The 576,716-nt window shown below is 41.1% G+C and overlaps 14 protein-coding genes across 52 annotated transcripts in view; 7 read left to right on the top strand and 7 right to left on the bottom strand.

The window, feature by feature from the left end:
- Window positions 1-21,873: 21,873 nt before the first annotated feature.
- LOC129211863 (phosphatidylinositol-binding clathrin assembly protein-like) lies at window positions 21,874-54,814 on the top strand. 5 transcript variants are annotated; one of them, XM_054839603.1, is made up of 22 exons: window positions 21,874-22,421; window positions 30,314-30,456; window positions 33,267-33,342; window positions 33,443-33,545; window positions 33,729-33,822; window positions 33,927-34,038; window positions 35,062-35,168; window positions 35,786-35,827; window positions 40,180-40,265; window positions 41,359-41,482; window positions 43,169-43,305; window positions 43,565-43,668; window positions 44,581-44,727; window positions 45,176-45,235; window positions 45,331-45,441; window positions 46,321-46,437; window positions 46,559-46,589; window positions 47,102-47,222; window positions 49,332-49,388; window positions 49,716-49,823; window positions 50,404-50,458; window positions 53,405-54,814. In XM_054839603.1, the coding sequence occupies exons 1-21, from the start codon at window positions 22,292-22,294 to the stop codon at window positions 50,416-50,418; spliced, it is 2,025 nt and encodes a 674-aa protein (XP_054695578.1). In that variant the 5' UTR covers window positions 21,874-22,291; the 3' UTR covers window positions 50,419-50,458; window positions 53,405-54,814. The 5 variants fall into 5 exon arrangements, with proteins under 5 accessions (XP_054695578.1, XP_054695579.1, XP_054695580.1 ...); XM_054839604.1 differs by having other exon boundaries at window positions 50,404-54,814; XM_054839606.1 differs by lacking the exon at window positions 21,874-22,421 and adding an exon at window positions 27,686-27,704 and having other exon boundaries at window positions 50,404-54,814.
- Window positions 54,815-55,257: 443 nt separating this feature from the next.
- On the top strand, window positions 55,258-65,635 carry VBP1 (VHL binding protein 1). Its single transcript, XM_054839609.1, has 6 exons — window positions 55,258-55,382; window positions 59,780-59,904; window positions 60,985-61,051; window positions 61,515-61,613; window positions 63,363-63,501; window positions 64,427-65,635. The coding sequence occupies exons 1-6, from the start codon at window positions 55,290-55,292 to the stop codon at window positions 64,495-64,497; spliced, it is 594 nt and encodes a 197-aa protein (XP_054695584.1). The 5' UTR covers window positions 55,258-55,289; the 3' UTR covers window positions 64,498-65,635.
- Window positions 65,636-66,925: 1,290 nt separating this feature from the next.
- RAB39B (RAB39B, member RAS oncogene family) lies at window positions 66,926-75,891 on the bottom strand. Its single transcript, XM_054839608.1, has 2 exons — window positions 75,025-75,891; window positions 66,926-70,648 (listed from the first exon to the last, which is right to left on the bottom strand). Exons 1-2 carry the CDS (start codon window positions 75,237-75,239, stop codon window positions 70,222-70,224), a joined length of 642 nt encoding a protein of 213 aa, XP_054695583.1. The 5' UTR covers window positions 75,240-75,891; the 3' UTR covers window positions 66,926-70,221.
- Window positions 75,892-77,183: 1,292 nt separating this feature from the next.
- Window positions 77,184-162,471, bottom strand: LOC129211826 (synaptotagmin-like protein 1). Of its 5 annotated transcripts, XR_008578986.1 has the most exons (19): window positions 162,390-162,471; window positions 109,975-110,553; window positions 107,459-107,610; window positions 102,446-102,539; window positions 100,827-100,920; window positions 100,560-100,653; window positions 98,804-99,925; window positions 97,370-97,468; window positions 95,309-95,400; window positions 94,741-94,842; window positions 92,625-92,794; window positions 91,706-91,808; window positions 90,901-91,062; window positions 90,078-90,156; window positions 89,385-89,484; window positions 88,215-88,420; window positions 85,399-86,521; window positions 82,599-82,742; window positions 77,184-81,013 (listed from the first exon to the last, which is right to left on the bottom strand). XR_008578986.1 is itself a non-coding variant. In XM_054839505.1 (18 exons), exons 3-18 carry the CDS (start codon window positions 110,073-110,075, stop codon window positions 86,376-86,378), a joined length of 2,916 nt encoding a protein of 971 aa, XP_054695480.1. In that variant the 5' UTR covers window positions 110,076-110,553; window positions 117,127-117,265; window positions 123,493-123,537; the 3' UTR covers window positions 85,108-86,375. The 5 variants fall into 5 exon arrangements, 4 of the variants coding, with proteins under 4 accessions (XP_054695480.1, XP_054695482.1, XP_054695483.1 ...); XM_054839505.1 differs by lacking the exons at window positions 77,184-81,013; window positions 82,599-82,742; window positions 162,390-162,471 and adding exons at window positions 117,127-117,265; window positions 123,493-123,537 and having other exon boundaries at window positions 85,108-86,521; XM_054839507.1 differs by lacking the exons at window positions 77,184-81,013; window positions 82,599-82,742 and having other exon boundaries at window positions 85,108-86,521.
- Window positions 138,598-160,007, top strand: VSIG1 (V-set and immunoglobulin domain containing 1). Of its 2 annotated transcripts, XM_054839510.1 has the most exons (8): window positions 138,598-138,826; window positions 142,200-142,360; window positions 148,437-148,544; window positions 154,208-154,406; window positions 156,379-156,534; window positions 157,225-157,344; window positions 158,237-158,363; window positions 159,801-160,007. In XM_054839510.1, exons 1-8 carry the CDS (start codon window positions 138,778-138,780, stop codon window positions 159,982-159,984), a joined length of 1,104 nt encoding a protein of 367 aa, XP_054695485.1. In that variant the 5' UTR covers window positions 138,598-138,777; the 3' UTR covers window positions 159,985-160,007. The 2 variants fall into 2 exon arrangements, with proteins under 2 accessions (XP_054695485.1, XP_054695487.1); XM_054839512.1 differs by lacking the exon at window positions 148,437-148,544 and having other exon boundaries at window positions 138,602-138,826.
- Window positions 160,162-167,609, bottom strand: PSMD10 (proteasome 26S subunit, non-ATPase 10). The gene is made up of 5 exons (XM_054839513.1): window positions 167,468-167,609; window positions 167,212-167,310; window positions 166,113-166,259; window positions 165,838-166,004; window positions 160,162-164,768 (listed from the first exon to the last, which is right to left on the bottom strand). Exons 1-5 carry the CDS (start codon window positions 167,579-167,581, stop codon window positions 164,615-164,617), a joined length of 681 nt encoding a protein of 226 aa, XP_054695488.1. The 5' UTR covers window positions 167,582-167,609; the 3' UTR covers window positions 160,162-164,614.
- Window positions 167,610-167,791: 182 nt separating this feature from the next.
- Window positions 167,792-180,126, top strand: ATG4A (autophagy related 4A cysteine peptidase). Its single transcript, XM_054839509.1, has 13 exons — window positions 167,792-167,871; window positions 169,504-169,614; window positions 170,806-170,877; window positions 171,230-171,328; window positions 172,598-172,699; window positions 173,257-173,329; window positions 174,685-174,764; window positions 175,632-175,819; window positions 175,925-176,003; window positions 176,909-177,054; window positions 177,631-177,687; window positions 178,754-178,865; window positions 179,197-180,126. The coding sequence occupies exons 1-13, from the start codon at window positions 167,862-167,864 to the stop codon at window positions 179,259-179,261; spliced, it is 1,194 nt and encodes a 397-aa protein (XP_054695484.1). The 5' UTR covers window positions 167,792-167,861; the 3' UTR covers window positions 179,262-180,126.
- A 447-nt stretch (window positions 180,127-180,573) lies between these two features.
- COL4A6 (collagen type IV alpha 6 chain) lies at window positions 180,574-317,890 on the bottom strand. 5 transcript variants are annotated; one of them, XM_054839500.1, is made up of 46 exons: window positions 317,757-317,890; window positions 317,125-317,183; window positions 316,996-317,044; window positions 269,594-269,677; window positions 232,415-232,549; window positions 230,242-230,286; window positions 224,366-224,482; window positions 221,753-221,821; window positions 220,247-220,282; window positions 219,767-219,829; window positions 219,083-219,118; window positions 218,916-218,957; window positions 217,968-218,060; window positions 216,867-216,920; window positions 215,383-215,442; window positions 214,415-214,459; window positions 213,156-213,209; window positions 211,762-211,831; window positions 210,925-211,035; window positions 209,939-210,088; window positions 208,237-208,341; window positions 207,167-207,327; window positions 206,039-206,218; window positions 205,268-205,451; window positions 200,630-200,701; window positions 200,108-200,215; window positions 198,766-198,987; window positions 198,357-198,518; window positions 196,213-196,383; window positions 195,357-195,500; window positions 194,961-195,086; window positions 194,470-194,651; window positions 194,123-194,186; window positions 193,517-193,591; window positions 193,015-193,122; window positions 192,186-192,293; window positions 191,686-191,757; window positions 190,287-190,412; window positions 189,814-189,930; window positions 188,818-188,979; window positions 187,777-187,875; window positions 187,365-187,511; window positions 185,534-185,650; window positions 184,575-184,766; window positions 184,061-184,347; window positions 180,574-183,418 (listed from the first exon to the last, which is right to left on the bottom strand). In XM_054839500.1, the coding sequence occupies exons 2-46, from the start codon at window positions 317,169-317,171 to the stop codon at window positions 183,158-183,160; spliced, it is 5,112 nt and encodes a 1,703-aa protein (XP_054695475.1). In that variant the 5' UTR covers window positions 317,172-317,183; window positions 317,757-317,890; the 3' UTR covers window positions 180,574-183,157. The 5 variants fall into 5 exon arrangements, with proteins under 5 accessions (XP_054695475.1, XP_054695474.1, XP_054695473.1 ...); XM_054839499.1 differs by lacking the exon at window positions 317,757-317,890 and adding an exon at window positions 317,350-317,754; XM_054839498.1 differs by lacking the exon at window positions 317,757-317,890 and having other exon boundaries at window positions 317,125-317,668.
- On the top strand, window positions 317,889-395,795 carry COL4A5 (collagen type IV alpha 5 chain). 2 transcript variants are annotated; one of them, XM_054839504.1, is made up of 51 exons: window positions 317,956-318,262; window positions 341,132-341,191; window positions 347,733-347,822; window positions 349,059-349,103; window positions 349,840-349,884; window positions 349,989-350,051; window positions 350,785-350,838; window positions 351,519-351,545; window positions 352,393-352,473; window positions 353,519-353,581; window positions 354,131-354,166; window positions 354,265-354,306; window positions 354,415-354,507; window positions 356,320-356,373; window positions 356,480-356,536; window positions 358,541-358,585; window positions 358,686-358,739; window positions 358,919-358,960; window positions 359,429-359,561; window positions 360,354-360,527; window positions 361,196-361,279; window positions 362,509-362,601; window positions 363,205-363,275; window positions 363,489-363,680; window positions 364,132-364,300; window positions 364,953-365,045; window positions 365,136-365,240; window positions 365,846-365,943; window positions 366,203-366,353; window positions 367,024-367,137; window positions 370,656-370,823; window positions 371,726-371,815; window positions 372,646-372,795; window positions 374,070-374,168; window positions 374,592-374,681; window positions 375,397-375,536; window positions 376,461-376,587; window positions 378,153-378,233; window positions 378,785-378,883; window positions 379,430-379,480; window positions 380,275-380,460; window positions 386,924-387,057; window positions 387,437-387,509; window positions 387,659-387,730; window positions 387,914-388,042; window positions 388,262-388,360; window positions 389,627-389,839; window positions 390,182-390,359; window positions 390,956-391,070; window positions 391,391-391,563; window positions 393,038-395,795. In XM_054839504.1, the coding sequence occupies exons 1-51, from the start codon at window positions 318,173-318,175 to the stop codon at window positions 393,117-393,119; spliced, it is 5,067 nt and encodes a 1,688-aa protein (XP_054695479.1). In that variant the 5' UTR covers window positions 317,956-318,172; the 3' UTR covers window positions 393,120-395,795. The 2 variants fall into 2 exon arrangements, 1 of the variants encoding a protein (XP_054695479.1); XR_008578985.1 differs by lacking the exons at window positions 387,437-387,509; window positions 387,659-387,730; window positions 387,914-388,042; ... (4 more) ...; window positions 391,391-391,563; window positions 393,038-395,795 and adding an exon at window positions 383,298-385,572 and having other exon boundaries at window positions 317,889-318,262; window positions 386,924-387,024.
- Window positions 395,796-399,105: 3,310 nt separating this feature from the next.
- Window positions 399,106-421,565, bottom strand: IRS4 (insulin receptor substrate 4). 2 transcript variants are annotated; one of them, XR_008578910.1, is made up of 5 exons: window positions 417,871-421,565; window positions 412,622-412,711; window positions 410,514-410,663; window positions 409,621-409,810; window positions 399,106-401,517 (listed from the first exon to the last, which is right to left on the bottom strand). XR_008578910.1 is itself a non-coding variant. In XM_054839111.1 (2 exons), the coding sequence occupies exons 1-2, from the start codon at window positions 421,376-421,378 to the stop codon at window positions 401,513-401,515; spliced, it is 3,513 nt and encodes a 1,170-aa protein (XP_054695086.1). In that variant the 5' UTR covers window positions 421,379-421,565; the 3' UTR covers window positions 399,106-401,512. The 2 variants fall into 2 exon arrangements, 1 of the variants encoding a protein (XP_054695086.1); XM_054839111.1 differs by lacking the exons at window positions 409,621-409,810; window positions 410,514-410,663; window positions 412,622-412,711.
- An 842-nt stretch (window positions 421,566-422,407) lies between these two features.
- On the top strand, window positions 422,408-495,544 carry NXT2 (nuclear transport factor 2 like export factor 2). Of its 9 annotated transcripts, XM_054838983.1 has the most exons (8): window positions 422,680-422,855; window positions 424,870-424,954; window positions 446,028-446,478; window positions 480,167-480,296; window positions 485,147-485,688; window positions 487,892-487,978; window positions 489,137-489,281; window positions 490,202-490,607. In XM_054838983.1, exons 5-8 carry the CDS (start codon window positions 485,674-485,676, stop codon window positions 490,378-490,380), a joined length of 426 nt encoding a protein of 141 aa, XP_054694958.1. In that variant the 5' UTR covers window positions 422,680-422,855; window positions 424,870-424,954; window positions 446,028-446,478; window positions 480,167-480,296; window positions 485,147-485,673; the 3' UTR covers window positions 490,381-490,607. The 9 variants fall into 9 exon arrangements, with proteins under 9 accessions (XP_054694956.1, XP_054694959.1, XP_054694958.1 ...); XM_054838981.1 differs by lacking the exons at window positions 422,680-422,855; window positions 446,028-446,478 and adding an exon at window positions 422,408-422,534; XM_054838984.1 differs by lacking the exons at window positions 422,680-422,855; window positions 446,028-446,478 and adding an exon at window positions 422,460-422,602.
- A 27-nt stretch (window positions 495,545-495,571) lies between these two features.
- Window positions 495,572-500,455, bottom strand: KCNE5 (potassium voltage-gated channel subfamily E regulatory subunit 5). Its single transcript, XM_054838987.1, has one exon. The coding sequence runs from the start codon at window positions 500,325-500,327 to the stop codon at window positions 499,995-499,997; it is 333 nt and encodes a 110-aa protein (XP_054694962.1). The 5' UTR covers window positions 500,328-500,455; the 3' UTR covers window positions 495,572-499,994.
- Window positions 500,456-506,026: 5,571 nt separating this feature from the next.
- Window positions 506,027-551,715, bottom strand: ACSL4 (acyl-CoA synthetase long chain family member 4). Of its 14 annotated transcripts, none has more exons than XM_054840007.1 (18): window positions 551,574-551,715; window positions 531,683-531,743; window positions 527,679-527,798; window positions 523,430-523,476; window positions 519,664-519,903; window positions 519,170-519,347; window positions 517,302-517,411; window positions 517,072-517,210; window positions 515,490-515,640; window positions 514,198-514,321; window positions 513,392-513,463; window positions 511,998-512,137; window positions 511,358-511,530; window positions 511,088-511,162; window positions 510,668-510,859; window positions 510,007-510,121; window positions 509,130-509,287; window positions 506,027-508,436 (listed from the first exon to the last, which is right to left on the bottom strand). In XM_054840007.1, the coding sequence occupies exons 5-18, from the start codon at window positions 519,889-519,891 to the stop codon at window positions 508,279-508,281; spliced, it is 2,013 nt and encodes a 670-aa protein (XP_054695982.1). In that variant the 5' UTR covers window positions 519,892-519,903; window positions 523,430-523,476; window positions 527,679-527,798; window positions 531,683-531,743; window positions 551,574-551,715; the 3' UTR covers window positions 506,027-508,278. The 14 variants fall into 14 exon arrangements, with proteins under 14 accessions (XP_054695982.1, XP_054695977.1, XP_054695974.1 ...); XM_054840002.1 differs by having other exon boundaries at window positions 519,664-520,181; window positions 551,574-551,603; XM_054839999.1 differs by lacking the exon at window positions 551,574-551,715 and adding an exon at window positions 542,796-542,936 and having other exon boundaries at window positions 519,664-520,181.
- A 13,361-nt stretch (window positions 551,716-565,076) lies between these two features.
- Window positions 565,077-576,716, top strand: part of TMEM164 (transmembrane protein 164) — a 42,815-nt gene continuing 31,175 nt past the window's right edge. Inside the window, exons 1-2 of one of the 3 annotated variants that reach the window (XM_054840015.1) lie at window positions 565,077-565,349; window positions 565,638-566,210. In XM_054840015.1, the coding sequence (XP_054695990.1) occupies window positions 565,746-566,210 (465 nt within the window). In that variant the 5' untranslated portion in view covers window positions 565,077-565,349; window positions 565,638-565,745. Of the gene's footprint in view, window positions 565,350-565,637; window positions 566,211-573,573; window positions 573,613-576,716 lie in introns of those variants that run through there. The other 2 variants (XM_054840016.1, XM_054840017.1) reach the window with 2 other exon arrangements.

Consider the following 576,716-nt stretch of genomic DNA (forward strand, 5'->3'; position numbering starts at 1 on the left):
CAACACCCTCGGAGCTTGCGATCAAGAAATTGGGCTCTGCGAGTAAACTGCGCTGAAAGGGAGCAGTACGAGGCTGCGCAATAGTCAGGAAGCTTCTCACGCCTCTGTGCAAAGTACTTTGGTGATTAGATAATAATAATAATACGGGGAAAAACCTGATAGCAAAAAGTATGACTGTGTAAGCACTTGGTAGAGGTTAGCCCCTCTAATCACATCCGCAGTTTCAAACCACGTAAAACGCTTCCCAGAAGCAAAAAGCCGCAGAGCAGCCAGCCAGTTACCAAACCCAGGTCATCTTCCCAGGGCATCGAACACAAAACCCTCCAAAAAGGCAGAAATTCCCTATTGCCCCAGCACTTTTTGCCTCTCTGACTCCTTTGGTTAAGAGTGCAATTGCTTTGGTCTTTTTTGGCCTGAGAAGCTCAATAGATCACTACCTTAAAAGCAGCCGTTCCTGCGTAACCGTATCCACGCTGGGGACTGTATCAACGTGAGGATACTGGTCGTGGGCCGCTGTGGTCATATCTCATTTCTCTCCAATAGATCTCCAAGAGCTTTGGCGAAGGGACCTGTACTTTATTTCTGATTTTTCATGTGCGTTTTGAGGGACTGTGACTCCCCCAGGGCCAGTGGCAGCAGCAGAGACGACACCTGGGTCTGCGGAGTCTTAGTCCTGCCCTTTCGCCAGCAACTAATGCAGGCTGCACGCTGCGTTTTGACAGGTCTTAAGAGCTGCGTTTCCCCATCAAACAGCATCTAAAGTTCCTCTTCCAGTTGTTCAGGGCAGAGAGTGCAGAGGGACTTTGCTCTACCTGTTATACATATTTATAGGAGCATGCTGGGTGTCAGCAGCACCACATCCAGCGCTTAAACACAAAGGATGTGTCTTGGAGGAGCCTCAGCCCCTTCCCACCCGGGGAGCTGATCCCAAGCCCTGTTGTCATGCAGGAGCGAGCAGGCAGCAACCCAACCTTTCATTCATTGTCCTGTTTTGTTCTACTTCGATATTTGATTTTCCTTTCACATCCGATTTCAGCATAAGCTCGTTGTTATCCAGCCCCAACGTGCCCTGCTCTGACAGCTCTTGGCAAATCCATCACCGTAAGAGCCTGAAAAGCTCTTGCTCTGCTGGTGGGCTCCCACCGAGGGCGTTAAAGCTTAACACAATTTGGGGGTGCTTCTTGTTGCAGTTTGGTTTGCTTCTTCATTCAGAAATGTTCAGTGCTTTGTCCGGGAGCTCAGCTACTTGGAAGTGCCTCTGACTTATGCCGCTATCTAGAGACGCTGGGTTTTGCTGCTGCTGCTGTTATTTCTTAGCTTCTTTGCCCACATGAACAGCACAGAGCAATGTTGAAGACCTACTCTATTTCTCCCCACAAGGAAAAAACCCGCTGATCCCTCACGTGAAAGCAGCAGTTCTGCCGCCCACCCCAGGAAGATGCCACTCTGCGAGCGCCTCGGCATTCCCTGGGAAGGCACGGAGGGGTTTGTAGCGTTACGGGATGACGGAAAAGGCAAAACATCAAATAAAGGCAAAACATCAAATGAAGGCAGCGCCGGCGGGTGTCTGCCAGCGCTGGAGGAGATGCCAAAAGGCAAACATAGCTTTTGCCTTTAGGTCTCTAGATCAAAGTTCAGGACGAGCTTTCACTGCGACCTTTTGTACAGCCCGAGAGAGACAATTTCTCTACAGAGAGAAGTGGAGGATTGAGCAATAAAAACTCATAAAATCTCTGAGGTCTCGGTAGCTCTTTGGTCTCCCCGTTTAGTATTAACGCAGCTTTTGGGAAGCAGCCAGGCCTGCCAGGCAAAGGGAGCCAAGGTTTCAAACAGGAGTCCCAGTGGGGTTTGGGGTGTCCAAAGAGATGAGATCCCCTTCACCAGCCGGGGTTTCAGAGACGCTGAGCTGCTCCCCTTCACAACTGAAGTGCCTTAGGACGTGCCCGACCGGGGATACGTTATCCCGCCGCGCTGCGCCCTGGTGCGGGCAGCCCCGGGAGGGCTGCAGGGATGGACCAGCCCCTTCCACCTTCTTCCGCTGCTGCTTCTCCTGCCGAGCAGCCTGACATCCCACCAAATCCCACAGTGCTGCGCCCAGGCCCCTTGGGGCCCCAAAAATCCAGACTGGCAGAGGCTGAGAGGTTTGTCCTCGGCCACGGGAGCAGGCAGCCCTCCGTCATTCACATCTTGGGGTCTGTTCTTTCAGACCATGAACTATTTATTTCGAAGCACTGAGCAAGCCCCATGTACTGACGCTGGCAAATGAAGCTCCCCGCAAAGGGTAAGGGCTTCCCGGTGGAAAATGTATCTGGCCTTTGGTGTATATTTTATCCATGAACTACTGTCAGCAGGACAGTAGGCAGGCTGTTTACAGTTCAAAAATAAAAGATGTCATTTTAAAAGCGTTTTTGTAAATAAAAAATGGAAGATTCATCATTTCTTTGGTTTGACTTCCTCCACAGTTAGTCAGAAATCATCAGGAAATGCCACCGAAGGAAATCCGTCCTGTTCTGCCTGGTCAGCACAAGGAATGTGTGCACACAGGGGAGGACGACGGGGGGGCCTGGCTCTCCCCAGCCAGAGCCGAGCGGCGCAGCAGAGACAGCTCGGGAGCAAACTTCCGTGACATGTAAAGTAAAAATGACAGGGAGACAAAATAAAGATGGATTTGCACAATCAGCACATCCAGAATCTGACTTTTGCACAAAATGAAAATTTGAAATAACTCCAGATATGTCAGTAACGTTTTTTCCATGCTTATATACACCACAAAGGCATCTTTTACCAGCCGTTCACCTCCTCAGACTTTGCTTTTCTCTGAACAGCTCTGACTGTTAAGTGATACACGAGGCTCATCAAACAGCTTCATTTCTATTGCGGGCTTGCCCGTCCCCCCGTGCTCCTCTCACCGGTGACCACACCGTTACTCCCTCCGCAACCTGCAGCTGGGCTGGCTCAAAAAGCGTTTGAATGCCGTTATTTCCCTCCAGCATCTCTGGATCAAGTTGGGGGCAAGGGGTGGTTTGGTGTTACTCCATCAGGTATGGTGGCCTAAACACTTGTGGCTGTAAAAAGGGAGACAACTAAGGGAAAGCACCTTTTTTTTTTTCCATTGGCAGCGTAATGTTAATCCTCCTAACGAACTCTTGCTAACACTGCTCACCACGGTCGTTCATTGAAAAAGTAGAGGGAGGAGCCAGAATGACTGGTCTGTACCAGGAGGAGGCGAGAGAGAGAGATGTGCAGGAGTTTGGAGCAAAAAGAGCAGCTGTATCCGTGAGGTTTGTTTCAATCCTGCAGATGAGGCACTGCGTAGGAAAGGATACGGTGACCAACCCGAAATTCAGTTTGAGAGACGAGTACAAAGTCCACATCTTTTCTAGAAACAGCTGTTGCTGTTCAGAACAGTATACCTCTCCTGCATTGTTCTACAGCAGTGAGTAAAATGTGCCGGCTAAGGCAGCAAAGCGCCCCTGCTCAGCTCTTCACGTCGCTCTTCAGCTCTCCGACTTGTGCTTCTGCGGAGGAGGCAGACGCAGTCAGGCTCACCCTCTTCAGCGTCCCAGCGAGCAGAGCCTGACCCGCGCTGGCATGTCCCCAAACCGCTGCAGGACAGATAAGGAGAATAACCTTCACAGGCAGAAAAGCAGATGCGTCCCAGCCCTGCAGATACCGTATCCAAAGAGTCTACGAGCACAAAGAGGAAACGGCTCTGAATCGCGTCTCGTGTTTATCGGGGTTATTTTTCCTACGGGTGCCTTTGATCCCACTTCCCAGGGAAGCGGCAGGTCCAAGGGGCTCCGTGGCACCAGGAAACCCTCGAGGTCCTTCTGCTGGGGAAAGGCTCAGCAGATCCAACCGTGCGGCAGCACGGAGCCCGTGCCCAGCTGTGGGGACGGCTCTGTGTGCCCACCAGCTCTCGGTACGGAGCATTGGCTTCGTTTGTAAGCTATCACCATAGCTCGAAAGCCCTGTGCAAGCTCCTTTTGCTGCATGGATCAAGAGGAAAACACACCCAGCTGCTTGCACCTTCTCCCTTCCTAAGTACCCAGGGGAGAGTCTCAGCCTTGTACCTGGGGGAGGGAAACCTGCAGCCTCAGGAGGAGGCAGAAAAAATCACGCTCAGCTGGAAGTTTTGCCTACAAATAGTGTATCTTAGCAGCAGTCAGGGCGTGCTTTCTCAATATCCTCCATGCAATTAGGAACGGTCAGAAAAGACGTAAAAGTCGGATTTCCCTGATAACTCTGACGCTTGCACCGCAGCCAAGCGGAGTCCTCTGCCTGGAAAACATTGACGCAAAGGCTTCCCGGTGCTGCGGAGCAGCGGTCAGCGTGAGGTGGGATCAGTAACTCCAACCCAGGGTTGAGCAACCTGTTTGTAAAACCACGATCTGACTACTTCCCGGTTGGTGCTTGCTTCCCCTCCACCCCAGCCATCACGGTACAAAGGGCCGAAGTCAGGGCAAGGCGGGGAGAAACCCAGCGAGAAAAGCCACTAGGCACAGGGGAAGACGGTGTTGGGCGAAAGCAAGCCCTACCCTGCTGTGCCCAACACCCAGCTGCTGCTTCCACAGGGCAATTACAGCCCGGGAGCCTCCAGCACGTTGAAGCACACTTTTGCAGGAGGTCGGCAGAAGCTTTAGGACGTGCACGAGGTGCCCAGAGATGTCTGTAGCTGAGTAGGTGGGAGCTCAGGGGAATACAGCTTCCACATCCCAAAACATGACCTTTTATTTTGGCTTGGAAAGCATGCAAATAGCTGTCCTTCAAAAGGTCCAGAGCCTTTCCTGATCTGCTGGTCACATCGAGCGTGGCCCCACGGCCCCAAACAGGAAGGAGGAAAAAAGGGAAACTACTTTGGTGAAAGCAGGCACTCAGCGCTGGCGAACAGCCCCCATAAAGATTTTCAGTTGTCATGGGATCTACTTCGTGCCGTGATTGCTTTTTTTTTTTTTTTTAATAACCAGCCTCAGGAAATATCACAAGGCAAAGCCAGAGGGGAGAGCCAAGATCTGGGGGCCACAGGTAACCTTGAAACAAGAGGAGAGGAGAGGAGAGGAGAGGAGAGGAGAGGAGAGGAGAGGAGAGGAGAGGAGAGGAGAGGAGAGGAGAGGAGAGGAGAGGAGAGGAGAGGAGAGAGGAGGAACCACTGCTGCTGCCTCCTTAAAGGCTGATCTTCCACCTCGACTTGTGAAACCTTTCAAGGGGAAGTGGTTGATCTCGAGATGTTGTTTGGAGTCATTTTCATGGAAACCTCCAAATAGCAGCTACGCCTCAGTGCTGAAGAGGGCATTTTTTAGAAACGTAAACAAGATGCTGTTGCCACAGACCCCATTTTGTCGAGGATGGTACAGAAAGTGGGTGAAGTTCAGCTGGATTCCTCCCGCTCCCTTTTGCTCACTTTTGCACACACCTGCGGCAGAGGGACGCGAGCCCAGCAGTAACTCCTGCAGCCCAGCACAAAGCACGGGGGAAAGCCAGGGCTCAGACCCTCAGGTCAAAGCAATTCACTTGGATTTCTTTTCGCAAAAGGGCATTTTTCATCAACTCATGGCTAATGAAACCAGTCCAAGTGCTGTTTCGGCTGATGCTAAATTGACGAGAAGTTGCCCGCGGTTGCCCATTCCCAGCCCCGGCAGTGCCCTCTGCCGAGGTCCACGAGGTCCGGCCTGCTTCTGCCAACACCGAATAACCCGGCTCTTGGATTTACCAAAGTAACCCGGGATTTCTGATGTGGGTGGTTCTTCTCTAACACCGAGTTGGACATGTAGGAGAGAGCCTGAGGCCGGCCGGCGGGCAGGGCCCTCCTCCTCCTCCCCGGGACGCTGCCCCGTGCCTCGTGCTGCCGGACGCCTTCCCCACGTGCTTGTTCTTCACTTCACAACCCATCGGAAAAAAACTTCCAACCCCAAGGGGCTGCCAGTGAAATAGGATGTACTGGAATTAAGAAACAAACACACCTATATCTGTATAAAAACTATTTATATCTATATAGTGTGTGTATATATATATAGCTTGAGGACATATATATGTATATGTTCTTGAGAAGCACAAGACAGCTGTCCCTGGCGCTGGGACTCGGAGGTGTGCGGGGGCCAGCCTGGAGCTGCCCCGTTCCTGCGGGGAGACGGGAGTTTCTATTTTGGTTTCCACCTCGCTGGCCGGTGCCTGTTCCACTGTGCCTGTGTGTGCCCGAACCCGGGAGGCTGCGCACAGCAGCGGCTCCGTGCTGACAGCACGGGCAGGCTGGGGAAGGGGAGAGGAAAAGGCTTGTTTTCCCTGTCACCTCCAGGGTGACAGCCCGTGCAGGGCTGCTCGGTGGCAGACGTGACCTCCACCGGCAGCGTGGGCTGTAACGGGGATGCTGCAAAACACCCCCGGCCGTGGTGACTTCTGTTTTCAGCTGCACAGGGAGGGACAGAAAACAACTTTCTATTTTGATATTTTTGGGTTTTTGCTATTGGGAACGTGGTCTTGCGCACTCTCAGTGTCTTGCAGGTCTGAGCCCACGTTGTGGCTCTGGGCGTTGGGGTTTAACAGCTGGTTCAGACAAAGCCGGCAGCGCAGCCTCCAGCCGCGTGACTACAGCCCTGCCGAAATCCCCGGCGCCGCAGGTGGGTCCCCAAGGGCAGGATTGGCCCCACGCTCTGCAGACCCTTTATGTAGACCCGTATCACTGTCATCTTTGGCAGATTAAGGTGAGCTATGGGTTACAGACGTCGGCAGTCGTGCCACCCGTAATGATTTTGCTTCTGTTCCCTAACCGGGTCAGTAGATGACAGCGGCCAGACTTCACTCATACCCACTCACACGTTGCCCGTGGGATTTATTGCAATATTGGTCGTCGGTTTTGGTTTGCCAGAAGTGGGTCCCAACGTACCGGTCACTGCTGCGCTGGGATGGGAGCGACGGCACCGACCCTGCGGCTCCTTACCGCGGGCAGCATGGGTGCTGCCATCCCAGCGCTCGGGCGTGCGGCGGCACGGAGGTGCGAGCGCCGGATGAGCTGGAAACACAGGTCGGCCTCACTACGAGTACCTCCCCTCCAGTGCCCCGGACTCCTTGTCCCGGGGAGATAACGCAGCCCGCGGTATCTGGCTGTGCCCAGGCGCAGGGCTGCTCTGCTCGTGCGTGCAGGAGCCGCGCGGTGCGACCCCACCAACACCCAGCAGCTATAGGGTGGAGGGGCTCTGGGCCACGCCACGGCCGTCTGCTCCGGGGCTCTGCTTCCCAGCACTATCACTTTTCCATGCAAGAGGCTTTGCAGTCCCTATTCTTGTTATTTTTACCTCTTTTTACCTTCTGAAGCAGGTAGACAGCCGTCCATGTTAATGCAGCTGATGTCACCCTGTGCTGCGTGGACTTCTGTGGTCGTTGGCCGGTTCCCCAGTCACCCCGGGGAGGGTGGTGTTCCCGGGCGCCAGACACAGAGATACCCATCGCCCCGGGAACGCAGCGCCCGTCGCAGCTAATCTGGGGCCGAGGTTGGTCCGTTGCCCCCGACTCCCGGCCCATGACCCGCTGCCTGTTAGAGCCGGCCCTTGACCTGCCCCGCTCCAGCGGCGAGCGGCACCGCCATGAAGGATGGCTCACCCGACGGTGCCTGCGATAAGCACCCTCCCACGGCTGCCCGGCAGCCTCTGCAGTCCTCCTGCAGTCCCACGGCCTTCCCGGCCGCCATGCGGGGCAGAAAGCTGTGCTGTTTGCTTTGTGAGCTCGGGAGCTTCAACCCAGAGGTTACCCTGCTGTGGCTGTGCCCATGCCGGCTGCTCTTGAGTGAGGTTTTGCTGCTCCCCCCGACGTGGGGACACCGCGGCTTTCCTGGGAGTGAAAGAGGGGCCTTAGGGACCACGAGACTCTGTCATCTGGACCCAACCCGCCAGAGTTTTCCATCACCTTCTCTGGTGCGTCTTCTGCCGGCCGCAGGAACGCCTGCAGATGAGCACCCCCCCTTGCACAGCACCGCGGAGCCCAGTTCCCTGCAGTTCCTACGAGAGTGTCGCCTGTAACACCGACCACACCGCCGTGCGAGGAGCAGGAACTTCATCCAGCAGTTAGCAAGTGGGTGTGCTTGCATATTAAATCACATCCGTGCGTTCAGCGGATAAAAATGCTGTCAGAAGTGGGGATGCATTAGCGTTCAGTTTCCATTCTCGCTGATTACTTTTATAGACAGAAGGGGAACTCTTGCAAAAACAGGACTGCAACTGCGGTGCGACGTTTCACGGCATAGGGGTGCTGAGATGTATGGTAAGACGTGACGGTGTTTAACAGGCACGATGCCGTAGCTGGAGAAAACCGCAAGCGGCTTTTCAGCACACAAATGGCTCTGTCATTGCCTGCACACTCCTTTAGCCTGCACAATTTTAATATGTCAAAATAAAACCGGAGCCAAAGCAACTGATTGTACTGCAAAAGCCGAGGTGTAACTGGCCGTAGTTAAGAGGTAAAGCAGTAGCATCGTGAACAGCGAATGAAAGCTTTCGTTTTAACTTATCCCAGCGAAAGGGAAAATAAACCCAGGCTTGCTGAGAGCGAGACGTGCGCGTGGGCTCGTGCTGTTAACACGCACGTGTTTCACACTTTGGAAGTGAGTGTAAAAATCAACCACGGGGCCTTCAGCAGCCAGAGCAACCGTGCGCTGGCTGCCTAGGGAGCGCGGGGCGCTGTGCTAACCCCCCTAAAACGCTCCCATCCGGTAGAAAAGAACAGACGTGATGGAAGAAGCATCGCTCTGTAATCCCTTAAAAACACCTCACAGAGGAGCAAACAGCTCCTCTCTCCCCTGAGCCGGCCCCGAGGCCTTGCCATCGTCAGCTGTCTAATTAATTTGTTGTTGCTCTCCTTGGCTTTTCTCCAGCGCAATCAAAAGCAGGACCCGGCTTCCTGAGCCCCAGCCCGCCTGACGCCGTTATCGCCCGGCCGGGTGACGCTCCCGAGGCTGACAGCACGCGCTGTCCAGTGACCTCATCTCGTCTCCAGCACGCAGACAAGTGGCAGTACCCCTCTGTTCCGCACGGCCACGCACCCCGGGCAGCCTCCGCTCCCCCTCCCCTACAACAAGGACCCACAAAAAACCCCCCGAGGGGTTTGTGCAGGTTATTTGCCAATTTTTTTTCCTCCCAGGCAAAGCAAAGCATCACCTCCATAGCGACGCTAGTTAGCGAAAGCAGCTATTTTACTGCTGCTGTTTCGTACGCCCATTCTGACCTCCGGGATGACAACAAAAAGAAGGCAAGAGCCCAGAAAGGAATGTGGCACTGTCTGCTTGGCCGACTTTCTAAAAATACCGTGCACGGCTCTGTCATCTGCACGGTAGGCACGGCAGCGTCTCCCGTCCCTGCCGGGCTGATGGGATCTGATTTTCAACTTGTTTTCCTGTAAGGTCACGCTCTGTCTGACCCCTCCTCAGTAATTCTTGAACCCGCCGCCCACCTCACTCTCAAAGGAGTGAATGTCTGGAAAATATTAAGGTCTTGCAAATTTTGTGAGAACAGGTAATGAGGCGGAGAAAAGAGAGAGGCAACAGAATGAATTAAACCCTGGGAAAAACCTTAATGGGAGTCCGCATCTTATTAGACAGCAGAAAATCCACTCTTTAGCTAAGGTTTTTCTCTCATGTGGATTCGCTGGTGTTTAATGACGCGTGAACTCGCATTAAAGCTTTTCCTGTGGGTAGGACAGTCGCAATGTGTGGCTTCTCTGATGTCTTATAAGCAACAGAGTTGTGCTGAGGCCTTGGAGAACTCAGTCTGTCAGTCCCCAGGCACAAACCACAGAAAGTTATTTACTAGTTTATGTCTTAGTTCTGTGACACATGGAGCTGCTTGTCAGATCCAGCATTTTCCTGTAAAAACAGACAAAAGGACAAGAGCGAAAGGCAGGCTGTGTACGGCGGGAGCCATGCCATGCCATGCCATGTCATGCCATGTCATCCCATGCCATGCCATCCATCCCATGCTCTGCCATGCCATGCCATGCCATGCCATGCCATGCCATGCCATCCCATCCCATGCCATGCCATGCCATGCCATCCCATCCCATCCCATCCCATGCCATGCCATCCCATGCCATGCCATGCCATCCCATCCCATGCCATGCCATGCCATGCCATGCCATGCCATGCCATGCCATGCTATGCCATGCCATGCCATGCCATCCCATCCCATCCCATGCCATGCCATGCCATCCCATCCCATGCCATCCCATCCCATCCCATCCCATCCCACAGCACCCATGCAACACCACCTCAGGCTCCTTCCCACACCGTGACCAGCCCCTCATCTGTCTCTAGATGTTCTCAGCTACCTCTGTGAACACCTCAGTTTTGGTTAAATTCTAAGTATTGCCTGTATCTTGATTGGGTTCATTTCAGCCTCTATAAAAAAATTAATCTTGTATAAGAAATTCCATCTCCTGGATGGTTTTGACTCCACTGTGTTTCAATGGCATTGATTTAGTGCTTGTTCCAGCAGCAACGACAGGTAATTCAAATAAGCATTTCAGTTTCAAAACATTTGTAACTCTTTACCATTTGCATCTACTTCCATTTCTCCTTTCAGGATCAGCTTTTCAGAGGTTTGTGAGCACCTAGTAACACCATGAGATGCCTCGAGGGCATTTCACAAGTGCCTTAGCTCATCTGTCTATGTCTTTTACTTTTTTTTTAATTTTGTTTTGCAAGTCTAGATAAAAGGTATGTGCTGGTTTGCCCTTCTCTTCTGTTTCACTGACGCACTCAAGGAATTTTATATGTTTTGAGATGGAAGATTTTCCTTTATAGACTTCTGTGGCTTTATTAATTCATGCTTAGCCAAATGGCTCGTGTTTATCGTCACTTTTTGTTCCCATTCATTTACTGGGTATGAAACTAATGCCCACTGGGCTGTAATTTCCAGGACTGCTTGAAAGCCAATTTTAATACGAGATAGTTTTATGTTTGTGGAGGCTGCGGTGCTGGCTCCTTCCCCACTGCCACGGCGCAGCCCCCACCCCAAATCCTTCTTCCAAAAACCAGGTATGCTCCTCTTCCTTGGCGGGGACGGAAACATCACAGATCCTCTTCAGTCCACAGTTTGTATAATTTGATTAGGCTGATGATTTTAGCTTTCTTGGTTCTCCAGGGTTATTGAGTCTGTGGTTAAAATTATCAGCGTTAGAGCAGGGAACGGCTCTCCTGGTCCTGACCGAGGGTCCTCCAAGCTTCAAATCCAACCTCTAAGCACGGCCAGAAAGCAAACAGGCACCCAAAATGCTGACATCGCTGGCCAAAATAAAAATCCTCCATCTACAGATTGCTTTAAAGCACAAATTGCATTTCTGCCCCTTTCTCTCCTGCTCTGAGGGGCAACGTGGATTGCTCTGCTCTGAAAACTGGACTTTTTCAAACCGGGTGGCCAAGCGTGGTTCACAGCCAAACCATAGTACCATAGAATCATAGAATCTTTAAGGTTGGAAAAGACCTCTAAGATCATCAAGTCCAACCGTCAACCCAACACCACCATGTGTACTAAACCATGTCCCAAAGTGCCACGTCTACACATTTTTTGAACACCTCCAGGGATGGTGACTCCACCACCTCTCTGGGCAGCCTGTTCCAATGCTTGACCACTCCTTTGGCGAAGAAATTTTTCCTAATATCCAATCTAAATCTCCCCTGACACAAACTGAGGCCATTTCCTCTTGTTCTTTCGCTAGTTACTTGGGAGAAGAGATCAACACCCATCTCACCACAACCTCCTTTCAGTAGCTGTAGAGAGCGATCAGGTCTCCCCTCAGCCTCCTCTTCTCCAGGCTAAACAACCCCAGTTCCCTCAGCTGCTCCTCATCAGACTTGTGCTCCAGAGCCTTCACCAGCTTCGTTGTCCTTCTCTGGACACGCTCCAGGCTCTGCTCTCCTGCTTGGAGAGGTTTCCAAAACATCCCTGGTGATGGCCAGCACAGCCAAATGAGTCCCAGGCTGCAGCGCCTGCACGACACCCTTGTCTTAGCACCCCAAAAAGCCTCTTGCACAGAAGCACCCTGAAATGAGTGCCGAGGTGATGGAAACAGAACAGATTAAGACATTGGTCAGCTGTCCACGCAAACCCTCTGAATGCTTTGGGGCAGGCCTAGCCGTGCCGTTTTCTCAGATGACAACTACGCTTCGTTATGTGTCTGCTAACGCCGGCAGTGACTGTCCGTATCGAAACTGCTCACGTGTACGTACAGACACGCACACGCACGCACAGGGTTCTGGCAAATAAACAAGACTCGTCCTGGGATAGTCCCAAAGCCGAAACAGAGCTCTGCCCCCTCCCCGTCCTTAAACCAAGACTAATTTTCCAAGCCTAAACTTCAGATCCTGAACTCGTATGAGATTCCTCAGCCAGCTCCTGCTTTTCAAAACCCTTCTTAAACTCATAAAGTAACAGACCAAACCAAGACAGGTTAAGGTAATTATATTACACCAATTACATCATATTGTAGTATTTATTTTGTTTTCTCCTTTAAAAAAATACTGAAATGTACCGTCAAGCGGAGAAGTCAAAGAGAGGGCACTTTCATGAACCCTGGTTAAATGCTCAGCAGTAAGAATCAGACCGAAACTCTTTCACAAGGAAGTACTTCAGAAATAATACAGAAATATTCTCGAATATGTCATCACTGACAGCAGTACACCTGCAGGGAATACGCTCGGTCCAAGGGCAGGAACGGCAGCCAGCTGCTCGCCGCAGGAGCTGCGGGGCTCCTGCCTTTCCGCCTGCCGGCCCTTTTGCAGCTGTGGCATAACTCCAGATTGTTTCTTCCTTCCCCTTCTTTCTTTTCCTCTTTCTTTTCTCCCTTCTCTATAGAGTCAGCAATTTAAAAGTTCACCCTTCACCAGCAGTTTGAGAGGCAAAAGTTGGAGACAGCTGGGAGGCAGAGGGCTCCCCACTTTTACCGGTCATGCCCTTGCACGGCAGACGTACAAATACACAGATTTCGTGTCTGCCGGGCACTTGGAAAAGTGGCTTAAAAGCCCCAGGGATTGTGTCTGATTTTGTGCATCTCGTGAGCTCCAAACCCAGCCCCGAAGCAAACCCGATCGCAGCTCGGGGTCTCTTGATCGTCCTGGCGGACAGGGCTTTATCTGGGAGCAACAGAAGATGAGTCTAGCCGGGCTTACGGCGTTCGCAGCCCCTCGCGCTGCACCCCCGCACGGAGCCGAATGGCGTTCCTGGGTGTGGGAGTGGGCTGGGGCGGCACGGACACCCTTCTGGAAGGGCTGCAAGCTCCTCTCAGCATTGCCTCTCCGGCCATGCAGCGTCGTCTGGTGCCAAGCTTCTCCATGGAGGGAAGTTTCGGCTTTCTGAGCACCGGCCTGATTTCTGGAAGCAGAAATCCCCCCTCCTTTATCCCACAAACCATACCAGATATTAGACTACACGGAGAAAATATAATAAGAAAGTGCCGATAAAGTTAATGATTTTTTTTTATTTTTTTATAAATATTTTTTTTATTTCTTACTTGTTCCTTATGATGCATAATATCAGTCATAAAACTTCTCGGAACAACAAATGGCACAATTTTTGTGTTAAGCACAATACACGGGCAGGCAGCTGCAGATGTGATTTTTTTCTAAATTTCCTCCGACCGCTTTCTCTCTTGCCGTTTTCAGGCCAGATTTGTTTGTCACTCTGTACATTTCAGAAACTTTACTGATGTCAATGAAACATAAAGGTAAGAATCTGTTCCAGATTCACACAGAAGTAAGCAAGCTCCATTAAAAAAAAGATCCTTTATAGTTTATTCTCCCAGCAAACTTTTCTTTTTCCCCCATCTCTTTCATGATTCTTCTCTGTACGTCCCTTCTGTCCTTCCAACAGAACGTGAGCCGTGAACTCCACTCCTCGGCACTCATCTTCCTTTGCATCTTCACTTTTTTTCCTTGTTTCATTATTTTTACACTAATTTTCTCTTATTCTTTTAAAGAGCTGCCTATTCAGGCCTGCGTCTCCCTGGAATTCTCTCTGATCCTGCCCTAAGAACCCAACTCAGACCTAACGCCGAGTCCGAGTTTCAGCCCGGCAATCTCCAACGACAGACTCATGATCTGATTTTTCCGTATTCTGCGGTTATCTAAGGTTCGGATGAATTTAGCTGTAGAGAGTCCCAGCTCTGGAGCTATACTTCTTATCCACATTTTACAACTCAGGCAACTCAGAGACGTAAAGATCTTTAGAAGAGCCTGGCAGAACACGGTACCCATAAATCCAAGTTGCACAACAGTGGGGGGGGTTTCTCTCGTGTCTCTGCTGAGTTAAAAATTGGGCTTATCTCTGCTGAGGTAAGAATTAGCACTGAAAATCGTTCCGGTTTTAGGCTTTTTAGATGATGCTCATGTCTCATTTCTCTCCCAGAAACCTTCGCATCCAGTAGCCAATTTGAGCCACGTCTGAGAGTGGCAAAGATCCCCAAGACACTCTGCTTTGGCAAAAGGGATGGAAAACGGGGAGCCGGGCAGGAAGGGCTCTCGGTGTCCCTGCAGGGAGAAAGCCTGGGGCTGGGGTTCACCTCTTCTCGGGGACTGGGGCGCAGGAAATCAGCCCCCAGCCCCCCCGTCGCAGCACCCAGGAAACCTGGCTCCGCCGCTCGCAGAGCTGCGTTTCCTTCCCTTGCGGGCAGCCGCGGAAGCGAGGTGTTTCTCAGACACCTCAGCGTCCTGACCTGCGCGAGAAGCAGCTTCGCTTACAGCTCACCCCTCTGTAGAGACGCCTGACCGTCCACCAGGAAAAAAAAGGTAACGGCGACAGTTTAATTCTCCCAGGTTTAAACTGGGATTGAATAAGTCTGATTACGTTTGGAGGTTTATAACTTTTAGATAACAATCACAGTATTTAGGAAAAAAAAAATAAATTAGTAGTGATTTTTATCCCACCTCTATCTAGCAAAACAACAGCCACTGGTAAGGTAGGTTAGGCAATATTTTGGATTCGGTGCTGTTGAGCAGATGGTATTTATTGACAAACCTGCTGCTAAACTGTTTGCATTCCCGGGGCCGTAGGTGCAGCCAGCCTGCTCGCTACTCATTACTAAAATACTCATTTCCCTGGAAAACCATCTGTGTCACTCAGTCATGGCAGAAGCCCAGAAACGTCCCTCCACCACCACCTCCCCAGCACTATTTATACGCGTCCGTGCCTGGGATATGTTTCCTGTCTCCTTTCTGAAGCCCTCACCACCTCGCCCTACAGTAAACACAGGGCAGCGAGACGAATGAGACGTAAATTGTACGTATCGTGTCCAGTTTTTCATTCTTACAAACACAAACTAAAGTCCAGAGGCGCAGGAGGGTGGCTTAGAGCGAGACTTGCTAACGGAGCGACCTGAGCTGCGTTGTATAACGTGCTGCTTTCACGCGAAAGGGATGAAGGAGAGGGAGACGGGCAAGGAGTATTACAAAGAGGTACCGACGCGGTGTGAACGCAAAACCTGCCAGCTACCTCGTGTAAGATGCGCTGTCCTTCTGGCTGTAGTCTGCACCACAGAGGCAGCGCCCAGCAGACAGGCTCAGATAGCTCCTGCAGAAACACGCCAAACCTCGGCTCGCTCTGCCGTGCTGCCGGGAGAAACGCCAGCCCTAAAAACATCGACGCTTCCTTGTGTCCTTGGGACCAACGACACATTTGGCAGTGGGGAGCTCAGGGAGAGGTGGGTAAGGTATCGCTCCATCACTCCCTAGAAGCTATTTACATACCTCTCAATTAAATTTCTATGCAACAATTTGCGTAGCTAATTGTGCATCTTTCATGGTATCGTGGCACAACCCTCTGTAAATACACCTTTAATTTAGGATGATGAACGCACCTTGTTGCTCCACCCTAGGGGGTGGTAGCTTGTACTTCTTTGTCCTTATCTGATTCCAAAAGTGCGGAATTTCACCCAGACACACTCTTTTGCTAACAAAATTAAGTTCTGCATTGCATCAGAAACGCAGACGTGTCTCTCACGGTGGATAGATGATGGCCCAGATTGGCTTGTCACTGATTTCCGCCTCCCTGTACTGACGAGAATTCCTTTTCCTTCACTAACAGATCCGTAAGACGCCAGATGTCTCAATAGTCTCATATCTGCGTGAGTCTTGAAAAACGTGCACAATACCACACTGACAATGGGTATGAACATAGGGGTTGCCCAGAGAGGTTGGGGAATCTCCTTCCTTGGAGGTCTCCGGCGCTGTTCTGAACGGGGACCTGGGCAACCCGATCCACGGCTGAGGCCAGCCCTGCTTTGAGGTCCAGCTGTACCACGTGGCCTCCAGCGGTCCTTCCCCAAAATACGTTTTCCTATGCTTCTGTGACCATGGCAAATGCCCCTATGGTACGTTTTAGGATTTCGAATAATTCTTTTGAATGTCCCATCCCCGCATAATTTGTTATCTGGAACAGGAATTACGCAGTCGCTCTCTAATTAATGAATTAAACCGAAAAAGGCACATCTACAGAGCACTCCACTGAGATGGCCTGAACGCCAAGAAAAAACTGATGTGCGGTTCCTACCCGTTGGCGTTCAGGCTTTATAGACTGGGCTCAGTTTGCTGCCTTTGCCTGGGCAGACGTCAGCGATGAAGAGCACGATCTGCAGCCATCCAGGCTGCGCGCAGGACGGCTTCAACCTGGAGCAAGTCAACGCGCTGATGGAAGAGGGATGTTTCAACTCGTATTTGGGCCTGACTAGCACGTTGAGTAAAGACAGAGCCATAGCAATGGGAAACACTCAACTCAGGCACTTTTATGTGAAATTTAGGCTTTCTGAAACAGAATAAAATGAGAGAGTCCCTGCTGGGGGTGGAGGTAGCACAGAATAACTGCTGTGCTTCAGCTCACACCCGCACTTACTGCGAAATAGCTTCCCTGTTTAGACAAGCCCTAAGAGATGTAGACATTTATAATGCGTATTTAATCTTTCCATCTCTTCCTTTCTTACTGTTTTGATGTTTCCTCAGGCTTTGAAGATTCAAGATCATTTTTTTTCCTAAAAACTACAAGTCTTAAGGCAAAAATAAGGCAGCTAGAAATTGCCCGCTGCCAGTTGGACTAAAGAGTTTGTAACTTTTTCCAGCGCAGGAAATGTTCAGTATTTTAATAGCAGTGACGGTGTTTTAATGCATTTATGCTGTTAGGGTTATAGAAATCCTTTGTTCACAACATTACCCACCCCGGATCGTAGGACCGCTCATATTGGTACAGTGCCATCGTGCTTTTCAACGGTATCAAAAGACAGACAGCTCCACTTGGGAGCCGTCCCTGCTCGCCTTTGTTGTTCTGTTTAAACCTGTACCGGGTCTGGCTGGGACGGAGTTAATTTTCTGCAGAGCAGCCCTCATGGTGCCGCGCTGTGTCTTGGTAGCAGCAAGGTGCTGGTAACACATGGGTGTTCTGGCGACCGCTGAGCAGTGCTCCACAGCGTCAAGGCTGTCTCCCCAGCAGCCCCCCTCAGCCCTCAGTTTTACTAAACTGCCTTTATCTTAACCCAAAAGTTCTTTTCCATCTTATTTTCTCTCTCTGCATCCTGCTGAGGAGAGGAGGGGAGTGATAGAACGGCTTGGTGGGCACCTGGTGTCCAGCCAAGGTCAACCCACCACAGTCCTTTTTGGCGCCCAATGTGGGGCATGAGACAACTGCAGTTTTGTATTAAGCGTGCTATAGTTACAGTAGTTGTGAAGTGGCGAGCTTCTGTGCAGGTCACGGAGTTTGGTGGCTGCACTGCTTATCTCTTTATTTTGCTGAGCTTGGGAATGAGCTTGACTAGGGGAACCCAACAGCCCAGGAATCCTGCAAAAGACCAGAAGGCAGAGATTTCGGAGCATTGCCTGAAGAGGTGGCTCGTGGCGAAGAGGCACCACCATATAATGAGTCATCAGAAGATGAAAGGCATTACGCTTTGTTTACCGATGGATCCTGCCGTATTGTAGGAAACCATCAGAAGTGAAAACCTGCGGTGTGGAGTCCTACAGGACAAGTCATCAAAGCCATTGAAGGAGAAGGTGAGTCAAGTCAGTTTGCAGAAGTGAAAGCCATCCAACTAGCCCTAGAGATTGCTGAACGAGAGAAGTGGCCAGTACTCTATCTCTGTACTGACTCCTGGATGGTGGCTAACGCCCTATGGAGGTGGCTACAGCAGTGGAAGATCGATTGGCAGCGCAGGGGTAAACCCATCTGGGCTGCTGCATTGTGGCAGGATAGAAAACATCACTCGAAAGGTATGTCATGTAGATGCTCACGTGCTCAAAAGCCATGCCACTGAAGAGCATGGAAACCATGAACAGGTAGACAAGGTGGTCAAAATTGAAGTAGCTCAGGTGGACCTGGACTGGGAGCATAAAGGTGAGCTATTTGTTGCTTGATGGGCCCATGAAACATCGGGACATCTAGGGAGAGATGGAACATACTGATGGCCTTGTGATTGAGGGGTGGGCCTGACCGTGGAGGCCATCACACAGGTCCCTCTTGAATGTGAAACATGTGCCGCAATCAAGCAAGCCACATGAGTAAAGTCTCCCTGGAACAGAGGGTGGTGGCTGGGTTTTCGATACGGTGAGGCCTGGCAGATTAACTATATTGGGCCACTGCCACAAACACGCAAAGGCAAGCGCTACATACTCACCATGGTGGAAGCAACTACTGGTTGGCTAGAAATATACCCTGTAAAGCATGCCACTGCCTGAAACACCATCCTAGGTCTTGAAAGGCAAATTTTGTGGCAATACGATACCCCAGAAAGAATTGAATCAGACCATGGGACTCATTTCCGAAATAACCTCATAAACTCTTGGGCTAAGAAACATGGTATTGAGTGGGTGTATCACATCCCCTGCCACCCACAAGCCTCTGGAAAGACTGAGAGACAGAAAGGACTGCTAAAGACTACGTTGAGAGCATTGGGCAGTGGGGCATGGAAGCAATGGGATATAAAGTCAGCAGAAGCCACTTGGCTGGTTAACACCAGAGGATCTGCCAACCGTCCTGGTCCTGCCCAGACAAAGCCCCTACATACTGATGGAGGAGATAAGGTCCCCATAGTGCACATGGGGAAGCGGCTGGGGAAGGTGGTGTGGATTGCTCCTCCCATGGGAAAAGGCAAACCCACTCCGCGGATTGTCTTTACACAAGGACCTGGGTGTACTTGGTGGCAATGCAGAAGGATGGGGAGACCCAGCGTGTGCCTCAAGATGTAACCTTGGGGGAAAAATAATCTGTGACGTGAGTTGTATGTGGTAGGAAGTGATGTAGCAGGAACAACCAGAACTGACAAAGAGTGAGTTTCGCAAGGAACCGGGTGAATGCAACGATGACCTAAACCAGTGTCGGTGCCCAACAATTGAACGTGCTGCTTCTCCTGAGCACGCATCTTGACAGATGGGGCCCAAGTCATAGCCTGTTCTTATGAACATTTGGAGTGGAGGAAACTCAGAATGGGAGAATAATCTCTATTAAAGGATGGAATAGTCATTAATGAGAATATATAAATCTGTATGTTGGGTATAAAGATGGTTTAAGCATGTAGTATGAGTTGTAAGCGTTGGTAAGAAGACATATCAGTAATCCTCATTCCCTGTGGTCACCCAGTTGCCCGTAAGGAATGTGCTGAAGCACTTTAAATAAATGCCCTCTGTGTTCTACAACTATTACGAAAAGATGCGAAATTTTTTTTCTATTAGTGAAATGTACAGTACTGCGGATGCAAATGTTTCCTGCTTTATTGCTTTAAATATGTGTAACGCAATAACAGACGGCTGGGTGTTTCGCAGTCTAGCGCACGTATTTATGGAGCATCTCACTTTAGGGATAATGTAAGCAATAAAGCTTTAATCAGCACCCTGAAACACGAATTGACTGTCAGAAGCTGCTAGATTTTTGTTTATAACACTCGTATTCAACTGCCTCCTTATTACTCTCCTTACTTTTTGTGGGTTTACTTCAAAGTTGTAACCTAAAATAACTATTGCCGTATTCGCAGATCTTCTGTTTCCATGAGTGTTCACACTTGTATTAATGTACTACAAATGCAGAAGTGAAAAAAATACTCTTCCATGAAATGGCACGGGAAAACGGAGTGTTCTGATTGAATAGTAGCCATGCTACATTTTTTTCCTCCCTGTACCGGGTCTGGCTGGGATGGAGTTAATTTTCCGCAGAGTGCTGGTAACACACGGGTGTTCTGGCGACCACTGAGCAGTGCTCCACAGCGTCAAGGCTGTCACCCCAGCAGCCCCCCTTGGCCCCAAGGGCCAGCAGGCTGGGGGTGGGCGAGATCTTGGGAGGGGACACGGCCAGGACAGCTGACCCAAGCCTACCAAAGGGATGTTCCACGCCATGTGACATCTGCTCAGCAATAAAAAGCTGAGAGAAAGGAGGAGGAAGTGGGGACATTCGTCATTATGAGGTTTGTCTTCTGGAGCAACCGCTACACGTGCTGAAGCCCTGCTTCCTGGGAAGTGGCCGGACATCACCTGCTGATGGGAAGCAGAGAATAAATCTTTTCTTTTCCTTTGCTTCCACGCGTGGCCTTTGCTTTTGCTTTATTTAACTGCCTTTATCTTGACCCACGAGTTCTTTTCCCTCTTATTTTCTCCCTCCACGTCCTGCTGAGGAGGGCAGGGATAGAGCGGCTTGGTGGGCACCTGGTGGTCCGGCCAAGGTCAACCCACTACAAAACCTCTTCTGTATTTTTAGCCATGTCATAAGCTGGCATGACGACAGCCGGGCTAGGAGGAGCGGGGGCGTTGCTGAGCCCATCATTTCCAGGCTGTTTGTTCAACCCGGCTCGCGCGGTACCGTTAACGTGTGATTGACGGTGGTTTGAAACGTTTCCCCGGTAACGGTCCAGCTGCAACGGGCCGGTGTCCGTATGACAGAAACCGCTGTCACACCTGGCAAAAGCTGCGCCCACCCTCCTGTGTGCTCCCCGGAAAACGGCAAACAAGTGAACGCACACGTGCACTGAACCCCCATTCCTCCCCTCATTTTTGGCTGGACCCGTCACCCGGCTTCTGTCCTGCCCAGTTCTTCGGTGTAATTTTAAACACACAGGACCCATCTCCTCAGCGCCAGGCAGCCGCCGCCGCCGCAGTTTAACAGGTTTTCACACCCCCCAATGCAATCCGCTCCCCTCCGGAGCAGATCCTTCAGCAGCGCCGCAGAGGAGCAGGCGCGCAACCCAGGGCTGGGTTTCGTAAGCAGAACACGCAACAGGCTCAGCAAAGGAGGTCGGGCGCTCTCTGTTCATGGACGTTGCTTCTGCAAATGAAGTCTGCAAGAGACAAGTTTTCCGGGGAAATCGTATTCTTTCTCGGCAACCTGCAAGAGAGAGTTTCCCTGCAGCGCGCAGCAATGCTATGACGTCTTTGCACACCTCCGCAACCCTGCAGATGCCGATGTCGCTGCACGAGGCTCCGTGGCAAAACTCGTCCCACCACCACCTACTGATGGCAGGTTCTTAGATCCTTCATCGCTCCGGCAGCGCACGGCCGCGCTGGTGCCCCCGTACCCCCCGGCGGTACTTCTCTTACCACAGGAAACGCCATGACGACTGACAAGTTTTTATTTTTTTTCTCTTAAATCCACCCAAAGAACAACGAGCTGGTGGAGGAGGAGGCTCGCGCCGTGTGGCTAAGAGCCCCCTGCACTGCTGGGAGGGGGGGGCGGAACGGGGACTGGGACGGCGCCCGCTCCCAACCTGCCAAACGCTCACTGACGTCGCCCGTGACGGAGGAGCCCCACGGGGCACGCGGTCGCAGCGAACCCGAGTTCCCGCCACACGCTGCGCGCGCCCGCCCCGGCGAGGGAGGGGGACACAGCGCGCGCCGCACGGCGCCGCCCGACCCTCCGGAGCGGGGCGGGCGCGAGGCGCGCGGTCACCTGACGCTGCCGCCGCCGCGGCCGCCGCCATTTTGTCTAGGAGTGTAAATGTGAAAGGGAAAGCCGGAGCGCAGCCCGCGGGAGGAGGCAGAGGGGAGCGGTGCCGGGCGCGGCCAGCCGAGCCGGCGGGACCGGGAGGCGAGGGGTCGCCGCCTCACTGCAGAGCAGCAGGAGGAGCCTCCGTCGCCGCGGCGGTCGAGAGGAGCCGGTGAGGCGGAGCCCGGCGAGGCGGAGCCCGGCGAGGACTCCCCGGTCGCCCTCGCCTCATCGGAGGGAGCTGCCGGCGCCCTTCCTCCGGGGAGGCTGCGCTCGCCCCCGCCCCCGCCCGCGGAGGAGCCGGTGCCCCGGCCTTGCTGCCCGCCGCGGCGGGTCCGCGGTGGTGGGGAGCCGCCGCCAGGGCCGCGCCGACGATGTCGGGGCAGTCGATCACCGACCGCATCACGGCGGCGCAGCACAGTGTCACCGGCTCGGCCGTCGCCAAAGCCGTCTGCAAGGCGACGACCCACGAGGTGATGGGCCCCAAGAAGAAGCACCTGGACTGTGAGTAGGACTCCGCGGTGGCCGCCTGCGGCCTGCGCCCCGGGGCTGGGCTGGGGGGGGCGGTGGGGGTTGCCGGGGCAGGCCCGCGGTTCGCCCGCCGGGCAGCGGCTTTGAGCCCCGGGGCAGCCGGTGTGGCCTCTCCCCTCCTGCTGCGGGCGGCGGGGGGCAGAGGAGAGGTGAGAACCGAGCGCGGCAGCTTTCACCTGGGAGGGTGGGGGTGTCGCGTAAAGCTGGGTGAACCTGACCGGTTTGCTCGTCAAAACTTACTTTACCCGCGGAGGGAGTGAGCTTTGTAACGCCCTGTCGCGACCGGGGAACAAAAATATTCTAACCTTGTGAACTCTTCCCGATCAGAGCTTCTTAGCTTGTGTGCTCTGGATACAGTGGTGCTTATTTAATCCGGCACCTGGGGAAAAGGTGGGTTAAGTGGTGTGGTTTTACTGTTGTGAGTGAGAAGTTAAATTTTTAAGCACTCTTCTGTGCATCTGGTGGAGTGCAGCCATTTAAATATTTCTAACATTTCCTGAAATACCATAGCTTTCTGTCTTGCAGCTTTTGAAACAAGGTAAAAAGGCTTGAAGCGAGGTAAAGGGAAGGGCAAAGGTGGACCAGTACACCTCTCCAGAATGACAGTATGTTGCCACTGATATATTTGAACTTAGTACGTTAAAACTCCTTTCTGTATACTAAAAGATGCAGAAAGCTACCCTTGATAGCCACAAAAGTATCAGTGGTGTTACTTTGCTTCAGGTTTTAGTAACTTGATAGCAATTGGAGTTACCGTTTGACTGCTCAGAACGGCACTGAAAGCTTCAAACCTCGTACATTGCGCAGTATACCTGTTCACCACCTATTAAAAGTGAAGTAAGCGTATGTGTTTTCATTAGAGAGGAAGGAAGACATGAAGCTTTATGCTGGTCTCTTCAAAGTCAAGGCTGGTAGTTTTGCAGGACTTGTTCAAGTTGGTGGTACTAAGGAGAGTCTGCTGTTGAAGCTTTCGGAAGAAGCTTACTGAGTTACATTGTTTGAGGATAGTTTGGTGCTCTGATGCTATGACACTCGTGTTAATAACAGACTTCTTGTGTGAGAGCTTTTGATGTGGATTAAATAGTTAAAAACAACCAAATATGTCATTTGTTACTGATTGGAATGAGTGGAATCCAGCTACAGTAGTGAATATTGCAACTACTGTGTTGAAATTAAAAGCCTTAAAAGTGTGTAACTGACAATTTCTTTTTTTTTTTTTTTTTAAAGATACCTTTTTAAAGTTACCGTATTTTATCTTCTCTTGTGTTCTGCCTACGGTAGAACAACTTAATGAAGTAACCCTTGAGTCCAGAAATGGCAACATAACAGGAAGCCAGAAAGTGGTGACAGTTTGCTCAATAGTTTGAAAGCTTCTGAAGTTTAAAAGATGTAGCATATTGTTTGAAAATATCCTTGAAATAATGTCATCTACTATAAGTTACCCTCACAAAATAAGAAAATGGAAACCTGGAAAAACTCTTTAACTTGAGAATAGCATGAAGTGAGATTGATTTTGTATCTTTTGATACAAACCTTTTCACAGCTGTCAGTCTCCTGAAGGTCCCCTTCTGTTTTGGTGTTATTCACCTTCTCAGACTTTGGTCAAAGACAAACAAAAAGCTTGTTGTTCTGACTTGGTATCTGAAATAGAGGAACACTTTGGTGAGGAAAAAGATGTGAAATGTGGTACCACAAAAATCTCCATATCCCTGTGAACACTCTCCAGTCTTCATTGAGTATACTCAGGTGCTGCTTTTCAAACATCTGTAAGCCTTTGAGTGGCACTTCTTACTTTTTCACTTGTACACAAAAATTACCTGTATTAAATGTAAGCAGGTAAGATACTAGTTGAAATATTGTAATCTCTGGGGGAAAAAAAAATCACACAATGTGTTTTCCAAGGTGCAGTGCAAGTACTTTCTAATTTAAGTAAATGATGAAGGAAAACATAGCTTGGATTTAATGCGAAACACTGCTAGTTGCACCTTGGTTGCTGCATGTGTATGTCATTCAAAATGCTACACCATCTGGTGTTACTTGTAATTGCTGCTAAAGAAAAAGCTTCACCAAGAACATGTTTTTGAGAGTTGCTGCAGTTCTGTCGGGGATCGTGGAGCAATATTGGTTTGTGCACTCTATTTGGATTAATTCTTCAAATCCCCTTATTGCTATGTTTCCACAGCAAGAAAAAAAATAATATTACAATATGGGTATTTACAGTAAGATTTTACACATGCAGTGTGTGGATTAGTATTTAAGAGTCTTGGGTTTTGTCTGGCTACTAACTGCTGAGTAGTATAGTCATATTTTTCTTGAAGAGAGAAAAATACACACACAAAACCCCTCAAAACCTAAGCAATGTCAATGGGAATACTTGGGTTTTTTTCCTTTTAAAGTAGGTCATTGTGTCCTAAATAAGTCAGCAGATCTATTTCTGTAGTATTTTGTAATATTTCAGGGTAACATAACATGTTATACAGAGGCTGATCTTTTCTCTTAGTGGAGCACCTGAAGGTCTTGTCTCTTCTCCCCCACTGTGGTTTCTCTTGCTTTCCCTCAGCCTCCTGAGTTTGGGTTGCAGTGGAGTGGGGCTAGATTATACTTTTGGTGATATCTCTTCTTGGCTAGCTATTGAGAAGCCATAATAAAAAAAAAAATATGCTAAAGTTGTAGCCAAGTTGGTAACTGGCAGAGTAGACTTGTGTATAGACCAAAATTTAGAAAAATGCAAATCCCTAAATTAATTGCATCTTAAACTTTTAAATGAATACAGTAATAAAGGAAAAGGCAACTCCTGTTTAACTTCTATACAGCCCACTTAACTACTTTCCCCTCTCTTGTGCTTCTTAATGTTACTCATCAAAACTTAAAACTCCTATACATATACAAGATTTCCAAAGCTTGTAAGAAGTGATAATTCAGGTGCTGTAAAATTGTATTATGTAACACAATTAGGCTCTTAAACCTCTTGCTTTAGGAGAAAGTTCAGGTCTCCACCAAATCATCGCAAACTTTAGGTTTTGCCAGTAATGTCACGTTGTGACTATCACAGTTTTCAGTTGTTTTTGTATCTGCCCTCTCTTACTTTTGGCAGCCAGAGCTCATGACTGTCGGGTGAATGCTGATGCAGTGTGGTTCTTGCGGAGATGCGTAAGTTGTGAAAGAGTTCAAGAGTATCGCAGGCAGTAAGGTGGCTGTCTTTAATTTGAAGCTCTTTAGTAATCCCTGAAGCTTTTCAATACAGTGATTGATGAAGTTTGGCTTGAACGAAAAATAGTTAATGTTTTTGTAATCTATAAATGTGGTTTTCAGTTAAATTGCTTAAAGTTTTTTAAAAAAAACTTTATGGGTCTTCATATGTCCTTGTTTAGTGGGGGTGTGGGACAGAATAGCTGGATTGCTTTGCTTCTGATAAAGTAACTCTGAGTTCAGATTTAGCTATTATATAAAAGAAACTTCAAGATTGCTATCAAATCTGCTCTATAAGAGCACATGGGCATAAAAATATTTGTATCAATCAGGTGTTATCTTTTCATTAAGTCTTCCAGCAAGAATTGTTGCATTCCTTAGGCTACACTGAGAAAGTTTGCTGAAGCTCTTCTGTTTTATGTTTTTGTGATCTATAGTTTACGGCACAACTTCCAAAAACAAAATGTAATTATCTTTTTCAAGACTGTTGGAGTTAAAGAAAGTGGTCTTAATTCTTATATCTATCTTAGAGCAGCTTCAGTCCTTTGACAAAATGGAAGAAATATGGGAATATTAAACCACTACAGTTGTCTTTTAACTTATGTATTTACAGTCTCTTGAGGAAAATATTCCTGAATCAAGAAAATTATGATATTCTTGTTACTTGAAAGTTGAAAAGTGTCAGTTTTTGTCAGTGCCTGGCTGAGAATTTTCCAAAAACCCAGTACATGTATATTTTTTTATTATCTGGATTTATGCATGCTGCTCTCTGAAGAGCTGTATGGTTTCATAGATGATGTGCCAGTATTTCACATGAGCTGTGGAAAAGAAATCCTCAGTACTCTTCTAGGCAGTAAGATTTCCACAGCTCTTACAGGCTGCGTGAAAACCCCTATGGTAGCCTTCTGGTTTAAAGCTGTTTGAATTTTTTTTCCCTTTTCTTTTTTTTTTCTCCTGTGTGATGTTAACATGTTTCTAAATTCTATTCTAGAAATAACACCACAGTTTCACTTGCAGTTGAAATGATTCCTCTGGGTAATTGGCAGAATGCTTTGAGTTGTAAAGTGTTATATAAAGTAGTGTGATAAGAAAATGAGCATCACTTGCCCTGCACATTTTATTCCAGTTTTTTGCTGGCAACATCCATATTACAGTTGCCCAGCTGTCAGTCTCAGGTGCATGTGTTCCTTTATACTTCCAGATATATGGTGTTAATAGCCTTTCCCTCCTTTGTTGCCAGCTGTAATAGATCCATACAGTTGTTTCTGTTAGATATTCCTATTGCAGACTTAGAAGAATCCATGTTAGAGAAATGACACTTGCTTTTTTGTTCTGTATCTCAATTGTTAGAATTCAAATGTCATGCTAGCTTTATTATTACTAGTTGTAAAATAATAATTAAAAAATTGCCCTAGGTAGCCTTATTCAAGAGTCTCTTAAAATTTATATTTTTGCAATATGCTCTTGGCAAAGTCCAGTTTTGGCCTATCAAATGCACTGAGATTTTTTCCACCGTTCATTCTTAGTTTAGTATTTTTAGAGATGTGTCGTTTGCTTAAGCATGTGTTCTTTGGTATTGGCAACTGTGGTTTATGTGTTCATGCATTCAAGGAGATTTCGAAACCAAATATCACAGTTGTGCTAAGTGCCCTCGATTAAAAAAAAAAAAAAAAAAGTTTTCAGGGGAGCCAGTATGTGTCATCTTCAGCATGTGTCTATGCATGGGACTTGCAGCTCACTCAGGTCCTCTAACCTCAAGCATAGCTTGAGTTAGACTCTGAGTAGCCCTGCATATGTGAAACATCTCTCAGTTGCCTTTTAAAATGGTCAGGCTCACACCTTACAGAAACAAATAGCACATGCTGGAAGACCTTACAAGCACTTTTACAGAATTGCTGGAACTGCAGTTTTCAATCACGTGGAACCACGCTTGTGGAATGGAACAATAACATAGGAACTTCTCAAATGCACCAGAGGTTTATCAACTTCACTGTGTTACTGTCACTTGACATAAGACTTCTGTTAGTCTTGTGTACCAAAGCAGAAGGCAGTTGCTCCCTTCTGAAGGTAAGACATCTGGATGCCTTTTTGTGGTAGTAGACATTTATGGGGGCATAAGCCAAAGCTTTTTTTATGGATATGTGGCTTAAGGAGAGGTGATCAGTTACAGCATTTGATATCATTGCTAACAGTAGGGTTTCTGTTGTATTATGCCTGAGCAGCACTATAAGAACACGTTTGGTATCAGTCTTAGACACTAAGTATATGCAAGGGATCCCCCAGGTGTTCAGCATCATCTTAGGGTCCACTGGAACATCTGCTGGTAGATCTTAGCTTAGGGAAGGTGACAAGATTGAGATCTCTCTGGAGAGTGCTGGGAAATATGAACAAAATTAGCTTGGCTAATTTGACTTGAGAGCAGCAAGCTTTTTTAACTTTGATCTTCCCTCCTAGTTTCATCTATTATTTAATAAGCACTCTTAATATTGAAAATATTCAGTGAAAAATTTTACTTGCTTAGTGGTCACGTGAAGGAAAAGGACTTGGTGCAGAAAGAATATTTTTCGATAGGCTATGTGGTCTTTGACCTCAGCAGATCAATGGAATTTCTTTAACTGTTGCCTAATAGTAATGTTGTAGATATTACTCTGTATAGAGTTTGTGGGGGTTTTGTTGGTGTGTTTGGGTTGGGTATTTTTATTTGATTGTTTGTTTTTTTAATAAACTGAGAATAGGACTTACAACAGTTCTGTAACATTTCTGTGCTGGTTATAGACACTTCAGTTACATGAAAAATACTGAGCAAGATCTAACAGCAGTGTTTTTATAATGCTTGCTTAGAAACTGATTGGATTTAAGAAGACTTGTTTGCCTTCATGTGTTTTGGGAGAATTATTTAGAAATGTCGTAACAAAGTTCTCATTCAGTAGATGAGGCTGTTGAATTCAAAGTCAGGTTTTCTCTATGTATAAATTCTGGAATTGGGACTTGCTTTATATAGGCAATAATTGTCTATGGACTGTTTGGACTTCTAGAAATTTTTATGTACTTAATTTGACACAGCATCTGACAAGGATACAGCCATGAGTGGTGAGCAGCATCTATCAAATTACTTGTTTTTTTGAGAATCTTCACGTTAGTAAATATTGAAATATTTTAATACTATTCAACAAAAAGGTTTTGATATATAGCTTGCTTAAAACTTATTTTCAGGGTTCTTATTTTTGTGCAGTTATTTCAGTGGTTTTGTGTGTTACATAATAAAATGACAGTTTTCATCCCAACTTGCATGTTTTGTGCATGTTTGGAAACCTTTGACATCAGAATGAAATTAGTAACTCACTAGAATTTGCATTTTACAGGTTTCTACCTCCACAGTGTGCTATCTAAAGCTCTTTACTGTGTTAAAATTACTCTGGTTATTAAATTATTCTAAACAGTGATCCTATATCAAAGGACTTTATGTTCTTAATAAACAGATCTTTAATTGAGATACATCTGTAATATATTCTGTGTACTAGGACAGATATAAATTTTAAGTGCAATGTTTCTATGAAGTATTTTGTCCTAAACTATCAATGTGCGATCTCTAAGTTCATGTTTACATTGCTTATGATAATGTAGTCTGTCCTCTACATACTGCTAGTCAGACAAATAAGTTGGCCATTTCAGTGGTGCCGACACCTCAGTATTCAGTTGTTGCCCAATGTCCCAGGCACGTACCCTTCTTCAAGTACTTACACAGACAAACCACGTAAACAGCAATGCTGCTCTGCAACCAACAGGCTGCTCACAGACTTGGCTTAAATAAGAGGCCACAAAGGAAGCTTTTCAAACTAGATGTTTGTTTTACTGGCCTTGCCCAGTCCTTAAGGTGTACTTTGATCACACCTGGGCCAAATTTAGCTCAGAGAGTAAATGTCTAATGTGCCTGTCTTGAGGGGTTTAGAATAGTTCTGGATTCAGTTCTTTGCCGTATTCTCAGCTAATGCCTTCACTAGCATTCTCAGGCAGGCTTTTTTCCCGTGTACTTGCTGGAGCCTGTTCTGGTTTTGTACCAATACTCAGGCAGAGCCTTGACGTTCTCTGTCTCTGACCTCCTAAGTTAATGTTCCACTACTGAGGTTGTAGTCAGTCCTGGACACAAAGAACTCTTTTTATACAAAAGCCTGAGACCTGCCATGATCCACCACAAAATACTCAGTAGGTCGGTGGTTAGGTTATTTTAGCTAAGTAGAAAGGGGTGTGGATGCAAATTCTTGCTCTTAATTCTTAGAAGAGAGGCTTATTACAGGTTTGTAGCATCTCATTTGCTGTCGTGTGTGTCGGTACTCAGGCTTAGGGTGGAGTTGCAGGGTACTTGCTGCCTGTTGATCTCATGAAGTATAGATGTCTCGGCTTTTCCTTGCTTTTCTGACTTCGATTGTTTTGGTTAGATTGAGTGGCTTCAGGCGTTGAGCATCCAGAAGATCTACACTGACTTTTGGACGATAATTTGGGCGTAGAGTTTCTACTGGAGCAGGTTATTTATTGATGAGATATGGGGACTCTTTAAACAAAGAACTGAAGTTAATGCTTCCAGTATGAATTCTCAGTGTACAAACACAAAATAATATGATGATCCTCTTTGAGCATATAACTTATTGTAATGCTTTGATTTTTTTTCTTTAATTTAGATCTAATACAGTGCACAAATGAAATGAATGTGAATATTCCACAGTTGGCAGACACACTCTTTGAGAGAACTGCAAATAGTAGCTGGGTTGTAGTGTTCAAAGCTCTAATTACAACACACCACCTCATGATGTATGGAAACGAGGTAAGACATGATTAGTTCTGTTAAAGCCTCCTTGACACTGTTCTAAAAAATTGTCTCAATCTATAAAGCATTAAGTATGTACTTCAATTTTTCAAAGGTCTCTGTTTTTCCTCTGCTGATGGCTATAAAGTACTTCTCCAGAGAAGAAAATATTCCTTCATTATTTCAATACTGAAATATATCAGTGTTTGTGATTGACCTGCAGGTATCTGGGTTGGGCTGTGAGGGAATAATGAGTGATTTTATTCTAGAGTAAGACTTGAAAAACTTCTGATGAGCTTTACTTCATTAGGCTAGTGCTTATCAGTAGGAGCACGGCAAAAGTGTCTTGTTAGCACTCCATAAATGTGCAGCCAACCTATTAACAGATAAGAATACTTACTAAAGGGAGGAGGAATATAATGACTCGAATGTTCGATCTTGCAAATCGTCATCTAATGGACTAAATCTTCATATGTTGTTGCCATTAACATTTCTCTGAAACAGGTTTCTGTTGCATTTAGTTCACTTAAATTATTTCAGCACTATTTATGAAAAGCTTCCCAGACAAGAACATGACATTAGAAATGTAGCTTCTCTTACACAGTCCACCCATTAAAAATTAAATTTTGTCTTGGTCAGGTGACAGTTTAGTCCTGAACTTGTGCGTAGTCATTCTAATAAACGACTGTTGACTACTGATAATATTGAAATGATGATTCTTAAATGTACTGCTTCCAGCCATTAAAGTGCTCTGAAAACCTAGTGTTGCCTTCTCTCTCCAAAGCTCTGTGAACTTAATTGAAACGACCTGCAAAACATAGTGTACTCTGTTACCTCTTCTCCAAGTTATTTATGTGCTTAAGTTGTTGTTTCAACAGATAATAGGCTGAAATTAGAGGATAATATGAAGTAAAATTCATTGCTTGGAACTCACTACTTATTCCAAATATAAAGCTAAACTGAATGCTGTAAATCAATTTGTATATTTTTTTCCTCTCTTCTTCCAGTATAGTTCATATCTACACAGTGAAACTTGAAACAAACAAAAAGCAGACAACTGAACCATAGGAAAAAAAACAAACCCCAAAACTTAAGAGTTGTGGGCTACAAGTCAGTGTCTGCTTCCTGTACAGCATTTTGTAGCAGCAGCAGAGTTGAATTTTTATGTCTGTACCAAAACTCCTCAGCTTCGAATGGGTGCGTTTGAAACTTGCGAAAGAGTTCCTTTATACCTGCTGAGATAATGTGACTGGAACACTAGTTCTGTAATTTCAGGTGGGACATGAATGTATTCCTCACTCTCCTAATACATTAAGAGGCCTTTTTCTTCAACATCTGATAATTTTTATCTGTTTGACTTGTATTTACTTGTACTTAAAATAGAGCAGAAGGTCGAAATGTTGTTTGAGCAATCACTGTCTTGCAGTTTCTTGTTCAACGTGACTGTCTGTTTCTTGTGATTAAATTTTGGGTGAAACAGGTTAAAAGTCCCCTCACCTGTGTGTTGTGTAATGCAAGAGCCCTGACAACTGGAGAGTGAGAGTTAGCCATGGCCCTTTTAAAATAAGATGCAGAACAGCAGTTAATTTTGAAATATGTATAGACACCTTTTGAATATCACTGTTCTGTTCCTGATCACGCTCCAACTGTTTTTCTTCTGTGTCTCTTTAAATGCAGTACTGAGATGTACAAAGACCAGATAAACCGACTGAAAAACAGAATAAGAAGTTAAAACAGTGCTAGAACTGTTGGTAGGCAAGCCGCTTGTGGTAGACTTGTGTGAACTCTGTAGCTATAGGCTGAGAACACATATGGAGTTACTGCTGAGGTGGTATGTGACAACTTGGGGAATCATTTGGGCCCCATAGAAGGTGAAAGTACTACTTTCAGTTTAAATAGTACACGTGAAATGAGTTTTCTTGTTGCTGTGCTAAGCCTTTGTTACAATTCCCAAAGACCAGGTGCTATACTGAGCCTGACTGGGAAAAAAATGCAAGTTTTGCAGAGTGCGATAGTCCAAACCTGACAGACAGGTGGATTTCCACCAGGAAGGGTGAAGGAACAAACGTTCTGTGGCAGCAGATCAAAGATGTAACAAGTCTCTTAAGCCATACTGATCATAATCCTCTCTTATGGACTAAAATGCATACAAAGAAGCAAGGAAGTCAAGGAATCACAATCATAGATCTGTGTGGAATGGTGGCAGAGAAACCTTTAAAACTACCTTGCTATCTGGATGTGTTTGTCTCTTACTTTTGCGTTATTTCTGGAGCTAGTTATTATTTATCAAAAATGTTGTTTAGTCACATCACTGCATTATAATTTATATAAATGTCTATATAGTATATAAAAATAATTATAACCCCAGTGCTACTGCTCACCACAGTTCCAGGAGCATTATTGTTACTAATTACTTTTAAACGTTGTAACTAAGGCTATCCCCTACTTCTACAGCAGCAGTAGAGCTATGCAAACAGTGGGAGCTTGGATAATGCGAGTGGTATTTTTGTTTCGTGATTTCCAGCTTGTCTGTTCTAAGCTACAAAGTTAACTTAAGCAGCTTCCTCTAGGATTATTAGTCTTTTATTCACAGGCAGTGACGTCTTTTTATTTAGTTTAAACTTATATTTTTGCCAAATAGTTTTGGATTTCAGAGGCTTTGCTAATCAATAATTTCAAGTTTTCCTTTAAATTTTTCCCTTTTAAGTAATTTCTGTTGTTGATAGAGGTTACTAGAAACAGTTTCAAGGTAAGTGTAGTTTTCTTGTAATGTGCTTAAATATTTTGACTCTCAACAATGATATTATCAACTCTTTCTTCACCAACAGCGCTTTATCCAGTATCTTGCATCCCGAAACACCTTGTTCAATTTAAATAACTACCTGGACAAAAGTGCCATGCAGGGTAAGGATCTTTCACTGAAGAAGATTATTGCTTTTTTTGTTCCGTGATAGTGTTTGTGTACCCTTTCAAAATGTCTAACTTATAAATGCTTAACTTTTAGGCTACGATATGTCTACCTTCATTAGGCGATATAGCAGATACTTGAATGAAAAAGCACTTTCATATAGACTTGTAGCAGTTGACTTCACCAAAATGAAGAGAGGGTAAGACTGTTACTGCTTCTTTTGTTTGGTCTTTGATGTTGGGGGGGTGAAATAGCAGTTGTTCTTAAACTTATCATAGATTGGTGTTCCTTTTGGCCCTTTAAAGCAACATAGTTTTGTTGAAACCACATAATATGCTGAGATCTCTTGTTAACTGGTAAACATGTGTCTTCTACTGTGTAGGATAGATGGAGTGATGAGAACCATGAATGCTGAAAAGCTTCTGAAAACCCTTCCAATCATACAGAATCAGCTTGATGCACTCCTTGATTTTGATGTAAGTACTTTAAGCTCAATGTTAGGTAATGCTCTCTCATTTTGAAGTGAGAGTTTCATTATTTTATTAAATACTAATTTACTTTCTTGTTGCTTTCTACACAGGCAAATCCAAATGAACTAACAAATGGTGTTATAAATGCTGCCTTTATGCTTCTCTTTAAAGATTCCATTAGACTTTTTGCGGCATACAATGAAGGGATTATTAATCTTTTAGGTATGTGAGAATTTTTTTTTTTTAGCTTTTGAACTTTTGTGAAAGATACTGAGAGAACTAAAGAATATAGACAATTTCTGATTGTAACTTCCTAATAAATTGTCTCTGCTCCATTACCATTAAATTAAGCCTGTCTTAGTTTCTGTGGCAAGAAGAATAAATCTTGAAACAGAAAATCGAGATGAGAGGGTGACTGGTGAGACTAAAACAAAGATATCATAAGTGTGCAGTGGATAACTTTTGCAATTGGACTGTAAAAGTATTTAGTATAGTCACAGTATGACTGACTTCTGGTTTCCCATACTTTCTTTATAGCTTGACTATTCACCTTTACCTGGTACCTGAATCTACATGAGACTAGTAGATGACATGTAGGGTTTTTTTGTGCAAGAATGATAAGCTCTTAGCAAAGCCTTATAATGACTATTCGAGCGCATTTCTGGATGAAAACATCTGATCAGTTTGTTCCTTTGATCCATTAGTTTTTACTCAGTGAAATACCTGTAAGTATATAGGGCAAAACCGTAAAAAGTGAAGGATGGGGTTGATACTCCTCTTAGTAGGTCAGGTCAGTATATGTATCACTTCAGTAGCCATTCTGATGCCTTTGGATATTGACCCCATTTACAAACATCAAAACTTATTGATACAGGGTCTAAAAATGTAAATATATCCCAGGAATTTTTTCAAATGATAAAATAATTTGCCTCATTGCCAGATAATAAACTGACTTCTTGAAAATATTCCCCTAAATACCTAATTTAACAATTGCAGTGATTCATATCCATGCTTAATAAAGATTTTCATTGTATTCTAATGTACTGTAATAGAAAAATCAATGTTTTTCTATTGACTGACTTATTTCAAAGGATGTCAGGTATTCATGTAAACTTTAAAATCTGAATAGCTTTGAGTTACTTGTGTCCTCTCCCTGAAGCTTGTCTCAAATTAACTTTTATAATACTATGTCAGATTTTTGCTGGGGAGTCTGTTATCTTACAAGAGTTTTCTTTGCATCCTCAGAAAGATATTTTGATATGAAGAAGAACCAGTGCAAAGAAGGCTTGGATATTTACAAAAAATTTCTAGCCAGAATGACCAAATTGTCAGAATTCCTCAAAGTAGCAGAGGTAAATAAATCTACATCTATGGAAAGGACATCATTTAGCTGTCTGTGCTGGTACAGTAGTCTACATTCATAATAACAACTTCACAAACAGATTAATGTTTCCTTAATTTCGCTATACAAGGAAGTATTCTACAGATTAGGTATTTTAAAGATTCTATACACTCGTTAACATGAAGTGAGGTTCTTGGGTGTCCTTTTTATTAGTCAGACAACATAGTAAACTTTCTGAAGTGGTGTTGTAAATTTCATGAATGGTCCAAAATGTATGAACTGAATGTTGCAGCCTATTTACAGTGCTCTCCTTTACTGTAACTGCTCAAAATGGAGTGGTTGTTCCAGTAAGCAATGTGGGTGTTTCTAATGTGCCCTGTAAGCTTTTCTGCATGAAAAAGTTAGGCTAGATGAAAAGTTTGGTTTGCTTTGAGGTGCAGTTCAATGCACTTATGATTTCTAAGGTGTGTTCCTAGTGAAACTCGTACCAGGTCAGAAAGTTATGAATATGCCATTTTAATATGTTAGTTTCTATGTAATGTTCGGTCATCACTTTTTTATTTTCATTGCCACTGCATGTAGTAATGTACTTTTTTTCCTTCTCTTTTTTTTTTTTTGTAAACCCAGCAAGTTGGAATTGATCAGGGTGACATTCCAGATCTTACTCAGGTCAGTGTACATATATTGATTAACCTAATTATTTTGTTCTTTGCATTTTTAAAGGTTGGTGTGTATCATAGTAATGAATGTATTCTCTTCTGTATATTTATATATGGGAGATATGTATGGTGACTTTTTCCATGTATTAAATGTACTCAATACTTGCAATTTGCAGCTTTTAATAACTTTTTTTTTAATTGTTTGAAGCAGTAAAACTCACAGAAAATATTTTTCAAGAACTTCTGGTGTTTATCACAGAGGATTCACTGGCGTGTAAACCACAAGCATCTTGCCATGCCTTGAGGAAAACCTTCTATTTCACTGTAATTTAATGTCTTTCAACATACTTAAACATTACAGTTAGCTAGTTCAGTCAAGAATTTTCTTCTTTCCCCTGGGGTCTGAATAGATTTGATGTTTCTGTATAAGCACTTACTGCTGGCTTTGATATTACAGAGTAGTATGAGGGACATGTGCAATACAGGTTTTGCGCTGGAACATTTAGTCTAAAAAGTGGAATGCACGGGAACACCTTCTAGTGATGATAAATTGAGGGGCAGAAAGGAGGTGAGAGAGGTGATTTGACCTGGTGAACAGAAAACACTGATAGTCCAGAGAAGTGCACAAAGTTACTCTTTGCAAGTTCATTCAGTTCATAGGCATGTTGTATTTCTAACCTAGGACCAACCCAATGGGACAGAAGTATTTGATGTTCTTTCTGTAGCGCAGAGTAACCAGATGAGTAAAATAAATGGCAATCTGTCACGAGACTTGGGCAATAAACGGGAGTGTCTTAGTAGATGTCTAGAGTACTCACGCTGTTTACGTGGAGTCAGTGCGAAACAGTTAAAATCTAATGTGTAAACTTTGAACAGTCACATCTAATCCTACACTGCCTTCATGAAATTAAATTTCATGGGTTAATCATGTTAAAATATATCTACTGTGAAAAATTTGCCTAAACTTCATCAGTGTCTTAATATGGAAATCGAATCTAAACCACAAAGTTCCATTGTCAGTGTTGTTCATTACTGCCTACAGTATGATTTCCATCTGAAATCATGCATGTTTCAAAGTACAAATATCTACTACTTGCTCCTAGCAATTAATATTAGTCCCTTTAAGAACTTCTAGGCCTTTGTGGTAGGAAACAAATATGACTGTAAGCAGCAGGTAATGAGTGAAAACAGGAGTTTGATGTTTTCTATTGCTGTTTGATCTTAGCATCTTACTCTGTCTTTTGATTAGTACTGCAGTATTCAGCTGGTCTGTATTATGCTAATCAAATTATACTCAAGTCTGAAGTTATTCTTCACTGAGTTTGTGTGCACTTGTCCAGTTAATTGGGTCATTATAAGGCTCTTCAAAGCAGGAGTTTTTTATTTACTGAGAATAGGGGATTTAACTTCATTTGCTGCTTTTTATATCTGAAACTTTCAGTGAGCAAACCCCTTTTTATTTACTGTTCTCACGGTATTTTTTCTAATAGCTCAGCTATTTTGTCTTAAGTGCACTTAGATGTGAAAGGCGAGTCTGTGAACTGTATGGATGTCAGCATCCTGTGTATTTTAGCACTTTCAGTGCCACTGTTAAGCATTCCACTTCCATAGTCAATTTCATGGCATTTAATAAGAGTTGAATAATTGTACATCAATTCAGTGCCACATTAAAAGAATTAATTAAAAGAAACTTCTTAATACTAGGCTTTCACAAAAATTTAATTTTCAGTGTGCTTGTGTTTCTGAAATAAGTTCTGACAGGATCATGTCTTTTGTTTCTATTCTGGTCTACCATATTTAATTTTTTTGCCAAATACTTTGTTCATGTTTCTGGTGTATGTTCTGTTCTGGGATATGCATATTTCAGAGTTTCCTTAAGCTGTTCCTGACAACAATGGTTTTATCTCTTTAGGGGTTTAGTATTACTGTTGCTGTATAAGCGTTTTTCTTCCTTGATTCTAATGTTTACACTACTGCCACTTTTGCCAGTTCCTCTAAAGAAAATATTCTTCTCTTTAGGTGCCTTGTTTCACAATCATGTTGCTTGCTTTCTGTTTATAGCTGTTACAATATTTCATGAATGCAACTGGGTCACTTTTCTCTCTGTGGGTGTTAGTCTGTCAGATGTCTTTGGGTGGGGGGAGGGAGGCTGAGTCATAAAATACAGCCTTTTTCAAGTCATCGTGTCTGTATTAGCCCAGGCACCTATTCTGATGTAAACCTGAGATCTGTTCACTCAAAATTTCATCTCTGATGTTTTGTTGTATGTCTGCAGCAATGATAAAGTTCAAAGAAGTTACTAGTTTGTTGGTTTTAGGTTTTATGATTGAGGGTTGGTTTTTTTTAGAGAGCTTTAGAATCTAAGTATAGAATATGCTTTTCCATGTAGATAAGTTTTAGAGTGGCCTTGGAAAAAAAAAATGAAGACCTAGAAAGAACTCTCTGGAGTTAGAGTTTAGTCCTCTGTTATCTATCTGGCTGTGTCATGCAATGCCTTTTGCAAACTATTGTCCCTCCTGAAAGGTAAAAGTATGAGGGTTTGGGGGTTTTGGTGGGGTTTTTTGTCCCTGATACCTTCCCAAAAGGTATTTCAAGCTATGGAGTTTAGCTGTCTATTTTGAATGCCGAATTTATTCATGACCAGTTGTTGAGGTAACTACACTGTCTTAGCTTAGCTAGCTCTATTTATAGAAAGAAATATCAACTTGGGCCTTAACTTTAAGCCAAGCAGTTTTATAGGATTATTCTAATTGCTTTTCTTCGCATCTCTTGTAGCTTGAATTGGCCTTCATTGAATGTGGGAATCTAGAATTGTGCTCAGTATTTCAGATAGGAACTTGCCAAAGCCTTGTGTGATTAATATTTTTCCTCTTTCTAGGAAATACTTTGGTCTAGCTTTTGGTACAGAAGGGCTAGCTAGGGCAAGCTTGTTTTTTCTTCCAAACAATGCCTATCATATCTGTTCTACCTATGGGAAGTTGGCAAGTAGTAAGAGAGGCTTAATGTCTCTGAAACCCTGCTAGATGAGCACAACTGAGCTGGCAAGTAGATTGAAACTTTAGAGGTCTATTCCCTTCATCAGAATCTGCAGTAGGATTTATTTCGTTTGTTTCATGGAGTACGGACCATGTAGTTAAAAGCCAAGAGAGCAATGTGACTAGAATAGCAAGGCATTGAACTCTTCCAAAAGTGCCAGCCTAATAATTTTGCTTGCTGGAGGTGTTTTTATAGGGTGATTTGGAGAAATCTTACTTCCTACTAAGACTGTGTAATCAAGATGAGTTTAAATTTATTCTGAGTTTTGAAGGTGTTTCCTTTGGTATAAAGAAGTATTTCTGTAGTGGATACAACTGCATGACAGAAAGAAGGCAGGTTATGATTGGCACTTTGTTCTTGTTTTCTGTAGGAACCAAAGCAGCTCTGGCATGCCTTAGTCTATATCTTTTAAACTTGCTCTTTTCTTTTACCTATCAGTTAAAATCTTTGTCTTGAGTACTGATTAGTGTCATGGCTGTGCTCTCAAACGTCTTGGTAAACTTAGGAGTATTGGTCACCTAAAACTCATTTAGGTGTCTCAAGTCTTAGCTGAGGTGTCTAGTGCCTGTCTTCCTGCTGGATTCGAGTGGTGAGAAGCCTGATTTTTTTTTTTTTTTTTTTTAATCTTCATTGCTTCAAAAAAACAGCTTCGTGTTTAAAAACTTCTCATGGGTAACAATATTCCTGGGGAGTGGGATCCACCAAAATCCAACTTTATTTGAAGTGATGTTGCTAGTTTCTAATGTTTTAGGCTACCAAAGGCTTTGGAGTAATTGAGTTAGTTTATTGTGTAGTCATACATTGAATACCTACTTGGTCTGCAATAGTATTGTTGGGATCATGTTGAACTTGATAGCTTGTTTTATCAAACCTGATGTTCTGCTGTGGTCAAGTGTTTCTAATGCAAGCCTTTGTAAATATTTGAATGGAAAGTGATTGATTTTTTTGTTGTTATGGGGGAATGGGGACCAAAAATGCCAAGGCTTCATTTTGGTACTTCTGCAAGTTTAAGGGAGCACTGTTTAATCAGCTGTGATTACTAGATTAATTGTAACGTAGCAAATACTGTTGCCAAAACCAAGAATGCAACTTGCGTACTTACTCTAGGGGAATCCTTGCTTCGTGTCTCTGTGGTGCCACTCCTTTTCAAGAACCACAACTGAGTAGAGAGCATTCAGGTGTGCCGAATGGCAGCAAAACCCAAAGGCATGATTATTTATTGATGTGTGGGGTTTTGTTTGTTTTCAGTGGATGAGAAAACTAATCTGTGTAGTAAACAATGCTGTGTTGTCTAGAAGTGGTGTTTTATAAATACTTTAACTTTAGGCACCTAGCAGTTTGCTTGAAGCACTGGAACAGCATTTGGCTTCTGTGGAGGGGAAGAAAACAAAAGAAGTCTCTGCTGCCAGCAGGTGAGCACCCCATGAATTGCAGTGATGCATATACTTAGGATTTATCATCTTCATACTAAGAATTTTCAGGATTCAGTCATTTGGGGTTCTTCTTGAATTTTACTCACTTCCAAATATATTTTCCTAGGAGTATAAAAGAAGCATCTAGTGAGTAGTAGTCTGATAGCTTAGTCACATTTGAAATCTAGGTATGTCTGCCTGTGTCTCTGCTGGACTTCTTATTATGCTGTAATAAACCACTGAGCTGAGACCTTGTATATTATTCTTTTTAGCTTTTACTTGTTTGAAATCCTTTGGCCTACAAGCCTTCTAAGATATTTGGGGTTTGAGGCTCTTTTTACCCAAGCTTGAACAATATTTATCTTTATTGTCAATTATGTACCCCTCAGACCATGAATTTGTCTTAACCTACTTATAAAAATTCTTTGGTCCCTTCTCAGAACAGCCAAATTAGCTTAGATGCTTTGTGCTGACAGGAATTGCGTTATTCTTTCTGTCAAGTACAGTAGCAATATGTATGAACAGTATTTCTGACTGAAGAGAGAGAGATCTCTTGGCATAGGCATTCTCCCACAGAAACTTGGTAAATATTGATAAATGTATTGGTGTAAGTTACATTCCTGAGTTGCTGTTTTGCTCCACAGATTTTTTTGGTTTCTTTGCAAGTATCTGAGGAATCATGACAGTGTTCTGCTAAAAAGTATACTATATAGGGAATAACTTCTGTGCTTTGTTTACTGTTATATGTGTAACATGTACAAACAAGCTTTCTGTGCCTCTGCCACTTGAATGGAATAGATTTCCAGTCCAGTCTATATGACCTTAAAGAAAAAATCCTGGTATGTTCTGTACTTTCCAGTTCCTGCCCACTGAAACATGAGGGAGTAATCCTGTGTACTCATGCTGCTTTTTCACCAAACTCCCTCATTAATGGGGTGTCTGCTTTTCTGTACCAGACAGTAAGGGGGGAAAAAAAGACTGGAGTGGAGGGGGAATGACACTCAACTAGATGCACATGATGATTAAACTGTAAGTGATGTATATCTGACTGTTTTTTCTTAATAAAACTTTGTTTAATTATTATTGGTTTTAGAGCTAGTGCCCTATCCAGTGCTGTTTCCACACTTGCCAATACAGGAATGTCATTTAGCAGGATGGATGAGAAAGAAAAGCAGCAGGCACTGGAGGAGGAACAAGCTAGACTGCAGGCACTTAAGGTACTATAGTTTTTATAAATTTGTATTCTGAGATTTTTTTTTTAACTGGATACAGGTGAAAATCAGAGTTGGTTTAAAATAGTGTATGGTAGGGGAGCTCTCCCTTAGGCCAAGGCATAAGTCTGTAGGATGCAGGTGTGATGGCTGCCTAATACATGGTGACCCTTCTACCAGGATTTGAATAGCAGACACCTGATATAAATTATTTGTATTCTTCCTTACAGGAGATTGTTATTTATCTCAAAGATTCATAAAATGACTATACAGCAGCTCTAGGTTACATCTCGGCAGCTGAACATACTGCATTGCTATTGTAAGAATGGTTATTGGTAGGAGGGAATTATTTTTCCCCGTGATATATGGGATATGGTTTTAGTGTGATTCTTCAGTCATGTTGCTCATAATGAGAATATATGCTGTAGTTCTGCCCACGTTTAACTGCTCTTGTTTGGACAACTGTTTGCAATCATATGTATTTAGGTATAATTTATGGACTTTCAATAATAATACATTTGAAAGAAAAACAATATGTTCTCTCTTGGTTCCTTAACATGCTTTTTTGCTAATTGGTACTTGTCGAGTAGTCCTCTTAGTAACATCCCTCTCTTAAGGCCTGAGTCCTGGTCCTTCAGATCCTTTTAAGGTTTTTATAACATTGTTTCCTGAGAACATACACAGTATAAAATCTCAAACAAGGCAAGATGCTTCTCTTGCTGAAAGCTAGATCTGTAGTTCTGTCGTGCCCCACTTGCATGTGCCTGGGACAGTTGGGAATTTTTCTTGTGTTGCTTTAACATCTCTAGACATACCTAAATGATGAAGCAACTCTGCTCCTGTCACCTGGAGGCCACCTTATGAGAGCCTTAAAACTATTTGGAGTGTGAAAGTAAACTTTGGTAATGCAGAGTTGAGTTTCATCTCTGGAGTTAAGAGAGGTCTAGTGGAGATTCTCCACTTTCCTTACACTTGGTGTAAGGCATTTTTCAAATCAATGTGAAGCAAGTTTTTTTGCTATTAGACTACAGTTTTAGTGTGCTTTGCCTGCTGCTGAACAGCTTCACTTGAATCTCAAAGTGTTGTGGTGGGGTTGTTTTGTTTATTTTCAGGAGTTACATCAGATGTCTCCTCTCTTCACTGTCCCATTTCTATTGTAATAGGACTTGTAGCTGCTGTAACTGAATATTTAAATAGGTTGACAGAAACTTTCATTTAGGGGGCTGGGAAGCTAGCAAGCTCACTCAACATTTTACTTGAGGAATGTGAGCAGTATGAAACATACACCTGTGTTTTGACCTGTGCTATATAAATGGAGAGGACAGATCTACAAGTAATGAGGGATGTAAACCTAAAATTAACAATGTAAACTAGATTTTTATTTTGCTAGTTTAAGATAAACACCATATGGATATTACTAGGATGCGCATTCAGTCTGACTTCTGAACGTCTGAATTGAACTGTGAAGAGATCCTAACAGTAGAGAGAGATGGGTCTTCCTGAACAAAGGTTCATTGACCTGTACTCTTATCTCTAATTGCAATCATCTTTCTGTTTTCAAGACTTTACAGACGAATAACTGTTTTATTTATTAAGACCATAATTAAAATTTCTTCTTGGAAAAGCTCTTCAGGACTGAAGGGTTAACAAATTAATAGAACTAAAATGCAAACTGTATATCTCATCTTTCAGGAGCAGCGATTACGAGAAATTTCTGTAGTATCAAATTCCACTTCCACGTCAGCATCCCCAAGCACCTTATCAGGAAAAAGTGTGAATACCACTGTAGCTGTTGATCTTTTTGCAGTACCAGCACCCACAACAAATAGGTGAGAAATACTTTGCTTTCTGAAGCAAGAAGAAATTACTGCATTGGCCTGTAGCTCCACAATCAACTGCAAAGCACTGATCCTAGTTTTGCTGATGCTTTCCTGGTGTATTCACAGGAATTTTAGTATCAGTCAATAAGAAGTGCTTAATTACTAGTTTTGTTTTGTACAACCAGTGAGATTGGTATGACTGCTCGTATAACACAAGAATACCATGCCTGTTACATATCTTCGTATTTCTCTCTCTTTTCTTATTCAGCATGCCCAACCTTTCTAGCGATCTTTTTGATCTTCAGCCTGCATTTGTTCCAACTGTGCAGAGTACTCCAGCTATATCAACATCAGCAAGCAGTGCTTGGGGAGGTGAGCTGATACGATGATTTGACTGTCTAAATGACCAGTGAATTCTTGGAATACAAGAATAAAATACAGATTCATACTTAATTGAGTCTACATCTTAAACCTTAGTTACTTTGCATCCAAACATTTCTATCCTTGATAGAATATGAAGTCATCTGAAAGCTCTGGCAAACTGTTATAGAAAAGTTACTACTTTTTTTTTTTTTTTTTTTTTAACACTTGGCAGTGGTATCAATGTGTAGTAGATAAACGAAGGAGCTATTCAATAAAGGGTACAGGTAGAAGAAACGTAACTAAAAATCAAAGTTATAAAATGCTGGGAAATATAAACTAAGCAGATAGTACTGAAAAGATGCTGGACTAGTATTTCCATTCCATTAAGTGATATTTAATATACTTTTCATTTAAAAGGTGTTGGTGACTTCAAAGTTCTTATAACAAAGCTGTCGTTCCCAGTTTCTCAGGCACAGCATTCTTTGTATCCTCACCCATCCCTCCAAAGAATAATCGGAATAGATATTAAAGAAATGTCTTAAATGCTGAAGTAAGGCAGTGTTAACACCAGTGTAAGTGGCGGTGTTTTAATAGATGAAATTGATACCCGTATGTGCTATTTGAAAGGTAGATTCTTGAAGCCCAAAATGTAGTATCTAACTTTTTTGATTGGTAAGTGTTCTGTCATTCTCCCCTTCCCCCTGCCCCCAACCAATGGCAATACTAGAATTATTTTCCCTAAATAGAGAGCTGCTAGAATTTTTATCTGAAACTAAGAATTTGTATCTTTAATGGGCTGATCACTAGGTGAAATATTTACAGTTTGACTTTGTCTAGAGATTCTCATAGTCAATCATTTCAGTCTGTTTTTCTTTTCCATTATTTGTACTCTATTCTTTCCTTCACTTCTGCATCTGAAAGGTCCTTTCTCGTCCTCAAATGGTTGTGTTGGTTCTCCACCTCATCTGGACATCTTTGACATGAAGCCAGTTGAAGAAGCTGTAAAATCTACCACCCCTTTCATCAATTCTACTTTTTCCTCCAAACAAACGGTGGAACTGTTTAGTGGTAAAAACCCAAACAAACAAACCCCATATAATTTCTTTGCAACTGGAGCTAATCATGCTAATAAACTGAGCCATGTAATCTTTTTGTGGTTTGGACCAATCTTCACTTTTTATTAACAAGTAAAAATGGTGTATTAATTCCAGATGTAGTAAATTATGTTTCCTTAAAGCTTTATTTCTACAGTTGAAATTGAATTTTGTTCAGCTAGTCCAATGTAGACATCCTAAGACTCGCAATGTTGCTGGAATTTTTGCTGATTTCTTTCAAACTGCAACCTCCTTTCTCTTTTGGAGAATGCAGGAGTTACTTGAGCTTTTCAAACTTGTTAAATAAAAATATCCTTTCTAAGTACTAAAAATTCCTGATTTTAAACTGCAGACTTAATTTTTGGGTCCCCTCTTCCTTTTCTCTTTTAAACTGATCTTATTTTCTTCTCTCTTTTATGAAGATGACTTTAGTGGTCATAAACCTACATATGCTTCTGTGTATCATCCTCTGACTGTTGATGGTAATTTGATTTTTCTTTTTTTTTAACTTTCTCGTTTCACTGTAACGAGTGGCATTGCTCCATGGGTGTATTTGATTAAACTTTTTTTTTCCTAGGTTTTCCTCTTCATTCAGCTCCTCCAAGTACCACATCTTCAACAATTAATGTGGACTTCGATGCTGTTTTTGGAGGAAAATCTACAGCACCAGAGTACAGGACTACAAGTGGTAAAAACTAGTTTATGACTAATTTACACCCTACAGGCAACGGTTACTTAACAATTTAGCATAATTGCTATTGTAGTTCAAAATTTATAGCTTAATACACTTGCAAGCTGATTATAGGGCTCATAAGATAACAGTCAGTTCAATTGTAGTTATTTACTTTAAAATTAGCTTTGACTAATCTCATATATTGTGTAATAACGGTTTCCTCTCTTTTTGGGGAATGAACTTTGCACGTGGCCCACTGGATATCTCTTAACGGGTAAGCTCATGTTTAATCTGTTTTCACTGCTTATGACTTTGATGTTTTCTCTTGATACATGATAATGAGCTCCCCCTAACTTCATTGAGAGGTGGTGTACTTAGAGAAATGCAAAACAACTGTATGTGTTGCTTGAAGAATAGCTGAGTTACGATCTTTCTCTTGGTTGGTGCTGTTTTGCTGTATATTCAGAGTCCTTATGAACATATAGCAAAGGAACTCTTGGGTACATGCAGGATACTAGCAGTATGATGAAATTATTGCGATATTGTGTTATAAAAACACTTTGAAATTGTCTTTAAGAACCTTCTTTTTTCTTCAGTTTTAGGGGAGATTCTCTTAATTTAAAAATACTGTCCGTTACTACTGAAGTAAAATTAAAGATTCTACTAGATTAGTAGCTACAATGTAGTATTCCATAAAAAAATAGGAGGTTAAACTGTGCTGCCGTCTTAAGCCTTAAACACTTCCAACGTATACGTTTAACCTCCACATATAAGCTTAGTGTTCCATAAAGAATATACTTCCCTGGCTTATGAATGTCTTTTATTAAATGCAATGTAACTGCTTTGTTTACAGTTGCTTTTATGGTTTTTTTTCTTCAGCTTTTAACTTTCTAGATGATGTATTGCAACCCACAGTACCACCACAAAGTCAAAGAGCCACTTTAGCCAACCAGCAAAGCGGAAAAATTTTGGCAAATGACCTTGATTCTTCACTTGCTAATCTAGTGGGAAGTAAGTGTGAAGCTTTTAAATTTAACTTTCCCACTGAAAATAAAACAAGCTTTTTTTTTTTTTTCCCCTCAAAATTAAAAAATACTTAGGGATTTTGTCTGTTTCTCCACCCCCACTCCAGATCTCGGCTTTGGAGGAACTCCATCCAAAAAGTAAGTGCATATATGTACTTGTAATATTCTCACGTGACTGTTTGTTAGTCTCTGGCACAGTTTACCAGCAATAACATGGCATGACTTTCAACTCTTGAAAGTAGTCTGGTAGCAAGAACAGCACTGAAACGGTGAGTTTGTGGTCAGTCACCGTAACATGGTCAATGTTAACATTTGAAGTAATTCATTTTAGTTAGTTTTGCAATTGCTGTATTTTTATGGTGCTTCATAAAAATACTTAAATAAAAGTTCTTGCAGTTACGTAAAACTCCAGTTAATCATTATGCTGTACAGTGCAGTAATGATAGTTTCCTTTTAACACAAAACAGAACCCCCAGACTTCATACTTACTTGAACAGAAATACATAAGTAGTTACTGAAATCCTGAGTGTTTCTTCCACCCATAGATTTCAGCTGTATACATGTATTAAGGCACGTTTTGGTTTTCCATTATGACATTGTTACTCTAGCTGTTGACCCTCTGTGAAAACTAATAGCACAGTTTCCTTTAGGTCAGATATGCAGTGGACCCAGCCTACAGAGAAAAAACTTACTGGTGGAACAAACTGGCAAGCGAAAACAAGCACATCGACCACATGGAACCCTACTCCCTTACCCGCTATTCCACATATGGTAATTTTTGTACTATTGAATTCATGCTTCGTTCTAGCAAATGCTAGTTCCCTGCTTGAATTAAGTCAAAAAGAATAGCAAAGGCTGTTTGGGACAAGACTGGGGGCAGGGGAGAGTGCTTGTAGGATTGTTTCTCAAACAGAATGAGGCAGAGACTTTAGTATGCTTTATTTCCTCTCACTGTAAAACTTGTCCATTAAAAACATAAATAATCAACATTTCACTTGAGACATATCTCAGTTCATAAAGTTATTTTTAATTGAAACAAATGACCCCAAACCAGAAAATTTCTGATGTGCATGTTTGAGATGCTCCCACACAGCCCCCTGCTCCTTTCTTTCTCTCTCCTCTCTCTCTCTCACCCCTCGCCCCCTTAAAGAAGCCTAAGAATGTGTTTCAAGGACAAAATTGCTGTTCCTTCCAATTTTCGCTCCTTTTCCAGTTTTATCACATGAAACACTGCTGCAACCCCTGCAAGGCACCTTAATTATCAGGTCAACCAGTGCTTTGGACTTTTGATAATACTCTACAGCAACTTCATATTTTTAACACAGCAGAAAATACTAAGTAGAGTTATCGAAGAGTTTTCATGTCTTGGAGGGATATTCGTAGGCAACTTTTTCAAGTATTTTCTATTCATAGATATTATACAAATCACTTGTGAAATATAGCTGCCTTAGAGGGAAATAGAATATTCCTCCTGGTTATATGTACAACTAGGGTAATTGCCACATTTGCTATGAATTTTGGACTGCTGTCTGGCTTTATTTTCCAATAAGAATAGTTTTGCCTGTAATGCTCATTCTCCTCATCTTGCTTGAGTATTCTCATTCAAAATTATCAAAGTTGAATAGAATATTAAATCTACTGTTGGACTCAAAAAATTAAACTCAAAAATTCAGATGAGAGGACGTCTCAGTTGTATAGCACTTTTATGTGAGACTTCTAAGACCATAAAAATCTTTTTATCGCCTCTGGTGCTCTAGAATGTCTTATGTTAGAGTGCTAATGCATTCTTATTTTTGAAAGATAGAGGGCACCTTAGCACACACTGATCACTGTGGATTTGGGTTTTGTGTGTTTTTTTTATTTCATGTGTTCATGTTTAATACTTTCTGGTCTAAGCATTTGAGGGCATTATGCCTGGTATCTGCTCACTCGTTTGCTTGGAATTCTGACAACTAATGATGCAAAGAACTAGCTCGGCTATAAGCATCTTTAAAATCAGTGCCCCAGTATTGGAAAGGTCTAACTGTCCTGGCTTTGTCTGTGGTGTTCAGAGTACCAACTGTCCAATTTATGTATAGTCTGCATACCCTTTCATAGGGAAGTGTTTTAACTAACATTAGATTTTTAACATAATTAGCACTACTCAACAATGCATGGCAATATGAAGTGCATGCATCACTGTGCCTGTGAACGTAACCCGATGTAAGGTATTACCAGCTTAAGATGCTGCTCTCTTTTCTTTTTTCATATTGTGATATGTTGCAGACATCAGAAATGAGTATGTGAGCAACATTTACCTGATTAAACATCTCTTGCTATTTGTTTCTTGAGCTGAATGGTCACTGGCTTCCTTGTTTGTTTTTTCTTTCTATGCCCTTCTCACACATAATGGAAGGAAGAAGGCATATTGCATGCCATGCCCTCTGAAAGCTTCTCACACAAATGTTTGTGCAAGCAATATACTCAAGTCTGGCTAGATTTAGTGATATTTCTGGTTTTGCTGTAAGTCTTCCTAGTGATAGGTTTCTAGGCAGGGAGCCTATTCAAGTGAACAGGGATAGTTACTGACGTTACTGTCCTTGCACCGTTTTCCTCCTGCTTTAATTGTTTTAATGAGTAGAGCATAGTTCAGACAGTTACGATACTGGGCTTGAATCCATCCCTTGGTTAGAATTTCCAGTTCAAATACCTCTTAAATAATTTTCTGTCCTTACTCCTTTTGCTGTGCCAGAATGGAGTACACTATCCTGGATATGTAAGTCAATTTCTTGTAAATACATTGGTTATTTTAAGTGATGAAAAATATGTATTTTTCACAGTTTTTTTATATATTGCTAGTACGCATGAGCTTATCTAAAATATATTAAAATTTTCTTGAAGGTACCTGCTCCTATCACATACCCAGTGACCACACCTCAAGTGCCTGTATTTGGAATGGTAAGAAATGTGATTGTCTTGTGTTCCTGAAAAACCCAGTTTCCTCCAATGAGTTTCATGGCAGGCGTTGTTATGCTCAAATCATCCTGCAACTTATACGTATTGTTTAGTAAGGTCATTTGTGTGTGAAGGCTGATAGCTTTTTCACACTGTGCATTGGAAGAGATTACTCTGTTTTATACAGCAAGTTTTTTAAAAGTTCTGACTTTACTGTGTGTATGTCTGCATGCTTATTTTCACATTGTAAGTATAGTAGAAAACATGTATCTTCTAGAATAAGTTTGAATTTTATATACCTGTTTTGTGGGGTTTTTGTTTTTCTAACAGGTACCTCCTCAGATTGGAGCTGCTCCTTTGATGGCACCCCAGTCAATGATGTATACGCAGCCTGGTCTAAGGCCGACAAATCCTTTTGCACCTGTTTCTGAAACTCAGGTGAACTGTTATCTTTAATCTTGAGATCACATTGAAACTTTAGTCTTGGTAAAATCAACCAAATGTTTCATGAAGGGCTACTTCTGTGTTTCTGAATTTGAAAGCGAGGGGTTCCTCAGTCAAGGGCAACAGCTTTGGCTGGCGAGGAAGCAAATTCAGATGGTGACACAGTGTAAACGTAGGAAGCAAGGAAGAAGGTAAAAATTAGATTAGTGGCTAACTCCTTCCTGTGCCAATATTAAGAACATGGGAGTGGTGAAGATGTGTAGAATTTAGACATCCTATGACATTAGCTGGCTACTTGGTTTAGTCAGGCTGACTAGAGCAGTGGTGAGCTTTCTGGAGGATCAGGTGGTGGGGAAGTGGAAAAGGCACAGGCAAGAGATCATTCAAGCTGGAGAAACTGTGTACTCCTGTCATCCAAATATGTTGCTCTTAATGTTCTTTGGGGATTTTTAAAGTGCCAAAACCTGTAGTCTTAACTTGCAAGTAATGAAGCAGTTGAATAGATTCCTAATTTTAAAACACTGAGAAACTATGTATTATATAAGTGCATTAATATGTAATCTCTACTTCACAGATACAGTTTATGTAGAGCCGCCAAAGCAGCAAGATGTGAGAACAACCAAATACTGGTAAAAAAAAGAAAAGACTGAATTTCAATCTTTCCATGATGTATTCCTGAACAGGGCAACCATTTCTTCCCTGTATAATACAATATTATTTTGAATCGCAGTGCTTTAGAGATTCTTGTTTATAACAGTCACTGCAGTGTGAAGTCATGTTTGATCACTGATTTTTAAACTGCTCAGCAGAAAACTCTATTTTATTGTTGTTGACTCGGAAGGTGCCAGCTGGATTATCATCTTGAAAGCTGAGAAGAGGGATTACGTGATGGCTCTACAACCTTATTCATCAATGGATTACCTTAGGAAGTTAACTGAAGATTTCAGAGCTATTTATTTTCTCCATAAATTCTGTGGCTGTTGTAACCAAGACACAACACAAATGAAGTTGAGCAATAAAATTTTTATGTGCTCTAATAAATACTCTGATAGAGCAATGCTTGCGTTATCATAAGGCCAATATTGTGTGAAATCAGACAGCTTTTTCACATTAGAATAGCTTATAGTAATTTGCAAACTTTATAATGTGAGTTTGAAATGCTGTGAATCAACAAGATATATACATATTACATTATATATATATATAGTAAAAATAATAAATTGCTCCATTGGTATGTCAGTGTTATGTGGCAAGTTGAAAGAGCCAGGCTCTGATATGGGCTGAAAGTCTGTGATGGAGTAGGGGAAACAAGTGTGTTACAGATGAGCATGTGCAGTCTCCAACAGGTGAGAGTAGCTGCGCTTCCATCGAGTATCTTCTCTGCAGATAGCGTTTTTCATAGCTCAAGGTGGAGTAGCTTTGGGAGCCAGTGAATGTAGGTATCCCCGATACCAGCAAATGGGAGCAATTTAAAATCTTGTTGCTAACTGCAGACAAGAGAGACACTTGGTTTTTTTTTTTTTTTTAAAAAGTCCATTAGGTCAAAAGATGCAAACCTTGCAATAGTGCTGACACTTGTGAACTGGCAACTATATTGAAATTATCCAGCTGTAGAGAATAGCTTGTGCTGCTTTTCTGAAATAAGAACCTAGTTGTAAACCATATAAAAGTAATTATTTTTAAATGTGTAAATATGTGCAAATTTTTAGATAATCTTTTCTTTAATGCTGCAGTAATCTTTTTCTTCTGTAGTAATTTCAAGGTAAAAATGCTGTGTTTAAACTCTTTTTAAGAGGAGAATCTTTTAAATCAATTAATTTATGAAGTATGCTAATCATGGTGGGTCAGATGCGTACAGACTTCTGGCATGTCTTTTGTACTTAACAATCTTTCTCCAAAAATGAAATTGGCTATGAAAATGCCTTATCTTGTATTTTTCAATGACTGATAAAAAGTGATAGCATTATTAAAAAAAAAAAAGTTGTTAATAACAAGTAAATGGAATTGGGAGCAACCTTTCTTCCAGAAGTTTTGTGGCAGAATACAATGGAAATCTCTCCTGTAAAATGACTTCTAATAATTAATATTAAAGCTGGGTTTTCAAAAAATGAATAGTTTTCTATTGTTAGGATAAATAGACCTCCAGAGTAGCATGTCTCATCTTTTGGAGAGTCTATAACTGCAGAAATGCCTCTGACTCTCACTATAAATCCAAATAGGCCTGAGAATCTTGTCAAACTGTCCTGTAGAGAACTTCTAAAATACAACACTTTCCTCATAGTGAGAACAAGCCTTCTCTTTTTCTAAATGTTTAATTCTGTCCAAAGAGTGCAAAAGTAGTATTTCTTAACTCTATGGGAATATTTTTGCCAAGTGAAACAACACAAAAGCAGCAAAATAAAAAAACCCCACTCCCTGACCCTTGGACTCTGTAACCACTAATTCCCTGGGAAATGCAACCTTGCAGAAATGTAAAACTCGGGGTTTCTCAATACGTACTGATTTTAAAAGAATTTGGACCGGTATATAGCAATTTAATGTTCAAGTTTGAATTACAAAGGGCTTCAAGCTTTAATCCACTTTTATTGGGTTGAACAATTGTACAATTTTAAGCCAATGAGTTCTTCAGTGCCTATAGTTTCCCTCCACGTGACGAGGGAATAATGCCATTTAGAATGCGTCATTGTGTTAGGGGACTGTTTATTTAAGAAATGGTGAATTCCATTGATTTTTATTCAGCATTGAAAAGTCTTGAGTTCAAATTAGACCAGTACATGTAGTAATAAATGGCTGGGCATTAAAAGACCGAGCTAAGAGTTCTACAAGCAGGCAGTTTCTAGCACTGTAAGCTGTTAGGTCTCTTTCTCGTACTGAGTTGTATAAGTAACAATCAGTTATTTTAATAAAATATGCAAATAAATGCCTAGCAAGCAGTATATATTTGTTATAACTTCATTGCAGAGCATTCTGAATATCTGGAATGTACTTCACTCAGAAGTTGATCTAGTACTAGGTATAGTTTGCACTACTTCTGATTTGCTCTGGATTTTTTTTAATGGTTCTTTGGTATGCTTTCTTGTAGCAAAGCTGTCTGATACCAATCTACTTAGTATTAAAAAAGGAGAAACAGCCACAAAGTACACCCTAAAAACTTTATAAGCTACCTTCTTTTTAGTCTCATTCGGAATGTTTGATAGATTAAAACACGACTTTCAGATTTATCCTTACGAAGAAAAGATTGCTTTACACACTTCTCTGCACAACAGCGCACAGGACTGCTTTTTGCCAGCCTCTCCCTTATGCGCATATTGGAACGCATAAAATGGCGGAGTATTGTGTTTAAATAACATGGTTTATACATTAGAAGTAAAACCCAAGGACTTAGGATGCTCTCAAGGCTTTTATGGCTCAGAACTTGTTCTCCAAAAAACCCCACTTTGAAGACAAAGGTGGTTCTTGAGGGTAACTAACAGCCCGCGAGGGTTGCAAATAGTGGTTGTGACGAGTAAAACACTGAAGAGAGATGTATATAAATGTGACTTTCCCTTTTGTTTCTTTCCAACGCGTTTGATCAGAATCCTGTTCTGAATACTTCAGAAAGCAGATAAGATGTCACTCCATGTTTGTCTGACCAAGGAGGAAGACTCGAAGTATGCTGTGTGCTATGCATTGTTGTACTTCAGTGGGTCATTCAAGCCTAACTGTCGGGACTGTGCTGCTACAGGGAGGCTGTCTGTCATGGACGTACCATAAGAGAACTTCTGGGGGAATTTGGAAGGGTTGGTTGTGGTAGGCCTGTTGGACTTGAAAGCGTACCTCTTCTTAAATAACTGGGGTTTTCTAATGTTCTCTAGATATAGTTTGACTTTGCCTCCAAGAAGTTACTGAATTGATTTTTGTTTTTAATTTTGGACACATGTACTAGAGAATTCTCAGTTCTGTGTGCATAGTGGTGGAATACTTGTAGGTAAAAATAACAAATGGACTTTTGTTTAAAAAAACCCACCAACAAAAAACCTGACTACAAGACTGAATACAGGGTGTATCCCCATCTGGGTTTTTTGATGTGTGGCAGGGAGGGCGGGGTTACAAGTAGAATAGTACGCACTGTGGATCGGTGCTTAATTTGTACATAAAAAGGAAAACTTTGTTTTGGGTAGTTTGTATTGTAAGGACAACATTTAAAGGCACTGTGTATCAGTCATTTATTTCCATGTAAAAGATTATATTTTTGAGCAATGGAAACTGTACATGTTATCATTTATACATTGCTGATAGCTAGGAATAGAGAAAACCTGTTGCTATTACTCTGAAGATGTATTTGACTTTGTCATTGATATATACATCACTACTTTACGCAGATTCTCATGATCATTTATTTAAAGAGATTGTAGTAACTGGTGCAGTTACCACAGGAATTGTAACATCAAATCTTTTGCTGTATCTCAAATGTGTGTTCTTGTGATTAAGTTTAATCCTCTTACCAAATGTTTGGCTGGAATTTCATCTTGGGGCAATGACACAATAGGTGCTGGAACAGATTTCCCTCACCCCAACCCACACTTTGCATTATTTATTTAATAGGTCTTGTTTTGTATGTTATGTTTTTCCCCATAACAGGTTTGTGCCTTTTATTGGATATTTATTTAAAAGGAGCTACTATAATTTAGGTTGTTCAGGCTTTTTTTTTTTCCAGATGTATTCTTGTACAGCTGTTCCTTTACATGAGTTCCGTCGTTTTATAAGAACACAGAATGTGTGGAAAATATACTAGCCACAAACTGGAAAAAAATTTTGAGGGTTTATGTTCTATGAATTAATAATTTTTTAAAAAGAAGCCTAAGCACAAGACTGGCTGTGTTGATATTTTAATTGTGGAACTTCACAATTTGTTAATACATAATCTGTTTGTTTTTTAAAAACTGCTCATATCCAATTATTTGAAGAAACAAGTTTTGGAAAAAAATAAACTTTGGCACATGCAAGGTGTGCGTGTACGTCATCACTCTTTACTGCGTGCTCAGGCTGAAGGCTTCCTCTAATGCTAAGAGCAACCGCTGAATTGGGGCGCCGCAGTAGTTTATTGCTCTTCTGCCTTTCCGGTTCGCGTGGGCTGACGCCTCACTCCAACCTCAGCCGCTGCCGCCTTTTCCTTCGGGGAGCAGGGTCACTGGGCTCGATGGGGGGCAGCGAGGGGAAGCGTCACGCAGGGGTGACCTCACGCTCTCTCCTGAGGGCTGTCGCCGCACCCGCGTGGGAATAACGTTGAATTGTGGGGCCCTGCCCCAGCCCGCCACTGGGCGACGCTTTAGGGCGGCCGCCGCCCCGCCTACCCCGCTCGCCTCCGCCCTCGCGTCATCGCGTCACTCAAAGCCTGACAGCCAATGGATGGAGTCGGGGTCGCGCTCGGCGCTAACGTGATGACGTACGGCTGCGGTGACCTGACGTCAGTTCCTCGGGATGGCAGCGGCCACCGGCAGCGAGACGGGGTGCGGCGAGGCGGCCGCGGGCGAGAAGCGCGGCCCCCTCGGCATCCCCGAGGCGGTCTTCGTGGTGAGCGGCGGCTCCGCCGGCTGGGCCGCTCCGCGCCCCGGCGGGGGCTTGGGGGGGAAGGGAGGGGGCTGCGCTCCGGCAGCCGGGCCCGTCCCCTGTGAGGCGGCACCTGCGGCGGGGCCGCGGCCTGGCGGGCGGGCGGTGCCTGAGGGAGCGCGGGCGGCGGGGAAGGCGGCGGGGCTGCCCTTCAGGGCCCGCCCCGCTGGGCTGGGAGGGCTGAGCGGGACCTGCCGGCCCGGCCCCGCTGAAGTGGGGGAGCTGCGGCGCCCTCCCCTCCCGTCCCCTCCCCGCCGCTCTCCCGGGCCGCCCGCGCCCAGCGCCGCGGGTTTGTCCGGCGGGCCCGGCCCTGCCCTGCGTGCGGCCGTCCTGCGGTCTCGGCCTGAGACAGCCCCGTACCGGAGCGCTTCTCTTCCCTCCAAACCGGGCAGGGTCCCGTGCCCCGGGGGGGCGGGGGGTGCCATGGCCCTGAGGGTTTTCACGGAGTGATTTGCTTTGTTTGGATTCTGCCTTGGCGTTATTAATACACTTCACAGCAAACTCAGGTCCCCGTTTTAAGCATTATCGTGTTATTTCACTGGCCAACTCACATGCCAACGGAGAGCGTGTTATGAGTGAGCTCCCCTGTCATACATACTAAGCCATGGTTCCTTACAGTGGTTCCTCCTGCACGGAGCACTGTGTTATTGCTTCTCTTTCGTCTCAGCTAATGTCATACCGCACTCCTAGCACCTTTCCCTGCATCTTCCTCTCATAATCTAGTTCTTGGCTTTTGAGCAGAATCACTCTTCAGAAGCGACCGTGGTGTCCGGCTAGGTTTCCTGAGTTCTCAAAAACCAAGAAATGTGTGTCTTTCTGAAAACAGGCCAAACTTGTTTATCTGACTTTTAGAAAGTGATTTACCAAGCATTTAATAATTCTTTTGGCTGGTTGAAAAGAAGAATTCGTCAATTTAGGGAGTGGCATAAAGTCAAAATTATCTGTTGTTGGCTTTCTGCTATAAGCTAGCTCTTGGTGCGCTGTCTTGATTGCTACTTTATTTCGTTTGATCAATAAGTATTGATCAGATTGGCTGTACCTGGCAGCCTTGGTGTCATCTTGAAACGCTGGATGTCTTTGTTTATTGTGCTGCTTTATTACTGAGATTATCTTGGACTTTGAAAATCTGTATTTCTCAGATCTGTCTTGATATCTTTACCAGAGTTGTTCGGACTGATCAGGTGTGACTGCTCTTATAGAAATAAATGGATTTGACTTGTGTTTTGTTGTTTCTAGGTGTAGTGCTTGTATTACTTATGTGTCTTGCTAGGGTGTAGGTCCTGAACAAAGGGGTGCAGTATGCTTGTTACCAGTGCATCCAGATCCTACTTTTCCTTTAAGGTTCTTTAACAATTATTGGGGTCTGGCAAATCTTACTGGGGTGTGAAACCATTGCTGCCTGCAGCTAACTTCCTTCCGCCCCCTTATGGGAGACTAAGGCGGACGCAAGCCAAAGGAAAGGGCCATGACTTCAGCTGCCCTAGAGACCTCAGTCATCGCGACAGAGAAGAACTTGTGGTCTGTGCTGACTCTGCAGTGGGGGTGGCCACCCTGGCAGGGAACAGGAGATAACCAGCCTCAGCAAACGCTTGTTTTCGTGCTGGTAGCTGTCAGTGCGGTTCCTGTTTGGTTCTGTGTCGTTCCCTTTTGATACTTGTGTCTGAAGAATTTCACGTGCTGTACCAAGCCACCTGGGAGAGTTCTGGGGATTGTGGCTTAGTTTTGTGCTCCTGTTCAGGTGTTCATAATCTTGTGTCTGGGTCTAAAACCCATTGAAGTTTCCTAATTCTCAGTTTTCAGAGGTGCTCTAATCAAATATGAGGATCTCTTCTGCAGAGACATCTAATGATGATCTTAGGGTACTTGGATGTAGATGTTCAGATAGACTTTCTTTTATTCAAAATAAGCATATGCTAAGAAGTTTTAAATTGTATTCTGCTTCACAAAGTGAAAATGTTTGTGTCTTGAGGGTGGGTTTTATTACAGGTTTTTTCTTCAGAAAATAGGTTTCTGTTTCAAAAAGAGTGTACACTATCAAGATGATAGAGACTTGCTGATCACTTGCTTGACGTTCCCCCCCCCCACATGCTACATGGGCAGTCTTACTGTGAATCTTGTCTTCAAAGATGTTTTCTTTAAGTGCATCTTGATTCAGCAGAGGCTCTTCAGTTTATGGTGGATGTCTTTTCTTAGGCATTGCTCTGGGTATTCTTGTGCCTTTCCAGATTTCAAGTGACATTAAGCACTAACTCAAGGATTCACTGGAGTTTAAAACACGTTCCAAATAGAACTTTCAACTCTGTTTTCTTTTGAGCTGCTGTCCAGATGTTTCCAGATAAAATGCCTTCCTTATTCTGCCTTCCTTAGCACGCCTGTGAGTGGGAGGACAGGGGATGCAAAGCTGAAAACACCCTTCTTTTGTCATGTTCTCTGTATATGCCCATAGGCAATGATAGCTTTCCACAGAAGCAGAGTGAGTGCCTGCAGCTCTTTATTTGGGTCATCACTCAAAAGATAAACATGAGGCTGTATGGGAATGGGCAATCTTGCTTGGTTTCAGGGCTTTTATAGAGTGTCTGTGTGGCTTGGCTTGAAGTTTGCAAAGACTATGTTACCTTTATGGTATACAACAATGGTGTTTTGCCAATTAACTTTCTTCTTAAAAAGATAGAGATGAGTTTTGACAGGTCCTTGCAGAACCTGTAAGGTAATTCTGCAGTTGAGATGCTGCATGACACACCACGAAGCAGGGATCCTGATAGCATTGACACTTAGCTCTGCCGCAAAGCTGTTCTGTTCAAGCTCAAAGAAGTGACCGTGTCTCAGCCTTGCAGTTGGGGAAGATGGGCCAAAGCCCCAAGCAGCAGGACTTGGGAGTTGCAGTTGGAAAACCTGCGTGATAAATCTGAGCCCGTCTTGTCTGTCTGTCCAAACAGACGTTACCTGAGGGAGAGGCGGAGTGCCGGGCAGTATGCTGGGTGAGCTGTTGCCCACCTGCTTTTTCTTTCTGTCTTGGGTGATTTACATGAGCAGAATAGTTTCCACAAGAAGGAGTTTCATTTCAGAACATCCTCAGGCCTCACTTCTACAATACGTGCATGAATATAATCCTTAGGGGGTTTTTGGTTAAAGCTTCTCTACAGGCTTCATCGGGAGGCAGGAATGCTTCTTTTTCTGGTGTTAGTGAGGTAGCTCAAGGTGTTCCTCAGGCAGTTAGTCTCTTGAGTTCTGTTGTACCACCCAGATCATGCTGCCTGCTGAAGTCTGTTGTGGAGAGTTCCTGTTTATACTGCAGATTTCCCCAACGATAAGTGGGTGATTTCTTACCCTGTTCAGTAATGTCATAGTAAGTTTCTTAGCCAAGAGAGCTTAGGAGTCATAACGAGGGGAACCAGCTATATGTCCGATATTACTTTAGTAGTGTATTACAGGGGGTTTTTTTTATGTGAAACTACCGGAATGGAAACACCTAGTTAAAAAGGAGAAACTGAAGAGGCCTGTGGTAGGCTCCATCAGATTTTACAGAGCTATTATAGACAAATAAGGGCAGGGTTACCGCAGTGGACGAGTGTGGTCATCTTGAATTATACACAGGTAAATGTCAAGGTCAGATCTCTGGCCTGAGGTGCCTTTCATGAGGTGTGAGCGTTGCCTGCAGGCAGATGAACTGCTTCCCGGGAGTCTGAAGGAGCCGCTTGCAGAGGTCAGCATCCTTGCCTGCTCAGGCCTGTCTTCTCTGGCTGCTTTTCCAGGCAATGGTAGGACTGGCTGGAATTGTTCTCTAGAGGTTTCCGTGGCTTCCTGCTGACTATAGAAGGAGCTTTTGAAGACAAGCTGTTTACTACCAGAAAGCCTGCCTGAGCACATACCACAGTATTTCCCTCCTTTGCCTCTTTCTCTGCCGCAACACGCTTGATCGGGCTGTGATTCTTTGCCTTCATCAGTCTTATCCTAAATAGTTCATAATCTGATTAGCCACAGAGAAGCATTATCCCCACTTTACAGATAGGAAACCAAAGTTTATCTGTGGTGTGAGGATATTCATCCCCGTCAGGTGTCATTTGACATCAGCCAGGACTGAAAGCACCGTTAATGAGGTACTAGTAAATATGGTTATGAAATAATCCTTGCACCTATTCTTTAGTTCCCTACCAAAAAAAAAAAAAGCAAGCAGGGAGGGGGGAAGTGAAAAGATAACTAAGAAAGGAAACAAAATGATTTTGTGCTTCACTCCAGGAAAAAAGGAGTGTGTTTACCTATAAAAACCCCTCTAGACTTACCTGCAGCAAGATGATAGCATGACTGTATCTAGGATTTCTGTAAAACTCTTCTAACACTGAGGGTTTCTTTCTCCCCTAAAGGAAGATGTAGATTCTTTTATGAAACAGCCTGGAAATGAGACAGCAGATGTAGTTCTTAAGAAGTTGGATGAGCAGTATCAGAAGTATAAATTTTTGGAACTTAATCTTGCTCAAAAGAAAAGGAGGTAAGTCATAATTTTTGTAGAATTGGGAAATGTTTAGCACAGGTATTTTGTTGTTTTTTGGGTTTTTTTTAATAAGTCTAGTTTTTTTAAATATCCCCAGAAGTAAAAAGTTGATGTTAGGAGAGCTAATATTTGCAGTACTTTCAGGAAAGTCCAGCTTTTTTTCTTTCCTCTTCCTGAGAATTAATGCAAAAGAATTTACAGTATTGCTGAATTGGTCCTTAGTCTTTAAGGCCAAAAAGTACTGTTATAGTCTCTTAATTTTGTCAGCCTAGTCTAAATAAGAATATGGTTTTGTTAAATGACTACTGTATCAAGCTAGTAACTTTTGGTTTAGTAATCTCTTCTCTCTTCAGTAGCTTCAGTCATGATCTGAGGCTGGGCAAGAAGAAAATTTTTAAAAGCTAAAATCAAAGCTTCAAGTAATATTTTATTTAGATTAAACTTCTTTCATGGGCAAATATCCTTCCTAATTTCCACCCGGAGGCCTGCTTTGGCAGTCACTGCTGTCCCAGCCTGCTGATTGCAGAGGGGCCAGCCTGAAGCCAGCGGGGATCCCAGCATCTCTGCTGCGCTGCTGCAAGGAGAGGGGGGACGCCCGGAACTCCGGAGAGAGCTTCTGTTTCCACACGGCCGAGTCTTGTAGCTCTAAAGTGTTTGTTAGAATAGTTTGTGGACCTCAGGAGAAACATGCTTGGTTTGTTTTACCTACAGTGGGTTTTATCTGTATTTCTGCTGAGGTTTCCCTCTCCTCTGAAGAGATCAGAAGTATGCAAAAATATGCAGGTGTAGCAAATAGGTATCTGTTACTGTTACTACGTGTTTGTTGCAGTTTGAAAGCTGTGTGTATTGCTCTGCTTCAGAAAACCAGCGAGCCTCAGTGTGGTAAGAGGCAGGTGAAGCTGTAGCAGAGATGTCGTTACATGCCCTATCTTTCAAATCTGCATTTGTAAGCCTGGAAAGCTGTTAAGAGTTTCAATTTTTAAAATGGAGGTTGGATTGTATAATAAAACTGATCACTTGTTTAGGAAACTTTGTGTCTCTGTAAAATAATAAATTATGACTGTTGTTAATTCACAGGCTAAAAAGTCAGATTCCTGAAATTAAACAGACATTAGAAATTTTAAAACACATGCAGAAGAAAAAGGTAAACTATTTTGAATATCTAATGAGTATGAGAAAAGCTAACTGCCTTTCCACCCTAACAGAACACATTGCAAGAAATGTTTTGGAGAGCACACTTAATATGCCTTTATAAATAACAGAATTGTTTTTAAAGGTATGTAGTACTTTTTGAAAGCTAGTTCAAAAAAAGTTAATGTTTGTAATGCAAACTTCACTTTTAATGGTGTATAGATCGCAGCTAAGCTTTGACTTAATCTCTATTCTTTATAGAGATTTCTGTATTGTTTTTAAATATATCTTTTTAAAGTGCTTTATTCTTGGAGCTCTAACTTTAATGTTGAAGTAAAATTACATAGAGTTCCACCAAAGTTAATACTGTATCAATGACAAAAAGCAGAAAAGTGTGCTCTTTACTGTAAGTTTTATGCCTTTGACTTAAGTTTCCAGTGAAAATAGCAATTTTAAGTTTTATCATTTGTCTTAAGGATTCCACAAATCCAATGGAAACCAGATTTTTATTGGCAGATAATCTCTACTGCAAAGCTTCAGTTCCTCCTACAGATAAAGTTTGTTTGTGGTTGGGGGTAAGTAAAATGGAACTTTCTCTGAAACTGTTTAAGTAACTTATAAAAGACAGTGTTCCTTGCTGTCTCCTCTGTACTCCTGGGGCTATGGGCATAATTCTGTTCGTGTGTGCACAGCGGAGCTGTGTCCTGTCAGCAGGGCAAACCTAACAAGACAATTTCAACACGTTGGTGAAGGTTTCATGTTCGATTTTAAATGGTGCCTGAACAGTGAGACTTCAGAGAATTGTAATTTGGTTGGATTGTTCTTTCCAAAAAGCATGTTCATGAATGTTTCCTTAGCGCTTCTATCACTTTGTGGTTGAAAGTACCCTCCAACATTGCCTGGGATTGGAATGTGCCCAGCAAAATAACTTAGTTTGGCAACGAGCTTCCCATCTGCTCTACATTATTTGTATTTAGCATCTTTCTTTCCCTTTTTCATGCACATGTTTAGGGAAAGATGGGATTTCTGTTACTCACAGGTACCTGCCGGCATTTAGAGTAGAATTTGTGCTAAAGACTGATGGGATCAGAGCTCGAAACACAGATTTTTAAGTATTTAAGCAATATCAGGTTGGGATATTTTGTATTCAGAGGCTTCCCTCTGTGTGGAGATAACCCGCTAATGTTTATTTTGAGACTTGTAAATCCCGGATGTTCCCACATCCCTGTGTTGGCTGCCAAACAAAACCACTTGGGTAGGACAGAAATGTTGTTGACACATGCAGCATCCGGACGGATTGGGCAGTTACTCCCAACCTCTCCCCACTTCTTTTCTATCATAAAAAGAGAAGATCTGTCTGATACCTGTTGCTTTCAGGAGACTGTTTTCAGAATTCACAAACATTGACTTTCATGGAGCATCCCAGGTTTATTTTGTAACAGAATCTCAGAGAAAGTTCATCCTGTTGATGGTTCATACAGAAAAGCTATAATGAAATGCCACAAGCAGTTTGTTACGTTTAGGCATTCTTGGCCTTCTGCCTTTATCCTTCTTGTTGCTCACAGTCAGCATGCTGGGCTGTGCATATTACTGTTATTGGGGAAATTGTGTCTTCTGGTTATTTCAAAAGAAGAACGGCTTATCTCGCTCTTGCAGCTCTGCGCACGCTCCCTGGGATCATGTCTAGGTAGTAGTACGTGGCTCTGCTCAGCACACAGTTCTCGAGTGGTCCAAAGCTTCATTGGTGCATCTTCACTCGATACTGCTCTTTTATCTCTTCATGCGATAGCTCCTTACTGAAATAAAGATTTGTTGATTAAAACCCACCTTGGTACAGGATAGAACTTTTACACCTGTTGTATCTTAAGTACCTGTAGTAGTTCTTCTCATAACCAATGCCATTAGGCTGTTTGTTGGTGGTCCACACAGAGAGATCCTAAGGTTAATCTTGAATGCAGCAAAAATTGTTTCTAGAGTTGTGTGGCACTTGAAAGGTGCTGCTAGGAAATGTGAGGTCTCTCTCTTTTCAAATATGGTGAAGATGAGATGCTGGTACTGAAAGGCTGAATGTAATCACAGGGAGAGAAATCCCTTGTTGCTTAGCTAGAGGAAGAACTTTTTTAAGTCACTAGAGGGATTATTACTCAGTTACTGAAGTGGTGGAGGCCTCAGGTGGATTCTGGCATTGCTCAACCTAAATCTTGTTGCCTTGCCCTTTTGTTAATGTGATAAGTTATAAGCAACAGCCTGAAACAAGCCTGCTATGGCTTATTACCTCAGGAGTAAAAGCTTCTGTCAATCTTTTTTTTTTTTTTTTTTTTTAGGCCAATGTGATGCTTGAATATGATATTGATGAAGCTCAGGCTCTGTTAGAGAAGAATTTGTCAACAGCCACAAGAAACCTTGATCTTCTAGAGGAAGACCTGGATTTTCTTAGAGATCAGTTCACCACTACAGAAGTCAGTATCCTTTATTTATTTATTTGCAGGGGAAGAGGTGTATGTCAAAGCTAACATACAGGTAATTACCAGTCTCCTGACATGGTTTGATCTTAGACCAGCTGCCCTTAAAATTCTATAGCAGTGAAACGGGACGTTGTGTTTCCAGCGCTGAGCTGAAGGTTGGTGCGTCAGCGGTAGCAAAGCTTGTGTTTGTGCTTGGGTCCCTGTGAAACCTCCTGCGGTGGTTGGAGTGAGTTGGCAGCGTGGATGGGTGGTGTGGATTGCCGGCCCGGTGGCCGTTTCAAAGCAAAGCGACTCTTCCTTTGTCGCTAGAGCGTATGAATATCGTTCTGCTGCCATTGCAATGTCCTCCAAGGAACACAAACCCTGCTGCTGCAAGCTTGGTGCTGGCTTAGGCATTGTTTCACCTTTTTTTATTTCTTTATACTACCATGAACCACCTCCAGGGGTGTGAGTTTGTTGGGGGTTTTTTTTATGCTTTGTACTTCAAAACTATTTTAATGATGAGGGTAGCCGTCAACTGAGGCATGAGATTTAGCAAGTGAAGGCACAACTACTTGTTTTTTCAAGTTGATACTTAAGATACCTTAGTGCTGCAGGAAGTTACGGATACCTGAAATAGGCAAATGCAGCTGATACAGGCAGGCTAGCTGACATCAGGGAGGAGCAGCTGTAAGACTAAAGGTGTGTTTTTCTGTAATATCTTTTTGGAGGTTTTTAAGTAAATAGTATGAATGCCACAGTTATTAACAGTTATCGGTATTCCTGTATGTTAAGGCTTTGCACCAAGTCAGCTCTTTCATTAAATGGTTTCTATATTGACTGCCACAAGTAAGTGAAGTGTGGCCAACTCTCTAACCTGTTTTTCCCCTTTTTTTTTTTCTTTTCTGAATCCATGAGCTATTTCCTTAATTCCACACCCTCAGATATGGCTAGAGTTTATAATTGGGATGTAAAGAGAAGAAACAAGCAAGACCCTTCCAAAAACAAAGCATAGTTTTGCCAATTTTAAATGTGGTTTCAATTTCCAAATATTTTTTATTTAAACACCCCCAAGTTCATTCTTAAGGGACTGAGTTACTTTAAGCATTTCGGTAAATGGTAAAATATATAAAAACTAATGGTGAGCACCATTTTATTTATTTGTAAACTCAAAATTTGGTTTCATGCATGCTTCATGAAATGAATTATTTGAAAAGGCACCACCCAGTCCAGCAAAGGACATAGTATTTTGATCAGACCAGTCTGTCATAAATAAATTTCCACCTGAAAGCTTGTCTGAAAAGTTGAGGGGCACATATGACATGGAGTCTGACATTTTAGCGGGTTACGGTAACGAGCACAGGGGTTTACTTTTTTGTCTCTGTGTACAGCTGATGAAGTTAAAGTCAACCTGGGCTGGGAAGACACGCAGCTGTAATGATCTAGGAAACAGGAAAAAATACAGCAAAGTCTCGGATTTTGTTTCAGTCAGTTAATTGGCAGCATCAACCTGCGAGCATTCCCGGATATCCACTTTGGATAAACTTTTTCATAGTTACTGGTTAGTTAACTGCCCGTTACTGAACTCTCAGCACTTTACATACAACCTGTGACTTGTCTTCAGAGAAGAGCAGTAAACAGAGTAAACAGCACAAGCTATGTCAAGGCTGCAGGGTGATCTCACCCCGTTCTTTCTCCTACGTGTGCAGACATTGCTTATTTTTTGCAAATGCATTGAACAAGGACACCAAAACGCTGATAGCCTGTAAACGAGAAACCCCCTATTTACCATCCCTTAGACAAGATGTCCAGTTAAATGTCTTAACACCCTCGGCCTCCCAGGTGGTGAAACCTGTATGAGAAGGATGGCTCACTGAAGCGTGACTTCTGGTGTCGGAATGGTTTTTTTGGTTCTAATGAAGCCTTGCAAGATTGTTGCCTTTTACCTCTGCAGTTTCTTTCAAAAATGAAATGCTCAGTGGTGATGTCAGTGGCTAATATTCACATTCTGTGACTGAGAATACAGGTTTCGCTGCAAAAATAAATGCAAATGTTAACTGTTTGATCTTCATGTAAGAAACAATATACCTGTAAATTTTTTGTACTTTTATTTCATGATATTAAAAATAGTAAAACTAAACAGTTGTGGCAAACACCTGTTTTTGTGCATCTTTCTTTATGGGAGTGTCAGGAACTTGATGTGTGATGTCTTATAATTTTTCCCTCCTAAATTGGGGGAAGGGGACTGAAAAAATGCAGTTGAAGCAGCAGCCGGGAGAAGTGTAGCTGCTGAATACTGGCTGAGCGAGGTGGGCAGTGTGAGTCAGCACGTCGGAATCTGTGAGTACAGGCAACTGATTTGACAGCACTGTGGCTGTAAAAGCGTATGAGCCACAGGGATGGGCAGGGAACAGGCAAACCCTGACCACTGGTCACACTAAGTACCGTGGTTCCTGCCGGGCGATGCACTTTGTTCCACTTCTCTGGCTGTTGCAGAGAAACGTTTAGATCTGATGTATCGGAGAGGTAGCTGCCCGCTGTGAGGTGAGGTTGAATGCGGGGCTGCTCCCACCGCAGGCTGCTTCTCCCTTTCTTCGCGAAGAGCATCAGCACTTTGGGAAGGGCAGCCGCAAACACATCCCGATTCCTCCTGCAATTTTCCCTGCAATTTGGATTAACGAGATCCCAACAGGCTAAAGCGTGCTCCCCACCCCTCCCTCCGGCTGGTCCAAAGGCAGCAATTGCCTTTTTGTTGTGCACAATGAAATGCCGAGTTAAGCGTTTCTGCACAAGCAAAACACATACTGTGGGCAACTGCCAGCGACCTGCTGCTGAGTATTGGGGGGGGAGCAGCATCAGAGCTGGAATTGCTCAGCAGGTTCAAAGGTGTCTGGCTTGGAGGGGGGGGTAGATGGGAGAGGGCTGTGGCCACCAGAACTCTTGTTTTGGGTGGCTAGTTGGTTGATAGGAAATACATAAGAAAACAGAAAAAATAGAGAACTCGAGCTTTCCTATGACTGATCCTTGCTCTGTCCTTCGCTGTTGATTCTTTGCTACTTTCAGCAAGAGCAGGTGGTCAGCCTGCAGGAGCTGTTTTACCTGCTGCTGGGAAAGGCTGCCCAGAGCGGGGGCTACAGCTGGTTCTGGCTACTACTGCAGAGAGTGGGGCTTTTGGGTTGGGGGGGGGGGGTTAGTTTTGTTTTAGAAGGGCCGGTGCTTCTGCAATTGCACTGGGTTTTTTTTTTTTTTTCCCAGTAAGGTACCAAGCAGTGGGCCTTCGGAGAAAAATAGAGCGGATATGGCTGCACCGAGTGCCTGTTCCTTGCTGGGCCAGCCCAGGTTCGACTTTCAGTTATGGCTGCGGTTTAGGAGCAGGACAGGTAGTAGATGGCTGACTGGTAAAGAATGGGGAGGGGGAAAGAAAAATAAACCACCAAAGTTTCTTTACAAGTTTTGAATTTCACATTATCACATAGTAACCATTTTGCTAAATACAAGCATATTTTCAGTCACATACAGACAGCTAAATACAGCATTATTTTCACATTTTGTTACAGTGCATAACAGAAAGCAAGGAAAGTATATAGTATGCTTTTATTCTGGAGGTTCTGAGCAGTTTCAATCTAACATGCAGATTGTTTTTAACATGTGGTAGAGACCACAGAAAGTTAGCTTTTTCTTTTTTTTTCTTTTTTTTCTTTTTTTTTTCCTAGAGTAAAAGAGCTCCTGACCTTTATCCTGTGAAAGGTATCACCTTCTGATGTCTCTAAATCCCTCTTGCACTAGAAGTCAAAGCATTAAAACCAGTTGTTAGAAAAGAATTCTTAGCATATCCTATAAGTTCTTCATCTTAGAAAAAACATTCCAAATTTTGTACAGATGAATCTACATTTCCTATATTTTAATAAGCTGTCTAGAAAATGCAAGGAATTAGAAAAAGATGTATATAATGATTTCTCTATCATTTAATATAACCATTTATTACCTCTAAGTATTTAAGACTTCGTACATTTTTCTTCTACGCTGTTCCTCTTCAGAATTATGACACTTGTATTTCTGAATTGAAGAGTTACTCTGAAGGCCTGAATGTAATTACTTATTTAGGCTTTCTGGAATTTCTCTCTGGGAGCAGTAAAGGGGACTGTCCAAAATCCATTACATAAAATATTTGGTTGTGTCATAACAAATGAGTCCCCCAACCGCTGGCCAGGTTCCTGCACAGAGAACTATAGAATTTTACTATTGCTAAAATGCTGTTTGTTTGAGCCAACTTCTAACTGCTGTTCCTGTAGCACTCCAGCTCTGCCTGCAGAGAGCTGCTCCCCTCAGCCAGGCAACCCAAGACACCTGGTGACCAGCTGGGCCCTGAAGGACCAAGCAGTTGCTTGGCAGACTCTCCAGTTTAAGGCTGAAGAAATGGCCCCTTTTGTACTTGCTTGTCTTTGCAAAAATATGACTAACAGACCTGCTCCGAGCAAACCGTGTACTCTCCACTGGTGGCACCCCCTGAGAGCCCATGGCAGCCAAGCTCCTGTGGCGCTCGCTGCATCAATCATCTTCTCCAGTTTTGCTTACCTAGAAAGAAATTTTTTAAAGGGATTGATTGAGTGATTTCAATCTTCAGGGCACTCAACTTGACCACAACTGACTCTGCCTGGCATTCACCGAGCTTTAGCACAAGGGGGTTTTTTTTCATAGATTTACAGCCTGGAGCACTGAGGGGTTAGCAGTGACAGGTTTACGGAAAGATGCTAGAACATTGCTGCCCCTCCCAGCAGGTGCAACACTGCTGGTCCCCTGCGGAGCCCAGGAACTGAGATTGCTCCCAGAACACTGAAAATAAAAATAATATTCTTTTTCAGGATTGTGGTCGTTGGGTTGGGTTTGTTGGGTTTGGTTTTAATGTGGAAACCACAGGGTGGTGTTTGGTTTGGTGGTGGGGTTTTTTTTGTTGGGGTGGGGTTTTTTTGTTTTGTTTGTTTGTTTGTTTTCCCTTCAGACAGATCTGTCCATGTTCTACAAACTGTGAGGATCGGTTCAAGGGGAGAAATAGGCTGAACTCAACAGCAAGCAAGACCCAGACTTTTATAGCTGGGACAGCTTAAAAAGCTGTAACAAATATTTTATTCTTCTCTACTTAGAGGCCTAAAATCAACCACTAGGTGCTTCCTGTGGTTTTTAACCTAATCCCTCCCTCCTGCCCATTAGCAGTTTGGTGAATAAAGCTTGCAAACTCGAGTTTTGTTTTTTTTTTTAAAAAGTCACTATAGTTTTGTTTGTTTGCTTTCAATAGGCTGAACTTCCCTAGTTTGCTGCAGGAGCACTGTTACCCTGCTGCACTTCAAAAGCTTAAGTTAAAACTCAGCAGAAGCAAAGCTTCTAAGTGGTGACTGGCATTCCCAGAAACCATCCACCTACATACAGCTTCTGTAGCACAGCTGCTATCCCATCGTGACCAACCTGAGATGGATCCTCTTTTGTCAAATTATAACATGGAAGAAAACAAATGTTACTCTTGAGCTTGTCTTGTGGCTTTCCTTCCCCCTGCTCAGACATATCTGTTGTGTGCTCCTCCTTCCCAGTGCTAGTTCTTGTCTTCCACAGATGCCAAGAAAGAAAATGACACTTTAACAGCAGCAAGCATTGATGGAAGCCATTGCTTTCCGTGCTATTTAACTTCTTTAAAAACAAGTCTCACCTTTTAGGATGTCTGATGCACCTGAGTTAAGCTTTTCAAGGTTGGTTTGTTGTTTGTTTGTTTGTTTTTATTTTGTTGGGTGGGTTTTTTCCCCCCTCCTTTCCATTCCTCCTTGTGACCTGGCTGATAAGACACCCCAAATGTCAGCACAGAAATGTTGGTGTGTCCCGCCTGGCTGCAACACCCCAGCCTTCAGATACGAGGACATGGTTCTCTCTCTTTATGCTCTTGAGCATTAATTCTATTGGAAAGCCCTGAACTCAGGGTACTTTCAAGGTACTCACCTAGGCAGTAAATGCGTAAAAATGCATTGAAGAATTACTACTGGAGCAGGAGCTGCCACTTAGAATCCCAGTTCAGCACAGCAAAAAAAAGCACTATTGGAGGGGGGAAATAATTTAAATTTTAATTACCAATCAAATAAATAACTACTGTTTTCCTCTTTAAATCCCACAGAATATTCTTTGCTATTGAACTAGGTTCAAGAACATAAAAAAGAAAATTCAGAAGTGTGCACACTATGTCAATAAACTCTTCCTGTGGAGCTGGCCTTATGAGGAAAGGGTACCTGTGCTGCCTTTACACCTCCCTGGTAATAAACAGCTGACGCAAATGAAGATGTCCTCTTCCTTCCTCTCTGTCTGCCCATTTGTCACACTGCTAAAGCAGCTATACTGTGGCATCAGTACCCAGCATGGAGCTACGGATTTACTTAAAAGAGGACATGTACGGTACCCTGGCACGTGCCCGCCCACTCAGCTCTCTGCTCGCTCCTGTCTCGTGCAGCCCCTCATTTCTGCTCCCTGTCTCCTTACAACATCTACATGCACCCTCACTCACTCTCCTTTAGGTTTGTAGCCCCCAGTTCTGAAAGGTTATTTGGAACAGAACATTTCTTTCCGGGCTCTGTTCTGGTGTCCAAAACAACGTGGGAGGCTGTTCACAACGGGAGTGTTGCTCTCCCTTCTGTCACACTGAGTTCACTTAGTAAAAGTATGTTTGGTTAGTAGAGTTCATCACCACTTGCCTCACTAGAAGAGCTCAGCACAAGCATCGCCTATCTGACTTCACCACTTCTTCTGAAGAGTGCACTACGTTTGGGACGAACCCGCTCTTTACCCCTTCCCATCCCTCCTGGATTGAAATTTCCCCCCTTTTAACAAGCTCATATATATCTCGAGTCAGATCAGTGAAGGCCTTCTCCACGTTAATGGCATCCCGAGCTGAGGTCTCAATGTACTTCATACCATACGCAGCAGCCAGTTTCTCAGCCTCGTGCCTGGTGACTTGCCGCTGTGTGTCAAGGTCACACTTGTGACCTACCAAAACAAAGACGATCTGGTACGGCTGGACGTGCACCTTGGTCTCTTCTAGCCACTCGTGGACATTCTGGAAGGACCTGCGGTTTGTAATGTCAAAGAGGAGGAGTCCACCAACCGAGTTCCTGTAGTAGGCTCTGGTGATGGACCTGCAAACGAACAAGCCACAACAAAAGTGTAAGTTACAGCTGTTTGGGAAGAAGGGCAGGGCAAGTCTCATGTGGGTTTTTGTTTGTTTGTTTGCTTGTTTCCTCTGTTTTTTTTTTTCTTAAGCCAAATGTAGCCCTTCTGAACATACGGCTTTGTTTAAGAAAGCAGCATTGCCACCACCCTGTCTACCCTGCAGAACGCAGGGCAGAGAAGGCCATTCAGGCAATGTCTTACTGCTTTTAATGTGCTCTGTAGAGCTTGTCATTCAAAAAGACAACTAATCTTGGCTTAAAGACTTCATCCTTGGGTAACTAACTGCCCCACCAATTTACTACAGCTCTGTTCAAAATCCTCACCACCATTTTTGGTCTCTATTTCCTTTCATGGATTTCTGTATGCCCTTTGCTGTTAGCCTCAAGAGTCCCACCCCCTGCCATTGAAGGTCTCTGAATACCTTGTCTAACCTGCTGGTTTAAAAGCACTCTAAGAAATTAAAGGATTTATCTGAAACCAAACACCCACTCCCTGACAGACATGTAAAAGGAGGCTACAGATGTGGAAGGCAGACCATGGGGTTGTAGCTCCTTTCCATACACCCAGGACTGTCCCTTGGCGCAGGGACATCCACCAACCCCTACACTTCCTCCCACTACACCACTGGTCAGAATGACGGCACGCACAGCTACAGCTAATGCACTAACTGGAGCAGCCGGTCTGACCTCCTGAGTAACAGCAAAATGATATGACAGCTTCCTAGGGGAATCTGCATTACTATTGGTCTTGCTCCTGCCAAATACTGACACCATTAAACAGTACCAAAAAGACCCCCGAGCGGAGAAACGGAGCGCGTCTTCCACGACTCTTCCGAGCAAGGGCAGACTTCAACGCAGCCAGATGAAATCTGCTAGCACAGGACTACGGAGCAAAGCCGAGACCACGAGGCTGAGCAGAGCTACAGTTCAATGACTACTACACATGGGAAAACCAAGCCACTGTAAAACTGTGGTGTTTCTGCAAAGTCATGGCTTCGTTCTAAATCCAGAAGCAATGATTGATTTCAGTCCCCGGAGGAATTCACACTCAGGCCTGAACTTTCCTTGCCCGGAAAAGGTAAGCACTGCTGCATTTTTACCTTGGGACAAGTCCCATTTTGGACATACAAGACTGTCGTTAGGAGTTATTTGGTCCTGTAGTGTGCATATCTAACAATACTGCCCCCAGAAAGGACGCACTGGAGTTTTCAAGGATTGCTTTATCAACAGACATGCAGTGATGGGTGAAAATCCACAGCTGGAACTGAAGAAAGCCAGAAGAGGGGCAAAAAAAGATAGTTGGATGCATTTGGATAATTTCTCCTCTCCCAGTTATCTGGCAACAGTATACCGGACAACAGTAGCTCTGCACATTTGGCACTGAGGGAATTAGATCTGCCTTTTGCTATCTAGCCATCTGCAAACAGATATTGGCGCTTTGAGTTCACCCCCACACTGTCACAGGCATTTCTGCTTCTCCCTTGCATTCGGTGCATCCGCCCTGGCTCCTCCTGCCAACATCAACGATGCCTCAGGTACTTCTGAAAGACATGACAGGATCTAAGCTGAACACCGCTTTGAGGTAAAACTAGGTGAAGGTCTCAGTGCCTTTTCTTAAAGCCTTTTCCACAGACTGTTTTCCTTACTGAGCTGTAGATGCAAACTATATTGCCTTCATGCCGCACATCCCTCCCCAATTCCCTTCCAAGACTCCTACCTTCCCTCCTCCCACCATGCTCATGCAGAGCAGCGTGCGGATTCGCATCTATTTTGGCCAAGTTTTAACATAAAGGTATTGCCTCTGTCTGGGAACTCTCCCCTGTTCTGTACCCATGGTGGGGGCTCTTGTACTTGGGCTCTGCGGCTGTTTGAGTCTTTCTCAAGGGAGAGCTGCTGGCTGGAAGGAAACAGCTCTTCTGTAGGTGGTGGTACGTGGTTCCAGGGAGTGAGGGCTGCACATGCGTTTGCTTTTGTTAGCATTACACAATATTGTGTTTCAGACAAGGAACTCACAGCATTTGAGCAACCAGAGATGGGCAAAACTTGCTGGATCCAGGAAGAATTGGACCCTGCTCTTTTACAGCACCAAAGTAGTAGTACAGCACCTCAATGCTCCCCCAAGCAGCACGTTTTGGGGCTTGATCTGGCAAAACAGAATGGCACGTGCTTAACTGTAATTTAAGCCTTGACTGCACGGAAATTGCTTCTAATTTATAGAGAGTGAAAGAGCTCACAACGGGGTTCCAGAAAAGCAGAAATGCAGCACAGCTGCAGACCAGCAAATGCCAACAAGGTGTCTGCAAAATAACTACAGCGGTTTCTTCCTTGTGGGGCAGCCGTTAAACTACGCAAAGCAGACTGGAAATGCTCAAACCAGAGAAGTCTGTCAAAAAGCGGAGCTCATTCTTACCAATTTCCTTCTTAAGAAATTCCCTGTGCTATGACAAAAAACTTTACAGGTTCTGGAGAGCACCTGCACCATTGTGCTGCTTTGTGCCCACAAGTCTCAGAGGCTTCAGCTTGTTCCAGTAATAGCTACATCGTGCCTTTTGCCAAGAAAAATGCCTTGCAGGAGGAGCCCAAGAGCTGCTGTCTTTATGGGGCACAATTTGTCACAGGGCTAACGGTGATTTGAAAGGGATAAACACAAACCAGATTTTTTTTCCTGATTTTTTTTCATACTTCACCATAAAGGCACCTGGGTTTGCTCACGTCCCTCTAGCTTTTCACATCAGGAATGTAAGTCTGTGCTTCAGCAAGAGCATTTCAAAGTTGCACAATGTGTTTTTTTATGTTGCTCACTGTTCCTGCCCCTTACACTCTTCCTGCCTTTGAATGCTGCTGCCCATCGCAGCAGCGCTGCCTGCCCTTGCGCTGAAGGTCGCCTGCTCATCATGCTTACAACCCGAGCGTGGGGCTGGGTCAACCACCAGCACCGAGGGTAAGCAGCCTCCAGGGCCCCAAACTTCCTAATGTGTAAAAGAAAGGAAATTGAAGCCATCCAACAGCTTTTGCTCTTCACAGCAAAGGCAGAAGCAGGGGATGGCACTCAGGCGTGTCTTCTACAGAGCTCAGCCAGAGATCCAAAGCTGGAAGCTGATGCAACTGCAAGCTAAAGCACCTCCTCTCTCAGCAGAATAAAGTACCGGCTCCTTGCCCCGAAAGGCTGCAAGGGAGCAGAAGAAAAACCTGTCAGTGGATAAGGACTGACTACTGCACATCCTGGGCCAGGTGCCAGCGCCACAGATGCGAAGGAAGGCGGTGAGAGGGGTGAGGGTAGGTGACATTTCATCTATTGAATGAAACCAAAACATTCCTCAGGCAAGTCATTACAGCACAGAAGTAGAAGCTATGTGAAGCTGCGCAGAGACGTGGAGCAAGGAAAGTGCTCCCAGAGGGAGCAGGATGAAAGAGTGGATGAGGGTTGAAGATGCACGAAAAACATAAGTAAACAGGAGGCAGGAAGCTGAGGGTACACTTGCATCCCTTCCAAATGAGCGCTGTCTGAGCAGCATATGTCCCATGACACCATCAGACCCCTGTTTAGCCAGGGCTGAGCCTGCTCCAACCGTGACTGCTGTTTTTACCAAACAGTTCTGTGGCAAACTCTTGGCACTGTCCCAACATGCCACCTTTATTTTTCCTCATCCAGTCTTCGTTACTATTGCTTAACCTCTCAGATTGTTTGTGCCCGTGCAGCGCTCAGCAGAAAGCACCTGCCATCCCTGCGCGGCCACAACCAAGAGTTTGTCCCAGCCTTTCTCTGTCCTACGGACTGCTGATCTCCGCTGTCGCTGCAGAGATCTAACCCACATATTCCATCGCATTTAGCGAACCTAAACGCAATTGCGTTCGGCTATGAAACACCCTGGTTACTGCCTCTTTGCACCAACGGGGAGCAGGCGCTTTCTCTGCCGAGCTGCATCCTCCGATGCACAACTCCTCGCTCACGGCTGGTAAACATCCCCAAACCCCAGCGCTGCCTTCGGGCTCCGGCCCCCTCCCCAGCGGCACATCTCACACCTCCTACACATCCTACACCTCCTACGCATCCTACGCATCCTACACATCCCACACGCGGCCATTTGGGGGTGGGCACAAATCCCGGGTACACAAAGCCGTACGCTTGCCCGGTGCGTTTGGGGGCAGCGCTGTAAAAAAAAAAAAAAAGAAAAGAAAAAGAAAAGAAAGAAAGAAAGAAAGAAAAGCGCAAAGGGTGCAGTTTCACTGTTCTTTGTCTCATCCGCCAAACGCCTCGCTCCGCCGTGCGGGTCCCCCGCGCAAGCCGCAGCCCGGCACACGCCGGCCCCAGCCCCGCCGCTCCCGGCCCCCGCCGGTCTCACCGGAACCGCTCCTGCCCGGCCGTGTCCCAGATCTGCAGCTTGATCCTCTTGCCCGGCTCGATCTCCACCAGCCTGGAGAAGAAATCCACGCCCACCGTGGGGTCGGAGATCTGGGCGAAGCGCCCCTCGGTGAAGCGGCGGATGAGGCAGGACTTGCCCACGGTGGAGTCGCCGATGACGATCAGGCGGAACTGGTAGAGCCAGATGGCCTCCATGCTGCCGCCGCCCGCCTCAGCGCCCGCCCGCCGCCGCGCCGCCCATACCCGGCCCGCGGGCCCGGGGGCGGCCTGCGCCGCCGCTCCGCTCGCCCGCAGGGGGCGCGCCGGCCGGGAGGCGCCGCGCCGCTAGGCCGGGACCGCGGCGCCCCGGGGACCGGCGGAGGCCCGGGCCTGGCCCCCGCCGCCGGGGCGCGGGCGGACCGGCCCCGCTGTCTGCGCCGCGGCCGCGCCGCTCAGGCGGGCCCCATGGCGGCCGGCGCAGGCCCCTCGCCCGGCACCCCGCTGCCCCGTCACCGCCGGCGCATCCCGCCGAGCCCCGGCCCCGCCGCTGAAGTGCTGCGCGGACTGCGGGGCCGGGCGGGCGCCGGCCGCCGCCTCAGCCCTGTCGGCGCGGGGCCCGGCCGAGGGTCGCTCCCCCGCTGCCGCGGTGCCCGCTCTCCCCGCAGCGCCGCGGCGGCCGTTCCCTGCGGCTGCAGCGCCCCCGCCCCCCGCCGGTGCCGGAGTCGGAGCCGGTGCTGGAGCCGGTACCGGTGCCGGGTTGCGGGATGGAGGCACGGCCGAGCGCGGGGCGCGCCGTGATGCAATGGCGGCCGCGCTCTACCGCACTGCCGGGAGGAGCCGCCACCCCCGAAACGCGGCCGCTGCGGGAGCCGTGCGGGGGCGGGGCGGGGCGGGACCGTGCGGGGCGGCGGGGGTGGCCGGGGGGAGCCCGGGGCTGAGGGGGACACGGGGCTGAGGGGAGCCCGGGGCTGAGGGGGACACAGGACTGAGCGGGGTCCCGGAGCTGAGGGGAGCCCGGGGCTGAGGGGAACATGGGGCTGAGGGGCACACAGGACTGAGGGGAGCCCCACCGAGCGCAGGCCCAAGGGGGAGCTGGGGGGGCCAGGCAGACCCCCAAGCTAAGGGGGGCACAGGCCAAGGCTAACCTTTCTCAGCTCTGCCCCAGGATGAAGGGGATCGAGCAGGGCATGCGACACCTTTCCGTGTTTTAAACCCGAGTGTCGTTTCTGGAGAGATTCAAGCTCCTCACCGCTGCATCAGGGGCTGCATTCCCACTGAAACCTAACGGGGGGAGCCCCGGTGCTCCTGCACTTCTGAGAAGGGTGCTGGCCTCTGGCTGGGAGTCCCAGCTCCGCTCATCCACACCAGCCTGCCCGGAGGGTCCCTGCACCGCTGCCCCGGGTCACCTGCACCGTGCAGCACTGTGTCTGGAAAGGGACAATGTGACAGTACAGTGTCTACTGACAGATGCATACAACCCAGCATATCCCCCCACACACGTGTGTGTGTATATATATATATATGATGTGTGTATAGTCTCAAAAATGAATCCTTACAGACATTACATACCCAGCAACTTAAATACCACAAATCTCACCTAACCCATTTTCCCTCGCTTCACTCAAGTGGGTTCTTGGCACCACAGGGTGAAGCACAGTGCTCAGGAACCCGAGCGGCAGCAAACACATTGATACCTCGGATTCTAAGTCCCAAATGGGTCAGCACCACCATAGCAGCACCCGGCTGCACTCACGTGGCTCTGGGATACGGCTCAGCTCCAGCGTCTGCTTGTTCAGCACTTGCCAGAGCAGAGTTTTGATCTCTGGAACGGAAAATGAGCATGTATATTATTAAAAACAGTGATTAAAATGTGTGTATCAAGTCAATCCTATTAAAAAAAAAAGAGGACTCTCGACTTTTTTTTTTTTTAAATTTATGAAAGCGTTGGTGTTGTTTTGTTTTAAATAAGGCTGGTTTCATTAAGCGCTCCTCCTGCATGACCACTATTGAAATAAAAAGTCACAGTGGCTATTATATTCAGTAGATCCTCAAAAACAGGGCATTTATATAGTCATGAGAGAGTTAGCCAGATGCAAATTGGACTAGGACATTAGAGAGACCATTTCAAGTCTTGAGGAATGAATGGCAAGGAATTTTTTCAATATCCTTTGAGATATATTTATTAAAAAAATAACAACCCCAAAAGATCCTATTTTAACATACCTCAGGACAGGAAAGAAAACTGATGAAGCAATCTGCACAGCAACAGAAGCGGTGCAACAGAAAAATATTAAACCTATAAATCTGAGTTAGCAGTACATTAACCAGTGACTCATTGCCAGCGATGCTTTGTGGGGATCTGTTGCACTTTACCGTATGATTTTCGAGTACTCGATGCCCATTAGTTCAAGCCCGCAACAAATTGTGGTTTCTCTTAACTGGTTTTCTCTCCTGGCCATGACCCATTCCCTTTCTTCCACAGGTTCGACTGCACTCAAGCATGCACAAGGTGCTCGGTAACACACTCTGCAAGTCAACCATCAGTGGCACGTCCAGGAGGAATCTCAAGGTGCTGGTGGATGTTGCATGGCAGTAGCGTGAGCTATGACAGGGAGCAGCCGGGGAACCCTGACTTGCAGGGCTGCGAGGAGCCAAGGAGAGCACCAAGGTGCTCCACAGATGCTGTCGTAGCTAGAGGAATTCCTGGAGCATCAGGGACCTGTTTTCCCTGGCAAATAAACCCACAGGATCCCGTGATGCAGATATTATTATTTTCATCTTCTCTGAACACATGCATATAGATGAACACATGCTGCGTGACTAGGCAGCCACGATATTAATTAGCAGCAACCGAGAAGGTAGGAGAAAATGAGATCCTGGGAGAGCCTTTGTTCTGGTACTGTTTTAGAAAATGGAAAATCTGGTGTCTGAAACAGAGAGAGAGACTAACCCAGATTTGATGCAAAAGCAGGTTTGTTGGCTGGGGACAGGACAGTGGGTGCTGGTGAGAAGCCGCAGGAGCATGCACACTGATGGCAGTGCTCGGAGCAGCCTCTGCGGGCTGTCGGCAGCCGCGGACTATGGGCAAACCTTCAGCGCTCCTTTCCATGGGACCTGGGACGATTCCAGAGGAGCCCCTTTCTCCTCACAACTGCTAGTGCTGGAAGAGCTGCCTGAACCAACCTCAGCACAGATGAGGGCACGGCTGACCTCATGCTGGCACACAGGGGTCGAGCTCTGTCATCTGCTGGCAGCACCCGTGGGACTCCACAAGCAGGGTCCTACCCAGCTGCCGGCGCTGCCTGAAGAGGCCAAGGGCAGCTGCCGTGCAGGCAGCACCACCATACAGTCCCGCACTGCGTACAGCCAAACATGGGTTAAAGCCCTTCCTGAGGGCCACCTATGCACACTTCTGTGCACGGCTCCGGCACAAGGTGAAAAACATCCACGCATCAGCCACTGGAGTGGGTATTTCTTGTTTAGTAAACCTGTTTTAAGGCAGGAAAGCCAGGACAGAAGAGGACGAGGGCTGGAGAACGACTGCCTCATTACCCTGCGCTGCTCTGTCCCAGAGCGATTATATTAACTTCCTTTTAGTGTTAGATGGTGAAGCCCTCAGTAGATACGTAGGAGGGGTTTTTGGGAGCCCAGTTCCAACCATTTCAGGCTGGTGGGTGGTGACTGCCACGTGTGCTCCAAAAGGCAGGAACTGCTGCTATGCAGCCCGTGTTAGGAGCCTGGTGCCAGCCGTAGCAGTCCCCATGGCTGGGGCGGGATGGTTTCAAGGCAGGCAGCTCCTTTGGGGCAGGAGGTCTGTGCCGTGAGGCCCAGGCTCGCTGTGGCTGGGCCACAAACAGCGAAGGTACTGAGCCATGGTCAGGGATGGCTAGGAGTCAGACATACCCCCCTGGACATCAGCACTGCGATTCACAGAGGTCCTTCCCTCCAAATAGTTTGCCATTCAGTTGTAGTTCTGTTTTTCTAGAAAAAACAGCCAGTGTCCACTGCACCCTGTAGCTGGCAGCTGGAGGCAGAAGCCATCTCCGAGCCCGTGGCAGCACTACGAGGAGGAGAGTGCATCAGCACTGCACGCACCATGCAATTTTAATGCCCTTTCGGTTTCCAGGGATACAAAAAACAATCAATCAGACACAATCCCTGGCGGGGCTGGCTGCACGGGAGCTGCGCGAGATGGCCCGTGCCTGTGCCCCAGGTGTGGCAATCCCAACACACTGGTGAACCAGAGCACCTGAACCCACAAGCTGACGTCCCCAGCCCTCGCAGGTTTTATATCCCAGCCCCACACGCGATGGAGCTGCTCATCACTGCAGAGATAAACCGCACCCAAGTGGAGCCCTGCAAGTGTACGCTACCAAACTGGCCAGAGACCAGTTTCTTACTGAAAACAGTTATGGGCCACACACCAGGGTGATGGGAGTGCTGAGAATGGGGCTGGCTAACTGCATGCAGCAAACAATTTATTAGCTAGTTCCAAAAAACATCCCTGTTAAATTAGGCCTGTCCAGGAGATGTGACATGGAGACAGATTACACCGTTGACAAGGATGTGATTGCACCCGTGACCTGCTAGCTGATGCGTGCCACTGTAAAACCCAGGAGAGAGGGAAGGTACTAAGCAAATTAATGTTTATTATTTATATGATGCCCACAGTTAGTCAGGGTGGTGCAGACAAGCATAAAGCCAAGGGCACCACACGGTGCTCAGGAACTGACAGCCCAGCTGACAGCAGGCACTAGGAGCGTAATTTAGGACTTTGTGAGGAGATGACAGCCTTGGAGCCTTCAACAGCAGTAGCAGCAGGGAAGCGCAGGCAAGGCTGAATGCCAGGAGGCACATGGTGAAGCTTCTGTCCCACCTTGGCTTTTGGCTGGACTCAGGTGTCTTTTGTAGTGGTGGATTTCTGTGGCAGACTGGCAGCCTCTGTCCCCAGGTCTAGCTTCCCTCCCCAAACGCCAACCTGTCAGCAAAATGCTTCTAGTGAGCAACTGAGTACTGCACACAAAGGCAGCTCCAAGCATCCTGGTTGGGGTTCCAGGGGTGGCATCCTGCAGAGGTACCACCAGTCCCCCAGTGTCACACTGGATCAAATCAAAAGCAGTAGGGCAGATACAGGCTTGATAAATTACCTAAATGTCTCTCCTACACTAGGTGTTCAGGCTCCTTCTGTAGCCAACAGAGGCAGGCAGGAACATCTTGAGAGCTATTTATCCCACTCAGCTTGATGGGTTGAATCGTTCTCCACCACCACTGCTCTCTCCCTTGGCCGTAGAGGAACAAGGGGCCCAGCACAGCGCAGCTGCCTGACCTCAGACAGCTTGAATTGCCCCATCCCCTGAGCAGGAGGCTCTGCCTCCTCCCAAGGAGCTTAACAACGCCACAGAGACGGGGCCACAAAGCCAGCCAGGATCTGTGCCGATGGGAGAATGTGGGAGAGACACAAATGCAGAGGAATTTCAGAAATTACCAGAGAAGCCTCTTGAGTCAATAGCAGTGCTCCAGGGCAGTGTGAGTATTTGCTTTGCAACCTGAATGGACAGGGAAGTGTGATCCGCATGGGCGGACATGCACAGAGGATAAGCTTGTTCCTGCATCCCTGCAAGTGGCAGAGCCACCCTTGGGTGCCACACAGCACCCACATGATGTAGCCTCCAGCCCCAATGGTTTGCGCATGTGAGCAAGTCAGCTGGGTTTTTGAAGAGACGTAAAACATTTGTGAAACGTTTCCGTGTGAAAATAAATTAAATGTCAGCTCATTACCATGGGATAGCTTGCTCCAGATGCAGGTCCCGGTGTCTTACTTCAGATTATGATCACATTAAAATGGTCATGGGATGGCTGGTCAAAAAAGGGGGGCTCCCATCAAGAGATCATTATATCTGCCTGAGTCTGCCTGAATCCAAGAACAGATCCTCCTCTGGGAATATTATGTCCTTGTAGCTGTTCAAGTCTTCCCAGGAAGGGAACAGGATCTGCTTAGAGCAAATAGAAGCCATTACAATCAGGATAAATTAGTAATGGTGAGTGGGAGAGAGAGGAGGAGAGGAAAAGAGGTTATTGTGATTTTTCTTCCTACAGAGCGGGTGTCTGAGCTACTTACATTGCCAGAAAACAGCTCCCTGGCTTCCCCCCTGAGCCCAAAGCTCAGACTGCTGGCTTACAGCTCAAGAGCTACTTTGGATTGTTAATAACTAGCAGGATGGCATTACGGGTTGTTAGATGCATGAAATCTGATTTCTGTTCCTACTGGTAGCATCTCACATTTAGCAGCAGCACAGGTAGGTCTGCAGAGTGAGAAAAGGCAAAACGTACTTGCATTTGCTCTGTTCAACGCCGCTAAACACATGCCTTTTTATCAGAAGCTGCAACGCCTGTGGAGGACTAATTGTGGGGGTCATTAAAGTGCTGCAGGGGGTAGGACTGTGGCTCTGTGCATTGTGTATTTTCCATTTTGTAAAATACAGGATGCCAAGTAATTTGCTAAACCGTCACTGCAGTCCTGGGAAAAAAAGGAAACCGGACGAGCAGAACTGCCTTCATGCTCAGGACTCCTTCCTTTCCTCCTAAAACGATCTATTAAAGCAGGGCTGGTTTAGCTAGTTCAGGACTACAACAGAGGCTGGATTGCCACAGCCCAGAGACCAGCGCAGCCATAATATGATTTTACAGCATTTTGAAAAGCAAGTATCGGCCTGCCTAAGTGAGCACCTATTTCAGGTCACTTGCAGGGAAATGACTGTACCACCACCGGCCCCTCTCCAGCAGGAATGCTAACTGGAGCCCTCTGCTGTGAACCTGGTGTGACCAGCAAACCTGGCAAGCTCAGACCCTGCTCCTGTTTGTGTTTTCCCACTCCTCCTAGGATGCCGCTGCCTGCCAACATCTTCACCCAACTTCATTCAGATTTTACTGTCTGACGTGAGGCATTTCAGCTGAGTGAATGGGAAATTAATGCAAAGCCAAAAGGAGATTGGTCTAGGGCTGCTGAACTCCTGTAGGACCCCTGGAGGAGACATTTCCAGCTTTCCACCATGCCCATCCCTCTCAGAAGAGAGAGAGAGGTCATACAAGCCATTAATAGTAATTTCTCCATGGGCCTCCTGGAGGCCGATGCTCAGTTTTTGTGCTGCTGTGAGCTGACTCAGCACCCTCCAACCAACCAAGGTGTTCAGAAGGATGGGAGAAGCTGGCAAACACCCCAAAAGTGGGAACGGCCACCCCAGAGTTGCCTGCTCTTGCTCAAACCTCATTGCGACAAATGAGCCATCTCCTGCTCGCGACAGGCCAGGAGCTGGTTCTGCAAAACACCAAAACATGCTCAGAGTCCTCCCGTAGCCCCACGAACTTCATCCTGACCCTCACTGGGAGGGCTGCTCCTCCTGGCACAGCCACCAGTACAAGGAGCCTCCCAAAAAGTGCAGCTCCTGGGGAAAAAAAGTGGCTGCTCCTGGCCGACCCCATGGGAAGGGATTTCTATTTCAGGAGCTTTCCACAGGTCAGTGGGATTTTGTGCAGTAACGATGCTGCTGAGAGCAGCAGAGCTCCAGTAACACATACCTTACAGCGTCTTTGCAAACACGCCTTTGCGTGGTGCTTTACAGTGAGCTTCCCGATGTCTTCCAACAACCTTTGCGACAGCACTCAGAGGGACATCTCCTCCTGGGCATCCGTTTTAACAGTAACAGCAGACGACCAGGACACCTGAGGGGTGGAAAGTAGGCAGGTGGAAAAGAAAAAGGATTAAGCCATGAAAGATTAAAGTACAAACCAGCCAAATAAACATCCAAACCCGGTGCTGAATATGCTCACTTTTAGTTATCAAGAACTGAAGTGTGTTTATTTATTCAGTTTTTGATACACTGGTCTATTCGATACATTTCTTGACTTAAATTAACAAGTCTGCAAAAATACAGCATTTCTTATTACAGTCGATCACGTTATTACATGGGTTTATTTAGCCAGCGTAATTTTCTCCCCGAATCTCCACAGTACTTCAATTTTTTTTTCCTGTCTCAGTGAAGGATAAAGCTGAGCAAATATTTAGTAATGGATAATTAATTCAACCACTTGTTTTCCATCTCCTCTGAGACACTCATTCACTGAATGTTGTTCAAGACTCAACCTTTCCTTCTCTTCTTTAGTTAGCTTCTAAATAATTTTCAATAGTTTCTGATGCCTGCAATATAAACAGTTTTGAATGGACATAGGCCACAGATTCTATTTGCCTGATGGGGCAGAAATACTTTCTAGGCTCTTGCTTTCTTTCCCTTTTTTCCCCCCTTGCCATTTCTTAGGTCTGCTCAGTCCCTGGGGTCACTCCTGTACCCGGCAAGAGCTCGGTGACGGCAGCCAGCTCCCGCTGCGTCACTGGCACCTGCATGCTCCTACTCAGGGACATGAGACACATAAAACACATTTACTATACACGTGATGCCTTACCTCCTTAGGGAACTTTGCTTAACCTATTCTACAATGAACTAGCAAATACAGTCAGAAAACTTTCCACCCGTTTTTTTCTTTTTTTTCTTGCCAGTTACTCCCCAACTCACGTCATCATCGTCACATGCCTACGGGCCCAAGTCTCTTTTACGTGTAGCATTCACAGACAATGAATGTCGACACCGTAAGCCACATGCAAACAGGCCGTTGATCGTATACCCACAAGCTCCTCCACTCCTCCATACAACACTGGCAATAAAAGTGTTTTTTTTCTGATAAAATGCTTTCTGCGCAGGAATGAAACAGATAGGGCATGGCAAATTTTACTACCTCAGATACAGCTGTGTTACAAACGTGCGTGTGGTTTGGCAGTGCAATATTTTACTCTGATAAACTATTAAATGCTGAAGAAAGCTTCTTAAGTTAATCAGGACTTAATATAAATAAACAACTCGCCAAAAGATTAACAAAAACCCTCAATGGAATATGAATGCAAAAATAGGCTGTTCACAAAGTCCTGGCCCAAGTTCATAAAAGTAACTGCGCTGGGATGAAACTGGCCCACTGACCCCCTTTTCCTCCTCTTATTGGCACCATGAAAAAGATGTTAATTTTCTGTAGCACCCACATTTCCAGCTCCATTGACGCAAACAGCAGTTTTGGCAACATCGTCACAACCGCGTGTGCTAATACGGCACGTGAGGAGGAGGAGGAAGCGGAGGAGGCGGCAGGATGATGCCATTTTTGCGACGGAGAGAAGTCAGTTGAACCCTCCAGGGAGAGACCCAGACCTGCCTGAGCTGAAGGCCGCGGCGTTACCAACGGCGTTGGCAGGCACAGCAGAAATTCCCGCCCCCGGGAGCACCCTGCGGGATAAGGATGCGCTCGGGGTGAGAGCAGCAGTCCTGTGGGTAACTTCACTGCAACAAGCCATCGCTCCGATGAGCAGGGCTCCTCGTAGTAGGTAAGTTATATGTATGCATAAATATTCACATGTTCAGCACCTAAACAGGTAAAGATAATAATTTAAAAAGTCTCATCTTAGGCCCAATATTGCCATTTTATCCCACAAATGGCCAACCTTGGTGAACAACGCATGCCAGGCTGGAGCCCATACAAAGTCTCTTTGAGCTAACACGCTCTATATATATGTCAGGTCCTTCGTTAGACAGCCATTATTTAATTCTGCTGCTCTACAGGCTCTCTCTTAGTACTTTCAGTACTATGACTGGTACATTTCCAAGTATTATCTTTTTCCAATTGCAAACCCATCTTCTTTATTTTTTCCTCACAAAAGCTTCTGATTATGTCCAAAATGTCTTAATTTCATGAAAAACTCTTGTTATTTTCAGTGTACATTTTTCCATTCATTTATTTACAATCATCTTTTCTAAGCTGAAAATTTAGGCTGAGCTTGAGTTAAATAAAATCAGTATGTTAAAGAAGAATATCAAAATATTCACAGAGCCAAAATCTAGGGCAGGATAGCTTCAAAAAATATTTCTCCATGACATTTCACTTGCCCTTGGGCAAAAATGGTTCATTTCGACACGACAAAATTTAACACCTCTTTCGCTTGCTTTTTCATTACTCAATCCATGCTAAAAATAGGTACAAGGAGACCAGCTGATGACTAAAGAAAAACAATCTATTTAATCACAATATGTACATCCAAAATAGAAATTACAAAGCTGCATTTCAAAACGCATTCACAATGCCACTCTGCCACGGTCAATGTGCCAGATGCAAAGCTCTTGCAAGCTGCTGGCAAAAAGAAAATTGCAGCCACGGACAACTCGCCGACAGGCATCAGGAGAAAGGAGAACTGGAAGGGCAGTAGGGTATGCAGAGGCAGGAGACCGCCCCAGGCAACAGCAGCTCTGCAGCTACCCTTTGCGTTCGTTCACTCCCTACTTACCTCTCCCACCGGCTCCCAACATCTCCTGCGTTCCAGTGTGGTTTTTGACCTTTCTTTCCTGACCCGTCGTACCAGGCTAACACGAGACTGTTTCCTACATCAGTATTTCATATTGAAATGTTTTGCACACAAAGCGTTTCAAAGGTGCGATTAGGCCCATCAGCAATGTAACCATATTTTACACTTGGGCAAGCACTTTAGTTTATATTGCACTGAAACTATCCTTTCATAGAGAAACTTGTGTGAGGTCACTGAGGAAGCCTGTGGGAACGCTAGGAAAACAGCCCCGGGTGCAAAATCCCACTAGCTGCAGGACCATCACTTCTCTCTTTCATATTAAACCAGAATGAAATTAATATATTGAATTCCTCATTGTAATCCTCCTCAGGTTGCTTCATTTTCTGCTTCAAATAGTCCTCTCCTTTCTTTAGATTCACCTTGGATCTCAATTTTCCTGACGTTACAGATGTGTTATCACCAGTGACAAATGCAAAGCTCCCATTCTCAGACCGTGCTGCTGGTGACTTGGAGCAATTCTACATCAAGTACAAAGTGTACCACTTGCAGGGGAACATGAATAATACCATGCTGCTGCTTTAGTACAACTACATCTCTGCACAGAAAAAAAAAAAAAGCCACAAGAAACAGTAAAAAAATAAAAATATCTATATTGCCTTTTCCTTCTGCCAATGTTCCCAGAGCTTAATGGAATTCAAAGATACTGAATATAAATGATTAAATAAAAAGGAAAATTAAGTTTCTTCTTGGTCAAAATCAAGTATAGCATCAGTTTGGCATCTTCCATGTCCTCTGTCAGGGAATTGGTACTTAACATTTAACATCTCCAAAGTGCTGTCCGTCAGTCGCCTCATTAACCTGGCACTTGCCAGTGCCACGGACGGTTTCTGTCACCTCGGTGCAGGAAGTTTCCTAATCCTAACGAACTCATTCAGCCTTTTTATGGCACGAATGGTAGGTTATTTCAGTTTTTTCCTCCCTGCCAGTGAGCGCAGTGGCAGCAATCCCTCAATCCATTCATTGGCAGCCGACATCATCTCCTGCCAAAAGGCCACCTCCTCTTGCGTGGAGTCCATCCAGTCCACAGAGATGCCATAGCTCAAGCCTGAAAAGAACAAGAAAACCACAACATTGGGAGCTACACATAGAGTTTCTACTCCATGAAAAAATACCCAATGGGACGTAACTGTTGCAGGCAGTGTCTTAATATAAAAGGTGCTGACTTCCCCTCAGCAAGCTGCGCCCTAAGCACCTCCTGTTCTTCTGCTAATGACCTACATTTTACACCAGAGTTCAGAATGAAGTCAATGTAAAAGCCACAAAAACCATAAACGTAACCTGACAGGGAAAATAATAAGCCCTTTCTGCCTCTTTTGGAATAGTAAAGAAGGTCTAGAAGACTTGAATTTCCCCTTGTGGGGGTGTGGTTTGTCAAAATTCTCTTGCTCTACACTTCATTTGTATAGGAATCAAACATATGATAGCAGAAAAGTGTGTACATTAATTCCAAGTTGATTATTCAACCAAATTTTCACATGCCAGCTACTTGTCAATGAGATAAAGGTCTAAATTCAGATCACAGCTTATCTTGGGATTGATATTTTTGGATCTTGCTTATGAGCTTATTCTTGCTGCCCCTTTCCACTGGATAGTTCACAACCCTCCTGGTGACATGTTAGAGACTGAAAACAGAAAACACACAAGCAAATCCAATAAACATCGGTGCACCCGCAAGACAGACCTTCCAGCTACTATGAGCCTCTTCCCGATACCCTCAAGGAACAGTTATCCTTTATTGCAACATTCTGGAATCTTCTGTTTGCCTTTCATCTCTCAGAGCGCCCTCTTGCTTAACAATAAATAGTTTAGAAAACCTTAGATATCCCACTTACAAAAATGCAAAGATGAACACGCTATCTGTTAAAGCCTAGGTATGGGATACACTGAAAGCTAGGATAAGATGTTTAGAGAGGGACGGACCTCCATGATGGACACCTGGACAATGGAAGATGGTCCCATCTGCTCTTTACAACTGTGGCTTAAAAATATTGCAATTTTCCTAACTTCAAGGATGAGTAACCCCAATGAAGTAAAACACTTCCAGCTAAGCACAGGTCTAAGTCCTTCACTGAACTGGAACCTCATGCCATCAACTACCGGAGACAATGACTATCTCCCAGTGGAACAAATGGCACCTCTCCTGAGGTCTTTCAGCACTACGTCATCTAAATAAAAACAGAACAAAAACAAAAACCCAACAATAACACCTTAGTCTACACCCAGACAACTTGTGATTTATTTCCAGCTGATGTACTCTAAGTACTGATTACCTACCAGAGCAACTACTGTAGCTCGCCCTGTTTTTCAAATATTAGTTATTCCTTTTCAAGGGAGGAGGTGATGTGGACAGGGTCACCAGGTGGTGCTGTCCCACATGGCATTTAAGTTCATCTCTGAGCACTCTTCCCTGGGAGGAGCAGCAATATAATGTTGATTTGTAACGCAGCCCGATTTCCTGTAACTGCAGGAAAACTCTCTGATGGACCCAAGGAGATTCTTGCGTTTTGCCAGACCTCAGAGCTGATGTTGGCTGAAAATGTGGGAATAGAGGGTTGCTATCATGGTTCCAGGGCCTCCTCCATCCAAGACACAGTGCAAGTACCAAGACTCTCACCAGTTACTGAGACTCCCCATCCCTGGTTTCTCCCCACCAGGAAAACGCTCTGCAACTTTCCATTATATCTTGTGGTTCAGCAATATGGTAACCATATTTGTTTAATGTAAAGGAAATCACTCACCTGTCCCGAGGCCCAGCCTGATTCCTCCAAGGAAATGGTTGGTAAGTTTTTCATGATCCCATACAGTCAGTTCAACACAAGCATCCTTTAGATCCTCTGTATGAAAGCCATCATAGACAATAGTGTGATTGAAAACAGGGTTTGTGTCTCTTTTTATGACTCGGGTCTTTTGGTAACTCTTCTTACTGGTGTCTGGAAGCACATAGCTATGAGAGGAGAAAAAATACATCATGTAGTATTGAGTATCACCTGAGATTTGGAATGTTCCTACAAAGTTCCTTGGTCTAAACAAGAAGAAAGAAGGAATTGGGTTTCAACATAAGAAATCTCTTTAGATTTAATAGGAAATGTTCAAAATTCCTGGGTGAAACTTTTTTTGCTAAGAAAATCCATTTTAAAAGCAGACATTTTCAGAAAGGAGAGTACTTGCTAAAAATTTCCTGCTTTTGGCATTTTTTTATTGCAAACTGACATTTTACATTAAAAAATGGATATTACTTTCCCATATTTCTATTTTCATAAATTTGCATCCCTTAGATGCCTAAGAGAGCATCTCAAAATGCTCAGGCTTCTTGAGCAGCAAACCTTTTTGCAGGAGAACTCTGTAAGGATGTAAAATATATACAAAAAACATGGTGAGCACTTCAAAGCGCTGAAAAAATCTTAAAATCCCCTTAAAAGATTTTTAATTTTCTGGAATATATGCAGGACCTTCTCCCATATAACAGGAATATCTGATGTTGCAGGCTGCAGAAAACATGCACACACTAAATTCTGGAGAAGACCAAAGCAGGATCCAACCGTCCGTATGTCAGTTCTGGCAAGTCCCTAACAAATTCCCAAACTTTGCATGCGAGCCCGTACCAAGGCAAAATTCACAACTTCATGTGAACACACTGGGGCGATGTGCAGGGCCCGTGTATTCCTCTCACTCAGATGTTATTGAGGCAAATTACTGAGTTAGTCACAGACAGTGATTGACCAAGAGCTTTATCACAGCGAGGATTTTCCTAATTTGTCCACAAGTGAGTAACAAGGGCAATTTGTCCTACAGAGCCCAATGCAACACAAAGGCTTTACAGGACAGCTAGGTGAGCCTGAGAAGAGAACATACTCCTTTGGGGAAGCAGAGACCCAGGATCAAAGCCACTACTGTACTCATGCACTTACCATTTCACAAAGGAGTCAACTCCAGAAGGACGCAACTGCAACAGGTCCTTGACATCTTTGACCCAAATGTGAACTTCGCCAGAGGGAGGATTCCTGGGACCTGTCATTTAGGAGAAGAGAAAAGCTGTCACGCCAGTCCTTATGATAGCTAGCAAAATGACAGGCTTCCTCTCCAGGGACCTGGGGGAGCAGCAACATGACTTCTCTGTGTACTCACTCCCTCGTGAGCTCTGCACCCCTCTGCCTGGGTGCCACAGCACTACTACCAGCCCCGTCACGCTTGCAGCTGCAAAGGACTCCTGGCACAATGTGCTGGTGCTGCTTTGAAACAGGAAAGGAGAAGGAACTGCTGGGCAAACCCAACCTTGTGCCTGTCCCACAGTAAGAGGGGCTGTGTGTTTCTGCTACCACATCACAGCACCCTACGGTGCCCACAGTGCTCCTAACAGCTGATGAGTTTGAGGCTGTTGAGCCCTTCCTCTCTCCCCAACACTTTCCCAATAAATCCAGATGTGAAAATCAGATGTAGACTGCAGACAGTGCTATCAAGCACTGCTGGTTGTGTCTTTGTGCTGATCTCTAAGATCTTGCTCTAATGAGATTGGTCTTTAACCAGCCCTTAAACAGATGAGGCATTTCAAGTTGCATGTCTACATACAGGCAATACTGCTTAATGCATGAAACACATTTTACCTAGGCTTCCTGGAGGGACATACTTAATAGACAAGTTCATCACTCCTCGATGATCCACACCATTAACAGCAGAAAGGCTCTGAAACAGAAAGAGTTATGATTGACTAAATGAAGGATTGTATAAACATAGCAAGGCAAACAGCTTTTGAGTTCAATGGAGGGGCACAAACGGACAAACTATGATTTTGCATGGCTGGGGCAGCCTGTTCTCAGGGCAGCTCCTTTCTTTGTGCCTTGTTCTCAAACTCAGTCCCTCAGAACCAAAAGCCCGAGGATTCAGAACAAGGCCACCCTTCCAGACATGTCCAGCTGGACATAATTAAGCATCTTAGTTCTGAAAGACAAATGTCCTTTGTTTTCTGAAAAAGGATCTCAAATCAGACCTCTGAACCCAGAAGCATGCAGGAAGCTGTACAGGCTTTACAAAAAGTGGCACCTGAATATTTGTCTCTGAAGGCACGTTCAACTGCATCACCTAGTACTCTGCTGTCTGTTTTTAAGGGATGGTCTTTATGTGAGGAGAGAGAGAGGCAAAGTCACGTCAGAGTTTCTGTTGATTAGTGTCAGATCACATTTATGAAGGTGTCCCTACAGATCAGTCACCGAGTAAGACATGAGAAGGCCTGTGTTCAGAGCACTGAATACTGCACTAACGTGTCCAGGGCTTGTGGGTGTTTTACTACACTTCCCTGGGTACCATTCAGGTTGTCCTGCTCCACCACACCACTCACTCACCTCAGAGGAGTCAGAAAGGACTTTTACCACCCCTAAAGGCTCTAAAGGGTTGGGCTAGGAGGCGGGATTGCAGCTGAGACGCACTTACTCGGGGCTTCAGTGGGTACCAGTTGAGTTTCCTGTTGCTCCAGTCCCAGCTGGCCAAGTCTACTTCAATCTCTCCCAAGAAACTGTTACGTCCCAGTGGATCATTGTGCCAAACAGAGAGATTTAATTTTTGGATCAGCAATACCATTTTCTCTATTTTATACTAGAGGAAGAAAGAGAAGTCAAGTTGTTCAAAATTTTCTTCTGTTTCTTTCACAACTGGAAATAAACTACTCAAAAGCTTGAATAAGCTCTGACTGAGACGATCAGACCCACTCCACACATGCACTAACAGACTGGCCCCGCTCTGAACATCTCTTTTTTTGGCCTGCAGCAATACTACTATCCTGACAAAGCTTTTCTGCTGAGCACAGGCAAATCTAGTGCTCCGTTCGTCACAGGGCAAACCCAATATTCTTTCAAGAATTATTAACACAGGCCCAGGCATTGTTAAATAAACCTCTAGGCTTTGATGAGTAAGATCACGTAACGAAAACCTTTCTTGCTAGTCCCACGCCTCCCGACTGTGTGCCAGGGCAGGGAAGAACACCCCTTGCTCTGGCTGAAGACAGCACAGGCTGCAGGTCCTTATCTCATCCAAAGATCACTATGTGGTTTGACAGAGAACCACTTGGGTGCCACAAAGATGGGTGCAGAGAAACCTTTACAAACCCAAGGGAAGAGCAGTGCAGCGTTGGTGGGAGGCAGGCAAAGACACCTGGCCAAGAAGGCAGGATCCTTCCAGACCTGACGTGGTACGAGTGCCTGCTGCAACACAGGTTTGCACAGCATGTATTTGTTCTTACCCGTAACACCTCATTGTAAATGGGATTCACTGTCCTCTTCTTCACTGAAGTTTTCCTCTTACCCATTCTAGCTTTGTCTGGGAGCAGGTAAGTTTTAACATACCTATACAAGAAAACAAACTCCAGCTGGGTATTGTTCTGTATCGCTAAGCTCTAACAAGAGGGTAACACTTGTGAACGGTGACATGGAAACAACAGACCTGGAGTTGACTCTTCGAAGGCAAAACTAATTAAGAGATCTGCCAAGATTTTAACTTGGCCTGCACATGAAGTTATAAATCTCACTGGAGATGGGTGGGTGCCACCAACATTCAGAACAGGCAGCTGTCTAGGCAATATGGGAAGCCAGCAAGGCCATATATCCATTTTCTGAAATGCCCCTAACTATAGCATCTCTGTGCATTCAAAATCAGGGTGAAACTAGAGAGGAGGAAAGAGGTGGAATGTCTTTAAGTCTCTCTCTCAGGGTTCAAATCCAAGCTCCTTTTCATCACCTTTCAAACCAGAGATCACTAACCTCTGTACAACTACCACTGTGCCCCTGACAGCACTTCTTTACGGACTTTTCATATAGATATGTGTCTGCATCACTGGAATTATTACCAAAGTGTATTCACCATGGGGAGGCAGACGTTCACATGGATGCAGAGAGAACATATTCCAGTGATAACAGGAACTGTCTTCGTAGTGATCAAAGCTTTCTCAATCTGTTCAAATTTAAGTCTGTGGCAACATATTTACTGATGCCAATGGCTCCAGAATCATCAGCTAGGAAAGTCCCAGCAGTAGGCATGCACCAGAAGTCGGAAGGAAAAAAGGAAGAAACCATGACATTTAAAAAAAGAAAACAAGGGAAAAAACCCTCCAGAACACAAAATTCAGCAATGTAAAAGTCACAAGGCACCAAAGTGTCACTCACGGGTCAGATCTGCCTTTCTTCTCATCCACGACAGCCAAGTCCTTGCACTGGGACACATGAACCTGGAACTCCCGGTTCTTCTCGTCATAGTCTAGAGCAAACTCCACGGTACCTTGGGCATCCACGCTCCCAAAATCACCACTGTAGACACTGAGCACACTGCCACTCACCTGCCAGGTGGAAGAGCAAGGTCAGTGCCAATGAAACAGGCACCCTCCTGACTTGGTTTCTGGACAAAGACGATAGTCTGAAAAGTGCATTCCCAGAGAAATAATCTGCAATTTCTGTCCTTGTGTAGCATTGTGTCCTTGACACAGAAATAGTACACATCTGCAGCTGAGCTCAAACAAGGGCTGGGGAACCTGAATAAGGGTCTCACAAGGATGTGCTATCCTAGACCAGGACTTAGAAGCACTATTCTCCTGAATGCTCAGTAAATGCAGAAAATTCTTCACCCCTACATCCCCAAACTTTAGGAAATGCAGCCGGATATTACTTGGGGGCGGGGGGGGGGGGGGGGGGCACACAAGTCTCTTCCCTTCCCTTATGCTTACAGTGCAAACATCTGCTATCCTGACCAGTCTCATGACTAAGAAAGAAATATATTGAGAGAACTTGAACCGTCTGTATATGAACTTCTTATTTCTGGTAGATATAGTTACACAATTGTCAATCAATTTTTAAAATAGGCTAGTAAGAACCATATCAGACTAGAAATATGGGAAAAACTATTATTATCTTGTTGCTTGCTCACAATGTGCATGGAGCTGTACAAAACAGAAACAGGTATAACCCCTTTCCTAAAAAGCCACTGTCCCACCAGAGACAGCCTGTGTGCATCTACTTGCTACAAAGGCACAGCAAAATGATGTTTCTACAGGTATAAATCGGGAGCTAGGCACCCAAGAGTCACTTTCCCAGAACAAACTGCATTTACCCACAGTCCTCGGGGTTCTTTTTTTCAAGGCTTTGTCTTTCGCTTGTAGAAAGTGATGAAGCAGAAACAAAACACAGCTCCAGAAAGATAAGAAAATTTTCTATTGCACCAATCACTCATGATTCCTGATGGGATAACATAAAAGCTAATGCCATTTACAAAGCAAATAATTAACCCTCTTGGCACTTTTCTGTGGTACAGTCATGAACATTTATCATAAAACTTCCCTAGTAATTAACCCAATTCTTCTCTGTCTTCCCCTACTTCCTTTGGTTCTGAACATCATTCTATTACAACCTCCAAGAACCTGCTGAACATCTCCTCTCAGTCTTTGGAGCTGCATTTACCATCCCATCAGGATACTCACCCCAGCAGAGAATCCTGAGCGAGATTTTCAAGAACACCTGTGTGACTTGGAGACAAAAGGCTCATTTATGGCTCCCATGATCTCCAGACTAGGAGAAAGAGTCATGTGCCCCAAAGTTCAAGGGTTTTTTTAACATATTTATCTACATTCATGACCTGTCCCTACCAGTTTTGCTTCACATATATTCTTTAAATCTCACATATATACCTTGGAGATACCTATAACAGTAATGCAGCTAATTCAAGCACTTTTAAGCAGTCCCCACCAAAACATTATCTCCAAGGAATCTTTTAAAAATACTCCACTAAACACACTCAGCTCTTTTCAGGTTTCCTTATAAGTTGAAGCTCTAAATCACGCTTTTGCTGTCCAACTCTGATTTCCCTCGAATTTGCTGATAAAGTGAAGGATGAGCTTGCAGAGGGCACCTGTCTGCAGTCCCAGGTCTCTCGGAGCTGGATCACAAACATGTCACTTAATAGCTCTGTGCCTCATTTCCCCACCTAGAAAAAGCTCCCCCCACCTCTCCTGCACGTTGCCAGGCTTCAGAGCATCCGCGCTTCAGAGTGGGGGCTATCACTTACTGTGAATTTGTCTAACAACGACCCAGAGGGTCTCTAATTTGAAATGGTACCTGGAGACACTCCTTTAACGCAAGTAAGTAATTAACCATCACCACTCTTTTAATAATGTACCACGCAGAAACCAACAGGATACTCCGGAGGCCACATCACCAGTATCAGCCTAAATGCAGTGTCACCGCATCCGACTGAGAAACCCTATCTAGCAAGATGTACGCGTTAAATACCTACCGAGGAGACAGATGCCATGTCGGACGAGTGGCTGCCAATGCTAGGCGTCTTTTTGTGCTTGTTAAACTGGAAGCTGATTTCCGAAGCCGTGTCTGATTCAGTCTGCTCAGAAAATAACAAGCATCTTTAAGCTCTGCCGTATGAGCACTTTGCAACACTACAGGGAGAAACCAATAGCTCAGCAGAGTCCCATTAAGCAGCGATCAGGTTAGGAGAGCGGAGGAGAGCGCAGGGAGTCTCCCCAGAGGCATTCCCTCCGACCGGCAGTGAACGTCATCATTAACTGCCTCCAAACAGAGCTGCATGCAACCGCCTGGGTTCTTGGGAAGGGCACAGAATAGTGTGGTTTGAGACAGAGGGAAGCACTAAAACTCCTCCAGGATAGAAGGGTTGGTCTAGGTTATAGGGGGCTTTTTTTCTTAAGGCTTTTCTCATTTATTTATGACATAACTAAGGCATGCTCTAAAGCAAGTACCGTCAGTGTGCAGGAGAAACATTCTCATGAAACCGACTGCCATTCAGGGGATGTTGTGAACGTTATTCCAGCCATTTCTGGCATCTAGCCTACCTCAGACAACAGGAGAGGAGAGGATCTGCTCAGCTCTTTGACTCTTTCAGGCTCAAGAAACTGATGGGGTATCAAATGAGGTTTATTGTATGCTGTAGGTACAAACAAAAAAAGGCATCAAGATATCTTGTCAGAGTCAGGAAAATACAAGAAAGCCACATTTTTGCTTAAGGGCACAAGGAAGGAGGACAAGCTTGTGGGAGGCACTGGAGTGCCACCCACTTGCCCCCACCTCTGTCATCTGTCATTGAAGCTGGCTCTCCCCAGGTCAAAAACTGCTAGCTAACATCTTAAAGCTGTTTTCAGTGTGTTTTCATTCAATGTGTGGGAGCGTCCAAACTCCCTCTAGTGGCTAATTTAATTCACTCATTAGCCTAACGATGTGTATTTTGTTCGCACCACTTTCTCTGTGTAGATTTAATTTAGACTAAAACCATACAGATCTGCCTCCTTGTCAAAGAAACCAAACGCGCTCACATTTTCATCCCATAGTATATTGCTCTGTGCAAAAGAGCTGTAAAATATTTATACCTACAATTTCACCATTGCATATACCTCTCAAATACTCTGCTAGACAAAGAGGGGGACAATAGCCTGATACCTAAAAGAAAAAAGTCAGGAAGCTTCATATCAATTTAGAAAGATGGTTAACGGACTGCTTAAATGTCTAAATAAAACCTATTTGTTCTATCTTTATCTTTTCTCAGCAACCTCCTTGAAGATGACTATCTTCATCCCAGAAGAATTTGTTTTTAGAAGATATATGTGCATAAACATGCACACGCATACACACACTTGTTTAGCATGTTAGCCATGATGATACGTTCTTCAGTGCTCAAAATGCCCAAGAGCTTCTTTGGTATTTTCCTTTTATGTGATTTACCTTTTATATGATTTACCATTCATTTGATATTTACTATTTTTATTTCCAAACATGAGCCAAGCATTAAATCTAGCCCTCTCCATAGACTACTTGTTATATGCAAACAAGTAAGTGTAACTGTAGAGGAGGGTTTCTGAGCATGGAGTTTGTGGCTCTACATAAGCTTTAATGAAGGGAGGCTAAAATCTTGGCCATCTGCGTGAAGACCACGTCACTGAACAGCAACGTGTGCGGGACCTGAAGATTCGAGCCACCGTGCTGTGTGAGATAAGCTGCTGCACCATACGACAGCGCATGCACTTGGCACCAGGCTGCCGGACGGGGTGGGCACAGTCGCGGGGCAATGCAGCACGTCCCACCCGCAGGCTGCCTCCTCCCTCTCCCAACCAGGGGTTGGGCTTACTTAAACAACCTCTTGGTGGCTTTCCCCTTCCTCGGGCATCGCCTTCCCAGCCTTCTCACCTCAGTCCTGGCAGCCTTGGCCTTAACACTTCGCTTTTACACAAGCTCTTAGCTGCCAGTATTCACCTTTTGGCAACTTTCATTGACTTTCTTGGCCGCAGAGGCTGCTGCTGCCTTCCTTCAGGCCCCCTTCCTTGGCTGCTGCTTTCTTGGGCTTCTTGGTGGCACAGACAAGCTTCTTCAGGTTTGCTGCTGCTTTCTTGGTTGCCTTCTCCTTAGCTTCTCATCCCTAAAGGATGTCCCGGCTGGTAGCTGGGGAGATCAGCCCAGCAAACGGGGTCTGCTCTGGGTGAGACGAGAGGCCCAGGCTGGGCAGTGCAAGCCCCGTGAGGGTGTGACAGGAGTCTGCAGCACGACTCGCAGGCTGCACGCAAGCTCTGGCATCTCTGATTAGACCGCGCAGGCTGCCATGCAGCTCCCACAGTACTTGGTGGGGGAAAAGCAGGGATGGGCACAAGCTTCTTGCCAACCCTTTGAAGCTCTTGTGTTTTTTGCTGAAGACACTGAGTAACATACCATCAATCTAGCTACAATTTCCTGGCTCTGAATTAAATTTTAGGCACTGTAAGCTCTCTAATTTGATGATGAAACAATATGTCATTTTCCTTGCCCAGTATGTGCACAGAAAAGCACCAGGGATGCAGAACTCAGGCATAATATAATATATTACCTTCAGGGAATGTAAACCAAAAAGGAGAAAGAAAGATGTTACTCACTCTCTGTGGTTGTATAAATGTTCACCATGCTCTTTGCAAGATTAATGTTATTTGCCCGGGCCAATGCCTGAGCGGCGGGAGAATGATCCCCATCTTCCTCTGGAATACATGAAAAGCCAAATCAACACGGTAAATAAATAAACGCAAATGGGCAGTGTGTCAACAAGCACACGCGTGCGTGCCTCTCCTGGCTTGTTCCCTCTCCTTAGAGCACACTGCAGTTACATTACACAGGGCTGCTTTTAAATCATCAATGCACTTTAATGTCTCTCCCTGAGAAAAATTCTTCACGCTGTGATGGGAAATGTAAACACTGGATTAACCCAGTCCCTAAAACAGACCAGCACTTGCAAAGAGCTTCCAGTACAAAACAGACATCTGCTAATATCATCCTGAAATGAATGTAATAATAAGGCAAAAAACGTCAGAAATATAAGAATGATCTGGTATATAAAGGAAATGTTTGTGTTTATCTGAAGTGCAACTCAGGATTTTCATAGAAATGTTATGCAAGGTAGGGAATAAGCCAAGAAATGACACAGTTAAAAATCAAAATCAGATGAGTCTATGGAAAATCCTCTCAAACAGTTCTTACCCAGGTACATGAGGACAGGAAATTTGGAAAAAGGAGATAAGGCACACTCTCTTCCTAAGTCTTTGCTCGACAGAGAGCAGAGCTGTGGGCAGAGCTCACATGTAAAATGAATTGCAATTAACAATAACTTCTGCTCATAGTAACAGTCGCTACAAAAGCCCATCAAACCATAGGAAGAGGCCGATAAAGTGGTGATACTATTGACACCGTCATGGTTGAGAACATGGTTATCAGAACCCAGAAAGATCAGACTCCTTGTTCAGTCCACTTTGGTTGCAGTTTAATATCCAAATTCACTTGTGGATTCCCAAAAGACCCAAAATGTCACTTAAACACTGACAGCCAGCTGCGAAATCAAGGTAGCCTAACAGCCCACGTATTGATTAAACATTTTGCTTCACATTTTATTTCTTCTATTTGTGTCAGACTTATCTCTACCACCACAAAGAATTCCTCCAGCCCCACATCTGAAGAAAATACAGTCTTCCCAGTGAGTGAAATAAAATAAGTTGCCGTGACCTGTTGTAGGTAGCGCTAAGGAAATGGAGGGTTGTCCCGAGCTGAGGTGCTTGTAGGTAAGGCATGAGGGCTGGTAGCAGGGAGGAAGGCAAGGGAACAGGGCACTGCCCCCTTTTACATTCGCGTGACGCTACAAAAGATTTGCTTCCAGAGCTGTTTGCTAAACACGTTCCACGCATGCTAACTCTGCACAAATTGCAATATAGGATAAACGGACAAATGAAAAAAATGTGCAAAATGCAGAAGGGCTAGGGAAGAAAACAGGCTTAGGGATGACTCCCTGTTGGGACTTCACAGGGTGCAGTTACAGCCCTTAGTACCTGAGTAAACAGCTGAGTCTGTTCCCTGAACGGCTTCTCTCTCTCTGGCTGGTTCACCGGGTGTTGGCTTGTCCGAAGACTCACGCATTTTTTCCTCAGGTAGCTCTCCATTTATTTCCATGTTGTCATGAGCACCCAAATCAGATCGTTCCCTTTTCTCATCATCGGTTTCACCATCTGTAAGCACAGGCTCTATCAGTATCTGCACCCTGCTCGCCAGGGAATTCGCTGCGTGCTTGCGCTCTGCTGCCACGATAAACTCATCTGTAGGCGTCTCTGGCTCAAACGTGCTGCCAGACACTTCTTTGGTAGGCGACTCGATTTTGATGGAAGGCGCTCGCACAGGCAATCTGGATTTCTTGGAGCAGCACTGTGCCGCCTTCTCTTCCTCTGGCACTGGCAGCTTCCCATTGCTTTCACTCAGCGAGTTATTTCTTGTAACCAGGCCGCCTTTGCTCTTGGCGTACGTGGCTCTAGGAATGATGGAAACCGAGCCCTTCCTTGCAGGGGCTACATAGCTCGGTTCTTCCTCGCTAGAAGACAAGGTTATTGTCCTTTTGTAGGGGGTTCTTGTTTTGGTGAAGACACCAGGTTTTTCTTCGCTGTTCTGGCCTTGCCCAGACTGCACAGAGAGTGAGCGGCACAGCTTGAACTGCCTACCGTCCGCCTCCACGCAGCTCGGGTCCCCCGACATGTTCCCCACTGTCACAGAGTCTGCTCCCTTCTCCCAGAAGTTCTTCAAGTTCTTGAAGTGTTCACGATCGAGGCCGATATCCTCCTCTTTGTTACTCATCGATGAGATTGTATAGTTCACGCCTTGCTTCACAGCCTGGCTGCTTTCCCCCTCTGCGATCAGTGGTTTGGGGCTTGCCAGCAGCTTTCTGTTTGTGAGGCTGTTCTCTGCTGGCCCCATGTGACTGACAAACTGCTCAGACCTGGGGAAAGTTCTGCTTGGTTTTCTCTTAACTGGTATCTTGCTGGGAGCGTAAGTTTCTTCGGGTGGAGTTTTTGCCCCCGCCGTGGCACCAGTGGCCCCATCAACAGCTTCTCCTCCAGCTGCACTGCTGGGCTGAGGCACAGCATCCTCTGAAAGCTTGGTGGGCAATGGAGATGCTCCATGACCTACAACGACAACAAATGCTCACGGTCTGTCCCACCACATCATATCATATTTCCCTAGAAGGTCCGAGCTGCAGCTTCTCAAAGGGAAGCCAGAGGGAGTTTCCAGAAACCACCAATATGTTCCTAATTCCTCCCCATTTTGAGACTCCAGGAAGCCTCCTTCCATCTGAAGAAAGCCCTGAAAACCCCAGCCCTTTTCCCTGCAACAGGACGTGGAAAAAATCCACTGAGCTCTAAACTGTTGCTATGAGTTGGGGATTTGTTTGCAGCTTTGCTTTCAGTTTGACAGCTTTCCTACTGGCTATTTGCTATGTACCAAAAATATACTATACATTCAAGGCAAGAAAAAGAAGGTAACTTGAATCTGTGGATTAAGGAGTTGTGAGCCAAGCACTCAGTTTAAAACATACTGAGAGCCAGGAGAAGTTTTAGTCATTGGATTATTTTTTTCTTGGTCCCTGCTGCCTTGGGCGTAATTCACAGAAATGCTGGCAGCCCATTCTTACATGCCAAGGTAAGAAATACGCTTTGTTATTCATTTGTGCACACACACACACACACAAAAGCATCTTGTCTCTTGGTGTTTGATGTTGAATAACAGAAACACCAATGGCTCACTGAACAAAAACCTTACCTTTTCTAGACAAATGCAAGCTGTTGTTTGCAGCCACAAATGGACTTGTTCCAGTGTCACTCTCTGAGGAAGAGACATCATGTATACTGGATCTCTGAATGGAAAACAAACCCTATCAGTGTACATAAACTGGCAAGACTGGAAAAATGTATTTTATTTGAGCACAGACACCAGGGCTGGCAGTCTGTGGAGCCCCTGCAGTAGGTACAGACTGTGTGAAGGTCCAAGGAGTAACGAAACAAAGCACAGAGGCTGTGCCTATACTACCTTATGCGATGCAAACAGCGGGACAAGAAGTCTCGGCTTCGGTTTGGGCAAGATCTTACGGTCCTCTGCAGTATCAAGAGCTGGTGTGCTGGATCTGTGGGAGAGGGGAAACATCTGAGCAAGGAGACCAGTGGTAGTGATGTGTCTGGTGGGGCAATCAGGCAGTCTTCAACATCATCTCAGTTCTGCTCAGTGACTTTGCCACTTTTATCTACTGACCCAGCCCAATAAAAGGCTGCCCAGAGCTGGTGCCTTCATTTATTTTCTCTGTTAGTGCTTGGAAGGACTGGGGAACATGTTAAACGGCCTGAACTTGGAGTAAGGATGAGTCTCCCACTGCAGTCGGTACAGAAATTGCTCAATAAAAATAATGATGTCAACTTCTAGGTTTATCCAGACTTTCCCCTTCTGGGAGAAAACCGTAGGGAAAAACACAGGAAGCCACAGTGCTGAAGAGCCCAAAAGCCATGCAGGAGGGAGATGTCTTTCCATGCTATGGCCCAGGAAGAAAAAGGCCACATCTCCCAGTTCAGGCCAAAGGCATAACCAGATTGAGGGGGAATTTAGAAACTACACAAATGATTATGACAATGATGATAGTTAGGGTGAAACTATAGTACAGGATATAAATCTTCATACTTGGAATATCAGTTAATTACTAACTGCCTGGTAAATAAGTAGAAGAAACAAATTACTTGAGAGTTTCTACCATCTTTGGGAGTGTCTAGTGGTGGCTGCTCTCCAGATGGATAACAGCACTCAAGCTGGTGAGATTTCAGATGGGAATGCTTTGTGCTTAGGCCTGAACGAGAAAAAGAAAGCAAACTTTTCAGGATTTAATCAATCCCCCATAAAAAACATTAGGACCATTGCTGTGCCGGTAAAACAGGAGCATCTCAGGCTTGTTGACTCCGGAACCTTCATTAAGCAATACCCAATGATCAGCTGCAAAAGGTCTGGAAGTGTTGTCAAGGCCCATATTTAATATGTAACTGGAGCAATCGCCACCTGTGAAGAATGATTCCTCATTCTGCTGACAAAAAAGTGCATATGAGATGGGAGCAACAATAAATGCATATGTGAATATTTTAATGGCTTCTCCATAGTCCATGAATATTGAGTGAGGTCACTGATTTGCTCATTGGAGTGCTTTTAGTGGGTGTTTCTGCTCAGCCAGCACAACGTGAAATCCTACCAAGCCTTGATGGAGGGTGCTGAGCACTGGACACAGAGGTTGGCACCAGCAGGAAATGAGCAGTTTCCTCAAACAGTTCACTTTGTTAGCGTTGCTCCATGGCAAAAATTAAACAAATAAAACCATAATTACTTTGAAAAACTAACCAGAATATCCTGACATTAGAGACAGCTTCCATTTTACTGACCCCTTATCAAATCATGCAGGAAAAGACCTTTCTGGGATAACCACATTAGCACTTAGTTATTAGGGGAGGATTGATATTCTGACAATTCCTGGAAAAGGATTTTAAAAATATCCTATATAACCTATTACTTATACAGTCTCGGAAACTCAGTTAAAGACCAGGATTTAATGAGCAGCATTCAATTTTCATTAGAAGTAAGAGCAGCAGCCAAAGCATTGCATGAGCAGCGGCGGTTACCTCTCCTTTCCTGCGCCAGCAGCGTGCTCGGGGAAGGGAGGACTCGGGGCAGCTTTGCTTTCCAGACCCATCCAGATGTGCTCGTTGGCCTCATCTGTAATACAACAGAGACAATTGAGAAATGACATTTATGTAAACTTGTAATGGTCGGTGTGTTTTATTTGTGGAAAGCAAAGGCTTGTTAAATGAGTCCCACCAGCACAAACCCTGGGGATTTAACAGGAGATGGCTGATGGGCTAATGGGGCTCTGCCTGCTCTCCCCACCGACGGGGGAAGCCCCGGGGCAGCATTGCCCACGCTCCCTACGTGGCAAAGGCACCTCTAGACCCACGGGTCCGAGAGGCCAAAGCGAGCTGCCCAAGGCCTGACTCACGCCAGGACCTGTCGCATTTCTGGAAACCTTCGCAGGATGCTGCCGCAGCTGTCAATAAGTTAATCCGTTCCAGGATTTAAATTCAGCCATTTCCTGTTTTGACTCAAAGTCATCCGATCTTGGCAAACAAAGGAGGCCAATACAGTTAATGAGGAGATCCCTGCTATTTTCACTGGCACAAGGCTCAGCTATGTCTTCTAAGCTCTCAAAGACCCTAAAGAAAAAACAATAGAAGACGGTAACCTTTAGAGCAGCCTGCCAGGGTATAAAGTTACATTAGACATTTTGCTGGCAAACAGGGTTTTTTTTGCTACTGCAAAACCAAAAGGATTAAACTCTCAAACAGCAATGAAAAACTAGTCTGGTCAACAAGATCTGTACATATTTATTCACATGCAGCTAGGTCTATTCCAAAGAGTAGATCTACCTGTTACAAAAACTGCCAAATCTCTTTAGGATATGTTTCATTACACAACACAACAAAATCAGAGGCTCAAAGGATTCAGATGTGACATTAAATAATATAGCCTTGCTTGTTATCTGGTTAGAAAACTGCACTAAGCCCAAGAGCAGACCAGTCCTATGGATGGGCTGTGATACCAACGTCACGCCAGTGCTGCCCGTGTGGTGACATCCAACATCAGCACAGTCAGCCCGCAGGTAACAGGGATATCCCAAGATGGAGCTTCATTCCCTCTTGCCTGTGCATCCCCATGGAGAAAAACGCTGCAGTCCCAACCCTTCCTCCCCGCCCAGCACAGGGGACCACGGCAGGTGTTGCTCAGGGCCATCTGTGTTAGGACCACGCGTCTGCTGGACACGATGGCACCTGGGTGGCCCCATGGTTTCTGCAGCAGTGGGAAGCTGGGGAGTCACTTCTGCTGGAGGACAGGAGTCTGGTTGTGTAAGAACGAGCCAGCTTTAGAGAGCACGTTTCTGAGAGAGGGACTGTGTTTTGTCCATGGAAATGCTGATGTGTAAGAAGCATCACTGAACATCATTTCGGGAGAGATAAGCTGTGGCATCGCTGGTGGCATGTGCAGGCCACGTCACGTGCAGGCATACGAAGGCACACTGAGGGTGTTTATTTATACAGTGAACCTCATCTTCCTCTTCCGCCCCAGACCCAAGGGAGGGAGATGCCAGCAGGTAGCTGCTCTGGAAGTAGACGAACCAAACACAAAGCTCGCACGTTTTCCCTCTGCCTGTCATGGTTGGAAAGACCTTGACAAATGACGACTGCATTCATTTCCCACCTCACTTCCACTTCCAAAGGCATTGCATCATATTTGCTTTCTACTGACACTTCCCCCTCAGACAGAGCTCCCTCCTCCCAGCTGGCAGAAGCAGCGGGAGGTGTTTGCTTCCTCCCATGCAAATCACTGCCCTTCAAAACGTCTCAGCCACTGACACAGCTATACCTGGCTTCTATAACCACAAACAGGTTATTAGTACATTATAATCCATCAAGACAAGCAAAATGCCCTTGCTAACTTTAGGATGAGACAGAATAAGAAGCAAATTCCAACAGAAATTAGCAGTGGCCTGACCAGTTTAACTTGTCCATACATATATTTATATACATATGTATACAGTCACTCCTGCTCTAACACTTTAGCTGCTTCACTCATTTCCTACCACTCTAAAACAAAGACACTCAAGGCTTGGGGAAAGCACGGCTAACTGTGCCATCAGGGCTGCCTCGCCTCGGCAGGTGGATAAAATGGTCTCTCTCCTAGACGGTTTTTAGCTCTCGTCCGTCGCACACAAGCTCAAGAAGTTACCACCAAATTCATCCATTTGTGCTGCTCTGAAGGCTGTAGTTTAAATATAGGGTATCTATCTTAGGGTATCTATCTTACAGATTTATATTACTGCCAATTACTAGTGTTTTCTATTATAATCAATACCAACTGTGAAGACTCTTAGGGATCCACGCAACCCTCCCTTCTGAAGGTTGAAACCCTCCTCCAGAAAAGGTCACTGGGCATTTTCCTGTGCAGGCACGCATTTCCACCCCTCCTCAGCCTGTTTACCATGCAAAGGGAATGCCAGCAATTATCTCAGCGGGGCTTTTCCATGGAGGAATTTTCTCATTTCACTCCCTAACACAGTCATCAAAGACTTAAATCAGGATTAGCAGCCCTGGAGTCATGAACATGTTACATTGATTTGGCTAAATGAACACACACCCCTTCATCACCTTGAAAGCTGGCAGAAGGTGAATGACTCTGATCTTTCCAGGAGAAGAAAAAAAAGGTGTCAAGATGGCAAGCAAAGGCCTTTATCTCATCTGCTGCAGACTGAACGTGAGCTGTACAGCCAAACCATTTGTAAAGGGGCCTCATCCTTGTTCCCTGATGAGCCAAGCGATGCTCTCACCAGTGCAATACTCTTGCTGACAAGTCAGTGAGAGCAGAGCTTGCCCTCACGTGTGAAGGGAGGCAATCTATACAGTAACCACAGCAGGAGCTGAGCACGCAACAGGCAACAGCAAGGTGAAAATATTAGCTGCAGAATCTTGATCCTCAACCAGTTCTGTAAAATGGCAGTGGGAAAAGTAAGAGGAAGGAATAAAGTCGCGTTATACCCGTGCTTTACTAAAAGAAGTCTGAGAATAGAAAAAGAGAAAGAAAGGGAAGAAAAAAAGTTGAAAAAGAAATAGAGAGCTAAATCTAAACAGAATTACTATAGTAATTTAGTAACATTTGCATCTTCGTTCTTAAAACAGCATTAGACAAGTGATGCACATGCAAAGACATAACTTGCATATTACTGCTATATTAATAAGGACATTATTTTAGATGATAACCTGCGACCACATCTCATACGTGCACATCAGCAGTAAAAGTTAAATCTAAAACCAACAGTACTTCAAATTTTGCTTTCCTGAAATGGGCTGCAAGCTAAGGGTGCTGATGCCTCTGGCAAGGCAACGGGCAGTTGAATCCAGTTTATGGCTGGCTACTAGCTGGGCTGCAGGTGACAGAGCACTTGTCTGACCTGGGCCCCAGCAGAGGGGCTGCTGAAGCGTCTGTCTCTTCATGCAAAGAGGGTGCAAGCACAAACGCACATCCTCAAAAAGCAGAGAGTGAGCTCTGCAGCAATGGCCAGGCAACTCTGTCGAGCTGGAAAAGGTGATAAAATAGTAACTTTGATGACATCATGAATCCTTAATACCAAGGATAAAAGCAACTTCATATGAAATATGATGGGCCAGTTCTGCATCAGAGGCTCCAATGAATCTATGCTAAGTTACGAGAGATGTCAGTGATAAGTAAAAAGCAAAAAGAAAATGAGGCTCTCAGTGAAGCCCCCAGCCAGCGTTCAGCTTTGAGAATGTGTCTAAGTAGTGTGGAGCTCAGAGGGGCATACTAAACCCAGGTAATTAATGTTACAGAGATACGCTGGCCAATGACGTCCACCAAACAAAGGAGTGATCTATCTTACTCCTATTCCGCAGCAGCTGGGCCCAGAAAAAGGGGGCTGAACTGAACTGTTGGAGATGACATCTGAATTTTGGATAGATGAGAGATAACACTTTATCTATGAATAGCCTTTATTGCAAAAGAACAGAGCCCAGTTACAGGGTCCTTGTATTAGGGACTGTGGTAGACTTGTCTATCAGGGCCATGGCTTCCCCAGAGCAGCAGCAGCAGCCAGTAACTCACCAGCCATGTCTGAGTATCTGTGATTACCCACCTTGACAAATAATCAAGGAGGTTGTGTGAGACTGGGCTGCAGTCCCACAGCCCCACTGCGGAGTCAGTTGGCCTGTCATCATGTTGAGGACTGGATGTGAATCATCCCCAGTTCTGCTTTGCACAAATGTTCAGCATGAAGCGCCAGCTCCAGGCTAGTTACATTTGGACTCAAAGCACAGTCCTGCTCGTTTCACATGGGGCTGATCTCTTCTCTGCCCTGAGCCAACAAAGCTCATTTGATCTGTTTTACATACAGTTCTTCTGCATGTCAAGCAACACGCAATATATCTTCGAATTCGCACGTGGTCCCAGACATACCCTTGGTTGGCCCCAAAGCCCTTTTTACTTTGAAAACTACATTGTGCCTTGAAATTATTCCCATGCAAAAAGCTAGGTAAGGACCCCCTCAAGTGGGCAAATATTTGCCAGGAGGAGAGGCATCCCCTCCCTTTGCAAAGATGTGACTGACCCACCACCCCGAGGCCTGCGAGAGCAGCTGGCTGTCTGGTTTTGTCAGACCACTCTGGGAACTGGGTGGGGTGGGGGTGTGTGTTTGACCCAGACATATCAGTTTGATACCAGAAATTTCCCTACATCATCCCCTTCCCTTTTCGCTCCTATGGCAAGAAATGATACCAGTGTCGTCTGACAGACATTTTGGAAGAAAGAAGCTTAAGTGGGGAAAAGGCATTTACTGCACATAGCTGGTAAATAGATTTTGCCTTGGTCCTCTGCCACACTGTAATTTTTTCTTTGGGCCCTGATTTTGATAATCAGGTATTTTTTTTTAGTACTGAAAGCTTAGCTGAGAATGCCCGTATCAGAACACAAAGGCTGGTACCCAACGGCCTCCCAGTACAGGGAGACCCCCACACTTGACCACTTTTTTCTGGTCCATCAATTTGTTTTCTTAGGATGCACACTAACATACTTACTTTCTAGTTTGCCCTTTTTCTTTCTAATCGATGCCCGAAGTAGATCTGGCCCCTCTAAGTCCTCCTGAAACCGTTTTGCCTTCACTTCTGAAAACCATTCACCTGTCACAAACTTCTTCTTCTTTTCATCCTTGATGGAGCCTTGTATTCGCCTGAAAGTCAATGAGAAGGTTACACATCAAAAAGATCTCCAAGGTTTCGACTTCCCGAGCTACCTTCATAGCAATTGTCCGTATGGTTCACCTGTCTGATATACTACAAAGGATCCAGAAATTATTCTCTGCAAGCACAAGGGCCAAACCAGCATTAAAAAAAAAGCTGACTTACTCTTTATCTGAAATGGGAACAGCACCTTGTAAACACAGGCTTTCACCTCTTCCAAATGTTACAAATCCAAATCAGAGTCACCTGGCAAGGAGATTTGTCCATGTGCTTTGCTGCCCTGAGGGTTTGGGAAGGCACGGGGCTGTTTGCAGGTCTCGTACTTCTCCATTTTATTTGTCTATTAATCTCTTTATAAGTGGCGAAACTTTTTGGATCAAATCTGATCCACACCATGGAAATAAATCATGTTATTTAGGGGAGCAACCTGTCCCTGCAGCATTCTCCCCGGACACTGCTCCTCTCCCTGCTCCTCCTGCCATGCCAACTTTGGCACTCAAACAGTTAGCTCTGCTTCCTGAGCGCAGCTTCTCCTACTGTAACTAGCTCGGGCACACCCAGGGCTGGTTTTTGGCACCTAAACCCGTCAGTGCTCTGGTTGCTAGCCTGTACTTTTAACCCTCCTCCGGTTATTTTGTTTTTACACCACGGCTTGCTGAATTAGCTGCCTTTCAGCTGGCACTGCCTCCCACAGCTCACGGCAATTCAGGGTCCCTGTGGGACCTGAGGGGCCAGAGGAATCTCCCACCTCAGTCCAATTCTTCACATGAAGAAGGGGCAAAACCCCAGATACCCATGGAGCCTTGAAGGGTCACGTTTGGCTGCCTAAAGGCCAGAAGGGAGCAGGTATGGGATAACCAGGCTCAAGCCTCGCAGGCAGTGCTGGGGGGCCCAGCTGAACTGACAGCCAGGGAATTGCACACCTCCCATCTAGATCAGGGCTGCATCTGCCCCCAGGAGGGTCTCGAGGTGCTGGGCCAGAGGAGATGTAGGAATATATTTTAATCTTGTTGACACCAGATCAGTGTAATGCCATTGACTTCATTTCACCCAGCAGGCAGGTTGTGTTGGAGCCAAACATGTCCACACTTGCACCAAAGGTCTTACGGCGTACAGCCATACTGACACAAGGGGCACTCGGCACCACCCCGGTCAGGATCTAACCGACTTTGCTCCCAAATGAAAGCCTTCTGTGCAACAGCTTCCAAAGACAAGTGAAACAAAACTGAAATAATCCAAACACTCCTTTCTCCAAATCTCCACTGCAGAGCAGAAATTTTACTGCATTTCAGAAAAAGAAAAAAGAAGAAAAAAAAAAAAAGGAAAAAAAGAGAAAACCTTTCTGAAACCTTGTTTCAATTCAGGGGAGATACAAGAGCATGCAGACAAATACATCTCAAGCCCAATCTGCTTGTGTGCCACCAAATTTCCCCAGCTCTACCCCCAAGCAGAGGCCAGGGCACGTAGGCTCCCCAGAGCCTGCTGCAGAGCTACCCACTCCCCCTTCAAGCCTTGAGCATCCCTCCTACATGGGGCTTACTGGTTTTTGGCTCAACAGCAAGTCGAAGACTCACATTCTTAATGGGATAAACTGGCACAGTGCCACCCACACTCACTGAGCTACTCGTTTCTTGCCGTGGAGAGTTTGGTGCCAGCTTCCTGAGCCTGGTGCATACTGTCAACCCAGATGGTCTAATGGCTGGCATTTAAAAAGTGACAGCAGCAACAAGCAATCCCGATCAACCAGACCCAAGTTCCAGGATGGCCAGTGGCAAGTGAGCTGAATTGAGAGCGATTCCTGGCTCTGAAACAGCTCCTCACAAATCCTTGGTAGATCGTGTAGCTTCTCACTGCCCCTCTCTGCCTGCACGATGGATGCTGTGCACACACCCACCTCAAAGAACACCGGAGGGACACAAAGCAGAGATGGGGATGTAAAGTCTCATTTTAAAATATTCTGTGGAATTTCTGTGTTACTGAGTGAGGAAAACAAGGTAGCAGCTACTCCCCTGCTCAGACCTCTGACACCAAGAAATCAGCATCTTCCTCCCCAGAGCAGGAAAGGGATGATTTCCCTTGGCATCTCTGGGGGCTGCTGATTAACTCAAGAGTCCAGCCCTGCAATCCTGCAGAGACAGGACAGCAGCGACAGCATGATAGCTGAGAAAGCAAGAGGTGCAATGAAAAGATCCGTCAGGATCTGAACAAGAAGGGACAGCACTGCTGCAGCCTGCATCTCTCCTTGTTGTGTACACACACAGACATACACACACACTCTCTCTCTCCTTTCCAAAAGAAGTAAAAAAATCCCCCCAGGGGAAGCTCACGTCCTGCTGTTATTGCAGCTCTCTCACCTGATGCGATCCCCATCCTTCTTCTTCAGCTCTGCATCCCTCTGCAGAACCTTCATCAGCTTCTCATACTCCTCCTCGGTCAGGAAGCTCAAGTCCAACATCTTTCCTGCAATCTACTTCAGTTCTTCAGAGAGCCGAAGCAATGACACACCAGGAACTAATCCAGCCCAGACTGCCGCAATGCCATGGGCAGCCCCTGTGCAGCCCGCCCTGGTGCGCTTGGCAAGACGCGGCTGGAGAAAAAGGACTTCACAACAGCATGGCTTGGGTGGAAGTTGCGTTAGCACCTGGACTTGCACTTCCAGGCTCTTTGTTGGCACGTTTCTCTGCACTGCATGCCTTCCCCTGCCAGGAAAATTCTCTCAGCAAAATTATGCTCCTTCGCTTTTCTTCAGGCACAGTCACAGCGACTGGGAAGCCAACGTCAATCAAACAGGCAAGCACGGGAAGGAGCGAGCTCGCCGCCCGCCTTAGCTGCCTCAACAGGCACAAAAGCTTGTCTCACCACCAGCAACCCCAGCACCTCTGGCATGCGCTTTCTTCAACGGGGAAGTCTGCCTCTGTGAAGTTCAAGCATCCCTGCAAAGAAATAACACCGAGATGCCTTTTATGATAAGCGCGACATATGGTAACCGAATGTGTACATTGGGGGTTTTTATTTGTTCTTCAGCACAAGTTCCAAAACAAGCCGCCCTACTTTCCTCCCTGTCCTACAGCTTCTCACACGGTATTAACCTAACCAAGACAATGTTTTATTGTAGCCGCTTTCCTACTAACAGGTAAACAGTTGACTCAGCATGCTACAAGCAAAATATGCATATAAATTATCAGATTGCTTGCTTGCTTTTTACCTCCATTCTTTTCCTCACTTCTTTCTGCCTGAAATGAGACCGAGGAGAAGCAGCTAACCTTTGTAAAGCAATTGGAGAATGACAGAACAGCAACCCGCGAGTATTACTGCTGCATGTTATGTTATAAAATATCAGAGGCTGCTCATTTTCTAATATGTGTGCACTTTGCTTTATGCTGCACTGATATTTGCTATTCAAACAGTACGAGCGCAGATCACTTAGTGTTTCAACAGACACCGAAAATGGCCAGAGCCTGCAGGGAGTGGAAGAAGAGTAAATCATGTGTTGCTTTGCTACTTTATTCCTTTTCCTCTCTCCTGGCCAACTTGAGGGCAATAAGGCACGGCGCCGAGGGAGCACAAGTTCTGCTCGTGTCTGTGTAGGCAGCTGCTACCTCACCAGATGGGATTTTTCCACTGTTTCCAAGCCTGTCAGGTGACCGTGGGTTTCATCATACTTGGCTTTTTCTCCCAAAGCCATAGCCTTGGGAGTCAGGTCACTAAAATGACTAAATCCCTGCTCTCATGGCAAACATGATCTGAAGGTCGTCAGGCCCATTCCCTAACCCCAAGGCCTGTATCACCCCTAGTCTCTGCCCATCTAATCCACCCCTTTGAGGATGGTGCTGCAGCCATCCCGGGCCACCTGTTTCAGTGCTTAGCTAGCTGGCAACAAACTTCTTCCTATTGCCTACCCCAGAAGTCCCTGATAGATGTCAGCACATCTGACCCGCCATGGGGATGCTCCCTTTGCAGCTGTCCTCACAGGATTTTACATTTCAACCTTCACGTTAACCAACCCCAGCTCCTTCAGGTTCCTCAGAGCTGGGGTCTTCATCACCTTGTCACTCTTCTTTGGACTGTCTCCACACGGTGCACCTCTCCCTTCAACTGGCATATCCAAAGTCGAGCGCAAGTATTTCAGCTGAACTTTGCTTATTTGACATCATTTCACACATTTACATTATTTTGTGGGTGATACATTCCCAAATGTTTGCCTTTTTCATGATAGTGTAACATGTCAGAAGAAAGAATAGGTATCTCACCTTAATGCTTACAAAGAAATACCACAGAACACTGCATAAAAAGGCTCGTAAAAGGAATGGGCATTGTCATAAAAACTCTGTAATTATTTGAAAATAATTTCTGGAAGGAAGGAAACTTAACATTTCACCTTTCTTTGAGGCAAGTATCATTGTGCTTGTCACACTACAGTTATAGCTTTTATCATCTGAGAAACTATCAATACCACTCTAAACAGTTAAAAAAGAAACAGTAATAAAAAGCGCTGATGAATCTCTACTGTTTAAACCCACGTTTCACTCAGCTTGGCACAGCTCTCCCACACTTGGTTCCAACCATATACCCTCTCTGGCTCTCAGGCACAATCCTACTTCCACAAAGACATTTACAGAAATTTCTGGGACAGATTTTATTTTTAAAAAAAAGTATCTAGGGACACAGTTTTCACAGTATTTGCTTCTCTAGAAATTTTATTTATTTTTAACAAACCCATGACATGTGGGCTGAAAGTACTTCAGAAAACATTTTCAGCAAAGACTCATATTTATTCATCAGTATGGCAGTCAATGAGAAAAAAAATAAAGGCTACTTCTTTGTAAATAGCCTTTTTTTCCCCCCCCAAGAATGTTTTATCTTACTGGAATAGTTACATTAGAAGGAAAAGGTTAACCTTAACAGAAACCAAACAGCCAACTCCTTCTTTTGTTTTAAATAGTTAAAAATCAAACCACTTAATGCACTCGCTGTGGGAAAGTGAGCTGGTCCAGAAGACCACTCCACCTGGAGGTTTTGCTGGCAGTCTCAGGAGCTGCAAAACTGTTGACCCAGGCCCGCAGGAATAAACAAGGCTGGGAAACGATCTCCAACCATGCCATGGCCACGGGGCTGTCCCTGCTGTGACCTGAGCTTTTGCAGCCTCTGCACTGTGCTGCCATTTCTTGGACGCCGCAGAGGCTTGAAACAGGAGAACCCCACCATTAAGCACTCAGGTACACAGCGATAAGGGAGAGCGTGTTATTTGTTTACTTGGGTCTGCAAGAGCGATAGATTAAGGATAAAAATCAACTGATATGTACAGTATGTTATCAGGCAGGCACACTGCACTGTACCTAACCATCACCCGCTCCCCTAGATTCCTTAATCCTAGAGTTCACGCTTACACTCCTTAAGCAGCACCACACAGCTCTGATTTGCTTTGTTAGATTGCACATAATCCTCTCCCTTCTCAAAGCCTTTTTAATAAACAGTTCGGAGACCAGAGGGATGATGCAGTACAAACACCTAAATCGGCAGATCCGCAAGAAAGCCAAGACTCCCGTGGGTCTCACACAGACGGGGCCACTTTGTGCGTGTCCTGCCCAGCCCTCGCCTCCCAGCTCTGCAGACAGCAGGGAAGGGAAACACAAAGGCCTTGCAAGTTTGTAGGGCAACAATGCGAGTCATCAGGCAGCGCTGGGGCAGATTTTACCCTAGACTGAGACCTCTTAAGTGCAAAAGCCTTTATTAACCCGCTGATGTTAATTGGTTTTGGACAAACTGTGACAAGCGAAAAAGAAAGTTGCACTCTCCTTCCCCCTTGCCAGATGGAGAACCCTTCTAGGCTGGATTGCTCTCTGGCAACAGGAGTAAAATGGAGTTGTGAAAGAGCAAATGGTTTCTGCCCAGATTAGCAGCATCTGCTTAAAGACCGATGCACACCATGCAGAGCAAACTCAGGCTGCTCTCAGGTGCTGCAGCACCATGATGCCCCAGTGCAGGAGAAGCAGCCCTGCTGGATCCTGCCACTTGTCACGACAAAGCGGGTGGGCAAAATGGATTATCATGGATACAGGAAAGACCAGAAATCTGAGCAGAGGAGCACACTGGACATTTAAAGGACTTTCTTCCCTCTAACTGCTTTTCTGGCGACGAGAAGATCACAGAGATCGACTCGCACGCCCAGCCGTGTTGACAAATGCTGGGTGTGGAAGGGGTGTGGAGACAAGCAGAAGCATGACCTGTCATGTGCCATACCTGGCTGCCTTACTGTGATAGCTTTTGATGTCTTGTGGCTGCCACCCCAAGAAGCAGCAAATGCTCTGGTCACCAGAGATCTGTGACAGTGTGTTATGCCACTGTGCAGCTTGTCAAAGCCAGAGCCCAAGCACCGGCAAAGAAGCGAGGCCCGTTCTGTTAAAACAGCTTACTGAGATCTGTGCGTCTTGTCTCCCAACATATTTTCAGTGTCCACTTTAAAAATACAGGACAGGCCATACACGGCTAGACTGAAGGTCCCTGTAATGCACTAGTTTATCTTCACCAAGGGCTAACGGCACAGAGCTAGAGAGCGTACAGCGAGCCATCCTGCGCTTCAGCTTCCTGTGAGGTACAGGGCAGGGACCCCCCGAAGCATGAGCAATGTCTCTGCATTTCACAGATTTTTCTAATTACTTTGTGAACTAACATTAATTTTAAGCATTTGCAATATCCTCAAATCCCCACGGTCCCACAGCCTCACTATATTTTAAATGAAAAAGTATCTGCTACTGTTTTGTCTTGACCTGCCACTTGCATGCTTCATTTCATATCCCCAAGCATTTTACTAGAACACCCAGTAAGGATTACCCTGCAGTCACCTACTCCATGTTGCTCATTTTGCAGACCTGCGTCACAGCCACTTTCTCTTCCAGAGGAAGGAAGTTTGTTGTTTGCTCATTCCAGGTGTTACTCAGGGAACTTCGATTATTCTTCACACCCTTCTCTACCTCCCATCTAGCTTACTACAGAACTGCTGAACATTGTCTAGGTGCATAAAGGCTTTTCCCAACGCGAGCCCTGGGATCTTCACCTGCGAGACTGGTTTTGCAGTGCCAGGACAGGTGGTGTAAGCTGTGCCCGGCTGCAGCTCTGCAGCCAGGAGGGAGACAGGCAATGCCAGCCTTCACATGGGGCACAGCTAACAGCTCTGCCAACCCCTTGGAGAGAGGAGAGATCTGGTCACCTGCAGAAAAGCTAAGAGGGATACTAACAAAAGGAATAAACCTTCCCTTTGTCAGCTGCTTGGACTGTGCACAAGCAAAGAGCAGTACCACTCGGGGAGAACAGCAGTCCCACGTTTTGGAGCTGACAGCCAGAGAAAGGCAAGGTGCCGAGCACGGGTCCGGGAAGACTCCCATTTACACCAGCCAACACGTGGAAATTTGTGACTTGTCCAAAAGCGTCCCTTTCCCTTCAGCAAAACATCAAGTGGCGGTACGACACGCATTCCGCTAGCACCAACCCAATACCCAACCCCTAAAAGTGAAGGGGCAAATCAACACCAACCTTTCCTCAGCAGAGCGCAACATCCTCTTGCAGGGACCATACCTGCATCGGGGCACATCGAGTGAAAGCGCGTTCGGACAGCCTGCAGCCTGGACAATGCTCATTTCCTCATTCCCTGGCGCTTTGTAGCATGTTCCCACACACGCGATCAAAAACCAACTGAATTACCTGTGCCGACGGTCCTGCCTCCTCTCACTCGGAGCCTGCTGGCCGCGCGGGTCATGGGCACGCAGCTGCGCCCTCAAGGAAAAGCTCAAGAAGGTGTAGTTCTGGAGCACTTTCCAAAATAAATAGTTTGACTAATCCCATGCAGGATTCCTGCAGCAGTAAGAGCTATTTATGAAAGGAGGTATGTTACAGACCTCTCGCCTGAATTAATATATTCTCTCTTCAAGTTTCTTCTTTTTATTACAGTGGAGAAGGGTGTTGTTCAGGGAGTTGTTTGGGTTTTTTTAAGTAACTCTCCTCCAAATAGTTTTATCACGTGAAAATTAAATGCTTGCTTAGCCTGGCAGGCATGAAACAGTCCCTTTTGGAAAGGCAGATACTGAAGGGGCTGCCGCCGCCTTTGTGCTGAATTTTCATTTTATTTCTGGCAGGTTTAACTCAGCTCCAGCTCAAAACAGAACTATGTTAATGCTCTTCATAACTAACCTGAGCACAAACTGCTCAGTGCTCTTGCTGTCATCTGCCTACAGACAAGAATTATCTATAGACCATCTGCGGGGCACTTCAGTCTCAGTTCTGATTTCTCAGTGTGCACCTCTCCTTCCCAATGCTACACGTCTTCCTCAGCGCCAGGATGCGCACAGATTAATAATATATACTACAGGCCAAGCAGATTTAATTGACTAGATGCTGCTCTGCATGCAGAGGAAGAGGATAAATTTAGGAACTTTAACCTGCCAATGTGATAGTCAGGATCGATGAATGATGACAGTATTTAACACCCCAATTTCATCACACACATCAGTGTAGGACCATCCAGACTCACCTCACCCTTTGAGACCTGGAGCTGCACATAGGTCCATGTAATAAAGATATGAAAACATCTCTACCCAAAACATAACAAAACTCGGAACAGATAATACTGATCTCACCAGGCTATTCATAGCCAGATGAAAATAGTAGCAAGCTGGAAAGGCTGCTTGCCTCCGTCCATACCTCTTTATCACATATCCTGTCACAATGTAAGGAAATAACCTCCTCTTGCTCTACAATGCGTGGACACTTCCCAATACCCTTATTAGTCAAGGCAGCTCTTGTAGGGCAGGTCAAAGCCAAGAGTAGCATTGTATTGAGAATGATGGATGTGGTCCTGGCACTCACAATCACACTGCAGTTCCCAATATATCCTGTAGTTAACAGTACCAGAAAGACTTAGTGCCAAAACTGCCAGACCTGTACAGAACCCGTGGTCAGCCTTGTGCCTCTCCCTGTCTCATACTGGAGGATCCAGCCCCACTCTTCCTCCCATTTTATTTCTTCTGCTGTCAGTATCATGAAATACGCAGAGGTATTGCCATCGCTATTTTACAGGCAAAACACTGACAGCCATTCTAATGCTCATAGGCATAATATTATGATATTTGATTGACCTCCTTTACCGGCAGAGAAGAAATAAAAAGCAAACTGTAGGATGGTCTTTCTCTTTGGGAGGGATGGGTTGAAAATCAGCATAGAACCTCCTCTCCATGGGGGCTGGACTGTGTCTCCCTGCCCTGAGTCCAGTGCTGCAGCTGCAGCCAGAGAGGGAGCGGTGCAATCCCAGTTTCTACTCGGCGCAGGAGCTTGCCGTTGGTTGCAGCCTGCACCAGTTGCAGACACCGAAAGAAACGGCGCACGGCTGAACAGGAGACATCCCCACCCAGGTATATTCTGCCTGTGATCACAGTCACACCACTAACCCTCTTTCTCCCTCTCTGTGCTCTCATCTCCCCTCTAACTGTCACGAAATAAATATATAAAATACCTGCCTTTTGGTTAGCCATTGCAAAGCGAAGCTCCACAGCGTCATGAGAGCTCTTCCAAGGTGCACCATTTTCTCTTAATTTGCAATATGCCACTTGTAGCTATGAACCGTCTAGTCCTTCGCAGACCAAGAGCAGCTGTGAGCTAGGAGAATAGAGAATATATTTAATATAATTGTTTTCTGAAAAGCTATTCCACAAAAAATGCTGTGGCTGCACTTTCTGCAATGATATTTTGTCTGACTTGTCCCAGTGAAAGGAGAGAATAGAGGTCTACTGGTCCTACCCAAAAAACTCCTGAGCAAAAAAGTCACATAGAAATGGCCTTCAGATGAGAGACAGCTGATAAGATAAAGAATAACTTCAAACAAAGCAGGCACTTCTGGTCTCCCAGAGCAGTCCACATATAAATAAATAAATCTGTTACCACTACATAGGGAACGTCAAAGCCAAATTCTGGCAATACCAGGCTGGTTTAGTCTCACCCATCTCCAAATGCTAAAATTACTCGAGCCTAACTGATCACAGACTTTACCCAGATTTTTCTCTACTCAGCGAGGGCTGTACATGACACGATGTGCCATTCCCACCTCAGACACGATGACAACCACCACCGAGGGCAGCTTCGGCAGGCCTCGAGGGGCAGGCTGGAAGACAGCAGCTCTGACCCCAGGGATGGCTTTTCACTCCGACGTGCATCCCAGAACACAAAATACTGCTCAGTTCATTGTGAGCCCAGCCTTGGGTGGTTTCTCTCAGTTTCAGTCATTGTCTCACATTACACTTTCCAATAATGTCCAGCACGATGGAGAATCTCAGCTGTTTTATTAAAATCTTTTTCCTCCTCCTCCCTCTGGGCAGCTTTAGTGAAGGACATCCATTGATCAAGAACAGCCCTGAGATGCTCTTAGGCACATAGGAATTGCAGGAATTTATCAGAGCAATAAGGTCTCTAGCCCAGCCCCTTGAGAGCAGCCAGTAGAAGATATTTTAGAACAACAATACAATGCTAAGCCAAAAAAATGAATAAACTCCCCTATTCAGTGCATGTGGGGAATGCATAATTGAAGAAATGCTCCACTGACCACATTAGAAGCAGGTGAACTCTGCTTATTTGCACTCAGTCTCAGAAATACCGCTGCTTCCAAAGAAGGTATGAGACCCACGATATTACAGAAGATTTTGTTAAGGCTCAGTTTCATTTTGTAAAAAATGACGGATAAGGATTTTTCTCCTTTATGTACTTCTACCCGATGCAATGTAACTGTCACATGAGTAATTATCTACACCGAACTCTATCCATCTCCTCCTAGTAAGGAAGTGCACGGGTGGAATTTGCATTACATACAATTTACTTCCTTTTATCCATTTTTAATTAAATGAACTATCCTATGGTTACCACCTAGGGCAAACAAAAGACTAGGCTTCACAGTCCTAACCATTATTTCCTAGAGCCTACATCAACCCAAAAAAAAAAACCCCACCAGAGGAAAAGCATGACTCAGTCTCCTTAAGGTCGATAAGGCCTTTTACTGGTAATAAACTGATAATCCAACACTTTAGTTTAAATATTTGAGACTTCTGTTTATTTCATAGGTGGGAACTATTTGCAGATCTTGCAGGATGTAGTTCATTGTAATTCTGAAGATTGCCAGAACACAAATAAACAAGCAGAGCCGCCTGGGACACCGAAAAATCCTCTAATATCCCATGGAACAAGGATGGCTGTGTCCTAGCTGCAAGAGATGGTGCCAATATTTCAGAGACCTTGCTACGTCTGTCACCCAGCCAGACCCGCTCTGCCTCCGTCCAGCCCCAGTGCGGGCAGGGAGTTTTGGTGGAGGTGAACTATCCTGGTGTCCAGGCTTCCTTCTCAGCCAAGGAAGACAAGTCACATTATATCAGCTTTAAAGAACCCAGCTGTCCTGCTAGCAGTCTTTTTCAATGCCACGTGTATGAAGGTTACTCCTAAAAGCATCTTCTCAGCTGTCACACTTGGAAAAGCAGCAACAAATAAATATATGGCAGCTATAAGCGAGAAGTTAGCAGTGTAAAGCTAGACCACTGCAGGTGAACATTACGTATTTAGACTAATCATCTCCCTGTCCCCACTTGTCACTCACTCATCCTCAGAACCTGGATATTTTCAGTGTGAAAAAGGGAGATGGAAGATAAGGTTTGGCTGAGTTCAAACAAAGAAACTGCAGGACTGACAGATGAAGAAAAAAACCAACCACCCATGAGAACTTCTGGCTTTTATTTTTGATCTTGAAAAATATTTGCTGACCTCAACTTTGCTTCCTTCCAAATGTAATTTCTCCATGTTTGCCTCCAGTGGTGACATGTTATAAATTGTTTTCCTGACCCTGCTTGTTATGCCCCAGTAACACTGAGCTTGCAACACCTGCCTGGCTGTCTGGAGCAGGTTAGGAGCCCTTAGAATCAGAAGCCATTTTGTTGGAAAAAAAAAACCCCAACAAAAATACAACAAAAAAACTGGTTTTGTAAGACAGTGGGAGCTCAGAAGTCAAAAATATGTGCAGCCCAATTCCTTTGTACTCCTTTGCCTGCTGAGCTCGATGGCATGAGGCAGAGCGTGGTGCTAAAACCCACGTGGAATCCAGTGCTGTTTGTTTAGGAAACTTTGCCTACTGAGGGATCCTTCCTTCTGGGTCAACAATTATTTTTAAGCCTCAGTCACGCCTGGATGATTCTGAAATACCTTCATTCTGTTTTTGAGTTAACTGCAAAACAGTGGGGTGCATCTCATCATTGCTTAAAATGAGGTATATTTGGAAGGTCAAATTCCCTCCAGCATCTGGGAAAAGGAAAGTTTTGGAAACAACGTTCTAAGAAGCAATCTCCTGACCTGCAATTTCCCGTTTGTGATGCCAAAGGGGGCTACATTCACAGTCTGGAGTCAGCCCCCACATTATGAAAGGGGAGAAGAATGAAGCTCAAGTCCATGACTGATTTGGGATCTCCAACTTCTTCTCTTCTGATTTCCAAGCATGCACTGAGGCCTGGATTGGTCTGTCCTGCACCTGGTTTGAGTGCAGAAATGCACTACGCTACAATTTTAAATCTGTTTTACTCTGTCACCCTGAGATACAGTGAAAGGGAATTCAAGTGAAAATATTCCCATTACTGTAGCTGCGACTTCACCTTCTGTCACTGTTCCATGAGCAAATTCATATATGGGAATATTTTTTTAATCAACCAACCATTTTTCTTCCAGGAATAACACAGTTTTCCAATGCAAACACAGACTCGGTCATGAATTCACTTATTGGAGCCACGTATGTGCTCTAGGAGCTGGATGACTTGAGTGGGACAGAAGGTATCTCCGGCAGCACTTGCTGCCTACAATAAGGAAAAAACCCACCCGCTTCCACTCTCTGCAGTGCTCAGAGTTAGGTGAGAGATCTTGTATTTAAGTCTTCCCAATAAAGGGTGATGTACAACACCCACAGACGTGAGGAGGCTAATGCTACCAGAGATGGGCAGTCTGAATTCAAAAGGAAATTAATTAATTATTTAAATAAATCAATGCCACACGAATTTCATCACAAAGGCACAGTTCTCAAATTAGGTTTTCTCCATAGGAGAAAGTTACAGTAGGTTAATTAACTACAGGCAGGGCTATAAACAGAAGTGCTTAAACTAGCACAAATCTGCATGTGGACACGGACTGTCACTTAGTTTAGCTCAAAATAAAGTTTACCTAAACCCAAGTGAGAAATCCAAACACAGATTGCACCAATTTAATTAAATCACTAAAAATAAAATCAGTTTCTGAAGATCATCTGGTACCATTTTCTTGTGCAGACAAGGTGTTTCTTCCATCTGTGCAGTTCCGTGAACACTTAGCAAATCTTGCAGGGTGGTGGGGAAGACAGACTTTTTGGATAAGAATAGCAAGATCACCTGTACTGTTGAACAATGTAGTTTCATTTCTAGGTGCTCAAGCCAAATAAGATTTGGAGCTTTTATACAAGCAGTGACAACTACATTTCTATGCCCAGACATAACTGTACGATGATACTGTCGTGTACAATGCACGTTACACTACAGAGGGTTAAGACACCTGCCCAGTGACACTCCACACTACTGACTGCTCTGCTTTGGAGTGCTACGTTCAGCCCGGCAAGCTGCGTGTCTGCGAGAAGGCAACAGCCTGGGCTGAACCTGCCCAAGCGAGACAAGCTTATTCCAGCAGGCACCCCGAGCAGTCGTGGGCAGCACGCAACATCTTCCGTGGGTGAGCTTTGCTGAACCGCTGGCCCACCTCTTCTCCCCCCCTCCAAGATGAACCATACCATTAGGTTTAACTTGCAAAAAGGTAACTTGAGTTTGATTCAAGAGTCACTAATAGGCACTTATTTCTCAATGCAGCTTTGCTGCCTGTTGAGCCCCCCAAAACAGCTCTGTACTCCTTTGAACTTTGTTGCAAACATTTATTATTGTTCTTTCTGCCCCCCTACATCTCTGAAGTGTAGATAACAATATTGATTCAAAGGCAATCAAAGCGAGCCTGCTGTACAATGAGCACTTTGTCCACGTTGTGCCATACTGTGGCAAGGGCTGCCTCTTTCCCAGCGATGGAGGCCCATTAAAGGGACATGATTTATGAGTTCAGGAGGAAAAAACAAGTTTGCGCTTCAATTACAGCATTGTGCAGGAGGGAAGAAACTTGAGTCCCCACGTGGAGCTTCTCAGATATTCTGCCAAAGGTGGAACAGGGAGGGAAAGGGGCAGGGCAGGGGGTAAAGGCAATGGCTTCAGCCCTCATAACCAACTGGTCCTCGCCTGCTGACACCCTCACGGAAGTTTCACAGTGGTAGGACAGTAGATCTTCCCCGTGTCCTGACCATACCCTGTGGTGTTCCCTGAGGGCTGAGATGCAGAGGGTACAGAATGGTCTGTAACTTTGCTGGGGAGGATAAGCTCCATTGCAAACTATCTTATTTAAAAATTATTCACTGCCAAGAACGACATAATAAACCAAATAACAGTGGCCACAGGTTACCATAGCTTATACAACAGCATCAATCACACCAGAAAGCTGGCTGTAAAGGGAGCAGAAATTAATAAATACTGCTCTTGTTGCCATGCCAACTATTTACAACAATGAAGCATGAATAAGGAAATAAATAAAACCAGGATGGAAGGGGGGGGGCTATGGAAATACTGACAAAACAGCAGGAGAAATCATCGGGAAGTGACACTTCACGTTCCAGACTTACACAAGTACAATACGAAGTGGGGAAGCAATAACAAGAAGTACACTATAAAGCATCAGAAGTACCCCTTATTTTGTAGGATTTTCCTCTTTTTTCAAAAGTTTATCAAGTCAGATTTTTTCTACAACATAGCTGCATCTTTGGTCTGACACCTCTCCTCTGAAAACCAGCAGCCACCTCACAAACTTATCTTTAATAGAGGCCACAAAACCACTCTACGACTAATTGCAAAATGCCTCCATAACACAATTCATCAATGCAAGATAAAATACGCTTTTATTTAGGTAACAGCTTTAAGTCCTGACCGGGCTCACGAGCGTGGTGCCCCAAGCCTGGTGCAGCACAGGGCCACGGAGCTGGTCCCGAGCCCCGACCCAAAGGGCACCAAACAGCACGGACACCCCCTGCTTGCTGCGGTGCCATCGGTCGGGGCTGACGCCACACGGCCGCCGTGCGAGACACCTTCCTCACACAGACAGCTACTGCTACAGCATGCTTGCACCTGCAGCGATGTTCCCTACCAGCACGTCCATTCCCCGCAACAAGCGTCGAGGCAGCGAGGCCTGCGCCATGTGCCATGCTGGGTGGCTGCACGCAGCTCCAGTGCCGGCAGTTAAACCTCACGCTCCCAACACGCTGCCGCTGCTGCGGGACCACACGAGCCCAGCATGAGGCCGAGCAGGTCCCACCGAGGACAGGCCTCTGGGGAGGCCCCGGACCAGTCCAGGGAACTGTGGGCACCCGGGGCACGGCTGGCTCCGGCGGCCGCTCCCTTTGCTACCAGCCCTGCGGCTCCCAACGCCCCAGAGCGCGGCCGCCGCGGCAGGAGGCAGCGAGGGGAGCGGTACCTCAGCAGGGATTTTCTCGCCTGCCGCTGCGGACGCTCTCCCCGCCCGGACGGCGGGAGAGGTCTGGCCGGCACCGCCGGCAGGCACCGGTACCCGGGGCCGCCCCACCGGGAGATGCCGGGGCGCCCCGTCCCGCGGCCGAGCCCGGGACACGCCGAGCGCCTGGACCCGGGGCGCTCGCACCCACCGCCTCTGCCAGACCTGGTCCGGGGGCTGCGCTCCCGCCCCCCGCAGACTCCGAGCCGGGACCCGGGACCCACGGAGCCCCCGGGGACCCTTACCTGCCCTCGGCGGCGTGGGGCTGCCGGCCGGGGCGGGGCCGGGGCCGGGCTAGGGCGGGGCTACGTCCCGGAGGCGGGGTTATCTACCCCTTGGGGGCGGAGCCACGGCAGGGCGGGACCGTGCCAGTCCCGGGCGGCAGCAGCGCGGAAAACCCGGTCCGGAATTCGGAGCAGCGAGAGCAGTAGCCGGGGCGGGAGGGGTTCGGGCAGGTTAGCGGGGGGCAGGTGGGGCGGGGGACGGTTTGGGTTTGGGAGGCAGATTGGGGATCCTTTCAATTTTCCCAGTTGCGTTAAGCAGCCCTGTGGCGCGGAGCGGCCCCGCAGAGCAGCGCCCGGGGAGCTGCCGGGTTGCTCATGGCTGCCTGGCATCCCCTCTCGGCATGGCAGAGCTGCCTGCTTCTGGAACAGAACCCGTCCTCCTCCCCTCGGTCCGTGCCTGAGGGGTAGCGGAGGGTTGCCGGGGGCCAAGGGCTATTCCAGGCTGCAACCCGGGCAGACAACGAAGAGCGAACCCCCCCCCCCCCAAGCCCCTGTTCAAACCGGAGCCAGCAAAAATTAAACTCCGAGTTAGGATTTGAAAGTACATTCCCAGCAACTCTCATTTATTTGGATTCCTACATCCCTGCTGTTTACCTCTTCAACGAAATCTAGACCCAGGATGCTGCCCTCCGTCCCCTCGCAGCAAGGCACGGCCACCAAGAGGAGAGACACAAGGAGCAGTAACGCATGTTAGGCAGGCAGCAGAAGTCAAGAGGCTCCGGCAGACCTGGGGAACGTGCCTACCTTGCTAATTTGGGCCATGGTGGTCTACAATGCACCTGTGCCACGTTGGGAAAAAAACCAGTGCAGCCCCAAAAAGATTTAACGCCCAGGTGAGACAAGGGCTGGAGAGCCGCACACGGCACTTTGCAGTACGTGCTGTCCTGCTTTCATCTTCTGCAACAGATCAGGCTGAAGCCAGACCAGTCACGCTCTGACACGGGCACTCAGTTTCTGCGAAGTGTTTGCCTGCTACGTACAAACTCTATGACATGACTGTCCCAACTGTAAAGGTGGAGGGATGAAGGACACAAAGTGAAGCACCTTGCCCCAAAGTCCAGTTTGTCCCCAACAGCACCACAAACTTGGTCCCAAGTTCCAGCCCTGAGCCAAAACCTGTTGGGCTGCCCAACGACGTGCTGTTCCTGGGCAATCCTCAAATGCCTCTGCAAGCCTGAGCCTCTATACAATGGGATTAACGTATTGTTTTTGAAAAGAGAGATATTAAGAGTTCAGGACATGGGAATATTTGCATTGGAATATTTGCTTTCCTACTGTAAATGCTGATTTCCAGCTGCAGGAAACCAGAATCACCCTAACGATCTCAGTTAGGTGAGAGAAGTCTTGTGGCAGTGGTGCATTTCCTCCAGCTCCGGTAAACCAACAACTGCGGAAACACAGAGCTCTGCCGGTGGCCTTCAGCTCCTTGGCTTATTCTCTTCAATGGTGCCTTTAGGCTATAAAATGGAGCACTACCTTTGAAGGCAAATAGCCAGAGTCTTACTCCTGACCCTACCATTAACTTCACGTAATGCTGTAGAAATTGCTTTACTCTTCTGCATCTCTGCTCCAGTCAATGGCAATAACACTAAAGCCCATTGAGATCACTAAGACAACTTATTACTGTAACTTGGCTTGGATGCTCAGAATCCATTTTAGGGCTTCAGCATCAAATTAATCAGTGCAAACTGGATTCTGCAACTGCAGGAAGAATTTTGATATGAGGATTCAATAAGTACAATATTGCTTGGATTTACAGCCTGTGCTTTCATGTTTTTATCCAGGTACTTTAAACTCAGGCCGTTATAGCCTATGCCTAATAGCAGGTGTAAAATAACAACCCTACAGCATGCAGTATACTTCAGAAGTGATAGACAGACAAAGTGTGCAAACATCTCTATTCCAGGTGCTGGAGATTCAATGCTTCTGCATCAAGGGGAAGAAGGAACAGCAGCTTAGTAAAGGTTTTATTTCTGGCCAGCCCTGGTCAGTCATAGAGAAAAATGTGACGTGGAAGTAAGTAAATACAGTCACATGGGGACAACTTTACAACAGCCTGTAAAATCAGTGAAGAAATGCATTTTATTATTGCAGCCAGCTACTCCTATGCTTTTCTCAAGTTTCAGTCTTTTAATGTCTTCATGAGAAAAACTGGCAGAAGCCACATGAAACACTAAAATAGTAGGCAGAGGTGGGAAAAAATTGGATTTGCTTGCTGATCTCTATTTAAGCTTTTATGGTCTGTATCCTAAACCAAACTGCTGATTCAAGTCTAAGGCTTGGGCTATTAAGCTTAAAATACTGGGAGGTATTCCAAGCCTGGGAGATGCCAATTGCTGCCTGCCCTTACAAGTCACCGAGCATCTCTTGCCATCAGCTGGCACTTTGCTTGCGGCCCAGGTGCAGCCCTGGTGATTTGTATTAAGGATGATACTGCCCACGTGCATAAACCTCCATGCCTGGGAAAGGACATGAGACTTCCTTGAGCTGGACCAGTGTCTCTGGCTCTGTGGGTCTGGTCAAGGATTCCCCACTGCCCTGTAGCACCCAGCCCAGACAGGAAAGCAGGGAGAAGAGGGCACTTGGGGCTGTTTGAGCCCTCAGCAGGTTTTAAAACAGCCTTGGGCTTGCCCCAAGCCACCAGTGCTTCTGCAATAACCCTTAGGCATTACTGGTCTGCCAGGGATCTGTCTCTGGGGGTGCTTCCTCCCCTTGTGCCGTGGTCGAAGTGACAAAGGTTTGTTCATTGTTATTCCAGTAAGGGAGAAAAGTCCCTTAAAACCTCCACAATTTTTCAGAGTACAATAAATGATTCCTTTTTAGATCAGGTGCTCCTTTAACTCAGATGAAGATGGGACCTCAGAAAGTACAGCCATAACACAGCTCATTGTTCTTAGTCTTTTTCCTTCTGTGCTATCCTTTTTCTTAACTCAAATCCCATTAAGCCTAGAGTGTTTTCAGTATTTTTAGCTGTGACTTTCAAAAAGCTGCCAAAAGATAGCTGAAAAGTATATAGCAGTGTGATTAATGCTCTCGGCGTTTCTTCATGATTCGGCTCAGTGTCAGAGGAACCTAAATGTGGAAGCATGACAAAATCATCAGCAACTATTTTGTTGGGGGTTTGCATTCAAACTTTTGCTGCCACAATGGGTCTCTTAACTTTCCTCCCCAGCTACATAACTGCAGTGCTAAAATTACTGGGAGCACCAAGGGAAGAACACAGTGCTTGTAGATGCCATTTACTTCCCACTGTCTCGTCACAAAAAATATTATACTGAGAACAAACTGCCTCTCAATTTTGTTTACTGGGTGTTAAAATTTTAGTTTACAGCATGCCAGAATAAAGAAACGGATAAAAATCTCCTGTCCATGAGTGCAAATGCTCCACCAGCAAGCCATAAACACAAATGCAGACTCCAAAGGAGAAAAAACCCCTGATAAATCTGTGTATGAGCATGATCCTACTCGCATCTGCTGGAACTGTGAATCTAGGACTGAACAGGTGCAGAATAGCAACGTGTCTCTTCAGACACACCTCTTGCACGCCTGCTGTATGTCTGCCTTGGTTAGAGAAGGAAAGTCATGTAACAGCCAAAATCCAGCAAGTAAAATTTAGTGTAGGTCAACTGAAGCTACATGGAGCTCATCCAGTTTCAACCAGCTAAACCTGGCCTTATTTTATTTGGCATTGTGGACCTCTATTGATGAAAAGCTGAGTGTTTTAATCAAAAACTGAGGCCCTGTGTCCTTTCCACTGCAAAGTATAAATCTGTACTGGCTGGCAGCAAGAGCTATGAAAGATTTGATAGTACCTTGCTCAGCACTGTTAGCATTGTAGGATTTTTTTTTTTTTTTTAATTTAATAACAGTTTTAAAAGAGAATTTGGCTCATGTTTCAGAGAACTTTGAGAGGCCCAAGTCCTGGGAAAGATGTTACTATTTGCCTACAGCAAAGTCAACCATTTTCATAGGGCCACATTCATCCTGGCTACCCGTGCCAGAGCGGGATGGCAGAGCGGGATGCCAGAGCGTGTGCAGCCACCCATGGCTCGAGCGACAGGAGGGGCTTGAGCCTGCACCCAGTTACTGGGGCAAGGTCCAGGCTCATACCTGCAGTGAGAAGAGCTGGTTACTAGGGGTGAGGTTCCCCTGTAGAAATGGAGGAACACAGGCACCTGTAGAGATGAATCACCCCACCCTACAATAGGTGAGGAAGAGTGTGGACCTCCTTCCTGAGGTGCCTCACCTTCTTGCACCCACTATGTAAGGAACTGAGACAACATGGCCAGGGAGTCCTGCTTCTAAATCAGGTAAGTGGAGTCTGATCCCAAACCAGACTCCTTTGAGACCACCAGTGGGTTTTAAGGCTTCTTTCATTCCAGTGGCTAGAAAGCCAAGTAACCATGCAAAACTTGGCAGGCACAAGGAAAATCCTTCTGGAAAACAGACCTACAAGCCTGAGACCTCCAACTGTATGTCCTTGGCAGGCACAAGGAAAATCCTTCTGGAAAACAGATCTATGAGCCTGAGACCACTCCAATCAGTGTTAGTAGAGGAAACAGGTGAGAGTTTACACGTGCATGAGATAAAACAGCATTGATTGTATACTGCTACATACTGCTCTGGTTGCAATGCATGTATTTGTGGCCATATGTGTTTAGGTTGAGGGCAGAACTACAACAGAGTGAAACCATTACAGAAAAGGAAACGCTCTGCAGCTGTTCTTACCACCACTGTCACTCCAGGTTTGCTGTGCTGAACTGAGGATTTAGGCTAGACATACGGTGCCTATGGCAAAAAGCATCCTGAGAAATCTATTCTCTGGCTTCCAAGACATAGAGTAACCCAGCTTACAGCAGAAGACAACATGGAGCAGAAGGTGACTTCTCAGAGAGGCAATTAGCAAAGGTTTACCATTTTCAGACAGAAATGTGCTGTTGATGGTTAAGTGACACTGCCTGACGTATCTTCCACAGACTGTCCCAGCCCGGCCCTCTAGATGCTCTCCGTGCTCCCTTCACATCAGCAGGAAGCCAACAGTAATACCTGTTTGCTGCTAACTAGCTTTAAAAACGCACTATGTTGTAAGAGGAAATAATACAGTCACTCCTGTTGGGAACACATCCTGGCATGCCTTTAAAAACAAGCAAACAATAAATCTTCTTTCATACAGAGGTTTCTTTGAAATATTAGTGAGTTTGCTGCCCTCTTGCAGTCCAAATCACATTTTAAAACTGGATTTCTCTTTGGTTCTGACAGGGTGTCCTAAGTAAAGGCTACACCGCAGCGTGGCACCGTACAAGGAAAGATAACACAGATGCAAAGCTGTTCGCAAGATATGAGAAAAGGAGTAGATGTTTCTCCGCTTAATGAGAATATCCGCAGTTACATTAGCCTGCAAGCAAACAAACTCCAGTGCGTAAAAGCGAAGGACAGAGATACCACGGTGGCACAACCTTCCCCACAGATGCTGTTTTACCACCAGTGCTGCACAGCCTGTTGCATTTCTCTGCGGGAAAGCTCGGCCAGGGCAGGGTACCAGCATCCCAGAGAGCCGGGCCTTTCTGACCCCCCTCCTACCTGTGAGATGAGCAGAGGCTGCGTTTGTTCGTGGCTCTGTCATGTAATACAGGAAAACTAAGTGGAAGTGCTGCTAGGCAAAACGCAGCTGTGCTCAGCACAAGACTCAGCACACAAACATTTCAGGTCCACAAAACTCCTTGTCACAATCAGCATTGCACATGGTCAGGTCTGGAATTTCCTTTTTTGCCCCCTATAACATGCCTATGTAATATAACCTATTTCAGAATAAATATCCTGCAGGCAAAGTTCAAAATTTCAGCTATGTCTGTGCATCATCCCCAGTACGAATTCAAGCACATCCTAAGGACTAACTTTCCCAGAAATGGGCACAGACTTTGGATGTTGTGAAAGCTGATACTTTCAAGATAGGTTCTTTACCGGTATACATGCTTTCATCCAGTCTCTCGCTTAGGCCATTTTTATGGCTTGTACTGGGCTTTGCATCAGACCCTTAATGACATACTAATTTTGAACTAAAATGGGCATTTCCTCAGCAGATTTTAAACACTATAAGTAAACGTCTGTCTTGAGACAAGTCCCACTGAACTGCCAGACATCAGTGCGAGAACTCCTACTCAAAACAAATGGTTTTCAAAACTGCTTACAACCACAATTTTAAAGGACAAAATGCATTTGGTATTTAGTGCCTTGATAAGCAGTCAGAGCAGAAAAGACAATTCTTAAGAATAATTCTCTAAAAAGGAAAAAGGAACATTAGTTTGAAAATGATTTTTTATTACGAATGAGGTGCAATAAGGTTTTAAGCCACTAATGTAGACAAAGCTTTTGTACTGAAAAAAAAGATATCAAAATAGGCTGTTTACTTAACATGCATGGAAAAAAAACAGGACTCTGCCAGAATTTTATATTATTAAAATATAAGAAAATACCTAAATGTATTAGGCTGATATTTGCTTAGAGGAAGTACTGCTTTTGCTGTATTTGCCTTGAGGGACTACTCCACAAAATGAGTTTGCTTACAGGAATGAGATCGCAAAAATAGCATTTTCTAAGGAAACAGGAAATATTTGCTGCATGTTCTTTGGAAGTGCAAATTAGGGTGCTACAACAAGGGATAACACATTTAAGGCATATAAAAAGTGGCATGTGGATTTGTGCTCAATCACAATTAAACAAGCCATTTTTAATCACTGTGAGCCAGCCTTTGTGATGAACTCCCACACTATTTATGTTTATCCCTTTGTTCAGTTCATGTTCTAAAAAGGGGAACATTTGCAAAAATGCAAGAAGCCTATGAATGGCGTTTGAACTGCAAGAGAGATTATATTATTCAAATAAATTTCTTTCTAGAAATTATCAACCAATTGTCAACTATATTATTGTTATTACTGTTTTTAAAATAAAAATTATGTACATAATTGATTTTCTTTCTGGTTTTTGCTCTTTTAAGGTATGTTTGGAACTATTTTAAGATTTTTCAAACCAAACCAAAAGGACAGAAACAGCCTTTCCTTAAAGAAAGAGCAAATATAAACTGACTTTTTATGTCATTATTCACCACCACGCACAGAAGTAGGGATTTGGGGGAAACCATTAATTATGACATCCTTCATGATAAATTTGACAATCCTGGTGCACCTTAGGTCAATGTCTTCCCTGTGCAACATATTACCGTGAGGCTAAACAGCAGCTTTCTACTCGGTGGTGTCTTCTCCCCCAGACCTCAGCCCTGCTTCCACAGCCGCACGCACGTGGCTGACTTCAACGCCACAGCAGTCTCACTGACACCACGGGGACTAAAATCAAGGCTGCAAAGGATCATTTGCAAGGTCAGGGTCTTGCTGTCCCAGGAAGGCACTTTAATTACATGCAATTACTGTTAGCAATGTACAACCATTCTAATCCATCTGCTACGGGTCAGTTGTCGGCTGAGGTGTGACGACTCCTAAAATCACAGTGAACTGGAAACAGCTTTTTCTAGAGATGCAAAGACAGTGACCGTGACGGATGCTGAGTGGAACAGTCCTGGCTGGATATATGACGTTAACCTGCAGAACAAAAAGCTAATGCTAATTCAATACCAGTCACATCAGTGGTGCCAATAAATAAGTCCCTGAAACAGATTTTAAGCCATTATTTCTTTCTGGGGCCTGTCTGCTTATAGAATTGGAAGCTTTTCAGCATTTCATACAGGCTCCAAGAACATATCACTTATTGAACATTATAAAAAAGGCCACCCAGTAGTTTTACATCATCTCTGGCACAGCAGCAATGCTCAGTGTTTGGGGAGGAAAAAGAGCAAAGAGAGCTCAACTGCACTTTTGATACTTTTACAGAGCAATTTGCTTCTTTGGGGACTCCCGTACAAGCCTGAGGCTTTTTGCTTTTTCTTTGTGAGAGTCTGGGAGTTAGAAGATAGTTTATAAATCAAGATTGTTGCAGCAAGCTGAATGCTCTGAAGCTGCACAGGCGAGGAGCCCAGCCAGGCAAGCAGAGGTGCCTGCCAAAGAGGGGCTGGTGTGCAGCACCCCGGGTGCCACGGGGCCTCGCAGGGTGGCACCGCAGCACCCACCAGCCTGGCTCCGGGCAAGGACGTGGCCACGCGCAGCAAATGTACAGGGCGTGGCCTGGCTGTAGGCAGCACGAACCAAGCATGTTCCTCGCCCGAGGGAGCTGGAGTGTGGGGCAAGGGCTGGCGTACAGCGTGCCACAGCTACTGGCTATGGATCAGCGGTTTCTTCACCAACGGGACATGCTTGCACAGCTGCAAAACCCTGCTGCTGCGAGTGAAGGCGTGACAGGGATGTAACTGTGCCAGGCCAGGCTGCCCCACTGCTTTTATTAGCTCATTTGAATCAAATTGCTGTGTACAACTGGATTAGACAGTTGTTCTTCAAAGGTTACACCCCACACACTATTAAGATTCATGTGTTTTTCAGATGAAGTCATCTGAGTGATTGCTTTCCCAGCTGCTCCCATGATGTACGGGCTGCCGACAGTTTCATTTTCCATTGCTTCCCTCCAGTTTGCAAACTCGCTACCTACTTGATCACCAAAGGATAACGGGTGCTTCCAAAGAATTTGAGCTGCTAAGACACGGTGTGCAACAAAGCTGCTGGGCTACAGGATCTGAGTCCCGATCAGTTGATAAGTAACTTTGGTTGCCTGCTACAAGCAAATCAAAGGCATGACAGAAAAAAGTGCTTAGGTTTATCTCTGCCCATCTTCTGCACTGTTTTTTATTCAGGATAGTTGATCCTCTGCTCGACAATTTCATCATACCATTGCACTGTCATACTAAGTATAATTAAAATAATTAAGACAACTCTAATGAGACTATTAACAAAGCAGGATAGGAAGCAATGTATCATTCTTCCTGAGAATTAAACCCAACTAAACAAGTAACCTTCTCCCAGTACAAAACTCCTGGGAATCAAAAGGAAAAGTCTCATCAAAACCAGGCCCTAAGCAAGCAGTCGCTCTTAGTTCACCTTGCATTAGCTCACCTTAACATACCGCAGCATTCCCAAAGCTCTGCCTAGCTTCAGGGAATCTGGAGTCTCCCAAGGAAAACACCCTGTTACATCCCCCCTCGAGGCACCGATGCCAGAGCAGCAGTGGGAAATCGACTGCGAGCAGGCAGAGCCAGGATCCCGCTGCCGCTGGGGACCCTGTGGCACGCACACCTGGAGAAGGGCAGCTGAGGGAAAACGAGCCATACAACTGCTAATTAATAATTAATGGCATATACAACTATTATTCTGCCTCCCCAAGAAAAAGGGTAGACAGTCTCACTGAATGTGGGCTCCTTCAAAGGGCAGCCAAGTTGCAGAGCCTGGATACAGAACAGCTTCTCCCGGAGACTTCGGTTCCCTCGGGGGCCAGTTACGTGAAGGAGAATGAAAAGGATTAGCACCCAGGTGAAACTTGGGCAGGCAAAGCAATGCTCAGACACCAGAGCCTGCTTTAGTCTCTTTCCTAAACTGGAGCATGCCAAAAGCAATGAGATTTTAGTAACTCCTCCCTACGTGGAGTAGGGAGCAGATGAGGTCAGTGCTGAGGTCACCGTGTCCAAGCATTTCCTTGAAACAGTGACAACTGAAAACTAGCTGTTTTTTAAAATAATGAGATTGCTTTGTATTCATTTGACAGCATGAATTGCTGTGTTTGAAAAGCACCAAACACTAGTATGTTTTAACATCTATCCAGCTAAACTCTCCATTTCAGAGACAGCAGAAGCAGGTAGAAACCATAGAGTTCAGCACAATTGCATGAATTTTATGCCAGGTTTTAATTTGGCATGGTAATCCTAAAATTACATTATCATACCCGTTAAGGCAAGCAGGTACCATATAAATTATATAGTTATATGCACTCTTAAGCTGAAAGCATTTTTCATTTTAGACAAGTACAACAAATGCTGCCAAACTCAAGGAACAACATCACTTAACAGTTTCAGAAATTGTTAACCTATGAAAATGCAAACGATGATTAGAAAAAAGACCTTTCCCTCTGATAAGGTTGATGGACAGTTTAATCCCCAGATCCTCACTGTGAATTTTCCATTTTGTTTTGCTTTATTAAGTTCAATTTTGAAACTACATGAAAAAGAACAAGGGGGGAAAAAAAAAGACATAACAACAAGAGTTAATCATATGCAGTGAAAAGGTTATGCAGCCAATGCAAATTCAAGGGAACAGCAATTCTACAAAGCCAGAACCATTTTACTGTGATTTATCATGCAGCAGACAGCTTGCTTTGGTTTTGACACCTGAGCCACAGCACATAAAAGGATTATTTGATGGTGGCACTTTTTGTTAGAAAGTGATTCTTTGGCATGCACAGCTCACCCACCAAACAAGGGGGTAAAACTTAGGTTTTAGTAGCACCACAACTGCTAAACCATCACTCTACTTCTGCAACAAAACTCTCTCCAGCACTCCCATCATCCTAGTCCAGCACAGTCCAAGGCAGCCCAGTCCCAGGTTACATGGATGCTACACCAGCATCCCCAGGAGGTCTAGGGCAGCATCACAAGCTGCCGCTTCTCTGCTTTTTTATGCTTTTCTCAGGACAGAAGGCAGAGAAGACAAGGGGAGTGTTACCATCAACTCAAAAAGCCTGAGCCAGATCCACAAATTTACCCAGGTGCTTACATTCACATCGATTTCTCATGACTAAATAAACACCACTGTGGGTACAGGTGCTACGGTTCTATTGCAACGTGTTGCCCACAAACAAATCTCTTCATCTGCAGCAGGCATCGGCTTCCTACAGCTGATACAGGATAAGAAAACTTCTGTGTCTGTCAAACAGGCCAGATCAGATGGCAGAGGTCTAGCATTTTGCATGCTCTTAACAAAATTCCACTGAATTAACTGCCTGTCACATTTTTGAGCAATCTAAAATGTTGAAGCAACCCCAACTGCAATAGTCCAGAAACGTGGAAAATGTTAGAGTAACAGCCCAGGCCATTGCCAGCCTCACAGGGGGTATATTTAAAATGTGCATTAACAGCTGGCTCTGCACCAGATTTGCCATCCTTCTTCTGTAAGCAGCATCCCTGGCACAGCCAGGATGTTCCCTGCAGAGCCCCAGACAGGATTGGTGCACGAGTGCCCCACCGGCCCTCTCCGCCCTGCCAGCCTGTGTGGAGACCCCAGCTGGCGTGCAGGCAGGCAGGAGGCAGCAGTGCCATGCCCGTGGCACCCCGGGAGCATCCTCCATGAGAGGGTGCAAAAGTTCTTTGCTCTCCCACATCCCGCTTCTGTCAGGTGTGATTTTCCTCACAGCAGCGGAAATGTTGTGGGCAGACTGGCACGGTGAGTCACCCACTTGGGACAATGTTTGGGTGATAGAGCTCACTGAGGTGCCTGCTAGGGTGTCTGGCAGGGGACTGCATTTTTGTGGCTGGGTGCTATTTATCCTCTGCAGCTTTTACAGGGACGCACAATTCTTTTGGATTCCACGCTTATCACCTAGGACGGGGATATTTCCTTAGCTTTCCTCAGACAACCTTTCCCTCTGCACCATTAAGCCCCCAGCCTGCTGGAAGCCTGTTTGTTTATTCCATTTCCAAGCTTTTCTCCTGATTGTTTTTCAGTTACAGCTCCACAGTGGTTTCCTTTTCTTTTGTTCCCTTTTGAAGATGAACAGTTGTCTGCACAGGGGAAGTTCTGTGTCTGCCAACACTGCTATTTTCCTTTGAAAAGACAAGCTGGATTTGGGTTTGTGTCTGGCTTGGCTACCTGCTTGTTCACAGTGGATTCAAAAACACACTGAAAGTTTGAGCCTGCTGCCTTTCCTTGGTTGGAAAGAGGAGAAAGCCATGGTGCTCTCCTCAGAAGAGTTTATATTATTGGTACCTTTACAGACTTTCACTCTCTGTGAGCTTGAAAATAACAGTGAGCTCATGAATTAAGTTTTAGGCAGCAAACACTCCAGCAAAAGCTTATAAATATTTTTTTAGACAACAAATGAGGCTGTGCAATAAGCAAGGAAACTGTAAAGTGCATTTGAAAGTCAACCTAATGATGGATTTAGAGGCTTAAAGCAGCTCTTTTACTGTACTTATTTGAATCTTTAATTACACTTTTCATCCCTGGCAATCAGATGTGATACTGAACTAGAGAGCTTTGTAAATCTGTAAATTTGTTATGCTGGGTTTGGTGTATTCGAACAATCCCGTATTTAGCATATTTCAGGAAGACAAAGGGGTTGAAGTGCTGCTGAGCTTTGTCAAGTTAAACATGGAATTCTACAGGAAGTTTTTTAATTAGCCTTCAGACTGAGAGAAGCAACCTCTAAATATGAAGGCAGTGCTTGGCTGGGCGATGCTGCCTTGCTCTGGGTGTGCCTCTGGGCTTCATTTTTTTAATGACTGACACTTCTATTTATAGAGTGAATACAAGGGAGTTGCTTGGAAGGGAACATTTCTGAATACATTTCAGTGTACACAGATTTGAGTCACAACATCTGTTAACATACAGTTCCTGGTACTGGCCCCTTTCATTTTATCTCGAGATAAGAGTCTTTGCTCCACCCTCAGCAAAGTGACTGCTGCCATTGCTGCACGCCAGGCTGTTCTCTCCTTAACCATCATCAAACCAGACCAGATTTTCCTTTCTGTGTTCAATCCTTTTCCTAAGGTGACATTTGAACAGGCAGTGCTGCTCTAGTAGCGATGAGGTAGAAGCAAAACCAGCAGCTCACAGGTACCAGCTATTACTTTCACAGGAGAATAAGCCTGGATGGCTTGGAAGATTAGTGTTAGGGTACACGCTTCTGGTCTGATGGTGTGAAATGAGCCCCAGGCTGGTGGTAATAGTCAAAAATTAATGCTGCTGGTGTTCAGTATCCTTTGTAAAACAGGACTGATGGTTGTAATCATTCACTACGAGATATACCCGCTCCGTAATTGGTAATCTCAGCCCTGCATCCCAAGCTTAAGTGGGCGCATGTTAGTGCAGAAGTCGTGGAATCGGCTCCTGGTCTCTGGTCAAACTGAGCATTTTGCTCTCCAGGAATGTAGTTGTCATCTTTCAGAGACTTAATTCACAAAAAGTGAATAAAACAGGGAGAAAATATATATTAACTGAGGGTGCCTTAAGTGCTAGAGAAAGAACTTTGGTGTTGATAAATGAGAGAGAATTACAGGACACGCTGATACTGTGGTAAAGACACGGGGTCGTGCAGGTGTGTGCTGACTGCAGTGCGGGGTGGTAAAGCTTTTTGCATCTTCTTGAAAATTGCTGTCTTTTGCAAAGGATCAATGCTCTGTGAGCTACTAGTCAGACTCCTTCTGGGTATTATGGAGCTGCCACAGGCGATCACTGAAATGGGTCTGTAGACTGTGCTCATGTTCAGATTGTTTGTGCTCATCCATAGCTAAATGGCTGGAAAATAGCAGCAGCTCTCATTTTAGGCTGACCTGGGGAAAGCCAGCGAGAACTTCCCATGTGCATTTGGGATCCCTCCATGCTTCTTTAGTGAAGGTGAATCTAAACGCTTTTCACGTTTTGGAAGAAAACTGAATTTGAATTTCAGTCTTTCAAAGTACATATTCCTTTTTGGACTCTGGGTCACCAGTACATCCTTGGATGAGACATTTAACTGTTCCAAGTCTTGTCCTCCCCAACACCAAAAGGCAAGCACTGCCCACCCTCTGGGAATGCTATGTAAAGTGCTGACAGTCACAACTAGCGAAAAGACATCTTTTATAGAACTTCTGGAGATGTTTCATATAAGAATATAATCAAACCCTAACATCTGCCCAGAGATTATTCAGGCATCTGCCCAGAGATTATTCAGGCATCTGCCATGCACAGAAATATCTGGCAGAATAAAATTCACCAAAGTCCATAAACTTGATGCCAATAGTAACTGATGCAACCAGTAACTCACCACTGAAGAATTTAACCATCACTGAAGAACCACCATCACATTAGAGATGAGGTTGAGCCTGGGCATACCTCTCCCCTCCAACCACACATGGCCAGATGCTGAGCACCACCTGCCAAAAGGGCTTCCCCAGCTGCAGCACAGACCCTGCCATGGAAAGGGTGGCCGCCCTTGCTCACCGCTAGAAAGACAGAATTACCAGGCATGAACTAGACCCGTGTTTTCAACAAGCATGGGAAAAAAGTCACCGACCATTTTAATTGTCCTGGTCCTAGGTACAGGCACGCATCTGAAAGGCAATGCTGCCCTCTGTTACATCTTCATCCACTCACCCACACGTGGCTGTGTATGCAGAACCAGCTACTCCCATCGCAGCTTAGGGCTTCAGTCAAATGACATGGAATAAAGAAAGCAAAGCTGGCTCCTGCAAGAATCTGAGCACCTTCACTTCCTAATGAGTTTCAGAGACTTAGAGAAGGTCTTATGCATTCACTAAGGAGAAAGTGATCTACTGTTAAGTTATTGCAATTAGTTTTTCAAGTCCTAACCTTCATCCCCTGCTTTTTCACTATATAAATCAGGTATTAACATTTAAATAAAAATCAGTATATTCACCTTGTCGTTTTGTATTGGTAGCATCCAACTTCATAGATTAAAACTAGATGAAACAGATTTTATTATCAGTGTAGAAGATAATGTTTATCTTATCTTTATTTTGCTGTGTTATCTTATTGATGAGTTCAGTATGGAAATTTCAAGGCAATCATGAGTCCCATGTAATCATTCTGTATAAAACTGTATGAGAAATACGTTATAAAATTAAAACGTACTAACAACATATTATGTCCCCATGATCATTTTTAAAAAGAAATTACAGAATTAACAGGAAGTAAAGATTATTCCTTATTCATATGAGGCTTGACTCCAACACTGGTAATCAGATTGACTGTTAAATAGCTCCACAAATACTTTTCTTGTACTCAGTAGAAGTACTTATGTAGGCAAATACTGCTGGGCCCTGGGAAAAGTGGGAGAATCTGGGCTTCTCTGATTCAAAGGTTTATTATTAACAAAACCCTCCATTGCTCAAACCTCACAAAATGGTTTCAACTGAACAGTCACAGCACTAGTCAGAGAAAGGCACACATGTGATAAAGAAGGAGAATGAAAAAGCTTATTGACGTGTTGATACACAGCTGATAAGGAAAACAAAAACCCGCTTAAAAAAAAAAACAAACCAGTTGAGTTTTAGTCGAAGCCAGAAGCAGCATCTGGTCTCTTTTCTCTCCCAACGTCAAGAAGATGTTTGCAATGATGCTGAAGATATTTCCAATTCTAGCCATCCTGACAGGTAAGAATAACCGACTGATCGGAATAGCACTGGAATAAAGGAACTTGTTGACCTAAGAGAGCAGGTGAACCTGACTGGTAAACTAGGAGAACATTCAAGATTTATTTCAGGATGGAATGAAAATCATGTCTATAATGCTATGCCATTTTGAGGAAATCAGCAAGCTGACCACTGACTGGGAGGAGTTTTTTGCTCAAGAACAGAATTTTAGCTTTGCTAAATTAATGCTTTGCTCTAAAGCTGGGAAGAGGCAAAGAGCTCTCATGCAGAGCATTAGGATCTCTCAAGTGTTTCAAGGTCAGGTTTTCTCACATTCGGCTTTTGTCTCCTCTTGATCATATGTCCTGGGAAATGCTGCCTCAGTCCAACCCCCACCAAAAAACTTGTGGGGATGCTTAACTTTAGGCATGCAAATAATCCTTTGGATTTCCCTGAAGTTAAGTGAGGACGTAATACTTTGTGGAATCTAGGAATTATATGGTATATTAAAGATTATATATTATTCATGTTTCAAGGACATTTAATTGTGCTAAGCTTTATTTTTAATATATACAGAAGCAGACATTTTAAGTCTAATGCTCCACAAAGATGAACAGCCTCCCTATCCACTAAAGAAAATTGAAGTTAGTTTCCACATTTTCTTTTCAAGATGGAATTATCTGGTTTGGATAATTTCAATATTTTGGAATATTTTAAATAGTTGCTCCTAGTGTTTCAATGTTACCTCTCACACACACATAGAAACCCCACAGATTTTTGCCTTAGAAATGAAAAGTAATTCAGTGTTAGTACCAATACTTTTCAAAACAATGTCCTCTAATTTTGAAGTTCTGGATTTAAGACTAGCAGTGTGTTCACACTGACTGGGGGTTTCTGTAGCGGCTAGGAAAAGACCAGCAACTTGGATTTACTTCATGAGCGTTAACAACTGCATGGGACTTCAGTGAAAGTGGGCGATTCCCAATTAAATGCAATGACTTTCTCTGTAGCAAGGAAACAGTCTTACCGTAATACTGATGAGTAAAAGACATGGATCAGCTATTTTTAACAAGTTATGGTCCTGTTCACTCTAGCTTTTTTCACTGAGTGACTTCTTACTCATGCACTTTTTTTCATTTAAACCAAAAGGCATGTATGTATGAAATGGGATTACAAGTTTGAAACGGTAAACAGTGAACGAAATGCAAAGCAAAACTCCCACTAACTTCCGTGAGGAGGGAACAGGCTCTGCAAGTCCACTTTGCTCCGTTTGCAGTCAAAAGCTCCACCTTACAATTAGTGATGGCTTTAAACAGCCTCACTGGACAATGGAAGTTTGATAGGTCTGGGGTTTATCTTTTTACTAGAGCAAAGCCTATTTCAACTAAATGTATTTCTTCACAATATACAGCTTCATGGAAGCTAGAATGCTTTGTGGAGTCATTTCTGCTAAAATTAATTTCTTCTGGAAAAGCTTATAACAGTCAGGCTCTGTGGCACTCCTGACTCCAAAAACAGAGAATGATAAAGGAAATACGTGGAGCAGATGACTGGAAAATGGATGTTTTCAGTAGAATGACATTGTGTTGAAAGACCGTAGCTTTAATCCTGCAAAGAGCAGAAAATAAATACATGTAAACCTGGAAGTATTATTGTGGCAAGAAACTATCATCCTCTGACCAACTCTAATTCTTAAAGCTGAGAACAGTGAACTGAGACATCTAAAATAATATTAAACGGCTTTTATATTAGATCTCAGTAAGGATTAAGCTACTGCGAACTCACGGGACAAGCAGGACTAGCAGCCAGCACTGGGATCTTCTCTTTCCCCAAGGCAGGTTTGACACATTTAGGTCAGTCTCCAGCCATTCTTGTGAGACTGTCTTCACATATAATGTAAATCTTGCTGCAATTTAAACCTGCTAGGTCTCATCCTAGCAACCACCAACACAGAAAATAGATTATTCCCTTCTTCCTTGCAGTGAGCTTTTACTACTGAGGCCATCAAACAAGGAAAACAGACCCCAAAGAGTTCAGACTCTAGGTTCAGATAGGTTTGCATATTGTAGCAACTGGTGAATCTGCAATATTTAGACAGTTCAAAATGTCAAAATAGATTATATTTCTTTTTTAAACAATTTTTTCTCTCATAGGGCTGATAATTTGAGCAAAATACTCTTTTGGTATTACTGGAGGTTCTGCTTAAATGTTCAAAAGCAGCACCCTAACATAAGATGCATAGATATTCCATTGAGAAGAGTATTTTGTAAGTTTTGCCTCCATCATTCATACATACATTCATAAGCCTACATGAAAATTAATATTATTATAACTTGAAGTTCCCACCTTGCCTGTTTTGCATAGAAAGCTCCAAAAGACTTATGTTTTCCGTTACATTCAAAAGAAATATATTCCCCTTCAGAATCCTCAGTAGCTTTAAAACTGGACTCAGCGATCTAGCAAAACCCTGAAATTCAGACTTATTTTTCTGACAGCTCTAGCTTTGTTGCCATATGTCACCATTGCTAGTAACTTCTATGGAGGGCAGAAACAGATAAATACTGTAAGATGGTGCTTGCTTCCTTTCATTAATATGAGTGTGTAGCCAAGACTGATCGGAACACTATGGGAAAGGGCTCACAAGTTATGTTTGCTCCCTTTCTGCTTTGAGCACAACAGAAAGGGTTGATCGAGTTATCATGGAATTTCGCACAAGCCACATAATAAAAGCAGTTCCAAAAAGCTTAGTTAGACGTTTCCAATGTAAAAGCATTGGAAAAGAACAGCTTCTGCATGTAAGCCCTAAGAAATCTAAACAAAAGCAAAGTAATTAGCAAAAGTAGAGAAAGGCTGTTGGGCTCCAGCCCGGAGGAGCCTGACAGTGCCACTGAGTCAGAACCTAAGAATGTGAGACAACACTGTAGGAGATAGTGATCCACCGTAAAGGAGATCAGACATCTAAAGGAATAACTGCAAAAAAAGAGGGCAAGAAGAGTGTAAAAGAGGGCTAGACACAGCTGCCAACGAGAGTGCAAGGTGCAGGAGAGCGCTGCAAGTGCAGAAGAAAGGTTTGGTTTAGCCACGGGCTTGTAGTGAGAAGACAAGTCTCTGCAGGTGAGAACAAGTATGTTTTTAGGAACTCTGCTTTTTCAGAATACTGTTTGTTTTAAGGGCACAGGTATTCTGGGGGATTTAGTTGCTTGTTAGCTTTTACCCACTCCCAGCTTGTGATCACTAAAATTTCCACACAAAGCCCAAGGGAAACTGTACTGAAAAGGAGAACAACTAGACATGTTCTATGGGTTTCTTGGGTAAGGCAGGGAGCAAGGCACTCCCGCACGGCTCCCAGGGTCGGCCCCGGCTGATCTCTCCTCACCACACTTACTGTCCACAGGCCACGTCAGCGGTGTTGTGGTGACCGTCCCTGAGAAGACAGTGAATGTCACTACAGGTGGAAACGCAACCCTCCTCTGTACATACACGAGTTCTGAACCGCTGGGAAATTTCTTTATTCAGTGGAGCTTTTACAGTGCCAAAGAGAGCCAACTGCATACCGTAAGATATTTATTTATTATTAATATGAAGTTATATTTAAGGTATCCTTAAGTCCTCAAAGAATCTTCTTACGTTTGATAGTGTTATCCTCACTACAGACCAGGGAGGCAGGTAATGTTGGTGTTCCCACCCTACAGACAAAGGACTGGGGTGCAATGAAATTTAGGGGCAGATGCACAAAGTTACCTGGGCTCCTAATTCCTACTGGCATGCCTGAACTCCTTTAGCAATTTATGAGAAGGTACAAAAGGGATTCAGATGCTCAAACGACTTGCTCCAAGTCACACAGGAAGCGTGGAGCAAAGACCAGGTATCCAAAAATCACACAAGCGCTCCAGCCCCTGGGCCAGCTCCCTTTTCTCTTCTCTGGCAGATATTTCCTGCCATTGTGAAGGCTGCTTTCCTGGTGTGACGCCCTTGCCTCTGACAATGTGTCCCCCATTTAAGGGTCAAACGAGAGCTCCTTGACTCAGCCGCTATCATTGCTATTAGGCAGCTTAGTAAGAGAAGCAGCTCACGATAGGCTATTGGCGCGAAGTAAGCACTGAGTATTTTGGCAGGACTCCCTAGAAATTTGTCATAGCGGGACATCTGCCACAGCAAACTTGCATTGCTATTTTGCGGCATCCCGCGGGTGTCTTTGTGGCAGCAGAACAATTACAGATCAAAGGCAAATGGTCCCTGCCCTTCCTCAGACCCCGAGAGGCAGCAGAGCCAAACAGTGTCTCCCCCCAGGAATATAACGAGGCCGCATGGTGGGTTGGAGTATCGGTATCGGGACTGCAAAGGACACCAAGTACTAGACGGCTACATGCTGTAACCGCTGCCCGAGCCCCTCGTGTGGCTGTAAAGACCTTGAAGAGCAGCCTGGTCTGCCTGGAAGGAGTTGGGGATGGGATGTGTAACTTCCTACACGTACTCACACTACTGCCAGGCTTTGAGAGCTATCCATTAATTTTATGTTTTGGTGGGGAAATGAATCCATGAATCTCACTCCCAGCATAACATGGAGGGCATGAGTTCCTCAGCTCAGTCCTGGCAGGTGCTGAGCAATCAGCAGCACCTTCCTTTATAAAAAGAAATGCTGATTAGAAGATGACTGTGATTTTTTTTCCATGCCCTGGTGTCGGGCATTGGGGGTTTTCTCTCCCATTATTTTAATTCTGTTGTTCACATATTTCTTCTAGAAGTTCAATCCTCCTACTAGGTGTGTTACACCTAAGAGTTGATGTAAAGAGATTTGACTTAGAAGAGTGTCATGGACCACACTGATGATATTCTTGTCATGTTCACCGATTTCCTAATAATATTATGTTAGGTTTGCCATTGCTGATAAAGTTACACTTTCTATTTGGTTTATCAATTATAGCAGAATTAGACTGTCTGTAATTTGCAGAAGGTACAGTACGTAACATATTTGGTATTGAACGGCAATAGCCAGTATGTAAGAAACAGCAATTTAACCTAAGACAGAACTGCTCACCCTCCTGCGGTACATCATAGCCACAGATAAAGACGGTATCAGTGCTAAGTACAAACCCTGGGCCCATCCCAAATTCTGACTCTAGCTGAATGCCAGACTGACCCCTTGCCTGACTAATTGTATCAATAGTTGTTACTCATCATTTGCTTTTTTCAAGTCAAAACTATTTTATTAAATGAAGAATTATTCATGAAAGGGTGGTAGCTGCAGGTTTCCTAAGTAAGTTGTATACAGTACAATATATTACAAGTTTGATCCAGTAAGTTACACCATAAAATTTTAATCACTTGTTCAGGTGGGAAGTACAGCATTGAGATAGGATCAAGCCCATCTTCTCCAGATTAGGTTAGAGTCTCTCCGTTTTACTTGCATCAAATTTTCCATATTGCAAGACAATAGATGCAATACATTTTCTGGTCACAAACAAGAGAAATAAGCAGACTGTAGTTGCAAGTATTTTAAAGGGAGAATCAGACAGTTTGAAGAGATTCAGGAGGGGAAAACCATTTGTAAACTGTGAGCAATATGAGAAAATAGCCCCAGAGGATTATAATCATAAAATACTGTGGGTGGTTCAGAATATGCTCAACAAGAACTAAGCGATGTGAGGCTAGCAAATGTCAGGGAAACCTGATGGATCAATCCCTTCAGCCCTCGCTCCCCGCTTCTGCAGCTCCCACCGCAGGCAATGGGAAAGCTGAGCCTGTAAGGACTGTAAGAAACACTACTGGGAAAAACCGCATCTGGTTTTCTCCCTGTCTGAAACTAATTTCACGGTAAATTCACTTTCACACTGCAACACACATGCATTTGTAATGGATGATTTGCATTTTCATTAAATAAAGTCGATTCAGTCTGGAAAGGCCACGGGTTAGTGACTAATCCTGTTCTCCTTGAACACCAAGGTAAAATTTCCTTTTGCTGCAGTGCCAGTTATCCTTGGCTCGCATGCTCGGTGAGGCTCGGAGGATACCCTCCGCTCCTCTGAGCCTGCTGATGTGCTTGGAGGGGGCATGTGTGTGAAGAGCTGCAGGACTGGGGCGCTACCCTTTTTTAAGTGCTTTTAGCAACCCATTTCATCCCGTATTACTTGACTCTGTATCCTTTTACCACAACATGGCAATTCCTTACCATTTTGAACCTATTCACAATAAAATTAATCATGTTAATGCAAACACTGGGAAGAAAGGACTGTGACTGCTTTGCGGAAAATAAGGGTTAAGAAATTACACAACACAGCTGAATGTGAAATTGCATTTTCACCCTTCCTCTGAACCCACAGCAATACGAGGTTGCTATTTCTGTTTCAGGCTGGTGACTTTTCTGAGTTTCAGAAAGGACAGAGTGCCTGAAAATATACATGTTTTTCTCCTACAAGTTGAAACAAAAAAAATAATCTCTCTACAAACCTGTGTTTGCCCTGGTTACTTGGCATGCAGCTGAAGTTAAGTTTCATATTTTGTTCCAAGTAGGAAATATATGTATGGCAATGGAGGAGATTGCTAGCTTTGGCTTTCGTTGTTTAGACTCAAGAATACTAAAATGCAAGTCAAAAATATATTTAATATGCTGGTAAGATGACAAAACCAACTGATTTGAACAGACTGGCACCATACCTTACTGAATACCAGAAGAGTAGCTTGCATTTTAAGTGGGATAAAATTATTTAATTTTATGAGATATTTAGATTCTTCTAAAACGTCAGAAATAAATAAAAAACCAACCAAACAAACAAGCAAATGCTTCCCTATAAGTAGCATATATTGCCCCTGAAAAGTTTGTTGAAAATTCTGGCTTCATTCAAAATTTGCCCTTTTTTTCAGTAACTAAATGGATAACATTTTCAGCTTCCATTTTTTAAAGTAGAGACTTTCTTCCAAATATTTTGAAGATAGACTTACAATTAAAAAAAAAAAGGCAGAAAATATATCTTCTTATCCTACCTGCTACAATTTTAAATATTCCTGACATCTTAGTAAATGTTAGCTGTCTTGATTACCCTGTTATTCACATGGCCGGTATATTCGCAATAGTAAGATTAAGCAGGCGGGGATGTTCTCTGTATCGACTAGGGGAGGAGGAAATCTTGATTGTAACAAATAATGTTTATTTACATAATAGGGAATATGGCCCTTTCTCTCTACAGTGGTAGCAAATAATAGAGCAAACTGTAGAGCATTAGAATCAATTAAGGCAAATTTATGTCATTATGTGAAGCTGACTGGTGTCTTTTGCTGTTTGTTCTGGTGTTTTCATATCCTGTTCCGCCTTGCGCACCCTACACAATGCTGGTGCAGGTGCTCGACAGTTAAAAATCATGGCAGTTACACCGGAGAGGATGAAATACCACAAACAGGCTGTTCACAGACAGTACGATGAAAAGGGAGGCAGCAAAAGCGGAATGGCAGGTGTTCGCAGTGCTGTTTTGAAGAGAGTACAGCTATATATAGTTTGCAAATATAGATCTTTTTACTAATTGGAGCCTAACTCTGCTCTTTTCCTGAGAAGTTTCTCCAGTGGAAGTAACTCCCCCCATTTGAACTAAATAATGTAAATATAAACTCATGGAAAAGAGGATGCCATACATATTTTTAACTTTTTCTTCTTGCCATTTACCCCTTAGCAACATGTCTTTTTAATGATAAATTTAATTTTTAAATAATAATCCCACCCAAGGATCTTGAGAACTTTCCGATACCGAACTATCTCTATTTTAGATATAGACAAACTAAGGCAAACACTATTTATGCAGCTCACCCAGGGTAAGAGAGTACATCACAGTCTGGCCTGGTTCATAAGGTAAAGTCTCGACTCCTGCAAAGATCTACAGCCGTGCTTCATTTCATGCTCTGAGTCACTTGGCTGGCCTCAGTGTAAAGCACCTAAGTAAATGTTTGAAAGATCACAGCCTGCTGTTGACTCTGCACAGGCGAGGCTACAGCCTTGCAAAGCTAAATACAACTCCTGAACCAAAAACCAGGGCCACACCTTGAGCCTTCAGCCCAGGCCACCCACAGTTGAAGTAAGTGAAACTAGCAGAGACACTGTGTGGCTACCCAGATTTGCCCAGGGCAGAATTCCTGGGGGAAATTTTCAATTCACTAGATGAATAAAGGACATGAATGACTGTTACTTGTAAGAGAAACGGAATCACTGATAGACTTCTCATGAAAATGTTCTCGGAAAAAAAAACAAGCTTGAAATATTTGCAGTGACATTGTCACTGCTTTGGTAAAACTACTGATGGGCAATTGAGAGGGAAAGTGTTAGCAGCACACAACAGCGATAATATCTTCCATTTATTTTATATATTGGTTTTCACCCTGCCAGAGCCCTGTATTTTTTCTCATATCTGTACTACTGAGGAAGTATTGCTTAGTGGATAGGGGAAAGGAGGGTTTCGCTTACTGCAAACCATACAGAAGAGGAAGATGGCACTGTTCCCTTACGAGAAGTCTAGTCATGTCCTTACACCCAGCCTTGCAGGCCTGATGAGCCACTTTGCAAAATCATCACAGGAGCGAGCATGTTTCTGTCACGTTGTTCAGGAACAGAGATGCAAGAAGAGTGATCGGAGCACAACGGTGTCTGCTCCTTTCACCTTGAAACCCCAAATTCAGATTACCAGCAGTCCCAAGCCCAGCACAACTCTGCTGCCCAGCACAAAGCAAGGCAGAGGCATGGGCACTGGGCTACCATCTGAAAGCCAGGGGCCAGCCAGCCCTAGAAGCGTGGGGTTCCCATAAAAACTACTGAAAGAACAAATTCCTCCCCATGTAGAATGCGTAGCTCCTGAGACCTCGTCACACACTTTCAGCCACAGACAATTGAGATCACGTGCTGCAGAGGTTCTCAGTGCTGCAAGGGACACTGGCTCAGGAGCAGAGCAGTCTGTTCCAGCCCACGAGCAAAGATGAGCCTGTGCAAAGCACCTCCTGAAGCAGTAAAGGAAAACTTCCTGGGAAAGGCCTCTCTGATGCATGAGCATTTCTTTTTGCCTACAGGTGATTTTTTAAAATTGAGTTTTATCTAGCACTTAGATGACTGAGCAAGCACTTAAAAATAGCTTCATAGAACGCAGAGGCAACACCTCTGATGCAGAGGAATGGAGACGCTGTTGTCATGCCACTGCAGTCAGAGTGACTCCCTGGATGTCAGTGGGATTACTGTGGACAGCCTGTGTTATCTCTGGCACTGGGGTGACAGTCTGCAGAGAGAAGATAAAATAAACTGATACACTGAAGCAGACAATAGTGAGAACACAAAGGAAAGTGGAGACAAGTAGAAAATGATCAGGTTGTAGCTGGTGTGTTTGGAGCAAACATTAGACTTTAATCCTGCCAGCTGGGGCTAAACCATGACACTTAGTTTGCCTAATTTTAGGTAAAACTTAGAAATAAGATTGTATTGCATCTCACTATTTACAAGGGCTTGAGACATCTGCAAAATCCGCTGAACACGAGGCACCCTGCCCTTGTGAAAAGCACTGACAGTACTGATGGTGAGCTGTGTAGAGAACAGGTTCTTTGATTTTGGGGGAACATTTAAAGTCTCATTTAACTCTCAGACCAGCACATTTTTACTCAAATACAGCATTCCCCGTGTCACGGTATTCTGAGTATGGATGAAAAGTCAGTCAGTCATTGTCAAAAGATGGTGTATGTGACAGATGCACGGGGAAGATGTAGCTGGAGACACAAGGTAAGAAAAAAATACCTGCAATCCTAAGGGAAAAGGAGCTAAATAGCTTCCTCTAGATTTATGCTACTGTGAGACCTGTTATGATGTTCTGGATTAAAATCTTAAAACCAGCACATGACTGAGATAAGCTGAATCTGATGCACCACTCAGAATGTTTAACTCACCCTATTTTTTCATTGCATTTTCCTCTTATCAAAATTATTTTGGATGTAGCTGTTGTTTTTTTTTTTCCCACAGCTGTTCTAGGTGGCTGAACTAGCGCCTTCAGGAATATTCTACCCAAAGGGTCTCTGAAAAGCATGCCCACACACTAGTAGCCTCTGGGCTGAATGTGAGCAAGTCTGGATAGCCCAAATTTCAGGCTACATATTTACATAGGGGAAAAAAAAATCACCCTGGATCTCCTTTCTAGAATATAACATTTTGAGATGTGATGGATACAGCTAAATTGACTGCTGGCTTACTCTCAGCTGTCAGCTCAATGTCCCAGCCATAATCCATTCCAAACTCTCTGACTGCAGTGGGATTCCTGTCTCACCACAAAGTACAGGGTACAACCCACAGATTCACAAATTCACAGTTGTACATTGGTACAACTCAATGTAAATTGAGGTCTAATAATAACTGCTGAAAAGCAGTTGCACTAAACGCACTGAGAAAACACATTTGTGCTTGATGCGCTGTAGAAATTATTCACTAATAGTTCAGCCACAAGAATGATCCTGTGAGAACATGAAAGAGCTGCTCCTCAAAAGTATTTCGCATCAGTTAAAGCTGCTGAATGATTAATCCTCTAAAGGCTTCTGACTCCATCCCTTTCTTCTTCTACCAATGTGCAATTGTGACAAGAGGCTTCTAGTCATTATTAACATCCTGAATTACCCATGCAAGAATCCCAGTAATGCAGGACATAATATCCCTACTACAGTCTGTCAGATCAGAGTTTTGACAAAAATGTGTGAAAAGAAGCTGTGGATGAAAAAAGGCATTTGGGCCCAGACTCAGTCACGTGACACACATCAAAGAAACCAACGCATGTGTGAGCATTTGCTTTCTTATCTAGCCGAATTCAGAATCTGAGCCTTGGGCTTTAATTAACACTTTGAGTGTGCGGCATTTGTTCACTAATTAGATGGTAAGATGCTTAAGGGAGTGATGAATGCTTTTTTCCCTTGTTTTTATTTTAGAAATTCTGTCTGTACTCAGAATTCAAAAAGAGATGTTGTCAAATCAGTAAAGTTGCATTTATCAGTAGAAAGAGACTTTAACGGTTCTTTTTCTAGTAGCTTGAGAAAATGTCAAACAGAAAATGATAAAACAACCCAGTGATGAAGCCCTCTGAATGCCTGAGCTTTGGAGTTCTCTGGGTAAAGACACAGATGCTGAATACATCAGCCTAGAGAAACGTCATTAAACAGGATGCTATAGCTTTGCATCTGCTGGTAGGGGAAAGTGTGAAGGTGCTGGGGGAGGGAAGACAGGTACTGGAAAGGAAGTCATGTCCTGAAACTATCCCCCAGGCAGGAAATTAAGAGTACTGTGGAGATTAAGTGGGACATTTTGTATCACATCTTCAAGTACATCTCATCTTACAATTCTGATATCCAGATGTACTAGGCGTGTAGAACAATTGTGATGCAAGGACACCAGGAGATGGGGGGTGGGAGGAATATTGACCTGGAAATTATGAATGAGTCCATCCAAAGGCATTTGAAAGACAGACACATATTTATGCAAATTCTAGTATGTATTTGTCCTGCCCCAAGAAGAAAGGAAGCAGATGGAGGCATGTTTCTTCTACTTTACTGCCTGCTTTTTCACACACGCCCTCCACCACCTAAACAAGATCTTTCTATAGAAGTTGTATAAAGAAAACCTGTAGGTGGGTTTCTCACTCTCTGCCAAACATCTGGCAGCCTTTGAAAAGCCTCAACTCAGCGTCAGCTTTGCCAACTGCTTCCTCTTCAGGCGAATACTTTCCTCATCATCACAGTAGAAGAGGAGCAGCCTTCCCATCAATCAGGCTAAAGGAGAAGAAAAGGACACGTGATCTCATGCGCCAGATCCTTCAGAATTGGGGACACAAATTATCTTGTCTCCAGCATCTGGAGTGCACTGAGATTAACGACATTTTCTTCCAAACGAGTATGATCGTTCCCAATTCCCTGTTCTGTTTGTAACCCAGCTCCCCCAAACAGGTACGCGAATAATTGACTCAACTGCCTTGGGAGGCTACAAGCCCAAATCCTTCTCTTGGTAGCAGCAGAAACTGTGACTGTGGAAACGCAGAGTAACTATCCCACTGCCTTGGAGAGCCCAGGAGGACGGCTGCTGACATTAGTGGCTTTAGGCACTGCCTGGCTCACAGGCTGAATAACCAACTGAACTGCAATCCTTTCTAAGGTCAGGGAGATGTTTTCTGGGCAACTTCACTGTTTGGCAGAAACTGTTTTTTTCAGACTGTGGAGTTATTAGGGACAACATTTCTAGGAGTGATAATCTCCACTCTTTTTTTCTGTCAGTTGTTTGATTAGTCATCCCAGGCAGCTGCTCCCATGAAATGTGAAAAGGCACCATTATATAAAAACTTGCATGAGCAAACTAGCTGGTAATGAGAAGCAGCGACCATTACTGCATCCTCAATATTGTTTTTACACTGGTAAATCATCGGCTTCACTACAGTTGCTCATTATTTGCCTGAGGACGTAAAAAGCTTATTTTTTCAAGAGAAGCACAGCAGATTTCTTTCGTATTTTTTTACATTCAAGATGCTGCACTTTAAATATGCTTATCACATCAAATTAAAAAGGCTTCCAGGAAAAGTCTACCATTGACTAAATTTACAGTTTTCCCATACAGACATTTTAGGGACATTTTAGGTAAAATGGAAAGAAATGTCAATGAGATGTGTGTCTGTAGGAGGGAACATTAGCTGTCAGTAGTTGCCCAAAAATAAAGTGTCTTCTGTATCTTTAACAGAAAACAACTTTTTTTACTTTTGAGACAGAACATTTTTGCAAAGATTTTCATTTCAGTTTTTTGAAAGGCACAAACAAGGACAGCATAAAACCACTTTGAATAAGGGTTTAAAATACCCATTTTGAGTGTATTGTTTAAAATGGGCTATGAATTCACAGCCAATTAACTGAAACATGTTCCTCTTAAATGAAATTTCCTGTGTACACAATCCAGTCATACCTCTGGGACAAGATATACACTCAGTAATTAATCACAACATTACTCAGCCTTTTTGGTGTTTACCACCTTCCTTCAGGCAATGAACTCCAGAGCTAGTGAGATATGCATCACAGAGGAGCAGAAGAACAGAGAACAGGCAGGAACCTGCAGAGGAACTGAATGCATTTCCTTGAGATGTTCCACTGCCCTTATGTTCATAGCTGGAAAAAACAACCCAGAAAGATTCTTTTTAAATCCATGAAGAGAACAAATATTCTCTGCTGTGTTGACACCTGCCTCAGATTTAACAGTGTACACAAAATCTGTTCTCTGCATGCATTCATACAGGAAGAAAGAACACAGAGGATTAATTTTTCAGTGCATTGTATGAGGGCTTAGACACGTAATTCACCCTGACTTCAGATCAAATATACCGAGGAGCGCTTGCTCCTCTATAATGTTTACTGGCATGCCCTGACTGCATTTAAGACTTCTTGTAGTGCTAGTCCTCTTTCCCAGGAACGTGTGCTATAGCTAAGCTAGCGCTCAGTGGGCAGCTTCTGCTACTGTTTACTCTCACATAAATCCCAGATCACTCTAAGGTAGACTGAGTAGAATTTAGCCCCTTTTATCAATAATCAGGCCTTTTAGTAGGATATAATGGGCTTGCCTCTCCTCTCATGCTGCTGCAAGTCACGCATTACTTCATTTAAGTCATTGTACAACTTAATTTCACATTAGTGCAAAGAGCTGATGGAAGCTGTTTCCCTACCCCACTCAAACAGATGCAGTTGATCGAAAGGAGATGCAAATCCAGCCCATCACTGCTGAGATCAATACAGGAACATCAGCCTAAGAGGAGCCTGAAGTCAGAAGTCATAGTTCTTGTGACTTGGGACTCTTGCAAGAAACAGTGTATAACACTCTGTTGTTGCTCATACTCAGATAAAGGTAGAATGAAACAAGTGAGGCCAGCGTGTTTTCGTAATTACAGTTTTTTGAATGAGCAATTTGCTTAAACCAAATGCCCTATTTTGTACGCTCTCCTTCCTTGGGGAATACGAGGGTGTACATCCAGACTCAAGTTTTGCAATAGAGGTCTAGATGTCTCTACACATTCACAAAGCATAAAATCAGTTTTAAAACTGACAGCATTCCATGCAAAGGAAACTGGAGAGTCTATCCAGCAGACTTTCTAACCTGGTATGCCACTGTGCTAACACTGGACCTCTTAAGCTTCCTCACCGCAACAACCAGTTTTCCACATGTTGGCAATGCAGTAGTGTAGCTTTGGTATTCAGAGCCCTGCTTCAATTGTACCTGGTGTTTGTAATCCTGGGGCAGGGAGAGATAAAGTCTGGCTGGAAAGTAGGCAAAATTGCACTTGAGATGGGGCCAAGCTGCAGTACTGGAGCTGGTGGTGCTGTGCAGTCTGGGTTCTGACCTTCATTTCAAAGCCTTGTCATTGTAGAAACCAGTTATGCTCTGGCAGTTTTGGGGTGTAGCTTGCCTTAAGCTAATAAAGGCTTTCAGATAACATTGCTTAATGACTTCAGTCAACACCGTATCAGGGTGGATAAATAGAATTAAGAATAAATATTCTTAATTCAAAATGCAATCAGTTGATCCGCAAAGTAAAGCAAATTATACTTCTTGCCTGAGGATCTGCGGCGTCCCTAAAGGCAGGGAACTTTGACCAAAAGGAAATTTTGATACTAGTCAAGTGTGAATGGCATTTCATAGGAGTTTGGGAAGCACTGAGGCCAACAGGTATTCTTGACTTCCACCTCTGGTATAAACTCAAAAAACTAAGATAGTCCATGACACTGTCTCTGACTCTGATTACACAAACAAGGAGAACAGCACAGTTGCTCTAATTGATGATTCTGCTGGTGTTCTCATACTGCACTTTTATTGCTTCCAAATTTACTGCCAACAGATCAGGTGCCTTGTTTGCATAGACCTTATATCCTGTGGACTCATTTCAGTTCTCTGTTTGCTAGCTTTTGTATTTGGAAAGTTCTGCAGCCATCCACTTTTTGCAATGACAGGTCCATTCTTGTCACAATCTTCTACTGAGCCGCTTATTAATAATACCACAAATTATCAGTGCTTCAATTAGTACCACTAGTCATTGTGCATGACTTAGCATTTTTTCACAGAATTGTCATATGATGGTCAATGGTCTCACCTTTGTTTTTGCAAATGCATCAGTCTGTGACTGGAGTATCCACAAAGAACTAGCTACTATGCATTTACCCAATTAAAAAATCCCATTTCTGAAAAGCTTGTCTTTTAAGAACCACTAGAAATATATATTCAAATGTACCATGTTTGCATCTCTGCTTTCTCAGGGGAGGGGGTAGGAAAGGGGGAGGGACATTGCTTGGCTTAATCAGAAATCAACTATATTCCAATTATGAGTACCAAACAAAGCAGCAGTAAGATCTCTTGTTATTAAACTAACAATTGATTCTTTATCACAGATCTATTATTATTCAGGAGGCCAGTCTTACTCCTATGGAGAGTTTAAGAACAGGATAACAGCTGCAACAGGTCCGGGGAATGCATCAATAACAATCTCCAACATGCAGCCCTCAGACACGGGTTCCTATACTTGTGAAGTTTTCAGCCCGCAGGGTGATGCTGGACAGAGTCAAAAATCTGTGATTGTCAGCGTGCTGGGTAAGCGCCTTTCCTCTCTATTGCTGTATTGTAGTTTTCCCTCATTATGAAACACTGAATTCACAGCTCAAAATATGTAGGAGCAGAGGGAGTAAGAGAACTGGGATAAACAAGGCCCGTGATGCAGAGAAAGGGCTCGCTGATGCACTGACGCAGAGAGTTTTTCCAAGGGCTCTGGAGGCAGGCAGAGCCTGGGCTGCCCTCTAGCTTCCAGACAAAGCAGACCTGATACCACTCCGCAGCCACCCTTGCGTGATCCACAGTGAAATCTCATTCTCCCATGAGTGGCCTTCAGATTCACTTTGTGCCCTCAAAATGCTACCTAATGTAAGCAGGTAAGTGGGTAGCTGGAATTACCCAACTTCACTATTTTCATGTTGGAAAACAAAGTGATACTAACTTTGATTAAAATAAAACGTCTTTTTAGCCGAGTGACTTCTCTCTGAAGTTTCCTTTCCTTCTTCTTTTCCTTCTTCCTTTCCTTCTTCCTTTCCTTTCCTTTCCTTTCCTTTCCTTTCCTTTCCTTTCCTTTCCTTTCCTTTCCTTTCCTTTCCTTTCCTTTCCTTTCCTTTCCTTTCCTTTCCTTTCCTTTCCTTTCCTTTCCTTTCCTTTCCTTTCCTTTCCTTTCCTCTCCTCTCCTCTCCTCTCCTCTCCTCTCCTCTCCTCTCCTCTCCTCTCCTCTCCTCTCCTCTCCTCTCCTCTTTCCTCTTTCCTCTTTCCTCTTTCCTCTTTCCTCTTTCCTCTTTCCTCTTTCCTCTTTCCTCTTTCCTCTTTCCTCTTTCCTTTCATTTCCATTTCTTTTAGGATAATCCAGCCCCAGCAAAGACCAAAATTTTACTAATTTTACCTAATGTCGATCATGGTGACTTGCATAAATCCGGGGAGAGGCAGCAGTACAGCCCAAGGGTTCTGGCTCACCCCAACTCCCAGAAACTCTAGAAACTTAGTATGCGTTGGATGGAAGTAGTACAAAGTCTCTTTTGGCTGGAACTAAGCAATAGTTCAACCACGAACAGGCAGGACAGAAAGGATGAAAAGCAGTGGAATGAGGTATTTTATTTCCTAATAAGATAAAAGTTTATACTAACCCCATCTAATCATTGCTTTTATATTGAGAATTCATACCTGGGCAGAGCGACAAACCAATGAGACAAACCATGAGAACGTGATTCCAACATCATTTGCCTATCTGCCAAGGATAAGAAAAGACTTTTTTAAACTCAGTCCCTGAAAAATCAAGGTGCTACTGTTAATTCTCATCTAAAATGCCCCAAACAGTAAATCTTGGAGCAGTTGATTAGGAGATGTACTTTTCACATAAAAAACCAAGACAGGTTTTTCATTTATGCACACAAAATTGGGCTGTGTTAATTGCTGGTATAGTTCCACTGACAGTACTCTGAAGAACCACAACAGTGTATCTTTACGTAGGAAATGAAAAATAATAGGTGTAAGTGAAGACAGAATCTTCTCCTGTGTACAAAGTGAGGAAATGCTATCAAAACAGATATATTTTTAACAGAACTGTAGTTAATTTATTTCCTCCACAACTGAAGAATCAGGTCTTGATCCTCTCCCTTTATGTGGAAAAGTTCCTGCTGTGTCCCTAAAGAAAATGATGCCACTATGTGGCAGAACGGTGTATGACGAACAGTGATTGGTCCATTATAATTACAGTAATTGATAGTCTTCATCTCAACACCTCCATAATAATAGTTAGCATGCAAATGGAAGAAAAGATAAAAAAATGTATCCTAGGCGATGTACATATAATTACTCATTTATGTTATTCAAATCTTTACGGGACAGCCTTTGGTCAGAGCCATAAAGAAGACTCTGCTCTCGAATGCAATTCTGTAGGTGGGGTTCAATTCTTTACTTATAGCAGCACAGTACCAGAAGTTGAGGTGGATGCTTGCAGCCCCGGCTATGAACTCACGATGTCTCTGTTCTCCTCATTGTTATTTCACAGTCAAACCATCAAAACCTTTCTGCAAAATAGAAGGAATGCCTGAAAAAGGCCATCTAATCTACCTCTTATGCAAATGTGAAGAAGGATTGCCTCACCCTACCTACCGCTGGTACAAAGTACACGAGAACACCCTCAAGCCTGTGACTGAACAACTTAGTACGTAACTACAGGACTACCGTACCATGTTCCAGATCTGGAATTCCATAATACCAGCCATTTCAAATACTGTGTATCACACAGGGTAGTTAAAACTTATCCTCCTCTTCTGACGGTCAATGTCACAGAATTGTATTTTTACTTATTCAAATCGACTGATAGCTGTCACAAACACAGGATGATTTTTCTAATTGTTTTAATAAAAATTGTGTGGTGTGGTAAAGTCCTGTCTATGCCATTACTTTAAATTGTTAAAAAGGGAGAAATGTTTATGGCTTTATATCTCCCTTCCCTCGGAATTATGAGTGAACTTATACTCAGAATAAGTTAAGTCAATTTGTCATTCAGGTGCTAAGACCGCCATCCCGAAAATCTTCAGTACCTGTGACATTTTCATTTGTGAAGTTGCACTGACAATAGCATCAATGTGGGTAAAACATCAGGCAGACAGACTGATTTGCAGAGTAAGCGTCAACTTCTCATGTTCTAATACACTCCTGCAGAATCCGCTGTAGTAATTTTCATAAAGGTAAATGTTTTTTATTTAAAAAATATAAAAAACCCAAATGAATGAATAATTGGAGAACCTTGTTTCTAATCTCTTAATAGCTCTCAATATTACCAACTAAAGAAAACCATTTGCCTCTACAGTATACAAAGGGTAACCTGCACCTGCTCTGTTTGTCACAGATCCAAACTCTGGCATTCTTTACATTGGCAATCTCACCACCTTCGAAACTGGGTATTACCGGTGCATAGCCAGCAACGTCCTGGGGAACAGCACCTGTGAGCTTGACCTGACTGCTAACCGTAAGTTTAATGCACGAAAGTAATCACTTATTTGATGTATGACACGCACAGTTTGCAGAAAAATGCTGTAACTTTAAAGCATAGATTTTTTTGAAGTAAAAACAGAATGGGCTTTGGAGAGCTCTGGAGTTTTCATCCAGGCATGCCCAGAATTTACATTCACCTAAACAACTCATTTCCCATCTCCAGCTTTGTTTCCCACTGGGAACAGGAGCTGAACCTGGCTCTGACTGCAGAACCTTTACTGAGAACTGACAGGGAGTTTAGAGCAATTTCTTCCAGCCAACACTCCGAGTGAGGTCCCCCTGTCCCAGAATGTACAACCATCAATGAAATGTGGTAGTACAAGGACTGGGGCACCACAGATGTGACCACTAGCTAAAAATACTGCAGTCATGGAAAAATACCTTATCCTGACTGTTCTCAAGCAGTGGTCAACCATACCTGCATGCAGATTTTTAATGTAACCAGTAACATGTAACAAGAGCCAAGCACATGTTGTACAACCAGCCATGAGAGATTTCCCTGAAACGGTCACTCAATTACTCAGTGGTCTATAAAATGAGAATCTCAGGCCAGAGCTAGAAGAAGCTGTATTGAAGTGGAAATAGAAGGTTTTGGGGGCTCACGAATGATCAGAGCATACATTTTACATCTCAGCTGAAAGGCAGAGATAAAGGCAACCTGAATTTCAGAATTTGTTTGCAAGGACTGAAGAGCAAAGGCTTTCAACTATTGCCAGTGTTAACATCCTAATGTTTCCCTTAGCCAGGCATAAACATGAGGTTTGTTGGGGTAGGGAGCTAACTCAAGAAAGGAGGCAGCAAAGGTCATAGGGATTTTGCTATAATACTACTTTTTAAAAAGTTGAGTAATCTATTTTTCTTTCCAGATTCAGACAGTGGTATTGTTGCTGGAGCATTAATTGGAGCAATTCTGGCAGCTGTTATCATTTGCATTATCGTCTGGGTCTTAACCAAGAAGGCAAAGAATAAGAAGTCATCAAGTAATGAGATGCAGTAAGAGTTTCTGTTTGTTTCATTTTTTATGTAAAGCACTGCTGATAATCCAGAACTAAAGTAAAATGTAATTACTGGAAACATTTTTGAAGGGTAAATAAACCCTTTTTGAAGGGTTTTTTTTTTGAGAAAACTTCCAGAGTGAGAATATTTTGTGTGACTTTAAGCTGTTGCTCTTGTAACAGAAGTTGCCATTCCCCTCTTCCCTATGTTTACGGGCAGCTACCACTTAGCAGTTTCTAAAGTAGTAAAGTAAATGTGTTTTAAACAACACAAACTAAAAGCGGCAAGTTGGAAAAACAGTTTTGAATATTTAAAAGTTAAGGGTGACTGTTAATGGCAGGTGGAGGAAGTAAAAAAAGGAATAGCAGCTAAGGGTTGCCTCAGCAAATTTACTGGGATTGTACGTTACTGGATTTACACACAGAGGGTTCAGTTCAATGCTACTTGAAACTACAGGACACACACTTGGGATACTCTAAGGCATCTCAAATGGCAGGAGACACAAGGTTTGGGCAACAGGATGGAGCCCAGAATGTCCATTTTGATTCTGCTCTGCAAATGTCTTTTCCTCTGTGCTTTGGTTGTTCATTTTTCCCTTAAATTGCCAAATCTTCAGAATAGGGATAATCCTATATGCTATACAGACTGTCTTTAGCCCTATGATGTTAAATGCTAAATGAATACAGGCAGCTGAGGCCAGAAAAAAATATTATGTCATCTGGACACTTCCCTATAGCACAGGTCTAAGACTTCCTAATACAGAATTCTGCTAATCCAGACCAGTGGCCAGTCACTCGTGCACCTGATTTCTGCTTTGAATTGATGTGGCATTAACATCTAATTTTGTGCTTGGATCCTAATAAATCTTAATACATTGAATTAATCCACTAGCATCCGACATTTTTTACACGTGAAAGTGCTTAAAAATTGGGAGTTGGTTTATTGTTGTTTTGATAAGATAAATGGAATTCATACCTGTTACTAAAAATATTTTTCTAGATTTCAGCCTTTTCATAGCTCTTCTCTAAATGCACTCTATTTTTAATGCACTTGAAAAGGACACCAGATCTGCACGGAAGTTCCCAGGAAGCTCACACCAAGCTTGTTTTGCCACCCCTTCTCTGACGCTGTTTGCCAGCACTCAGTTTCCCACTCTGCTTTCCTGGCCTAGCGTTTAAACTTACTAAAATCCTTTTTATTCTAATATCACTTAAACCAGTGATGCAGATCAGTCTTATTACCTAACACTCTGTCACTCTTTCTGTCTTAGCAGCAGTGATGTTGTAGCCTTTCCACGTGCTTTTGGAACAGTCATAATAATATAGGAGTTACTGTTTAGACAACAAAACTACAGAGACTCATTCTTTTGAAAGACTCTAGTGTAGATGGGAGTTTAACACATGCAATCACAATCCTCATCCTGTCTTCCTGCAGAGAAATGGCTCAGAAACAATCCAATGCAGAGTATGTTCAGGTACCTAACGAAGAAAACGTTCCTGTGACCACAGCTCCATCAAACAATGCGACAAATGAATACCCTAGCGTTGATGAAACGGCTGCCTCTGGAACACTTGAAAATGAGGAGAATCAAGAAGCAGAAAAAGAAGACATAGCCTAGATTTTTACTACAATTTTCCTTGTCAGCTTTGGACCCCTTTATACAAAAATTGTTGTCATTGAATTAACACAGAAGCATGACTAAAACTTAAATGGGCATTTGTATTGTGAATCACTGGGCTGGAGATTGAAAAGGCTCTGTTACACATGCACTCTGTGAATAGTAGAAGATTTGGCCTTTAAAGTTAACCAAATTTTATTATCTAGTTACAATTACACATAAATACAGGCATAAAAAGACTATCATCCACATTTATCCAACTTATTTTACAAAACTAATTAGGAAATGGGCTGAAGCATTTGACAAAGTAAGAGCTTTCCAGTCAACTATCAGTAATGCTGTATATATCCATATAGTTCTGAACCACAGCAGTCTTCTCCAGAAAGTGTTGGCCAACCTCACGTTTCCTGTGCACCAAGAACAACCATCACAGCCAATACTGTCATCAGAGTGCAGAAACAGAGGTTAAGAACGGGAGCAATGAAATCTTGCATGTCTGAATTCCACTTAAAGCTACAAAAAAAAAAAAAAAGGATCCTGGCAGCTTTTACCCTGTTGTTGCCTGATGTAGAATACATTTTAACAGTGACTTTCTTGGCTTTAAAGTTCCCAACGCACCAGCATTGCAGAGTTGTGTGTTTCAGCAGGTCTGGTTTTCAGTTTAATGGAACTAGCATTCAGGTACCCAGTTCAGACATCGATTGATGGGTTTCAAGACAACAGGAGCTGGAAATCTAAATTCCTTGCAAGGCTTGTTATAATAGGCACACAGAGTATCAGATTCCTCATGACATGCAGATACAGCTGCTTTCAAAACTTAGAAGTGAATACTGCCCACTGTACAACACACTAGTTACTATCGCTTCCTCTGCCTGAAATGATTTAAATTTATTTCCAAGCAACTGCCATACCCACTAAGCAAACTCATGCTGCTTTTCTTCTGGTCTCTTTTGCCCAGTGTAACTTGGACTATTTTCTATCCTTGACAGCATCAAGAGGAAAGGTAAGCAGTGCATCCACAGCAATAGCCAACAGCTGAGTAATGAGCGCTCTCTTGGAAGGAGAAGAGGGAATTGAACTATATACACTCTGATCACTAGGCGCCTCTTCTCTCTGGACCTCATTTGTAAGGTTAAGCAAACTCAGTTGTTCAAAAGGTCAAAGGTTCCTACTTTCAGAAGAGCTCAAGGACCACGGGGCTCAGGTGAATACCGACACCCAGCCTCAGCAGCTCCCTTCTGAACTACATGAGGCAGATAGTCACTGACACAAGGAGACACTGGTTTCAGTCTCATGCACTGCAGAAAAATGTGTCTGGCTCAGGGATCTGGAACTTTTTGGCACTTAAGTCTTTTATAGGATCTAATGTTCATAAATCCTTTGGGGACTGTTCCTAGCCTGTAAACATTAGTTATATGCAACAGTCATCTTTAAAACAGATAAAAGGATATATTTGTGCTAAAATTTTCGGGTTGAGTTCCTACAGCTATGTTTATCAAGCAAGTGACCACAAAAAAAAGAAAAAGAAGAAGGATGGCAACATTTAGAAGATGTAAGGCATGAGGTCCTAGTTAAGATTCAATTTGGATCATTAAGCATAACTGTATTCATTGCCCTTTCTACCCAGTTTTCTGGCTTTCAAATAGTTGTCTTTCATACCTGTGTCCTACTGTTTAGCCTCACTGCAGAGTAAAAGAGCATTTACAGTGTTCTTACAATATTGTTTTAGCTAAAAACTGCTTGTGCCAGACTGCAAGGGTCAAACTCTTACCAATACCAACACGGCCATATTCTACCAGTGGACCCTCATGCTCCAATCTTCCCAGAATACCCAGGGTAAACCTTAATCATGACCTGTATGGAAGTTTCTTCTTAATCAGGCATCTCTCTTACTGACTCTTGTGGCAGTTTCCTAAGCAAAATCCACAAACTCAGATCCTTCGATCTAGGTTTAGAAGCTTACTGAAAATTTCTGATATTCACACCCAAAGTTTTGTAAGCATGCAGAAGCATTCTCAGTGACAGCAAGAAAAGAGTAAGTACTACCTACTCCTATTTAGGTGCCGTTTCTTACCAAAGGTGTTTCCTAATGAGATAATTCAAATCAATTATTGGCACAAGGGAGCCCATGACTTGGCTGACAGTGGCATTAATTTTAAATAATTTCTTCTCTGACATTCCCAGGCATTCTTTTATCCTTGCCCTTCATGGGAAAATATAAACAAGTCTGTACACACTGATGTAGTTGCATTAGTTCTTCTAAAGTCGTCTCCTGTATATATGTGTCTTAGTTACGTTTTTCTTACTGCAACAGCTTACCAACTTTCACATCTCTGCAACAGCACTACTATGATTGAAGAAGGGAATATATTATATGGTTATTATCATAATTTTTTTAGTCTTACCTTCACAAATTTCTCTGCATGTATTTCTTATATAACTTGCTACAGTAAGATAGGAGCTTATGCTGTTGAAGTTGTAATTACCTTCTACAGCTAATACAATCTTCCTAGACCACCACAGGTCTTACATTTGCTAAAAAAAAAAAAAAAAAAAAGGAACAATTGAACACAAGTTCTAGACTAATAATTTGTCTCATCTTTCTAACCACCAGTGTGTAACAGATACTATATAAAAAAAAAGGGCAAAAATAAGAAGCAAAACAGATTGCTGAGATGAGGAAGAAGGCATGGAAAAAAACCATTTATTTGGAGTTTCTTAACATATTGAGATATTTTTGTAAGCCTTCTGGCAGATGTTTGTTCTCATTATGAAGTTTCTCTCATGTAAAATAGAAAAGGATGGGGCACTGTTCCTAGCTCTCCACTGATGCTCTTGGCAAAACACAAGCCAAATTAGGTATTGATCTACGGTGTGCAGCTCAAAAACCCTGCAGAGCTATGCAGGATGCAGAAACATTTTTCAGAATTTGCCTTAGATGTTCTGACAGTCTGCTGCATGGCCCATTTATCTTCTCCTGAGGGAGTAGGGATCATTAATATGGAAACCAGGTATTAAGCCAACATTCAAGCCACCATCTCCTAGGGAAGTGGATTTACAAAGCTACAGAGCAATGGCAGAGGTTTTTTGCTATACAAAGATCAAGGATGAACACAGAATTCTAACTTCAGCTTTTCTTAACTCAAGGTTTCAGCAGTGTCTGCACAATATCTAAGAAACACTCAGTCAGGTTCCTACTTCAAGCACGGTCTGTGTGGCCAGAGTTTACCGTACAGGCAAGTTATCCCTCCTGCTCTCAATAGATACCTCAGTGAAATTTAACCTGCATTTTGCTTTCTAGGATAGACTTAAAGTACTTGGTGAAGATATTTGTTTGGTTGTAAGTTTCTGTCTTGCTTATCAAAATAAATTGTGTTACCTTAATCCCTACAAGTCAAACTGTAGAAACTGTCATCTTCCATTTCAACCTTTCCTTGCAGCTGAAGAATACACATGTTCTATTTCCATACTGTGTAACGGATGGCAGGGTTTCATCTGACTTCTTGTTCACATCCCACGCGTACAGCTATTTAGAAAATATTGGTTTTGTTACATGTACGTTTAATAAAATTTTATAACACCAAAGACTGCTGTTTAGCAAAGTTCTTTATTTCACAGCATTTCACCAGCATTATTTGTTAAGAAGGGGGAAATCTATCCCACCAGTGTCAAAAGTGATCTTACCAACATCAGAACAGAAGGTCACTTTTCAGACTCAGTCTCATTAGCTCTGCCTTCTAATAACTTAATACCAGGATTTGCTATGAGTAACTAGAGATTAAACCAGGCTTCTGTTATAAAATAAGATTGCAAACTGTGAGCGTCAGTGCTACATAATGGGAGTCAAACAGAAGAGAAAAAGAAATCTACAGGAGGAGCAAGAGGAAATAAAATTAGACTCAAAGTACATCCCATGGAAGTATCCAGAGCCGTCCATTATATAATAGTATATTTGCAGAGGTAACCCTGAAACCGCGCCTGCATTCTGCAAGCAGTCCAGTGCACTCCATCAAATACATGTATTTAAAGATTCAAACAAACAGGATAACAATAGATAACAACAGAAAAGCTTTCAACACTCAGAGCTCACCTGAATAGACTAAGAAGAGTAAAAATGGGTACAATTACCTAAGTAACTGAGCAAACTGCATTCTACAAAGGGAGAAGTGTAATTTTGAATCATCTGAAGAAAGATCAGTACTCACAAAGATACAAACAAAAACCCACACACAAAGCACAAAGGCTAAGGAAAACAATAAAGACTCTAAAATAAGCTTCCAAAATAAAATTGACTTTAAATGGTTAAAGCATTTTTGGTCCTGTTGCTTGTAAGAAATAATCCTAGACTACGTTCTGAAATAGAAGGAGTGACCACATTTATACAGCTCATACTGTAAACTGAAAGAAAATTGGAAGGTATTGAAAAAGTACTTTAAAATCAGTGAACTGTTTTAATTAACAGGAAGTACAAACAGTTGTTTTGGCACTGTACTTGAAGGAAAGCTAGAGATGCACATTATATTACCATGCTGATGCCCATACACAACATCCTAGCTGAACTATCAAAATACAAAGTTTCCCATCTTAAATACAAGTGCAACAGGAAGGAAAGTCCAGCCAGAAGTCCCCGCTAGCCTTCCACCATCCTTTTAAGTATGGCTCCCAGGCCACCTTTTGCCACTTTCAGTGGGGTCAGTTCTTCTTTATTCTCAATGTGAATACTTGCACCGTGAGACACCAGCAGCTTTGCCTCCTCCACTCTCTCTTCATCGCAGGCTAAATGACTGTAATAAGTACAAGAAACCCACAGCCACTATTAAACAGTCCAATCTTAGAAAGAGCAATAATTATGCCTCGTCAAAATGACAGTGTGAATGTTGGGGGGGGGGGCAGATACATCCTAGAACAACAAAATCACACACAACCAACTACCTACAGAGATTCCGAAGCTTGCTGTCCAGTCACTCGACATTAAACAACTCGAGAACATTCCTCCTGCTATCGTCCTCGCAATATTAAGACACCTCTTTAGATTAGGATTTGGGTCTGCAGTCAGCAAAGCTAAGTAGCACATAATCCACCGTGAAACTGGAAAATGGTAATCTCTATTTGAATTGAAAGTGATAAACTAAATCATATGATGCTTAAAAATAACCTGAAGTTAAGAGTTACTGCAAATGCACCTGTGCTGGTTTTGGCTGGGACAGAGACAGCAGCAAATGTTTTTTTCCCATTTGGCAGAGTATCTTGAGAATAAATGTGTGTGTTCCAGGACAATACTGGGTTTTATGTAGAGCTAGAACATACTGCTTGATCTTATTTACAGCAAAATCTTGATTCCACTGTAGACAAGGCAGAGTTTTGCCACCAACTTCAAAGCAGCTAAGGTTTTATCCTTACAGATTCAAATCGATCTCTAAGGTAATATCAAATGCTGGACTGACTGTACTTACATTGCAACTTATTTTCCTTAGAGAGGTGAAGAAAAGCTTCCAAAATTAGTTCTTGCTTGGCAGGACAGAGTAGGCCAGCCTGCAAGACCAGTTTCCTGCGACTTTGATGTCATTAGCTCGCTTTCTACCCTCTAGTGGCAACTGAATGTACTCCAAATTATTACAAAAGGTGTTCTACACTTTTTAAGTAGATGTAGTAACACCAATTAAAGTCTGTGTGTACAGACACACTTAGACAAGATACTACATATGATTTGCTCAGATCCTTTTTAATTTCATAGGGGGGTGAAGCAAGGGACTATTTTGAGGCAATGAGAAATTAAAAAAAGAAATGTAAGTAATGGAGTTTCATTTCATAGAGATTATGCTATATTAAGCAGCATAAAAATAAATTACTTACAGAGGAGTATTCCCTTCAGAGTCCCGTATATTAACAGATGCATTGTGCTTCAGAAGGATCTGTACCATTTTTAGGTTTCCTTTGGCTGCTGCTCTGTGTAATGGGGTGGATTCAAAATGATCTGTTGCATCTGGATCAGCTCCATTCTCTAAAAGCATGATTGCAATCTGAATATGTAGAAAGAGAAAGGAGCGGGGGGAGGAGGAGGAAAAGTTAGTATAACTAAATACTTCTTCCAAGAAAAACAGCACCTCCAGTAGCACATGCAAACATACCTCCTGCTTATTTTTGGAGGCTGCATAATGCAGAGGCGTACAGCCGTTCTGATTGACAGCATTTACATGAACACCCTTGGCAATGAGGGCTTTCACGATTTCATCACGGCCTGCTGAAGCAGCAATATGTAAGGGAGTCCAACCAGCCTACAGAGGCAAGAAAAAAACCCCACATTATTCAAACCAGGAGTTTCAGGCAAAAAACCCACTTGATAAAGCATAACCCCAATACAGACTTGACTGCTCATTAGTCATACTGCACATACTCTTAACTGTAAAGCTAAACGTTGCTGATTATTACCAGAGACACAAGTCTCACGTCCTCTCACGAGACTGCACTCAGTACCTGACAAAAGCGGCCAGTTAAACAACAGAAATCACTTCTGTTACGCAGTTATGCATGGTGTCTTGCAGGACACTCCGCCCCTGCAGAATTAACAGTGGTGCTTTTTTAACAACAGATAAGAGTGACAGAAAAGGGTGTCCCAAAGTTTATGCAATCTTTTCCATATCCTACCCTCTAATTAAACTGATGGGACAACATTTCCTTCTTTAAGGATGATCTTTAGGATGCTTTATAATGGATGTAATTATTTCAACCCTTCCTCTAGAACAGTAACAGACCATTTCCTTTGCAACCGTGAAATCGCTGAACCTGTCACCTACTCTGTAACGCCTTCCCCAGTAATGGGAAATCTTCAGGGTACCTCATGATTTGGCACAACATATTTAAGAGGATCACACTGAGGTAAAGATAACATGAAAACGCCCAACAACAACCCGAACACCCCTGGTTTTGCAACTTTCTTCATAAGAAGAGTTCTCCTAGAATTTCTGGACAAGAAGCAAGACTCATCAATTCTCATCACCCCGTCGTCCACATAAACAGTGAAATACTTCAATTTGCCTTTCTAGCACACACACACACGCACATATGCGCTTTTTAAAACTGCACCCCAGGCCAGCCCCTCACAGGGGTGTGTATATGTGTGTGTGTGTGTGTGTGTGTGGGGGGGTGTCCCGGGGCACCCCAGGCCAGCCCCTCACAGGGCTGCGTATATGTGTGTGGGGGGTGTCCCGGGAGGGCTGCGACACTCACATCGTCCTTGTCGTTCACAGGCACGCCGAGGCCGAGGAGGAGGTCGGCGACGTCCGCGTGTCCCGCCGAGCAGGCCCAGTGTAGCGCGGTCCGGTTGTCCTGAGGGAGGGAAGGAGGGAGGGAGCGGGAGGGAGCGGCAGTGAGCGGGAGGCGGGAAGGGGAGGGGGGGACGGCTGACAGGAGCGGCCCCTCGGGGAGCGCCCCACAGGCCGCCCGCTCTCGGCCCGGCGGGCAGGGAGGCCTACAGCCGGCTGACCTGGTCGGCCCTGATGGCCAGGGCCCTGTCGCGCAGCAGCTGAGCCCGCAGCTCCTCCAGACGCCCGGCATAGGCCAGGTTACAGACCCCCACGTCGGACACGGCACCCTCCATGCTAACCTCCGCCGGGCCACCTCCCCCTGCCGACAGGGGCGGTGCTTCGGCCCGCGCGCCGACCAATCACAGACCAGTCGGCACCAGCCCAACCAATCGCACCTACTGGCCTGCTCCTCTCCCTCCTCGGGCCGCGGGGGCTGCTGGGATTTGTAGTTCAACAGGCGGGAGGCGGTGCGCTGCCGCCGGCCGGCAGGACTGCGCCTCCCAGGGTGCCCCGCGCCGCGGCCGTGTTGTGCCTCCGTGTCGGGGCGAGGAGGAGGATGGTGACAGCGGGAGGATGGAGTCAGGTGAGGGGCGGCGGCGGCAGCGCGGGGCTGCGGAGGGGGAGAGGGGCGAGCGGGACGAGCAGGGCGTGGGCCCGGCGGCGAGGGGCCAGGCCGACGGCCTTCCCGCTCCAGAGGCCGTCAGCGGGGCCGCGCCGGGGCGGGAGGTGCCCGCGGGCTGAGCGGCGAGGCGGGGGGGGGGGGTGGTGGTGGTCGGCGCTTTCCACCGTGAGGCGTTTGCCTGGCGGGGAGCGACGGGGCCCCGCGGCCTCTCCCGGGGGCAGGGGGCGCGGGGCAGAGGGGCTTCAGCCGGAGGTGTGCGTGGGGGTACGGGGCGGAGGGGCTCGGCCGGGGCTCGGGGCGGCCTGAGGCCGGTGTCGCCGCTGCCAGCCCCGGCGCGGCGGGGGGCGGGAGGCTGCCAGCTGTCTGCGGGGAGCGATCTGCTGGGCTGCAGCGGCGGGAGGGCGAGGGCTTCGCGGGGCAGAACCAGGAGACCCCAGCGGTTCGTTCCTGGATGGTGTGAGAGGTCGTATGGCCGCGGGTGTGGGGGAGAGGCACGGCCGCTGGATTTCGAGGGGTGAGGGTCTTTTAAGTCTTTGGACTCAAAAAGAGATTATTTACGCTGTAAGTGCGATGAGTGATGAGTTTTCTGACGGAGAAAACAGAGCACAGTGTAAGAGGTTCTTTTGCTCTGTATGCAGTCTTAAGAAAGAAGTGTATCATGTTTTTTAACAAGTGCCTGTGCTAACATGCAGAGGTGTATCTTCAGTGCTTGGTAGCTCGAATCAGAGGGTGGTGTAGCTCATTTTCACTTCTGATTGCTATAACGTCTATTTTTGCGTGTTTGTGGGGTTTTTTTGTATTTACCTGATGATTATTCATCCTTTATACTGCATATATGTGCACTTACTTGAAGAGTAAAATATGATTGTATTTGATTTCACCTTCAACTTTTGATTTTTAGCAGTATATTCCTTAAGATTGGTATGTAAAAGAAATGATTTTACATTCATTTTTACACTTGAAGGCCCATTTTTCTCTCCCAGCCAACTCTGCTTTAATTATCTAAAAATTGATTGAACGGTCTTCTTTAAAGAGTATTAATTGTCATTTGTTGTTTTACGGTAAATAGCTCTAGCATTGAATAATATTAACACATCTTTTATTTTGAAGTGTTTCGAGTCTCCGGTTAGGAAAGTAAAACCCAGCCTTGCTAACACTTTTCACATGCTTCCCATTAAGCACATGGACATAATCGCTCTGAGTGGCAGTGTTTGTACATTTAAGATGGAGCATGGGCGTATATGCTGTGATGCCTAAATTGTTTTTCCCTTTCCTCATTTCCTTGAATGAAATCTTACTCTCACTGCAGTCATCCTAAACTTCTGCTGCTGGCTTCAGTCAGGCTGCCTATAATCAAGGTGTCAGCCATGTTATTCTCTCAGCACTCGCTGAGAATCAAAATAAAAACCAGCCGAGACATTGGATATTTCACTGTCAGAACAGCTTGTGAAAGGAAAAGAGTAAGCGCAGGTGGCAGCACCATTCAGAATACTTAAAGACTAGCTACAACTAGTTCAGTCTAAGAACTCAAAAGTTGTGCGTAAAAGAACAAAGGGACAAAATGGAGTTTGAACTTTGTGTTTTCCTGTTCAGTTTTATCTAGGTATGAAAACCAGATCACTATTTTGTCAGACTACTTAGAAGAATTTCCAGAAACTGATGAGCCGGTGTGGATTCTAGGAAGGCAACACCACCTAAACACAGGTATCTTTAGAATGAGAATTCATCTGTAAAATCTGTAGAGCATTCATAGATTCACGTGCAGCAGCAGCTCACGATTTCCTTACGTTCCTGAATGTCTTGTGAGAGAAGATCATTTTTCTCCATCAACAAGAAACTGACTATAAGCAGCGATATTCGTCCTAAAATGAAACCAGAAGTTTACCAATGTGCTTTGTACCATAATTCATGCAAAGAGATCGTACATGTAGAAGAGGCAAGTCAGGTATGAGGCTGGTCACTTCTCAACATCGAATGCCTCAGAAACAGATAAATAACTTTTGGGGAATTTTCAGTATTACTGATGTTATTTTCCTGTCAAGGATGCTGTCTGCAGCCTGTTATTTGCAACTGAAATGATACTTCAAAATAATATAATAAAAATTAATCTAGGGCACGTGCTGTATTTTGATGAAAATAAATGTATGACCTAAAGGTCATAGCAGGGTGATGTATTTGTATATCATATAAAAATAAGATTTCAGAAACAAGTTTTGCTCCCTGGGGAGAAGACAAGGGCATCCTCTTGTGCTGCATGTCAGAGGCAGTGGCCATCAACGCAGGCGTGGTGTTCGAGATGACCAAGGGTGCCGCATACAGCCTTGATGGGCTGAAGGATACCCTGAAAAGGCCAGTCAGTCTGAGCTGTGGCTCAGAGAAAATGCAGCAAATAAGATTCTTAAGAATTCTTCAGAGCCTTTGGGAGAATTCTGTAAGTGCATGTGTTTAAAAAAAAAAAAGAAAAAGAAAGATGTAATTAATATTATTAACCTTTTCTTAAAATGACTTTGTATTGGGTTTGGAGGTAATGCATAATTCTGTGTTGGTTTGCACGTAGAAATTCTTCATCTTTCTTAACTTGCTTTACCAGTTCTTTCCTGAGGACATAGTTCTCCATAGTTGTTTCATTCAAGCTGGGCATAGTCATTCCAAGCACCTCATAAAACTTCATTGGCTAATAATTATTTCATCCTTAATAAGTTAACTTTAATTAGCAGTTTACAAAGCTTTCCATGTTTAAACAGCTAAAAAATGTTTTAAGTATTAAGGGTCTGATATGTAAAAGCTAACAGGAGTCTTCCATGCGCTCTGTATATTGACTGTACAGGGAAAATTAGAATTTTTTACTTTTAAAAGTTCGTTTTAATAATTTCTTTCCTCTTAAAAATATTCCAGACAAATCTAAGTTATTGTTGGATATAAGTGCTCGTCTCTGGTTTACGTATAGAAGAAAGTTTTCGCCAATAGGTGAGTATACAGCAGACCAGCTGCCTTGTTACAAATTAAATAGCAGGATTAGTGATGTTATCATGGACTGAAAAATGATTCTTACAGTATTACAACATTTTGAGCATCATTTTAATTGTTTATGCAAACAAAATATTAATGCGATTAAAAACTATGTTACTGGTACCTGCATATTATCAAGTCTTTGTGTTTGTAGACCAAGCAGTAAAGTTAGACCAGCAATATGGAAAGAAAAGGTCGTGCTCGGTGCTTTTTATCCATAGGACAGTTGTTAGAGATTTTAATTCTGACATTTTCTCTCTGGTGCGCTCAATTCAAAGCCCATATTGATTGTCATGAACTGTTTTAATAGGAGGCACTGGTCCTTCATCTGATGCTGGCTGGGGATGTATGCTGCGATGTGGGCAGATGATGCTGGCACAAGCACTGATCTGCAGGCATTTAGGAAGAGGTGAGTACTGGTGCTGTGTGAACTTGTGTGGTGTTTGGAGACCATTTAATTTTTGTTGTAGTTTTCCATAAAAGCACAAAACCTAAAGTTATTAATGAAACTTTCTTTGATGTCCTGATAGAAGTTACTAGTGAATTATTCTTGTCTGACGGGGCGAAATCATGCCAGCCTTAAGCAGAGAAATAGAAACAGAGGGAAGAATCCCATTGTTGTTATTTTATAAATCTTTTTGAGGAATACCCCAGTTGAGGCCAAGGGAAAACCTGCCGCCATGGCTCTGAGTTCTTACCCTTCTCCTCATTGCTTATGTAGCCACCAAATGTTGGCACACAGTGACTGTGTGAACAGTGACATAGTGCTAGACATCATACAGAGTACTTCACAGACTGCTCACCCATCACCAGCCTGAGGTCCAAACCCCCCAGCAGAATCCATTAGTGCAAGCTCTTAAGCCTCACATCCCAGGATCACAGGTAAGTGTCTTAGGTCTGGTCGGTGTGTAGCTGCTGTATCAATTAAATTATTACGGTTAGGTCCATAATCCTTCTACTGTTGTGCTGTGGTTTCTATGGCAGCATGTTTTGTGGATTTATCTGCTTTAATAACTGATTCTGCAGAAGGATTTATCCACTTGAATAACTGAATCCACAGAACGGAGGTGCAAAGATTTAACTGAAGGATTAGGCAGACAAACACATTACCTGAGAAAAAACGAGAATATGAACTTGTAGTATGTAGCTACTTCATGGTATCAGCCCTAGGTATGTGTTTCTCTGGCAGTAAATGGGAGGTAACTACCTTAGGATAGAAGCAAGAGCATACATGGCAAAGCTATGGTTTGGCTTTTGCTGTGGGAGAGGGCCAGCGCTGTGTTTGGACTTTGCTTTGTGGGTCTTATATCATTGTCTTACAAATGCCTACATTATGCTTACAAATCTAACACAATCTAAACAGAGCATATAGTTTTAAACAATCTTGGAAGCTCACATACAGCAATAGCTATCAATTCTCAGCAGTGATCACTCAGAACATATTTGCAGATGACATTTTTATTTTCCCAGTTTTCACAATCTAGCCTGTGATGATAAAGGACAGCTTGATAATGACAAGCTGTGACTTCTAGGAACTCTCAACAAAATGTAAATATTAAAGATGAATTGTGCATTAGTCTTTTGACATCTCATTGTATGGCTTCCTACTATCTAGAAATGTGATCAGGATGATGGAAGCATTAATATTTTTCAATATGTGTAACTTTTTTCCTGTAAGATTGGCAATGGGAAAAACACAAAAAACAACCAGAAGAATATCACAGAATCTTACGGTGCTTCCTAGATAGAAAGGATTGCTGTTACTCCATCCACCAAATGGGTAAGAACATACATCAACTTTTTTTTTTTCCCCACTAAAATTTCTACGGTGTTGAAACTTTCTAATTTGAAATATGTTAATTCAAAATTTTAAAAAGGTGATTATGAAGACAATGTACATGTTTATATATAAATAAAAATGCATGCAAATGTGTACAAAGTATAATAATTCAGAAATGTTATTCACTGAGACCTAAATAAATCTGTCTGCTAGAATCTAGCTCTTGATAAAGTATGTAAGCCTTGGGTACCAGAGTTGATAGTATTAAAAGATAGTCACGAAGCTTATTGCTGTAATTTGTAGTAAAGGACATTAATATTTGTAATTATCATTACAGTTTAGAAACTTTTTGTAAAGGAACAAGCAGTATTAAGATTTGAAAAGAGCATAGACTGAGAAAATAATTGTTGTTGCTAAATACAGTTTGCAATTGCTATAGAACGTGCGACAACATATTAGTAGGTCATGCTAATTAATGTGTATTCTGACCAGAATCTTGTCTTTTCTTTTTTTTATTTTTTTTTTCTGTGTGTGTGTGTCTTCCTTCATAAAAACAGCACAGATGGGTGTTGGAGAGGGGAAATCAATTGGAGAATGGTTTGGACCAAACACAGTTGCTCAAGTACTGAAGTAAGTCCCATCACACTAGCTCATTCAGAACGTCCTCCCCTGGGGCAGCTAAGCTCAGAGATCCAGTTAAGGCCCAAGACAGAGTTTTAAAGCTCACCTCCCTCTCTCTCAGAATCAGGAATTTATCTGCCATGTGTTCGTACATACAGCGCAGACCATGATGCTGTAGCTTGGTGGGCAGGAACTGAGTTGGGATTGGGCGAGTTCTAAACTTTAATATACCAAGAGCCTGGGGAAGACCTGCAGAAAGGTCTCTCTCTCCTGCTACGCTGTCTACATCCCCTAACAGTAAGCACCAGAGATAGGTGCCGCTTTCCACAAAGCGGCATGGCTTTGACAGGTCGAGTGCCACCGTGCAAGTGAGGGCAGTGGTATGAAACATCAGAGGAAGGCAGCAAGGCCAAGGAGGGGCTGGAACTGCAATTCCTCACTGCCTGAGCCAGAGTTCTGCCTGAAGGCAGCTGTATAAAACATGGGCAGCTCCTCTGAGTCTACAAGCCACACTGAAAAGGTCAACTTTGCTGTGTTTGTGAGGGGTAGGTGGAGGTGCCAGATCTCACGGGGAGGCTAGACTGCAGGTCCTGAGTGCTCAGCAGCAATTCTTTGCAGCCCTGGGACAGACACATTCTGGAGGGACAGAGAGAGAGAGAGGAGCTAAAGCATGGCCTTGCCTCCAGCTTCACTTACAAATTCTTCATGGCTTAGTGCTCACGTACAGGTTTTTCTGGCTTATTTTAGATAGCTGACTCTGCCTGTGCAGCTTAAGAGTGCAGCTCCCTTCCCCAGAGTTTTGGATTTCACACGAGTGGGCAGAAACCTGTGTGCTATAATGCCTCCCTCCTAACTTTTGGGTGCCAAAAACCTTTAGCTGATCTAGCTTCCGACGTCCTGTGTCTGTCCACACGTGCACAGAAATAGTTCCACTGAATTTAATGGAACTTAAGCAAAAAGTAACGTGCAAAGCCGGCACAGGAATTTTTTTCCTTCTCTAGACAATTCCAGGCACAAGGGGCAGCATCCCACTGCGGAGACTGCTAAATGCAATAACAAGTAATAAACCTAATTATGTGGTTTAGCTGTTACTGTCGCTGTATTTGGCAAAAGAGTTTTCACATGGTACAGTGTGTGTGCTTTTCCTGGTAGTGCTCAGTATTTGTTTTTCTAAAGATATTAAACATTAAATATTCGAAGTTATCTTTTTATTACACAGAGACTTAAAAAATACCCAGCAAATATGTTTTTCCAAAGAAAACAATTTAATTTTTTTACTCAAGAACCATCTAATTGTCCTGAGTGAAAAGCTACCCTCATAGGCCTAATTAGTTTATATTAATTGTTACCTTAATGTTTTCTAGGAAGCTTGCTTTATTTGATGAATGGAATTCATTAGCAGTTTATGTATCTATGGACAATACTGTGGTCATTGAAGACATCAGTAAGTGAAACATTAGTTCTCCAGTTACAGTTTTTGATTTGACTCCACTTTCCTGAATGTATCTAACTATGAACAAAATATTTTTGGGCCATCCCTGCTTGTTCCCAGGGTGAGAAAAGAAATAAAGGAAATGCAAATGCAGAGTTTGGGTGCCCAAAACTAAAGCTAGCACAGAACAACGTAGGCCTTTTTGGTGGCCAACTTGCATACCATACCATTGGGGAGAAGATGGAGTTTGGTCTGTGCTGTCTAAACTCCTACCCCAGGAATGGAATGAAGTTGCAGTATATAGTAATGCTGAGAATCGTTTCTAGTACGGAGGTTGCCCAAGAGGTGTGCTTTTGTCAGGCAAAAGAGAAACACTTGGCCGATCTAGAGAAACACATGGCCAGGCTTAGTTTCAGTTGTAAGAAAGGTGGGGTTACAAGTGGTATTTAGTCACAGCCTATTTCTACTTTAGTCCCTATTTCTGTTTATTTTATGTTCACATCATTGGAAGTGAAGAGTTCCCTGAGAGTTTCTTGTGCTATCATCTCTGCCATTTCATTTCATGCCATTTCATTTCATTTCCCTGACATTTTATGGGAAAAGCTTGACACTATGAATAACACTAGTAGTAAATGTAACTTCAATCTTAAATTTTCCTCCCCCAGTCATTTATCTCATGTCTCTCTAATGTGCCAGCACGTACTCCATCTGCTAGAATTACTTCTACTAAATAGTTAGGATTTCCGTGCCCTGCTCCTTTTGTCTTAAACCAGGAGCTCTATAAAGCTGTCTGGCAAAGCAGCTTAATTCACGATTGAGAGGAAGATCTGCTCTGTGTTCCTTTCTGCATTCACTGATTTTCTATTTTTATTCCCACAGAGAAAATGTGCTGGTCCCCTCCCCAGAGCAGCAGCGCAGCCCACAGCAGTGTGCACTTGCACAGAAGCGCTCTTGGCCGAAATAAGAACACAGCAGGATTCTGCACAGGCTGGAAGCCCCTCTTGCTTATTATACCTCTACGGCTAGGGATAAATCACATAAATCCAGTATATATTGATGCATTTAAAGTAAGGGGTTTTTTCAGTGAATTGTTTGTCATTGTGAAATAAGTTCGGGTATCTATTATATCAATAAATCAACTACAATTCATTTTTCTCCCTTTGAACTCCTAGGAATGCTTTAAGATGCCACAGTCTTTGGGGGCATTAGGAGGGAAACCAAATAACGCCTATTACTTCATAGGATTTTTAGGTAAGGAAAAAGAAACTTATTCCAAATATGCATAAGATCTAAAGAGAAACGGGGGGGGGGGTTGGAAGGGGAAATAGGAAACAGCTTAAGCCTGAAAATAGAGTAGAAGAAATGAAGAAACATACCTCAAATACTTCAGGAACAGTGTGAGAACAGTCCTTACAGAAACAGAAAAGTAGCAGCAAAGTTTGATGTAAAAATAAGTAATGGTATAAGCAAGAACAACACACTAAGAATAGTTGATAGCATTTGGCAAGTGTCACTACTGCTAAAATACTGATTTCTTCCCAGTAATAAATACTTCCTAATGAAGGGTGTCTTGTTTTATTCTTTTGCTTCACAATTTTCTTAAATTATATTCTCATATTTCAAACTTTTTCTGATAACAGTATCTTTTTCACCTTATTCCTTGTTTTCCTTTATTAATTAAAGGAATAGTTAATACTAGAGTCAGTCTTTCGGATTCCACCCCAGTTTGATCCATAATTTTATGGCTATTTGGTAAAGCCTGACCTGTTTTAGTCAGACCGTTCCAATTTCTGAATGAATGCCTAATGGGATTAGAGATTGCATTTGTGGTCATCCTGTACTCTTTGATCTGTGGAATGTTAGGGATTACAACAGTTGAGATTTTAAAAAAAAACATACTGGACCTCACATAGAAAAAAGAAAGTATACAACAAAGGTAGAAAAAATCTGCACTAAGGGGTCACAGTAGAAAATTATACTAAATACCCTGTGGGAACCTGTTGTGTCCAACTTCCCGATTCTCTTAAAGACTCCCTAGCTAGCAAGTCTAGGTATTGACTGTGATGGTATCCCATTTCTGTTTTACCAGTCTGGATGAAGTAAGTGCTTATTGAAGTCTCTTGCTTATTATCAACATAAGGATTTTCCCTACACAGGCAATGAGCTGATCTATTTGGACCCTCACACCACTCAAAGTTTTGTGGATTCGGAAGAAAATGGCACAGTTGATGATGAGAGCTTCCACTGCCAGCAAGCCCCGCACAGAATGAAGATCATGAATTTGGACCCTTCAGTAGCATTAGTAGGTGTTAGGAAATAAGAATTTTATTTCAAAGTAATATCTCTGTATATTGATAAGGGCACAGGGCAGTCTTCAACAACCTAAAATTCAACACATGGTAGTTGATAATTATTAACTGCGTAGGATACATCGATCTTACGTCAAGCAGGGAACTGGCTGTTTGTATCCCTCGGACCCAATTAATTTTCTTTACTGAGCAGCATTTATCTTTTGCAAGAAGTATTTTGAAGGTCAAAGCAAGGAGCTGAACGAGGCTTCCTTATTTTATTCCATCACTACCATATATGCATGGTCGCTCTGGACAAGTTACTTAGGCTTAGTTTATATCATAATCATCAAATCTATAAATGGAACTTCTACTACTTGTAGAAGTCATCCAGTATACGTCAACAAGAATACTGTAGTAGTTGAAGAAATTAAGTCTGATGCCATGGCAGTATCCTTTGCTTGGGTTACGGGCGATTGAGAGACACGTTTCTAAAGCTTTAAACAATGCATAAAGACACCACAGCATCCTTCACTCATTGACGTCTTGTTATTACTGAATACTACTACTGTTTCTATTTTTTTCCTTAGGGCTTCTTTTGCAAAGAAGAATGTGATTTTGATAACTGGTGTAGTCTTGTACAAAAGGTAATAGTACTATCTTTATTTGCTCTGTATGAAATAATGTATATTTTTTTTTTAAATGGAAATTCCCATTACATCTTTCTCTGGGTGCAAATTAAATGAGCCATAGAGAAGAACGCATTAGTGCGTCACGGTGAGCTACTACTATGGAATTGCTAATCGGAGCTTGTTCAGCACTTTGGGTGTAAATATATACCCTTCAAAAGTTTTTCTTTTTTTAGAACTACTGTATTACTGGCCAAAACTTACTTTTAACATTCACTTCTCAGTAAATGACTAAGTTTTAACTGCCATGTTGTAGCAATTTATTTATTTATTTGCTTCCTGATCCTTTTTATTCTTTGATGTAATATATTATTACATGTTGTAATGATGACTGTTAGTCGCTGGTACCAGAAAAGATCAGATTCCGTAAGTGCTGAATCCTTCCAGCTCCTGCTGGACATAGAGAAGGTGTGTGCTGCTGCAGGAAAAGGATTTTAGGACATTTCTGCATGCAGCTGGTGTACCAAGCAACATAAGTTATGAGTGTGAAGTAACATCAACCTCTAAAGGCACTGATTTGAAAAAAAAAAAAAGGCGGCTAAGGAAACGAGTTTGTAAATAACTGCAATACAGGATATGATGTAGCTTACCTGATGGAATTTGGACCTATCCTTCAAAAGCTGTTGGTTTTTGGAGCTGTCTTTTGTTCCCATTGATCAACAGAAAACTTGAACACAGAGAGCTCCATGCAAGCAATTTTCTTTTAAAAGGCAGAAAATACTTAAGTTCTTGGTGTCTGTTTGCTGCATGTAAACAAAGTTATAGGTGTACGGATATCAAAGCTTGTAGGACAGTTCAAGAGATCTGTTTTCCAGGTGTTTTCAACTTGAAAAATGTTAGAGATCTGTGCAGCAGTGATTCCTAATGGCAGGTACTAGAGATAACAGGTTTTCACTGTATGCCTGCGTTAAGCCTTTGTTTTTTGATAGACATACATAATTAAAAATGTTTTTAATTAAGCAGACATTTTTCATGTTTGAAGGTTCTTGAGACATCTTTTAACCTAAAAGTATTCTGTCCTCAGGAGATCCTAAAGCAACAGAGTCTACGGATGTTTGAGCTGGTGCAGAAGCATCCACCACACTGGCCTCCTTTCATACCTCCAACAAAGCCAGAAGTGACAACCACAGGAGCAGGTGTGGTAACCACCAAAAGGGCTGTTGTGCACCAGGATGTTCCTCCTTACCAAACACAATAATCACCACCGGTGGAATAACTGTGCTTTCCTTAGTGTCAAGCAATCACCGTGTGATTAAATGCCTTGTTCTTACAGGATATCAGACAGTTAACCAAAGAGGCCTCATACAATTGCTAGCACAGATATATATTTATTTTTTTAATCTTACAAAAATACTTTGAAGGACACATTCCAGAAAAGTAGGGGTTGTGGGGTTGTTTGGAGTTTTTTTAAGTAAACAAAATCAAGCGTGTCTTTAGATTCTGAATTGTTTAATTTTTTTTTTTCAGAACTCATTGAATCTACTGACAAGCTATTTGAATTGGAAGAAGAATTTGAAATCCTGACTGTATGAAGGAAACCGTGGTGACCCTTCTGAGTATTGAACATATTGCTAATATTATTACATTGACTTAAATCAAACAGCCATGTTAGCCCCAAAGTGCCTGAAATTACAGATAACAGAGCACAAAAACCTAGTAGCATCCAAAACTCCAACAGTGACAGTTCCTTCTGTCAAAGAGCTTCCCCAGAGGGAAAGGCAGTAATAGATCTTGTAATAAGACCCTTAAATAAAGGGAACCTCTTTTTAATTGTGTCTTTCCTGAAGACAAATGGACCTTTGAGATTAAGGCAAAAATAAGCCTATCACTGGGCTGTGTGTTTGGAGAAAGGGATAACACCAAATGGGTATTTCTTGCTCTCATTTAATGCAATAGTTTAGTTCTTAAAGCAAAACAATCTTCAGTTAAGGAGGATGTTTACTTCTGTTCCCTCCTGTGGGCTGCATCGTAGAAAAAATACATTGTCTTGTTTAAAAGATCAACTGGATCAGAAGAAAATTGTTTCCTTGTTAAATATTTTAACATGTATTTGAGCAACCACACTTTATTACAAAAATGTTTCTGTAAAAGGAACTATGTCTAATGTATACATTTTGCAATAGCCTTCCTGTTTCTGGGAAACCTCAAGAGGAACAGGAGACTCAAATAGTTGATACAGATCACAACCACTGTTAGAGTTATGGTATATTTCACCTTGACCTTAAAATTCAAATCAGTAAAATTTAGGATGACTTTTCTTTCAGAGCTAAAATGAGTCAAAGGTGGTTTAACTGTACCTTATTTATTTTAAAAAAGATTTACACGTTTTCTCTGTTACAGCACTTTATCTGTGCATCTAATAAATTTCTTAAGCTTTTCATAGGTTGTATGCTGCTATATTTTGTTAATTTGTTTGATCTAAATATAAACCAGGTTATCTTAAAACTTAATATATAGGCATATGCAAATTACTTAATTGTTGGGTTTTGACTCGTTGCCTTTTGAAATCTCTTTTGGTAAAAGTGCCTTAATTCTACAGGTTTATCAGAACAGCCTGTGCTATTTTATTTCTAAGGCAGAGTATCTCTCTAGCAGCTGTAAGAAAAACAGCTCAGAATAATTAAAGGCAAAGGTCTTTTAATCCATTATAAAGCTCCTTTTTACTATCGGACAGTGCCCATTATGGTCGTTTTGTCATGGTGGTGCAATGAACGTGAATCACAGAGCTTCATCTTCACCAATAAATGACAACATAGAGAAATACCAAACGCTGTCTCCTCTCACTTGCAGTTCTTGATCAGGGCTAGGGTGATTTCCAAGAAAACAGTTAATCATATTTCATCGTGTTTGCCTTCAATGTTTATTAACCATAGTTTGGAAACTATACACTTAGAAAAAAATACCAATTTTCTTCCCCTCTCCATGGATTAGGTGTGTATTTTATTTTTTTTTTTTTAAAACAAAGCATTACTTCTTAATTAATACATGGACTTACTGTTCATGTAACAGCAGTTGTCGCCCTCTGCTCCCCACAGACAAAAATGAAAATAAGCCCTTGCTCTGAAATGCTCAGTCTCAAGTAGTAACTGCTTAAAATAAAAAAAAAAGGAAGCACCTAAGTTAAAATATAAAAATAATTTTTAAAAAAAAAAATCAATCAGTGGAGTACAGCATACTTATTTCCCCACATAGCTGTTATGTAAACGCTGTTCAGAGGGGTCTTGGCCCTGCAGACCTCTTGAAGAAGTCTTCTTGGTGGGAAAAAGAGATTTATGAAGATGAGGCTGATGGAAGAACGGCCAGTGATTGGAATTCCCACCCCGTGCACCTGACAGAGAACAGCGTGTGTGTAACCAGTGTGGGAAAAGGTTGGGCTTGTCAGACGTGATGGGAGTTTGGACACAGAGCAGCAGAGCCAGGTTACAGCAATAGTGGTTCCCTAGAGATCGTGGTGCTTAAAATGCACAAGGCTCTGATCCTGGGGAAAAGAATTGTATTTGTCCACGTTCAAAACTAAAACCAAGTCCCTGTAGACACAATACCTGATCAACACCTGTTTTTATAGCACCACAGGAGCACAATGGCTGACAAATTCATAGCAGTTTGCCAGTTATTTGCACCAATTTTCAAAAAGTAGTGAGCTTCACTGCATGCACACAGTATTTTCAAGTTGCATTTGTGTAACCCAATAATACAAAAATACAACACGATCTGTGCTAGGACAGCTAAGTAGTAGATTGGATATTCTGCATAAAAGGATTGCCACTCAGGAGTGTTAAAATGCCTTAAAGATATTTGCAAAATGCATCCAAAGCAGTTGTGATTCCACAATTAGGAATAAGTTAAATGAAAGACTAAATTGTTCTTCACAAATTCTCTGCTCATCTGCAGTGTGGTTCAACTCTAGAACATGCAGAGCTCTCTGACCCCCATCGAGGAAGCTGATACTATATTATGCATGTAAATGATCATTAAAGGTAAAAACATTATCTGCTTAAAAGGAAGCAGGTTCTGAAGTACTTTGCTGGACAGAGCCAGAGCCTTAGAACCTAGTAGAGAAATAATACTTCAAAATATTGTCTCAGTCTTGCATTAATAATAATTTTCTAAACAATTTTGTGTTAAGGATTTTTAAGCCAAGGTGATAGTGTATTTGCAAGGCACTTCTTTCAAATGTCCTGGAATGCCAATATATAAGGATTTCATACACTTAAGAGAAGTTGATAATAACTTTAGCCCAACTAAATGAATTCATTATATATGCATTAGCATACCTGTTTCATGGCTTTCTCTCAGAATATAAAAGAATAAAAAAATTGGTAGCGCTTTTCTTTAATGATGCCCTGAAGGAAAGCGTGACTAGTTAACGGTGCGTACGCTGGAAATAAAATTTTTTAAACTAACAGAAATAAAGCCCAGGGGATGAAGTATACAACATTTTGTGACTGTAGAAGTAAAAAATGTACATCCCATAACTGCTTGCTTCTGTGTTTGCATAAGCTTGCGTGCTATCTAGGAAAGCCTCTACTTTTCAAATACACACGGCTTGAATAATTACAAGTGTGCCCAGGCTACCTCAGAAAGGAAATTTCCGTTCATAGTAATGAAATGTTTCTGGTGGCTGCACATCATTTGACTGCAAGAAGATAAGCACAGACCTTGAAGCAGATGTTTTACCTGGAATATATTTCAATAGAAAGCTATGAAAAATGGTAGAGGTGTTTTGGATTCATCTTCATATAAAAAATGGCATTTTTCACTGGGGCTGCTCTTTGAAGCCAACTGTGGACGACAGCCTGGATTAGAACTGATTACCTGTCACTGGAGGAAAGAACGCCCCAGCTGTTCAGTAAGCAAAGCAAAAGAAATTAATCTTTGAGTCTTCCTAAGGAAGGCAGTTATCAACAATTAATGCTTAGTGTTCCTAAGTCACCTACAATACGCTGATAAATTGTAGCTAGCTCTGTATTTCAGAGGAGAATGAGTCTTCATTCCCTTGCACTAGACCAAATACTGTTTGCAAAGACACTAATAAAGCATAACTGTTGAAAAGTCTCTTGTTGGTGACTGGCATGTGCCTCAGACAGAGGAGTGGTGTAATGTAAGACATCAGATACTCTTTGGTCTGAGTAAGGAACTTGCAGAGACTTTCTGAGGTAGCCATAAATGAGGGAAAAAAAACCCATTGGAGTAAAAGCATAGCACCATGTTCCATTTAAAAAAAAAAAAAAAAGGTTTCAGAGCACTGGTCTTTTCCTCGTCTGTGTGCAGTCAAACTCCTGGACTTGACACTGGATTTCTGTAGAATTCTGGCTGTCGATTCACCCATCAACCACACACAAAACAGGTTTATGAATTTATCCTTCTTCACATCAGTGATGTCTAGTCTTAGGTAACGAAGACTGTTAATGCTACGGCATTTTTGTTACTACAAGTTCTTCATGCACACTTGGCAACGGCTGACCCTTGTTCGAAGCTGTCCTGCTTTCAGGGTTTCTGAGGGAGGAGCGCTGACAAACTGCTGCGACTGTTCAACGGTCGTCAGCCAGAAGCTGTATTTGTTTGCAAAGTAATGGCATGTTCCCCTAGCACCGTTGCACTCAATGAACGGAGTAGCACGGAAATCCTCCAGGCAAGACCCAGGTGAGACAAGGGACTGACCTCCACCTTCTGCACCAGCCGCAGTATGCTGAAATAAAGATGCCAATTTAAATGAGTTCAGAGGAACAGAATGGGAGGTAAACAGGGGAGTCCTCCAGTTCCATTGCTAAAAGGAGTTAATCAGGCAACCAAAATTGCACCTTGTCTGTCTGTCTTTTGAGTCAGGGCTAGAGGTGAAGAAGCAAAGGAATGTACTTAGGCTGAACATACAGGCTGGTATAACGGAAAACCAGCTTTTCACTTGCAAGCTGGGAAAATTTGGAAATAATAATGCTGACTTCATACTTTTCTAACAATCTTACACTAATGAGGTTCTAGGAAACTGCAATGGAAAATGTTCTACTTCTTCCACTGAGAGAGATTAAGACAATGCTGTAGCTTAATTAGCGTTTCCACATTGAGAGGCTTGAAGAACAGACTATCTGGTGATACAGAACTACCGCATCACCGTTATTCCTGAACTCGAGCAGTACAGGTAAGAAGGCCAGCTAAGCAGAAACAAACTCAAAAAGCCTACACCAGGCCAGCTGATAAAGAATAAATGCACTACAGCAAGAAGCTACAGGGCTCATTTCCTGTAAGCAACTCATAGAATACAGTCTGTCACCTAATCAAAGAGGAGATCTAGAAATGTTTAAAGCTGCCTTTGCATTAGTAACAGTATCCTTACCATAAGGAAGGAGTATCCTATCCATAGGCTGCGCCACCCAAGGGGACACTGTGGGATGGTGATGTCCTGGCTGTGCACAGCCACAGCCTGGGAAGGTGCTTCGCATACCGAGCAGCGGCTGATGTACTGCGGGATCTCAACACTGTCCACTGGCATCATGGGGATAGGAGCAGTGGTGGAGAGCCAGTAGGACTTGTCGTTTCGGCTGGCATAGTAGCACACTTCATTGATGTTGCAGTAAATAAAAGGCATGGTGCTGAAGCGAGGCAAACACGAGCCAGCAAAACCTGGAGAAATTGGAGAAGTGGTCGTAATCAAGCATCGGCCAAATGCTCCAACTCATGCATGCCACACACGAGTTGTGGAGGATGGCACGAGTGACACTGCTCCCAGGACAGATTCTGGCCAAACTTCCACCACCTCTACAACTGCCTGCAGTACCAATGAAGATTGCTCATTTGCAACAGGATTTTGGCCTACATTGTTTGTGCCTGAGAGAATTCTGTCAACTCACCAAGATCCTGGTTGTGTGACTTCTCCTGCCCCTCCACGTACAATAAGCTGTAGCCATCCCAAAGCTTATTCATTCCTATGGGACAAGGTGGGATTTGGTCTGACTGACTGTGCTTCACTAACGTGTACCCAACGCCCACGCTCCGACCAGGCATTCCCGGCAAACCAAGTGAACCCGGCTTTCCAGCAACACCTAGAAGACAGAAAAGGAGTCACTATTATTAATACGCAGTGTGGACATCAGCTGGCTCTATACCTGATTTTGGCATTGCTCTCATTGTGTTTATGTCAGTCTTGTACAACAAGGAGCCCACGTTTTGATGGCTGTTGTATGACTAACTAGACTTAGCAGTTCCAAATCAGTCATTTCGCAGTAGCACCCACCCATTTCCTACCTCATTTAGTTTTCTTTCTTTGCCCAACAACTCCGGTGCCAGTATGTTGGCACGTATCTCACACTACAATAATTATGAGGATCTCAAAGCACCAACCAAAACCTAATAAATTCATTTTTGCTATAGTGCTCTTCACGATGATATTCCTTTGACACAGAAAGGCCAAAAGTTCTACAACAAATCTGTGGCAGAGTCCAAACCTTCTCTCTCTCACTGTGCCTCTCCTCTACTATCCAACCCTCATAGCTGTGTTCACTGTGAATACTATTTCTCTCTTTTAGATCTTCAAGATGACTCCCATATCCACAAAATATTAAAACCAAGTGACATTCAGAATTGTACCTAGCGGAACACCAGCAGTGATAGATAACAATGCCATGTGACATAATCTTCCGCATTGAAGATTAAATTTACTTCATTGCAGATACAAGACACAACATCGTGCACATCCCCTGGTCTTCCTAAGGTAATCGGGTGTTGGGGAGGGTCTCTGCAGGACCTGGAGGCAAACGAAATTCTACTGACTGCTTCTTTCTGATCTATGCTCCCCAAATCATAAAATTACCTTCAAATCCCTGTGGTCCTGGGGCACCCAAAGGTCCTGGATCCCCAACTACGCCAGGTGACCCAGGTAAGCCATCACGTCCTTTCAAACCAGATCTTCCTGGCAGACCTTTTGCACCTGAAATTAAATACAATTATTATTACTATCATTATTTCCTCATACTAATGCCTTCACTGCTGCAATCATATTCCAGAAGAGAAATATATTGTCAGCAACCATGCTGAGAGCTCACTCTTTGGCAACTGTGGTTACAAACAAACCATCCATACAGGGATTCCACATGATCTGATTATCTGTTAAAGGATCAAGAGGTGCAGCTGAACATTAGACAAGGTTGAAAATGCAGCACTGAGATCTAGGATAAGCTACTGATTTCAGTCTGAAGCCCCATCAGACTTAAGAAGACTCAGGTTTCAATTTGATGGCTGTGGAAGTCTGTGAACTCTTCTCAGCTCTGTCTCACAGGATTCCTGCCACTGTGAAAACAAGAATCCTCTGGTATAATGGTCAAGCTGTTGTAAGCTGAAGAAAGCTGAGTTACCTTGCTGAAATTTTGCTTAAGACTTGAAGGCACTTCTTTTGCCGGATTTCACCCTTTTTTCAAACCAGAAAATTGGCCTTGATGTTCAGCCTAAATATTATGTAAAATTAGAGACACCGACTTGAACTAAATTCACCTTTCCTCTCCTCCCCCTGATATTTGACGATGAACATCTGACAAACCTTTAGAAAGTCTCAGGGCAATGAAGGGTGGTCAAAATATAAAAGCTTAGAATTTAGTAGGATGTAAGAGGAAGTGCCTGCCTATGGACCTTTAGAATTCATTCAGTACTGTCCTGACCCCAAACTGGAAAGGTCTGGCATGGATTAACCAACAATAAAAGAAGTGTTCAGGATGATACAAGTTAAAATATAACAAAACACTATAGAGACAGAAGGCGTTACGCGATTGCACAGAGCTAGGTACATAGCAAGTGATCAGTAATGTGGAAGGTTAATATTAGAAAAAAGAAACGTGACTGGGAAACAGATGGGTGTACATTTGCATGACTTTTGTAAAGATTAAGCATTAAAAATAATATAAATAGGGGTAATTTCCCAATGAACCTTTCTCTTTCCACTGCTCTGTAGCATCTCTTACCTGATTACCTGACCAGAATTAATAAAGGCGCTCTCAGCTTTTACTCCCTGCACATTTATTCACTTCAGGAACCGACCACAGGAAGCCAGGAACTAACACAGCTGTATTTACTGTGATGGGATTTGGGAGAACATCTAGGGGGAAGGACTGGTGCTAAGTGATGTTCCCGCTCTAAGAGTTTTCATGAATAAAAGAGAATACTAACATTTAAAAATTGCCTAAATGGCAGTGCTGAGAAAAGAATGATGGGGACTTGCTGGGCCTAGGAGAGCCAACTGGTGCAGGACCCACCAAAGTCGCTTTGCCAAACAATATGAAGCACAGAGGTGCAGGCTGAAGTTCCCAGCACTTCTCCAGTCACAGTATTTCATTGACAATTCAAATAATTCTCTCGTGGTGAATCATTTTTATGACCACTCCACCTGCTAGTACCAAAGCTGGTATTGTATCAGCTACATCACAGGCTGCTGCACCTAGTTCTGGAAACCTAATTAAATAACACTATAAAAGTGCATGAACAGAATTTATCAAACACATTCTAATAATAATAAAACTCCATGATATTTGTATGCATTTTGCTGGAATTATTTCCTTTATTAGAAAAACCTGTAAACCTTCCCAATGCATTTGAGAAGGTAGTGTTGTTCTTCCAGAAGGCCACCAATTCAGTGATCTGTGTGTACTTTTTACCTGGTTTGCCAGCTGGGCCCTGGAATCCCGGATCTCCATCAAAGCCAGGGACACCATCAATTCCTGGCAGACCAGGTAAGCCGGCAGGGGCTATGACTTCTTCTGGCTGTGGGGTTATACCTGGAGCCCCTTGTCGGCCAGGGAGACCTGCACGTGGTGCAAACGACAGTGTAAGTACTCCACAAAAAATTCAGTTTTAATGATAATACTGACACAAAGGAGAAGTATGATAAATTAAGACTTAGTATATCAGCACTGGGTATCTTTCTAAGAAGTGGTATGTCAAACTCTTTGTAATTTATTTCAATTTCTAAGAAACTAAGAGTCCCCTGAATTAAGGGGACCTCTGATATTTTCCCCAGCCCAAACCATGTGCAATGAAGTACAGCCTTTCAAATCCTCCAGCACTCACCTCGACGGCCCATTTCGCCTTTCAGCCCAGGGTAACCAGGATCCCCCGGAGGCCCATCTTTACCCGGCATCCCCATAAGGCCAGGCTCACCTCTTACACCTGCAAAGGTACACAGCTACAGATCTCAGGGACTAAGCACAGGGTCCTGACTCTGACCCACAGCCAGGGCACTGAGAAACACGCTGATGGCAGCAATGGCAACAGCATTTCAGCTCTGAGGGGGAGGGGACCGTGACCCTTAAGGAACTCTGTGCCTGTTCTGATGTCCAGAATGGCTGCAGAGCCTCAAGACAAGAATTTCCACTGCTACGTAACTGCACTTTAATGAAAGTATTCTTCCCCCTCCTCGGGGAACCCAGGAACAGCATTTGGGGAGTACACTACCCTTCTGTTTGAAATCCATCTCTATGCACAGTGCAGAGGGATGGGGATCTGCCACCTTGCAGTTCTTCCCCTGGTAATGGTTCTCCAACCTTTCCTGGCTTTTGAGCTGCGTGGTTTCTTTGAAACCTTGCTACTGGAGTTCTTGTTTGCAGCTGCCTTCTAGTCTCCTTTGGCAGAGACCAAAGAGAGAGCAACCTGCTCCTTGCCTTAGCCCAGAACAAGATTACTTTACTCCTACAATGCTCTTAGCCTCTTGTGGAGACCTAAATTCACCACCCTATGCCTCTAAGCACACATGACAGGTGGGATGAAACAGCATCTCCGCTCTTTGCCTAGACAGCATATGCAAGGGCTAACTGCAGTCGACAAGCACAGCACCATTGCATATGGACATCATCTGCTCAAAAAAAAAAAAAAAAAAAGGGAGAGAAGACACTCATTAGGGACACACTGAACAACACCTCGTTTTGCTGCTTTTAGACTCAGTAGGTAAAACCTGCATGGGCCAAAAGGGAAGACTTAGACAAGAAACTCAGCTGTGCATACGCCTGAATGAGGATGCGATTCAAAGCAGTCACACTAACCATGCGATAGCCATTCATACTGTCAAGGTGACAGCTGCCAAACCATACTCAGATCCTTTCAAGGCAAGATTACCTTTGAATCCAGATGCTCCAGGGAGTCCAACTGGACCAGTGGGTCCCATGTCACCCTTAATGCCTTGCAAGCCAAGAACACCAGGGAAACCTGGATTGCCTGTGTCACCTTGGTCAGAAGCTGGACCAGGGGGCCCTCGTGGTCCTGGAGGACCTGAAAGGCCTAGAGACAACAGAGTTAATTAGCACAGTCTGCTCCTGGGGCAAAGAAAATGTTGAGGCTATTCTCAGAGTGTCTTTCTAGAGGACAGTCATTGTTTGGGTGTCTATATTTCCAGTGGTGTCCTACTCCTGAAGGAAAAGAACCAGACCCCACCCACTTATATCCACTTAGGTCTCTCAAACTTTTAAATCCTTTTAATCACAGTAATTTAGCTTCAAATTCTGGGCCCCACCTGGTAGCTAGCCTGGTGACTCAGACATTCCCTAGAAGAATGAGAGCAGTGGCTTCAAGTCCTTGGCCAGGGGCAGGCCTAGAGTCTCAGCCTCTCCGACAAGGCTGTGAGGTGTTGAATGGGTACCGATGCCATCATGACAAATCTTTCAAACTATACTTGCTGTTGACCCTATGGCAAGTGCCTCTAAGTAGCAATGAAGCTTTGCTGCCTCCCAGCTCACACAGGATACTTCTAAACCTTACATGGTGCCTATGATTACAGCTGTGGAAATCATAGTCTAAAATGGAGCTGGTGTCCGAATTTAGACATACTATGTTGGACTTAAGTACCTATCTTAGTGCCCGAGTCTGTCTTCAATACCACAATAGGTGAAATTAATATGGACTAAAGAGCTTTAATAACAGGCTAAATCAAGTCCGGATTCAATAGCAAGAATTGAAAACAGATCTCCTCATTCCCATCCCTGATCTAAACCCCAGGTTACTAAAGTGACATTACTCAGGCAAGTCATTTCCCCTCAGAGCTCTTCAAAGGAAGCACGTAAAGAAACAGAAATCCCTTTAGCTAGTCCACTCTCCTTAAGAGGCCTCTCTGCATACCTGAACTCCCATCAGTCCCTGGATGGCCAGCATCCCCAGGTCTCCCACGTATATCAGAAGGAAGAGAAACTCCAGGTGTTCCTGGCAAGCCAGGCAGTCCCACAGGACCAGGGGAACCTAGAATAAGAAATACAAAGTGAGAGAGTGTACCCAAAGCTCTTCAGGGATCTTCACAGACATGGACAGAAATAGTAGCTGAGCAGCATTTATATTGAGGAGAACAAAGAGACATCTCCCTGCGTAAGGGGAAGAATTACATATTCTGCTGTTCAGGAGAGGTATAGACACTGTAAGAACTGCGTAACCAACTGTTTCTCAAATATATAACCACATCACAGATTTAACATTTACCTGTCAAACTACTAACCACCTTTGTGGCTTCAGGACTTCTCTTTGGTAATTCTGCTGACCATGCAACCTGTTAACCTGAGCTGCAACACATCCTGCCAGGCTTGCAGAACGTCAATATTTACCCATGTCTCCTGATGAGCCTTTTGGTCCAGGGAATCCTAGAGGTCCTCTACCCAAGCCTGGAGAGCCTTCTTCACCCTTTGGACCTGGGAGACCTGCAGGTCCTTTCAGTCCAGCTTCACTCAGACCTAATTAAACACAGATAACAAAGATAAGAAAGACTATTCAAGTTGCCTAATAGCAGTTAAGTTATTACACAAACTGAGTTGTAATAAAAAATTAGCCATCTGCTACTCTCTCTGCTGTTTTGAGTAGAGCAACAGAAAAAGACTTGGTGCCTCATGTGCTACTCTGGTTGTGCAGAGTGAATTTAAACAATCTACAAAATGCTGAGGGAGAAGCATATGACTGTTCCAGTCTTCCCATGAGCTCTTGCACAAGGATGTGAACATAGCATTCCTATGATTTGCCTGCCAGCCTGTATGCTGTGTCTCTCAAGAAGATGCAACATAGACTCAAGTATCTGGTCTTTAAATAATCTAGTGGGCTTCATGCTCCAACATGGAGAGATTGGTTTGCACATACTGCAGAAGACACGCTGAGACACAAGTGGTGCAGGGCAGAGGCTCCCAGGAAGGGCTGCAGGGAGATGTCCGGCATGTCACTCTGGTAACAGTAAATACTAAACAGTTCCCAGATAGGAAAATTGTGGAAGATCTATATGCTGTACATCATTGCCTTCCAATAGAGAATATTTTAAACAAAGAAAACACAGGTATCATTTGAGTTGTACACATGAAGACTGTTTGTCCATTTTCATGCATAAAATGTCTGCCACAAATTTTAAGTGCTGCTTTACAAGATGAGTGTAATTAAAGAAGTCTCTTTGGTAAGGTCTTTTTCCACCTCTTGACATTTATTAAAACACTGTTTGCAAAACAGAACCACATTCTATTTCATTCTGTTAAAAATATAAAAAAATCCAGCAGAAGCTTCCCAAAAGCAGAATCCAGAATCTAATCAAAGAAATCAGCTTCTGACTTCACTGATGCCTTTCTTGAGCTCCATATAATGGAGGGCTGTGAAAAGCAGTAAGGAAACATGCCATTGCTAAGCTCAACTCAAAGCAAGCATTTGATTCTGCCCTGCTAAAATCAAACACCCATTAGAAATGGAAGAGTTTTATGATTTCATTCCATCAGCTTTCCAGAAGTGACACATTCCTTCAGGAATTCAAGGAGAACCATCACCAGAAAAGCCTCTTCACTCCACAGGCTGCATCCTATTCTTACTGGCATTAAAGAGGAATTTGTTCATGCATATTCAGTATCCTGAGGTTTTTCTTCTGGTTCTAATTAAATCCAGAACTGGGTGAAATAGGGGAATTTTGTGCAGAACTATGCTCCCATCACGGACCAGCATTTCCCCAGCTATGACACTTATACTACCCACTTCCTTTACCTGGCGTTCCAGGAGATCCTTTTGTGCCTGGCAAGCCATTCAGACCATTTAAACCTGGAAATCCATGAAACCCTGAAGAGACATTGGGAACACATAAGTGAGCAAATAAGCAAATAATCTAGTTAGGTGAAAATGCATAAGATGTTTCATGGAGACTACAACATGTATAAGAAACCTGACACACAGGGGAATGCAATATGTAAAGTCTTCCTTCACACAAGCCCCTTTCACGGAAACTCTTCCCATTGCTCTCTCCAGTTTTACCCTCAGTGAACACCCATCAGTGAGATCCAAATCAAGTGAGAGCCTCTCCCTTTCCAACCACTTCTCTGCTCATTTCTAGCAGCTGGTGCCTTCACTTACATTGCCAAGAAATGAGCTGATTTCCCACGCGCAGCTGGCCCACACATAAGAGTGCTGCCTGCCTGCTGTGATATACTTGGCCAAAACATTGGTTTTCTGACCCAATTTCTCTCCCCATGTGTGGGCTCCAGATATACCTTTAGGTCCTGCTGTTCCACGTGCTCCAGGGAATCCGACAGATCCTTGCTGGCCTGGAGGTCCTGGTGGCCCAGGGATTCCTCTCGGCCCAGCATTTCCAGGGATTCCTAAAAACAAGCAGAAAAATATTCCAGTACTACACATCCAGGACGGAACAGCTCACAGCTCCATCTTACAATTTCTATTTCTGCACTTAACTCATATGATGGATGAATAAACTACTATTTAGATAAAGCAAAAGCAGACTCAAATCTCTCCTCACTACCACTACTAGCATAGCACTTATCAAGCTATTCATTTGATAGCTTTTTTTTTTTTAAATTATAGCAATGACATTCTTCATCATCCACCAAGTGACACACTGGAGTGGCTGACATACTGAGTAACTAATTGAATTGTTTATAAAATAAAATATTCCAATAATGATTTTCACTTCTCCCATACTCAAAGACACTTGTAGCCATCCTTCTGGATAGGTTTGGCTCTAGAGAGGGAATGGACAGAAGTGTTGCAATGAAAGATTTTAGAGCAGCCTTGCCCATAAGCAGCCACAAATAAGCTGCTACTGCTTGTATCTAACTGAGGTCTTCCCTATTTGTTCAAGGAATTCCCTTAGGTGCAGGATTCACCACATGGTTGACCCACAGTATCGGTCACAACAGGACAAGGTGACACCTTACACTAGTGTCAAAGAAAATTCCCATCTTCTTATCACCCTCTTGTTTAAGCCTCAGCTGAGACAGGCCAACCAGGGCTAAGGAAACAACAAGGTGAGATTGTTCCACAGCCACACCATGAACTGCAGAACTTAGATGTGTAGTCCAGTACCTGCTGGTCCTTCTTGGCCAAGATCTCCTGGGCCGCCTTTGAGTCCACTCACCCCAGTGTTTCCTGGGTAGCCTGGTTCACCCTTGAGTCCTTCTCTCCCTCTCTCTCCTGAAAGGATAAAAACAGACAGCACACTAAAGCACAAGTCAAAACTGGAGGAAGGTGTGAAGAGAATGAGACGTTATGTTGAGGCTGCAGCACCTGTGTCTGCTTAGCCATAGTCTGGGCCCTGGACTGGACTCCCTGGATGCCAAATACCAGTGCAAGTTCACAAGTTCCTCCTCAAGAAGTAAAGTGGGACCCAGCATTAGAATTGGGCTGTTCTCGGACATGTTCATTATCATTCAGATTTGTGCCCCACCTGGATTCCAGACTCCTCAAATCTCACTTCCAGGAGAGGACTAAAGTATTTAAGTTTATACATTACAAAAATACCCAAATTGGGCAATGCTAATCTCTAGAATTTTGTGTTCTTGAAGTGAACAATCAAGAGCTACTTTACCTGGGAACCCTCGGTCCCCTCGCTCTCCTTTTGCTCCAGCAATGCCAGCAACGCCAACAGACTCTCCCTGGTCACCTGCAAAAGACAGACAAGGTGGGGAGGCCATTCCCTAATTGACTGTGGCGAGCAGTTTCCAGGGGTGCTCGATAACCTTGTTTATGAAATAAACCTTGCCTACACTTCAAATCCATGGAGCAAACCAGGACAATAGTAAGTGATGTACCCAAGTTCAAAAATGCTTATAAACAGTAATGGATGCAAATTCACTCATGCAAATGCATGAGAAGACAAAATTTTATGGGCAATTCCACAACATCCTGCCCTTTATACTTTTGACACAAGTAGATGAGAGAGAAGGGTGCCTCTCGTACCGTCCAACATGCTTCACATAATGCTGTGGCCAAACTTTCAAAGGGTCATAAAGTATTTAGGCACTTGGCTTGGGACTGGTCTCATCTGAATGAACCCCCTTACAAGGGGACGTGTACTTCGGAGCCAGTCACTGGAGAGCAACAGACACCTCTAGAACACTACTCATTCATTTTAGTCATGAATATTAGGACTGTGTGTACTGAAAGATCATGTACAATATGAAATATTTCTTACCCTTTGGACCAGGGAGGCCGATAGATCCTGGGAATCCAAGTGTTCCTGTGATACCATCTGAACCCTGGGGAAAAAAAAAAACAAACCAACCCAAACCAAAATTAGCCTTTGATTTTTATTCTTGCTGTTCCAAGTTTGAGTCATGTGGGATAACAGACTGCAAAGATGTAGGAAGAAATACTATCCAAAGTGTCATTCAACAGTATGAGCCAAACAAAAACAATCTGGAAGTTTTGTAAGGAAAAATTCTGCCAGTTTCTGCTGCTTTGCTACAGAAGTACCAGTTAGAACACAGTATTTTCACAAGAGCGCTTAGAGAAGATGAAGATACTTAAGGAGGTATTTACCCTCTCTCCTGGCATTCCTGGAAATCCTACAATACCATGTGCACCCTTCTGTCCTGGCAGGCCAGGCTGTCCAGGTGGACCAGGGAAGCCTGGGTCACCATGAAGACCTCTCTCTTTGCTTGCTGATCCAACTGGACCAGGGAGACCAGGCTGTCCACGGCTTCCTGGGATTCCTTTATCACCTGGGTTATACAATAGAGTGTCATTTCATTTCGTAATACTGACATTCAGCTCATTTGGGCCAATTGATCTGTTAGCCAAAGCTCCCCTTAAAGAGGAGAAAGGGATGGCATTAGCTCTGCAGAACAGAGCTTCAAAGGAAAATTGTTTTCTCAAAATTCAGAATTGCCATATGCAAATCTTGCTAGAATGGCAGAGCAGAAAACAGTAATACTGTAGGTGCTGTCAAAAGGACAGACCATACTCCACTGAGAATAAGCACAGTTACTGAACAATTGATACTGGAAACTAACTACAATGTTGTGAAATACCTCTAGGTCCAGGGAATCCTCCAAGTCCAGCTAATCCAGGATCTCCTTTGTCTCCTTTGAATTGCAGTGCCTGTTCTGGAGGCCCAACAACAGGAAGACCAGGTGGACCTACATCACCTCTGTCACCTGAAGAAATAAGAAGTCAGGAAATCTTCTTGCAAAATTTAGAGAAAGAGTGTAACACTAGAAGCTGGCAGACAAAACCAAAACTTCCATGCCTCCTGATACAAATTCATCAGTAAGTGCTCATCATCTTTGGCAGCTAGGCCAAAGTATTTCACAAGGAAGAAAAGAACAGAGTAGTTAGAAGAAAACATTAAATACGCAGACATCCAAGAAGGACCTCCTAAGTCCCTCTGCTGCACAGCCAGCAAAAGCCTTTCAGCTGTTTCTTACCTTTTTGACCTTGGAGTCCCACAACTCCAGGGCTCCCTTTTCCTCCAGCTGTGCCAGGAGTTCCTTTAAACCCATTCACCCCAGGGACACCAGGCAGGCCTGGCATGCCAGGGAAACCAAGCAGGCCAGAAGACCCTTTCTCGCCTGTATAGAAAAGTCGAGAAATAGAAAGGGAAAATTAGTCTTTGCTGGTACACTGCACACTCACCTAGCTGGCAGGTAGAGGCAGCACAGGTCTGGTCAATCACCTAAATCTGGGTAGCAAAAGTTCATGGCACAAGCACAGCACAGCCACTTCTGTCATGGGTCTCCACTCATGGTACTTTCAACCAGCACTTTTCAGTTCCCCTTTGAGAGCTTGGTGCTGCTCCCACTGGAGAGCAAAACCCAATCAACTTCCAAGAGAGCAACATGCAGTTACATAGTTCTATTGCTCTCTGCCTAAAATAACAGAATTCTCCAAGTAACCAACTATTGTATTGGTGCTTAATGACCATACAGATTGTAAATTTTTACTTCCCATCTGGTTTGTGCTTCATTCTCTCCCTTCTATAAATTTCATTCACTGTTCTTCCTTTCTTCAATTTTCTTGTCTATCTTGATTTACACAATCTTTTGTCCATAAGGGCCCAAGTCCTTTAAGATGGATCTCCTTATGACCATGAATTGATAATGAAATCCATCATTCATAATTCAGTAATTCATAACTCAGCAGCAAAACAAATGCATTCCAACACTAGTTGGGAATTCATTCTCTTCTGACAAGTTGGGCCTAAAATCAGTATTAACAAGGTTTTTGGGGCTTTTTTTTTGTGGGCTCAGTAATCTCAGACTATTCCTCTAGAGGAACACATACCTTTTGGCCCAGAGAAACCTGGATGTCCATCTTGACCAAAAGGCCCAGGCGGCCCTAAGAATCCTCTTTCCCCAGGAGATCCTGGAGCACCATCCAGACCTGGGAAGCCTTTCATACCAGCAGGGCCTTGTGGACCTACATCCCCAGTCAAGCCTTTGACTCCAGGAAGTCCTGAATCAATGCAAGAAAGAACTCAATAGATTACATCACACAAACACTAGGACAATTTGTGGACAGCTTCCCAAACTCTTTAAACACAGCATTGTTTTTAATATGACAAATGGACCTTATGGCACATGCAGCCTAATAGAAGGCATAAAGCTTAGAATTGCAAAAGCATTAGTCATCTAATAATAAAATACCTATGAAGAGGGTTACTGCCTACATCACTACACAACTGGCAAGAGTGAAACCCCTTATGATGTATCCATTTTTGTCTCCTTTACCAGACACTAAACTGTAGTGCACCAGTCTTACCTTTATCAAGGCAGCCAAACCAGAATGGGGAGCATCATTAATGCCAGCTTCTGCTACTTACCCCATCTTCTGGGTGAACCAGAGATCAATTGGAGAGGCTTGTTCTTACAAGTTTCTTTTCCACCTCAGTAGTTAAAGCGTTACTTCTCAAGAGCAAATTGCTCACTAAGGGAACAAGCTTTTGATTGTGCTGTCACAAAACCAACACTATATGCACCGGTTTGCCTCTAAATGTTTCAGAATGTTGCTAGCTAAAGCTTGGTAATGGTCTACAATTTTAAATAAAGGTTCAAACCATTGAAAACAGAATGCTCAGATCCAAAGGGAGGAAGAGAAGGAAAAATCAGGCAGCTTCTGAAAAATGGCATTTGCGGCAGTAGCACCTGATATACAAGCTTTGTTATACTCAGGGCTTAAAAGTTTTAAGCTGCAACCTGGTATTTTTTAAAGATGAAATGGCTGCTTTATTTAAGACGACAATATGTTGTATGTACATATTAAGGATTTCCTTATAGGCTTCAGGCTTTGTTACCGTCTGAGCATTCTCACTACAATGGTTCTTTGCCTTCTGGTTTGATTAGCAATAATAAGGGGTATCACCTATAGTGAATGCAATTCTTGTAGCATTAAAAGCTAGGTTGTTAGTCCATGAGCTTTTATGCTACGCTGCATTTTCTCACCTTGACAGCCTATGTGAAGAACCCATAACCAAACAGTGTGACATCAGAAATGGAGAGTTGATGATAAATGGAATAGAAACATGGTGAAGGAAAAACCAGACAAAATATGTAAACAGAAAGAACAAGAATACAAAAGAAATTAATGATTCAGAGAGACAACAGCTGCAAAAAACTTCATCATTTGGAGCTTATCATCCTAGCAATGGGAGGTTTTTAAAAACAGTTGAAGGAAAATCATATATGGCATACAGTCCAAAAATGTAAAACAATAGAGAGGCAAAAGGAATGTTAACGTTAAAATAACTTTAAAACTCTATGATTTTCATCTCAAGTAACGTTACAACATTTGATGTCACTGTGCTCCAGCACTGCCATTCTGCATGTCAGAACAGATAAGTTGTCACAGACCATTACTAATTACCAGGTGTAACCTACCAATTACTTGGTTCTCAAGTCTTGCATATACTGTTATCACAAAACACTTTAGTCAGTGCAGCTTGAGAGATACTGCTGTACTCAAGAGGCGGGTTTTTTTCCCCTTAAAGCGAAGGGGAATAAATTTCTCTTCTGCCCCAGCAAAGAGAAAAGACAGAGAAGACCAAGTGCTTGTTCTGAGAAAGCCAACAGTTTCTCAGTCTATCAAAGTCACATTTCAAGCGACCGCATATATTAGAAATTAATTGTCATGAAAATGGGAAACGAAGATTAGTTAATGATACAGCCAGCATGTAAGAGCAGAGATGTTAAAAATATCAAGATGTTTACGATGTTTACGATGCTTTCTCCTATCTTTCTGCTGTATTATAGCCTCGGGGCAACATTTTGAGGCAGGAGTTGTCCAGCAGTCAGAGGCAAATGGCCCAAATTCTGCCCTCTATTAGCCCGAGGTAGGAGCTCACTCCTAAAAAATGCCAAATCTCTCCCAGACTTCCACAACATTGCAGTGTTCAGCTTAGCTACTTGTCTTCATTTGAAGACATTACATACCTGGTGCTCCTACAAGGCCAACTGATCCCAAGGGTCCTGGTTTTCCCTTAATGCCAAAAGGACCTCCAGGACCAGGAGGTCCCCGTAATCCAGGGACACCTGAATAGCCTGGATTACCCTGTTCGCCTTTAATACCTAGGAGGCCTGGTCTTCCGTCTATCCCTGGGAACAGAGAGGTGAAAGGTTACAGAACAAATAAAACAAAATTCACACTTCTAATTAAGAATGTGTTTTAACGAAAGCTTTTGAGTTGCATTAGATTCTAAGAGAAAACCAGCAAATAGCCACCTGTGAGCAGCTTAGAGGACTGCTAATGCTAACACAGTATCTTAAAGAGATTGGAAAGAGGAGAGATTTTTGAAAGAGAAACAGTTTAATCTTCCCAGATACAAGCAGTATCAGTGCTTACCTTTTGGTCCTGGAAATCCAAGATCACCTGTAAGCCCTTTATCACCTGGGAGTCCAGGTCGGCCACGCTCTCCCAGGGCTCCACTCTCAGCACCAAATACATCCCCAGGAGCTCCTTTCATTCCAGCTAAGCCCGAAGCACCCATTTTCCCAGGCAAACCATCTGTTCCATCCAGTCCTGGAAGTCCTTGTGACCCTTGCTCTCCTCGAGGCCCAGGGAAGCCTTAAAGAGAAAACCAGTAAATGTCACTCAGCAGAAGTACATAACATATGTTTCCAACAGCATCTCTAACAAAGTCAACATTTTAAAAATGTCTATGCAATGAAAAGCTTTTTGGGAAGTTGCAGAATGTTTCAGTACTGAATTAGAAACAATAATTGATGACAGAAAGTGATGAAACTGTTTAAAATATTGTGGGTTTTTTTGTGTTTTGGGTTTTTTTTTTTAAAGAAAAGAATACTTAATGAGTATCTGGGAGCTGCAGCTAGTCACAGCTTTACAAGCTTGGCTTCACTAGATGGCAGATTAGGCAAAAGGACAAAAAAAGGAGGAAGATGGCCATTTCGGGCTACAGACAGGCAGCACTTCACTACCAGTATCAACCACAAAAGCTGCAGAGATGTTATATTCATCACACTTTTCTTACTCTGTCCTCTATGTCAGACAACTTCTGGCACTGTGGGGCAGAAGACACTGGCAGCCTTGGTACAAGGAGGACTGGAAAGTACAGTCCCTGTACCAAGCAGACACTCAACTGCACTGATGTGTGGATGTGTCACACTGCTCAGGGGTTACGTTGTGAAATCAGTGATCCCATAAAGATGACATCCCTCCTTAATTTAATGAAAGCACAAGATATTTCTTCAGCCATATCCAGAGAAACCTAGCTTTAGGAATCTTCCCTCACCAGCTCTGCTTCTTGCTCTCTATTTACACAACCATCAGAAATTCCCACAGCTAAAATGAGTTCAAACACTGTGTACACTGTGCCTTTACCAGAGTACCACATGGCTTAAAACAAGTTTTACACTAAACTTGTAGTTAACCTAAACTGTAACAAAGCACATGATGATGGTCTCTGGAGAAACAAATGGTGTCAGTTGTCCTCTTTTCTTCCAGCAGGAGTATATTATTATAGGCAGGTATAAGTATCTTGAACATTTCTTTTGTTTTCTTCCAAGCTGCCACCATTTGCTTGCAGACATTGCATTTGGAAGGAGCACAATGGAGCTCTCAGTGGAGCATTATGAATGTACCAGACGGAAAAGGGGACAACTCTTTTGATAAAATATTGTACACATTAATCAGACAATAAAAAGAACTCCAGTAACTTCCCTCTTACCAGGTTCCCCTTGCAATCCTATTTTTCCTGGAGACCCTGGCTGTCCTTTTGACCCATGTAATCCAGGTTGGCCTGGAATGCCAGGAAAACCTTTGCTGCCTTTGGGACCTAAGGAAAAAAAAATAATAAATAATATTAATGAATGAATAGTGGAAGACAAAAACACAGCATGAGAAAAAAGGGTCAGATCTTTTCTGCAAAGCTAGTGCTGAAAACACTCGCTGGATACACAGATTAAGCTAAATAAAGTCTTAAAGCTATGGCTGTTTCATCAGCTACATAAACACAGGAGGAGAGGGTTTGTGTTCAGAGGCTACTTGAAAGAGAAAAAATGGTGCAGTCATCAGGATTCTCCAGGGGATTTAAGCCTAGTGTCTGAAAAAAGAAAGAACATTGCTCTGCCAGTTAACTCTCTGGAATAACTATCACTCAGAGGAGATTAATTAGCAGGTATTATCTTCCTTGAGGAATAAGTGCTTCTTGGTAGTCTGCCAGTGCATTACAATCAGCTTGTCTCCCTACCTGGCAATCCTGGAAAGCCGGGAGTCCCTGGGGGCCCATACGCTCCAGGAACTATGCAGGGCAAGGTGATACCTGAAACAAAGAAACACTGAGGTTGCACACAGCCTCTTTCAGAGGGACGGTCAGAAGAGGAACATTTAGTATCCAGATGTTTTTTACAGGACATATCATAAGTGACCGTGAGTGAATTTATGCACATCAAACACTGCTGACTTCTCAAATATGTGATGTTAAAGACAAGAAAAGGCATTCAGAGCCCGGAGATTGTCTAATTTCATCCCTACTAATGACTTACTGCATGACCAGTAAAAGGTACTGCTGTGGACTCCATGGCTTCCGCTCACCAACTGGTCCTCCTTATGGTAGGGGCTATGCAACAGGCATCAAAAAGGCAGTCTAAGACTCAGAGAGCTTAAGGTCCAGGCTGAGAGCTTTCAAAGTCAGTGGGCGCTGACAGGTGTTCCTAACTTTTAAAAATTCAGGATGTTTCTCAGCTGTATATAAACAGTTTGAAATACTAAAATAAATGTGCATGTGCAAGATAAAAAACATATCTAGGGAATACTGGCAGGTGTTTAAAAAAACCCTGTCACACAAGAGTTCAGGCCAGAGAGATGCCTGCATGGAGGGTGGAATAGCAAGGATTTTTTATTTCAGCCTTACTCTCCAACTGCTTCTTCTACAGTCTGGCAGTCTAAGAAATAACCACATGGCTTAAAAGCTTATTAGCAGCAAACAAGACTCAGCAATTGTAAAGCTCTTTGACTGACCTCCACCTCTCAAAAAAAGGCTCTGTTTGTACTAGCAATCCCTCTTCAGCGGAATGAACTTTATGTGGCATTATCAGAGTTGCTAGCACACCAGTTTTACCTGAAAGATCTCAAAAACTTCCAACATTCCTCCTTGTAGGTCACTGACAATTTGAAGTCACATTCACACAACCACAGAAATTATTGTCACAAAAACTAATTCAAGACTTTCCAACTCCAGAAATGCTTCCAGTTATTTTAGGAGGAGTCTGTGCTAGAACTATAGAATTAGCTCCTTGTATACTTTCTAAAAATGAAAATCTAAAGGACTTTAAAAGCTATTTAGTGAGAGACATTACCTACAAAAGATGGCTACTAAAGCAAATTTGGGGAAGAGATGTGGTTTTTTCATTACTCTGAACACTTTTATAGGCACAGAGAAACAGCTGCCTAACTGCACTGATGCCCAATACTTGCTAATTCAAATCTGGCATCAACTACAAGGCTGATTAAGGATGAGATAATCAGGTATCACAGATATATTGTTTCTCATTACCTCACAATTCTCTTTGCAGGATCCTTCTATTCAAGCTCCATTCCCAGACTAACAAGCCAAATTTACTCATCAGCCATTCAAAAGCACTCCAAATTGTGACTGCTTTCAGTCCTGAGGAGGTAATCCGGTCTAAATCAGGCAACACTGGAAGTATTTCTTCCAGCACAGCAATACAAGTTAAATGCTTTTTTTCAGAAAAGATTAACATTTTCACACAACTAACAAGTTTTATTAACAAAAGACCCTGAGTCAAACTATTTCCTGGGTAAATCCAATCAAATCCGTGGACTTCTGTATGGATAACAAGTATGGCTCTTTGCTTCTGACATTGACAGTGGGAATAGGGGTCTCAAAATGACATCATTGTCATCACATCATGCATTATCATGCAGCTGGGAACGAGAGGAAGCACAGCCCCCCAGGGTGTCTAATCTACTGACATATTGAGATGCTATGCAAATCCTGAAGGAAACATCAGAACATTTTCTACTTTGATGTGAGAGAACCAAAGGTCCGTTCTCAATTCATTACTCGTATCTTGATGTCAGGCATTCACTGATAGCAAAATTCATTTAAAAATGACTACACTCACGATAACATATCTACACAGAGTTGTAATAACACTTCCATTCTTACACAAAGCCAGAGAGTGCTCTATTTTCATCTGTGACAGCAATTCATCCTTATAGTCAGCACTAGCTTTAAGAACAGAGGTTCAAAACTAAAATACCCGTGATCCGATTTATGCTTCGACTGGATATGGGCACTAAATACCATGATTGCAAGATGTAACACACACATTGCTGCCTGCACCTGGGTACACTTTGACAAGGCATTCTTTTGATAAAGTAAAAGTTAAATGGTAAGGACACAAAATAAAAATTCTAGTTCTGGTCTTCTGCAATCCTATGTGAGCCTGATGCTGAATGCTTTATCAAATAAAAAGTTGAGGTCCATCATCTCGGGGACATTTTCTTCTCCCACATAGTACAATAAAGAATGACATTTTTCAAAAAGCAAGTATTCGGGGCAGCAACTGGCATGGAAAGGGAAGTTTAATACTGTTGCATTCACATAACATGGCTTTAAGGACAGTTGTGAGTTTTCAAAACCAACTCTGTACAACAGCATATTCTGTATTTTATGTTATTAGCCAGCAGTAGAATACTTGAACCACAGATATTTCATGTGAGGATAACTGAAAAGCAAATAGGACTGTTTCTGTCTGTGTTTTGCAAAATGATGTAAGCAAGGCTTAGTGTAAAAATTACGTAAGCAAAACCTAGTGTTCCCCAGCTACTTAATACCCTACATTAACATATATTGTTTACATAATAATATCCCAGTATCAAGGAAATGAAACAATTACGAAACCATCACGGTATCAGGCATAAAAGCAAAATATAGGCAATTCCAACATATTTGAGTAATCTCGTAATACCGGGTAAAAATCAGTCTAGCTTTTTATAAAATAGTGAGTTAGACTTTTCCAAAGCAAGACTGTTTCACCCTGTTTTACTGCACATGGCATGAACTCAAGCAAAATTCCTCAGTAGTGTCTTTGTCATGGTAAATTCAGCAGGTCAGTCTCCTTTTACACGTCTTTCCTCATTTTCAGAATAAGGCCTTTCAGTCTGGGCAGTATAAGAAATGATTATTTCTTCTACCCACACACATTTCTTCAATATTAGATGAAAATTACTACATCAAAGAGTCTTTTAATGTATGCAAATTATTGCCTAGTATGGAGGGAATGATGCATTCACAAGTTTTCTTACACATCTCTATGGAGGTGCAAACTGAACTGGCTAATGACTTGTTCACACTTTCCCACATATTTTGACTATAGATATTCTTCTACAAAGGACCGTTCGTTGTTAGCAAAGCTTTGATGTAGCATTCGTAATAAGCTGGCTTCTGATGTGCTCCGCAGAATATCTAGAGTTCACATCATGCACAGAGCATTTTACTTTTACTGATCTTACAATGCAATTTTAATTTAGTGGATTTTGTAAGAGACAATTTACCAAAGATGTAAGCATTCATAGCTATGAATTAGCAAAGCTTTTAGCATTTAGCATGTGACTTGAATTGGAAAAAAAGCTTATGCAGACTGTTCCAGGGGGACATTAATGCTAGCTGTCTCCTCAACCCATAACAACAACTCAGCATGACACTGATGTGAGGTAACACACCATCCGGCACGTCTGTGCAACCTTCCCAGTGCTATTCTGGCCTAGCTCTCACCTCCCTCTGGGTTTAAGATTCCTCTGCCAACTCCTCATACTGCAGTGGTCTTACCACCAAGGTTTTTGAACTCAGAACATCAGTTTATCAGTCCAGAAACCTATGCAACAATATTATGCCTGCAAATATATTACTGATTCTGCGTTATTGATATTGACAGAATTACAAACCTAGAAGCCCAAGTATACACAGAATGGAAGATATACTGAAAATCAGCAGCGGCAAAGATAAAATACTGTTTATCTTAAATTATATTTAAATGGCTGACATGGAATCAAGACATTGAGACTAGCTCTCTGCAGTCATGTTGTTATGAAAACATTTTTCATAAATGTTTAGACATACGACTTTCCATGTAACTCACTTTGAACCCTGAGAATGAACATAAAACTTCATACATGAAACCTTATCAGACTTCTATTTACTGACTTTATCACTTGTCAGTATGGTATGCTTTAGGTACATATAATGACATACCAACTGAGCCAAACTGTAGCACCTCAGGAAAGCAAACAGACCAGAGCTAGTGACCCCAGTCATAACTGAACTCCCTACCTGATTGTCACGACAATGTCTTATTCAACAATGCCTGTTCGTACATACAATGTACTAAAGTTTCTTCTTTTAAAAAAATCTGGAGCTCCTCTTATTGCAATACTAGTAATAGTTCTGAAAACTGATGCAGAAGTCTCAGATACCAGTGAGTTACTATTTTTACCTGGACAATGAAGCATGCTGTGCTTTTTAAAAACCTCGTTTTATCAACCTTCCTAACTACCTTTGTTGTAAAATGGTTCTGCAGCAATAGTCAGTGAGTAGCTCCATCCAACACTCTTAGTATTTGAGCATTACTTGAGTATTTGTTGTATATTATCTGTGTCCTCCTGAGCATGACGACTTGAGAAAGCTGTGACTGCTGTGTGAGATCTGGTGAGCCCACAAACAAGTTTCAATTAATTTAAAGAGCAATTTTTAATCTAGTACAATCTTCTGGCCTGGCTACAAGCACAGCAGTAAGGTGAGTGCCATTTGACTTGTAGCAGCTTTGCACCTTTTCAAAGTAAGAGCAGAGCCAGCAACACCTACCTGGAGGGCCTGGAAGACCTGCTTGGCCTGGAAACCCATCCATTCCCGGGTCACCTGGTGGCCCACGAACTCCACTAGGACCTGGATATCCAACGCCAGGAGAACCAGTTTCTCCACGATGGCCCTTGGAGCCACGTAATCCTGGCAGCCCTTTTTCACCTGGGAAACCTAGCCCACCATCACCCTGTGCACAGCAATGACAATTACAGTGGAAAATTAAAGAGATGTAGAAAGAATATACACCACTATCATTATAACAAATGTGTTTGATCGGTTCTGTGAAAGGTTCAGATGGGCCTGGAAAGGTACATGGAAACCACTGTAAATTATCCATCATTAGTTCAACATGCAGGAAAACTCAGTGACTATTAAAAAGAATATTTTATGTTGTGTTTGCCAAAAATAAATATTACATATTCTAAAAGACATTTACTTTCTTTTTAATTAAAAAGATTCTGCTGTGATTTTTCTATTCCAAGATTTGACTCATAATTATGCCTACAGTCTTTTTTATCTTTTAGGACACAACATAAAACAGCATTAGGGTCCATCCCACTACTGGAAGTTTATCTTTCGACTGGGTAGCCAGAGGCATAATGAGTGCCAATTATTAATCCTGACCAAGATAAATTTGTGCTGAGGGACTATGAGCTTTTTATGTATTTGGAGACTTATCACAGGGCTAATCAGGACTAGTTAGCCAGGCCTTTGTATTGTCTTTGGTCCTTATTCCAATCCTGAAGCACTGCTGCTAAATTAATCTGAACTTACTGGAGGGCCTGGTGGGCCTGGCAAACCTGGAAGTCCATCCCTGCCAGGGGTTCCTGGGATGCCCGAAGGTCCTCTGGGTGCTGTCGCACCACGGTCCCCACGAGCACCCCTGCCTGTTGCGTAGGATGAATCCCCTTTTTCTCCCTTAAGGCCTGGAAGACCTTGCTGACCATCCGAAGCCTACAGACCAAAAGATAAAAAAACAGGAATATGAACATGCAGAGAAAAGCCTTTGCTTCTTAAAAATGTCATATGAGGACAGGACACAATGACTGGAGCTAGAAAAAATATCCAAAGGGTTTCCTATTGTATACATTACCCTAAAAAAAGACAAAAGAGGAGGTTTGATTATTTCCAAATGTTTCAATCAAGTCACTACAGCTTTAAAGTGGCAAGCCAAACCTTGGTATATAGCATATAGTGACAGCAATCTTGGATGGCATCTGGGAACATTACATCACTCATGATGTAACAGGGCCCAAGTATTGAGTCTTCTTCCCTGTTTCTCGGGGTGCTGCTTTTACTGACACCGACAAAGATACTCTGAAGACAAAAGATCGGTATCTTTATGGACTACGATTTTCAAAAGTAAATACTGCCAATGAACAAAGCTCAGCACTTTGGAAAATCCTGTTTGTTATGGTTGCTGTTTCATAAAAAACACAGCTCAACTCTCACTAATGTATTTAGCACACAGCAGTTGAGAAGGAGACTGCGTCTATGGCACAGTTTTAATAGATATGAGCAATGATATGGAAAGATCTCACCATTCGATTTTTTCAGGTCTTCTCTCCATGCAGATGTATATCTGCATCCATGTATGCCTACAGCCAAGAAGCCCTGGGATGAATAATTGTTACTGTTTTTCTCTTGACTGCTAAACGTGCTGTTCTCAGAATTTAAGAACCCTTTCTTCTCCCATTTTTTTACAGGTGATAATTTCTCTACTTTCAGCTTCTTTTCACAGATCAGTTTCTGGATTGCCGTTTTTCTTTTTAATTGAAACAAGTAGAAGAAATTAGGAAAAAAAAAGTGTTCTACTTCCACTACAATCAACACCAGCAATTGCACATGGGCACTTTTTCTGCTTTAATTCATGACAACCAATACAAACTCTTCCTGCCTTACCGGAGGACCTCGCAGTCCTGGTGCGCCCACAGTGCCTGGGTCTCCACCAATGCCCTTAATCCCAGGCACACCAGGGCTTCCCGATGGACCTGGTGGACCTGAGATGCCTTTTAGACCAGCTCTTGTAACTCCTCCATCACAAGCACAATCACCTGCCTCTCCTGGAAAATATAGTCAACACTCCAAACTCAGTTTCATTTGATAAAGACCCTTTTCAGTTGCAAGAACTCCAAAAGCAGTATTTCATTCAATTAGGACAAAGCCATTCTCATATGATTTGATTTTTGTGCCTACTCTGCTCAGGTGATGTGAGTGTCAAGCAAGTGGAGGTCAGGTTTTGTCCAGGTTAATTTCTATGCAATGCCCATCACCAAATTACCATGAGTACTGTGAACTTCAGCACTTTTTGGCTTCTTCCCAAAGGTTTAGACTCTCTAAACAGACAGTGTTAGGAGAGTTTTAGGACAGAAATCTTGTGCTTTTTTTAAAGAGATAGTTATATGTCAGAGAAAGCAAATCCATGCTCCCACTCACAGTAGGTTACAGTGACCCTCAGCTGGATATCTTTATATTTCTCGGAATCGTAACTGGCCATGGATCCAAACAATTACAAAGCACAGTGATGTCTGCGTCATCATGGCTTTTGCTGCTGGTTCTGTCACAAACTAAGACCCAAATTCTCATCATTTTTATCACAGAGGAAAATATAATTAAGTTTCTCTGTCATTTCCAGCATATAGTGCAAAAAGCAGTGAACAAGATTTTTATTTCTAAGTCTCATTACATCTTATGACTTTAAAGTACAACTTACTTAGCTAATTTTCTGGGTATGAGACATTTATCTGCTGAGCCTGAGCAGAGTAGGAAGTAGGAAATAGGATTTTACTGGCAGTGCTGGGCACAACTCTCTCTAAATTGTAAAGGCTGTTGGCTCCTTTAATCCATCTCAAACTCCTGTGATTTATCATAAAAACACTTCCACTTCATCCCTTAGGATATTAAGCATGTCTAAATGTCTTTTTGAGGGCCAATGACTGCTAAAAGGCTCTCCCAACACAAGAGTCAATTACCTTTGTACCCTTTTGGACCCAAAGCTCCCGGCAGCCCTCTTTGTCCAGGCTCCCCTGGGGCCCCAGTCCTTCCATCCAGGATCGTGTCTGAGGGGAATGAAGGGCCTATATGCAGAAAGAAGGCAAGCAAAATTCATGTGAAGGCTAGATTTCCAGCTCATTAATTAATTACAACATCAGTTATGCAACTGACAGAAATGGCACCGGATCAAACTGCAACTTTGGAAGTTACACAAGGAGATGGAACTTGGTTGGCATCACAGGCTGCAGTCCTCTGCCACATGTTTGCTCTAGCTCCTCATACAGAAAAGCAAAAGCTCTCACAATGGGGATGCAGCAGAGATTCATTCCTTTACTGCTCTACAGTGGCACTTTTTCAAAGACTTAACAGTTGGCTGAAGAACTAACCAAACTGCGAACAGGTTGTATGAAGAACGGCAAATTACTTGGTTCATGGCAGATGTGCCTTTATGCTCTGAGAGAAGCTGAGACTCATATAGATAAAAGTTGAAGGGACAAATCAATGTATTGGTGATTGCGATGACTGGCTATTGCCAGTTGTTGGCACAGAAGCTATCACATACAAGTAGTGCCGCTGCTGCTGCTGCTGGCATGGTAGAGTCATCCCCAGGGCTACCTGTCTTCTGCAGAGCTTCCTGACTTCTCATTAAGTTGCTGCAGCTCAGGAAAGAGACTAAATAACAAAAAGGTTAAGGGGACTTTCCCTGTCCCTCACTTTATAACTGCAGGATTATTTTCTACATCTCTTTATATGCTGAATAGAATGAAACATGAGCTGACAGAAACAGCAGCGGAAAGTGATCTAACAATCTAAAACTACTGTGTCTGAAAACCCTTCCCCTCAGTGACAACAGTAAGATGGAGTGCTGACCAGCACTCGTCTGATGTTCCATGGAAACAAACTGCAACCATCAGCTAAAAACAGCTACAAGAGCTTTACAGACGCTGCAGAAAAATGAGCCAAGTTTGACTTGCAAACAGTTATTGGTAAGAGAGCACTTATATCTTCTCCACAGAAAATCATTTCATCAGACCATGCTCATTGGCTCCATCACTGGAGTGTGCCCTGCTCAATTCAAAACCAGAACAGGCTGTTTGAACTTAGTGTATGGCAGAATGGTAAAACATAAGGTTTGTGTAAAATCAGCTCTTTTCATGTAATACTCAATTTCTGAGGAAAACAAAACAATGCATAATTAATCCAATCAGGCAATCCGTACAAATGAATATGTAAAAATAAAATCACACTTCCTTAGGTCTAAAAACTCTTCAGGCATCCTATTGGACTCCTGGTATCCAAAATACCTAACTCATGAGACTAGACATTTACCCCAGGTTCCCATAAAGTCATGGGCTACACTTTATCTAAGCCAGTAGGAGCCTAGCCTAGAACTTCAAAGTCCTCTGTGTCATAAATTGTGTCCACACAAGCTTGCGCTTCAGTCTCTCAGGCTACCACTCTAACAATAATTAGCTGTATTTTCTTACTTCAGAGGGGTGGCTGCTGATATATATATTTAAGGTTGTGAGTTACAATCACAATGAGGTGTCAAACAAACATTTAAGATCTACAGATCTTTCTTTGCCAGTCCTCAATGGCAAAGAAATAAATATATAAATGATTATTTGTTTTGTTTCACTCTGAATCCAATATAAAAATAGATGTTAAAAATATACATACGTGGCGAACCAGGCAAACCCGGTGCTCCTGGCAGACCCGGTAAACCATCTCTGCCGGGAGTGCCTGGTAATCCAATCGTTGCTCTTCCTGGTTCTCCCACTTCACCCTTCACGCCTGGAATACCTGGAGATCCTCCAGGGCCCATTCCATCTAGACAACAATGACACAATGCTCTCCAGCAGCAAACACATTCTAGTATTTTTCATGTTATGAAAATTACTGTTGTGTCCTGAATGCAACCATGTAAGCACAGAACAATTTGTAATTGCACACCAAGGACAACTTACTAATCAGAGGCACCGACTGGCTCCCATTTACACACTCTTTTGGTCATCCAAAAAACTTCACAGGGCTGCATTTCAGTCCCACTGCTCAGTTAGAGAATTAACTATGTAAGACTGTGGTTTATTTATTTTCTGATTTCCTTGGAGTGAGATAATTTCCTTACTAGTTCCTAGTCTCTAGATCATTGCAGGCCAGGACTTCACAGATGACATTCAAGTGAAACAGAAACTTTCAAGTGAGATCTTTGATGGGACATATGCGTTCCACCTACACTGGCTTTATCTAGCCAATCTGTTAGCAACCTATTGCAAATATGAAAACTTATTAAAAAAATAATTTTCAAAACCATTTGCTATTATTTAAAATGTAGGAAAGGTTCTGCCAATCAACTAATTCAAAATGGAAATCAACCAACCAACCTCCTGTGTACACTGCTACACCAAATATTCACACCTGAGGACATACCCAGGCTGCAATCATTGTGGGACTAACTCTGCTCCCATTCAAGTCAACACACTTGGCTTCTCTGTGTGTCATGCCTGCCTCCTATGTCTCATACAGCAGTCTGCAAATCAGCCGGCTGAAGGAGCATGGAGAGGCTTGCTCCAATACCATCACCATCTCCAGGCCACTACTCAGAGTCTTCTCAGCAACAAACACAGAAAACAGCCTGCTAAGAGCAGTGTTAGCAGCAGCTTTACCTCTCTCCAGGGCTGGAAACCCTGGAGCTCCTGGAAAGCCTGGTAAACCACTGATCCCTTCATCCCCTGGAGGACCAGGTATTCCTGGGTTTCCAGGGTCACCTGGGGCACCTATTAGACAAATAGAGAAAAACAAGGAGGAAAACCTCATGAGAATTTCTGCTGAAAGACTGTTCAGTCAACTACCTTGGTGGCCACTGATCACGTTGACAGTAAAGGTTACAAAGCCATTAGCAGTAAGCCTGTTAGTCAAAGTTAACAATAATGGGAAAAATTCCTCCTGACCTGTTAGAGGTTGTTTCAAACTTGACTGCATGTGAAGGAGGAAGAATAGGAGATTGTACAATTTGTACCCTTACCTTTATAGCTTCAGGGGCTGTTCCCATCCAGGCCTCATTCAGCTGTGGCATTAATTAAGCTCATTTTCTTAACAATATTCTTACCACACTGAATGACAAATAATAGCAGAATGCCATTCAGAGTACCCATTTCCAAGCAACACAAGGAAGCCATTTTTCCTTAGTACACTGAAGAAAGACACACGGGTAGACACACAGCACTTCCCCATGCTCACATACAGCCAGCCTCTCAGGCACAAAATTTCATTCTGCCTTGAAACATATCATTCTGCAGTGTGAGGATGAAAGGTTTATTGTAAACTCTGAAGTTATAAACATGGGACCAAATCTGTATGCCAACAATACAGAAATTAAAGGAAAAATAACAAGGGATGGGTTAGACCCAATACACAATGTGGAAAAGTGGTAAAATATAGTAAACGGGAAAGTTGGATCAGAAAAGATTAGAGGAGTTCCAAAACAAAATGGAAATGTGTACCTGAAATGACTACACCTTCCCTGTCAATAACGATAGGAGGGCCTGGGGGACCGATGTCACCTAATTCACCCTGTGGAAGAAAACAGATTCATGCCACAGTCAGATGTCTTATGGAGGGGAAGGCTGCTTGTCAGGAAACAGACTGTATTATGGTAGCAATGTCTGTGGCCATTCACTGACTAACCATCACTCTTTGTCTTGGTGAAGAATTCACTTTGTTCTGCTATTCACAATCATCTACTGTCCTGACTTGCCTACTTCCTGTCTGATGAAATTGATGGCTGCTTCAGATAAAGTGTTCGCTACTATCCAGCTATCCTCTGAAAGCATCCCGTTACCTCAAATAGGAAGCACAGACATGTATATACCATGTGTAGTGGTGACCAGTTATCATATCAGCATATTGGCCAATATCAGGTAGATTGCATTCGTTCACCTTGGGGTAAAAGCAAGAGAGCTCCTATGAACATACCCATTTTTAAAAGCATTCATCACTGCAGCTGTCTGTTGCCTTGGAATCCTGAATTTCAACTATAGGAGCTTCCAGGAAAATGGATTCCTCCATGATAAAAATCACCCAGGTAGAACAAGCAAGTTGTGACAAACTGCAGTATCATTCCTTCCTCTCACTCTAACGCAGTATCAAATCCTCTTTGAGGTAGAAAGTGCAAAATCTGACTGTTGTCCAAATTGCTGTCATATTTATAACATAAACACCATGCAGTGAGCCAAGGCAGTGCACACTTTGTTGCTTCTTTCAGTAATACTCCTCTGTGCACAAACCTGTACTACTACTACTTCCACGTACTCTTTACAAAAAAGCCCTTCAGTATTTGCATTTCACATGTCTGCCAACCATATACCAATCTCAGTGGCAGGTAAGGTTTTTCACAGCAAACTACTGTCCAACCATTTTCCACTCAGTTTCCAGATGTCTGACTGCCCAAGTTGTGAGATACCCAGAAAATGTCTGCTACATATCTCCAGTACGAGAAATTGAACACATTCTTTTCAGGCTTGTCAATACTTGTAGATCTGTGATCTAAGACTTCAGATAGCCTTGGCAGCTATCTTAACATCCACTTACTTCCATCTAATCTGTAAATATGGCATTGGTGTAAGGATAAAGGAGACCAAAGAGACTACATCTACAATTGTAAGTCATGAAGTTACATGAATGAACATTGTAAAGGTATTAAAATACCCGAGTGTTCATAGTTCAGCAACCATTCATTTTTATCCTTAACAATAAAATAAATGAAGAACTGAAACATACTGAAAATTACGGTGATACAGAGATAAAGAAGAGATTTGATTGGGGCAATGATACTTAATTTATTCATGCAAATATCTTTAAAGTACTAAAGCGTTGCTTTTTTAATGTGAGAAGTTACCTTCGCGCCTTCAACTCCATCCAGTCCTGGATAGCCTGGAATACCTGCATGACCCTGCAAAGTCACACAGGGGAAGATTGTAACTCAGTGGCATTATTTGTTAGCTGAGACATCTGCAGTTCGTGGACTTCAATCACAAACCCAATTCATTGTCCTACCGAATGTTTGCAGAAGAAATAAAGAGAATACTGATGGCATCAATTTTTCAGCAGTCACAAAATGCCACAGCTCCTTTAGGCCTCCTTGTGCTGTAAAGATGGTGAGAACTTGGGAGCAGGCATGAGGGTGTCCAAATCAGGAGGACACCTTGGAGTTCTCACAGAACCACAGAAATGCTTGTGGAGTGAGGAGTCTAGAACATTATTTTCCTTGTCCCCCATTGTTTTCCCTCTACTCTGCTCCCCCTCCAACAAATTATTGGCACCAAAACATTTAAAGCGACACTGGGAGATCCACCTCTCCAGCTATCCATTTCCTGGTAGCTTTCTTAGGGACACCAAAATTCCTCTTCTGGGTGTGTGACCGGCAATCTACACAAAAGTGATCTACTGTTCTCTACTGGGTAACATATTCAACCTGGCCCAGTATGGATTGCAAATCCCACTGCCACTGCAGACAAAATGGGATATTCCAAGAGCTCTGGAGCAGGGAACCTTAACTTTAAACCTTGCCTGTGATTCTGAAATCTTGGACAGCTGTCAATATAGCCCATACACAGTATTGTTGAGAAACCTGTCATAAAGGGCTTGGTTTTAATAATATAATTTTTACATAGTGATATGAATTAGATTATATTAGAGATACCATCACCTTCAGTATATGTTGAAAAGGACATACATAATATACAAGAAAGTGACTGAATTCCAGGCTGCAAAATGAAAATTGCATTCTGAAAGTTGCTTTCTTGAGCAGCTTCCACTGCTATATCTGCAAGTGGAAGCGCTTTAACACGTTTTCAGCCACTTGATCACCTGGCCACTTCCACCTCCAAAAGGGGAAAAGTGGGAGAGTTGACTATGCCAGGAGGGAATGTACAATTTCCAGTCTGTGGAGGTGGTCCTCTGAATATGTAGGGATAATTAGAGAAATAGTTAAAGGGATCTAGAGTTTTACGTGGACTTTCTAGTTAGCTCTCGCTAGTTCAATAAGGCATTCATCCATCAGAGAACTTGGAATCACTAGATAAGGAAGTCAGTAGATCTTAAGCAGTTACATGGCTTCTGTAATTGTAAGTGCAGTAAAAAATAAAGAAATTTCACCTTTCTCCCTGGAATCCCACCAGATCCATCCAGTCCCAAAAGACCCTAGAACAGCAAAAAACCATTAACTTTCAGAGGCTCCATCTCAGTCTGGTCTTATTATATCAGGCTCCAAATATCTCAGCACTAAAGAATGAAAAGGTAAAACTTTCAAAAGGAGAAGCTACCAATGAGTTTCCATATCTCCCAAATATTGACAATAATAATTGAAAGAATTCAGCAGAATAACTGATAAAAGAAGTCTTATCTTCTTTAGCCACTGTCTTTGTAATCAGTGGTTCAAATTAAATAAGTCATGGTGTCTCAACTTACTAGGAAGTTAGGTAGGTAGTTTGTAATTATAAAGCTATGAAACAATGCAATGCAGACCTCCTATCTTGAAAATTCATTCTGCACATGTAGAACACAATGCCTTGGTCTTCCTGTCGTGTATAAGCATATCTCTGCAGGGTCATGGTGGTTTGAAGGCTCTATGGCTGGTGTGTGATTGATCATCCTGTTAACTCCCATTCATTGACTAGACCAACATCTATTGCCAGCTTGCCCCTTTCTTCCCCAAATATCTGTGTTCTCTCATGGCTGGTTCTGGCACTGGTTAAGAGCTCCCTAACACCTTTGCAAGGCCTCTTTATTATCTTCACTTGGACCTCCTGCAAGCTTTCTTTTCTGTGAAGCTTTCAAAAAAAACCTGGAAAAACACAGGTTCTGCAGTATCAAGACCTCCACTGAATACTTCCATGTGATTCTCTTGGACTGCCTTGTCTGTATACATCTTTCATCTCACCTTTAATCTGAGACTTTACTGAGATAAGAAGTATCTATTGGTTCTGTTGTTGTATGGCACTGGCTACTATGGGACCCAGTCCTATGTCTGAGACTCCTACACACTTTGTGAATGCTTCTGTTGATGAAAGGCCCACTTCACGAGTCTGAGAACAGGCATTTAAGGACTTTGTAAAGTTACCTACCCTGCCACCTGGTAAGCCAGGCACACCTTTTTCTCCTTTTTCTCCAACACCTCCAAAGCCCTGAGGAAAAATGCCAACATTAAATCTGTGATCTCTTTGGAATTGAATAGCGCAGTCCTAAGACAAAATGAGCACAAACCCATCTATTAATATAAACCGTACAACAGAGAGACAAGAGAACTGACTGTTTCTGCCAGGACTCTTTTGCCCCAGAAACACCACCTGTATCAACCAGACTTGGCAGTATGTGCAGTACATTATCTTCTTCATTCCCCAGGATTCCATCCATTTAAACCATGGCACATCTCTCAGTAGCAAATGCAAGTAACCCCATGCTTGAAACAGCAAAGTCCTGCTACTGCTCCTCTGTATTGAATTCTACATTTAGACATGATTTTGAATCTCATTTCTTAACAGCAGCAGCTCAAGGGAGTGCTCAGAGCACCCTTTTTCATTTCTAAAGCCTAAGAATGACACAAAACTAGCATTTTCATGCTCAACATTTGGAAATGTTTGGTGGTTTTCCCAGGCAGCAAGAAGTATCAAATTCAGAGATAGAACACCAGGATTTAATTTCAGCAAGAGTTACAGTAGTTAAGCAATTTTCAGGCTTCAATCTTGAAATATCTTATGGTTGGGGTTAAGTTCACACATATGTTCAATCCCACCAGCTTCAATGGGCCTCTTGTGATGCATAGAGCTAAAAATGCACATAATGGAACATGTCCAGAAAGGCTAATAACAAACTGTGCTTCATGTACAGGTTTTTCTTGCACGCCTTTCTACTATGAACATCTGTACGTTGAAGAAACTGGCAAACAATTTATCTTATTAGTCAGAAGTTCCACAAAATATTTATTCCCTAAACTTATCAAAATAACCTGTGTTTACAAAAGGTTATAAGATGGGAAATAGCTCTCTGGAATCCAGGGATAAATTGTTGCTCTTGATTCATACAGAGAAGATGCTACACATTCCTGAGTTTATGAGCACTAATGTTAAACAGCCTATATTAAAGCTGGATATATATATATATATATATAGACAGAAAGAGCTGCATGTGCTTTACAACTTTAAAGTAAAATAACAAAAAATATGTTTAGACATAATTAAAGGAGAAAAAAATAGAATTTTTTTTTAAATATGTATAACTCTCTGGGGGACATCAAGAAACACTGCCATCAAGTGGCCACGTAAAGGATATGTCTACTTGCAGTTCTGCAAACTACAGATTATGTGTACTGAAATGATGGCTGCTTTGTAACATGCAGAGTAGAACAGCATCACCTTCTTTGTATCCCCAGGACAAAATACTATCAGATTACAGTTACACTCTTCAAAAAGTCTTGTGGACATTTTAATCAGATTTTCAAAGTACTTTGGTGCCTAGAAACTCCTGTAGAGTCCTTGTGAGCTATTCAGAGGGTGTTGAACCATCTAACTCATATTAGGCATATATTAAAAACTCTCCTCTTTGTCCTTACCGGCACACCAGGCAATCCTTTGTCTCCAGGGAATCCTTGAGGGCCTGGCTCACCCTGACAAGGGGAAGAGGTAAACACAATAAATCACTGTGCAAAGCAAGACTTTCCCTAATCCATGCATCATGCTCCTGACTCCTAAACTAAGGCCTTGTAATTTGGTTGTCAGCAAGCATACTTGATTTGTGTCATCATGTGCCAAGATATTGTATCTCTCAGCACAGTGCCAGCGCATGCAACAGATTATCGGTGACCACTTCCCATGGCTTCAAAGACCAGTACTTGGGAATTGTTGTTCTACTGTCTTCCACTGCTAGAAGTCAAATTAGGAGCATTTCATATCATCACCTAGGCAATTGGAGCGTGCATAGGACTTCATGGAAAGCAGCAAAATAACACATATTGAGATAGCATAATGTCTTCACAGTCCTGCTTACAAATTCAAGAGTGAGCCAAAAGGAATGGTGTTCGTTTGAATCTCACCTCATGCTAATAAACTCCACCAGGTAAGACAGTATCTCTCATGACTTATGCAGGGGGCTTAGGCAAGCTCAGACTGGGCTCCCAAACCAGCCTGTGTAGGTCCCAGATTAATTCAGTATGCCTAAATTTCATGTGTGTAGAGAATCTTTAACTCAAGATCCATACAGCTTTTGTAAAAACACTGATGAGCTAAATAGGTATCTCAGTAAATGCCAGGATAACAAAGTAAAGGAGAGAAATCTGATTATTTCAGAGTAGTGTGCATCATAGCCAAAGCAAAAGAGCCGGAGCTTTTTATTTATTTCTCTAACTGGATTTGGGGTTTTTTGCTTCAGTTGACATAATTTCACAGGTCCAACAGAAACAAACTACAGTTCATTTATTTTTAGGATTAATGATGAAAACCTTTAAATAGCTTTCAGATTTCTGAGAGGTATGCATTCTCCAGTGGTCCACAATGCTCTGAGCTAAGAATATTTTTATTCAATAGCCATCTGGCAGATTAAACTAGTACAGAAAATGATATTGATTTGGAAATATAACAGCCCTCACAGTCCAGTAATTTCATTCAGCCTTGAGTGAAGGAGCATGGGGATGGTGAGGGTTTGTAACTGAATTTACCTTTTCTCCTTGCTTCCCTTTTGGAAATCCCATGAATTCCAGTATTCCAGTGGATGGTGGGGGACCTGGAGGACCAGGCAACCCTACATCGCCCTGTTGGCAAAAGAGGCAGAAAATAGGCAGAACATGTTTGATTTCCTATGAAAGTGGCTTGTGAATCAGAAAAAAACCCCACTCTAATTATATCCCATGTGCATAATATCTGTGATAGTGTCAAGAGTTTCATCATGGAAGTCAAAAGATCAGACAGAAAATTAAGATGAACAAAATGCATTAAATCTCTTCCAGAAGAGTTTTGGATATAAAACATGGCAAGAATAATAAAAAAAGATTCAGCTTTTGAATCAACAGGAAAACATTCCACAAAATCTTTGGGGAGACATATGAAAGAAAAGAAGACAAGAAACAATTGGAAATGTAGAATGCTAAGAATCAGTTTTAACAGCAGTAGAATCAAGTCCCAAATTGAGAACTTTGAGAAGCTCCATTATGTCAGTGTAAATTCTCACACAGGCTGCAGGACACCCATTTAGGATAGTGAGACCATAAATTACACATCACTTGACCAACCCAAAGAGTATTATGAAAGCCGAAAAGAATGAAATCAGTAGAATAATTCAATACAAGAGGTGAGGGTCCAAAGAAATGGAAAGACAGAGATTCAAAAGATGTCTAAGGACCTCATGTCTTGATGCCCATGAAATACAGGGAGGAACTGAGATCTTTCCCTTCTCCCTCTTCATCCAGAAAAAGCTCCTATCCTTTTTTTTTGTGCAACAGGTAAGCAAGACTCTTTTGTATTTGGACTGTCAATCAGTCCAAGAGAAGAAAAGAAAAAAGGAAAAGAAGAAACTGCTAGAATCTAACCACTTTCTGGAGGATCAAGCTACGATGGAACACTAAATTATTATTTCATGCTCTTTCCATAGCAGAACAAGTTTCACCCACCTTCTCTCCTTTCTCTCCTTGAAAACCTAATCCCATGTTACCCTAGGAGAGAAAAAAAACAATGATGAATGAATAATAAAACAACAGCATCACCATCACCTAGGCCACAGCACTTAAAAAAGCCAACAATCAGGTATAGAAAGAAGATAGGAAAGGTAGGTACTTACTTTTGGACCTGGTGGCCCAGGGGGACCCATTGGACCCTAAATGTGAACAAGATGAAGATTTTATTTCTTTTGATTTAATTAGGATGCACACAATTGGAGCAATGCTGGGATCTGCAGTGGTACCTGAATTTTTATCTCTCGCCCCCAAAGCAAAAGTAACTGATACGCATGCTCTTCAAGTCTTCACATCTATAATAGACAGCATAGCCCTTTGGTACTGTGGTTAATTAAGAGCAAACTTCAATTTAAAAGCAACAAACATGTAGTTCATTTTTACCTCTGCCCAATGGAAACTCTCCTGTAGTATCTTGAAAAAGAAACTCTCTAGCCTATTTCATGATGTCAAAGGCTCCAGACATGCAGAGATATATCCCCTCTGGTCCCAAGATGAGGAAGTGCTCAGAATAGTATAATGTAGTGTTTGTAGACAGCACCCTAGGGCTTTGCTGGAGCCCTCATTCACGATTGCTGCTCTGAACACTGCTCCAGAGAGGAGCCTTTCCTCTTGTGATTAGATTAAACTATCTAAGTTCAAGTATTCCATGCTTGAAGTCAGCTCTGCTCAGTCCTTTTAGAAGCACACACACTTTTGCTCATTGTCATGACACAAATGCAGACAAGGAGGGATAAGTGCCAGCATTTTGAACCTTTCTATCAACAAGGGTAACAGGTGAGATCTCTTACCTGCAAACCTGGCAATCCTATAGGGCCTGCAGAACCTATTGGACCTGGAAAACCTTTTGGGCCCTATAAGAACAACATAGGACAGATACAGAATGTGTAGCACTTGCCCCATCAAACCCCAAAGTGAGTCTCAGGAAACATTAAGTAATATCCCCTAATTAAGTATGCCAATTTAAATACTCTAACAATCCATTTCATATTATTAGATGTATTTTGAAAAATCAAAGTTTGAGTTCAATGGTAGAAGGGAGTTTTATGTGAAAAAGGAAAAACAGAACAGATAATAGCAAAAATCTGACTTCCTCTACCATAATGTGGATCCATTCATACCATTACAAAGCTAGAATTGCTCGTGCTACTGGTATTACACATGGAAATACACAGCCCACTAATTTGAAAAGTGTCCTTGAAAAGCAATACAAGAAAAATTACCTACTTAATATTCTTTAAAATCATTATTCCCCAAATTAAATAACTTACAGAAATTCCATCCAATCCAGGAAGACCATATTCTCCCTAAAAATTATAAATGCATGAGTAAAAATCACACTATGTTATTGCAACAAACTATAGGGAACATTAATTTTTGTAGAAATAGAAATATTTGCTGTTAGTTAATATTAGATCAAGTGTAAATGGGAAAATATATTGACACCTGTGCTTCCATATTTAAATTGGGTAATAGAGAGATTCCAAAACTCCGGAGAAATTACAACCATTTTATTTACAGGTAACGAGAAGCTGAAGTGGCATGAAAAAGAATTGTATTAATTGTAAAACCACTGGAAAATACACTATAAAAACTTTCATTACAAAACCACTATAAAACATGTAAAAGCATATCATTATTAAATTATCTGTATTTCCCATAAACACTGAAGTAAATAAATAAAGATCCATTTAACTTTTACCAACTTATGAGTGTATATAATGGGGGTAGAACTTTAGAAGCATTTTTAATTTTGACCAAAGTCAATGTGAGGACCCTTACATGGCAGAATAAATTTCTTAATATTTTCAATATTTAATGAAGTACGAGGCTGCTAAATATTGCTGAATTCAGTACCACAAGAGGTACTGAATCCTTTGTAGATTTATTCTAAACCTAGTACTTCTGGCAAAAATCAAAACCATGGTAAGCTGGTGCTTGTTTCAAGGCAACAAAGAACCAAATCTTTTACATGAGAGTATTCAAGAACCTGTTCGCTGTTCTGAACAATATATTGAAATTGTCTATCCATAGTTTGTGTTTTCTGTACAGGAAATAGAATTACAGAGTTGACACAGACATTTCAGGGCGAGGTTCTTATCGAATAGAGAGAGTAAAATCCTGACTTTGCAGTGGCAAAGGGTGCAATACTGTGAGTGGGATATGATATTCATGTATTTAAACCGGGACTATGACTGATTACTTACTAATACCTCCCAGTACAAAAACACTTGGAAGCAGCTGGGATATCACAGTAGAAATGTTAACATGCACTTGCGAGTTTCTTGAGCTGTTATTTCAACAGACCTGACACATGCAAAGGAACAGGAAAGTTCCGAGTGTAGGTGAAGGGCCCCTCCTTTGCTACATCTGCATCCAGAAACACATACACTACCTCATATAAATCAGGATAAGCTTACAAGAAATTCCTCACATCCATGGTTTGACACCACAAATGAGTGGTGCTAGCTCTCCAGAGACAAGTGAAGGACCAGCAACTACACTGAACAGTAACAAGATGAGCAATGTCCCAGCATCCCAGCATGGGATGAACAAGATCTGTGCAAAGACCAAGCAATTCCAAGTTCTGAGAGTATTCTGTGCTGTCATTATTGAAGTTCTTATAAGGCCTTTTTCACAGCTCTGCATTCAGACATAGCCAGGATACCCACATCTAACATCACAAGCAATCTAACCTGCAGCATCAGCCCTGCAACCTGTAGGACATCAAAGTGTTTCTTGTACTGCATTTTCTCCTATGTGATGACAGGTCTTACCTTCATTCCTTTAAGACTGCCTTGAGCAAAAACAGGTTCTCCTTTAAGGCCTTTTGGGCCAGGACGACCCTGATTAAAAACAAACAAAACAAAAAAAGTAAAAAAATAAATTTCTGGAAAAAATACTGATTTAGTTTTGAAGGACTTCATATTTAGCACAACAAACAAAGCAAACTCCTGGCTCCAGTAAACCGCAAAAGTACCACTGCAGCTTCGTCAAAGAAGCTGTGGTATTATGAGAACTTAAGACTTCCTGTGGCTTTAGAAAAACAAGGTTCTGCAAACATTCTCCCTGGTATTTTCCTGTTTACATTAGATTTCCCTTTTATTTTAGGCCTTTGACAACTTTTAAGGTCCTATTTGAATCTGTTTGACACGGTGTAACTCTCCTGTCCATATAAATATCAACGCTGTCCAGAGAGACCTTGACAGGCATGAGAGGTGGGCCTGTGCGAACCTCATAAGCCCAGCAAGACCAAGTGCAAGGTCCTGCACATAGGTTGGGGCAATTCCAAACATGGATGCAGGCTGTGTGATGAGTGGATTGAGAGAAGCCGTGAGGAGGACTGGGGGGTACTGGTGGATGAAAAATTGAATATGAGGCATCAACATGTGCTCACAGCCCAGAAAGCCAACCATATCGTGGACTGCATCAAAAACAGCGTGACCAGCAGATTGAGGGAGGGGATTCCACCCCTCTGCTTTGCTCTCACGAGACCTCACCTGCAGTACTGCATCCAGCTCAGGGGTCCCCAGGACAAGACAGACACGGAGCTGTTAGAGCAAGTCCAGAGGAGGCCACAAAGATGAACAAGGGGCTGGAGCACCTCTGCTATGGAGACAGGCTGAGAGAGTTGGGGTTGTTCAGCCTGGAGAAGAGAAGGCTCTGGGGAGACCTTACAGCAGCCTTCCAGTACCTGAAGGGGCCTACAGGAAAGCTGGAGAGGGATTGTTTACAAGGGCACGGAGTGACAGGACAAGGGGGAATGGCCTTAAGCTGAAGGAGGGGAGATTTAGATTAGATATTAGGAAGAAATTCTTCACTATGAGGGTGGTGAGGCACTGGACCAGGTTGCCCAGAGAAGCTGTGGATGCCCCATCCCTGGCAGTGTTCAAGGCCAGGCTGGATGAGGCTTTGGGCAACCTGGGCTAGTGGAGGGTGTCCCTGCCCATGGCAGGGGGGTTGGAACTAGATGGTCTTTAAGGTCCCTTCCAACCCAAAACTAGTTTATGATTCTAACTCTTGTTTAACACTGTAAGTCATCAAATTTTGTTTAGAATCAACTAGAGGAAAAACTGGTAGACTGCATGAATCTTCTGAAAAGGCTGCCATTATAATTCTAGATTTACCCAATTTATTTTAATCTTGATCATCCCATCCAATTTCTCTGAGGTGATTTCATTTAATTGCCAACTTAATTTGAGAGGGGTTGGCTGATCCAAGCTGCTTTCCTTGCCAAAAATGTAATCCTACAAGCATTACAAAATAGAAATTTGAGCAACAGGTATGATTAAATTAGTTACTTTAGAAACCAGTACTTTAGTTTGATCTTACTGCTTCAGTACTTTTCAACATCATATGAATTTCAAGTCTGGATGACATGTCAAGATGTCTTAGCACAGTTTAGAAACACTGAAACAAATGGCATTATTTACATCTGCCAGCTGTATTTTCTTCCTCTTCTTCATGTATATGTGCAAAGGAGTTCCATTACATGTACAATTAGTCACACAACCTGTGTTTGTAAGATCAGGCTTTGAATGTGAACAAATATCAAAATATTTGATAAATATTTGAATATCAAGTCAAATATTTTTTTCTTACACTTCAAAAATAACCACACACTTTTATAAAGGCCTACAATTCCTCAAGCATCTAAGAGTAGAGTTTTTATAACTACTCCTACCCACTTAAAACAGACTGTAGAGCATGACACAGCTACCTTCACTTCATCTACAGTCAATGCAGAAAAACAAGTATCTCCAAAGACAATTCATCCTGAAAGCCAGAGGTTGAGAAGTGTTCTCGCAAGTACCATTCTCTGTAAGAGGGGAGTCCAGATGAATAGATTAGACACCTAACTTTAAGGTGTCCAATGCAGGCTAGATAAAACTCCAACTTGGTAGAAAAGTGTTTTCAAAAGTAAAACACATACCCTGGAAAGTAAATCCTATTGACACTCAGTGAGACTGAAGCTTTTGGCCATCTTAAGACCTGAAGGAAGACATCCAATATTTGGTACACCGACTTGAACATGTGATAACATCCTTTCCTGAATCAGCATCCACTAACTTGAAACTTGGCAGGTGGAAGATGTTTGACACTTCATGGTTCTTAAAAACTTCATCATGGTTTCTTCTTAGCTAGCTTGAATACTGCCAGTGACAACAACGGTATAACTTGGTGTGGGAGCACATTGAATTCACAGGATCTTCATTTTATCCTCAGAGTGGAATTTCAATAAGAAAATTATATTGAGCTCTAACAATGCTAACAAACTTAGGGTTACTAGGCTTCTTCCTAAGTACTTGGGAGTTACTTTTCCAATAATAGCATGAAAAGCAAATCCTGGCTTAGTGACTACAAAACACCATATTCAACTTGGGACGTACAGGCAGCCCAGGTAGTCCAGGAAACCCATCTGATCCAGAAACACCAGGACTCCCAGTGGTACCATTGCAGCCATCGAGGCCAGGCAGACCTCTAGGTCCAGATTGCCCAGGGTGACCCTGTGTAAAGGGGAAAAAGAAAGAATGACCGTCAGGATGCATTATTTTATTAGTAATACTGTCCCCCGAAAATTGATATCTTCCAAATGGCAGCACAAAACAAAAGAAAGGCACAACTCCCACTCAAGTTCAGTGTATGGCAGACTGCACCATAAGTAGTTTCTTCAGCCAGCATTGTTTATCCTCCCCAAAGCTTAAATCCTAGAACATTGGCTGCATTCATTTAATTACCTTTTTCTCCAAGGGATAATTTTCTGAAGTACATAACTTGTGCATGAGTAGGTCCCAAAAGGACAATACTCATCCCACAGCAGTCTGAAATATATGGCATATAACACAGTGTAAAACAGTACACAAGGGTGCACCTGACACCAGGAATGAAAGTTGCTCATGTAAAAACAAGAGCATTTATAATTCCAATCTGCTTAAAGTTTCAGTGACTTCTCTTCCTCTCCAGTGTGGATTCTTTCCTTTTATAGTTCAACAGATGTTACAGCTCCAGCATCAGGCCATTCAAGCAAAACATCTTTTCTTGTTAATTTAAAACCTTAGGCAAAGCAACTGGGAGAAAAACCTAATTAAACTAACAGCATTTAAAAGGAAGTATTTGTAATGGTCAATTAGTAATCAAGCAAAGTAGAATACAAATTGTACCTAATTCTGCTTTCGCATCTCTTTTGCCCTGGTATAGCTCTGTTAATTTGACTGGAGTTACTCGGCATGGTACTGGTGCAAAGGAGATCAAAGTTGGAGACTTTAGTTACTTTTTATTCAGTTTCATATGGGTATGCATAGGCAGAACATGGAAAGGCAGAACTGTCAGTCACACTACACAGGTTTCAAGCAGCTCCTTATTCTATCGTCCTTTTCATAGAAATGAGTTCTGTGGCACTCAAAGACAGTGTTTTGTGGCAGGAAGAAAAATGAAACTTATGGAGCTTGTATCGGTAACTGACAGTTCTCCCCCTCCCCTCTGTACACCCTGATCTTGACTCATCCCAAAAGTACTTTATTTGATCCCAAAGATTCATCCTTCAGATATGGCATTAAACCAGTTATGAGTCACACTAGGAGAGTAAAAAAATAAACATGGATAAAATGGAGATAAAGCAGAACATTAACAATCCTTCATGCCTGACACTTGAAACAAAACACATTTGTGTTGCTAAAGGTCTTCCCAGTCCAAGCCAATAGCATATGCTCTAACCAAACTCAACACAAACTTTGCAGTAATGTAAAGCCTTTTATCTAAGGATCTGAAAATGCCTTGCAAAAATGTCGGAATGCTATAATCTTCATTTTACGGATGAGAAGCCAGGGGCACACAGTAGCAGAGTGACTTTCCCAAGGATGCAGAGCAACTTAGGCCATAACTACTTAAATACTCAAGCTGATCACCAGTCTCAGCTGCTGCCAGGAGAGCTATCACACATTCCTGCTTACTCACACCTACTTCTTCCCTGTGCTGGCATAAGCCAGGCAGAATAGGCAAGTCAGAGCAGGAAAGCAACACAGCAGAGAAATAACTGTTCTGTTTCTTAATGGGGTTAATTTTCAGCCAGATTAATTCCTTGGTCCAGCTCATTTGACAACTGCATTGCGATTTGTGCCAACAAAATGGAGAGAAGGAGAGAGACCCCAGATCTGCTCTCTGTCAGTCAATAAGGTGCAAACTGAACGAATGTAAAGTGTGTCTCCACTACAGGATCAAGACAGCTCACTCAGACAAATATAAATTTGAGATTAAACAAGGCCTCAGGACATGGAATGAAGTCATCCCAAAGCATCAGCATCAGGCACCACTGCGTACATAGTACCAGTTGCCCTGATAATTAAAGCCTGTTTGTCAAAACACCCGCATGTGCTGTGCAAGCAGGGACTTGCCAGGCCCTGGTAAAGTGACAGGAGAAGGCTGAAGCACCAATTTATTGCCACTTTTGTTTGTCTCTTAGAAATTATTTCATTTGGTTCCCAAAGCTGGAACAAATCAGTGGCAACCCACCCTCCTCCATCCATGCGGGATGTCATAGCCAAGAGCAGCAAGTCTGTGATGGACAGGCTGTGACTGCAGAGGGAGGCCAGAGTGGTCAATGTCTACAAGGTCTTTCACTTTGTTTACAGCATCAACAAAATCAGAAGCTATGTGGGACAAGTGCACATGTATCTGGTTACAACATAAGGTGACCAGCTGCGGGGTTTAGTGAAGCTGAACGGCCAACATCTGCCCCTCAGAGCTAGACAACGGGGAGCCAAGCTGCTAAGCCCTTAGCACTGGCCCAGAGCCAGCCCATGGCAGGCAGCTGAGTGGTGGCCTCATGTCTTGGGATACGCTTTGGGTGAGATCTCCTAGCTCTTGGACCAGCACAGTCTGTGAGTGGCCCAAAGGATTTTGGTATCCTCTCAATATGTGAGAAGGGCTCACAAAGAGAGGATATAAAGTATGCTGACCACAGTGATTTCTTACGTGCATTAAATAAAACTGTGGCCATGTCACTTAATCCCATGGCATCCATGTCTGTGGTTCTGAGCCAAAGCATGACACAGACTCACACACACACATACACATGCTGCCTCCTTTGCTTTAGGAAAAAAATCCACAGGATTTCTTACTTTCCAGCTAATCTGCTATCAGAGTTCACAATGCTTTTACCTGAGGAGATACTAAGCACCCACAACTGACTTCCTGGAGAGTTGTAAAGTTTGGGCTTAAACGAACCTTTTCCCCAGGGATTTAAAATACTGATTTAAAGAGCTGTTTTGACCTGAAAAAACAGTGGTTAATAGTTTCGCTGCTCTCACCTCCTCTAATTCCTGTTTTGGCAGATGTGCCAATTCAGCACAAGCACCTCAATTGACTAAGGCAGATGACTTTTACAGGCTTTACTTATACACGGCAGGGTGACTAGTTTACAGACCCAAGTTAAAACACAGGCCAGAGAGATCACTTGCGCTCTCTGTTCTCACAAAAGGAGACATTTTCTGTGAGACAGATAAGGAAACCTGAACTGTTCATCTAGGCCCTTGCTTTATCTGACTCTTGCTCGTACACTACCACTGTGATCCCAAGCGGCCTCTTTTCTAAATCAAATAGCACAAAGGCGATCCCAACAGGAGAGCTCAACAAATATTTAAAAACAGGGAAACAAATGCAATTAAGGGTGAACACAAAACTAACTGAAAAAGCAGTTTCATGGATTTCTATGGCAAAGTGGCCTTTTTTACAGCCATCGCCAAGTGCTTGCATTTCCTCTAGGAGGGTCACAAAATAGAGAACTTTGCCTCTCCATGTAGCTCTAGCTTTCATGGTACAGATAAGGGCTTGCTTCTCATAGAAATATTTCCTTCTAGAACTCCTTGGACTGTTCATGAAAAGCTATCTACATCTCCCAGCTCCAGTTCCAGCCTTTGCCAGAGGTGTCCTTGAACCTTGTCCTATGGGAAAAAATAAACGTCCCGAGTAGGGCTAAGGATTTGAGGGTTTCTTCTACAGTGTGACACAGAAAGGCTAGCAATAAACACATGTAGCTGCTGTATTTACTAGGTTAAAGGGATTAGTCAGGCCAGCTGTAACAACATGATTTACTTGCCACCAGCATTCCCCAAGGGAACTCCGTGGAACACCACTTCCCGTAAGGTCAATAGTGGGATTCCCCTCTGAATCACAGCCTTGCAGTCTTTTGGCCGTGACTAAAATATACCTGCCCACGCTAACATACCTGCATACTACAAATAATCTCTCTTCATATTCAGATGTTAATTCTTGTGCAGAGATAGCAATATATTTTTACTTCTCTCTTTCATGTATAAGCACACACATGCTCTCTCTGCTTTGCTCTGCAAAACGATGTGCTTATGTTCGTATACATTTCAGAACAAACCTGAGCTACTCCCTATCCTGAAATGCAACTGGCAAAAGTATAAATATATATATTTATATATATCTCAAGCAGTGGTGGTTGCTATTTTCACCCTAGAATGGAAGTATTTACCTCAATGGCTAGAATGTAAACAGCATGAACTGTTTCCCTTCCCTCTTTTTCAGTCCTGCACTTATGGCACAGAAGAGCCACAGTAGTGAGCACTTTGCTGTTCACGAGCAGCAAAATCTGCCTCTTTCCATTTCACCCACCTGCAGAATACTGTAAAGCAGACAGAGTAGATCTGCATATGCTGGAGGCTTTGAATCCTCTCATCTACCTCCCTAACTCTCCATGGAATGCCTGTCACTGCCAACTACCTGGCAATGGCTGTTGCTCTATCTCTGCCTCCCCTCATTGTTGGGAATCCCCCTTCTCCAGAGCCTCATCTGAAAAAATACCCTGAGAACAGCATGTTCCCACAGTGTGTTCAATTAAATTAAGTATTATGGGAACAGCTTGTTCTCTTCAGAGCTAGAGAACTGGCTGGTGGGAAAAGAAAAAAAAAAAACGCAGCAAGGGAGTAGGGCAGGAGAGAAAACAGGCAAGGATGAACAGAGGGGGAGAGAAGGACAAGGGCCAGGGAGGAACTGAAATCAAGAAAGCTCATTTACAGGGCCAACTGTGCATTTTCAGCCAATCTATCAAAACAATTCAGTTTTTGATAGGAAGTAAGAAAACACAGCTCAACTGTTGGAGCTCTTGGCCAGCTGAGGAAGTAGGGAAGATGAAAAAGAGCATGAGTACAGTCTGAAGGCACAAGGATACAGAAGATGGGAAAACGTCATCAAGAAAAGAAAAAGAATTCTAATACCAGAAGTAGAAAGCAGGATGAACTAAATAGTGTAGAGAGAGCAAGGAAGTTTGGGGCAACTTCTAAAGCTGGCACAGTTAAAATTCCCCTGAGGTAAAGTGTCTGTAAGACATCTTTGCAAAAATCACTGGGGAAAACCAAAGCAAAAGAAAGCTGGTCAAAACACTCGAGGCACGTAATTTTTTGTATGGCAAACAACTGTCACTAGAATGTTAAAAGTTCTAAAGAATGAAAGAAACAAACAAAAAAATTCCAGATGGTCAGAGAAAGTGGTTACCTACCCCTATCACCTGGAAAATGCAGCAATTATCTCTTTCCTGTCTTAGGTTTCTGAAAGGCTCAGATCTAAACCAGAACTAGCACCCAGTGGAGAAGCAAGAATTCTCTGGAGGGCCTCAGATCTGATCACTGTTTTCATTCACATCATAGCAAAAGAAGATTGAGGGAGACCTGATAAGTTATCACATACAAGAAAGCTACTACAATGTAAAAGGGAACAATCTGTGTCCACAATGAGTAAGATGAGAACTAAGAGGTTTAGACTACAGAAAGAAAGATTGAAGTTAAGCATTTAGCAAAGCTTTTCCAACAGAGAAGTTAGAGTCTCCATCATTACAAGATTTAAGAATTGGTTAGGAAACACATACTAAAAATGGCCTGAAGCACAGCTGATCACGCCTGTCTGACTGCGGTCCCTTTCAATTCCATAAGTCTATGATTTTATGATTACAGTTTTTTCTAGACATGGTGCTGAAAGAAAAGCTTATCAGTGATGCAGTGCATCCCTGCGTAACTCAGGCTCACTTCCTGATATGTATCAACTTCCTATCACCACATAATAGGATCCCAACCTCTTACAAAACAGCATGGGATCACCAGGTAGACTACTAAACACTGCCGTTTCCCTCCAGAGAGAAGCAAGCACTTGCAAGATACACTACGCATGTGCCAGGACAGTCTCATTGTGCTTACATGCTTTTGGTTGTGACTAACATTCTGGCGATTTATATTTACATATGCAAACTTACTGGGATCCCATTGATGCCTTGAAATCCTGGAACTCCCATTGGGCCCTGAAGAAGAAGAGTACACGTTATATTTAACTTCATCAATCTGTATGTTTCAGTTACCTGTGAGATCCTTTTCATTCCAACATTTTTGATCTCGGACTTGAGCTTTCATAACCAAAAGGAGCAAACTATCTCATGCAGATTCTCTCTGATCGCAGAGGTCAGTGAAGATAGGAACCAAGCATCTGAGCTTGACTGGATGCCAAATGAGTGTTTCAGGAATGTTTTAATCAGGCAATTTAAAGTAAAAATATAATCTACTGCACATCTGGGGAAAACAAGATGCCAGGAAAATAAACAATCCAGTATAAGCTTAACTCTCAGTGTCACACTTGCCCTTCCAAGAGTTTCAACAGGATTTACAGATTTTTTTTGTCTATACTTGGACAGCACCACCCAGAGATATGCAGACCACTGTATTAACTTCAGACCACTCCTGGCTGAGTTGCAAGTAATTACCTATGGTTCTATTGCTCTGCTCTGGATAGTAGCAAAACAGACTGTGTAAGCAGAATATCCAGTCTAAACTGCTCTTGCTTTGGAAAGGTAAAGTATATTGCTTCCATGAGGGATAATGAGATAGAATCTTACTGCACATTGGTATTGCGTATGTATCTATTACAACAGATAGAAACAGCAGTTCTGGAGTAAATAAGGGATTTTTTTAGTGCAAGAAAATTGGTTCCAATTGTTAAAAGCCAGTTCCCATCCTGAGTTTTTGTGTCTTCCAAAAATCCAGGTTTAATGATTTCAGTGCTATCTGCTAGAATTATGAAAATGCTATCACTCATATCGGCACTCAGTCCTTGTTTTGAATCCTCCATTGCCTTTCAGATGAATGCAACACCAAAGGAATGACTTTCATTTCAGTTTACTTGGTTCTTTGTCCTAGGAGAAAGGGTGACTAGAACCCCAATGTGTTGACTAATATTAAATGAGAAGAGGGTATAACTGCAGCATATGAAAGTACAATTGAGCTAGTTTTCATCTAGCTATCTCACCTATCAGTAGCTGGGAAAACATGGAAGGCTAAGTCTGCTCTGCAGGTCCTGGTACCTAAACTATCTGTCTTATTTGCACACACGACCACAGCACCTTGCATCAAGTAGACCGGTAAGATGCTCTGGGATAGTCCCAGAATGCAAGCCCTTGTCCTGATGTCCCAGACTTCCTTCAGATTTTAGAAACCAGGCACAGCATGCAGGACTTTGTCTTTTAAGCTTTCAAGCGGTTGTCCTTGAAACCTTCCTTTTGTCCAACCACACGGGCACGAGAGTAGAAATCTCATCCCAGTCCTTGCATCAGACAATATCAGACCTCCCGATTTATAATCCATTGCATAGCCTCTGGCAGGCTATGTGGTGGGAGCATAAACACCGCTCTGGCCTACGCGGTGGGACTCAATGAGTCTTCTGCATCCAACTCAAAACTCATGATGCGAACACTTGCCTGGGGCACAATGTAAACTTTCCTTAAGGTGACCTATCCACATATATCCACTCTTTATTACTGAAAGTACTTGTTCATACTTCCATTCATTCTTTTGCCTAGCTCCAAACTCCCCAAACTCTTTCCTAAGAAAGCAGAACAGATCTAAGGACATTAAGACATTTCTAAGTTTGCTGTTCTGTCCATTCTTGCGCACTGCATTCATTGACACCCACACCTTATGGGTTATTCCATTTAATATGCATAGTTTATAACATTCTTTCTGTTATAAATAACTTTGCACCTGCAAAACTGAATTGCAGGTTTCAGTTAATACCCATTCCTTTTGCTTTTCTTGACACCAGCTTAGGATCTTCTACACAGGAACCAGCTCCAGGTCTCTCTGAACGTAGTGTGAATAACACCCATCTATCCCTGGGCATATGAAGTGAATGACTACTACTACAGCAATACTCATTTGGCTATGGTTCATCTACCAGGATGGCTACAATGTTCAGAAGCTCTACGAACTGTATTCTCATGCAAAAATAAAAGCAGGGGATTCTCTAAAGATATTAATGAAATGCTGTTATGTTCTTACCCCCAGTCAGACAGTTCAAGATTACCTTTATTCATTCAAAAATATGTACCAGGTCATAGATTTATTGCAGGGGGAAAAAAGAAAAGTCACTATTGAACCTACCTTGTCGCCTTTCTGTCCAGCTGGTCCAGGGGGCCCCACTGCTCCTCTCTCACCTTTTGCTCCTGGCAAACCTTCTGGGCCAGTAAATCCAGGTGCACCTATCGGTCCTTGAAGCCCAATTGGTCCTGGTCGACCCTAATATACAACAAAAAATGTCAATGCATGATGTTCACAAACTCCTTTGCAATTACTCTATCCAACTCAATCTTGAACACAATTTGATACCTCTCAAGATAGTTAGGACATCCTAAAGGTTTCCCTGCACATTCTCAGCTAAAGAGTTTTTTAAAGGTTATTTCAGGTAAGTCGTGAGTAATAGTAAGAAATCTCCCCTTTTTCCTGGAAGATTTGTTACTACCCCTATTGCTGCAGGAACAGGGGAAGACAACAGTGTTTTGAGATCAAATTGGCTGCTGCTTCTTGAGTTTACACCTGTATTTCCAAGCTGCAAAGTGCAAAAAGATTTTGCTTATGCTTTAGCACAACAAAAAGATAACACAAGATGCAAGAAGTGCATGCATCACATGCAGTCAGAAAGCACACTTTGGCGTATTTAAGACTAGCACAATGGTTGGCTCAAGACTGGGATTGATTCCACTGTGCTCTCCTGGTTACTGTATAGTTGGGGTGTGGATTTTGATTTCTCCAGCACAAAAAGAAGGGTGCAATGACTGAGCATTGCCCGAAGATGGCAGCCTTTTCTACAACTGCAGAGATTCATATGTGACTGATGAACTTGCATTGTTCTATCACTACATGGATGTGCGGAGTAGTCTGGTACTTATTTCTGAAACAAGCCAATGTTAAAAAGTCAGAGCACCTACAGCAAAATTTTTTAATTAGCCTCAGAAGCTGCCTCTAGGCAACTGAATGGTTAACACATAGTTTTGTGTTAACATTTTTGTACTTTTCATTTGGTTCATTTTGAGAGAATCTGAAAGAGATCAATGGAGTCTAAGGTCCCAAAGTATCAGTGGAAAATAGCAGCTTAGGGCTATGCTTTCTACTGGCAAGACAGTCAGTGGATTACATGAAACTATCCATGCAAAGAATCAAGCCTTACCATAAAAGATATAGAATGCAGGAGGAAGTTAAAAAAAATTAAATCCTCTTCCTTTCAATTCTCCTCTATGCTCATGTCCATGGTGGTATGTTTCCCTTCTACTTCCCTAACTCCTTAAAACAGCAGAAAGAATGCAGCTCCCTGCTGCAAGTGTTTTACTAATCTCAGCTGGAGACATACAAAATCCTGACTCCATGCCTTGGCAGGTAAAAGACTTTACAGTTAATTTAAAAATGCATTTTTACATGTTAATAATCAAAGTGAAACAAACTGTAATTGATTTTAAAAATTCTTTTTCCAGGATCATTTTTAGTACCTGTTTAGGCTAAAACATTTCATCCCATATTCCATGTTTCTTCACTACTAGAACAGTTCTCTTTTAAAGTGCAGCAATTCTCCCGTGTCACTCTTTCTCTTGTGATTGTTTCATCCTGACCTTTTAACTGAGGTCAAGTGCATGTTTTGTATTTCATACCTTTTCTGTCCAGACACTGTCCATACTGTGTACTCCAGAGGCACAGACTCCCATCTGAAAAGGCCTTTCTGTTGATTATTTTTAGCTTTTTTCACTCTGGGCTAATTATCAATGGAATCCTTTATATTGGGAAGCATATGATCATAACATTAATCCTCAAATCTTCAGTGGTCCTTTGCAACCATATGCAATGAGGAACATATTACGAAAATCACATGCTTTGCTCTCATTTTCAGTCTCAGCTTTAACTTTTTCATTTTGCATAGTCACAACCTATTCAGAGTCTTTCAGGCAACATCTCACAAGACACGGGTTGCCGACTGTTTACCTCAAGGCACACAGCAGTGGGGAGACATACCCTAAAAACGCACATGTTACTGTTATAGCCAGCCATCACCCACAAAAGCAACAGCAACCAAGAAAGAGTCCACCAAGGTTTCTAGAGAAAACATGCTGTGAATTCCTCACTTGTTTGAATTGCTAACACTTCTGTATTCAATTAGTTTGATTGCCTGGTTAATGGCAGTGTTTTACAATGACTACAACTGATAGGAATTAAAATGTTAGGAGGCTTTTGTTTCGCTCTGCTGCAGGTCACTTTGAGAAATCTATCTAGGTGAGGCAGTAAAGACCAGTAGCTACACGTTCTGCTTGTGTTTGGTTCTGCAGCTGTCTGACAGAAGAATTAAACGTGTTCTCTGTGATTCCAGGGCCCATAGGTAAAAAGCTCTCTTTTGCCTTAGTGCCCTATAAGAAAGATTTTAACAGCACTTCAAGATTTTGTCCAGTGCCTTAGAGTGTCACTAAACCGTAAAGACACAGTAAAGTGCTTCTAATCTCTCTGATAATGTGATTATGCCATGATAATCAGGCTCTCAAGAATTCCTACTGTTTCTTTTGAAGTCTATGTGGATGGAAATCACGTTTTCTATGCTGAAACAAAGGACTTGCCTCCACTGCTAAAAAAAGCAGCATTTTTGGTCACTCAGTAGCACTCCCATGAACTGTCCCAAGATAAAAGCATTATAAAGAGCAGGCCCTGTGGTGTGCAGGAGCAATTCCAGGATAAAAGCACAATGAAGACTCAGGTTTTACCGCAAGGTAAACTTACAGGGTTCAACGCCAGGTGGAACTACTGTTTGACCCCAATGAGTTTACCTTGTGGTAAAAAGTTAAGTGCCTAGTCCTTACTGTGCTTTGGCATCAGGATTGCTCTTACTTAGATAAGGGATAAAAAGAATAAAGCACCTCTTACCAGTGAGGACAAGCTTAAACATAAAATGTGGATTATATCAAACAGAAACTACAGTGAATCAACAAAGTTCCCTGTTTTTACTATTTATTGTTCAATAAAAAGAAAAGCCATTAGTTATTAACGCAAATGGTATCATTTTGGTTTCCTGGCTGCATGATAATAATTTTTAAAAAAAGAAAAATTATAGAATGCTAGTAACACCAAGCAAGGACAAAGTCTATGAAATTACTGTGACTTGTGAATGTTTTCGCAAATGCTCACTAGAATTTCATGTATTTGAAAACCATGACCTGCATTCTCAACCATATTTGTGCACCAGGCTTTTACTACACAAGCAACAGTAAATGAGATGCCTCTGTCTGTAATGAATATGATGCTGGCAAAAAATGGCATTATTTCTTGATATACCATGGCATTTCCATAGGTAATTTCGGGATTTTGACCACATTTGTGCCACAAGTTCAACATGTGTCATATGCACCTCTGTTACACACTTAGCCATTGCAAGCCATAAAAAATACAGAGATGGCTCAGACATTCAGGTTTCCATTCTCAATGTGTGGTAACCAAGAGGAAAAAACAGCTGGGATAGGAACCTCCCCTTGCTTCTGAATCACCACACTGCAGAAGGCAGTAAACCAAAATGGCCTGAAAACGTAATTTGATGGCAGTGTTTTTCAAGACGGAAAAGGTTCTGCAACATGTGCCTTCTTCCCTTCACACTTTAAATTCATCTACATCCCAGGGCGTCACCAGAAAAGGCCAGTATGGTGGGTAATGATGGGGCCTCTCTACCACTACACAATTAAATACATCACAGTTTCTCTATTGTCCCTACCCTTTTTGCCAACTCTAATACCCCACATAAATTTTCGCCCACTGAAGCAGAGCTGCTACACATAGCATTGCAAATTCCAAACATTCTTTTTTTCCCCATTGCCTCTGTGAGCTTGGAGAATAACGTGTAAATCTATTCGATTTGTCGTTGTGCAAAGGAACACGTGTGGCAGTGGTACCGAACCACTGGACATGCCCCTTATTTCAGTGACAAAAATATAATACAAGTGCTTGCTTACCTGGGGGATGGTTCTGCTAGCCTCACTCACCATCAAATACTATCTCAGTGATTCATCGCCAAAAAAGGATACTGGAACTCACAAAGTGAGGTAAGTTTACAGGACTAGTAACTAAGCAGAATACTACTGACCAGGTAGGGCAGAACTGATCCCTACTTCAGTTAATAAATTCATAGACTGCCATATTACAAGCAGCAAAACTTTTCTTTTTTCTTCCTAAGCAAAATTAAGGTCCAGTGTATGAAAAGAACTGAATTTAAAGATAGTTCCCTCTCTGAGAATTCAGTGACTACATTTTAAAAAAGGGTCTTATTCATGCTATTTCTTCATCCATTATTTCCTCTGTAAGCAATGTTTTATCGATGCAAAAAAAAATTGATAGTGACAAAGGTTTACTTCATGAGCAAATGCTTTGCAGTATGAAGTATTTTATACTCGGTTGATTACATTACAGCAACCCAAAGAATCAACCCTTAAATCATTATGGCCCTAAAAACGTATGCTCTCAGAAACTGCATACACTAAGCAGAATCTACCCTGCAACTTTCAAGGAAGATTTCTGCACTCGATTCCCGTGTTGCACAGGATAGCCTGTACAAGGGACTGACCCTTCGAGGCGCTCTTTCATGCAAGCAAACGGCATTACCCATCTAAATCAGGACCATTCTCTCTGATCAGGGATGCCACAAAAGGCAACACACGACTCTCACCAAACTCGGATAAAGCGTCTATAGATGACTTCATGGTGCAAGGCAGCACTGTCCATTAGTGAGCAGCATGACCTTGGCCTAGCCACTTCTACCTTCTACCTCCATTTCCTCCCTTCTCCTCTTCGGTCTGCCCCATCTTTGCTGCAAGATTCCTGTGGCAGCGGTTATCTCTTGCTAGATAGACGGTGTCTAGCACAAGAGAGCCCTGGTCTCAACTGGGGCCCCACAGTTCTACTGTAATAATAATAATTACTGATGAAAAACCCTTCACTATTTTCCTAAATTACAGGTCAGGTATCCAGTGCCCTGCTCACATTCCATAGTAAGTAATTATTTTCCCTGCTGAAAAATGCTTTGTACTTCTAAAGAAAATTATTCTTCAGTTTTTCTTCTAAAAACTCAGGGAAACTCTTGTTGAAAATGGCTTCTTTATTTCTGTCATATAATTTACTGTTCCTCTACACAGCTTTTTACCCACACAACATGAAACGAATACACAAAACTGTATATACACACAAAAATAATGGACTGGAAAAAACATCATGTGCAACAATCCTACTTCATTCAGCACCTTCCCAAAAATCTCATTTGTCTTTGTTGTTCTCTTTTTTTTTTTTTAAGAAAGAATATCAGGGTATTATTTTTTTAAATTTATTTTTAAGAGACAAATTATTCCTGTACTATGTGAAATGCTTTAATATCATAATTCATTTTAGAAATTTTCTGTTTATGCGAAGCAGCGCTTGGCATGCTTACACTGCAGACTGTCAAGGCTGCTCTGGTCATCTCAGGAGCAATCCTTTAATGTAGTAATGAGCAACTGCAGGCTGTTTCTCATAATAATTTCCAATTTTAGTTCATGTGATAAACTCCATTTTCAAAAAATACTTCTATTATTTCCACTAAGCCTGACTAGACATGACCGCAAGTAGAAAAATCTGGATGATAAAAAAATGTGTGTGTACATATAGATACATATATGGTTTTACACCCTATTTTTAAACTCCTTAAAAAAAAAAAATTGATTCCATAAACCATTCGCTTTCTGAATCTTGTACTTCAGTAACATAAATAAATTTGCGATGGAAGGTTTACCACATTATAAATATAGAACTGCATATAAACCCTGGACATTTTTTTTTTTAAATCTTTATTTTTAAGTCAGATATTTAAATCTCTGAAAAGTTTGTTCTTTAGAATGCTCAATTTCCAGTTAAAACCTTTCATGGAACATCCTGATCCAATCAATTCCACATATTTGCTATTTCTATTTCTAGCACACAAAGAGACCACATACTCTCGTCTTTTTCCCCACCACGGACAATGCCAAGAGTGACGCAGTGTTAAATCTAAGTAATTATTCTGTTTTATACTTCATAACCTTTAAAGAAACTCAAAAAAAAAAAAAAGCAAGAGAGTCAAAAAGGATGACTTTAACTCAGATTGCTTTTTTGCTTTGATGTACTGAAATGTCCAAGTTAGATAAGAAAATAAGAGCACATGGAAAGGCTCCAGGCCATGGAGAACAGAGATAACACAAAAGTAAGTGAAAGCCACTTGTGGGTTGTAACATCTGTGTGAGAGATGTGCCGGCCAGGCGATTGCCTTCCTGCGCTGCACTCCAGAGAGAAGGGGATCCACGGGTAACATCGACCCTCATACAGAATGACGGGCACTACAGAAATATAAAGATATTATTTGCAGGGGATTTTTTAAAATAAAGAACAAGCAGCAGGATTTATGAATCATAGTGATGACTTATGTTGTATTTCAACTAAATGAATAACAGTTGTATGAAATCATTAGTAAAAACATGTTTTGAAGAAGCTCCACTATATATTTGATTTGCATTTACTGGCTCTTTTCATGATCATCACTCAGAATTATGCCTTTATTTCAGCAGAAACTGCCCAAAATTAAAAAGAAAGGAACAAACATGCTTTGCAGAGAGTAGATACTGATTAATTGCATCCCAGAGTATCACCACAGCAGAGGTGATCACCCCTGAATCCCCAGCTTACCCACTGTTTGCTTAAGCTAATTGGCCCTGAGGCTCAGGTGACACAGTCATCTGAGATTTTTGCTGCTTGCCATGGCAAAAGGGTTTTTTTGCCAGCTTGACTGGTACCTTTAGGGCCTTTTTGTGTTTTAAACTGGAAGAGCAATGCTAGGTTCATACACAAATGGAGAGCAATTCACGTAGATGGCACACAAGACTGACAACTGGCATTAGTCTGAAATCACGCCTGCGTTTAAGCCTGACTTAGAGGCAACTGAGGAAATAAGACGTGAAGGAGGAGGTGAGTTAGGGTGGGCAGGAATCCCTCCCATACCTCATGGAGCTCTGGCATTACACTACACTCATCAACATTCCAAAAGATAGGGCTTATATTGAAAGGATGGATTACATGATTATGAAATCTTAGCAAAAATGTTGCAGCAAGTGAGGTCTAACTGACTTCAATTTACTTAGGAACTAAGCATTTTTTATTTAACAAAAGAGCATAGTACAGCCAAAGGTTTGAATGGTTTATGAGATTTTATGGTCTTTTGCAACATCAGTTCATCTTCTCTCCCTCAAGTCTTTGGTGCCTAATCTCTAAAAAATGTTTTAGAAAGCCTTTACAGTTCCCTGACCTGTTCACATAGGACAGCAGCTGTCATAACATTTTCCTGCCCTTAACTGAGGGAAGGGCACTTCTGAATATCGTGTACATCTCTTGACAGCAGCACAAGTCCTGAGCTGAATTTTAATACAAAAGGATTAGTTATTTCAGAAGAAAACAGAGGGTTTCCCTAGGACTTCTTTCCATCTTCCTGATGGCTGTACAGGAAAGTAGACAAGGTAGCATATGCAAAGCCTCTTTTTTTTCCCCAGAAAGCACACAAGTCATCTCTGGTGAGAACACGGCAGTAGAAAATGACCAAATGACAGTTCCTCAGCAGTCAGCCCCTGAAACAGGAGATGGGTCGAATGAAAAGCGAGGGTCATAGCCCCTGACTACTGGCTTTGGTTGCAGGGCTCTTCTCTAACCAGACTGATCGGCAGATGCCACTGGTTCTATCGCCAACTCTTTTTTGCCCCTTACAGGCTGGTAAAGCCTTTTACAGTGATACAGAACAGCAGGTATCTACATCACTATTGCTCTGGCAAAGGATCAGCTCACTGGTTATAATTAGTTTTCATGTTTACTGAAAACTGTGTGAATGAAAAGAATAATTAAAAATGCTTCATTCTTTAGTAACCCATAGTAATATGCTACACACAAGTTCGACGTGCAAAGGAGTTTTATCTCATATTTTAATTTTTCACATAAACAATATGGATAAACTTCAGACACATACTGGGGTTTATTAACTGAGCTTATACAATTTCCAGCACCTGGCTACAGGCCTTGCAATATATACTACGTGCAATATATACTATTGTGTGTATATATATAGTGTCTCCCACAAATTTGCTAAGATCAAGCATAAATGGTTTTCACAAACCATTTAAAGGGGTTTTACCTAAGTCGTTACTAAGGAAGATAGCACATGAACTATAGATATTAGACAAGTCCCTTTGGGGAAAACCGATACTGAGTCGTAGTGATTTCGCAGGCAGTCACATCAGGAGTGCTGCCCATGAAACCACAGCTTCTGACTCTCCTTAAGATAGACCCTACATCACACAACTGTTTCAGGGATCTTCTATGGGCTCATGAGGAAAGAAGAACATGCAGTGATGTGTTATTTTCCCTTCCACTTATCCCTAGCACCCTACAGAACAAACCAAAGAAGTCCACTGTGTTTCTCAAGAACTGTTTCACTGAACGGCCACAATGAACTTTTGCTACCTCCCCCTCTGGCTGGCATTTCCAAGCTGCCTTCTTCATGGACTCAAGTGACAGAAGATTCATTGTTGCAAAAAAATGTTGTCAGTAGAAAATTAGCTGTATTAAGTAGTGTATTGAACAAGTGAAATCTTGCCAGTGGCAGGCCTGTTAAGACTATTAAAGGGACATTGTATCTAGAAAGGCAGGGAGGGTTCAGCCACATGCTGAAGCCAAACAGCCTCCAAACCTCCTCAGGGTCTGCTGAGTCCAGATCTGTTAATTTGTTTTGGGCTACTCTCCAGTTCTTTTACAACAAACCCAATTTTTAAATTCCTAATTCCCCTTGCAAGCAAAGGCTGTGAAAAGTTAGCGTTTCCTCAGAGACAGAACAGGGATGTGGGCAAGGAGGAGATCTAGCAGGAAAAGATTGCCCATACCAGCGTTTTCCCAGTACAACCATTCCTTAGCAGACAGGATGGTTTGGTCTTCCCTGTCGCACTGAGGGGCAGAGCCACTGACTTTCGTGCATCCCACAAAGGCGCTGGCGATGAGAGTCCAGCTGTGCATCGAGAAAGTGGCAGTTCAGCTCTCTAAGAAGCAAACGAGGGGGAGGAACTGCATCATCTTGGGGGACAACTTGCTCTTTCACGCACAGAATTCTCTGTCCATCAGCCTCTACAGCTTCCATCAAGAGCTGAAGGATTTTGAAAATGGAAGCCTGAGGCAGGAAGGAAACAGGGAATTGGTAATTTTTGGTCAAAAGTATCTCTCCACTGCTTAACAGTTTCTAATACTACATTATAACTACATTTGACTACTTTTCTCTTTCTGCCTGGGAACTGGAAATCAAGCGCATTCAAGAGACATCCTGCCCCCCCAGTAACACAGAGATAAGGAGACAACTCAGAGATAAGGAACAGATCCAGAACCGTGAGACAGACGGAAAAGGAGTTACAGCAGCCCCTTCTGCTCTGTGGATGATACAGAGCTTTCCATTTCCCTTATGCTGTGGGAATCGAGAGTGTCCTCTTGCACCAGAACTTCCCCAAACATGACATTGAACAAGTAAAGAAAGGAACGAGGATGAAGAAACCAGTAATCAAAAAACCCTTCAGGTTTCCACGCAAGGAAACAGTTACAGAGCTCTAGTGATCACTTACCTTACAAGATGGCTTCTTGGCCTTGCTAAAGGGCCTCATGCTAGACAAGAAAATAGCTCATGGACCTTTTAGAGAAACATCACTCACTGGAGGTCTTTATTGCAGTTTCAGCTACAGATAAGCCATTCCCAGTTTTAGTTTCTATCAGCAGTTAAACTACGTTCCCAGTCTATTTCAATCCTGGCAATTACCCTGGGGAACTGATTTCCACAAGATGCATCTAAGACCGGCAATTTAGGAGTATTTTTACACAAACAGCCACACAGAGGAGAAGAACATGGAGATGTACAAGAACAGTTGCAAAAACATCAGTTAAAGCCTTCTAGCAAAGATTTAATGCTTCATGCACTTCTAGAGAGAAACCACCCGCTAATCAACAAGAGCTAGGAAGAAGTTAAAGGGTACCAGTCTTTAGGCCAGCTATTTCATGCTCACCAGCTGGGTTCCCTGCTAAGCACTGGAGTGGACAGGCAAGATCCTGCCCTGGTTTTTTTCTGGGCTAGCAATAGCAATGTTGCTCCTCTCTGGGCAATTTTAGACCCATATCTGGAGTGTGCAGCCTGGGCTAGGCTCATCTATTCCCGGATTGCTGCAATGCCAAATCAAACCCATTTTTAAATTACATTAAAAGGCTGGAGGGGTTTGGTCAGTCAAAGAAAATTCACTCAAAGTATCTGTTTACTTTGCATAGCTTCAAAAACCTCCAAAATGTTTACTGCCAGGTAAAGACTTTCAATCTGAATGGGATATTTTGATAGCTCAGAAACACGCAGTTCATTGCAGCTACAAAAAAGTCCTGTCTTCGATTCCAAAGACTTTGTAGTTTCCACTTGATTTGCTACTTTTGTTTTGAAGGTGGCTATCATTGAATCATACCAGTGAGCTGCTAACTGGAAATGTTGTTGAACTGCAGTTTATCTGAACAGATTATGGTAAAAAAAGGCTAGATGTAATCTGAGCAAAAAGTGATAATGTAGCATATGACACATCTCAAGGGAGACTGACCATTTATTTTCCACAGAACCTACTCTAGAGTAACAACTTCTCTCAAAGGATCACAACTGAGGGCCATTTTAATGGAGATATCATAATATATTAATTTTTTAATTAGCAGCTGTAGCTCTACCGAGGCTATCACTCCCCTAGTTTTCACACTACTTATGAAAGTTTTCTGTGTTACTATCAACCTTTTCACTGTATTCCAGCTAAAGCAGAAAAACTTATCTTGGTTTAAATGCTGCAAAATTATCAACTAAGAGAACAATCTTCATATTTTAACAGCTTGCCTTTAAATCATCACAAAAGTTGCTCAATCTTTTTTTATTACTCTTTATCTATCCGCAGATATTCTAGCTAGTAATGTGGCTGTTTGTATTAGAGTGGTATTAGTTTGCCTTACTGCATTTTGTAATAATTTGTATCTTGAAGTGAGTTGGTTGCAGAAACTACTTAGTACTAACTAAAATAGCACAGATTTATTTTAATATTTGGAATAAAACATACCTGTGGTTTTTCAGGTGGTAACTAATATGATAATTAAATAAAAGATGACTTTTTAATGTTCATCATGATGTGTTCTGTTTCTGCAGAACATAAAGTGAATCATTAGAATATGAACAATAGAGATTTGGATCACAAGTGTAACATTGGTATTCTAAAAGCAGATTTAAATGCCTGTATCCAATCTTGCCTTTAGGAGTTTCTCTCAATTTGTCTCAAGTTCCTGAGGGAATAAGCTTGTAAGATGCTGAGATAGCTGAATTCAAAATTTGAACCTTTCCTCTAACTTAGCTTGCAACTCAAGTCATAGCCTAACCTATTCTGGACCAGGATCTTAACATCGCTTTTTTGGCTCACTTTTATCATATTGGAACATCTAATTATTCTATTAAATTTCACCATTACACAGAAAATGCGTATCTATAAATGGCCACAAGTAAAGCAATGTTCCAGAAAAACAATCTTGTTGTTTTTCCTTTGTTCTTACTGATGCATTACTTATGTCCCTTTCCCTGTCCAATATCCAGTCTTTGTGCTATTACAACCAAATTTTAGTACTTAATACAATGTAATTCTGAAACCAGTCTGAAGCTGGCATCTGATCTATGCAGCATGGAGCTACCTCTAAGCCCTACTACCACATCATGTATTAACATTACTCATCTGGTGAATAAAGTAGCCTTTTTTGGAAAAGAAAAAAAAAACCAAACCAAAAAAAACCCCAAAACCACACACACATTTTAAAAAATATCCATTTTAGTCACCAGACCATGTTCCACATGCTAAACAATCTGTTTACAAGAGAGAGACACAGCAAAAGTTCTCATTATCTACTAAGGTCATTCAGCCCCAAAGGATGCTTCTAGTTAGAAGGCAGGCGGTGAAAGTAGGCCATTCACAGATCTGTCCAGTGAGGGGTCAGTGCAGAACAATAGATTCTCTGCAAGCAGTTTCCCCTACATTTTGCCTCCCATAGCCTTCCCAGCATGTTCCTGGCACTTCAGAAAGGCCTGAGCAGCTTTCCTTGCACAGGGTTCTGCTAAAAACAAAATTATCTGTTGGAACAGATAATACTAGTCAAGATTTAAAACTCAGATGGGAACCATTTGCTTATTCAAGATAGCAGATTTAGAACAAAAACTCTTCCCAGAGACCTGCTACACAGCAGAGCCAAGGGGAGTTTTGCAAACATGTAAACAATTCACTTTAAAGGGAAAAAATGGAGCCTGTGAATTCTCATCTACACATTGCTTGGAAATATATTGACCAAAGCAGGAGGAGTGGAGGGTAGTAGAGGCCTGCAAATCTACAAACGTAACATTTGGCAAGATTCCAGTTATCTCTAGAGGCTTAAGCAGAGCAGGTCCAGGCAAAATTTTACTACAGTGCCTGATAACAAGAAGCGCCAGTGAGACAGTGGATGGTTTGCTACACAGTGTCAGAGAATAAACTGCAATTAGTAAAAATAACTTCCAACCAAAGTCCGGGAGAGAAAAGAATAGAGGATTTTTCATTTCTCCCAATAAGTGTTACATATTGATTATGATAAGGATGGAAATGAACTCTTCACCTACTTGAATTCCCACTGGCTAAGGTATATAGAATAAATGATTAATTCCAATGTTGCTTGTCATCACATAAATTGTGTGTTTAAGTCCTTGGACATTTACTACGTGGCTGTATTAACACTCCAAAAAGCTTCATTCATTTGTTGGTATAAACCACACTTCCAGTCTGCTTAATCTTTGACAGACAGGTCTCATTGTCCCCAAAATCCCTTGCTACACAATACAACAAAGACTTAAATGACTCTGTAGGCCAGCCCTGCTACCCACACTGCTCTGCGCTTCCTGCCCATATATCCCTGGAATTCATGACCATGCAGATTACTAAATTACACACTAGGCCAGGGATTAAGCGTGGCTCTTTGTATGGGAGCATCTGAGGTCTGGAAGAAGATTTTACCTGTCACGGTCTGTGCTCACTGGGCCTTGATGAGAGACAGAAGGAAGCAGTGCTGCAGAAGATCACAAACACTGGTGTGTGATAATCAGCGATCTGTGTATGATGACAGGATAACCTGATTGGTGCTGTCCTGCACACAGGTCTAGGGAGCTTCAGACAGACAATAACCAGCCCGCTATGTCCAAAGCAGCTCAGCAGCTTCTTCCCTCTTAAAATAAAAAATGTTCCCTGTTCTGACAGACCGCGAGCCAGATAATGGCCTTCACTGTACCCAAGCAGAACTGAAATGTCTAAGGGTTAAGAATGTATCCTGCAATTAAGCAAACATACCAACAAACCAAAGGGAGGGATATGGTAGCTCATCGGTTGTTTTAAACTAGCTGCTAATCAAAGCTGGAATTGCTTTCAGAATGCTTAAGGGTTACATATCTGAAAGAAAAAAATAAAACCAAGAAAAAAAGGCTTGAAATAACAGCATAAATTTAAACACCTCAAGGATATCAAACACCTTTTATCAATATGTACATACAAAAGTCACGTTGCTTCTCACCTGAAAAATTAGAAATCTTTAGTAGGCCTTAATTTTGAAGTCTGTGGAGGAGAGAGTAGAGTAGTCTTTACACAGTTGTAACATACAGATGGCTGGCAACTCCAAGCTTTGGCTAAGTCTGTTTAGAAGTTCAGTAGTTAAAGAGTTACTGAAGGACAATATAATGGTGGAAATCAGGAAAAGTCTGCAGAGAGACAAAGTACATTTCACAAAAACAAGTTGCTTGCCATCTTTGTTTTGGTGGGGGTTTTTGTGTTTTTTTTAAAGCTAGTAGGTGTTACCATCTTGTTTGGTTTCCTTCTTTTTGCATGCATATTCTTCATTTCAAACAGCAAATACTGGCACCTTTTTTTTTTTTTTTAGTTTTTATTAGCAATGTTGATGTAGCCATACTGGTCTGAGAGATGATATTGCAGTTGTCATTGTATTTTGCACTTACTTGGAGTTCAGTGAATGACAGGTATTATCTAAGGCCTGAGAGATAGAGAGTTCACAGCATAGTCACTTTTATGAGTTTGTTTCAGACAGAAAACTGCTAACAAAATATACTGAATACACTGGGGACCAGTCCACCACAATGCAGTGCTGCTTTGGTTCAGCATCATCCTATTACATCAAAGAGCAGTGTTACTATATGCCAGCATGATGACACACCATTTTAGAGGAACCAAAACTGCCTCAGATCTGCAAAAAGCCTCCTAACAGCTCAGAAAATTGCAAACCCCCAGAAACCCTGGGAGGACAAGCACTGGAAGCGGATCTGGTCTGCACAGGCTCAGCAGGACTCTTTGGAAGTTGCTGCCAGTGCTCCTTTTGCAGCCAGAACAGCCACCGTTGAGCTACACAAACTACTCTAAGCCCTTTCCCTAAAGCAACCAGCCAGGGAACAATCATTAGACTGCTGTTTGAGAAAAATAAGCAAAGCATACTTTAAACGAATAGAGAAAAAAGAATCCTCTGTTGATCACTGCTACAAACTGGCTTTGTATTTCCCTTGTTCACGAAGTGACTCCAATTTCAGTTAAACCACAGCTATCTGCAGCAATGTTTTTCCATAGGATACTTTTTTAAAGCCTCACACCATGCTTTATTTGCGTAGTGTGCAATAAGCTGTGCTCTCAGCCACACACACACACACAGAGCACCCCCCTTCAGCCACTAGATTAAGTTGTTCATAATCCCCGTAGGTATTTATAACGGCCTATCTTTTAGCCGGCAAGAACAGCAAAACAGTGAATTTGAGTTAATGCATTCTGTGTATCTGAATCTCTGAATACATGTTCACTTCTTTGGAGTTTCAGGTCATACGAAGACTCCAGTGTCTTCTCACTGACGTCAATACAGACAAATAATGACTTCAGTGAAGTACAACCCTGATGTCAGAGACAGAAGAATCAGGCCCAATATGCATCACTCCTTCACTGCCACTGCTCTTGCCAACACAGCTGATCTTTGCTTGGCTGAATCAGCATCAGCAGAAATGTTGTCTTACATCTGCCACTGACTGGAAATGCCAGCTCTGCAAGTGTCTGCTGACCAAAGCCCGAGAGGAATCATGCCAGGAAGGCTAAAGGGTCAAGGCTTAAAAGCAGAATAAAGGAAAAGGAATCTGAGAAATAAAAGAAAGGAGATAATGGTAAGAAATACAGAGGAGGCACAGCTATACTGTCCACCTTCAGTCTGCAGCACAGACTGAAGAGTACACATGAGGGAAACCATAAAAGTCACCAAACCATCCTACATGTAGGGTAAGGTGAAGTGTCTCAGCTTGTGGTAAAGGAACGGACTGTGTCCTTGCTCCCATTGTGAAAGTAAGCATGGAGGATGCATGTGGGAGACTCTTGCTAGTTGGTAAAAACCATAAAAACATGAATCTGGTTGGCACCTCCCTGCTTTTACTAGTGCTCCAAATGATAAAGCCAAGAAACAGGCATACAACTGCTGAATGGCCGTTTCACAGGTGGTCATGGGAAAGGCACGCTGCAGAGCCTGGGTTTCATTTTCCTGGCTCTCACAGAGGATGTGCCCAAGCACAGGACTTAAATCCTGAACACTGGGATTTCACCTGAGTCTCAAAAGCAGCATTATATTCTCTCTCCTTCCCAGAAACAAAATTTTTCTCTTAACACAAATAACACTGCAGTGTCAAAGCTCTTATCTATCAACTGGAATAATGGCTATTTTATCCTGGGGAAGTGAAATTTAACTACCCAGAAACTTTGTCTTTGCTGAATAAATAAAAGAAAAATACATTTTCCTTGTCTTTGTGTTATTGGATGCAACAGCAAGTGGGGAAAAAATCTGGGATTTCTTCTATTCTTCAGATCATGATTTACCAGTAAAAATCAGTATTACTTAGTTTGATAGCAGTTTGTTGGTTTTTTTTTTTTCTATCACTACACCACTCCAGTGTTAACAGCTCATACTGTATTTGTTAAAGAAACAACTAACCATTAACACCGACTATTTTCTTTTCCTCTCCACTGAAGCAATACGTGAAGCGCGTATCCTTTTCAAAATATCAGCAGCTTCAAAGGCTTTTTTGGGTAAGTTTCTCCAAGTCCAGCAGCCTTCCATGAAAGCAAGAGAGATTGGATCCCCACCTGTATTTCGCACTTCGCAGGCCAGTACTCAGAGAAAATGCTATCTTGAAGATATCTTGCACCACTAACTGTAATTCTCTCTAAATTATGTGATGTACATACATTCAGCCATCCAATAAGGGTCAAATTAGTGATCTATCTTCCTTTAATATTAAAAAAAGAATGCTAAAACTTGATCCATGCACTAATGATTAGAAATAGGACATTCCACAGCTTCTTGTGGTATTTTTACGGCTCCTTAACTCTGTTGAGAGCCTGCATGCTCTGAGAGCACATTCACCTGGTCACATATGGACAGCTGTACGCTGCCTCACTCCGCTCCAGGGTAGGGGGCACTTAAATTTATGCGCTTGCCTGAATCACACTGTACCAACATACTCTCAGACTCCTTCTCTGGGTCATGTTCCTTGAGTGTCTTATCCTTCAACATTGCTTGTGTGTATACTGAGGATCATTTTAATTATATTGAGGATCCATTAAATGGATTCTAAAACATCCCTATTACATCCGCAGTGAACACCAAGCCCAAATGCTCCAGGGTTGAAAGCAGATGGATGAAAATCTAGATCTGCCCTTGTGTCCAGCTACAGTTTGGGACAGTTCCATGGTTTTGTCCCAGCTGTGTACTTTTCTACAAAAATCAGTAAATTTAATGCTTGGAAGAGAAGTTCTTTGGTACAGGGCGCTTTTTTTGTTGTTTATACAAAGTACAACTGATCCTGATGTGTAGCTGAGGCCCTAGGCCCTGCTGTACCATAAATATTGAAAACAATCATCAGACCAAAGAAACTAGAGTCTTTGTACAAATGCTCCTTTTAAAATATGAAGCATTTGGATGGTGTCTTCCAATGCTGCTGGTAATAGTGTTTTACCTCCCACATTAATATAGCTGTTACAGGACAGATCTATTTCTAATTTACTGGAATAATTTGATTGTTCTACAGAGATGGTGTAAGAAATCTTTGTAGTACGTGTAGTATATGCAAGTTCAATGCAAGGAAAAAGTAATCAAGTTATTAGTAAGTAAAAAGTAACTGATTTAAATAAAATCTCTTCCACAATTAAATTTTCTGGTTAGGTTTAAACACAAAAGTATTGGGAAATTTAGATATTTTTACACTGATATATCAAGAGAATAGTATCTCAAACAGTGCGTTGCATGGCAAAAACCATAGAAATTAAACTAAGCAGACAATTTGTAAATATTCTTTTTGTTTAGACTGGAATGCAAATTTTATACAGCACATACAACTCTTAAATCCTATCCAAACAAATTCAGGGACAAAGCAGATTTTAAGAGTACACACCTAGAACTGTAGGTTTTGTCTACTTCCAAACCTTGTGCAAAATATTTGGAAATTAATTTAAACATAGGAAGTATTGGCTCAGAAAGACTCACCAGAAAAAAACAAAGCACATTATTAGTCATAACTACATTTAATCAGTTCTTCATCTTGCAAGAATAAGGCTCCTTCACTCTTGGAATACAGTGGTTAAAACATTAACACTAAAAGCTAAAATCAGATCAAATGCTATATGTTTAGCAAAAAAAAGTAAACCCTACTAGTTCTGACAAGCAAGCGGTGCTTGCTATGGTTTTGGAAAACTTCCAAAGTTTGTAACTTGAATAGGCAGCTGTGCTTAGAAAGAATTAGGGAAGGGAGTTTCTGATATACAGTGGCATTTTGGAGCAAGCAAAGGGCACTAGATCTTTGAAACGTGTAAATTTGTTCAGAGGCCATTTATACTCAAAGCTGCCTAAGACCCCAGGCCACTACACTCAAGAGAAACAGTTAATGTTCCTTTATGTTCACATCTCATGGTGAAGTGAGCAGATATTTGCTGGAGGTGAGCGAGTGCTGATCAGACAAGCTCTTGCTAGATTTGCAAAACGACTGGACAGCAACAACGCTTCCAGCGTTGTACAGACTGAGCAAGATTAGAGAACACACTAAAAACCACTGGTGATGGCTTAAATCTAGTGCTCCCCAGTCTCTCTAACATAATGCACAATCTAGCAAGATTACACATAAATAACTAGCTTTTGTTCTACAGATCAGTGAAGCTTTTCACTCACACTTTTGTAGTTTAAAGAACATTAAGGTTTTTACATGTTTCTTCAAGTGATACAACTGTTAAACATACAGACAATCAGTGTTTCAACACCAAGAAACCGGATTATCATCTGCAAAGATTCAGGCTTTTCTGTTTTTTGCCTAGTCAGTGAAACTGTTCTCACACTAAGTCTCTACTCTATCAGATTACATATGTATAGTTACGTGTAAAGATGGAAAGGATGGTTAGATCTACAGCGTCGCTTAAAAAAAGAAAACGATCCTTTACATAGCCAGCACACCTATAACACTGTGCTCCAAGACCCATTCATTTACTTTTTTACAAAAATCTAGAGTAGCATCACCAAAGTCAGCCAAGTGACTTCTTAAAGCTAGCAACTGGTTTTCACTAGTGCAAAGAACAGACCTCCAACAAAGCTAAGCCAGGGGAAACTCTGCTATTTCTCTGATATTTCTGATACGTCTCTATCCGAGAAGTGTAGGAATGCAGCGGAACCAGACTGAAATCAAGATCTGGTATTTCCCAATATTTTGTTAATCATGATTTTAGAAATGCACTTCTAGAACTGATACTTCTCCACTTAAAACTCCTTTGTCATATACTGAGTAATTCAGTGAGCTCTTAATCTTTAATTTGGAAAGTTGAAGCAAACTCTCCTTAAGATCTCACTAAAGCCCAGGTGTTCTGGATCTTCCCAATACAACTATACTATGAGGTGCAAAGTAAACAGTCTAGCCCATGTATAAATATTTAATAAGACGCTTGCATCTGGAGCAAAACGGAGCTAACTTAGTGTTCCTATTTATAATGTAAACAGATTAGTTGCATGACACAGTGTTAGTACAAACTTTCCTTGACTATAAACATTTGCTGATTTATTTCACCAATAACGTAATGTATAGGAACAGAGGAAGGATTTACTCTGAAGAATACATGTGGATAAGATCCAATTTTGCAACCTCCTCTCACCTGACAGTGCCTTTTCCTGAAGGATCTTGAGACAGTTTCCTGCGCAACATGCTCCTTTCTACTGGCAAAGAGGAAAGCGACCCCAGTTAAAAATCAATGGCAGACACCAAGAGAAGATGCTGCTGTGCCTCACATATCCCCACACATACCAGATGCTACCACATTCATGATCCTCTGCTTGCGGAAGGACTGGCTCACCAGCTACTTCAAACAAGGGCCTGCAAGTCAGATTTCTCAAAACTAAACAACTTCAAACATGTTCACTAATTGCCTGAAGAAAAGTTTGTTCTGAAGACCTAATCCTGCAATGCTGATTGCCCTCAGCTTTTGTTCACGTTCCTGTGTCTTCAGCGAGGCTGTCAATGGTATTACTGGATTTGGGTCTGACAATGACAACTAATGATGAAGATGACATGAGCAATGGCAGAAAAAGCAGGCCATTTTAGCTTCCTTCCCCCACAGTCTCCCTCTCTTTGTATTTATGCTGCAAGCTTGAATGTCTCCCTAGAGCTCTTCTTATCATTTACAATGCTGAGAACTCACATACCTAGAGACTCTCACTTCAGTACCGGAGTTAGAGTGGAAGATAACATAGTCCCAGCAGTGCTGCAGAGCTTCCCCCATCAACCTGGTTGTATTCAGCTGTCGGTGTGGACTCTACGCTAGCCAGCTGGAACGGTTCCTCTCTTGCACCGGGGTGACCATAGAGTCCCTCAATGCGAAGGGAATAAAAAGAAAAGGCTTCATGGCGACAGGGAGAGTGACAGCAGAAGCACACACTGAATTGGCAGGAACATTCACCTGGGAGATCCCATCAGAATGCAAGTAGTCATGAGTCCTTCCCACTCCCTGAAGATGACTGGTGCAACAGGGACTCCTTGGTCATCATTTGTCAGAAGAAATGATATAGCTACACCTCTCACAACAGGTCAGCAGAAAACCAGGGAAATTAAGAGATCCAAATCCCATTACTATTGGAACAAGGAACTCAATTCTATTCCATTTCAGAACCCTTCCTAGAGGGTTCTGAAATATCTCAGTCTAAACTCACAAGTATTTGCTAAAGACAATTCAGATGGGACCAAGAGCAGCCAAAATTTTTGAGGTATTAAAAATGCGCTATTTCTTCCCAAAAGGAACTTCTCATTCCTGTGTTACTCTCCCTCAGGAAGAGACCACTGAAAGACGGGTGGCAATACATTTCCTCTCCCATCTCTTGTATTAATTCTATTCATCTCCTATAAAATAAGACCATTTTTGTGTGGCCTTGTGATTTGAGACAGGATGAAAAGACAATAATTCTGTCAGAGCTTCTTCTCATGCAAATTTTCATATGCCAGAAACAATAATATAGTAAAGTCATATTGGCCACAGTGCTCCTTAACTAATCAAACACTGAAGAGAGGCAGCTTCTTTACAGGGGATGTTTCTATTGCAGATTTATTGAGGGGATGGAAAAAGCAGCTACGAATCCCATGGAAGCATAGAAGTCTCATAACTCTCCTGTTCACAGTTTACCTTATATCTATTCTCAGACTAACATTTCCACACATAAAATAAGTATGTGCGAAATTATTTAAACTGTTTGTTGAACTGAATCAGCTTTCATTTAATGTCCCAGAGGATTATTTTAAGAAATAACAAGGAGGACAAGCAGAAAGTAAATTATTTACACTGCCATGTATCTTGAACAGGACTAGTCAGCCTTCTGGAGATAGTCATTTGCCATCCACAATGCCAATCTTTCACTGTGTGTGCCCATGATTCAACTGTTTCTAAAGTCAGGCAAGAAACATAAATTATAAATTTATCAGGAACTGCAGAATTATTAACAGAATTTCCATCCTCAAACAGGACCAGGCTCACCTCTGAGCTAAACCCCATCCATGTGCTCTGCCATTTTGAGTGGCAAACATATATCAACACTGTATTTTGAGTGTAGACCTGACTCCAAGTTCAAGCCCACATTTAGCTGGCATCCAAGCAGGCAGATGCACGTCTGCCTCGCTGTAGGCTTTTGATAAGTTTGGGTATACATCAAAGGAAAATGCCACGCTCACTCCCATGCACCTTGGAAGAGACAGGTCCAAGTTCCCAGCCTGAACCAAAAAACTCAACACTCCTTGCAGTTACATAGCATAACTGGAGCGGGAAGTAGCAGCAGTTCCAGGCCCTCTCTAAAAGACATGACTTGCATGAAACGAGCACTGATGGGACTTCTGAGCTACCTGCATTCACGATGACCTTCTCATAGGTGTGCCAAGTCACACGCTGCTGTCTTCAGTAGTCTCTGACCTATGCTCCTGAAGACAATCCAGACAGCCCTAGGATAAACAGCTGAGACCAGCAATAAATGGAAATAGAAACAGTCACAGAAACATGAAATGACTTTTCCAAGGTTACTTTTGCCAGGTCCTCTAAGAATTTTATGGCCGCAGTCTGAAGCATTGAAAGCAATCCCTGTTAACATAGCTGGCTACCAAGATAACAACTGCAGCTGTGCTATTAACAATGTGGGAACCGGTCATTGTTTTCTTTTCAGTACCTTCACAATTATCAAATAGGGAACTATGATACTTGTTTGTGCTCACGTACTTACTAGGCAGAAGCCAGTTGTACCATATGCTTTCCAATATATAACAAAAAAGTGATTAAAAATATCCTACAAACAGGGCTTTAGGCTTCAAGTCAAATATTTTTTATCTATTAGGCTTTACTTATAAGTAACCTCAAAGTACAAAGCGGAAATGTGAACCAAATGCTGAGCTTGTTAGTAAAGCATAACTAAAAAAATTAATTTTGTATATGCCTGACGGTTCTTATCAAAAGGAAGTCAATATTCCTCAAGAATCTTTATTTTTGTCTGTCACAGTTATTTGTTTCTATGTCCAGTTAAAACAGAGGAAATTTAATTAAGTGTAGGATTATTTACTGAGGATGTTATTTTTTTAAATGAAGCACACTCCCACTTCAATTCCCCTTGTGCCAAGAGATGCATTTACTGAAAAAGTCTAAGACAGAAGAAAAGAAAAAAAATAAATTAAAGACTTCGCGGAAACTGCGTTTTCCTCTGCAGGTCTTTAAACGTTGACATGTCATTGAAACAGATACAACAATCACCGTGATTGCTCAGAAGTCACTAAGACATTTTATGAAATAACAATAAAAATCCCAACCCCATTTTGCAAGGGCAAGGAAACCACTTTTAAATGCTCCTCCTGATGTAGCACTGCAAGTCACAGCCTGGGAACATGGCAGAATTGTGCTGCTCGAAGAGGAGGTCTGGAAAAGATCACGTATCTGGAGGTTTCAAAGAAGCCTATTGCACAAGATGGAAGGACCATTCAAGTTTCACCATCCTTGAGGGACACATAGCTTGCTTTTTTCTCCAGGGCAACCTACACTGTGATACAGTAAGACAGGAAAAAACCCAACCTTCCTCCCTTCTCCCTGCCCATGTTCCTGTTTGTCCATCTGCTGAAGAGAAAGTCTTCCCCTCTGAAGTAATCAAACTGATCAAAAGTTCAACATCAGGAACTTGTGTTTCTAGTAGCCAGTTCACAGAGCTGTTCCTGAAATCTCCTCCAAGGGTAATGCCTTGTACTGGGACTCAGTGAAGCATGACAGACACTGTTCTGAAATGCCACATCTACCCAGCATGGCCACAATTAATTATCATCTGCAAAATAAATTCAGTCTTCATTTTGCAAAGGAGATAGGATTTACAGAAACGCACTTCCTTCAGCTGTAACATCCTGCCAACACTAGCACGTAGCATCCACATAGCTTCTTTCAAACAAGCATGAAGAAAAATACATCATTGGGAAGAATTTCTCTTGAAATCGCTTCCTCCCTTACGCAAAATTCACATAAAATGGTCCACATAAGTGATTGTTTGAGCAGTCATTTTAAGAAGCCTGAAAGCAACTTCCTTTAAAGGTTTGAAAATTAAAATCCTGGCCTCCTTACGGCTGCTGGCAAATCCCTCAATAGCACCAACAGAACCCAGCTTTCCTCTTCAGTATAGACTGAAGAGTTCATAATATCAGTAACAACAAAAGCATGTGACAGAGCAAAGACACTGCTTACCCCAGATACTGTCTTATCAAATTAAATAAATCTAAAGACATCTAAATGTGGTAAACTTGACACACACTCATGCAAGAAAAAACAATGGGGAATACAACACCTACATTAACACTGTGAAGGAAAGCCTGCCTATTTTCTGTCACCCAGTGCACAAAATAAAGCCACTGTAAGCAGAACTATTATTCACCGAAAAGTTCTCAAGAGTTAACACACATTCCAGCTGATAAAAAAGAAGGGAATGGTTAGAAGAGATTAGTTCAGGTTTTAGTCCTGATGTTAGAAAAACAAGTGAAGTTTAAATAATTCACTGCTCTGGAAAAAGTCTGGAGATAACACTTATGTCATTTATTGTTTCAAGAGAAAACATTAAATCTTAGGAAAATTGCCTTTAATGTCCCAGGGACACTGATCCAAGCCTACAAGGAACCACTGGGTGTCCCGTTGCTAGTTTTGTAATGCTTTTGGATTTACAGCTCAAGTGCAGCTGGAGTTATACAGGGAATGACCACCTGCTGCCTTGATTTTGCATGCAGACTTTATTTATTTATTTTGAACTTGCTGTGAGACAGGCTGGGCTATATTTCCAAAGGTTGATATCCTCCAAAAACATTTTGTACTGTTAGGAAAACATGTCCTAATTAAAATGAGACAAGAACAACCTCTTCTGCTATCTTCTCTTTCACATGTCTCTAAGCTTGGAGAGAAAAATATTCCAGAAGAATTAACTATTTTCAGAGGTCTCTTATTAAGGAGTACAGATTGATAACTTTTTAGTGTTTTATTTCTGAAGATTTTCTATTAAGTCACCCACTTTCCTGAAAATACTGTTGTGTAACAGATTTCTTAACTAAAACTTGAGAAAACATATAACTAAAGTAATTCTCACAGAGTGAAAGCACTTTGGAGCACCAACTGTCTCCTACTGTATGCTTGTAACTGCCCTGCACTGCACGACTTCCCGATCTCAGCTGGGATCCTCAGTCATTAGTCATCATAATAAAAGAAATGCCACAACAACATCACGTAGGTATTCAGAATGACCACCACAGTTAAGTATCAGGGGAAATCAAGCTTCACAAAGAAGAAACAAAACCTGCTTGAAAATTTGCTAGAAAATACCCATTTCTCATGTAAGAATATCCTGATTTACATTCCAGCTGTTCACAAAGTGTGATTCATGATGACAGGGTAAGCAGTCCTCAATGTATTTGTGGAACTACATTAAACAATGTTTCCAATGAAAAGATTACTGCTAAGCATGGTGTGATTCACAGGAAGGGCTGAGGGTAAGCATTACTGCACCACTCCAAATAATTGGGAGCTAGGATTGCTGCCCATCTCCCAGGAAATATCTGTCACAGTATACAAGCTGTAACTTCTGCACTCTTGAGAGTGATGTCATTGTTCATCAACCCAAACCAGCCATCACTGCAGTTAAGGGTTCAAGTTACAAATAATAAATTCATTATAAACAAAATACCCAACTTTACTGAACAGGATTATTTATGAATAGGATTATTTATGAATCTTGCAACTACAGGGCGACAGCACACCCAGATCCAAGACACTTCTTTGATTCTATGACCTACATTCGGTATGTCTAACACACAGGTACAGTGTGAAAATATGCTGTATTTAGTGACGTTGCCTTGCAGAGCACAGGCTCTGCATGTATACTCCGAGACCTTACAGTTCTTTTACACCAAAATCTATTCCCTAAGTGTAGCAGTTTGTAGCAAACATATCTATGGCAAAAATATCCTGCCTGATGGATCTGTTATTTTTTTTCCACATTTAGAAATTTTGATTGTGTTTTTGGAAGCTGAGAGGAAATGGAAATACTCAGACACACAAGCAGGCAGATGCTGCTGGGCTGGCAATAGAGATTGAGCAGAACAAATTTGGCGTTGAAGCGGATTTGCCACTGTGCTAATACATACCCCAGCTTCAGGAGCAGGTGGACGGAACACAGCTCAGCTAAACAGCAGAACGAGTTCTGCTATAGCATTCCAGCAGAATATTATGGATGTGAACACAAATCTAAGAGATCTATCTTAAAAAAATAACAGCTTTATAGAACTTTGGAAGACAAAATTAAGTGCGGAATTGCATCACCCTTACTGCTAACAGTAGGTACTACAAATTCTTCCTTTACCGTACACTGAGAATTCAGCACACGCTGAGTCATTTTAGTAGAGAGCTTTCTTTGATAATTTAAAAAAAAAAAAAAGTACAAGAAGCTTTAAGAGACAACCAGAGATTTCTTTTTAATAGTCCTTCAAAAGTTGTGCATAGCTTGTACTGTATTTATTATGGATTAAACCCAGACATTTTTACATTACTTTGACTTTTTGTTTATTAGTTTTGCCAACACTGCTGTTTTTAAAAAAGACCCCCAAAAAATCCTTCAAAAATCAGCCACTATTAATAGGGACGTTTGTATCTAGGCTACTTTTCAGACTACTAAAACATTCCTTTTTCCAAAACAAGTAACTGGATGAGATAGCTGGTACAACTCAGGTATCCCTTTCTTGTTGCAGTTCGCACCTTCCCACCAGGTTTTCTATGTTGGCAACTCCACAGAAGATCAAAGAGTAAGAAATGTGTTACTCATAAAATCAGCTTAACTTTAGATAGTTGTGAAAATATTCTTGTTCTAACAGATTTATGACTTATTGGAGAGCAACAGCGAAAGTGTCGCTAATCAACAGTTTAAAAGAAGGAGACTGGCAAAAAACCTGAGTTTTTCCTCTTATTTTTGCTGAATTAGGTCAAAGGAGAAGTTGATACTGTCCTTTCTTTATCGTACTTCACCAGCATCTCTCTTCTTCCACACTTAAGAAACCCGGGAGCCTTTCATACAGGATCTTTTAGAAACTGCCATTTTCCCCTCAGCTATGCCACACTCTCATTCCTACATCCAAGCTCAGAATGCACCATTCCTACCACTACTCCCCTCATCTTTCTTAAAGGTATGTGCTCCATCATTTTATAGCTATTTTTATACAATTTACACTTATACTCAGATTCTCAGCCAGATCATTCTGTATTCTGCATGCTATTTGTTCATCTCTTATTCCCACTATGTTCTGTTATTTGGGTGTTCCTCTGTTTATCCAAAATAAAGCCATCATTCCCTTTTCTTTTTGGTCAGATCTCCTACGCAATATGCCTATTGTGATAACATCCCTGGTTTTCCATTCTTCCATTTTCTTCACCATCAAGTGTTTAGAAAGTCAGCCCTGACATTTTCCTGGACACCAGCAAGCAAACACATTCCTCATTCACAAGGAGACAGCTTCTCCCCATCTCCTTGCCTATCACTCATGAATAAACTATTGCCTATTTGTACCAATCCTGCATTTGTTCCAATAACCCTTTGTAATGCTGATGAAGCTTAGTCATAGACTAAGATTTTCAGTTCTTTTTTATTTCCCAAAATCACTGAGTTTTTTTCACTTCTCGGATGACCAGCAAACTGTTCCCTCTCACTTTTCCATGACCCTAGAGTAATCCCCACCTACTCACAGACAAAATAGCCCATTGAGGAAGTCATCTGTTGGTTTTAAACTTACCAGATTCTGTCATACAGAGAGATCAGGTAACACACTCCAGAATCCTCCAGATGATTCTAAGCAACAAAAACTAATTTTGAAATAAACTTTTTTGCACCAATAATGCATACATGGCATCGTGATTCAGACTCCCTTTTTTTTTTTTCTTCTTGTATTACCTTTTCCAATGAGAATGCCTAGTTATTTCCATTAAAGGCACAAGAGGGGTTATACACCAGAGTCAAAAAGCAGCACAGTTACTCCACAGGTCCTACTCTTTTTTGCTATAGATATATGTGTCCTTTTCTCTTCTGAAGCAGGGAAACTATCTCTAAACAGCTTTTCAACCTCACTCACCATGGAAAGCTGAGAAATGTCAGGATGTTCTCCTGTCTTCTGAAATCTATGATTTCCTATCAGGAAAAGCTGCGATTCACACCAAAAATACTGCACATTTCCCCCAGAAAACAGGGATTGACAGCTAGCCTGGGGGACCCGTGCATTTGGCTTTACTTCCAAATAATTGGCACTACAGCCTCTTTTACCACTACAAACACAGTTTTGCCTATTTAACCATCTTCACTGTGTGCTCTAGCTGGCTGCAGGCTCCATGACTGGCGTACTTCCTGCCTATCTGTTGCCTAATTAAGTTTGCTTTGTAGTAATCCCTGCTGTTGGCTGTTTTCCTGGCTCATGAATTGGCTCCTAACCTGACTGTCGGCCAAATCTCTTAGAACTGGGCCTTGCTCATAGATTGGTTCTGTGATCCTTCTGTTTCCGAGAGGCTGACTTACTCAAGAGATCACACCGAAAATCTCCGTCACACCTTTCACTTACTGCCAACAGAAGCTCTTTAAAAAAAAGACTCGTTTCTGCAAAGGGCACCTCTTCTCATTTTAAGCTTAAAAAAATAATTAGTACCAGGAATATTCTGAAACAATCACACTTAACTAGAAGATGGGCAAGTTTTGGGATGGGGTGAGAAGAGAGAGGTACAAAGAAAATGAGGTATTAAAGAGAACTTAACCTGGAGAAAAAGGCTACTAAGTCACAGTCTAGGTGGCAAATCCCATACTTGAATGGTATAGAATGTGATAGAAGAAAATGCTAATTGGGTAATTTCAAGGCAGGATATGAGTTACCCTTTCTTGCCTGTTAACTGCTTGGAGAGGAAAGGCAAAGTCTTGTGCCATTTCTCAGACATAAGAGGGTATTAATCATCTCTTTTCAACTGAGACATCATTGCAGGAATCATTGGACAAAATCCTACTGCTTTTGTTAAGCATAAGCCCAACTAGACATTCATACGTTCCAAAGACTTATGTTAACATTTGCTTTTCCTCTCCTGGGTAGGACACCAGTGAGTTTCTCTTCCTACAGGAATTCTGAGTTGTATTTCTGACTGTAAGGTGAAGTGGCTGATAGAAAACAATTTTAAGAACATTTACAATTCATCACCTACTCTGAATAAACAAATGAACAAGAGAAACTGAAGGGTCGATGTTAGTCTTGTTCTAAGGAGTTATATGGCAACTAAAACATCACAGATTTGTCAAACACTCCATTCTACAGCCAAGAAAGACTTAATAATTTTTATAAAGAAAAAATTTGGATACAGGGATGTTTTTACTCTCCAGTATTTAGGAAGCAGGGGGCGTTACTAGGAAACTGTTGTTGAACTCTCTGGTTTGTCCATATGGATCAAATCTGTAGCACAACTTGTCATTTCTGGTCTTGGAGAAAGTGCCACAGATATAAAGCTAGAACAGAAGGTCAATCATGGAAAGGCTCCAAAGAGGGAGGGAGAAGGCTAGTCTGGTCCTGTCTTCCCATCTGTCTACATACATAAAATGAAATCAGTGGGAGCGATGGCATTGGCTTTGAGGGCAACAGTACTTTACTCACCCCGATTACCAATGGCAGCCGTGACAGCTTGTCTAAGCAAGAAATTATAAAGTTTCCCAGGACAACACGCCTGCACACTCAGTTCACAATGCCAGCATCAGAACAGAGAATCATGGTTTAGCATGCCTTCAGATGAGGAGGACGCATCACAGTACATGGCAGAGCAATGTGTCTCTGCCACCAACTGACCACATGACTTTCAGTGGTCATCTCAGCATAAATCCATACCAGTAACACTTCACTTTTCAAAAGCTCAATTTGAGAAAACCAGAGACTTTTCTGAGGCTAGAAAGGAGAAATAGAAAAAATATTTACTTGGTATAATGACACTACCTAACAACTTCTCAAACTAAGACAACTCACAGCATTGTAGGATGCAACAAGGAGCTTTTCAAATGCTCCATTTGCTCCCAAAACACTGGAAAAACTTTAAAATCCTGGGTTACAAGTCACATGAAGCACAGTTACTTGAACAGTGACAGCTACTTCTTTGCTGGGCTTTTCCAAGCCATCTGGAAGCGCTCTATGGAGCGCAGTTGGAGGACCCACGTTCTGGTTGATTTCAAAAGTAAACACAGGTCCCCACTGCAATTACAAAACATGCTGCCCTTGCAGGCAGAATTAGAAATAATTTCAGGTCACAGAGTCACCTCAGCCACCCTGGGATACAGCAGTGCTATGGTTTCTGGTTAGTTTTGAAAGCTGTGGAAATCTTCTTAACGGGATATGTTTCCTAGAATATATTTAGTCTCATTTAGTGCACACGTCCTTTCAGCCAAACTGCAAAACAAATCATGGAAACATGATTTGCTACCAGAGACTCCTTGGTTAGCCTGCTAACAACAGTTTTTCACCATTAAAAATGGTGTATTAAATAGAGTTTTTCATCATTACTGAATTCTACAACATTTGTAACTAAGATAAGACTGGTGCCTGTCCCCTCGAGAACCCTTCACAAACATACTCGAGGCTATGAGAGATGATTAAGAGTGTACATATGGACAGGTTTGGTCTTGATACCCATTGCATAAGGGATACTTTCAAATGCAATAAGATCTGTTTTATTTATGTTGTTTTAGTTAGTATATGGTGTGGTTTTCATTAGAGGGCTAGGCTCAACGTATTTAGGTTGGGTCAGGAGGATATGTACAATAATTGCTTAATGCTGCATTTGGCAAAGTTAGTTTTATTACTTAAAAAAAAATAAATCTTGGCAGTTGTTAAAAAAAGCAGCTGGCATGTAAGTTGTTTAACTTAACTATTACCTCATTTTCTCTCAAAATATTGCCAAAACTTCTTAATGACAGTGAACAGATGGTCAACATTTTTCAATGTTATAGATAATCCTCTTCCCAAATCAAATGATGGCATTTTATCTGTTTAACCAGAAGGGGATTTGAACAAGAATTAGACATCATTTACATATATTCCACAACTGGTATCTACTAAGGCTTAAAAAGTACCGCAATATTGTCAAAATTGCAACACATCAAAACAAATTTAAAGCAAAGTATAGCTCTTACATTCCCATTTGTAGGAGAAGAGTCTGGTTGCTGGCTGATTGCTAGTACTCAGAAGCCTTGGTAGACAGCAGCCTGCCTGACTTCCAAAACTGCTGTGCACATTCAGTTACGCTGCCATCAGTTCACCTTAGAGTTCAGCCTCAGGTATCACACAATCAGCTGGTATAGAAAGAAGGATGAGGAAAGGAGAGAAATTGGAGAGGCTGATGAAGTCTCTTACGTGAGGTAGACATGCACAAAAGTCCAAGGTCTTTCATCTTCGGATATGATTAAAAGACAATAAAAAGTCACAAAAAGATGAAAGCAAAGCAGGTCAGGACAATAGTTTATAACCAGTATTTCCAGCCACCAGTCACAAAGGAGACTATAGATTCTTCTGCTGTAGCCAGAAGAAAGTGACATGAATTGTTGATGTGGAGACAGGAAGGAAACGGAGTTAGAGGTATTGTAGAGAATGTCAGAACCTGGGACAAGTCAAGGATGGCACGTAAGACAGCTGATTGACTAAAAAGATGCTGGTGTTGATAGCAGCAAAGAGAACAGGAGAAAAAGGAGGACTTAATTAAAAACAGGACATTGGCTTCTGGCACTGTTGCATCTAAGGTGACAGTGAGACATTTGTAAGGACATTTGTACAGGTCTGGTGGGACGTACCGCTGGTGGCAGAAGGAAAACAACTCACTATATTGACACAGTGAATGAATAAATAGAAAAATAGAAGACAGGAATGGTGAAAGCCAAAGGAGAGAAGAGTACCGAGGCCTAGCATGTCTACCAGATCCAAGCCCCTGAGGTTTGGATACAAAACTTAAGTATTTTCAGGGACCACAGTGCAGTAATTGGACTGGAGGTTGCCTACAATGCAAGTGGAAAGGAAGAACCTACAATAACAGTTGGAGAAGCCTGGAGGTGAAATCAGATATTATGGCAAAACATACGTGTAGCCTAGTCCAAATTTTTGGATTCTTTCGCAACAGGAAAAAAAAAAAAAATTGGCTGTACTTATTTTAAGAGGAAGGATCCTGGAGAGAAATCTTTGGGTGTAAGTAACAAGGAGAGAAAGCCAGGAAGCATGGCTTCACAGATTGTTTTAAACTGGATGATGGAGAACTCACTCTAGCATTAAGCGGCATTTTGTTCCCACCTCAATTATCTAACCTCCTTTTTTGAGTTCACACTAACTAGAGAACTAATTCCAAGTTCCTGTATATGAATTTAGTGCCATTTGCTACTGTGTACTGTCTTGCTTGACCAAGCTTAAACATATTACAAGAACCAGCAGTTACAACCACTGTTAAACGGCCAACATTTCTCAAGAACTACTATAATGCAATAATCCCTCCTTCTCTTGGATATGGAAAGATCTTTATAAAAATAATGATATAATGATCCCAGTATTACCTCTACCAGACTGATTATCCACAGTTACTACACTAAGACAACATTTAGAACTAGTCATATCTTGGCGCTGTCAGTTTGAAGGAAACATCAACATCCCATAGTCTGGTTCAATTTTAATGGGTGTAGTGGGCCAACCTGCAGGCCATGGATATTGAAATGGCATCACTATGTACTACAGTGCTTGTCAAGCCAGGTAGTAGCAGCCACATAGAAACAGAGAGAAGTTTGAGCCAACAGCTTAACAGAATTTTGTCTCCAGCAAACATGTTTGTGTAAAACACTTCTGCAAAAAAAAATTCATTTTGTTGAGTCGACACTTCCAAAGAAATTGTGTTTCATCAGGATATCCCTAAACTGTTCCAATTAGAGTGTTTAACCATCCAAAGCAGAATTCAGCAAACATTATTAAAAAATACAAGTTGTAATTATTACAATTTCATAGCAAAGAAATGTCAACCAATCTTCAACTAATTATCACAAGAGAGGCACTTTGTACACCCAGTATTGAGTTGAGGGGATTAATTCCAGACAAAAGTGAATCTAAGATCTCTTGCCAATGCGACATTAGTTTATGCTAGATAACAATTAGATTAAATGATCCAAAGTTCTGACCTCAGTTTACGCTGTTCAGTACATGGATGTTGGGGATCTGTCTATCTTTTCTAGCTTGTTTGATCTGCAGTAATTCTATCAAAAACTCTTTGATTGCCCATAGATAATTTACACTACATTTACTATCATCATTTTAACTTCAGAGAAAAACTGTGGAATCTCATGTGTCTCTGGGTACGCTAGCCTTTAATTCAGATAGTGACTGCATTTTTGAGCAAAATCTCTCAATCTTACTCAATCCCTCCTACTTACTGCGCTTTGCTTCACATTGCAGTGTAGTCTTGGAGTACAAAAATAGGATTTGAGTTGGAGATGGGTTCCATGGCATACCTGATGCACTCCACTGTGCACTTCACTTCATGGGACCAAACTCAATTTAGTGTGAAGTGTCCACCATGTCCTCAGAACCCACTGCCTCCTTCCGCAGATATACTCCTTTCCAACCACCCCAGTTGCTACAAATAGCCTCTGTGTGGATTTCTTCTGAGACAGGAAAGAGATTCTATAATGCCATTAATAGCTTTCTAATTGATTATATCATCACATTTTAATGGGCTTTAAAGAACACGTGATGCATAAGAAATATATAGGTTATTTGACATGATCACATATCACAGGAAAAAATTAAATATAATTGGTAACATCAAGTGCTCCCAGTTTACAGCAATTCTAAGCTGTAAAAGCTGCCTGGGACACAGTTTCTGATGTGTAATTTGTGGAGCCTTGGAAACAATTTCTAAATTTTTTACGTTGAAATTGTTTTTTTGGTGGGGGAGGTGAAGACAGGACTTAGAATGAAAAAATGAAAGATTAGTATCATCTGAAGAGCTCCAGCACATGTTGAACAAAATTTAAAACAAACTCTAATATTGTTATAAATTCCAAGATAAGTGAACAGGCATCAGGAGAAGGTATACATGCAACAAGGACTGTGTCTGCTAGTTTATCTTTTTGAGTGTTTGAAAGTAGATGACAGTATATAAAAACAAAAAAGCCAACACTATCATAAACACATGCAAAATGAGCTGCAGAGATGAAATGGTGCAGGCTGTCTACTATTCAGTGCTTCTTGAAACTGTGCAAATAAGGCAAATGCCCTCCTGGTTACTGCTGACTTATCTGCACTGCATTTCTAGCAAGACAGCCATTAATACAGCATGAAATTTTCAAAGGGCATTATCCCTGCCCATAAACCATGGATCAGACAGTGAGAAAGCGGAATGAAAAAACAAATTTTTAAACACAATAATTTCTTCTGACAGTCCCCAAAATGTTCTAGCTGTAGATCACTCACCTGCACTGGAACTATACGTATTAGAAATCCAGCCTTTCACTAGATAGAGACTGGGATCAGAATTTACATTCACTTCCTCACTTCAAATTATAATTTAATACAGTTGCTTTTCCCACCTCCCCTCTTGTGCTTCAGTTCAATATAAACTGCTTTTTCTACCCATCAGTTGTTGTTCTGAAAGAGGACTGTATGTAAGACTTGTATGCAGAAGTGGGTTCAATAAGTGTAAGTTTGTGTTCAGACTGTCTCCCTTCCCAAAAAGTGCACCAGGGTACCTCCACTGTCACAGCAGACTTCCTTCTAAAATTTGTACTAGTTGGACAGCTGGTATCTCAGCTGGCCAGAAGAACGGGAGTAGGGACACACAGATTTAGGAGTCCCACAAATTCACCTAGAGACTCCAGCTGTAGGTAGGGGCTCTCATATTCTCTGTGACACTACCTGGCATTTTCTTTGCATAGTATTATTTTAGATTTCATATTAAAATCAGTATAAGTTCTAACAATGCAGTTTAGGTGAACTGAACAACCATATCCAAAATTCCTAGATTTATAACTGGCCAAAATCAGTTCGATGAGCTTCTGCTATGACATTTACTCTTAAACTGTCATTTGACATGTAAGCTTAACTAGGTATCTTCTTGTGCACTTAAGTAGCAAGAGCCACAAACGCAGTTTAGTCTTTTCATTTGACCTCTGAGAAACCCTCCAGAAAAGTCCTAGCTGGGACCTTTCGGTGAAGGTAACACCTCTCCGCTAAGAACTGGACTTCTGCACAAATCACTGGACTGTTACCCATGAATCTTTATGAAATTGGAACTGATAAAGAGGGGAGAACGGTTGCAATGCGGCCCAGGAGTTTTGCCATTGAATTACATAAAGCCAGGCTTTTCATTAACTTAGTATTAGATACAAGGATCAATTCTGAATCACTGGCTAATATGAAGGATGCTTCCACAGTAGATTTCTTCTTGTGCAGGCTTCACAGTAAATTGGATCACATTAAACTTCACTGAATAGCCTAAAATGGGTACCAGCTAGCATTATGGCTTTTCAAAGTTAATGCAAGCCATTGGAACAACTAACAGAAATGAAATTTTGCTCCTGTAGATGTGCCTTACCACTCTGCTAGAAGAACCCCCTAAGTGACTCCGAGACAAACACTGTACCACCCTTCCTTCTAAAAAGAATCCCAATCTATTCCACAAAGAGTTGACTCATTTTATAAAGATTAGTCTTCTACCAAGCTCCATCTTAAAGATAAGGAGGTTATACTTGTTTTCTTTTTCTTTTTTTAATATCTTGCACATGCACTAACAGTCTGTAGCAAAACTAAGAACATAGGGACATGGGGGTTCTACATGTCTACATCCCATTTCTAGAAATATCTTTCACTAATCAGGCAGTGGGACTTAGGAACTTTTGACATTTTTATTGCCTAAATAAATTTTTTAACGTATCTGGTCAGAAACAAGTTCATCACAGCTTGATACAATCAGAAGTGCATCCAGAGAGGAGGACATTTAAGGACACTGCCTATATTATATTCATTGAGCTGTCAGCTTATTGTCATTTTTCTTCTCCTTTTTAGCTATTCCTTTATTTTGAAAAGAAAACTTAGCTTTATTCAGATCTGGTTAATTGTGCAAAATTGACAGCTGAACATTTTTTTTAAACAAAATATGGATTCAGGGCATTGGCAAAGTCCCATCTCCCATTTGCCTGTTCTGAACTTAAAGGTCTTGCAGAAACAGAGTAGCAGCTAGGCAGGAAGCCAAGGAATTAGCCTCAGGCTGTACAGTCACCTCCAAGAAACAAGCTGTGCTGTAGGATACATAATCACATCATCCCCTTTCCCAGTTCAGCCAGTCACCTCCTTATCCTCTGGCATGGCAGGACTCCAGTAGCTGCCTGCAGATGTCCAAGAAGGGCTCAGTATGGCTTGATGGAAGTAGTGTTGTAAAAGGGAAAGATTACCACTTCTAGCAGAAAGTTTACTCCACGGACAGTTCTCAGTAGGACGGAACACGTGTTTGAAGGACTGAAAATGCCTACCGATACAGGTCACATAAGAAAGAAGCTAAAAGCCAAATGAGTTCTCAGGTCAGCAATGAAAACAGCCTAAAATCTTTGTGACATCTTAACAAAAGAGATGCCAAGAGCTCAAACTGCAAGGTCAACAGTGTTGTGGCCAGTTCAAACAATCAAGTTGAACCCTGGGAATGTAAAGAGACAGAATAATGATGCTCATTACTATCTAAAGGTCAAAGCATTTACAGGATATTGTGTTCCAGAACCAAACTAGGTCTGTCCCTTACTGTATCTAATCACAAAAGGTGTTGAGCAATTGGCTTTAGCTCGTATTCTAGGTTATGTTGAGAACTTCCTTGCAGAGCTCTTCTGCTTATCTGTTTAGACATGTTTTCACCCTGCCACATAATGATTTGAAAGAATTTTTCTACTTCCAGAGCAAACACATTATCAGTTATCAATTAAGAATTCATGCTCAAGTCTATCTGCAATTAGGGAAACATTTAAGCCCATGCTGACAATCATTTCTAAATAGCAACATTTTCCTAAGTTCGGTCCTAGAAAGTGATACCTTGAATTTACCCATACTGTGTCACTGAAATACACAGGAAAAAAAAATCAGGATTGCTACTGTTTAAATAAAACTTGATTTCTTTTGTTTTCCCTCAGAGGATGATTTTTCAATATGATTTCAGCAAGAATAACTGCTTTATTATACAAGACAACTAGTATTATTTCCCTTCTCCTTAAGCCCTTCTAAGTAAATTCTTCAAGTATCTATAATGCAGCTCTTTCCTCCTTTCATCTCCATAAGCAAAATCTATAAGATTCTTTTTGATACGTGTTAAAACACTTTAGAGACCTTAAGAGAACATATTAAGTAGATGGTGTCTGGAAAAAAAAATAAACATTGTAACTGAAGGCAGAGTGAAGTCAGCAGCTCTGCGTTACCCTAAGATAGGGAACAACCAGCTGCATTAAGATGAAAGTTATAACCTTTCCAAACAATCAAAACAAATTAAAGATTTTTACAGAAAACTTGCTTAAACGTTTGGTTGCTTCAAATGCAGACTTCAGAGAGAGAGGCTTTAGCTAAACAAAAGACTTTCTCAAAGGGAAATGCTTAAATTCATTCAGAGTTATTGTTCCTTCACAAATACCAAAGTCAAAAACACTTCCACAAACAGAAGCTATTACAGTAAGGACTGGGCAAAATATGTACTGGAAGCTCATAATACTTTGATTTTCCTTTTTAATTGTCGTAATCTACTTTAAAAAAATCTGACTTTTTTGAACTAGGGCCCAGATCACATAAGGAAGTAAGATTCCATTGAAGACTCATTGCAAAGCTAGCAATTTGTAAACCTCTGGAACAGCTTTTGAAAATCTTGGCCAGGGACATTTGAAAGGCAGCTGGTCTTCATCATTTCCCTTGTTTCATGAGGTCATTAGATTGAGAATTACACATATGAACTTGGGATTTATTTATTTATTTATGAAAAGATTTGTAAGAGACACAAGGACTAGTTGTATTAGTGAAAACAAACTTACCCGTGCACCTTTCTCTGGAAAACATTTGCATCCAGCGCTGCAATCGCGGCCCCCACATGGCCCACTGTAAGACTTCTTTCCACCCTATTTAAAAAAAAAAAAAAGAAGGAAGAAAATTGAATTTCATAACTATTTGTCAGCTGGGGATCTTCTTTAACTAAAACGCTTTGTATCAGCACTTTTCACCTAAGTTAGATTTGTTGCGTGAATTTGCTGGGAAGTGGCAAAATATACTTACATTTTAACTTCTCCATAATTGGGTCATTTTCAGAATCACCAAACAGACAGAAAAAGTTGGTTTAGAAATCCTTTGAGAACACGTGAATTTACACAAGTTGGTGCTATTCTGCAAGGCAATGAGTGCTTTCTAGACTACCAAACCCCATAGAGCTAGATGATGTTCTGAGATACCCCATAGACTATTAGACTAGGATCACAATCAATGATTAGAGCTTGTGCCTCAGCCATCCTGCATACCCAAATATCTCTACATCAATGAGAACTACCAAGACAAATTTAATTTTGTAGTCCTTGCACATTTCTAAGAGCAAGAAGCTGCATCCTCTGAGCCACAAGAACAGAGAAACCCCTGGATGAAAGGTGGCATTTTTAACTAAGAATAGACATGCAAGGAAGACAGTAGGAAACCACTGTGGGTTTGGATTTAATCTGAAAATATATTCTGAATTTGCTGCACTAGCATTAGTTATTTCAAGGATAATTAAAATATTTATGTAAAGCTGAAGTCCCCATATCAAAAACTTAATTCCCAGCTAATACAGATTGTGACAGTACATGAAAGTCAAGTACATTAGTTTAGAGAGTTTGACCCACTCCTTCCCACACTCAACAGGCTTGAAATACCGGGCTGCCAAAAGCCCTGCAACAGTACTGACAACACCGTAACAGTCCTGGAAAAAAAGTTCAATTTAGCATTGTAATTTAGCCACTCACTAAGAACACCACTCTCTAAGGAAACTGCCTTTCACTGTCAAGTATGCTCAGGTACAGTCCTTAGGCTTTGGAACTCTGAATGGAATAAACATTTAAGCTCCTCATATCAGCATCACCAAACTAAGTGCTGAAACAAGCTCAGACTAGAACTGAACATTTCCTTACTAAAAGCATTCACTGAAAATATTTCTAAAGCCTTTAAAATTTCCTGACGACATCTGTCAGTAAGGAACGTGAAAAATGAAAGGCAATTCATGCAAATTTCTCATGTACTTTTGAACTTCTTTGCATCAGCTTTCTCAAAGAAAGTAACTAGTCTGACATCACTTGATAAGTTTTCTGTTAAAAGTAAATAAAAACCCCTCTATACACCCTGGTTTTAAGGCAGCATAGCACAAACAGGTACTAACAAAGAGCCTTAAATACAACCTCCCATACTTCCCCAGCCTGAAGAAAGCATTATCTCTTGCTGCAAAATAGTCATAACAACCTTCAAGCGATTCTAAGAGGCATCAAGAATTAAAAAAAATAAGCAAACAGTACTTTTGCAGACTTTTTGGCAGTTTTGTTCAGATGAGACCTTATTAGATATGGGGCTTTTGGACTACTCATTAAGATCCCATGGTAGGATCTAATACAATCCTTGAGCAGAACAAAGAGTGATACATCACAACAGAGGTCCCATAACAGGAAACACAATGCAGGCAATTCTGACCCTAGGCAGCAGGAAATAAAACTAAGTTTAATGCAGTAAAGGTAAAAACAAAAATCAACCAAAACAAAGAGGAGTAGAGAAATTGCATCTAGAGGTTAAATAATAGACTGTAAGAGCATCTCCAAACTGTCTGCTCAGACAAGGAATGATCAGCATGAACCTGAGTCTGCAATGTACATTGACAAGGGCTCAGTACATAAAAACTGGTTCCTGTCTTAACAGACACACTGCTGAGAGGTCATTTCTGATCACAAGTATTCTAAGAAGACTTAAGAGTGAAGTGCACCCAGACACACCTTTTGTCACGATTATACGCATGTTTTGCAGTGGAAATTTGGACTCATTATTCTTTGTTCCAACAGTCATTTGTATGAGCCTTTGGGTGCTATGGTTCTGTTAATTCTGCTTGCCTCCTAAAAGTGAGTAATAGCAAAGAAACTTTATTTCATCACAGGTCTGGGCTCCTCTAAGGTCACTGCCTTGCAACAGCTGCTGACTCGGAGCACTGAAGCTCACCTTGTTAGAAACCACCCCCATCTCTGGTGGCACTCAGGTCCTTCCCAGTGGCAGGGGACTGGACAAAAAGCAAGGATTCTTTCCAGCCCCGCTGCTTGTGCTGCTCCCCACAGTGCTGTGGGTTAGTAAATCTGGTTCTAGTGAAAATCCCACTGAACTCAAAAGAAATCTTTCCATTGATTTTATTGGGAGCTGGCTCAAACTCTCACTGGGGTTTATTAAAAATTGAAAATATGTCCCTATTTTGTGTAAAATTGTGTTCACAATGCATTTCTAGGTTCCTTTTCACAGCATGAGGAGTCATTTTGCTCACTTGTGAATGAAAGCATTTGAAAAGGAAGCAAACCAAAGCCAGTTGGCTCCAAACCAGGTGTTACATGTCCTAAGTATTTTATTTAGGGGAAGTGGCTGACATCAGACACTCCAAGGCTACTTAAATAGCAAACAGCCATGTGCATAATATTTATGAATACAAGTCTAAAGGCTGCATGTAAGATTCTAGACCACAGTGTTCTCTTCTGAATAGCTTTAATACATTTTTCCATTCAAATGTATGAACGCATAGGTCATTGGAATTATAGATTGTAATCCGAACGCGTAAGCATGGGCCCTTCACACTCGTTTTGTGCATGCATTCAGGGAAGAGATTTTTCCAAGTGCTCTGACATATATTTCAGATTGATGAATATGGCTCCTCAGAAACAGTAAGAATTACAGAAATAAGGGTACTCATTATGGTGGTAAGTGCCACCATTCAAACAGAAATGAACTAAACTAATTTCATCGGCTAGAAGTAAACCAAGGTTTTCAAAAGAGAAAATATAAACATAAAATAGTAGCACCCTTAAAAAAATACATTCTCTGAGATTTAAATAGCCATAATATACACTGAGTAACATACATACCGATTTTAATTGAGTTTAATTTCAGGCTTATGTAAGAATCACTAACATTTCATTGGAGAAAAACCCATTTTATTTAAGCAGTATTGATATGAGTGAGAAACCATTTTTAAAACGACATTCAAAACCAAGAGTCAGTGTAAGAACAATTGTCCTCTCCTGCTTCTGGTGTACCTCCATTAAGCATTTACGCACAGTTGATTCATTTAGACGGAGTGCCATTTGAATCTTTCCATTGACTTCAGCTTGTTCTGGAGCGAAGCCAAAGAGAGTAAAGAACCCTAACAGCTGTGATGCCACAGGAGGTGTCCCAGACTCACGTTCATTCCAGCTTCTCCAGAGCAACACACAGGACCACAGAATAGCTGCAAATTATCTTGAAGGCCTTGCCTGCAAATCCAGAGAAAATTGTATCTGCAGCACAGGCAGGAGTAAATCAACTGACACGATTTCCAGGAAGAACAGCTCAGATGCATGAGCTGGGGCCTAATTTTGCCTCAAAACTTCTGCTCTGTCAACTGCAGAAGACTTGAAATCTATTGACTGAAGATACTGATTTGAATCAGCTAGGAGGGTGAACCCACAAGCCAGCAGGGAATGTGATGAGGGCATGCTTTGGGAAAGGAAAGCAGAAAGGTTAAAAACATCATCTTTAATATGAGGAAATTAAAGAGGCAGTGGCAGTAATGGGAAAACAAATTGGGAATTTTTAGAAAAGAATGGATTCTAAGGAATGCCAGCATGCAAAACTGGAGGATGTAAAGTACACTGAAAAAAAGGCACGCCCATGATAAAAGAGGAAAAAAAGATGATGACAAAAAAGTTGATGATGATAAAACAGAAAGAGATAGAATCTCAGACTTGCATAAAGAGATATGGCAGGGATGAAATTCCCCACACACACCCCCAGATTTATTTCCAGTAACTTCCCAACTCCAGTTAAGGACTGCTCTGGTCCAGAGCAAAATCCTAACAAGAAACTTCATACTCAAAAGCTGGAAATGGAGCATAATGAAAACTTCTGCAATCTTCAAATTAACATCTTTCATACAGTTCAGGATCCTATATGTGCTGATGACTAATAAGGAAATTAGGTTTACAGTACCAGATATTCAGACAGCCTTGCAAAATTTCACAGTGAAAAAACTAATGAAACATAATAGCTCTGTTTACTTCATGAGCTATGTAATGCTCTTGTGTTAAGCTTACTCTTTTTAGTCTTCATGGCCTTTAGGAATTAAATTCATTATAACATTTTCTTTGTCTATTATTCTTTTAGTTGTTGTATTACAGAATTTAGAGCCCAGTTCTGAAAACACTTTTCCACATGTTCAACTCCTCCCTCTGAAATCAGTAGATTCTACTTTGCTATGCATGTGTTAATACATAGTTGCCTTACTGACATGAAAGAACTTCTTCAAGGCAAAAAATCCTTGAAAAAAAAAAAGATAAACCAGGAACCACAGCAATCTCTGCACTCGGAAATGGCAGTGTGACCCATCGAAGATAGCATAACATGATGCAGCAAATGGTTTCAGTAATTCTTTCTAACACAAGGTGTCACAGAGCAGAAATAAACTGACAGTCTTGCCAGTTAGATTCAATGAAAACAGTTGCTGGGATTTGTTTGGCAGTGAAATATTGAACAGGTGAGAATAAAATTAATCATGCCAGCAAAACATCAGATAAAATGAAAATACAAACACATTTTTTCCCCATGAAGAATATCAAGTGCCTGAACTCCTTTCAGCTTTTTTCTTAGTGAGGTTCCCCAAACCTTTACTTGCCCTGTCTGCTCAGGTTTTTTTTAATAGTATTAAGAGCTAGGTCAAGCCTAGGAGCTAATAATAGGAAGGTTTTTTTCAAGCTGGGGGGTAGGTAATCAATGGGAAGCAGCAGATGAGAAATTCCTGAGTAACTACAAAACAGAAAGATGATACCAGCCTCTGAGCAAACTGCCTCACTTAAGAACTCATCTTTTTCAGTCCACATCATCATACTGCCTCAGAGCTTTACATCCATCCAAGAGGAAAGTGACAGCAGAGATATTACTGACATAGTACAAACAAGAGTAAAATTTTAGCTGGAATTCAGTGCACAGTTTTTGTCACTTTCAAGAAAGATGAACTCTGCACAGGCACAGAGCTTGAAAACCCCTCTGATTATAAATGTGTCATTTAAGAGCCTGTCAGGGACGGAACACTGGGTTGCCTTATACTAACTAGTTAAGAGGAAAGAACAATGCTGGCGCGCAAGAGCAAGTATGTATAAGCTTCCATAAATACATGCAGGAGAAATTAAGTTTTTAAGCAGAAGGCAACATCCTTCCAGTTATAAAGGCAAGAGACTTAACAATTTTGATGAACTAGCAACCCCTTTCAATGGAGATTGATATGACACAGTGGCCAGTCACAGTACGATACAGGACTCACTGACTGCCACTTTTCCTTTGTTGCTAAAGCATTTCATGCCAAAGCATCACCTTCCAGTCCAGTTCCAGCCATTAGCACCAAAAGTGTCTAGAAGGCAAAGCAGTGGAGAAAAAAAAAAAGAAAAAGAAAAAAAAATTGGTGGAAACTGTCCTCAAGGTCTCCACTTTCTACACCTACAAATTTCTCCTATGATTTGCTACATTAAAATCTGGTGTAAAATTGTGACAAGCCTGAAAAAGCATTTTTCATTGACTAACAGGATTAGAGTGTAAAACACACACACTCAAAAGTAAGAATCTGTAGAGTTTAAATACAAACTCATAAACCACATGTAAAGGCAGACTTTAAGCCCTTCTCTCATCCTGAGTACCACCTTATTCTTCTTACAGTCCCACGGGAATGACTGGCCTCTGAACACTGCAGCAGTAAGAATGTTACATACTGGTTAGTTGATGTTAACAGATTTGAATCTGGCTCTGACAGCTGTCTTCTGATATTTTTCAGTTTTGTTGATAGGATTACACAAAGCTGTAGATACTTTTTTTTTCCTGAATAGTCTATTAGTCGAACATGTAGTTAAAACCAGACAGTTTATTTACAGCTTACATGAGCAAGGACACAACACAAAGCCACAAGCTTATCTTTTACTGCACAAAAGGTCTTTCAAATGGAGCTATTAAACGTGAATTTGTAGCTAAGATACTAATTCATTTTAGGGTTCACTGACTTCTTCGGTTAACCAATGTCCTCAAACGTTTTCATTCATTTCATAGAGCTGGCAAATATCTTAACTGGCAGCTGAGACTAAATGATAGTTACTAATAGAAACCAACCCTCCTCCAATTCAAATGACACATGAGGTTACAAAACTTGGAGGAAATCCTGGCCTAGAGAAACTATAGGGACAAATTCTGACTGAAGCAAATTCCATCCCATACCCACTCCCTGCTTTCATTCCTGCCTGTGAGACAGGAGCGTTGTTGCTTTGAAAATTAGATTTAAAACAAAACAAGATAAATGTTCAAGGTCAAATCTTTCACTTTATACACACAGCAAAAATGAACTGATGTCTTTCAAATTCTAGAAGGGTTGCCTGACTCACATTTTTTGAGGAAACTTGCATTTCTTATCTGTTGGATGGAATTTGGAGATTGCAGACTTTTCATTCATTTTAGTAATTTTCACTCATACTAATAATGTCATCAATTTCTGTGAACTCCCCTAGTAAGAGTTTCCAGAGTACAATTTTGCCTATGACAGCTGCCAAGTATACTATTTATTATTTTATTTATACTATTGATTATATTTGGGGCATACAAATGGCCACAGACCTCATTACACCTGTTAGCAGGTTAGAAAATTCATAAGCAGAGAATGGGTGATTACCTGCTCTGCTCTTAGACAGCTTCTCACTTTATCCTTAAATGTCCCTGTGATACATGTAAGATTTCACGCAACCTCAAAGGTATGCATATAGCTTGGAAACAAATTTTCACGAACAGCTGCATTCATTCATTCATGGACTGAAAGGACAACATAATTCAAGCTACACTTCTACTTCTGACAGTACCTTGCAAAAAGCTGTGTAATAGATGAAACATGATTTTTTTTTTTTCTCCACACAGCTGAAGTTTCCAGTGTTGTAGCCAGTTTTCAAGTCCAATTACGGATATCAACCTCTCATATTAACATGGATCTTTTAGAGCCATCTTTAAAACTGTCTCATCTTTTCTAACCGGTTGCCAAAATGGGAGCACAAACTTCAACAACTGTAATGCATTTGCAAGCAATATAATGTTTCACTTTCAAAAAGAAATCCCTGATAATTATAATCCTGTAGAAGACTCTTCTGCAAATTCACAATGAAACTAGCCATTCCTCTGTCAAACACTCTGAACCTTTTCTTTCTTTAAAGTAGGAAAAAAAAATTGCATTCAGTATATTTTGTAAGGACATTGCTTTCCAACAACTGAATCTTCAATCCTGCTTTTCTTTACTCAACATCTACAGAGTTCTGTTGCATGAGAAGTCACTCATTAAAGACATTTTTTTGAAATGGTATGAAGTAAGGTTTTGGTTTTGAATACAAAAGCTTTTCACTGAACTGCAACAGAAATCAGGACAATAGTAACTTAAGTAACTTCATCCATTTCAACCAAAATCCTTGTCCAGAGGCTTATATAACTGAGGTGAATATAACAAGTCCTTCTATATAATTTTATTCCCTTTCTACAGTTTTGCATTCATTCCAGATACAGCTGGGTCAGTGGACAAGCATCGGCCCTGAGAGTGACTCAGCTCCTTCATCCTGTAAACAATTCTGACAATTAAAAATTCTAGAGAAGGAAAATCTTCATCAAAAGTCAAGGGAATGCTCATAGTACTTATCAGCAAAACATGTCCCAGAAGGTAAGCTGGAATGCGTTCATTGTGATTCATCCTCCAATTTTATACACAACACAGACCACCAACTTTGAAAATGATGCAGAAATTATATGCATCTTATTTTCAAATGCATCATTCCCCAAAGCCATCTGTTAAAACCCCCTTTTTTAAATGAAAGTTCCAGAGCTGACAATCAAACGGTAAAACCAAAGGAAAACATTGGTAGAAACCGGCTGCGCTTTTAGTGATGCTCTCGGCAAAATGCTTATGGATTAAGAAGCAAGGGAGGGAGCTGCATCAGACCTTCCACTCCAAAACTAACTATTAATCTCTCTCTGTATCTTTTGGATTTGAGTCAGAGGGGAAAAAAAAAAAAATGAATCTCTGATTTAACTGCTTACTCTGATGGAGTTACACTAGGGGTCAATATAGCCTTATGTGTGGGAGACATATGGTATAAGGATGTTTGGTGTCTCTCCTGGGGAGCCAGTGAAGAGTGCGATGAGCACAAGGAAATGCATAGCTATGAACACGAGTGGAGCCTCTTAACAGAAGTGGCTCGAGACATTTTTGCACTCAATTTGGTTTGCAGGCTCGGCTGACTCAGCCAGCATCAGAACACTGTGTAAAACAGAGATGGAAGTTGTAAAATGGGATCTACAGCCTGTTAACCATTGCTGCACTTGAACAAACAACACTTGCACTGATTCTAGTCAGGTTCCTTTTCCTTTGCTATTCTGTTTGTCAAAGAAGTACAACTTGTGTAACCATCCCTTCCTGAATACATCACCAATCTTGTGCAAAAGAATGCTGTTGGTTTCAATTATTTTTACATCAGTTTCTTCCACTAAAGTCTCATTTTCTCTCCTAAACAAAGTAAATCAACTAGTGGCAAAAGAAATAGGCATAATTCCCCTAGTTCTGCTTTGTTTCAACTTTGTGCACGTACAGTACACGTATCAGCAGTATTCTGAATCCCTTTATTAACTATTACTTTATTTCCCTAACAAACATGTGACCTTCCCAAAAGCAAGGCTCCACGTTGCTATACACTGTTAAACACATCTTTAGTGAAAAAAACATTGAAAGACTCAATTCCACAACGTGTTAAGATCCGTGCTTAATTCTGATGACCTCAATGAGACCAAAGAACATAGCTGAATGCCTTACTAAACAGAAATCAACTTAGGCACATACTGGTTCTCCTCAGCGAAGGCCTCGGAAACAGCCCTCAGGATAGAGCAATAGACCTGAGCATAGAGCAACCCTGAAAAAAAAAAAAATCAAGAGTACGTGTTACCTCTCTTGCACAAAAGATAAGAGCATCCTTGATTTCCCTCAGATCCCATGAAGGTTGTCCTCTGACCAAAGCAGTACAACTGCCTGCCCTTCCCTGTTAGGGATGACTCTGAACATGACATGGAAAGAAATGGAAAACCAAATAGCACTATTACCTCTTCAGGAATAATTAACTTGAAAAAGGTGCAAATACCTTTACTAGCATAGCAGAAGCTCCAAAACACAGAGAGGGAAGTGTGTGAAACTCTCTCTTTTATTTGACACGTTTTGTGTGATTAGCCCAAAGGACAAAATAAGCTGTGTAGATTATTCCATATTTCTTCCTTGTCAGGATAAGGAAAAGGTTAACCTCAGCACTGAATACCCAAGTACACACGTTTCCATAGACATTGGCAATACCTAGACAGCTACTTCTCTCCACAGCAAAGTGACAAAAATAATCCATTGCCTGACCACCCTCACAGGGAAGAGTTTTTTCCTAACTTCTAATCTAAATCTCCCCTCCTTCAGCTTAAGGCCATTCCCCCTTGTCCTGTCACTCCGTGCCCTTGTAAACAATCCCTCTCCAGCTTTCCTGTAGGCCCCTTCAGGTACTGGAAGGCTGCGATAAGGTCTCCCCAGAGCCTTCTCTTCTCCAGGCTGAACAACCCCAACTCTTTCAGCCTGTCTCCATAGCAGAGGTGCTCCAGCCCCTTGTTCATCTTTGTGGCCTCCTCTGGACAGCTCCATGTCTGTCTTGTCCTGGGGACCCCAGAGCTGGATGCAGTACTGCAGGTGAGGTCTCGCGAGAGCAAAGCAGAGGGGTGGAATCCCCTCCCTCAATCTGCTGGTCACGCTGTTTTTGATGCAGCCCAGAATATGGTCAGCTTTCTGGGCTGCAAGTGCACATTGCCATCTCATGTTGAGCTTTTCATCAACCAACACCCCCAAGTCCTTCTCCTCAGGGCTGCTCTCAATTCATTCTCCACCCAGCCTCTATTTGTGCTTGGGATTGCCCCGACCCATGTGCAGGACCTTGCACTTGGCTTTGCTGTACACTTCATGAGGTTCGCACAGGCCCACCTCTCATGCCTGTCCAGGTCCCTCTGGACGGCATCCCTTCCCTCCAGCGCGTCAACCGCACCACACACTTGGTGTCATTAGCCATTTTTATGCCACTAGTATTTCCAGAATACGTACACAGAAAACCTTCTGTATCCCTCCCCATGACGTGGTACGTGATAAAAATGCCCAGGACTACTTCAACACCTACATTATTTTGAAAAATAATTCTTATTACATAAAAATTCGTATTTTGGAGAGGGAATACAAGCACTCTTGTTAATAACTGCAGTAAGGATTCCAAATCTGCTCTAAATAGCCTCATACAATGCCTTGCACTCAAATTCCTTGTCGTATTATCAATAGACACTGATTAAGAAGCTCTAATGTCTCATCCTTAATTACCAGAGGACTACAGTTTTAAAAAAAGAAAATGAGTGATTAAAAACAGGGTTTACTTTAAAAAAAAAAGTTCCTGTAGCAAGAAATCATTGCTGCTTGGAGTCTGTCATAAATAATGGGAATTATACACAGATGGGTTGGGCATTTCTATTTTACACATTATCAGTTAGCTCTGCCTGTATCTCAAATTAATGGATACGGCAGTGGCATTTGTCTGCTCAGGTTACTAATACACCTACCCCAGACTAAACTTCTAAAATAGGATGGCGCACATCAGCTGCAGACAGGGTGGAACCAACTAAGAACCACTCCCATGTGCATAAATGGTTTAGTTAGCAAAGTATTATGGCCCACAGGCATAAAGTTTACCCAGCTTTTCCAGTTCACTTACAATATGAGAATCTACTCATTCTTCTTTTTGGGATGGGACAGATAAACAACTCAGTCAACTCATTTTCTCTCACTTAACCTTTCATCCTATTTTTTAAATAGAAGATCTACATCACAAGTTATAAAAGGACCAAAATGCCCAAACAGCTGAAAGTCTATACAATTATAGTCTATCTAAATAAAAACATGCGCAGCCATCTCCTGCAACTGTCAGAAAACTACCTGTTATAGTACCAACATGATTAATTCTTTAACCTCTGTCTCTATAGCTTCACCGGTTTGCTTTATTTCCCCATTTAGTCATTTAATCTCTATTCACCTTGTACTCTGTGATACTGCAAATACGAGCTGGCTTATACCTGGATACCTCCTCACTAATATCCCTGGAGGTTTTGCCACTGACTGAAGCACAAATAGACTAAATCCATTGCAAATAGTACAGTGAGGCATCCCACTGTGTCATGTTCATCCAGTTTTCTAGTAAGGACTTACTACATCACCTCTGGAAAGTACCAAGCACATTGCATGTTCCTGGTTAATAAAAATCACAAAGCAGCAAGGAAAGCACTTTGTGCTCCACCCAAAAAATACTTCAAAGAGTAGCACCACTGAGAAATTGCTCTCCTTTGGGGGAAAAAGATGTCTGCTACTCTTATGTTTGGTTTGGACACTGCACAATGGGTTCTTGTTGTTAACTAACCTTTGGGCACCATAGTAGTAAGCATAATTAAGAAAAATTGGGGGTTTTTTAAAGTAAACATCTTTGGAGCTGTTCCTCTATCCTCTATGCTATTTCTAGTATACTATTGCTGTTTTCAGGGAGTGGACTTACCAAGTCAGAACATGTTTTTCTCCCAGGGACGTGCAACCATCAACTCTTGGCTGCTAACTACTTTGCAATCTTGATTGGTCATTTACCCTTTATCGGAAACTTAAGATGCCACCAGATCAGCTGTACCATCAACGAACGTATTGCACTAGCATAAATGTCAGTGAAAAATAGTTTCTTCATGTTAAAATGAAAAATAATGAATGGTGCATATAGTACGTGCTTAAAATTTTATATATTCCTGCATGCACCTTAAACTGAGCAAACAAAAATAATAAAAGAGTAAAATCACACATGTTCTTCTGTACCCTATAACTCCACAGAAGTAGTTTCATAAAAGGCCCATCCAAGCAGCAAATGCAGTCTAAATGCCCTTTCAGGTCCAAAGGCTTCCCATTTAGTCCCTAACAGAGGATAAATCAGTTGGTAATTAAGAATTTTCCAATACTATGAAAATATCAGAAATACAAAAAATAAGCAACAGGTGGAAAATCAGGAAAAGTGAATTATGCTAAAAAACCCAGGAGTACATGCATTTGAGATATCACCATGCAAGCAGGCTTACATAACTAAACATGGATTTATTAAAGTAATTCCTTTTTCTAGCCACAGTTGTAGACAGTAAAGTGACTTTGATGAGTCTCTCTATCATACTGATGATAATAACCATATGTTTCTAAACACACCTTATCTATAAAAGCACGCTTATCTCAAAGTCCTCTACACACACAGTGGTGGTCCTGCAAAGCATTTTTCAAACAAGCCATCTCTGGGAGGAGACAGGGAGGGCAAAAATTTTATCTACTGGAAATACTACATTTCAGACATTTTTTTCATTCCATGTGCAACAAAGGTTAGGAAAAAAAAATCCTGAAAAATCAGTATTTTCAGGATTAAATAAAATGGATGTTTTTAACATTGGAAAAAGAATTCTGGGCACACCTTTTGTACTCTGCAGCAAGGCCTAGGAGCTTGGGTTTCAGCAGCATGTGAAACCAAAAGCCTGGAGGCCCAGGCTGCTGAGTGTCTGGGAAGACAGAAAAGCACGCAGAGACCAGGCAGGTTTTTCATAGAGAAAACTTCCTTCCCAGCTCCCATCTACATCAACAGATTCCTTGTGGCCTTTCAAGCTTTACCTGAGCAGCATTCCCAGTGAAAAAGAGGGTTTTTTAAACCCATGGGGGCAAATAAAACAACTGTCCAACAACTGTTGCTTTCAGAGAGACAGCTCCTCTTGCCATCTCAGTCACCCTATTCTAGCTTTGCTTTCATACAACAGCTCTGTGGAGACTCGAACCTGGGCCCTGGAAATTCAAAGAAGGGGGCGAGCCAAATTTGCAGAGGAACCTTGAAATGCAAGTGTATTGTTTTGCACTTACTTCTGCTCTATAAAGCAGCAATGGCATAACCCCTGGAAAAAGTTCCTGGATCCTATCTTTGAGCCTGGACATGTGTGCAGAACAAACATAGCACCACAGTCCACAATTTAAGAGGATCACTCAAGACTTCAAGGGAGGACTGTGATGTATCTAATGAATCCAAGGCGTTAAATCAACCAGCAATTTTCTTACTACAGAATAAATCCACTTTCATCATACTTACATACAGCACATAACGTGCACAACAGGATGTTGTGTTTAGTATTACAGCTGTTAGTTCAGACTGATTTTCTGGGCTGCCCTTCTCATTTCACTGAGACTTTGGCTTTGCAAAAGAAGGCAAGCAAACTGTCCTTTCATGGTAAAACAACCCTTTGCAGCAATTCAGCCAGTCAAGCCCTTCCCTGCAGGGCAGAACTGATTTGCTGAGATTCCTCTCCTGTCTAACCGGCAAGTACATTACTACTCGGTTAAGCCAGATGTAAATTAGACAGCAACTTGAGAAACCAAATAAGGATGTGTTCCACATGTTGGAGAAGACCATGGCTATCATGCTAGCTCCTCTTCCTAGTGACACTGATAAAGGAGAAGAAAGGAAAGGAGAAAATATAAACTGAGTTAAACAACTATAAAATGTCAAAAGAAATTTAAGTAGTTCTATTGTGTACTCATATTTAATTTATTGGTTAGCCTATTTAATTTCAAGTAACACTTCTAAGTAGAGCGGATGTCTATTCATCAACTGTGGATGTTGCAAACTTCTGCCAAGACAAAATGTACAATCTCCGTTACGGATAATCTTACCTGTCTGGAACAGGAAAAGACAAAATGCCTTTATAACATTTATCTAGATTAAACAGATCAGAGGAGGTATAGCTTGATGCAGTATTTTGACAGGATGAGAGTATGTTTGCTGAGGAATAAGTACTGATTAAATCTGAGACAATGTGTGCCACAAACATTTGTACTAAGGAAACCAAAAAAGGACAAAGCAGAACTGGCAGAATAAATGTATCATTTTATTTACAAATATCCTATTTTTTAGTGTGTATCTAGGTTACTAAGCAGGCTATTAGCTTTAGAACAATATATTATAAAACATAAACACAAATGTAATGGTTAGCACTGGATAAGGGAAGGAAAAACTGAGACAAAAAGAAACTATTTTTAGCAACAGTTAAGAAAAATCTGAAAGGATACTCTGTTGAGACATCATTATCAAAACTCCACAAATTGAAAACAATGCAAAGGATTAATTTCACCTTTTAATTTTCTTTTTTTTTTTCTGTATATATGTAACTTTTTTTAGATTGTTTCCTGTATTATTCTATATGGGGTGGAGTGGGTCGGAAAACAAGGCTTTTGTCTTCAGATTGTCTTACAGACAAGAAAAGGCATATAGTAAGCATATGCAACATCAACTTTCAGATGTCTTGTTTGTCATAGAACCTGATATGAAATTTGAAGAAATATTTTTTTTCAGTCTTTACTAAACCATGCAAAGGAAAATCTGTCATCAGAAAGACTAAAACTATCTACAAAGTTAGATTGTGGAGTCTGATGCAATTTAGAACTGAAATGCCTACTTAATATAATCTCCAGAACTCTTTTTTGCCAAAGGCATAGATCTTTATCAATAGGTGTGTGCCCTTGCAAGCAAGGTTTGAAATGGTGACTTGTTAAAATGCTTAACCCTCTAATCCCCGTATACCTACTGGATACAGTACTGTCTAAGTAAAGACATACTGCCTGGACTTCTCATAAGTGGATGAAAAAGTGTGGCTCAGGAAGTAAAAGCAGCTAAAATGAAGTCTCAACCAATTAACATAAAGAAATAGGCAAGGCTAAGCAATTAGTTGATTCTGGAACTCCAAGCAAGTAAGTATGTTTACAGAAGTTAGTTTGTAAGATAACAAAGTTATCCTGCAAGAACACACTCATTCTGTTTAAGGCATTACCTTGCCCCAGCTTCCCTGAAACCCAGTAGAGCTAATAAAGGACAGATGTCACCTAAAGAGGGAAAACCAATGCAGTGGTAAATAAAAATCACTAAATTTCACCGAAATTAACATCTTCTGACCTGCTTCTATAAATCCTCTCCCTCAAGCAGTCCCTCAGGATCAACTGCATTATTGTGGAGAGTTAGAATTGCTCAAACATGGAGGACTTGGAGGGTAAGGCTTTTCATTTAAGAAGTAGTTGCCACTATATTCAAAAGAAGTTTTGCTAAAAAAAAAAATTAAAAAAAAAAGTTACTGCTCAGAATGGACACTGTCATAGTGTACTATTTTATGGAATCAGTACCACCAAAAAACTCATCTCAATCTTTCAAGATGTCCTGAATGGTTATTAATTTGAGTGTATTAATTTGTTCTTAGTTGTTAGGCATAGCATAACGGATTACCCGCACTACACCCCTGCACATACAGCACCTACCAATGAGACTCAGAGGTACTCTATATGCAATGTAGAAAGCAAACTACTGAATATTCTCGGTAATTTAATATCCAACCTTGAACATTATCACTCAGAACAGCAAACCAAACAAGTGTAGAAGGAATGAAGATCAGTGCTACAAGCAAAAAATGTACTGCCTAGTTATGCAACATGCTAGCTAAGCACAGATGTCTTCTGAGAAATTAACACCCACACTATTCCAAACAACTTTTTTCAAGGACTTTGCCAACTTAAGAAGCATTTTTTTTTCTATTCTTTTGGCTACTAGCATCATAATAACATGACAAATATAAGAAGAAAGTCTAACGGAAGAACAAAAAAAATTTCTGTATATTGCTTACTAATTTCTCCTATGTGTTTTTGTACAGCCTGCCTCATTGTCCCATGTTCTTTCAGTGTGAAACTTTAGGACATAAAAATGGAACAGACTACAGAATTTAAACTGGAAAGCAAGATAATAAAAAAAACAAGTGACCGCAGACATGAAAGGACCAAACTTGCACACTATTTCAAGTTGTACTGTTTTAAGAAAAGACTACTCCATTTTTTCCTTAATTAGTAAACTGGATTCTAACTTTTACACTGCCTCCAGTTGAAAAATATCATGGTTTGTGACATGAACAACAGATGTTCTTACAATAACAGGAACTGTTCTTATTGACACTGGGCCCACAGGGACTAGTCCTACAAAATCCTGAGCAACCTGTAGAGATTCAATGAGACGAGAACACACTCAGCAATTCAAGGACTATCTCAGAACCAATAGAAAATGTGTCTAACACAATATAATTGAAATATCATTATGTTTTACTAAGTGCCAAATTGATATGCACTTGTATCGCCCACCCTGACAGCCCAAGCCTGTCATTCCCAGCACTGAACTGGAACTGGGCAGCACTGCCGGACTTCAGCAGATATATTCACAGTGATGCTACACTTCTTTCCCCAGCAGGATGGTTTACTGGCTTGGTGCTGGCACCCTGTCTTCATATCATGCCACCCCATCTCTAAACTCTACCTCTTCTGGACTGCCAGGGAACGTGGCACAAAGACTCATGCATGAGTGGAACCACAGGAGTCAGTCCGGGCCCAGGCAAAGTTCACTTGAGACCTGGCTCAAAGCTGGCCATACCAGACCAATCTGGTCTCAGCCAGAATGAACCTCCCAGTTCAAGAGACAGATACACATTTTCAAGTGCTACAAAATCAGAAGGACTTCTGCAATCGTCTTGTACCATCTCCCAATTTAATTCCTGTTTGAACCACAACGTATCTTTTAGGAAATCATCCAATCTTGATTTGAATATCTAAACATGAAAGTTCTATGACAGGACTAGATGCAAAGTGTTTTGATTTTATCAAAATGTTTGTAATTTCCTGTACAAAAGGTCAACAAAAATTGGTCCATTGCCTCAAATTCCTTGAGTTCACTGAATCAGCATTTTTTGTCAGAAAAGCTATTCCATCTAATTTTTTTAACACAGTTGTATTAGTATGTTGATATGTATTGAGAAAAATGTGAATGTATGCATAGTTTTATTAAACAAGTTAGCATCATCTTGCTTTAACTGTGTGGGCCATGAATTACCATCAAAAGTACCTCTTCCTTTTTCATCTAGGTAACTCCATAGTACTGCTGTGCATTTTAAATTCTAAGTTTTAACAGAGCTTTACTTGCTTTACTTGTACTTAAGCCTACCAGCATGTAAATCCAACATCAGCCTTTCTGCGTTACATAGAATAGAAACAGGGAGTTAACAGAATTTCTGGTTACCTCCCTCTTTCAACCAAGGCTTATCCCAAGACTTTATTTTTACTCCTTGAATTTCTTCATCTGGTTAATCAAACAGGTCCTTCACTGGCCTTTAGTCCAACCAAGGGCCGCTCACAAATCACCTGTGTTAATTTGCTGAAAAAGCTTCTGAGATTACAAGCAAGTATCATTCACGAAGAAAAACATGCTGGTTCCATGGCAACATGAAAGTCAATGAGCCCACCTTGAAACCTGGAAACAATGGGCCCTTTCAGAACACAGCAGAGGGGAGGGACCATGTCTTATTGAGATGTTGGGTTCTTTCAGATTATTTGCCAGTGAGCGCTTTTTTTTTTTTAAAGGAGAAAAGGCACACTGTAAATTAGATTTTGGAGCCTATTACCAAGACACTGTTAAACTCCCCCCCCCCCGCAATCCTGCTCCAAAAAGCAGCAGCATAGACCACAATGAAAGCCACCCTTGCAGCCCTGTCACTCGATTCAGGGTATTCACACTGAACAGCCATCTGAACAGGCTTAGTAATATTTACATGCATTGCAATTTAGGAGAATATTTCGAGACTATGGCTGGTCATGGCAGCCTGCCTTTTCGTTTTGATTTTAGGTTTACATCACTGCTTTCCAAAGCAATTTTCTATATTGTCTTTATTTTCCTTGGGAGATCCAGTCTAGGAATGACCTAAGCATTTGTGTCAGCATGCTGCTTAACCAGCTCGAAAGCAGTCACTTAACAGGTTCAAAATCATAGGTAAGTACAACACTGTGCTCCACACTGAATCATTCATAGTTGCTTTTTAACTCCTATTTCTCCTACTTATACAGGGGAGACTTAGTGGAAGGGGACGCTGCACTCAGCCAGTCCGAGAGGAAGGGATCTCCGTCCCACTGCTTGGAACGGGAAATCTTGGTGTTGGCATCTAGTACAGGCAGTGGAATACACATTTCTGGAAGAAGACCCCATGACTGCCTTGCCGGCCCCCACTGTAGCCTCATTTAGGCAGTTCAGTGACTGTGGGTCCCAGGAAGCATCCATAGCACTAAGGTCCGTGGGGCCAGACGTTCCACAATGCGATAGCATCGCTCCTTCACCTCTTCCTGGTTTGCCTCCCTGTAGGCCTGCTCCAGCACCTCACTCCTCCCTGGTTGTTCTTAGGCTTCTCAGGTGCCCTGGTGACAGCAAAGCTGAGCTACTGGGTGACAGCCAGAACACCACATTGCAAAAAGATGGATAATTTTATCTGTGTTGCACAATCCCTAACATAGATAAGGCTTTTTTGTTTTGTTCTGTTAGTGTTACGTTTGTCCAGCATCAGCCACTGAGAGCCCACAGGCCGTGCGCTAGATTCCTCCTCCCACCCACTACTTTGCTCCCATTGCACAGCCTTTCGAAAGGGTTAAACTGCGAGCAGCACTGAGAGAGTTTAGATCTGGACAAGAAATATACTGAAATTTAAGTTTCTTATTCCCTGGAACTTCTGAAAATGCAGGAGTTGTAAGAATTTATATTTTGTACTGTCCAGTAAGAATGATTCTCCTTGCCAGAGTTATTTAGGTAACTTCAGATTAAATACATTTGTTTTTTAGAAGATGATTTTACTTATCAGCTCTCAACAGGTGTGACTCCCAGAGCTGCAAGATTACAGCAGTCATGTACCTACAGATGGACCTGGCCATTACCTTGCAGATTATAATTACAGAGCACAGCTACCTTACCCACATTTTGAACAGACCAGGTGTGTTCTGCCAATGAACACACTTTACTTAGATACCCCAGCCTACTTTCTTCCCTAGCTCCTTTTTTATTTCAGCTGTGGATGGATGGAGAGACAGTAAATCCACACAAGGCAGAGACATCACCTTCACGGGCTTGCAGTACGCCAACATCCAAGAAACCTACAAAAGCTCTAGGAAATATTCTCTACTATAATGATAATAATAATTAAAATCCCCAAAATAACCAGCCACAAATTCTGGTTCAGATTCTTGAAGATGTCAAAGCCATTTCAAATCAATTTCAGAAAACAAGCTGTGTTTTGAAAGCCCTGTTTTTTCACTTACTATGAACTCTGCATAGAGGAAAAACAGCAGGAAAAGCTGAAAATCTTTAATCTAGAGAGGAAAATTAAAGTAGCATTAGAATTACAGACCTACAAACAAAAGCCATTCTAGTGGAGAAAGTCAGTACATTAAGAGTAAGAATGCTTCCTTCTGCATGCATCACTACTGCAATTTGTAAAGCATTATTAATGCATGCAGAAACTAAGAGAAGAGATCAGAGACATTCAGCCAGACTATTTCAGCAGGACAGCCTACTAAAATATGCACAGGACAACTCTAGGTAAAAATCAGGAATATTCAACACTATTCAGGTTAATGTTAGTGACCTGGAGTATGTAAAAGGAAGAACGGATCATTTTCTTTGAAAGGACTGCTCCACAACCAATGAAGCAGAGAAAAATTTTAAGAACAACTAATTGAATAAGAAAATTCTTAAAATATATCTCCACAATTTCCTTTTGCTTAAAAGCCACACACAAGAAAAAAAAAATCAAAAGCCCTTCACAACAGATTATATGCACTATCACATATCCTTAATTACCTGCACACACAAATATATTTCTTTCTCAGCTTACCAGTCACCCACAGTGGCAGAGGACTGCAACTGTCTAACCCAGCAACCTTCCAGTTATTCCCTAGAGTCAATGGTTTTAAAGTGGGCTGTGAGTGCAACAACTGTTTATAGAGACCTTTCCCTTTTAAAAGATCCAAAAAAAGCTTATAAAGTTCAGAGGCATCCACCACAAATAAACTAGACCTAACTTTGGAGCAGAACACAGTAATTATGAAGAATTTCTTTGAGCAGTTACTATGGAGAAAAAAAACTGAGAACACCTCCAGCTGAAACAAATAATTTTAAATAGCAGCAAAACGTAACTTGGAAAGCTCTGGGTTTTTCCAGCATACACAATCAAGCATCCTTGCTTCAGTGAGCAGTCACATCTTTTATTGCCATTGACAAATGATGTGAGCAAGAACCTTCACAGCAGCCGTGGTTCTTAAGGCATCCAGAGCTCCTCTCCCTTCTTGCCAGTACACATCTCAACAAACTGTCAAGACAGTCTCCAGGCCCCAGCTCTGAGGATGCCTACAATGCAATACAGGCACTGCATTGCACTCCAGAGGTGCCATATCAAGCAACAGTGAGAAAGAGCTGTACAGTTCTTCAGTCTCTAAAAGCCTCCTGCTAGCAACAACCTCCACCACACACCTCTTGGGTATTTCTGCCACGGTATCACCTATGAGACAGACACGCAGCACTATCTGGTTTCAGCAGCACTAGAGATAAAAAGCATGTTTATTTGAGAGGCCCTCTTTATTTGTACAGTACTCTGAGGTTAAAGTTTCTGCATCTTACTCATTTGCTTTAGGAAAATTATTAATACAGGCTCTGTTGATATCATCATGCATTTGTCCTGACATGAAGTGACTGGAAAGTTGGTGTCATTAAAAAAAAAAAAAGTATGACTGTACCTTGAACTATTCTTTCCCACCCAAACTACACCAATATGTATTCCTATAATTCTTCCTTCCTCTATCCGAAATTTAAGTGAAGAGGTCAATGAAAAGATTTTGAAAGGACGGAATGCTTTTAGTAGATTATTTAGAACAGGTTTTAAACAGCCACGAAACTTTCCTTGAAGAAAACAGCATGTACACTTAGGCTTTTCTCAGCCTGATGCAAATAGAAACCCATGCTATGTTAGTCCTTAAATATAAGGGACAAAACGCATCTGCTGCAACAACATTAAGAGTATCTTCACTGCCACAATTCTAGCAGACTTGGTCCCTTCACTTTGCTCAGTCAATAAAAGTTTGAGTAAGTTTTTAGTACCTAAATAGGCCAGACTGAGGGTTTGATTTGACAACTTTAACTCACACAATTATCCTTAGTTTCACGTTAATTCCACAGGACTGCAGGCTGCTGCCCCAAGTCTCATTTCCATTCTCACAGATTCCTCTCCCCCTCTTTTGTCGCTCCCCATTCCCACCTCTGCAGAGCTAGCGATCACAGGAGTCTGCTGGTAACAGCAGCTCAGATTATCAGCAGGGACTAGTTCTCTGTCAGAACAATAACCTGATCCAACTCACCCTGTAATCAATTGATCCAACACAAGAGAGGCAGGAAATCATGATCAGGTCATAGGGTAACCCGCACTCACATGGGATTAAGTGCAATATAAGACTGCTCTTCATGAAAACAGGGGATACAAGGTTTGAATTTAAGTATTCAATTGTATTTAGTTCCCTCACTTTGATGGGCTCAGCTCTTTGCAGGATTAGTCTTTTTCTCTGCTGGGTGTACTGGCATGAGGGGCAAAGAACTGACCTCACTAAAGATCTGCAAGTACTTGTGAATCCTGCATTCAGTGAAGTCAATGGAAACTTCTGGCTGCCTCCAACAAAGGCAAGATCGGGCTTGTTATCAAAATGTCCTTCTCAGGAAAAATGCAAATGCCATTTTATCCGGTGACTGAGTATAGGCTGTGTCTTGGGGGAATATTTTATACTGTGTGCCCAACCCTAAGTCGATATTTAGACAAAGCACCTTGTGTATGCACCAGAAATTATATTTTTGTATATATATAAAACTACAAAAAACTTTCCATACAGCCCACATTTTAAAGCTATAGGGAACAGCCATAAACAATATTTAAATATGTTTTCATGGGCATCTTTATGTTTACCAGCAGCAAGAGAGGACCTATGGATTTTAAAGATAAATCTCTGCAAACATACTGCAGTATAGGAAAGAAGTTTACATACTCAGCTTGTTTCCTTTTTATCTCTCATTAGTCATCATGGAATAAAAATAATTTTCCATCTCTTGTACTTGTTACTCTGCTGCTCCCTGGCACTTGGGATTTCCTCCCAGTCATCTCCTGCCCAAGCACTGGAAAGGTCCACAGCTATTCAGCTCTCAAGATCAGGTATTTTTAACCATATTCAGCATTACTTTCTTCCCATACTATCAAAGATTTTACATTTCATTTCGATCCATATGAAAAGCTACGTAGAGAAGGGAGCAGTGGGTAGATCTGACACAGAAGATGATTGGATAAACACGCCAAGGAAGGAGTTGCTGTGCTAACCTTGCAGCATGCTAGTAAGTGCTCAACAACATGTTACGCAGGGCAGCAGTCACTGCATATATGTACTCCAATCTACTGGTCTTGAGACTGAACGGTGGTGTGGAGGAACTACCAATGTTGTTCCAAGACTGGAACCACTAGACTGCTTATGCTGTTCTTTCCTACACAGAATTTTTATATAAAGACTACATATGGTGGAGGAGCCATTTTCCCAGCAAAGCATTAGCTACTAGATCATCAAAATTACCACCATAAGACAGTAAATAATTACACTGAGATTGATAAACTTCCTTGTCTCAGCTCTTGGAAGTTAAGCCAAGACTAAACACTTTTGTACAGCACTAGTAAACTTTCACCATTTGAATAGCTTTCCTGTTATTGTCAAACCTATAAGCAAATAATCCTTCTGCCTGAGCACATGGCAGGAGTACAGCAGCACAGAGAAGGAGCAGTATGGGAGAGGAATTTAACATGTCAGTACAGTTTTGTAGAGGCCTCTCTCAAAGCAAGGAGCAGCCAGTCCTTGTAATGAAAGTTCCAAAAATGTCATTTTAAGAACAAAGTGCTCTGGCCCATAGTCCTACTTAACAATCTCTCTTTACAAGCAGATGTTTTAAAGGTCACAGTTTAAAGTTTTATAAACTAAAGCACAATAGCAATGTTCATTCATTTCACAACCACATTTATAAAGCCAATATTTTAGCCCCCGACTGAATCTTAATCTGTTTGTGGATCCAGCATCTTTTAGATACTGGTTGTGGTCTGTAAGACTTATCCTTGCTGGAGAAGTTAAACAAACTGGACACAGACAAGTTCATAGGACCTGACAAATACACCCATGAGTGCTGAGGGAGCTGGCTGATGTTGCATGGGTACTCTTGATTATCTCTGAAAAGTCATGGTGATCACGAGAGGTTCCTGAGGTCTGGAAGAAAGCAAATGTCTCTCCTATCTTCGATAAAGGCAGGAAGGAGAATCTGGGGAACTACAGGCCAGTCAGCCTCATCTCAGTTCCTGGGAAGCTAATGGAGCAAATCCTTCTGGAAACCAATTCCAAAAACGAAGGACAAGAACACAATCGGAAGCAGTCAGCAAAGATTTGTTTTGGGGAAATCATTCTTAATCATCCTGATAGCCTTCTGCAATGAGATGACAGGCTCAATGGATGAGGGGAGAGGAATGGATGTTGTTTATGTTAGTGAGGCGTTCAACGGTGTCTGCCTTAATATCCTCATAGAGAAACTGATGAAGCACAGGCTAGACAAGTGGACAGCAAGATGCATTGAAAACTGACTTAATTGCCAGGTTCAAATGGCACTTTAAAAATAAATTGAGTGAAATTTTACTGTTGATGTACATGAGAACGTGTGAATGAAGTTGTCATGACTAAAGAATCTCAGTATCATAGAAGACGGGGCCCTTTGTTTCAATGGTTACAATTTTAAGAGGACCTGATCCAAACCAGCTCCAGCTGGGATGAAGGTACCCAGTACACGTGACAGCCAGATCTCAGATGTCTTTCCTTATGAGCTAGCCTAGAGATTTTGGTTCCTTGTTATCTGAAGGCTAGTAAATAATTTCTTACACTAAACATAGAAGCAATGGACTAGCAAAAGCCAGCAAAGGTGACCGGCTTAAAAGTGGACAGCACGGTGAAAATAAACATAGGTCCCAATTCTGATTTCATATCACTTCAAAAGTGACAAACTACCATGAACGTCAGAAGGTAAAAGTCATTCAGCAGAGAATCTACCATCCCAGATTTCTTGGGAGCTTCCACTAGTTTAAGACAAAGCATATTTTAGCCTGAACATAGTTTAACAGTGTTAGGTAATCTCAAAGACATGATACTTAAATGCATCTGACATAAACATCGTCTTAACCACACTTCTGTAAAAGCTCCTGACCAAAAGCAAGTACACTCTCCTAACACATTGCTGGAGCATTGCCAGAAATACATCTCTTCATGATTTTGTAATTATGCTGTACTGCTTTATGTTGTAGAAGATAAGCTTTAGCACTGTCCAAAGCCTTGGGCTGCATTAAAAACTCTACCTACCACACAAAAATATTTTAGGTAATTTACCTAGCTAGATTCCTTCCTCTGCCTTTTCTAATGGTTGATTTTAGGATGCCAGCAGACATAGTATTGCAGAAATCAGAGACTACTACTCTAAGATCAACGTGCAGATGCAACATAAGACTTGAGGACAACTTATACATCAGTGTTAGCACAGTTAGATGTTATAAACTTGTTTTCCTGGCAAAATGTTTGTCCATACATAGCATCTGCTGATATTCAGAGCTTAAAGTATGTTGGAAATACTATATACTTCATCAATGTTAGCCCACAGCTTTTCATCATCTGTATCATTATTCCCATTGACAGCTGCAGAGTGAAATGCAGAGGGGAGTTAGAAAAATGACTCATGGTCACACAGCACTTCCACAATCAAAACTCTTGACTTTTTTGATTCCAGCTTGGCACTTTCATTATGATTCAAGGCTGTTTCTCTTACAGTAGACCATCTTCAAAGACTCCTTTTATGTAAGCAATGCGAAACAAACAAGTGTTTTCAGAAAACAGGAAATGATGAGATGCAAACAATGAGGAGAACCAATCTGGGAGGTTATGATCTAAAGACACCATACCACAGTAATTTACGTTCATTCAGAGAATAAAGTTATTCACTGTCCACTCATCCACATTTTTATTAGGCCAATTCTGCCTTCCTTTGTACATATATCTTCTCTGTCTTTAAACAAATATATGGTGTCACTGTTAAAGCAAAGTAAACAGAATTCTGCCAGGGGATATCTGATAGGATTGCTTTTTGTTTCTCCAGTGAGGAATTTGAAGAGCATGTTTAAAGAAGACAGCTGAAGGATAGTTTTACAAACACTGACATTTTAAACAGTGAAGACACTCCAGGGTCTCTTAAATCATAAAATCTCCCCATTCAGCTCAATGGCTGGACTATAGGAAGAACTGGATGTTCTATGACTTCTGCCCAGCTTGAATGCAGCAGAAGAAACCAAGTAGTTGAAGCCAGAAGCATAAGAATACAGGCAAACGCTCAGGCTTTTTGATCATAAGGTATCCTTGACCTTACATTGAATGATTGCATACCAGCAGATGAAATGCAATGATTTTAGATCTTTTTAACACACACACACAAACCCTTAGGATCTTTTAAATACAGTTCCTTTGAATTGAAAATAGCATCTCTTCTAAGAATAATCAAACTCTTAAACATTTCTGCTAGCCTAGGTAATACACAGTTTCCCACTTCCCTGCCACTCTTGAAGAACTCATGCTCCTCCCTTCTACATTCTTTCTTTCTTCGTTCAACATATGAAGTAAAATATAGAGAGCAAAATTTGTCAATAAGTATCAATGCATTTAGAGCTACTCACCACATAAGCATTTAACTCTGATCTCATGAGGACAGCTGAAGAGTCTTACTGGCCAATAATTTCCACATGATCTTGTATGAATATTATCTCCCCAATATTCAGGTCATTCTTAGACATTACAGTTTCAAAAACCCAGGAGCGTCAGGGAAGGCGAGGGAGAGAGAAAATACACACACTTCACCTGGCCTCCTTATTTTGTCTCTGAGAAAGATATATATTTGCATGAAGCCTTGGATCCAAATTCACAACTGATGCAAGCAGAGACTTTGGAGTCAACACAACTAAGAAAACGTTTGGCTCATTTTTGCTACTTCAGCCTCATATTTGTTTTGACTTCTTTGACACTGACATGCTCAGAATAGAATACATAAAATTAGAGTATCCCTCGTATCTTGGCATTCTAAGTTATAGTACTGATATTGTCCAGCATACAGCAGAAAAGAATGGTCTCCATGTTTGGTTTTTTTTTCAAATACAGGACCACAGTTCTACTCATTACAAAACAGGTTACCATGATGTAATGGGTCATTTAAAGCTATTCAAAGCCAAACAATCTCTCCGTACCTCAAAGACTGACCTCTTTTTTTCCATCTGAGCAACTTTGCAGAGCTATACCTAGCCCCTTTAAATTTAGTAACTACAAGTAGAGACAAATTCATCTCTTAACAGGTCTAAATAACAGAGCAAATGCATGAGCCTGGCATTAGTATAGGTCAGCAAAACCCCAAAATAGACAAAGAGATAGTCACCTCACAGCTTAGACACTGTAAACTATCCCTCCCTGCTTTTGTGCCTTATAAAAACTATTAGAATGGTACATACAGAAAGAGTAAGAGCCAGAATACAAAGAATGTTCAACTTTTCACATACCTTCGCTAACATATTTCTGAGCAAAAGACATTATTTATACTGTGCAGTAGATACATACATTAACTTGGAACAAAGGAAAAGTTCTGTTTGAATACTCCTGTCATGTAAATTTAACCCTGAAGTATTCTGAGCATTCAGCTGTAACAAAATATATCTTTTGGAAGAAGTGTCTCCTACATCAGAACTTCCCAGTATTGCTGGAGATCAAAACATTGAAACCTTTGAAACATCTGCTTCTTAGGCTCAAGCTGCTTTACAAACAATGCATGCAATTTCAGTGCCAACATCTCACAATTGCAAACATTTCTATTAGGCAAACAGATTTCAGATTTTGAAGATTTCAGTTACCACTGAGTTAAGACCTCTGTTGGATACAAAGTGATTACAAGGAAGAACCTATCTTAGATTCTTCACACCTCCAACTCTCCCAAATCTTAAGCCTTCAAAGTTCAAGTTCCCACATATAAAAAAAATTCAGCCATATTCAATCCCTTGAAGCTTTTACAGTACAAGTTAGATGTTCGCACTTCCCATATCCAAGATCTCTTTTTCCAATAGCTGTTTTGATGACATTCTTTACAGAGGATGTAGACACCGACTGAACATGGAAATGGGATCACCACATCTAACAATGGCCTACAGGCCACATCTTCAGCATGCTGTGAGTGAAGTAGTATTGTGAATGTGTTGGGTAGAAGGGATCTACAAATCTCAAGATTTTTAATAAATATCTCAAATGTTGAAACAAACACCCACTCCTCATGTGGCTTAAACCAGAAATTTGAAAAGAGGAAATACATTTTTTTTAGTCATTCTGTACTAATCTTAACCATCAACCTATGGCTCATGTATGCTGAACTGGATTCATAAGACCTAACTGAATATGTAACTAACTTCAATCATTTTGACTTCAGAAGTATTTTTCCAGGCTGCAGCTCCTAGTCTTCAGTACCTCTTTACAGGTCAGAATGAAAAGGAAAAAGGGATCATTCATTTGGAAAAGAAAAAATAAATTACATACAGTTTGTAAGAGGGAATATGTAGGTCTTGATCTTGGCATTTTCCTTTGAGTACAAATGTAGCCTACACCATCTAAGGCATTTGTTTCATGTCAGATTAGAGATATAAGAGCTATGTGAATAATTACATTTTGACAGCAGCAGTACTGTCTTCTCGTTGGAACTATTGAAAATGGAAGTGTTTAAATCACCCTGTACTTTGGTTCCAAAAAATGAGAGCAGAAGCACCCACATGTACCTGGATTTTAAGAAAAAAAAATAGTACAGGATTAAAAAGAGTCCTGCACAAAACATTGATGCTAATGTTTTTATAACATCCAAGTGTCGAGGCTTTAACATATGCTGGACTGGCTTCAATGTGCATCCTCATTTTCTCATTGCATTTTGCCCTTGTTCAGAAAGAACTCTTGCTGCTGGGAAGAGACGGACAAGATTTCAGGCCCCTGCCCTGGCCCTCTCTAGTACTTGCTTATAGGGAGAGCAAAGGTCACACAGAAGGAAAAAAACGTTTTAAGTTTTCAGTGGAAAGGCAGATGTGGGCTGGAATTTAGCTGGAGGGAGGGAGAGGGGAATGGCAAAAAACCAAACCAAAACAAAAAACCCACAAAAAAACCCCAAAACTAGAAGAAAAATTCAATCTGCTCACAGCTCTTCCACAAATGCTGAGGTATATCAAACTCATTTGCAAGGCTTTAAGGATTAAAGAAGTTCTTGCTAAAGAACAATATTGGCACTTGTAGTAAAAATAAAATAGCTTTCCCTTCCCATCAACAGATATTGCACCTCTCCATACATCCATTGTAAATTCAGTCTTACTTTCAAGGGCCACACAAGTGCTGTACAGTTTTCACTGCATTCCCCAGGACACGGACTGTTCTTGTGTACTTCAGACTTGCACAGTCAAGTTCATCTTTTGTCATTCTCCCTCTGGAATAAGTAGATGCATTTCACTAAGCAATTTGACTCTCCCCTCACTCCCCATTTCGCCCTATAAATGGGACCACTAGAAACCTTGCTGCTCTAGTTTGCAGCTATTGCTGAACTCTGATAATTTTTAAAAGAGGAAGAGAAGATGTCCAGCAGTCATACATGCAGGATCAGAAATCTTTTCCTAGGGTTTGTCTGAAAGAGGAGGACCATGACTGAAAGGTTCCTCTTTCTACTTCTGGTCTGGCTGAGTTTACGTGAAACATTCACTGCACGTACATTGCGTAGGAGCTGGAGTGCAATATCCTGTAGTGCAGCAGGTGGTAGGTTTACTCTTCTCAGCCTCATTACTGTCCCACAATTCCGGTAGCTTTTTCTGCATATCTAGTCCTGCTCAGCATTAAAAAGGAGAGAGATAACAGACTTTGCTTTTGACATGACTCTCCAAGACCTATTAACAAAAACGCGTGGCACAGCATATGGAATTTAAGGTGGTACTTCAAAATAGTGGTCAAAGAAAAAGTTCCTACCTATTCACCTGGAACATACGTGGTTAGTTCCTGTATTTACAGGTAGTTGTGATGACTGAAAACATGAACCAGCTTCTTGAGGGCTCAGTAAGGGAACTACAGTTGCTGTTCATCCTCCTTTGAACACTAGCTAGTGTCCCAAATTTCAGGGACTGCAAGACTTACATGTCTGGTCACACAACATGCAAGAAGGAAAGTTCAGAAGAAAAGATTTGTTTTCTTTATAATCGAGGGTAGTTGGTCATAGCCAGCACAACATTTCTTAACAAATATAACATGATAAAGTTATTTAATGTGTCTGAAACATGTCTGGTTATGTATTTTACATGTATCTAGATAGCTAAAGAAATACAGAAAGCAAAACCAATGCACTATGGTTCTTTTTCTGACAAATGACTGTACTAAAGAAACATTACATTGTTTCCAATTCACAAACGAGATTGTTTTTATTCTCTTGCTAGCATGTAATGAAATATAATCACTATTGAATCTAAAAGATGAGGGAAATTAACATATTTAGTAATATTAAAGTATTAAAATATCCTTACTGACTAAAAGTCTGGAAAAGTATTTTACAGCCCATCGTTCCTCAAGTTCCCGAGTGGAGATGTCACACAACACAACAGTGTGTGACCACTCAGACTGAAGAAGAAACATTGTTTTTATATATTTTATATTTAAACATTATTTTTATATATTTTATATATTTTCCTCACAAGGCCAGCAAATACACATAGATTTTCAAAATATCCCAGAAGGAAGTCTTCTGAAGAAAACTTCGTCAAACACTTATTTTCTTGACTTCATGGTCAAGTATTTGATTTCTTTCTTAATGGTATTAAAAAAAAAAGGAAAAAAAGGGCAAAAGAGAAGGCTCATGGAAAGAAGAGAACTAGCAGTGAAAGGTCACCCACTAAATCCCTCCCTTGAAATTGCAAGCAGCAAGCTGGTTTCTAATTAATTCTGGCTCAAAAAACTACTTCTGAGTTCACCACTGAGCACAAATTCTCATTTTAAAGGCTGACCATTAAGTTATTCCTGAAGGAGAGATTAAATATTTTTAAAATGTTTTAGAGAAATGTGTTTAGATGTATTTTGTCTTTGTTATGACAATAATCACCATAACCCTCGCCTTGACATGAAGGAATGTGTATATCTCACAGGAAAGCTGCAACCTTTTGCACCTACCCCTGTCAAAAAATCCCAATCTCAGCACAACCGTGTTGTCATAAGAAGCTTCACCAGAAATGTGAGTGATAGAACAGGCAGGGCTGGGAATTAGCAGGAAGCATTTATATCTCAGTCTATCCTGAGCTATCGGGGGTTCTGATGACCTAGCCTTTCTTTCAGATAAGATAAAAAACGGAGGTCCTGGCATCTGGTGGCCATTAGGAAACCAGAGATATTGGAGTTATTAGACATTGCATCCTGGTCATATTCCAAAACAAACAATTATATCTGGTCTTCTGAAAATTCCTTACTGTTTCAGAGAAAATCATATATTCTTCTACCCATTCAAAGGTGCTGTGCAACGTTTATTGGTATGCTGCAAAACATAACACTGCAGGAATCTAATACACTGTACTCCACAATGACATGACACTTGTTTCATCTCTTCTATTATCTGAAAACAGCTATATTAGGTTTTGCTACCTGCATAACTATCCTGAACCTGCATTCCCCAGAGTGATGGAATGTGGACAGGCTGCACAGCCTGCAATGAGACATACAGAAACAGTTTACATGGATGAAATCCTTTAGAGTTGCCCGAGTACAACTGCAAAGAAAGAAAAAGTGAACAGCTGTACTATGTACCATCCTTGCTCCCTTTTCTGTTGCTCTCTCATGTACTGCCCATCCACACGCCAGTTTACAAGAGTGTTTTTCATGGCATGTAGGATCTTTGTGTCAGAGGTAAGCATTTACATTCCCTATGTCAGTCGATCATCTGACCTTGGCGCTCCAGTTCTCCCTCTTACCATCCTTTTTTGGCCATAAAAGTACTCAGGTTGTTAATGGTTATTCTCTGAGTCGCACCTCAGTTAAATTGATAAATTAGCTCAAAACTAGATTGGCTAAATATCCTCTCCTCCTTTAACCTTCTTTCAGAGATCAAAAAAAGTCAGAGACAGACATTGAATAATCTGGATATGATGCCAAATTGACCCTGAAAACTCTTTCCACCTGCTGTTACTGCCCTTTGAGATTTTCAAGAGGTCAAAACTAAGCAATAGCTGTATATAAACATACTCCCACATGCATTTTTACTTGAATCAAGTATAATAGCTTTGGACACTCTAATGTTAATCTTACCCAAGGATTACAACCTTGATTAATTTCTCTATTTGTAAGAGGCATGTGTTCCTAGAGTGAACGCTGAGATGTATTTTCTGGCTTGACCAAGTTTCCTGTATTTTTTTGGCTGTACAGGGGCAGATTTTTCCTGAGTATATGAAATAATTTGATATTTTCTGGAAGAGTAATACTTCTGTTATTGCAAGGAAGAGAATGATCCCTTTGGATCGCTGATCATTTACTCAAAAGATTTACGATCTGAGCTATCACATCAACAATCAGCTTAACAATAAAATACTGTTGCAGAAAGGTTCCGTTTTTATGGTCTCTACTTACATGCCAGCCGCATAAAGCACAGCTGTGCTCTGAGCTCACCATCCTGCCACTACTTTGTTGCAAGACAAAGAAAGAACAGTTTTCAGAGAAATAACAACTGTGTCCAAGACTTTCCTCAGCTAGCTAATTACCAACACCTTCCTATTGCAATAAGTGATTTTAAATTAAAATCAGGTTTGAACCTCCACATCTATAAGCAGGAAAAACATTTAGCTCAGGCAGTCTCTATGTTTTAAGAGGCAGAGGAGCTGTCATCATTAAACAGAATGATATCAGAGAAAGCTGTGCATACACGGTTTCTTAAATAGCAGCAGTGCAATTCTACAATTGGTGTGATGAGACTGCCCCTTGCTGAGCAGTATTTTCCCATGATTTCTTTAGGTTTTGCACGTACCTCTTCAAGGAGGGATTGTATTTCAATTCTGACTTTTCACGCGCATGAGTACAGTAGGGTCAGATATGGTGACCTGAGTTCACAGGTGTGAACATTACAGAAGTAGTAATAAAAATGTGAGAAAGCTCACAACTTCACAAAGTGACCTTACAGAAGAAAAATATTCCTTTATGTGTGCATGGAGATAATTAAACCTCACAGGTTTTTAACAAAGTTGATGTAAGTACTACCTGAAGAGTGTTTTTGAAATGTAAAGTCTGAATACAAATGCATGCTCTGGACTTCTGATAAACGCTGTATTTCCTTCTTTTAACCACAAGAAAAAATTCACAGCTATCTATACTCCCACATTCACCACACAGACTAACTTCTGCTGTGATGGGTACAAGACCTACAGTTGCAGTGGGAGAAATATATCCAGAGCCAAAAGTTCATCCTATGAACTGATCCAAACATTAACTTCCTAACCCCTCCCCAGAGGCAAACAGCAACTTCAAATTGAAGAGCAGGGGTTGTACATTGTACACCCTGACACCCTGCAGATTCCTTTGCAGTACAGAATACATTAGTAAGGGCAAAAGGTTATTTTCCAGCAAAGTTTGTAAATTAAATTCTATAGAAAACCAAACAAAAGGTTACATGAGTGTTCATTTATCTATGAGCAGTGAACTCAAAAGAAAGTATTTCATTTCAGATTTTGCAAAGGTGCCCTAACAATGGCAACTTATACACCACAGGTACTCAGCAAAAAAGGCTAAATTAATTAATATCGAATTTCAGTCAAATGAACTGACCTGAGAAAGGTTTCAAATTATTTTTTCACCAAATTAATTTAGATTTTAAGACCTTTGCTAACAAATAGTATAGAAGGAGTAACTGAAAGGAATAACATGTTTTATTTAAGTTGATTACTGTTAAAGCACATAGGCTTGCAGAGTGGCACAAATGGGAAATAAAGGATGCTCTAGGAAGTTACATGATTTATTCAGTTAGATATCTTATCTTAAGGTGTAAGTTATCTAATTTATTTGGATTTAAATGAGCTATAGAAATATTCCCTGCCTCACATTGAACAAAACACCTTGCATTTGCTGTGTTGGTGGTATAAAAGTTTGCACCAAATTATACATTAAACTGCAAAAAAGGGACATAACAGAGGCTCGCTGAGGATCTGTTAATAACAGCTACCCTCCTTCCTCCCCCTACATACATATGCACTCATACGCAGGGCACAGGCACAGCCTCCTGCCAGGTCATGACAACAGCAAACAGGATTCCTGGCACCTGCACTGCAGGCTTCTCTGCTGGAGCTTCTTGCTCCATTTAACAATCTTTCTCCTGCTCCTCCAAGGACACAGAAATTTAAAAAAATATTTAGAGAAAGCACAATCAATTAATGTCTTCTTTTAAAAGCTGAACTTTGTTCTGAACACTTAACTCTGTCCAGCGTGCATCAAACATGACATAACCAACACAGCAGATTCTGCAGGCCAGAAAAGCATGATTTTGATTTTTTTTTTTCTGGTCTTCAATCCAGCCCTATCTAAACAGACCTCCATCCAGCTTGTCAGAGATCCTGACTCCAACAGCATCGGGTGCCAATAGTTTCATACAAAGATGCAAGAAACCCCACAGCTGACAGGTCTGAGATAACCCAGTCTAGGGAAACCTCCCAATTTCCTCAACACTGCTGAGTCAAACATCCAGGTGTTACATAACAGGTCCCTACAATCAAGCACCTGACTTAAAAGCTATGAAGAAGACTTGATACTTTTAGGATCATTTTGTTTTCTCCTGGTTTCCTTAATTTTTGTCTAAGATTTAGGGATAGGAACTCAGATTTTATTTTAAATAAGAGTGGATGTTCTCATCTTCACAGGATCCCAATATCTGTAAGACTTAAAAAAAAAAATTCCTTGCAATATAAATCAAAGCTGGAAAATCTGCAGGACTGCTAAAGATTGGCATGATTTTTTTTAAATAAAAAATTAGCATGTACTACTGTTAAAACCATAGTATTCTAAGACAAGCACAATTAAAACTTGTGAAATCCTTAGTGCTCTTAAACCCAACCCTTTTGTAAAGAAAAAGATCTGGAATCACCTGTATCCCTAGGCAATATACTATATTATTTATGGGTTTATTTACATTATGCCTTTATAGCTTGAATAAAACAAAGTAACACTAACTTTGGTCTGTTGCTTTACACAGATGCTATTTGTTTGGTATTGTCTAGGCTTTTATGTAATCCTAATTTCTAACTGGCCCCATGGGACCTCAATGGAATCTACGTAAAGTACAAGATTTAGGTAAATTCTTTAGCTTTCTGAAATTAAAACTTAAGAATTTAAGTTGTATTTAGATAAATTTTTACAAAATACATTTTTTGTATGTTATTATTATGATTCTCTACTCACATATATATATGAGAAGAGCTGGTTGATTACTCATGAAAAACAAGAAAGCAAAATAGTTGTATCACGTTAGGAAACTTGAGGAAAACACAAATGAGCACACATATAGCTCTTCCCCTAAAATTTCTTTCAATGTTACCAACAGTTACCTTTTGCCACAACCAACTCCTCATGTTTTATCTGCAAAACACTAGCTTCCTGCCCTACCTATAAAATATCAGTTAGAAGTCAATATCCTGCTACAGTTTCTTGATATCAGACAGGAATTAGTGATTTCAGGCTTACCAAGAACAGAGGCTGAGGTGGATATCAACTGAGCAAGTACAATAAATTTCACAACTCTGCCAAGTAATTGAATGAACTGTAGTGGTTTCATCTCACAGAGAGAATCTGGTTTCAAAGAGAATTTGAATTACTTTCCCATAGTAGTTTTATGATGAACTTATTTAATGGGAGCATTTTATTTCTCTTCTGCAACTTTTTAAAGATACAAGTTGATACTAGTGTTACTTTAATACAGTGTGAGGTAACATCTAAATAATCAGACATAGGATGCTGCTGACATTCAATATGTAAGGAAAATAAGGATTACTCATGCCAGACCCTAAATAAAATTCCAGAAGCAGCTAAGTGTAATCAGTTCAAATCACATACTATGTAAGGTGCAGGCTAAATTCTCACTGACCTCAGCTAAACACAATAGCCTAGACTACATCTGACAGCAGAGTGAGTGGTTTTTAATGGTCTCTACCTTTCTTTCTTACTATCACATCCACAACTTTTAAGGGTCTTACAATACTCTTTTACTGCCTATGTATAAAAGGGGAATGAAAAAAGAAACAACATCCACTATCTGAACATTAAAAAAAAAACTCACAATGTTCTTCATAAAGATTAATCCCGCTGTCTCCTATTTTTATTTTTTTTTTAAAACAAAAACATGCATATAAAGAAGTGTTGTAAATCTGAGATCTGTAAGCTGCTGGGTTGCAGAAGGGCCCCTCTAAACAAGTATGTCATGGAGCTAGCCTGTACCTGTGTCTCACTGCACATTCCTCTGGCAAAGGAATTTACGCCCGAAACCCGGTACCCCTCTGCCCTCCTGTGAGTGAGCTCATAATACCGGAATGAAGAGGAGGGAAATAACTTTCTCCCTGGAATTTCTTTAATGGAAATTATAAGCATACATCTTGATGAAATGGATGCTGGAAGTATTTTGCCTGGTTATTCTTACACACAGAGAACACATATATAGAAAACATATAACTGCCTCAGCGAAATTAATCTCTGGTAAATTCAATGGTATCATATAATCCAAACGCAATCTGTAACCAGTATCAGCGCACAAAGATGACTGGGCTGACAAGTCTGTGCAGGGAAAACTAAAACAATAATTCCAAATCTGGACAGTAAATTAATAAAAAATTAAACAAAAAACCTCAAGGTTGCCTTTTCCTTTGTTTCACAAGCTGAGAGGTAAGAAAGAAAGGGGAAATGGATCTGGAGAGCTACAGCCAGCTGCAGAACACTTCTGTTAATAGCAGCTCAGAATGAAAATTATTAAATTCTTATTACTGTTTGCTGAAATTTGCTCAATATCTACTGTTTTTTGAATCAGATTTATGTTTGAAAAAGAAAAACAAACCACAAATGATTCAAAATCACAGATTATTTTTTTGTCGCATTAGTTTATTTCTATCCAAAATACTTCGTAAATATTTTGGTTTGCAGTTCATAAAGTGTCCTTTAATAGAGTTGAAAAGTCATAGTAGCACTGTAGATCTGATATAAACATTAATTCTACTCTACCACTGTCAGACTGCAGCTGAGACTAACTAGCTAGTTTGTAATCTTTGCCACTCCTCTCTGAAAGATGTGCAGAACTTGGCTGGATAGTGTGAAGCCAAAAGATAAAAACCAACTAGACTCTTCGGAAACTTCACAGTATTGTGCTAGCACATAGAACAAAAATTCAATTGAATGGAGATTCTTTAAATAGACATAATCAACTTTTTACAGTTTTGTGCCTTACTGGTTAGAGGTTCAATCCTTCCAGATCTCTAAAGAGATTGTACAAGTCTTCTCATTTATAGAAGAGCCTTAGGGCATACAAAGCACTACCAATTATGGTGCAACAGTTCAAAGAAGCAAAGCTACATAATAGACCTATGATCGTTATGCAAAGTGATATTTTGCATTTCCTGGTTGTAATGTCTGTTTTCATCCAGTGGCTAGAGCAGAGAACTAGGAGCCGCAATCCAATCCTACTGCTGGCTTGCCGTATGACTTGGGGCAAAGCTTTCTTCACACGTGCAAGATGGTAATACTATTACTTAGCCTGCCACAAAATAACGTGGCCAGGCATGGCTGAAGAACATCTGCAAATCACTCAGACCCAGAGGTGAAAGACAATACAGTAATGCAACCAGTGATTTATTTTAAAGTTAAAATTGCAACATGTTACTTTGTATTTGTATAAGGGAAACAGTGTGAAATGCATGCTGATGATAAATGAACGCTAGAAAATGGACAAAACAGACTGAATACTGTTGTGGTAAGATTAACAGGCATGTTCACTTCAGGGTTCAACCTATCTTGCAACTCTCAGTGCTCTGGAGGGTTTGCAAACATATTTTACCTTCAATGGAAAATGTGCTCTGCAACATTAAAAGATGTTCTGACCCAGAGTCCAGTTTGTACAATCTAGGAAGAGCGGTCTTTGCAAAACCTCTGTGGTCATTTTCTGCAGATTACTTGAGGCTCTGCTGAAGGCTCTCAACACTCCACACGCTCCAGGGCCAATTCATTCACAAGGAGATTGTACTACTAAGAGATATTAGGTCAAACCACAGTTTGGATCTCACTCTAATTATCTAACCAGATTTTGGTTTAATCCTAACAAGATTATAGATTCACACAGATTAAGGTTGTTAAAAGTACCACAGAGCAAACCATATAATCATTACCTTGAAGAGACCATCTAAAGTATTCTGTTTATGGTCATCAACTCATTTAACTTTAAAAACTCTGTGGAGTTTAAAGAGTATTTCCTGTATCTATTTGTGATAAAAGTAGGCTAAGGATGTGACATTTACTTTGGCAGCTAGAATACTTCACATTTGTTACAGGAATGGTTTGAAAGCTTCTTGCCTTCAACACCCTATTAACATCTGTTCTCTTTACACCTTATACCTTTTCAAGTCACAGCAAAAAGCCAAGTACCCTCTGTAAGAAGAGATTTCATGGGTGGTTTGCAGTTTAAGCCAAAACTACTTTATTAGGCTAAAAATGCACTACTCCTCCTTTGTAAAAATGATCATATAAAGTTTACAAGAGGAGCAAGCTGTTAAAAACTGTGTTTCAAATGAAAACAGATTAAAAAAACCTTTTGCTAAATAGCAAGCAATGCATTTGTGTTACACCTATTCCCTAGTGAATCAAAGTAAAGAGCATATGCATTTCAAAAGTAAGCTGGAAATACAGTACCTTACTTTTGGCACCCAGGGCTTACTGCAGACCACCTCAGTCATGCCCACAAGACTGAGACTCACCACACTTCAATCCTTTCCAGTAATAAAGAGTCAGCATGCTCTATGCAAAATGCTATACACTGTGCAATGTGATACAGGACCTGCCAACGTCACCTTCCAGCCAAATCCACACTTTACATGTGCTGCAGTTCATGTAGAAGGTATTTACAAAAATACATTAATTTTACAGATAATGCTCCAACTTTTCAACCCCTTCACACACACACTTTGATGATAGTCTAAAATCTCTCAAGGAGGGCTGAGTCTGAAAGCCCACAGGCTCCTTTTATGGAAAAGTCTGAATACTACTATAAATTCTTAGTTCTCCAAGCTTACTTTTTGCCAATGTTTTTGCTCCTGCAGGCTATGTTCTTCCAGTTCAGTTACACCCTACTCCGTGGATAGGTTTAATCATCAAAGTACAATACAATGATTCACCTTCCTATTGTTTTGATGTGTTTCCACTATAGCAGAAGTAATAATTCCAAACTGCTATCAAAAAAAAAAATCATACTACAGAGCAAGTGATTTCTGCACACTCCTTCACAGCAAAAATTTGACTGATATAAGGAGAACTATTACAACTTTAAAATGGTCCTGCTCCTCTTTGGGAAAGTTAAGCAATTATTCATTATGTCACTGAATCTATTTAACTTTGCTACAGTAACGAGATACATTTATATATGCATTTCTGGAAAACTGACTTGCTAGCTTATGAATTCTGAGCAGACTTTACCTTTAAAATATTTAAAAAAGTAATAAATTCATCACTCCTTTTATAATCGTATCATTTTCTAAGGAAACACTTTTTAGTTTAAGACTCCTTTTTTAGAGCTAGATATTATTTCATGTACACACAGAGATAGCCTTACTACTTGTGAGAGTATGACCTTCATTAATAGAAAATAATATCTTCAATGATTCAAACAAAAGGATAAGGAACATAAGACCCGATTTGAAAACTCTCTGATGCAACGTGGACAGGTAAAGTACATGCAGTAATTTAAAGAAGTTGGGAAAAGACAAAGCACTGACTTGTCACTATTTAGAGCTTTACGATGATGCTGCTAGCAAAAAAAAAAAAAGTAGGAAGATTATTTTCAGTTTCACTGACATTTAATTTGTGGAGATTTTAAGAAGCACAGGAGCATTTAAGTCCATTCCTTGTTTAACTGCACTTTCATTTTCCTCTCCTCTGCTTTCTAGATCAAAACCAACCCCTCCTAACAGTGCTATAAATTCATTTATGCAGTTGGCTTTCAGCTTACTCTGTACATTTTATCCCAGTCTCTAGAAAGTGACAGGTCTTGATCTCTCTGCCAGAAAAAAAAAAAAAGCTAAAGAAACAGTTAATATTGCTGTTGCTACCTTGTTTCCAACCTCTTTCCCCTTCAATGGAAATGGAAAAATGACAAATATGCAAAACCAAAGGAAAAAGAAATATTAAGGTTTCTGTAAGAAAAGTAACGTATTGCCTTTTCTAGCTAGTTCCTGATTAGTCCAGATACAACACCTAGATGATGTTTAGATTTTAGCTGTGTTATACATCACACTGAGGTCTTGCCAAATGCTTGTCAAGGATGGAACCGTTTGTTCCTATTAGTAATGGGAAAAGCAATGAACATTAGGTACAACCCTCTTAAACAGATTTGTGCAACAGAGATTCCTAGGTAACAGGCATTGACACGTCCTCACTGCTGCTAAGAGCGAGGCATCAGAAAAAGCACTACAGGATTAACTGCCAGGAGTCATACTGGCATCATCCCTAGACTACTAAGGCACAGAGAAGAGCTAGAAAGGCAGATGAGCTTAAGAGCACGTTGAGGCAAGGGCTGGAGGCTGTACAAAGTACAGTAGGTTCCAGCCAAAGAGAAGAAAATAGATCAGGGAGTGAATAAGGCAAACACAGCATACAGTAGCTATTGACATCTCAGTGGATTGAAGCAAATCAGCCCAATTTGGTTCACAGTGTTGATCCTCTCAATATTAAGGTAATCAGGTGAGCAGAGACTACACAAACTGGATAGTGCTGGTTTAGTGGCCCAATGATGTCAACACAACCAAAGTTAATCAAAACCCTGTAGATAAAACAAAAAGAAGGGAAGCCAGCACAGACTGCAGGGATCTCTACAGACTTGCATCCATTTGGGTACAAGCAGAATCAGAGGGCCAGCAAACTCACTTCTGACCAGCAAGAACTGTGGAAAAAAAAAAAAAAAGGTGGCAAAAAAAGCCAGAGAAGAAGCAGATCCATGGAACAGTTCCTTTGACTTTGTACTAATTCTGGCTCTTTACATGTCCTCAGACCTGAGAGAAGAGGAAGCCATTCTGAAAAGAAAAGATGACTTTGAACACAAGTAGTAAGATTAATGTCAACACCTTTTGAAAAGTAGAAAGTTAAACACAGCTACTGGAGACTGCAGCCACACAACTTCCATATAAATCACAGAAGGGGAAGTTGTATGGAAAAACCCCAGGCAGGCTAAACCGCAGGAAATCTGTGCAAAAAGTACAGGAACAAATTATTTGCTTTCTCCAAGTATTTTCAGATTTATTACCTACATCTCCAAACTTCCTTTTTGCAAGGAACAAGTAACAAGAACTGCATGATTCCACTCTAACTGCTCTTTCTTCCCAGACATGCAAACTGAAAGAAGTATATCAAGCTCAGTTAGGTTTTACAGCCTTCTCAGGAGAGTAAAAGCCTTCTTGGGTTATAGGGATATTTTGAAAGAAAAAAAAAAACCAAACAACAAACCAACAAAACTTAAGGAAATAAAGTTCAGAATGTCAATGACTGATCTCCGTCCACTGATCTTCTTCCTCCAATAATACTTAACATTGCAGTCGCTATCAATACTGCATTTCACAGGTACCCTCTAACAAACAACTCAGCCTCCTTCCAATCTCTTTCAAAACACAGACTGACCTTACTGGAACGATCCCTCCTTCTACAGGTAACAGCAGAAGTGCTTCCATTTTACTTTGTTCAGAGTAACAAAGCAAGCAGTCCTTTATTTTGAGACTGGATTCTCAGAGAGCTTGAAAATTGTCTATCAAGCAAAGCTTCAGAAAATCGTTATTTTTTTCTTCTTTGTCATCATTATAACATTTAATCTGAGACACTGGCCTTACCAAAGCCCCTTCTTTTTTGACCTTGTAATACAACTTTATACTGGTATCTAGGCAATAATTTAATTTTAAATCATTATCCACAGAGGGGCACACAAACCCACTCAAGAAGGAAGAGAGGAGGTCAAGTACATCAAAAATTCTGGCAGCAAAGAATTTTTCATCTGTATCTACCATGACTTCATGATCACCTCAAAGTACTGTTATACCACTCTGCAGTATAAGAATACCTTTTTTCCCCCCAGAAATACCTTAATTTTATTATTTTGAGGTACCTAAATAATTGCCCTAAAAGAATTGATAATCCCATAAAGGGCACTGGCAAAAGGTTAAAACTGGCTAGCATTTCTGAAATACATTTCCATTTCCTCAGCACTGTTTAATACAGAATCATTAGTTTTGCAGTGTTTTGTAGCTCTCCCTTCCAAGTTAATCTTAAAAGATGCTCAAAAAACAGGTGGGTCATATTGTCTGACACGAGACTATTTGGATGTTAATCTTAATGCTCCAGTCAGCACTCAGCAGCAAAAGTACTTGCAGAAATAATGCAGAGTATCTATGAACAGGAAATAGCTTTTGAATCAGTAACACTCTTCAAAAAGCACTGCAGCTTCCTATGGATCAAAAAATTTGTCTGATTAAACACCAAGAGCTGGCAATACTTTGATAACCTCGCCTGAACAGATACTGTGTCTCTGGGGATACGGGAGAATAAGAAGCTCTTTTCTCCCTGTACAACTCAAGGAGTTACCAGCTCTCGTCCTACAGCAGTTCTATGTCTACAAAAAGAGTATGACTATTATACAAAAACTAAACAAGAAAGAGGCAGAGTTAAGACCTTGTGGAGTTACAGATTTGCAAGCCAGAGCCATTTTACTATCACAACTTTTTGCAGTCTGTAGCGTTCTCACGATATCTGTAAGCATCAGCATGTTACTGCAGATACCTCAGGAGGAAGAGTTAGTAAGGAGTAAGGTACCAGACCCCTACATGCACAGAGAACGTCTCTACTGGGAGGCTGGACAAAGGTTAGAGAAGCCCCACCATGAAATGCCCTGCTTACTCTAGGGACACCAGCATGACCTACTAATAGCAGTTCTTACGTCAGGGGAACGCAGTGGCTGGCAGTAAAGCTAGCTTGTCTAGAAGGGGAAATAAAATGCTTCTTCGGGTCACACAACGTTTCTCACACCTATGCAAAAGGCCTTAAACGGATAATGATATGAAAAAAGCTCTTCAAAACACAAGCACACACATTACTTCATTTCATAGTTGCTGTGACCTAACACAAAATTTGAGTGCCAAATAAAATGCCACATTTTACGCTCAATTATCTTTAGTGCCCAGAAAATACTCAGCAAATAAACAATTCTTTGTTCTGATGGGAGAGAAAGGGATAGTCAACTTTAAACGAAAATGTTCCATAAAATTCAACACGTCTTGGCAAGGGCTAGATAATTAGCACTCTTATGAACTGTCTGCTTCTTATGTTTTTTTTTTTAAAGTAATTCTCATTATTTTGCTACAGAACCAGGCAATAATTCTCATTATTTTGCTATAGAACTATTACTATTCAAACTTGACCTTTGCAAAATGACCATTCTCAATGCAGTATGTGAATCTTCACCAAACCAGTGACTTGACACCCATGCATTCTTACAGATTAGAAGCTGCCTTATCCAGTAAGCAAATCCTGAGATTTACAAGTTTAGGTTTGCATTTTATGTTATTTCTTGAATTCTGTAGGCTCTTTTCTTACACAAGTAACTTTACTACAGATACTACTTCTTTCCTGATAAAGCTCACTGCTATGTAAAGATATTATAGCTGTAAGACTCAAACTACAGAAAGACTGCATACTTATAAATACTGATTAAAATGGCAAAGAAACAAAAAACTTTTAAAATAGGTCTTAATGGATAACATCATATTTGCAGAAACTGAATTGTGGAAAGTGGAATGATGAGAGCTGCAACTCTGTTTTGTAATATCCATAATTAAATGACTATTTTTTCCCTCTGTCAGAGCTGTGGGACGAAATTTATTTTTGGCATAAGGCCACTGAAAACAATGAGCTTGGTGCAATTAAGCAGGTCCAGTACATATTAAATGAAAAGACATTATGAAACATTTGTATCATAGATTAAAAAAAAAAAAAACCCACACAGAAAACCTGGGATATATTAAGAGAAGAGAGAAATAAGATCACTTGGGCTAGCTTGTCATAAACTAGCAGAGCTTTAGTTACTCAAAATAGAGCAGACTGCCCAGAACTGGTTTTTATTTGCCTTACTTGGATAATGTAGATGTTCTGCTAAACGAGATACTAAGCATGAGAAAAAGAGGGTATCTCTAGTTAATCTGCACATTTATTGGCAAAAAACTCCCACCAAAACCCAGATTTGGAACAGTTGCAATAGTACATGGAGTGCAGACTCATAAAATAAAAGCTAACTGAACTCTAACAGAAAGTTCAGTTGTTCCAAGAGAACATGTCTGACAGTAAGTCCCAATAGTAGTTCCTTTGGATATAGAATCATAGAATGGTTTGGGTTGGAAGGGACCTCAAAGATCATCCAGTTCCAACCCCCCTGCTGCGGGCAGGGACACCCTCCACTAGACCACGTTGCCCAAAGCCCCATCCAACCTGGTCTTAAACACTTCCAGGGATGGGGCCTCCACAACCTCTCTGGGCAACCTGTTCACATACAATAGCACATACTCCAGGTGTGCTCAACTAGCTGAATGAGGGCAGAGAGGAAATGAATGAGGAGTTATCACCTCACCTGTATGTCAGGTGTGCTCTCAAGTGGGCAAAGAATGATTGCTAGGACAGAATGATACAGGTCAGCTGAGAGTTTTGTGAGGAGATGAGAATCTCAAATTTCATTGCAAGAGGCTGTCTCTAGACTTTGTGACCATTTTTATCTCATGCTCTACCTCACATTTATGAGAAGAGATCCCAGAAACATCTGCAAAACTCTGATTATCCTTTTAAAAGTCCCTCTTCTAAAAACTATTTTGCCCTGTAGCCTGGAAAAGCCTCAGGGGTGGACGGCAATGAGCGTGGGCAAATACCTGCCTCTCTAGCACTGTTCCAACATTTTGTCTTACTCCCCCAGCTCTGGGCCAACTTTTGTCATTTGTCTTACAATGTAATGAATATCTTGAAGATAGTACTACATTTCTGGTTTATGCTTGCACAGCATCTTGTACTGACACTCCCGGTTCATGATTAAAGCAAATTACTGATAATAAAAGATTGAAAACATGAATTAAGCATAGCTTCTGGAGTGACTTCAGCTGAAAGCTGTTAGGGGAAACTCTTAGGTTACTACCAGCAATTGGTCTACAAGTGAGGTAATGATCTCTTTGCAAGTAACCCCATGTGTAACAGCAAGTCATCCATGTTTTCAACATTTGGCTCAAGAAAACATAGATTGCATTACAAGACTAATTTTGCACTGCCATCCAAAATATATCATCATTTATATCCAGGAAAAATAAGCTGAGAAATTAATTCTGATACTCTTTAAAATCCTATTCTTACAGAGGGAGGGATGACTACACCTTGTAATTGAGACCTCTGACTCAAAGCCATCTTTGATTCAACTTTATTCAAGATGCTGGCCTGACATGCCAGCCACTGCCTACTAGTCATGTCCACAGTAACATTCCTGATGAACGCTCAACAACTTGATACAATATTTTAGCATGTTTCTTCTACAACAGATAAGTTATTGAAATGAGATTAACTGAAAGAAAGAGAAGATGAACAAAGTTATAAATCACACTGTTTTTGCAGTAAGCAGGATCTCTGAAACATTTCTTAATAGTTCTCTGCTATGTAATTTGAAGTGACTGAGCATAGTAAAGTGTTAATAAAATGAAGTTTAAACTTTAGGTTAATAAGGAATAATAAAACTTGTAGAAGACTATTCACAGAGACAGTCAAGTATTAAAACACTTCTTGCTGAAGACAATTTCAATCACTAGTATTTTCTCTTAACAGTTTACTTCAGGCTGGAAGGTGTTAGGGTGTGTTTCTAATTCAGCAATACCAGAAAGTAATTTACCTAGTACTCTATCTGAAAAGTTGACAAAAACATAGTTGTGTATCTTTCCTGTTAAGCATGTTTGACAGCATTTTTAATAAGATTAAACACATTAACTGCTTAGACATATAAAGCAGTAAAATGAAGTATTTTAAGAACCTATTTCTGACTCTTTTTCATACTTTTAGACTGATTACACAACAACTATTTCATTTATTTTCTAACCCTAAAGAAAACTGGCAAGACGACTTAGAAATGACATGTTGATACTGATCTTATTCACTGCAATAGACTTAAATTGACAAAGTCCCTTTATGGGCAATGAAATGTGTCAAGGAACTAACAAAACTCTGATTAAGAGATGTGCTTTCCAACAGGTATGAAGCAAAATTGGAGCAAACAATTAAAAACCTGCTGTCAGTTACATCTGCATCAATCAGGAATAATTTCACTGATATATTTCATGAATTTATAAAAATGACTGCAAAATGTGACACACTTTTTTCAAAAAGCCTTGAAAATACTTGCTTTATGAAAGTCATTTCCACATAGATTCCACTGCAGCAAGAACACTCAGAACAACAGTTCTTGGGTTTGTTGAAGACAAAAAAAAAAAAAAAGAAAAAGAAAAGAAACTCTCACAGCTTCTTGTCTAATCTTTTAATCTTTGAGAAGATTAGAGCTTGTAACTACCACCTGATCAGGATGATGAAATTCTACTAGTGCAGTTGAATATTTAAAGTGCAAAGCAGAATCAAGCCTTTCATATTTATGAAAAGTATAAACCCCTCTGCTATTAGAGCTTTTTCAAAAGGTTTCTTCTCAGTTGCACAGGAAGGTTCTAAATTCTTAAAATTTTAATTAAAAGAGCAGCAAAAGTAATAGAAGAACATTGGCTGACAAATCAAGAACCCATATTTTAACTGTTTTTGTAAGAAGTCTGTTAGAAGTTGAATTAAAATAAACATGCTTAAAACATATTATACTAACTACTTCCATTAATTCATTATTGCATAGGTGCTATAAAATCTGGACCACAGATATTATACTATTGCACAATCTTAATTTATATCACACTATAACAAAGACTTTTTTGAACTGCTGACTGTACATCAGTTGGACACTTAATTTAGGCTACAGATTTTCCCAAAGACTCTTTTATTCACTGAGTGGGCTAACAATTTCAGCATCCCAGTTGCAGAAAATCTATTACAACACCAAAAAAAATTATGAGCATTTAAAAAGCCTGTGATCCCTTACTAATCTGTTTAAACATTAATTAGGAACAGCAAGAGAAAATCTGTGTTTATGTCATAAAATTGTCAGATTGACAGATCATAAAGTCATTGCTTCTGTATGCCAACTTGGAATTTAAAACACATTTACTAATTCATAGTCATGAACCTTGATACAACACTTAACAGCTTAATCCTTTAATTTCTCACATCACTTTCACTTAGTTATGAGGCGTTCGGTGTTGGATCCCTTGCGAGCTAGGATATAAAGGGTCAGCTGTTAACAGAAAGGTTTAAGAAGAGGCTAAGAAAGAATGAAAGGCAGTCAGCTGCCGAGATATTGATCATCCGTTCAGACATAGAAAGGTGTTACGCTGAATACAGAGAGTCTTTCACCCCAGCGTACTTTGCAAAAACTAATTAAAGTCGAGCAGACGAAAGGCACAAAGGAATTTAGAGGAAAAGGTGTACGGTAATTTAAAAAAAAAAAAAATCCCGCATCTTTCTGAGGGGGGTGGGGAGGCGTCTGTTTTCTGGCCGAAGGATGCCCAAACCCCGCACAGGTTTGACTAAGCACGTCCACCTCCAGCGAGGAACAGGCGCTGCCGGGACCTGCACACTTACCCCACTCGCCAACTCCGCGCCCAGGCAGAGGAGCACCAGCACCAACACCCTGCAGGGAAGCAAATAGACAGTCACCCTCGGGGCCGGGGGGGCACCACGGGGAGGGGGCCACCGCGCCTCAGCACTCACCCTGCGCGCCCCGCGGCCGGCGGGGCAGGGGCGCAGCCGCGGCCCATGCTTCAGACAGCCTGCAGGGAAGGCGGAGAGGATGCAGCCTGGTTACGCGCCGCTGCTCCCACGCGGGCACCGGCTCCGCGCCGCCGGAGGAAGAGGAGGGCCCGCCACCGTCACTCAGGGCGGGCAGGCCCCCTGCACGGCCGCGGGCCGGGCACGGCGGGGACCGCCGCCGCTCACCTCCGCGGTGCAGCCGCTTCGCAGCTCTTTCCCCCCGCCTCCCCCGCCCCCGACGGAGGGCCAAGGGTGCCTCGCCCCGGGGGAGCGGCCAGCCTAGCCTCGCCGGTACTGCCCGTTCGGGGTCGGTCACCACTCGCTTCTCGACGCTTCCCCGCGGCACCCCGGTCTCCTTAGAGCGCCCGCCGCCTTCCGCTCCCCACGCTGGTGCGCGCCGCGCCGTGCCAGAGCATGCCCGGGCAGAAAGTTTGCGCGGTCTTCGCCGAGGCGTCGCACCTGAGCGGAGCCGGGCAGGACGGGACTGAACCGAGCAAGCCGTGCCGGGCACCCCTCAGAGCCCCACACCCCGCCGCCAGCCCCTCCTGAGGTGCGACCCAACACTGCCAACAACTCCCCCAGCCCTCACACACCGAGGTGCCTCCGCCAGAGAAAATAGTCCGGGGTCCAGCGACTGCCCGCCCGGTGGAGGTACGGGGCGGGGAGAGGCAGGCGCCCGCCCTTCAAGCCGACAAAACCCCGGCGCCCATGGAGGAAGGGTGCTGGCAGGGAATCACGACCCCCTTAGAGCGGGGCGGCAGCGCACCCTGCCCCACACACCACACGCTCGCACCCTCTGCCGCCGGCCAGCCGCCCGCCCACGGTGCGGATGAATACTGTGGGGCAAGTAGTCCCGGGAGGACTTGAGCCGGGAGAAGCGGGCGAGTGCGGCAGAGGGGCGGGCGCTGGCGTCGGGGCGGCCGGCGGGAGCCGCCTGGAGGGAGTCGTGCTGCCCCGCCGGGCTATGCCCGCGCCGCAGGGCCAGCTCCGGAGCTCCTGAGCGGGCAGGATGGAGCCGCGGTGGCGGAGCCGCAGCTTGGCTGCCAGCTGCCTGGTGCTGCTGCTGGGGTGCTGGGGGCCGGACGAGGCGGTAGCGGCGGTGAGTATGGGGCGCCCTCCTTGTTCTCCTCTGGTGCTGCCTGGCGCCGCTGTCCCTGTCGGGCGCGGCGGCAGTGCAGAGCCTCGGAGGGGGGGCTTTCGAGGCCCTTCAAAAATGGGGTGGCTGGGGGGGGGGCTCCCCGGTGGCCACCGGCCGCGCTGGGGCTGAGGGGGGCGCAGTGGGCCGCGGCCCCTGACAGGAGCCCGGCGGCGCTTTCTGCCGCGGGGCCGGCGGGCGGGGGTCGGCGGCGCGAGTCTGGGCCGCGCGCGGGAGGGTCTCTGTTGCGCTGCCCTCAGGTGTCGGGGCTCCTGGTCGGCCCCTGTCCGGGCAGTGCCCTCCTCAGACAAAAGCTCCTTGGCGCTGCCGGCGTCGGAGCGGCTCTCCGCGGTACCCGCGTGCCGGTGGCACAGCCGGGTTCGGCTGCGGGGAGGCAGAAGGGAGCGTGAGTGTGAGTTGGGGGAAGCCCGGGCGAGCTTTGTGTGTGCTCTGAACCGGCTGGTCCTCCAGGACAAAGGAGGGAAAATACTCTCCTGCCTTCTTCCCCGCCCCCCCAAAAAGGACCTTCGTGAAGAGGTGCCTGAGCTCTTGCCAGGGAGCCTTCACCTGCATCTCTTAGTCACACCTGGACGTGGCAGGGAGTTGGAGGCTTGTGGGCATGGTTTGTCGGATGACTATGCTCAGTCTGTGACTTGATTTTTCCTGAGGGTTGTATTTCTGCTTTCTTAGAACTCAAGCTGAGATGGTAGATGCGTGCAGTGTTGCAGAGGGTGCACAGTAGGTGGCCTGGAGAAGAAATTTGTTTTCCCTCTTTGGGAGAGGGATGCTATCCCAGCTTCCCTGGAGTGGCTGGGCCTTGAAACTGAGAGGAGGGAGAGGTGGTCAATAACTTCTCCTTTCAAGGTACTTGACTAAGACCTTCAGCTGTTAGTAAGTGGTGAAATTAGCTAAAAGGCTCCTTCTTCAACACAGGTTAATTTCAGATTTTTACAATCCCTTCCTCTGGCTGGTAACTTTTTTTTTAAAGTTTTCTTGGAAAGGAAAATGCATCCAGTTTTCTGTTGCTTCGGATTACTCTCTAGTTGCAAAATCATAATATGTTATGGTAACAGGTGTAGAATACCTTTCTGCTACTCCCCCCTCCAATTTTGTAGTTAGAGCTGACAAAATCTTATTTGTCTTGAATTCTCCTTTGAAGTGCATTCCTTTACAGTGAAACTCTGTAGACCTTTTATCTACCCTTCCAAAAAAGCAAAGACCGACCATAATATACTCCCTTCTTCTTGAACCCTTCCCTCTTACTATGCCTAGATATGTTCCCAAGTGTAAGTGATAGTAGTGTGTCATCAGTGCTTACTGATTTGGAGAACTGCTTGTCCCCATATTGTTTGTAATACTAGTTCTGCTGCTATTAAGTACTACCTCATTCCAGGTCACCTCCCATAAGGATCCCAAAGAAGGATCTGGTCAATCCCACCTATAGGACTTCACTATTTTAGTGGGTGGGAGTTGAAGATGGGGAGATTTGTGTGTATAAACGTGTCCCCTTTCTTCCTTTAGAAAGGAGAGTTTCGTGTGTATGATTGGTGGGAATCTGTGGGGTCCGGGAAGGGGACTGTGCTGGGCTGACCCTGTAGGCAGTCCTCTGCCTTGGGAGAAAAGACAATGGTGGAGTTCCTGGTTATCAACACTGGGATGAGTCCCCCTGGGGATTTACTACCCCACAGTGAGACGAGATTAACTGAAGACCCAAGGGTTAGTGGGGGTGGGGAAAAGAGAGAGATACCTCTGTTCCAACCTACATAAGTCCCACTGGCATTTTGTCTGAAAGGTCTAATGGTTCCTCAATACTTCAGTGTTCTTATATCCTTGAATCTCCTGTGATAACACTAAATGATTCTGATCCTTATTAATGAGGATCAGCATTTTATTTTTCCCATTGTCCAACAGGGTTGAATTAACACTGTGGCGGTATACTTGATACACACTGTGTCTTCTGTGAATTTTGTTTTGGAGTCTTGTGTCAGAATCCTCCCCCCTTCCCCCAACAGGATAAATCCAGTGGGATGAGTTCAAGTCATTCTGCTTTCCTTATTAAAATAATGTCTGAAATTGTTATTCAATCTCACAATATACATTTCAAATGCAGAAGTAAGATTTTCTTTGCTCTGGATTGTTCAAATAGTGTGTGTATGGCTATGTGATTGGTTACAAGATGTCAGAATATTGTTGAGAGTCATCTGCCAATGTGGACATCATAGGGAAATCCCAATGACTTGTAAAAGAAAAAAAATAAAATTGCCAAAACCTCATACTCAAGTAAGGATGAATTTCATTGTTCAGATTTTGTTGCTGGGTTTCCATAGCCCATTGTCTAAACCTGGTGAGTAGTCTATGGATCATGCTATGCACTCTTGTGCAGACTCATTGATGTAGAAAGAAGTACGTAGATACTGATGAACAGTGTAAAAGCAGCTGGTAGTCTGAGAACACTCTTACTTCAGAGTAGGAGAATGAATGAGGTAGAAGATGGTGTCATCAGTGCATAGAGTGATTTCAAGTTACGGTATAAAAAAAAAAGTGCTTATTTGTTGTGTGCTTACACTTTATGCAAAGGAACAATATTACTGCTTGAGTACCCTGGTGTTTTTAACATAAGTCTATATACATGTGTATAAGCCAATTAGCTCTTCCTATAAGCAGAATGCTTTTCCTCTCCTAGCAGGTTTACACTTGAACCATGTTATAGAAAAGTGATTGCAAGTTGTGACTGGGAAATCTATTTAATTAAAGAACATAGATGGACTAGATTCTTGAATTGTGCTGATCTATGAAACTCACTTGAAGTTAGTGACTATCTGTTGGCTTATATTGAAAAGAAGTTTCCCTCATAGATAAATTTTTAGAGTGTAAATAGACTTTGTCAGCCCAGAAGTTATTAAAAATGACATAACTTCTGCAATGTCTTTTTTTCTTTGCCTTCTGTTATAACTCCAGTTTGACTGAAAGTGTAAGGATGAAGACAATTGTTCAAATATGGTAAGACAGGCTGTCAAGATGGGTATTGTTTGTGTTTAAGAAAGTAATGTATTATTCATGAAAGTTCTTTAAGTTTAGTTGGGGTTTTTCCCCTTCAGAGGTTACCATGTATATGTGCTACCATGTCATTAATTACAATATACTTGATTAATATGGTTCATTTACAAATGATGGTCATCTGTGTTTCTCGTTTGCCCTAACTATTTTATCATGGTAGTGGTGGCTGTTTATATTATTTCCCATTTCATAACTGGCTGTGGCTCTTTCTAGTTACGAAAGCTAGATCTGTAAAAGCAGAAAGAAATGGATGCTGGCTTTTAGGATTCAAAAAGTATTTCATCCTGAAATTCCGTGGATGTGTCTTGATTAGTCATGCACAAGACTCTGTTTCATAACATCAAGGCTCAAGCCCTCCTGCTTGTAACTTGTCATTTGTCATGTGTTTTGCTTTTGACCTTTCATGGCTCTTAGTTGAAGGTATATAGTAAAAGTTGTATCTCAGGGTGTGTTCAGGCACATACTAAAATACAAACAAATCAAAGGAATCTTGAATGAAACCTAATATAAGAGCCATTTGGACCATAGCAGGATCTTTTGTGGCTGTGTGTACAAAATCATTATGTATCTTAAGTTTTCCACATGATGGAAATAGACTGACAGTTCAGTGGAAACTTCTAGGCTTTAATTTTCCTGGTCATGAATGAATTAATCTACTCACTGAAAGCAATTATCTAAATCACCCTTTTTAAAGTAGAATGGGAAATTTTCCTAGGACCAATTTTTTCACAGGACTTTAATAGCAAATGTAAGTTTACATAGTGATCTCTTTCTACTATGAATAAGCATTAATGCTTACTGTAATGCAATTAGTTGCTCTTCGTTTTACTAGAATGTGTGGAAACTTTTTGATATTACAAAACAACTGAAATAAGTAAGAGCATCCCTACAAATCTAATATGCATATTTTCTATCTGGGGCAAAGTGCAGTAAAGCATCTGTTCTGCACATACAGTGAAGATATACTGTGAATTTTTACTGTTCATTCACTTAGATTTAAATGCTTCCTTCTCTAATTGGAGAATTTACACAATCGATGCACAGATACCACCACATAACAAGATATCTAGATAACACTCACTTATGCATTCTAGGAATAGTATTACGCAAGCGTGCTGAATGAAAGCAGCCTCTGCCAGTAACGATAATCCCAGACAAATTGCTTTGAATGAAGATGCTTTTTGCTTATCTGTTTCATAAGGCTGTATGGACTCAGTAATGTTTAAAACCAGTGGGATGCTTTTAAGTTCTTGCTGCCTGCAGTGTTTGGCTATCTAATGTTGACTGCAGACTTTTCTGTGCTGTAAACCATCTCTTTTCTAGAGTATCTAAAATAAAACTTGTTCAAGAGATATATTGCTGCAGTTTTAAGGATCCTTAAGCAGCATCTTCTACCCTCCTGTGAAAGTTTAGCAATGCAATTAAACCTTAAGTATTATTGGTACTATGCAGCTTCTGAAAAAGGAAATGTGCCGAGCATCGTGGTTATGTAATTGCTAAATGTGTTGTATGTGGAGGAAAAGCTCCAATGTAATGTGAAATTATCAACAGAATAAGCATAGCCGAGCTGAAGAGGAAAGGGTCCTGTTATAAAAAAGAGTTCTAATGCTAACTGCTGTGCAGATGTCTCAAGTATTTTTTTGCAGAGCTTAAGTCTTTCTTGGAGAACTTGTGAGGAGGTGCAAGAGGCAAAAACTGAGGGATGTGATCATAATTTTAGGAGATGGATATTGGACAATTAGACAATTGCAAAGCGGTATCACAAATGAAACATTTTAGCTTAAACTTTTTAATGCTTTAGTCTCTCTCCCTCTAAAAGGCATGATACTTAAACTGTAATGTATTAATAGATATCTTTAGTCTGCTTGGAAAAGACTTTGATGTTGTGTGACTCTCATTTATGAAACTCTGCATCTCTTGCTGTGATTTGAGTGAGAGGCTGGACTAAATAACCTCCTGAGGCCCCTTCCAGCCTGAATTATCCTGTAAGCCTAAAATTATGTGAGAGTACAGTTGTGCTCCTAGGTGTACTTTCTATTGAGACAACTTGCATATCCTGTAGTCAAAAATTAATCATAATTGTGTAGTTAAATTGTGAGTTGGAAGGTTCGTATTTACTTAAATGCTTTTTTTTAGTTGCAGTTAGTCAAGAAGCCATCTCTTAAGCTGTCAGCATAGCTGACAGCAGCATTCAGAATTTTAATTTTGTATTCCCCTTTTGTGGAGGGTGTCTTATGCAGCGTGTGTTTGTATATGTATTATTCTGTTATAACGTAACAAAAGAAAAATAAATTGTAGTGACAATATTGACAGGGAGGGTTTTTCCCACCTGAAGTGTGTGTTTTAGGACTCAGAAAGAGGGGAACTAAAGCTGTAGATTTCAGCTGACTTGAAGGCAATAGCCCTCAAGGCTCTTAGTTATTGCAGCTCTGTTGTTGGATTTCTGTCTTTGTCCCCTTCTGCAATTTGGAGGGGAAGGAAAATAGTTTAGTCTCATCTGTATTTTGTTTCTTTTACCTAATCTCTACAGAGAATTAAAATGTAGGAGTTGAATTTCAAGCTCTTCTCTCTCCTGGCACTATAAAAGGCATCAGTGTGCAACTAGAACCAAAAGTAAAATAGCTATTATCTACAAAATTATTCTTTTTATTGAAGCATATAGCTAGACCTGCAAAACTGTCCTACCGTAGTGTAATTATGACCCCACTGTATGCTAGGTAAGCTTTGCTACTGCAGCTCTGCTGAAACCTCTGCTTTCCCTCTTCTTAACTTTCCCTGAGATAAGCAAAGCTCTGTTCACTTCCCTGGCTGAAAACAGGCTAGTAAGTCTTTTTGCCAGTGTCTGTCTCTGTCAGGACTTTCTGCTGAAATATATTAAACATGTTGGAAAGCATGTTTACTCTAGGACTGGCTTCAGTTGTTATCAATGTGAATCCTAGTTTTAAACCACACCATTAATTTAGAGAAAGATATTTATGCTCTGCTGCTTCCTAGGGAATTTGGATGCTTTTAGATTGCAGACTGAGGTATATGTATGTGGTAGACAACCCTTCTCTAGACGGAATGGTGAGCATGGTGGAAAATCTCAGTTTGTGTTAAAATACTTCACTGGTATGAAACTAAGACTTTCATTTCTTTCTCTACTGTAATAGTTGTGTTTCTCACCTCCTTGCATTGTATTTGGAGATGTAGTTATGGTAGATCAGGTCACCTTATTGGCTCTGATAGAAGAACCTGAAGGCTGACTGGTCCATATGGGCCTCTTGCATGAGGTTAAGGTAAGATGCTGCTGATTGCTTCACAGACTTGCTTGAGAGCCATGGCAAATAATCAGCAGAGCTATATTGGAATGGCTTCATTTAAGAGCTTGAGCAACTTGTAACAGAGGTAAAGCTTTATAGCGGTCCTTCAGCTTAGTGTTTTTTAGGAACTACTGCTGGCTTTTTTGCTTGCCTATGATGCTGTAGGCTGGCAATCTTTTTTTCCCTGTTATAAACTCTGTCATGCTGTTCTTATAGTAGGAGTTTTCTACTTTGGTCTTAATCTGGAAAGATGTTGCTTATGCTTCTTAGTATAAACAGTGTGATGCAAAAATGGTGACTTGGAATCCAGGGCTACTTAAAAGACTAGTGCCAGATCCATTTTTTCATTCAACTGTCAACTTATGGGTCCTACTATTTTAATAACTACCTGTTGCTAAGCAAATTAACTTTATATTAAACACTTTATGGCAGTATTTCTCATCTCCATGTGTTGAAAAAAAATGTTCTGAGGCCATATACTTAGCCTCTATGCTAAACAGTGTTTTCTTTGCTGTTTTCTTGGTAGTCATACTCTTGTCCTTTCCCTATTTTTTAACCAAGCTAGGGAAATTGAGTGATGATTTTGATTTTATATCTATATACACACACGCACACACAGAGGACTTCTTGGTATTTCTTCAGTGCTCTGAAAAATGTCAAAAATTTACAGTCTATTCAGAACAGTTAATTTTTATTACTGTCCATTCTGGTTCCTAGCCTCTCTAACTCCTGTATTAGTTATTAATTACATAAAGCTGTCAAGCTTAAGCAGCCATTAATTCAACAATTGTATTTGATTAAATTTTTTTGGCTTCACCTTGTTAGCAATGAAGGCTAATGTTCCTGCATTAAGGAAGAAATATATTGACAACTCATGAAGAAGAGACTCTCTAGTATCAATCTGTGTCTACTAAATACAGCATGGATTCTTCAGAAGCAAACCTTTATGTTTATGCACTTAAATCTTGCAGGTGTCTGATAGAGAAGAAGAAAATGACCACCCTGGGCAATGAGCTGCACTCTTTTTGCACCTTGAATTAAAGTAGCAATTATTAAAACCCACAATTAAGTGGCTTTACTTAAAGCAATGAAAGCTAATGTGACCGGCAGGCAAGGCTAGACAAGCCTTCAGCTCCTAGAAAATTTGATTTCCTGACAAGAAATGCCACTGCAAGACAATGTTTGGGTGAAGGAGCTTATGAACCCAGTTCTAAAACCTTTTAAAAATAATCCTTTTTATGGAGCAGTGATTTTTCTTGAGTCAAGTTACTTTGAACCAACCTGTTATACAGAATGACAGCAGAAGCCATTGTTTCGGAAAGGCAAAGTAACTTCTAGCTGTCATTCAGACAATATGAATTGACTTAGATAAAATACTTATTCTGAACTAGTTTAAGAACACTTCTGTTGTACGTTGAACCTTAAAGGGCAAAGGTATTCAGGAGGAGCGTTCTTCACTGGACTGAAAAATGAGAATTTACATTTGACTTCTCATATCTCTTCATCCAGTCACTGTGTAATCAGACACGAGGAAAAAATCCTTGAGGTTTCTGCAAAACCATTACTTGTTTTAAATATTTAATGGCTTAATTAAAAAAACAAGGAGAAAATCTTGAGAGGATGAGAAGTTGCAAGGCTCAAGTGTTGGGGGGGTTTTTTGATAGTCAGATTAACTTCTGGTATTCATTCAGCCCCCTTTTTTTAATGGGGAAAGTAGTGCCATGAAAATCTGTAGAAGCCTGTGCCCAGACTCTGCCCAGGCAAACAGTGAAAACTTCGATACAAAAATTGATATTTGTGTGGGTGGGGTTTTTTGTAGTTTTGACTGAAGAGAAAGTGTATATGTAGTGTCATTTAGTTTCTGATCCAGAATGCTTATGGAAACTTCTTGGCAATAGAATTGGTGACACTCCTCCACACATGCGTGCACACGCATAAAAATCTTGAAAGTATCTTTTCTGTTCTAAAAGCTTTCAAACTTTTAAAGCAATAGTAGTAACAAAGTGTTAAAACGTCCAAGGTATGAATTTTTGTATCCTAAGTGAACCTAGAAAATTCCTTAACTTTAGGCTTGAATGAGAAAATGCTTGTTGACAGGTCTAGTCATGCTCAGAAAATGTGTATTTTTAGAACATCAGCATACTGTACCTAACAGAATAATCAAACAGGTTTTCTAAAGAACCTTAGATTGCTATTATACTACAGAAATAATTGTGGAGGAACAGCACAGCCAGTCATGACAGTGACAGAAACATTATTGCTTTGGGTTTTTTCTTTTTAAATGGCCAGACTATAATCAAATATGTTTAATGCCAATAATATGGTGGATCACTGTGAATGTATTGTCCTAAGCTTCATTGTAAGCTTTTCAGTGACTTTTTTTTGTCTTGATAGTAGAAAAGAGTATGTTGATAATTTTAGTAGAAGATTATTTAAAATAGCAAGGAAGCCTGTAAGATTTTTGGTGGCGGTTGTATCTGGTATGCTCCTGAACTCTTAGCAAATTATCAAACACTGATCCTGAAATTAACTAAATACTGTATTATTGCTAGTTGCTAAAAGGGTTCAGAGGACAAATACAGAAGGTGGATGTTTAAAGCGTAAAGATGAATTTGTGAATGCTAATCATTACAAACTGATAATGAACTGATTTATTGTAGAATAACGTAGACTGCAACTATAATCCTCCTGCTCTGGAGGCTAGATTAGGTGACCTCTCGCTCAAAACGGCTGTCTTTAAAGTTCTGTATTTTTTTTCCTCTGTTACAGACTAAAAGGGTACTGTGACAGTATCTTGTATTGCAAACCTTGCTTGCTGAAGGAATAGTTAAAACTTTGTGGAAATGCTCCATGTTGAGTGCTTGTAATTAACCTGCTGGTTACTGCAGGATGCAGAGTATATATCACAAACTTGCAGCAGGTTATTTTCTTATCATATGTTCAGCTTCAAATAGCACTTGTGGGAGTTGGTATACTCCCTAAACCAGGGTGCCTCAGGCAATACTTTCCCTTAGAGAAAGTGACTTTCTGTTTTGGAATGTGTACAAATGCCAGGGGCTGTTTATTACTCCTGTCAAGCTTCAGACTGAACTGCATCTCGAGTATTATTAATACTTAAGGGCTATTTCCTATGAATGGAATTCATTCTTGTGATAGGGTGTTGGAACCATGTGGGCTCTCTCCTTGACTATTCCCACTTTTAAACTGACAGTATTTCAGTGCAATGTTGCAAGGAAGACAGCTTACTGACATCCTCAGACATGGTCAGAGAATAACCTTAAGGAAATATTTTAGGTTAGATATGGTTAACTTGCCAGCGAGTAACCTCTAGAGAGTGACTGAATAAAATCAATTTCTGGAGAAAGTAATAACTAAATGTGTGTCAAAACAAGGAGAAACTTAATGCTACTGCTGAAGACTTTCTCCCTTCCCAAAACAAATAGTACTCAACTATTTACACAACACCACTGAAAGTGACACTTTGCTTGCAAGTTTTAAGTGGATGGTATCCCTCTAGCTATTTTGGAAAAAAAAAAATTGGATTATGTATTTTAATTTGTGTCTTTACTAAAGCACTATCTGGTACTTTTTTTATGGACTCATATTCTACTGAAATGGGTTTTTTTATTACTGAACCTCTCAGGAGGAATACTCCATTGCGACTGTTTCTTAAAAAAATATCTTTCTACGTTCTGGGGGGCAACAGAGACAAAACATAGAAGAATTATTATACAGGCTTAGATGTCAGCTTCTGTTTGAAACAAAAACATAAAGTGCATTTCCTTTTCCTCTGCATCCCCTTCTTCTAGCACTGATCAGATGTATTTTTCCTTTCCTACTACTGGTAAAATGTTAATACTTAAAAGAAACTTGTCCATTTTTCAATGCTTTTTGTAAAGATCTTATCTATGGTCCTTTTAGCTAGTTCTTTGGCAAGGATTCAAAATTTTTTTTAATGCTGCAAGTCTCTGACAAGTGCAACTTCATTCTCAGAGCGTGCTTTCTGTTTAGTGATGATCAGTGCAAACCAAATGTAATGATTCTCAGGAAAATTTAATGTGTAGTCTCTAGATGTAATTTCTCTAGTGTAAGAGAATTAAGTCTATTTCTCCTAATCAAGTTTGAGTATCTAATTCCAAGATCTGTGTATGCTAGGTAAAATGATCTATTAGCGCTAGCCTGCAGCTGTCTCTTCCAGCATTTTAAAGGCAATAAAATATACTCGGGCCCCCTTTTGCTTTGCCCCTGTGAAATAGTCTGTGGGAAATTACTATTGTGATCCTCCATAGCACTATAAGGTCACTATTTCATAGCAAGGTGCACCTTGCTATGAAGTAACTCACTTGAAGTGACAAGTGCTCTAAGGAGACCTTAAGCTATTGCTAGCACATAGCCTGTGTGTTAGTAAATTAACTGGAGCAGTTAACACTGAGGGCTACTCTTTACCTGCTGAAGGTTAAGCATGCAGGTTCCTGAGCAGGCATCTGAGAGCTCCTACTAAATATCCAATTTTTATCAGCTTTAGAGATTTCTGAACCCATGTGGATAAAAGAGCCTGCCAACTCATCAGGGTCCTGATGCTCTATTCTTTCGGAAGTGCCTCTGACTTGCAGGGTTATGACAATTGCTTTGTCTTCATTGCTTCTTTATTTAACTTGGCCCTCTTCAGTGTCACTTACTCTTTCAACTTTGATTAACTGAGGCTGGGGAGTAGCTTTTTTATTAGTATTGAGCAATACAGAGAAAGTGTTGCCCATAGCACTATCTTCAGGTATTAAAATGCACACACAGTATGCTGATGCTACAGGCATAAACAAATGATAAAACAGCTTTAACTAGAAGAACCTTGGAGCTATGATACTCGGTCCAAGAACTGAAGGAGAATGGAGTTGATAATCACCTCCACCACAAAAAATTTCCCAGACGCCCACCAAGCCCTAAGTGAATTAGGTCTTGTTCTGACAGTTAAGAGGGTGTGTACTTCTTTGGATAACATCTCAGTGCAATATCACTGTGCACAGCCTCTATTCTTTTTGGTATGTATACTTGCTTAATCTTTGGTATTGAGTGCTTTCAGTAGTTTCAAAATAGACCACAGTGGGGTTGGATTATTCTGAAATGCTGTTCTATTTTGTCTATTCTTTCTCAGAGGAAGAAGTGGATTTCTGTTCTTGTGTGGTCTGCTTCATGCACTTGACACATCAAGGTGTAGTTGTCAGTGACAAATGACTGATATCCATCAACAGGACTCAGGAGTTGAAGCTTCCTGTGTTGCATATTATATGGATGAAGGTGAGGAAGAGGACATTTTCTGGGGAATTAGTCTGGAGCCTGTATCTTTATTCCATTTCCTTAACCAGGAAAGGATTAAAAACAGACTGCCAGAATTAGTGGTGGCAAGCCAAGTATTATACAGTCATATCTGAGGTCTTACAAGCCTAGCTGACAGTTAGGTCTAGGTTAGTGTTACATTTGGACATGGTTATAGAAAGTGGCAACATCTAACACCTGTCACTTGTGAAAGGTTGTGAATGACTAGTAAATCTTAACCTGTAATGAGTACCATATGGCACTCCTTATTTGCAGCTGGAAAAAATCAGGAAGCCTCAAGAGGCTAGTGATTAGAGACTTGTGTGTAAAATTCAAGTAAAACTGAAACTTCCTGAAAAGCAAAGTGACTTACTGTATACTGCCACTGACTGAATGTCAGGTACTTAATGCTTGTGTCTCAGTGCTAGTATTAATTGCAGAAACATGTAACTGAACAGGCAAAGATGGAGGTATGTTTAAAACAATTCCTCTAATGTGCTATGTACTTGTTTAAGGAGTTTGGTTGTGGTCTGTATAAGAGCTAGAGGATGGCTTGCATTCCAAGTTCAGCGTTTAGAACTGAAATGAGCAGTAGTGAAGTGTAGCCTGTCCACAGAGGTGGTATAAAACTTGTCCATCTCCAAAGCCTCCCATTCCAAAAATGAAAAGCCAACCAGAGTTACTTTGTTTAGGGTGTTTCTCTATTAACACTGTTCATTTAGAGGTTTGTGCAGGTGCTGCACTGTCTGCTGAAGAGGGAAATGTAGTGTTTGGCATCTGTTAGCTCATGAACTTGGAGACAAAGTGGGCTAGAATACCTGGTAGTTTACATTCTGTCTTTAGTGCTCTTTGCTTGCACTATTTACCAGGAGATGTACTTGCCAAATCTAAACATAGATGCTTTTTAAGATACTGCCTCTGGATGGCAGCATAAAGGTAGTACTTAAACTGAGTTGCTATTAAAGGAAACTTTTGCAAATACAGCATGATGTGGAGCTGTTTGGAAATTTGTGTTCATTAGGACAGGAGTAAAAGTACTTGGCTTCTCAGGTCTCTTCAATTTTAGCTTTGAAATGCTTGTAAGAAGGGCAGTGGAGCTTGATATGATTATTTTGTTTTCTGTGTCCCAGTAAAATATACTGCATTGAAGCCCATTCTTGTAAGGCTAACAGACCACAGAAATGTAAGAATTTTCAGAAGTGGTGAGAACTGTCCATGTCCTTTTCCTTGCCTGCAGTTGAGTGCAAGGCTGGCAGCACTCATTAAAGCAGGGTGGCAACAATCATTTTTGAAGATGGAAAGCTTTGTAGAAAATGAGAATGAGCTACTGTGAGTTGCAAGGGCTAACTCTGTTCCTTGTACTGCCTGCTTAAAGTTTCTTCATGTCCTGAAGAATTCTCAGTCTTTCCCCTCTTAAAGCCAAGTACGGAGAAAGGGAGCAACGTCTGGCATAGCAGGGAAGTTGACTGGATGCCCAGCTGGGCTCTTGCACTTTCTGTCCTCTTCTCTGGTTCAGGAATCAGATACAGAAAGATTCTGTCAGGCTGCAGTGCCTCCTGTTCCGGGGGGGAATAACTTCTGTGTGTATTTGCTTGCTGTTTTCACCTTAGTTGTAAAAAAGGAGGTGGGAACCTCTAACTTCTGAGAGGTTAAAAACCTTCTGTGTAAGGATCTTCCTGCTGACTTGCAGCCCCTCTGGGATTTGCTAGGGATGAGTCCTTCCCATTTTTTTTCCTGTTTCTAGAAACCCTGACCAGCAGTTCAGGCATTTGAATAGCCTGCCCTTCTACTCCCCTTGTTTGCCAATTGAGTCTTTTGTGCAGCAGCTGCTGCATGGCAGGTCACTTGACCTGCCAAAATCCGTGGGTGGGTGCTTCTATAGATCTTGTCTCTGAACCTTTCTTAGGAGCTTCCAGGAAAGGGGAGAGAAATTATTCCCATAAAGAGAAATCTTTATGGGCAAATAGTTGCAGTTTGGGGATGAAAGTAAGTTAAACAAGCTTTTGGGCATTAATTCAGTAAAGAGACTCTGAGTCCGAAAGTGTTCTGTGATTAGACTATGTTGACTGGTCTAAGGAAAGATCTATTGCTGTGAGTATTGCCTTTGTTTTAACCAGAAATTGCTGTGAAAGATAACCTTTAGAGAACTGTGTGTTTAAAAAGCTATAATTAGTTTAAAGCAGTAAAATTCTATATAATTTTAGTACAAAGTACTGAAAAATTCAATCCTCTTTAGAAAAGAGCTCACCTCTGTTTTCTTGTGGCATAATATTTTTAACATAGGCATACTTGCTTAAAGTTTTGCATATTCCGAAGGTAGTTAGGCCAAGGTTGTCTTGCTTATATCTTTGGTTTTTTTAAAAGTAGCCCTTTAATTTCAACCAAATCATAGTAACTATTTTCTAAGAGAAAATTTATTGATTAATAAACTTTCTGTATAATCAGAACATTCATTTAGGGTGTGGTAACTAGGTTTAGTGGGTCTCTTATGGCTATGTTTCGTGTTATTACTATAATATAAGCTATTCAGGTGTCTAAATAGCAAACAGCCTAGTGCTGCCCCTGAAGAGGAAAAAGGGTTGTTTATCCATCAGGTGTCTCAAAATCTGTTTTTAACCTGCCTCTGTGTACTCATTCATGGTGGCCACTACAGCTAAGAGCTTCCTCTGCAAGTCTGAACAGATCTTGTATTGTGCAGACTTCAAAGAAAGATAGTGCCTCAAGGTGTAACAGGTTAAATTGCTTGTCAGAAGTTCCCTCACTTAAAAAAACAGTTGGTCAAGAACTTCTGCAAACATGTTTCGAGTATTACGTTTTAGACCATGAAACTTATTCTGTTAGTATCTTTAGCTAGGTAAATTGAGGGAAATAATTACTTAAAAGGGTATGTAATAATATTTTAATTCATATTCTGCTTCAGAAATGTTACTACTCATAAATACAATACTTCCTTGAGAAAATAATGGCCGTTTGCATTATGGAGCTGTGATGGCTTTGCTGCCATAGCTGTCTTCACACAGATCTTTGAGTAATAAACTGTTATCTGCAAACTTGTACTCTTGCTAAACCTAAAGACCATGTATGTGAAATCATAATTAGAACTCACAATTGCAGCTTTAACTCTGCTTGTCAAATCTCCACAAAACCTTTTGTTTCTTGGTTATATTTATGTCCAAGCAAGTGAAAGGAAACTCAACTTGTTGAAGATAAATGGTGAAATCTTTGACCTGGACAAGTAGTAAATCCTTAGCTAGATAACTGTGCAGGTGTTTTGTTACACTAATCTTGGCATGCTAATAAATGTGAATATGTTCTTCAGGACCACCACCACAAAAAAAAAAAAAGCTTAATCTTTGTCTGCTTTGGAACTCTAAGGCTGAATTTCTTTTCTTGTTATAAATAAAGCTCTGGATAACTGAATTTGAGAGTTTTTTGCATGGTTACAGCAGAAAGAGTAATGTAGTCTTCCTCCTAGGAAGGAGGGCAACTGTAACCAATGCTTTTCTGTATGCTGAATTTGCCAATTTTAATCAGAGTGAATTTCGAACAGCGGAGTCAGTATTTACATTGGTAGAATTATCCAATATTGTCTCTTTCTCTAATGTTAAAACATTATGTTTCTGACTGGTAAGCTGTCATTTGAATGCAGAGGGTGATGTCAGTAGCATTTAGCTGCTACAGGACTTGCCTATAACTACTAAGGTGCAGGATTTATCCATTGTGTATAAGCTTTATTCTAGGAATAGGTCTTCCACAGTTGTCCAACAAGTAGTTGCAGTACCTACTGTGAAAATTCTCTTCTACCAACATTAAATCATGAATAAGAGCAAATGATGAGATGTTGTGATTCAGTTTGGGAATCTGCAGTCTCCAGTTTTATGAACTACAAAACACTGTTAAACTGCTTCTCAGCAGTAAAGTTGCATGTGTTTGAGCTAATCTAGATATTGTAGAAGTTCAAGGAAATAAGTTTATTTTACAAAATATGTGGTCTAGAGACAGACTTGGTGAATTGCCAAGTCCTATTTCATAGTTTTCTGAACTAGATGACTTCAAAAACATGGATTTTAGTCTAATTAACACTTCCATTGTTTCTAATCCCTCTCCACCTTCCTCTTTGGCAATTAAAATCTGGCGGGAGCGATGTATACTATGCAAGAACTTGAGGAGTTTGATTTACCTGTAGCTCTTTTGACACTGGTCTTTGTGGTTTAATATGACTCTCTCAGAATGCAAGATTCAGTGTTTCATTCAGCTTTTTTTCTTTGCTTTCCAAGGAAAAGAGTACTGTGTTAATTTTATTACCTGATTAGTTTGCTAGCAAGAATAGCTGGTCATGTGATGCTGGTAAATGCTGAAGGGAGAGACCTGAAGTGCTTGATAATGAATCTAAAACTTAGTATTAGGAGCAAGTGCTCTTTGTATTAGCTTTTTAATAACACTTGGAAGGAAAGGAAAAAATAAAACCAGAAGTATTTAGTCTATTATGTGTCCATCCTGAAGTTGCCTTGCAGAAGCATTTCTGTTACTCATATCTCTGGAAAAAAAATACGAATTGAATTGCAAGTTTCAGGTTCAAGAACTGTTAGGGGAGACAGGCTGTGTGAAGCCCTCAAAGATGAATTGCTTTTGAATGGATTTTATGACTGGTTCTTCCTTTGATCATTCTAGTGAATGAGAGTCTTAGTAAAGCCAAACTATCAAAAGGCTTAATTATAGGTATTCAAATAAATCCTAGTGAAGCCATTAGGAAAAAGTATGGGAACATACAAATACAGGATGCAAATAGCAATTGCTGCATAGTGTGGCTTGAGTGCACGTTAACACTTTTTTTCTAGCCTTTGCTACTTGCTCTCTGCGCCTCCCTCACAAACTGGAGTATTGTTCCATAGTTCAGTTATGCTCCTGTGATCAGAGTGTGTTGCAGTTTTAAATTTTCTTTAAAATTCTGGCCAACTTCTCCTAGGCAGAACTTACGTCAGTGATTTCTGTGCATCTTTTTGCTGCTGGAGGGAACTTTTCTCACCTGATGAGGTAGCTTACAATGTTGTGTCAAGTAACTGTCTGGTTCCCTTCAGGACAACATTTGCTTATGAAGCTGGTGTGTGCATGCTTATCCCAACAAATGTTCCATGCTGAAGCTTGGTGGTCATTTAAATCTCTAAGGGAGTCTTCATATATTACAGGCCATATTAGTGTTTAAAATCAGTGGCTATACAAAATCGGGATTTGATTCTTACTTGACCTCTTGCTGCCACCAGAACTGAGCTGTCAAGAAAAGCATGTAGTCTGACAGTTCAAACTGCATTGCTAGGTAGGTTCAGTAATATCGCTATGCCCCTGTAGAGTTGAGAGGGGTTATCAAACAGGAAATTCTGGATTCATGATAAAATAATATGTAAGGAGGATACTGGAATAAAGAAATTGCTCAGTCTGTAAATGTTCAGACCTGTTTCTTGTTTCCTTCTCTTAATCAACTGTTTGACATCTGGATTGAGAATTCATTTGTGAGCAACTTGGGTCATGTCAGAACTCTCCTAATAATTTGCAAAGGCACCTTCTTGATACACCTACTGTGCTTCTGTAAGAAGTTGCTCCTCTTTCTCTTGATTATTAACTTCTGGTATGTAAATTTCAAGCTCTGTAAATGACTAGCTTCTTTCCCCATCCCTGTAACATGTCCCATGGAAAGAGTATTAAGATATTGTTAAACTCCTATGTGTTCAAATACTTATATATTATTTAAGTGCTAATGTATATTTTGGGGGTTTAGATGTTTATTTAGATATTCCCTACATCCATCCATACGTGCACACAGCTAACTATTTAGTTTCTCTGCAGCTGTGTGTGTGTAATGGTAAATCACTTCTGAAGCACAACTAAATTTCCCATCTAAATATTTTCGTTAGGCAGCTCATGTATTGCTTCAATTGTGCTGTGTTACTTTAATTCTGACAGACTATAAAGTCAGGTTAACCTACCCAAAGCCATTAACCAGTCCTCTATAACTGTTAGTAACTTGCTCTTAGTAATCAATAAGAGATTCTCTTTTTTTCTTCACAGTTTTAGGAAGTCCTAAGTTGCTGTTCTCTCCAGGAATGGCATTCATCTACCTGATGGTTTTTGGAAATATTTTGTCCAAGACACTTGTGAATGGCAGCTGGAGTTGGGGAGGGAGTGGAATATGCTGAAATTGCCTTGTAACTGCCATCTCTAGGTCTGATGAGAAAGGAGGGGAATGTGCCCAATACACAAGGCAGGCTTCTAGCCAAAACAAATTTTGAGGGTAACTTAGGCTTACTCATTTCACTGAGCTGACTGAAACAAACCTGTGGCCAAGAGTAAGAAGTGACTTTGATTTCAAATGTGTACTTTTCTTCTTCAAACTGAAAAACAAACAAAAAGCCACCATTCTGTTGGTGGCACAAAGCAGTTTTCCCCAGTCCATGTAAGCCACAAAAGACTGAGCTTGTTCTGGAAGAATTATCCTTTGACCAGTAAACCAATACCATTCCTCCTTTTATATACTAATGAAAAGAACTTGCTCTCCACACATGGATTCAATGGGGTAGAAGCTGTCAGGAAAATCCAATGAAAGGATTAGCTAAACTCGAATAGATTAATTAGAGCCCTTGATTGTGTCTTGCTATGCAAAAGTCACAGCAAAGGCAATGGCGATGATAGTGAGTTCATCTTTACAAATGCACAGTGGGGAGTGGGGGAAGGCAACAGGGATACAGTAGGTAAGAAGCAAATCTGAGCACTTTCAGTCTTTTTCTTAAAAGCTGCCTCAATTCTGTATGCATCTTTGTGTAGTTGAAAACTGAGAGATTTTAATAGGCATGGAGACTGTGACCAGCTCCTTATGATCAAGCCACAACTCACTATTACATCCAGTATTTTTTTATCATCTTCCCTTTCGCATAAGACAATGTGTTCTACTGGCCAGAGCTAGGAATTGAACTGCTACTGAAGGCTTCCGGCTGCCTAATACAAGGCAGGTGACTTGTTCAGTTCCCCAACCTGTACCAACTGTAATTCAGAGTTCCACTGAGGTTTGGAGTCACTTAATTTTCCATGTCTGAAAAACCAGTAAGTCACCTAATTTTCAGAACTACTGATGGTTAAGCTGTTAGAAGGGCAAACTACTGACTGTAGCCATTTAAATCTTGCTCTTAATGTAGATATTTCCATACTTGAAATGTTGTACTCATTCTATCGGCTTTCTTTGTTTGAGGGGTAGATAAATTATTACTCGTGTGCAAGAGAAATTCCAAGTGTTGCTATGCATAGTGTGGAGTCTAGATTTTCTTTGCTTTAACAAGAGATACAGAATTAAATCTGTGACATCAGAAATCTCTAGCCTGTGGCTGTTGAGTGGCTTTCAAACTTGTACTAGCTTGTTATGCAGCATGCATTCTCCTGTAGCACAATTTTTGTGCCTGCTTTCCCAAGTAAAAAAGGCCTTGAGATTATTGAAAAGTCTAAACAAGAAGAAAGTTTTCACTCAGGTCACTAAGCTTTTTTTTTTGCTGTGCCAACTTGTTTTACTTCAGTTTTTTATGCTATCCTGCAATATGACCCATAAGTGGCATGAATTGATCTTGATATAGTACAAATTCTCAGGGCTTTTTCTCTTCAAACTGTTTAGTTTAAAAAAAAAAAAAAAACTTAATTTGGTGGGGATACAAGTTGATGCAAATAAGAAACACAATCTACTAAATACAGCTTTTGTACAGGAAGATAAGTGACTCTGCTGAGGGAATACTTCTTGATAAGCTTGTGGGTGAATGGATTTTCCCAGGATTTAAGCCAAAAATTACCACCATTTGATTACAGTGGGTATTTGAAGAGTTTTCTGATTACAGGCCTCTTTTAGCTTCTCTTCACTGCTGTCTGGGAAAGACCATATTCCCTTCCTGCAAGTAATGCATCTGAACTGGATATCCAAAACTATATGTCAAAAAGTGTTCAGTGAGTACACCTGACTCTTCAAGAAAGGCTAATCATATATGTTAAGAGGTTGCTCAAAGTGTAAGGAATCCAGTCGGAATATATAAATGACTTTGGAAGACAGTCAGAGTTGTTTGGTTTTGGTTGTGTGTTGTTTTTTAAAAAAAAAAAAAAAAAAAAAACCAACAATCACAACTATATTGATTAAATCAAAGCACTCTTTAAACTACAAATAAAATAAGGGAGAGAAGCACTTCAAAAACTTTATACAGGAAGATTTAGAGTCATCTTAAAAGCTTGAGGTTTTTCTAATGCGACAGTATTGGGAAGGACACACTTTATCTTTCAGCATCATATCCACCATTATTTATTACCAGCATATGCAGGAAAGGTGCTCCTCTGTCAACTCTTTGTCAACTCTTTCAAAATCAGCAAATCTAAGTCCCTGATTCTAAACAAGCTCACTTAAAGATCACTTCTCTCTTTGCTTTATTTTGGGACACTCAGAGTTGCAAGGCTGGGTGTATTAGAGAAGTGCTGCAACTTGAGAAAAAAAGGCCTCAGGGGAGGGAGAGAAAAAGGCTTCTGGGTAGGGGGTGAATCTTACCACTGTAGTCTTGCTACACCCTCTTATGTAGTAAAGATGGAGCCAGGCTCCTCTCATCCTGCTTAGGGTAGGAGGCAACGGATACAAGCTGCAATGTAGGGAATTCTGGTGAGATTTTGGGGGGGGGCAAAAAGCTTCACCATGAAGGCAGTCAGATACCAGATGAAGGGCCTAGAGGGGCGTGGGATCTCCACCACTGTAGTTACTCAACGTGCAACTGGACAAGAGCCTGTGCAACCTGGCCGAAGTTGCCCTGCTTTGAGTGATTCCTTCCACAGCAAATTATTCTGATTCCATTTTCTTTATTAATTGGATCTATTTTGTGTAGTCTTCATGCTGACAGGATCACTGCTGAAGATGTATTAGCACTAACAATGTAGTTTTCTGCAGTTTTACTGTAGAGATACAGTAGCAAAAGGTAGGAACTCTGAGTTTCGCTGTTTAAAAACTTGCCTTCACAAAACTGTGTACATCTAAGTTGTTTTGTGAAGGGGCAATGTAATCTCAAACCATTTTTTTTTCTCCAGCTTCCTTCTCTCCCTGTGCACCCCAACAGTTCTCTTGTACCTGAAAACTCACAAAATTTCTATTAGAAACACGTGAGGAAGACTCATTTGAGTCTCTTCTGTTTCATAGCCTAAATAAATTCTCCTTATGCTCTGCAGGATCTTGATCATGCTTTCCATGTGTGTGTTATTTTAGCTTATGTGTTTTGCCACTGCACAGCTTTTGGTGGTTATTTTAATGAGCACAGATTTACTTATTTTTTTCATCCCCCTCTTGGAGGCAGCAAAGATTTTCATGGAGCTCTCTGCTATCCTCGTAATAAGAAACCAGCACTGCTGTACAGCAAGCTAGGTAACTTGCTATTTCTTTGTGTTAGGCTTGTACTGTGAGGCAAGGGACTATTGCATGTAACTAAGGTTAATCCCTTTGAAATGAAGCTTTGTTAATGAGATTAATCCTAAAACTGGTTCACAAGGAATTTGCTTTTTTTAAAATTCACTTTTTAAAAGTGAAAAGGATCTGATACCAAATTCACAGGATAACGTGGATTGAAGGGGAACATCAGAAGGGCATGTAGCCAAACACCCTGCTCCAAACAAGGTTAGCTATGAGGTCAGGCCAGGTTACTCAGGGCTTTGTCTAGTCTGGTCTTTGAAAACCTAAACTGGCTACTAAGGTTCACTTTCACTTTAGGAAATAGCTCAATAAACCCCTGTTAACTAAATTTTGAGTTTTCATATACATCAGATCAAGAAACTGATTACAAAAGCCAAATGGAATATTTTGGGAGATGCCCTAATCACATTGTGTAGCACTACTTAAAACTCAAAGCTCTGCCTCTTGCTACAAGATGATTTAGTTGATCCTGGGTTTATGTATCTCCAGGTGAATTAAGCTGCTTCTGTGGTTTCAGTCTGATGCTTGGTAGTGTGTTTAGGCTAAGAGCCAGGACATTCCTAATGCCAGGTAGGTGATGGGTCATGTCTCGAAATGCTTCTGTGATAATGAAGACTAGAATTCAAGTGTGGGTGTACTTTAGATCTGACACACCAACTGGTCTCCTGCTTGACTGAAACATTGTACATAATGTTCTCTGTAGATTACTGGGGGAGCAGGACCCCAAATACTCAACTCTTCAAACTTTTAAAGTATGTGCTGTATTTCTTAATACAATGCTGCACCTGTTCTCAGAACAAGTTAAACCCTGAAGTATTTCAGGTAGTGTATCTTCTAATGTGGGTTATGGGGTTTTTTTAGCTATAAAGAGATTTGAAAATTGATGAACACATGTATTATGTAGAGATATTCTACAAAAAAGAATAAATTTATTCTAGAAATCTCACTTCTGTAAACACATCTGCTCATATCTGAAATCAACATGGAGTTCTGAGTATCCCATGTTGGGGTGGGGAAAAAGAATATAAACTAAGCAAATGTGATATAGAAAGGTTACCTAATTTGGATCTTATTTGTGATTCAAGCTTCCATTTCTTCTTCTGACGCCTTAATATCTGGTTATTAATCCCCTTATGCTAGGGACTGTTGTAGCTGTCATGCTATGTAATGGCATGTGAATGCACCTAGGTGAAATCCAGGGTTTTTAAAAACCTTTTCTCAGTAATTGACCTGTGGAGGGAAAAATTGTGTAGTAAGTATTTTTCCAATAACTCATAAATATGCTCATAAGTGTCAGGCTTGGTTAAACTCTAGTGCAAAACCTGACATCTACTGGTGGGAACCAGAATTGGACTCTTCTCAGTGTGGAGGTGCGTGCTGGAGCTTGTTTTATTGAAGTTCTGGTCCGTTTGGCTATACATGTTGCATTGTACCTTGTCCTAGAGTAAATGGTGTTTAAGCATATTAAAAGTCTAAAATTTTGGGAGAAATTGTAACTGTAATATACTTAAGAACAAGCATAACTATTAATAAAGGTGATTGAACTTTCAGTTAACTGTATCTACTTCGAACAGACGTATAATGGCTAGATGACAAACTCTGTAGGCTTACATTTTAGACTGACTTTTGTAATAGTATTAAAGATTTCATATATTCTCATGCTGATTAAAAACATCTAATTTTTTTCTTATGTCTTTAAAGGCTTGCCATGGGTGTACATCTTTATCCAAATGTGATTGCAGTGGAGTAAAAGGTGAAAAGGTAAATATCCTTTTTTTTTTTTTTTTTACAGGCAGACCAACACACAAACTACCGAGCCATATGCCAACTTCAGATAACTGAAGCTTATGGATGATAGCTTTTATTTGTTGCTCATGTCTTTTCTTTCACCATAGTGTGGGCATGTGACAAAGAGCATAGCTGTTACAACAACTTCAGGTATTGAGTCAGGCTGACTGGTCCATCTGATTGTGTACAGAATTTCATATCGTATTTTTTTCAAGAATGAGGAATAATGGCACAAATTTCTCCAGCTATGTGGGAGTAAAAAAACCAGAAAAGACAAATTCTAGTAAAATAGAAAGAATTCCTATATACTGCTAAGGTCTGCCCACACTAACTAGTTAGTGTGGGCAAGCTAAGGTGTGGATTGTACAGTAATGGCTATGCTAGTAATGATTCAGTGGGAATTTAAAATCAGAGCGAGTATGGATTGCTTGCCTATTTTCCTTGCATTGCCTGCTCATAAGTAGTTGACGCTCACTAACGTGCTCTGAACTTGCACAGTTTCTTGCCTCCAACTTGTATAGCTGTAAACTAAGATGATTGCTGTTGCTGCCTAGATGCTCTAGATGTGGAAGTGACACAATTCAGATACAGGTTTCCCAACGTACATAGCTGCCACCCAAGTAAGCAGCTAGTTAATGGCCAAACATGTATTCTCAGATCAGAGTAAAAGCTATCTCCAACCCAAAAACCACCCCTGTGTGGCTCATTCAGTGCAACAGGCTGTTTTGGGCTGCCTAGCCAGCGTCCTAAGGCCAAGAGGCACATGTTGACATCTCAAGAGCTTTCCTGCTTCTGTGCAGCTTTGACTTCCAGTCTCACTGCCTGAGCTCAATATATCTGTGCAGTACTTCATGTTTCTAGCACCATTATTTCTTACTGTTTTACAATTTTTTTCCTTTGAGGAAATAACAGGTGCCCAGTACTTCTCTTAGTTACAATGCAATGTAGATTCACAGCTCAGTACTTGGCTGAATTGAGCCTTTTCTCAAGGGTGGCAGTCTAGTTGCAAGTAAATTGTGGTTAAATAGTTCCCACGTAACTGCTGTTGTCACAGGCAATGAATGTGGTGTGATCACTATAAGGGGGAGAGATGGCCTGAAACACTTCCACTGTTAGTCTTGTAAACAGTTAACTTCAGATACAGTGGAGTCTTCTTAAAGATATGAAGTGATAACAAAGTTTGATAAGCCTGTCTTATCAAACCACTTACCCTATCTTAGCAAAGTTCTAGAAGGGTTTCAGTTCTCTAGATTAATTTCTGACACATTTCAAAAGTGATTTTTTGGCATTGCGTAAACAAGTGTAACCTCAAATGAATGAAAGCAGTGCAAAATAATCAGTTGCTGTATTGGCACTGTAATGTGCTGTACAGAATTTTACTATTGGCTGAGGTTAAACAAGGCAGATGTCCAAAATTCAGAGTAATTCTTGGTGCCACACCTGCTATCCAGATAGCTCCAGACAGATGAGGTCATTCCTTGGCATTTAGTTCATGAAGTATATTCCCAATTTACATACCTAGTCAAGAGCACTATCCCCTTGCTGGCAAGCTGTCTGACTTAGATTTGGTTAGCCAAAACATGAACCTGGTTGATGGATTTAAAGATCCTGTAGGAATGCAGATGGCCAAACCAATGTATCCTAACACTAGTCACAGGACTACTTCAGATTTAGTTTGAAGGCACTTAAGCATTAGGCTTACATTCCCAATACAATTGTAGCAGGTACAACTTTGGAGAACCTTTCCGTAATTCTAAGTTGACCTTTTTCTGGACTGGGCACAGCTATTTTGTGAATTCATTGAGCAAATGGGTATCGCCTGACTAGTGTGGATAAGGAAAACATAGAAGTTAATGTTCTGGCTTTCTAAGTAAAATCAAGTAATTATTTTCTCCCAGTGATTCAGCTTTCTCTTTATACACATGCAGGGACCATGACTCACTCGATACATTTCAGTCCTTCAGTGTCATCTAATGAAAACGAAATATTCTTTACCAGAGAAAGGCGACTACCTTAGGACTGTTTGGAGTCAGAAGGAGCTTTTTGTCCAAATACAGTCAACAACTGGAGCATGTGAGCCTTGTTCAAGATCAAGCTCTCAAGTGTCACTATGTATTGTGGGTTTTGTTTCTACTCCTCCAGACTGTCCTAGGCAATTATTAAGGAGAACTGCACAGGACAAACTCTTCCACATCTAGTTTCCAACCTCTATTGGCCTTTTTTGGAGTGAAATATAGCAAGTTCTGAGCAGAAGAATGAGAAGCTTGATAACCTTTTGTGAAAGAAAAAAATAGCCCCCAGTAAGACAAGCATAACATCAGACCAAATATTTATGTAATGGTTCTGCATCTTCCTGGAAAAGTGAGTCTTGCGGTCTAAGTGGTTGAATCCCTGGCTGTGGCATCAGTTCTGTAACCATCTGTTGACTCACCAGATTTGACTGGCCCTTTCAAACCCTTTCCCTTTGACTGGGAGGATTGATGGGAAAAAAACTACCTGCACTCCAGAGTCCCTTACCACCACTCCCAGGGCTCTGTAATCGTTCTTGCTGCTCTGCAGACTGCTCCTGGCTGTATCACTGGTGCCTGTGTGAAGCAGCAGCAGCAGATAATAGTCAGTGGACTGTACAAGGCTTGGTAACATCCCTGATCCAAGCCCCCAGTAAGTAGCACACCTCTCTAGAGAGCGTGTCAGGTTGGCAAATCAGGTAGGATGAGTGCCCTAGCTCCCCTCTTTGATTCTCCCATTGAGAGTCTGACAATGTACTTGTAGAACTACTGGAAGTCAAGCGTACAGAACCTGGTTCTGTACTGGGAAGACAGGAAAAGCCTTGTCAAATGCACTTATCTGAGCCCCGTGCTTCTGTTCCACTGTTTCACTTCTGGCCCGCAACCAGCTTCTGCATCCAAGTTGCTGTCCACTTGCATTAAGTCAACTAAGAAATGCTGCTTTGTTCAGCTTAGCAGAGCTTAGTGCCTTCCTTTTGAGTCATAAAAGTAGCCTTCTTCCTAAGCATCCTAGCATTCCCTTCAGGATATCCAAATTTTAACAGATCAGGTAAAGTAATACAAATTTAACTGTAACAAATAGGAAAACTATTTTCTTGTCTTGCCTTGGGGAGCCATACACTTATTTAACTGCTTCTGTGCTGCCAGTGATTCTTGTTTAACTCTGCCTTCTTCCATGAGCCCTTATGGCATCAGTAGCATGTTATCTGTTGGAGAATCAAGCACAGTAAGCCCATAGTACAATAGCTGACAAAAATCGGTGCACTAAAGTTTTCTTCCTTTGTTCAGGCCCACCTTACTAAACTTTAAAATGGGTAGTGTAAAATTCAAACATGTCTAAAATGGTCTAATGGAGAAATGAGAGGAATTTACTGGAGAAATCATAAAAACTGATTGCGGCTGGAAGCCGGTGTGCTGTTATTCACAATAAGCTGCTCAATACTGAACTGGATCTGGTAAGAGTATTAATAATGAGGTAAACTATTAAGTTGCTACACACAGATACGTACAGGAAGTATACCATTGAAGTAGAAGACAATAAAAAAAATTTCCCCAACATCATTTGTATTCCAGAGAGCTGGATCAGCTTGTTTTTTCCCCTTACCCAACTTGCCCACATTTTTCTCCAACCAATTTTTTGATCAAAAGTAGTGATTATAGTGCAGCTATTTTCTCTAATTACTTTGATACACTTCCCTTGGGAAGTGTCTGGTGTAATCCCTCAGCTGTCTCCAAGCATAGTCCTTCAAATCATCTGTTCGCTTTTGGGGGTAATTTGCTAGTAAACTCTATGGGACTTGCTCTGGCGACCGTTTCCTCATGCAAGGCTCTCATTGTTGCTGCTCACTTTCAAAGTGGGCTTGGAAAATACCTATTTCATAGTTTCAATAGTGCAGTTTAGTAGGAGCATCTGTTGCCTCCTGTATTTCTCTTGCTTAACTGTTTTGCTTCATATGTTTCTCTTTAAAGGCCTTGGCTTCCCAGTTCTGTGACTGCTTAGAGTGGAGACCTCAGTAGTTGCATTTTAGAGAACAGTTCCTCGAAGCCTTAGGTGACACACAAGGCCAGCCCTCTGCTGAAGGTCTGTTCTAGTAACCATTTGCAGATGTTAATTTCTCTAACAAAAATATGAAGTGTGACCAAGTTGAGATTAGTGGGCATTGTGTAGCCTAGCTAGCACCTGACACATCTGACATGCCTCTTGTACGCAGGTGTGTTTCCTTGGTGTGAAAACACAGTTCTTGCCAGAGCTTGCTCCAAAGTCTGGCTCTGTCTAATGTTTTCCTTATCAGGCACTCCTAAATTCTTCATTCTCTCTCCTTCAGGGACATGCTAACCCTTTCATATCCTGGCCTGAGATATAATGCTCCTCCAGTCTTGCTTTTCAGATGAGATAGCACACCAACTGTATAGTTCCAAGCAAAAGTACAGCCTGGCACCTCGTGTGCACAAAGACAGCCTAGACCATGACTGTCAAACTTAAGCTAACATCAATTTATGATGCAATTTCAGCATTTCCACAGGGGAGACAAAAAAAGATGTCCATCCTGTATAAGAGTACAGTGTATGACATACAGTAGAAGAGGAGTATTTTTACTTTTTAATTAATAGGAAACCAATTTTGGGAGACCAGTTAATGTGCTGTCTATTCCTATCTAAGGAATCCTTCTGAGCCTTACTATGTAGGTAGGACTAAGTACAGCTTACTTGTTTCCTCTGTAAGGTTGCAGCTCTCACTTGCACACAGCTTTTAATCTCTCATCCAAAAGGTTTTCTTCTTGTTCCCAAGGAAGCAGTATAGCACATATTAGAAGGCAGGAAGAGAAGCCCTGTTACTTTCTCTGAAAATTTTTCCAAGATCTCAGCATCTTCTAAATGTTTTGAATGCAACTTCTAAGTTTCTGCCCTCCACAATGGAATACAGAGCACCTACCTAGGCAGTACAGTGAGAAAGTTAGGATTTAAGAATGAAACTTAACACTGCTGTCATGCTCAGCATACAGCTGCTTGTAGCAAGTAAAGGGGAGATGAGCAAAGCCTTAACACTGACTTTTCCATATTGTGCTCAAGACTGCAGTTAGATGCTTCTGTCTGCTTGCAATCTCCAGTCTTCAGTTCTCTGCTGCTGTCTTCTTGAAGATGTGAGATTGCTGGTGCAGCTGTTTACCTGACTGAGGAGAGCTAGGCAGGACCTCCCAAGTTCTTAGAGTGTGTTGTGGCTGGTAGACTGCCAGATGTGGGAGCTACTCCTCCCATTCTTGCTGAAGTGGTGCAAGAAAATAAAAATCCAGGATGAGTTGGTTTAAAGAGAATGTGCAAAAGCCTACACAACTCTAGTGATTAAGGTGCTTGTTAGGTTGGAATGTTTCTTTGGCAGTTCCTGTAGTTATTGTGAAAAAGAGGTAAATAAACAAAAGATTTTTTTGCAGGTAGGAAGCAAACCTACCAACCAAACCTATCTGTAGAGCAATAAGGAATAATGCTGAACAGCTGCCTGTTTCATAAGCAGTTATATATACTGGTTGATGCAACAGAGCTGTAGGAAATATGTTTATGCAGTTAAAAAGGGTATCACTATATGTATATATGCACAAAAAGGTGTGGTAATTCTGGAATTTCCTAACTTTTCTGTAACAATTGACACCTTAATAGTTACTAATTTTTGTGAATCTGACATATAAGGAATAAAAGTAAATATTTTATGAATTTGCAGCTATGCATATTCTGAAACTGCAGGTAAGTGACATTGTTAACTTACACTAACAAGTTAGAGGGCAGCATATGATGGTATATGGTATTTGTTACTCTACTGATGTGCTATTGTGGCTAATCATTGCATAAATATTTAGCAAAATGTGGTTGCTGCTTGAGACCTTATGATTTTAACAGGAGGAGACAGAAAAAAGGAATGAAAAAACCTTGCTTTGCTGTCTTGTGTCTGTCTCACTTGATTTAGATTGTAAGCACTTTGGGCTGGAACCCTGTTTATGTTCTGTATTTGTACAGTGTTTAGCCTTCAGTGCATGTCCAGGATCCTAGTTGCTTTTATATTACAAACTGCAATCTTGCAACTGCGAAATAATAAACGACAGTCAGGGTATACCAACAGTCTACACCCTTCTGAGCGTTTTTATAGGTATTGCAGCAGAGGTGAGTTTTCAGGAGAGACTTAGTAAATCATAAAGCTGTGTCTTTATAGGAAGAGGTGAGAGTTCTATGTATTTAAGCAGCACAGGAGGAACAGATGGTTGAATTATTTTGGTAAATAGGTGGCTTAAATACTGGATAAACATCCTATGAAACCTGTTTAAGTGGTGCAATTAAAGGCAATGTATGCGTATGTTCAGGAATTTCTGTAGCTAAGCAGGTGAGATGTTTAATTGCAGTGTTTGTCTCTATGATGACATCCTACAGAAAATCAGAAAGATAATGTATTTTTCTGGATTTTTTCTATCATAACTTGTGCTTTTGTCATGTTACACCACCACCACTTATTCTTTTTGTAGGGTGAAAGAGGATTCCCAGGCTTGGAAGGACAGCCAGGTTTGCCTGGATTTCCAGGACCGGAAGGACCACCTGGTCCAAGAGGCTCAAAGGTAAGTCCCAATTCATGTGAATAGCATGAAAATGCTAGGTACTGTTAGCTTGCTTGTAGTGTTGATCCTAAATCATTCCAGAACTCTTGATTATCATTGGTTTAATAGTAAAAATCTTCAGATGTTGGGATATGATGTAAGTTGGTTGGTTGGAATAGTCAACCAGAGGAAGAAGATTGCTTTAAGTTTCCTATTCTTCACCTACACGCATGCTTGCAAAACACTACATGCACACTTGTATCCTTTCACCAGGTACTGCAGATTAAGGTCAAAGAACAGGTTTGGCAATGTGCTGTAATGTAGTTTTATTAGTCCTTGCAACAATGTGCTCCTTCACTTAGTTTACTGATAAGAGTGGTGTTCAGCTGTCACTGCCTGGAGGGGTCCCACCACATAAATAAAGTGTTGTTTGCACCTGGTGGCATTCCTGGGTGGGGGCAATGCAAATGCAGGCTTCATTGAACCTATGCAGAGACAACTGAGGAATGCTCCTTGCTTTCCCTGGAGGGTTTCAGTTTATTTTTATTTGCTACTGAATTACATCATTATACTCAGATGGTGTAATATAGTATTAAAATGTTGAAAAGCCTTCATCTGAAGGCATTTATATTTAATATACACAAGATTATCCAGGATCTGCCATTTCTTTTGCAAACGCTCACAGTATAAACTAACAGAAGCACATCAAAAAAGAATGGGTAGGTGATAAGAAGAAAGTCTACACTAAAAGAAAACATTAATTGGATATAACAAGTGAACAGAAGGGTCTTGCACTAGAAACTTTGATTATGTTTTTATTCCATAAATACCTTTTTATATGAAAAAATCTTAAAGTTCTGCATTATCATAATACAAAATAATCATGGTACAGTACCATTCACGTTCAATCTTGTATATCTTATTTTGCCCACAAGAGGTCACTGTAGGATATTTGAAAGCACATGACAAGTATCTGCTCATAAGCACTCTTAAATAGCTTTTGTTCTTAAAATCATTTCTTCTAAGTCATGGTTTATCAGCTGTAACAAATGCTTTTCAATTCAAAGTTCAACACCCAAAATAAAATAATTTTGAACCCTTTTACTCAGGAAATGACAACTAATATAACTCCTAGTCCACTTACTATAAACATGTAGGAGAAATTTTATCATGCTTACAGTTTAATTTGATAGGCAGACTGCAAACTTGAGTGTGGGTTTTGGTTTTTTGTTTGTTGGTTTTTTTTTTTTTTTTTAGGGTGATGATGGACTTCCAGGGCCTATTGGACCCAAAGGAATCAGAGTAAGTAATGGCAGTTTTAGGGTGATATATTGGAATTAGGGATAAAGACTGCCAGGCATTGAGTGGGTCCTCACACAAGTGGTGATTTAGGGAGGGGAGGGGCAATTAACTTAAATCTGAAGAGTAATTTATCTACCAGCTAAAAGAGATTGTATTACTTTTTGCATAAGTAATACAATTTTACATATTGCTTGTATTGCTTCCATAAACGCATTAGGGAGAGTAGCTGCAGTACTTATTTGATCTGTTTTGCTATACAGGACCTAAACACTCTCCATTAACTTTGCTTCAGTTTATTCTGAAGTTGATGCAATATAGGTAGGGTCGATAGGGGAGAGGTTAATTTGTCTGGAAATCCATTGGGTTTTGTGCCTTTGCTTTTTCTTTTTGTCAGACACCTCAGCTGGTGACAATTGATGCATCTCTGACTTCACTGGGACACATCCATTTTCCATACCATGAGCGTTCATTTATTTTCTCTATATATGTACATATATTACTTTAGTTGTTCTGCATTGTCTTATCTATGTTTTTGTGGATATTTCCCTGAAAGAAGGGTAAGAACCTTGATGGCTGTCCAGCAGGGCTTTCTCTTTTTACAGGTGATTCAGATGTTTCTATTTTTTATTACTTACATATGTACGAATAGGTTACATTTAGTAAAATCTTGGTAAATCCTTTTGCACATCCATTCATACCATACTGTTTAAAACATATGTGGTTAATTTCCTTCTAGGGACCTCCAGGGCTTCCAGGATTTCCAGGAACACCAGGCCTTCCTGTGAGTAGGGATGGGCTGTATAGAGACAAATCTGTTCCCTTTTGTTTTTCAGGCCCAGAAGAGCATCCTACAAGCTAACTCTTTTCCTCTTTTACACTTTAAAGGGATTACCAGGACAAGATGGGCCACCAGGACCTCAGGGTATCCCAGGATGCAACGGAACAAAGGTGGAATTCCCTTAAAATTCTTAACAATGCAACAATAATGTGATAAAGAACTGTTATTCTCCTGGCTGTAGCTAATAGATTAAATTTATTATGTGCAGTAGTACTTGCTGTTAGAGTTGTGCAGGTAATTCCAAGATAACTTAGACATACATCTGCGAGAAGAGGTCATGGTCTAGTGCTTAAAGCACAAGTTTTGCTAGAAATTGCCAGCACCAAGATGCAACATTTATACCCTACAGCCAATGCAGTTAAATTTGTTGTTCTAATCTTTAATTTTATAGCTAACAACCGAGAGGAGTGTCTGATAATTGGATCATATACTGCATCTCATCTTTGTGGTTGACTCTTGCTACCAAGGAAAACTCATTACCTAACAGTGGGACTCTTTAATCATTAAGTTTTGTAATATTACATTGAAACTACTGATTCAGTATCCTTGTTGGAAGGAGTCACTTTCATTCTATCATGTCACTTAGCTTCAGGTTATGATCTTTCCATAAGGGAAGTTGATCTTCTATAGCACAATGTGTGTTTTCATCTCTGTAGTATAGTGCTTTGCCTGGAAGTATGTGGAAAGTTCTGTTTCAATCAGGTGTATGATTTAACAAGCTGTTTATCCTCTAGCTTGTTGCAATACAATAACAATGAAACTGGACTTTTCAGTCAAAATGTGTTTATCTGGTTTTGTTATGCTTTGGTTTGGTTTTGGCTAATGGTTTTCCTCATCCCTAAGGGAGAGCGTGGATTCCCAGGCAGTCCAGGTTTTCCTGGTTTACAAGGGCCTCCTGTAAGTAAAAGACTTCCAGATCTTCTACTAGTAATCTACTGAAAGACCTCTACTTAGATCTGTGAAAGATCAGATGAAGCCTCTTTTTGCAGTTGGTCTTTTAATAAATAAGAATATATTAATTTTTTGTGGTTAATCAGAATATTTTAGATGTCCAGTAAAGGACCTTTTTCTGCTGCATGCTGTGGTAAAGCTATTAAAAAGCCTTTTGAATTCTCACATGCTGAGATGCTTTGCCACCTGCAGAAAAATACTAATACATGCATATGTGTCAGAGGAGTAAGATCTTGATACTGTCATCCGGTACATCTGAAGTCTTACTGGTGATTAAAGGGGCAGAAAAAAGAGACAACGTGTGATGTTTTCATTATAAAACACAAGGGTGTACAGCGAAGTGACTGTAGTAGACAGGATGGATAATAGGATGCAATAAAGAAACGAATTGCTAGGAAATGGAAATGTAGTCCCTTTAATGCTCAACATTCACTGTGAACGTACTTCTCTAATTTTCCATTTGATTCTGAAGATCATAAATTTATTTTCTCCTGTTTTGTATCATCTTAGATTTCTATCTTTAATGCTTGCCTCATGGTGTAGACCTGATCAGTGGTTTGCAAATAACATACCAATGATTTATTTCTATTGATCTTTCTTTTGTTTTTTGTTTCTTTTAAACAAAGGGACCCCCTGGTCTGCCAGGTATGAAGGTAAGTGTTCTGTACTCGCACATCAACGTACTAACCAGGCATGGGTGTGCAGTGTGACCTGGCATAAGTAACTTGCTTTTATGCAAGACCATGTATGTCCACTGGAATCTGGAGTGACATTCTGCAGAAAGCTTAGTGTTTCTAGGCCACTAACTGGAAATTCTGCAGTATCTTTACTCAATTTGGGTCAGTAGTTCCAGAAGTAGCAGACTGTTTTCCGAAGCTGATTTCCTTGGGAGTACGAGGGACAGTGTCTGTCTGAGGACAGCATAACACTGGTGCTGGGACATGGTGACTATTAAACTGAATTGTTTTTCTCAGCTCCTTTTCTTCCCAATTGTTTTAAAGATATTAAAAAGCAAGCTGATCAAAACACATGCTTTTAAAACAAAAATCTTCCCTGAAATCAATATAGATTCTTCAATATAGAACACGAAACATGACTATTACAGCGTACTCAGCGTTAATCTTGTGAGATAGAAAAAGCTGAACGAGCCTTTTTTTTTTTTGTTGTGTCCTATCCATTTCTTTCACATGGAGCTAGAATGTCTCTTTTGTGAAGCATTTGTATTTCAATCCCCTAATCTTTTGGAATTCAAATCAATGCTGATATATTTGCACATATAAAAAGCCAGCTTTTAATAGTTGGTAGTTTAGCCATTTAAAGAGTCCTCCAAATATGCAAGAGCTATTCTTGGAGAATCTAGTACTTACATTAAAGAGTACTGCTAGAGTGTAGCATAACTCTGAGTCTCTGAGCGTGAAGAGCCACTATGTGTCCTTTAGAGTCAGAATGGTGATAAAGAATTGTAAAATGTGCTATTAAAGTCAGCTCTTTTTCTTCTAGGGTGAAGCAGGTGAAATAATTACATCCTTGCTGCCAGGACAGAAGGGCGACCCAGGATTTCCAGGTCTTCCAGGGATACCTGTAAGTTATACAAAGTACTACTAGGTTGTGTTCTGCCAGAAAGATAACATGAAAAATATTTGCATTACAGCACAATTGGAACATTTGGTGCTAGGGGCTCTGTGTGTTTGTGGAGAAGCAGGGCTCACATTTAATGTACCTCTGGTTTATGGCTTGAGGAAAAGTAAGTGCTTCCATATTGCACTGAATAGGGTGACTCACAGAGGCCAGAAAAGTCCCCTGGTCAGGAAAGTGGTAGCCAGCAGACAGCAGTACTCACAGTTACTGACTTGCTGCTCTGTTTCCCCTGCCTGTTCCCACTTCCTAGACATTCTCTGTATCGGTTCTGGAGCTCCCTTCCCTTCTTTACCCTGAGGTAAAGCAAGTAACATCTGCCTTGCTGGGCTGTAGCCACTATTTTGGATGGTGGGAAGAGAGGGTAATGTCTCAGCTGTTCTCCTCATGTTGTACCTCCTGAACAGTGTTTCTGTTCTCCCAGCATTCTGTGAAAACAGCTAGTGACTCCAGGCCCTGTGCTTCCCCACTGAGCCATTCATTGCTTTAGTGGAAGAACAAGGGGAGCAGAAAATGAGTCTATCAGCCTGGACTGGACAGAAGCCAGAGACTCCCATTTCCTGGTACAGAGAGGCAAGCCCCAGGCTATTCTGACCAGACTGAGCCTGTTAGCATTTCTGTTCCTCTGATCTGTGCTTCACTATTGTCTGTTTCTGGCTGGGAGGAATCACAAGTACAAAGTGTTTTGTTGTTCTCTCTCAGTGCATGAAGAGAAAGAAAGAGCAAAAGTAGTTCAAAACAAACAAAAAAGCATTCCCTTATCCAAGCCAAAGAGATGTATTGACGTTGAGAGCAGAACACTCCTAACACGATGCACGTTCCTTTAGGCCTTTCCGTAAGGACAGATTGGTAGGTTAGTGGTCAGCTACTTTGATTGGAGGTGTATGGGGTGCCAACTGTTGGGGTTCTTTGACCTTGAATGTCTCACTGTTGCTTGGGTTTTTTTCATGAAAAGGTTCCGCTCTTACAGCCTGCTCCACTTTCTCAACAGGGTCCACCCGGCTCTATGGGAGTACCAGGTCCAATTGGCCCTCCAGGGCCCCCAGGTTTGACAGTAAGTTTCTTTAACCTGTTACCCATAAAGTGTTAAATGGGGCAGTTACTACTTTATTTCATGTTCTCAGAGGCAGGTCAGTGAAGTGCAGAGATCTTGGTAGTCAAAACTTGGTATGAAGGCAACAGCAACCAGGCGTTCAGTTCACCATGGAGCTGCCACTGTGCATGTTTAAATGTGGTACATTTGAAACATTCAGCCTGTTCCCAGACCTCTCTTGCTTTCAGTCAGGCTGAACCTTTGTGCTGGCTCCTTATTTCTGTGAAACCTGAGGAACAAGGTTTAGCTTATTTAGACCAGGATGATTCTTTCCTTAATACCTGACTGTGTAATTTTATTTGACGCTCTTACTTAAAGGAAGAACTAGTCCTTTACATATTTGAATAACATGAGGAAGAGCTCTCAGAGGAGGGCAAGGTGCCTTGTCAATATGGATATAATGCACAGTAGTCAAAGTAGCAACATTGGTTTTTTGGTTTGGTTTTTTTTTTCCCCCAAAAGAGGGCGTGTAAAGTGCTTGGAAATGACTTTGTTTCCTTTTTTTAATAGGGACCTCCTGGTCCACCAGGGCTGCCAGGACCTAAGGTATTTTCTTTCCTTCACTGATGGTGGTAGTGCACTGTTTTGTTTTTCTTTCTGTTCATTTGTGACTTCTAAGGGCTGATGAGTTATACTTTTTACAGGGTAACATGGGTTTGAATTTCCAAGGACCCAAAGGTGAAAAAGTGAGTAGGTGATTCTGATGATATTTTTGCTTATTACTGTCAAAACACTTATGCATGCCATTTTGGCTTGTATTGCCTGTAACAAACTGCCATCTTCATGCACACTAGGGTGAACAAGGTCTTCAGGGACCTCCAGGGCCACCAGGACAAATTGGAGAACAGAAGAGACCAAATGACATTGAGTTTCAGAAAGGAGATCAGGTGAGTGGGAAACTGTATCTGTCTGCAGTGAGCATGTGATCAAGCTGCAGCCTCCATTGGTTTGGCTCATATATACTCACATCCTGCTTACTGCAGACTTTCTATTATTTTTCTCAAAGTACCAACTATTTCAGGCCTGAGTACTTTTCCTTTAATAGAAGACATGCCAGTCACATTAGCTCAGTTACTTCCCTTAGTAAAATAACTATTTTTAAGAAACTCTCTTAAAGGAAGTTCATAGTAACAGTAAAAGCAGTTAAAATCTTCTCATCCCTTAGAACACCCAGACTAGGATTTTTCAAGGCTGTCTGGGGATTCAGATTCCCATTAATTAACCAGCTATGTCATCCATTGTGAAGAAGTCTTTCAAAAATTTTAACTCAATTTCTTTTTTTTTCCCTCCCTTTTTTTGTCATTAGTGATGCCCCAAGATCCTTCTTCCTTGTGGTCTGAATAAAGTGCTTTCCCTGTTTCTGGCCTCTCAAAAGTAAATATCAAGGCATATTATGACAGTAAGCTAAAACTGTTGGTTTGATTTGTATGGATCCTTCCCTACCCATAAATGCCAGGACAGAGAAAAAACAGAGACTGCGACCTTTCTAGGATTGCAAATGTACATCAGTGGATAGCTCTAGGGAATGCCTTGGTGTGGTACCTAATGTTCTTCTGAAAGGAAGGGGTAACAAATGGTTTTGGTCAAGATGAAGGGCAGAATTGTCCTAAACCCTGCCAAAATAAATACTGCTGCATACCAAAGCAGTAGGACAGAGGGTAAAGAGCAGAATTATGTCTTTATAGTTCTAAGAAAACACAAGGTGACATTTTGACTACGCTGTAGTTGAAGCAAAAATTCATCTGACTTTATTAGGGTCAGGGTAATTTTCCTCTGTCTTCGGGGATCTCTGAAGCACTAATTATACTGGTGTTAAGTTCCATAAATTACAAAATAGAAGTATTCTAACTACGTTCCTTTTTAAAGCACTAAGACTTCGAAACACAGTCTGAGTGTGTTTTGCCTTTGGCCAAAATTAACAATGATTTCAAAGTTTAAAAATTTGTTTTTATTTCAACAAAGGTTGTGCTTGGTAGTGCACTATCAGTAAAAATTCAATGTTACACTTATTTTTTTTGTGAAGTACACCCAAAGTTCTTGTGTGTACTTCCACCTATGATCTCTTACTGAAAAATGAAGTGTATAGATGGGCATATAAAAGTCTGGGAGGCGTCTAAGAAATTAACAGAAACTCTGCACAGAAACCTCTTGTGGATTTGATACCCTGTAACTTTTCTTTAGGTTAATTGCTAAGAGATTTAAGAACTTGTATACAGGTGTAGCAAGACAAAATAGAAACCCTAACGTTTTTACAGTGATCCTGTGACACTTTTCAGACCAGCACGCTATTGATCCTGATGGTCTCACAACTTCAACAGTTACCAGTAATCTAATAACTGTTGCTCCTGTAATTTCAACAGGATCTGGCATTGATTCCTTCTTTCTTTCTGTTTTTTCTTTCTTCCTTTTTATTATTGTATAGCAGCTGTAGGCCACCCATCCGGCTGCCGCAGTGCATGCAGGAGGCAGTTGTATCTTAGTGGAGTGAATCACCTAAATAAACAGGATAAGCAGTTAATAAAACATATAGATGCACTTGAAGTTCCACACAAAGAATATGATCCTTTACTGTTCATCATAGTTGGAAATCTAAATGACAGCAAAAAAAGATTCTGTTAAAAAAAAAAATTATAATCAACTGAGCTACCTAGGGAGTGATGGAGGCTTTAATCCTCTTTTTCTTTGCCCATGCTTGACAGGGTATTCCAGGTGATCCAGGCCCACCAGGACTTCCTGGGCCACAAGGCCCTCCTGTGAGTAGTTCTCTTCTAGTTCTCTTTTGTTGCATCTTTATCAGAACTGTAAATTCATTCTGTTCTGGCTTGTGGGCTCAGTTTAAGATGACGTTTGTGTGTCCAGGGTCTTCCCGGTGGCGTAAAAGGTGAAAAAGGTGAGCAAGGAGAACCAGGCAAAAGAGTAAGTAGTCCGTTTAACCAAACATTTATCTTTCCAATCAGTGTTATCTTTGAGAATTAAGCAAATGTTGAATTCAGGTGGGGTCATCAGCCTCTGGGTAAGAGACTTCTTTTTGTTTTCCATAACCTGGCAAACTAGTAGATGACACATCTGGTTCATGAAACTGCTTCTAGCTATGGATCTTTCAGTGCTTTCTGATAGTTATCTATGTGTAGATCTCAGTTTTGGGGGCAGGAGAAACTAATTTGAATGATGTTATCTGGTTACATGTGGAAACCTTCAGTGTTGTTGGACTGCTTGACTGAAGCAGCAGTTTTCTGTTTCCTTTTAAGAGAGGGTCTTCATTCAGTTTGTTATGTACTGGGTTGGCAAGGAGCATGAGATTGGTATATATTTAAGGTGGTATGTGTAAACTCATTCTCAGTGGGTTTACTTGTGAGATAAGTCACCAACCCAAGTCTCTGAACACTGCATTAAGACCAGAAGTCCATTTGTCACTTCTCAAGAGACTGCTTCAGTTTATGTGCTGCCTGGGCAGGGGATGAGTCAGGATAGCTGCATCTGAGGATAGCACGAGTCACTTTGTTTCTGTCTAGACTCAAATCCATCCTGGATATCACAGCTGAGGAAAGCTGAGGAAGATCATAGAAGTGCTAAGAAATAGGATGAAAATAACATGGGCTGGACCAGCAAAGAAAAGATAAGCTGCTGCCAGCTCAAAGCATTCTGTATTTTCACTTTCACAGCTACTGAACCCATAGTTTCATCAACATAATGGGCCCCTTTGAAAACGAAGACAGAGGCCTTGCTCAGGTTAATTGGACAATATGTAAACACTGTTTAGAAACACGTTGGTAAAAGGTTTTCCAATTTCCATAGGAAATAAATAGAATGGAAACAAATGTTTGGTATTCTAGGTAAAATCTTTCTTAGTTACTGAGACTTATAGGAGGGATTTAATTTGCCTTCTTTAAGGAACATAGGAAATGAGGCAGATATACAAAGCCAAAATTCTCATTGTATTTTAAGTCGGTTTTGAATTGTATTTTCCAAGTTACTTCTCTCCCCAAAAGTAAATGGGATCCACGTAAATTTGCAAAGATCTGAAATGATAAAAGTCCTGAGGGGATATGGCAGATGCCTTTTGCCAAAAGCTTATTTACCAACATTTTTGGTTTTATTACTCTGAATTTGGGCATGTTGCATACTTAAAGCGCAGGTTTGCAATTAAGTTACTCTAAAGCTGCCTTTTAGGACTCCGTATGATTCTGTGTAGCTCAAACCTATTTCAGATATACTCATAAAAATGTCAGTATTCTAGTTATGTTTCAGCAGGTGTCCCCCATATATACTGATTCTGTAATGCTAGCAATAGAGTTCTATTTGTCTTCCCTAGTGGATGCTCTGGAATACAGTGGAGCTTGCACTACTTTTATTGCAGAAGTAAAAAAATCTGTTTAGCCAAGAGTGTTTGTGTTTTAGAAGCCACTTCTTTGAGCAGAATTGCACTTTATATTTTTGTTGATTCCATTTTTCAGAAAATTGCATTTAGTTTAAAGGAGAATTAAAATTCAAACACAAAAATGTTTCTATTTAATTTCACTGGTCACATATTTAATTAGGATATTAGTGTAATGTTCTAGTGTTTAGGGAGTTAGGATCTGTTTTCCAAATACAGGATTTCTCTAATATTAACTTAAAGGGAGTTATTAAACACACCAATAGTTAAAATCATCGGCCATAGCTAACTGGAGGTCATTTTGTGTTGTATTCGCACAACATTCTTTGAGACTTGTCATATGTTTGTGCTTTGGTTTTCAAAATGAAAACTTCAGTTTAGATAACTCCATTGATTAGACTTGGTTCATGTCTTTGATGTATTTGTCACAAGGACTGCAAGAGAAAGCTTGACTTATTGAAAAATGGGAAATAAGTAACACTATTTCCATAAGAATTCTTCACCACTGAAGCATTTTATTTCAATGCATGTTTATGTCTTTGAAGGGAAAGCCTGGCAAAGATGGAGAACCTGGTCAGCCTGGTAGGGATGTGAGTAACTCATACCTTTCTAATCTAAGCAGACTCCTTAGAAGCTTTTCTTCTGATATGGAGAAGATCTGAGTGTGATTATCTTTCTCTTTTCTTGAAGGGTTTACCTGGTGGACCTGGAATAAATGGTGCTCCAGGAAAAGAGGGTGAAAAGGTATGCCAGGTTTTTTGCTATTATTGCTATAATAGCTTGGAAATCTGCCATTACAGAGCTCAGTTCTGGCTGAGTAGTAATTGCATTGCCTATTCTGTTACAGCATTGAGGAATATTTGCAATAACTTTCTTGTATACTAATGCACAGTATAAAAAAATGCTCTTAATTTGATTGGTAGGGTGAAAAAGGTGACACTGGTCCCCCTGGTCCTCCTGGAATTGTAAGTTGCTGATCATTTCTTTTCCTTCTGCATTTGGTTGACAGTGTTGTCTTATTGTAGTTCTTGGGTGACTGAGAATCCCATCTCCGGGTATAACAATAACAGAACCAGTGAAGATTTCATGTGTTCACTAATAGAAATGATTGTTTCCTTCTTTCAAGATAGCCAATCCTAGAGCACAGAATCTAGGTTACAAACACAAAGCTAGACTATAACCTCAGACCAGCAGAAACTGAGTCAGCTTCATTGAAGCCTGTTCTAACCACGTTGGCTTGGCAGTAAAAGTGCTTCCTATTACAGAGTGCTCTTTACTGGAATTTTACCTGGCAATTCAGTGGAGCGGGAAAAGCATCCTGTCATTAGTATAAGGTTCAAAGTGTGTTGAACTTTTCCTCCCTCATGTCTCTTTATCATTCCAGTGAGTCTTTTCTTGGCAAGTTGTTTCACATGAACATGAAACATTTACAGGTCATTTCAAGACCAGGCATTGATGCAACAGTGGGACCAAAAGGTAGCAAAGGATTACCAGGACTTCCCGGTGCCAAAGGGGAACGTGGGTTCTCTGGTAGGCCAGGCCCACCTGGCTTGCCAGGCTCTCCAGGTAGGAGTGCAAGCATTAAAATAAGCTGTATGTTCAAATGTGTGAATGGATATTTAACTTCACAGTCTCTCCACACTCCTTTTGACAGATGGACTGAGCAGAAAGTGAAGGCAGAACTGTTTAGAGCTACCTTTGAGCTTGAAGGGTGGTCCTTAGCTTATGGGGATAATATGAAGAATTTGAACATTCACTGTCCCTGCTGTGGTGAACAGAGGACGCTAATCAAGGCTGTCAAACAGATACTAGCTTAACAGTGTTAGGGGTAACTTATTTCATGTCGCTTACCTATACCATACACTATCCATTGCATTCCACAGAGAAAGTATTGTGTACCAGAAGTCTGGTACATGGCCATCAAACCTAATCTCTGCTCTACATTGGTCAATACTAGAGGAGATAATCTGAGTCTACAGTGGGAGTGAGCAGTGATGCCTATATTTGCATTATACATGTACAGAGAAGAACATTATGATTCTTATGTTATGGCTTGTAGATGTTCTTTTTTTCCATCAGTACTTCCTGTCATTAGTCCTGATTATTTCTCTTTCATAAACTTAGTTGTTGAGTCTCAGGTCAATTTTTCAAACAATAATCTCTGAAAATGCAGAATGTGTATACGTCAAACACTGCACATCAACATGTAGTTTGATTCCATAACAGAAATGTTATGGAGTACTTACATGGAAAGACAGTCTTATCTGTAGTATGTTATTCATCATATATCGTTGTCATTGTTGCAAAAAAGTGATTTAAACCCTTGAGCTATCAAGGAACTAAGTTCTTCCCTCTTAGGGATCACTACTGTTGGACCTCCTGGCCCACCTGGCTTACCTGGTGAGAGAGGACAAAAGGGAGATCCAGGTTTACCTGGTGTTTCTATTCCTGGGCAACCAGGTCTTGATGGACCACGAGGACCTCCAGGACCACCAGGTCCCCCAGGGCCACCTGCACCATCTGTTCCTCCTGGTAAGTGATGACCACAGAGACAGCAAGTAGAAGAGACTTGGAGGGGCTATTCCCTGCTAAGAATTGTGATAGCAAGAGAGTCAAAGGAGTCATTTTTGACAGAAAAAAAAATTTCCAGTTTCATTTGCTAAATATTCTGGTGTGTAGACCACAGAAAATTGGCTTGGGAGCGGACACTTTGCATGAAGGCTCTCAGCTCCTTTTTGGTATATGGGGAAGTAGGGAATGAGAGGAGGAATGTGAGAACTGAAAAGCTGTAATGGAGAGAGGCTAACGTGTTGCAGGGACGAATCTGGTGTCTAGATGGCATTGGCATCTTAAGTCCACTCACTCTGATAATATTTCCATATGCTTTTATGATATGAGGCTGAATAGCAGAATGCACTGTAGAGAGGGAAGTGTGCAGGCTGTAGGAAATAGTGGGAGGCAGTTGAGGTTGTGAAGCAGAACTGATGATTGTTGTGTAATATCACTGATTGTTTCTTTTTGAGTTTGGATTACATTGGTGGGGTTTCATTAGCAGTCCTCTATCTGAATTGCCAAAATGTTTGGTCTGATTGTGTGGGTACATTAGAATATTCACACAAATACTAGGAAGTATATTTTAGTGCTGAATACATGTCAGTCTAACACAAACTGGTCATTAAACTTTTCCCGTTTCTCCTTAGGTGAAGGGTTATGTGAGCAGGGGCCACCAGGTCCTCCAGGAATTCCAGGACAACAAGGCTTTTCGGGGGAGCGAGGCCAAAAAGGTGCAGTGTCATGGCTGTCTTGTTTTTGCTCGTTTTGTTAAAGCTTGTTAAACAACATAAAGCCTGCATTAAATAAGGATAAACAGCGTCTTTTCCCGGTAGGGTTGAGTGCAGATATTTTCTGTTTCTTAGTAAGAAGCTGTTTTGGGTGTAGGATAGTCCCTCATCTAGTGTTAAAGCACAGGAGTCTCAAAGGGGGTCAGGGTACAACCAATGCTAAGGCCTAGCATGGATCACGATTAAGGTAAAATGGAACTTCAGGTTTATGAGTACCTCCTGGGTAGATAAAACTAAGTGCTTTGTATCAGCGGTTGCCAACTCTACCTGAAAAAGTTTTATACTTCATGTATAAATTTGGCGCTTTTATTTATGGAAAGCAACATTGAAATTGTAAATGCAAGATTCCTAATTTGAGTTGGTCAATCTACAATGAGTTTGTTTGTTTGGTAAGCAAAATAAAGACATCGTTAATGTGTGTCCTTGTTTCCAAAAAGACAACCTTGCAAAGAGGATGCTGATATGGGTAAGTGAGAATTTTTTCCTGGCTCAACCATGGACATCATAGATGACTTTGGGTATCTCACTTAATTTTGTACTCCTTTCAAACAGAAACCTTTTTTCTCGTGGAGATTATAAGGATTTATTAATTAACCTACATGAAGTGCTTAAATACTACATTGACAAATGTCAGAAAAGTCTGTGGAGGAAATTCCTAAACTTCTGTAAACCATTCTTTTTTCTTTCTTTTTTTTTTTTTATTAAATAAGTTTAGCCTATTGTCAGTCAATGAAACATTCCCAGTATTTATTTTGCACTCTTGGAGTTTAAAGTTTGGGATTTTGACATACGTGTTTTAGAGCTGTAGTTTGAAGTGTCAAGTGCCTACTTTAGAAGAGGACACTCTCGCTGACGGGGGAAAAAAGTCCGCGGTTATATTTGTTGTTATTGAAAGCATGTGGTTTTGCTGTAATTTCTTTTGTACTATCCTAAACAAATTCTAATCGTAGCTGATACTGGTTGTCTGACTCCTAGCAACCAAAAAGCTTCAGTCTAGCCTTCATTGGGGAAGCCTTCTAATATTTAAGCAATCGTATAATACCATAAAATAGTCATTTTGGACTTGGTCTTATAGATCAATAGCAATAAAACAATTCCTGTTGTGCTGAATTCTTTTAATGTTGTCTAAGATCTGATGTTTAAGTATGCTTTTCAAATGCAAATCTCTGTAGGTGATCAAGGAGACACATGCTTCAATTGCATAGGAACTGGAATAACTGGACCTCCTGGGGAGAGAGGACCACCAGGACCTCCAGGTAGTCCAGGTAAGGCTGTAGTCTTCACTATTTTGCTTGATACGCAGATACAAAAGTGACTTTATAGAATGTATCTGTGTATAATGCTAATGATATGTGTGTGTTGTGTACAAATTCAGATGCACAGTTGCAAGCTCCAGTATATAGTTGCTGCATGTCCTGTTTTGCAGTTGGGGAATGTTAGGAAGAAACAACAGGTTGGATACATGTAAAACAACCACTTTTTTAAAAATCTGGTCTTTCAAAAAAATTCTCTGATCAAAGACAGACTTGCAAGCATTCTGTGTATTGAAGGTTTATGGGTTTGCTCTAGATTTGACTGAAAGAGAGAAATTAACTTTTACTACTTGCTGTTCCTGAAATGATGGAGGAGCTGGAGCTTTTTAAAAGCATGACATTTTTTGACGCTAGTGAATTTGCAACTCTAAGTTAAATTTGTTCTGCTCAAATAAAATCAAGTGCTCAAAAACAAAAACCCCAAACACAAAACCCCAGAATAAACCTTGCCTGATTTCAAAACAACTTTGCTATTATCTTATGCAAACAGCATGCTTGATATTTACAGCTTCTACAGTTTTACGTTTTTCTCTTATGTTTTTCTGCACTATTCAGGGTCTCCTGGTTTTCCTGGACCAAAAGGTGAAAAGGGGCTTCCTGGATTAACTGGCCTTGTAGGGCCACCAGTAAGTGGTGGTGTTATGTTCTGCTGAGAAAATAGTGTCTCATTTGTCTTGCATGTTTGGTAGATCTGTGCACAGTAGATATGAGTTCTTGTCTAATACTTCTTTTTTGTCCATGACTAGTTTGAATGCCTAGTTCTTACGTTGTGCCAAACTCAGAGAGGGAGCGAAAGACAAACTAAAATGCTTTTTTTTTTTCTTTTTCTTCTCCCTCAGGGATTCCCAGGGTCACCAGGTGCTCCTGGGAGACCTGGTCCTAAAGGAGACCCAGGGGATGTCCTGACTTCTCCAAGAATGAAAGGTGACAAAGGAGACCCTGGCTTCCCAGGACCTCCAGGTCTTCCTGGCATAGATGGCACTCCTGGACGAGATGGACTTCCAGGTCTACCTGGCCCTAAGGGGGAACCTGTGAGTTCCATTTTATGCTGTCTTTGATTGGTCAGATGTTTTAGGCAGTCCTACATGTGTTTGATGTAGTACAGATAAGATGACTGGCAAATGCATCATTGAATGTGACTAACACAGTAATTCTCTTCAATAGGTGCCAGTCCTAGTGGTGATATAGAGAGGTACTCCCTGAATCTGTCAAAGCCTCTAAAAATAAGCTGAGACTTCTCTTGGGTAGTGTCAGATGGTCCCTTCTGCCATTGTTTACATTTCACCTATGTAGTGTGAAGAATTAAGTAGCCAGATTTAGATTTTATCTCTACCATATTAGTAAGATGTAGGCAGCTAGCAGCCTTGAGAGCTAGAAGGATGGAAACTGCTGAAGAGTTTCAAAACAGAAGCAATGAAAGACTTTACTCCTTTGCTAGTACATACATGTTCCACTTTCCCATCCTGCTCTTCCTTTTTTCAGGGTAGTGTTGCATTCAAAGGAGAAATGGGTATTCCAGGTGATCCAGGAATACCAGGTCTTCCTGGAGACAAAGGACTTCCTGGACCTCCTGGTTTTGGTCCACAAGGTTTACCTGGTGAAAAGGGCATCCAAGGCGTATCAGGCCGTCCAGGGCCTCCTGGAGTTCCTGGTGAGTTGGTCTCTGTGTGCAATTGAACAAAAGCTGTAAAACCAAGGTTTGTCATCTTGCTCCAGATAGTTCTCAAAACATAATGCTACTTCTAACCTTTTCCCAAAGGCGTTGTAAGACCTAGTATTTATAAGCTCCCTTACTGAAAGTCAGCATAGAATCACAAAGTGAGCAGAATTTGTGCTATGTTACTACAGGCATATGACTCACCTTTCTGCTCTGACCTCTAGAGAAGCTTCTTCTCGACTGACTGTAGTGGAAATATAACTACCATCTGCCTGATGCTTAATAGTACTGCAACTACACAGTTTTTTGAAAACAAGAGTTTACTTTGAACAAGTTTGCTTTTGATACTTTCTTGTCAACTACACTGTGAATCCTGATCAAGTTGTGCTGGTGTCAGCTATGGAAAATACTATTCATGTGATGGTATCTAGGAGGAAGCTAAAAAAATAACATTTCAAGAAAACTGTCTTAACATTAAAAAATCCTTATAAGCCTCTAAGTGTTGTATGGGGCTCAAGGGCAGATATTGGGTAAAGTGTTGCTGGTGTTTAAGTTCTGTGTAAGCTTGGGTTCTGGCTAGCATCTTTTTCTGCTCAAATAAAAACATAAACTCCGAGTGATACCTATTTCTTCTTTTTGGTTTTAGGTCCAAAAGGTGACCCTGGTCAGACTATTACAGAACCAGGAGTTCCTGGCCCCCCTGGTCCTCCAGGAAGAAATGGTGACCCAGGTCTTCCAGGTAAAGCAGCAACTAGATACCCAGAAAATTCCAAGAGCTTTTTATTCTGACTGATTCTTAATAACTATGTTGACTTTCTTCTTTGTACAGGAGATCCTGGTCAGCCAGGTCAGCGTGGCTTATCAGGCATCCCAGGTGCAAAGGGAGAGCCGGGTATTCCTGGCATTGGACTTCCAGGTCCACCAGGCCCAAAAGGTAAGTTTGCAGCCATGTTACGGTATTGTACTGGCTGGAGGAGGGGACATAGACGGCTGTGTCTCTTCACTTTTTTCCTAGTGAGTTGATTTATGTCTCAAGAATCCTTTAAAAAAGTTTGTCTTGAATTTATACATCTTTATAATTGTTTGAGAAGTATCAGGGGAGAAAACTGCTGAGCTTTTTCCTCTACTCACTGTAGCGCTCCTTCATGGTAGCATAAGTTTTTCAGTAAACCAAGGGCACAAAAGCAAATGGGTAAAACTTTGGGAAATGATGAATGTTTGAGCTTGAATCAATAAATGGTCTCCAAATGCTGCCTCAAGATGTTAATGTTTCTGATATGAATTGTTTGTAACTTTTGTTTGAGCACACACCATGGGGAGTGCCCTCCTCTGAGAAGGAGTCCCAGGGATCCTCTGTGGCAAAGACTCTATACTCAAAAGTTCTCTCAGCCAAACGGGTTACCCCCTCAAGCATGCTTGAGCGAGCACAGAACCTCATTTCAGAGATTACTTCTCATGGGCCCTAAGCATTTCTGGAAGAGTTGTTCTAATGCTCTCTGGTGTCCTCTTCTCTGCTGCCCTAACCTCCATGTCGTGTAGGTTTCCCAGGGACTCCAGGCCCCCCCGGAGCTCCCGGAACTCCAGGTCGCCCTGGTCTAGATGGACCTCCTGGACCACCTGGTTTCCCAGGACAGAAGGTCTGTGTTTACTTGTTTAATATAAAACTTCACTTAGAGGTGGTTCTGTGTCGGTGGGAAGTTGGTGGGGAGGATTTCACCTCTTCTTGTCAGCTTTTGATGGCGGGAAGGTCACATTCTCTATTTGAGGTTTGAGTGAGGGTAGAAAAAAAGAAATTGAACTCTAAAATGGCGGGCATTTTTCTTTGCTACTTTAACATTTTTAGGAGAGGCTAAACTTAGAAAAACCCCTATTAAAAAACTTGTTAATTTGTTACAGGGGGATCGTGGATTTGGAGTTCCAGGACCACCTGGACCCCCAGGACCACCAGGCACGAAAGGAGTTCAAGGGCCTAAAGGTGATCCTGGCTTCCCAGGAAACCCTGGTCTCCCAGGACGGGCAGGTTTTGATGGAACTCCAGGGCCCAAAGGTATGGAGAACTCTCTCCTTTTCTGTTCCTTATTGAACTTTAAAAAATGCAGATGTGCTGGGAGTCATATGGCAGTTAAATACAAGTAGTACTGACTTTAGAGTAATTATTTCAGGGTCCATTTTTCCAAATCAGACACACCTGTGTAAATGGAAGCTTGTGTTCTCAAAAGACAAGCAAGTAAGAGAGTAAATACCAATCTGTGAGTATCTGAAAGTCTGTATTCTAAAGACAAATCATGTTAACATGGCGGTAAAACTTTTTAAATAGAGTAATTGTCATTTAGATGCACTGTGCTTCAACATGCAGAGGGTTAGCAATTCACAAATTCCTACTGTTAATCATTGTCTGTATTGAACTGCAGAGCATGCTTGGTTTGCTGGAGAGCATTTGTTGAGTTTCATGTGGATTATGATGCAATAACATGTCTCTGTAGCCTAGAAATGTAAACCACATGCATTCCACACACAGTGAGGACAAATCTCTGGCTTTCAGAAATAGCTTCTGAAGTGCGGTTTTTTGGGTTTTGTTGGTTTTTTTCCTGTGTCAGATCCATATTTGTTTGCATGCAAGGATAAGATTTCAAGTATTATGTGCAGGCACTCTGCTTCTGAAAGTGAACCTAATTCAGAGATACTGGCTATTTAACTAAAGAAGTGTGTTCTTTTAGGTGACCCTGGACCAAGTGGACCACCAGGACTCCCAGGCCCACCAGGCATCCCTGGCATTGGTGGTCAAGGTCCACCTGGATCTCCAGGACCTCCGGGTCCTGTTGGCCCCCCAGGTAAAACTCGCATGAATTGTACACTTAGGTTATTTCTGGCATACACCAAGCAGGTACACAGGACACTGAAGGTCCCACTGAACAGATAGACAAGGAACAATAGAGACTTCATGTCTATTAGCTTGGCTGTCTTGCCAGTCAAGTGGGCAAAACTTGGTACATCGTATTTTTTTACTGAAATCAGAAGTGGAATTGCATTCAGCCCTGCTGTTTGCACAGCTTAGGTCTCAAGGGTGTAAAAGCCCACTTTGGAGAAGACTTGGAGCCTTAGCAGAAATTCTAGAAAGTGTTCTGCACTGGTAGTGACAAAATCTCTATGAAGGGGTTTAAAGTAGACTGACCAAGTAGAATCTAAGGATAGTGAAAATTAGGAACATGTCTCTGAAGGGAGTTTCATTGTCTTCAGTCTAAAATGACTGGTGACTGATGAACACATGAACCTGTTCCATCTCAGTGCACAAAGGGTACGTGTGCGTGCATGCATGCACATCATTCTATTCACAAAGTTTGTTCAGGGAAATTCCTTTTCCCCATTGTTCAATGAATGGGCTTGCTGTGCACCAACTCCTCATGTTGCAAATGTGTGGCAGTCACCACTGTGAGAGCATCCTCTGTGTACTTGAGCATGCCTGCTGCTGAAACATTTCAAAACCCATCTGGTTCTTGCCATGCCAGTGTGACTGTTTACAGCGCATGTTTGTGAGCTACACTTCTTGAATTTGTATGCTGGCACTGGGATTGGCATTGTTAGCAATGTATGCTGAGAAATTCACGGCCAACTGTAAGACTATGTGTCACAAATTGGTTGGTCATGTTCAGATCTCTATGAACTGTGAGCTGAGATTCAGCAAAGCGCTTAACTTGAAGGTAGGCAAGCACTTAAGTAAGTAGGCCCATGGAGTTTGAGTTCTACTCCCGTACATAAAGTGTAGGTCATGTTTAAGTATACCCTTTCACAAGGCGGGGAGAGGAATGTATGGTCCCTGCACCATCAAGCCTTGAATGCGTCCAGTGTTAAGAGCTAGGGACGGAAGGAGTCTGGGCGTTGTGCACAGAAGTTCCTTGAGCCAGCAGGCGGGTCCTCTGCCTGGCTTACTGTGCTTGCTATACCATCTTGAACCTATGGTTGCACTTGAGGCTCAACTGAAACAGAAGGCAACATAGGTGTTTGGGGGGGGATGTACTAGTATGGGTTTGAGTATTGCATCCAATGCATGTTCTTTTGTTTTCCTGTAACATCTCTTCTGGTGTTAGCCAGAATTTTATTTCATGTGATCACTGATTTATTCTGCAAAATACCAATTTTGACAAATGCATAATTATTACTAGAGTTGGTGGATATGAAATGTTTATTTTTGCTCTTCATGTCTGTACTGCCTAATCATTGTGGCTACTAACAGCATGGTGGCTCTGAAATCTAGTGCATGGCTGAAGGGCCCACTTCAAGTCTTTATTTCTCTTGGCGCTGCTATTTCTGTTTTGTGTGAAATGCCTTATGTGCCCATCTCCTGTCCCTTGTTTGTGTTACTAGGCTGTTTTGATTCTGTTCCTTTATGCAATGTTAGGGTAAAGTTCTGGGGCTCTGTTTTTCAGGTAATTTGGAAAATTCTTGAAAGGATTTCCCTGTTCAGAATTTCCTTTCTCTGCGCCACCATTTTTTCAAATAGTTTGCAGTAACTCAACATTCTTTTTTTGAATATGTAACAAATTAATTTAGAATTTGTGTTGTCTGTATTGTTCTAATTATAATATAGTTACATTTTTGAGAACCAGAAATTCAATTAGAATTAATTTCTATTTGAAAAGGTATCTTTACCATTCTAGGTAGGGAGTTTGTCCTATCACTAGGCTATATATTTTTCTCATTATTTTTTTTTTCCACTTGCTGATAGAGACCCCTTAACCACAGAGCATGTGCAGTCCCTATCCATCCTCTGGTACTGTTTTTTCTCTGCAAAGTAAGCAGTTCCAGGCACATGACACCGTAGTTTAATGCAGTGATATGCTCCCCTTTGCAGCAGCTTACTTATCATTAAATAAATGGAAGTCTACAGCCTATGCTGCCAAGAAAACTCGATCTGCCTTTTTAGTGTGCACATTGTGACATCATTCCTAAACTTGTTCCTGCTGTCGAGAGTGGGGGTTGCCATTACAGAGTTAGAGTAATACTGCCTTGTAGTTTTTATGAGGTTTTTGGTATGTTGTTGTCATAACCTCAGTAGACTATGCTAGGGCACGTGACATGTAATATACTATCTCTGTAGGTGTAACAATGTAAATTTGCATAATAGAACTAAAAGAATGGAGGAAAAAATATTTAGAGGTTTTTTTGTGTTATAAAGAAGCATCTTCTGAAAATCCCTATTTGAAAAGATTTACCAGAACATGATGCAGATCAACAAGCTGATTGGTAGGGTGTACTCTGATGCCTAGAAGGTGTCCAAGCCATTATCTACTCATGACAGTTTTGTGGAAGAAATAGTTCAGAAAAAGCTTGTTCCCCAGTTGCAGAGAGAATACTAGACAAGGGGGGGGGAATAAATTTTAAAAATGTATCATCAATATTTGAGAATATCTCACTGAGTTTTTTGTTTCTGCATACGGTGGTGGCTGCACTTTGAAAAAGACCTCTGGGTTTCCTTGCAGTCTGGTTTCTCTTAACTGCATTGGTGTTGTATTCTTTGTACTTAGATCTGTTTTTGGTAACTTTAGGGTAGATTTTTTCTTTGTTCTAATCTGTATGTGCTTTATTTTGTTTCCTAACTTAATGACTATTACAACTCCTTACTACTACCTGTCTCAACTTCCTGATGAGCTCTAACTCGGCTTTTGAACCTCAGGTTCCCCAGGTACTGTGGTTTCTTTACTAAAGCCTTTTCTTAACTTCAGGTTTAAGAATAATCCTTTTTTGTCAGCTACATTTCCAGAGTTTTTTCCATTTTCACTCATACAGCACACTGGAGGGAAACAAGTTGTCTGCTTGCTTCAGCAGTGCCTCAAGCTCAGTATCATTTAGCATTAAACAATCTTAAGCGTATTTTGACAACTTGTATTTTTCACTCAAGGAAACATAATGCAATGCGGAGTTTTGCTATCCATCAAGAATATTCAGCTCGTGTTATCTTAGAATGTAGTAAAATGGAATCATTAATGGAAATATACTTGTAAGAATCTCAATACTTAATGGTAAAATACCAGTCTAATCAATCTTGGTGCTTTTTTTATTAATTGGACTTAAAGGGTCGTTGGAGAGAGTTGTTTTCTTTTTGAGATTTTTTTTTAATTGCATTTGCAATTGGTGAAATTTTAGTAATGCTTCTCCTGAGGAGACTGTCCTTTAACACCTGGAAGCCATTAAAAAATAAATGGTTTTAGAAGAGTTGCAGGGTTTTCATCAGTGCTAGGAATGGACTGCAGATAAAACTTAGCTATTCCTACAGTACTATGCCCAGAGACAGACAGATCTCAGCCTTGCCTTACCTTTTGCTAAAAGATTGTGTCTTAACAACATTGTCTAGGGTTGCAGGGCATTCCAGGGGAGAAAGGGGATCCAGGTCCTCCAGGCTTCGACATTCCTGGTCCTCCAGGTGACCGAGGAGCCCCAGGGTATCCAGGACCCCCTGGTCTCCCAGGGCCTCAGGGTTCACCTGGTCCACCTGGCCGGGATGGAATACCTGGATTTCCAGGTAAGTACACATTTTTTTACCTGTGGACAAAGACCAAATTGTAGTTACAGGTGGATGTTCTTTATGCTTGGGCATGCCGACTTAATGAGTTTCAATGTTTATCCTGTCATTTAAAGTTGGATACATGTAACCATTACATCTCATACTTTTTAAAAATATTATAACAAAATAGTTGCATTCAAATCCTCATCACCTCTCTGCTCTTCCCTGTAACTTGATTCAAATATTTTCCATGTTATTCTGTTTCATAACTTTCAAATGTGACTTTGATCATCATCGTTATGACACTTTTCTAACTTATTTTGTGATTTTTTTTCTAGTCACTGTTACAATTTAGAAATAGAATTTGTTTCAAGGAAATAATTACAAGTGCTATCAATTGGATCCAACGTAGTTTTAAATATTAATTTCCTTATTCTACATGTTAGACTATTCACTTAATATAGTATGTTTCGCCCTCTGGAATAGAAATCTCGAAAGTGAATTTTGAGTATCTCTGTCTTTGGATAGAGGGGGCGATACAAAAGATTCTAAAGGTAGTGTATACCTAATACCTAGTCTTCTGGCTTTCAATAAATTCAGGTCTGCTTTCAAACAAGTATTTGTTTGCAACCAGGGAACTAAACCTGTTGGAGCTATAAATATGCTTTCTACCAGAAAGAACAGTGCACTGAAAATTTTCTTCCAAGGACTTAAATTGTGGCAAATTTGCCACAATTTTCAAGTCTCATTTAATCTGATTTAAGTCTATACAAGAACTGAGTGCTTGTAATTCCCTTAAAACAGGCTTTATATGCATGTGCTGGTTAATAAATACCACAGAGATGAAGAGAAGTAAAAGTTAAGTACTGATAGGTTTTGAGTTTCTGTTCAGAATGACAGTGGTGATTCAATGCATTTAGGTGCCAAAGGAGAGATGGGTGTCATGGGAGCTCCTGGTCCTCCAGGGCCTCCAGGAACTCCTGGAAGAAGTGGCCTGCCTGGCTTGAAAGGTAATATTTGGTTTATCTGCCCTTGAAGAGAATGCAGAATGAATGCTGATTTTGGTGTCCTGTGTGGAAAGAGGCTTTGTAATACTAACATCTAGATCTTCATTATTGGGATCTGCTTAGGTTATCTTCTTTTGACAATGCTGATGTTCAGAATTGCTTTGCAGTTTTAAGCCATATTATTTAGTCACTCTTTTTTTTTGTTAATTGATGTCATGAAACATTAACTATTTTAAAAACATTACCTTGGGATTATGGCATTTAAGTAGGGCAATATTTCTAAACCATGTTGTAAAGTCAGCTTTAAGCAGCAGAAAGAAGAAAATTGGTAGCTTTGGGTTATGGGCTCATCCAGAATCAGCTCTATAGGTATCACAGAGAAACTATTTTATCTACATTTTCCTGACTCCCTCATTGGAGATGAATTTTGAAAGAGTTTGGTAGAAGAAAACCCCACTCATCTCCCCAGAACAAAGAGGCTGTGAATCCAAAGCTGCTGTAGCTGTTGCAACTTCTTTGCTAGTGGCACAGCGCGGTGTGGCTCTGGGTGCTCTCTTGATGTGGCTCGTACAGACAGCTGCTCCCTCTGAGCTGGGCTGGCCAAAGCTGACAGACTGCAGCGTGCAGATGTCCCTGTGCAGTCTGCTCACTTGGCTTCGTTCCAGGGCTTAAGATGCTGTGAAGAACATTGCATAAACTGACTGACTATTTGGTGAATTCCAACTTAATAAATAAATCATGCACTCCCTGTGTAAGAAAAAGTGTTACAAATATATTAGCCTACCTTAAGGATTATTTTTTTTTTCCCCTTTTGTTGTCTGTACCTACTGTAGGTAATAATGGATTACCTGGTCCACCAGGACCTCCTGGACCGGTAGGTCAGAAAGGCATCAAAGGTGAAGCAGGCCTGCCAGGTCCACCTGGAAAAGTTGATTCAAAACAGCTAGGAGCAAAAGGAGAAAAAGGCGAGCCAGGTGTTCCAGGTACAGAACTTTGCATGTGGGTCTGGGTAGGTGGTTTGTCCTCTACAGCTAACGGTGACCTTTAACTGAATCATTACAGTTCATTCTTTCTTACAGGAAAAGAAATAAACTCAGAATATGGAGGTGGCTTATTTTAGGCTTTTTTTTAAGTGATTCTGTGACCAAGGTACTCTGGTTAGTTTGCAATGTCCTCGCTCATTAACTGTTACTATTACTCGGCATATGGCAATATTGTAATAGCATTAAGGTGCTTTCAGCAGGATTATGATTCAGTCTTCTAGGTGTTATTCCTAAGTGCGATGAGAGATAGTTGTCCTGGCTGCTGTGCTGCTGCATTCCTGCTGTCTCGAAGGCCCTCGAGCCTTTGCCTTGTAGGATGGAATTGCACAGGTCATCTGCTCATGCATCACCTCCACATTCTCCCTTGGGTATCTCTGTAAGCTTACCCTCCCTGAGCTAAATGTCATCTGTGTGTGTTTCTACTTGGGAAGCTGGCAGTCTGGAAGGTTTTCTCAGTTCGCTCAAGTCTGTTTTCTCTCTTGCTTGCTGGCTTCCCCCTCCTCCCTCACCAAGGGTTCTGATGTCTCTTTTGAACTCTAATTTAGTCTTGAAGAGTAAAAATATTTTACTCTAGAGAGAACCAGAATGCCTTTCTCTAATGTTGGCCTAGCCATTATTGTGCTAATTTATCTATTGTAGTAATTTCTGTGAAGCCTAGGTAGGATCCTAAAACACCTTTTTTTTTTTTCTCCTTCCCCCCCCACCCGTTAAGAGCTGTAGAGAGCAGATTTACCTATGCCTGCAGGACAGCACAAAGTTATTGTATGGGATGATAATCACATAGAATTTCTAAAAAATCTGCTAAAATACCTGCATTACTTTTCATAATGTATCAGTCCCAGAGTGCTACTGGTGTAGCAATGTAATTAAACACATATATAAATAATCTGGATGAATATAGAGAGGTTAGAATGGAGTCTGCTCATCTGAAAAACAGTCCCCTCTGAATGAAGTATATTGGCATTAGTCATAAAGTTACTTTTTCCTCTACTTATATTGTTCCTGTTCTGTAGTAATTTTAAACTTTCCAGAAGTGATATTTTGTGTTCTGTGATACTTCACTAAACTAAGGGGAATTACATTTACTGCAGAAAAATCCCTATTTGGATTTTTCTTCGCCTATAGCTACATCTGATCTCTTAAAGTAGAAGAAAACACACGGTAGTAGTAATAGTAATAATAAAAATAATAAAATGTATCTTTTTCCTTTTGAGGTATTCCTGGTTTATCAGGACAGAAGGGTTATCAAGGTCTCCCAGGTGACCCAGGCCCACCAGGACTTAGTGGCCCACCAGGTCTGCCAGGATTGCCAGGTAAGCAAACCAGGTCTCTGATGGACAGTTTTGATGTGTAAACTTCAGATGTGTTTTTATCACATGGGATTGGGATGTTAATCCAGGTGTATCTAAGCAAAGCCTAGAGATTTGTGTGTCACACCAGTAGTAAATTGTTTCAGATGGTTACTAAATCATGGACTGAGATTTGAGCCATTTCATGAGACTAATCCTTAAAACAAAAAGTTGCTCTGATCAAACTTTGGCTTGGAACAAACCAAAGATATTAAATATTTCACTACAAATGGGTATGAAAAAGCATATAGGAGCAGTATGAGGCCTAAAGCAACTCCAAATCCATTGTCTTTTTAATTAGATGACAAGCATATTCATATGAGAATGCATGAATATCAGACATCTTTAACTAGTGCCATTAATTAACTAAAACAACAACTTTCCTAGGCATCAAGGGAGACACAGGACTTCCTGGGCAGCCGGGACCAACAGGACCTCCAGGGTTAAAAGGTGCCATAGGAGAGATGGGCCTTCCAGGTTAGTTTCTGTGCTTGTATTTTACTTCATTTTGGCCAGTGTTTTCCTTTTATATAGTACAAAAGTGGATCTGCTTGTGCACATTATCTAATAATATAATTAAATGGCAATGCAGATGAGGAATACAGAAAGCCCTACATACATACTTGTTGAAATAGTATGTAAGAAATTGGAAACACCCATTAAAACAGAAAATGCAAATATATTGTAAATACCTATTATTTTAAAGTGCTTATGAATATAGAAGCAGAATGATCTATGCTTTGTAACTTTCATATTTTTCTGGTTTCTTAGATTCCACTCTGAAAGATCAGAAAAAAGATGATTCTGTAAACCCAACTGTCAGAAGACAGACATCAGACACAAGCAAAAGGGGGAGGAGAAAGTGAACTCCATTATTTAGAAAGATTGCTGAAACAGAAATTCCAGTTTCTGAGGATTTTAATAGTAAATTGTGCCTAGATACTACAACAAGATAGCTGGATTTATGTAAATTAAGAATAAAAAAAGAAAGCTTAGGAACATCATGCAAAAAGCCATGAGAGATTTTTAGATAACTTTGTTTTTAAATATAAAAACACATTAGGTATTCAAAGCCAGCCAGTCAACTCGTTAGTCCTTTCTAGCTCAGTTGCTGTAATTTGAGTGATTTCTCTAAACCACTATAGAAGTTTTATTTATTTTTATAAAACTTGTATTTTTACCTTTTGGGCAGGTCCCCCAGGGATTAAAGGCAGCCAAGGAATAGCAGGACGTCCAGGACAGCCTGGGCCTGCAGGATTTCCTGGATTGAAAGGGGAGAAAGGTGACCCTGGTCTTTCAAGCATTGGTATTCCTGGTCTCCCTGGACCAAAGGTACACTTACAAAATTCGTCAATAGAAAATTCCATGAGGAAATTAGATTCTAAGTTGATTTTTTTTAACTATAACTTAATATATTATTATGTATAATGGTAAGTATGTATATAAACTTATTAATAACAAGCAGGGTTGACTGTGGCTTGTTCTTTTCGGGTGGGAGCAAACCTTTCTAATTTTAAAGGTGAAAATATTTATATATAATTTAATCTGGTTAAAGGAGAAGATTGTTTACCAGACCTTTCAAGTTGGGTTCAGTTAGTGACTGTGACACCCATTGACATTTTGGTAGTTGGTAGGCATTTATACAATTAATTTCATTGTTCCCATGTCTAATTATGTAGATAATTCTAAAAAAATTAAGACAATACATATTTAAGAATAAATCACTAAGGACCTGCCACATCATGATTACTGCTTAAAATTTTTAAGTCTATATAAAACATTTGCACTAACATTTACCTTTGGCATCCTTTGTCACCCACAAAAAAAGTGACAGAAACCTATAGAACATCTAGCAGCCTTCACTGATGCCTTAAAATTGACGTTGAGCAGCAAATCATTTAGCAAAAAACATTGCATGATTAAAGCTCCACAGATTTCTTCTTTTCTTCTGCATTATCACAGGGTAAAAATCCCTCTTTTCTGAAAGAAAAAAGAACACTTTTTTCTTTAATGTAGGCCAGTTCTGAGGAAAAGCTATGATACTCTATACAGAAATATAGGGGAAAACTGTTAAAATCTTTACAGTTGCTATTTCAAATTCATTTTCTGTGCAAGATGGTTAACATTAACTGGATATAAGGAGAAGCGTACACAATATAATGGTGACCTTTTTGTGATGGTAAGACTGGGAACACACAAGAAGAGCTTACCCATCTTACAAAGACTGCATTCTTATTTCTGCTTAATGTTTTCTAGGGTGATCTTGGTTTGCCTGGATACCCAGGCAGTCCAGGCAGTAAAGGTATAGCTGGAAATCCTGGTTTGCCTGGATTTCCCGGCAGTCCAGGTCCAAAAGGAGAACCAGGCCTTCCTGGATTCCCAGGTAATTCTGAACAGGATTTTTTAATTTTCTCTCTTGTTTATATTGGTATAGACATCTAAACGCCATGGTTAACTGGTGGAGGGCTGCAGTTTCTTTCAACATATCTAGCAATCTGCTGATTCTAAGCTTTGTGCTGTTGGAATTGTCACTGCAAGAATGTGTGAATGCATCAATTAAGAGTGCCTTCTGAAATTTATTCATCTGCTCTGAGGGGATGTAGCAGTTGTGTTAGCTAATGCTCTCCACTCCCCATAGCAGTCAGACTCTCACCTCTTCTGACTCACAAAATACCTGTGTTTTAGCTCTGTGTTTTTCCTTTGTGAATCAATAAAAAAAGTGTCATCAGGAAAACTGGGATTTTTTAATAGCATTTATTGTCTAAAAGTATGTTCTAAGGAGAAACCTCTTTCTGAAACATAATGAAACTAGGTTTTGCACACTTTTCTGAAATATATTAATAGAGATTGTTTATGGGTATATGCCAGTTCTTTCATTCTCAATTTAAAGAAACAAGGTTTTTACCTATGCTGCATTTGCAGCAATAAAGCCTGTTCTACAAGCATGCTTGAGCTGCTTTCATGTAGGAAGCTAGGGAATTTATAACAGTGTAGTCATGGCAGCAGGAAGCTTAGAGGAGAACAAAACCTGGCCGTGAACCTGATGGTTTTTAACCTCCGCTTCTTGTCATGCACGAAAGACTGTTAACAGTCAAAACAGTTATTGAGAGACTGTCTTGATAAGGCTCAGATGCTGTTCGGAACAGACATACTGCAATGCACCAATTGTTTTTGCTACCTCCCACTCAGTTCATGCTGTAGGGGTGAGAATCCGGTGTAAATTCTAAGACCATTTTTATTAAGATCCTTTTTCAGGAAAGGAAAAGAGAATTGGGGAAGGACTATTCAACCACAGTTCATAATGCTTTCATTTTGTTGTCAAGTAGAAACACCTGTCTCTAAAATGATAATTTCCTAGCAGACTGCCAGACTCAATGCGTCCTTGGCCATGGGCACTCAACGACTAAGACAGTCCTGAGAGTAGCAGTAAGGACTGTCGTGCTAGTATGTTTTGTTTCTGTACGGTCTTGGCTCTACAGGAAAGCTGGTGAGGGACTGTTTATCAGGGAGTGTAGTGACAGGACAAGGGGGAATGGGTTTAAGCTGAAGGAGGGTCGATTTAGATGAGATGTTAGAAAGAAATTCTTTACTGTTAGTGGTGAGGCACTGGCACAGGTTGCCCAGAGAGGTTGTGGAGGCCCCATCCCTGGAAGTGTTCAAGGCCAGGTTGGATGAGGCTTTGGGCAACGTGGTCTAGTGGAGGGTGTCCCTGCCTGCAGCAGGGGGGGTGGGAACTAGATGATCTTTAAGGTCCCTTCCAACCCAAATTATTCTATGATTCTATAATTCATCTCCTTGATCAGCTGTAAATCTGCAAAATGAGCATAAATACAGTATCTTAATACAATTAGCTCATCTGTTATTCAGGGCATCTCAGATTATAGCATTTCAAGATCTGCTGAAAAGCCAGTTTTGTGCTCAATGGATTGAAATGCCCGTACTTTACAGGAACGCCAGGAGTTCCAGGACCAAAAGGTATTGAGGGGCCTCCAGGTAATCCTGGCCTGCCTGGACCTCCTGGGCCAGCAGGTAAGCATGAACAGTGCAGCAAAGGTCAGCTGCTTCTGTAAAAAACACAACACATGAAGCCTCTTCCTTCCTTCTTATCTTTCTAACATAAAAATGCATTTATATGCATATGGATGCTCAAACACTATTGCACACAGTTTACTGAAATTAAACAGAAAAGAAAAGTTTTAACTTTCTCTTGACAACTTGTCTGCTGTCATAGTCATATAATTAGCTATTGAAACAAAAAGTTAACTGTTTCAGTATTTACCAGCTTTATTTATGTTAAGTACTCCAGTGGTCTAACCTGTTTTTATAGGAGCAAAATCTAATTTATCCTAAAGGGAAGCATTATGTTATTTTTAGCAAACACTAACTACTTAAAAGGTCACAGGCCTAAAAGCCTTTTCTAAACCATCAGCAAGGACAGAGAGAAAAATTTCAATTTTAAGATTACACCCTTGTGAATTTATTACATTGTCACACCTTCAGATTGCAGGGAGGGGAGGAGGTTGCTTTTTTTTATTCCAGGTTAGGCATTACTGTGCTAATGTGTTATATCCCCCTTTCAGGTGATATTGGTCGTCCTGGCCCTCCTGGTCCTTCAGGGGAGAAGGGACAGCCTGGTCGAGACGGTATCCCTGGACCAGCTGGTCAGAAGGGCGAACCAGGTTAGGTATTCCTTCCTGTTTGTTTTCTTCTCTTCACTCTGTGTTGTGATGTCCTGCTTTCTCTATTCTATTTTTCTTATAACTGCCCATATACCTTCAAAGCTGCTTCTGTGGTTTCCAGTTGCTGAATGGTTCACAAAGGGTGCTGTCAAGCTGCCAATGAAGCACAGGACAAGAATTCAATCAACTCTTAGATTCTAATTACCTGACACCAGCCCCTGTTCCTGTATTCCATGGTAGCTGTATTGTTTAAACTGAGTTACAGAATGGTCTGCCTTAAAGAGAGAACCTCAACCAAAAATGCAAATGTATTAACTCCCAGAATCTGAAAGAGCATCTTGTGAATGGATGGAAATACTTAGGAAAGTTATGGATGCATGCTGTAGCAAAACTTCCATCTTTGGTGTAGACTGGTGAGAATCCTGGTAGTCTCAAGGAATCAGAGATTGAGACGAACTGCACTTTCATCATTCTCAGCCACATATTCCTATTCCTGGAGATTTGAAAGTTAAATGTTCATTATTAACTGAATCTGTTTATTTTCAGGTCTACCAGGTTTTGGACGCCCAGGACCTCCAGGACTCCCAGGATTGTCAGGTAAAGTTTTTCTGTTGTTCTTTGTTAAAAAGGTTGGATGTAAAATATATCTATACACCAAAAAATGAAGGGCGTGTTGTATGTTCTGCAACAAATGAATGCCATAGCAACAACTAAAATAACTTTTTCTTCTCAGCAGACCATTTTCAATTAACCACGGCAATAAAGACACTCATTACTGACTACAGAATTTTCTAAATTAGCAATTATGCAGACAGAATAAATCCACACAGGATAATAGTGTACTGCATTGTGTGGAACTTTGCTGATTTGTCTCAGTAAATAAAGCCTTCATACAACAGATGACAAATGAAGCTGCTCTGAAGATACAGCTTCTTGCTATATTTTCAAAAGCAACTTCACAACCTAAGTTATAGTACTTTCCAGTAGCATTAAAGTGCCTAAACTCCTCAAGCTTATCTGAAAATTTTGCAAGTATGTCTTAACTTTCAGCAGTGTCTCAAAAAGAAAATTAACAGATTTCTTCACAGAAAGCATTGCTTACTAACTCAGAGGATGTTTACTACTCAGTGATGCTATAATTTATAAAGAGAGACTTAGTAAAACCTTTTAACGTGTCAAAAGCTATAGCACTTTCTCCTGCAAGAATTATTAGCCCTAACTCTTTTCTGAACGTTAGACCAATTTTATACTGTCTCACTCCGCAAATGAGGTGAGTTGCAGCCAGGTTTGCACCTTCTGCAAGTGAGGAATGGCTCTGCAAATTGACATTTGGACTTTTTTGCGTATAAATCTGTAACAGTATTCATAAATATGGCTGTTTGGTTTTACAGGGCAAAAAGGAGAACTGGGGTTACCTGGCCCACCAGGGCCCCCTGGACTTCCAGGTCTGAAGGGAGAACCAGGTTTCCAGGGATTCCCTGGTCTACAGGGTCCACCAGGGCCACCAGGATTACCAGGGCCACCTCTGGAAGGTCCTAAAGGTAGCCCTGGCCCACCAGGTGTTCCAGGAAGGCCAGGTAAGAGCATGATCCATATCTATCAACATCCATCAGTACTTTCATATTTTGCTGGTAGGTTATCAGCCTTTAAACTTTCCCAATTTATTTGGATGGATAAGTTCAAGCCTCATGGCATAGGTCTTAATGTTTGCGGGCAACCAGAGGATTTTGTTGCCAAAAGTAACAGTATCTAAAAATAAAACAGCCTTAGTTTCTGTTAATTTCTGATACCTGGCAGCAAAATTCAAATGCATTAATAAACGGGAGATTCTCCGCATGCTGTCACAGTAATCACCTAGCGAGCACGATACCGACTTTTGAACTTCTGATACCTTTGCAGTATTGTCACGTGATCAGCAAATGTCATCGCGCACAAAAAAACCAAAAGTAACAAATCCCATCATTTTAAGAGTCATGCAAATCAAATTCACTCTAGCATCACAGCATGGTCAAATTGGATAGCTGCCTCTTCATCTTCGTGTCATGTAACATAATTCATTGCTCCATTGTGTCATGTGGCTCCCATGGACTCAGTGCACCATCATGCCGTGTTCATCTTTCCATTCCATGTTTGCATTTTGTTCCTGCACCAACTAATTCTGGGAATGAAAAAAAGCACTATACTGAGTTAACATTGCTGAGCAACTCCCTGGCATGTATTAGAATTTGATTTATATTTTGTATCATAGAATGTTTACTTGCATTAGATGCTGCTCTTGAAAAATCTGACTTTAAAGAACCTGTCGCAGCTCTGGCTCAAGGTTATTGCTGTATTGTGAGTCCAGTAGTACTTTGCCACCAGCAAGATTCATCTCACTTAATGTGCTTGATATTCTCCTTCAAGGAGACTATTTTCAAACCAAGCTATTGGTTGATTACAGGTTTTTTTCTTTGCATATTAATAGAGAAGTAATATTTTTATTTATTGCCCTTGAACTCTGACCTCAGTTTTCTGTTATTCAAAGATTTGTTTGGGGAAAGTTAGTACATTTGTAAAATAGCTGCTATGCATATATTGTTCATTTTTGACTGTCAAGGGAGAGTTTAGTTTTGCGGTACACACTTAAAAAGATTTTAAGATTCGCTTTTTCCTTATGCTTGCTCCTGATACATAAGGCGGCAATCCCACTGGAAATGGAATTTTATCAGAAAATTTTCACTAGAACTGGAATCGAGTAATATTTGATTTTTCTCAATGGCAGTATGAGCTTTTCTCTTGTGCGGAGTAGGCTACAAACTCATCTATCTAGCTGTGCATTTAAAAAATGAGTCGTCATAAACAACACTTGGTTTTGATTTATAACACCTTAAAACTGGGGTGCTGTTTGCCAGTATAATGAGGTTTTCTTTTAGTCCTAGCAAAAATATTTGAATTGTGTTGCATCCTAAACCTGCTTTTTATGCGACTGGTGTGGAACAACCCAGTGAGTTACTAATTCACAGCCAGTCACAATTTCTTCCTGGTTTCCTATTTGGTTAGTGGAAGGAGGAGTGTATGCCTTCCCCCCTTCTCCTGGAGGAACTTACTCCTTGCTGTGCCCCAGGGGCTCTAACCATCAGTGGAGCATCTCTGCAGCAAGGTGGTAGTCCTAATTTGCTTTCCATTTTCCGTGTGGCCTTGTCCTCTTCTGCCTAGTTGCTCACTGGTGGGCAGGAGTATGGGACAAGTAATCCCAGCCCTGCTTGCTGGGGTTAGAGTTGCAGCTGTGGCAAGAAGGGATAAGAGATGGCGGGATGCTGGGCTTGGGCTTTGTAATTTAAGCGTGCCCAAATAAAGGCCTAAGACATCCTAGAGGTCAGGATCTTCCAAAGATAATTTTTCTGCATGTAGAGTGGTATGGCGACTAAAATTTTGGCACAGGAAGCTGATTGGTCCATAAGAGTATAGGCTTTTTTAAAAAAAAAAAAAAAAGATTTTTAGAGGAGATCTCCAAACTCTTTAAAAAAAAGAAAAAAGTAAACCATCTAAGCAGCTCTTGCGGGGAGCTACCAAGAGAGAGTCTATGCTCTGCTGTAGCACTGGTGTTTTTATGAAGCTTCTCAACCTGTTCACACTTCTCTGTATAAATCAGGTGCTTACTGACCAATCAGCTGGGGAGGGAGGCGAATGGTGGAACTCATTTTGTGCAGTTTTATGATCATTGGCAGGGGGAAAACAACCAGTGAGGTTCTGCTCAGCCATGTTCTCTCCGTCTTTCTCTTTTCTCTCTCTTTCTCTTATTTCCATTTTTGTTGCATGGAGTGTATAAAGTAAAGCATTTGTTTTGCTCAGTTATGTGTGAACTAATGTGGATAAACCAAACTATTATTGCAGTTCTGGTACAATCAGCCTTTTGTTTCAAATGATAACACAGTCTATTGTTGGAACACTGATTTTGTAACATTTCAACGTAAGGCAGTTCATCATAAAAGCAGCTGTGTGGCTGTCAAATTACCCCCCTTCTAGGGACATAAATAAAACCAGAAGCTGTGTGCGTATACTGTTTGTTGTTGACTTCTGGGTATATTCTAAGATTAGTAAATGATGAAGTCAAACATGATGTAGCGCTCTGACTTCAGTTGAGTTGCCCCTAAATCAAACGTTGCTAGATGGCGTTGGGATGGATTTATTAATTGATTATAAAATTAAGCCAATTTCCAGGGCAACACAACGTTGCTGTTACTCCATGTCTATTTTCATTGGTATGAATAATAATAGTTTGGTGTTTTGCATACTGTTTGTAAAGGAATATTGAGCTAAATCTAAAAAGAAAGGTTTAGTTGAATATGTTAGCTTGTTGATATTTCTAACAATTTTGATGTTTTTCCCCTTGTTCTAATGATGACCTTGGTGAACTCTGACCCCCTACTCCCAGGTCCCTCAGGTTAGCCCCTTAACTCCAAAATAATAACTTTGCATGAAAATGAATGTATATACTTTTGTAGTGTCTAAATGTAGATATGCTGAGTCATTTTTCAAACATACCTTTTAATTTGTGGTAGAAAGGAAAAACTCAGAGTTGGCTTTCAGACTGCTCATGTTGTTGTAGGACTGACAGTGGAAGGACATAGTGTTGCTTTCCCTGTGGTGGAAGATCATGTGGGTCCAGATTTGTAAGGCTTTTATGAAGTGTCCCCAACTGTGAAACTTGTTTTAGCATATTTATTCTTAGTGCATTTGAAAACAATATATACTGGTTTTAATCTTTTTTTATAAAGCATATTGCGTTCTCCTCCCATGCCTTTGCTGTATAATTGTGTTTTGCAGCTTGGGCAAGTGACAATATTCATTTTTGTAACACCTGCTACTGTTGATTTTGGACACTCTCAAGTGACTTAAATTAGATGCTTCTTTTATACCAACAGTGTCTGTAGGAAAATTTATACAGAGTAACAGTGATGCTCTACATTCCCAACTTAGAGCATTGTAACTTTCCAGTGCAGAGAAATCCTTATTTCCATTGTTTTTTCACCAACACATTTGGAGGAAATGAGGAAAGCTCTTCCTCTAACACGTATTTCATGAAAATGAAGCATATAGCCCTCCCCTCCCTAATGCTAGGGCAGTGGAACAGGATCGGTGAGAACATGGTAATCTTCACAAGCTTATTGTAATTTTAGCATATCAGCATGTAGCACAAGCCAGCTCTTGGGAAGGTTTTTAACATCTGTGTCTAGATTGAAAATGACTTGGTACATCTATTTAATAGTAATGATGTCTTTAGGTTTTGCTATGATGACTTTCAGGCAGCAAAGAACTCTGAAAATTCCATTAAAAAATACATTTTAGTTTTCAGTGGGCTGTCCTAAGTCCTGTGAGGTAGCAAATGTGATAGCCCCTGATGTTTGAATCCTAGCTTTATGCAGTCATGTAAAAAAATGAATGTGGCTTTACCTTTTAATTAAACTGTGGTCACACAAACAGTAACCACGCTTTCAAAGAGGGCTGCTGTCATGGGTGTGCTGAGAGGAACTTACCTATTGCTTCAGGTTTTTTTCCACCCTATGACTGCTCAGCCAGAATTCAATAATCAACAAGTACAGGACAGATTTATAAATCATAGCAAAACTTAGATATCTAACAGTAAAATGTAGTTTATAAGTACTTAACAGTAACAATGAAATGTCCGTGTCATTATTTTTAACTGTATTACAGTTAGTATTTAAAATAATTTACCAAATATGTCAGAAATAGTGCATTGAGGTAAACCTGACGTATTTCTTGTAGTTTCTAGCTGCAAATTGTGTGGTGATATGTTGATATATTTAAATCATTTCACTGACATGAAAGATGCAAGTGGCACAGGAGCTAAAATATGTATTAATTCAGGAGCATGGTAGGGACAACCAGCTTACCTTTTGAAAGAGGACATTTAAATGATTTTTCTAAGGATGTTATCACATGCCATTCTCCGTAATAACCTTAAAGAGGTAAATTAGCATCTTGGGGTATTTTCATCAAGAAAAAATAATGCCAACAGTAAACCCAACAAATTCTAAATTTGTACATTCTGCTGTATTTTTGATTATAGCATTTGCAGCCCTTTTGATCCATGTCAATCCTGCTTACCATTTGGAAGAGGGTATAAGCCTACTTTTCAGTCCTAGAATTGTATTCACAGATACTTGAGGCTCATACCTGATTAGTGGTGATAAGTCTTCCTGTTAATCACACTTCCTCCCTACACAGAGCAGAATTTTGCTCAAAAGTTGTCACCCACAATTTGCCAAGCCCCAGGCCCTGTGCTGTTGAATATTGTCAGTGAAATGGTTACATAGTCCAAACCCCATTGTGAGTAGGACTAACCAGTCAGGGGCCTCAGCTGTAATATTAAAGCAATAACACATTCTTCAGTAAAGCTTTAAGTTTGTCGTTAAATGAAGTGTCAAATTAGTCTTAGTAGAGCCTAGTCACCAGAATAACTTGTATCTGAAAATACATATCGTTGTGTATTCATGTATGGTTTTATGCATGCATGTGGATTATACTGTAAATACAAAATATGCTGGTGAAATGGGTTGTTGTGTAGTGTATATGCTGTCATCTGTACTATTTCTAACTAGTAATCTTGTTTTGTACTGTGTGATGTCTGATCCTTCTAACATCGATCATTGGGCTTTGGTGAACTCTGATCCTTCCAGGTCCTCCAGGTTAGACTCTTAACTCAGTCAATTTATTTTACTGCATTGCACTTGATGTAAGAGAAACGGAATGTTTTCCTGTAATTCTGTGATTATCTTTTTAAGAACTATGGTTACCCTGCAGATCGTATGTGTTTGATTAGCATGCCTCAGATGGTAACCTGTTATTATTTTGCATGTGTACAGTACTAGACCAGTATAAAAGAGCAGAATGAACACAAAAAAATCCTTGCCTGATGTGATGTTTTCTGTAGCTGAAACTGCTACAGGATATGTGTGAAATCTAGTACAAAATTGCTGTTGATTTAAAAGGAAAAGTTTTTGAAGGAATTCTGTACTCAGATTTGCATGCAGAAATACAGCTCATCAAATTTATCCACTGAATATAGACTATGAAGATGTTAAATTATTCGAGGTTGCAGAAGAACTGAAAATCCAGCACACTGATACATGTTATTAGATTTGTTGTACTACAGGGGAGAACGTCATAGCACTGTCCTGCAAAGAGATCTGTTTGTTAATCCAATTATGAGATCTAACTTGTAAAATGTTATTGGCTGTTGCTGTACTTGTTTATGGTTTCTTTTACCTTCTATTTAGATGGTGGCATAAAGGTGAGGGTCTCATTTTTCAGTTCTCCAAATACCTAAGTTTCTTTTAAATCCACTGCTTTGCTTTATGTGGCTGTAGCAAAGGGAAAATATTTAAAGACCAGCCCAGTTCCTCTATTGGATTTACACAGTGTAATTCTACTAAAGATAGACAAATCAGTTGGAGGGAGAGTCGTTCAACATAAGGAAGTTTCTGCAACTCAGATTATTATTTAGGCAAGGCAGAATGGTGGGCTTCCTGCTGGCCTAGCAGTCAGTAGACAGTATATTTTGGGCTCCTCAACAAGTATGTCAAAATCTAACAGCAAAAAAGCAGGAATATTTTACATTGAGACTGGTTTTCAAAAGGAATTCAGTCTGTTAAGACAGTACTTAAGAGATGGTGACTGTAATGCAGGTCAGCAGAGGGAATATTTGTACCATCTAATTTTGGGTTTCTTGGCTCCTACTGAAGGTACTGGTCTGGTCACTGGTAAGCCGCTAACGTGGGTGAGTTGCACTGCTTTCTGGAAAGACCTGCTTTTCTTCATCAGCTAGATAAGGAGCCTTGGTTCCTAATTTGGGTAGTGCAAATAATCCCTCTAATTGTTTTCCTTTTAGTTTATCCTGAATTCAGCATTGCAATAGAGCTGGGAAGTCAAGCCAGAATATATCTTTCTTTTTTTTTTTTTTTTTACGCTGAAGGCACAAACTTGGGGGAGAATGGTTGATATGTACTGACATGTGCATATTTGTTGTGCAATGTTAAGGTCCACCAGGCCCAGAAGGTCTACGAGGGCCACCAGGCAGTGGAGGACTTAAAGGGGAAAAAGGGAACCCGGGTCAACCTGGCCCACCTGGCCTGACTGGTCAAAAGGGAGATCAAGGACCACCTGGACATCAGGTAGGGCAAGAAATGGAGTTTTCTCCCTAGTTTATTTTTAAATGCAATAAAAATGGAATATATTTGGGTGGAATATGCAGTTTATCAAGTAAAATAAAAGCCAAAATGTGGTAGCTAATAAGAGGGTCTTTTCCTTAATTATCCCCCAGTATCTGGGCAGGATGTCCCTATTCTATTCCTGTGGGAGCTGGAGCTGTCAGTGCACTTCATGTTACAGTGTTCCCTGACAGCACCCAGTGCAGCAAGCAGAATGCATGGCCTTGGCCTTTCAAAGCACTAGTTCACAGACCCAAAGTGGGCTTATTTGTCCCCCAGCCACCTTTTCTATCTGTTTTTCTGAAACTGCTGAGGAGATGAGTAACAAAGCTGTTCTGTTCAGGGGGATCCTGGTCATCCAGGTCTGAATGGAATGAAGGGCGACCCTGGGGTTCCAGGCGTTCCAGGATTCCCAGGTATTTAACTAGCATTTTAAGTGAAAACCTCCAGACACAGTAATAGCCCCTTAGGGAGAAAGGAAGCCTGAGTTTGGCTATTCCTACTTCAGATTCTGTAAGACAGCGTGTTCTTTCACTGTGTAACTGTGTGAATTTGATGTTTCCAGGTATGAAGGGTCCCACTGGACCTGCAGGACCTGCTGGCCTCACAGGCAGTCAAGGACTGCCAGGCCCACCAGGTAGGAGTCCTGAGTAGCATTATTGTCACTTTTGCCCCCTGCCAGTAGAATTTGTTACACAGATGTAGGACTGAGGCGGTCTCAGTCCTCTTGGCTTCTGACTTTGCAATAAAGAATAACAGAAACTGTTTCTAATGCTGTCTTCCACCTTGGTTTATCTAATACTCAGCTGCTTTCTCTCAGGTCCACCAGGTTTACCAGGGACCATTGGACGAAGCATTGTTGTGAAAGGTGACCCTGGTCCCCCAGGTCCTCCAGGACAGCCTGGGTCAAAAGGGCCACCTGGATTGCCAGGCCCACAGGGATTGCCAGGTATGATCCTAGGTGGCACAGGCTGCAGAGACAAGTTACTGAGTTCAGCAAGAGGTAATAGATAAATAAATGTAGGGTTCTACCATATATATCTGGTGTGATGGTCTGTTCTTGTCTAAAGTATCATGAAGAAACAATAGATGAGTCCCAGACAATTTAAAGATTTCCGTGGCAAAATTTCAGGACCTTTTATTTCAGTTACGCATTTGTCTATTCTAGGTCCAATTGGTATTCCTGGTGACCCAGGGAGAGATGGACTACCTGGTTTTGATGGTCCAGCAGGTCGTAAAGGCGAGAGAGGTCTCCCAGGCCAACCAGGTATGGTGTTTATGCCAGTGAAAAAAAGATGCTCCCTTTTGTGAGTGCAGGCTAATATTGGGAAGTGAGATCTTGGCCTCATGGGAATAATCCTAAAATTATGATTTTATTATTTTCTTACTGCAAAAATATTACAAGCAGCTGAACATACTTGGTTTGGAATATTCTTGGAACCAACACGTTGCCCCAGTCATTGCTGAATAATAATATAGAGTGCTTTATCTTAAGCTTAATGGCATCCTCTTTGCAGCACAGATGATGCGCAGGAGACAATGAAGGTAGTAAGAAATAGAAGAGAGATAAGTAAAATAATTTTAATTTTGCATGGAAATCATGAATGGGGAGAAACAGACTTCATAAAGGAAAGACTTTCACCAAAGGCAGAGATCAGGCTACCATGCAGCTACTGCTTAGAATTACTGAATTATGATTTGAGAAACAAAATCAGACTGGGCACTGGGACAGTTTTCTGAAGATGATGATACATATTAAGTAGCTATATATTGCAACTTGTGAGAAAAACTATTAGAATTTAAACAATTGAAACAGTACAGAAATCCATAATGTCTTTTTCTCTGAGTCGCTTGATGAAATCTGTTAGCATTATTTGAGTGAAAAAATGTAAATAATGATGACTGTGGAATAACATAGTCTAAACATTTGTAGTCCTGATTTTTGCTGTTCAAGAACAAATGCCTTCTCAGATACCTTTCTCAGTCGTACGGACTCATTCTTTCTCTCAAGGTTGTTGTAGTCTATTTCCACTTTTTGTAACCTACTCCAGCACTGACTGCAGCTTTTCTATTCATTTTGGTGGGCTTTGGCTCAGGTGTTATCATAGCATGCCCTAGAGTGAGACTTGCTTCTGTTTCTGGCTCAGCCATTTATTTTGTGATCTTGAGCAAGATATTTCAGCATTACCTTAAGATGCATACACAGATTAATATGTTTTGGAATTGGAAAGCTGATTTGGACTCATTCCAGTGGCTGACATGTCCACTGCAGTTCTTATCTTAGTGCCTCACAGCTCTGAATGTATTTAACTTCTCAACGCCCCTCCAATGCAGGGAAGTAGCTATGACAGCCTCTGTGATTTAAGCAAGTTTACATGAAAAAATAATTTGAGGAAGATAGTGTTTATACCAGGTGTGTCCCCCAACTCACAAGGCACCTTAATCACAAGGTATTTTAGTGTTACATTAGTCCTAAAAGAGCAAGAAATGGTGTTAATAAATACTGTGTGTTGTGTTTATATCGTGTGAACAGGTTCACGAGGAACACAGGGACCTCCTGGTCCTGATGGCTTACAAGGCCCACCCGGTCCTCCTGGAACAGCTTCTGTTGCTCACGGATTCCTTATAACTCGGCACAGCCAGACCAGGGATACACCACTATGTCCACAAGGAACATCAAGGATATATGATGGATTCTCTCTTCTATATGTGCAAGGAAATGAGAGAGCACATGGCCAGGATTTGGGTGAGATATTCTGTTCTGCCCTTAAGGGGAAAGAGATTGTAGCTGCTGCTTCAAATGCTCTGGTTCTCTGAAGGCATGACAGTCTTAGAGATTTCTTAGATGAGGATGGGGATTGCATGCTAAGATCTACTACCTCCAGAGGTTGCACATTATAATTCAGGATGAAAGAATGTAAGCCAAAACTGAGAACTTAAGTTTTTCCCCCATGTGACAATTTGATAGCACATGCTGTGCACTCACAGGTGGAGAGGAAGAATACACAATTACTGTTCTCAAAGAATTGCTATAAAAAGCAATGAAGTGAAAACTTCGCTGTCATGTTTTATGTATCTTACTCTGTAGGTACTGCTGGGAGCTGTCTTAGACGTTTCAGCACCATGCCCTTCATGTTCTGCAACATCAACAACGTTTGTAATTTTGCTTCAAGGAATGACTATTCCTACTGGCTATCAACTCCAGAGCCAATGCCAATGAGCATGGAGCCACTGACTGGGCAAAGCATACAGCCATTCATTAGCCGGTGAGACAAAGCAGGCTATCAGGTCTCTTTTTTTTTTTTTTTTTTAATATCTGGATAAATAGCACATCTTATCCACGTATTTTGAACATGCGGGTTGGATATTAAGAGGTGAATATGTCATGTTTTGCTCTGGGAAATGCTAGGAAAATAGCTTGTTTTAAAGTATTCATTGTCTTAAAAGGTCTGTCTCTGCAGTAGTGATAATTAGAGGCGGAAAGGCTGTAAGAGCTCTCCTTGACTGAGGAAGCTATGTAGTCAGCAGTGCAAGATCGCCATGGACACGAAAGAGAAGATGAGAACCATTAGCTCTAGAATTCAGGCGTTCACTTGAGGACTTGGAGCTTCCAGTTTTTGTTTCAGGAACTGCTTTGGTATTTTAACCAATGGTTCTTAGTAGAGATACAGGCAGATTTTGCACTCCAAAATACTGTCTTCTTGCAGTTACAAAACACATGAGAAGTAGAAGTCTGGATTAATAGGACAGCCTCTCATAGGCTAGTTTTCCTCACTTTCTATGCATATAAGAATTCTTAATAAAATATATTCCTGTTATATTTTAATATCATGTGTTTCTCTGATACTTCCCCTGTGCCCAGATGTGTTGTGTGCGAAGCTCCTGCTATGGTGATAGCTGTCCACAGTCAGACCATTCAGATTCCTTCGTGTCCTCCCGGCTGGGACTCCCTGTGGATTGGTTACTCTTTCATGATGGTAAGAACTGCCTCCTACTCCAGAAATGGCGAGTATCCACTTATGTCCTCAATTAGCTGCTCTAGGACTTTGTTAAAAACTACAATGGTTGTCATTTGAAAGCTTTTACCCTCAGTTACTAACCAAGATAAACACTGATTTTCCAGTACACAGAGCCCAGTGTAACTGATATTTATGGAGGTGTCTGGCACTGTGTTATCTCAAATCTCAACCCAGAATGAACAGTGGCTCTTTCAGTAGTTGAATGCTGTGCTATTTAAATTTTAGCACCTACTCTAAGAATCTTGTTTGTGTGTTTCTTTCCTCCACCCTTACACCAGCACACTAGTGCTGGAGCAGAGGGCTCTGGACAGGCCTTGGCGTCGCCTGGATCCTGTTTAGAAGAATTCCGCTCAGCTCCGTTTATTGAATGCCATGGTCGTGGCACTTGTAATTACTATGCCAATTCATATAGTTTCTGGCTGGCAACTGTAGAGGTGTCAGAAATGTTCAGGTAAGAAAACCTGTTTCTTGTATATTGCTTTATTCAAGAATAAATTAATTTATTCCAAAGCTCAAGAGAGATTTGTTTACAGGGGTATAGGGAAATAATTCAGCTTAATTTTCCCCCTCACAACCAGTTTTTCAAGTGTTTCCTTGGTAAGCTTTTAATAGTATTTAAAAACTTGCTTGGGCACATTCTGTTTTGCAAAGTCAGATTCTTTTTATGTCAATTCTTATTCATATTTAGTATTACCTTCTCTGAAAGTAGTCCTACTGCAGTTACTCTATTTGGAGCCTAAAAGATCAATTTTGTTGCTTTTTCTTGCCAGGCCTTTCAGTAGACTCAAATATTTAAAAAGGTAGTTCACAGACATACAAGGGACAGGTATGAAGGGCAAGATCAACTCTACTTAAACCTTTTAAGGCAGATGTCCATATAAACTGTTTTTAAAAGGCTTGTGTGAAGGAGGTTTCATGCCCTCCATGGCAAGCATTTTTTCTAGTACTTTGCAGAAGAATTAGGATGACATTTTGGCTGCAAAGAAGCCAACGGACATTCTGTCCTCGGCTTTGCTCAGTCAGCATTTCAGCTGGAGTCTGTCAGCTCCTCAAACTTTTTCCCTTTCAACTTGAGTAGCAAAATAATTTTTTTTTCTTTGAAAAATCACCTCCTTTCATGGAATAAATTGCTACTGCCCTGTTTGTGTACTGATAAAAAGTCATAAATATTCCCACTGCCACCAAATTGAAAAATGTAGCTTTGCAGTATGGGACTGGCAATGTGCACTGTGTTACGCAGCAGTAGCGGAGCCCAAGTTGGTTTTGTAACGCCTACAACCATGATACTTAATGTGCATTAAGTAGTCATCACTATGTTTTCAGGGTAGTTGACCAGTGGTAATTCACTAGTGAAAACTGCCTACTAATAACTACCATGCACCTTTTGAGTTTTCTCTCTCCAATAAACGCAACTTTCTTTTAAAAAATAGAATAAAAAAGGAACTTTTAAGAATTGGATTCACTCTGTGTACATGCATATTATATAACTTTGTTATATTAATTTCTCACCTCCCTACCCTTTCAGAATATAAATAAATAATTTGGTAGAGCCATCGAATAAATACCAATCTCACTGTAGCAGTAATTTTTTAATGGGTTGTTAAAAGTACCCTTCAACTGAGAAACCCAAAGGCTATAAAAGACCCCAGAAATCCTGTCTCAAATGTACAAAATTCACCTTCCACTCAGTTTGGAATTTGCTATGTCGTATGCTAGACTGAAGCAGTTGATTAGCATTCCTTGTGTATGCTGGGACACTGGACAAAACTGAGTATCTGTCACATGGTGTTGAGGACATACAGAAAGATCACTCTTAAGGAAAACTTTCAAATACAGGGCTAATTCCCCACTTAGGTAAAATTAAGGAGCAGTTCTGTAAACAAAGAAAAAGCTAACCTAATCTTACCTTTGTGTCTGTCAACCAGTAAACCTCAGTCAGAGACACTGAAAGCTGGAGACTTGAGGACGCGTATTAGTCGTTGTCAAGTTTGCATGAAGAAGACGTAACGTCTTGGAGAACGTTTTATAAAAACAGTTGAAAATTCCTAAGATGCACTGTCTTCCAGCTGCAACAATGGTGCTACTGTGCAGAAAGAAAAGAAAAAACAAATCCAAACTGTTTTAACCATGCAAATTCAAATGTACCTCACTCATGTGCCAAACTAAGGGTTGTTCGGTACATATTTGACAACAGGACTAAGGTGAAAGAATTGACCTCTCGGAAACAGAAAACAACACTTGAGGCTCACAAAGGATCAGAAGATGAAATTTTTCGTTTCTCTCCCTGTACCAAAATGGCACCTTTTTGATCAACCAAGAGAATAAAGAAAAACACGACGCACTGAGTATGTTTAAAATAACAAGACTGCAGTTTTGAAAAACATTTTTCATGGTGCTACTAACCCTACTGTATCCCAGGTTTTTAATATGAAATTTTAAGCTTATTTCTCTTTGTAAGTAATGAAATGTGTATATTGTGTAAACACCTTTTTAGTTGAAACTTTCAGTCATTTAGAAGCAAACCAGACTGATATAAAAATGCTTATGTCTAAAATTAAAACATACAGCAGTATTTTACTATGAAACTTGTGGTACAGAGAGAATTTACCCCTCTTATGCCAACTTATTCATTTAATATTTCATTTCCTTCCTCAGTTGCCAACTTGATATATTTGGGGAATGCACAATTATTCTGAAGTCATTTTGATCAGGGTTTTAAATGTTGTACACCATGCTATCAGTGGTTTTATTTGTGCTTAGAAATACCAATCCACTTGAAAAGGGGTTTTTTTTGTATCTTGTGAAATATGTGAAATTATTAGCCATATTCTATATCCTTCTTTTCTGAATAAAAGTCACATTCACATTTTAGTAATCAGTTTGGTTTAACAAAACCTGTTCCTTGGGAATATCCAGTTACCAAAGCATTTAAGATTATGCTTATATGAAACCTCCACTCTGAAGTGGTGTCATGCATTTTATCCAAAATAGTGTACGTGCTAAGAAACCTTCTGAATAAAATAAAGCATAAGCTGGTGGAAACTTTCTTATTTACAAATTAATCTTTTAATCTTATGTGAATTTATACACATCCACAATGTATTTACAGTATACAGCAATTCCTGTGTATGTATAGTTCACATAAGGCCTTGAAAGATGGTGCATGCAGTCTTTCTGATGTCATTTTGTAAGAATCCTACTGTGTATGTCTTAGACTGTCACTACTTGTGCAATAGCTGAAAAGTGATCACTCTTGTATGCATGACTGTTCAGCTTCTGTGGTCAGTGCTATTTCATTTACCCTTATGTATAAACAGAGCTCCCTGACAAAGCAAGACTATTTTTCAAGTGATGATACTTAAATATTTTTGTTGTATATTGCCACCTCAACTATCAATACAACTTAACTTGTGAATTAACATACTGCTTTATACAGGTGAAGTGTATTTGTTTATTGACTACTGTTAAGTAATTTATCTGCTAATGGCTACTCATTCTTACCTTTCAGTTATCATTGTAAATATGGAGCATCACAGATCTTGTTTCGTGCGCATTTGACAAAAGACATAGGACTGGTGACTGGCCAGGTGGCAGTGGTTTATACAGTGAGATTGGTGCTGATTTCAAAAGCTTTCAACTAAGTATGAAACTGAAGTTCTTTTTAGTTTAAAGTGCAAAATATTAAATAGCTTTGTCTTTTTTCAATTAGCTGCAGTTATATATGTTGGTAGAGAGTGCGCAATTCAGCAATGACCATCCTTCAACTAACTGTATTTTGGTTTGCTGATGCATATAGAAATAAACTGAACCTGCTGCTACCTCCAAGTCAAGAACTTGTTACCAAAGCTGAAATAAAATACTAAGTCTCTTTTTGTCAACACAGGCCTGTATCTTACTGCAGGTGCCTCAGATGCCTAGAATGAACGTAGCAGCCTAGCCCTAGCTCCAGCATAACAGAAGAATGGATGCTAAGGTCAAGGAGCTCCCAAAGGAAGGAGCTTTCCTAGCCTTCCTCCCACCAGTGCATGTCTGGTACTCATTAATGAGAAGTGTTCACATATGGGGACCTGGGCAGAACATCTTTGTTCCAGTAGTGCATCTTTCTAAGATCTGGGCTTCTCTTGCAGGATGTAAAACAAAGCCCACTGAATTGAAAAGATGGGAGATACTTTTCCAATCTAAGGTAGATAGCACCCAGAACAGCTAGTCTTGTAGCAGTATTAGGTCCCAAACCTGCGAGATGACCACAGAAAATGAAAATATGTAAAGTAGCTATGCTTCTGACAAATACGTTCTCTGTTCTGTTTCTGCAGCTCTTACCCTGACCTGGAGAACAGTCATGAACCTTAATCAGCTTCAGGCTGAGACTTCCAAAACAGCTAATTTTTATTCAGAGAAAAGTGGTCTAGAGAGGAAGGAGCATCTTTAAGTGAGGCCTGCAGCAGAGATTCAAGAGATGTTGGTTTAATTGCCACCATGTGTTCTGTACCTTAGAGCAGGTAAATCACTTGACCTGTGTTGGATCGGAGTTACTGATCTATAAAAGAAAGCATGGTTATTATTTTCTCCTACTTCTTGATTGCTTAGACTGTAAGCTCTTTGGGGCAGAGATATTGAGGGGGCTCAAATGTTGGTTGGGGCCTCTAGGTGCTATCCATCAGTATATAAATATTAAACTACAGGTAAAAGCTTGTGTTTGCAGATTTATTATTAAAAAAAATCAAAACTGTTTTGAAGATTAGAGCCTTAAAATAGTCTTCAACACAGCCCAAACCTATTCTGGCTCAGCATACCACTTCATGTACAGTTAAGGTTCTTTTTTCCTGAAGTCAGATTTGTTTTTAACTAAAGCTTTTGTTCTTTTAACTAATAATGTAAAGTTAGTCTATTATAGTTAATTTTGAGCAGGAACCTGGAAGATAATTGTATTTTCAGTTGTATGGGGACAAGTTGCACACTTCAGCCACTCGAGGGCACCATATAGCTTTGAAAGAAAGCTAGGATAGCAACATGACAGTTCCTGAAGTGCTGCCTGCGTGCAGCAAAGACGTTAAAACCAGGTTACTAGAAGCGCAGTGCATTGCCTTTTTGCTCACTACCCAGTTCTTGTTCTGAAAAGCTTGCTGCAGGTGGTGGACTGTCAATTGCAACTGGGTTGATGAGTGAAAAAATGCAACTTTCTGAAGGAATACTAGTTTGTAAATCCTAAAACCAGTAACCTTACATGTAACTTGGATTTACACTGTTCTAGTATTAAAAGAACAAAGTTCTGCTTAAGACAGGCTTTTCAATATCTTCCTTCACTCTAATAAATCCTATTACAATCCTTGACTAAAAGGAAAAAGCTTTCTTCAACCTCAAATTTACTAATAAGGTGGGATTTAAACTTCTGAGACAATTCTGCAAAGTACAACCTATAAACCAAGGTGGGCACACAGAGCAGCGGAGCAACATTTCTGTACAATGAACTAGGCTACTCCATGCAAACTTTGTGCTTTGGAAGCTCTTAAGCATGCATCATTTTGTCCTCTATTGTAAAGATCAGTCCCCTTTGTAACGAGGATTTCTCATGCTAAAGTGTGGAGGAAGTTCCTATTTCAAAAAGTAGTTTTAGAATTTAAAAAAGTGATTGATTTTGCAAGCAACAGATGTTCAAGTTCCAAAATTTGATCTTCTGCAAGAGTTTTCTATATACTTTGCTACCTAGCTTATGTATTTTGTAGTGAGTATGCTGCCTGAACTGCACAGAAATGCATGCCATCCCAGGAACGCCACTGAGGGAATGTCATTTGGCCAGATTCAGGTCTGTACTGCTATGAGCAGTATTACATGTTTTTAACAGGTCCTTTCAGAAACGTTATGCTTTCACCAATCCAGCACTGTTGCTGAACGCACAATACTTCTGCTGCTATGGCTACTGCCACTAGAAGCACAAGCTGCAAATTGTACAAGGGACCAGAAGCAGGATGCTATTGCTGATGGAAGGTAGGAGCAGTGATTAGCTCAGGGGAGTAGTAACACTATTCTACATTTAAAATGTTGGGTAAGTACCTAGAACTATTAGCTTTTGAAAGAAAGATGATTTACTCAACCCATTTGTAGCAGACAGGTGCCACTGCCTAAGACCAGCCTCAGCTGGCAGTGAGGTGAAGAGTAACTGGTTAGTAAAGCAGACACACTGCTGTCTTTCTTTACTAAAAGGTACTCACTATAGCCTGTGGGTGGAGCACAGAATGGTAGCTGAGGCTACTCTGCCAACAAGCAGCTGCCATGCCCACTGAGCTAGATTTCCTGACACTCAGTCTCCTGTCACCATAACGTCAATCTTTTTAAAGAAGCATTAACTCAGTAAATCAGAAAAAAACTGAGGAAACTGAGCTTGGTGTGTTTCTTCAACAAAAGGTGGGAGGGGGGGAAAGAAGTTCTTATCTCCTGGATATACACAGCAAGCTCAGGGCTCCTGCTCTCCCTGGACATGTTGCTTCACAATCCTTCATGGAAAAGTGAGGGGAGAAACTTCTTTATATTTGAGGGAACAGCTTCATAGACAAAAGAGGATGAAGGGATTGGGGGGGGGGGGAAAATACAAATTGTATTGTTACCTGGTAACTCTGAAGAGGTCCTTCTTCCCTGCTATGAACCTCTTGTTCCCAGTTACTTGATAATTTCCATACCATGTTGCTCAGTGAGATGCAAGGTCTATTAGAACTGGTCAATATATTTCAAAACAAAGACTTTTAATATGTATTCTAGTGCCTGTCTTCAAATGCAGATAGGAAGTCTAACTTGCCTGCTGGTTTTAATTGAGGGCTTTCACCATGCTTCAGAAGCAAGAGAGTTCTGTCAATGATTCACTCAAAAGGGGTTGAAAAATTAGTGCAAAACTATGTGTCCTGCCCCCCCCCAAAAAACCCTCAAGCAGTCAGTGCATTTCAGAGCCATGGAGACATTCAGTCAAGGGTCTTTTAAAGCGGTTATTGTGAGGCTGCTGCAACAGTCTTGACAGTGTTTGGACAATTCTCCCTGTTTGTTTACTGCTGGTAGGGCTGTTTTTGTTTCTGCCATGTATGAGAAGTACTGTTTTCTTTTTCCTTCCCAATACAGGCTACATGCTATAAAATGAGGCCAAGTAAGGGGGGTGGTTTATTTGAGGAAAACCCTATTCTTACAGCAACCTTGACTTTTACAGCAAGTTTAGTGCACTATTCTGAGTAACAGGGTAAGAATTATAGCAGGTATTTTTTTAAAGAATGAAAAGTCTAATCCAAGCCATTTCACAGTAATCACCCACATTTACAGAGATCATATACACTAACATCTATGGATAGAAACATGTCCTTCATGTCAGTAAGGAATTTGAAAAGGCACTACATTTTGTTGGTATTTTCCAAGCTAAGTTCAGTTGTTTTTACAAGTGGGTACATTACCCAAAATTATGAGATACCTATATGGGTTTTGGTTTTACATACCAACACCTTATTTAACACATATCAAACCAAAGTATTACTACAAATCTTACAGCAGCGAGCCATACTTGTTCCCTTCTACCCTAAAGACAGGAACCTCTATGATACCACACTGCTACATATTCCTTCCAGGACTAGTATTTTTTGATCATGAAACTTCCACACAGAGTCACGGACAAAATTATGAACAACAAATTGCCAGTCTTCTGCATTTGAGGCAGAAAACCAAAAGTATCAGGCACTATTATTTTTATTCAGAAACTCCATTGTTTACCAGCACTACAACTCTACAACAAAGAAAACTTCTGGGTGTTCTGCTGCTGTTACCTTTTACACTAACTGGCAAAGAAAATTGTACAGGCTGGGAATCACTCCCCTGAAATACGCTAAAAGCTTCTCCACATCTTCAGGGACACAGGGTAACAAAACCACTTTAAGAAGAAAGCAGCCACAGCAGGAAGAAATGCACTTCTGACAGGAAAAAACCCTAGAAGTTTTTTTAAAAATAAAACCCAGACACGGTGCTACATGAACACGTATTTACTGCAAGTAGCTCTATGGAAAGCCAAGTCAGATAAATATAAACACTATACAGAGCTTCAAGCCAGTCTCCCAAAACCGCAAACGCGATGTGTTTTACAAAGAAAACAACATAACAATATTTACAATGGAAGACAAAGCCAGATCAATCAGCTCAACTTTAAAACAGATCTGTGAAGCAGAAATAGCAAATATAATGAACAGTTTCAACCATATATGTTTTAGTTTGTACAGACAATAACTGTCCAATATCAAATTAAATTTACAGGACAAACATTGTTCTATCATTGGTATTTTTGTACTATACAGCAGCATAAACGGGTAGCTGGAAGATAGTATATATAGTGATATGTTTTACATCATCTGAAAATGTTCTTCCAGCACAATACTGAATAAATTAGTTGCTGTAAACTAAGAGATTCAAAAAGATTGCATATTTATTATGCTGTACCTATTAGTATTTGTACCACTATACTTGAGGTTACCCATTTACTTATTTATTCAGCATTTATTAAATCAGTGCTGTATATTGTACAATGGCAGCCTCAGGGATCTAATATGAAATAAGTATGTAACAAATTTCTTCAAAACAACCTTTTCCTTTCACATTAAATGTTTAGAACTATCGTCATCCAAATTTTGATTTCTTAGAAAAGATGTAAAGCTTTAAAAAAGCTGTCTACATATTGCATTATTAATTTACGAGACCAAACAAGAGCTATATGGCAAGACAGTATCATGGTCTGTAAGAGTGGTCGTATTTTTAATTAGTGTATGTTTAGCAGCAACAAGTAACTGTACCCAACTTATCTTCCAGAATCAAAAACAGATCTGTGCTTTTAAACCCTGTAGCAACAGTTTTTTTCCTGTCACTAGACACTGCGTAAACTGATTGGTACCATGTTTCCAAAAAAAAGTCTTCATATTTTAGTGACATGTACATTTTAATACTACTCAAAAATAGATTTGGGTACACATCACCAAACAATCAAAGTTGACAGTGTCTTATTTGTTATACAAACTGTACTAGCAATTGAAAGGTTGTATGTTAGAGGTGAGGCAGCCTGACAAATCAGTTGTACAATATACAATGTAGAGGATTACCAGCTGTGTGGTGCAGTACAGCATGAGGATTTGTGTACCACTTCTAAACCCTTTATTAATCGTCAGTGCCTTTTATTATACATTGCATGTACCAACGACTAGTGTCATGCTCTTTAAGTTCATAGCAGTGTTAAAAACCTAAATTCATTTCAACCAAAACAAAACTCAGTACAAGAGTGAAGCACTTAAATTGTAGAAAAATCAGGGCTTCTTTTCAAAGTGGCAAATAGTCATTGTTCCCATTTCTGTAAGTGGGATAAAGACAATTGATGAGCCAACATTTTACTTTTTTCCCCATTATGCCAGGAAGAAAGAACAAAAATAGTCCCAAATTAAAAATGGGGCTTTGGTTGAAGGTAAGATCAATTAGGGTGGTTTCCCTTTAAAAAGCTACAGCTGACAAATATAATGCAGAAGTCACAAACGCTGGATACGACTCTGCAGTTCTCCATTTGAATGCATGAACAAAAACCTCATTTTACACAATTCGTATTTATAAATGAGTATCTTGAGGGTAAGAACAAAAACAATCTACAAGACAACCAGCCCATTAATCCTACTTTGTACATACCAAAATTCTGAGCAAAAAAATAAATTGTTTAAGCTCTGACAGACAATTGATTTAAAATATCCTAGCCTATTATCAAGAAATACCTCTTGTACCAAAAAAGCAAAACCTTAAAAAAAAAAAACCAAAACAACAAACCAACCAAGGGGCAGAAGAGGTCTCTCCTTCCCAGACCTGTTCAGTCCCATGGGTTCACCCCCGGAGCTAATGTGCCCCTCTCCCTCCCTCCTTCCGCCCAGCCACCTGAAAAAAATCCTGAACTGCCAAAATATTTCTCAACAATACATGTTTTAAGCTAACCACTTGTTAATGTACCAGAGAAGCAAACCCCATGTTAAACAGACAATCAGAAACCAGCTTTAACTTCTCAGAATATAAATTAAAAAAAAAAAATTTAATGGGAGAGGCAAGAGGAAGAAAGGGGCATACAGGGATCTCCTATCAGCATTCACACTGCCTCCCACCAAATAGATATGACGTGAAAGACCAAATTCCATCACCAAAGCACAGCTATGAAAAAAAATCTCAATTCAAATTAATTCAACTGTAGAGAGCTGATGTCTATGAAAAAATTAATTAAAAGGATGTGTGTCTATGTCCGTGCTGGTGGAAATGAAAGTAGCCGGCTGGAGCTGAGCTTTGCTTCCAAAAGCACCACACAGTTTCTGGAGTTACCAGCAGAAAAGTCTTCTCTTCCAACAATGGTTTCCATGGCAATGCAGTCAGTCTAGAAAGGAGGGGGGAGGAAGAAAAAAAAAAAAGTCAGTGACATTTTAAATGCAAGTTATATTGGAAAAAAATGTTTTCTAGCAAGGAGAATACATGGAGCTTATCCATTGCAGAAGTGACAGCTGCTGAGTGCGGAACAGGTCTCTCACAGAGGGAGGGGGGCACTACTGGATGGTACCATACTCAGAAATCCCAAAGAACTATGAAGTCAGAAGGAAGGACCAAAGAGCCGCTACAGCCACAGAGCTGACACGTGTACACTGGACAGGAGCTCGGGCAGCAGCCAGCACCGCGCTACCCACGCGCTGTGGGAAGGACCAAAGCATACAGCTACCCATCACCTATTTCACTATCAATAATTAATTTAACAAGATCTCAATCCCCTCAATGCGACGGGCGATGCACATAGCAGAGGCTATTAGTAAGCACACAGCACAGCGTGAGTGTAGAGCAGTTCTGTTCACCCAGGTGTAATTAAGGTTGTGGCGAACACTCCCATTCACAGCAGGTACAGAACTGCAATATAAACACTCCCTGCAACTCCAGCTCCAAACAAGGAGTGGCAAGTCGTGATAGCTGCATGCCCTGTCCTCGTCTTTTCAGGAAAAAGCTTAATTTAGTTATAGTAAGAAACACCTCAGAGTACAGTTTTTCCCTTTTTTACAAAGTCTCACTAAAAGACAATGCATGGTACAAAAGCACGTAGCTATGGCAGATGGCCACCCTCACTGCTGTCAGCAAAAAACAGTGGCTTCGAAGTGACTGGAAAAGGCAAAATACAAAGTGCTTGGTAAAACGAGGGGGAAAAAATACAATCTTGTCTCACAGGAAGATACAGTTGGGTGACAAGGCAGAAGTGGGAATAGGAGAGGCTGACCTCAAAGCAGAACCCAGCTCTGCAAGTAACCACACACATGCCAAGGTGAGAGTGACTCAAAAGGTTCCTGACACAGAACAAACTGGTGAAGGGGATGCAAACACCTCCTGCAGTGGCGTGAACGCAAATTGAGGAACGTACGAAAGTCACTTTTCAGCCCGCTACAAAACCCCTTCTGCTCCCAACAGAGCCAGTGTGAACACTAATTTTCAGTCTGGAGGGGGACCATCAGCCAGATCCTGGGGTTACTGGTCTCCCAGTCCTGACAGACTGTCCTCTTCCAACAGTTTTGTCCCGAGGGCAGTGTCCTCTGCCCATCAGGTGGCTTTGGTCACCTTCTCTTCAAGGTTTGAGGCACATGACTGCGGGATCCATTTCCTGGCATTGTAGGGAAGAAGGAAACAGCAGGTTGCTCTCATTGAGAAACAACAGCTAGCGTACGAAGTTTAGCCTCCAGAAAACATCAGATACAGAAACGTAGTCTACTTTTTCCCCTTGAAGCCACAGTACAAGCTCTCTCACTGCTCTGAGAGCGCACTGCCGTTGAGAAGAACTACAGTACAGGGAAGACTTCATTACAAAGCACGACAATGGCAGCGTGGCCCGCTGGAACAAAAAGAAGGGGTTTCTGGAGCTTAATCCTGCCCGTGCTCTTCTGCAGGATCACAAGGAAATCAGTTAAATCTCTTTGCTAAAGAAAGCATAGTGCTTCACTGCCTATACCGCGGGAATATGCTGAAGGAAACATGACCATCTAAAGAACAAGCGTTATGTATAATAACGCAAACCTGTATGTTTACTTACATAACCAATCATCAAGTATGCACACACAAACTCCACCCAAAGTTAAAGAAGTTCTGATTTCCGTCCAGCTAAAAATACCATCCCTTCAAAAGAAAAAGGAAGAAAGAAAAAGAGAAGAACAAAGCTCAGATGAGCAGCCTTGCCCCTACCACCGCAGCTGGGACAGCCCCAGCTCTCAGCAAAGGCTGCCCACTGCTCAGGAGACAGAGAAGCAAAGACCACAGCAGGGCTGGAAGCAGCGCAGAAGTACTGAGGGGTCCTTCCACTTCAGAGAAAACTCCCTTTTATCCCTACACAACCCACACCAAGGTCTGGGTTGCTGAGCGATTTCAAAAATACAGTAACTTGGTTTTCCACAATTCAAGGAAGAGACAGCCAAGATACACCCGCAACTCTAGTCTCTCCATTTGTATTATTTCACAGACATCATAAGAACACTACAAAAAGCTATTGCTTGTTACACACAGAGCGTGATGTGGTTAGTGATGGCTTTGTTTTCACAAAAGCCAAGTGGAGCTATTATTTTTGAAATAGTTTTCCTCTTTAGAAAAATATTATTTTGTTGTAGGACCAAAGGATGAAAACACACACCACAGCTTGCAATGAATCACACCTCAATGATGCACGCAAGTCAAACATTAAAACAGTTCAAGCTTCTATATTAAACTTATATTCAGTAAAAATTAACATCTACCAGCATCCCCCCACCCTCTCCCTGCTGTGGACCTATGAGCTTACATAAAAGGAACTTCAAAAACTGTCTCTGCTTTTGTCAGGACATTTTTCCTCCACGCCTAACACACCAGGCACACCTGAAAGCTGTTGGACAAGTTAGTCTAATCTCACCAAGCATATCCCCAAAACATTTTGAAAAGGAAAGGCCCAGTTTGAATCAAGACAATCCCAAGCAGCAGAACTCAGTATTTATACTGAGTTTCCCTTTGGAAACTTTCATAAACTTATGCCAAATTACATTTTAAATACTTGGAGGGGAAAGGGAAGAGCTTAAGAGCACAAAAAACCCCTTGCTTAACTCACAAGTGTGATTCTTTGAACAAGCCTGGCATAACTCTGAATGCAGCATGATAACCGATTCTACAGCAAGCTCACCAGGTAACTCTAATCAGAGCCCAGACTAACATGGATTAATTTATAAGAAACCAGAAAAGTATCCTCAGCTAAGCTTCACTACAGCTTATAAATTCCCTGCATGTCCTGGCTCAAATACAGTTTTACACCAGCGTAAAGGCAAGCTCAGGACCTCCCTGCAGCGTCCCCCCTTCCCCAAACTCTCTGCTTGTTAAACAAGATCTCATTAATTTGTGTGTGTGTGTGTCCCCCTTCTCCCCATGATTATAAACTGTAATTCAGCATGCTTCCTCTTCATTTTTAAACTAAAACAGAATTGTGGGAACTATAAACAAACATAAAGGAGTTTCAGGTAAACATTACCTACAAGCTGGTAACAGTCTCATAAAGCCTTGAGTCTTTCAGACCTGGAGTTACTGGTTGTCACCACTTCTCTAATCCCCTTGTTAAAGCTGATAATTTCAATATTGCAGTTGAAGCAGTGCAGCTGGCTGATGCCCTGAGTCATCAGCTCTTTTTTGGGATAAAAGCATCAAGCATTTTTATATATATACACACACACAGAGAGATATAATTGAGATATATATATGTATAGAATCATTTTGGTTGGAAAAGACCTTTAAGAACATCAAGTCCAACTGTTACCCTAGCACTGCCAAGTCCCCCACTAAACCATGTCCCTAAGCTCCACATCTACACGTCTTTTAAACACCCCCCACGCATTAAGCTTCTTGGTGGCTCTTCTCTCCCATGCCTGATCTTCTTCCATCTTTTGACCACCAGCAGGTGAAGGTAAACTAATGGAGGACACGAAGCACTCAAAGAAACCAGCACAGCTTCTGTCAAGCTCCATGATCTTATTTCAGCCTTCATAATCTAAGATTCATCAGCCAACAATTTTCTGTTAATAGTACAAATAGAAGAATTGCTGATCAACAATAAAAACCAATTAGCATTTCATTACAGATACCATATAAATGTATTCGACTCAACCCTGAGCAGTAAAGGAAGCTGTCAGAGAAATGGATGAACCAGCTCTTCTAAAAGAAAAACAAATTACGAGATGCGAACTAGCTGGGAAGCGAGGAAGGATGCTCACAAAGCCCATCAGTCCCTTGGAGTTCTCGAAACATAAATGCCACCAAACAGAGCTCAGTAGCCTGAGCAGCCAGACAAGTTTGAAGATAACTCTCAGTTGCAGTGTAAACACAGGGCTGTTCCTGGATTGTCACGAGCTCTTCCAAGAAAATCTGCTCAGGCTACCAAAAAAAAAAAAAAAAAAGTCTGATAACTGATCATTACAACAAAACAAGCAGCCAAAACCTGAACTCAAAAAAAACCCCTCTGCACTTCTGAAGCAGCCTAGAAATACACTATTCTAAGTAGTTTTCATTGCACCCTGCTCTGGGTTTCTCTGTTTATTCAAACTTCAGCTCCGTTACCAGATTCTGCACAAATTCAAGTTCCTATGAACATTTAATATGGAAAACGAGTCCACAAAGCATCCAAACATTTTCACAGATCACCTCTCAAAATTTATAAACAAAGTTTAGAAAATTAAAACAACGTTATCTACATTCTATTTAAATTCATCAGTTTAAGATGGGATTGGATTATAAAACTACACACAGCTGTCCGAATCTTTCTGAGGAACAGTCAGAGGAAAAAGATCACAAGGGTAAAGAGAAACTAAGAGGGCAGATATTTAAAATGGGATGGCAGTATGCCATTGCTCAAAAATGTTTTGTCTAAAATTAAGGAATACGCTGAGAATGCTCTGCAAGTTTTCTACGCAAAAATAACCTAGAGTTTCATAAAAATTAGGGGCAGAGAATTAGATTAGTCTTAATTCATTAGATTGTAAACCCAGTGTGTTCCATTTGAAAATGTATCAGATGAGAATATATCCAATTTACACTTCATTTCCTGCATCTGAATTATTATGGTCCTACAAGTCAGGCCACTTTGAAACAAACCAAGAGATTTTAAGAACGTAGCAGACATATCCTAATTCTCTCAAAGAAATCCATCCTAAATAATATCTGTTTTTACAGGAAAGGCTTTTACTGACATAATTCTGCAACTGATTCCTAAAAGGATAAAAGCTTTGCTTACAGAAGATATTAATTTAAGATAATTAAATGATTAAAATCTCCATGTAAAAGACTAAGCTTAATGCTTTCTGGAGAACACTACTGAAGTTCTCCATTTCCTGAACTTCAGGTTAGGGGGAAATCGGAATTAATCTGACTTAACGCAGATCAAAAGCAGCAGAACAGCCCTAGACTTTCTTGCGCACATGGCCACACAATATTCCTGTTTTTCAGGAGAGCACCAAATCCCAGCACGACCTCGGGACACAATGCGCACATCCAAAAGCATTTTGTTCACGCCACTGGGACAGGGCAGGAGCACTGCAATATATTTCATTTCAAGCTTTCCATACGGCATGCAGGTTACGGGGAGGGAGGTAATTTGCCCAAATACATTCTTCACAAATCAGTGAGACTTTTTTTTTTTTTTGCCCCAAATCTTACCAAATACATAGTTACTATCCTATGTCATTGTCCTATTTCTTCGAGTTCTTATTTTAATGGCATAGCTTTAGACCTTGCTAGAGGCAAGCACTGTTATTTGAGAAAAGCAGAATTCCTTCTTAATTTGCACACGCAGACACCAAGTCTACAAGTACAAATCAGAAAGCCCGACACATTTACTGTGGCCGTTGCATTCGCAGTTACTGTACCTGGGTAACCCAAACATGGCCCTGACACAGAAAAACATCCTGATTTGGGAAATGTGTTCACCTATATGCTTACCATTAAACACATATTTCACATACTTTCTTCATTCAACAAACTAATGATGCTCAAATTGATCTAATGAATAGATTTTGTACCTACAATTCTACTGACTTCCCACAAGCGGAAAAAAAAGCATGATTTTGTTTTGAAAGCAAGCTGTCAGATGACCCACTTATCATTGGATAAACTATTTAAACCCAGTGACTGGTAACAACACGTCCCAGTAAATTAGATTCCTCCCCAAGCTGTATTTCTAGAATTTAGAAGACAAAGTTACTTTTACCAATAATCTTTATCCACAATTGTTCATTCAAAACATAGTTCCGCTATTTTTAGTGCTTAGAAATTTCAGGAGTTAAAAACCCTCTCCCATGCTTTAAGATCATTTTTATTCCCTTTGCAGAAATGCCTCCTCTTTTGCAACAGTGGCTTTTCCGTTTTAATAAACAGTAGTGTTGTTTCTAGGAAGGCTGTACACACACTCCCTGATTTCATCTCTTTTACCGATACTATTCCTAGAATTAGGAAACTCACGTGCGGTTTTGGCAGGGCCCTAACACCAACTCACATGCACTGGACAGCTTGACAAGAAGTTGTTGGGGGTTTTTTTGCGTTTTTTCGGTGGTTTGTTTTGTTGGGTTTTGTGTGGGGGGTGGTTTTTGGTTGGTTTTTTTTTAACTACACTTCTATTGCAAATAGCAAGACAATACTAAAAATTAACTTCTCTCCGCACATTGAAGTTCAACATTTCAGATTTTCATGTTGCAGAAGAATGAAAAAAAGTTCTGCTTTTTCAAAAGCACTCTCATGGCAAGTGTGTAAGATACTACGACTGACCTCTGAAACTGCAGAAAACATAGGTAAATTTTAGCAAAAAAAAAAATTATCTTGTTTGCGTGGCTTCTGACAATACCACCTGCTACCGTTCCCTCTGCTCTCGTGACAAAGGTTAGGAGCCCTGAAGTGCCAACAGGGAGGAATATATTTCCAGCCTGTGCTCTTGCTGCAAACTGGATGCTAAGACCTGCTAGGAAACGAACAGGAAAGGAAACAGCCACGTCAGATACCGGTGCTGAGCAGCATGTGCAGCTCTGATTCCCTCATTCAAAAAGGACTTGGAATAACTGGAAGAGTTTCAGAGTAGTGCAGAAAAGCTCATGAAATGTGTGAAACAGCTTCCCGGTGAGGAACAGCCAGGTAACAAGGACCCTTCAGCCTGCAGAGAAGTATTAGAATGTATCAGGAAATTAAAAAAAAATACAATAATTATACCACAGGTCTCCGCTGTGTGCGGTATAGGAAGCTGCTGACGGCACACTGGCTAAGTGTACAGCAGTGGAGGATACAGCATCTACACAATCCTAAATGGCATGGAAAGAAAAGCGGGTTCGTTATCTCTTCCAATGCACAAACTAGGGGCTGCCAAACAAAGCCCCTGTGGAGCCAGGTCCAAAACAGACAGAGAGAGGTCTGCATGCAGCGTGTACTGACTGCAGGCTGCTCTGGATACAAGGAGTTTACACAGGACCAAAGAGATTGGAAAACTACTTGATTAAAGATCCATAAAGGATTATAAAACAGGTAAACTACATCAGGATCAGGAAATCCCTCAAGCTGGGGGCGGGGGGGGGAAGGAGGGAATAAATAAATCAGAAGCTGGGTGTATGTTTGTGGGGAAGTGTTATACACACCTGCCCTGCTCTTCCTCTGCTGGGTGTTGTCTTCAGTTTGAGTGAGCAAAACTATTCTTATGAACACAACTAAGAGAAAGGACAGTGTCACTCATGACTAACCAAACAGCTCCCCGCCCTTCAAATCACCTTTCCCGATACTTCCTTTCTACAGAAAGTTTCACCTAATTCATGCCTTTGCTCTTCCTAAACGCGGTAGCCATCCCATTTGAAAGCATTCAGCACTACCTTTTTCTTTCAACTCTATTGCCATAAATGACTGTCAAAGGCAAAAAGTTACTACGTGGCCACATACCCAAACACTTACACCCTCCTCAGCCATACTCTTTTGCTCATGTGGGCCTGCACAAAAATAAAACATCTTCGCTATCAGCCACTATCTGCTACCACCACACAGCAGCGGCACGCAATTTTTTACATTTTCTAATTACCACATTATTGAGTCTGCATTAACATTAGGATTCCCCAAACCTTGGCTTATGCAGGCGAGGAAGAAGAAAGGTTCAGATTGCATTGCATCTGCAAAGCAAGGTCTTCTCAAATCACAGTATACACACAAGAGCCAAGGATAGGGCCTTCAGCTTCCAGGAGCTCACAAAGGACAGTTAAACTGTGTCTACGCACAAGCAAGTTTTAATTAACATCGTGCAACTCTTGTTTAGTGTTTACCTTGTGGAGCATGTCACTATTAATATTTCAATCACCTATACCCTCAACAGCGAATCAAGCCTCACTGCTGCCACCATTTCCAGACTCACCCACAGCCACTACAGTGTCTGTTCAACCTGATCTACCAATACAAAAATAAAATAACTTTCTCCTGTCAAAGCCTTCACCTTGCACTCCAGCTTCCGCAGGCTGCTCTGAAGCAGCTGAAAGCACCGCAGTGATGAGCGGGTGCCATCCAGACCTCCCAGTTTTGAGCTGGACTCCAAATGCTCTGACACACCGGTTACAAATCCTCCGAAGCCATGCTGCTGCCTCCTCCTCAATGCTAGAAGATTGCCTGAAGCCCAGAGATGCCACCTGAAAAGCCAAGAAGGAAGCAGTAGCAATGCCAAGGCAGCTCCATCACCCTGGCTGCTTCTGGAGCAAAGTCTCACAAAGAACAGAGGACATGGGTCCGTGCGACATTAACTGCCTAGGGATGCTGCGCAGGGTGATCCTGTGCTCTGGTACGCATCCCTGCACCCCCGCTCGCACCGAATCTATCAGTCACATGGCTGCAGGAAAACTAACTTACAGAAAGGAAAAAGGGAAAAAGAGGAAATAAAACCATCACATTCCACATCTAAAAGGGAGATGTAAACACTGGGACATGCTCCTAACTCGGAGATACATGTTGGCCCACATTCCTCTTACCAAGATTAATATCCTGGCCAGTGTTCTGACATTTACCTCATCCTTTTCAAGTCATTTAAACCATTACAACCGCTGTATTTATAGCTTGCTACCTTCCATCGCTCCCTGCCGTGTGCGTACCCTTCCAAGCGTCTCTACCAGCTTCCTCTCTCGCAACCACTCTCGGGCAGCTTTTATCTCTCTGCAGGTTGACTCTTATCTTCACTCTGCCAATGGTAGCAGCCTTGATCTTTATCTTGCTCTCCACCCCAGCGCATTAAGTTTCATCCATCTCTTCAGTTTCATCTTTTAAATTGTAAGCTCCATAGGACAGGGACCAACACATTTACATTTGTGGCATGGTACAGGGGACCTCCGTCTTGCCTACCTGTTCAGGTTCTACAATGAGTAGAGATCACGTCAGGAGCTGCAAGCTTTCATTAACAGACTCACTGTCGTAATATTGTCTGAAGGACCTCAAGATCAAATCTCTTCATTTTTTCAACTCATTTCTAACTGATTTTTTGTTCACCACAATCTGCAATTTAAAAACATCTTGTTCTAAATACAAACAAAAACCCCACCCACCCCACAAAAACACCACAGTTAAATATAGATGACAAATACCTCCCAAAGTGTCTCACATAACAAAAAGCAAATATTCTGAAAGTTTGAACTCAATAGTGGATGTTACTACTGAAAACCCCAACAGCTTACATAATTTTCTAACAGATTAACTTAAAATACAAAAAAAGAAATCCATACAGCAAACCTATGTTGGTTTTGACTTCAGAAACTTTATTGGTTTAGACTCACAGATGGCAGTTTTACCTGCATCCAACTTGCACTGAAGAACCTGCCTAAAACAGACTCTGGTTAGTTAGACCAGGAAACCAAAAGCCAGACCTGAGGAGAAGCCTTCCCGTACTATTTGGTTTGTCTTGGCCATTTTAGCTCAATTGTTGATAAAGTGCTACAAAAGTCGCAAACATTCCAATGCCTGTCAGTACTTTAAACAGGGTTTTCATGCAAATAAGGTATCACATGGCTCAAATTAATATTTTTCTTGGTCTACTATACGATATGTTCTCATTTATCTAATGATGCATCTGCTGCACTGCCACTAAGAACTCTCCAAACTCCTGGTAGCTTAAGAGATCTGTGTGAAAAGAAGCAAGAGTTCCCAAAAAATAATTCAGGCTCAGGCTATCCAGCATCAAAAAAAGTTACTCTGCAAATTCAGCTGTTCAGCAAGAGTCATAAACAATAAAGCAGGCTGGCTTGGCATGAGCATGGGAACAGAATGGCACTATTCCCTGTGGAAGGGGGATATCATTCATTAGTGCCTCAATAAAGTTAGAAGCAAATTTTACCAGGTTGCTTGCACACCTTTTTGTATTTTTTCCCCCGTGATTTTCAGGAAAAAAAAAAAAAAGGCATTTTGATATCCTCAGTCATTCCACAGAATCCTGTTGTACTAAAAGGGAAAACTTTCTCCAAGTAGGTTGCATATTCATGAGCCTTTCCTGCCCTAGCAAAAAGTAAACACTATTCTTACCTATTTTATGCCCTAAATAATAATTCAATCCGATATTTAAGTTCATAATATACATATGCTATATAGTAAACACAAGCACTATTCACCTTTTAGTAGTAATTTAAAAGTTTTCAATTTTCTTGAGTCACATTAGATTGTATCATCACCTTGAAATTACAGCCAAATCTTAACTGTATTAATTTCAGTATAAGCCACCTCTTTCAAAACCCCTTCTTCTCAGAAGATTAAAAAAGATTAGACCTTACACGTAACTCACAAATCACTGCCACATAACACACGTATACTCACACAGAGTCTGAATTGTTAGCATCCAACCACTTAGCTAAATTAATAGAAAAATAATGTTTTGAAATAAGCAACCTTTGCCCCTTAAGATACAACTCATGACTTAAGCAGGACAGAAAATTCTTGCTAACAGTCTACTACACTACTACTCTTGGGGTAATGCTACACCTGAAGCAAAATCTCCACAAATCCAAACACTTACATGTTCAAGATCATTTAGATAAGATACTGAGCAACACCTTTGATGAGTCAGGCTAATTTACCTTTGTCTTCCCACTGCCCTCAAGTATGTCACAAATTCCTATTGATCAAGGTTCTCACCTAAAGCGTAACCCTCCCTGAGCTGAGTGACCTTTACAGAGATGCAGGGCGTGATTAAAACTAGAACATACTTTTTCCTTTTCCCCTAGTCATTGCTTTAACCTGTAAGACAACAGTGCAACTTGATCACTGGATGGTTGTAAATATGCAAAAGCTACACATGGAAAAAAAAAAGTCAAACAGCAAATTTATGGGGGGGGCCCACAGGACAGCTCTCCACCCAAGTTACTACGTACTATTTAAGGATGGGTAATAAGATAATGCTACATTTTTAGGACAAAACAAAAGTAGTAATACATTCCCGGGCTCCAGAAAGCTTGACACTCTCTCACCTGCCTTTCAGTTTTATCACTCCATTTTCCTTTAAGTTGAAGAATGCCACATTTGATCACAACAGTACTTAAAACTGTAGAGTTTGTTTCCTGCTTCGGATCAGAAAAACAAAGTTGTTAGCGCAATCAGCATACTGGACACTATTCAGCATGTTTTTGGGAGCACCACAGATCCACAAACAGCACACAAACACACACCAAGGTACAACACGGTACTATAAGCTCTTTTTAATACCATCCAAAACCTCAAGGTATAAACCCTCCCTCCCAGCAATCAATATGAAGAAAACTTATTAAAGATCCTTTCATTAAAAAAAGGCAGCACATGCAGAGAAGAAAAAACCAAACTCTACTTACTGCTAACACACCACTGGCCATACAAAAAACCCAAAAAACCAGCCGCTGGAAGGACTGAACAAGCATTGCACACCTTCTACTACTCCAACCTGCCGCCCCCTGCGACAGGGGGAACAAGGGGCCTCAGACCATCAGCAAGGAGGGGAAAACATGAAATTTTAGAGAGAAAACTAAAAGGGTAATAATACATTTAAGATTTGAATCAGTACTGGATTGCTCCCAGAACTCCCCACGTCCTGCGGCGATGCTTTAGCCTACAAGACAGCTACGAGCAGAAAGTTTTTAGACATCCAAGAGAGACACGTGTCACCATCAGGTGCAACCGCGGACTGCAAGTCTGGAAAGCTGATTTCCAAAAAGTATTTCAACACTGACTATAAGTAAGCATTCTCCCTCAATGGCAGGGGAACATTCTTGCCTCAGATTTTCTCACCCAAGCACAAGTAAAACCCTACTGATTCTTGGTCAAATATGTCATAATTAGCTCACTCCCACGCTGCACAGCAAAAATCTGTTCTGCCTTCAGCAGCTCATATACTACTTGAGAAAGTTACTCTGGGTATTTTTAAGCATAGCTGTAAGTCACTCAAGACTGCTAAACTGGCATCTGTTACAGCAAGATTAAAATGGATTGGGTTTTTTGGGGTTCTTTTTTCTTTAAAATTATTATCCCAGCATTACTTCAAAGATGTAGGATACATAGCAGCTTTCGGATGTGCTTCAGTAAGGTTCTTCAAGTTATTTTTAAACCAGTCCGTGCCTTAAGTATTCTGCCAATACAAAAGAGCCTCAGTTTGAAGCAAACTTTTAAAAACCACTTGTCTGAAACCCAAAGGGGCAGTTATTTGCCTGGTATCCTGTAAACTGTAATTTACTATATTAGTAATAGCTAAAGCTTCCAGCTTCTGAATTTCTCAAAGTGTATATTGTTTATTATATTCTTCAAGATTTTGCATTTGACGTACGCAAGTTACCATAAAGGATATGGACAATTCGGAACACAAGTTTTGCTTTACAGCTGTACTTGTTTTCCTTCCTCTCAGCTCCCCGAAGTGTACAAAACACTCTCACCCAGTCTAGCACAGGAGGAGATTAAAAAGGTGAGGAACATTTAAATTATAATCCTGCACTTTTGAGAACTTCTGAAATAATAGCATAGTGTTAGAATATCAGGTAGAGATAAGATTAAAGAGCGGGTGTAAAATAGGTGCATTGATATTAAGCTGAACATTACATTTACTCTGAACAGTCTGTTTTGGTTTTGGAGTCCAGGGTATCTTTACAGCTTTAATATTTCTAATTAAGTCTGAAGAAACTGGTATTATACAGGACCCATTATGCAGTTTATTACCGCCCCGTTCTCATTATCCTTCTCAGTTTCTACAAGGTCCAACGACAAGCTAATGTATTAGCTAAGCCCTGTTTGAAGTAGCTTTAGTGTTCTGTACTCCTAGCACAAAATTTCATGACTCAGATTCATGTAATCAAAACTGCAAACCGCTTGCTTCAATATTGTGTAACAATTTCATGATGAAACTGTTTTGCTAATGACCTCCTTTAAACATCAAGCATTAAAAATCTGAACCTTATATTCCTTTTATCATCATTATCAACATAAAACCTGAGTTCAATTTTGCCTAAGCCTAAAATAAAAGTTTAATAACAAGCCAAGTTAGTGCCCTCCCCCTCCTCCATCCATGTCATGAATGGAGAAGGAGAAAAAAAAAGTTTGATTCACATCAGTGAACCTGAACCAGAAGTAGTTTGGGAATTACAATGAGGGGGCAGTGATGCATTGGAAATCACTCTGCCACCCTCAGCAGTTAGGAGAAGGCAGTTGAGTCACGGAACACAATATTCCATTTGAGCAAACAAAAACAAAACAAAAAAGCAAACAATCTGAAGTTGGGAAGTATTTTCCTTCCTGTAAAACTGCAGTTTAGTGAGAAGAGATAAAGTTTTCTACCTGACAGAATTTAATGGCTATGGGTTAGCTCCTCTCTAGGAAGTAAAGGGTAAACACATCTGCTAAGTATTTTCCTTAAGAATGGATTTAACCACAGAGCATTTTTCAGGCACAGAGACCGAAAGACTGGGATGTAGAAGGAAAGAAAAGGCAGCACTCAGTTCTGCTAAAAGTCTCCAAAAGTATTAAAAATATCAATTACACATAGGCACGCTACACCTCTTCGGGATATAAGAGGTTTAAGAGTGGAGCTTTATTCTCAAAATTGAATGTGAAAGTGGTTTTCTGGATTACAGAAAAACTTTTTAAATATTAAAATCAAAGCTTTATTGCAATAGAAACTAATAAACTGTTTAAAGAACACAGACTTCTAAAATCATGCTTGCTACAGCTCAGAGATACTATTTAGTATCTGAATGAAAACTGCTATCTTTATAGTCAAGAATTTTAAGTCATTACTAAGAAACAGATACACCCCAGCAATTTACAACACTGTATTCAAGTTTGGCAAGCTACTTTTAGCCTTGACTATTCCAAAATCTGTTCACCCCTCCAAGAGCCACCTACAAGGGAACAATGTCCACACCCCCCCTGCCCTCCTACTGTATACCAGAAATATTTCATGCTGTCTTTATAGAAAAATCTTAGGCCTTGTTTTGGAGCAGTGTTTTATAATTTTCTTTCTCCTTTTAGGACTAGGAAAAAAAACCACCAACCTAAGCTCTTACTATTCTCATGCTTAATTTCCTGCCAATGCCCAGGTTTTTATGCACAGAGTTTCTTTCAGTTTATTTTAATGCATGTTTCGTTTCCAGAAAACTTCAATTGACAGCAAAACCCAGCAGCTATAAGTCTCTTGCCCGTCCGCAACTTGTAACAGGCAAGGGGAAAACCCCAAGCACAGGGCTGTAGATATTTTGCTGTAGCAGTAGTAAGCAAAATGTTTAACAAAAATACAATTTCTGAACACATTATCCCTTGAAAAATATTGTTAAATGTAATATTTACAGTACAGTTGAAAGGAAATAATCTAGGGTTTGTTTTTTTTTCTTCTCCATTTTGTAAGAAGTTTTACTTTTTAACACAGATTTTAGTCATATGAGGGAAATAAGTTCAAGTAGGAATTCTGCTGTCTTTGGGGGTGCTTTTTTCAAAAATAACAAACAAAACTCACAAATCGGCTACGACAATCAGTGTGCCTTTGACTTAGCAGACAAATCTTTGAAGTGCTGAAAGACTAACTTTGGAAGAAAGCACTTCTTGGACTGGCAACTTTCAACGTCTTCTAAATTTGATTCCAACCAACAAAACAAAGCAGAGGAAAAAAAACCACTGAGGCAAACCACACATTTCTGAGCAGCCCCAAGCAGTGCTGCCAGACTTCGAATGGCATGCGAGCTGAGTCAGGCTTATACCTTCCACTATTAAAGGCTACACAGTTTGAAGCTCCTGCAATACCTTCTGCCTTTAGACACTTAGTTTTAAAGTGAAACTAGGAAAAAACCCCTTATCATTCCAGTGTTTAAGATTGTAATTAAAAATATAAAACGCAGCAGTAGCCTGCCCCTTTACTGCTTTCGCTGTTGACAGAGAAGTAGACAAATATCAATGTCCAACAGCGATTAAATATTTCCTCTTAGTACTCATCAATTATTGACTACACATACATTTGCAAAGAGAGGAAAACATCATTTCCAACACATCCAGCTCTCTATCTGGGTGGGTGAATTACTGTAAGGAGTTCAGTGGGTCACTAACACCAAAACAAGGATTATACTTCCAAAGTTCGAGTGCAATGCAGCGCTTGCAAACACTGCCGTTCAGTCAGTGGACGTGCATAATACCACTAACAGCTAATTACTATTTTTTTGCTCCCACCGTGACAGCAAAGAGCTTAACATATGAATAAGAGCGTCCCTCCTCTTCCCATATTCTTCCTTCCCACCACCACCACCCTTATGTTTTATGCACACTTCAAACTGCGTTACCTTAAGTTTGGTCAGACCACTGATCACTTGAAAGCTAGCAGCCTTCTCTCCCAAGTTTCAGACCTGGAAGACATCCCTCAGAGCCTGCTCTTCCTCTATCACAGGCATTCCTCACCTGCTTATGCCAAAGGCAGATCCCTCTGTGAAGGAGGGGAAGGGTTCTGGCTCAGCAAAGCCCTCAGACACTACTAGAAGGTGGTGACGGTGGAGGGTACGGGCTGCAGGAGCCCCTCACCACCTTGGTCAGGCGCCAGGAGAGGGCTCCTCTGGAGGATACAAAGATACTTTGGAGACCAGAGCTCAAAAGGACTACACCAAACCTTTGAAGGAAAAACCTGAGTTCTGTTTGCGTGAAATTCAACTAAATAAATGCAGGCAGATTTGCACATAAAAAACCATAAAACATGCATTTCACCTACATTCATTGAAAGAAACAGATCTAAACCCCAAATTTTGATGTCTAAACCAAATTTAGCAATTTTCAGCTTTCTCTATCCATGACACAAATTGCAAAATATCAACTTCATGAAAAAAAAGTGAAGAGTCATCTAGTTACAAGAAGGGAAGAGGAGGAAAACAAAAGCAAATGAAAAAAGAGCTACCATAACCTCAGGACAAGAATTCACCATATGAAATACAATTAATGTTCCTATTAGCAAAATTCTTTTATAAAAAACAGAGACAGATGCCAGTCTGATAACACCTCTAACTGCCTAGGAGAGTCACACCAATCCTTTAGGCCAAGGACCATGTCTGTGTTCTGCGTTCCTTCAGCAGTTAGGATACTGCACTACGAGGAGACTGGTCGTACCAGAATACTACAAAAGATTATTAAAAACATTTGTCCCACTCTGAAGACCGCATTTTAGTATTAATTAGAGAACCTAATTCCTACAGTTAAGCAAGCATGAAAGGAAAGGGCTTTTAAATTTACAAACCTTTTCTCGCAGCATTACACTTCAGACCATCAGATCTGCTGAAATCTATGCTTACGTAAGCTCCACTGTCCAAACCTGAAGTACCATTTTGGAGATGGCAAGTTGGCGCTGTAGTACTTGCCTCACAGCTTATAGGATCATCGCGTAAATTCAGAGCGATGTAGTTTAAGCCATTCTGAAATCCAGTTGAGGTATCCCTGGACATTTTGCTTTCCTGACCATCAGAAATGTTTTCATCCGGTTTTAACCAAACATTGTCAAATGAGGCAGAGCTGTGTCTTTTGCTACTATCAGTAAAGAACGAGGAAGAGGTTGTCACAGTCCCAGCAGAAGAGAATGTCTCAGAACTGTGTCTCCTCCTGCCTTGAGGATCAGCTCGAATCACTTTCGGTCCCATGGGAGGTTCAGAGCTAGGAACAGAGAAGCTACTGCTACCAGCATATCGATCAACAATGCATAGTCTATTAACTATGGAAGAAGGGCTATCAATTTTTACACCATTGTTGGATTCGGTGGCAAAGGGCCGAGGTGGAGTTGCCGCCATGTTGAATGTCATCTCTGTGTAGTCATCAGTCCTGTTACTCGCGGTGCTAACACAAGCAGTACCAAACGAAAGCCTAGCGTAGTCAGGATTTGGTTGGTTTCTAGGAATACTGGAACTTGCATAAATGGAAATATCTGTTAAAGAGTTGGACAGTTCCTTTGCTGCTTTTGGTGACTGCACATCCAAGTCAACACTCATATAATCAGAAAGCGGGGACTGTCTGTGGTCACTACTTGAGCCTAGAGATGATGGCGATCCTTCTGCAGATAAGGAGTATGGTGTATTACTCGCCTTTTCATTAAAATCAATATTTATGTATTCACCGGGACTCGCTGGCTCAGGTGGGACTGTACGATCATACATTCTTGGGATAGTATTACTCCCTCTTGTACCTAGAGGGAGTCTTGTGGGCCTAGTAGCCCTGTTCTGCACAAGTCCTTCATCTGAACCTTTTACCACTGGCGATTTAGAGATGCCGTTAGCCAGAACTTCGCTGTTGACCCCTTTTGCATTTTCTGGTCCACCATACAAGAGTTTTCCAGGTGAAGACATTGGAACATATTCACTGTGGTCACCGTTTTGTCCTGACAGCGCCTTAAAGCTTCGGGGCAAAGAAAAATATGAACTGAAACCTTTGGAAACAGAAGCGGTGTGAATATAATTCGAATCACCGGGGTGCTTTGGAGCTGAATTACCAGGTGACATATCCATATACTCATTGTTTATGATCTTCTCATTACTTCCTTTAGAAATAAATCCAGTTAAAGGACTTCGTACAGGTGAAGAGCTAGCCTTTGGAAACATCATCATATATCCTCTGGAGTCAACCTGAGACGGTGACCATGAATTGTTAATCTGTCTTGGAACAGACATACTTTTAGGAGTCATTGGCAAATAATCGCTGTTGCTGGATAGAGAAGATGCAACTCCTGGCATCATTGGCATGTACCCATCATCCCTGGCTTTACTCCTACTTTGGTTACATATGGAATCAAGGTTAGCATCGTTGTACTCCAATTCATGGTTATCTTTCAATTTTGGTGTTTCAGAGTAAAGTAATCGTCCATGATTTCCTGCAGAGTCTTCATCTAATGAAGCTGTAGTTTGTGTCGTCTTCTGCTGCACTGCTACAGAAGTTGGTTTTGTTAGAGAGTAAGTTCTTTTCCTGAGACACTTCTCAGCCTCCATGTAATCATCTCTTGAGTTATCATCTGCCTGTTGCTTACTCATGGACATGTACTCGCTCAGACAGTTCTCCTCTCTGATAGGCGGCGTGTTTCCCAGGGAATCCGGTGTGTTACTCCTGACCCGAAAGTACCTGAAATCTCCGGGGCTGGAGCCATATTCATCAGAAGATATAAATCCCCCATCGCTTGGGGAACCACAAACGGATGAGCTAGAAGGCCTGGTCAGCATGTCCGAAGCAGAGCCGTGGCCACTGCTGGAAGAAACACTGATGGGACTTGTAGTGGAGGGAAAATGAGAAACAGGCAGCGAAGCAGACCTGGTGTGGTAAGACGAGCTGAAAGCGGCTCTCACGTACCTTCCACTCCCTTCTTGCCGGCCCAAATTCATTCTCGCAGTATTGAGGTGGATCAGACTCCCAGTCACCGACCTAAAAGGTCTAGTCATGGTTCCTTCTCCTTCGCTGGATGTTCTGAAGCGATAGGAGTTGCTGCTTTTGGTGGTAGGAGGAGTCCCTCCGGCAACACTCTCGGTTCTAGGTCTTCTCTGCAAGCCTGTCTGGCTGGGGGGCAGGTTGCCCAAGTGCCTCCTCGTGGTGATGAAGGAGATAGGATTGGTACCGCTACCACCACCAGAAGACTGGCTCTTGCTTCGGGGCCTGAACTCCGCAAAGGCCTTTAGAGCTTTCATGGTCTCCAGAAAAGTCTCGTGCATATTCTGGGCAACCACCGAATCATCCACTTGCATCCAGAGCTCTCCAGGTCCAATGGAGGCAGATCTGCCCACTTCGATGAAGAAGAAGTTTTCCGAGTGTCCACAGCGCCGAATGTTCATCAGCTGCAAGTGGACGGAGGGGACCTCCGAGTTCAGCTTGACGAGGTGGATGGCCTTGCTGGAGAGGCACAACCTATACACTCCAGTAAGGTTTTTTGTTTGTCCCAACCCTTTGGGCTTAACGTTGACTTGCCACACCTCCTTGAAGACGGTGCCAGGCCTCAGGGCAGCCCCGTAGTGCTCGTCGTCCTCGTCCACCTGCTGATCAGCATGGTCCTCCTGCTCCAGGAAGCCCCTCTTGCTCTGGCTCATGAGCTCGCTGATCGCCTGGTACCAGGCCTCCTGCTCGGCCTCGTTCTCTGCCAGCATGGCGAAGTACTCGTCCTTGGTGTACAAGGCGATGATGTGCTTGTGCTTGGCGTCCGCCCGCCGGCTGACGGTGAAGCACTGGTAGAGGGGGATGACCCGCTTGGGCGGGGGGCAGCAGAGGGAGGCCGCCCCGCCGGCCCCCGCCGCCCGCAGGCTGCTCTTGAACTTCTTCTCGCTGTCGTAGTACTCCAGCCGGGCGGGGGCCAGGTGGCTCTCAGCCCGCAGGACGAAGTAGCGCTTGTGCCCGTGCTTCTGCTTCCGCAGGTAGCCGCACTTCCTCACGTCCTCCCCGGCGGCGGCGGAGGGCGGGGGGACGCCGCGGCCCGCCGGGGGGGGTTGCCCGCCGCGGCCCACCGCGGGGACGGCGCGGCCCGCCGCGGGGGCGGCCTCCGGCGCCGGGCAGAGCGAGGCGCTGGGCGAGCGCCGCAGCATCAGCAGCAGGTGGTGGGGCTGAGGGGACGGGCAGCGGCCGCCCTCGCCCGTCGCCGGCTCCCCCTCGCCCGCCGCCGCCGCCGCGCCGGGCACGCCGGGCTCCTGCTGAGGGACGGCTCCACCTCCCGTGTGGCGGGCGCCCGGCTCCTCCTCGCCGCCCCCGGTCGCCGCGCCGCCGCCCGGGCCATTCATCCCACTCGCCATCTTAGGGGCCAGGCAGGGTCCGGAGCACCGGGGAAGGGGTACGAGGCGGGCAGCGGGAATCCGCCCTCACCGGGGAAGCGCCCCCCGCGACGGGCCGCGCATGGGGAGCGGGCGGTGCCTGCCTGCGCGCCCACCCGCCGCCCCCGTCCGCGCCCTCCAGCCGGCCGCGCCGCGTCCGGCTACTTGCACTCACGCAGGCAGCCTCGGCGGCACCACGGCGAAAACATCACGTGACCCCGCGGAGGGCGGGGGCGCGCGCCGGGAGGGAGGCGGGGGCGGGGCCCCGGCCGGCGGCGGGCGGAGCCCCCGGCGCCGAGGCGTGCGGGGCGAGGGGGGCAGCCGGGAGCCGGCCGGGCGACTCGCCGGAGCGGCAGGAGGGAGAGCGAATAGAGAACGGCGGCCGTTCCACAGCCACCCAATCAGCTGGCGGGGAGGCGGGCTTCGCCGCGCGCTGTCCGGGAGAGGCGGGGATCCGGCGGACGGGCAGCGCAGTGGGCCAATGGAAGGCGGCGGCAGCCCCGGGCTGGCCGCGATCTAGCGGGGTGTTTCCTGCGCTGGAGATGGGTGAGTGGGGAAAGAGGCGGGGCCGACGCTGACTGGCGGGGGAGGGGTGAGCGGCCGGGGCGTCGGCCAATCCGCGCCTCACACACACAGCTATGGGAGGCGGGGGCGGGGAGCGGTGTGTATTCGGCGGCGCGAGTAAAACGGAAGGCGGGGGCTTGGGGAGATGGGCAGATCCCGCGGCCAATCAGCGCCAAAGTCCCGGCCGACGAGAGCTACCGGCTGACGTTGCCTTCGCCAGCCTCCCCCTCCCCGCCCCTCCCCCCAGAAACACACACACTCCGCCCCCCCGCTCGCGGCCGGAGGCGGCCCCGATTGGTCGGCGCGGAGCTTGGCGGGGGACGCCGGGCGCGCGGGGCGGTGGCGGAGCGCGGGGCGGGGTGGGCGGGTGCGCGCCCGCCGCGGAGGAAGTAAACAACTCGTCAGCGCGCGAGCGACCGTTGGAGCCGAGTGCAAAAGCGGCCGTTCGTGTGCCGCGGGCGGGGCCGGGCTGGGCTCTGCTGCCGTGAGGGGCTGGCGGGCAGGGGCGAGCGGAGCCCACGCGTGACGCGTACAGCGCGGCTTCGGCCTCGGCTCCTTCGTCCTCACGTACCCTGTAAGCCCCCTTCCCCCTCCCGCAACTTGTGTTGCCTGTTCTGACACGACGATGCGTCGTGCTCTGTGGTACAGTGGGGTTTTTTTATTATTTTTGATAGACTGCTATGTCATTTGACAGTTGTCGAGGTTTTGGGGACTGGCTGGTGCTAGTCGGTGTTGGGTTTGGCGTGACTAGCAACCTGTGTTACTTCTGTGGCTGCTTGATGCAGCATGTGATCTTCAGCCTGTGGTATCCAAGCAGGCCACTGGCATAATCCCTGAATTTTAGATCAAAACGTGATGAGTGAGGAGCAAAATCCTTCCGTTTTGCAGTCAAATTGTGAGTGGGTGCTCGGGTGCCATAAAATTCTCTCCCTTTGCTATCTAGATTACTTGTACTGTTAAAATGCGGGGCTAGGTGTTACCACATGTACAGATGTTCCACCATGTGAGAGAGAACATTGGAGGGTGCGGAACCGTTTCTAGCCATTTACCTACCTCCATAACGCTTTCTTCCTCTCTTAATTAATTCTTGCCTTTGCCAGCTCACCAAGTGTCCGAACAGAGGCATCTAATTGACATAGAAGTGCAGCAGTTCTTTGACTCTGCAAACTGTCGGGGCTGGGAACAGAAGCAGCTTTCCTACCTTGATTTGCTCTCAAGGTCGTTCTTTGTCTACCTCACCTATGATTCATTATTTAGATGACAACTCTCACCAATCCCTGACACCAACTTCCACCACCCACTTGTTAAATTTTTTTGGATAAATAGATCTATGTTTTCCTTCATTCTGCCTCTCAGATGTGGGAAAAGATTTTTTTTTTGAGTGTCCAGTAACTCAATTTGGGAGCTGACACACCAAATCTTGTACTTGCCATATTGATTGTTAATGCCTCATTATTTCTTTGTACTTCTCCATTCTCTGTCCACTGCCTCCTCATCATGTGTTTAAACAGCAATCTTTTTTTGTTTTGTGTTTTTACAGCATCTAACACAATATGTTCTTGTCCATGATTCTAACTCCTAAGTGTTATGGCAATACAGTGAATAAGTTGTAACTACAGAAATGTAATGATTCCCAAAACAAGTATTATAAACACTAGGAAACTGAGATTAATTTCTAGAGAAATTCAAACATGTTAGTATGAAAATACACAACTAAACACCCCAGTAACATTGATTCTGCCATGCAATAGCTGTACAATTACATTGCATTATATTGTTGATAGGCCCTGGTAAAATTAAACTGAGTTTTGAAGATGCATTCTTTTTATTTTTCATTCTTTTGTATGTGGTCCATCAGTTGGGTGGAGCTGAGATTGCTTGCACATTTCCATATATTGTTTGGATTTCTTTTCTATATTTCCACATGAAAATTTAAAATGGTTTTAAATATATTAAAGCCTTACAACTATAGAGCAAGGTGAACTGTGTTCATTGCATGCTTACCCCAGCTGGTTGCTGAAGGATACATGTGGGAGGAAGAAAGGAAACAATTTGACAGAAAGGGCTTGGGTTTTCTATTTTGTTTATGTTATTTTTTTAGTCATCAACCTCTGGGCTTGCTTGACAGTAACTATGAATAAGCTGTCTCTGTATGTAAGAAGAAATGTACCAGTGTTTTCTGGTCTCTTTTAAAGTCTTTTACATTGCACTTGCAATGGTTTTGCTAGGGAGCTGAGAAAGCGGTGTCTGCATAATTCAGTCATGTAGAATTTTGGGGTGGTGGATGCGTGGGATCAGACCCAGGGGTAGCCGCGAAGAACAGCTAATAGAGATTTTTCTGATGGGCCCTCTGGCTTAAAAAGAAAGCTTAGCTTTCCTGAAAACCTAAATTGTTCATATTTTTCTATGTGACTATTAGGAAATACTTCCCCAAGCTGCAAACTAATCTTTAATTTGCATGCACTTTCTCAGCTTTCATTAGTAGGAAGAATAATTTGTTTTATCTCTCTTCAAATAAATGTTTAGAGTCTTTGATGCAGTTATTGAGTCAAAGTTATCAATATTCTGTAGCAATATTTTTTTTTATTTTTGTAGCTCATACAAAATATGTAAGAGTACCTGTTAGTATATGATATCCTTCCATTACTAAAATAATTGTTTACATATGGGATAAGATCTAATTTTACCATCTTCTATGTCACAAATTACTATAACTTTCACAAACTTTTGTAGGTTTCTGTCTGACTGTTTCTCTGACTACTGGTCTAGCACATAGTCATAGTGTACTCTCTGAAGTCAGTGCCCCACTGTTATATAAAGTCAGTTTTATATTCTTCAGTTTTACTTACAGAAACCAACATAGCCTGAGTATGAAATGCTTCCTTAACTGTGGTTGCATTGTCTTCCAGCAACTGTAAAGGGAAATCAAGATGCCCTCTTCGTGTCTCTTGATCTTCACCAGACTTGAAGAACCTGTACTTCTTAGAGCTGGAGGTATGTTTGCTTTGTGTTTCATTTATTTGCTCTTTCTACCCTACCAAGTGTCTGCATGAGGCAGGCACTGTAAAAAGACCAGAAATTTGAAACCATTTCTTTCATTATAGTTTCCACAAGTGGCTATAATGTGTATAATATGAAGTAATTAAGCGATTGGTAGTCGTACTGTTGAGCCAAATGGAGGACCATGTATGTCATCTGCTGCAGAAGTACTGAGCGACAAGTAATGGGTTCCTGTAGGCATCCATGAAATTCCACAGAGAGCAATATTATTAATTCAGTTAAGATATAAGAGGTAAATGGTTTTGGACACAATGTCACATGATTTATTGCCCATTTCTTCTAGCTTCACCAGCCTATATTATGTCCATCCTCAGTTGCATCTACAGAAGTAATTACCCAATCAAAGGCAAAGAAGAAATCAGTTTTGTTGAGTAGGAAAACACAATCCTAGCTCAATCTTACACATGACATGTTCATAAAAAGGAAAGGAACTCCAGATTACCTTTCTGTAGAAATTTAGAATAAAAATATCCCAGAAGTATTTAGCAACCAAAGGACGTTGAGTGAAAGGTAAGCTTCACAGGTTTTAATTTTATGTGTTACACTGCTTCACTAATTATAGATTTGTATACGTTTCTAACGTTTTATTAACCATTTTAACTTAGTTCGCAAAATAAATTAATGTAATTCTTCATAATGTATATTTATGGCCCACACTCTTCACCTAGAAGTGTCATTTTATCTTTACATCTCTGAAGTAGCCTGCTCTTATTAACTTCACAGCAGTTCTGTTCTCAGTGTGGACATACTGTGATTTTTACAACAGGCAAAGTTAGCTCCTGAAATAAAGTAACGGTTTTAAATTAATCGGTTATAGCTAGGTTATTCTGCAAATGGGGAAACTTCCCCATTCATTGTATGTCAGTGGAATGAGAAAATAAAATGATTATGACATTTCTTAACCAAGATCTAGAGGACAAAAATGCCTTCTGTTTGAGGCACAGATCAGGAATTCTAAGCTGTTGCTTCAGTTTGTGGCAGGTATGCCCTACATCCTTGGGCAAATCTCTCAGTCTATCTTGTTCTTCAGTTCCTTAGTCATTAAATGGAAATAATAATTCCTCCCTCTCTCAAAAGAGTGAGGTTTGGAGATAAAAAATCCGTTAATGACGGAGAACCTCAGGTATTAGGATATCAAGGGTTATATAAAAATCACTGTAAAAGCCAACCTGAGGGCTTTTTATCCCTGCAAATGCGTAGAATCCACTGTGTGTTAAGAGTGCCCTAAACATGCATTTTCCAGGCATGAGCTATATGAACTCTTATTTCTGTCATCCAGGCCTCCCTTGCTGTGTTGAAGTAAGATACCGGAACCTTCACAGCATTTATTGTGATGCTTATTTATGAAAATGTATAGATTTGAATTTAAGACTCCTAGGCACAAAGATTAAAGGCAGATGTATTAAAGAGTTGCCAGATTTAATTTAGAGGGAGCTGCGGGTGCTCAGCACCTCTCTGGTAACGAAGATCTGGTTGTTTACTTGTTCCATTATACTCCTTTCACCATCTATCTAATCCTATCACATAATTGTCTACAGAAAATACTCAAACGCTTGGTTTCTTTACTGTTTTGTATAATTGGGGATAGTGTCACCATGCAGTGAAAAGAACCATAGAATGCTGTTTTTCAAAGGCATATGCTCAAATTTGCAAAACGTTTTCTCACTGGATCAAGAATGAATAGTAAGATTATCCTGCCTATTTGTTTTCCTATTTATGGATGGTTGCTATTTGGGTTGTATAGTGATGATAGCTGTGGGATTATATGAAGTATTATGCAACTGCTTTAGGGAAAGAAACATAAATGTGCCCTTTTGCGATACACAGTCTTTGGCCATGTGTCCAGGTCAGTAAGACAGGGAAACTACTAAAGCAACCAGACTTTTATTCACTAATTTCACAGATTGTCATGGGAGAATAGCAGGGTGGAACAGAAATTAAAAATACCCATTTATATAACTGGAAATAAGAAGTGGTATAATTAGTGTCAGTTTTCAAGTATTAATGGTAATGAGCAGACAGGACTGTTTTCATAAAGGAAAAGCATTTTTTCCTCAAATTGAGTGCAAGTGAACCTTTCCTATTACGTTCTTTGCCAGTACATCATATCTACCAAAAAGGTGTTATATATCGATTAGCCAGCATGTCTTTGATTCTTTGATTTTAAAAAATTATTAGTGGAAGTTAAAGAAAATGCCCTCTAGACAGTTTAAAAATGAGAAATTTCAGCTTTATGCTGGATGATATAGCTTCTGCAATTATCATCTCCATCCTTGCTTGTAAAAATGCCTTAGGTTTAAAAAAAAAAAAAGTATTTGCCTTTCAACTTCAGTTTTTGACTTGGGAAGTTGCAAGTAATTTGTGTTTTCCTTTCCTGATGGAGGTTTCTGGAGCAATAAAGGCAGCAAATAGAAGGTTGCAAAGCACATTTATGTGTTTGATGTACTTGCTTTTTCTGATGACAGCTTCAGTCTTAAAGTGTCAATACATGAATACCAGTGGAGGTCAGATTGCTTTTAACTTGAATTTCTCCAGCAATATGTGTCTCAGGGAATGAGTGTGCATGTACTTGTCTTAACCACAGCCACACTTAATAAATTGACTATTACTTACGCAGTTTTATGTGCTGTCATTTTCATTTAGCGTCTATATTTTCTTTTATTGTCTAATTGACAGAACTTGTCATTTCTTGTTTGTATAAGAGAGAAAGAACTCTATCTCATCTATACAGCAAGACATACTGAATTTTTAATCTAGTCATGGCCGACAAAATAAATTTCTGAAAATAATTCTTGTGGAATCTCCTAATCGTGTCTGAATTATCATTCTTTGTTCTATAAGGGCATATATATTGAATTTTTATGAACAACTGAATTAGGAAAAAAGGTTGGTATGTGCAGTTGTTAATTGACTAGCTCTTTATTTGGATTTCTTGTACTTTCTGATAGAAGACCATGGAGTAGAGTCGGGTTTTGTTAGAATTGTGGTGTTGTATAATGGAGCAACAGATGATCACCTGAGCTTAAGAAAAGTGTTTATCAGAAAATAAAAGATCATCTAACTTAAGGGAAAATATTTTAAAGAAGGAATCCTGGCATATAGAATCCTTTTTCACACAGAAGCCAGTACTCCCATGTGTTGTTTTCTTTTTCAGCTGAGTCTGAATTTTCTGTTTGAAAAGTTGGGCTGGTATTTTTGCTGCACGGTATCTTTGACTGACAGCTCGGAAATGCCTCCACGTGTCATATAGAGGCAGTGTAATCCATTTGTGAGGATACCAGACCTTCTGTCAGTAAGAAATAATATTGTAACTTTACTATTACTTTTTTTTTTCTTTTAAACAAATGTGGCCAATTTCCGTTGCAGAGTAAGTGCTAGCTTAGGGTAATATTTCAGTCTTCTTCAAACAATAAATGTCTGTGGTAACTGCAGTAGTCAGTGCATGGAGAAGGCAGGGTGAAAGCGCCTTGCTGTATGGAGCCATTTTTACACATTTGCAGGACAGGATGATAGTGGCTTTGCACATGCTTCTCTTACTTACACACTACTACCTAAATACAGGTAGCCCATGCAAGATAGCAAAGGGGTGTTTTATGTCTCCTCACTGTTGAACTGGGAATGATACAGGTTATAGTAAATTACTGCAGAAAAATTTAGCATTCTAAAGCACAAATGCCTGCAAAGAAGTAAATTAATTGTGTAGAGCTCTGTAAGAAAGCTGAACTGAGCTTCTCTCTGCCTGGGTTGCAAAGGGGGTGTCTGCATCAGTGTTTTAGGTTTAAGAGTTCACTTTTGAAGAGGACAGTCTTGGAGCATGCAAACTGGATTCCTTTCTGACGAATCTAACCCAAAAGATGCATTCCAGGAGTACAATCATGATGTATCTACGTTAGTGTTGTAGTTTGGAGTAGAAGTCACTCACCTGCTTTGATTTGCTATGTGTAGCAATCTTGGAATGCACAAACTGAATTCCTTCCAGATGATATTAAACCAAAAGCTGTGGTACAGCAGCATTATGATGGATTATCTGTTTGTTGAACCAGCGTAGAACTGCTGTCAGGTAAACTGCAAAATGCATATAGAGTGGACATCAAGTTTTCAACACCGACTCTTTGCCTTCCAGATCTGCTCTACTGTTACGTATTTCTTACTAACGCAGACATAGGTGTAATGCACTCCAGCTGCTAATGAACAGTCAATCTACAGGATCAAATTAAAGTCAGTGTGAAGTAAAACCCTGTAAATCCCTGTAGTATGGACTTTGTGTCCTCAGCACTGTATCTTTTCGTGTTGTACTGCACTGCTTGATGAGGAAGATAGCTAGCGGTAGAACATTTCAGGCTAGCAGGTAGCCTCAAAGGGAGAAATAAGGAGTAAACAAGACAAACCAAATTTTTGTTGTGTCTTTTCTGTAATCCATTGAAAAAAAATGCTTTGCTGTGCACAAGCTGAAACCTTTGCTCTGTAATGTCTCTTGTCAGAGTAACGTAAACATTCATTATCTTTAGTGACCCACGAACTATCATGTGGGTTAGATATCTCAAGAAACAGTTTTGTCAACGTTGTTTTTATGAGGTCATCTAAAAGTGTAGAAGCTTTTGTTAACATTTCAGGACATTACTGGATTTCAAGGATTATGTGTGTGAAACAACTATGCAGACACCAAGGTCAGTGAAGGGAGGAGGAAGAAGAGGAAGAGTTTGATCAAGCAGCTGGTCCTTTGGCAAAGAAATGGGAGGAAGGACTGAGAGAAATCATACAGGAATCAGAAACTACTCAGTCCCTGACCTCATCAGAACTTCAAGACATGCGGAAAGATGACAGCCACCAGCCAGGTGAGCAGATTGCTGCCTGGATGGTCCAGTGCCCGAGTCACGGGGCCAACAGTCAGCAATTGGAAGGTAAGGAAGCGCAACAGCTGGGATTCCTTGGTAGAAACCAGGGAATTGAGAGAGGAATTGGAAGAGGGGAGTGATTTGCAGTCTCTGGAGATGGCTCCTCTCAAGTGTGAGGGCAAGATATCTGTTCAAGGAATATCTTGTGAACTACACAGGAAAGTGGACAACTGTGGATGAAGGCATCCAATACCTGAGAGAATTAGCAGTGCTGGAAGTCATCTGCAGTGATCTAGACAATGATAAGGTCTCCAGAGATCCAGAGGATGTCCTGATAACACAGACCATGTGGAGGAAGGTGATTCAAAATGCCCATATTCTCCACCAAGTTCTATCCATGGCGCAGTGAGAAAAGATTTTCCATAACCATTAGGAAAAGTCAAAATACAGTGTTCATCGTACTCCAGACATGTGACTGTATTGGGTTTGCATAGTAAAGTTTTGGTAGCAGGGGGCTGCTGGGGTGCCTTCTGTGAGAAGCTGCCAGAAGCTTCCCCCATGTCTGATAGAGCCAGTGCCAGCCAGCTCCAAGATGGACCTGCTGCTGGCCAAGGCTGAGCCCATCAGCGATGGTGATAGCCCCTCTGTGATAACATATTTAAGAAGGGGAAAACCTGCTGCACAACAGCAGCCAGAGAGAGGAGTGAGAATATGTGAGAGGAACAACTCTGCAGACACCAAGGTCAGTGAAGAAGGAGGGGAGGACGTGCTCCAGGTGCTGGAGCACAGATTCCCCTGGCACGCCCTGCAGCCTGAGACCTGAACAGCTGTGTGTTTTTGTGGGAGCTCCGTCAGGGTTGCCACATCCATTCTAGCAAGTGCAGTGGACATGGCTTTCTGCTGGGTGGGTACCATAGCTAAGCTCCTTCTGGGAGGGTGATGACCACCAATGGAACTCATCTCTTGAGCTAGCAGGGTGACGATGCCCTTCCTGCACAAAGTGCTTGCCACGCTCTGCTCTCAGCACTCCCCAGGCTGCTTTGTATAGGTGGGCTTCTGTATATCTTCTATATAAGATATCTATGAGATATCTAATTATCTTAAACACGTAGTAGGACAATACATTTTAGAAAACACAGATACTAAATATGCTGGTTTACCATTTAATGTCATTAGCGGTGGGTGGTTGCTTTTTTGTTAATATAAAATGTATTACTCTTGTCTTACTATTGCAAAGCGAAGTCATGCTCAGTAGAACATGTGTGTTGGTGCTCCTCGCAATGTTAATGCTTTCAAATGCCTTGACGCATTTCAGAATGTAGAGTAAGATGGAATCTGTGCTTGTAGTTCTGAGTATGGGACAAAACATAGCCTTAGTAGTTTAGAAGGAGCCCAGAAAGAAATTATGACTCAGAGACAGTCCTCTGAATCATATTTCCCCTGAGCTGTAGCATTGCACAAGTGGGGAGTATGCTATCAGCCCTTTGCCAGATGAAGCGTATTCCGTCTCTCACATCCAGTCAGCTCTCCTTGCTGACACAGAAAGGAGCAAAACAACGATTATGTTTATTTCCGACCCAATTTTCCCCAACTTCTCCACTTGCTCATCAAAGGAAATAATGTCTTTTTGAGGTTTGCTCGTTAACATAGTACCCCTAGTATAGCTTTCAGGAAGAATGGTGTGATGAGAGAGTAGAATGCAAGAATGCCTTACAACTTCCATTCAGAACTTTGTGACCATCAGATGCCTGGTTTACTAAGTATGTTTTTCTGCTTGTTTCTAGGTAGGTGGGACACTGTGCTCTCTTGTCAGGTCTGAAACTATTGCTTGTTCCTTGGGCACTCACTTTTCACCCTATAGGAAGCAAATGTGTCCCTGTGTGAGAACATATCAGGAACACCTACATGGCTTGCAAAGTACCGTTTACAGTTTGATTCCAGGCAGATTTGGCAACACTAATAATCACCAAGTAAAATATGATTAAACAAATCTGAGTTCTTGGTAATTATTTTCAAAAAATGAGTTGTACTCACATGCAAAACAACAAAAATAAATAATTCATGTGTGTAAAATTTAAGAATTTAAGAACAGCATAAGCAATTAATCAGCTGATCAGCTAATTAAGCTCTGCAATGACTTTTAACAGATTCAGTCAGCAGATTTTACAGGTGAACAGTGATTTACCTGTAAATAATTGAGATTAAAGTATTAATTTTTTAGTATGAGGTCAGCTAGCAATGCAAAGGTCCATTGTTCTTAATGGTTAAAGAGGTAAATGATTCTGGTAACTTAGTAGGAATCAAGCATTTAAAATTCCTAATTTGATAGCAACAGTAATTCTATCTGAAGCCTGACAGTCAGCAGTATTTATTTACTTTCCTGGTTTATGAAGGAATAAAATCTAAAGTAGACAAGATAGTGTATGTTGAAATTGGTCATTTCAATGTTAGACATCTGTACTTTTATAGTGAAATTTTAAGAAAATTTTACCTGAACCGTGTACTTAAGGGACAAATTATGCACCTATCAATACAGGAGGAAATGCATGAGGAAATATCAATTTGTTCAGTTTAGCCTGTAGGACTGCTTGGGTAAGTAGCTGCTCACCAACACAAATATGGATTGTGCAATCTAATTTTAAGTATGTAACTTGGAATTCCATTCTGTATGATCCTTACACCTACATTTGTTCTTCAGAAAGAGCTTTCACAGATTCAAAAGTAGTTTTCACCACAACTAAAATTTTTTAGAAAAGAAAATAGTTTATAATAAAGCCAGGAAAAAAAATTTGTTGCAATAAATTGAAACAGCAGGATTGTCACTATTTGCTCTGTCTCCTGCTATTCAGTTGTCAAGGCTGTTCTGTTATTCTTGTTCATCTTTTATGCTTGCCAAGCTTTACTTTCCATCACTTTACAAAAAATGAAGAATAGACTGAGTAATAAATGATCATAATTATAAAATTATGATGTGCCTGTGTTTTTTAGGAACCTAACAGTTATCTGAAAGATATACCCTTGTGATGGAGAAGGTAAAACTGATAAACCTGATCTAGGCTGTCTCTATGACTGGCATACCATGTGGCCACTGAACAAGTGTTAGTCTGCTTCCATGGTATTATCTTTTTCTGAGAAGAGGCGTTATCTATAGTGCCTTTTTAGGTAATTGTGACATCCTTTATAGGATTTATGTTGCACTTTTTTTTAACATATCAGTATAGATTAACTCAATGCTTCCTGATGCATCTCAGAGAATAGGGTAATTTTCCCCTATACGCACGGCTTGATATGAGTCAGAGTAGGGGAGAGTAAAGAGTGTGTGTAAATATGTTGTATCGGTGCAAAATCAATCACTTAATGCCTTTCAAGGCTTCCCTTACTACTGTGCTTTCAGTAACAGAATATTCTGTTACTTAGTACTGTTGGCAGTTCAGTGTTATTTCTGTGTATTTGTACGATATGCAGCATGACCTTTACCACAGTATGAAGAATAAATAATAATATTGGGGCAGTGGGTCTCTAAATTATATTTCATACTAGATTGGAACAAGCTTACCTCTCTTTTTTCATAAAGGCCTTTGATATATTTTTGAAGTACTTCATTTTTTTGAATAAAAAACTTCTCCAAAATTTCTATCCTAAAAATCCTGAAGATAAAATGCATAAGGTATGCATTTGTATCACTCCATTTCACAGCAATGTCTTTATTTCCAGGCAGTTTATAAAGGAATAGTGTTCAGAAGATTTCAAATTCTTGTCTAACATTCTGCTGTTCCTTCTTAAATCAGATTCTGAAGTGTTCATGTTCCAAATTTCAATTATTTTTGAATCTTGCAAAGTGAACCTGGCATTGCATGCTAATCCTTTCAGCATAAAAGCATTGTGTGATGTAATGAAACTGTATTTCATGCAGTCTCACAAATACATTATGTCTCAAATAAGTTTATAGAATTCATTACTATTTTTTTGTCTTTTAGATGGGTAGTTAGAGAAGAAAATCAAGGGTATACATGTAAATGACATAAATAAGTTTAAAGAATGAACAAGTGCAACAGATAATACCCCTATGTTTATTCTTATGTACATATTTAAATGCCTTCTTTCATTCTAAAACTCAGTTCTTATTTGGGGATATTAGAGAAGGTAGGCCTAGTCAATTATTTGCTCAGATATACAGAGACTGCTTTTCTTTGAGAAATTTGCACTAAAGTTACCTGCACCATTTGAAGATGTACCCAGGTATTCTATGTGCAACAATTTGAAGCTGACTCAGAGCAGCTCAGTGCAAAAAAAACCCCAAAGTGAGTAATCTCTTTGTAGAAGTTAGGCTTTGCAACTTTGCTCTGAGTCATCATGACAACTCAAAGTGCCTAGACTTAGTACAGAAATAAACAGATTTAAACAGAGCACTCAGTTTCAAAACAAACCTTACTTCCGGTTCTTCTGTCAGAATGATTAATAATTTGCCTATTCTTGACATATTCTAGCCACCCTTAATTAGTCCGTCACATTCTAAGATCAAATAAATAATGAAATGGTAATGTTAATCCTGCTTTATTCAGCAAGTCTCTCTCTTTGTGTTAAAAATTTATGGTCCTCTATCTTTATGCTGCTATCTTAAGGTAAATATTAGTACAAGTTGAGCCACAATCTCTTCTGAAAAGCATGAGCGGTTGCTTCTGCCACCTTCAAGTTATAGGAGCAGATCTTTCTTTCAGTGGCACTAGTGCAGATTTGGAGAAGCAGACCTGAAGTTACTCCTGATTTGCACTTGTGTACATAAGAGTAGTATTTGGACCTATGTATTTATTTCAAGTTCATAAAACATATTACAACCATTTTGAAATCTTTACTAGAATGGGTCTGGGCATGTCTGTGCAGATAGACCCAAGTTTTTATGCCTGTAGTCCAAGATAGCCAGCCACGATCTAGCTCTGACTCAGAAGCATTAATTCTGTGCTGTGGCAGAGCTAAGAAACCCTATGTGGCATCCAACAGCCATACAGGTATGTTAGCGTGATGGCGTGCCCAGACTAAAAAGCCCAACCATTCGACAAGGTTGGTTAGCCTGCACACTTTTTTTGTCCAAAATTGGTTTACCTCAGCATAAGATACAAGCAGCATGAGTTCAGGTCTGCCAGCATGTCTCTTCAGTAATGCCCAATATCCACATGCAAGGCATCTTCACTAGGAAACACGTATTCTGGAACAGAAAAAAAAACTTAATATAGACCTTATAAACATAATTTATGTTTATATCTAAATTAATAGATTTAGTCATTAGATAATCAGTGGTAGCACTGAGTACATTATAGGGCTTGAGGTAATAATTTGGTTTATTAGACATATACTACTACTCTGTAGTAATATATATTTAGATATTGAAAAAGATTTTTATAGAAATGGTATCTCAGTGTCTCATTTTATATAGCTTGCAATTGCTGCAATAGTGAAAAAAGTAAATAAATCTAACGAAACTTCAGAAATTAGTAATGCCAAATGTCCTGTTCTTTGAGTCACAAAATTAGCAAGAGGTAACATGTTAATCACTTTAACATTAAGAAAGCTAATAAGCATGTTAGTTTAAATGCTTTTGTGCTTGAGGTAGGATCATGTAACATCTCAGAAACTAAACAGAGTTGGACCTCGTCTGTACTTGAATGGGAGATGTGTAAGAAAAATTCATCGTATTACGAGAAAGGATGTCAGTGGTTTAATAGGTTTCATCATTATAGCTGAGTCAGTACTGAAGTCATGCCTGCTATGGTGTTAAGGAAACATTCGACTGTTAGAATTGGATCCCAGATTCATTCAGTGGTTAGGCTTAAATTTGGATCTACGGTCTGTGGCACTACATTTAGGAAAGCTTTTTGTCTTGAATTTAGATCAGTATCCTCATGAGAACAATAGAAAACATATGCAAAGTTTGACAATGGAATATAATATTAAAGTAATCTAAATATACTTTAGTTATTATTATCAATTGCTTGATACCTTTTCTTTTGTCTTCAGCATAAGTGAGTATGAGGATATGGTCATCATTACAATTTCTCTTAGATCTTTGTTGCTCCCAAATTTTTTACTTGTAAAAAAAATTAAGAGGAAAATTGATGAAAGGAAAATGAAAAAAAATTAAGTAAATGATTGTTGTATCATATATACAATACAAATATAAAACCCAGAAATAACACTTCAAATGAACTGAAAATTAGGAACTGTAGAAAACTGAGATGGGAAGATAAAAATAAAAGGACAAAGTCTGTTAATGGCAGGGCTAAAGAAAATTTGATGGCATTTGAACAGAATCAATCAAAAAATTGTTTGAAGTTTGTTAGTACATTAGTTAATAATAATACAAGAAAGATAGACCTTTTAATGGCGAGTATAGTCATTGCACTTTTGAAATTGCATTCTTTCTGAAATAAAATTTGCTCCGAGCCTGAGAATTAGAATGTGATGTAAAATTCACCATTGTTGATACACCATTTGAGAACCACACTGTAGTCCAGAAATTATTCTTGTTTTTATTAGATTGAATTTGATTTTTCTTGTTTTTCCAAAGCTTCTTTGAAACCCAGAGGATTTAATTTCTATTGATGATTAGTGCTCTTACTGATGTAGCTATCAACCCCATCTTTTAAACAAAAAAAACCCAGAGACAAATTTGGGACATAGATATTTTTAAGTAACATTGAGATTGCTGCAGATAAAAGGGAAAGTGAATTTCTGAAACTTTGGAAAATAAAAATTGCGTGGAAATTTTCAATATAAAATCTTTTTCTCTATTCCTGTTTATTTTGCTCCTATTGATTAAGTCAAAAACGCCTTTATCTCCATCCAGAAAACTCCTGTTCCTGCTTGGTTGAGAAACACATCCTCCACTGTTTCATCACATTTCTCTGTCTTGAACTACCATAGGAAATCAAGGCAGATTCCTGAAAGAGGAGATCATTAATATTTCTTTGAAGATAATACTGTTTACATCCTCTACACAGTATTTGCTATATTATCTGCTGTATTTCCTGCTGATGTGAGTAACTCAAAAGACTGTGAGCGAAATACAGTGTATAATTAACCATTGCTGGAGTTGTTTTATTTTTACTCCTTTGTAGATATTAGTGGGATAATGAAAACACTTTTTCAGTCGCTGCCAGAGCAAATGCCTTATTATCAGATCCAAGAGACATTCTGCCATCTCAGTGTTTCTAGGTCTAAAAAGCACTCACCTCAGAGGAATTATCTTTTAATTATACAAGACTCAGAATGTCTGTGATCTGGCAAAGCCACTATCTCTGGAAATTACCCACATCTTCATGAACCAGTGTTACACTTCTTAACAGAAGTGCCAAAAGAAACTATAATGTATAGTTTACAAAGTCTGCAAACTAGTATGTTGGTATGTAGCAATAAGATTTAAATATCATTACTGAAGTTAATTAACATTATTATTGGTTGTAAATCTGAAGATTTAAAAAACAGAACAGTGCTTCATAATATTTTTTAGGGCTAGTATGACAAATACATCTGCAATCAGGTATCATTTCCTGACTCCTCAGGTGCTTTCTGAAAAGATAGTGTAATACACTGTTTATAATAGGTTGTTGGATTATGGTCGCGCTTAAGTCACTTAAACTATCTTTGCCTCTGCTTACTTATGTGGAAAAACAGTATTTTTACAGAGGTTTTGACTTGTTTCCAAATTTTTGGAGTGAAGGAAGTTGCTATATAGGAGGAGAAATGTTACTTTGAGTGGGATTTGGTTTATTCGTAGAAAATCTTTTTTCTTCTGTTTCATGGGAGAGCTGACAGAGATTAGTTTTCACATGAATACCAGATAATATTCTGCAACAACATCATATCATCATGATATTTTAAAAATAATTATGTGTTGGAATAATGAGTAAGTACAGATAACAAGATTCCTGAAAGCTGCTCACATTTGCATGGGCAAAGTTAAAATACGTGTTTAATTGTATTCATTCTCAGACTTCTAAGCAAATACTACATTTCTTAGGTAAACATGCTTGATTTTTTTATCCAGCTGTAAATTAAAATCCATATTTTTACTGTTCGCATAGTTAATAAAATTACTCTCCTTCTTGTGTCTGCAGTCCATTATAAAAATACGTCCACTAGAGCTGCGTGAAATGGCACTGAGTGGTACAAGCGCTGCTATTTTGGGAGTGAGTACAGCCTAAAATGGGAGGCTAGGATGGAGTTATAGGCTTGTGCATGGTAGTGAATTTGCCTTCTGCAAGCTATAGAAAGAGAACTCTATCTTACAGATTTAAGAGCAAAAAGGGAGGCAAAGTTGTGCTTTCATTGCAAAAGAATTACTTATAGTATGTCAGAGAATATGAGTGTACTTCATTCCCCCTTCTCTGAGACTAATTCTGTTCTTAGCTTCATAATAAATCTAGAGCAGCTTCATAGACAGTGAGACCGCTTAATAAAGATAAGAAAGATTTTACAATTTATGCTAAATTTTTTGTGTCTTGAAAATTTGTGTTTCTGTCAGTTTGTCACCTGCCTTATCTCTGAACTTTGGTGCCTTCGCACAAATACAATCCTGTATGTTTTTCTAGGATCATATTTGTGAAATGATTCCCTGATTAATGTTACAGGAAATATTTCTGAATATTGTTTGACAAGCTACAACTGGTTAGGATATCAAAGAATTGAAAGCTGGTGATGTCTAAAGTTGCTTTGCTAAAACTCAGATATAAATCTGCTCAAAACTGAAGAACAGGTGACAAAGATTGTAACTTTTCAATTCCAGATACAGTAGGGAAAGCCTCCCCTGTTGAACCTCTGATAAGAACCGAATTTACACAAGCATCTTCTAAAAGTTTTTACACCCATGGATGTTTATATGCAGTCTGAATTTGCTTGTCTGAATTCTCATGCAAAAAATTGGTGCACTTTATTTCCATAGCGGTTGATAAATGTTTGGACTCGTTGTTAAATCTATAGAATGCTAAAAGAATTGGTTATGATCGGTCTGCACAAATTGAAATGTTTGTGCATATGTACCAATCAATGTATGAAAAATACTAAGATGAAATTAGTGAAAGTAGCATTTTTAAGATGACTTAGATATTTAGAATTATAAAAAGGAAAGATAGTAGAGTTTTGGGTAAGTGGCCTTCATTTTTCTGTGTTCCTGTGGATTTAGGATTTCACTTGAAGGCAATAAAAGGTGCTAGAACCTGCCTATACAAGCAGAAGCAAGTAAGAGTGCCAAGATGTAACACATTTCTCTAAATTTTAAAGGATCTAATGGAGCTATTCTTTTTGATTGCCAGAAAGGGTAAGAATTTGGCCCTTTGGCAGTGTCTTTAATGAGAGAGACTCCTCTTGTGTACGTTACCTGACCGAAAGGTGGTATTAGGGCACTGTTGAGTCAACACAACTGTTCTGGCTTGTTTTTTAAATATTTGCAGGGAGTTCACAGATGATTAGCTGACAACCAAGAATGAGACTCTAGAAATGTATTGTTTAAGAGAATCCTAAGCTTTTGACTCATACACAAGAACAAGGTTCTATAAGAATAATAGAGGGGCACTGAGTTCGTGACTCAGTATATTGGGCTGGAATGCAGCCAGCTGTAGTCACGGAACAACAGTAGCACGCTCCAGAAGTTGACTGCTTTCTGTGACTTTGTAAAATATTTCACAATTTACAAAAGCAATTGAATCTAGAAACACAATTTCTTAAAAAAAAAAAGTAAAAAAAGAGAGTCTCTTTTTTATGAACTAAAAATTGCACATTTCCACCAAGGCATCTACATGTGGCCCATCTCCACTAGCTGTGTGACACAGAGATAAAGCCACAAGAAAGATGCTCCAGAGAAGGGAAATAACAACAGCTATTACAGGTTATATTGCTTCACAGTTGGACAGAGCTGAGCATGCAGCTCACTCCCAAGACAATCTAGAAGTCCCTTTAGCAGAGTACTTGAAATCCCTACATTTTTGTTGCCAATCCAGCGATGTAGGTTTGATATGGAGCTGCACTCAAACTGTTCACAAATCATATGTGACTCAAGAGCTATATATATGTGGGTAATAATGTCTTACAAACACGGACCTTCAATGCTCAGGCCTATAGTGTATTAGAACAAAACGCAAGTGGATAATTTTTTTTGTTGTTAATATCCATCCTTTTAGGGACAAAGCCTGCCCCGTCATTTGCTAGTTAAAAGTCCATAGTACACAGTCTAGTGTTAGTGATGCATATACTCCTAGACATAAATAATTTCTGAACTTTTTTCCAATCTTTTATGAATTGTGAAAATATGTTAACAATATGTAAGAATGCCATTGTAAGCTTTCTGGGACAGTTTATTTAGGCAAAGCTGCAAGTGAATGTTTTTCTAATCTTCTGTAGACAATAAATACAAAGAGTTACAAAAGCAACTAAAATAAATACAAACTAAACGGTAAACTAAACTAAGATCAATATAAATAATTAAACAGATAAAGAATCTTGATTTCTAATTTTCTTTTAGATACTATGCAAATATTGACAAACCTAATGTATTACCAATTACTTTTCCGACAGTCCATCAGCTGTATCTGTTCACAAAGTAAGGTAGTTGTAAATTCCAGAAGGAGAATGTGTCTATGGCTAAAATACTTAAGAAGAGTGTTTTAGTGAAGTTACTACACATCTGGATGAATAATATTTGTACCTCCAACGTGCTGGAGTACTGCATAGAGCAAACAATGATTCATTTTCTTCTAATACACCTTTTCTTAAATAGGATGATTCATATCAATAGTTCCTTGGAGGAATGCATCATATTTTTCTTTGTTACCAAAACAGACTGCAAGAGCCAACAGAGTATCTTTTCCGTTTTTCTTAAAGACAGACCTCTGTAGGAGTTCTTGTTGAATAGAATACACAAATGAAAGCTGACAAAAATTTAGTGCAGGTCTGATTTAGATTCTTAGCTGACATAAATGCCATTTGATTTTATTTTTTTTTTTCAATAAAGGCATGCTACTGATTCAAGGATAACAGATTCTGTGAGTTAGAATGAAAAAACCCAACACCATCTTACAAGTGCAGGCTGGGATTTAAGGAACAGAAGCGCTAAGAACCTTTTGTTTGTCTCTTAATGTCCTACCACAGTTAAAGTAACAATCAAATTGCTCAATGCCTTATGCTAGTTGTTACAAGACAAAATGGAGTGTTCTCCAGGGGCTAGATGAGAAAGTGGGTCTGTGATTCCTTTCACTTTTACTCTGGAAATATGATGTATGGGAAAAACATACCTTGTGTTCATTTCTGTATCTAGATTTGAACACCATCAGGTCCGTAATCTCAGTTCACAGAGTAAGTGGGGGTTTTTTTTTATGGCAAGATGTAATGCTCCTGTCAGTTATCTTTCCGAACTTGAGAGTAATTTTTGCTTTGAGTTATTACTGATAATTCTGCCCAGTATGCAAATCCTTCTTCTACAAATAATAAACTGTTGTTAACAAAAAAAGCACCAGATCACTCTAAAAATGAAGGAAAACTTGTTTTAAAATATTAGTTTGCTGAATATGTACTTTGTCTCCTGTTTATACTCTCAATCTTTCCCTATACAATTCTCTACAAATAATCATGGAGTAATACTAACCTTGAAAAGATGTGTTACGGGAAAGGAATCAGGAACAGATGACTGAGAGTGCATAATTAGAAGAAGTATTTTTTCGCAAAAGAGGCCACTGTGATATCTAGTCAAAAAAATAAATACATGTTTGTCAAGCAAGGCTAGCCTTGGGTTTCACAGACTTGATGGCCAGAAGATTCTCTGTTGATATAGCAGCAGAGATTACCTACTTTGTAAGTACTGGAGTTGTAAGACACAAGCAAACAGTTTAATTTCTATAGCAGGAATTTGGAGATAGGATGTCAAAACTTTTAGTCAATCCCATGACACAAAAGAGATTGGGAATGTAGGGGTAGAAGCTCACGGGCAGGGACACTAACATTTTTGGCACAAGCTAATAATAAATAAGTCTAGCTGTGACATTAGGCTGCCCCTCAGCTGGTACACATCACAGCTCGGCTTTTCTTAAAAAAGCAGTTGGTAGTCTTAGTGGAGAAGCCTAATACTGGGTGGATTTAAAGCCTTTCTCTGCCTTCTTGCCTACAGAAATATCTCCTCTGAAGGACTTTAGGTTATTTTGGAAAGGTGACTTGAGAAGCTAACATGGTGGTTATGCTTGCCATGCCTGATCTGTGAGTAAACAGAGGTTCTCAAGGATGTTTACATGGTGCTATGCAGTGCAGAGATAGCTAGGTCCTGAAAGCAGTACGTTAACAGGGCACTCTGCTCAGGTTTACTAGGTCAACAGCCTTTGCAAAATAGCTAATACAGCTACTCTGCCCAACGTTGTGCTGTGTAAACATTTCCTATAACCTCCAGTTCAAATATAGCATAGGTAGTGGCAGGTATTTCTGCAGTGCCCTGTGTTGTACTCCAGGCAAATCTTTGGTTTCAGAAAATCTTAATTAAGTATTAATATGTTGTTATTAGATAAAAACCCATGATAGTAAACTGCCCGGCATTCCTGAGTTATTGTTATAATGGATGATTTGAGTCATCTTAAACAAGGGTAGGGTTCTATTTGGTGAATTGCCTAACTGACTTCCCTGACACCCCAGCTAGACTGCTTTTGACACCTGAACTAACCCTATGAGACAGGTTTGAGTATTTCCATGATATATTTCAGCCTGCAGGTCAGAGATACCCTGTCCTTTTACTGTGCTCTGATTTTATTAAACTACATGCCTTGTAACTGAGCAAAATAGGATAAAACATATAGAAATATTCTAATTAACTTATGCATGTTCATGTTAAGCTTTTTCTAATATTTTTTGTTTAATTCTCTTACCCTGAATGACTTCCTGCACTCTGTCTTCAGTAGCTAGAATTGTTTTTTGTAAACTAATACGGCATTTTGGCAGTTCTCTAATCAGCCACCTAACATTCAAGTGCAATGTGCTGACTTATGTAAGATCCCAGCTGCTAACTGATGTGCAATAGTTATGGCTAAATGAAAGTCTGTCTTGGAAATCTGTCTTTGTGATATGCAAGAGGAAGTATGCATAATGTTTCCCTCTCTTAGGATAATGCTGCTACGTTGAAAACTGTACCAGGCAAATAAATAGAAACTACTTTAAAGGTGGAGTGAGTTCACACAGTAATAAATATTATATATTCAGGAAAAGTCAACTTTTGTCACAAATTTATTGGAATCTTTAAAGAAGTCACTGAGCGGGTGAATGAGGAAAAAAACAGTTGATACAGTCTACTTTTATTTGTAAATGCTAATTAAAAAAATCACACGTCAAAGGCTCCCATGCAAGTTAAACTGCCAGAGGTTAAGAGGGGAGATCCTCACTTGGGTTAATAAGTGGTTAAAGGATGGAGGAAGACTCAACGACCAGTTTTCACAGTGGGTTTTTAGCTGTAAGAGTATGTAGCTCAGTGCAGTCTAGCCACCTGATTATTTATTCAGTTTTTTGAGTAAGTTTCACAGTAGGTATCTTCTTTATTTGTACTACTATGGTAAGAGTCTCAATGAAGAGTATATAGTGTAATATCAAAAGAATGCAAATTAATAATAACTTTATTAAACAATATTTGAGATCAAAAGAAAGCTGTAAGTTTTTTAAGACCAACATTCCATTGAAAATAGCTGATACAGGTTTCTATTACTGTTTCCAAAATAAAAATTATTGTGATTACATGTTGATTGATTTGGAATCCCGCGTCCACAACAGGAGAAATTTTGACTAACTAAATTCCTAAATTTACTGCAAGGATTGAAAAAAAGACTCTAGTTTTATTTTAATATGCAGTTGCCTTAGGTCTTCAGAAAATGTATCAAAATAGAGGAGATAATCCACGGAGGTAGGGAAATTGGTAAGCAGCCAGCTCCAGAACCAACACAAGTGGGTACCAATAGACAGGCAATACAAGCAGTCAGTGGCAAGCCAGCTTCTGCTGGTGCCGTACAACTAGACTATAGAAGCATAACATCAATGAAATTTTTAAAAATATCCAAAAAGCTGACTGGCTAACCAATGTATGTTCTCTCTCCTGTGTTTTCCAACATCTTTTCACAGTTCATTTACTCATTAATGTAAAAATAATGGGATATAGAAGATGGCACATGACTAAAATATTGTTGGCATTCATATAAAACCATCCTGATTAAAATTTTTATTCTTTCCTGCATACTGTGGGTTATACCTGCAATTGTGTGAATGGATCTAGTTCTCTTGATTTTTTTTAAGAATTGACTCGCCTCGATTTGAACACAGCATGTCTTTGGGAGAGAAATCTAGATGGCTGTAAGCCTGCTAGCGCTAAATCAATAGTCCCCCATGTATTTTGACATATCCTCTTCTGAAGTGTAATATGGGACATACCAATAGTAATGGATTGCTTGCCAAAGCATTTTAACAATTTTTGTCATCCATTTTATAGTTCTGTGATCACATTTTCTCACATTAAAAACTAGATCATGTTTGCAGGTCATCAATTTATTTGTATGCCATTCTACTCATTCATAGTTAATATTCAGACTTCAACTATTGGATTTGCTTGTGTGATCTGAAAGTGGCATTGAAATTAATCTGGTCTGAAAAGAAAAAAAAGCATTTCTCCAACATTTGCTGAAGTGTCTTTAAGTGCATTACTAAGCCAAATGGTTAAGATTAAGGCATTTCCTTCTGTACAAGAACTTGCAAGGCAATCCATGCAGTACTAATTTACCAAACTAGCCAAAATACTACCTTACGTTTACTGACTGTTTTACAGAAAAAATCCTTCAAATGTACAAAATGTTACAAAAGGTGTTTTCACTGATAAGCAGGCCAAGAGAAACACCCAGAGTGCGTGTTGCTGGGTATTTGTGCGTGCCGTCCGGCACACAGCCAGAGTTAGGTTATCCCCAGCAGCGGGGCAATATAGCGTTTGGTATTCAACCATTATCATCCTAAAGCTAGATGTGTGCTCATTAAAAATGATTGAGATTACTTTGTGGCCGTTCTTTCCGGATTCCAGCCCAGCTCTTCAGTGTTGTAGCGTGTCTGCGTGTGGGAGAGGTGAAGTCGGGTGGGGAAAGCGGGACTTGCGTGATTTCCCTTTAACTTTGGCATTGTAAACACAGCTCAGTTCTGCATACTGATTTCTGCAGGCAGCCAATGTCAACACTGACATTTTCAATCTCTTTCTTTTATGTCACATTAGTGGAAAGTGACCTGTTGTGTTTGTGGAAGCTCTGGAATCCCGCAGGAGAAGGATCACTCAGCACCATGGCAGGCTGCCAAGTACAACTTGTTCTGAAACACAGTGGTGCTGGCTGAGAACTTGCATTATCAACTGAAACGCGATGTGGGCTTAGCAGGAGATAGGTTAGACTGTTGATGAGCTGAGGAGTTATGACCAGCATACCCTCCAGGGTACATTGCACCTCTGCTGCCTGGCTCTTCCCTTTTCCTTCTCCTTTCTACTTACATGTTCTCTCGTGCTCTTCTTGGAGGTGGCCACTACAGAATTCAAAATTACGCCCTGTTCTAGCACTGTAGTGCATTCAGCATCTGTTGTGTATACTGGGAATGGAGGGCCTTCGTTTATGAGGAATAGTTTCTTACACTGCTAAATTGTTCCAAAGTTGTGTTTTGTTCCAATGATAACAAATGCTAAAAGTGTAAGATACTAATTTAAGTTTTAATTTTATGTCTCGTATCCTTTCTCTTTGGCCTGTTTTATGAAGGCAGAAAGTCCTAATATCATCTTATACTCTAATAAGAATACGATAATAAATCCATCTAATCAATTGCAATTGATAAAATAGTTTAGCCAGTAGGAAAGGGAAGTAGCTTAAATAAGTGTCTTGCAGATGGAAAAGACATAATGTGTGCTAAAAATACAAATGTGTTTGTATTGTTCCAAGAATTCCTGATTCACAAGAACAAACTGAGAGCAGACTAGGATTTACATCAGGAGGTCTGGAGTACTAGTAGGAAAGGAGGTACTTCAACGCACCAAAAAAAAGTGCTTACTGCAGAAAGATGATCTAAAACCGTCAGGCAGATTAGAGTCATCTGATCTTTGTCCAAAGCTCTAAAACTTCTCATGGGCTTACTTTTACTTTTATCTTCAGTCCTCAAACCTGGGAGAAAAAAACGGGACTGTATCTGCAGAACATAGACTTTTCTCCCAGAACGGGCAGTGAGACTCTTGCACCCTGTACCTCCGTGCTGCCTGGGAACAACACAGAGTGGTGGCAGCGTGGAACAATGTAAACCCTCTCTATATGGTTGCACCGGGAGTCTGAGCTATATAGAGCTTGGCAGGCTTCAGCGGCAAGAGAGTGGAGCTTCCGCTGCTTTCCCCTGTCCCTCCGGGGAAGAGTTGGTGACTTACGAAACACTCTGAGGGACCCTCATCATCTCCTGCGGTCTCTGGTGCTGCAAGACCAGGGCTCCAGTGAGCCCATAGAAGAGGAAGACGGCAGCTGCGGCAGAGGGCAGCGACAAAGAGCTGAGTATATGTTGATAACGGTGTCTACGTGTAAAATAAATGAGTACGTACACTAGAATAAATTGGGCGAGGTAAGCAGATGGCTAAAATACCTGGAGTTGAACAAATCTATATTAAAAATCAATATAAAATAGAAGTACTGAACATGTGTAGTAGACTTGCAGAGGAAATAGAATGAGTATTTGTGTAATATGCAAATAGATGTGGTTTATACATATTTATGCATAATATAACCTTCAGGGCCCAGACAGAAGAGAGGAAAGGCCTAATCTGAAAAGAATGAGGCAGGTTGGTATGCCATTTTAAGGAAGAACTGATGGCCTCAGAATTGTTTGAAACAATTTTTACAGATTTTGGTTGAATGTCTGACTTAAAGCTTATGGAAATTCATGAGTTTTTTTGCTAAGTGCCATATAGTACTGTTTGTTCACATTAGTGGCAAATACTGGATCGTGAGCTATAGGTTTCAGTTTAAAAAATACCTTCGCATTGTTCAATTCTTCCATACTTTCTTAAATGAGGCAGTAAAAATGATGAAAAGAAGCTGGTAAGCATATTTTTCATACTGCGATTGCATACAGTCTCTGTATGTCATTACGTTACTATATGGATGTGGTACATTCTCTACCGGAGATAACCTTTCTGAGGATGTCTTGTTAATATGAGAAATATTGTCAATGATAGAATATAAAAATAATTCTTTTAAAGATTATCATAATTGTTGCATCCTCATCTGAGTCCTAAATATTTACTCGTATCTGCACATTACTTTATAAAGGCAGGCAATTTGCAGTGTTGGAAACTTCAAAAAATACTGAAGAAGAAAGATGATAATAGACATTTTTAAAAAGAACTAAGCAGCAGAGCAACTGCAGCTGACAAAAGGCTACAGGATTACAAAATTTGTTGTTTAAATTCAAGGACATGAAAGAATCAAAGGTACAGAACACTGAAATAGTAGAAACATTACACTTTATTATTTTTGACCTATTGTGCACGTTTTAACTGGCCACATAAAGTCTGCAGAACCTGCAGCACTGAAGACTATTTTGTAAGGCACATTGTAAATGGGTTGAACTTTGATTTTTCAGGGGACCTGTGGCTAGATATTACATGTTAAGATCTCAAGCAAAGACATTGTATTCATCTGAGATCGTAAGGGTATATTCATTTTGTAGCTTTAAAATCTTGGCCTAATGTGCCCTGCTGAAAATTGAAAGCAGTCAACACATCTTTTGCAAGTGGTTTGTTCCATACTTATCAGAAATCTTATAACAATGCTATGATTTTGTAAACACAATGGAAAATGCAACGTTAATAAAGAATAATTTCAATTTAATATTTTAAAGAATACATTATGAAATTCAGTGTGGAATAAGTTAGAATATAAATTATAATATATAAGAATTCATTTTTATTTTCAAAACAGTCATTAAAATCAAACAATAAAGTACAAAACTAAATCTAGGAATCACAAATCTATTGCGTTTGCAAAAAGCGTGAGCTGACTGACAAAGTTTTAGTGGAGAATGGAATGTACAGAAAACCTTGATTTCTTTAGTTTCATTTGGCAGTGTCACGGATTTAGTTCATTAATTGCAGTCTTCTTAAATCATTAGAATGAGAATTTCTCTCAATCTTCCATGAAGTGTAACACACCCCACTTTGGGTGTTGAGGGAATGTCTGTATAGCTCAAACACACGTACCCCGGATCATGTGCACAGAATCGGACCAACCAAGGGGTTTCTGGAAAATGAAGTTTGAGCAAAAGGAGCACTTCAGGTCTGATTCTGCAGCCACACCCAGCACAGAACTTTCCTCGATGTCACACACGTTTTTATGAGATTTCTTGCCCTACTTTTGCAGACTCTGGAGACCTAGAGAAACATCCAAACTTGCATGTGTTTGGATGAACTAAACCATTTAGTTTCTTAAAGACTCAACTAGAGGAACAGGTTATTTCTGAATTATGGGAAGCTTAGGTCTAAATTCAAATGCTTATGTAACATTGAATTATATCGTGTGTGGATAAAAAAATACCTGTGATAGTGTCCTTAAAGCCAAATTCCCTCATGAACTTAGTTTTAAATGTTGGTTGCCCTTGGGGAGTCATAAAGACACACTGTTGGTAAATGAAGGGAAGTCTCCAGAAACACCCAGATTTACAGAGTCCTCCAGTATGTGCTTGCAGACTTCCATGGCGATGATCAGCAATGTCTCTGCTGCCTGTATCCCGTCCTCCCCAGAGCAGCCTGCATTGCTGCACCATCTTGCCAAAACCCTGGCATTGTATTGTCTACGGTCTGGCAGTTAATGAGGTGACATTTGGAAACAATGCTGATATAATCCAAGAGTCTAGCTAAAGCCCATAGAAATCATTGTATTTTGGGTTAAGCCTGAAACCATTTTGTGTTTCAGTTTCCAACCTGTAAAATGGAAAAAAATACCGCTTTTCTCCCAGATTTCCTTCTATCCTTTTTAGATTGTATGTTTTCTTGGGAAGGTGTATTTGTCAAATATTATCTAGTATATTAACTGCATAGTACCTTTGAAGATTTGAATTCCAATCTCAATTAGGTCTAGACTCTATGGTAATAAAAAATGATTTTACTAGAAGTAAGCTGTAATGTATTTACAAGCTTTGTGCTCTGATCTGTTCAGTGAAATACCAAATTTCAACTCAAACTTTGAGAGTGGTCATAACTGTACTGTGTGATTACTCAATCCACTGTGATGTGCTTATCAGCAATTGTCATTGCAGTTATGTGTACTTGCTTTATTTTTTTAACTGTCTCTTTGATTTTTCTCCAGGCTTGCAGTTCTGTGACCATTTCTGGTTTTGTACCCAAGAGCAAAAGCTAAACAGGAGGAGTCTGATTAAGGATTTAGCATAAAACCTAGTGTCATTAAAAGAAAAAAGCACTTCCCGTGAATCAGAACATTTATGCTATTAAAATGGATAAAAGTACAATAGAATTCACAGATTTACTTCACATTTTTGAAAGAAAAAATTCGGTTCTTTGTAGAGATAATGCCATGGGAACTAAAAAAGAGGCATTTTGTCTTGTTAATCACAAATGTTACTATACAAATTCTTATATCTAATCTACTTGGTACAAAACTGTATTATAATGATTAAATGCTAAAAGCTTTGTTTAAATAACGGTAGGGTCATCTTGCAAGCTCATACCCTCCCACCCCCCAGATGAAAAAGACAGAGATTGAAGTATACAAGCACAGCTCTTATTTGCAAAAAAGGTGAATTTTCAAAACAGATTAAATATATGAGACCCCATCAGCATCATGTTTCTCCAGGTTCCTGCCATCGATACTGTGATCTGGCATGGCATTACTCCAGTTTCACTGGGAATCACCTCTTGTTGAGATCTTGACCTATTAACTGTGCTATGTTGGCTTCATGCTGATACTCATTAACTGAATCCAAATCTCTCCAGCTTGCCAGTATAATGATGTTTAATTCATTATGGCCACACTGCTATGGTTGGAGGGAGCAGTCGTCTTACATATGTACAACTTCATAGCTAGGCTTGTTTATGTTGTAAATTAGTAATTAAACTTAGTTGAATTTCTGAATAATCATCCTTTCAAAATTCAGCCGCTAACTACCTATAGTTGCTCTTAATTCAAAATGTCGACATGTAAATTTAGACATCTCCCTTGCCGATTTTTTCTAAAAATACATTGCCATAAATCACTTTACCAGTCTGTCAAACGAAGAACTGTAATACTTAACTTTTTTCAGCATAATTTGAGAAGCTTAACTAACACTCCACGGTGTTCTTTGTATGACAGGCTTCTATTAGAGGTAAAAGTCTAAAGAAGGAGTTAAGGATGAAACTCTGAGTGATTAAAAAAGCACCTTCATGTGGAAAGGACTGTAAATAAAGTGAGGGCATAAATGAACTTACTCTCATTCCAGTCTTTTAGCTGCAAGGGGCCTCAAGCATACCACATGCTTTTTCACTTTCAGAGGCCCTCTACGTAATACAAATTAAAACCAGGGCATGCCTTTTCTTAGAACCTCTGCCAGACATTTTATTTTCTTAGCTGTCAACTTTAAAATGATGCTTTCCTCTTACTGATGTTTTGATGGAGGTGGAAGAAAAAGAGTGTGCAAGTGAACTCTGATTACTTGAATGAAAAGTGTTAGTCATTTGGACTGTTTCCTTTCTGTCCTGCAGGTTCCTGGCTGACCCTTTTTACATGGAGATGGGGGTGGGGAACAACATCAGTCTAGACAGAAGAGGCCAACAACTAGTTGTCCACTCAGGTTTCAGATTATAAATGAATAGTGTTCAATTTTTCACAGATGTTTGGCAACCACTGTGCTTTCACTCTAATCGCAAGCAGGATTTCTTCTGCCTGAAGAATGCAGTGACCAATAGACGTACATAGGCTCATAGAATAATGATTCCGTCTGCTGTGGTTTAGATTTATCAACTAGAAAACAATAAGTTTTTAAAAGTGAGATCACTAGGATTTATAGTCTTATTAAAGATATTGAATTATTCAGACCTGGCACATCTTTTAAAGTTTGGCGGGTTGAATGTTGGTTTCATGTAGAATGATATTTGTCAGTACATTTGGTCCAGGGATCAACTTAGTCCTTTAAATCTAAAGTTTGACTGTATCTGTAAAGGCTACTCAAAGATTGGGAAAAACATAGAGTTAAAAACTATATGTATGTCCAGCCTACAGATAAAGGAATGTTTTAGTTTTCCCTATGCCACCTAATTTAAAAAATGGTAATCTAAAAACTGAGGCATTAAATACAACACTCTTAATTTCTCTTCAGACACTCAGGGCTTCACAGTTGCCAGTTTCCCCCCTATATTAAAGAAGAACCTAACTTCACAGCTAGATCTTTAAAGACTTTCATCTAGTCTGAACACAGATAAAGGTCCAGGTTGTCTCCATCTTCTCCCAAACTGTAAACCAAAAATAAATTCACTTAATGTTAGCTGAAGTGAAAAAAGGAAAGATAATACAGGTTGAACATTTTTGACTGTTAAAATATCATAGAATTTGCACAGTAGGGTGGTCAACAAAAAATGATGAAAGAATGATGGTAGCAAAATTAGTCCAGTGGCAAACAGGATGGTATATAAAGAAATTATTACAGTTTAAGCCAGCGATAAAGAAGTTTTACTCTCTGTGTAACTACAGGCTGATATTCTTCTGTTACTGAGTGCCCCAATGACTTGTTACAGTTGTTTGTTTAGTTTATACTTCAAAATATACAATGAGAAAATGAGAAGCATATTTACTTCCTGTAAAGTTATCCCAAATGTGAAAGAACCCAACCATCAAAACCTCACTGTGGCCCTCAACAGGAAATCGGTTCTAAGAGATGTGTTGGGCAATACAGACAGAAACATTGCGCTTTAAAGAGGAAGCAGAAAATGTAGGCTGAATAGCAGGAAGAACTTTGTGACAGACACACCTGTTAAATTGTGAAATAGTCTCCCAGAATAAGTGCTGGAAACAGAATCACTTGGACCATTTAGGAGCTGGTGGAAAATACGAGGAAGGGGACCATCACACCTTAGCAGAGCTAAGACCACTTCTTTCTTAAATTATCAGGGACTATCATATATTAATTTGTACAGGAGATATCAGAGTATGCACAGCTCAAGTTTCTAGATACTATCACAATTCGAATAACATGAAAATAGTACTGTCTCACTAACACTTGGAAATGAAAACTAGTGTAAGATATTCAAAGAAGCTCAGAAAACTGCTGTTCACAGTCAGGGTACGTACAGGATAAGAGCAGGTCACTAAGGCATAAACCCAAGTAAACATCTTGGCCTAACTTCTCTCTGTCAGTCATTGCTTGAGAATGTTTGCATTGTAACAGAAAAGAGGAGAGGTTGAGTTAAAGGAGGAGGGTGATTGTGTTACTTTGAGTGACTTTTTTAAATTTTAGAGGATATTCTGAAAGGACAGAAATACCTGAGGAGGATGTGGGTGAGTGGATGCAAAGGACTGATTGGAATTGGAAGAATGTTTTAAAAAAAAAAAAGTCCTAGCACTTATAAAATCAATTTTCTATACTTAATATAATTACCTAGCTGTGATTTGTCAACAAAGGGACAAATACCTGTCTGCTGACCGAAGTTTCTGGGAACACGACTCAAAATACACATTTGGAATGGCAAATGCCTAAAGAATTTTTCAAACAACAGACTAAGAATTATTGTGCTGGAAATTTGTAAATTTTCTTGTGTAATTTTCAGTTATTTAAATTAAGGAAAATCACAGCCTCCACAGATTTTCATGCTGTATACAGACAGAAATCATTAAATAAGCAATTTCTTATGCATAGTTATTCCATTTTCCAACTTAACACATTTGTGCTTCTGAGACTGGGAATGCCATACGTTCCTAGCCAACATGTGGCTGGAAAGGCAACTCGTCCAGCTCATTTGGGGCTGTGTGGGTCTTCTGTAGCTCTCAGCTCCAAGCAGGACTTCCAGAAATGAGGAGAATGGTCCCAGTATACAAAGTTACCTTTTGGAAAAGAACTAAATTATCAAGAGGTCTCTAGCAAAGAGAGGCAAATGATACAAGGGCATCTAGGAGTCCATTTACAATTTTAGATAAGGCAAATTGTTAAGTTACATTAAAAAATAACAGGAGGAATGAGGATGTATTGTGAGGATGGAAAACTCCAGATTCAGAGAATCTAGTGAACTTGCTTTTGAGCTAAGTTTCTTCAGTGTCATAACTTTTATCAGGGGTCTGATCCCATTCCCATACAGTACAGTACAATGTTAAAATGCTGGCTAACTTCATAAAAGCAGAGGCAACGTAATGGTTGGATATAATGTTTGATTAAATGAATATGGCAGAATATATACATTAAGGAGTGGTATAAAGTTAACTTTCTAATTCTGTATTTTTGAACGTATCTAAGTTTACGTTCATCCAGCTGCGATCTGCATTATTCTTCTGCCACTGAATTCGTGCAGCTATGACTCGTATGAAATCTGTCTCTGGTGCCTAACAGCAGTGTCTTTCAAAAAACGCAGTTGTTCACTGATACTATGTGGAGTTGGAGGGAGCGGAGAGTGCTACATCATCTTTCTCAGAAGCACCGACTGTTGGCCTTGTGCGTACTTTTAGAATTGATGTCAAAATAACATCCTGTGAAGTGACAACTTTGTAACACAGAGGAGCAAAACAAAAAAAAAAAAGTGTCTTCTAATGCTGGAGGATCAAGAGTCAGTTTCAAACATACGGTGACATTCATTCATCTTCTGTAACCTATATATTTACTGGAGTTATATTTAAGTTGCCAAGTATAAAAGCAAGGGCAAAGAACTTCCTAGGTAAAACTGTACTGTAAAATCAAAACAACAAGAAACATACAGCTTCAGGCATGGAAGTTTGATTCTTTCTTTGAAGGATGTCTTTCCAGTTCTAATAGAAAATTACAAGCTAGCTATAAATATCAGATCATAATAATTATTATAATAATCAACATAGACAGAAATTGATATTTCTTCTGTGAAATCTAAAATTTCCAAAGAAAGTGTCTGCTTCTCTAGATAATGATGTAACTTTTTAGACAAGTAGCATTCCTATAGAACATTATTCTGTTTCTGTAGAACCCGTTTTTTCAGTCTGTGGTACATTTTTTAGACCTTTTCCGCAAAGGTCCAACTTTTGCTGCTGTCCAGAAGAGGAGCAACAATTTTATTCTATACTCTTTTGGTATTATTCCTTAACAGACCAATTTGGGGAAATCTTTCTGTCCCATTTGAAAGTTACAGACCTCTTCTGAGGTAGTAAAAATTTAATTAATTATTATCATTGCTTCATACTGAACTTTCTCCACTCTGAAAAACTGAGGCAGATAGGTCAACAGAGCTTTCTTAACGCCATTGATTGATCCAGGCAGGATTGGAAATATGAAATTCCTGGTTTTTGCTACTGTACCCAGACCACTAGACCACATATTTTTATGTTACGGAAAATTAAACCCAATTACTTTGCAAGGTTTCTTGATGTGTTGCTTCTCTTACCCCGTTTGCATTGCTTTTTGCTGTGGTAAAGATACAAGATTCAGATTTTAGAGTTAAAACTCAGCATTTAATGAATCTGAAAATTAAAATCTTCTGAAGAATAATACTTTTAATACCCCCAATATTCAGTTTACTGCCAGATCAATCAGCATTTCAGCATGGGATGATATTGTTTTCTTCTGGCAGTAAGCAGCCCACATTATGACTTCACCTCTTAAATTTCCTCAAGAGGTTGGTTTTCACTAGAAGTGCAGTTTTTCCAAGCCATATTCAACTTAACCGTATCATAATTTAGGAATTTAATTTGTTCCATATTCTCGCAACTGCGGCTCTCAGCAGTTGAATGGATGGCACTATATTTTTGAAGCTTGGGAGCACAGAATTTGTTTGCTTAGGCTTTTATAGAATTTAAGAGATTAAAAAAACAAATAATTAATCCACCTCTATATAAGTACTTATGTATATGTGTATGTGTATATATATGTATATAAGTACTTGTATATATGTGCATTTTTTCTTTGAAGGTAACCTGGTTAATTTTTTTTTATTGTATTTGTATTATCATGCAGATGCTGCCCCTAAGAAAACACCATTGCATGAAAAGAATTTCTTGTGTAATATGACATAGGCATAAGCAGCCTATTCCACACTTTTCAGGATAGTTTTCGGGGCTGGAAACATGTCACAAGTTTTCTAGGACAATCAAAGATATGCCCAGAGCTCTGCAGTATGTCAATATTTGTTAGAGCAGGGATGGTGAGTAACCACAAAGGATATAATGGTAGTTCTAGGCTCATATGGAAAGCAGCTGAAGTGCTCTGCATACACGGTGCTTTGATGGAAATGTAGCTAAGAAAGAATTCAGAGGATGGGTGGAGGTGGACACGAAGGAAAGTGAAGTGTCTGTTGAGAGGAAAAGAGGAGCAGAGAACTGGAAAATGGTAAGAATAAGGAAGCTGGAGACTGGAGTGCAAAAATTTAGGAGAACTTGGAGGAGAAAGGGGAATGTAGGAGGAGCTGCACAGGGACTTAGGGGTTATTTCCTCCTGAGGAAGGGGTGTAATAAGCTGCACGAAGTAGCTGCCAAGTTGGGCACATGTCTCAGGGTGGGTAGCGAGCACCAGCTAATGGCTTCAGTGATGCTGCTGCAACTGAAGCTGAGAGATCCAAAGGAGAAAGGCAGTGGAAAAGCCCCCTTGTGTCACCCTCGCGTTCCAGGCTGACAAACTGCGATGCAATATTGGACTGTGTCAGGCCCACGTGAAGAGAGATCACTCCTCAATGAAATACATCCATTTCTGGAGAGCAGTCATGAAATTCAGATTGCATTAAGTGCTGCAGAAGTTGGTTTTGGCAAAGAAATGAGAATGCTACGTCAGACTGAGGCTAATTATATTAGAAGACTGTCTCACAAATTAAATATGGCTCAAACTGACACAAAAAAGCTATGGGAACTTTATTTATGTTAATTGATGGGGTCTTTTTTATTTAAAGCAATATGTAGCGGTTCAGGACTGATTCTTTAAGTCCAGGAGGATGTGGTCTTGTTTATCTTGTAAAAACAGCTGCTGCCTTTGTGCTTGTGTTCAGGAAATGGATAACTTTAACGATTCGCGCCTCTTAACATTTATATACAAGAGCTGTATCAAGCTCCCTGTAGCTGCTGCACTCGCTCACATGTTGGGCTGAAGTCCAATATGGGATGCAAGAGCATGTATGATAAATACTGGAGATTCTGTTAAGTCAAAAATTACTCTTCCTGCTGTGGGGATGAAGTAGGAAGGGAAGGAGCTTTCCCGTTGTGCCACAAAAGTGCAGAATCACTTTTGGCTGCAGCCCTAGAAATCCTCCTTCACAGGAGAGGTACAGGATTAAATGAGGTCATGCTTTCATCTCCCTCACACCTACTTCATTCTGGTGTGCAAAGAACTGATAAGAATAGAGCTCTGTATCAAAAATGTGTAATGGGGAAGAGGAGGGAAGAGTGGAATAATAAGGGAGAGGCAGGAGGAGAGTTTAAGACCCTTGCCACCTCCCTCAGGAAGGGAGCTCACAGGAGTTCACAGGCAGGCAGTCCCCTTGAGAAGAAATTTGCTTCATGGTACTCTTGCAGTTGTCCTTACAGGAGTAGATTATTGGAGGTGCAATGGCTGAAAGTTTGAGCAGCTCAAATGCAAACCTTTCCCTTAGTTTGATTTTCTCTTGCTTATGTTAATCTTCCTGCTACATTTTATGAATGAAGCTAGTCGCCTCCCACTTGTTGCTTTTACACGGGACAGGAAAGCAAATGTATTACTTTTCAAGACGAGATGGCAGAAGTCCAAACATATCTAACAGAGGAAGGAAGCAATCTTATCAGCCTTTCTGGCCCATTGATAAAACCATAGAAGGAAATCATTCAGCTTTAAATGAGGAAAAGGAAGTCTTAGATAAAATTTAGAAGTTGCCTTGGGAGTTTTCATATTGCATCAATGAAAAAGTCACATACAATTAACCAAGCATTCCAGTCTGTATGAGGTGCTTTATTTGTGATATCGAAGCAGAACTATTTACAGTTTTTGACAAGCTTCTCTACAGTGGATCAGTTGACATTTTTCTGGCCTGTCTACTTGGTCATATACCTTTTATCTAAACTCTTCTGTATGGAAAAAAGCTACAGCAGCCATCCTGAAACATGTTTTTTTGCTCCATTCTTGTCATAGAATCTAATTTTTAGTCACCATTACACACAGAGTATTTTGGCATCCTGGTCTTATTTTTAATTTTAAAAAATCTAATTATTTGTATTCAAAGCAAATAAAAACCACAATTACTTGTTTTTTTGTACCTAAGCTGATATCTCTACTGGCAGTGGGTCATGCCGTATAAAAACACTAGTTCAAGGTAGCGCTAACTCACAGATCTCTGCAGTGTACCTTATAACAGACACATCCAGTGCCTCATGTTTTTTCTAGTAAAGTAATTTATCACACTGTGATTGCTGTGATAAGGGAAAACAAACATAATTCCAATTTAATTAGTTGGGTTTAGCACTATTGGGATTGTTACAGTAGCTCAAAGAGGTTGAGGTAAAAAGGGACTCTGACATTGTTTCTTTAGGTCTAGAGTCTGCAGTAATGTGAGCTACAATAAGTTAATTTCAGACTAAAGCTTGAGATAAAGAACAAAATATACATTCAGTCAAAACCAAAGCATCATAGTATTTCAATCATATGGGTAGTTAGGATTATAGCATGGGTTGTTTGATAAACAGATGTTATTCTTTAGAGTCAAAGATTCTGGTTAATGCTGAATGCTTGTATCTTCTTGATACATTAATTATAATTAAGGGTGTCCACTATTTAGACTTATTTTACAATAGTGGTATAAGAATAAATTAACCTAAAATAAAACAAAATGGTCCACAGAGGCAGGACTTTCAATATATGGGTTCTATTTTTTTAATGAAATTCTTATGTTTGAACTTGGATAAGAAACAAAAGTTTGAGCAAGCCCTTGTGGATGCAGTATGTTCCTTTCTGACTGCTGAGACAAACAAGCAAATTGAGTATGCAGATAAAGCCACATTACATAAATTGTGAGTCTATGCATGCTTAAAATACACAGAAAGCAATAATCAACAGCACTATGCTCAATTTAGTGTATCTTGAGAGTAAATCACTTGTTTATTGGCTCTCTGTGAAAGTCAGAAGCATAGTCTTGCCAAACTCTCTCACGTGCAAACTTGGTCATCTATCAAACTTTACTTTCTTATTCCAGAAGATCTGGTATTTTAGATTTTATTTGAATGTATTTGATCTCATCATTCTATTTTCAGTCTTAGAATAGGTGACAACTGCAGTTACCATTATGGGCAGGAAGATTGAAGCATGATTTCTTTGTAGGAATTTAAATGTTTTTCTCTGAAGAAATGAGCAGATTGTCTACATGTATCTTGTAAGTATATGGGACAGAGAACCGTATGAGATTCCTTCCCTTCTGGAGTTAATACTGTGATGGGCACCTGAAAAATGCCCCAGACAGCAGAAAATGTGCTGCTTTCCTACTTACAGTTTTTCTGTCCTAATGAGGCTAAAATAGAATTCTGGCTGTTCTACCTACTTTATTCTTTTTGTTTTGTTATCATGGACCCACTATGTGGTTGTCAAGCCTGATTTATCAGAGCCCTGTTCACTGTGACCTTTAAAGTACACCATGTTACTGTATCAAAGTCAGTTTTCCACTAAGAGAGAAATGAATCGGTTGACATAGCTGTGGCCTTTTACAGCTTGCAGAATTGCTAGGGTCAGAGGCTCTCTTTGTACAGTTAGGCTGTAGGTCAGTAATATGTGAACTAAGTCAAATCTCAAAACGTACTCTCTTCTGTCCTGCTCCTACCTGTTACAACATGAAGGACGCTTTGCATACAGCAGAGGTAGAAGTATATCGTTGAGCATCCACCAAAAGAAAAAGAAAACCCAAAGTTCTTACAGAATCAGCTGAACAGTTGTTTTCTTTCTGTCAAAATGTGATAGTCCTGTTTGCTGGTTGTATTTCAGGCAAAAGAGGTGGAAACCAAATTATTTAATCATCCCATGCAGCCTCCAGTGTAGTCAAAACAAGCTCTACCAGAATGACAACTGCCACAGACCTTGGTCCAGTCTAGTGATTTCTTCTGCTCTAACAAGCTCCTACAAAGGTTTTTTTGTTTGTTTGTTTGGGGTTTTTTGGGGTTTTTTTTGCAAATACTCAGACTGCCTCTCAATTTTGGTTGTCTGCAATTTAGGGCAGCACTCTAAAATAGAAAGGGGACGCTTCTGGGCAGTCTCCAAACAAGCTCAAATAAATAATTGATGTAATATAAAAAAGATCTTTGAATTATATATAGGTGTAACATTTTGTCATATACATAGACACACATATATGTCCTGATGATTCAGCTTAAGTGCTGAACAAGCTATGTCTTTAAAAAGAAGGGATTTTTCAAAATACTTTTCTTTTAAACCAAAACACAGCACAAATTACACGCTGAATTTCTGATGATATGATTTACCCTAGACTGGAAAAAAGGGATGAGCTATATAACATGGAATTCCTGGTCACACTAGTTCAGTTCACAGGAACATCTAGTTGCATTCCAAATATGTTTCCATGTTTTCATAACAGTGATAAACGAATGTAGAGAGAGCAAGAGCTATATGTTAGTGCAGTTGCCTGAAACCCTTAGAAATCAGTGGATTTGAAGCTATTAAAATACAGCTTCTCTCTGGGATTTCTTTAGATTCTGGATCATTCCTTAAAATTAGATGACTTCTCTCACTTGTAACTAATACTGATGTATATCTGGCGTAATTTCATTGACAGTTACCCAGGGAGAGGTTAGAAGAGACCCATTCTGTGCATACTGAAAGCAACATAACATCTCTTTATCTCCTGGAAATACTTACATCTAAAACACTTATCCAAAAGCATAGCAGCCCCTGATTTGAGTTTGTTTAATTCCTCTGTGCACAGCCTATTCCAGCTGTGATGTTTTTTCAGGCTCAATATAAAAAGGTAATTCAGACAGGTGTAGCACAGGTTTTAGTCTTCAATTAGGTCAAATTACAATTAAATCTGACAGTAAAAAATAGGTTAATTGCTTTAGACCCAATTTAACAAGAATTAGGCCTTGTATAAAAACACTTCTCGTATAGAAAAAAAAAAAATTTATCTAGGTGAAGGAGGAGGAAAACTTTGCTTTATTTTTAATATCACAATAAGAAAACTTTTTAATCTTTATAAAGAGACATTCAAATATTCAGGTATTAAATAGTCAAGATAAACCCTAGGTCAAACCTGGCAAGGTATAATCTTTTACAGCTAACAGAAGACTTCTTTCTGAGCCATTCTTAGGAGCAGCCAGGTAACCTATGGAAGAGACAACAGTCTTTTGCTGGTTTTCAAAGATTTAAATTTTGAAAAAATTGCATTTATTTTACTTTTTGCTTGAGCTCACACAATCTCACTAATGTTCTAGTCATGAGTAGCACTAAGGATTGACCCGCCGTCTGCTTCTCTGCACTTTTTGTCTGATTGGGGAATGAGAAGGAAGAATATGGCAGAGAGTTCTTGCTCTCCTGTGAATGTGGCCAAGCCACTGTAGGTCTCATTGTACCAGAGAGTTACTCCACAATAGTTCATGCTTTGTGCAATATGATTTTCATTAGGACTTTGACTCTTGGTAATCAGGTATGCCCAATAACACACCTCAAGACTTGTTATATAGGCAATGTAAATCTTTCATATGAATCCTGAAGTGAGTTAAACTGTAAAAAAAAGAACATCTTAATAATCCTGATACTTTCCTGTTGGACTTTACCTTACCATTAACTATCTCAGGTGTTTATAAAGCCTGCTTGACTTGTTGGTTTTATTTGAGAGGAACCTGTGCAGTCTTTATACGATGCTAACTGAAATAAAAGGAATAGGAAAAATGCAAACATTTAATATATCTTCTTGTGGACTTGAACATACTGGAATAACCCTGCCAAAACATTGATGGAACATATGTTATAAAGTATTTGCAGCATCGAGAGCTAAAGGGAGGCTCATGTTCTTTGGCTGATTATATATCTGTTATACTGGAGTATGTGGCGCTCTTCTCTGAGAAAGCTAAAGCTTTGTTTCCTATCCAAGACTATATGTAGGTACCAGAAAACATTTGTAGTAACATAGGAGATTAAGACCACATAAAAAAGGAAGAAGAATGAGAAAAGGTTGATGGGCGGGGGGGAGAAAAGGGTCGTTTGGTTCCTCTGGCATGGAATTACATGTCTGGACTTTATCTAACAAGCAGGTTTGACATTTATACTGTGTTTATCTCAGTGTGGCATCAGAGATCTGGATTTCTGTCTGTGTGACTATAGGAAAGTCACTTTGCCCCTCTGTGCCTCCATTTGCACCATAACCTCTCATTTGTCTTCATTTAGAATTTACGTTCTGTGGGGTTGGAAACTGTGTGTGTTTGGGCAACCCCTAAGGCATGAATCTCAGATGCAGCCTCTGCATATTGCTGAGATACAAACATTGCTACTTCTGTTGTGACTCTAAAGAAGCCATTTGATCTCTTTGCCTTTATTTCCTCAACTCTAAAATGGGACAGTAACTCACATGTGGGTTATGAGGATTAACTGGTTAATGCTAATGAAATATTTTTAGTTCCTCAGAAAGCTTTTAAGGACAGCAAAATATTGTTGAGGAAATGACAAATGCATTCCATTTGTTTTTCATTAATTCACATATGCTATATGATTGACATAAAAAAATGCACTTTCGATAGATCACATAGAATAGTCCATCTCACGGCAGAAGTTTGTTAAGTGTTGTAAGCTGGCTTTTTACAACTTTGTGCAAGGGAAGTGGAAAGAGGAGGGAACCACGCATAAGTTTGCTTCAAGAACACCAGGTATTTTAATGATTTCCTGTGTCCAGTCTGAGGGTCCTCCTCTACCATTCAGGAGTGACACTGTGTAAACAACGGTAGAGTAACCTCGAAAGACTAGTGAGCTCTCCAAGAATTAAAACCAAACTAGTATGTGACTTTTTTCAAAGTATACCAGAGAAGCATACAAGAAGCCTGTTCAAATTTCAATTAAGAAAATGAAACAGCGGTTCGTATCAAAATCTGATTCATTTTAGCAATGCGAGGTATTGAGAACAGAGCCATTCAGTCTTTTGTTCTCCCAAGTAACTAAGAAATTAGGGAACCTTGCTATATACAGTGTAAGGAACACAGAGAATTTCAGTGCAGGAAATTATATGGAGAGGCTAATATGAAAGAGTCAGAAAAGCCCCTTTATCCCAGGAATTCATGATATAAAAAGTGAGAGAATAAATAAAAGGAGAACCTGCAAGCCTTTAACACTGAGGATAAAAATCCTTTTTTCCCAAACATCTTCCTAAGGAACGGTAATAAGCTCTAACTGTGGATAGCGAGCTTCCTCAGAGATGTTGGTGAATGGCTGGGTGACTTAGTGTGTAAGTAAGAAAACAGCTAGATAGTTTTTAATGTTAAAAATTTCAATTTTCATATTTTTACAAGATTTAAGATCTGGCCGGAAAGGTATTATTTTTGTTACTGAAATCACTCAGCAATTCATATGGCTCCGTTGACTTCAGATACGTATATATATTAGAACCAAAAGCTTTTCAATGATAGAATGTTCCATAAAGGGTTTTAAAGTCAGAAGTATTTCATATTTGTTTCCAATTTGCATGGCATCAGGAAACTATCATGATATATTTATATTTGCATGTGTATGCATATATGTGCATATAGGGAATGTAGAAATACAATAACCCTGGTAGGACGCTGAGTATGTTCAGGCTGAAGAAGAGAGAGAGACAGGCTGCCTGATAACTGAAGAAACGGTTCATTTTATTCTGTGCAGGCAGGAAAGGGAGTGCAACATAAGCAAGACATTTCATTTGTGGTTGAATCCACAGATGAGCTATTGTAGAAAGTATTCTCCAAAACATGCTTACATGAGAGATGGGGCACGTGGTACTGATTAGATTCAGTACCAGCAGGGCAGTTTTATTACACAGAAACATTACAATTTGAAAGCTGCAAACGTGTTTCAGTGTCAGAAGGCTGTCCCTTTATTGTCACTCTGCCTGAACGGGAATTAACGGAGCTCTGCACCTTCTCAGAAAGTGCTCAGCACCTTTTAGCTTTGGCCAATGTTCTGGTTGGAAGGATTCAAAGCTAGAGACAATGTTTTCTTTTAATAGTCAAACATGCTGGAAAACAAAGCATGCCTCACATTCCACTGAAGTCAGTGGTTTCTGTCTCTTTTTGCACTTCAGATCACTTCCAGTCCCCTTTGGCAGGAAAGGAAGAGCCTGTGTTTGTGTCTGCATTGTCTGCTTTCCTCCATGGGTACTGAGCTCACGCCTATCAGACACAGAGCGATGCAGCCCTTGCGTTACCGTGCGGTTGCTGCTGTGTCCAGTCACTAAATGCCTTCTTGCCTATTAGCTGATCGATTAGCAATAAGGAAAAAAGAGATCATAAAAAACAGAGCTACGGCTTTTTGAAATTTGGTCTTCTCCTGGGATGCCACTGATGTGGTGTGCACTCTTTTTATCTAGATGATACCTAGAAGCTTGGTCAGTGGAACCTTTAGTTGGATTTATTCAGATACATTAGATCTATAAAAACAAGAGAAGGAAAAAATTTTGAGCACTCATTTATCTGAAAATGTCAGTAATTAAATACGAGCTTGGGAAACCCAATGCCCAGATGTTGTACGGTGGTGTTATTCTCAGAGCATCTTCTGAGCCTTGATATAACAACCATTCTGAAAAATGTTGAGCGCCATTCTTTGGAATTATTTTTCTGCTAGAAACAGATTTACACAGCAAATCAAAATGATTTTAGAATCAGTTTAACCAAATTAAGAAGGTTAAGAAAATATATTAGTATATGTTGGATTTAACACTTAGAACATTTCAGCCTTTATTTGTCTGTTTTCTGCTTTTTACCTCCTCTCTTTTTTCTAGACTATGAATCAACAGTAAGCTCAATTTCCAGGTCTAAACTTTGTTTCAATGACTATTTTTCCAAACCAGGGAGAATAGGAACAATAATAAAAAATACAATAATAAAAAACACAGAAGACTCTCTACTAAGCATATAATTATCCCACCAGTGTCTGTAATTCCTGATTGGATTCATGGTGATAAATGGAAGAATCCCTAACTAATTTCACTTTTTGAAATAACTCCTCTTTCAGATTTCCCTTTATATTTAACTATTGCTCATGAGAGCATTCTGCAGGATAGGCAGTACCAAATCAGCATTTCATATCTAACATTTTCGTTGTTTTCTAATTGTTTGATTTTACATATGGATTTAATTTGTTCATCTAACAAAAGTCAGGATAACATGAACACATATGATTTAGCAAATATGCGAGATTGTATTCTAAAAAAACACAACTACTGTGCTTGCTAGAAGGAAGTGCCAGGGGCCCTCCCAACATGAATTGTTAATTACTTTCCTCTTCTGCTGCAATAAAGAACTCATTAAATGCCAAATTATTTCCCTAAACAATGAGTAGCACTGGTTCCTCTTTGGCCTATGTGCTTATTTATTCAGAACTACAACTTCCTTAATTGATACATAGATGCAAAGGAAAAGGAAATCCAACAGTGAAGCTATTTTTGAATCATACGTGGTCAAGGACAACATCAAAATATTCTTTAATGATGAAAAAAGACAATTCAGTTTTCAGGCCCCAAAATCTATAAAGTAGGAACATGAAACTTTTCCAAATGTCCTCACATTTTGTTTTACCCTTAGGCTGAGGACATAGGAAATATCACCCTGATGGGTCTGTTGCTTCTTCAAGTTCTAAATTCTTTGTAGCAGGAGAGTCGACTTACAGCTCTTCTCCACTTGAATGAAAGCACTGCTTGAACAGCGTTATAGTATGCAAAAGCACTTGTGTTTGTGAATGAGGAGACATTTGAAAATACATTATTTGGGAAAGCAGGAGTGAAGATGGCATTACAGGAGGCATTTTGAAAGACAAAACATAGTAGATGTATTTTGGGAAAGCACAGAAACTCAGAAGTCTAAAGAGTTAAACAGAAAAATAAAATAGAAAAGAAAACAAAAAGAGAACTTTTAAAATAGTCCCATTAAAATATTTGCTATCAAAGCGTACACCTGGAATATCTAAAGAAGAGCACATCGTGACAGTGTAACACCTTAAACTCATTGAGGGTTCACAGGTGCAAAGCCTATGTAAACTTCCTGGGACCGTCCCACAGAGTGCTGACATCTTCGTGTTCCCCAGAAGCCAATGGGAATTGAAAGTTGTCAGTGTTTTGCAAAATCAAACCCTCGAAAAGTCCAAGAAAAATAATGCATGCTGGGAAAAAAATAAAATAATTAAAAAAAATCAACAGCCTTGATAGTAGAAAGATAGTGAGACTCAGTACTGCGATGAGAAGTGATGTGGTGCTGCCTCCTGAGCACAGCTGAAGGCAGCGGGAAGACGGTGGAGGGCTTTGCCAAGGCTGACTGTGGAGAGGGAGGAGCGATTGCCATGAAAGACCTGTGAGACAAAAGACCTGCTATATGAAAAGCTGAGCAAAGACTGATAAGTAGCTCAACACCACACAAATAAGGTGAATAAAATACATACCGAATGAATGTTGGGTTTTGTAATGGCTGGGCCAGTGCTGGGGCCAGGTAACAGGCAGTGGAGATCATGGGATGGCTTTAGACCCTGACAGGCTCCTGCAGAAATCAGTGGCAACATTATTAATAGCACGACATCAGATAATGAACTTCGGTAACAACCCTGCTTGAGGTGCTCACATTTGGCGATGCTGCTGGGGTTTATTAGGACCGACCCTTGCCATGATCTGTTGCAACTCCAGACAGTACTGGTTGACCGGGACTGCTAAATGGTAGTTATTGTTTTTAGCAGAACTTCTCTGTGTCATGCTGACAAATGTGTCACTTACCATGCAGAAAGGTTTATTAAAGCACAAAATAACAAACCACGTGGTCGTCGACATCACTGGTTCATACCAGACGTGGTTCTGGCTGTACCTCTGTTTTCCCTAGTCACACCAATTTTCTGGGTGCTGCTCGTGGGAAGTACAAAGACCGAATGCTTTGCTGGCACAATAGCAGAGTGCTCAGGACACTGTTACTATTTTGATTTGCATTGCACTACTTTTATGAGTACATTCAGTAACTTCTGATGTATTTTCTCACAGAACGTACAGCACAATCTGGGCCGGATTTTCATGAGCCTTTATTGCTAGTAGACAATAGCACATGGTGGATTCATCTGACATGTTGTTACATTTTCCTATACTAACCTTTTTGGGGAGGAAAAAATAAATAACTGTTTGACACACACACAAGGAATGTTGGTCTGCAACCCAGGTCAATGTAAGCCTACAAAATTCCTCTTGGTTTTATTGCTGGCATTGTCATTAACAGTGTTCTCTGCCTGTTATCTGGTCAGATTAATTCTTTTTCTGTTATTTCAAGGCATTCCATTACATTAAGCTTAAAGCTGTCATCGACGTGTATGCAGTTTATAAAGTAATGTTACCATTACCTCACCGTTTCTCTTTGCAATAGCGTCCCTGCCCTGCAGTACGACAATGTCATGTACTCCTCCCAGTGATTTTCCCTCAGTAAAATCTGTGACTGTGGTTTTCATAGTAATTGAATTACTATGCTGAAGAAGTTGTTGCCGATTTCTTCACATTTCTGCTGAGGATTAGTGTGAAAGGTTATTTGGTGTTAGGTGCTGTCTGACTTAGAGCAACTGAATCTGTACACAGTAGTTTCCTATCTATTTTCCATTCCAAAAGTGCCTCAAGATCTGAAAAAACATGAGGTAAGTAGAAACAGTTGAGAGATGAGAGACAAATAGCTGGGCAAGTTCCTTTGCAAATCACTGGTGTAGACATAGAAAGCAGGTTGGCCCTCATCGTGTGTGTTACCATCTTCCTTCTGAGTTCATCATGAAAATTCATTGTACAGAGGCTACTAACTTTAATCCTCATTAGGGAATAAATAAAAATAGACTGTACTCCAGGAGCTAGATTCCCAGCTCAGTGAGTAATTACTTTGATTTCAGGATTTACAACATTGTAACTGCTCAGAATGTTTTCTCTCTTTCTGTGTCCAAATTGTTTTGTCTAGGCAAGCTTTCATGTTTGGACTTATAAATACAAAGGCATAAAACTTTCTCCTGTTATCCACGGCTGTTTCAAGGCACTCGCATCCTCTCATCTGTTAGGAAGCAGCCACGTTGCCTGAGTTTTCAGGGACTGGATGCCCACCAGTGCAAACGAGATAGGTGTCAGTTTATTTGGAATAGCTGCTGGCGGTGTGGCAAGTAAACCTGTGCCATTCAATAACAGATGTCACACGTTGCAGAGAGGTCACGCCAGCTTCAGGATGCAGATACAGGCTTAAGTTCAAAACATGGCAAATTTATTATTATTCAAGGGTTTATGTTATTTCACAACTCTTTTGCAGCTAGGATTTTCCCAAAATCACCTATTCTTACGTCCATGACTTTAGTCTAAGACACATTAAAGAAGTTCTATACAGACTTGGGGTTATGGGTTGAAAACTTCACTAAAACTATTTATTTTGAAGTATCATCACCACATGACCACAAGTAATCCACCTGTTTCTTACAGGATTAGTGAATTCTTTTTTAATAAAGTGGGTGGAGGGAGCGGGGTGGTCAACAGAATTTATTGCTCATGTGGTACCTCTTCAGAGCTTGACTGTTATGTCTACATCCTAAAACATTGTGCAGGAAGATAGAAGTGTTGTTCATGTTAATAAATTACATTTTGTGTATAAATTTCCACTCTGAAATGAGTAGATATCACATGCACCTACCCTAAATCTAACACCCTTAATAATTCAATTTATTTTAAATTGTATTAGTGATCCATAAAACATCCACACTGGTACACCAGTGTAACTCAGTTGACTTTGGGTCTATCACTGCAAAATTCACAAAAATTTATCTGGAAGCTAATGTAGTCCATGTCAGACTATTTTAAACTTACTGGCATTTTATACAAGCATCTAATTGCTGTAAAGAATCCCAACAAGCTGCTCTAAGAAAACAATTTAAAGTAACCTGAGAGAATTGACAGAACATTGCTCTTTCTAGGATCTTATCCTCTAAACCTTCTTCCCTGTAAACCAGCACGTTGTTACTGTTCAAGTCTTCACTGGGATATAAGTGAAGTTATAATTTTTCACTGCCTGCTTTAGGAAGCCGTAATATTTCTGACCTGCATATGTAGGGTCTCAAAAGTGAGACAGACTTGTAAAGCAACTGACACTGAGATTTTTCACAGTAGTAAGCAGATGGTACCTACAGGCAGGTGGGTGGCTGCAGGAGACATACTCTGAAAATACAGAAGTGAGTCGAGGAAGCCCCATGCATTTTACTTCACAGACCCTTTGCAGTCGCCTAACCCTACTGTCTGAATTAGAATTGCCTTAGACTTTCTAGTTCAGAGTTTGTTTATGGCACCGGCTTGTTCTTGTTCCTGATAGTTGTTCAAGGTTGTAAAGATCCATCTAAAAATAAAAATTAGGACATGTCCCTTGTGCACATTTCTGTCTCCTTTCTCAAATGAGACCGACCAGAAAGCAACTGACACCAATACTCACAGCCTCGGTTGAATATAGAACAGTGCAGAATACACCAGGGCACCAGGGAGTGCTGCTCTCAGTGCACGATTGCTCTGTGATTCATCCTGGCAAAAGAGCAGTGTTGTAACCTAAGTTAAGTTGCTAGAAGAGATGTTCTTTTTTGCAGAATTCTCTCTGATAGGAGAAATAGAAGTATGTACTCAATGTGTAGAGAAGCCTTCACGGATCAATGACAAAATTTCCTTGGTTCTCAAGAGTCTTCAGTGTCTGGGGCATCTAGTGTAAATACTCCCAAAATTCCCTTTCTGTATTAATCTATCAGGCTCTTGCATACTCCAGAGCCCACTTTAAATTATTATCATAAATGTGAATTTAAGCGTATTTTGTTCTTTTTCTGCAGTTGAGTGTGCTAAGGTGCATAGTATCACTGTCATTTTACCTTCTTGTTTTTCTGCTTGAAATTTAAAAAGAACTTGGAAGCTTTTATTCTGATCCTGTACCTAAGTGCCACATAGTCTTATTACAAATATCTGTGAATATAAAAATAATTCACTTTTTGCACATTTTCCTGTCCTTTTGTGTTAATTGCATTTGTGAGACACTCAAAGGTACTGTTTGTGTTTGAAGATCCTTTATTACCATGTGATGTCCAAATTTCAGTAATTTATTTTGTTCTCATGGCTAGGATGTTAGACAGAGACCTAATATACTAAAAAGCTGTAGCTCTGTGTGGGATGTGTGTAGCCTCTTTTAGGTAGCGTAAGAAAACATTTTGATATTCAGGAACATTCCCCCATCATGTTCTTGAAAATATCTAACATTTTGTACAATCTGCTGAATTCCAAAAGGAAGAAATATTCTACAGTGTTGTCAGACCTTTACATAAATGTTCTTCTTCCCTCTCCTTTTGCTCCTTCTATCTCAAGAACAGATGTTTTAATAATGAGAAGGAATCTTCACTAAAGAAACAAGTAGCATCTCTTTCTCCTTCTAGAGGAGTCTATCTGATTTTTTGCAGGTTCTCATCATCATTTCATCAAAGATCTATCAGATAGCAACAGACACCCCAGTTGGACTCTGTGAGGTTGCTGGTTCTTTTGCTCCCCCAGTTGTAGAGTGCTGTGCTTGGAAGGAAATTATTTATACTATTTTTAATTACTATTACTAATTTTGCAGAGGCATACAGCTGGTGTTGGGAAGCCTTAGCACTTGGCTAAGCTGGTGGTTGCCAGTGGTAAATGGAGTTTGTAAGAACAACTTTAGATAAAGTTTTGTCTCAGTATTCTAAGCTTTTTAAACTCTTATCAGTGTCCCAGCCCAGTCTGAAAGATTTTACAAGCTTTGCAAAGTAAGAAAGTTTTCAGGTCCCCATCTAAGGTGAATAAAAGTGCTCTAAGTTGTGGTGGTTCTGGGACAAGAAATTCTGACACCTACTTATCCAGGAACTTGTTTCATTGGTGTTTTGGTGTGATCAGCATATGAAAAACAAATGCACAGACAACTGAAAGCCAGACTTCCATCCACAACTAAATACGGACGTATGACTGTGGCAGTGAACATTGACAAATATATCTTCCAGTTTTTCTTTCCTTACTCTTCAAAACCAAAGTTCCTCCATTGGTAGAAAGTAAATATATTGCACCAAATTTTGTCCTTTAGACTTTACTCTGACATGCAATGACTAAATGTTGCCCTGATGTTTGACCTCAGTCACAAGCCATATACTGCTTGGTAGTCTAAGAATGTTTAGCCCGTGTCTGACCTCATAAATCATTACTGGAGTGTGGAAACACGCAATGCCGTCATCTGTAGTGCGTGGCGTGGAGAACAGTAGTGCTTCAGGGTGTTGCGTAGGTGCCACCTGTCGATGAGATGAGGAACAATTCTGTCCACGAAAGTACAACTGGAGTTGCTTTGTCTTGCCATCTCTCTGTCTTTTTTATATTCAGTGAATTTAAAGATTGGCATCAGTCAACTGAAGTTCAGTAAAAGACTTATCCGTCTTTAATTGAATGATGGAGACATAAGTAGCTGCTGGTTATTTTTGACCATGTTCCTTTACACCACAGATGCGCCTTTAAAAATCCTTGAGCTTAGTGATGTTTAATCAAATCCCATTTTTGCAGGAATAACATTTTGGGTGACTTATGATAAATCCACATTGTTGATACATAAGGATCATTTAAAAAAAAGTCTATATAGTATTCTTTAGCTTAGTCCAAAAAAAGTAAGCAGATCTGTTCTGAGGCACCAGCAAGCCATGGGTGCACGGAGCTGAGAGGAAAGCAGGTAATTTTCAAGGACAGGGCTATTCTGCTTGTGTAGCACACACTCTCTGCCCGAGAGTTTCATCCAACACACGTGCTGCTGATAGTGCGTGCTTTTAGTGGAAAGGTTTTTTGAAGAGAGTTTTCTTGTCTGTTGATTTGTTGTATGTTGTGAGCAGTTTAAGTTAACACACTGAATATTTCCACTCGTGCCATATTCTCTTACAAAGAAGTAATTAACTGGGTAATTGTCTGGCAGGTACTATCTCCGCTAACTAGATTTCCCATCCGTTATGTGCTTGATTCTGCTATTTCCCATTGGAATACACCTTAAAAGCAGGTTTTTTCAGGATGCATCTTGATCTACTTTTTTCATTACCTTCCCTCCTGGTGCTTATCTCTTACAGTTCATAAAACATCTATTTTGATGAGGACAACTCTCTTCTCTCAGTTCTCCAGAGGTATTACATGGCTGTCTTCAATTTCCACGTTCTCGTCATGCACATTTGTATGGTGATTTCATCAAGTCTCATATTCAAAGCTTGTCCATGCTCTGAAGTTTTGCAGGTCTACCTCTCCATTTCTGAGCATTCTCCTGTCTCATAATGCTGCTTCGTTTCCTGTTGAATATCTTCTTTGCAGGGAATAACAGCACAGTCCTCCCTGTTGCTCAACCCTGTAATAACGTGCTGTTTTGTTCATCTAATATTCAAATTCCACTGCTTCTTCATGCAAAACATTCCCTAATAACATTTCTAATAAGCATATTTGTCCTTTCCCCACAGCTATGACTCTCTAAAGTCACTCCCCAGCCCTGACTGTTGTAACATCTTCCATATGTTCCAGGATCTGGAATTTCTCTCTCCCCTCTCCCCCATAGTTTGTATAAAATCTATTTCTTAGTCTCATCTTCTTAGCCTGGAGACCTGACCAAATCCTTCCATCTTCTCTGCCACATAATTTGATCCACTAAACACTACTTTCCACCTCCCCTTACGCAAGTGTCCTTAGCTTACAGTGAACCACCTCGAACTTTTTAGAGATGCTACAGGACCTGTAATTCTGACTAGAGTTGCACAGCTACACAAAATCCCATTTGGGGAACCCTGCACATTATGTAAGAAAAAATGCTCAAAACCTAAGGACAGGAACAAAATGTAACATTTTCCAGTATTTCAAACCCCATAGAGAATCACTGATGACAAATTTAACAAACAATTGTTTGTGTCAGACAATATGAGAACTATTGAGCAAACAGCTGTTGCTCCAGATGGAATATTACGACAGCTGGTGGGTCCAGGTGCATTGCTCTGGAATGAATCAATGGAGCATTGGTGTGTTGGTTTATTCTTGGCTGTTTTGATGGCACTTCTACCAGTTTCTTCGATGCTCTGCTCTCAATCCTTAAGAAACCATTTTTTGCACTATAGTGTATTAATGTGTTGAAATGTAAATAATAGGGAGAGGATTTAAAGTTGTTATTATTGATAGAGAAGAATTTAGGGACACAGCTGTGGTGGGTTGACCCTGGCTGGAGGTCAGGTGCCCACCAGAGCCGCTCTCTCACTCCCCTCATTCACTAAACAGGGGAGAAAAGGCATAATGAAATGCTTGTAGGTTGAGATAAGGACAGGGAGAGATCACTCACTAATTATCGTCACGAGCAAAACAGACCGAACTTAGAGAGGGAATTCATCTAATTTATTACTAGACAAAACAGAGTAGAGGAATGAGAAAATAAAATCAACTCTTAAAACACTTCCCCCCACCCCTCCCATCTTCCCGGGCTCAACTTCACTCCCGGCTTCAACCTTCCCCCCCCTTAGCGGCACAGGGGGATGGGGAGTGGGGGTTACGGTCAGTTCAGCACATGGTGTTTCTGCCGCTTCTTCATCCTCAGGGGGAGGACTCCTCTCATCATTCCCCTTCTCCAGCATGGTGTCCCTCTCACGGGGTGCAGACCTTCAGGAGCAAACTGCTCCAGCGTGGGGTCCCCCACGGGGTCACAAGTCCTGCCAGCAAACCTGCCCTGGCGTGGGCTCCCCTCTTCACGGGTCCACCGGTCCGGCCTGGAACTTGCTCCAGCGTGGGCTTCCCACGGGCCGCAGCCTCCTTCAGGTGCCTCCACCTGCTCCGGCGTGGGGTCCTCCACGGGCTGCAGCTGGAATCTCTACACCCCCTCATCCTTCCTCCATGGGCTGCAGGGGGACAGCCTGCTTCACCGTGGTCTTCACCACAGGCTGCAGGGGGATCTCTGCTCCGGCGCCTGGAGCTCCTCCTCCCCTTCCTTCTGCACTGACCTTGGTGTCTGCAGAGTTTCTTACATCTTCTCACTCCTCTCTCCGGCTGCAAAAGCTCTCTCTCCAAGTGTTTTTCTTCTTCTTAAATATGTTATCACAGAGGCGCTGATTGGCTTGGCCTTGGCCAGCGGCGGGCCTGTCTTAGAGCCGGCTGGCATTGGCTCTATCAGACACAGGGGGAGCTTCTAGCAGCTTCTCACAGAAGCCACCCCTGTAGCCCCCCCGCTACCAAAACCTTGCCACGCAAACCCAACACACAGCCTATTATAATTCTACTAGCATATTCACCTTGATTTTTTAAAACATGATTACAGGAGATGATCGCTTTTCCTATACTTTGTCTTTTAGATATTCTTAAGTTGTTCAGGAGCAGAGAGAGCATTTTGCATATAGATAGCTTATCTGTATCCTCATTTTCCTGATTGGGACACTGTGCTGGGTGCAACAATGGCTGAACCTTTATTAAGGAAATTGTCTTCTTTCTGAGAACTGAACTAGGATCAATACTGAATGCCACATAGGTCCCTGAATAAGTTGGATGGATTTGACTGGAGGTTTAAATGTCTAACATTCTACAGCCTATTACCAGTACCCTGAATCATCTTATTATCTGATCTGGTTTAGTGCCTAAAAGGAAAGAATATCTCTCAATATCCCTGCAGAATAATCTTGAAATATAAATCCAAAGGTCATCTAGGAAATCCCTCATGTTTCTGACTTAGCTGGTCTGGTCGTCTTCTTTCGGAGGAGATTCTTTATATCCTTAAACCTCTTCCCAAGAGAACAGCAACATGGGGAAATAGTATTTTTAAAGATGATAATCCCTTTCCTCTCTTTGATATAAACTCTGAAGAAATGCAGAAAAACAATTTATAAAATGTCTTAGGGCTTGTTTTTTCTGAATATTTACCTTTCTTGGCTGTTTGGTGATAAAATCATAAAGGTTCTTATAAATTACTCACAGCTTGTGTTCCCCCCGTACTTACTGCTGTGTTTTTTAAATACATTCCTCATAGGCAGACTAGTACAATCATGGGAGTTGATAATCAGATTTAGTGTTCTTTAGTGAATCAGTACTTGCACTGCAGCAATGCAGATTTTGTTATTAATAAACACAAGTGGGAATGAGAATGAATCCTACTGAGTATTTGGTAAATGCAGTAAAAATGTTGCAGGAAGATTCACATGCTTTCTGTTATGAGAGATCCATTCCAAAGGTTATAGCTCGTCAACAGAAAAATAAATTAGGCTGTTATATAAGAGGTTATACACTGACCTAGCTTTGGGTCTCCACAAAGAAGCAGAACCTGTAAAAGAGTAGAGGTAAAAAGGAAACTTGGGTCTGGCCTTGCTCTTAAGCCCTTCTTCTCTTCTCTGGGCCCAACCATCGCTGGTTTAATGGATATTCCTTAAAATGATTGGAGGGAGGGGGGCACTCACAATTGGATCTTCCGTTTTACTTTTGGTCTGGCTGAGGGCTGAGAATATTTGGGAAGAAGAAGAGTAGATGGTATCCTCTGTGCCAGGCTTCATTAGCAAAGATGGCAGACTTACTGTTTTCCCCCTGGAGAGCACAGATGAGCGTGACACTGCCTTTGTGTGACACTGACATCTGACAGTTCCAGAATCTCCACGGCTATCCTACACCTACACTGACAACTTCAAAGGAAGGGTAGAGCGGGGGTTGCCTTCACAGTGCCCTACCAAGGTACAGAATTCACATGCCAAGAAACCCATATTTAACGTATCGGGGTTATCTGTTTGGAAAAATGTTTATCTTCTCCCCCATAAGTGTAGAAAGTAAGTTATTAATGCACGTTGCTGCCAGACAGCAAATTGTTATTGCAACCAAAGAGACCTAGGCCACTGGCCAGACGGGTGACAGTGATTTTATGGAACCAGGGCAATTCACTGGAAGTGATTCTGCACGTCCTGTGTCTTACTTCAGTAAATTTGATTGCAGGCTATATTTATAATATAAAGGAAAACACAAATGAGAATCAGCTCATTTTGTAGAGTTCCTCTTCATTATTGACACCACTTCCTGTTAAAAGGCTTGTGAATAAGAAACTTTTCTTATTGTTCAAGCAACCATGTTTGTTCATATTTGTTTCACCAACATGCTTAATGTCTCCTTGAGTCATTTGTAGGTATACAATAACACACCCTCTGATGCTAAAATTTATCCTTTGGGCTCCGCTGGGTCTCATGTTGTTTCCATCTCATTATGTATGTACAAGGCTAGAAGGAATACGGAGGAGAAAAACTGCTCGTGAAAAGCAAACAGAAAAATTCCAAATATTCAAGTCTATTCAAATTGAAATACTCAAAGGAAACCTAACACACAGTTCCACCTAACAGCTGTTGTAGGACCAACAGGGGGAACTCGCACCTGCTTTGTTAGTTCTCCCAAAATGACAGTAATTATTTTTATTTTTAAAAAGCAATAATTAATTTAATAAAAGCAATGATATGTTGAAATTGTAGCTGGGGAATATCCTGCCCAAAATAATAGAGCTATTTTAAGTTGCAGTACAGTTGGTACCTAAACTGCTTGATATTTTAACTTTGTCTGTATTTGTCTTTAATTTGAAATTGCTCTGATGCCTATTGATTAGTTTCATCTGAAACACAAGCATCTGTTACAAAATATTGATTTTTGCATCACCTTTTAGCCAAGTAGGTTAATTGAATGGTGCTTGGGGAAATGATTTCAGAAGCAGTCTCTGTCTAATATTTGTCTTCAAAGAGCTGATGGAATTGTTTGACATTTAGCCAAGATATCTGCTAAAACTGGAGCTTGAGCAATGAGGCTGCGTAACTGAGGTAGTGATTAAAGGTGCATGTTGAAGAAACTTTGTTTATTCCCTATTCAGACAAAACAAACAAACCAAAGGCCAGATCTGGCTTCCATTAGAGTTAGTGGGAGTTTTGCCGTTGTTTTAACAGTTGACTGTTGGACTACTGATACCTCAGGGAACACTCGGTACCCCTGTCCTTGCAGGTTAAGTTAGCATAGAGTACTGAACTGTCATGCAAACCCACCTATATTTACGGTGGTGTTTTGTGTTGTACCTGAGTGTGGCACTCAGGTCAAAATAGTTTCTTTTGGTTCCAGGTTCAAGTATAAATTCAAAACCTAGTCTGGGTTTCAGTCAACACTTAGCAGACAGTATGCTTATTTACCAAATAACAACCGTTGCCTTATTAAAATGAGACCACATATTTCTACCACTTCACCTTCTCAAATATCGAGGGGAAAAAGAAGGAACATTTTGTTGACTGAATTCCACTGAATATTCCTAGTAGTTCTACATTTATTTGTAAAACATTCTGGAAAAGACAATCATGTGATACAGCTTTTTTTTTAAAAATAACCCCTTTTCTAAAAAGTACACTGTAAAATGTTGATGACAAACTGTAAAATAATGGATCATTGCTGTGAAATAATAACAGTCTCCCACCATCTGCTGATCTGTATATCTGTCAGGAACAATCAATATTATTGAAGCATTGAAAATATAATCAGAAAAAGAGGTGGTAAGTGATTTCTGTTTCTCCTTTCTATGGTCTGTGGTTTTATATCTCTTGTCTAAGTGTTCCACTGACATCAGGTTGCCTTGCAACTATCTTTCTTCAAATATTTGTGAAGCAAAAGGTATATGAGTCAATGTTTTGGGGTGGTAATGCTCATCTTGTATTCTATGTCCCTTAGTGGATTCTTTCTTTCAGTTGTCATTATTCTGTTGCAGTTAGTTGGGTGGTTCCAGGCATTCATACTGCCAGTTTCTCTTCGGGCTTTGGCTTCACTTTACTCTGCCCATGCAAAGGACCACAGAAATAGACTCCTAGATGAGGATGGACCTGTTTCAGTGAAGATTTCTGTTCCTTCCTTAGAGACTAAAGACCTTTGTATATAATTAATGTGCTCCACTGATTTAGTTTGTTGATTTCATTAAGCTATAAACTAAAGATATATAGATGAAGCTTATGGAATATAAGTTAGCAAGCTATTAGGATAAGAAGAAGCAGGTTGCAAAGTCCAATACAACATTTTTTCCTGTATAATTTAAGAAGCAACTCCATAGATAAAAATAGATGTATCGGCTTTGCCAATGAAATTTGACTGTTTTCCAATCAATGTGTCATAATCTATGTGATGAAGGATAAAACAGATTCCATTTTATATCCCTGAAACAATGTAATTGTTTATACTTGTGGTGAGAACCTCATGAATCTACTTTAGTGTTATCTTTCATCAGTACTCTTTGCTACTTACATTCCCAAAGTGAAAAGTGAGCTTGATTCTTTCCTCACATTAAGAAAATGTACCACATTACAACTTTGTTGCCTTTATTAAATAATTCCTAATTAGTCTGATGTGAGATTAAAATCATCGGGTCAGTGTGTTTAACATTTAGGAGAGACCACCCTAGCCTTCACTGAGTTTATATATGTTCTCAGTGTGGATTATTGTCTAATGATGGAAGGGAGGTTTTTAGCAGAGTATGTGCCAACAAGCATCGTGGTCTACAGTGAGTTAATGAGTGTACTTTCACTATATTGATGCTATCCCCTTAAAAGTAGATATGGTTTCTCAGGTATAAATTTAGATAAAATTAGGCTTCCAGACAGTCTGATACACTGTCAAAATAGATTTCATACATATGTAAGTGTTGAAAATACCCTCACCTGTCTAACATTATACAAATTGGAAGAGTGTTTAAAAAACACTTCAATACTGCAACCATTTCTACTGCCTGCTTGATGTTCACAGTTTTCCCAGCTTGGCTGTAAACCTCTGCAGCTAGTTTTACTTATTTATTCACTTCTTGACTTGCTGGATGTGCTTCCAGAGCTGCTGTAAGCTGACCTAAGTGGCTGCTGCTGCTGCTGGAAGGGGCAGTCCTGCCCTAGGTGTATGCTTCCATCACCCTGCTTGTGCCTGTAGGGATGAGGGAAACAAACTGAAAATCAACCCAACAACAGCGTGATTTTCAGACAGATCAGTTCTGTGATTGGTCTCAGCAAATACCTACACAAATGCAGGCAGGCAGAAAGTGATGGGAATGTACAACTGAGGATAGCACAGGAGAAAAAAGTGGGACCACGGGTTTTTGGCAGTGGGTTGCATGTCTGTCAAGTTCAGGCGGCAGCCACGAAGTATCACTTCACACCATGGCGTGAGCTGGCATAACAGCGCGTTGGTGCTCTTCTCGCTTATCTTCCCTCCCCTTCTCATCCCAGCCATAAACAGCTACTTACCTTTATTTGCCAACTGTCGCTTGCAAGACCACTCTTTGATCCGTTTTAGCTTGCCAAGTATATTGAGGGTAAGGAAAGGTGGCATCTTCCACAATTTTAGTTAATTAAATTAGCTCTGCGAAAGGTGAACTTGATAGAACAGAGGGTGTAGATAACGCAGAGAGCTGGGAAAGTCCGAAATAAAGGTATGCTGCTTTCACTGCTGCAGAGCTATTGCGACAGCTCAACTGATCATAGAACCACAGTTCAGACGCTCAGACAGTACGAAATATTTTACAGTATTCAGGGAATACAAGTAAAGTATTTTCATACAAATCTGAAGGCATGTACTCCGTTAATAATCATATAGGATTGTTGTAACTCTTCCATTTATTAAAAAAACCCAAGTGACAAAACTCTACTTCCAGCTGGAAGTAAATGATTCTTCACCAGAAAATGATTCCTTAAATGGTCACAGATACTTTTGGCCTGGAGAAATACTAGTTAGCATTTGATTGTCGTTGTCATCCCACTAAGCAGTTAATTGTGGCCTACCTCCTGATGCCCAGTGTTCAAGTCTAAGCCAAATGTAAATTGAGCTCAGAATATGCTACAAGCTGACCTGAACTAACACTTTCAGACAGCATCTGAACCGTAATTCTAGCCCTGCAGGCCTTTCTCATCTGAGTGAACTTTGCTCAGTAGTTCTATTAAATCTATAATGTGGAGTGGTTAGTGCTCCATCTATAGCTGATCCAAAAATTCTTCATAAAAATTTATTTTTAATGAAAATGGATTTTAAGCTAAATTAGACTATTCTTAAAAGAGGTCTCTTTTCTGAAGGGGAAACGATATTGGGGGAAAGCAAACAGACACCTGAAAATTGGGAAAAAAAATGGCTTTGACCATGACTCATGACCACATGAATATTTGTTCAAAAACAAAACTTCCTTGTTTCTTGTTTGTGTTTCTGACTTTAAAAAATGCTGCTTTTTTTGAAAGTATAAATGGAAAAGGCACTCATTTTCCAGCTTCCTTTACCCATAAATATCTGATACTCTAAGCTGCGAAAAAGGAGGGGACAGCAATGGCCATAAGTCTCACAGCACCTTTTTTTTTCAGATTCTGATGGACCCCTAGTGCAATTTAGAACAGGTTTAGAAGTTGTGTTGTAGCTCAGATTTTTTCCTTCTAGTTTTCCTAAGTTTGGGAAGCAAAATGCTACTGCCATTTGTCATCTTCTTCTGTGTCCAAGCCTGATAAACGTCCCCTAGGGTGAGGTCTAGAATTGGGCTCATTTTACTAGTGCTCCAAAACTGGAGATGCTTCCCACTATTTTATATACTAATTTTTTCCTCAAAATGCAATCTGGCTATGTAAAGGCAAGTTAGGTAACGGAAAGCTGGCCGCAAGAAAGACATTCTTCTTTTCAGGCTTTAGTGAAAACTGAGCAGTACTAGATGGATACAGGAAAAAGGACCAGCCGGACTACTGCAGCTACAATGCTTGCAGCCCCAATGAGAAATTCAGTTAGGGAGTGTGCTGGTTCAGCTGCACACACATTAAAGAAAACGATGGTATGCGCTGCAAGTGATGCTTGTAAAATCCTTCCCAGCTGACGTATATGATGCAAGGCATTGTATAGGTACTTCATACTTCAGATATCTTGATAAGAGCTACTTGCAAGCTTTTTGTTTTGTTTCTACAGGACATAGCTGAGAGCTGATACTATACTGTGAAGTGATATAATACACTGCTGAAGCCACGATCAAAATTGCAGTCTGAAGTTTTGAGCTAAAAGGACAAGTGCAAACAGAACTACCTTACAAGCCTTAAAGGTGAGACTATAGGCTGCCTCCCTCTAGTATATAAATATGTCTGTGTGCACATATACACAGCTGTCAGCTTGCTACATTTAACTATTGTGGAGTCCACTCTAATACAAATATGCTTACCTAGGTTTTCCTTACATATGGCCAGATTTTCATAAGAGCTGAAATACTGTTTCATTACCTAATGAAATAGATAGGCTTTAAAAATTGCTTTAACTAGCAACTCTGGTGACACTTTGAACTGACCTGTTCTGAAAATTTATCCTCACTTGGGAGTGTTTTGACATGGATTAAAATAGAAGAGTTATTTGTACCTGATCTCACCATATCCCAGTGGGTCAGTGGAACAGTTATCACTTCAATATAGCGGTCCTGTTTTTCTTTAAAAAACAAGAGGGGTATTTGTCAGGATAAGAGTCATTGCATTCCTACAGTTCTGGTATGATGGGAATTTGAGGTGGAGTGGTGCATAGTCCAGAGTCCCCATGGGATTGTAACAAACACAGGTTCTGCCTGGGTCTATCCAGAGTAATATGCCTTCTGTGTTGAGAATGGACTGGCCAAACCAGGCCTTTTTAAGTCCACTGTAGTTTAATAAATCCAAACTCCAGCTTTAGCAGTATTTTTGTATCCAGCATATAGGTCAAAGTGTGCATGTGCTGAGCACCTAAGACCTACTCCCAGTTCCCATTAAAATCAACAGATCAGATCTCTGAGCTCTCATTCAGCCCCTGCTCAGGCAAAACCCTCAAAGACTGACTCATGATCCAGCTTCACTGGCATTGCATTAATCAGAACCTGTCTGGATTTGGCTAGTGTCAGTTTCTTCCCTTGGTTTAGGAGACTGTTCTTTAAACTTCTATACATCTGGTGTCTGGTGTACACTTTGGTAATGCCAACAAAAGTTGCGAGTACTGTGTTTCCCAAGAGCCATTTACTATTCAAAAAGATTCATGGTCTTAGAGAACAGCATATATGACCTATATGACTACATGAGAGACCTTAAAGATACTGCTTTACCAGCTTGACAGCTGAAGTGTGTGAATCACTGACCTCAAGGGAATTCTTCCTGTAAAGGTCACTATACCTCCTAAATCTTTGAACTGTTAATTGTACATTGTTAAGAAGGATGCTGTACATGGCACGCGATCAGTGAAGGCTGATAAACCTAATCATAAGAGAGTGAACCTACCAGTTTAATTTTAGTCACTGACATAGGCCATGGATCATTTCTTTGATCTCTGTTCAGTAGAGTGGCTACTAAAATTTGCAAGAACCTTGCCTTCTGCTGCCTCCTGTTTTTGCCCTTCAGTGCTGTGTACAACATTGCAGTGAGATTTTGAACCTGCAGAGTTTAAGCATGTTATGATTTCAGTAATGTTACATATATTCTGAATCAATAAATTAAAAAGCATAGTAGTTTGTGGGGTTCTTTTAATAGAGGATAGTCTATTTGAAATCTGTCAGTATTAATCATGTAACCTTAAAGGGGAATAAATTATAAACCCTTGATAATTACAAATGCATTAATCTAAGTCCAGCAAGATTATTTGAAAAACTAAGGACTATTCATTTATCAAGGGTAATCACAACCCACAGACCTCATTTTAGGCTGTTACTGAAGTCATTACAGAAATACCACAGTTTTCTGTGACACAGTACAAGGTTAGTTTGAAAAGTGGCCTAGCAATATGCAGTCTGGCTTCATTTCTGCATAGATACTGATGCAAGTGTACGTAATTGTCATTTTAGGATTCAATGGGGGAAACATCAACTTTTTTCATCTTGTTGGAGATTGGATTCTACTTTGGTTCTGTGGTCACTATTTGCCAGGATCAAAATAATTCATAATAAAAATCTATGCATTTTGTCAGGGATTCTGAAATTATCCAGCACTTTGCTATCAATTTCAATTGATTTTAATTGGTCAGCTGATGAAAACAAAATAAAATCTGGCCTAACCCAGATTGCTGAATGCATTTTTGAAAGCTTAATATATTTTTACTTATCATTAGTTATGATATTTTGAGTAAATTTGACTGAAGTTATAAAGCAGTCACTTCTAAGAATTACTTCCTATCTCCATACAGATACGGAGATACATCATCCTATTTGCCATTTAATAGTGATGACAATTTTAATTCATTGTTCTTAGTATCAGGTATTTGAGAAGATTTCCAGCAACTAATAATTTTAAAGATTAGCATTATTGATTATAGAATCAAAAATACCCCATATATTGAAGTTCATCTCACGGGTGTAATAGCTGATCCCAGCTATTTGAACAAAGCTACCCTTTTTGCCTCTGATTTGTTCTGTAAGATCTAAACTAACTCAAAATTTCCCTTCCATATGGTAAGTGGGTGTAGTAGAGCTGCATATTTTAGGAACCATCTTCAGAAGTAAAGGTATTTTGATGAGTCATCTTGATGTAAACAGCTTGAACTGTGCATGGGAGTTCAGTGTCATTGCTGCTGAGTCATTCTGGCATTTCTATCTTACATGTTCCTTCTGGAATATAAAGGGCTGGGGAAGGTGGCTTGAGGTACTGGAGATAAGGCTGAGAAACTGTTAGGAGTATCTGGGCTTTTGAAGAGAAATTATGAGTTGCACTTGGTTGTTACTTGAACGAAATCCAAATGGCTATTTAGGGAGTATTTGGACAATATACAGTATGGCTATAATTTGTTCAACACAAAGTGGAAATTCTGTCTGCTCATACTACTCTAAGACTTAAACATCCAAATTAAAGGCTCGCTCAAGGGAAAGCAACTATTTTTGATTTGCCTTACTTCCTTTTTAAATCTTACTAGCCATACTTCATGGGTTTTTTTCTTCATTTGGAAACAACTTAATTTTTTGGAAGATATCTCTGTACTTCTGATTCTCTACATAGGCCTGTTATTAAGCATTCTGGACTTTTTTAGTCTTTTGTAAAGCATGTCTGCTAAGTGGTATGCATTTGTTCTGAGTGTCCCATATTGCTAATGTCTTTAAGCAGTTTCCACGCTGCCTGCAAATATTTTATATTTCTTGCTGCTCTTTTTTTTAAATTAAATACTGGCAAGGGGTTTTTGTTTTGTTTGGGGTATTTTGTCTCTGTTTTTCCAAGAAGCTTAGACCTGAATGCATTTTGGCCACTGTTGTGAGCCACTGAGTGCCTCTTTCATGGCAATATTTTGAACCAGGTCTTGCATATTCCTTGGTGTTAAGGAAGAATTGTTCTTCTTGTTGTTCTCCCAAATTAGCTGATGCCAACAAGAAGTTATTATTCTAAAATGATATCAAAAATTTTGTGTCATCCTCAGAAGTGGCTGAGAGTAAATTTCACACCCATGTTTTCAATTCACCTTCCATTTGACACGTTACTTCACTAAATAATGACTGGTGCTAAGGCAGGCAGGTAACAGGTACAGAGAATCTTCAAATTATCTACCTTCCTAATTTCCAGCAGACAGTCTGCAGTGAATCCTGCTGGAAAAGCATTCTTCTGATTAACTGTTGCTAAAGAAACTATAATGATCCCACTGTGTCAAGTATTTCTGAATGAAAGAAGTATAATCTGTAGAGAAAAACTAGGATTTACAGTGGTCACTTCCTACAAATCCAACTTAGAGAGAAGGAACATGACACTACCTTTTTAGACATATTGTCATCAATATGGTGAAAATAAACCTGAAATAGATAACGGACATATCCGATGGGAGTGATTTTTTTTTTTTAATTTTACACTGATGTATCTCAGAATAAAGATGTTTGTATGATGAAGGTAAAAAATTAGAATTGCAGTTTGCAGTTCTGCACTCCCTTTGTGACCTTGAACAAATCATAATTTCAGTGCCTTGCTTTTTTATTTGGAAATTGATGATAGTTCTTCTTTATATGAGAGAGGTTTTATGAAGTACTTTTATTAATTTAAGGCAAATAGATAAAACAGTGATGTAGTAACACTTGAGATTTCAAAGCGGAGGATGTTTGAACTTTTGCATTAAGCAACCTTCATTGAGCAGTTGTTAATTCAGCAGGATATGCTGTTTCATAGTGATACAACTCCCGCACAGCAATGACAAATTAGTATACAGCTGACACCGCTGGATGTGATCCAGTACACTAAAGGGCACATCCTCAGAGCCCTGACCCAAACTCAGTCCTCTCCCTGCAGACCTGCCACAGACGCACCTTTGCATTCCGGGAGCGTTTATCACCTTCCGTATATGATTTCTTCCCATCATCTTTAGTAATTAATTGCAGACCTCTTGAGTCTTGTCAGATCTTTTCCTGTTATTCACTGTGTGATGAAGATTTAACCAGTCAGCTTTACAACTCAGCTTATTACAGGAAAATAGCCCAAGTTTCCTTCGGGCCCTTGCCCGGCTCCCTGCCCACAGCAGGAGCGTGGGCCTGGCTGCATTCCACCCTGCCGGCACAGCAGCCCAGGACCTCGGGAAGTCTCTCCCGTCAGTGATGGCAGCCACAGGGACAAAAGGTGCACGCAGGAAAAGCACAGAGATCTAAAATGTATGTAAAATCAGGGGCACGGTGCTTATGCACTGACCTATTTTTACATCCACAGTCTTCCAGACACAGTGTATGGTACCTATGACCATGTTCTCTGTGATAGCAAGTTGCACTTGTGCTATCAAGTAACTAACTAATGCGTGTGATTTTCCACTTCGGTTATTGCCCTGGGTGTGTAAGGCATCTTTATCCTTGTTTGCATTTATAAATTAACATATAGATCACTTAACTACCACTTGTAGCAAAGTATGTAAGACTTCAGCATTTTCATAACTCTGGAAGACGTCACAGTACCCAAACTTACGGGTTTTTATTCACAAAAATATTCTTTGATATAGCTGGAAGGCGCTGCAGAGAGGCCGTCCGATGTCCTTGAACTCCCATGACTGGGTCAGTGCTGCTTCACAACTAGTATTACTGCTACAAAAAGCAGGAAGATGACCACATTAGTTACAACCGAGCGCCACGACAGAGCCATGTAAGCCCTGCGCTGCTCCAGGCTGTCCGAGTGGAACAGCAGCTACTGCCAGACCCTCCACAGACCAAACAACGGCCGGGTTAGATGTTTCCCCCAGACGGATGCCAGCACGGCCGCCCCCACCGGCCCTGTACAAACGCTCTAAACCGACAGCTTCAGTGTCGCTTTCCTTGCCCGAGCGCCGCTCCTCCTCAGACAGAAAGCCCCAGCAGCCGCCATGGCTTTGCCCGGAACCTTGACCCGAGACGCGTTTCACCCTGAGGCCGCCCTGCAGCGGCCGGCGCGGCGGAAGGTTTTTGGCGGTGCGACGAGCGTGGCCGGAAGCGGCGGGCTAGAGCGCGGCGCACATCCGGCGCCCTCCCGCCGCTCGCGCGCGTTGCTTCCCTCATGGCCGCCTCTGTGGTGAGTCCGCGCGGCGGGGGGCGCGGAGCCGCCTGAGGGGAATCGCGGCCTGGCCGAGACGCGGCACGGAGGGAAGAGCGGGTTCTCCCGCCCCGGGCGGCGGACGGGGGCTGCTGCGTTTCAGAGGACGAGACTGAAACCACGGGGAGGGCCGCCCGGGGTGCCAGGACGAGTCCCGGCTGCGGTGGCGGGTGGGAGCAGGGAGGGAGGGAAGGAGCTCGGTGCGAGGGGGTGCGCATGGCTCCTTCCGACTGGTACCTCAGACCGTGGCTGCTCTCGGGGCAGAGCTGGGTTTTTGCCCCATGGCCGGTTCTCCTTCGCTTCCAGCCTCCGCAGCATCCTTGTGCAGAGGCCTAAAGCCAGGCAGTGGTTTGTGCGACGAACCACCGTGTTTTACAGAGACCATCTGCAGAGGCCATGTAGATTGGCTAACTTCTTGGAATTGTCGTCAGAATCTTCAAGGGGTTAGGGTTGGTTGGTTGTTGTGTGTGGGTTGTTTTTTTTTTAAATGATGGTTTTCCTGTTAAATACTGGGAAGAAAGATTCCCAAATGAGGTGATTAGACATTGGAACAGGAATCTGAAGAAACTGAAATCTTTATCCTCAGAGATGTTCAAAACATGACTGGAGATAGGTCCCTGAGCAGTCAGATCTAACTTTGGAGTTAGATCAAGCTTTGAAGTTGGCTCTGCTTTGACCAGGGATATGGACCAGATGACGTCCAGAAGTTTCTTCCAACCTAAATTATTTTCAGAATTTAAAAACATATTCTGGGCTGTGGTTATAGATAACTCATCTGGAGTATCAAAACTAACAAAGTTTATTTTCCATTTGACTTATATTGCAGATACCCTAACAACTCATTCCAGTCTCCTGGCGTTTCTCTAACGCTTTCCCTCGCAGCCATGGCAACATGTTTGGCTGCTGTTTAGAAAGCGTATGTGTGCGAGTGTATGCGCATTGAGATGATATTCTCAATAACATAGCAGGCTGAGTTATAAGGGAGGTCTAATACCGTTTGTCTCTCTGTGCCAAGGGAGAAATTTCCCTTGGTGCTTGCTGGAACACAGCATCTTTAAAAAAACTAATTTGTTGTATTTGTTTGGAATTGGCCTGTGGGTTCAGAAATTGCTGGAGAAGTTAGGAAGGTGAAGAGCAGGCTTGTGGGGTAAGCAGGGATTATTTGATAGGCCGGTAAGTATTTTGCAGTATGGAGGTTTCTCTGAATAGTGTTGTTTCTTGTGGTGGCGCTGGAGGAATTCGTGGTGGTTCTGGTGTGTATTCATTAAAGACTGTTAAAAAATTTGAGTAATTAAATTGTGAAGTATTGATTGAGTTGCAAATATTGATGGTATAATGCTGAAATAGAATAATGATAAATAATAATATTTTAAAGAAAATATCGTAACAGAACCAAATGCAGATTTCCAGATGTATGGACAGCAAATTCAGAATCACTGCTTTCCAAGATGTCACAGTTCAGGGTCTGTAAGAGATCAAAGGCCAGACAGCTAAACAAACTGAGCAAATAACCAAATGAGATCACGATGCTGTGATGTGACAGCAAAGCCTGCTACCTTTGGATAAATACAAATAGACAGATATAAGGAAAATAATGAGATGTGACGAGAAGTGTTTGGTTTTTACCTGTGGATATAGAACTGGAATGATTGGTACTGGAATATATCCAGTATGTGTGTGTGTTCTCTCTCATTTTTATATCTATATATCCAATTATATATATTATTACATTTTACATATGTATATATAAAGGTGTTCTAAAAAATGAGACTATGGTGGCAGTGTGATGGGGTTCTCGCTAATTTTCAGAAATATGTTGAATAAATCTTGGTCCTTAACTTTATTTCAGAACAGCCATCACAGCAACAAATATTTTCACTGAATACTTGCATGTTCACACAACTTGCAGCCAGCTGTAGCTCATTTTTCAGTGTACATATTTGCAATTTAAATACAATAAATATATTAGCATTCACAATGAATCCTAAAACTGTCACCTGGCTCAAAGGTACCTCCGGCAAGTAGAAAAGGAGTTCGGAATCAATTTCAACATTATTTGTCATCATCTTTCAGTGAGGATGGAAAAGACCAACAAAAGTGACTTGCTGGAGAAACTGCATAGTTGACTAGGTTGCATAAAATTGCTTAAGTTTAGTAATTTTGTGTGATTTCTTCTCTCCAGGATTTCAAAACCTACGTGGATCAAGCTTGTAGAGCTGCAGATGAATTTGTCAACATTTATTATGAGACAATGGATAAAAGAAGAAGGGTATGTAGATATTTTGACAATAGTTAGAATTGTCTCATGCATTTTTTGCTTGCTTTTCTAACTAGCATTACACTTGAAAGCACCTGAAAGTTGGTTACCGTGTATTGTATTGGCCGAGACCTTTGTTTCTCTTAGACGGCCCTGTAGAGGATTTTATGTTACTGTGCAGCATTGTTGTAAAAGGAGCCCTTTTAGAAAGCTCTTTAGACATCTTCATGATAATAGTTCAGTTCGTGTCCAGCTATAGTTTACAGGTACAGGATTTGGTCAATACAGGCAGATAGAACTTGCTTTATGTGTCTCTGAGGTCAGGATTTAGATTATTTTTTTTCCAAACTTCTTTTATTAGCAGTGATCACTTCTGTTTCTGGGACTCTTCAGGATTGCCTGAGGATAAAGTGGAAACAGCTCTATCTGGCTCTGAAAGTCTTCATGGACCACATTGATGTGGTATCATGTAGCAGATATTTGCACCAAAAGAGAGCTGTGGAGACTGTCCTTTGGAATTTGAAATGTATTATAACTGTAATTTAATAACTTGGATTACGTGAAAATAGCAGCAGTTGCATGTTACTTCATATTCACTTTGTGCAGAAGTAGGTTAGGCAGAGATGTGTCAGCAGCTTGAAGGAGAGCTAGGCAGTTACTCAACTGTTACAGCTTAGGAACGTTTGGGAAGTTCTGGCCTGCTGCTGCAGATAACTGTCCTTTTTAAGCTTCCACTGTTCCTGGTGGTGTTCACTTTTTTTTTTTACCTAACGTTGTACTTTCCTGACATAATCTGTGTTGCACGCACACAACTCCCCCAAAAAAATTAGCAATAAACTTACTCTAGAAAGGTAGCACTATCCTTTTGTTAGCAACTAGTTCGGTTCTATCACTAGCTTTATTAAAGGAATCTCATCAGTATTTAAATTTGGAGGCATATGAGTCACTGTGCAACTTATAAAGGAGAATATGTTTCAGTTAGTTTTAATTCTTGGCAAGGAGCGCTAATTGTTAACAGGAACTAATATTTCAGGAGGGCATTTTATCTATCAAAGTAACAGAAGAAATCAGTAATTCAGAACGTAAGGATTCAAAGAATTTTGTTTTGTATGTTGTCCGTTGTATGTGTTTACACATTTTCCCCAAATATGTATTTTCATAATCACTCAGGCTTTAACAAGACTTTATTTGGACAAAGCAACGTTAGTTTGGAATGGTAATGCAGTGTCCGGGCAAGAAGAACTGAATAAATTTTTTGAAATGTTGCCATCAAGTGAATTCCAGGTTAATGTGTTGGACTGTCAGCCCGTTCACGGTAAGGTTATATTACAACTTCTTTATTTTTCAGTCGTCTTATAACTGCTGAAAGTGAACTGCAATTATAATAGTGCTTAATATTTCTTTTGGAACAAACTTAGAGAAAATATTGAGGGTTGAAATGTCAAGTTGTGCATAAATAAAGCACAAATCGAGATACAGCAACTCCACACTTTTTCTCATGTCTGGGAAAACATTTTAAGGACTTTTCTGTTAAGATCATATTCAGATGTAATGTATTTTCATGTGTTGAAAAAGTCTGGCTTATCAGGTTATGTTTTTTCTTGACAATGTCAGAGTCAAGATACCTCTACTGTAGCCTCTGATACTGACCTGCAGTATAATGTGGAACAACTCATTAACCTGTATGTACTTTGATTTCTTTACATCTAGAATAGATGTTAAGTTCTTTAGATTTCTGATGAACAACTGCTAAAGAAAGGCTTACATAATTGAGAAATTAATAAATTATTTCTAATGGATATTTTGGGAATATAAGTAAGGAAGAAGCCTGTGGTCAAGCACGCTTGCTTTGCTCTGCTGTGAAAAAGATATAATCTCTAATAGCAGGGGAAAAAAAGGGTATGGAACTTGCTAAATATAAATATACATCTATGTATATCTCAAATAATGAGAGCTTAGTCTAAGCAAAACCTCAGGTGTTTGTTATAGTGCTCTAAAATGAACAACGTGAGATGAAAATAGAAAAGCCGTTAAAAAGCAGTGTTGGGGAGCAAATACACCATTGTCTGTATAGAAATGATGCAACAAAACTGTATTTTTCATGAATGTGTAGCCAATTGTTAGCCTATAACTAGTATAACCAGAATTGATTGAAACTTCTATGTGCGCTTCCTACTTCTTTACCTGTTAGTCTCTGGTTGAGTAGTTTTCTTTATACTTTTCCTCCTTGCGAAGAGCAAGCTACTCAAGGCCAGACAACAGTCCTCGTGGTGACAAGTGGGACAGTAAAATTTGATGGCGACAAGCAGCGCTACTTCAATCAGAACTTCTTGCTGACAGCACAAGCCACACCTACCAACACAGTGTGGAAGATCGCCAGTGACTGTTTCCGCTTTCAGGACTGGGCCAGTTAGCGAGGATTGGCTACGAGAAGTGACCTCTCTCGTTCAACACATTGAAGTTAGCTGTATGGACAGCTGTTCTCCACGCACGGGAAACACTCGCTCTTCGTGTTGCATCTGTCATTATGGAAGGTCTACAGATGTTTCAGGGTTGATCGGAATGACCATGGGTTTAGTAGTAATCTTAAAATGCGAGAGGTTGCTCATGTTAGCTGAACCTAATAAAATGCTGAAGGCAGTGAGCTGTGTTGGAATCATTCCTAAAATGCCTTACATGCAGCTGTGCTGCCACTTCCAGAGTTCTTGTATGTAATGCTGAATGCTGAAACTCTACTATTTGAACACAAAATCCTCTTAATGTACAATTCTGACCAAACACATAATTGCTTCGACTTGAAAAGATCTTTTTTTACAGTAGCATCTTCCCTCTTTGAAAAAGATGCTTGTGGCATGTAGATAGAATTCTCAAAGCTACCTACTCTTGGTTGGAAGAGGCTAGGAAGAATTGGCAATGATTTCTACTGTTTGTGGAAGTATCAAATATAGCTCCTGAGTGTGTAATCTCACAAATAATCCATTGGAAAGCTAATGTTACCTTTTGTGATACGAAAGGACTAAATAATCTCATCAGGTTTCCTTTTGGCTTGAGCTTCTCAGACTTTGGTTGTAGTTAATTTACATTGATTCGTATGTCAGGGATGCTGAATGATTCAGAGCTCCTATGCCTACAACTCTTGTCACATGCATGTGAAGGACTTCAAACTGATTATTTTTCTTTTGAAGTCTTAGAGAGTAAGCAATAGGTCAGCTACTTCATTTCTGGTTTGCTTTAACTGTTAATTCTGTTGCTATGAGGTTTGGACTATTTTCCCATATTTAGTCTGCAAGTTTTAAATCCCTACTGCCTTTTCAGGAAACATTGTAGTAAAAAAGTGGCACTGAAAGTGTGTATTACTGTGAAGCCTTCGATTTTTCTCTTCAGTACTGTTATTCAGAACAGGTGCTTTGATTATTTTCAACTTAGAAGAACAGCTCCGAACACAAGTACCGTCTTCCTCTCATGCAGATTTTTACTGTAGTTTTCATGTTATTTTTAAGTATTACCTTTAATTATTGACTGGGCGGGGGGGGGGGGTTGTGTGTCTTACTTTAAGTTTGCAGTTTGAAGTTTTCAACTGCTTTAAAATAGTTTTCAAGACTGCACGTTAAGACTGTCCATCTTAACTTGGAAACGTAAGAGTAAATCTGAATATCAGCAGATTTGTTTCAAACTGGTACGTTTCTATTTTAAGCTGAGTTAAAGAAATAAAAATTTAGCTACATATGTGAGAGTACACTTGCTTCTAACTGAAAATACACGAGGGGAACTTGTGACTCTAATCTTAACACATGTTGCAATGACGGCAGCAACCTGAATACAAAAGCAGTTATGACTGCAGCTCGCTTGTTTTTAAGACTTAAATCAGGGAAAACTGTGAAAATGAGCAATATTTAACTTGTGTCAAACATCTTAAAACATCTGTAGTTTGTGATATAATCCCACAAATAATGGGATGTGTAGGTGGAATGGGTGGATTTATTTTCTTTTAAGGTCTTTACATCAGTAAGTTAGAATTGTTAACCTGGCTCTATTCAGAAGCTGTTTATGTTCTGAACTATTGTGTAACTATTTTTCAGCCTGAAGAAAATGAATTCCTGCAAAATAATGCAAGAAGTCTAGAATTTTTGAAAACTGTAAATACATTGTTATTTCTGTATGTGGTGAAGAAAAGATCCCCCTATTGTAATTACTGTTCGTTCTTAACAGAATATGCAAGGTTCATATGTTTGTATTCTATGAGTTTGAAAAGAAAACTTAACCCTAAACTTGCCTGTTACTGATACAGCACTGTTGAACTGTGACACTGGTGCGGTGTGCTTTTCTGTTTTTTTAATTTGCTGATGATATTTAAGTAGTGTTACAGGTTTTGACTTTTGAAATGTAGTGATTGGTGCAACTGTAGCATTTGCTCGTTGAACTTTGAAGGCAGTCACCAGAACATACACTTCTGTCTGTACCTGATAAACTTGTCCTGGGAATAAATACTTACTGGGTATTTTTATTCAAGTTTTAATTTGTATAGTAGTTTTTAAGATTTTTCTAGGCAGACTGGGAGATTTAAAATATATGAGGCAATGTTCACACAAATATTATTTTCAAATGCAGGCTGCTTTTAAATCTGACTTCTGCAATTAATATTAAAAAACCCCAACTGTATAAAAAAAGCCACCACTACCTGGAACATTACTTGGGAAGCTTCCTAACTGGCCTAGCTGGGAAACCCAGTTTAAACTCTTACTTGGCGAGATGTGTAGTTGGAATTGGACTTGCTATGCATACAGGGGCTTTTGGAGAGAAATTTGTCAGAACATAATTGCTTCAGCCTAGGGAGACGTGCCAGTTACGTACTGCCAATTTCCATCATTTTCAATGAGGATCACTTAGAGTGATTCAGTACCACCATGATTAGCTGTTGCTCCTTATAACTGCAAATGCTGTTTCACAAAATATTTTTATGGAGCATAATAAGTGATAATGTAGCTATTAGATTAAATCAGTGATATTACAACTGAGTAATCAATAGCACAAAAAATCTTTTCCATGCTATCTGGAGAAGGTAGGGATGCTGCAGCTCTGTGCTGCTTGTTAAAAGTTCTGTGCTGAAATTAACAGAAGAGAACATACAAATGCTTTTTATTCCGTTAAGTACAAAACCATCGGGGTGGTTTAGTGTTCCCTCTTAATACTACCATTTTTTTGATGTTTGATACCGAGTTACTCATGTACAACTATCTGAAACAAAGCCAGCTGAAGAGCTAAGCACTTCCACGTACTGAATTGTGGATACTGAAGACTTAATAGATCATCTGTTTTGTGTATTTTCCCTGTATTGTCTTTATCAGTCTCTGGTTTTATGTCACTTTGTTCTTTTGGCATGCTACAGTTAAAATGATTTAAAATATTTGTGCTGTTTCTTAGAGTGGAGACAAGTGATTTGTTCTTATGGTTTTGATATGCATATGCTTCCTTATCGTGATTGGAGAAAAGCACATTATAAAGAAATGCTGTTTTATCAGTAAAGTAACTTTCCACACTTGAATATATTTTGTAATTTTTTGAAATTGTTTAAGACCTCTTGTAAGATTAATTTAAAAAAAAAAGAAAAAACCAAAACAAAACCTACCTGATGTTCTGCTTTTTTTTAAATTATTATTAGAAGTTTTCATAGTTTGTTCTTATGATATTAAAAGTGCAAGAAATAATTTGTGGCTTCCATATCTTTACTGCTTGTGTTCTAGGTGTGATTTATGTGTTCTGATTGTTGCAGCATGGTGCTGGGGCACTGCAGAACAGGCTGGCTGTGAGCTCTTTGTCAGTCCTGCGGTAAAAAAAATGTGTCTGGAATAATACCCCTATAGCAAATGCCTCACCAAGGGCACTGGCAAGCAGTAAATGGTGTTGAACTGGGTAGAATAACAATCTCAAATTGTTGTTCTAAAATTTACTGAAGTTTAGACTGCTGTATAACACATGGATGAAGTCAAACAAAATTTGTGCCAGATCCTTGGATTGTAAATTTTTTCACTGAGAACATATTGTTGTGCCTCTGCTGTTTCTCTGCTACAAAGAAATGAAACACTTAAATAAGGAATGGTTCATGAGACTACTGGTGATTTATTCACTGTATTTTACTGTTTAAAACGTCAAATTTCTAACAAACAGTGTAGATGAGGATGCTAATGCAAGGTCAACGTTTGCATGGAAACAGACATTGTTCTAGACACACGTTCTAGAAACAATTAGTGCCAAATATATTGTAAAGTTCTTGCTGTGTTTGAAGGTGTAGATTTCAGTGAGGCTTTGCAAGCAGTCACTTTTTGTAATTATCCTGAATAAGGCTCCAACAGCTGATGCAGTGTAAATGTTTAGGAGCACTGGGAAAAATAAATCACAGTTCGGGCCAAAACAGAAGATATTTTTGCATGTATGTTGAAAGTGAATCCAGAAATTGCTCTTCCAGTATTCCCCCTGGGCTGAAGAACAGAATAGTTAAGGCTTTCTAAACAAGCTTTTCTTTTCTGATCCTAACTAAGAAGTAGGTCATTGATAGCTGAGCATATTCCTTCAGAAAGCTGGGTTTAATTATATATATATTTATATATAAATAATAAATCTATCTTGTTATCTTTTGTGTCCAGTGATTGAATGGACTTCAGAGACTAAATGGCCATTTTGCCCTGCATCAGTAATATAGGTGCCTTAGAATATGCTATTGATGTAAAAAAATGTTGAATTTCAGTGCCTAATTTTTGTCTTACAATCTAATTCAGTTCATTCTCAATGGGTTTGCAGTTTCATGGGTTTTTAAGGTTTCCAACCAGCACACAATGTATTGGACTTACTAAAACAAGCAAAAATAAATGAATGTTGCTGCTGGGCTTAATACTTATTTATCAAGGTCTCTGTATGGCACTCGTATGAATTCCTCTTAGGTGTTCAGTACTTTGGTGTGTGTATTCACACCAACAGAATAAGAATGAACTTGATGTGAACTCACGTTACCAGCTCTGCAATGTAACCTGTCAGCTACAGCATGTTCCTAGGTTCTGAGTGTTTAAAGCTCATTTTTCTTCTGAACTCGACACATTTATGCTGAATCCTTAGGCTCATCTGGATGGAACGATCCGTAGGGGCATTGTGAGTTCTTAGGTGTAACTGAATTGATTTAGGAGGTTTGAATTCCTAACGGACTGAAGTTTTGCTACTCCGAAAGGCCTAATTTTGTTTTATTTCTCCCAGTCCTGGGGCAGTGCTGCTTGGTAGAGCCGTCTAACCTGGTCTCACAGTGTTCCTGTTTCCAGCTGAATGCTATGGGTGTTGCTTTCATTGGAGAGTCTTCAAGAAACGGAGGGCTTCATTCAAGTGGCTAGTTCTGTTGTCAGAGTCCCAGAGGACTCTATCCCATGGTACGCTTTCCTCTTTAATTTGTGATTTAATGGAACTTAAAACAGTATGTGGACTGTAACAAAAAATGGTACTGTGTGTTTATGGGAAAAAGAGAAACTGTAAAAGAACAGTGCACTGAAAAGCATTTTGTACAGTTACAGGTTCTACATCATCTTGATAGTAATAACAGAAATAAACAAGGGGTTCATGATCCTATGATTCTAAATGGAATTACAAGTTGTGTAGTGGTCTTCCACTGGTTATTATTTCCTGATGATTGGTCAGTTGTGAGACAGGTATAGGGAATAAAAACAATTTTTATTTTCTGGAAGACTTACTGTACCCAAGAATTACAGTTAAGTATAAATATAGGCAAAAATAAATTGGCATTATCTTTAGAACATAACATAGATCATACTGAGGTAATTACGATGAGGTGTAAATACAGGCGATGGCAATAATAAATTGGCGCTCTCATTAGAACATAACATAGATCATTGTGAGGTTTGTGACCTCAAATAGGCAGGAAGGCAGATTAGATAAGTCTTTCTGTCCTAAATCTGGGAGTATTTTCACCTTTGTACTCCACACTTTCTCTAAGCCAGGAGGTGCGTACGCATACTTTGAAGCCTATGTTCATAGAATCATAGAATGGTTTGGGTTAGAAGGGACCTTTAAAGGTCATCTAGTCCAACCCCCCTGCCATGGGCAGGGACATCTTCAACTGCTCAGAGCCCCGTCCAACCTGACCTTGAATGTTTCCAGGGATGAGGCATCTACCATCTCTCTGGGCAACCTGTGCCAGTGTTTCACCACCCTCATAGTAAAGAATTTCTTCCTTATATCTACTCTGAATCTACCCTCTTTTAGTTTAAAGCCATTACCCCTTGTCCTATCGCAAAAGGCCCTGCTAAAAAGTCTGTCTCCATCTTTCTTACAAGCCCCCTGTAAGTACTGAAAGGCCGCAATAAGGTCTCCCTGGAGCCTTCTCTTCTCCAGGCTGAACAACCCCAACTCTCTCAGCCTGTCTTCATAGCAGAGGTGCTGCAGCCCTCTGATCATCTTCGTGGCCTCCTCTGGACTCACTCCAACAGATCCATGTCCGTCTTGTACTGAGGACCCCAGAGCTGGATGCAGTACTCCAGGTGGGGTCTCACCAGAGTGGAGTGGAGGGGTAGAATTCCCTCCCTTGACCTGCTGGTCACACTGTTTTTGATGCAGCCCAGGATACACTTGGCTTTCTGGGCTGTGAGCGCACTTTGCCAGCTCATGTCCAGGTTTTCATCCACCAACACTCCCAAGTCCTTTTCTGCAGGGCTGCTCTCAATCCCTTCATCCTCCAGCCTGTATTGATACTGGAGGTTGCCCCAACCCATGTGCAGGACCTTGCACTTGGCCTTGTTGAACCTCATGAGGTTCACATGGGCCCACTTCTTGAGCTTGTCCAGGTCCCTCTGAATGGCATCCTGTCCCTCAGGCGTGTCAACTGCACCACTCAGCTTGGTGTCATCTGCAAACTTGCTGAGGGTGCACACAGTCCCACTGTGTCATTGATGAAGATATTAAACAGTACTCGTCCCAGTACAGACCCCTGAGGGACACCACTTGTCACCGCTCTCCATATGGACATTGAGCCATTGACCACTACCCTCTGGATGTGACCAGCCAATTCCATATCCACCGAACAGTCAATCCATCAAATCCACCTCTCCCTAATTTAGACAAGGATTTTGTGGGGAACTGCATCTCATCAGGTCCCATGGACTCTGTATGTGCAGGTTCCTCAGGTGGTCATGAACCTGATCTTTTACAGTGGGAGGACTTTGCTCCCCCAGTCCCTGCCTTGAGGTCCATCCACTTGAGAGGTGTGGGAGGAGAGGTTGCCGGTGAAGACTGAGGCAAAAAAGTTGTTGAGTACCTCAGCCTTCTCCTTGTCTGTCATTACCAGTTTGCCAGTCGTGTTCATCAGGGGGGCACGCTTTCTTTGACCTTCCTTTTCTAGCTGACATACCTATAGAAGCCCTTACTATTCCTTGCATCCCTTGTCAAGTTCAGCTCCAGCCACAGCTTGGCCTTCCTCACCCCATCCCTACACAACTGGGCGGTGTCCCTGTACGGAATTCTGAAAAATTATCTACTAGAGACACCATGAATATTAGAAATGTGTAAAGTGAATAAACACATGTATATAGCCAATTGCATTTGTATATTTAAGTATTTGTAGATGCATATTGTATTTAAGCGTATCTGTATATATGGTGTATGCCTTGTTCCAGTGTAAACTACAGTTAATGCATGATGGTGTTATCTTATTTAAACATCTGGTTGAACTGTAACTATAAGAATAGATGGACTGATGTAAATCACAAATTACTAGAGTTCGCCGAGACCTTGTGATACTTTCAGGTATTGAAAGGTACAGATAGAACAGCAGATAATTAGAATTAGATGTTTTGTTAGTTACTTGGCAGGAGGTCTTGTGCTTTCCTTATTTCTGAACTGTGTAATGAAGGGTAAAATTTTGACAAGGGCAGCCCTGTATTTTTAGGTAGGACCTAACTACAGTATGTTGTACATACTTTGCGTTTCAGGGGGGGAAGAGAAACAGATGGATTATGAAGATATGTAATCTGTGGTGTTTGTTGGACACTGACTCAGAGGGACTGCCACAACTTCTGTAGGATGAAGCAATGGAAAGCAGTTAGTAACCAGATGATGCTAAATAAAACGTGTTAGGCACACATTTTAGTGTCCGGTGCATTGAAGCTTTGATATGTGCAAATCTCTCATACTCAGAAAACAGTCCTTCCCCTATTCTTGTCTAATCTAGCTGAGCGCAGCCATAGCAGTCAGCACTGTAGTTCCCAAATAATTTCTAAGCTATTAGTCTGTAATGTGTCCTGCTGATAGGCAGTGGTCAGGCAGAAAAAGAGAAGTTAATCACTGAGGTTAAATAAAAGGGTTTGGATATGCATAATGATCTCCTCTTCCTTACAGGGGGAAACTTTGGTTGTGGTCAGCTTAGTTCTGATTGTACTGAAGGAAATCCTCACAGAAAGTCTAGTGGGGCCGATACAGTGGTTTAGTTATCCCAGTGTGAAAGTTCATTAGACAGTCACCTTTTGCAGCTTAAAATACGTATGTGTGTGTTGGTTTTTCTGACATCCTTTTTTCCACATGATGCTAACTACTACATTTTCTTTGCTGAGCTAAAGATTTCACATACATCTACTAATGTAATGCTGGTATATAGTACTATTGCATATACTCCCATTGAAATGGTTTTTGGAGCTTGAACTTTTTCCCTGCCCCATACTTTTCAATTATTGAAACATCTATGTATTCAGAAGAAACTGTTTGATATCTAATGATACTTTGTAATTTGGTCTGTGGATATTGCAGTAGTTTTCTATAGTGACAAAGTTGACTTGATAACCTCCAGTCCTCTCAATGATTTATTTTTTTTTAACTCATCACTTGAGGTATCCAGTTTACAGTGATTCCCCACAAAGATATAGTAGAGATAGCATGATGCAGTAGTTGCCAAATATAAGAAGAACTTAAGATGGTTTTGCTGTTGGAAAGAATATGCCTGAGCGTTTTATAGGAAATCTAAATCTATAACATAAAAATCTCTCCTCCTTTGAAGTTCATGTCAAAGCTGTGCTTTCCTGCAGTGTGGTTTGGATAAAATCCAAATAGTAGTTTGGATTGTGTAGTGCAGCATTCCTGGTGAAGGTACTTGTTCCTTGGAATTTTTCAGTAATGTTTATCTGAAAAAACCCCACCCAAAACCCAAACCAAGAAATAATAGTCTATTAACATGGCTAGAACATCTGAACCAACCTTTGCCTGCCTAGTTTTTTGTAGAAATCATATGCTGTATGTTAACTTGTACAAAGATATTCTTGGAGTTACATGTCTCTGTGTGTGGAAGGATGTAATTGATGGCTTTAAAAGTTATTGTGCATTGGCAAAGCCACAGTACCGAGATGAGGTACTGATGCCTTTCTCATGGGAACAACTGCAGTTTCTAAGTTCTTTTTGTTTCGATAAATGCTTCCACATAAGCCAAAACAATCTTGCTTTAACAGAATGAGACCTGACCCTTCCAATCCATTGTACCTGGCATAACTATCAATGCTCTGAAGTGATAGAAGGGTGCATAATACAACAATAATGGAGCTGCTTTTAATGATGTGAAATAATAGCAGTAATAGCATTGTGGTCAGGTAACAAGGCGGAATGCAAACTGATTTTAAAGAAGTTGATGTTAAACTAAGATCTAAAGATGATTGATGAGAGGTCTCTGTACGTACGTAATGCAGGTATTTATAGTAGAAAAGCCATACAAATCAACCCAAAGAGTTAAAGAACAGCCCTTGCCGCAAGACAATCCTGGAGCGCTGTACGAGCTAATGCACAAGAACAATCTCTTTGCCATCCCGCTACTCGTTTAACCAGACGAGTCTCGGCAGCAGCCCGCCTCCATCTGCCCGTTGGTCACCGTGCGTTGTCCTCCAGGGAGCTGAGCTGCAGGCGGGAGGGCGGCAGAAACGGTGCCGTGGCAGGGCCGCCTTCAAAACCCTTCCGAGCCCCGTGCCGATCCTGCTGCCTGGCGGGGCAGCCCGGGCCGCGCTCACATCAGCCGCTGGCCCTCGGCGGGGCCGCCCTCCTCGGCCGGCTGGCCCGGGCCGCCGCGGCCCCAGTCGCGTTCTATGTAGAGGTGGTAGGGGTCGTGCTTGGACTCCAGCTTCCGCGAGCGGGTGTAGGCCAGGATGAGCCCCCCGGCCAGGCAGCCGTAGAAGATCATGATGAGCAGGATGTACAGCGAGGCGTCGCCCCCCGGCCCGGTCCCGGTCCCGGTCCCAGCTGCCGGTGGGGCGGACGCGCTGGCATTGCCGCCACGGCGCAGCTCCCGCAGCAGCGCGCTGAGCAGCGCCTGCAGCCGCCGCGGCTCGCTGCAGTTCATGGCGCGCCCGTGCCGCCCCGGCTCCCTCTGCCCCGCCGGCAGGAACACGCCGCCCGCCCCCTGCACGCCTCCCCTCCGCCCGGGGGGAGCCCGGGCTGCAGCGGGACGCCGGGAGAAGCAGCGGCAGCCGGCGGGGCTGGGCACAGTGGGAAGGGTGCGCTTGGGTGGACCGTGTGATGGAGCTGCTGGGAAATGGGCTTGGCGCTCCAGTCCTGAATTAGAGTTGCTTGGATAACCTAGCTGCGTCTGTACTGGTGGTGGAGAGCTTTGAAACTCTGTGATTATTGTCATACCTGGAGTTGAGATAAAATGGTTTATGCAAGTAATCCAAGGACCGAGCCCTCTGCTCGAGAGGTGTAAGCCACAGCCTCACTGCCTGGTGACTTAGGGCTATGCCTTCCTCTGCTGTCTGCGTGAAATCCAGCCTGCGTGCTGCCACCTCCCAAATAGGGAGGAAAGAGCCTGGTGTTTGAAAAGGCTAATTCCACTTCTTCACAGTGCCAAATTTCATTCAAATGCACACTCCCATGCTAGAAGGGATAAAATACTCTAATTCTGTTTGAAAGGTGCAGCTGGAAAAAAGCAATCATGTAGAAAACAGCTGAGTGGTCCTTAGCCTGTGCCCCTGGGAGCAGGTCCTGCACAGGTGAGACTGCTGAGCACCAGCTGGGCTCCTGCTCCCTCGGGGAGGGGACAGTGAGAGAACTGAGAAAAATCTCCATTTCCCTCAGAGAACAGTGCAAACTGAGATGCCTTTACAGTCTCCCTGAGGTACAGAAGCAAGATCTTTCATGGAAGTAAATGCTTGGGAAAATGTAGGTCCACCAAAATAAAGCCAGGAAGGAGCTGGTTCTAGTAATTTTGGCAGGTTACCAGTCCTGTTGCAGGGCTCTTTGTGGCAAAGCCTGGCAGAGCTGTGCAGGACCTGCTGCTCCATGAGGGCAGCTGCAAGAGCTGGTACCCAGCTCCGCGCAGGCAAAACTGCAGCAGATCCATACAGAAGACCCTGGGCATGCTCACAGAGCAGGTTTGCTGTTGGGTGGCACGTAACAGAAAAGCAAGGAGGTGTTGCATGGAAAGGTGGTGGGGTACAGGTGCTTGAGCAGCAGCAGCTGTGGTGGTTGGACACCCAGAGGCAGAATTAATTGGACTAATTAAAATAATTGGTAATTTGCCAAGGAGGATCTGTTCCTTGAGTGGAAAGGCCTGGAGAGGACTGAATGGTAGCAGGCTGTTTTCTGAGCTGTTCCCAGGATGTCTGTGCTGGAGAGGGACTGAGGCTGCAACAGACAGGCAAGTTATCTTAATTATATTTTTTTTTCCTCTCAAATCTCTGTGCCCATAGTTAAGGGTTTTTGGAAATCCTATGAATGCTCTGAGGGCCTCAGATTTTTCCTGTTCCCAGTTTGTTTATAACTTTTTAAATTCAGTTGTCATCATGCTTATAGGTGAATGTGGCAGATGCATGTGTTACAAATTCACAATCTGCAGCATTTAGAGTCATTTTTACACTGTGTACTTTCTTTGACTGTTTCTGGGAGGTGGCTAGGGCTGATTGCTGTGTTCCATCCCATTTTCCTCTCACTGCTTTCAGGGAAAAGGATGTATTTTAACAGTGCACCAGAATGAGTGCCCATCTGTGAGCTGGGCAGCTGGAAAGGCAAGTTGGTGTGGCATTGACTTGGGCTTTTGTGTTTAAACAGCATTAGGCAAGAGTGCAGTCCTGCTGGGTTAAGTTTTGAAAGAATAGCAGCTGTTTTTCCATAATGTTTCTCTTTTAGTCTTTTAAGTTGCTCCAGAAGAAACAGTAAAATGGGATGTTTCTGCAAGAATAAATTGTCCCTCCTTTCCGCCCTCCCCAAGAGTTGCAATTCATTATTTCTTGTTTCTCCATCAGCAAAATATAGCTGAGAAACCCTCTGGTTTAAGGATAGTTAAGATCTCTGCTTCCCCCCCCCCCAGCACCAGTGGAGTTTACAAGCTGTAGGGCACGAGTGAGAGATTGCTGCCTAGTCAGCAGGATGTGTTTCTGTTGTGTACGTGGGTGAGGTTTTCTCTTATGAGTCCTTTTATAAAATCACGTCTCTTAAGCAAAGTTTTTGGTTCAGATATGTGGCAAGCATCTTGCATTATCTACAGGTGACCTACTGTGAAAGTGTATTGGTGCCTAGACAGCAGAAATAAAAAAGAAAATACAATAGATTATAGTTTTTACTACAGTTAGGAGGACAGAATATCCAATTTAGAATCTCAAGAGAGTCAAAACCCAGAGTCTGAGAGATTTGTCTTCGTGCAGTGCCAGGTTTTATTCTGCTTTTCTACAGTATGTTTTTCGTTGGTGTGAACAATTTTCTTGGCATCTTTCCTCTGAAAGGACAGACTCTGCTTGCCAGTAAATGCTTAGAGTGGGTTGTATGTAGGTTAAAACTGAGTCACACTGACTTGTTAGAAATTCAGCTTGGGTTGTGGGGTAGCATTTGTTTCTAGAGCTCCTTAAGAAGTCATTGTCACCACCTCTGCATTTCCACCCCTCACAGCAATATCATTATTGTGCTACTGCAAGTGTTCAGAGCAGAGATCCATGTTTTAAAAATAACAAGGGGGAAAAAGGTCACAAGGTGAGAGTTACACTATGACATAAGAGGTAAATGTGTTCTGGAATGCCATATAGGGCAGATATCTTATTCTGAACATAGGGACAGAGTGGCCCTGGTTAAATGACCCTGATTAAATTTAATAAAAACAGGCTGATCGGGAGAGGCTGGGTTTGCTTACACTGGAAAGACAAAAAGTCAAGTCAGGCAGGCAGCTATAGAGAACAGCGATCCATTCTTCATGTTTGCTCCCTGGGGGGAGCACCGTAAGGAGCTGATCTGTATCCAACAGGAAAGGTTTAGGTTAGATACCATGATGTTTAAAACAAATAAAAACCCCAGCAACACCTCCCAGGGCTGGGACTTTTGTGAAGTGCTGGAACAAGATGTGGACTCACTCCCCAAAGTTGTAGTTGGGCTAGTTTTATTATTAAATAACAGAAGCCTGTTAGTAGTTGTCCAGTGCTGTTTCAAATCAAGAAGTGCTAAACTACTTCCCCTGCCACTTCCTTATTTGTCTTTTAAAAAAAGTAAAACTTGTATGACGTCTTTTGGCTTTAGTATTTTAATGATAGGAGATCATGTCTTACAGTGATAGGTATTCACGCTCAGGGTCTGGATTTTCAGAAATAATGGGGATGGCATAGATGTGATGGTCACACTTCTGTCATAGAAGAGAGGTTAGGGTAAATGCAGCAATAAGCATGTGTGACAAACACAAAGTGACTTCTGGCATATCTGTTAATGTTCATCAGGTTATTGGTGTTTCAAAATGGGAGAACAAGTGAAAAATGCAACAGATTATTTTTCTTTTGCTTTAAAAGCGTAGGTGAGTGCTCTGAGGATCAGACACTGCCCAGAGCTCTGTTTGTCTAATTTAATTAGCATTAGTCTGATGTCAAGGCTACACTCTTCCAACTAAACAGTTTTGGACACATTACCTGTGATAATTAGCTTAGTTAAAACACTTTGTCGATATAGAATGGCTCTAATTTTCGTAGAAATGTGTCTCTTGGCAATAAAGGTGTATCAAGGTTCTAGATATTACAGCTCCCAGTAGCAAAGCAATAGTGCAAACACCCCATTTCTGTTGGAACTTGCTCAAATTAAATTATGTGAAAATGACAGCCCACCAACAAATGTGTATTTAGTATAGTCAGCCCCGTTCCTCCATGGCTGATGTAATCCTATTGCGTTAAAGAAACAACAACCAACCAATCAATAATCTATTTTGCAGCAGCACCAAGTTAACTGGAAATGTGTTTTGTTTATTGCTCCAGGTAAGTATTCACACTACTGTAGAATACCTGAGGTTTACTCTGTGCACCATTCAGAATTCCATGTAAGCAGTGACTGTGAGTTTTACCGATTGTGTTTTGTAAATCACTTTTGTGACATCTTATGCAAAAGAAGCACAAGATTTGTTATTTTTAAGCTTCTAATATTTAAATTTTAGCCTCCCAAAGGGAAATTGATTTATTCTCATGCAAATAGTGTAGCCATTAGGCAGACTCAGGAAAAAAACAAAAACCCCAACCCAAAAGACCCCACACCAAAACCAAATTCATAATGAGAGTTTATTTCTTGTGTTGCATGTAATTGCAGAACATCACTGATTTATCATTGGAATACAATGTAGTTATCTGAAACTATCATTCTGGAATGTGGTAGATTAGGGGGAGGGGCAGTTTTGATGGAAAACTATTGAGCTGCTTTCTCAACTCACATCCTGTTCCTTACATAGCCAGACAGCGTGTGATGGGAACTGCAGTTCATACAGCCTTACCTGGCAGGCAGCTCTCCACATCGTGTTATGCTCAGAGTTCTCTGATGGGCACTAAAATTGCATTGGGTTGGTTAAACGCCACCTCACCTGCTCTTAAGGGAATAACTCTTTATTTTCTCTGTAGATACTTTTTTTTTTTCCTTTGCAAGCCATTTAATGAGACCTGTTACATGCAGCATTACTGTTGCCTTCTGTACAGGAACCAGGTCTCCCCTTCCAGCCCCCACCCAAGGTTCCATGTCAAAGCTGTTCCTGAAAGATGTCTGTTTAACCTTCATTGACTCCGAGGCACTAAAGACTTTCCGTGGCAGAGATCTTGAGCAACTAGTTCAGTATTTAGTAAGGAATTTTTTTTAAGTCCTGTGTTTCTTTTAAAATGTCTAATCATAAATGTCACTTAGCTGCCTGTTCCTCCTCTCCCACTGGTGCCAGCTCTCTTGTGCCTTTGTTAGGGTAACATGGCACGTAGTTGAAGGTTAATCATCTCTTGTCACGTGCCATTCCTCTTCAGGCCAGCTAAACTCAGCTATAATCTTCCTTCACAGATCAAGCTTTCTAGTCCCACTGTTACTGTAGTATTCATACTCTGGCTTTCTCTAGATATCCCATGGTTTTTGAAGTAGAGTAGGGCTTAAATACAATCTTGTATCAGACATGCCCAAACTGGAATTTGTTTCTCTTTAAACTTGTTTCTCAGACTTAGGAGGATAATTTTAAATTGTGAACCTGCTTTCTGAAGAACTTGCAGCTACTTTGAGCTTTCTGGAACCTTCACATTTAGTAAATTAACTGCTCCCTCACACTTTAGTCCCGTGTTGTACATCCTTTCAGTCAAGCACAGGGTATCATCTGTAACTATCACGTAACAGTTTTGAAGCCATATACTATCACTTCATCTGCATCCTAGTACCTTATTTTTAATGGTGAGAATGCTTCTTTCTTCCCCACAACCTCTGTCACAAAAGGATGTAGAATTCATTGAAAATAAGGATAAAGTTCTTGCCAAACTGCGAATATTATGTTTGCAAATAATCCCCGTATTTGAAGGCAGCCTGATGTAATCCTTCCCCTTCTCCAAAAATGTTTGCAAAGCTGATGTGTATCAACTTGTCTTTTGCAGCACATCCACATTTAGTTTATTTCTTAAAAGAAAAACTAGGCCCACTCTAGGTTTTGTTTTCAACATCTGTAGTATGTATTCATTGCTGCTGCTTCTGAGAAGTTTGTCTAAGGTATGCTCAGTGTCAGAGAGAATGTGAGGTGCTGAACAGTAACTACAGACAACTGTGCAATATACAAAGATCCTTCAAAACACAAACTTGTTGAACCATTTAAATTGTATTTCACTTTTGAAATGTTAACGTTGTGTGTACGTATATATTGAAAATAGCAGTCAACCAAGACACAGAAGATACTTGCAGTCTAGATAAAATACAGTTCATATACATACATTCATGGTTTAAAAAAAAAATACAACCTGCTGACAGATTCAAGTGCAAGTAGCTTTCTTACACATATTTAATTTTTGTGATGCTAACAGGCTGACAAAACGCTATTTAATAGTGACCAATTTTAAACAGGATTGAGTCATTTAAAAAGTTGCTACTGATATGGGAAGTATTTCTTGTTGTCATAAACCAACTGTATGTGCCTTAAAAAAATATTTTCCTTTTTTTAGAAAAGCTACCTCCTCATTTCTTTTAGTGACTGTTGTAGTTCCATGCACATCTAGATACAGTCAGCTTTATAGACCAGATTTCTTCTTCCCTTTCCCCTTGGGGTTCTTGGAAGATGAGCTGGCAGTGTTCTGGACTGGCCAGAGAAAGTTATGCATCGGGAAGGTTGAAGTTAGTCCCAAGGAGAAGGGATGGTTTAGTTAATGAGTATACAGTCATGATTTATTTTTGCCAAAATCTGTTTGAACTGGAAAAAAGAAAAATACATGTACATGCAATAAAGGAAAAACTTGCACTGATGCAAGCTAGCATGTTCAAGAGAAGCATCGTACAAAATCTTTTACTTTCTGTACAGTAACAATACTAAATAATTTTCCTTTTTAACCATCATATACACAACACAAGTATGAATAGAAATCTATAAATACTTTAAAATGAATTTGTAATATACAGCAGTTGAGGGCCACAGCTGTACAAAATGTAAGCAACATATATAAAATGATTAAGAAAGTGCAAAGTAGAACAGTATCAAGAGCCTCCACTTTTTACAGCATTTATGGTTCAAGTGTGAAGAGCTAGCAGGGATGCATGAGCTCAGTTACAAGTCAAAAGAGACACAGTACAGGATTCTGCACACAAAATGATGAGCTATTATTGAATTATATCTTCCCACATCTTCACATCTAGGACTTCCAGTTAATAAGTGAACATTTTGATAATGAATTTCTGTAAAGAGTGATTTGTCCCTTTTTACAAGTTCCATAAAAGAAAGGTTCCCTGGCAACAGACTACTTTTCTGTAAGTAAAACAAGACTACATGGGAAAACCACAGTAGGTTTCTGGTTGCCTTGTTATGCTTACGATATTTAAAAGGTGAACAGAAATTCCTTTCCATGAAGTGAATACATTTACACCCTGATCCTCTAAACTACATACAGGTAACCTGTACCATTCCTCACATGTATGTGAAGGTCTAGAGGATCAGTGCCTTCAAACCAAAACAAAAAAAACAGAACTCCTTTGAGTTTCAAACCTGCTTAGAGACAACTGCCCATCAATTTCACTGCTGTGTGCCAGTCAAGATGCAAGGTTTGCATTCAGGTGATGATTTCTCACCGGTACCTCCTGTAGCAGTGCAAGTCTTTGTTTTCTTTTATGTTGTGTGTCCTAATGGAAAGCTCTGCTTGAATTAAAATACAGCGGCAAGTAAAAATGTATTTGGTGAGTTGAAAGTTGAAATAGTTAATTTGATGCTCTTGAATGAAGTTTCAATAAACTTGGGTTTAGAAAGCTTTTCAGTTCACCTTTATTTCAGTAAGTGTACTTTATATTCTTTTTTAGGCACTGTAAATATTCAGGATACTAACTGATGTGCAGAAGAATCCATCCATTCTCAAGCAGTACATTATTAGTGATCTCTAGCAAGTTCTTGACTAATGTTGTCTTGGTTTTGTTTTTAAATGGAGAAGGGTAGTCTTTAAATACTGGGTTTTTTTCCTCCCTCGCTAACTACCTAACTGTGACAGAGGAATTATCACAATTACATTAATTTTCCTCTTTGAAGTATAGGTCAGACTTCAGAATTAATTAAAGAAGCTGCAAGCAGTCTGAACGTGCTAGAGAAACAACAATAATAAAATTACCTGGTCATACTGCTTCACATAATGATGTCTGTCTCAAAACTGGAGGTGATCACATAAAACTATGAAGACCATCAGTGTCTAATCTGCTAATAATTAAGAATCTGGAGTCTAAGATACTCTCTGTTGTACTCGATAGAGATTATAGAAACATTCATCCATTTGGGATGTGTGATATCTACAGTATACACAGACATCCAAAATTGAGGCATGAGAAGGAACCATCTGCACAACTGTCTGCTCAACATAACTCGTTTATTTGCCTCCATACATTCTTTCGATGTCGTTAAGGTAATGGTTTTTCAGTTCTTTCCTTTTCAGCTTGAAAGCATCTGTTACTAACCCAGTCTCTGGGGTCCATGGTTCAGGGCTTAACCGTACTTTGATGGGTATTTCAAACCTTTCTAATTTCACTGCAGGGACAAGAAGAAACAAAAGCATGACTGTTATTACATACCCAAATGAAATAGTAACTCATGCTACCTAAAAACCTAAGGTCAGTGCTGTGTAGCTTCTATTATATGGTGTCCTGCTTAATGAAGCAACCTTACAGAAGGGCCACAAGCAAATTTAATCTGATACCGATGCTGAGTGCTGGCTAGTGTGCAAATGGGGCCAAAAAATGAGGCTTTTGATCACTCAGTACTACAGCAAGGAATAGCAGGCTTTCAAGGCATCACAACCACAAGGATCGTGGCTGTTCAAAGTTGCAGGGGAAAAAGCTGCATGGGGGGGAAAAAAAGCTTTGAAATCTTTTGCTTAACTAGTTTTCTTACCAGCAAATGTCTTGTACCTTCCTAATTGGCAGCTCTTTTGGACCTTATTTTAACCATATTAGACAAGCAACCTGTCTCTAGAATTTAATTGAAAAAAAAATCTCATATTTTTTTAGAAAATAAGATAAACTAGTTAATATGACCAAAAGTATGTCAATTCCTGGGATAACAGGCAATAATTTGATGTGGTCTTTGCCTCTGATTAAACTGTTAAGTTTTGACAGATACAAAGGTAACAGGAAGAAGGAAGAGTAGTTAGTGAGGATAACTGAAAGGTTTTTCTGGATAAGCACCATGAGATTGGCTGGCATAATATGCCACTTTACTTACTCTTGTTTGCTACTTCTTTAATCTCTTGCAGTATTTCAGCTTCCATTGTAGGGTTGTTACAAATATCTACCCAGGTTCCACTGATGCCTTTCTGCTCAGCTAATGCTGCCAGCTTCTTCTGATTCGGAACCACAAAACTGATCACGTAAGACTGGTCACTACCACAGGATGGCAGGAGAAGGAAGGAAAAAAGATCCAAACAGTTGAGATTTCCATTTCGGGGCATAAAATGCTTGCTTGATGTTAGATACACAAATCTGCAGCACTTTTTGAACTATAGTTATCCCCCCATACAGAATCCTTCTTGTAGATTAATCCTTCACAACTGATGACTTATCAAAGGTATTCTAATTTGTTTTACAGTGTTAGGTTTGATGCTTTGCTGTAATTTCACGAGTGCACATCTCGGTTTAGCTTCCCAGTTATGTCCGGTGTTTAGATAGTTCTTTTCAGTTTCCCTTCATGTGGTGTGTCAAAGTTGAGGGGAGGGAGAGAAGAGACTGGGACCACTTCCAAACCTTACTGGAGAGCTTTGGATCAGGTGCAAAGTGTTCCGATTAACTTTTCTCTGGTATTCAGACAGAAAGCTAAAACACATGTTAAATATAATGACACCTGTTTGGGGAAGGGAGGGGATGGAACTGGAATGTGTTAGGATAGGAGAAATGCCAACAGAAAAACATAGGTCATTTCTTTGGGTTTTAGGGAATCTGGGCACCTTTGATACTTCAGAGATGCTGTTTATAACTTACACTTTGGTAGGGGGGTTTGTTCAATGGAAACCATGGAAAACTATAGTATATCATTGGAGAAGTGGGTCAGAGTCTATATTTCATGTCTACCCTAAATGGAGTTTCTAAATTAATACTACTCTTACCTTTTGGCATATGCACAGATATTGTCAATCAGTGGACAGTTCTTCAGTGCAGCCTCTACTTTGCCCAGAGATACATATTCTCCTGCTTGTAGCTTTACCAAGTCTTTCTTACGATCTGGGAGTCGAGGGGGAAGGAGAAAAAACAGCTTGTTCCATTTAAACTTTTGCATTTCCATGGACTCATTTGCAAAGCAACTACATGTGTATTTTGTGCAATGCTATGCAAGATTCTTAATAAACATAAATTAAACCATCTTATTAAAATTTTAAAGCAGCTAATAGCATGTATATATTCTGCCAACTTTATAAAGGCTTCTGCAAAAGTGTTTATATAGCGCTACACTTCCCATCACTTTGATACAAGTTGTGTGACAAGGACTCTGATTTTAAAGCTTTGTAATTAATACCAAAAATTAATCTTACATTTATTCTTTAATGTCTGTGTGCTAAATTTTTGCATAGGGATAGTGTCACAGGAAATGGGATCACTTCCAAAATTTTCCTACAGCTCTGAGGACTTTTGGGAATGTTTTACACTATGATTCTGCAAGCAGGTAATCTTAAGCAGATTAGCTCTGGCAAAGCCAACAGGATTAATAGCATGCTTATAATTATGTTTAGCCAAGATCTTGTAATTAAGATATCAAAAATTGAGGCCAACCTATGATCTGCAGACACCCATCCGGATGAAATTCTCCTATATCTCCTGTACAGAACCATCTCTGACCGTTCTCATCAACGGAGAAATCTTCTGTTGTCTTCTCTTCATTTTTAAAATATCCCATTGAGACATTAGGTCCACCGATTACAATCTCTCCTCTAGGATTAGGCTTGTCTTTATTAGTGTAGCCCCCTGAAAACAGGAAAATCCCCACACAATTATTTTTAACTTATATATTCTGCTGCCAAGAAAATACTTAGAAACTTCAGCTTGAATTTAATGCACACAAATTGATGACTATTATAAAAGATAAAAACCAATTACTTCATATGCTACACCTAGCTAAGCAGATAGGCAACGAAAACAGCTACACGGTGGTTAAATTAGTTATTCTGAAATCAAAACATTTAATACTCTCACCTTCTTGCCAATCTCTCAATTTTATTTCACAACAAATAAGAGGAGCTCCAACTCTGCCAGTGCTGTAATCAGCAACTTAGGGAGAGAACAAGGAAGAATACAAAGATTTTTTGTTATTTGAAATATAAATTCAAACCATAAATAAGGCAGTAGCTTAAGTTACTTTAGTGTTGTTAAGAACTGCAGCTATTTTGACTTTACAAAAAAACCACCAAACCCTCATATATAGATATATCTTAAGTTATGTATTTCCAGAAGCATTTTAACTACCTTCTGTAATTGTTCCAGCTCCACATGTTTCTGTCAGTCCATAGCCTTGACCAACAGGACAGCAAAAACAGATGTTCATGAATCTTTGTGTTTGAGGCGAGAGTGGTGCTCCTCCAGAGAGCATCATACGGACATTCCCTCCCAGTAGTGCCTTTACTTTTTTAAACAATAGTCTTGAAAGAAGAAAAAAAAAAAAAAAGGCAGCATTGAAATTGTTCACTCAGCTCACCTTTATAAAATGACATAAACCACCTTCTTCCTTCCTATCTGGAGTACCTTAAAAATTAATTTAATCATTCACAGATTTTCCTGGACAGCAGGGATAATCGAAAATGTTACCTCTTGTGTAACACTTGAAGACAGCAGAGTTCCTGTAACAACTAAACATTCCAATTTTATTACTAAAAAAAAGCAATCCAATGAAAACTGACTAGTTACTGTTCTGAAGATTAGTCATTCCTATCATGAAATACCTTATCCATTTCCAGTAAGAACTTGGATTGTTTCAGTTAGTTATTAGATGATATTTGTATGTTGGATGAGAATTGCCTGATGTCAGATGGCTTAGACACTTATTCTTTTAGACTGTCTTAACAAATTACAAGGAAAAAGGTATGCTTGGACTGTGAATTATACTTACACATTACACAGAGGTGCATCGTATCCCCTCTTGATTTGTTCCAATTTGTAGTCATAGCCTATCTTGAACAGAGTTCTCTGAATATAGTTCATCTCTTGAACTTTACTCATGACATTTTTATAAATTCTGTCCATTATTTCCTATAAAGCGTTAAAAAAGCAAGGAAAATTACCACATGGAATAGACTAGCATATGTAAATTAAATTCCAGTTTCATTCATCAGTTTCAATTTTATTTTTTCTCTGCTAACTTGTTTGTGATAGTAAGTCTGTAGAATCAAGACGTTTAGGTGGGGTTCAGCATTATCACCATTCTGCAGTTAGTTCATATGAAGCTGTCTGCACGGACTGTGTTTTGCACATGCATGATACAGTCCTTCCAAGAGGGATTATGACATTATTTAAAACTTACACCGGTTTTGCCAGTAGTCTAGCATTTGAATTTTCCCCAGGAAATAAATTTAAATGGATATTTTCCAAAAAGCTGGGGTTCTTACACATATTAATTTTCATTCAGTTAATTATTAACAAAAAGACCAAGCCGTACATATGAATATTATTTTATAAAAATTGATTTAAAAACTCTTGGCTATTCCCAAAAGATGCTGCAGAACAAAACTCACTATTCTTAAGTGAGATTAAATCATCCTGCTCAACCACCACCACCATGTGGCAAAAGCTGGTGGTGCTACCAGTCTTATGAGCCACAGATGTGATTCCAGGATGTACAAGCAAGTTTTTGCATTAGAAAGACGCAAACATTTGTGTATTTTTCGGATAGCACTCAGACCCAGTGGAATGCAGAAGCCTGGTCACCCAAAGACCAATGTAAGCTACAGAAGCAACAGGTGTTGCTGATCATGCGGTCTCCTGATAGTTTGGTTTTTTTTTTTCTTAGAAGACTAAGCATGGCCTGCTGACCCTAAGAACAGCAAGAGTGATTTAGTCTAAGCTTTACCTTGGAGACAAGCAGCTGAGATTGAGCACCCCAACAACTATGGCAGCACAGCTGAACTTGCTGAGTTGTGTAACTCAGCCAAAGCCACCCGGCTTTCTCCCTGTGCAAAAAGGAGTTTCAGACTGTGAATGTCAAAGACTTTCTGTCTCCTGTTGTTGTATCAGTAGCCCAGTGGAACATCATTTGTAACTATTAAAACCTATTTGCAGTTTTGGATCACAAACGGTAATGGCTTTAGCATACATACATTGTTGTGCTCATCTGCAGCATCAGTAGTCATTTCAAGCAATGACAACTAGGATTTCTATATTTTGCTTTTTTCCTATTAGTGACAGTTACTTACACATGAAGAGAAAAAATGTTAGTAAATAGATTTTTCTAGCATGAACAAGATAGCATCATTTTTCTGCTAAATGTATCTGCTTCTGCATACTTACAGGCACAGCTGCCATCAGTGTAGGCTTAAGTACAGTACAGTCTCCTTTGCTTCCCTTCTTAATTTTACTTGACTGTAATAAGGAAAAAAAAAGTCCATTTATAAAGCTGAAAACCAAGCAGCTCTTTAGAAAAGGACTAAAAAAAGAGAGATATATTAGCATGTTATTTGTTAAATCTCTTTCCCATCCCTCCAAAAAACGTGATTTTTTTTTTTCCTATCGTAATGGAAAAAAGTAATGGTTAACAACAATTTCAGCCAAAATACTAGATGTTTTACAAGCCCAATGTGGTTAAGTCCACTTTGTAAATCTTTCTCTTACTTCCTCCCTCTAGCCTGATGCAATCTCTATACTAGCAAAACATACAGAAGCATTCTTTTCCAGCTTAATTCGCTCTCATCTTAATTGTTAAATGGAAAAAGGCAAAGGGCTAAATAGAAGATCTACAGTAACTGGATAAAGAACTGATAAAGTGAGACCAAAAAATTAAAATCACTTTAAACAGTCTTATGTTCAGCTAATCTATTAATAGTTATTCTTTTCCTGATATCCCATGGATAATACGATAGGCATTTATTAGGTTTTCTTTTAGATTTCCTAAGTATCATAAAAGTAAAGGTTTTAATAAAACTTATATGGTATGACCCACTGCTATAGTTTAGCAGAAATGTTAATTTGCATCATTTTCTGGAAATTACATTTCTGAAGCATGCCACATACATCAGCATTTCTTTAAGGAAAGAGGATAGCTGAGCAAGAAGAATGCAGACTGCAAAAGCAAATTTAAGCTTCTCCCACCCCCTCACCTGATCCGATAGCGTGAGTGGAGAGGAATAGCCAATCCTGCAGCCATAAGTGATGCAAGAAATTTCTGCTGTCAATTCTAATACGTGCGCCAGAGGCAAATAACCAATGTAAGTATCCTTGGGCCTAGGAAAGGAAAGGATTATCTAAGTAACAATGATGCACAAGTGGACTAAAAATACTGTTTAACAGTTTTATTGTGTGCTTAGTTACTACTTTTTGAAAGACTGGGATCACAAGTGAGGCTTGTTCTTCTGCACACAAGCAGGGTGTGATTTCAAACCACAGCTTATAAACAAAATGGGGAAAATCCTACCTTGCTGAAATTGATATGAATTATAGGATTTGCCTTGGTTTTTAGGAAACTCAAAGATTCCTTAGTGCTGTTTCCTCCTCTTGTGGGAGATTTCATCCCAGGTACCAAATTAAGGATGAAATCACTATATTTTAAAATAGTCACCAATGATTTACAAATCCTTGACAGTCATCATAGCATCTCCTTCTAAAACAGTTTAGTAAAAAGAGAGCTGATCACTGAAATACTGAGGCTTATTTCAGGACATAATTTCTTAGAGATTTCTCAGCAAGAAACTCAGAGCTGTCACTTAACAGAAGTTTTCAGCATCCAGTCAGAACTGGTTTTATATCCCATCACAAAAGGAGTTCAGCAATGTAGCTGATTTCAGCTATTAAACCCTTTGTGAATGCAGTGACAAACACAACCACATTCATGAAAAATTTCCTCAAAATATTAATGTGAGCGATTTTGCAGTTGGTCTCACTATCGTCAGCGCACAATTTATTACTTTTCTGCCCATTTAGTGAAGTATACTTGAGCAGATTCTGCAGCATGTGCATTATCTGTCCAACAGTGTTGTCTCTAGATCAGTGGACGTGATAGGCTTTGACATACTTCCTAAAGTGATCCTTGCTGCCTGAAAACATCTAAAAAAAAATTCCAAAGTTTGACTAGATGAGGAATCTCCTTATCTGATGGCATCTTCTGATGCACAAGAGAGCAAAAATCCATCACAGCCCTAAAGCTAAGGGTGATGATAAAAAAAAAAAAGGGGGGAGAAACAGCATGTGAGACAAGCTAGTAGGGCATCCTTTTCAAACGACAGGGTATGTTCACAAACACAAGATTTCTTACAAATTAAAGATTAGCGGGCTTACTAAAATGAAGAAATTTGATAACACCCAATGCCAGCAGTAACAGACTTTCTGTAAACTTGCGTACTTTTGGAGGTTCTGTTTTCTCTCTCCGTACATGTGACAACTAAGCGTTTCTTACCCCAGTCCAGGTATCCTCTCACACTGTCCCGTCATTCCAGCTATTAAGTTTTTATGCATCATCATCACTCCTTTGGGTCTCCCAGTAGAGCCACTGGTGTACATTACTAAAGCCAAGTCTGTAGGAACAGGTCTGCTTGGTGGAATGCTTGCTACAAAATGCAGGAGAAAAGTTGTTATTGATTCTTACCTACTTTTTAAATAGTTATTTCTGTAATTAATCAATGTGAAAATGTGTGTAATCAACCAGTGTGAAAGAGGTGCTTCTGCAAAGGCACTGCTAAGTGGTCAGTCGGTGATGAAGAGAGTAGTGGTCTGCTTTGAAGAAGTAGTGAGGGAAGGCAGATTTGGAAAGGAATGACAAGTATTTGGGCATCTGCACAATCTGGGTGATACTTTTGCCGTTGTGTTTTATAGTTGGCTGAAAGTTTAATAGAAAAAGCCTTCTGAAGAGCAAGTAAACCTGTCAAGGGCCGTGAAGGGCAGAAATACAGTACTGGAGAAAAACAACAGGTTGAGGGGAAAAAAAACCCCAAAAAACCCCCACACCAAAAAACCCTTACAACACCCCAAAAAGCTGCTAGTCAGCTTTTCTGTCCATCACTCTTCCAAAGCCAAGGCTGTAGAGCTAAGACTATTTTTGTTTTTCTTTAAATGAATTTTCCTCAGGTAAGCTGCTAGTTAGTGGAGAAGCAGTAAATTTACAACACTTGACTTTTGATTTTTGTTTTAATCCACTGGCATTTATTCTTAGGATGAAAATTATTAGCTTTCATGGCTGTCACAGCTAGAGAGGCAGCAGAAGTGTCTGCAAGGGAAGCAGGGGTTTGGGGGGGGGGCAGAACCACAAAACACCAGCCCTCAAAGTAACTGCTGGTTTGCATCTGTACCTTAAACTGCTCAAAGATAAGCAGTTGTGATGAATGTGTGCTTCCCTGCAAAAAGCTCCTTTGCCAGTTTATCTCCTCTTATTCGAGAGAGAAAAGATCTCGCTAAGCACAGACTGCTGATTTAAGGGAACAAAGATGATCAAGGTTGTTTTTTCCTTCCTTAAAGCAGATGTTTACAGTCACTCCTGGCTGCCCAATGTAGCAAGAGATGTAATGGTTATTCCTCTAGTCCAACATGCTTTTTAGCTACAGGTTGGTTTAAAAAAAAGACATTTCCAAGCCAACAAGCAAAGAAAGCCTCAAGTGCTTTCTCTTCTTTTCCTAGGAAACATAGTGAAAATAAGATGAATAAAAGGGAAAAGAAGCAGAAAATGGAACACTGCACCAGATTGTATTTCCATTCCTAAACCAAAGGTGGAGTCTTAAATTATTCTGGTTACGGTTTAGAAGTTAAAAATCAAGTTTTATCCTGAAATACCTGACACTTGAATGAAGGTGCAGGACAATAAATAGAAATCAAACAAGTTTTCTGTTTATCTAAAGGAAGCCAAAGGATGAACTGGCAATCTGCCACTGCCTTTGTGTTGCAGACCTGCCTGGGTGGGTGTTTTTTCTGCTACGCATCCCTCTTAACCTAGGTCTGATTTCACTGTTAACCATTGCTTGATAAGTTCTCTGAAGTGATTCACTTACCGTTTTCTGGTTTGGCTCCCAGCTCTTCTACTGTCTGCATACTATGAATCTCCACATTTTCAGGGTATTCAGATTTATTGATAGTCTTCTTGTCCACATAAATGATGTGTTTAAGACAGGAGACTTGTGGCAATGCAGTCTATAAAAAAGGAATGAAACTTTTAGCACTGACTGCACTGTAAAATTATTATAGGGTTGCTTGTAAACAGGTGAAGCTGGTACTAAATTACCTTAAGTTTGCTCTCAAGCAGTTCTACACTAGTGACCAGATACGACGCTCCACACTCATTGAGACCATAGGTTACTGCCTCTTCACCCAAGGTGGCATACAACGTAACAACTGTTACAGTAAGGAGAGGGAGAACGTGAAAGAAATGTTAAAGTAATACTAAATGCAAAAGCTCTTGCTTTAGCTCACTGGAAAGCATTGCAGGAGAGTGGGGTGGGGATAAAATTAGCTCAATGGGGAATTTTTCTAATTTGGAAACACAACAGCTTTTAATTTTTCTACGTCAGAATGTTATGCCACAAGAAACCTCTGGAATGGGGAGGACAGTTGTATAGGAAGCACTTCTTTACCGAGAGAGTGGTCAAACCCTGGAACAGGCTCCTAGAGAGGTGGTTGATGCCCCTATCGGTGTTTGAAGCATTTGGACAATGCCCTTAATAACATACTTTAAGTTTTGGTGAGGCAGTTGGACTAGATGATCATTGGGGTCCCTTCCAACTGAGATATTCTATTCTATAGAAGAAGAGTGATCATCAAAACAAAGAGATCCACCAAACCCCAATGCTAATACACTAAGCAATCACACAGTAAGCAATGGAGAACGCGTGTTCTGCCCCTGAGCTCTTTGCAACTAGAACTCGGGGGAGAGGTGAGACTCTAAACACTGCAGGGCACCAGTCACGGCTTAAAGCTATGCACTTCTCCAAGCAGCTCTTCCAGCAGCGTCAGCTACTTTGCTTGCTACTGTGAAATTATTGATGGGGGCAAGAGAATCAGACTAAGGAATCAGCCTGTTTTTCATGTTGCTAGATTATTTTTAACCCTGACTGGCTACAGCGATGCCATTAAGTGCCTCACAGGCACCAAGGACTTCACCTCTTCCCATCATCTCTCTATTAAAAAAAATAAATACCTTCCTATAGTATTGTCTGCTGTCTCAAACTCTAACCTCCAAAGACCATTAAAGGAATTTAATATTCCTGTGAAATAGGGTTCATGTGGAAGGGACAAAAAGAGAGTAATGTTATATAGCTGATTCTTCCTGCCTCTCAAAGCGTTAGGACAGAGACTCCTATTTCAATAGCAATGTCAGCGCTTCCATTATTGCCCTGTAACAGCCTCTCTGCATACTCTACTGTATGACCTTCTCCTTGCACAGTCAGCTACTACTAAAACTGGGAGAAAAAGAAGCAGCCTAGTGCAAGCAAAAACATAAGGTGGCAACAAAAATAAGCTATGGGTCATAGTGCGTTGTATGCAGACTGGGCATGAGAGTGCATAGTAACCTTTGCCACCAAGAAGTCTGTACGCATTAAATCAGATTTAGAGATTTTTTTGACAGCTTAAATAAAATTAAGAAAAAGGAAGAAACCCCCATATAATTGTAATGGACTTGAGCAGCTAAATGTCACCAAAAACCCCTCAGACCAGCATATGATTTTGATTACCATGCTTCTCTCTTCTAATAGCCATTCCATGTTTCAGGTGCATCAGTCAGGATGCAGACAGACAATACTATAAACATATTCCCCATTTTGGGGGGAGAAACACAACTACTGACATCTTCAGACTATTTTAAAAATATCCTGAATAGTAACTGTACTGTTCTGTCAGTCTAACATCCAGAACAGTACTACAATAAAATCAGAAAAAACAGCCTCATAAGTATGAGCACAAGTTAATTTTGGGGATCTCCACAATGCGTAGAATAGACCGGAGACTTCCAAGAATCAGACCATAGGCAAAGTAAGTTTATGAGACTCTTATACCATCAATGACAGGATTGGCAGATTCAAAATACTTAACAGCCAAACCAGTGCTGAGAAATGGTTCTAAAGTACATTAGAAGTAAACAAGTTCAGCACTCACGAGGAAAGTTGTACTTGAAGCAGGTCAGGGCTGTGATCATCCATTCTGCTCGGGTCTCACAGAATATGACGACGGTACTCTTTGGGGTTAGTCCCAGGGCAGTCAGTCCACTCCCCAAGCGATTCACTTTCTCATTTACTTCTTCATAGGATAACCACCTGTAAGTTCCTAAAATTAACTGGTGAGGGGAAAAAAAAAAAAAGAAAATTGTGATGATAAGAAGCTGCTGGTCCCACTCTATATGTGAGTTGGTGCATAACACTATAAGCACACATACTGCCATTCATTAAAAGAAAATAAATTGCTTTCATTTTTCCTGAGGTAGAATAAATAGTTCATCCTGTATTCTGTTATTCTTTAACTACTATAAAATGGATGTTTTATATCGTAAGATGATGATTAAGGAATACCTCTAAGGAGACCTCCGTTGTTGAGGCAAGATGCAAAGCAGCTTAAAACCAAACCAGAATTAAGTACAAAATTGTAAGCTTTACCTTTTTGAACACTTTTCCATTTGGCTGCATTTCATTTTCTTCACTCAGTATTTCTCTGGTCCCAAGACAGTCCTTCTTCCCAAACTTTGCTAAAGCATGATCAAAAAGTTTGTCCAACGTGTCTGCTCCAGGAATGTTTATGTTTGCTAGTGAGTCAAGATGAGTGACAGAACGGTAGGGGCTTCCAGGTTTGTCCGAGATGGGTTTAGCTTTTAAACGTTTTGCCATAGCCTTTTTCTTCTTAGCATTGGTAAGAAAATACCACGGAATAAATACAAGCATACTGTACACAGATATTAACAAGTACACAGGCAGCAAGAGAATGGCACGTACTTCTAGCCTAAGTTTCATTGCAGGTATTTAAAAAAGAAAATATCTTATTGTGTTCTGAAGCAGGCAAGAGCAAAGCAGCAGTGCAGCGTGGTGCAGGAAGAAGCAACAGTAAGTGAAGCTTAGGTAGTTCTGTTTCAGAGCAGCTGCTGAAATTTTAGTAACCTTTGAGAGCCAACAGTGGACGCCTGTGGGTGAAGACCAGAGCCAAGCAGAGAGCAGGAAAAAAAAAGAAAAAAGAATTCAATTAGTAATATTACAGTCAGTCCATTAGTTTTAGTCCTTCTAAGAGCTCACTTCAAATGCATCAAGACAAAGGAGACTGAAGTAACTGATCTAAGGGGCATGTACAGTGCATGATATAGCAGTGCACTTCTCTGAAGATGAAAGAGGATGAATCTTTTCCATGCTTGTTTGTTGCATCCACAAATATTTACTTTTCCAAGACTTTTCCCCACTATCTCTGTTTGAGTAGTTCAGGGCTGTTGAGATGGAGTTTGTCCTTCACATCATAATATTGTGTTTAAGCTACTTGAGTAATGCTACAATTGTGTAATCATGCGAAAGGTCAACAGTTGTTTTCCCCCTAAATATTTGTACTACAGAGAAAAGATACAGTAGATTACTGCTTTTCAGAATATTATATCAACTAATATTCAGATTAAAATGTATCTTGATACAGAGTCCTCAAAAGTCTACATGTTGTAATCTAAAACCTATATAATATTCCAAAACTGCTTTATTAATTTTGCCCCAGCAACTGAATTTTTAATCCATTGCTTTTTCAACTATGAATCTCAGACTCTTGGAAAGGGATTACACAGATTTGCTTTTCCCCCTCCAAAAACTACTTAAATATATGCATTTTGGAATTCCAGGTATGGAAACTGGAATCCAATTTAACGGATTTAATCCAATTTAAAATAAAGCACAATTTGGAAACATTTTATCTGCATATCAGAAATCTTTCCTGGGCCTGAATAACGACCGAAGGCGAGTGGGAGAAAAACAAAAGCATCATAGTAAACCACAGTTGTCGTTAGCCCTCTGGTCCCTAACTAGCCTGCACTGGCACGTAAGAGGTACAGGTTCTTATCTTCATCTGGATGGCATGAAAACACATCATGAACGATGCACGCAGCAGGAAAAATTAAAGGCAAAGATGCTCTAACAAAAGAGCGGTACCTCAGACACATGGGGGAGTGAGGAATGCCGACTAGCTTACTGCAAAGCCCAGTCTTTCATGGACAGAATCTGAGAAACAGAATGGATGAGAATAGGGAAACTTTCAGGGACCCATCAAGAATTAAAAGAATGTGGGCACACCTCAGAATGTATGTTCATTAACGTATTTGCCACCCTCAGGTGATGAGGGAGGCTACAATTAACATTTCAGGTTAAACAAGACAACTGCTACTAACAGCATAACAGAAATCTATTAATAGGTTGTTGGGGTTTTTAATAAGAATTCAAAAATCTGCAGTTGCGCTGTAGCCAATGTCAACAGCATTTAATGTAATGTAAGATTAAGAGATCTTCAGATACTGAAAATAACATGATCACCATGTTATTTTTTAATTAAACCTATAGAATAAATTTACTATTGAATGATCGTGTAATGTACTAAATTAAGTTCAGACTTGCTCAAAAAATATTCTGAATAATTCTTTTTATAACAAGTGAATGCTACGTTCTTTGCAAAACGTATATGCTTATTCTGCTCTAGTTAACCTCATCGTCATCAACTGCTCAGCAAAACCTCAGCAGAAGAGATAACATTTTACTTCCCTAAGCTCCAGTTCTTGAAAATGAAGGTTTACAGGTTTATATTACAAATCTTGTGTGATATTTTCATTCCAGTTAATTCAGTGCTCCAAAAGCAGCAGTTGAGCTTGTATTTAATACAAAAGCCAGCCATAGTGCTAAGACCACAATAAGAAAACATCAGTGCATGCCCATGATTAGACGGAAAGCTACATGTTAAAATAAACCCCAGGGAGAGCTCTCCCTGCTCTTCACCCTCCAACAAAAAGCATATGACCGGACACAATGACTTAGATAAAAAGCAGACTTGTTGGACTAATGCAAACAATTTAATAAAATGAGGTAGTGCTATAGCTTCTATTCACACTGAGCAGTAGCTTGTTCAGAAGTCGTCCTACTGGTAAAAAACTACTTGCTAATAATGAAGACCTAATTAATTTAGCAAGGGAGGAGAGGAATGCTTAAATTTTTTAGCCAATGTCCTGGAGTGATCAATACTATAAAAAGACATTAACTTTTCCATTCAATTTCCTGCACATTAATTTTATAAATTGTATTTAATCTGTGTGGCAGCTTGTATAACACTGAACAAAATTTTCAGAGTATTTTCTGTGTACATGTTATTACATCAGCTACAAAGAACTGAAAATCATATTTTCACACAGTGATTTGCTGACTACTTTCTATTTAAATCTCTATTGACTAATGGTATTAATATATACTTACTGCAATTATCTCATCTTTCTACTGCTATTTTCCACTCTTTCTTATTGCATCTGGGCAATAGTGAATTGAACTGAATCTCTGAGGTACAAGTTGTCCTTTTTTTTTTTTTTTTTTTTTTCTAAAAAGATGACCTGCTCTTCCTGTCATCTAAGCACTGATGAGATGCAAACACCACAGTGAATTATAACAGTACTGTTGTGATTTAAACAGGTGTTTCACAATACCCAATTCATGTTTTATTACTGATTATCAATACTAAGTCTTTAAAACTGAACTAGGTTGCAGAATGGATTGTAAGACTATGTGTGAAAAGAGGACTTTTTGCAAAATTACATCCTACTGACGTCATCTAATAATCCTTTCTATGTGCATGAAATGTGTGGGTTTACACATGAGATTATTTTCAAGCTAACTAAGCAACAAAACTCAATTTGGTGTTGAACACTAACTTAAGAACTTTTATAGTTTACTGGAACAACTTTCTACAGGCTAAAACCTTCATCAGAACGTTCAAAATACTGCCTGAAATAACAAAGTAATGATAAAAGGGTCTTAATGGCAAAGAGTTTGTTTTGTCCTAAAACTGGCACCCTGTTGAAATTACTTTTAACATTTGAATTTTAAGTGCCTGTACAAACACTCCGTATACTTGCAGCCAGTTATGCTAATGTTCACAGTAGCAAAAGTTAAAGGTTGAATTTATTTCATTTTGAAACTTCAAATTTGTTTTAAATACTTTTAAAAGTTTTTATAAAACCAGATAACTTAGCTAATTTGTACACATTTGTGGTAATCTAAAATGTTTCTGTTTTGACAAAAAGCAGTTGTAATTCTTAAGACATCAGTTGGAACAGTCTTAAGACATCAGTTTGTCCCAAAAAGACAAACTTGACTTTTTCCTTTGAACATACTCATATAAAACCTGACATACACCACATATACTTACAATGTATCTGACAGCGATGACTGAGCTTTTTTCAGTGTCGATTAGATCTATATTAAAACAGAAAAAAAAAAAAGTATTAGAGGTTGGGAAAATTTTTGCCTTGCAGAAAGGAGGAAACTTTAGAATTTCTACCTAATGCTCCTGAAGAACAATAACCTATGAAGTTAGACAAAGGTGGCACACGCTGCCCATACAAGAGGAGAGCAATGATATTATTGGAAAAGACTAAGCCTGCAAACTACCGTGTACAGATAAAGACCAAGCTACCCAAAGGAGGTTAATTTTTATAGGGACCCCCCCCATTTAAACATGTTCTGAATAAAGCTACAAACAGAAGCTTAATTTAATTTAAAAAAAAAAGGGGGGGGGCAAGAAAGAGACTTTCAGATTCCATATGGTCTCAGGGCAGAAGCAAGATGACCTTCATCATTCTTGATGGATGAGCATCAACAGAAACATTAATTCAGGACCACCTGTAGCATACGCTGCCCAACAGAGCGATGAGGAACATGAAGTAGAGTTTGGGTCCTGAGGTAAGAGGAGAGTTTATAGAACAAAAGCATGGTTATGTAGGCAGCGAGGCTTCACTGGTCCCAGCAAAAAACAGATGCCTATATGTAACTATATAGATGTGGCTTCAAAGTCTACTGCATAATCATTCTCTTGGACTACTTGGTTTTATATACAGAAAGCTTTTAACTGATGTTTAACCTAGTTATGTTTTATTAGCCTTCCCCATAAGTCTAAGATTTCAATCAAGGTACCAGTTTTTACAGACCGAAACTGTGTTAAACATCCCTTAGAAAATTCTCCTACAAACATTTTCTCTTGAAATATGAAATAATTGAGGCGCAATAATGTTTTTAGTGTTACTGGCACTTGCATGTGGCTGTATAAGATCTTCATCTATAACAGAACCATCCCAAACTCGTGTCAAATAAATACTTATCATATTTTAAATATAATGCATAGCAGACTGACATACGTGGCAATGTGGTCTAGTGGAGGTGTCCATGCCCGTACCAGGGAGATTGGAACTAGACGATCTTTGAGGTCCCTTCCAACCCAAACCATTCTATGATTCTATGATACTCAACTTGCAAAAGTACCTCCGTACCAATTCCATTTGGTTAGAAGCCAAACTTAGCTATTCAAATTACATCTTGTGCCTTCAATCTCTTATTCAAGTTTAATTAGACTTTAAGAGAAAGGATGAGATGCAATGTTGACATGGATGCACCATCAAGGATACCTTCAAGGCAAGCCAACTACATATTACTGAAGTATAACAGTTATGCTCTCCGTAAACTTTCTCTTTCCTCACAAATTCACATGAAAAATGTCACTATCAAAATGAAACTGTTACGCAATACTAGAAAATTTAGAATATGTAATATTTTATATTGACTTAAAGTTCATTATTTCTCTTAATTGTGCAACGTAACTAGCCTATTTAGACACTTATCTACTGTTTTGGAAACAGCAGAGCTTCCAGCTCTTGTTGTAGGAAGTGGACATTCCCAGCAGCAGCAATCAGTGCGCATCAGGCATGGCTACAGTCTAAGAAAACCAGCCAAACCAAACCAGACGTCGTTTCTCTCCTGGATAGCTGTGTTCTCAGCACGTCCAAAGCATTTACCTGAGGTGAATAAGCTTCAAGCAATTTTGAAGCGGTTACTCTCTTGACTAGAGTGCATTTATCATTTGTAATGGTATGTTACGGTGTTCTTTTAGAAACCTCACTCATGAGGTAATGTTTTCCTTATTACTATTATATGCTGGGTATTCACAAAAATTCTATAGTCCAAGCTTACTACAGAAAACAAATAACCTAAGCAAATGCTCATACAAGCACTGACACTGGATTTTACAGACTGCCACAGATGGAAGAGATGTTCTTTGAGTGTAAGCTGACTTTGATATCCTCAATTAAAGCTTCAGAGACAGATAATACACAACGCTCCATTCTTGTCCTGCAGCCAGGGCCACAGAACAAAGTCTGAAATCAGAGCACAGGATCTGGAACAGAAGAGACACTCCTCTCTTTGTAATTTTTCATGAATTTAACTGAAAGTCTAAGAAACAAGTGGCAACTATTATTATTTTTAATACAGAAAAATAGCTTTTAAATAGTCACAAAAGCTTGTGAGACTAAGTAAGAGCAAAAGTGTGCGTGGGGAACAGGGAGAGGAAGCAACTGTTCACAGAGGAGGAAATGCCCTAATCTTCTCTGCATTTAACTATTCAAACAGACCAGAATCCACTTCTCCAACATTTGCACACACAACTAGAATTTCTAAGTGTAACTCAAAACCTGTAGCTAGAAATTTTATCCTAGGCAGTTTAATTTTAATAAGGCAGCAAATTATTATCTTTGCTAGGAAGGGTTTTAATTAGCCCAAGTCCAAAACACTGTGCAGGTTTAATATCGAAAATATATGAGTAACAGTGTTTATTTTCCTTCCTCTTGTGTTAAAAAGCTTGCCAGGGATTCAATTTACTATGTAATAGCATGATTAGAAGAAAACATACTTCTTTTTCAGTCTACTTCAAACATGAATTGCAACTCTGAAAACATTTTCTCCTTGTGTTAAGAAAGTCTTCTAGTGTAAGAGATGACATTAGACAGGAACAGGGTGGTATTCTAGTTTGTGAAGAAAACCTGGAATCTGCAAAGCAAGAAGTTGTTCAGTTTAAAAACACCACCGGAGGAAGTCCTGGTTCCCCTGCAACTGAGCTCTTGCCAACTTCAACTGGAGACACAGTTCTGGCTTTAGCATAAGTACTCAGGGTCGTATCCTTTCAGGAAGTTCTGAAATCTTCCAAAACAATCCACTATGAATAAGTAACAACTATTTCTGGAATTTCTCTAGCATTCAGGCAGATCTAAACATTTTGGAAACCACAGTAAGCATTCATAATTTGTAAGTGGAAAGGTGGTTCTACACAGCCAAAAAAATCAACGTGATTTGACCTAAATAAGTACATGGGTTATTAGTTACAGTCAGGTTTTGGAAGGGCATTTAATCAATATCTAGTAGTCCTGAATTTGCTCCAGTACTAGAACTGAAAGAGGCCAGGATTTCAAAAAGAAATTACAGAAAGACTGAGAAATATCACATTGCCAGGAAAATGCAGCAAGCTTAAATACAATAAATGAGTGCATACCACCAGGCTCTCTACAAATTTTGATTTTTCCAAATTTATACCTGTCACACACAACAATGAGAGAACATTTCTACAGATGAGAAGACTGTGATTAAATAGCAGTAAGAGTTAGAAGAATCTTGTGGCTTATTACAACTTTCTCGGGGTTAGAAAGCTTGAAAGAAAAATGAAGGGAAATGATTCAGTTTTTACATCATGTCAGTGTTTTTATGAAAACAAACTCTGCCAATATTAATGCAAGTTACTCATGGTAGAGGAAAAAGTACACAAGGTCCGATTTTTGTTCTTTTCTCACAGGCAGATTTCTACATATTTTCCTTTTACACAATTCTGTACGTCAGAGGGCAGTGAAAGCTCCAGAGGTGATCTAATCAAACACCACCAGGTTTCAGAAGTACTTCTGTCCTCTAACAATGCAATAGTAGCTCAAAGCCTGAGAACTTTCAAGAGCTCTTACTACATCTGTGCAGTGTAAATACTAGTACCTATGTCCCAACAAAGAGGGAGAGGAGAGGTTGGATATAGTGGATCCTGATGGAAGTCAAGGGTCCCTGTTTAAATATATACATTCTATTTGAAATAGCAAAAACACAAGTAATGTTAGGAAATCTTGTTTCTCTTACTGCAACTTAAAAAGAAAAGGTAGTTAATACAGTGTTTTACTTAGCTACTAAACAAAGATCGGATTTATTTTCAGTTTCAAGAAAAATGGTGTTGTCCTTTACATTCACTACTTCTGTTTTACTCCCTCAAAACATACATGCACTTAATGTCAATCAGGAAAAAACCCCCAACAAAACAATTTGTAAGTGTTGAGTGTCATACATCTATTGCTGCAACAACTATTGCAATGGAAACCAGACCAGCCACCATTACCCAGTATTTCTCAATTATCTGAGACTGGTGTGAAACTCTCACTCCTAATCTTGTAACATAAGGGCAAGCAAATATTTGGTGAAAGGGCAAGAGCTGTTTGTGTGCCCCAAAGGCAGAAAACATAAAAGGCCAAGACGACATTCCACAACTGAAAACTGTCCATTGAGAATACGCTGAATTGGGAAAGTGTTTCCTCTAGACCCACCTCTTCTACTGCCTCGTTAAATTCTGTCCAGAATCTGCGCTGGCTCATTCACTCCAGTGCTCGCTCTCTCACAAGCCCGTACTCAGTCTGCACTGGTTCTGCCGTGCTCTGATCGAAAGCCTAGGGCACACGAGGTTTCAAGTCAATCCAGTTGATGCCACAGTACTGTGAATGCCAGCGGTCACTATAACTAATAGCAAACTCAGATGTTTCCACACTTTTTTGTGGTATAGGAAGTGAGGAGTGGCATCCTTACGTTTCATTGGCATTTTAGTTAATGAACGTGGTAAGGACTGATGGCTTGGACAGACAGTATTTCAGAAAGGAATGGAAAAGGAGAAAATCTGCAAGTGAAAAATACTGGTATTATTACCTCAAAATTCCCCCAACATTTACACAAGTTACTTCTTTCAGGTAACTTCTTAAGCTATGCCACCATTGCATCTCACTCAGCAAAGTCTGGATTTTGCTTCTGTCTCCTAATTGGAACACATCTGGCAAAGGAGGAATTTACTCAAAGCTGGGTTTCTTAACAGAAGCTGTTTTCTTAACAGGAAAGTGAACTACTCAGTTTTCCCTGCATTTTCAGGGCACAATAAAAGTAAATAACTGATGTACCGTGTTTTACAGTCTTTAAAGTCAGATGTAATATTCCTGTTTCTGTATTACTGTCATTATTAGGAACATATTCATGGACAACAAGTTATTTAAGAATTAGGGTGCTCATCTCCCCTCGTGTTATTATCCTATGCTTATGATAATAATTTCAACAACCTTTCACAACATAAGGAAATTAGGACATCAGGTGCTTTTTTTTTAATAAGATAAAGGAGTACAGGAAAATAATCTCCCTGGGTAAAAGTTTTTCAAAATTTATCCAGAGACAATGGATAGGCTTATGCCTGTTGGATAGAACTGCTTCACCAATTCCTGGAGTGCACGTGTTCAAGTTCAGACTCTGATCAAGTTATGGTATTAGGGCTGGGCAAATGTTAACGATGTTTACTCAACAAGGCAAAAAATTAATGAATGACATTACCCTAGCTGCATAGATTAAATATTAACACTTATTTCCTGGCCTTAAATCTGGGATGTTACCAAACATCTGTACAGCATGACCTAGGAGGAATTGTACGTACTCTTGTGATGACGCATGAGAAGTAAAATGGCATTTCCCAATAGAAAATAGTAACATTAATCTATTACTACATAAGCACAAAAGATAGGAGAAAGTGAACACCGAATCATTCTTTTTTAGATAGGATTCAGCTAATAGATTCGTCTGACCTAAAGCTTAGTAACATGAACAGAGGAGAGCCAGTCATTAAAAGCTACTTCCTTTATTTATAAATTTCCCAAAACCTAGCAGCATTGCTCTGTAATAACCTTTTTGTGAAAGGAGCAACTCAAACAGTAAAATGTTAAAGTGCGTGAACACGAGTCCAGTCTGGCAGCCAAACATGCGATGTAATGCTTCTCCCTTTTACTGTAGTTACCCTGACAGATTACATACTTCTTTTTAAATGTCTTGCCGACAGCAAGTGTTGTGTAATTCAGCAGACTAAAGTTCTAAATATAATTCTGTATTACTTTAGAAGACCTGACTATCTCTTCAAAACTCCATCGTCTCTCATCAGTGGCATTATGTTGCTTTCTTCTCAGACACTGGTCATAATTTAGGTAATGAAATTAATTGCATACTTTAAAAAAAAAAGGGAGGGGGGCAGGGGAGTAAATGCTCCTCCCCACGTACTACATTAGCAGTCTTTTGCCTACCAAAAGGGATTTTTCTAAAGTTCTTAACAGGTTTTTCAAAATTCTGTGAGGACAGTCAACAAGAGGAGCACCAGAGTTGGGAAATACACTTTCCCCTTTCTCTTAGGAGCTCACATCCAAATGGAAATACCTCCCTTTTTTTGTGACTAAGCAAAAAGAATTAGGCTTTCTTATTTGCAGTTTGAAGAAACTCTCTCCTTCCAGATGTTCTGATATACAGATGACTGGGTGTGCACTTAAAAAATACAAGTTTAAGAGAACTGTTCCCACCCGTGGTCATTTGAGATGGTAGCCCCTGAGATTTCAAGAATGAGTCATCTGTGGTTTTCATTTTCATTGTATAACTAGTTAAGCTGCAGAGGAAAATGGTTTGAGAGTTGATAAAAATTAGGAGAAAGTGTATTTTAATTTTTTGCACAATGACAGTATTTTCCAGTGAAAAAGTGATGATGTCTGTTGTATTTTTAAGGAACTGAATTTTATCACTGTCTTAATGCAAAATTTTAGCACAGTCTGTTGCTTGGTTCATGGTGAACCTATCCTATCACTTTCTAACCAAACATACCTAGATTCATTTGTAGATTCCTGTCATCTCTAGATATCTATCATTTCTAGATCCACACCTGGAATTCCCAGATAAAGATTTACCTAAGACTTCATACTGCAATGTTTTGATCACTTTAAACTTTTTGTGAGTGAACTTGCTTTCTGCTACATTCATGTGCTTTATGATAGACTGAGATATCTGTAGGGTACATTTAATAACATTATTTGGCAACTGAAGTATTAATTTTTATAAGGACAAACTGGAGGTATAGACTGGGGATGAGTTGGACATGGATAATAAAACTTAATGCAGTGTATACCAATTTAGTCAGAGAAGTTGGGAGTTTTACTGATCAGCAAGGGAGAGAATACCGGTGGTGGCATTTTCTACCAGGGAAAGCAATCTTACTGACTTAACTATGTCACAACAGTTCTTTGATTTTATCTGCACTTCAGAGGAATTGAAATTTCCAAGCAAATTCAGTACATTTTCTCCTACAAGGCAAAGTGCAGACTCAAGTTAGATTTAACAGTTCTAAATACTAATTTGTTCAATCTTCTGAGCAGTGTAACACCACCAAAACAAGGAAAACAATGCAAAAGTAGTCAGAACATAAATACTCATACTAAGACAGGAGAACAAGGTAGGAACTTGCACAATTCTTGAAGTTAAAAAAAGACCTCTGAGACAGTTTTAAACAGCAAGGTTTTGAATTTTACTACCCCCTAATACATGTGCATGCATGTTTGTCACACTTCTTTTGCTGACACCAACATGCTCATTTAAGGTGTACAATTTCAGAGGCAGGCAGCTTTTGATGTTCTTAGTCCAAAATATCCAAGTAGCTTTTGCAAAACAGCAGAGGACATACTTAGAGGATTGGGTCACAATATCACCTGCTCAAAACCTCAGCTGGAAGCAGAGACAGCACAGAGCAAGCCATCTCTGGCCAGGGAGGTGCGTATCCATATTATCAGATGATTGTGCCTGTGCTAATATGTCCTACCCCTCAGCAAAACATACTAGCACAGGACAGCCATGCACTAGCACAGCCAGTTTCCTGAAAGGAATTTGTTCAAGCCCTGCCAGCTCAGAAGATGTAAAAAAAAAAAGTGTGCGTGACTCTGCAGCAAACCACACAGATAAAACTCAAGTGGCTTGATGGCATGACTTGATATTTAGATAACTAGATCCCCTTTAATGCTAATAAAGCAGGAGTCAAAGCAGTAGCAACTGCAGAAGTAAGAAACTGGACAATATTAGACTAAACAGACAGTAAAGTGGTCTTAGACTTAAATTTTGAAGGAAGTGTGAAGAGGAAACTGACTGTTGACCATGCTTTCAACTTATTTTTAGGAATGTTTTTGTTCTGATAAAGGGATAATCCTTGTTATGACACTGTGTATCACAACAGCAATTTATGGTTAGGAGTAAAAAAAGATATAATTTGTTACCAAATGCAGTGATACTCAAAAAGCTAATATCAGAAAACGTTTCCATTTTCAACTTAAAAATACACAGTTCCTATTCCAAGTCTATCAGTATTTGGACTGATCATTATAGTGATGGTAGGACAAAGATCAATGTTGGAAGGGTTTAGTAAGGGTTATTTAAGTGTCTACTCCCTAGTTATTGTCAGTCTCACTGCTTACTAGCACCAAAAAAACAAGTCACTCTTTACCTTTAATGCAACTGCAGTTCAAATGTTTCTAGGTAAGCAGGTCGATAAATTCACGAACAATCTAAACAAGAAGAAAAATTAAATAGAATTGTAGACATCTCTTAGGTTATAATCATATCTAAACAGACCAATCCAACATTTTCCTGGATTGGTAACATGAGCTTTGTCAGCTGTTTGTTGTCAACACCATTTGTACAGCTGCAAAGTGCTACCTGCTGCTTGAAAACATGGAACAGGCTGATCATGTACTTTAGGTCAGGGGATACCACTAGAAACTCATTACATTGTCATTCTCAAGTGCTATATTTTCACCTAAATTCTATGTTCTGAGCGCCTTCAGATGTTTGAATGATGTAACACGCTGCCAAACACTGTGCCCAGCGAAAAGTTTTAAAATTTACTCTTGGTTAAAACCAGCATTATGACATTAGACTGCTTTTAATAGCCTCAACTTCCAAGCTTCAGCAACCCAGTATTCAAAGCTTACCTTTTTAAAGAGAAATCTGCTCTATCTACTAACTAGCCAAGTTACAGAAATATTTTTTTTCATTTTCAGCTTTTTAAGGAAAGATAAACTTAGAAACTAAGAGATAACATGTAACAAATTTATTAAACTGTTTTGTCTGTCTGAGGAATGCGGATGAATTACCTTAGAGAAACCTTATCATCTACTATGGCCTTTCAGAGAACAAGCTCAAACACCCCCCTTCGCATTTGCATCCAATGTCTGGGCACAGACCACAACTCAGACAAGTAAGAAAACAAGTGTTAAAACAGTTGGTGTGGTCCCAAAATCTCATACTTGAGGTATAAAGTAGTATTAGCATACACACAAGCTATGTTTGTATCTTATTTCATGCATATACTCCAGAAATTATGATCCAACTGCAGTGGAAGCAACCTGTGTATTCGGGTACCAGAGAGAAGGTTTCCCCAAAGCCCTGCTCCTCCTCCCATTAACCCCTGGCCTCTGCTTGCTCATCTCTCTCTCCACACTGCAGTTCAGACTGATTTGGTCCAGATTAAATGAGGATTATTTTCCGAACGACAGTAACTTTTTAAGTGGGTGTAGGCTAGACCTGAATAACTGCAGTATTTTTACATCGGGGAATGGGGGGAGAAGGACCACAAGGCTGGTCACCATCTGATCTTTTTCATTAGGTACTGTGATCTGGAAAGTCGTACACTTATTTCAGACTGTTCTGTGTATGTGATTATCATTCATCAAACCATCTTTGAGCATTCAAATAACCTGACCTTAGCTCAAGGCTAGAACAAGGTTTTTTTCCTTCCGTTCTGTTACGGAAAAATTGCCAGGCTGTTTAGCATGCTCTCTTTTTCAATTGAGTTTTATGGAACTGTAACGTGCACTGCATAGGTATTGTTATTTAAAGGCATACAAGAAAAATATGCCTGAAAGACCCAGCTTTAGTGAAATACTGAAATACAGCTTCTCTCACATGAACTTGAGCAGCAAGGATAACATACAATTCATGAACGAGCCAGACTGAGTACTGACAATCCCAGAACAGCAAACCGTAGCATATTCATACAAGCAGGATGGTCTCCATGGTTTTCTAAGGCATAATCTTGCTCTGACCCCTGTTCCAATTTCCACTGTCTCTCCCTGCCTTTTATTGAAGAACAGCAAGCTTAGTTTCACCTTCCAGTTGTTCCTCTTCCCTGTGGCGATACATTTCATAATGAAAGCACTTTTGACCAAGTCTTTTGAACAGTGGAGCTCATAAAAATACAAAACTATTTGCATGCTTATGAAATAAACAGAGAAGCCATTTTCATAATGAAAATTAAGCACATCTAACGAAGGCGCAAAACCAAGGCTATCCTAAATTTAGATTTGATTATACTATGTAAATACACAGTATGAATCAGCTGTACATACAGCTGTCTTCATGGAAAGTAATGTGTAAAATGACAAACTAATGGACTACTGTGGACAGACAAACTACTCCATCCTCACTTCCTACTGCTGCAAAAAGGTGCAGACACCACAAACCAAGATCTCTTGCTTCTTTTTCATCTTTCCTTTCTATTCCTATATTGCTTTCCTGTTACTTGACATTACCATTAGCTGCAGATTTACTGTCTCAACTCTTCCATGTAACCTTCAAAGCTTTGGAAAATATTGTTGTAAAACTACACCTTACCTATGTAGTATTGTGATTCTTGTAGTGTGTATGTTTTCATTGTGGAAAAAAAAACCAAAACAGAAACCAAAAAGTGCCAAACCAAGAGATGAGAGAGGTTAGTACATAAAGGAAGTTTTAAGATATAACACAACTTGAGCAAATTACTGATTTGACATAAACGTGACCTCAGTGTAATGGAGACTCCAACAGAGAAGTGAAAAAGTGCAACGAGCCTGCTGGTTCTCTATCAGTGCCTTCAAGTTTAGGTTTGTGACAGGTAACTCAATCCAACTCTGCACCGCAGTGATCCCACTTTGACTGTTCCCTCAGGCTGCAAATCCTGCAGGCAGCCAGTTATACATAGCCTTTAAGTTGGGCCAGTTGTCCGACGTAGCTCCCCATTCAGTCACACAAGTACCAGGGCAAGGGAGGAAGTGCTAACCTTGGTTTAGTTCAACTGACACAGAGTAACTGGTGCCTTTACGCTGTAGCTTTGTAAGAACTTTAAACAAGCATAAACCAGAGCTACTGCTGAAAGAAGCAGCCTCCACCCATTTTTTGCTGTCCCAGTCTGTCCTTTCCCTTTGCCCAGAGCCAGAGTGAGCGAGTGCTGGCTGCAGTTTCTGCAAGTTCGTATGTTCATGGGCGTGCAGTGTTAGAAAAAACAGCCACCAGAAGCTGTAGCATGAGAACTAACCTATTTTTATCTTTATTGAAAGCCAAAAAGACCCCAAAACACCCAATTCCCAAACACTGAAATGTCTTATTAAAATTTTATTATAGATTAGTTTTATATATTCCAAAATACTTTACTATGCATAATTTGTTATTTATTGAAGGTCAGGAGTTAGTAATGTTGGGAATCCAAAGTGGCTGTACGGTACAGGACATAGCAGCTGACTACCGAGTTGACAGTTTGAGCTAGGAAATGAATGCCCTCATTCATAAAATTTGGGGGTTTTTTGCTGTGAGCCAACATTCAGTGTGCAGCAACATGTAGTTTCCAGCTCCTCAAACTTCACTAGCATACTTGAAGTAGTGACATTTCGTAGGCTGCTCAGCTCCTCTAGCTTCCACGACAAAATATTTATCAAGAATGACTCACTGTGTGTTCTACTTATTGTGTACTTTAGGTAAATGGAACGTAATAAGATTTTTTCAAAAATTATTGCATGTATAACTACTAGAGAAGAAACAACAAAGTACCTGACAGATTGCTTAGGCAATGTGAAGTGGTTCAGTAAATCTGACCAGTTCCATCAATTTGCTACTTTTTTTTTTCCCCAGCAAGATACTTGCATCCTTTTATCAGCAAGTATCACAATACAGGCACCTTGTAATCTTCCACTAGCTTCACTCAACCCTACAGACTCAGCAGGATGGCAGCACTCATTTCAGCGTGGAAAGACTTATTCTGCTGTATGTACCACCTGCCATAAATACGTGCAGAATTGTGAACTGCAACATGGTGTGAAGTTAGATCAAATGGTTTGTAGTACCTGCTCATCTGTAGCCTAACATGACAGATAGCAAGTGCTCTTCATATTTCATTGAGTGTGGCAAATCAACAGTGCAGAGCATTACATGAATACTCTTTATTTGCAGTCTAATGTTTCTCTAAATACAACTTTCTTGGTAGACTTTTTTGGTTCTAGTTGTAGGGGTGGCTCCTAGTGTACAGAAACATACATAATAAAATGTACAAAATAGCAGATCAGACTTGCAGCCAGATGAGCAATCATTACATGAACACAAAAATAAATGTATTTTGGGAAAGTTCTTATTTTAGCACATACCGTTGTATATGAAGCTTGCTATTGGCCTAAGTAAGCTGGATGTAGAACAAGCAACTCGGTTGCTCAGTTTCCAGAAACACGGCATACCTTCAGCTTTCTCTTTAAAGGACCTCTTTAAAGAGGTTGACTTTAGTTTCAGGCTCATCAGTACGTGTTATCCCAAACCAAGGAGTGTAGCTCTTATGTTAGAGCACAGCGGCCAATATAAAAAATTTGAGGACAGGAATCAGCAAGCATGTCCACTTGATGCTGTGGAGAGCAGAGATGCGATCGAACGAGGGATAGCGGGCTCTGTCAGTGCCTACAGCAGGCTCTTGAGAGGAGCTGCCTGCACTAGGCGTATGCTTAGCCCCTCTGGCCATACGGCTGGGGGCCTTTGGGTTCCACAGCAAGAAATGGGTGTGTTGGAAAATAATCACAGGAAAAGCTATCAGAATATCAGTATGGCAGTGCTTCTGTCTGTAAAAACATTTGTGCAACCGGGGGACAATAAGAAAAATTCACTTGCACTAGCAGACTGTTAAAACCAAACACAAGTGTTAAGTCTGTTCTTACTGCCATACGTAACAAAGATTTTCTGGCAGCTGTGAAAGAAGTGCCTTAGGGCACACATGTGCTCTGTAGAAACCAGTTATTTGTTTTATATTTCTTTTCCAAGAAACTGTATTGGGAAATAACAAAACAAACACACTTTAACAACTACCGCCACTGAACAGAATTTGTCTTTGCAGTATCATGTACTTAATATTATAATTTATTCAGTTCCTCTCTCTGTTAATATTTTTCTACTCCTATGAGCAGGATTTGTGCAAACAAGACCCTTAAAAAGGCTTAAGTGTCACTTACCAAGGAGGACAGTTATTCAATTATTTTATGGGCTACTCTCCATTTCTGACCATGGAGTTGAGTAGATGTATAAGGGATGTAACAGTTACAGAAGTGTGAAGGGTCTGGTGGGCAGAGACCTGGCTAAAAATGCAACTATTTGTAAATAGGAGAAAATATGCTGAGAAATAATCAGCGGCACACGCATGCTTGACTTTTTTTTTAATGGGTCAAAAATGGAAATGAAGGTGTTTTGGAGTGCTTGGTCCCCAATAACCCCAACTGCAGTAGCCCGGAGGTGTCAAACCGCACACGGGGATGCAAACGAGCATTACTGCTCACAGGGTCCAGCCCTGCACACACAGTATGCTCGTGGACTGCCATGGAAGAACAGTATTCTATAAGAATCTTACCTAAAGGGACTACCACTGCTCAAGTTACTTTAGATAAAGTTACACAGCAAACACACAAACAAGCAGTTTTATAAACTAGACATCTAACTGCAGTAACTATAATTGAAGCTAACCGCACATGCAGATGAAAACCTCACTTAAGATGCGTTTCAGAATACACAACTTGTATCTTAAATGTGTAGAACAGTGTTTTAGAACAAACCAATAACCATCCTTTCATGTTATGTGAATCTACTGTTGCATCTCCTAGAATGTAAGTCACATTTATTAAGCATTACTTAAATTTAAAACAGTTAGGTAAAGCACCTAGCTAAGCAGAACAAGGATCAGAGTACACTGTACTAATACTATTGTACTAATACTATTTTCACTTTAAAATGGGTTGCACAATATCAAATAGCTTAAAAAACAGGTCTGCTGTACAGATCTAACAAGTAATTTTATGAAACATAACCATCAGCTAGATGTTAAGAACATTTTTTTTTTTTACATTGGCCATGCTTATACTAGAACAAAAGCACAATAAGATAGGCAAAACAGATATTTTTAAATTAAATTATACATTTATTATAAATTTAAACATTTTTTAAAGAAATCCTCTGAACACAAGCATTTCTGTAACTGTCTTGGTATGACTCACAATCTTACTTTCTATAGTAAGGAGAGCTAAAACAGAAGACCACTTCAGAGTTATTAAAATAATAATTTAAAAGTCTCTTTAATTAGTACAAGTAATGGAATGTAATGCACTATTTTAAGTCTGTCCTTGTCATGTCGACTTGCTTCCCATTTCACAGGCTTTCAAGCATACATAGATTTTCTTTTCATTGAGATATACATTAATACTCTAACTGCCATTATACACATATGCTGGAAAACATTCCTGATTATTGGTGTATGGAAATTCAGGCATTTTCCCTGGGCACTAACAAAAACGATGAGCAAAAATCATGAGATGAGCTGCAGCGTCATCACACAGTTTAAAGTAAACCAGATCTGCATACAGGTATTCTGCTCTGGTTTTTGACGCTTAGCTGCTATTGACTGACCAAAGAATTTATAATAAGAATTAAAAAAAGAAAGATAAATCTATTGCCCTACAGGCAAGCTACAAGTATGCTTTTAGAAAAAGATGCTCTACTGATGAGGCAGTAACGTACTCTAGGGAATCAATGGTCACATCAACATACAGTGAAGGAAATCCTAGTTCATTAGCTTTGTCCTCACCGAACAACAGTGGTATTCAAGTATCACAGGTTTAAGAGTCTCAGATTTAAAGTGATTACCAAGGATCCACCTTGGATCACTTTAAATCCGAGACTCTTAAATCTGTGATAATTGGTGGATCACTTTATCTCTACCTTGGAGATAAGGATATCTCACCTTAAAGCCCAGTGAACTCCCACCTGCACAATATCCATCGATTTGGCATTAACTGTACTACAAAAAACATGCAAAATTTAAATACAGAAGAAAATTATATATATTCTCAATATCTAGGATTCCTTACAAAACTCTTTACTGAGGTGAAAAGTACTCTTTGATTTCAATAGAAAGTCCAAGTGCTTAGCTCTATCTGAAGCAAAGAAAGAGGGAAATGTCCGTCACGTTACACAGCTATTAATCCAAAAGCAAAGCAAATAAAATGCACGCTGACTTTTTGATGTGGTGGCATTAGCTCCAACCTCACTTCCATCATAAGCAACTCACATACACAAACTTTAAAAATCATCCATTATACTAATTGACATTCTGGCAACATGTTGGCTAAAGGAAAACGTTTCCCACCCCTTCCAGCCCCATGCCCACAATCACCTTTCCCTACTTGTTCTCCTCCTCCATTTCCCAAGACTGCCTGTGCTATTTATTTCCTTACTGAAAAATGGTTCAACGTGCCTTCTGAGTTTTCTGCTATATTTGGGATCATCTTAAAATGTAAAATAATTCTACGGCCAGTTGTACCAACACGCCTCGCTCACACACACTCCTCATACCTAACCTCTGCAGATCAAGTTCAAGCCAGCACCAAGTTTAGTCCCAACTCAAAAGCTACTGTGAGCTGTGGCAGCACAGGTCAAAAGTAGCATGGTAGCCTGAATAGCAGAAAGGCTTCCTATCTAGGGCAACAGCAGCAGCATAAAGAATTTCCACCCCCACCACTCATTCCTAACCTCTGTATCATGCACTTGGTCAGGTAAATAATGTTACGCGCATCTGGCACATGATTAAAGCCCTATCTTGAGTACACTTTAAAAGTACACTTTATATCGAGTATTAGGTAGGAACTGATCGCCCTAAGAAGTGGGGCAGGCAGAGCAGATCTGCTGTAGTTTATTTAAGTTCTGTCCAATTGTTTCTGTTGATTTCGGCCAAGCGGCTCAACGTGGATCACACTAGGTACCTAGTGCAGAAAAGAAAACTGAAACCACATCTTCCAAGCAATTCTGGCAACTGGCCATAACTCTTTCTCTTTGCAAGCGCAAGTCTTATTCCATACAGCATCTTTTAGTTCACATTCGTGTAAAACAAGGGAAGACTTCTCGCAGTTCCAGTGTATCTGGGATTAAGGCAAGGCTCTCCCCATCCACCACAAACGGCCATCTGTGAGAAAGGGCCTTGGTGCTGGCAGGCTGCATGTCCACCACAGATCATTACCAAAAACCCGTCGCACCACTTCCAGCGTGTGTTCTACTTTCAGCACGATACAAGTTACTCTGAGTGGCCACAGAAAAAATAACTTGTGCTGCGTTCAGCTTTTATTTTTATGTGCCTGTCTACCGAGTTCAAGATTTTGAGGGGACACAGTTACTAAGAGTGTCAGCAGATTATGGGCAATCCTAATTTCCCTTCCCAACCAAAATGACAAGGGAAGAAAAGAAAAGCAATACCAAAGTATGAATCATTCCTATCCACTGTAAAGCACAGCTCTACTAGCAGAGGAGAAATACTCTCTTAAGCTTTCCCTTGGGCCCTTCTGTACAGCTAGCCTATTCCACTAAGCACCTTCCAAATGGAAACGTGACAGAGTGATCCCAGGTACAGGGAGACGAGGAGGTAACTTTGAAAGGAGGACGAACACCAAAGCAGTCACTCTGTAGCTGCCGTAGAATGCAGGAAAATTAAACAGGGTTGCCAACTTTTGAGATGTGCCCTCCACAAAAAGGGTGGAAGACGTTGCACCATCTAATCAACAATCCAATATATGAACAAATGGAACAAAACTGTAAATTTTGTTCTTGGGAAATTGCTTCCCTCCTTCCATGAAACTTCCTTCTCTCCTAAGAAAATAAATATCCTGAAGCACAGCAACCATATGCTTAGTTACGCATACAATGAAGATTTCCCTTAATAATTAACTCCAACTCTTTTTCAGCTGAAGTAATTCCTTATTAAGAAGTTTTCTTATAAACAAGCACTCATTCATTTGTCATGTTAACTACCTAACTCTATTAATCATTAACCTAAATAGATTTTGCATGTTTACTTGGCTCAAGCTACTGTTTAATATTTCATTTGGGTATTAACTTCATTTAAAACAGTGTAATAGGGTGCATCTATTTTACTAGATACATATCTTCATGTCACTTGGAATATAGTTGTATCTAGTGATTCGTTCAAGAATGGTTTCTCTAGTTTTATAAAAGGGCTGAAGCATAATCCTTGTGTTAGGAGGAGGTACTGAACACTGGTAATTTATTATGCTGAAAATTTCTACCTGCTGATAAATGTTGGATTATTCAATCAGCAGACAATGGGCAACACTGTCACTTTCTCGCACTGTATAAGTTACAGATAGTGTTCAAGATAATACATGAGTAAAGTTTGCATGAGATGCAAATACCTGAATAATTAACACATCACGAAAACCTTACCGCAGTGGGGTTCCTGAGGGGAAGGTTCTCTTGTGTCTTTCAAGTTTATACAATTCTGTTGTTTAAGACAACAATGAAGGGAACCAGCAAGTACAAAGAAAGGAGAATGAAGTTGAAATTACATTAAATATTTTCTAAAATACCTTTCATGTGGAAATATTTAAGGCTTACGTAGAACTCTATTAAAACACAAACTTTGTATCTGTGCAGAAGAAAAAAAAAATGAAACCAAACAACCCTTCTGATGGAAAGTGGAACATTGCTAACTATGTCCCTTGTTTGGGGGAAAAGTGGTTTGGAGATTTATTTGTTTAAAATACAAGTTTTTCACATCTTGGGGGGGGGGGGGGGAATCCATGTCTTTAATCATTGCAGTTAGTCTGAGATGACAAATCCAAAAGATTCAAAAAGTAGAACTTAATTAAAAGGAAAAAAAAGACCATATGTTTCTAATTGCTATTTGTAGCTTTATTTGCTGATTTTTGCACTTCAAATTGGCAAGGCTATAAATGCAAGTTTGTCTAGAATAGTAAATGTCGTATTCGTGTTTTCATGCTACAATAGTCCAAGATGAAAAGAGCAACAAAGGCCAGATATTATCTTTAACCTGACAATCATCTTTTACAACCATTAGGGACTACAGCTGTCCATTCACTTTATATGAAACAACCCTTAACTTACACCAAATTTCTCTGTAACCTCCATCTATGCATATTGAGCATCCTCATTGAAAAAAATAAACCAAATATTAAACAATTATGTTAGGGGAAAAAGGGGTTTAGTACAAAATAGTTCAAAAGTTGCTGTAATTATTTCGTTAAAGCATTAGGTAGAACAGCAGTACTGGGTAAGCGGAGGTCTGTACAGCCCACTGCCCACCAAGTGTCCACGCTCCTCCCGGGGCGGAATGCAGCAACATGTATTTGCTTTTCAAATAAGCTTCAAAAATCCACAAAGATATTTTAGAACACCACAAAATGAAACTTATCTCAGGGGAACTGGACGACAAAAATATTCAACCAGTTCCTTGCTTGACTTTAACAAGTGGTTTTATGATGCGAAATAGAAAAATATGCCCTGTGCGTAGTGCTGAGCAATGAATCACACTTCCCTGGGTTTCTGCGTGTACTACATCAGCATCAGACCATATCCTGAGCCCAACCTCCTTTTCTGCATCTAGAAGGAGGGGGCGGGGGGGCTCTGAGGGAGGAGATAGCACTGTTGATGTACTGGGCAGGCCCACGACAGCCGCTGGGTTCGCAGGAAAGCGGAGCTGAGCAGTCAGGGATGCTGCTAACGCACAGCGAGGAGGAGCAGCCTCCTCTCTCATCGGTTCTCTGGGCAAAAGGCGGGCGAGCAGAGGATGCTGCTGCCGGCCGAGAGCAACAGCGCTTGGCGTTCAGCCCCGAAGGGCTGGGAAAAGGATGGGGAACCCCGGGAGGAGGCGGCGCTGCCCCCAGAGCTGCCCTGAGGCCGGCTCACGGGGAGGGAGTTAGGGAAAGATGCTCCGGCAGGTGGGGAGCGGGGTGCGCCCGGGGCACGGAGAACGGACCGTCCTGCGCGGGTTTATTCTGGGTAGCCAGCCCGGGCCCCTCGCTCTGCACTTCCAGGCAGTCTTTCCAGTGCCCGTCACCTGCTCCCGGGCAGGGACCGGGGCCGGTGCCAGCTCCTGCCCAGGGCCTACCGCGCTCCCCCTCGGGGTGCCGAGCCCGAGCGCATCCTCACGGCCCAGGCCCCCCCGGGCGCCATGTCCGCGGCTCCAGGGAGGCTGGGAGGGACCTGACCCCACGTAACCTCCCGCTCCTTCCCTCAGCTGACCCGACTGCCTCCGCCCAGGCGGACAGCAGCGGCGGCCACACCCCCGGCGGGGGCAGAGGAGGGTCCGGAGGGGTCGCGCCAGCCCCGCTCCCAGCTCCCTTCCCCATGCGCAGAGCGACCCTCCCGCCCCTCACCTCGTCCCAGATGCCGCCGAGGGGCAGCGAGGGGACCTGCCCCGTCCGTCTCTCCCCCCCTTTCCCGTCGCCGCTCTCGCCGGGCCGTGCCGAGCGCGCACTCACCTCGCCTGGCCGCCTCGTCCCGGCGCTACCGGCAGAGAACGGGGCCCGCGGCTCTACCGGCTGCTAAAATGGCTGAGGGAGCGCGGGGGGGAGGAGGGGGAGCGAGGGGAGGAGCGAGCCCCCGCTCTGCCGGCTCCGCCGTCCAATCCTCCCGCCAACCGCTTCCGTGACGCGGCCCCGCGGAGGAAGGGGCGGGGGCGGGCCCGGAGCGACGCCGCCGGGGGTCGCGGGTGGGAGCCGGGGGGTGAGGCGGGGACGGGCCCCCGGGGCCTCGCCGGTGCTTCTTGCCGTCATGCTCGGCTGGGCCGGGGGACACGGGCCCCCGGGGCCTCGCCGGTGCCTCTTGCCGTCATGCTCGGCTGGGCCGGGGGACGCACGTCCGGAGGGGTCCCCTCTCCCCAGGGGTGTGCAGCCTGAGGGGGTGTCGCGGGCAACCGGGCTGCCAACGTGACGGGGCAGGGCTGTGTTACGCGAGTACCCTGTAGTGCCCGGCTGCTCAGTTTGTTAGTTTTCCAGTGAGGCTTACAAAAGCGTGGGACGGTCAGACCTACGGGCACACGGCAGAAACACTTGGAGCCCCAGCCCCAGCTGCCCTGAGCGCAGATGCTCTCCCCGCTCTTGTTAGGCTGGAACTGGGAGCTGTAACACCGCTTGCCTGAATCTTTCAGGCTGGAGCGGACATCACCGAGCTTTGGTACCCAGTTTTGCCTCCTCGCAATTCTGGAAAGCACCGAGCTGAGCTGGAGGCCCCTATGTTCTTTACTCTGAACTCAAGAAATGGGTTGCAGCAGCAGCCCCAACGAGAGCAACTGGGATTACTCACATGTGGTTCAAAAAGCCAGAGGCCACAAATATCCCTATGATTCATGCGAGAGTTTGCCAGATGGTTTTATATGTTTTGGAGTCCGAGGCTTCATCAGAACTAGCACAAAAAAACCAACTTTTGACAAGACACGTGGCTGCTTCTTAACGTATAAAGGAAGAGAAAATATTTCATGCTCGGTCTACGCTGAGCAGAAGTCCAGCGCAATCCTCCCCCACCCCATATGGAGCGGGACAGGGTGTGAAAAAAGCAAAATTATAAAACAAGCCGTAGCTATATTTGGTAACGAGAGTTTGTTCCTATAAAAGACAACACCTTGCAGGAGGCTAACATTTTCTGGCAAAAACTGAACATACAATGTGGATGTTATATTTAATAGTTCTCATTCTTAGAGGAGCAAAAAGTACATCACTTCCTGAACTGAGTCACTGCGTGGTTTTTGCTTTGTTTGGGCTATATGAATTTTAGGTCAGTCCGTTATTACTCTCACTTTGTTCTAATTTGTTTCAAACCCCATTGTTTTGCCTAATGTCAGATCGTCACTAATGAGAGGGCCTGGATTGTGCAAGATGCCTGAAGGCACATCTGTTTTATGCAGACTAAATATTTTTTTTGATCTAAGCTCCCTGTATTTAGGAAAGGTTAGGCAAACAAACTTGCTACATTTTTTTTTCCAATTAAAACACTGACACATTAGCCTATTTTCTAAATCTTTCTCATAAACAGTAAATGTGTAAGAGAGTATATTTGTAATTTGTTCCAACTATTTTATACTTCCTATAGTCTTAAGTTTTGAATTAACTGAGCTTGGATTTAGTGTGATGTATCTTGCTAGTGGGTAAGGAAGCATCTTGTGCATAAGGCAGCTAGAGCACTGGAATGGCCACAGTGGGTCGGAACAACGACCGGATTAGCACTGTACACGTTTCAACGGTGGCTGGTCATCTCCTGGGAAGATAACAAATTCTGCAGCTCAGAGACTTTGAGCTAAATGTAATCTATTTCTGCTCTTGATAGACAAATTAATGGAAGAAAAATCCAATTGCTTTCTTAATATAAGCTTCTGGCATCTACAGCTTGATGTAGTTCCACCGTTTAACTTCATGCTGTGTGAAAATCACTTCTGTATGTTTCGAGCCTTCTGATACTTCCATTTGATGTCCCTTGACTTTTGCGTTAATTAACCATGAATTATCATTCTCTCTTAACTGTCTCCATGCCACTCCTTGTTTTACAGATTTGTATCACAGATTCCTTGCACTATTACCTCATTCATTTCTCTTCTAGTCTAATGTTTTCCAGGTGCAGTTTCATAGTACCTCAAACAAATTTAAGTTGGAGCTTCCATCTCTTTACCTCAGACTGCATGTTCTTGCTCCCACACGGATCTCAAATGCTCCAGGTTGTGTACTCCTACTTAGTGCAACTCTTCCCTCGCCTCTTCCTTTATGGCCTCCCTATTTGAAACCCTCTCATCAACCTCTTCTTGGCCCTGGACATGCTGGCCTTGCGTGCCACAGCAAGAAGCTCAGCAGGGAATCCTGGTGCCTGCGGGGCTTGTCCACTCACGTCCCCAAGCCAGGCGCCGCTGAATGACATCCAGGTTCAGCGGCATAGTTAGGGGTGCTCAACAAAATCCTTTGTCTGTTTCAGAAGGATGAACATTTAAGTCAAATTAATGATTTCAGCAAAGTTGGAAACAAATTTTGGTTAATTACAATCTAAGGAAAAAATATAACCTGTCAGGTTATACTTACAGTAATGAGTCCTAAAATAAAACTTACTACAGTGAGGGTATCCGAGTGAAGAGTCAAAAGTACCTTGTTCTGTGAAGGCTTTAGAAACGGCACTAAAGAGAAACCTTTCCTGTAGCTACAGGTATGCAAATGCCTAACTGAATTTACTGCTGTAGCAGTTGCTCTTTTATTTGTCATAAGAAGTAGTTACGTTTAAACTACTGCTTTGAAAGCTTTCAAACATTCTTTTTTGAAAGCAGAGCAGAAACAGATTTATTTGCTCTTTATGAATGAAGTTGTGGTCAACTAGCAATACCCTGAGGATAAGTGGAATACTTCCAAAGGCTTCAAAACAGGTAGCTAAGAAAAGCAAGCCTATTGTCAAGAAGCTACCAGAGCTCAGAAGCGCCTTTGCAAACATTTTAGGAGTCCACAAACAAAACTTAAAACTGCCTTTATGTAACAGTATGTCACCCTACCTTTAAAACCCAACCTGACTGAAAGGATTCTTGTTTTCTCTCGTGTTGCAACTGCTTTCTATCTTTCCAGTAACAAAAACCCACCAATCCCAACTGTTCTGTACCCCCGCTAATTTTCATCCTTATCACAGAGGTCAAAAAGAAGCAGCAGAAAGGTCTGTTGGGGAGAGACTAAAGCCAGTCTAGAAGGTCTCTGTTTTTCGCCCATGATTCAGGGCAAGCGAGAAACAGTCAACAGCTTCTCACCTCATTCCTGATATCAGCAAAGGGATTGCATAACGCTAGTGCTTTTAATGTGAGTAGTAAATCAATATTTGGAACCTTGTGGGTTGTTTATTTATATTAGGAGCAGTGACTGGTGAAATCAACTATTTCTTTGACGCAATCCTGCTTCTTCACAGAGTGTACAGTTAGAATCAAAACAAAAGAAAACAAATTTTGTACACAAACTTTGCTATTCTGTAGGAAGTGCTCTCCAGAAAAAGTTGCCTCAGTTTTGTCTCAGGCTGGTAAAGCTTTAATGTGTTCCTTTTTCTTTTTTTTTAAAATCATATTTCTGCTACTTCTCAATAAACTTAGACCACATCATAAAAACAAAGCTGAAGCATGTTAGACCTCCACATTAACTCTGCTCACCAGGAGTAACATACTTTTATTCACTCAAGATCTTTTTAAACTGACTCTCAGGTTTTAAAAGAAAACACAAGAAGAAACAGATAGCGGCCAGTCATACACATTTGGTGGCATGAAGGATTACTGAGCTCTCTAAAGAAGTTGCATTTCAAGGAGGAATTCAAGTAGGGGAGAGTTGAGGGATGGCTTATTCAGTAAAGGACAGTGTTTTCAGAGAAGGGGTCTACTTCCAAATGAATGAATTGCTTTGTTCTTTGATGCTTTTTGTTCCATTCCCTTCTTACTATTATACATGAAATCAAATTGGAAGATTATCTGCTAATCTGTTTAGAACAGTTGCCATAAAATAACCAATTTCTGTATTTTACATAAAGAATAAAAAAAATCTATATCATATCTAGTATCTACAGCCAACATACTGGGCCTTTTGGGGAAGGAGCAGGGGAAGGTAGAGACAAAGTTTGATAGGTCTTTGAACTAAAAACCTTTAATCCATTTTGATACCCTGATCTACACAGATATGACTTCTCATTCTGAGTCATTAGGTAGAAAAATGTACAGCAACTTGCAAGAGTTGAACATATACTTGCATTACGTAATTAAATCTTTGTTTTAAGCCATATTCTGTGCATGAAACAGAAACATGTACCTGCTTGCATGGTACATTTGGATTCTGTAAAAACATCACGTTCATTACCTGCTCGGATCCGTGCAGAGTTTAGAGCTACTTTCTTTTCCAGAGGCCCAACAGTAACCTTCTGCCTGCTTAGGCAGCAAGAGAGACAACTTATTGTAGTAGTATCCAGTTACCTATTATGCCCCACACCACCTAAATATCTGCAGCATTTTAGAGACTGTGATACACTCAATTAATTGATCAGGCATAGGGGGCTGCACTACGTATCAGTATGTACAGCCCCAGAGGCTTCCTGATACTGTAGCTACGATAGCAAACATGTCCGGTTTTTGTGCTTGAATTTTGATTCTTTCATCCAAGTGGGCACCTGGTTGTTTAATGATCTTGAGTCAAATCAGCACTTCATAGACAGTACCGTTGAGACTGGTAGGTTTGCACACTACCTAAAGTCAAAGGAGAATGCAGTTTCAACCTTGTCTTACTGTACACTTTACGACAAAACTGAAAAGCCCCATGAGGAGCAGAGCTTTAGTGTATCAGATCCTAAACAGGATGCTGTAGGGACATGGAAATCCTGACTGAAGTATATACATTTTAAAAAAGGAAAGTAGTATTGACAGAGATATTTCTGAGCTATACCACAATAAATCTAGGGAAAGATTTGGCACTAAATTTAATTTTGTTGGTGCAAACAGTTATATATCTTAATAGTAGAACATGAGCAACTGTACAATCATTAGCTGGCTGTATAAAACAAAGTACCTAAAAATGATTTTCTGGACTTTAGAGGGAACTTTGAACAGTCATTACAAGGAGGACTTCAAGTAGTGTTCACATAATAAAATATATTTTAGTGCTGCCTAGAGACGTTCAAAAGGAAGAAAATAAAATGCTATAAAAATGAAATGTTTTCTTACTTTTTCACAAGATCCAGCCTAAAGTGCACAACTACAGTTAGCAATAGCCACAGCAGGCCAGCCCTACTCTAAAGAGCCCGTTAGATTAGGATAGATTATGGCTAAAAATATGGCTAAATAATTGTCATCTTCCAGTCTATTCCACACTCTTCTCATCGGGACCTCTCGAGTCTTACAATTTCCTTTAAGGGAATCATAACACTTTAAACACGATGGTGCCCTGATTTAGTATGAAACCATCTGGGGAATTCATTAGAGCAAAGACTAAACTTCAGTGAGGACCTTGACCTCAATAGTTTTTCTATTTACATATGCCACTGTAGAAGTTTGTCCTGACAGAAACAGCAAGGCCAACCTCCTACTTGATACTTTTTTCCACAATTAAATTTTTATTTAGAACCTAGATAGCAAAAAAAAAAAAATTACTTGTTCAGCTTAACTTTGTTCCAATTTGTCATCTGAGCTCAATTTTTATAAAAATATGATACTTGATTAAAATAACACAAGTCTTAGTCATGTACACGTGTGGGCCCACTGCCACTTCAAGGTCCCAGTTGACTGAAGCTTAGCAAATGTGATGCCCATCTACAGGAAGGGCCAGAAGGATCTGGGGAACTACAGGTCTGTCAGTCTGACCTTGGTGCCAGGGAAGGTTATGGAGCAGATCATCTTGAGTGCCATCACACGGCACGTACAGGACAACCGGGTGATCAGGCCTGGTCAGCATGTGTTTATGAAAGGCAGGTCCTGCTTGACCAACCTGATCGTCTTCTATGACAAGGTGACCTGCTTAGTGGATGAGGGAAAGGCTGTGGATGTTGTCTGCCTGGACTTTAGTAAAGCCTTTGACACTGTCTCCCACATCGTTCTCCTGGAGAAACTGGCTGCTCACAGCTTGGATGGGCGTCCTCTTTGCTGGGTGAAAACCTGGCTGGATGGCCAGGCCCAAAGACTTGTGGTGAATGGAGTTAAATCCAGCTGGCGGCCGGTCACAAGTGATGTTCCCCAGGGCTCAGTGCTGGGGCTGGTTCTCTTTATCAGTGATCTGGATGAGGGGATTGAGTGCACCCTCAGTAAGTTTGCAAGCTGGGCAGGAGTGTTGATCTGCCTGAGGGCAGGAAGGCTTCTCAGAGGGATCTGGACAGGCCGGATCGATGGGCCGAGGCCAACTGTATGAGGTTCAACAGGGCTCAGTGCCGGGTCCTGCCCTTGGGTCACAACAACCCCAGGCAACGCTACAGCTTGGGGAAGAGTGGCTGGAAAGCTGCCTGGCAGAAAAGGATCTGGGGGTGTTGCTCAACAGCCGGCTGAATATGAGCCAGCAGTGTGCCCAGGTGACCAAGGTGGCCAGCACATCCTGGCTTGTATCAGAAATGGTGTGGCCAGCAGGACCAGGGCAGTGATCGTCCCCCTGTACTCGGCACTGGTGAGGCCGCACCTCGAGTGCTGGGTTCAGTTTTGGGCCCTTTGCTACAAGAAGGACATTGAGGTGCTGGAGCACAAGTCTGTCCAGAGAAGGACAATGAAGCTGGTGAAGGCTCTGGAGCACAAGTCTGATGAGGAGCGGCTGAGGGAACTGGGGGTGTTTAGGCTGGAGAAAAGGAGGTTGAGGAGGGAGACCTGGTCGCTCTCTACAGCTACCTGAAAGGAGGTTGTAGCCAGGTGGGGGTCGGTCTCTTCTCCTAAGTAACAAGTGATAGGACAAGAGGAAAAGGCCTCAAGTTGTGCCAGGGGAGGTTTAGATTGGATATTAGGAAAAATTTCTTCACCAAAAGGGTTATCAAGCATTGGAACAGGCTGCCCAGGGAAGTGGTGGAGTCACCATCCCTGGAGGGATTTAAAAGATGTGTAGATGTGGTGCTTAGGGACACAGTTTAGTGGTGGACTTGGCAGTGTTAGGTTAACTGTTGGACTGGGTGATCTTAAAGGTCTTTTTCAACCTAACCAATTCTATGATTCTATGACTTCTGAAGAATACGTAAAAGGCAAGTACAAACAATATCCTCTGTTGTACTCCCATACAAATTGTTCTCACAGGGAGCAGTTGCGTGTGCACATATTCCTCTGAATTTGTAATGCGAAAAGTAATGTTGGTAAGATTAGAATGACTCAACTTACTGCTTATCTGTTTGTAGTCATTCCTGTAAGTTTTGGAGGCAAACATACATCAGCAGATTTGCATGAAGGACAGACATAATCTTGCGTCCAACATGTTTTGGTACATGAAGGAATACTTACTCATTTTAGAATAACTGCCTTCCTGTGTAAGAATTTAACTATTACGCAAAGATTAAATGGTGTTTTTCTTTTGCTTCTTAAAGCAAAAAACATAAATCAACTCATAGTCCTTAACACTGACAGACTATGAGCCTTTTTCTATAATTATTCATGCAAAATCCCATCTAAGCGTAATTTCTGAAAATTATTTGGTGATAAATTTGCAATCTACTTATGCAAGTCTTATAAAATCTTCTTGTTATTGTGAACTCCCTTGTGTGATTTTTTTAAACAAACTGTAAATGACTCTTGGAACATCTGTTTCTGTGATTATATATCCCTATAACAATCAGTACAAACTGATCCTGCTTTCATCAGATAGACTTGCTTTTTGTTTCAGAAATCGCTGTGCCCAGAAGGTAAAATTACGGAGTCACAACACAAAACTCCAGCCCAAGCACACAAGTTATTATATATGCTTTAAAGCAACTACGTAGCCTTCCAGTCTTAAAATATTCTACAGATCCTGTCTAAATTACAGCAAGCTGCCAGTCTGCCCTGACATGCTCCAGCAGTTCTGCTTCAGCTTGTTCCTGAACGTGTAGGGGAGTCCTTACAAGACAGTCTTGCAGCCTCCATCCTTTCTGTCATGATTTACAAGATGGAGTACCTATAAGATTCTCATTTACCCAGCTTGTCAAAATGTCAGGATTTTGCTGGAATTTAAATTATATTCTTTTCATTCTGTCTTTGCAGCAAAGCTTTCAGTCATATCTTGTTTTTTCTAGCACAACCTCCTTCTTCGGGGGCTGATTGATCGCTGCATTGTTTCCCCTCAGTCCAGCAGAATCGCACTGTGGACCATTGAAGAAAGAACACAGATTCCAGGAGAAGAGCCTTTTAAAATGTTATTTATGGACAGTTTGCAGTAGTGGTACAGACACCCCCCCCCCAGCAATTTCGCATATTACACTGAACAATGTAATAAATGTGTATGCTTTTTTTTTTCTTGGTCATCTTTTTCAGACCCTTTAGGAGTCACCCACAAAACACTCCCCACATACACTTTTATCTCTCCCATCCTATACAGGCTCTTCCTTACATGGACAAAGATGTCAGAGCAACAAGTTCCTACATCCTTAGCAGCATTTTTCTGTCACTGAGTCAACATTTCCTTTGCATAGGAAATCGTTGTCAAAATCTTTGGGTCTAAATTGACCTGTTTCCATTCATAAACATTTGTGGTACACAAAATATCTATCCACAAAGAAAAACCAGAAATGACATACAAAGATGAGAAGCACACCTTCTTTCAAAAAGATACTCAAATTCTTACCTTACAAAGTACTTCCCCTGTGATCAAGGGTTTGACTCAGCACTCAGATCTGTAAAGTAAAAGCACTTTTAATGAAGAGTCCAGGTGAATTTCAATCTTTAACACTGTGGGTAAGTTAACACCACTGTGGCTGTTTTAGATGCACTTGTGACGTTGACTTCCCTTTTGCTGTTAAAACCAAAGAGAATTCTACTTACACAATCAATTTGTCATATCAGTGGCTGCTACCTACTTGTACATGTTGTTCCTCGGGTTTACAAGTAATGTCATACATGCAAGAAATATTAATAGAATATGCTTCATTTACACAATACTTCCAATGACTATGCTTTCATTTCTGTCAGGAGTTCTATTACAAGTTGATTCCTGTAGTCAATTATTTAATTTATTCACATGACACTATATATTCAAACTGTTTGCAAAAGTAATTGTTATTGTTGTAGTAGTTATAGAAGTAGTAAATGCTTCTGAACGAAACCTAGTTCCAAATATTTGCAGACGCTGCAGTTGGGGTGGGGAATGGCTGCACTCTGAGGTGTTCTCTGCTCCTGCTGGTCTTGTACTCGGAATTCAAAACTGCCTGAAAGTAGACACCGCCACATTATCTGTAACGATATCTGGCTCCAGAGGCCAGATATCAGTATTACACACAGCTGACAAATACCACGATAACAGTTTCTTTTTGTTCGGATGAATAGTATCGCTTACAGACCTGTTTTCGTACTGGACAATGATAGTTAAGAAAGACGATGCTGGGGGAGTTTCAGCTTTAGCCCATGTTGCCTAGGTAATTTAACTACTTCATTAATATACAATAGAAGCATCTTCAAATAAAAGACTTGTAGCAGTTTGAGAAAATTAGAAGGTAGTGCAAAAATAGGCAGGGTAACAAAAAGTACATTATATTCACTAGACAAACAGCCTGAGCAATTCCATCTCTTACCAAGTTTTTGAATATTATTTTCATGACTTCTTCCAACTTTAACACTGGGCCTAACGAGATGTTACTCTTCACAAACTTTGCCTTGCTTATCTCCTGATTATCAAGGCTACAACCAGCACTATGGCTTTTTTTTTTTTTTCTTTAAGCATTACTGATCAGTAATTACAGTAATGTCCTTCAGGAGGAAAGTCAAGAGTAGCGTAAGTCTTAGTTTAGGACAATGGAGCACAGCGGTGGTAGCACCTTTCCTCTTCACAGTTGAAGTATCAGTTAGTTCTGCCTGCAGAGGTTGTTCAGCAAGCTCAGAAAATTGCAAGTGCAGAGTATGTAGCAGAGGACTATGTGCTAGTTCTCAGAATTTAAAGGGTTGCTCAAAACTAAGCAGATAGGTTTCTAAGACATGTTTTCACACTGGATTTATGTATGTTATGGTAAGCTCTGAACTCCCAAAATACCGGCTACATTGGTCTTGGGCTGATGTGGTAAGTTCATTCCTTCTTATGAGCAAATTTCTCATATTAAAAAGTAAATTGTATAATTTGGAGACTTACAAAGCACATAATAGAACATAATTTCACTCCTTCCCCTTTTTAGCTCTGCTGTCTATCTATGTTTGTTTTCTGTCTGAACACACTCCCTTATAAAGTCATTTACTCTGACTATTTCTTTTTCTTTATGAATCCAGCCTGCCATCTGCTTCCACTGAACTTGACTGCAAACTTCCAGTACCGTCAAAGGGAATGTGTCTCGTGTCCATGCTCACCAAAGCAGACCTGGCTGGCTGGGAGAAGGAGGCAGACTGTCTCCCCAGACATCCCACAAGCTTTGCAATGCTTTTTTTTTTTTTAATTGAAACAGCTCTGACTTTTGTACTACAATTAGGAAGTCCGAAACTTCAACTTGAGCATTTGACACAAAGCTATGGAGGGTAGAGAATTAAAAGCTACATCCTTATTCAATGTTACATTGACATTCACTTCCTTTCCCAGAAATGACTGACCACAGGAGAGAAAGCCTATAGACTGAAATATTGCTATGCAGAATAAACAATTACTCCTATGAACAGCAGATCTAATGAAGCCTACCTATTTTTTTTAAAATAGATTTGAATTCCTAGCTCTTTTTTCTTCCATGGATTCCTTGTTTAATAAGGACTGACCTCTCATTGCATAACTCGTGCTGTTAATATAAAAGATCATTCAACATTATTCAACATCTCCGTAATAAACCAGGTTGCCATGTGACACTGCACATGCAAATCCTGTATACCTGAAATTTTGACCCAGTATCAAATTCTTTTCAAAAAAGCAAACTGATCTCAAGTTTAAAAACACTCTCAGGCCTTAACCAGCTAAGTCATATGTAGGTGTTTACAATGTGGTACAGAAGTTTCTGACGAACTTCAGCCCACACACAGGGTTAAAAACAATAAAAAGCTTAAAGGGTGGGATACCTTTTCCTCATAGAGCTTTTACAGTGAAGTCTCGGGTCAGTCCTAGTTATCCTGTGAAAGAAGCTTTGTCCAATGCCTCAGGTAGGAATTTCAGATGAGAAAAAACTAAAGCACTAGTCTCCTTGCTCAAATTTACTCACGAAATTAGATTTATAATCAATGCTACTCTTTCTTCGTTTTCCCCCTATTAATCATTTCAAATGTCAAATACTTTTATACGCCTCTCCAATATGCTACAACACAACTCGAAATGCATATAGTATTTGCAGTGACAGAAATGACACTCTAATGTCTAAACATCTGCTTTTACTTCTGCTATTCATTTAATGGTAAACCTATCACTTAAATTACGAGACTTCTATCCAATTTTCTCTTTTTTCTGTGGTAAAACCAGCAAATGCTACCTCAATGCAATTCCTATTACTTTACACCCCATGCACAAAATTTAGGACCTTTCAGAATTCATCTTGCAAATAGACATAATTAAACCTCGGGAAGCTCTCACACAAAGCAAAGGAACAACGACAGCTATTTCCACAAAAACAAGACTCCATGAGATCTGGATCAGGCACTTAATGAGCTTCTGTTGACTTTAGCAGCATAGGGCTCCATCCTTACTAAGAGGCCAGCAACTGAAATGACTGAAATATTATCAAATAGTATCAATTTAATCTCCATTATGACCCCACTGACTTCTCTGGTGCTACACCGGGCACAAATCTGGCCCACATGCTGTAGAAAGCGTTGGCACAAACGTAAGGGAGTTCAGGAAAAATGGTAAGAGGATTTGTGTTGAACAGGAGACTTAAACAGTTTTAAACCAACCACCTAAGATTTAACTTTAGACTAATTATTATGCTATGGTGTAACTTAATGGCAATTCCTCTTAATACTGGATTAAAAAATTTAAAATAAGCAAGCCATATTCAATACCACAGGAGGTCTACAGATAATACCAATTAAACCTAATAATCTCTTAAGTCTGTAGCTCTAAGACATTCCCCCGGGTGTTAGGTGATCCTTTAGCCAAACACTGAAATGTGTGATTCAGGCAAATAAACAAATAAATACTTTTTAGCAGAGCAAGATTAAAATGCCTGCAGTTAACCCAAAATAATCATAAGTAAATGTTGTCAAGGTTTTATCTAATGATCTACGTATTCCCAGAAGGATTCCTGCTTTTTTCCCTGCAGGCTAAGTGAGGAAATTGAACAAGGATGTGTAATATTCAACGATAACATCAAGTTTTTTAGGCCTGTCTGGAGTCAGAATGCGTGAAAATGCTGAAGCTGATGAGTGGTCTTTCTGAGAACTCTTGCTCAAGGTATTTCAAAGCAAATTACCCAATTTGCAAAAATGATATGAACGCTCCCCCTTTCCCTAACACAAACCCCTTTCAAGGCTCAGAGAAGAGAGGAGAGGGAAGAAGCATTTGGGAATTAAATTTCAGAATCTGCTTGAGAATTTTAAAATCCTTGGTTCTATGAGGTTTAGACTACTATGCTCTACTCCTTACAGTTTAGCCAAAATATTTCAGATTATTCAGGCCATTCAACATCCAAAAATACATTGTGGAAGCCTCTTGCTGCTGCTAATAGGCGGCCGTATCGAGGTGTCTGTGTAGCAGTACTCCAGCAGGATTATCAAAAGTTAGATTTACTCTGTATTTTGACATTCTATTGACACAACTTGTATCTATGCAGCAAGCTCTATCCCAAATTGCTAGTGAGTTGAGCTGCTTCCATCCTTTACTGATTTTTTTTTTTTAAATGATCTTCCCCAAAACCACTCTGCCTTTGTAGTATGGCAGAGACGAGTGGCACAGGTAATTTCAATTTCTTTGCTAAAAATGACCTGTTTCAAAGAAAGGAAAGGACATCTCTTTAATAGCAGTAACCACTACAAGACTGGAAACCTGGCATTTTTCTCCGAGGTGCAAACCAGGCTAAAATCAAGCAGGATCTGTGCTGCCACCTGCTGTGCAATTTAATTTTTTTTTTAATTCTCAATTAAAAATGCAAGCAATTTTGCAACAAAAGATTATATTGCAGAATGCAGATGTCTAGCCTAATTTCACTCATAAAAAACCCTCTAGAGGGGAGGAGTCAAACGTATATGGGAATGGTGAAAAACGTGTCTTGAAGCAGAGGAGTGTTTACTGGTGTGCGCTCATAGTGTTTCCGTGCAAAACGAAAGAGGTAGGTGCCTCAGCTGAGAAGGCTGCACGCATCTGCTCTGTGGCATTAGCTTACGTGCGTACTATCTGCATGTTTACAACCCAATATAATTCAATCTCTACAAAATAAATAGTCTCAAAATACCAACTACTGGTGACATTTAAACTGGTTTAGAAAGTATGTGGATGAATGCATAAGAACTATCTTTAACCCTACAGATAACACAAAGTTTTGGCTAAAGTTAATCATACTAAATTGCACTCGTCTGCTTCACCGAGGGTTCTTCCTCTTTTTTTTTATTTTTTGAAAGAAAAGCAGAAGATGTGTGCGTTTTCCTTATTCACAGAACAGATAAGTTGCCTCAGCTAAGAAATTTTCACATCAGCTGTATAAGGCTTCCCAGCAGACTTTCTTCAGTTACTAGATAAGTAACCCACTATGAAAAAAATAAGTTTGTCTCTCTCAGAACTTTTCCACCCATCTGTTACTGAAATACAAAGATATCTACTGAATAAGAGGAATACTAGACTTGTGTCACTTTGAAAAGCTCTTTCAATTCCTCATGAGAATTATTCTAGATTGGTGCAATATATTAAAGTGAAATAGTGTCTTGGGGTGGAGGCAGACAGAAATTGCTGAAAATAAAGCAGACTCGCAAAACTTCATCTGTTCAGATCTCCATTGCATTCATCACACAGACAGAACAATTCTCTCAGTTTGATCACTAGTGCTCTTATGCTCCCTACAACCATTATTAAAACTTTTGGGGAAAAGATGGTGAGTTGACTAAATATTGACAAATGTTAACTAAAAATACAAAGCGGGTACTTGGAAAATATTTGTAAGATCTTTTGAACAGAGAAAAAAAAATCACCATGTTTATAATAGTACATGTTTGCAGAAGGTATTTTGTTGCCTCGGTGATTGGGTGTTTCTCCCCTAACATCACTGAAAGACTTGAAGCCTTTTTCAGAACTCACCCCTCTACCCAAGACAGGTTTAATTAGATCCTTTGAGTGAACCCACTTGCTCATAACATTTCAAAGCAGAAAAAGCAAGTCTCAAAGAAGCTTTTTTGTGCTCAGCACTACAGCTGAATATCATAGCTCAAATCCTCTTCAGTTCTTTTCTTCCAGAGTTCCAAACCCCATAGTTTTTGCATGAAAAAACTAGTTACTCCAAACTTTGATATTTGTTTTATACCTCAGGGCCAGGGTTGCAGCTCTACCTAGATGCCTTTTCATGTACTCGGTCTTGCAAAATGGTCGCTCTTGTCCTAGATCTTCTCAAAAAGAATGTTTCCTAGTTCCAGATGACTTCTTCTCTAGGCTTTCATAGACCTCTTTTACAGGAAAATTTCTGCAAGAGTGCACATAATGAGAAAATTTAGAACGCTAATGTCAAGCATCATTCTCAATAAGCTCTATCCTAAACACAGACATTGCATTTACAGATGCAGTACCATGAAATACAGGGCATATATTCCCTTCTTAAACCTTTTGCCCACTTATCTCCTGAGATAATACACATATAGCACTGCCTATCCTGGAGTCTGTTTTCAGTCTTCTTCCAATATAGGTTTCAAAAACTCAAACAGGGCTACATGTTTCAGGTGACTGATTTAAGTCACGGTGCAAGTTTTGCTTCATATTTTAATGGGAGCCGGAGCAGACCTGCCAGCTAGCAAAACCATCCAACCAAAAAATATTAAAGAATTTTGGGAAGACACTTAAGATCTCAACACAGAAATCAGTGCTTTGGCACAGATGTTGCACTGTTATTAGAATTTATTCTGTATCAGTAGAATGCTTTGAACTTCATCTTGCACCACTCAAATACTTTGTTCGGCTCTGTCAGTTTTTTGGGGGGAACAAAGTCAGATTCCAACATATTATAAAATAGTTCTCAGAATACAAGAAATTATTTTGATGATATTTTAGCCAGGCACTGATTATGCTGTGCTTTCTTCCATATTAATGTCACCTCCCTGTCAAGTAATAGCAGGTAGTAGTCTTTATTCACAACATACCAGTGAAAATACCTTCTTCACGGGTAAAGATACCAACTCTATAGATACCAAGTGTATTTTAAATATACCTTGTTTCATTTACATAATTTGCAGATGCCTCGTGGCATTACAGAAATAGGAGAGGGCATGTACTAGTATTATGGGGAAGGTTTTAAAGAATCCTTTAATGAGAAAACTTTACCTTATTCTGCTTGTGTGACTGAACATCTGGAGTTTTCTTTGCTTATCTAGCTGACATTTGTGCTCTTTGGACTTTATAAACAGCAGTAAATGGATCTGAAAGACATTAACTAAAAATGTTTCAAGCTGAGATATAAATATTTTTGTTACTTCTTTCCCCCTTTATTGGATAAAGTTTTCAATTACATGCTTCCAGAGGTCTGGCCACTCCTTTGAGCTTTGCACCCACACTACAGTTTCTGCTTATCCCTTTTTCTCTGTTTCTAGTGAAGAAGGCTTTAAGGAAATAATTTGGGTACCTCTTTTCACCATTAGTCAGAGTTTCTAAATGGAAAAATCTGAGTCCAATATGATCTGCTGAGTAAAACACCTGTACTGAGTACCACAGCCCTGAGTCCCTGTCCGGGCAGGAAAAGATTCTGCCAGGGCTGAGATTGTCGATAAAGTCTTGGCTCTGTCGGACATGGGGGAAGCTTCTGGCAGCTTCTCACAGCAGCCACCCCTGCAGCCCCCTGCTACCAAAACCTGGCCACACAAACCCCAAACAAGGGTGTTAAGAGTAGCCTTTTGGTATTTTACTGCATCTATTTTCATGGATTATTTTCAACAGAAATGTTAAAATGTGTGACTGACATCTATGTATGCTAATAAATGATAGGAGGATCCAACAGAACCCATGTCTGGCTCAGAAATCTGTGTGCAAAATGTGTAAAAGCTGAGGTATTGAACACCTCCTTCCCTAAATATCACAAGATGTAAAAATACACAGTGATAACACAATAATATAATAGACCTGATCACATACTATTCCACGATATAATGGAACAGTACAAATTTCGTACAACTTAACTAGAGATTACATCATGTAGTATTTCTCCTTCCTACATTTTGTTTTGTTTCTAAGACTGGAATTACATTTGGTTTACATTATCTTAAATATAGTGGTTGCCTGATTTTGAATACCAAATGTCACTACAGTATTAATAATAAAGGCAAATTCCACACAGAGGTTTAGGGAAGACAAAATTGTTCAGGATCTCTCAGGCTGAGATTCGTAAGTAGTGACAGAGTATCTCATAATCAGAAGTTAGATTTCAGTTTTTAAGACTGAACTCAGTCTTAACTAAAAGGGTTTCCAGTACACATAGATGTCAACGTGCCAAATAAACCATAGCAAAATGGAACAAAAATAGAAAGCACAGATTTTTCTCCCTGCACATCTATGCAGATTTATAGAATCACATACCTCCTACGTAGACCAGTCATAGCTAAAATCAACTCTAACAAACATGAACCAGGCTAACAATTCTTGTAAAACTAATATCGCAATCAAATTCATCAGTGATTTCATTAATCGACTTCACTTATTTTTCTGAGACATCAGCATGAAAAGTAGCTTGTAGTCTACCTATAGATATTTCAGAGCTCACCTTCTGTTTGGGTCTGGTTCACTGCCAGACTAGCTAAGCGTTGCTAGGAAATTTATTGAATTCTTGTGCGTGTAAGCATCTATAAGTGTGCATTATATTAATATAATATTTTGACTTGGAAGGCAACAGTGGGAAAAGTGCTGTTAAGGCTGAGCTTCCAAGAAAAAGAGTTTGGGTGGTTCTTTGTGAAATGCTTTTTTTTTATACTTTGCAATATTATGGTGCTAGCACTGGACACGAAACAAAGCAACTGCCTTGAAAACTGAAAAACGGCTAAACAATACAGGACACAAACACAACAGGGAGTGAATGTCATTGAGCACTTTAAGGCATAAAATGTTTAGTTACTGATGTGTGAAAAGAGCAGTCATCTTTGTGTTAGTTCTCAAGATACTTCTAGTTCAAGAACAACACATAAATAACATCTGGACGGAAACTTTAATTTTCTGAAGAACACATTTGATATGTTTTACAGCAGATCTATTTTTTTCACACTCAACAAAAATATTTTTCCCCAAGCTCCAACAACTTAAAAGAATGCCTTTACTCATTTAACATATGAACCTACAAAGAAACGTATCACCATTTCTCAGATACATCCTCAACCTGTATTACAGTTACTGACTGGACTGTTTGGCCTTTTAACTTCAACATGGCTGGAGTAATCAATATGCCAATGAACTGCTTATGATTTTCTTTATCTCAAAGCAAACCTCACACATTCACGACAGTTCTTTATTTCTCCCTGCTTTTACATCCAACTGGTTTTGTGTCTATTAATATTGCAGCTTTTTATGTAAGGGAAAAAATAAGTCAAATACTGCAAACATGACAGAAATGTGATTCAACGTAAAGCTGGTTCGCACAGTTGTCATCTAACAAGTTTCTGTTGGTGCTTTATGTAATTATTCTCAGTCCATCAGATTAAAAAGCATGAAAATGAGATATGCTTTTTAAGCTTCTATTTTGAATGTTTCCAGTTGACATTTACTTGTTTCAGTATTGTCTAGCATATGTTCTAGCTAAATTAGCTGACAGGGAGAAATATGATAAATGCAACAGCCTTTCATCTTTCTCTCAAGAAAATTCCTTGAGAGGAAATCAGCAATTACACTACCACAAGTCTTTCTTTAAATTCATAAAAAATACATGTGAGCAACTGACTAAACAGAAGGAAGTCAGAATAACCGATGGAAGAATCTCTATGAACCTAGACTTGTAGCAAGAAAAAAACCCCACCAAAACCAAAACATAAACCAGCAAAATACCAACAAAAAAAGCCACCCTGTACTGAGACTGTATTTTTGCAAGCGGTTGCCCTATAGGCACTTCTGGTTGCAAAAGTAGTTTTCAAAATAGGAACTGTAGATAATTCAACATGAAGTAGTATAATATATATATAAGCATCTCCAGTATTTTGGGAGAGGGAATATTTACTCTAGGGATTAATGACAATATAACTACTAGCTCCTGATTATTTCACTTGCCGATATCAGCATGCAAGAAGACAGACATGAGCTTACTGATTTGCTGGGAGGCATCTTCTTGTGCTCTAGGAAGGAGAGTGCCGATTTTTTTGCCAAAACTTGAGAATGAACCACCAACAGTTATTCTAAACATGGCCTTTTAGAAGTTCTATACAAAAACTGGAAAAGAAACGTATTTCTGAACTCATGTTTCTCCTCACCCGTGCACAATTTGAGCCTGCTACATTTATCAAAACTAACAGTGAATTGTTTAAAAATGGAAATCAAAATGGATCAGTCTATTTCCCATGTTCATGCCCAGTAAAACAAAAGAAGTAATCAGCGCTTACCGTAGTCAGTTGTTAGAAGAAGGACTTGCTTGCATTTTCTTATTTTCTTCTAGTTTGTGCATGGGTACACTCAGGGCCCTGGCATTTCTTCACAAATTAACATTAAATTTCACCATTTTTATATTTCAAGAAGCCACAGACAGAAAAATAAATCTCATGTTAGATACAAGAACAAGCCTCAGGCTCTTGTGCAAACATTTTAGTTACGGGAATTTATTGCTTTTAGAGAACCATTTCTACTGACACAGGAGATAGATATGTTTACAATGGATCTTAGTAAGAGCCTAAATTACTTAGTGAAAGGATGAGAAGAAATGGTTAACAAACAGAAAAGAGCAACGGCTTAGCGTTCAGTCACTAATGCTAAATTCTTATTTACAGACTGCAGAGTGCTTTTCAAAGAAGCTGAAGAAACTGAAACAGAGAGACTGAAGGAACTGTGCCTAAGCAGATCAGGATCAGAGAACCAGATCTTCTGGATTTATAGTGTATCACAGTCTGAACATGAATTAACAATATCGTGCTGTTGCAAAGAAATATCAATCGTACCAGGATGTCCAGTTTTATACCAATGATGTTCCTTCTTTCTAATGAGTGGAGAATCACAGAAAAACATGAAATCAGCAGGTCGCCTCATCCATCGCTGTGACCCTGATCAAATAGATCAGCAAAGTGCTCCAGGTTACAACTACCTCTGGAATTATAATTGTAATGTTAATCAGCTTCCTCATACAGTCAGCCACATAGCCCCAGAAAAGCTTATGCTGGCGTAAGACAGCGTGAGAGCAAATAAGTAGCAAGGGGAAGAGGAAAGGCAGTGATGATTTATACCAGTATAATGTGCTGAACTATGATGCAACTTGATCTTACTGAACATCTTTATTTTTTTTTAAAAAACATGTTTCTGAATGGTCAAGACTATTTTAAAATTTAATTCTGTCTCCCTCAGCTCTGCGTCACCTGCAAAATTGGTAAGTATGTTCTCTCTTCCGTTATTTACATTGTTAATAACAGTCAGACCCAGACTGAAGAAGGCTCTAGGAGCCTGGCAATATATTCTTTCCTTTTGACAGTGAACTACTGCTTACTATACAGTCAGTTTTGAACAGACCTTCTAATATGTTTATCCAGACCATATTTCTCTAACTTTTAAATGAAAATGTCATGTAAGTGTCAAAAACCTAATCAAACTGACAACAGGCTCTGTCCTATCCACAAGGCCTGTTCCTTACTGGAGGAGAAAATCGAGTTATCTGGCGTGATTTATTTTTGACAGATCCATGTTGACTGCTATCATTCCCTGGTTATCATCTAGGTGCTAATAATAGTTTGTGAGATTATTTGTCCCAGGATTTTTCTGGGGATTTAAGTTAATTACACTGATAGAGCTGTATTTCTCTGGCTCCATCCCCGCCCTTTGATAACAATTTATAGTTGCCACTTCTGTTTTTTCAGCATCTCATTGATCTTCTTAATTCAGTCTGTTCTTTAGTCTTTCCATCATGTTCACTAGACTCTAACAATTTGAAAACATTTGGTTTATCTGAGTGCTCCTAATCTGTCCTTTACCTACTCTGGGCTGAGATAATTTTGTTGTTGGCATCGCCAGTCCTAACTATCTGCTTGCAGATGATCTTTTTTGGAAGTCTGATACAACAAAGGCACCCATCACTTTAGCTTTCTAATTTGTTTACAGATTTTCTTCTCTGTTGAGTAGGGGATTAATCTTTTTATCTGTCTTCCTCTTAGTACGAATACACTTACAAGAGCAGTTCTTATCTGATAGTGCTTGCTAGTTGAATTGTTTTGCAGCATACCTTATTCTTAGTAATCTGACCTGTTTTCCTTTATATTTTCTTCATGTGCTTAAGGTCAACAGAGACCTCACGATGTGGTCAAGCTAACCTTACTATTATTTCTATTCTACTCATAATTGGGACAAATGTGCCCTCAGAATTATTTTTCTAAAGCATCATTCCTTTTCTTAGCTCCTTTCTTTACACTTCCTTCCTGTGAGGTCTTAACTATTTATTGCCTAAGCCTTTAGCTTTCATGACATTTGTTTTTATTTAGCTGTTCTCTCTCCTTCCTCTTCTATGGACAACAAACCATCATTTCGCAGGTGCTCTTTTTTGTGGGCAAAATACTGTCTACTTTCACGTTCTCTGCCAGTTATTTTTCACTGGCATTCTCTAAAAAAAACCGCAACAAATCACCAAACCAAGCCCTCATGTTCTTGTGGCTAGTAAATATTCTAAAGAAATCACCGCATCCAAGATACCAATACCCGCCAACCTTCTGCCTTGGTAGAAGAATTCTTATCAGGCTCTAATTGTGGAAAGGAGCCCTTGAAGATCTTGGAAAAGTCTGGTGGGTCCCTTTCTTTCTCAAAAAAGGAATAATTTCTTTCACAGCGGAAGGGCATGCACATACTGCCTCCAGCTTTACAGACCAGGCGTTGCCTCTCTGTCTACATGGAAATCACTTCGACTCAGCCAGTAGAGATATCTGCCTGGTCTTTTCAAACTTATTTGTGGAATTAAGCTTTTATTTTTAATGAAGCAGGCTCAGCAGTTTGGCCGGTGACAGTGCTGTCGTAGTGCTGTCCTGCAGAGAAGGGCAGCCCTGTGACGGGCAGCGAGGGGAGAGTGATGTGCTATGGGCAGGGCATGCGAAATACAATCTCTTGTACCAGACAGCTCTCAGGGTATGTTCATTCATGGTGCTAACCACCTTCACAACATCCCCTTAACCTACCACTCTGCCTAGATCTCCATCTACCTTTGCCTTTCAGATAGAGTTACATATTTGCAGTAAAACTGCTTCACAAAGCCACAAACCAGCTGCCTCCAGGAACCAAGCCTGGCCTCCAGTGCACAAGGCTCACTTTTGCACATCTGCAAGTAAATCACTGACACACGCACACAAATTTTACCTATTGCACAAGGGCACAGCGGACGGCACGCACTTATCCCGCCTTTGGACTGCGTCTGAGCCGAAGCCCCTCTCGAGTTTGGCCTTTTACAGTGCGCCGTCAAGACGAAGGGAACTGCAATTTCTTGGCCGACTAATACCTGCTGCAATGGCACTCGAGAAACTAGTTTCTCAGGTTAACGCCGCTCGTTGGACCGGGTGGGCACACAGCACGGCAGGCAGGCCGGCAGCGTGGCGAGCGGGGCTGGCCCAGGCCCTTTACTTCCTCCCTCCCGCCGCGCAGAGGGCGGCCGGCCGGCTGGGGACACCGGGACGAACCGCGAGCTGGCTGCTAGGAGGAGGAGGAGGAAGGGGAGCAGGCGGGCGAAAGCAGAGGCAACAGGCAGGAGGAAGCCGCAGGCGGGGAGAGTAAAGCACAGTAGAGCGCAGCCCGCCGAGGAAGTCGCAGCTGTGGAGGCGCCGGGGAACGACGGCAGGCGCGGGAGGCGGGAGCAGCTGGGGCGGAGGGAGGAGCGGGCGGCCGGGCGCAGCCAATCCGGGGGGCTCGTCCATTTTTCGGTGTGAGTCAAGCACGTCGGTGGGGTGATGCTACGGCGTTGGGAAGGGGCCGGGAGAGCCGCGGGGCGCGGTGGCCCGCCTGCTCGGGCTCGTACTTTAAGCTGTGCCGGCGCCGCTGCTGCCGCTGAGGGGAGCGCTGCTTCTTCCTTCCCCTCCCTCGCCAAGGCCGGCCCCATGGCTGGGGGCGCTGGGCCTGCCTCCTCCCGGCCCCGCCGCGCTCCCTAACGGAGCAGAAACCCGCTCCCCGCCGACGGAGGTACTGGGCCCATCGCCGCGGGGCGGGAAGGGGTGGCCGTTAGGGCGCGGGGAGGGCAGGCTGTACGCAGGGAGCAGTAGCCGGGCGGAGGGGAGAGAGGCGGAGAGGGGCAGGTCGTAGTGGCGTCCTGCGGAGAAGGGCAGCCCTGTCACGGGCGGGAAGGGGAGAGCGGCGAGTGTTGACGGAGTGGGCGGATAGTGCGGGGCGGGAAGAGGAGGGGTCCTGAGGAAAGCGGCTTTTGGCACTGCTCGCAGGCTCCATTCATCTGTGGCTCCTCCTTTCTCGCAGGCTGCTGCTTGCGGTCTGGTCCTGGCGTCGAAAGGGAAAGCTTGAGCTGCTTGCTTCTCCTGAAGCTTGGGAAAGAAGGGGACTACAGAGGGGCCATCCTTGCATTTCATGTTTCGTCAGCCCGACGGCATTTTGGCTTTGATTCCGTCTTGCTCCTACCTGTTCCTCGATAGTGACGGGGAGGAGAAGAGGTGCCGTCCCACCATGTCTCGTTACAGCCTCCATAATCTCCTGGACTGGATGTATGGGGGTGTGGACCCCAGCTTTGCTGGCAATGGAGGGCCGGAATGCGCGGCCTTTCTCTCTGGGCAGCAGCGCTTTCTGGAGAGTTTGGTCTTCCTCAGCGTGGGCATTGTGGAGATCCTTCTGTCCCTGTGGAAGCTCAGGCAGCTGCCTTTCAGGGAGCTGGAGGGTCCTCTGCTGCAGCAGCCCCAGACTAAGCAGGAGAGCTTGGGCAAGAACGTGCTGCTGGTGGTGCTCTGTCTCATTTTTGGGCTGGAGGTGGGGTTCAAGTTTGCCACCAGGACAGTCATTTACCTCCTGAATCCCTGTCATGTGGTCACTATGATGCAGGTAAGGCTTGTGTACAGTCACCAGGAAGTTTGCTTTAGTTTTATACTGGCAGAGCAGTGTTTTTCCCATACTCGGTTTGCGGACCAGAAATACATAGCAGAAGTACAAATGCCAAGAATTGGTATAGCCAGTTTAAAACTTTGGTTTTAGTCAGTTGAATTGAAATGTATGAAAAAAAAAACCCCAAAAGGTGAAATTGTAGCTATGACTAATGTCCAAATCTCTGGTTGAAAATTCAAAACATTAAGGTTGTCTCTCTTGCTTTCACCTAATCCTTGTTTCAAGAATAGAAAATGCTATTTCCACTGACAGCAGAGGTAAGATTTCCACCAAATTTAATAAAAACAAGATTATTGCTAAAGTGGCTATGTAATTTACATGCAAGTTTTTCAAGCAGGTGACTTTTAGAGGTGTGAATGTATTTTGTGAAGGTGTTGAAGAAACAAATTATTGTTTATTTTGTGCAGATAACGTTCATTTACCTTTCTAATTTTAGAAGCTGAATAGTAAGGAAACAAGTGTTACCTGTGTCTCATACATGGGATGAGCAAACTAATCTGGCTTAATTGCTGTGCATAAACTCTGTGCTTTAATGACTTGTGGCGTGGTTGTTGATGTGTGATAATGCGCAATTTGTGTAGCTTCCAAAATAATGGAAACATTCATAAACAGTTACTGAGCTGGGATATCTAGAGCTTACAAGCTGTATTTGTCAATAGTCCTTTGCATGTACTTAACTGTCATTTTCACTGAGCTTGGTAAGGAGTGTGGGAGATGTCAAAAAGTTATTATTTTGTTTAATTTTGCTAATATTGTACCCTCAACACTGGACAGCTTACACAATTTATGCACAAGAATTAATAGAAGAATGTCAAAAAGGCTTTCATAAAAGCTGCCCTGATAACTACATCTGTCTAAGATCAGTAATAGATGAAAATCAGACCAATGCCATTCTTAGTCTCCCTTTGCAGAATGCTAAATGATCTGGGCTGTGTCAGATCAAGCCAGTTGTTAGCTTTACTCCTGGAGAGCATTTCCTAACAGGAATGGAAACATCTTTTCTGGTTGTACCAGAGGTTTGAGGGAGATAGGTATTATTTCAAGAGGGGAAAAACAAGCTTTTACAGCAATATTCAAGACCTTTACAGCAATTAACTTACAGTTCTAGAACTTTAATTAGTAGGTTATGTATATTCCTAAGCAGTGATGCAATGTTAGCTCAGTATTTTACCCCATAGGATGTTTGCTTCCCATGAGGTGGTAACAAGTGGAATCAATTAGTCAGTATTAGTAATGAAGAAGAAAGTAGAAGGTACGCAAGAGTTGTAGAAATAATTAAAATAAAACAACATAGCCGCATTCCATTGCTTGGCAATACTCAATGTTATCATTATAATTTTAAAGTTTAGTTGTCTTGATATGGTGTTATGATAAGTATTCAGCAAAAGATAATGCTTACACATAAGTGGAGAGGCTGGTATTGTTTACCTCATTTGATAATGTTTTCCCCCAGGAAGACAGAGACTTAACTGCTGTAGTCAGACATGGGCAGTTCTTAATCTTTCTGACCAATTGTGAAGCTTTTCTTCTAATCCTGTGCTAATTACTCATTAGAAATGGCATTCCAGTATTTGTGAAATTAAGATGGATATGTCAGCAAAATTCAGAAGTCATGCCTCTTCATCCTCAAGCAAATGTATTAAAAATAGGCGTGGGCTTAATGTAGAGAATGAAAACACCTGCAAACCCAATAGCTTTCAGCAGAGAAAACAGGTTAGATACAAAGGTAGTTGATGACCTCCATCAGCAAAGTAATACATAGTAGTTAGAATCTTGCAAGCATTGTTTTTTCTGGCCTGATTTTGCGGGGGGCAAAAGGTCGGCAAGATGAAATATATGAACATATAATTTATCTTTTGCTTCTGTTCTTATAGTAGTTTGTACATAATCCCTGCTGCTGCGCCTAAATTTTAGGATGAACAAAGTAGAAGGTGAAGAGATGAAACATGCTACAACAATCAAGATCGCTTCAAAGGGAAGCCAACAGTAGCTGTTGGTAAAGGTCTCTTCTTTCACTCAATTTCTGTTTTCCGTTTCTTCAGCTGAGACTGTTTCACCTCAGAGCAACAATGGCGCTGGGGTCCGAGCCAAAAATATTGGCTCAGATTTTCTCCGCATAAAAGCCGAAGTTCTGCTTTGGAAAGACCTACGACTGAAATGAAATCACAAAATGAAATGGGAATTAATCTGTGGTGCATTTGGGCAGACAAAACTACATAATATAATGGGTACAGAGTTCTACGAATGAGTCTGTTTTGATCAGGTGTCTAATTCCTGCCTGTCACACTAACCTGTGTTCAAATCAAATCGTCTTCATAAGTGGGAAGAACTAGTTTAGATGTGTCATGGCAAGGATGAAGTGTCAATCAAATGAATGTATTTAACTGCCTAAACAGTTCTCGTGGTTAATCAGATTCAGAGAATTTGCTGCCATCCTGCCACCTAGTTGAATTATCTAGAAACAGTATTACTCATTTCCAGCCCTAGTCTTGGTTTTGGCTTCTTGCATAGCTTTTGGAGGAAGAAGGGCAATGCTGTTCCTTCACCAGTGACCTAAGTGCAGTATCACTGAGAGATAAATACTTCAGTTTTTTAAAATTTTTATATATATTTTAAACCAAGGGTGAAATAGAAACTTCTGTGGTTTTTGACAGCTACCGGATGGGGATGTTCTTGTGCAGTACAATAGTTAGTGTGTGGTGCACCGAGGTGGGAAGTCTATGAAGGAATTAATACTAAACTCTTTCTTTACATAAAGAGTGGTCTTATTAAAAATTATTTAAATACCTCTATTACAAAAAACTGCAAACCACGCTCACTTTTCAGGACTGAGGATATGATTGGACCAACAGTACTGCCGTAAACCTGGCATAAAAGGGTATCCTAAAAGGGAAATATTAAGTCCGCTTGGGTGTTGCAAACCTATTGTCTTTTGCATAGCAGGAAAAAAGAATCAGCATATGGTTAGGGGACCAAGTGTTGTATTTTCAAGACACTAATCCTTATGAGTATTTTAGGACCCATAATTATTGTATTGAAATTGAAGATGTGAAGGAAATCTTTCAAGTTTCTGATTCAGCAGTGTAAGAGGGAGGGTTCACCCAATAGCTAATTACTATTGATTTCTTTAAAAGTTTTGTAGAGGAGACACTTGGCAACCAGAGCATGGTTGTTGAGAAGTGCGTACACGAGTATTGTCTCCCTTTGTACAAGCATCAAAAGACTTACAGCATTGCTTTAGTGAGGTGAAAGGAAAATTTCGTGTCTTGCAATGTCAAAACCTATTTGTTTCTCTGTTCTATAAAGTGTACATTTTTTTTAACTTTTCCATCAAAACACTTGTGTTCACATAGCAGTTCTTCATTTCAGGCTCAGTGAAGGAGCAGTTAGAATTTCCATCAAAAACTCTGTTCTCCATGGTTTGTTCCTGTACCTCAGCTTGTAATTTCTGACATGTGTATTTTGCAAGCTGTTGTTCGTAATCAGCATAACTTCATGAAAATGCATGAACACAGCCATCTCTTGATATCCTACAAGACATCAAGCTGGAGTTAACAGGCAACTAAGATTAATTTTATCTCTCGGTCCTGGTTTGTATTTGTCTACATTTAATCTGTATTGCAAAATAGAAATTGGAAAACAAAATGTAAGGAAAAACTGTTATGTGAAGCCATCTAAATCAGAGTTTGTGGGTAATGATGGTAGGGTGAAGTGATCTCAAAAGGTCCAACCTTAATGATTATGTGATTATTATTTTTTCTTTTTTCTTTTTTTTAAATTTGATTTTTAGGTTTGTGAGTTGAATCTTGAAGCTGATAGTTTTAATTTGGTTTCTTGGAGCTTCATTAAGACTAGTCAGTTCTGAACACTGATGGTTATGACTGGACCAGTTTGTAGAAATTAAAAGTGTGTGTGTAAGTTTCTTGAAAGCTTGTTAGGGGAAGTGGCAGAAACATGACTGTAATCTAATCCTAATAATCTAATCTGTACCTAATGATAGGTACAGCTAGTCCTTCTCTTAAACTGTTGTAAGTTGTCAGCTTCCTTGATTTCAATATGCAAATGCCTTCTTCCAGGTGACTAATACCAATCTATAAAATGAGTTTTGGGATTTTTGTTTTGGTTAGGGATGAGGTTTGCAAGTGTTCTTCCTACAGAGTAATTCCTCATCTGTTGTTATAATTCTCTTCCAGTTCTACACCAAATTATTGCACTTAAGACAGTTAAGGCCTGACTGGAATAAAGGAAATGTTTTTGTAGGAAACACCTGTATTGATGGATGATTACTTCAAATGGTGATCCTTCTAGGCAAAGAGAAGTAAACTAAAGGGGAAGTGATAGATGGAAAAAAAGGCAAGGGAAAGAAGTTTTGGGGGAGTCCAGTTTTGTCCAGTGATCTCAATCTGATGTTTGCATAACTAAAAACAGTGCTACATGCGTCTGCAGTTCAGTAAATACGAAATCCTGTGTTCACTATTTCCAGTTCTAGCTTCTTTAGAGACCTGGATTTTTTTCTGTCCTCTGCAAAAGATGCTACTGTGTTTTTGGGAACAATGGGCTGTTTTAGGAACTTACATAATAAACATAGCGTGACTGAATTCTGCATCATTTGGGAATATGTCCCAACATGTAACTAACTATCTTCCTTTCTCTCCCCTCTTCCCTCCTCTTTTTTTTTTTTTTTAAAAACCTTGGAAAAAATCTGATTATGTGGTCAAATGTGATTTTTCAAGTGCGAATCTGGATTTAATTTGCGTACACTGCTCCTGAATGCTTTAATATTTGGAAGTTATATTGTGTGGGGTTTTTTTATATGCTGTCTCTTCCAAACCTTGAATTAAAATTAAAGAGACATTCATATCATGTTATTTGGGAGTGAGTACGAAGAACCTTTGATTACAGAAGTTTGGTAAGTTTTTATAGAAATTACATTGAATAATGACATTGGGTTACATGAGCAACAGCCTGCAAGTAAAAGTTTAATGAGTTTTTCAATTTTAAAAGGTAACAGTAATCTAAATTGAAGATGTCTTTCAGTAGTTTCATTCACTCCTTAATGTAATAAGATTGTTAGGCAAGATGTAGAGTAGCGAAGACAAAATTTCCTATGAATATATATATGTTTTTCTAAATGTAAGCTTCTAATCTCCCTTTTTGTGTGTTTGCGTATTTCCCTTATCTACGTAATTTTTGTGTATACCTCCTACGTTCTAAAACCTGGTACTGCTACCTGCAGAACTTGTAATTTTTAAAGCACCTCAGAAGCCAGGACTCACTTTCAGGAGATGATAAAACTGAAATTTAGTAAACTCGATATGTTAAGGATTGTAAAAAAATATTTGGGAAAAGCAAGGTTATATTTTAGAACTATAGTATGATTTATTCCTAGATTAGTACATTGAGAAGGTGTGTGAGACTGTTGTAGCAAGGTTGACAATTCTTTCAATGCTCTGAAATGCTACGTGGTAGACATAAAACTCATCAATTAAACTTAAGTGGAAGATGTGCGTAATCACAGCTCACAAACATATCTGATTATGAAGTATGCAGCTCGATTTTTAGATCTGCATAATACACAAGTCTTTCTTTTTAGAACTGCAAATTAACTTGTGATACTTCTCTCTAGCAATCAGCTTTAAGAGGGAAGTTCATTGTAGTGTGTGGTGGAAAAGGGCAGATGAAGAACGATGAAAGCACTGAAAGAACCAGTATGTCATGGTGGCAAGCCTGATTTCTTGCAGAAGAGTGCATTTTACTGCTAGAAAGGTGATAGCAGCTCAAGGGGCATAGATATGAAGTGACAGGTCATGAGACAGTTTGGCATTAAAAAAAACCCCCACGGCTCGCTTGTATAGTTTTATCTGCCCTTGGTTCCAATAACTAACATTTTTTCTTCGTTGTTACAATTTATTTTTAAGCAGTTATTTTGTTGTGTTTAAAAAACACTGAACTGGTTTAGAGGCTTTGACTGATACCTTAAGTAATAATTATTTATTGAGCTGAGAAAAAGCTTTTCCATGATAATTTTAACACTCTATATAGTTTGTTTCACCATTGTGCTTATTTTTAGTAAATCCCAGCATACAGTAGAGAAATTGAGAAATATTAGTATGAGCCAAGGCAAGGATTCTTATTCAGAAATAATAGTAATTTTTAATTTAGTATAAAAAGAATAGCAAGTGTGTCTTGAGGCTGCGAATCAGTTTTCTTTCTTTGAAGACATTACAGTTTGGCCACTTTAACTTAGACAGGATTTGGCCAGTACATGCTTTGGCTTGCGCTGAAAATGCGCGTGCTTTAGTCAAGGTGATGGGGATCACGGTGCTGTGTCATGCTGTCGATGAATGCTCTAGTTGAGGAATTGGAGTTTAAAGCTCTAGGTTAAGCCTTTGTTTTGAAGTTGCTGGAATTTGGAAATACCCGCTGTGCAGAGGGTAGAATGCATACTCTGGTAATTCTCGTCTTTATTCTGTATATTCTTAGGAGAAAAGAATATAAAAAGCAGGGAATTGACAAGAAGTAGTCTTACTCTGTAAAAAGGAGTAGGAATTGCATGATCGGAAATCCTAGGTGAAAAAGCTTAACTTTCTCTTAGCCCAAATATTTACACTGAGGGTTATTATCTAAAGGGCATCAGCTGAATAGTTAGGTAATCAGATATTGGTTTGTTTTGATGAGATCATCATTGATCAATATTTGCTTTAAATCTAAGTGTAACATAGGTAGTTTGAGCAACACATGGAGAGGCAGGCCTCTTTTTCGTTTCTTTTTTCTTCTTACACTACTTTTTTCCTCCTCTGTTTAGTGTTGTGGTGGTTTTTTTTGAGAATGGAGCTATTAGTAATTGTTTCGGTGTACTATCCAGTGTTGTAATGTACCTCCGTTGGCTGTAATATATTTTCAGGATGTATTTTTTAACCTATTTAGCAGTTTCACACACCACTCCACGTAGGTTGTTTGCTAGCAGCTTAGACTGATGTTTCAGGAATAGCTGCCTGAGGCCTTTAGGAACTTCAGTGGAGTGGTGGGCTAAATCAAATAGTAGCAGTAACCATATTGGACACCTTATACTTTCCAGGGATTGGGATGATTTAATCCAATGATTTCCATTCTAAAAAACCCTTCTTTGTTGTCTGCCTTGTACTGCTGTAAGTGTTTACACTCTAGTCACGGATGATGAGTCTTACTGCAGTGGTTGTACATCAACCACATTCACTGTAGAAATTTGAACTGTGTTGGTGTTCACCGAGAACAAGTTCTGTACCATGAATTTGAAACCTGTGAAGAGTATAATGAGACTCATGTTTCTTGTGACACTTCCTCAGGGCTTTAGATAGATGTGGTAAGGCTTTACATTTATTCAGATTGCCAAGTAATTAGTCAAGTGAATTTAATTGTTTATATTTTAATACTTTGGTATTAGTGAAATGCCAGCTTAAGTTCAATGTGACGTTATGCCTTAGCTTTTTATGGATTGTGTTACTGTTTCATTGGCAAAAAATATCTGTAATAATGGAGCTATTAGATATTTATTATCCTGCTGTTTTTGAATATTAAAAACTTCTGTTGTAAAATCCTACAAATTGAGGAATTGTGAACTGTGACAAGAAAAAGGGTATTGGTGACTTGAGGCAGAGTAGAACAGGACTTTTCTACGATGGTTTTGCTTCCATAGGAAACTCGTGCAAGCTTCCACACTGTCACTGAAAGATATAAATGCAAGTTAATCTAAATTCAGTGCAAATTAAACTTTCTTTAGGAAATTGGACTTCTGAATATTTATTTTTAATTCGGCTTTTTTGTTCTTTTACCCCCAGATAAGTTGTGGGGTTTTTTTTATTGTCAGGTTTTGCTAAAGCATTGAGCTAGGAATGGGGAATGAAGTAACCAGCTGCTAGTGAAGGGCTGGTGCAGATAGTAATTAGAGAAAAAGGAAGAAAAATAACCGCAGTGACACTTTTTCTCTGATATACTAATTCCTAAAATGTGATAACTAATGCTACTGCACACATAGAAAGACATGAGTCTTATGTTAATAATTAATCCTAAAATATGAGAAGTCTAGAAATCCTCTACCTAAGACTGTAAAAGGAAAGAAAGTCAGTACAGGTTTGTCAAGTAAACAAACTAAACCTGTGTAAGGGGAGACTTACCTAGAATGTCCCAATGAATATATATGGTTTACAAGACATTAGATGGTAGAGGATGGAAATAGTTCAACTTGCTACACTTCTTTCATCCCTGGATAGAACTGGGAAGCTGGGAGGTTGGAAGGAGGAACAGGCAGCTTCTGATGTTCCCAGAGTCTGGTTTATATAACACAGAAACTACTTTTACTGTAGTATTCCTTAATGTCCTGCCAGCAGTGTTGCTTTGAATCATGAGTATTCTTAACATGAGATTAACAATTCCACAGGGCACATTAATTAATCCCACAACCTGACAGCTGCACTAAGGCAGCTGTGATTTTTATGGTAAAATATTAAATACATTCAACTTGCTGCTATTTAGCAATGAGAATGTAAATTTTCTGATCTCTGTTCTCTTTTCAGATTTGGCAGTCTGAACTTGTCAAACCACAGTTATGATTTTTTTTTAAAGTTACATTTTGGAAGGCAAACAGATGGCTTTTAGGTGATATGGCTGTTCTGTGCTGAACTGATAGTTTATACAAAAACAGTTGACATCTAACATATACCTAGATGCTGAATCAAAGCTGTATGATGGACTTGTTAAATCATTACTTTCTGATAAACGATAGGGTGATTGTTTTGAACTTACTTTAAAAAGCTGTTTTAGAGATAATCAAGTCTTCAGCATCTTTTAAATTATCTAGCTGCTTGAATGTTCCTTGCCTTGTTTTATCATTGGGGGGGGGGAAATGGATGATTTTCACATGTACAGTAAAATACATTTAACCGTACCACTGTATCTTAGCTTTTTAAACATACCTCTTCTGCTCTGGAGGGTAATTTCTTAGGTACACCTAGGAAAGGGCGTATCAAAGTAAAAATTTTTATTTTGGTGCCGAAATCCAGTTTCCATGAATTTTTCTCACTGCTTTGAATATTGCAAGTAGAAATTAAAATTTAACCTCTTGAAGTTTTCATTGTGAAATAGTATACTAAACCAATCAATTTATAATCTGGTTAAGTGATCATGACTGGAATGTTTGAAAAGAAAGATACATTTCCAGTCTGCTGCAACAAGATACTAAATCAAACAGATGGCTCAGGGACAGACAAGCTGCTGTTTTGAAAGGTAAATGAAATCTGTGCTGCGTATGTGAGATGCAGTGGTTTGACTTGTAGCACGCTTAGCTGTCTTCTGCCAGAAACAACTCAGGCATCTGTAAGTGTTTCCATTGATATTATAAGTGCTACTCTGGGTGATGTTTAATCTGGAATGGTTAGAGTTGTGTGACTTGTTCTTTTCTTCCCTGCTACCTTTTGAATTGTCATCTTTTGTCTTTTTTAGTTTTGTTTCTGATCAAACAAGATCTTTGTGTTAAGCATGTTTCTGTCTCAGTAGGACTAAGACTGGTAGAAGAAAAGCCTTTCGTGACAAGTTTTGACTGCTCTATCTGCCTCAGTGTACTAACTGAAAAATAACATCATATTTTGTAGGGGTTTGGAATGTTTTGGAATTAAAAAACCCCTGGAGATCCAGTCAAGTCATAGAAGAAAAAACAAATAAAAAACCCCAGTGAGCTCTCCCTATTCAGAGTGCTCATGGAGTGAGGCAATAACATTCAATGAATAGAATGGTATCCAGGCTTAGATATTAAAAGAGGTATTTTACTTCAGAAGTTATATAACAAACCTAACTTGCTGCAAAATACCAGCTTATTTTGGTTGATATTTAGCCTTTTTTCCATGCATGTGAGTTTGACTTTTACCTAGAGACACTATTGCAATGTCAAGAAGTATTTTTTTAAATTCTGACTTCTAAAAATGAATTTATGAAAAATGATCTGTGTTTTTCCAGCTACACGGTTCCTTTTTAACAGTCACCTATGCTTTCCTTAAGTTCGCTCCCTTTTTAATCACTAAACAGGGATTTGTGGAGGGCTAGTGTAATACTTTGTGATATCTGCCTATTGCTATCTTGTTCATCCTGCCAGGAAACCTAAAGGGAGGGAATGCATAGTCTGGCAGTATTATTTTTGGATTAGTTGGCAAATGAAGAGTTGCAGGTACTTTTGATGCCCTACAGAATGCCACCTCTCACACAATACCATGGGAATAGTAAAGACTTTCTCACTGTCTTCAGAATAGCCCTATTACATACAGGTTCTTCTACCTGCTACACTGACACAAATGAGTAATACAATCAGATTTCAGGAAATAATGATCTCTAAAGTTTATTGAAATCGAAAGGTATTTCTTGGGAACCCCATCAAGTATCAAATGACATGCACATGTTTCTTTTAGAAAACTTTTAAAA

The sequence above is a fragment of the Grus americana genome, chromosome 12 (assembly GCF_028858705.1).
Source record: "Grus americana isolate bGruAme1 chromosome 12, bGruAme1.mat, whole genome shotgun sequence".
Classification (NCBI taxonomy): Eukaryota; Metazoa; Chordata; class Aves; order Gruiformes; family Gruidae; genus Grus; species Grus americana.

Excerpts from the sequence above, each read along its gene's own strand:
- LOC129211863 (XM_054839604.1), top strand. The coding sequence starts at position 22,292 with ATGTCGGGGCAGTCGATCACCGACCGCATCACGGCGGCGCAGCACAGT. Across the intron at positions 43,306-43,564 it reads CCAGCACCCACAACAAATAG|CATGCCCAACCTTTCTAGCG; the intron begins GTGAGAAATACT and ends TTTCTTATTCAG. Across the intron at positions 49,389-49,715 it reads AAGTGCCTGTATTTGGAATG|GTACCTCCTCAGATTGGAGC; the intron begins GTAAGAAATGTG and ends TTTTTCTAACAG.
- VBP1 (XM_054839609.1), top strand. The coding sequence starts at position 55,290 with ATGGCAGCGGCCACCGGCAGCGAGACGGGGTGCGGCGAGGCGGCCGCG. Across the intron at positions 59,905-60,984 it reads CTTGCTCAAAAGAAAAGGAG|GCTAAAAAGTCAGATTCCTG; the intron begins GTAAGTCATAAT and ends GTTAATTCACAG. Across the intron at positions 61,614-63,362 it reads AAGTTTGTTTGTGGTTGGGG|GCCAATGTGATGCTTGAATA; the intron begins GTAAGTAAAATG and ends TTTTTTTTTTAG.
- RAB39B (XM_054839608.1), bottom strand. The coding sequence starts at position 75,239 with ATGGAGGCCATCTGGCTCTACCAGTTCCGCCTGATCGTCATCGGCGAC. Across the intron at positions 70,649-75,024 it reads GCCGGGCAGGAGCGGTTCCG|GTCCATCACCAGAGCCTACT; the intron begins GTGAGACCGGCG and ends GTTCGTTTGCAG.
- LOC129211826 (XM_054839507.1), bottom strand. The coding sequence starts at position 110,075 with ATGTTGGACTTGAGCTTCCTGACCGAGGAGGAGTATGAGAAGCTGATG. Across the intron at positions 100,921-102,445 it reads GCTGGCGCAGGAAAGGAGAG|ATCCAGCACACCAGCTCTTG; the intron begins GTAACCGCCGCT and ends CCTCTCCCACAG. Across the intron at positions 100,654-100,826 it reads CGCTGTTTGCATCGCATAAG|AGATCCAGTATACATGATGT; the intron begins GTAGTATAGGCA and ends TTTTCCATTCAG.
- VSIG1 (XM_054839510.1), top strand. The coding sequence starts at position 138,778 with ATGTTTGCAATGATGCTGAAGATATTTCCAATTCTAGCCATCCTGACA. Across the intron at positions 148,545-154,207 it reads GATGTAGCTGGAGACACAAG|ATCTATTATTATTCAGGAGG; the intron begins GTAAGAAAAAAA and ends TCTTTATCACAG. Across the intron at positions 156,535-157,224 it reads GCCTGTGACTGAACAACTTA|ATCCAAACTCTGGCATTCTT; the intron begins GTACGTAACTAC and ends TGTTTGTCACAG.
- PSMD10 (XM_054839513.1), bottom strand. The coding sequence starts at position 167,581 with ATGGAGGGTGCCGTGTCCGACGTGGGGGTCTGTAACCTGGCCTATGCC. Across the intron at positions 167,311-167,467 it reads TGGCCATCAGGGCCGACCAG|GACAACCGGACCGCGCTACA; the intron begins GTCAGCCGGCTG and ends TCCCTCCCTCAG. Across the intron at positions 166,005-166,112 it reads CCTCCAAAAATAAGCAGGAG|ATTGCAATCATGCTTTTAGA; the intron begins GTATGTTTGCAT and ends CTACATATTCAG.
- ATG4A (XM_054839509.1), top strand. Across the intron at positions 171,329-172,597 it reads CTGCAGGCATTTAGGAAGAG|ATTGGCAATGGGAAAAACAC; the intron begins GTGAGTACTGGT and ends TTTTCCTGTAAG. Across the intron at positions 178,866-179,196 it reads AGTGACAACCACAGGAGCAG|AACTCATTGAATCTACTGAC; the intron begins GTGTGGTAACCA and ends TTTTTTTTTCAG.
- COL4A6 (XM_054839500.1), bottom strand. The coding sequence starts at position 317,171 with ATGGGCCGCGGCTGCGCCCCTGCCCCGCCGGCCGCGGGGCGCGCAGG. Across the intron at positions 221,822-224,365 it reads CTGGACTACCTGGGCTGCCT|GGTCGTCCTGGCCCAAAAGG; the intron begins GTACGTCCCAAG and ends GTTTTTAATCAG. Across the intron at positions 195,501-196,212 it reads AGGTTTCTCTGGGCCAAAAG|GCGAGAAAGGGTCTTCTGGC; the intron begins GTATGTGTTCCT and ends TTTTCTATACAG.
- COL4A5 (XM_054839504.1), top strand. The coding sequence starts at position 318,173 with ATGGAGCCGCGGTGGCGGAGCCGCAGCTTGGCTGCCAGCTGCCTGGTG. Across the intron at positions 358,961-359,428 it reads CCCCTGGTCCTCCTGGAATT|GTCATTTCAAGACCAGGCAT; the intron begins GTAAGTTGCTGA and ends AAACATTTACAG. Across the intron at positions 387,731-387,913 it reads AGGACTGCCAGGCCCACCAG|GTCCACCAGGTTTACCAGGG; the intron begins GTAGGAGTCCTG and ends GCTTTCTCTCAG.
- IRS4 (XM_054839111.1), bottom strand. The coding sequence starts at position 421,378 with ATGGCGAGTGGGATGAATGGCCCGGGCGGCGGCGCGGCGACCGGGGGC.
- NXT2 (XM_054838978.1), top strand. The coding sequence starts at position 485,991 with ATGGCCGGTTCTCCTTCGCTTCCAGCCTCCGCAGCATCCTTGTGCAGA. Across the intron at positions 487,979-489,136 it reads CAATGGATAAAAGAAGAAGG|GCTTTAACAAGACTTTATTT; the intron begins GTATGTAGATAT and ends ATAATCACTCAG. Across the intron at positions 489,282-490,201 it reads GGACTGTCAGCCCGTTCACG|AGCAAGCTACTCAAGGCCAG; the intron begins GTAAGGTTATAT and ends CTCCTTGCGAAG.
- KCNE5 (XM_054838987.1), bottom strand. The coding sequence starts at position 500,327 with ATGAACTGCAGCGAGCCGCGGCGGCTGCAGGCGCTGCTCAGCGCGCTG.
- ACSL4 (XM_054840003.1), bottom strand. The coding sequence starts at position 520,014 with ATGAAACTTAGGCTAGAAGTACGTGCCATTCTCTTGCTGCCTGTGTAC. Across the intron at positions 519,348-519,663 it reads ATGGAAAAGTGTTCAAAAAG|TTAATTTTAGGAACTTACAG; the intron begins GTAAAGCTTACA and ends TCCCCTCACCAG. Across the intron at positions 510,860-511,087 it reads ATTGAGAGATTGGCAAGAAG|GGGGCTACACTAATAAAGAC; the intron begins GTGAGAGTATTA and ends TCCTGTTTTCAG.